The following is a 551215-nucleotide window of genomic DNA, read 5'->3' on the forward strand; positions in this document are numbered from 1 at the left end:
TCTCTGACCCTCCCCTGTTCATGCTCTGTCTCTGTCTCAAAAATAAATAAACATTAAAAAAAAAAAAAACACGGTACGTTTGTCAAAACTGAGAAATTTATGTCAGTACGGCGTTATCAGTTAGACCACACACTCTGGGTTCACCTTTCTCGTGGTAACTGTGATCCTAGTATATAATAATATCTATTTATCCACTGTTATGATTGAGTTTTTATTTTTTTTTTAATTTTTTTTTTAACGTTTATTTATTTTTGAGACAGAGAGAGACAGAGCATGAACAAGGGAGGAGCAGAGAGAGAAGGAGACACAGAATCCGAAACAGGCTCCAGGCTCCGAGCTGTCAGCACAGAGTCCAACATGGGGCTCGAACTCACGGAGTGTGAGATCATGACCTGAGCCGAAGTCGGACGATTAACCGACCAAGCCACCCAGGCGCCCCTATGGTTGAGTTTTTAAAAAGTGATAAGGGAACACAACCATGACTAGGAAACACTGGAGCCCAGCGGCCTTTGACGGGTCCATCTGGCATCCCCCTGGGGTCAGGGCTCGTGCCTGAACCTCTCCCTGCAGCCACTGGGCAGCTTTGTAACCACTCTGGAGCTCTCTCCCAAGCTATGGCCCCAAGGGAAACAAGAAAGCTTTTTGCAAGAGAAGGAAAGGTTAAAGAACAAGAGAAGAGCCATCTATCTGTGTAAGGAAAGGGCACCGCAGCCACTTTTCAACGGAAGTCCTTGGGAGAGGAAGAGCTGGACCATATCCAGGTCATAATCTGGTGGCAGCTTCCTTGAGAGTTACACAAACCCCTTCTGGAGAATTCAGTGGGTGAGGGCCTGAACGAACCCTAGAAAGCATACGGCTAACCATACGTAAATGAGTGTTACTGTCAGGGCAGACATGTGGGCCACGTCCCGCACAGCCGGCCTGAATGTGGTCAGCCCTGTGTCTTCTACTTTTGAGAACACCCCCGGCCTTCCACAGTTCTCATGAGTGGGAGCCAAGCAGCACATTTTGTTGGGGGAGAAATGAGCCCCCTGGGTGGGGATCCAGCAGCCAGTGGTGGAGGGAGAACAGGGTCTCCATCATGGCCGCGGCAAGTCAACTACAGACAACAATGTGGCTCGTGTCCATCCAGCCGTTCTCTCCTCAGGTTAAAAATCAAAAGAAAACAAAACAGTTCAATGGCAGTTGGCATCTGGGGATGACAGCCCTCAACGTGAGTGTCCCTGCAGTCACGTGGTCCTACTAGGACTGGTTGACCTGTAATCTTGAGACTAGCTGATGTGCTGGGATTTCCATCATCCTTGGGGTTCCCCTCACTTCTTTCCTGTGTAGGGCCCCCTGTGTGGCTGGGGTCCCAGTTCCTTCTCTTCCTTAATGATGCTTTCATTTTATAGAGCACATCCTCCAGCTTCTTGAGGAAGGGGTCTCAGGAGGTACATTTTTTAAAGCTTGCGCTTCAGAAAATGTCTTCAACTCCCCCTCTCGCTCAAGTGATAGTTTGGCTGGCTATAGAATTCGGGGACAGAAAGTAGTTTCCTTCAGAATTTTGAAGGCATTGCTCCCTTGTCCTCACGTTGGTAACATAGATGGTCCCAATGTACAATAATGATTCTCGGCTTATGATCTTTTGACTGTTACGATGGCACAAAAGCAATACACATTCAGTAGAAACTAGATTTCACATTTTGGATTTGGATCTTTTCCGGGGCTAGTGATACGCAGGGATGTGCATATCACGAGGCTGGGAAGTGGCAGGGAACCACGGCTCCCGTCAGCCCCGCGATCGTGAGGGTCAACAACCAATACATACAACCATCTGTTTTTCACTTTCAGTACAACATTCAATATTGACATAAGATATTTAACACTTTAGTGTAAAATAGGCTTTGTGTGAGATGATTATGTCCAACTGTAGGCTAATATGTAAGTGTTCCGAGCATGTTTTAGGTCGGCTAGGCTAAGCTACGATGTTCAGCAGCTGGGTGTATTAAATGTGTCTTTGAGGGGCGCCTGGGTGGCTCAGTCGGTTAAGCGTCCGACTTCAGCTCAGGTCATGATCTCGCGGTCTGTGAGTTCAAGCCCCGCATCAGGCTCTGTGCTGACAGCTCAGAGCCTGGAGCCTGTTTCAGATTCTGTGTGTGTCTCTCTCTCTGCCCCTCCCCTGTTCATGCTCTGTCTCTCTCTCTCTCAAAAATAAATAAACGTTAAAAAAAATTTTTTTTTAATTAAAAAAATAAATGTGTCTTTGACTTCTAATAATTTCAAGTTAAAAAAAAATTTTTTTTATGTTTATTTAATTTTGAAGGAGAGACAGAGCATGAACAGGGCAGGGGCAGAGAAAGAGGGAGACACAGAATCCAAAGCAGGCTCCAGGCTCCGAGCTGTCAGCACAGAGCCCGATGCAGGGCTCGAACTCACGAGCTATGAGATCATGACCTGAGCTGAAGTCGGAAGCCCAACCAACTGAATTACCCAGGAGCCCCTAGTACTTTCAACTTATGATGGGTTCATCAGGACATGATCCCATCGGAAGTCAAGGAAAATCTGTATTGTTCTTAAGAAGTCTCAAACCACTCTGTTTCTCCACCTTTTGGTGTTATTGATGGTGATGGTGACGACGAGCTTCCCGTTCCAAAGCTTAGTAATCTGTATGCATGTTAGGAAAATTAGCCCTTTGTGTGTGATATGACTTGTATTTTTCCCATTTCGTGATTGTTAATGGCTGGATTGATCGAATTTAGACATTGTGTATTAAGTTTTCATTATGAAAGATTAAGATTCTGATTCTTTACCCCATCACCTTCTTTCTCCCTTCCCTGTATCTCATCTTCTTGCAAGCTTCAGACACAAGCTCCTGGCTGATGAGCTTCTCAGGTAAAGCCAGAATGATTTAATCTAATCACATCTGATAAGGTTGCTGTAAAAGAATCTATTAAGAAAATGATGTGGGGGGCGGGGTGGCACCTGAATGGCTCAGTCGGTTGAGCATCTGACTTCAGCTCAGGTCATGATCTCACGGTTCATGGGTTTGAGCCCCGCGTTGGGCTCTGTGCTGACAGCTCAGAGCCTGGAGCCCCCTTTGGATTCTGTCTCCCTCTCTCTCTGCCCCCCCCCCCCCCCCGCTCAGTCCCACTCTGTCTCTCTCAAAAACAAATAAACTTTAAAAACTTTAAAAAAAGATAACGATGTGAGGGGACAGATTGACGTCCACCACCATGAGCGAAGCCATTGCCCTGAATCTGCTTTGTGCCGAAATAGGAGGGATCGCTTTGAAAGTCTGGCGATTTCTATTTTAGAGTGTGGTCTTCAAAGTTTTTTGGTTTTTGTTTTATTTTTAGAGAGAGAGTGTGAGCAGGGGAGGGAGACAGAGGAGAGAGAGAAGGGGAGACAGAGAGAGAGAAATTCCCAAGCAGGCTCAACACTCAGCATAGAGCCCTACATGGGGCTCGATCCCATGACACTGGGATCATGACCTGAGTCAAAAGCAAGAGTCAGCCGCTCGACCAACTGAGCCACCCAGGCACCCCTCGAAGTTTTTGGACTGCAACTCAGAATAAGAGATGTATTCACATCACAACCCAACCTGCACCCACATCTGCACATTTATGATTTAGTTGAAAGTTTTGCGTAACTTGTGTGAAAAGCAGCACTGGATGAAATGATCTCTTCTGCTATTGTTTCATCTTTGTTTTCGGATTCCCGCACAAATCCACCTAATCAATTTCAAAGCCTCAGCAGATCCATTACCTCCTTTCTGTAACAAATATGTACTTAGAATTTTTTCTGCACAAATATTTTTAAATTGGTGTTTCATTCAGCCCGAGTGATGTTAGAATTTGCATTACAATTGCAATGCAACGAGCCCACTTTAAGTATGCAGTTTAATGACTTTTGACAGTTGTATACCACCCCAGTCAAGGTAAAGAACATTTTTATTGCTCCAGAAAGTTCTTTTGTGCCCCTTTGCAGTCAAACCTCTCACCACCCACCACCCACCCTCCGGGGTAACTGCTGTTCTGATTTTTATCACCGTAGATTAGTATTATAATAAATATTTTTTAATGCTCCTTTCAGCACCCCGAAATAAAATTTGTGGATAATATAACCTACCCACATACCAAAAGTTTTTTTTTTTTTTTAATCAAGATAATGCCCTTATTGTGATATAAGGAAAGAATAAGAGGAAAGTAATTTGTAATACACTAATGAAAGACTCAGGCCCGATAAAGCTTCAAGACATAATGATGGGGCTGGGAGTACGTACTCGGGGCAGAATCTTCCTGAATGCTCTCTGACTGCCACAAACAAAACAGACACAGTATACTGTATTTGTGATTCGAAGAACCCAGTGGCGAACAATGAACGAACCTCCCTTGGTGCGAGCGGTGTGTGCATTTCTGGAACATGTGTAACTTTGTTTATAAGTAAACGGAGCTCAGTGCTGGACTCGGGTAATTATAAGCAGGTTCTTAACTCCCACGAATGTCTCATGGATTGTAGTGTGGGACCCTCTGCCGGGGCCACTGTGGGAAGCCTCATGGGACATTTGGCATCTTGGTGCCCTGGTCTCCTGTCCAGGAAGTGATGGTCGCTCCCCCTAATCCTTGTAATAAAAACCTTCCTCCAGTTTCCCCAATGCCCCCAGGGGAGAGGTGGCCACTCCAGGAATGATCCTCAGTCACAATTCCAGGAGCCCCTGGCTGGCTCAGTCTGTAGAGCACGTGGCTCTTGGGCTCAGGGTTGTGAGTTCAAGCCCCACGCTGGGCGTGGAGCTTACTTAAAAAAATATATAATGAAATAACCACGATCCCAAAAGTATTGCTTTATAGAATAGTTCCTCCCAGGGCGGGGTTTCAGTGTGGGGCCGCCTGGGAGGAGGGAGTAAGCAGCCAGCTGACACAGCTGGATTCCAGCTCCCCTTTCCATTTGCCCCCTGATGCCACCTGGACCCTCCCCTCTAAGCCCTTCCTGCAAGTTCTGAGCCCCTCTTCCCGTCCCAGAGCCCACTGCTCCCCCAACGAGTGGAGCTCCATCTTTGGAAAGTGTGTTGACATATCTGTCCCTTTGTGTGGCCTTCCTCTGACATCCTTTCCTTTACCTTTGGGGATTTCTCCCCCCTCGTACTCCCTTATAAGGATTTCAGTGGAATCTCGATATCCCAGGGATGAGGGCTGCAGGCCCTGGGGCCAAATCCAGCCCCACGTCCGTGTTTTCTTTGGTCTGGAGAGGCGGTCCCACTGGTGTGGCCAACTGGAAGCAGTCATGCCAGAGACTAAAGAGCGTCAGCATTTGTTAGGGTGGCTTTGGGCACGTTCCGTTTCTTAACCCCTCTGGACCTCCATGTACTCGAAGAAAAGAATGAAAGTGATGATTATATTTATGTAGGAAAAAAAGTTCATTCAGCAGGCCCGATACGCAGTCCCAAGAGGCGCCTGTTTTCGTGACTGGCCCTTAGCCAGCACCGGGCAATGGAGCTCTCTGAATGTTCTGACAAGATTGTTTTTGCACACTTGGGGGCTCGAACCACCCTGGCGCTTGTTTGTCTAGATAGTTGGTGCAGAAAATATAATTTGCAGCTGAGGGGCGCCTGGGTGGCTCAGTTGGCTGAGGCTCCGACTTCGGCTCAGGTCATGACCTCGCGGTCCGTGAGTTCGAGCCCCGCGTCGGGCTCTGTGCTGACAGCTCGGAGCCTGGAGCCTGCTTTGGATTCTGTGTCTCCCTCTCTCTCTGCTGCTCCCCCATTTGTGCTCTGTCTCTCTGTCTCTCAAAAGTAAATAAACATTAAAAATTTTTTTTTAAAGAAAAGAAAATATAATGTGCAGTTGAACGTCTCCTTTCCTCCTGGAGCTCTGGAGTCAGGCTTCAAACACTGCGTGCCTCCATGGCCAACCTCCAGTAAAAACCCTAGACTCCTAAAAAAACAAAAACAAAAACAAAAAAACCCTAGACTCCTAGGTTCAAGTGAGCATCCCAGGTGGACAATATTTGCATGAGCTGTCACCCATCATTGCTGAAGGACCTAGGCTGCATCCTGGTCCCTCCGCTGGGGGCGGGGGGGGGGGGGGGGGGGGGGGGGGCGGGGGTGGGGTAGGGACTCTTGGAAGCTTGCGCCCGGTTTCCTCTGGATTTCTCGCCATGCACCTTTTCCCTTTCACCGTAGTAAACTCTAACTGTGAGCATTACACCCTCTGCGCCCTGTGACTGCTTCTGGTGAATCACCAAACCCAAGGGTGGCTTTGGAGACCCCCACCACAATTCCCAAGATGCTCTGGGAAACAGTAAAGGAAACCCAATTCCAAGAGCCTTTGAAGATGGAGGGCATTTTTTCCCTCTTCCTAACCAGGAGGTATGTGACACCTGGGTTGGTGCAGTGGCTCAGTGATGACAGCGGGGGACACCTCTGTCCATTTTTCTCCTCCATCATCCTCAGCATGCTGTCATCCATCTTGGGACTTGCCACCCAATTGTCCCAAGATGGCCGCCAGCATCTCCTGCACGACTGTGTCTTCACTCAACGTTTGCCACAAGAAGGAAAGAAAACATTTCTATTTCTTTATTTTATTATTATTAATATTTTCTTTAGGGAGAGAGAGCATGTGCTCTTGCACAAGAGCACGTGAGTGGGGGAGGGGCAGCAGAAGAGAGAGAATCTTTTTTTTTAATTTTTATTTATTTATTTTTTTTACATCTATTTATTTCTGAGAAACAGAGCGTGAGCGGGGGAGGGGCAGAGAGAGAAGGAGACACAGAATCCGAAGCAGGCTCCAGACTCCGAGGCGTCAGCACAGAGCCCGACGTGGGCCTCGAACCCACGAACCGTGAGATCATGACCTGAGCCGAAGTCGGACGCTTAACCGACTGAGCCACCCAGGCGCCCCGAGAAAGAGAGAGAGAGAATCTTAAGCAGGCTCCACACTTAAGTGTGGAGCCCAACTCAGGGCTCGATCCCACGACCCTGGGATCACGATCTGAGCTGAAATCAAGAGTCAGTTGTTCAACCGACTGAGTCACCCACGCGCCCTAGGAAAGAAAACATTTTATACACAAACGCACACACACACACACACTGTATGTGTAACAACACTATAACATACACACCAAAAAGTCCATAAACATACAGCATAAATGGATTATCATAGTGCAAACACTCACATAACCAACAACCAGGCCAGAAAATGGGACATTGCTTCACGTTGACGTCTTCCTCGTCCCGCCCCCTCCAATCACAGACACCTCCCCCCGATTCTAGGAGGCATGTGTGTCTCCTAGTTTTTATCAAGCAGGATAAAGTCACCCAGATTGCCCCCATCATTCTTCCCACAGACCTGGCCATTTCTACCTCAAATGAAACGAATTCCCTGAGAATATTACTGTCTGGTCCTGAATAAAACTGAGGTTCTCTACGCCAGGAAGAAGGGGCTGGATTGCGACGTGGACAACATGTCCATAGCTCGGGGGGCACAGATCCCCTGGCTAGCTCAGTCCGTACAGCATGAGGCTCTTGATCTCAGGCTTGAGTTTGAGCCCCACATTGGGTGTTGAGATTATTTAAAAAGAAAATCTTGGGGGGGGGGGGCGCACCTGGGTGGCTCAGTCGGTTGAGTGTCCGACTTCGGCTCAGGTCATGATCTCACCGTTCGCGAGTTCGAGCCTTGAGTCGGGCTCTGTGCTGACAGCTCAGAGCCTGGAGCCCGGTTCGGATTTTGTGTCTCTTTCTCACGGTCTCTGCCCCTCCCCCTCTCGTGTTCTGTCTCTCTCTCAAAAATACATAACATTAAGAAAAAAATGTTTTTTAAAATAGTAATAATACCGACTAACACTTCCCTGGCGTGCTTTCTGTGCTACAGACACCCTTCTTTGCCTTTCCATGCGCTCCGTCTCATCAGCTCTAAGATGCCCTGTTTGTAAGAGGCATCTTAGAAAAAACAGAGCTGGGGCGCCTGGGTGGCTCAGTAGGTTAAGTGTCTGACTCCCCCTCAGGTCATGACCTTAAGGTTTGTGAGTTTGAGCCCCGCATCAGGCTCTCACCGTCACCCCGGGGCCTGCTTTGGGTCGTCTGTCCCTCGCTTCCCCCTCAAAAATGAATAAACCTTAAAAAAAAAAAAGTCCACCTAAAACCTTTTTATTTGGCCTACGTCTGTTTAATTTACTTGTTAACAATTCTTGTAGAGTCCGCTTTTATTTATCTTTTTTAAAGTTTAATTTAGTTATTTTGAGAGAGACAGAGACAGCGAGAGTGGGGGAGGGGTAGAGAGAGAATCCCATGCTGCCATTGCAAAGCCAGATGTGGGGCTCGAACTCACGAAACCACGAGATCATGACCTGAGCCGAAACCAAGAGTTGGATGCTTAACAGACTGAGCCACCCAGGCACCCCCTAGAAGCTGCTTTCAGACAACAGGTTCCAGCAATGGAAACTTGATCAAGGCCAAAGGGCCCACAGCGACCACCTGGCTGAATACAGAAGGGCCCATCGGGAGACCCACCTCAAAATACCCGTAGGCCCTACCTGACCGATGGGCTCCTGACAACCAGGCACAGTTACTAAGAAAGAGAAAATTCCACATGTCCCCATACCTCCTCACCTTCTCACTTTAAATACGCCCCCCACCCACGGCCTCCTTGCAGACAGCCTCTCCTCTGCTGTCCTGACCGCTGCCCCCTTGGGGCCTATTCAATAAACTTCGGTCGCCTTTGTTCTGCCTCAGGTGAATTCTTTCATCGCCCTGCCCCCACTCGATAGGGTCGACCACATTTGGGGGGCCACCATTCGACGGGAGAGACTCCACAACTATGTTTACACCACCCGCAACAACTTTATGAGAGGGGCGCCTGGCTGACTCAGTCGAAGGAGCATGCCACGCTTGATCTCCGGGTCATGAGTTCGAGCCCCAGGTGGGGTGTAGAGATTATTTAAATAAACTTAAAAAAAAAAAAAAAACAGCAGGGCGCCTGGGTGGCTTAGTCGGTTAAGCATCTGACTCTTCAGTCTCAGCTCAGGTCTTGATCTCAGGTCATGAGTTCAGGTCCCACGTTGGGCTCCAACATTGTGTATAGGGTTTCGGAGTGATGGTGGGGTCATAGCCCATGGCCAAGAGAGAATTCTTGAAGACGTCTATGGTGCAAAAAGGTGATTTTATTAAAGCACGAAGACAAGACCCGTGGGCAGAAAGAGCTGCCTTATAAGTGTGAGGGGTGACCATTTATACACCATGGAGTTGGGGGAGATAAAGTCAAGAGGAAGTTTCTTAAAGGGAACTCCATATACTAAAGAAGACTCACAGGTTCCTGGAGGCCTAGCTAGTGTGGAGCTGAGATCGCTTTTTCCCTCTAGCAAAGCATTAACGTTAGGACGGTAGGGGTTCCCAGAGAAATGGTCCACTCTGTATTTGCCTCAAGTATCTGTCAATGGGCTGCAGGTTATAAGGAAATTTAATTTTGCCCTCCATTTCCTTCTTGCCTTTGTCCCCAACACCACTATGGAGGGGAGGGCCACAGGCTTCTGGAGATCAGGCTATTGATAAGATTGCCTTTTTCTTGTAATTTACTAAGATATTTGTGAATTGATGGAGACTCAGGTCCTGCGCTCTCGGGTCAGCCATTTGTTTTGTGTCCTTTCCAGTGTCCTTGGGCAGCCAGGAGTCCTGAGGACTATCACGCACATCCCAGGTAGGGTGGAGGGAGGATTAGCTTAGCTTGTGCTTGGCCCTCAGCTTGCCTTATGCTCCCTCATCAGTTGGGTGTAAAGTCTACTTAAAAAAACAAAAAGCTTGGGGTGCTTGGGTGGCTCAGTCAGTTAAGTATCCGACTTCAGCTCAGGTCATGATCTCATGGTTCATGAGTCCAATGCATTGGGCTTTGTGCTGACGATGCAGAGCCTGCTTGGGGTTCCCTCTCCCTCTCTTTCCTGCGCCTCCCCCACTTGTGCTCTCTCTCTCGTAAAATGAATAAACTTTAAAAAAGTGTTTTAGGGGCGCCTGGGTGGCTCAGTGGGTTGAGCAGCCGACTTCGGCTCAGGTCATGATCTCGCGGTCCATGAGTTCGAGCCCCGCGTCGGGCTCTGTGCTGACAGCTCAGAGCCTGGAGCTTGTTTCAGATTCTGTGTCTCCTTCTCTCTCTGACCCTCCCCTGTTCATGCTCTGTCTCTCTCTGTCTCAAAAATAAATAAACGTTAAAAAAAATTAAAAAATAAATAAAAATAAAAAAGTTTTAAAAAGCATATATCTTAAAAAAAGCTTTATGAGACACTAGACAGTTATATCTAATGCTGGTAACTCTGAAAACAATTAAAATATGTATTTTGGGGTTGCCTGGGTGGCTCAGTCGGTTGAGTGTCCAACTTTGGCTCAGGTCATGTTCTCACTGCTCCTGAGTTCAAGCCCTACACCGGGCTCTGTGCTGATGGCTCAGAGCCTGAAGCCTGCTTAAGATTCTGTCTCTGTCTCTCTACCCCTGCCCTGCTCGCATGCTCATAAAAAAAGGGGTGCCTGGGTAGCTCAGTCGGTTAAGCGTCCAACTTTGAGCCAGGTCATGATCTCACAACTTGTGGGTTCAAGCCCTGCATCAGGCTTTGTGCTGACAGCTCCGAACCTGGAGCCTGTTTCCGATTCTGTGTCTCCCTCTCTCTCTCTGCCCCTCCCCTGCTCACTCTCTCTCTCTTAAAAATAAATAAACATTTTTAAAAATTAAAATAAATGAATAAATAAATAAATAAAACACAAAAAAATTAAAATGTGTATTTTAATTAAAGCAAACTTCAGGTAGATTTTAACAGAGATTATCCCACACTACATGGACCTGATCAGTAGTTGGCTTAGTTTCTATGATATTTTCAAGAACTTTTATGAATACTTATTCCTTTGTGCTTGATTTTCTTTAAGCCAATTAAATAGAGGTCTTTTACAAATTAATTTTGGTAATACTCCCCCCCCCCCAGGTAGAAAATCCCACACATCTACAACACAAGGCAAGCACACAGACACAAATTAACCTACAAACACAAATGGACCCCACAGTGCAGGTTTCCAAGTGACCTTCCCACTTTTTGTTTTCCTTTTGATATTAATTATTTCCCTGAAGTTCTACTTTAACATTTACATCTCAAAGGCACAGGGAAGAATGCAAGTTAGAAGCCTTTTAAGGTAAATAGGGGAAGTTTTGGAATTGGGGGGGGGGGGGCGGGGAAGGAATAAGTGAACTTTGAACTGCCTCCAGAGCTGAATTTCTAGTTGTGCAAAGATTTGTAAGATAAGGACAGTTGCTCTCAAGTCCTCAAAGCGTTGGATTTGTAGCTTAAATGACACCGTGGGTTGTCTTTGTACAAGAGCTTCAGGATTTTCTTTCCCTCTGGATGCATAGTTTTATGTCAGCTTAGGGGAGAAGGCCTTAAAATGTGTTTCTATCAGGCTCTGCCATCTGGCCAATTTCTGACCACAGGGTTTCTTTGTAGTTTTTAGCCAGGTCAAGCAGTAAATATTTCTGGCAGCATGTTAACAACTCCTTGGACTCCAGAGGCGTTCCAAAAGAGAGTGCAAAAGAGATTTTATTTCCCTCTTTCTGCTGCCCACTACAGACAGAGATCCAGGAGAGATGACTCTGGGTCAGATTCTCCCCCTTAGCTGGCTTCTGCTAAGGAATCCCATCTGGAGCTCTGGTATTTACCAGAATTGGGGAAGGTTTTTCATTGTTAATTTCAGTTTTTTCCTTTGGCTGTTTTTTTTTTTTTTTAAAGTTTATTTATTTTTGAGAGAGAGAGAGAGAGAGAGAGAGAGAGAGAGACAGAGCTCTAGCAGGGAAGGGGCAGAGAGAGAGGGAGACACAGAATCCAAAGGAGGCTCCCGGCTCTGAGCTGTCAGCACAGAGCCCAACATGGGGCTTGAACTTACGAACCATGAGATCGTGACCTGTGCTGAAGTCGGACACTTAAATGACTGAGCCATCCAAGCACCCCTAGAAAGCACGGCTTTTGTTTGTTATTTGTGAAAACGAAGCATCTCCCTTACTTCTCACATAAAGGCTATCTGCCAGTTTCAACCTCATTAACCCTATGGGACACAGTTTCACTCAGAACCAAGAGGAATTTACCCACAGAATGATGATTCAGGAGAACTCAAAGGGTTCACAGGGTACCATGCCTACATTCCTTGTCCCCAGATGCCGTCAGAAGTTCCCTTCAGGGGCGCCTGGGTGGCTCAGTCAGTTAAGCATCCGACTTTGGCTCAGGTCATGATCTCACAGTTCATGAGTTTGAGCCCCACATCAGGCTCCATGCTGATAGTGTGGAGCCTGCTTGAGATTCTCTCTCTCTCTCTCTCTCTCTCTCTCTGCCCTTTCTGCACTCTCTGTCTCACACAATGAATAAAATAAAAAAAAATAAAATAAAATAAAGTTCGCCTCAGATCCCACCACTGCCACCAAATATGTTAAAAAACAAAATTCAGCAGAGTCCATTCCAAGATCTAATTGGCTTTTTTCAACAGTTCATAAGTCAGGCAACACTCCATCTAGCAAGTAAAAGGAGTTCCACAGGGCTGCAGAAAAGGAGAGGCTTTTAAAGGTAGGTGGGGGGGGGGGCGCCTGGGTGGCTCAGTCGGTTAAGCGTCCGACTTCAGCTCAGGTCACGATCTCGCGGTCCGTGAGTTCGAGCCCCGCGTCGGCTCTGGGCTGATGGCTCAGAGCCTGGAGCCTGCTTCCGATTCTGTGTCTCCCTCTCTCTCTGCCCCTCCCCCGCTCATGCTCTGTCTCTCTCTGTCTCAAAAATAAATAAACATTAAAAAAAAAATTTAAAGGCAGGTGGGGAGTGGGACAAAGAAGTCATAAGCTTTCAAAATAGGTTTGTTTGGGGCAAGTCGCCTTTCTTTGGGGGATGAAACAGGCTATCAGGTGGATTCCCTCTCCAGTGCCCACCAGGAAATCCCAGACTGACTGGTTAAGATGACATTCCTAGGGAAGTCTGAAAGTGCAGTTAGGTTAGGTATGAAGTCTGGTTTGGCAATATGGGCTTAGCACAGGGACTCCATTTGGAGACTGCTGCTTCTTTTTTAACACCGTCTTGGGTTATCCATCCGGGCCCTGTGAATTCAACAGACCAGAGGCAGATAAACAAGAGAAAAATGAACAGAAATTTACCAACATGTGCAAAGCACATTATGTATGGGACCATCCAGCGGTGGATAAGCCAAAGGGGTGCTTAGAACTTGGGTTTATAGATCATCTGAGGCTAAAATAAAGGAAAAGGGCACGGAGGTTGTTGGGAGGGGGAGGCAAGTTAAGAGAAGGTGACCAGGGAAAGTATCATAAAGAGGGTTCTTTAGTAAGATTCGTTACGCAGAGTGAATCCTGATGACCATTGTAAACAGTCGCCCTATTCCCGGTAAGGAGGGGGAGACCTCTCTGTAGATGGAAATTTCCTTTATAAATATACAAATATACAAATCCCTTTGTAAAATGAAAGGTTGTTGGGGCGCCTGGGTGGCTCAATCGGTTAAGCGTCTGACTTCAGCTCAGGTTCGTGGGTTCGACCCCAACATCAGGCTCTGTGCTGACAGCTCGGAGCCCGGAGCCTCCTTCCGATTCTGTGTCTCCCTCTCCCTCTGCCCCTCCCCTGCTTGCATTCTATCTGTCTCTCTTCCAAAAATAAACCAACATTAAAAAAAAATGTTTTTTTAATGTGTCATGAGTACCTTTGTTAATGGCTTTGCAAAATGGTGTCTTATCTATGGCTTGATTGCCAAGTCAATAGTCCACACACTGTTTCCCAACGATGTGAGATTTCACCACAAGCAGGTTGCCTCATAACTTATGGTCCTAAAGGAAATCCTTGATCTTTTACTTCCTCCTTTTCCAGCTGCCGAGCCATACCTCTCAAGCTATGGGAGTGTGGTAGTCATCCAACTTGTAGGCGGCTTCCCTCATTCTTTCTTCCGGGTCATCTAGCAAACTACAAAATCTTCTTAGATCTGTGATCCTTTTTTCTACATTTTCCTGGACACCCCCCCCCCCCCCCCCCCGCAAACATCCCTTTGCATCCCATTGGCACTGGGTCGGGTGCCCATTCCTGAACCAATTATTGCCCAGGGCAATGGGGGGAGGTCACTGATTAGACTCATCAGGAACAGCCCCTCGGACTGAGTCAGGCTCCAGCCAGCTGTGGGAGTTCCTCAGCAGACAAGGGACGGGACGGGGGGCGAGGAGGCCTCCACAGTGCCCACCGCACGTAGACCCGGAACATCTGACCGGCACAGCCAGCCTCCCCGTGGTGGTTACACCGGCCCTGGCCGAGGTGGACATGTGGTGGGCTTATGCCACCTGGCCCATGAGAGACCCAGAATATCAGTTACGTACTCATGGGCCCCCTTGCACTTAAGGGGAGTTCCGGGGAGACAACGGGAATGAGAACAAGGAAGCAGGCAGCCCCCCATAGATGATGGCGCCATCCTTGGTCAACAAGAAAACTGGCCATGAAGTCGAAGAGGCTGGAGTTGGTGCAGGGGTCCAAGCGAGGACCAGAGGGCAAAGGTGGACGGGATGGGGTTTGCTGGGAGGTTGGATGTGGCGTGAGAGAATGAGGAGGGGGGCGCTTGGCCCGGGCCCCTGGCAGGCCTAGGACACGGTCCACATTGGGGGGCGCCCGTGTCGCCACCACGGGAACCACGCTTCTGGGCACGCCTGGGTCCTGGGGATGTGGACGGTCACACAGCTGCCATTTCACAGTGTCCCAGGCAGCGTGATGCTTCCTTTTAAGGGCCTTTCTCATGGGCCTTTGCATGGGGTCCTTGCAGGGCTGGCCACCTGGTTCTGAACAACGCAAATAAGATAGCAGGAGTGAGGCCCCTGGATTCCCTGAGGGAGGAGGGCAGGGGAGGGGAGGGAGGGAGCCTCAGGAAAACCTGGCCGGGACTAGAAGGGGAGAAACAGATCTGGGAGCACACGCTCAAGGTCTGGACTGATCTCTGCCATCTCTGGGGTCTGAAGCCTGGCCCGAGACCTTTCTGAGCCTCCTTTTTTTTTTTTTTTTTAATGTTTTTATTTATTTATTTTTATTTTTATTTTTTTTAACGTTTATTTACTTTTGAGACAGAGAGAGACAGAGTATGAGCAGGGGAGGGGCAGAGACAGAGGGAGACACAGAATCCAAAGCGGGCTCCAGGCTCTGAGCTGTCAGCACAGAGTCCAACATGGGGCTCGAACTCACGGAGTGTGAGATCATGACCTGAGCTGAAGTCGGACATTTAACCGACTGAGCCACCCAGGTGCCCCAAGATCTTTCTGAGCCTCTTACTGTTTCCCCTCAAAGGGGGTCAGAACGCCCATCATGGGATGACCGACACTGTTGACGAAGCATGTGTGCACCGGGCCGTGGTGTCCGATGTGATTTAAAATGCTCCCTCATGTTGGGTGGGCCAGGCGGTGTCGAGACGAAACGGGTTCCCATCCTTACTCTGAGCCCTTGGGCTTAACTTTTCTGAGCCTCCTTTTCCCCAAAATTGAGTCCTGATTCCCTACCCGCTCCACACTAGCTTCTTCCCCCTCCTTCAGCTCTCCGTAAATGGCAGCCAATCTCTTTCCTTTTTTTAAAAAAATTTTTTTAATGTTTATTTATTTTTGAAAGAGAGAGAGACAGCGTACAAGCAAAGGAGGGGCAGAGAGAGAGGGAGACACAGAAATCTGAAGCAGGCTCCAGGCTCCAAGCTGTCAGCACAGAGCCCGACACAGGGCTCGAACCCACGAACCGCAAGATCGTGACCTGAGCCGAAGTTGGACGTTCAACTGACTGAGCCACCCAGGTGTCCTCCCCCCCTTTTTAAAAAACGTTTATTTATTTTTGAGAGAGAGACAGACAGAGCATGAGGAGGGGAGGGGCAGAGAAAGGGGAGACACAGAATCCGAAGCTGGCTCCGACGTGAGGCTCGAACCCACCAACCGTGAAATCTTGACCTGGGCCGAAATCCGACGCTGAACCAACTGGGCCACCCAGGCGCCCCTCTTCCTTTCTTTAAGCGGACCCCTCGGCGGCCCCCTGGACTTTTCTGCTCCTCTCACACCCCATCAGGAGTGTCCTTCCACCAGGTGTGGGGGGGGGGGTGCCCTGCACTCTGTAGAGCCTTCCCCGAAATTCTCTAAGCCAAGGACTGCAGTGCTGTCTGGGTAGGTACCCCGACTTCAGGCAGGGACCCATGTGGGTCCCATCCTGTCTCTCCCCCGCTAGGGGGCTCTCCAAGGCTCTATCTCTACCCACGCCACCACCCCTGTGCGCATGGGGTCAGCTGGAAGCCCGGAGGAACTCTCGGACTCTTGCCCTGATGGAGTTGGCTGGACCCCAGTTCCGGGAGAGCAGTGGGGTCTAGCAAGCCGGGGCCCCCCCCTGGCTGGGGGGCCCCGCTGGCCGGGGGGCCCCACTGGCCGGCTTCCACAATAGTGCTGCCCTATTGATATGGGGCGCCTCTCATTCACTGACTCGGACAGAGGACAAGCTCAGGGCTCTGAGTGATCATCTGACTCTGGAGCTGAGTCCCGGGTCCACACCACAGTCCTCAGGGCCCTGTGGCCCCAGCCCCCGTCCCCAAGGACGCCCCCAAGCACAAGGGTCGCCACCCCAGCGGCCAGCGGCAGGCCCAGTCTTGCCACACACACCCCCAGTTCTAGGCTGAGGGCTAGGTAGGGTTCACCTGTCCTCTGAGGGCTTCTGTTAAAACCACCTAAAGGAGGGAGGGGCGCCTGGGTGGCTCAGTCGGTTAAGTGTCCGACTTGGGCTCAGGTCTCCTCACAGTTCCTGAGTTCGAGCCCCACATCGGGCTCGGTGAGCCTGCTTTGGATCCTCTGTCCCGCGCTCGGTCTGCCCCTCCCCTGCTTGTGCACCTGCCCTCTCTCAAAATAAATAAACATTTAAAAATAAATAAATAAAATGAAGTCAACGACAGTAGCGATGAAAAACAAAAACAAAACATAATGTATAGTCTGTGAGACAGTAGGAAATATCTATATTGGGCTCTGCCTTCGCCTCCCGGCTCAGAACTTCCGAAACCTTTGTCATTTCCTAGGTGATAAGAGCGCTAGAGATATCTTTTTTTTTTTTTTTTAATTTTTAATATGTATTTATTTTTGAGAGAGACAGAGACAGAGTGTGAGCTGGGGAGGGGCAGAGAGAGGGAGACCCAGAATCCGAAGCAGGCTCCAGGCTTACCTGGTAAGTGTGAGTGTTTCCCTGAGCTCTGTCACCTGCTCTAGCAAATTAATAGAACCCGAGAAGGGGGTCTTTGGGACCTCCAGTCTGTGACCTCTGCAGGTGGTTGGTGATAACCTGGGCTTGAGAGTGGCATCTGGAGTGAGGAGGGGCCAGGGGTGAGGAGAAGTCTCGTGGGACTGAGCCCCTAACCATTAGGATCTGACGTCATCTGTGGGTGGACAGTGTCGGAACTGCGGTAAGTGATACTTACTGGGAACTTGCTGGAAAAACCGCCACCATGCTTGGTGACCAGAAGTATCAGAAGGGGAGTGTTCTGCGTGAGTAGTAAAGGAAGCCCGCAGGGGAGAAACACAGCAGAGAAGAAGGAAAAATCCGAGGTTTCTTCCTCTACAAGGCTAAATAAAGATGCAACCCCTCCGTATGTTTCCTGATCAGAATACAGATGATTTAAACAGCCGGGTTGTATTCTGATTCTTCTGATCCAAACAGTGGTGGAGTTCAGGATGGATGCCCCGGAATGTGCCCCCTTTGGCACGTGGACTATTTCAAGCTGAAGGCCCTTGAGACCCTAACAAGCTCAAGAGAAACTCTTTTTTTTTTTTTTTTTTTTTTTTAAGTTTCTTTAGTGATTTTGAGAAAGAGTACCAGCAGGGAGAGGCAGAGAGAGAGGGCAAAGAAGATCTGAAGCTGGCTCTGTGCTGACAGCAGAGACCCCGATGCGGGGCTCGAACTCAGGAACCGTGAGATCATGACCTGAGCCGAAGTCCGACGCTTATTAAGCGACTGAGCCACCCAGGCAGGGGTCCCTCGAGAGAAATCTTTGCCCCTCCCTGAACCACCCAGAAGCATCTGAATTGAAGGCCTTTCCCAGAATAATGGTTATTAACATAGATAACTTTTATCTGGCTGACCCATCCGTAAGTAGGGCAAACATCTAATTAACACACCCGTCAAGTATATTCCTTCCCTCTGAAGTTCTAGACCCCGACCCCCTTCTCCAGAATGACACACAGGCCTCATTTTGCCTGACTGCCTTTGGAATTTCCATGTCTATGTGGATTCCCCATATGTATGCCCATAAAATTTGATTTTCTCTCACTCACCTGTCTCATGTCAATTTTTTTTTATTTGTTTTAATATTTTTATTTTTGAGAGACAGAGGGAGACAGAGCATGAGCAGGGGAGGGGCAGAGAGAGAAGGAGACAGAATCTGAAGCAGGCTCCGGGCTCTGAGCTGTCAGCACAGAGCCCCACATGGGGCTTGAACCCACGAACTGCGAGATCATGACCTGAGCCGAAGTCGGACGCTCAACCGACTGAGCCACCCAGGTGCCCCACATATCAGTTTGCTTATTAGTCCTGCTGGAAAACCTTTGAGGGGCCAGAAATTCTTGCTCCTCGACAGTAGCCTATTATCTGAGAATTGTATTTAATAAAGATTTGGTAAATTGGATTTTGTGGAAGGAGTTATTTAGTAAATTTGGGTTGATAATAAGGCTACGTCCCTTCAGAGAGGAATTACCTATTTCTTTCTCTGCTATCTGTGAAGATCTTTTTATTTCCGCCACAGAAACAGACCATTATTCATGGCCTGTCACTCCTGCGGCCAGAACGAGACCCCAGGCTCTCCAAGGACTGGCTGGTGTCTTCTCCACGGTCAGAAATTGGTAAGACCTTTTTCCTCCCAGGGCTATCCGGACCATGAATCCTTCCAGGCGATGGGCAAGGAAGTCTGGCCTGAAGAGCGTAAGAAAGACCCGGTGGTGGGGCGCCTGGGTGGCTCAGTCGGTTGAGGGCTGAGCGTCTTGATTTCAGCTCAGGTCATGATCCCAGGGTCGTGGGATCGAGCCGCGAGTCGGGCTCCTCGCTGACGGGCTCCTCACTGAACGTGGAGCCTGCCTGAGATTCTCTCTCTCCTCTGCCCCTCCCCCCTGCTCTCTCTCTCTCTCTCTCTCAATTAAAAAAAAAATTAAATTTAATTAAATTTAAAAAAGAAAGAAAGACCTGCTGGGAAGATGTGTCCTGCATTTATGCTACAAAATTCCAAATACGACCTTTCAACATGACCAGAAACATTCTCACTCGCATTTCCCTGCTGCGTTCCCTGGTGAAGAATTGCATGTGTGGTCATCAGCAAAGCCCAGGAAAGCCTTTGAGAGAGTCACCGGAAGCCCGTGTTCCCGATGTCACAAGGGATGAGGCAGCGTCATGAGTGATGGCGTAACCAGAGCCAAATAAATGGCATTAGAGATTAGCAGAGACAGGAACGGTGAGTCATAGCAGATTGCCGCCTCTCTTGCGTGATGGGGGCTGTTAGCTTATCCAGAAGTGACACATCTGGTGATAAAGAACATGAAGGGGCAGTACTCGGACACTCCGAAGAACACGGGTTGGACAAGGAAATATGTAAGTACTTCTTCTGGGCCCATTTTTCTAGATCGTGAATGGGAACTCACTAGACCTCACTTGGGTCCATGAATTTTCAACACATTTCCAATCGAGTCATTTCTATAGCCAGGGACTCCACAAAAACATACTTGCCCCGGGGACCCACACACACATCCTCGGTGCGGCTCTCGCACCCACACCCATTCTCCAGCAAACCCTGCCGGTTCCACTTAGGAATCTATCCAGAAGCATCCACTTCCTGCTCCCATGCCCGTGCCCAGGTCCAGTCTACCCTCCTCTTCAGACACCTTTTTATCACGGCAGCATCCTGCTTCCTATGCTATCTCCTCTTGTTCCCACGTGCAGCAGAGGGCGCCTGTGAACACCTAGGTCAGGTCACAGGTCACCCCCCACCCCGCCCAGAGCCCTCCGTGGTTCCATCTCAGGGGAAAAGACGAAGCCCCCACAGCCTGCCCCCATCACCTCTCTGAGGGCATTTTCAACCACTCTCCCCTATACTCCAGCCACATAGGCCTCCTTCTTATTCCTTGCTCCTGCCACAGGGCCTTTGCACTTGCTATTTTCCCTTCCAGGAGTACTCCTTCCCCAGATATTGATATGATTTCATCCCTGATCCCTTTTCTATCGCGGTTCAAATGTCAGCTTCTCAGTGGGGGCCCTGACTGCCCTGTCTGAAACTGCAACCTCGCCCCCTGTACCTTCCGGACCCTTCCCCTGCTTTATTTTCTTTTCCCATAGTACTTACCATCCCCCTCCATTGTTCACTTATTTACATCCTCACCTATGTATTTGTTTTCCGCTCCAAGAGGATAAACGCTCTGCCTGTTGCATTGGCTCCTGTGTCCCCAGTGCCTAGCCTGGCAAACAGTCAGGGCTCCATAAACGCTTGTGGAATTTGTGAATTAAGCGTGGCGTTTCCTCGGAGGCTCACAATTCATTTGAACGAATTCTGCGTGGGGTTGCTGCATGATTCCTGGTATGGGCCATATCAGGAAATCATTGCCCAACTCAGGGAGTAAAGGTGACAGTCCACATTTAATTCGGGAAGAAACTGAATTTCCAACAGAAGACAAATGATTTGCTTAGCTCAGGAGGGCCGGGGCTGGGTACACCTGCCTCCAGATCTGGTGGAGCGAATCGGCATTAGTGGGGATGTCGTTGCCCTGGGGAGGTAGGTTCCTGATGGGGATTCTGTCTCTGGCATATGAATGGGGACGCCCGGGGCTGCCTGGATTACCCTTGGATGATGGTTGAGGTTTCCCGAGCCAACATCCTACCTGCTGTGCGGGGCATCTGGTCAGGGCAGGGACGGAGGAAGGAGTCAGTCTCAGCTAGGGGTTGGCACTCTGGGCTCAGGTGGAGGCAGGTGCCATGAACCCATGAACTTGGTGTTGAGCCCAGAGGGATCCTGAAGCCAAGACTGCCAGATTTCAAATCCTAGTTCTGACAACCCAGATGCCCCGCTGCGTATCTTCTTCCTCCAATCCTACCCCCTCCTCCCAGCCCTGGCTGCTTCTACACGTTTGTCCCACAATTATTATTTTTAAATGTTTATTTATTTTAAGAGAGAGAGAGAGAGTGAATATCCCAAGCAGGCTCCGCTGTTAGCGCTGAGCCCGACTCGGGGCTTGATCCCATGAACCGAGAGTCATGACCTGAGCCAAAATCAAGAGTCAGGCGCTTAACCACCTGAGCTACCCAAGCGCCCGTGTCCCACAATTATTACATGGCGTTGTTTCATGCATTTTTGAGTTCTGTGTGAATGTCGTATTCTGCCGACCAGCCTGCAATTTCATGTTTGCCCCGAGGACGTGCTTTTGCATTTGTCCCTGTGACTCTGTGTAGATCTTCTTCTGTGTGTCAATAGTTAACTCTTACTTACTGCCCTTTAATAAAGTTTTATAAACTTTTTCATAAACGATTGCATATCTTTTGTTGGGTTTCTTCGAAACCACCTCAAGGTTTTCGTTGCTTCTGTCAGTGGAATTTTAATATATTTTTTAAATTTTTTAACATTTGTTTTTGAGAGACACAGGGAGACAGAGCGCAAGTGGGGGGGGGGGTGGGCAGAGAGAGAGGGAGACACAGAATCCGAAGCAGGCTCCAGGCTCCGAGCTGTCAGCACAGAGCCCGACGCGGGGCTCGAACCCATGAACCGTGGGATCGTGACCTGAGCTGAAGTCAGATGCTTAATCAAATGAACCACCCAGACGTCCCTTAATATTTTTAAATGTAAAAAACTCTTAATTCCAGTAAAATGTCAAATTTACCATCTTTTGTTTTTTAATTTTTTTTAAGAGGTACTTAGATATTTATTTATTGTCTAGTCAGTGCACATAAATATCCTTCATGGTGTCTAAGTCCCTTATTTTTCTGTTCAGGTCCAGGAAACATCTTGTTCTTCATTATCAAATCTTCCATTCCTCACTCATTTCATATCTTCCCACTTGTACCATTTCTTTTTCAGACAGGGTATCAGTCATTTCTCCAGGAAGTCCTTGTTCCTGGGTGGCTCAGTCTGTTGAGTTTCTGATTTCGGCTCAGGAATTTTTTTTTTTTTTAATGTTTATTTATTTTTGAGAGAGAGAGAGAGAGATCAAGCGAGAGCGGGGGAGGGGCAGAGAGCGAGGGAGACACAGGATCTGAAGCAGGCTCCAGGTTCTGGGCTGTCAGCATAGAGCCCGATGGGGGGCTCGAACGCACGAACTGCGTGATCATGACCTGAGCTGGAATCGGATGTTCAACCGACTGAGCTACTCAGGTGCCCCAAAGAAATATATATATTTTTAATGTTTATTTCTTTTTGCAAGAGAGAGAGAGGGAGACACAGAATCCAAACCAGGCTCCAGGCTCTGAGCTGTCAGCACAGAGCCCCACGTGGGGCTCGAACCCACAAACTGAGATCATGACCTGAGCCACCCCAGTGCTCCTCCCACTGGATTATTTTTGAAAAATCCCAGACATCATAACATTTCCTCCAAAATCCCTCAGTATTTATCTTTAAAAGATAAGGCCTCTCTCTCTCTTTTTTTTTTAAATTTTTTTAACATTTATTTATTTTTGAGAGAGAGAGAGAGAAAAAGAGTGCAAGCAGGGGAGGGGCAGAAAGAGAGGGAGACACAGAATCCAAAGAAGGCTCCAGGCTCTGAGCTGTCTGCACAGAGCCCAACGCAGGCTCGGAACTCAGGGAACTCATGAACTGCGAGACCGAGACCGTGACCTGAGCTTAAGGTGGACGCTCAGCAGGCGCCCCGTTCTCTCTCCCTTTGAAAACAAAACCACAATACATACCATTGTCACACTTGAATGCTCACTTGATCTGTTATTTTGGATATCCCAGCTAGACAGTCCCAGGCAGCCCCTCCCAGCCTCTCCTGCTCCTCACCGCCCCCACTCCCTGCAGACACTCTGAACCCACTGACCTCCCCCCAACACACACACACACACACACACACACACACACACACACACACACACCCCTCACCTGGCCCCATTTGTTTTCAAAGGCTGCTAGGTGTGGTCCCCCTCCAGGTAGGCTGCTGTTTTGATCCTTCAGAGCTGCTTATTTTGTTGGTGTGTTTAACCTTGAAAACTGGGTCTGGTCCAACTTTCCTTAAGGTCTTGATTACATCGAAGAGTGGCTTCAGTTGGAGGTATTACTGCTTGAGGGCAAAGAAGGTCTGTGGGTTCTGTGGCTCTTTAGTTTATTACTGGGGATACGTGGTGACCCCCGAGAGGTTGGATTGCGTGGAGAGCCTAGAGGGCTTTATGCTGAGGTCCTAGCTTCTCCCCTGCCCTAGGGAAAGGTGGGCGGTCCACGGAGGGCTGAATCGCCTTAAGAAAGGAGCTAGATTATCCCCGATTGAGGGCTGTCCGGACAAATCCTACCTTGGGGAGTTGGCCTCGGTCCAGACACCTCTCCACCCTTCAAAGAGCAGAGTTTTAACCCTTCACCTGCTCCCTCCCACTTTCCCTCCATACAAAAGACCAATTCACTGTCAAGTTTCCTTTCCTGGGATCAAAATACAGCCAGTGGCTGGACAGAAGAGGGGGGGCACGGGAGCCAAGCTGTCGAGCCTTTAATGCCCTTGGAATTAATTGTGCAGCCTACCTCCCAATGCCCCAAGGTTCCAGAGTTTTCTATTTCTGCAAACTGGCTTGGCAGGTTTCCCCCCAACAACCTCCCAAACACACCTCCTGGGGAGAGATGCCCTGTATCCCCCCCCCCCCAGGAGGCCCTTCCCACCCCATCCCCATCAGAGCCAACACCCTGATGTATAGTAGATCATTTCCCAAGCTGCCTTTACTATTTTGAAAGGAAATACTTGGATAATGAAACCTGCCTCCACAGATAATTCTTAAAATGTTGTTAATAACCCTAAGTATCATGTAAAAGGTGAGACAAAAGGAGAGACACAATTTTCCAAACCCCCTGGGAACTTGTCACCCAGGCAGACCTGATGATTCAGAAACTGCGTTTTCAAAGTCCCTCCCCCCACCCCCCACCCCCGGGATTCGATATAGCCCCAGGATACTCCTCCCCCTCTGTGGGGATCCCTGAAGCTCCATAAAACTAGATTCAGAGATTTTCTGGTTTTGTGAATTGAAGAATAACGGCTCAAGTCCCCACCCAGCTAAGTGGCCTTCCAATTGACCCAGGAGTTGAATTCTGGGACAACTGTGTTAACACACTTCATATTCACACGCAAAATGGAATTGGTTTCTGGGTTCAGGTTAACAGGCTTTCCTCCTCCTATGTGAGAATGCACAGGACCTCGATGAGGAGGAGGAATCCAGGACAGTTCTCTGCTGAGTGACATTGTCCTGTGTGCGACTTCCCAGCGACACCCTCCCCCATTCCTGTGGCACCAAAATGCCCCCACAGCTTTCCCAAATGGCCCCTGGGCTTCTTTGCACACCACCACCCTCCTGGGAGCCATTATTCTGTAATCACTATTACCTTACCTTCTGGATGGTAGGGACTTCTTTATATTTGTTTTTATTTTGTTTTGTTTTTAAGATTTTATTTTTAAATAATCTCTACATCCAACGTGAGGCTCAAACTCACAACCCTGAGATCAAGAGTCGCACGCCTTACCAACTGAGCCGGCCAGGTGCCCCACCTTGTTTTTCTTTTCTTTTTTTATTTGAGAGAGAGAGAGAGAAGAGAATATTAAGTAGGCTCCACGCTCAGCACGGAGCCCAATGTGGGGCTCGATCCCATGACCCTGGGATCATGACCGGAGCGGAAATCAAGAGTCAGACCCCCCCAACCCCCTGAGCCACGCAGGCGCCCCTGTTTTTCTTTTTTAATCAGAGTACAACTTGGGATGTAACTCCAGTTCACAGAGATTGCCTCGGAGAAAAACTGGGGAAGGGAAGGAATCTGACTTGTCAGTGTTGTCCTTTTATCCTACTTTGTTTTTAAAGTTCAAAAAAAAAAAATCTTAAAAAAAAAAAAGGAACCTTTTTGAGCTCACATATGGGTCATAACCAATTTTCATAAGTTCATCATCAAAGAGATTTCCGCAGTTTACTTCTTCCGTGAAAACAACAATTTCAGTTATGGACAGAAGGGTGTAATGGCTGGGATTTGCTTCAAATTGGGGGGGGGGGAGCAATCGGGTAGGAGTGGAACTGAAACCAGACAGGCCAGGAGTAACTGTGGAGCTGGAGCTGGGTGCTCCTTACTCTGTCCCACTTTTGGACGGGTTTGAAAACATCAAAAGTTTATTGAAAATGTATGCACTGGAAAGAAACAGGCCAGTGTAATAGTCAATTTACGTCTCAGAATTAAGGGTCTCCCACCCGGGCTGCTGGCGCCTATTGCCCTCCCTAGTCTATTCTTCCACAGCATTAATTACCTTCTAACACACTATGTAATTTGCGTGTCAGATCTATTGTTCATCATGGCCCCACTGCACTGTAGTCTGGCTTAAAGCTTAATGATAAAACTGCTTCATTCTCTTCTGTTTATGGAGAGGCTTTTCGGGATTGGCAGGAGATTGTATTTTCAATTATTTCCCCAACACTCTACAATTTGCTGATTATGTCTTCTGTTCATCATATAAGCTCCACGTGGACACGGATCCAGGTCTGGTTTTATTTCTTGATATTTATAATTACATGTGTGGCTTACATTTCGCTCTTACTGGGACAGCCTTAGTATAGAGGTTAAAAGGGATTCTGGAGCCAGTCTGGCCGGGTTCAAATCCCAGCTCTGTCACCCGCTAGCTGGGTGACCACAAAGCAAGTCTGCCCGCCTGTTTTCTCGCCTGTGAAGGGGCACACAGCAGTACCTACCTCAGGGGGTTGCTACCCTGACTGGTAGTAAAACGCTCCGTAAAGCTTGGCTGGAGTTACTTCTGGTGAGAACACCCATTTTTGGAGCCAGATAGCTATGCGTTTGGCTCCTACCCCACCTGTTTTCGCCTGTGAAATGGGGCTAACCTTGCCCCGCCATAAAGGTGATGGGGATTTTTAAAGGAGTGAACGGGCGTGAGGCCTCCCGCCCGGATGCCTGAACCAAAATAACCGCAGTCGAAGCGATAGGGGGCCTCCCGCCCGGATGCCTGAACCAAAATAACGGCAGTTGTTCCTCGCCAGGCGTCTTCCGGCCGGGTTAAGGGACACTCCAAGAGGCGGGAGGGTGCGGACGGACCCAGGATCCCGGCGGCCCCCACCCCTCCCCCGTCTGCGGCGTCAGGTCGGGATCCGTGGTTCTCCCACCGTGGGAAGACCCCCCCCCCCCGAAGGAGGGGATCTGGCAAGTATAGGGATGGGGAGGGAGGGGCTGGCTGGGGGCGGGGGAGCGCTGGGAGGCCGGAGGGAGGGGAGCGCGGGGACCAACCAGCCAGAGGGACGATGGGGCGGGGAGTGGGAAAGCTGGCGAAGAAGGGAGGGGCCGGCGAGTAAAAGCGTGGAGGCGGGGAGGGGGGTGCGAGGGGACAGGTGAGGGCTAGCGGGCGAGGGGCCCCGGCGCCGACCCAAGGTGGGACTCGGGGGCTGGCCGGCCCTGGCAGGGGGGCGCGGGGCGGGGTGGAGAGGCTGCGGGGAAGGACGGGTCGGGAGCCTGGGGCTCGGCACCTGGGGACTGAGACGGGGCGTGGCGGGGCCGAGGAGGCGGCCGGCGGCCCGGGGGTGCGGCGGGCGGGGGCGGGGCCGGCGGAGGCTGCGCGCGCGCGCCGCCGCCGTGGCTGCGGGCCCCTGACTCCTCGACCTTTCCCTCCCGCAGTCAACGCCGCGCCTGGCGCGGGGTGGGGAACATGGGCGCCTCGGCCTCCAGGGGTCGGCCCGCCCGGGTCCCCGCGCCGGAGCCCGAACCCGAGGAGGCGCTGGACCTGAGCCAACTGCCGCCCGAGCTGCTCCTGGTGGTGCTGAGCCACGTGCCCCCACGCACGCTGCTGGGGTGCTGCCGCCGGGTGTGTCGGGGCTGGCGCGCCCTGGTGGACGGCCAGGCCCTGTGGCTGCTCATCCTGGCCCGGGACCACGGCGCCCTGCTGCCGCTCGCCCGCAGCTGCCTGCCCCCCGCCCGCGACGGCCGGCCCTGCCTCCTGGGCCGCTTCTGCGAGCGCCGACCGATCGGACGCAACCTCATCCGCAATCCCTGCGGCCAGGGTGGGGAACGCAGGCTGGGCGGGGGGTGGGGGCGGTCTACCTCCGGGGAGCCGGTGGGAGGGGCCGGGGGCGGAGCCTCGTCGGAGCCGGTGGGAGGCGGCGGCCGGCTGGTGGGCGGGCGAGGAACTTGGGCGCAAGCCTTTTTTATTTAACAGAAGGCCTCCGGAAATGGATGGTGCAGCACGGTGGGGACGGCTGGGTGGTGGAGGTAAACAGGTCAACGGTGCCTGGGGCCCCCTCGCAGACCTGCTTCGTGTCTTCCTTCAGGTGAATGCCCCTACCCCGCAAGGGCCAGGGCCGTTGTGAGCAAGACCTGCCTCTTCTAGTGACCTTTCTTCCTCTTTACTAGCTGGTGTCGCAAGAAGCAGGTCTTGGACCTGGAGGAGGAGGGCTTATGGCCAGAGCTGCTAGATAGTGGCAAGATTGAGATTTGTGTCTCCGACTGGTGAGTATGATGATAAAAACAGCCCTTTGCTCAGCTCTGACCACCTGCGCCGCGCCGTGACTGTTGCACGGGTGACTTCATTTAGGCCTCCTCTGGCAAACCCTGACAGATAAAGTGAAGATCAGGGAGGCCAATGACTTAACCCCTCCCCTCCTCCACCCCTCTCCCGGGGAACTGGATTGCAAGATGCCAGATTGGAATCCAAGTACAGAGGACTTGGCCCAGACCAGTCTGGTCTGTGAATGAGATGCTCCTTGCCATGGGAGGAGGCACTGGAGGATAGTTAGCTAAGTTTACATTCTGGAGCCAGACTTTCCAAGTCCAGATCGTGGCTCTGCAACTTTCTGGCTTTGGGTGAGTCACAGTGTGCCTCAGTTTCCCCATCTTTACAAGGTAGGGTTACATGTCAGGTACATAGCCAGCGCTTTATAAGTGTGAACTGTTTTAGCGTTTTGTTTTTTGAGCCTTGAGCCTGTGAGAATGTGTATTTCAAGACCTCAGATCTTTTAAGAGAGTTTCAGGAACATTTGAGAGGTTCCGAAAGAGGAGGCGATTCGCCCTGGTGGCACAGCTAGGGCTCGGTGAGACCTGGCATGAGGCTCAGACCCCTCCGACTCCAGAGCTCATCGTGCTCTGTAGTGATGGTCTTGAAACTGGAGTACCTGAAGACTTTTCAAGGGATACATGACCCAGATAATTTTTAAGGGAGGCAGTTCCAGATCTGCTACAGCTGTGTTCCCTGTTCTAAAATTATCAGCTACACATCACATCTTGGAGGGGAGCATCATATGGTTGTCCTTTCCTGGCCCTTTCTCACAGTCCACCAGTTTTACAGAAAAACCAAGCCCCTCACTAGGGTGTGTGGTCCCCCCGGATGTAAAGACTTCTGGAGAGTCAGGCAGAGTGACCGCTTGAAATTTCAGCCTTACCTAATTCACTTTTAATTAAAGGCACCGTAACTCCCCCCGCCCTGCAAATCCATCTCATTGGTGGGGGGGTGGGGGGGGGGTGGAATTTACAATAAAATTGGTTTTTAATGTAATCGGTAGTTCTCAAACTTTTGTAGCCTGTGTGCTGTTCTGGTCAACCGTGTACCATTTGATTGTAATGATCAGCGGGTCCCAAATTTTGCTCTGCGTTACGCAGGAGCATTGAAAACTCCCAGCGCCCAGGTCACCCTCCATACTAATGAAATCAGAGTGTCTAGGGGTGAGAGCCAGGTATCAGGATCGAAGTACCAAACCCAGGCCTTCTATTGTTCCCTGGTCACGGAGTCAGGATGCATTACTGTCCTGTACATCCATGTGACTGTATACATGGAACCTTGCCGACCTGGGAAGTGCGCCTAAGCACCAGAATTTCTGTCGGTGCTTCATCATGTGGTTCGTCTCAGCCTCCTGGTCAACTGATGTTGCCTGACGTGTCCTAAGCCACGTTGTTGGCTCTTTCTGGAGTGGCTAGCTGCCACGGTGGGACTGTTGTGGATGCGGCCAGCCGGCGCTGGAATCATGTTGGTAGGGTATCCAGTATGACCCAAGGTCCCCAGGCAGACAAAGGTAACTCCCGGCAGCCATGATATTCCAAAGGCCCAGAGATGACCTCCCAGAAGCTGAGAGCAGAGGCCGTCCGTACCTTGGGACAAGGCTAAATTCTTTTCTATGCAATAGCTTTTCCACAATTCCAGATGATTCCAATCCACAGCAAAGGCCGGGAACCACTACTGGGTAATAATTCAGTCCCAAAGGAAAAATGTTAACGCTTAATGGTCACAGGAAAAAAATTTTTTAATTTCTTTTTCTTCTTTCTTTTTTTCTTTTTTCTTTTTTCTTTTTTTTTTTTTGTTTTTTGTTTTGTTTTGAGAGAAAAAGAGCACGTGCAAGTAGGAGAGAGGCAGAGGGAGACACAGAACCTTAAGCAGGCTTCACACCCAACACGAAGCTGGGCACGGGGCTCGATCTCACAACCGTGAGATCCTGACCTGAGCCAAAATCAAGAGTCAGATGCCTAAAAAAGAGTCGGATGCTTAACCGACTGAGCCACCCAGGTGCCCCCATCAATTTCTATTCAAATACACATTCTGGTATGCGGTTGGCATAGAGCGGTGTGAAAGGGCAACCAAAAAGTCAGGAGAAAATAAAAACGTCACTATCACATGAGGACAAAATTGTGTGGCAGATGGAGAGCGGACGTCCGATTCTAAGAACAATGTGAAGTCTCTGAAGGAAGAAACTTACGTGTATTTTTTTCAGTTTTTTGAATGTTTATTTTTGAGAGAAAGAAAGAGCATGAGTGGGGGGGGCGCGGGCAGAGAGAGGGAGACACAGAATCCGACTCAGGCTCCAGGCTCTGAGCTGTCGGCACAGAGCCCGACGCGGGATTGGAGTCCACGAGCTGCCAGATCACGCCCAGCCGACTGAGCCACCCAGGCGCTCCTTATTTGTGTATTTTTGTAGTCCGTTACCCTTAAGTTGTAAACTTTGACTTCTAACATCAAAAGGGTACATATTTTATTTTATTTTTTTAAGCGTCCATATTTTAGGTGTGCAGCTCAGTGAGTTATCACAAAGTGAACAAATCCGTGTTGCCAGCCCCTTTCCCATCACTACACACCCGAGAGTAGTTGCCGTCCTGAATTCTGTTAGAATAGGTAAGTTTTGTCCATTTTTGTACTCGGGACAGAGAGAGTCCTATGGCATATAATTTGTATCTGGCTTCTTCTTTGTTTGTTTGTTTGTTTGTTTGTTTATTTTTGAGAGAGAGCACAAGTGGGGTAGGGGCAGAGAGAGGGGGAGACACAGGATCCAAAGCAGGCTCTGCGCTAAACGCAGAGAGCCCGATGCGGGGCTCGAACTCATGAACTGTGAGATCATGACCTGAGCCGAAGTCAGACACTTAACTGGCTGAACCACCCAGGCACCCCTCCCCTGGTCGTTTTAAATGACTGACATGAAAATTATCTTTTAAAATATCAACATGCAGGGGCGCCTGGATGGCTCAGTGGATTAAGCTGACTTCGGCTCAGGTCATGATCTCACGGTTCATGAGTTCGAGGCCCGCATCCCGCTCTGTGGTGACGGCTCGGAGCCTGGAGCCTGCTTCGGATTCCGTGTCCCCCTCTCTCTCCGCCTCTTCCCTGCTCATGCTCCGTCCTTCTCTTTCAAGAGCAGATAAACTTTAAAAACTTTTTTTTAATAAAAACAAAATGGAAAAATAAAATGTCGGTGTATACATTGGACAGCGGTACATCTTTTGCCACCATTTAAACGTAGAAAGAGCACTTTCCACTGTCACCTTAATAACACGGGAGAAGGTGCCTTGAAGACCAGGCCTCCAGGTCACTGTTCAGAAAACGGATGTGCTTGCAGACCAGCCGGGGCACTCGGTTTAATGCAGATTCTGCTTCATGGGGTCTTCGGTGGGGCCAAGCTCCCAGGGGACGCTGGGCGTGCTACAAAATTTGTGTATGCAAATTTTGGATTTGCATACATGGGGAGACCATTTCGGGGGCGGGGGAGGCAGGCAGACACCCAAAGAGACAAGTGGGCTAGTCCAGCCTTCAAGGCCTCCCTCCCTCCACAGGTGGGGAGCCCGACACGACAGTGGCTGTATGTACCGACTCCTTGTCCAACTTCTAGATGCCAACCAGACGGTCCTGGATAAATTCTCTGCTATGCCTGTTCCCATCCAGCAGTGGAACAACAATGTCTGCTTTCAGGTGAGTCTCTGACAGGGGCACGGGGAGAGGGTGGTGGGGCCTGGGACGGTTATCTGTTGCGTAACAAATGACCCCAAAACTTAGTGGCTTTACGTCAACAGCAGTCATTTTGGTACTTCTTGTGGTTTCCTTTCTTTTATTTAACGTTTATTTTTGAGAGAGAAAGAGCGCATGCGCAAGGGAGCGGGGAAGGGGCTGGCGGTGGGGGGGGCGCGGACAGAGGATCCACGGCCTCCGCGCCCACCGCGGTGAGCTGGACGCAGGGCTCGAACTCACGAACCGTGAGATCACGACCTGAGCTGAAATCAGACGCTCAACTGACTGAGCCTCCCAGGCGCCCCATCTTCTCGTGGTTTCTATAAGGAGGGCTCTGTTGGGTGCTTCTGGTTCCCGTGTGTGTGAACAGCGGCTGGTGGCTTCGTCGAGTCCCAGAGAGCTTTGGTGTGCGTTGTCTCTGCCAGGGCTGGTTTGGATTTCCTCGTGGCATGGCCACCTCAGGGCAGCCAGACTGCTCACTGGTGGCTCAGGATCCCTTGAGGAGGGCTCTAGAGAATCCAAGACAAGCTGCCTTGCCTTTTCTGACCCAGCTTTGGCACTCACTCGGCGACGGTCACTTAGCATCACTTCCGCCACCCTCCGGGTTACAGACAGACCCACCCAGGCTCAAGGGGACGGGAATTAGAATGAGGAACCGTGTGATTCCATCTGCCAGAGAGCCCCACTCCCAGCTTTCGAGAAGAAGGCCGTGGCACAACGGGCTGATCTCTCCTTTACCCGCAGGTCACCCACGTGTTCTCTGACATCAAGATAGGCGTCCGCTTTGTGTCCTTCGAACATTGGGGCCAGGACACACAGTTCTGGGCGGGTCACTATGGAGCTCGTGTGACCAACTCCAGCGTGGTCGTGCGGGCCCGTCTGTCTTAGTCGAGCGCTCTCCTTGCAAAACAACCTGACCTATGCCTTCCAGAACCTGGGACCGTTGGCCAGGCCTTCTTATGAACCAAGGACATGTACCTCCTGGCATCCTGGATACTCTAGAATCCATTCAAGGGTCCTGCTGGGCCCCCTCTTCAGGTTCTAGAAACTACTAGAAGGAAGAAAGTTCCTCCATCACATCTACCTACTGCTGTTGTAGGGCTGGGGGGACGACACAGGTGAGCACCCAGGAGTGCTGGTCCTGGAGAGGGCTCTTCACCCTCATCCCGGAGGTCCTCTGATTCAACCCCAGCCCCCCTCTACCCTTGTCTCCTCTTGTTTCTGCTTCGGGGGTTTCATTGGTCCCTTTTGGGCACCCCCCTCATCTCTGAAGTAGAATCTTGTCCTTGTGGCTGGGAAGATTCCAGCCACCTTGGGTGGCAAACTTCACCTCCTGAAGCTTCGGGGCTGGGACCAGATCTCGCAGTTGAAAGTCAACTAGCTCAAAAAACGTTTGGAGACCCTCAAGGACCCCTGGGATTGTGTGGTGTATAAAATTATTTTTTACTTTGAAACGTTTCGCGAACGTTGGGAGAATAATATATCCGCAACGGCTACCTTGCCGGTCATATGTAATAAATTTATTATTTTGCCAAAAGTACCTGGGATCTTTTCGATACGAGTCTAATGTTACTGTCTTGGTTACTACTTGGTCCGAAAAAACAAACTGTCCCGGTGGAGGAGGGAAAAGTACAGAAGAAAACCCCAATAGAAGGTGTTTTAGTAGGAAAGAACGGAAGAGTTAGAACAGTATCATTTCCCGAGCCCCAAGGAAACCATCGATTCAGACAAAGATTTTCAACCAGGGTCAAAAGTATTAGGCAGACAGTGGACGTAGGTACAGTAATCACACCGGCAACACAGTTGTGACTTTCTAATGTTTATTTTTGAGAGGGAGACAGACAGAGCATGAGCGGGGGAGGGGCAGAGGGAGAGGGAGACCCAGAATCCGAAGCAGGCTCCAGGCTCTTGAGTGGTCAGCGCAGAGCCCGACATGGGGCTCGGACTCGTGAACCGTGAGATCATGACCTGAGCTGAAGTCGGACGCTCAACCGACTGAGCCACCCAGGCGCCCCAAGATTTTATTTATTTATTTTTTTTTTCAACGTTTTTAATTTATTTTTGGGACAGAGAGAGACAGAGCATGAACGGGGGAGGGGCAGAGAGAGAGGGAGACACAGAATCGGAAACAGGCTCCAGGCTCCGAGCCATCAGCCCAGAGCCTGACGCGGGGCTCGAACTCACGGACCGCGAGATCGTGACCTGGCTGAAGTCGGACGCTTAACCGACTGCGCCACCCAGGCGCCCCAAGATTTTATTTTTAAGTAATCTCTACACCCAGTGTGGGGCTTGAACTCATAACCCTCAGACCAAGAGTTGCGTGCTCTACTGAGTGAGCCAGCCAGGCGCCCCGAGGTGTTCTGGGTGTTCTGATGTGATCCACATGAAGTGGGTCTCACCGTATCCCACCCAGAACTGCTCACTTGGAGGGTCAGGCCGTCAGCCCCGTCTTGCCATAGAAGGGAAACACCGGCAAAGAGGCAACCAGACGAGCCCAGAAGTGGCTTTTTTTTTTTTTTTTTTTTTTGCCAGTTTCTTAAAAAAGGAGTTGTGACAGGTTGAAACAGACCTAAGAGTCGTGACCAGATGGAGTGTGTGGGCCTGGAGTAAAGACTGGTTTGGACAATTCAGCTCTAGAGAGTATTTTTGGGTCAACTGGGGGAATTTGGATATGAGGAATATGAAAAACATTTACAGGAAGGAAAAGGTAGAGGCCATTGCTTTAAAAAAAAAAGGCAGCAATATAATTTTTTTTTAATTTATTTTTGAGAGAGAGAGATACGGACAGAGCGCGAGCGGGGGAGGGACAGAGAGAGACACAGAAGCCGAAGCAGGCTCCAGGCCCCAAGCTGTCAGCTCAGAGCCTGACCGTCCGATGCAGGGCTTGAACCCACAAACTGTGAGATTGTGACTTGCGCCGAAGTTGGATGCTTAACCGACTGAGCCACCCAGGCGCCCCAAGCAGCCATGTAATTTAATTTAACTTTGGCACATATATTGTATGTATACACCTACGTGTGTGTGTGTGTGTGTGTGTGTGTGTGTGTGTGTGTGTGCGCCCCCAAGTTAAATGATACTACTTTATGCATACACACGTGCATGCACGTATTTCTATCCTGGAGTACGTTCTGAATGTGCATGTGTATATAGATAGGTAGGTAGGTGTATATATGCGGAAGAATAAGAATATTAACTATGGAGGCACCTGGCTGGCTCATTCAGTAGAGCATGTGACTCTTGATCTAGGGTTGTGAGTTCAAGCCGTGACTCTTGATCTAGGGTTGTGAGTTCAAGCCGTGACTCTTGATCTAGGGTTGTGAGTTCAAGCCATGACTCTTGATCTAGGGTTGTGAGTTCAAGCCGTACGTTGGGCACAGAGCTTACTTAAAATTAAAAAAAAAAAAACAAAAAGCCAGTGAACTACAGGGTTACGGGGTTACTGCCGTGATGATCTCTGGTAGTGGTGACTTTGTATTTATTTTGCTTATCTGTAGTTCTCTTTTTCTGAGTGTGTATGTGTATTAGAAGAAATACAAGAAGACATGTAAAGTGCCCTCCAATGCAGTTTCCCCCCCCCCCGAACTAATCTTTTTATTTATTTTTATTTATGTTTGTAAATTTTTTTAAAGATTTAATTTTGAGAGAGAAAGAGAAAGTGAGAGTGGGGGAGGGGCAGAGAGAAAGGGGGAGAGAGAGATTCCAAGCAGGCCCTGCACTGTTAGCACAGAGCTTGGATCCACGACCCGTGAGATCATGACCTGAGCCGAAGTCGGATGCTTAACCGACTGAGCCACCCAGGCGCCCCTATTTAGTTACTTACTTATTTATTTAACGAGATCTTTACACCCAAGGTGGGGCTTGAACTCACAACCCGGAGATCAAGAATCACATGCCCTATGCCAGCCTGGCGCCCCCAGAAATAACCATGTTTAAAGGCATCTTTGCCGACAGAGTGTTCGCTTATTTTATTTTGTCACGGAGAATTTGAAACATAAACAAAAGCAAAGAGAAGAGTATTGTAACCTCCGTGTATCTATCTCCCAGCAACAGTTTTACCAGCTTATGGCCAGTCCTCCATCCACACATCCCCATGGATTCTCCCCTCTTCCATATTATTTTTTTAATATGTTTTTATTTTGCAGCAACTTCAAACTTAACAGAGAAGTTGTAGGTGTGGCACAAAGATTTTTTGCCCCTGAAACACCTAATACATTTTCATCATCACAGCAAAATTCTTGAGTGTGTATTCTCTATGTATGAGGTCATTCTCATGTAAGACTGCAATATAGCAATGCAAACCATGACGGTCATGTCAATTCAGTGACTGCCCCCAAAGAGCTAACCTAGCTGGCCTCCCCGTAAAAAGGACTGATTGCAGTGTGCCTGGGTGGCTCCGTTGGTTAAGTGTCTGACTTTGGCTCAGGTCATGATCTCACGGGTCATGGGTTCGAGCCCCGCGTCGGGCTCTGTGCTGACAGCTCGGAGCCTGGAGCCTGCTTCGGATTCTGTGTCTCCCTCTCTCTCTACCCCTCCCCTGCTTGCACTCTGTCTTTCTCTGTCTCTCAAAAATGAATAAACGTTAAAAAAAAATTAATTAAGAGAGAGAGAAGCCTGATTGCAACATTGGCTCATGGCTGACATCTGGGAAAGTGAATTTTGGAAGTTTTCCCTGCCATTACCTAACCGGTTAGGGTGGCTCATTGCATAAATATTTAGTATGGTTTATGGTAAACGCTTGCTTTCATTCTGGGAGTTTGGAATTTGGGTACGAGCCAGGACCCCCCCCAACCCTGGGAAACCCTAGGGTCCTGAATCTCTGATGAGCTTCCCTGGATATCACACACCTGCTAGGTCAGGAGTACACTCTGTGTGACCCCTCAGGGAAGGGAGAGGACACGAGGAACCGGCACATGGATTCTTCCAGGCTGTCTGTCTTTCCAAACCCTTATTATCTAGCTGTGCGTGCAATTACACCACTGCGGTCTCAGGAGGGAGTATAACTATATACTGAGTTTCAGGAGCGTTTCTGGCAAATATCTGAGCATGAGGGTCATCTTGGGATTATATACACATACACACACACACACACACACACACACACACACACACACACACGCACGGTGGTGACAGCGGTGGGGCTGAAGATCCTGACTAAAATATCTGGGAAAAAGGGAGAGGAGTGAGGGATGAAGACACCTAGGTGATGTCTGTTGTAAGAGATAAGCCACCTATGGAATTAAAACAATAGGTCCCACCCTTGGGGATTTGGCTCACAGGATCCCCTCACTGACTTGGGCAGGTGCCAGCCACGGTGAAGAAAATGACTCAGCCTGGTGATGCCTTGGGTGTTTCCCACTTTCTCCCAGGCAGGAGGAGAAAAGGCCCAAACATTCCCCCAGATGAGTTTGGGGTCAAAGCCAATAAACGTGGGGCACCTCGGTGGCTCAGTCGGTTGAGCGTCCAACTTCGGCTCAGGTCATGATCTCACGGTTGGTGAGTTTGAGCCCCGCATCGGGCTCTTTGCTGTCAGTGCAGGGCCGGCTTCAGATCCTCTGTCCCCCTCACTCTCTACCCCTCCCCTGCACGTGCTCTCTTTCTCTTTCTTAAAAATAAATAAAATATTAAAAAAAAAAAAAAAAAAAGACAGTAAATGTTAGTTGTAGTTGCTGTCTACTCTAGGTGGGAGGAGAAAGGGGCCAAATTCCCCAAAGACAGACTTTAGTTGAACTAAAAGGTTTGAAAGTTTGCCTTGTGTTCTCCTCTAAGTGGGAGGACAACTGGTTACATCCATTCCCTGGGTGGATCAAAGTTTTAGGTAAGCCCAAGGGAGCACCATGGAAAAGAAACTTGCCAGCCCTTCAGCCTGGAGGCCACAGCAGCCCCTCCTACCCCACCGGGATCTCTGAGCAGCCGTGATGTTAACCTGGTAAATGCTGAATTAAATGCTAGATTATTTCTTTTTCTTTCTTTGCTTGCTTGCTTTCTTTTCTTTATTTGCTTTCTTCTTTCACTTTCTTTCTTTCCTTTCCTTTTTTCCTTCCTTTTTTCTCTTTCCTTCTTTCTTTTACTTCTTTCTTCCTTTCTTTCTTTCCTTCTTCCTCCTTATCTTTCTTTCTTCCTCTCCTTTCTTTCTCCACTTCTTTTTCTTTCTCTCCTTTCTTTCCTTCTTTCTTTCTTTCAAGCAGGCTCCAAGCCCAATATGGGGCTTGAACTCATGACCCTGAGATCAACAGTCGCATGCTCTGCCGACCGAGCCGGGCGCCCCAGTGCTGAATTTACTTTTAGGGATTTGAGTAAACTTGTAATGAGGTGGGGGAAAGGGGGGAAAATTTATAATCCAATGCTATCCATCAATTATATCTCAAAGAAAAAGGGAAATTTGAAAAATGGCTTTGTATTTTAACGGCCATTTCATCTGGATGTATGATTAAAATAATCAATGATCAATGTCTACGTATATGTATATATACCCGTGTGTGTGTGTGTGTGTGTGTGTGTGTGTGTGTGTGTGTGTGTGTGTTTTCTGTTTATTATGACAGCTTGACGGCTTAAAAGACCTTCTTGACTGGGGAGACAGTGTGCCTCCTGGCCGATTCTTAGAGACCACAAAGAACCCTACAGGAGCCTGCCCGTGGTAGGAAAACAAACCAATCCAGAGCCAGACCTCCTCCGTGTGGCTCCAGCACCCCCGGGGGCAATATTCCTCTGCTTCACCACCCCAGGGCTGGGTGCCAGGCAACTAGGAACCACCCCTGTAGTCTGAGTCGTGAAATCATGCACGCTGACCAGTCCCAAATGGTTCATCCTGCCCTGTCTTTCCCCAGGACACCCCAACAAAAGTGGCTTAAACCTTCCCCCACCTGGGTCTCGCCTCTCGCCTCCTGGCCACACTGTGTCTTTCCCATGCGGCCCTGTGCGACACACCTCCTGTCTCTGGGACCTGTGAGTATAATAAACTGATTTCCTGAGCCTCTCCTCTGTCTCCCCTTGTGCCTGCACCCCCACACCCTACAGACCATCTCGTGAGAGAATACGAAACAATATAATGTCATATGCTTGTAATGTACACTGGAGAGATTATCCGGGTCAGGGAAAGCTACAAAAAACAAGGTGTGTTTGTGTGTGTGTGTGTGTGTGTGTGTGTGTGTGTGTGTGAGAGACACTGTCTTGTTTTTGCCGCCAATGGGGGTATTGGAAACAGAACGAGTACAAGGCTCCGTAAATGATATTTGCTATAATTTTGGCCTATGAGAGCCTTTGGAGAAAAGGAGACAATATGAAAATAGAGGCCATCTTCAGTCTACAAGCAGATAACATGTGGAACAGTTTTAGCTTGCTGATGAGGCCTCGTGGAAATCACATGCCCGACCCTCCGTGGCTGTTGATTTTCCAGCCTGGTGCACACACACACACACACACACACACACACGTATATATCGTATACCTGAAAAAGTCTTTATTCTGCCTTTGTTTGATTGTTAGTTCTTTTTTCTTAAACAGAATTTTTCTTTTTTTTGAAAAATGTTTAAAGTTCATTTTATTTATTTATTTATTTAGAAAGAGAGAGAGAGCCCGTGAGGGAGGGGCAGAGAGAGAGAGGGAGAGACAGAAACCCAAGCAGGCTCCACGCTGTCGGCACAGAACTCACGAACCACGAGATCACGACCTGGGCTGAAATCAAGAGTCCGAGGCTTAACCGACTGAGCCATCCAGACGCCCCTAAACAGAATTTTTCTTTGAGAGCAGTTTCAGGTTCTTAGCGAAACTGAGCAGGAAGCGCCGATCCCGATCCCCTATATCCTCTCCCCGCACACAGGCCAGCCCCCACCTTCCCCCCCCCCGCCCCCGCTACCAACAACTCCCACCAGAGAGGGACTCTTGTGACAATCCACGAGTGTACATCCACACTTTACTTATGACCCAGTGTCCACTGTTCAGCCTGGATGTCCTGCGTTGAGTGGGTTGAATGGGTTTGGACGAACGTACACTGATACGCGCAGTAGTGGACGTGTATCCACATTATAGTATCGTGCAGAATAGTTTCACTGCTCTGCCTCACCCCTGGCAACCGCTGATCATTTACTGGCTCCTTTGTTTTGCCTTCCAGGATGTCATGGCTGAAATCATACAGTTATGTAGCCTTCTTCAGCTTGGCTTCTTTTGCTTAGTGATAATGCATTTAAGGTTCTACGTGTCTTGGTAGCTCTTCTTTTTTTTTTTTTTTAACGTTTATTGATTTTTGAGAGAGAGAAAGACAGAGCGTGGGTGGGGGAGGGGCAGAGAGGGAGGGAGACACCGACTCCCAAGCAGGCTCCAGGCTCCGAGCTGTCAGCACAGAGCCCCGCGCGGGGCTCGAACCCACGAACCGGGAGATGGTGACCTGAGCCGAAGTCAGACGCATCAACCGACTGAGCCACCCAGGCGCTCCCTGTCTTCTCACTGCCTTGGAGTGTATCCTTTCGAGTAGATCAATTTGAGCTCTAACACTGATAAGGTACCAAGGGCTTAGGGAAGCTTTTCTCATCATTTGGACTTGAAACAAGATCTTCGGGTTCCTTCACAGAGCTCTGCCTCTGCCAAAGAAAAGCCTCGGGCTTTTTTGGATTCCTGAATTCACAGATCCTAATTGCCTGGACCTGACTCTAAGCCAAAACCTGACATTGTCTGCTGTGGACTGTTTCCTTCTCGGCTTGAACTGTGCTCCGTGGAAAGCAGGCATGCCCTCAAGGAACGGGGCTTAACTCTGGGAGGCTGGCAGATTTAAGACGCCCCTCCGTGGGACCCTAAGCTGGGCAAACATCCTGGATGCTGGCTGGACCATCTGGGTCACCTAAGAATGCCCACAGGAAAAGGCTTCTTTTTTAGCGGAACTGTCTAAAATCAAGCTACTGCTCAGCCCTCTCTTTCTGGTGCGGATACGAACTTTTAACGCAGTCCTAGCTTGTGATCCCTGCCAAAGGCTGCAAGCTGGGGAAGGTCATATCCCAGGACTGTGACCCCTGTGGGCACTCCTAACAGATTGGACTCTGGACCCCTGTAGGGCGGGGAATGTCGCCCAGCTGTCGACTTGTGTTCTGCTTTCTCAGCTGCGGTTTGCAACAATGAACTCACAGCGAATCCACTTCCCTCCTCTTTCTCCTGATGCATGAACTTCTGGAAGGCAGCTTGTTTACTAAATGCAGCTGTCCTCAGAATGAGAGGGATCTTTTCCAGACCGCTCACTGGATAAAGGGTCAGGACAAAGATCCCCCCATGTTTGTGGACTGGAAGACTTAGTATTGGTAAGACGGCCGGCCATACTCTCCAAACTGATCTACAGATTCAATATAATCCCTATCAAAATTCCAATTACCTTTTTTGCAGAAATGAACCAGCTTATCCTAAAATTCATATGGAATTTCAAGGAGCCCCAGAATGCTAAAATAATTTTAAAAAGAAAAAAAGTGGAGGATTCACACTTTCAGGTTTCACGACTTACTATAAAGCTCCAGTAATCAAATCAGTGTGGTACTGGCATAAGGACAGACATATAGATCAGTGGAATAAAACTGAGAGTCCAGAAATAAACTCATATCTACAGTCAATTGATTTTCAACAAGTATATCATTACCATCCAATGGGAAGAGAATTGGTTTTTCAACAAATGGTGTGGGACAACCGGACGACCATATGTAAAAGAATGAAGTCGGATCCTTACCTCACGCCATCTAGAAAAAATCATCTCACAGTGGATCAAAGACTTAAATCTAAGACACAAAGCTATAAAGTTCTTAGAAGAAAATAACGAGGTAAATCTTCATGACCTTGGATGTGACAATTGATTCTTAGATATGGCACCAAAAGCACAAGCCACAGAAGCAAAAACATAGATAAATTGGACTCCCTCAAAGTTAAAAACTGTGTGCATCAAAGGACACTATCAAGATAGTGAATGGGGCGCCTGGGTGGCTCAGTCGGTTGAGCGTCCAATTTCAGCTCGGGTCATGATCACACAGTTCGTGGGTTCGAGCCCCGCATCTGGCTCTGTGCTGGCAGCTCGGAGCCTGGAGCCTGCTTTGGGTTCTGTGTCTCCCTCTCTGTCTATGCCCCACCCCGACTTGTGCGCTCTCTCTCTCTCTCTCTCTCAAAAATAAAAACATTTAAGGGGCGCCTGGGTGACTCACTTGGTTAAGCATCTGACTTCGGCTCAGGTCATGATCTCACAGTTTGTGAGTTCAAGCCTCGTGTCGGGCTCTGTGCTGACAGCTCGGAGCCTGGAGCCTGCTTTGGATTCTGTGTCTCCTCCTCTCTCTCTGCCTCTCCCATGCCCATGCTCTGTCTCTCTCTCTCAATCATAAATAAACGTTAAAAAAAATTGTTTTAAATAAATGAATAAATCAACTTGAAAAAATGTTTTTAAAAAGTTTGGGGAAACAATGTCAAGTGATGATTACTGAGCCAGCCACACTGATTTTGTAACAAAAAAAAGGAAAAACACAGTCTGGGTACCTGGGAGGGACCGGTGTTGAGGGAGAGACATCAGTGGTCTGTGTCTTTGAGAGCTTCTCCTGGAAGCGCTGCTCCCCTCCCCCAGGGGAAAAGCCAGGGAATGCCAGCTCTTGCCTTTCTAAGCTGTCAGACCGCTTTGAATTCAGACTCGGATCCCCGCCCCCACCGTGTCTGTCCCTCCAACTGGTCACCCCTGACAGAGCCCGCTGGGCGACAACAGCAGGTGCCCACGCTCACAAACCGGGCCTCGCGGAAAAGCAGTGCCTGGAACTGCCTGCTTCAGGCGGTCCCTCTGAAAGCAAGGCCTGAGCTGAACCGTCGGGACTCGTCTGGCAACCCTGGGGGGACGGGGGGAGAAGGCCCAGGGCGGAGGCCACGCAGGAGGCCCCGTTAACCTGTCCTGCCTGACCAATGCGTGTCCCGCTTGGCGTGTCCTAACAAGGCTAGGGTCTTTGCTTCCAGGGGTCCCCCGTGTATCCTCTGGGGTTGTTCCTTGTGTGTCCTGTCCAGTCCGCTTCAGATTGGTGACCGGCATCTGCTGGCCTAAGGTGATGCCTCGGGCCAGGCACAGAGGTTCCTACGGAAACTTGCGGAAGCCACTTGGCTTTCTAGAACAGACCATTACGGCTAATGGGATCTACCGGAACTGGCTAAATCCAGGACGCCGGGGGCCTAGCTGAGGCCGGTGTTGCGAGTGGCCTCGCCGCCTTGTGGGGCGATGATGATACTGATGATAATTTTGCTGCAAAGGTGCCTTGGCCTCAGGTCGATGGAGCAGGTGCAGAGAAGCTTAGCGGGCCTGAGAGAGCGATCCTGGGAAAGACCTGCTCACAAGGTCGGCCAGTGGCTGGCGTCTGGGAGCGTGGGATCCGGCCGTTCCCCTCACCTCCGGCTTGACAAGGGTTGTTCACTGAGCTGGGACTGTGCCAACGTGGTTGGTGCCGAGCACGTGTCTTCCTTCTTGGATCCGAAACGTTTGGTCCATGCTCGCAGAGGCTGCCCGCGTGGCCCCCCGTCAAAACCTTGGATGCTGAAATCCTAACGGGCTTCCTTGGGCAGATACCACAGGTATGTTGCTACATTTTTGTTGTGCTCAGTGACCCTTCAGGGGGAGGAGGGAGCGTCAGGTAACCCAGCTGCGCCCTTTCCCTGGATAACTTGGCCGTGTATCCTTAGTACGTTGCCGTAATAAATCTGAGCTGACTGCAACCTTACGCTGAGTCCCATGAGTCCTTCTAGAAGATCTGGGGTGCCAGAGTGGCTCAGTCGGCTAAGCATCCAACTTTGGCTTAGGTCATGATCTCACAGTTCATCAGTTCGAGCCCCGTGTCAGGCTCTGTGCTGTCAGCACAGAGCCCGGAGCCCGCTTCGGATTCTGTGTCCCGCTCCACCCACCTGCTCCTCCCCTGCTCATACCGTCTGTCTGTCTGTCTCTCTCTCTTTCTCTCAAAAATAAATAAACATTGGGGCACCTGGGTGGCTCAGTCGGTTGGGCATCCGACTTCAGCTCAGGTCCTGATCTCGCGGTCCGTGAGTTCGAGCCCGCGTCGGGCTCGAGCCTGGAGTCCGCTTTGGATTCTGTGTCTCTCTCTCTCTCTCTGACCCTCCCCCGCTCATGCTCTCTCTCTCTCTCTCTCTCAAAAATAAACATTTAAGGGCCCCTGGGTGGCTCAGTCGGTTGGGCGTCCGACTTCAGCTCAGGTCACGATCTCGCGGTCCGTGAGTTCGAGCCCCGCGACGGGCTCTGGGCTGATGGCTCAGAGCCTGGAGCCTGCTTCTGATGCTGTGTCTCCCTGTCTCTCTGCCCCTCCCCCATTTATGCTCTGTCTCTCTCTGTCTCAAAAATAAACGTTAAAAAAAAAAAATTAAAACAAAAAGTTTAAAATAAATAAATAAACAAACAAATAAACCATAAGAAAGAAAGAAAGAAAGAAAGAAAGAAAGAAAGAAAGAAAGAAAGAAAGAAAGAAAGAAAGAAAAAGAAAAGGAAAGCTCCAAATGGGGGTGGTCTTGGGGATGCCCAACACCTTTCCTGTAATCTTCAGATTCCATTCAAGTTTGCCAAATGTCCGATGTTCTTTGTAGCACGACAATCCAGGCCAAACTCTGGCTCAGTGGCTTCTGGCTGTCATGTCTCTATAGCCTCCTCCCACCTGGCACCGTCCCTCTGGCTCTTTTGTGCTTCCGTGAGCTTTACAGGCTTGAACCCGGTTTTGCTTGATAGAATGTCCATCAGTTTGGTTTTGTCTGATGTTTCCTCCTCGGTTCAGATGAAGCGTCTTTGGCAAGAAAATCGCAGAAGTGACTTTTGGTCCTCGTTGTATCCCATCAGGTGGTGCATAGCTTCAATTTGTCTTATTATTGATTTTTTTTTTTTTTTACTTTGAGAGAGAGAGCGTGCATGAGCAGGGGGAAGGGCAGAGGGAGGGGGGAGAGAGAGAGAGAGAGAGAGAGAGAGAGAGAGAGAAGCCCAAGCAGGCTCCACACTCAGCCCCCAGCACAACAAAGGACTCGATCCCATGACCTTAGGATTGTGATCTGAGCCAAAATCAAGCTTTGGATGCTCAACTGACTGAGCCACTCAGGCGCCTCTCTCTTCTCTTTCTCCATAGTGTTTTGTGGGTAGCTTTAAAAATGCCCAAGGGTGGGGCACCTGGGTGGCTCAGTCGGTTAAGTGCCGACTCTTGACTTGCGCTAAGGTCACCATCTCTCAATTTGTGAGATCGAGCCCCACCTCGGGCTCTGCGCTGACAGTTCGGGGCCTCCGTAGGATTCTCTCTCTCCCTCTCTCTCTGGCTGTCCCCAGCTCACGCACACTCACGCGCAAGCACACACTCTCTCTCTCTCTCAAAATAGATAAAAAACATTTCAAAAAAGATGGAAGGGAAAATTTTTTTTAATACACAGGGGGAGCCTCGGTGGCTCAGTCGGTTAAGTGTTGGGTCAGACTCTTACAGTTAGTGAGTTCGAGTCCTACTTGTCCTTGCTGACAGTGCAGAGCCTGCTTGGGCTTCTCTCTCTCTCTCTCTGCCCCTCCCCTGCTCGTTTTCTATCTCTCTCTCTCAACAAACAAACAAAAACAAACAAAATTAAAAGGCCCATGTGCAACCTTGGCCCTTGGCTGGCATCTGGAATCTTGGAATCTGAATTCACGGGGCCTGAATTGTGTGAACGATATGGTTCATGCTAGTTTCCTTCTGGAATTTTGCTACATGCTAGGAACCAGGTACACGCTATGTTCACTATAAGCCAATTGTTTGCACAGATAGTCTAGCCACAGTAAACCACCCTTAAAGGTTAGGGCACGGTTAGGGCAAAAGCCAAATTTTCAGATGCCAGTCAGGGACCAACCTTGAGAGCGGGCCCTTCTAAAGACAGAAGACGCTGGGTGTCTGGGTGGCTCAGTCGGTTAAACATCCGACTTCAGCTCAGGCCATGATCTCGCCGTCTGTGGGTTCGAGCCCCGCGTCGGGCTCTGTGCTGACAGCTCGGAGCCTGGAGCCTGCTTCGGATTCTGTGTCTCCCTCTGTCTCTGCCCCTCCCCCGCTCATACTCTGTCTCTCTTTCTCTTTCTCTCTCAAAAATAAACATTAAAAAAAATTTTTTTTAATAAATAAATAAAAACCACCCAGTTTCCCTTGGAGCCAAGCGTGGCCATGTGACTAAGTTCCAGCCAACAGGGTGTAAAGGAAAGGAATGCGTGGAACTTCTCTGAAATGGGACTTCGAGGTGGAGGGAAGCATGGTCTTTCCATCTCCTCTGCAGTATTCTTTTCCTTTTCTTTAATGTTTATTTATTTTTGAGAGAGAGAGAGAGAGAGAGAGAGAGGGTGCAAGCAGGAGAGGGACCGAGAGGGAGAGAAACACAGAATCTGAAGCAGGCTCCAAGCCGTCAGCACAGAGCCGGACAGGGGGGGCTCGAACCCACAAACCGTGAGATCATGACCTGAGCCGAAGTCAGATGCTTAACCGACTGAGCCACCCAGGCGCCCCACCTCTTCAGCATTCCTGCTTCCTGGAAGGTGGATGTGACGTGATGGCTGGCACCACACCATGGGCCATGAGGACAAGAGCCACATCCTAAGGTCGGCAGAATGAGAAGCCTGAAACAGCCTAGATCCTAGACAATGGCAGAGCCCTCATCCCCCACCTGCCCAGCCTACAACAGAATTTTCCCGAAGAGAGAAATAAACTTCTATCTTGTTTCAATTACTATGATTTTGAGTCTCTATGACACCTGGCCACATTTTCAAAAATCCTAATCTTCACAGAGAATGTCATTTTTCGTGTACCTTTCAAAGCTTGCCTTTTTTTCACTCAACATTACATTCGGTACACATAGCCGAATCGGTTTACATATATCTAATTTTTTTTTTTTGTATAGTTCCTTCAGGGGTCATTGCCAAAACAGCAAATTTTCCACTTTAACCTTGTTGTTGTTGTTGTTAGTGAGTAATCTCTACACCCAACGTGGGGCTCGAACTTACGGCCTTGAGATCAAGAGTCACACTCTCCACCGACTGAGCCAGCCAAGCGCCCCTTAACCATTCTTAAGTGTTAAGATTCAAGGGCACGAACCGCACTTACAACGTGGTAGAACTTCCAGCATCTATTTCCAGAACTTTGTCATCACCCCAAACATTTTAATTAATTAATTAATTAATTAATGTACCCATTAAATACTAACTCCCCATTCCCCCTCCTCCCAGCCCCTCTACTCTACTCTCTGTCTCTATACATTTGCCTACAGGCACCTCATTTAAGTGGAATCTTACAATAGTTGTCCTTCTGTGTCTGGTCTGATTCATTCACCTTAACTACTGTATGACATAGTATCTGTCTCCTTGCTTAGGTCACCCCTGTCGTCCTTTCATTAAGCCTCATCATTTCTTCCAAAATGAGCTCCAACATCTTTTCTTGGCCTTTGGCCCGTGCATCTTACTTTTCTGTTGTATAAGAGAATGGAACCTTTTCTACGAATTACATTCTCTCATCGGTCATTGCTTTTATTTTCCGGACGCTATTCTTTTTTTTTTTTTTTTTTTTTTTTTTTGCCTGTTGATCTTACATCCAGCAGACTTGCTAAAATTTCCTCTTGGTTCTTTACAGGAAATGCCTCTAATTAGCTTGGGTGTTTGTCACAGGCAGACTCCTTATATCAGGTTTATGATTCCATTTTATCTCTAGTTGGTCATAAAGGTTTTCTTATAAAAGAGTGTTGAATTCCGTCCAATGTTTTTTCGTCTATCATTTGTTGTTGTTTTTAAGTGGGCTCCATGTCCAACATGGGGCTTGAACTCATGACCCTGAGATCAAGAGTTGGATGGTCTACAGACTGAGCTAGCCAGGGACCCCTGTAATTTGTTAATATGGTGTATTACATTAATACATATTATTTTAAATTCTTTTTAAAATGTTTATTTATTTATTTTGAGAGAGAGAGAGCGTATACAAGTAAGTGAGAGCAGGGCAGGGGCAGAGACAGCAGGGGAGAGAGAATCCCAAGTAGGTTCCATGCTGTCATCACAGAGCCCGACTCGGGGCTTGATCCCATGAACCGTGAGGTCATGAGCTGAGCCAAGATCGAGAAACGGATGCTTGACTGACTGAGCCACCCAGGCACCCCAATTTTCTTTTGCATTTTTCCTGTAGAATTGTCATAGGTACAAAGGTGGAGTGGAAGCTCTAACATGCGGTTCAGACCCCCCTCTTCAGGATGGAGGCATTCTTTCTACCGGCTGCCAAGAACGCCGGCGGCTGACAGCTGAGCATTTGGACAGCACCCTCAGTTGTAGAGAACCATCTTGCTCAAGCTTATGCTTCTGAGGGGCAGCTCACATTCTATGTCTGGTCCATAGGAGGCGCAAAAGCCTGCCTCGATGCCTCAGTTAGGGACAACCCAGAAGGCCATCCCAGTTCTAGGTTCCCCATAGGCTGGACTGGGGCCCTTGTTGCAAACTTATCAGCTTCTCCCAGCGCCCTGACGCCTCCCTTCCCCACACGGGTGTCCCAGAGAGCGCCCCCCACTAACCACCTGCTCGTTCTGCAGACCCCCAACTCAGAGTCTGTCTCCTGGGAAACCCTACATGTCAACGACTGTGTGTATGTATGTGTTTACTTTTTTTTTTTATGTTTATTTTTGAGAGAGAGACAGAGTTGGTGGGGGGTGGGGGGGAGCAGAGAGAAAGGGAGACACAGAATCCCCAGCAGGCTATCAGCCCAGAACCTGGCTGGGGGCTCGAACTCACTGACCGCAAGATCATGACGCTTCACCGACTGAGCCACCCGGGCGCCCCTGAACTTTTTTTTTTTTTTTTGAAGTTTATTTATTTTAGGTAATCTCTACACCCGACATGGGGCTTGAATTTACAACTCACGACCCCGAGATCAAGAGTTGAGACGTGCTCTCCCATCTGAGCCAGCGAGGCGCCCCTGCTTTTGAACTTTATGTAAATGTAAGGATACAGCACGTATCCTTCTATGACCTGCTTCTTTCATTCGACATTGATAAGATTCAACCGTTTTGATCCAGATAGCGATTGTTTGTTAATTTCATCCATCGCGTGAAGAAACAACAGTGCGAGCGCCTCTTCCACTCTTAATGGACATGCGCAACATCGCCAGTGTGGGGACAACCACTCGTTGCCGCTGTGACCGTTCTCATACACGCCTCGGGGGTCCCAGGTGCGCGTGTCTCTAAGACAGTGTTTCTCAACCTTGGCACTACTGACCTTTATGCCGAGACAATCCTCGGTTTGGGGATCGTAGACAGCTGGGCAGCGTCCCTGGCCTCTAGCCGCTAGCTGCCAGTAGAGTAGCTTTCCTTCCCCTGAGTTGTGACAACCGCAAATGTCTCTAGATACCCCCAAATGTCCTCTGAGGGGCAAAATCACCCCAGTTGAGAACCACTGCCCTAAGCAAAGCACTTAATTTTTTTTAAATATGTTTTTTAATGTTTATTTATTTTTAATTTATTTTTAATTTATTTTTAATTTATTTTTTAATTTTTTTTTAACGTTTATTTATTTTTGAGGCAGAGAGAGACAGAGCATGAATGGGGGAGAGGCAGAGAGAGAGGGAGACACAGAATTGGAAGCAGGCTCCAGGCTCTGAGCCATCGGCCCAGCCAGGGCCCGACGCGGGGCTCGAACTCACGGACCGCGAGATCATGACCTGAGCCAAAGTCGGATGCTTAACCGACTGAGCCACCCAGGTGCCCCAATGTTTATTTATTTTTGAGAGAAAGAGGGGGTGCGGGGCAGAGAGAGGGAGACACAGAATCTGAAGCGGGCTCCGGGTTCCGAGCTGTCAGCGCAGAACCCCACGTGGGGCTCGAACTCACAAGCCGGGAGATCATGAACTGAGCCAAAGTCTGATGCTTAACCGACTGAGCCGCCCAGGCACCCCCAAAGCACTTGATTTCTCACAGCTTCCTCCTCTACATAATGGCGCCAATAACAGTATCTACGTGTTAACACTGTATCTACACTGTTTCCTCTATGTACCTATATAACGTATATACCTGCATATTACGTTGTGTGTTAACATGTGTGATGTGCTTAGAACAAGGTCCTGCCCAGAGGGACAACCGACAGATTACTGCTATAATATTATTATTGTTCCTAAAGTAGAGGCACGTTCTTAGTGCTAAGAAGCCACCGTAACTCCTCTCGGGCAGCTCCAATCGGCTCCCCTCCCCAAGCCTGTTTCCTCGTATGCAAAACGTTCTGCCTTCTTGTGCAGCCCTAGAGAATCCCGGAGAAAATGGGGGATGAGGCTGAGCTCTCGATTGGCTTTATGGGGTTCTGGAGCCAGGCCCCTCTGTCCGCCACACGGGTCGTTAAAATATTGCAACACTTTGCACAGGTTGGTGAATATCCGCTGCGGAGTGCCCTCCTCTCCTTTGCTCCTCCTCGGCACCACCTCGTCGCCCCCTAATCCACCAAAGGGGCACACAGGGGGCTTCTAAAACCCAGCTGGAGTGCCCAGCCTGGGTCAGTAATGACTGGGCGCTGCCCGACCGTGACATTAGTAAAGATCGCAGACGCCGCCCCTCGTCCCACTGTGGCAGGGGTGTTACTGGCCGACCGTCCCCCCTTCCCGGCTAACAACCCTGATCTTTCTGTCAGTAGAGCAACGGCCAGCCTCAGGAGATGACCTAGCGTCTGCCGGCCACGGCTCACCTGTCCTCCTCGGCTGGATGCTTGCTCTTGCCAAGTCCTGTGCCGAAAAGGTGGCCATGTGCAGAACTGGCTCAGACCAGTTCTGAGCGCGGGAGCTCTGCCGGGTGACCTTGACTTCCCACTTCTTCCCGCCTCTGTGTGGTTACGATACGTGCAGCTGAGGCTGTCGTCTTGGAGGATAAAAGCCAATGTGCTAAAGATGATGGAGGGGACAGAGAAACAGCGAGGCATAATTTGGCTGTGGACCGCCCCCCTGGGGCTGGTGGGGACTCATGGCCCATCACAGGGCCGTTCCCGGATGCAGCAGGGATCATACTCCCCCATGTGTCATTTCGACGGTGCCACAGATCCGAGGCATCTTGTGCAGGAGTCGGAGTAAGAAAGGTGCCCCGGCCTCCTGCAGCCTACTCACCCCTGCCCCGTACTCACACAGCCCTGCTGCCCAGCAGTGCCTGTCCCTGCCACGCGCCCACACTGGCTCAGCGGCCTTGCCCTTGAAGTCTTCCCTGAGGGCATCATCGTGCCCAGAGGGATCCTCAGAAGTCTCAGCATCCACTTCCTGCCTCCCCCTGGTCTCCCCAGCCATCCCCACCTCCCCCCTCCAGTCACCCCAGCCTAGGCTCCCTGACTTCTCCAGGGCAGTAATTAGCCCAAGCTAAATCTTAAAGAGGTAAAACCCAGGAGCACCTGGATGGCTCAGCCGGTTAAGTGCCCAACTTCAGATCAGGTCCCGATCTCAAGGTTCATGGGACCGAGCCCCACGTTGGGCTCTTGCGCTGACAGGGAGGGGCCTGCTTGAGATTCTTTCTCTCTCGCTCTCTTTCACTCAAAATAAATAAACTTAAAAAGAAAAAAGACACCGTGCCTTGAAGTTCCTAGCACACGCCCAGAAAAAACTGATGTTGGGCCCCCGCCCTTCCCCTCTCCCCCACCTCTTCCCCAGGCCACCTTCAGGAAAAGGCCCCTGTGTTCAACAGCCACTCGGATCCAAGACCTTGGCCTTCTCTCTCTCTCTCCTCCTTGGACTTCTCTCTCTCCCCTTCTCCCACACCGCATCCAGCTCAAAGGCAGTTTCTTTCCTTCAAGAGGTACGCAGAATCCGCCCTACTTCTGGGGCCAGTGGGTTCTGGGTCGGGCAGGATCACCTCTCACCTTGGTTCTGACTCATGTAGTTCCTCCAAGGCAGGACCCAGGCAACTCGCCCCCCCCTCCACCTCCCCACCACAAGGCTGGTCAATTCCAGGCTAGTTGCACCCTCCCGGCGTGCCATTGTGGTGAGAGCTGATTCATCCCGGGGACAATCTCCAGATCCCTGATCTTTCATCCCCAAGGGACCCTCCGGGACCGCCCCGTTCACGACCCCCTCTTCAGCCTGGGCCCGACAGAACCAGACAGAGGGAGCGTGAGGGATGCCTTCAACACACTGGAGGTCGTTTAACTGTCTCCAGGCCTCGTGGCCAGGCCTGACGGCGAGACTGGAGACCGGGGAAAGGACGCGGCAAGGAGCTGGCCGGAGACAGAGCAGCTGACGCCGATCCAGCTGTGAGCAAGCCGGTAGTGCCGGGGACTCACTCGCTGTGATTTCACTTACTGTGAAATGGACACGTATGAGGTCATGGTACACTTTATAGCCGCAGAGCCCCAGAGCCCCTTTGTTATGGTAACTATTTAAAAAGGGCTCGGTTGTTTGGGGGTGTTTTTCTGTTGCCTTTTTTTTTTTTTTCCATAACTAGAAAATCAGAGCTCCATTCCAGCCCCAAACCTCTGGCCAAGACTTAACCTCACCTTGCCAATAAAATTTTCCTTACGAGTGTCTTTTAATGCTCAATTGTAAGCCAGGCTTATAATTAAAAAGAGAAAGCTGGGGCGCCAGGCTGGCTCAGAGGTAGAGCACCTGACTCTTGATCTCAGGGTCCTCAGTTCAAGCCCCAGGTTGGGAAGAGATCCTACTTAAACAATAAATTAATTAATAAAGGGAGAAAGTCACTCGAGCCCACAGAATTAATACTTCTGTGTTATGGTTAAGAATCATCCGGGAGACTTGGCATTTAAAGTATTTGTAATGCTTAAGAGAAGTTGGCATAAGCAAAAACTGTGACAAATTTATCCTGTAGATGTAAGCCTTCCAACATAAAGTGCATAATTGAGTAATCCATTATTTCAGACTTGTAATTTTTCACTGAAACGTGAAAGAGAATTTTTCTAGGTGAGTAAACGGTACTGGAATGTTGAAAAGATCCTGATATTCTTATAATTTATTACGAGAGTTAAGTCCCTGGGAAGGTTTTGTTTCTTAGGCGCTTCTGTTGAGCGTCCAAAGAAAATCGAATGGCTTAAGTTTGTGAAAGCAGAACACTTAAGGGAAATTAATTAAGATTCTAAATGGGATATGAAGCCGTTGGAACTGGAACTGGTTGAACATTAATCAAACACTTCCCCGAAAAGTAACCGTTAAAATTTACTAGATTTCTAAATAGAACAATATTCAGAAGTAACACTTAGAAGGTTAAGGAAGATGATGTTTTTTGTTGGTAATTTTAACACGTTGAAGATTAAGTGAAAACAGTCATCAGTCTTTTCCGCGGACGAACGTCTCCCCCAATGACACCAGAACGCTCACACGGACGCTGTGTCCTCTGTGCCCGTCTAGAAGCCATCTGCCTCCCCAGGATGAGTTGCTGGGAGACACCCTGAGCCAGGGGCACCACGTTCCTGACCACGGAAAATATACGATAGTGTCTGTTGTTTTAAGTCACTAAGTTCGGGGTGGGGGGAGTAGGGTAGTTTGTTACACAGCAGTAGCTAACCAACTAACACAATAGTAACAGACTTTGATTAGGCATAAGACACCCCCCCACTCCCGAAAAGAAACCCTACATTTCCCACATTCCTTTGCAGCCAGGCAGGGTCATGTGGAGTGTGGTAGTGATGATCACACAGCCGAGACCAACGCCTAAAAGGAACCGAGGTCCCCGGCTGATTTCACGGAGCAAGGCCATTTTATCAGCGTGGGAAGAAATAGGGAGAGCAAAATAAACTTCTAACTTGGGTCCCTGTGAGAACAGCTAAATCTCAGCTTTTCCGAAACCCAAAAAGATTATGTAATAATCTTTTCATCCATCTCCTAATCAACACCCTCTTTTTTTTTTTTTTATTTAGCCTCATTCTGATGGATGATAAAATGATAACCAAGATCTTATAAATTGGTTTACCTAGTACATACCTTTGGTTTCCCCCCCAAAAAACATATTATAATTGTCAATAAATATATATATTCTCTCATATAAATCATAAGACACATCATCGCTAGAGCACAGGGGGACCAAGGATCAGAAGCTGGCTCTGTGCTGACAGCACAGAGCCCAATGTGGGGCTCGAACCCACAAACCGTGAGCTCATGACCTGAGCCGAAACCAAGAGTCGGACGCTTAAAGGACTGAGCCACCCAGGCACCCCCAGATTCGTACATTTCTTCTCAAATTCCCTTCTCCTGGGCCAGCAGGGCCTCTGGCTCCCAGACTCAGCTGGCCAGCGTGATGAAAGCTACTGGCTGCCTTTCTTTCCAAGCCTGAATCTTCAAAGGAGATCCCGGTTACAGACACTCGATATTTGGCCAGACGGCCTGAGAGAAAACGATGCACGGTGTTCCCCGGAAGTATGATTTGCGCAGGCAGGCCCCGAGCCCACGGTGTTCAGGGAGCCCCCGCGGGGCGCAGGCACCAACGGGTCACCCCGGGGTCTTCGTCCTCTGCTTCAGCAGCGCCTCTCCGGCTGGGGAGGCCAACTTCACAAAGTGACGTCAGGAGGAGTTCGCGGAGACTCAACAGCTCCACGAACCAATTTACAGGATTCAACGCATACAAAGTCTCAGGAAACTTCTGTCCTGGGAAGGGGGGCACCTGAGGGTAATCGTGGTTCTCCTGCTTCTGGACCGCTCAGCCCAGGATGGCAGGTGCAGGCTCCCGGGTCGGAGCCCGGCTTCTCCCCTTCTGGAGTTGTCTGGGCCTGTACCTTCAGGACAGCAGGAGAACCTTCCTCAGAGGTTGCTAGGAGCCTTACATGTACCGGGGCGCCTGGGGGGGCTCAGTTGGTTTGCATCCGACTTTTTTTTTTAATCTTTATTTTTGAGAGAGACAGAGACAGAATGCGAGTGGGTTAGGGGCGGAGAGAGAGGGAGACACAGAATCCGAAGCAGGCTCCAGGCCCTGAGCCGTCAGCACAGAGCCCGACGCGGGGCTCGAACTCACGAGCTGTGAAATCATGACCTGAGCCGAAGTCGGAGGCTCAACCGACTGAGCCACCCAGGTGCCCCTATTTGCATCCGACTCTTGATTTCGGCCTCCCGTTGTGATGCCATGGTTCATGAGTTCGAGCCTCACGTTAGGCTCTGTGCTGGCAGCCTGGAGACTCCTTGGGATTCTCTGTCTCCCTCTCTCTCTCTCTCTGCCCCTCCCCCATTCTCTCACTCTCAAAATAAATAAATAAATATTAGAAAAAAGAAGCCACGTACATAGGGCTCTTAGCCCAGCAGCTGGCACCTGAGATTTCAGAACCAACAATTACAGATGATTGTGTGCAGCCCAGAGAAACCGATTTTGGACTTCTGACCTCCAGAACCGTGGGGGAATAAATATGGGTCCTTTTAAACCACTAAGTTTGGGGCGCCTGGTCAGCTCAGTCGGTTCAGGGTCTGACTTTGGCTCAGGTCATGATCTTGAGGTCCGGTCCGTGGGTTCCAGCCCCATGTGGGGCTCCGTGCTGACAGCCCCGAGCCTGGAGCCTGCTTCGGATTCTGGGTTCCCCCCCCCCTCTGCCCCCCCCACTCACACTCTGTCTCTGTCTCTCTCTCTCTCAGAAATACCAAACCAAAAACATTAAACCACTGAGTGTGTGGCGATTTGTTATAGCGGCCATAGACGATCCGGTAGAGACCACGCAGGGAGATTTGTGTGGGACCGAGGGAGGGAGGGAGCACCCCACGCACTACTCTGCTCCCCCCACGCCCTCCATCCACCGCTGTCTACCCGCGACACTGACCTTAGTGCCAACGCTCCTACCTGGGAAGAAGCGCACCCTGGACGGTGCATGCCCTGGGAATATTTTCTCAGTGCTCACGCCACGTGTATGACGAGGGACAGAGCTGAGGGCAAAATGCAGGCTGGCACCCCCCCCCCCCCCAGCGGGGATCTGTGTGATATTCCTCGGACACTCCTGGCTCCCCGAGAACACAGGAAAGGGGCTTAAGTGCTTGCCACGGTGATGTGGGAAACTAAGGCGAATGAAAAATGAGCTTCCCTTACTGCCCACAGCCCATTGACAAGTCCTTGAAACTGGCAGCGTGACCTCTAGGAGCTCAGCTGCCCCAATGCTGACACTTTGCCGGGGGCGAAAGGGAATCTTGGCTTCACGGTATCCTGACCCCCCAGGTTCCTCTAAGTCTCCTTTAACATAGAAAAATTCCTTTGGAAACTTCCTTTATCTCCACTCCCCCAAGATACATGCTGGCTATCATACTCCAAGCTTATGGCCCCCACATATACATCTGAAGGGTCCCATGACTGAGGTTCTACTAAATAGTGATATGGCGTTTCCCTAGCAACAGCTAGCCCTTCAAGGTCCCGGCAACCTTGCTCCCCAAATACCTTCGAGACTCACTCTATCCCTGACCCCCTCCCAACCTGAAGGTATGTAACCAGTTACCCGACACGACCCCAGTGCAGCTCTTTCTGCCCACGGGTCCTGTCCCCTTGCTTTGATAAAATGGCCTTTTGGCACCTAAGACGTCTTCAAGAATTCCTTCTTGGCCGTCGGCTCCGGACCCCACCATCACCCCAAAACCCCATCGTGCGTACACGATGTGTACACACAAAACCCTGTGTGCGCCCCTCTGCCTGTAGCCCGAATATACCTGACTGTCCACGCCAGTTCCTATTATAGCTGTATTCTCGTGCCCTCCGTTCCCCGAAATGGGTTTCTCAGGTAGGGGACGAGAGAGTTTTCCTTGACCCTCTTAGGGTCCCTGGCAGGGTCTGAGATTAAACTGACGAAGACGCATTGACAGAAGGGGACACGCGTTAAGTTTTATGTGCCATGGGAACCCTCATGAGACAAGGAGGCCCCCAAGAAACAGGCTGGTGCCTTTTTACGCTAGATTTGACGAAGGGAGGGCAGTCGTGGAGGGATGTGGTAGGTCAAGGACTCTGAGGTAACTGGTAACCGGGGCAGACTTAGCAAGGCCTGTTGGTTAGGGTTCTTCCTGTCCTCAGAGAAGTGACGTAGATGCTCCTTTCTTCTGGGTACAGGGACAGCAGCTGTCACATGTTGTTTTTGTTTTTGAGAGAGAGAGGGCAGAGAGAGAGGGAGGGGGGTAGGCAGAGAAGGCGAGAAAGAGAGAAAGAGAGAGAGAGAAGCGGGGCTTATGCTCACCCCAAAGCGGGTCTCGAACTCACGAACCATGAGATCAAGACCTGAGCAGAAGTCAGATGCTTAACTGACCCAGCCACCCAGGCGCCCTCACATGGGGGTTTTATGAGCTGTTTCGGGCAAAAAGGGCAAAGAGGGAGGACGTCGGAGTGACCTTCCTGCCTGCCATTGTCTCAGACTCCTTCAGCTTAAACCATTCCATCTGCCAAGGTGCCATATTTTGGGGTAGCATGTCCTGAACCCCATCATCTGCCAACTTCCTGTTTCGTTCAGAAGATCTTCCTCTCTCTGAAATGTGTTTACATTGAACTCCCCGCCCCGCAAATCTGCACATTGTCACCCGTGCAGATGTGTTGCTGATTTATTAACTGGTCCCTTAACTCTGCCATCACTAAGACAAGAGCGGCCAGCTGTGTGTTCGTTTGTTTGTTTTCATTTGAGTCCAAGTTAGTTAACGTATAGTGTAATGATGTTTTCGGGAATAGAATTTAGTGATTCATCACTGACATAGGACACCCAGTGCTCATCCCAGCAAGTGTCCTCCTTAGTGTTCCCTCACCTGTTTAGCCCATCCCCCCACCCAACACCCCGCCGCCAGCCATCAGTTTGTTCTCTGTATTTAAGAATCTCATACGGTTTGTCTTCCTCTCTGTTTTTATATTATTTTTGCTTCCCTTCCCTTATGTTCGCACATAAAGAAGCCGGACCCAGAGGAACAAATATCATATGATTCTACTTACATGAACTGTCTAGAATAGGCAAATTTAGACACAAAAAGCAGATCAGGGGTTGCCAGGGACCGTGGGGAGGAGGGAATGGGGAATTACCGATTAACGGGTATGGAGTTTTCGTGTGAAGCGATGAAAAATTTAAGAAAACGGAATAGTGATGGTTGGGAGGCATGATGAATGCAGCTAATGCCTCTGCGTCCTGCGCTTAAAAAAGACTAAACAGGGGCACCTGGGTGGCTCAGTCGGTTGAGCGTCCGACTTTGGCTCAGGTCATGATCTCGCAGCTCGTGGGTTTGAGCCCCGCGTCGGGCTCTGTGCTGATGGCTCAGAGCCTGGAGCCTGCTTCTGATTCTGTGTCTCCCTCTCTCTCTGCCCCTAACCCACTCGCATTCTGTCTCTGTCTCTCTCAAAAGATAAATAAACATTAAAAAAAAAAAAAAAAAGACTAAACAGGGATGCCTGCGTGGCTCAGTAGGTTAAGCGACCCGCTCGTGATTTTGGCTCAGGTCACGATCTCATGGTTTCGTGGGTTCAAGCCCCGAGTCGGGCTCTGCACGCTGACCGTGCGCAGAACAAGCTTGGGATTCTCTCCCTCTCTCTGTGCCCCTCCCCTGCTCGTGCGCGCACACGCTCTCTCTTTCTCTCAAAACAAATGAACTTTAAAAACAGGGGGGCGACACTGGCAGAACTTGTGTTATGTATTTTTTACCACAATGAAAAAGTTAGGGTTTCATTAAGCCACCCTGGTGAAAGGCTTTGGGTTTAACTGGATAGAAACAAACAGGTCTTGCTGGGGCGCCTGGGGTGGCTCGGTCGGTTGAGCGTCCGACTTCGGCTCAGGTCATGATCTCTCGGTTCGTGGGTTCGAGCCTGTGCTGACAGCTCAGAGCCTGGAGCCTGCTTGGGATTCTGTGTCTCCTTCTCTCTCTGCCTCTCCCCTGCTCATGCTTTCTCTCTCTCTCAAAATAAATAAATATTAGAAAGAAAGAAAGAAGAGCAGAGTAGGCCCACCAGCCTGCTCTACGTGCGAGGTGCTCTCGACACTAAGAGGAAGCATGACCTGGACGGTAAACAAAACCCATCTGCTTGTTCAGAGCCAAACCCGAGGACAGTCCCTGAGCAACGACCACGTTGCTCTCCCCACTACCCCCCCTCCCCTCCGCTGCCCCCCCCCCCCCCCCGCCTCTCCCCTCCTCCCGCCCTATTCTCATCACTGATCCTGAATCACTGGCCACCCACCTGCCCCCAGAACCTCGGCAGCTCTGAGGCAGTAACCCTGCCTCTTCTCCTTGAGTGAATAAAATCGAACTCCCAGAGGAAAGAAGAATACAAATTGGAGTGACAATAACACAGAAACCAATGTAAACGCATGGCGTCAGCTCATTCGCGACGCGTGTCGCGCACAAGAAATTGGTTTCGTAATCGCCATAAGATCACGCAACCAGTTTGTCTGTTGAGGTCTTTACAACATTTGCAAGCGTCTCCTACTAGACTGGCGAACAGTTTAAGTGATTGCATTGGGAAGGGGTGTTTGAGTGGTTAGGGAAATCTGGATGAGAGGAATAACCGTTGAATGATTTTTTTTTCCCCCCCAAGAGCAAAGATTAGTTAGTATTCGTGTCTGGACACAAGCCCCGCGGATGTTAGAGAATCTAGAGGCACAGAAACACGGGAGGGCCTGGGTGGTTCAGTGGTTAAATGTCCAACTCTTTTTTTAAAAATTTTTTTAAATGTTATTTATTTATTTTTATTTTTTATTTTTTTTAAAGTTTTTTTTTTTAATGTTTATTTATTTTTGAGACAGAGAGAGACAGAGCATAAATGGGGGAGGGGCAGAGAGAGAGGGAGACACAGAATCGGAAGCAGGCTCCAGGCTCCCAGCCATCAGCCCAGAGCCCGACGCGGGGCTCGAACTCACGGACTGTGAGATCGTGACCTGAGCTGAAGTCGGACGCTTAACCGACTGAGCCACCCAGGCGCCCCAAATGTTATTTATTTTTGATAGAGAGAGAGAGCAGGGGAAGAGGCAGAGAGAGAGGGAGACACAGAATCCGAAACAGACTCCAGGCTCCGAGCTGTCGGCACAGAGCTGGACTCCGGGCTCAAACTCACGAACTGTGAGATCATGACCTGAGGCGAAGGCAGAGGCTTAACCCACTGAGCCACCCAGGCGCCGCATAAATGTCCAACCTTTGATCTCAAGCTCAGGTCTTGATCTCAGGGTCAAGAGTTTAGGCCCTGGGCCCAGCATGAAGTCTACTTTAAAAAAAGAACAAAAACAAAAAATGGCTGCTCACATGCATTACTGGTCAGGAATGGGTAATTTTGCAGCAGCTAACAATATTTTATGCACATACTGTAAGTATCACTTTTTTTTTATTGAGATATAATTCACATAACAAAAAGAATGTCATCATCTAAAAGTGTATGACTCAAGGGCACCTGGGTGGCTCAGTCAGTTGAGCATCGGACTCTTGATCTCAGCTTGGGTCATGATCCCAGGGTTGTGGGATCAAGCCCCGCGTCAGGCTCCGTGCTGAGTATGGAGCCCGCTTAAAATTCTCTCTCTCTCCCTCTGTCCCTCTACCCTGCTCTCTCTCTCAATAAAAAAAAAGGAAGAAAGAAAGAAAAAGAATAAAAGGGGATGACCTACTGGTTTCTAGTACCCTGACAACGTTGGGTAATTACCAACACCAGTTCCGGAACATTCTATCACCTCATGCTCGCCAATCCCCCAGCCCCTGGCAACCACTAATCTACTTTCTGTTTCTATAAATTTGCCTCTTCTGGGCATTCCACGTAAAAAGAATCGATACAACACGTGGTCTTTTGCATCTGGCCCCTTTCACTTGCCATGTGCTTTCAAGGTTCATCCATGTTGTAGCAGGGATCGGTACGGCCTTCCCTGTTACGGGCGAATAATCCACTCCGGTGATTCCACCGTGTGGCTCCCCCACATTATACTTCTTCATTCTGCCAGGACGTCGTGGCAACGTTATGGACGTGGCGGTCGTTTCCACCTTGGGCCATTATGAACAATCTCGCTACGAACATTTGTGTACGTGCTTTCGTGTGGACGGAGGTTTTCCACTCTCTTCAGTATATACCTAGGAGGAGAATTGCAGGTCACATGGCAATTCCGCGTTCAACTTTTTGAGGGACTACCAGACTGTTTTTCGAAGCATCCCCACCATTTTACATTCCCACCAGCATGATTAGTGTATGAGGGTTTCCGTTTCTGCACAACCTCAGCAACACGGCTATTGGGCCTTTAAAAACGTTTTTTAATGTTTATTTATTTTTGAGAGAGAGAGAGAGAGAGAGAGAGAGAGAGACGGAGTGTGAGTGGGGGAGGGGCAGAGAGAGGGAGACACAGAATCCAGAGCAGGTCCCAGGCTCCGAGCTATTAGCATAGAGCCCGATGCGGGGATCGAACTCTCGAACTGGGAGATCATGACCTGAGCCGAAGTCAGACACTTAACTGGCAGAACCACCCAGGCGCCCCTGGAAATGTTCTATTTCTTGACTTGGGTGGTTGGTTACACAGGGCTCGAACTCACGAATCATGAGTCATGACCTGAGCTGAAGTCAGATGCTTAACTGACTGAGCCACCCAGGTGCCCCTATTTGTGCCTTTTAAAAATTATAGCCTTGGGGCACTGAGTGGCTCAGTTGGTTGAGGGTCTGACTTCGTCTCAGGACATGATCTCACAGCTCGTGTGAGTTCCAGCCCCACATGGGGCTCTCTGCTGTCAGCCCAGAGCCTGCTTCGGATTCTCTGTCTCCCTCTCCCTCTCTCTCTGCCCCTCCCCTGCTCTCGAACACACACACACTCTCTCTTTCAAAAATCAACAAAAAATAAATAAAATAAAATGAATAAGGCCACCCGTGTGGCTTAGTCTGTGAAGCATCCGACCTCGGCTCACATAATGATCTTGCGGTTGGTGAGTTCGAGCCCCGCGTCAGGCTCTGTGCTGACGGCTCAGAGCCTGGAGCCTGTTTGGGATTCTGTGTCTCCCTCTCTCTGTCCCTCCCCCGCTCACCCTCTGTCCCTGTCTCTCTCTCTCTCTCAAAATTAAACAAAACATTAAAAAACATTAATAAACAAATAAATAAAATACAAATTATAACCATGCACATACCCCTTGATCTGGTGGTTCTATTTCTAGAAATGTATACTGTTTGATATAGTAGAATTGATCATAAAGATATTGGATGGCACACACTGAGTTTGGTAGCACTGTTTGTAATAATGAAATATTGGAAACCCCCTATATTTCTGTCAATAAGAGACAAGAGAAAAATATCAGGTACATCCATACAATGGAGATCTATGTGGCTGTTACCAAAAACAAAAAAAAAGAAGCTCTCTACACAGTGATATTGAAAGACCATGAAACTCTGTTCAATGATAAATGCAAAGTGTCGGAGTATACGGTATGTTGTTGTTTGTTTACAGGGTGTGTATATGAAATTCCTTGTATATGTATAGAAAAAAATCTCTGCATGAGAATCTCAGAATCCAGGGGAAAACTGGGGGTAGCTGAGGGCAGTGGCAGAAGAGAAATTAGCATTGGAAACCTCTTTAATACATTTAAAATTTTATACAACGCAAATATATCATCCTGATCAAAATGAATACAACGAGAAGCTTAAAAACACTGGAGCTGAACAAAACCTACTTGCAGGCCTGATGCCACCCAGAGCTGCCCATCTGTGACTCCCGCCTTGTCCATTTCGACCCTCATCCACAAGGGAACTGACCACACGGTGAGACCACGAAGTGACCCCCTCGGATCACTCAGTAATCAGATGCTTAACACACCCTCATTTGTATAAAGTAAGTGAATAAAAAGGGAAATCAACCGACAATGGCGATGGGCTTGGGCTTGAAAGCTGTATTCATTTCCTGTAGCCTCTGCAAGAAATCGCCAATAGCTTTAGTGGCTTAAAACTATGAAATTTCTTCTTGTACATTTCCGGGGGTTGGAAGTCCGACACCACTTTCACCGGGCTAAAGTCAAGGCGTTGGCAGGGCTGGTCCCTTCCGGAGGCACTGGGTGGAGAGCCGCGTCCTTGCCTTTTCCAGCTTCTAGAGGCCACCTTCACTCCTGGGCTTTACTCCCAGCCAGGTAACCCAGGGCCACCTCCCCATGTCAGGATCCTCAGCTCAATCACATCTGCAAAATCCCTTGTGCCTGGAAGGTGACGTTCACAAGTTCCAAGGACTAGGGCATGATTAGGTCTTTAGGGGGTCATTATTCAGCCCCACAGACACCATCCACATACGAGAGATCCTAACACATTTCTGGTAGACAGATCAGGTAGAGGCTTGGGGACATGAATGGCGTGAGGAGGTCACTGCATTCAGGAAAGGGCTGCAGGGGAGAGGGAGCCCAGCGCCACCAGGGTAATAGGGAGCAGACGAGAGTGAGAAAACGTAGCTAAGACAGGCTCAGATGATAGTCTGTCCATGCTTTCTGTACCCCGTCTTCCCCTTTCTACCCGACTACCAACATTCACATGCAGGGAAATCAGAACCAGAGGGCGGTTCCCCAAAGAGGTCCAGCTCTCTGACAGCCTGAGATGCTAACTAGGGTGGGTGCTGGCTTCTGAAAAAAGCCGGTCCTATTCTGGTGCTCGTGGAGGGTGGGAGGGGCAACCAGAAGTGGGCTCCTGGCCTCTCGCCCCCACATGTGGGGCCAGCCGGAACGCAAGGCCCACACGCAGACACAAAGCTTCCATTCATGCTCCAACTCAGGGCAGAGGCCTGGAGGGAAACGGTCCAGCATTAATAGCAGGAAACACCCCCCACCCCCCCCACCCCACCCCCGCATCACCTACAGACACTAGCCTTGTCCCTCTTCTGAGATTGACAAGGAACAAGCAAGCCTCACCAGATAGGATCCAGTCAGGGTGCACACACCGTGCTCGGGTGATGTCTCTCTGGTGTCTTTTTTGGTTTGTCATGTTGACTTTTTTTGAAAAGTACGGACCAGTTACCTGGTATATATTCCCCATTTTCCATGTCTGGTTGTTTCCTTGTTATTAAATGCAGGGTTAACTTATTATTTTTTTTTTTCCACAAGAATTCTGCATGGATAATTTTGTGTGCTTTCTTTTTTTTTTTCTTTTAAGTTTATTTGTTTATTTTGGGGGGGGGGGCGCTCAAGCAGGGGAGGGGCAGAGAGAGAGAGAGAGGGAGAGAAAGAATCCCAAGCAGTCTCTGAGCTGTCAGTGCAGTGCTTGACAAAGGCCTGGAACCCACAAACCATGAGATCATGATCTGAGCCAAAATCAAGAGTGGAAAGCTTAAGTGACTGAGCCCCCCAGGAGCCCCAATTTTGTGTACTTCCTATAGTGTCACATCAAGAGATACTTGATGTCGGGGCGCTGGGGGGCTCAGTCGGTTAAGCGTCTGACTTCGGCTCAGGTCGGCTCAGGTCATGATCTCGACTTTGGCTCAGGTCATGATCTAGAGGTTCATGAGTTCGAGCTCCTCGTTGGGCTCTGTGCTGACAGCTCAGAGCCTGGAGCCTGCTTCGGAATCTGTGTCTCCCTCTCTCTCTGCCCCTCCCCGCTCATGCTCTGTCTCTCTCTCTTTCTCAGAAATAAATAAGCATTTAAAAAATGAAAAACCAAAAAGAGATACTTGATGTCTTACTGTCCCACTGTTGCGGATTTGTTTGATCATTTGGTTGAGGGTGGGTAGGTACATTTTCCCCCTTTGTAGTGCATAAGTCATCTGTTGGGTAATAATTCTGGACTGTTCTGCAACATCTTACCAATGATTTTTAGCATCCTTTGATGATCCAATTATTTTACTGGGGACCCTCTGTGTTTTTTCTAATTTATCTGTAATAAACCGCATTCTTTGTTGAAATAAACTGTCCAGTGCCTGTGAACTTGCATAATCTATGTAGTCTGTACCTGGTTCACAGTAGGTGCTTAGTAATGGTATCCATGTAAAAACTCATCACCACAATCTCTTATGCACAAACGAACCTTCTTCAGGAATTAGGCCCCCAAGCTCTTCGAGCAGGAAGACGTGACTAAACTGACATCAGGTTATTTACAACTTCTATTCCACTTAGTGTGTCTTCCTCTCTCTATACGCTTTGAAACAGAAGTATCACGTGATGTGGAGCACCCACCAGCCCCTGCGGGGAATACCGCAGAACACCGGATATGGTATAATCGTTAAAAAAAAAAAAAAGTCCGGACTCCAACCATAGCCTAAGCCCTTTAAGTAAGGGACCGTGTGTGGATCGATATTAAAAATGCTTGAGTACAGTAGAAACGCTTGGTGAGGCGGTTGGTACATTAAGAGGTCACATTTATTGAGCGCTACACGCGCAGGATCCACGCCATCCTCACGATGGCGCTGTGGTGCCTCGCTGAGGCTTCTAGCAGAGGGGGCCTGGGGAACCCAAGTCCAGCCCTTGCCTTTTACGTGACCCCCAAACAAGTGACTTGCAACGCGTGCATAGACCACCTAACTCTGGGCCTCAGTTTCTCACGAGGGGCGTCTTTGGGGTCATGCATATACAGCTTTTAGCACAGTGCTTGCCGTGAGCGAGCTCTGGGGGAACTGGGACCAGCAATGGTTTGCTAGCGGGAGGAAGGCCTGGCGTTCCGAAGTCTGGCTCTAGGATGTCTCAGGTCAGTCCTTTGAGGTCCCTTGGGCGATCTAGGGCTATCGGAAGGAATGTGACTGCCCAGGAGGTCAAGACAGAAATGGTTCGTGGTCCCATCCTTGCTGCTACTGAACCTCGGATATTTCAGTGGTTTTCAGGGAAGGGGGCAGGTTTCCAAAGTGGGGGCACGCGGGCTGTCGTTGCCGCAGAGAAGTACGCGTGGCAGAGAGGTCCTCCTCAAGCACAAGCCGGGCTTCTGAGACTCTACGCTGGGGACGCAGTGTAAATGCGAGAGAATCCCTGGGGATAGGAACTTGATCCAATGTTTCAAAACCAGGCCCAGGGTCGGAGTCACAGCTAAGCCATTTACAGCACTGGCCAGATGGCGGGAGAGACGTTTTGAATGGCGGAGGCGGCTGTAGGCAAGGAGGCCGGAACGAGGAGGCAACAAGATTTGGGGGGGAGGAGGCAGCTGGAACCATTCCCGCGGCGGAGGCTCTTGGGGAGGTGGACCTCGCTGGGAGGAGGTGGCTGGGGGGGTGGGGGGGGACCGGGACCCGGTATCAGATCGCCGGGAGCTTGGCAGCAGGGACGCGCGTGGTGTGTGTGTGGGGGGGGGGGGGGAGTGTAAGCTCTCCAAGGGGCGGGCCCCCGGGTCCCGGAGCGCGGGGGCTGCACGTCCTCCCCGCCCCGCCAGGCGGCAGCTGGGCCCTCCCCCGGCGCCTGCAGCCTCCCGGATCCCGCCCCTGCCTCGCTCCCGCTCGCCGCAGCCGCCCGCCCGCGGATCCCGGAGCCGCCCGCCCCCGCAGAGGACCGACTGCCCAGACTGCGGGTCCCGGGGCTCCCTGGGCGGGGCCGATCCCAGGGAGCCCCCCTGACTGCCTCCCAGAGCAGGGTGGGGAAAGGGATCTTAGCCCGCCGCCGCCTCCGAGCGGGCCGCCAGGTGAGCGTCGGGACAGGTAGGGACGCAGGTCGGGACGGGTGTCCCGTCCCCACTCGCCCCCGGGGCGCCCGGGGAAGGACTAACGCCCCCAGGCCCTCGCGGGAGGGGCCGGTCCCCCCGGAGTCCTTGTTCCCCAGCGCCCCTTCTCCTGCCCTGCCCGGGTCCTAGGCTGTCCCAGCCAACGTCCGCCCCTTTAAGTCCAGAGTCGCACGGACGCACGTTTGAAAGCCCCAGGTCGTGCGGAAAGGGCTTAAAACGGGTCCTCTGACGCCCACGCCTTCCACCCGGCTGCTCCTGGGCAGAGGCCACGGTGGAAGAAACTCCTCCTCCCCCCAAAACGTACCCGACCAACACGTGTACTCCGCAGCCGGCGAGAGGCCAGACCCCTTTTACCAGGTCTGGTTTTCTTCTGTTTCTTCTGGCTGGCAGCCCCTTCGCCAAATCGGTGAATCAGAAGGCTCAGAGCCCCGTTTCTCGATTTAGCAACTTGGGCACAGTTTGTTTTTAGCTGCGGCCGCTCCTCCCGATTTAAATTTTGTTCTTCTAAGTTAACTTTTGCAGTGTTCAGTAATATTTCTTAACGCTCCATATCTTGTTCTTTCAGTCTGGATCCTTCAAGTTTAGAGAGCATCTGTTAACTAGCAATTTTGAAAGGCTGCAATATTAGGCACCTACTTTTAAAATAAATACTTTTTTAAAGTGCCCCAGTACCACCCAAGAACAAAAGACAAATAAGGCAGACGAAGCTTTGCAGCAAAAACAGCCCCTTAAGCAGCAGACCCCGGCCCCACGGCCAGTTAAAATTATTTGTAATTAATCACACATTGCTCGCAGCTTCCCTATTGGCTGCTTTCATAACGTGAAAAAAATTGTTTTAGACGTCTTTCTTGTTCTATGAAATATCGATAGGATCTGTTTGACTCCTCATTTTGTGAGGCCTGGCTGATGAATCTATTTTAATAATTTTTTTTTCTTTTAATTTTAGAGAGAGCGCAAGCAGGGGAGAGGGTCAGAGGGAAAGAGACAGAATCTTAAGCAGGCTCCGGGCTTACATAGGGCCCTGGGATCCTGACCTGAGCCGAAATCAAGAGTCCAGGGTTCAACCACCCAGCGCTCCTTCTTTAATAATATTTTGTAAGTTTATTTATTTATTTGAGAGAGAGAGAGCGCGCGCACACGCGCGCGCGCACACACACACACACACACACACACATGCACGCGCGCAAGTGGGGGAGGGGCGGAGAGAGGGAGAGAGAACCCCAAACAGGCTCTGCAATGTCAGCGCAGAGCCCCACGCAGGGCTCAATTTCACCATCAGTGAAATCATGACCTGAGCCAATACCGAGAGTCCAGTGCTCAACCCACTGAGCCACCCAGGCGCCCCAATATTTTTTTAATAAAGTTTTTGTATTTATTTAAATACGAATTTTTTCATCCAATCAAGTTATAGATGTGATTCACAAATCAAATAGAAATGAGTCTGCCTTTTTATTTCCTATATATATGAAAGCAATATCTTTAAGAGCACGGAAAGGGGGAAGCAGTGTTTGATCTTTTTTATTTTATTTGGGGGGGGCAGTATTTTATCTTTTACTTTTTAAAATATTTTTTAAGTTTATTAATTTATTTTGAGAGAGAGAGAGAGAGCAGGGGAGGGGCAGAGAGAGGGATAGAGAGAATCCCAAGCAGGCTCCGCACCATTAGCATGGAGCCCGATGTGTGGCTCAAACCCACAAACCACGAGATCGTGACCTGAGCTGAGACCAAGAGTCAGGTTCAAAGCCCGGCTCTGCGCTTTTGTGTCAGGTGACCTTGGGTCCGTGGCTCCCCTTCTCCAAGGCTCAGTTTCCCCGGCTGAAAAATGGTGCCTCCCTCCTGGAGCTGTTCGTGAGGCTTCTGTGAGATTTGATAAAGCCCTTGCCACGGGCCGAGAGCAGTTACTGTGCGGTTAACCGTAGCTGGTAGTTTATGAAGGCTTTTTCTTTCTTTTTTTATTTTCTTGTTTCCTTTTTTTTAAATGTTTATTTTTGAGACAGTGTGAGCGGGGGAGGGGCAGAGAGAGAGAGCTGGGGACAGAGGATATGAAGCAGGCTCAGCTCTATTAGAGCAGAGCCCGATGCGGGGCTGGAACTCACCACCCGTGAGATCGTGACCAATGTGTGACATACTCACCGGGATAGTCAAATCTCACCCCAGTGTGACTCAGCCCTGCCACCAAATGGGTCTGGGAAAGACTTCCGGTTTTCCAGGCTTTTGGATTTGGGGACTGGGGAGAGGAGATGGGAACCTGCACATTTCTCATTTTACGGAGAGGAAAATCCACTCAGAGAGGGAAGCCCGTTCCCCCAAGGTCATGAACAAGAGTTTGGGGTGGGGCTGGCCCAGGAGTGACTGACCATATAGAACCTGCGACACGCACCTTCCCCACAATGCCACTTTCTCTGCGGGCTGTCACCAGCAATTTCCGAAAGCAATGTCCCTTACTAGCCTGGTGATGCCTCCTCGCCCAGAAATATCACTGCTGCCTCCTGGGAATGAGATGATGCACAGAAAGAATTTTCCAGAGTGCCTTACCCAAAGAAAGCACTTGGCAAATGTGAATTATAATTTGCGCAAAGATGCAGTGAGACTGTTTCCTTCCTGCGTTCAATAACATCAGTGGTGTTTATTGATAGCATTAATATTTTTTAAATGGCGAATTATAACATCCATACAGAGAAGTATATAAAACAGATGAACAGTTTAACAAATAATTGTAAAATATGGAACCAGGGCCCAGGTCAGCAGCAAGAACATCGTCAGCCCCCAGAAGCTTCCCTGTGGGCACCTGGTTAATAGACCTCTCCCTCCCCACAGGGGAAACCAGCGCCCTGACTTTTACGATACTCACGTTCCTATTTTGCTCTTTTTATTTTTTTTGTTTTTTTTATGTTTATTTTTTTTTATTTTTGAGAGAGAGAAACACACACAGAATCCGAAGCAGGCTCCAGGCTCTGAGCTGTCAGCACACAGCCCGACGATGGGCTTGAACTCGCGAACCGTGCGATCATGACCTGAGCCGAAGCCGGACGCTCAACCGACGGAGCCACCCAGGCGCCCCTCTTTTGTTCTTCTTTATATGGTTTTAGTACCCACGTGTGGATATTAACGACACTTTATTAGTTTAGCCTGTTTGCGAACTTTCTAAGAGTAGCACCATGGGTGGGAGTATATAGTTTATCATCCAAGCAGGAAACTTTAGAAGTAGTGGAGGTCTGGAATTACCCGAATTACCCTGGGGACCAGGGTATGTGTCGTAGACCAGGGCTGCCCCGCGCAATTCAAGTTGCCCGGGTGTCCCAGGACTCAACGTTCTAGGTGCCTTGCCGCCGTTCTGTGACTACCTTAATTTACTCCTACATCCTCCAGTGGATGGGTGGGTCATTTCCAGACCGGAGCTGTTAGAGACAGTTGTGTCATGAACATTCTAGTGTGTGTTTCCCGGCTCTGGGGTCAAATGGCGGGGTCCTGGGGCAGGCACACATTTTCAACTTCAGTAAAAAATGCCCATCTAGGGTGCCTACGTGGCTCAGCCGGTTGAGCGTCCTACTCTTGATTTCGGCTCGGGTCATGATCTCGCGGTTTGTGAGTTTGAACTCCACCATCGGGCTCTGAGCTGACAGTGTGGAGTCTGCTTTAGGGGCACCTGCGCGGTTCAGTTGGTTTTGGCTCAGGTGGGGTTGAGCCCTGTGGCAGGCGGAGCCTGCTTGGGATTCTCTCTTCCTCTCTCTCTGCCCCTCCCCTGCTCTCCCTTGCGCGCTCTCTCTCAAAATAAATAAATAAATATTGAAAAAAAACTCATAAAAACATAATTGTACTTTTTAAAGATTATTCGCTATTGACCTTTGTAACTTCAGATGTTATGCTTCACTTCTTTTTCTTATTCTGGCAACTTTTGAGTCCCATAACGTGAAGCAGGTGAGCCAAGCATCTTGGTTTCCCCTCCTCCCGCCTTAGTTTCCCATCTTTTGTTACTTGTACATTTATTTTCACAGTGTCAAGGTTGATAACATCTACAGTCTGTTCTGTTACCATATTTAAGTCTTAGATGCTTTCACTGTAGAGTTTCCAGGGTTTTCCCGACAGCTTCAGTGAGGTGTAATTTACATACCATAAAAGTCAGCCCTCTAAAGTGTGCAATTCAGTGATTTTTTAGTGAATTTACAGAGTCGTGCAGCTATCACCAGTTTTAGAGCATTTCTGTCACCTCCAAAATATCCCCCGTGCCTATTTCTATTTGTGGTCACTTCCCCGTTCCCCAGCCCAGCCCCAGGCAACGACTGATCTTTCTGTAACTTTAGATATGTCCTTTGGGGACATTTCATGTAAATATATCATACAGTATGTGGGGTTTGTGTGTGTGTGTGTGTGTGTGTGTGTGTCTGGCTTTTTTCACTTAGCATGCTGTTTGGGGGTTCATTCATATCGTAGTGTGTACCCATTCTTGGTTCTTCGTGCTGCCGATCAGTGTGCCGTTGTGCGGATAGACCACGTTTTGTTATCCATTCACCAGAGGACGGACGTTCGGATCGTTTCCAAACAGATAACGTTGCTGTGAACGTTTGCAATCAAGCCTGTGCGTGGACACGTGTTTTTATGTCTCGTGGGCAGGTAGCCTCGTGGTAGAATTGCTGTGTTTCGTGGAAAGTTTATGCTGAGCTGTTTTTGTTAATGTTCACCTTTCAAAGAAACTGCCTGTTTTCCCAAGTGGCTGTCCCATTTCACGTTCCCATCAGCAACATGCGGGGGTTCCAGTTTCTCCGGGTACTGGCCAATCTTTTGAACAGTAGCCATTCCGGTGGGCCTGACATGGTGTCTCATCGTGATTTTAATTTGGATTTCCTTAATGACTAATGATGTTGAGCATCTTTTCATGTGCTCGTTAGTCATACACATATCGTCTTTGGTGAAATGTCTCCTCAAATTTTGTGTCTATTTTTAAAGTGGTTTGTTTGTCACACTGTTGAATTTTAAGTGTTCTTTATATATTCTGGATACGAGTCCTTTATCAGATACATGATTTGCAGACATATTCTGCCAATCTATAGCTTGTCTTTTCATTTTCTCACTGGTGTCTTTTAAGTGCAAAAGTTTTAAATTTTGAAGATGTTTAATTCATCCATTTTTCCCTTATACGAATCACACGTTTGGTGTCGTAGCTACGAAGTCTTTGCTTGACCCAAGATCATTAGAGTTTTCTCCTATTTTCCTCTAAAAATTTTTATGGTTGTAACTCTTACATTCAGGTGTATGGTTTATTTTGAGTTGATATTTGTGTGTGGTATGAGGTAAAGGCCTAAACTCATCTTTTTGCATGTAGATTTCCCATCACCGTTTGTTGAGAAGACAGTCCTTATGCTAAGAGACCAGATCTTAAATGTTCTCACCACAAAAAAGAAACGATAATTAAGTGACATGATTGGAGGTGCTAGCTAATGCTACAGTGGTAATCATCTTGCAATACATAAATGTATCAAATCAACACATACACCTTAAATTTACACAATGTTATATGTGAGGTGTATATATATATTTATATGTATATACTCAGATATATATATATACATATACATACATGTGTGTACATATATGTGTATATATATATATATATATATATTTTTTTTTTTTTTTTTTAAGAAGAATGCCCCTATTTTAGTAAGAATGTCTCTAGCCTCCAGGTCAAATTGATTCTTTTTTCTTGCATATTGTCAAATTGACATAACATGGATACAGTTTAGTGTATGTATTTGGACCATGATTTTCTTAAGCAGTTTTTTGTTTTTCCTGCAGTTTGTCAGAGCTTTAATTTTTCCCTTTTTTTTCTGAGATTTTTTTTTTTTTAAGTGTATTTACTTATTCTGAGAGAGACAGAGGTAGTGCAAACAAGGGAGGGGCAGACAGAGAGGGAGACAGAAAATCCCAAGCAGACTGCACTGCCTGTGCAAGGCCCAATGCAGGGCTCGAACCCATGAAACCACGAGATCATAACCTGAGCCAAAACCAAGAGTCGGATGCTCAACAGACTGAGCCACCCAGGAGCCTCTAGGATTTTATATTTTTAAGTTTTTCCAAGCGATCTCTGCAAAAGAACGTGGAGCTCAAACTCAAAACCATGAGATCAAGTCACATGCTCCACTGACTGAGCCAGCCGGGTGCCCCTTTAATTTTTCCCTTTTGAGAGAGGTATTTTCTGGGTTCTAACTCATCCAATCTACTTTTGGAGAATTTTTTTTCTTCTAGAAAACACTCTTCCTTTTATAATATCCTGTTCTTACTGTGTTTTGAGTATCTTCTCTAATCTAAACGTACCCAGGGCAAATGTACCAATTTGCAGGGCCCAATGCAAAATGCGTGTATGGGCCCCTTGTTTAGAAAGGATTGAGAATTTCTGGGGCGCCTGGGTGGCTCAGTTGGTTAAGCGTCTGACTCCTGGTTTCGGCTCAGGTCATGATCTCGCGGTTCGTGGGTTCGAGTCCCGCATCGGGCTCTGTGCTGACGGCATGGAGTCTGCTTGGGATTCTGTCTCCCTCTCTCTCTGCCCCTCCCCTGCTCTCTCTCTCTCTCTCTCTCTTTCAAAAATAAATAAACATGAAAAAATGATTGAGAATTTCTAGTTGGCAAGAGCAGAACATTACAATAAGCATGGAGCCCCTCAGATAAAGGACCACATGTGACTGTGCAGGTCACATCCCCATGAAGCCTAAAGCCGGCCTTCTCTACTATTTTCCTTATCATGTTCGTTTGGCCCTCTGAATTGTTCTCTTTCCCCTGGGGTCAGTTTGCTACAGTTCTGCCCTTTTACCTCAATACTTCTGTTTCCGGCTGCTAGTTTCTTGAGGCATCTGGTGAGCCTTCCTCGTCCAATCACATTTTCAGACAAACAAGGGGCCGGGTGGCTTTTTAAAAGTAACTCAGGGGCGCCTGGGTGGCTCAGTTGGTTAAGTGTCAGACTTCAGCCCAGGTCATGATGTCACAGTCTGTGAGTTCGAGCCCCATGTCTGGCTCTGTGCTGACAGCTCGGAGCCCCGGAGCCTGCTTCGGATTCTGTGTCTCCCTCTCTCTCTGCCCCTCCCCGACTTGCGCTCTGTCTCTCAAAAATAAATAAACATTGAAATTTTTTTTTTTAAATCAAAGTAGCTGGTATGATGGGGCTGGCTCAGTCGGTACAGCACATGACTCTTGATCTCGGGGTCATGAATTCGAGCCCCACGTTGGGTGTAGAGATTACTTAAAAATAAAAATCTTAAAAAATAAGTAACTGTTTTGAAATTTGGGGCTGTTATAAATATAGTCCTGCTTTCCCACTGGCTTTTTAGTCTAGTTGAAGGGATGACTGAGAACTGTGTTTGGGGACAGCACTTGGTGTTAGGAGGGAGAAGCCAGTCTTTGCTGGGAGCTCACTCCCAGAGGCTTCATGCAGTTGCTTTATTTCTTTTTTTAACGTTTATTTATTTTCGAGGGAGAGGGAGAGACAGAGCGTGAGCAGGGGAGGGACAGGCAGAGAGAAAGAGAGGGAGACAGAATCCGAAACAGGCTCCGGGCTCCAAGCTGTCAGCACAGGACCCGATGTGGGGCTCGAACTCACGAGCTGTGAGATCCTGACCTGAGCCGAAGTCGGAGGCTTAACCACTCAACCGACTGAGCCACTCAGGCGCCTGGAGAGATCTTGTAAAGTAGAAGTGAGCAGTCGCCACTGAGGTCTCTCCAGCACATCCAGTCTGCCAATCATCACGTATTTGAATAAGGCCTTTCCAGACCATTCCGTCCAACCGAGCTGGCTTAGAAGAACCACCTTGCTGACATTTAGTGAAAAATAGGAGCGCCTGGGTGGCTCAGCCTGTTAAGCGTCTGACTCTTGGTTTTAGCTCAGGTTGCGATTGATGGGGTTTTGGGGGTATGGGTGGTGGTCATGGGCTCCGGCCAAGAAAGAATTCTTGAAGACGTCTTTGGTGCAAAAAGGTGATTTTATGAAAGCCCGGGGACAAGATCCGTGGGCAGGAAGAGCTGCCTTCATGCAGTTTCTTTAGAGAACAGTCCTCCAGTATGGTTTTGTTTTTCCCGTGGATGAATGTTGGGCAGCCGGAGACCTGTGTGGCGAAGCATGTGGGGAGCAGGAGAGGGAGTGGGGAGCCCATAGGCGCAGTCATTGCGAAGACGGGCCGACCTCTGTCCTCACTCTGCTCTCTCACTCTCCACCTGCACACCTACCCCAGCCTGGCCCCCCTCGACCCCTGGCTCTGGGTCCAAAGCCTCTTGAGGTTAGGGTTAGCCTCCTTGAGGCTCCATTGTGCCCACTTTGAGTTTGACCCTGGCCCCTACACCTGGGTCTGCTTTCTGTCTTTCTGGAAAATAGTGGCATTCCTTTTTTGTGGATGGGCTCCCTCCTGTTTACTTTGCTTTTGCATTTCTTTGCCGTCCATAGAGAGGACGCCCTTTGAGAGGGAGATCAGGCTGCCCAGATTCCAATCCCCGGTCCACGTCTGACTGCTGTGTGACCTTTTGGGAGTCATTTTGCCTCTCCGGGCCTCAGTTTCCTCCTGGTGTGATCAATTGGGATAATACAGAAGTCACCACAAATGGCCACACCCATTCAGTTCCTGGGTCTGCAGATCTGTCTTTTATCCGGCCCATACGGTGCCTTAACTTTTTTCTAATGCATTGCTAACCTTTAAAAACTGGGTGACTTCACATGAAAACTGGGGTTTCCAGTTTCTTTTGAACAAACTGGAAGATGTGGTCAAAGCCGGCCAACCTTCCTACTTGGCGGTAAAGGAGCCAGAGTACAGACTGGCACAGACTTCAGGCTGGCTGTACCTTCTGGTTTGCCAATCGCCACCACTCCCTGTTTCCTCCTACCCAGCGGCCTCGTTTAAGATACTGCCCGTCTCAGGGGCGCCTGGGTGGCTCAGTCGGTTGAGCGTCCGGCTTCGGCTCAGGTCATGATCTCATGGTTTGTGAGTTCCAGCCCCGCGTCGGGCTCTGTGCTCACAGCTCGGAGCCTGGAGCCTGTTTCGGATTCTGTGTCTCCCTCTCTCTCTGCTCCTCCCCTGCTCATGCGCTCACTCTCTCTCTCTCAAAAATAAATAAACATTAAAGAAAATTTTTTTAAAAAGGATACTGCCCGTCTGGGAGTTAAGCGTCCTATTCTTGCTTTCAGCTCAGGAAAAGATCTCCCAGCTTGTGAGTTCGAGCCCCACTTTGGCTTTGTGCTCATGGGGCAGAACCTGTTTGGGATTCTCTCTCTCTCCCTCTCCCTTTCTCTCTGCCCCTCCCTCGCTCCCTGTACCTCAAAATAAATAAATAAACTTTAAAAAAAGGAAAAGGGTACTGCCTGTCTGTTGGAGGCATTTGAACTTGGTTTTCCTGGGATACCGTTTCCAGGGCATCTAGCACAGGATCAGGCACATAGGACTGTTACTGTTAAGAGGCCAGCCAGGGGCAGCAGTGTGAGTGGGGGCCCAAAGCCAGCCCTTGCTCTCATTGCCAGGCCAGGCTACCCCAGGGTTGGATTCACCCAGAAGGGATGGCTTTTTTTTAAAGCTTTATTTATTATTATTTTTTTTAGTATTTTTAAAATTTATTTATTTATTTTGAGAGAGAGAGAGAGAGCAAGCACATGTTGGGGAGGGGCAGAGAGAGAGGAAGAGAGAGAGAATCCCAAGCAGGCTCTGCAATATCAGTGCAGAACCCCATGGGGGACTTGAACCCATGAACCTCGAGATCATGACCTGAGCCAAAGTCGGCCGCTTAACCGACTGAGCCAAGATTTTCTTTTTCTTTTCTTTCTTTCTTTCTTTTTTTTTTTTTTAAGGCATCCCTTCCAGGGGTGCCTGCGTGGCTTGGTCAGTTGAGCATCTGACTTTGGTTCAGGTCATGGTCTTGAGGTTTGTGAGTTCAAGCCCCACATCAGGCTCTGTGCTCACAGCTCGGAGCCTGGAGCCTGCTTCGGATTCTGTGTCTTCCTCTCTCTCTGCTCCTCCCCTGCTCACACTCTGTCTCTCTCTCTCTCTCTCTCAAAAATAAATAAACATAAAAAAAATTTTTAAATAAATAATAAAAATAAAAGGCATTCCTTCGGGGTGCCTGGGTGGCTCAATCAGTTGGGTGTCCAATCGGCTCAGGTCATGATCTCACGGTTTGTGGCTTCGAGCCCCATGTCTGGCTCTGTGCTGACAGCTCGGAGCCTGGAGCCTGCTTCGGATTCTGTGTCTCCTTCTCTCTCTGCCCCTCCCCTGCTCACACTCTATTTCTCTCAAAAATAAATAAGCATTAAAAAAAAATTTTTTTTAAATAAAAAGGCATCCTTTCTGGACGGCTCAGTTGGTTAAGCATCTGACTTTGGTTCAGGTCATGATCTCACAGTTCGTGGGTTTGAGCCCCGCTCCTGGCTCTGTGCTGACAGCTTGGAGCCTGGAGCCTGCTTCAGATTCTGTGTCTCCTTCTCTCTCTGTCCCTCCCCCACTTGCTCTCTCTCTCTCAAAAATAAACACTAAAAAAATCTTTTTTGAAATCAACCCAAAGACTGATAAAAGCTAGCATAGGCCCTGATTATCAGCAGCTCGTCTGACTTCTTGAAAGGGAAGCCACATCGAATCTTCGAACCTGCATGTAATTCTTAAGAGCCAAGAATTCTGATCTCGGCTTATTGAGAAACAACATCAGCGCTATGGTTCAAGAGCAAAGACTTAAAATTAATAAGGGAGGATGTCAGGTAGAGGAAACTCCCCCGAGGGCACGAAAAACAAGCCATTCTGTCAAAAATTAAAAAGACGATTGACAACACCTGGTCCTGGCAACTGCAACTGGACTGAGAACACATCGTTGAAGGGACTGAGAACGGCCCATTGTTGCCGAGAAAACCTATTGGGTGTTTTCTTGTTAAGTGAAATATACACTTACTGTATGATCCAGGAATGTCCCTCCTAGGTATTTACTCATGAAAAATGAACATGTATGTCCATACAAACACTCGTACCTGAATGTTCATTGCAGCTTTATTCATAACAGCCCCAAACGGGAAAGAGCCCGATGTCCCATCATGGTGAGTGGATAAACAGATTGTGGTTTATCTGCTCGATGGAATACTCCTCAGCGATAAAAAGGATCCAAGTACCGATTGACGCATGCAACAACGTGGGCCGATCACAGAGACGTTATCCTGAAGGAAAGCAGACACAGGGGAACATACTGGATGTATCAGCCAGAGTCCAATCAGGAGACAGAAACCAGGCAGTAAATTGAAGGGAGAACGTTTAATAGACAGAATTATTCATTATAGCAGGGAAAATAGCTACTAAGAAATGAAGAGAATGCTAAAGAATATAGAAATAGCAGAGATCAGGAACAGTACCACCTCTGTGATCCAAGACTGAAAGCTTGAGGGCGCCTGGGTGGCGCAGTCGGTTAAGCCTCTGGCTTCTGCTCAGGTCATGGTCTGGCGGTCCACAAGTTGGAGCCCGGCATCAGGCTCTCTGCTGTCAGCACGGAGCCGGCCTCAGATCTTCTCTCTCAGTCCTCCCCCACTTGCACGCTCTCTCTCAAAAATAAACATTAAAAAAAAAAAAAAAAAAGACTGAGAGCTTGAGAAAGATGACAGTCCCAGACCCTGATCTCATTCGAGAACTCTTGGAGGAGGCTCACAAAGGGCATAGGAGCCGCCCCCCCCCCCCCCCCCCCCCCGCCCCCGTCGTGCTGCACCTTGAACTTGTTGGAAAGGCCCCCCTCTGGAACTTGCCAGAAGTCTGTCCAGCGGGATGCTGGGGAAGGCAGTTCGCAAGGAAGTGGGGCGCTCGAGGCAATAGGAAACCGCCTGAGGGGGGGCGCCAGGGGACGGCGCTGGCCGCGGGGTGCTGGCAGGCACGGGAGAAGCTTGCACGCTGCAGGTGCCTGAGAAGCTGCCCTGGGGCGACGAAGCTGGAAGGAAAGGAAAAAAAAAAAAAAAAAAAAAAAAAAAAAAAGCCTTCTTCCTGTCATGTTCCTCTGGCGCCCTCTACTGGGGAAATTCAATCTGTCAGCCGGCACAGAAAAGTTTAAATGGCCAAACTCCAGTTTGGCCAAGGGGAACTATGAGGCAGTATATGCCTCTGTGGATTCGCCTTGGGGAGAGGGTACACAGGGGAGGGGAGTGGGCACATGTGGAGCTCCCTGCCCCCTCTGAGCTCTGCCAACTCCCCACAGCACCCGCGCTGAACGGGTATGTTATATGATTCCATTTGTATGGGATTCTAGGAAAGAATGTTAAGCATCTGATCATGAGGTCATGATCTCGTGGTTTGTGGGCTCGAGCCCCGCTTGGGGTGAGCCCCGCTTCTCTCTCTCTCTCTCTTCTCTCTCTCTCTCTCTCTCTCTGCCCCTCAGTCACTTGTGCCCTCTCTCTCCTTCTCACAATAATGCTAAAATGCTAAAAATTTTAGCCTGGGTGGCTCATCGGTTGAGCGCCTGACTCTTGACTTCAGCTCGGGTCATGATCTCGCAGTTTGTGGGTTCCAGCCCCAGGTCAGGCTCCAAGCTGGTGGTGTGGAACCTGCTTGGGATTCTGTCTCCCTCTCTTTCTGCTCCTCCCCTACTTGCTCTCCATCTCTCTCAAAATAAATAAAAATTGAAAAAATTAAATAATCTTTAAAAATGATGCTAAAATTAATAAAGGTAAAATCAATACAAATTCAGTAATAAAATTAATGAAGGATGAACATCCTATAAAATGAAGACCCCTTAATGAAGTCTTGAAGACTTCATTTCAAGTTTCAAGACTCATGAGTCTTGAAAATGAAATTCTAGGAGCTCCCGGGTGGCTTAGTCAGTTAAGCGTCCAACTTCGGCTCAGGTCATGATCTCACAGTTCTTGAGTTCGAGCCCCACATCGGGCTCTGTGTTATCAGCACAGAGCTCCGTTCGGATCCTCTGTCTACCTCCCTCTCTCTGCCCCCCTCCCCCCGCCCGGTGTGCGCGCTTTCTTTCTCTCTCTCTCTCTCAAAAATAAACATTTATGGAAAAGAAAGAAAATGAAATTGTATTATTTGGCCTTTGGCAAAAGTAGGCTCTAGCTGGAGAGACCGTATGGAGATAGACAAGAGCCTGCCAAGCCCCAGCTGTTCGAGTCTCCCCATCCCAGGCGCCAGGCAGGGGACTGAATAAGCCCTCAGATGACCCAGCCGCACCCCTGCCGAATGACAACTGCACTCCAGCCCCCGAGAACTGCCGACCTGCGCCCAGGCAACTCCCAGAGCCAGAAAAAAAAAAAATCATAAAATAATGGTTATTGTGAGTGGACTCCGGCAAACAAACCATGTCAATGGTGTCATCACTGAGTCATGGGGGTATTTTGGGGCAATATTTTCCAGTCACTATAAAAAGGCCACTGGCCCCACACAATTTGAGGAACTGCTGAGGAGAGAGATAAGTGAGCTTACTAGTTTCCAGGGACGCCTTCGCTTTAAATAGTCCCATATTTTGTTTGGCAAGTCCGGGGAGAGCTTCTCTGACATCTTTTTGTCCCTTTCCGTGGACTGCCATCTCTGCTTATTGTTAGTGTTTCTCCTAAACCTTTTACAGAAAAGACTCAAGCTGTACAGCCTGATGAATATTTAACACACACATATAGCCAGGCCTCGGGTCAGGAAACGGAAACAAAATCCTTTCTAAATGAGTACATCTCTGCCTGCTTAGAATTCTTTTTAATATATATGTATTTTGGGGGCGCCTGAGTGGCTCAGTCAGTTGAGCGTCTGACTTCGGCTCAGGTCATGATCTCACGGTTCGTGAGTTCGAGCCCCGCGTCGGGCTCTGTGCTGACAGCTCGGAGCCTGGAGTCTGCTTCGGATTCTGTGTTTCATTCTCTCTCTGCCCTTACCCCGCTTGTTCTCTCTCTCTGCGTCTCAAAAAATAAAAAATGTAAAAAAAAAAAAAGAAAAAAGCATACATGTATTTTTAAGTTTATTTATTTATTTTGAGAAAGAACGCAGAAGCAGGTGAGGGGCGGAGAGAAGGAGACAGAATTCTGCGCCATCGGCACAGAGCCCGATGCGGGGCTTGAACTCACGAGCCCTGAGATCATGACCTGTGCTGAGATCAAGAGTCGGATGCTCAACCGACTGAGCCACCCAGGTGCCCCTGCCCAGTTAGAATTTTTAATGCTGCCTGAAATTCTCTTAGCAGAGATTTTTTTTTCTTAAGATTTTATTTTCAGGTAATCTCTACACCCAACGCGGGGCTCAAACTCACGACCTCGAGATCAAGAGTCACAGGCTCCACCGAAGGAGCCAGCCAGGCGCCCCAATGGCAGAGAATTTGTTGTTGCCGTTCAGCACATGTGGTCACCATGAAGTGAGCCATCGTGTCATCGACCACAATCTCAAGGTGCAAAAGACTCCGGATGGTTAAATAAAATGAAATAAAGGTATCACACCAACAAAAATACCTATTGTCAGAATAGCTAAAACGTGGAACCGGCCCATGTCCAACAGCCGATGAATGGGTCAGCAAAATGGAATGTTAAGCAGCTTTAAAAAGGAAGGGACTTCTGGGACGCCTGGGTGGCTCAGTCGGTTAAGCATCCAACTCTTGATTTTGGCTCAGGTCATGATCTCAGGGTCGTGGGATCAAGCCTCGAGTCGGGCTCCACGCTAGGCATGGAGCCTGCTGGAGACTCTCTCTGCCCCTGCCCCACTCTCTCATCAAATTTTTTTAAAAAGGAAAGGAATTCTGATTTATGCTACAACACGAATGAACCTTGAGGACATTACGCTAAGTGAACAGGCCAATCACAAACCGGTGCTGTATGATTATTTCTCTTACGTGAGTTACTTAGAGTGGTCGAAATCATACAGACGAAAAGGACAGTGGTTAGCGGGGGCAAGAGGGAAGGGGGTGGTGGGGAATTACCGTTTTACAAGGTGAAAAGTCTTTTGGAGTTGGATGCCAGGGATGGTGACACGTTAATATATCTAATATCACTGAATTGTACACTTAAAAAGGGTTATGATGCTAAACTTTATGTTACATGGATTTTACCACTAAAAGAAAACGATGGAGAAAAAGAATTAGCCCCGTAAACAGGCAACAAATATAAATAGATTTCTGAATTAAAAAATAATAATACGCTAGTAGTCAGTACTTAAAAACAGCATTGTTCAAAAACAAAAAATCAAGGGCGCCTGGGTGGCTCAGCCGGTTAAGGGTCGACTCTTGATTTTGTGAGTTCAAGCCCCGCATTGGGCTCTGCGCTGTCTGCAGGCTGACAGCCTGCTTGGCATTCTCCCTCTCTCTCTGCCCCTTCCCTGCTTGTCCTGCCTCTGTCTCTCTCAACATAAATCAGTAAACTTAAAACAAAAAAATCAAAGAAACCAAAAACACATGCTATTCCCGAATTGCGTTCCCTAGGCTCAAAGGAGATAAATACGTTTCATAGGCAAGGAAGTGGGTAGTCGGGATTGGAACCCAGATTGGTCTGTGTCTGCACTCAGGGTGCCCGCTGTTTCTTACCGGGCGGGGGCTCTTTTTGGCTTTTGGGGCAGGACAGTTCTTTGTGGAAGGTACCCATCCCACACAGTGCAGGTCACTGAGCCTTGTCCCATTTAGTTAGTGCTGCATAACAGACTACTGAAAACATAGTGACCTAAAACAATAACCTTTATTTCACGGCTCTGGGGGTTGGCTGGGCTTAGCTAAGCTGTTCTTAGAGGCTCACACGCAGTGCCGTCTTGACAGTGACTGGGGTTGGGTCACCTGAAGGCTTATTCGCCCCTGTGTCTAGCCCCCGGGACGTGACTCAAACAGCTGGGGCTCCCCAGACTTTTCTCCGCCTGAATTCACGGGGTCTCTCCAGTGCGATGACTTCAGGGCAGCCAGACTTAAGCAATGACTCGGGCAGGGGTGTTCTGGAGCCGGCTTGTGAGAGCAAGACTGTGGGCAGCTCTCCAGCCCCACAGTTCGGGGACTTCATGTTGGTAGCTTGCGATGAGCGGCGGCAGGTGCATTTACCCAGACGTCAGTAAATGCTATGGACCCAGACTCTTTTTCTCCTCCTTGTTAACCATGTAGCCCGCACACCCACTGGAGTCAGGGCTCCCAAGGCACCTGTCCCAAGAGAGCCAGGCAGTGACCTGTATCTTTTACGACCCCGTCTTGGAAATCCCTTAGCGATGTCACATCTGTGGTGCTCTGAAAGTTGAAGCAGTCACAGAGGTCTGCCCGTGTCAAGGGGAGGGGTGTGGACTCTTAATGGAGGGCAGTCGAGTCCCAGAAAAGCATGTGACGTAGGATATGTTACTATAGCCATCGTGGTCTGCAGAGCGTCACGGGTCCTGGAAACTGCCTCCCAGTAGCATCCCCTGGTCGCTGTGCCGGCCAGTAAAATAACCACACCCCCCCCCCCCAACATGCACAGCCCCAAACACTCTGACAGCAGGGCATTGTTGTGCCTTACATGTCCCATACTGGCTCAGCCAGTAGTTGGCATTCAGCCGTGTGGACATTATGGCCATAAGGCTCCTTATGGCCCTTTAAGCAATTTGTTTTGTTTTTAAATGTTTATTTATTTAGTTTTGAGAGAGAGAGTGCGCACGTGTGTGCGCGCGCGCGCACACACACACACACACACACATGGGGGAGGGGCAGAGAGCGAGGGAGTCACAGAATCCAAAGCAGGTTCCAGGCTCTGAGATGTCAGCACAGTCCGGCACAGGGCTCGAACCCACAAACTGTGAGATCATGACCTGAGCTGAAGTCCGACGCTTATCCGACTGAGCCATCCACTGCCCCCCCCCCCCCCCCCCCCGACAAGCATTTTGTATACTCAGGGCTCCTAAGGTACATCACTTGAAGGTCCTTGCTCCTTGGCAAAGTCTGCCTGCACTCATCTTGTGAGGAGGCCACCCCAGCTCCAGAGGTCCCTTGTTCGCCAGTGTCCAGCACATTCTTTTTTTTTTTTTTTTGATCAGCACATTCTTAAGGAGAGCCAAGCCAGGAAACCACACTCTGATGAGTTTCACGTCCATGACAGGCAAATTGGTAAGCTTGGTATTAAATTGTTGCTAATTATTAATGCAACTAAGAACCACTTGGGGAAAAGCACACCCTGTCTCTTGAAGCCTGTCTTATAACCAATCACCGAATCAGGGTGAAGGGGGGTATCAGGACCCATGTGGGTGGATCACTAGCCCATGGCAGGCTTCTTAGCAAAACCTTAATCAACTTATTTAAAAATAATAACAGCTGTCACGAGTTGAGCACCTCCCGACGTTAGACAACATAACAACATAACAAGCATTAGATCGTTGGAGCCTGTTAACCCGGGGCAACCTCCTGTGATCGGTTTGCCCATTACGCAAGATGATGGGATTCAGTGAGATGACCCAGCTTAAATGCGCAGCACAGTCGCTTAATAAAGGCCCAATAAATGTCACCAGATGAAAAAATCATAGCTAAATGGCTATTCGTCATTCTTTTATGATGGGTAATAATAATAGCAACTAACATAATTTGGCGTTCAATATTAATTTAATGTCACTTGTTTCTGAGACACGAGTTTTTCTTAAGTGCTTTACAAACATGAACCCGTTTCGTCTTTACAACAATCCCGTGCACTAGGTACTGTTAACATCCTCGTGCTCAGAGAAGGAAACGGCACTAAGAGGTTGAGTGATGTGACCTTGGTCACATAACCACCTAGCGGCAGAGCCAGAACTTGAACCCAGGCTGGCCAGGATCCAGCCACAAGGTGTTCATCGCTAGGCAGTTCTGCCCAGATGGAGAAAATCCAATGAGTTTCTCACTAGGTCTTGAGCTCCATCACTGAGTTCTTGCTAAATAAAGGTGTTTCACCTTGCCATGCCTCAGTTTCCTCATCTGTGGAGTGGGTTTCTGATGTGATGATTCATTTGTTCATTCCGTGAACGTCTGTTCATTGGACACTTACTATGTGTCAGGCACTGGTGTGGACGGTGTGGTGTGTAATATACAAAAGAAACAATAACTCTTCCTCATGGTGATTATAATGCAGTTCGGGAGACAGGCAATAAAGAAAGTAAAGTAGATTATATATACTTGTGTGTGTGGTGTGTTAAGAGGTGATAAGAGCTTTAGAGAGGTATAAAATAAGGACAAAGGAAGGGGGAGTAGGTGGTGGTCGGGAGGCCCTGAAATTGTAAACAAGGCGGCCAAGGATGGTCTCATGGAGAAGTTGACATTTGAGCAAAGACTTGAAGTCTGGAGGTGAGCCTAGAAATCCTCTGGATCCGGGTGGCAGGAACAGCCCATGCGAAGGGCCTGGGATGTGGGGGCTGGTGTCGCTGGGCAGAGGGGGTAAGGGGGAGATGAGGGCAAGGAGGTGATGGGGGCAGACTGTGTGGGAGCTTGTGGGCCACAGTGAGGACTCTGCCTTTATTCTGAGTGAGGTGGAGCCTGAGTCGGGGGGGCGGGGGGCAGGCTCTGAGCAGGACAGGGACAGGACCTGACTCAGGTGCTCACCCCGACCTGGCTACTAGTGAGGAACAGACACCTGGGGAAAGAAGCAGGGAGACAGTGATGAGCCAGGTGGGAAGTGTACGAATGGGCAAGATCCCCAAGGGAGTGAGTGGTGATGGGGAATACAGGAGGTTCAGATACCAGTCCCTGACGTTGCCAGATCAGAGGGAGGATGGACAGTCAAGGAGACTCAGCAGGAGCCACCAGGCAAACTCGGAGGGGTCCAGAGGTTGTGGGGCTTGGAGCCAAGTGAAGAGGGAATAACCCTTGGTGGCAAGTGCTGCTCAACAGGTCCAGCAAGGTGAGGACTGAACTCTGACTTTGATTTAGCACCGAGGGGGTCACTGGTGACCTTGGCATGTCAGGGGGGCGAAGCCTGATGAGACAAGATTTAAGAGAGAACAGAAGTAGAAAATATGGAGGCAGAGCCTGGAGACAGCTTTTTTGAGAAGTTTTACCGCAAAGAGGGGTGCCTGGGTGATTCAGTCGGTTAAGCATCCTACTTCAGCTCAGGTCATGATCTCACGGTCCGTGGGTTCGAGGCCCATGTCGGGCTCTGTGCAGATGGCTCGGAGCATGGAGCCTGCTTCAGATTCTGTGTCTCCTTCTCTCTCTCTGCCCCTCCCCTGCTCATGCTCTGTCTTTCTCTCCGTCTCTCAAAAATAAATAAATGTTAAAAAATTTTTTTAAAGAAAAACATTTAAAAATTAAATTTAAAAAAAGAGAGAGAGAGAGGAGCAAAGAAATGGGGCCAGAGCTGAAAGGGGAGGTGAAGTGAAGAGAGGGTTTGTTTTCAAACGAGAGGGATGACTGTGTGTGGACTGCTGAGAATGATCCAGTGCGAAGGGGGAATCCAAGGCGTGGCAGAGAGTGAGGAGAACTTGAGACTGAGGCCTGGAGTGAGCGGGAGGGGTGGGAGCAGGCTGAGCAGGGGGCTGGGGGCGGGGGCTGACGTTTGCAGGGCAATCAGAGGGGAAAGCACAGAGGCCACGGGGCAGGTAGCTGGTAGATTGGGTGATGGGTACCTGTGAAAGTTCACTTCTCATTGCTTGTATTTTTTTCTGCAAAATAAGAAAGCAAGGGGAAAGTGAAGAGGTGGAAGGCAGGGTGTGATAAGCTAGGCTAGCGCTGGGGGAGAAGGTGCGAAATAGTTATGTATAGAGAGGAGGAGCCTGTGGATAAGAGAAATGGTCTCTGCTTGCCGGGCTGGGCGGCCCGTGTGGGTCAAGTTCACAACCTTGAAGTGAGACCAGCCAGTGGAGTTGTGTGTTCTTTGGCGACCTTAAAGTGGGTAGGCAGGGGGCTGATTGAACCAAGGTCACGTGTCGGAGGAAGCCAGAGGCCAGGATGTATGCAAAGAATGTTTTTAATGAGTATCTAAGCAGTTTAAACTGGATAAGGAAGACACGAGGACTTGGGGGGGGGGGGTGAGGGGCAGTGAAAAGGAGGTAGACACAAAGGATGGGGGAATCACAGTGGGCTGGAAGGATTGTGGGGGTCTGGGGCACTGGAAGGAAAGAGCTGGAGAGAGAAAGGGTGATGGTTGGCAAGGAGACTGAGGTCTTGAGAAGAACCTGGTTATTGAGACAAGGTCTAGGTGTGACCATAGAAGGGAGGGGCTGAGAAGAGACCAGGTCAGAGAACAGAGAGGCCGGTGGCCCAAGGAAGGATCATGTACCTGGATGTGGAAATGACCTAGGTTATGTTGAGAAGAGCAGCGTGAGTGGCAGTGAGCCTGAAGCTGAAGTCATGAAGTGAGTAGTGATCTGGGTCAGCAGATGATGCACAAGGCGGCCTAATGAACCGCCTATTCTGATGACACCAGAATCATAGCTGGGGAGTTTCAGGGGAGGATGGAAGAATGGTCTGGAAGTAGCACCAAGGAGCAAGATTCACCCATTTGGAAGGGTCACAGGAGAGCTGGGTTTTGGTGAGAGCAAGATGACAAGAATGTTCAGCAAAGAGAGCGAGGAAATGGGTTTTGCTGAAGACAGTTCAGAAGTTCCAAAGGCCCGAGGAGTTGGGAGCCGGCTGGGCGATGGGGGTGGAGATGGTTTCCTCCTCGGTGGGTTGTTCTGTGTGTTCGTGGTCATACACGTAAACTGACTAGCCTGACTCAAGTGCACCGGCCAGACATGAAAGCCGTGGTGAGCGGTAGTGGGGGTCGTGGTCAGACCAGGGGTATTTTGCTCGAGGGGGAAAGGTGGGAAACCGATCGCCCCAGAGCCAATGAACGGTCAGGAAATAGGTACCCGGTTTTCACGGCCCTAGCAGTCCCCTGGTCCTCCACCGGAGCTGGTGGGGTCATGGTCAAGCTGCAGGGACCTTGCGTCCTGGGAGAGATGAAGGGAGGCCAAACTGCCCTGACCTGCTGACCCCTCTCAACCCGCAGGATTCCGGCGGCCTGAGATGGGCGCCCGGCCTTCGCGGCGGCGGCTGCCCGCGGACCAGCCCATAGCCTTGGACGCGCTGCCCCCGGAGCTGCTCGTGCAGGTGCTGAGCCACGTGCCGCCGCGCGCATTAGTGACGCGCTGCCGCGCAGTGTGCCGCGCCTGGCGCGACGTGGTGGACGGGCCCACCGTGTGGCTGCTGCAGCTAGCCCGCGACCGCAGCGCCGAGGGCCGCGCACTCTACGCCGTGGCCCAGCGTTGCCCGCCCAACAACGAGGACGAGGAGTTCCCGCTCTGCGCCCTGGCGCGTTACTGCCTGCGCGCACCCCTCGGCCGCAACCTCATCTTCAACTCCTGCGGAGAGCGTGCGTGCCGGGGGCGGAGCCAGGGGCGGGGCCGGGAGGACCGGAGCATTGTAGGGGGTGGGGGGGGCCGAGCCAGGCTTAGTGGGCGTGGTCAGGATAATGAGGCGGGGCTGGGCTGGGCAGGTAGCCAGGGGGCGTGGCCGAGGGAAGAGGCGATTGGGAAACTGGCCAGGGTGGTCGGGGGAAAGAGATGGACCGGGGCGGGGGGGAGGGGGCAGGTGCTGTGGGCAGTGAAGGGAGACGAACTGGATGGGCGAGAAAGCTGGAGGAGCCAAGAGTCGGGCCCTGGCAGGAATGACACGTGCTTGGACTGTAGACACAGTGGGCGGGGTTAAGGGGGGAGGAGCCGGGGAGGACTCGGGGAAAGCCAATTGGGTGGCTGGCGGGGGCGGAGCTTGCATGGAAATATGAAGCCGCATTGAGAGCCTGTGGGGAGGGGGAACTGAGCGAGTGGGCGGGCCCAAGGCAGGGGGAGCCAGGAGGCTGCTGTAAGAGGGGATGGGACCTTGATGGCAAGAGCCCGCAGTCAGGGAGAAGCCCAAGTGGGTAAATGAAGTAGATGAAGGGAGACAGAACTGGAGGCGGGGCCGAGTGGGGCTGAGGACGAGTTGAGTGGAAGGACAGGGCTGAATGACGCGGTGGTAGGGTGGGAACAGGAATGCCCGTGTCTGGGAGGCGGGGCCAGAGTGGAAGAAACCGGGGGCGGAGCGCAGGAGGGAGGAGTCGATGGGCGGGGCAAGCTGAGCTGTGGCGGGCGGTCGGCTGGGCGAGCGGCAGGTGAATTCCTCGTCTTCAAGGTTGTTGTATCCCACAGAGGGCTTCAGAGGCTGGGAGGTGGAGCACGGCGGGAATGGCTGGGCCGTGGAAAAGAACCTAACACTGGTGCCGGGGGCTCCTTCCCAGACCTGCTTCGTGACTTCTTTCCAGTGAGTGGTCCCTGATCCCTGGGGCAAGGGCCCTGAGTTGGGAAGGGGACCCTACCTACATCCTCTCTTTCCCTCATTGATTTACTCAGTCAAATATTTGTTGAGGGCCTGCCAGTACCAGGCCCTGTTTTATATGCCAGAGAGATACCAGGAAAATTCAGAAATGCGGTGGGGAGACATTAAACACATAAAACAGTGAAATAATAATGACAACAAAACGACAAACATTTGCATATAACTCTGAATCCTGGCAACAGCCCTGTGACACAGATAGTATGATTATCTCCACTTTATAACAGGCACAAAACGTAGCCAACATCTAGTAAATGGCGGAGCTGAGATCTGGGCCCAGGTGGTCTGGCTCCAGAGCTTCGGATGGTGATAAGTTCTATGAAGACATCAGAGCAGTTGACTGGTTGATTCTCTCTCTTCTCCTACCTCTTACCCATTTTCCTTGTTCCCTCCCCGCATATTCAACCATTCTCATGTGGCACCATCCAGCTCACTAGTAGTTGCCAGTATATTGGGCATGAAGTGAGGTCTCATTGACGTTTTAATTTGCATGTTTTGATTTACTAATAATTAAGCATCTCTCCAAGTGCTTGTTAGCCTTTTGGAATCCCTCTTTTGGAAATTGCCCATTCATCTTTTCTATTAGGGTTGATGTCTTATTCCTGTTATACGAGAATTCCTCGTATATTTTAGCCCCTTGTCCGTCCTGGCCATCTACTATGTGTATCAGCTGTGTCCCTGGTGTTCTTGGTTGTTATTTTCACGCATCAAATGCATCGCTTTTTTGCTTTGGAATGTGTTTTTGAAATTTTGTGTAAAAAAAAAACAGTCCCTACCCAACAGTATTCTCTCATAGTCTCTTCTAGTAGCCTCATAGTTTTATCTTTCACATTTAGATCTTTAATCCACCTCTGAATACGGCGTGCCGCTTCTATCGCTAACGAAGTTGCCAAATATACCTAGGTCTGTCCCCGAGCACTCTGTTCTCTTCCACTACGCTATTTCTATTATGACGGCATGTTCAAATTGGCGGGGGGGGGGACTGTTTACAAAGGGGTAGGCAGACCACAGGGGAGACTGCGTGAACCTTAGGCTAGTTAACAGTGAGGGGAAGGGGCATTACCAGCCCTGGGCCTGACAAAGGTAAGGGGAGGACGCAGCTCCTAAACCTGAGACAGAGAAGGCTGTGAGGAGAGGGTCCCCTGGAGCTGTATCCTTTCATGAAGAGACATAGCAGTCCCATGGTGATCCATTGGGAGGGAGCCAGGAGGCCACACAACCTGATTTTACTCTCCTCTCTCCCTTCCCTCCTGCTAGAGCTTCCCATCTGGGAGGTGGGACCCATCTGGGACCCAACAGGAAGGGGAGAGTAAGGGAGACCAGTCCACACAGGCAGTACACCCTCAGACTTGGGCCTCCACACTTTAGGAGACTCCAGGATTGCCTGCTCAATGTTGAGCATCCATTTGTACTCCTGTCGCAGTCCCCACAAATGTTAGGGACATACAGGTCAGCCTGTATCCGGAGCCTAGAGCCTGGTGGAGAATGGTGGAGGGGATGTGAGAGGCCAATGGGATTGCCCAGCCCATCATATATCTTGTCTAGTAGAGCAAACCCCAAGGGAGGCTTCTTGGAGGAGGTGATTTCTGGGCTATGACTTTCTGCCTCATCCCTTCACCATCTCCTCTTTCCAGATGGTGCTTCAAGAGGCAGCTTGTGGACTTGGTGATGGAGGGGGTGTGGCAGGAGCTGCTGGACAGCGCCCAGATTGAGATCTGTGTGGCCGACTGGTGAGGAAAGAATGGCAACCTGCCCCAAGCGTCACCCGTGGTGGCAGCAGTCGCGCAGAAGGGGTTCACCTGGGCCCCCATCAACCCCCCGGGCTGGCCACTGCTACTGTGCTCCTGTAGTGAGGCTGGGGGGGGGGGGTGGGAAGTGATGCTCTCACAGTTGCAGAGGCAGGGAGGGGCAGGGTTTTGATGAGCCCAGAGCCCCCACTCTGCACTCTTCCCTGTCCCCCGTCAGCAGGCCCCAGGGTTGTTGACATGGGGGCTATTGGCTGGTGCCCCATCTCGCCCACTCCTCCCTCATCGCCCACACTCAGTATGGACCCTAAGGGTTTGTGGACACCCAAGGCTCCAGGAAGGTTTGGAGCACTGTGCCCTGAGAACTGAGACTCAGGGGGGCAGAGTTGGGATGGAGGCACTGGTTCCAGAGCACTCGGGCTCTTCCTTCAAGCTCTCACTCCTCCATCAAAGTCTGGCTTCTTCCCTGGGGCTCTGGCTCCTCCCCAGAAATACCCAGGCTTCTCCTCCCCTGGGGGCGGTGGTTCCTCCCAGACACACACACACACACACACACACACACACACACACCACAAAGCCTCTAGAATCCACCCCAGGGGCACCCAGGCTCTTCCCCGCAAATTCCCAGGACTTGATCTCTCCATGTGAAGGGTGGGTGTGTGCGACCCTCACCCAAGTGCAGGGAGGCTTAGTCCTCAGCCTCCCTCTCCCCGCCCCAGAGACCGGGTGGGTGGCGGGGACATCAAGGCTCACCACGACCTGGCAGGTGGGGTGCCCGCGAGAACTGTGGCTGCATCTACCGGCTCCGGGTCCGCCTCCTGGACGTGTACGAACACGAAGTGGTCAAGTTCTCGGCCTCCCCCAACCCGGTCCTTCAGTGGACTGAGAGAGGCTGCCGACAGGTGGGTCCAGACTGCCTTGTGCCAGGCACAAGAGGCCACATCCTGTAGGAGTGCAGTTATATGAAATGTCCAGAATAAGCAAATCCCTACAGAGAGAAAGCAGACAGACTAGCGATCGCCAAGGCTAGGGGAAGGGAGGGATTGGAAGTGACAGCTAACGGATATGAGGCTTCTTTCTGGGCTGATGGAAATGTTCCAGAATTAGATAGTGGTGATAGTTACATAACATTGTGAATATAGGTAAAAGCCACTAAATTGTGCAGTTTAAATGGTGCATTTTGTTAGGTGAATATTATCTCCGTAAAGAAGTTTTGCAAAGGATAAGAAGCGCCAGAAGCCAAAGTTCTTCTGTGGCCCACAAGGCCCCAAGTGATCTGCCCCTTACCTCGCTGACCCATCTCCTGTTCTCTCATTTGCTCCAGATACACTTCTACCCCAGGGCCTTTGCACTGACCGTTCCTCTGTTCCAAACACTCTTTGTCTCTGTCCTAATCCCCACATGGCTCTCTCCCCTCCTTCGGGTTTCTGCTCTAGTGTTGCCTTAGTGATGCCTTTGCTCACTCACTTTACAACCCCACCCTCCTGCATACCTTACCCTCTGCCTCTTACCCCCAGCTGTCTTCAGGGTCTGAGTCCCCGACTAGACTGTCAGGTTCACCAGGTTGTTCTTCGCTGCTGTAGCCCCAGCACCTAGAGCAGGGCCTGGTACCTACTTGATCTTTGGGGAGTGCCTGTTGAGGTGGAGGAAGACAGGGCCCCACAGCTCCTCAACCTCCCGCTCTCCTTCCCCATACAGGTGTCTCACGTCTTCACCAACTTTGGCAAGGGCATCCGATACGTGTCTTTCGAGCAGTATGGGAGGGACACGCGTTCCTGGGTAGGGCACTACGGCGCCCTCGTGACCCACTCCAGTGTGAGGGTCAGGGTCCGCCTGTCCTAGCCGACCAGCCTGAGCCAGCCTTCCAGAGTGTACTGCCATCTGCCAGACATCATCAAAGACGGCTTTGCAGTCGGGAGCCGGATGCCTGTGGACAGTGAGGGTCCCATGTGGCCCATTCCTGGCACACCTCCAGTGAACCCCACTTGCTGCTGCTTCAGCATGGAATCACACATGCTGTGCAAGAAACCAGGGATCTAGGGCGCCTGGGTGGCTCAGTAGGTTGAGTGTCTGCCTCTTGATCTCAGCTCAAGACGTGACCTCGTGGTTTGTGAGATCGAGCCCTGTGTCGGGTTCCACGCGGACAGTGCAGAGCCTGCTTGGGATTCTCTCTCCGTCTCTCTGCCCTCCCCTCGCTCATGCTCTCTCTCTCAAAATAAATCTAAAAGAAACAAAAAGAAACCAGAGATCCAACAAGACTGCTCACAGCTTTCTGGGTAGAGGGTGGGGAGTCAGGGGGTAGAGAGGTTTCCTTTGCAAATTATTTGCTTAGATACGTGGACATCAGTTGGTAGCCGGGGTCAAAAAACAGGCCAAACCAGGATTTCTAATCGTAGGGAAAACTGCTGACCGTCTGGGGTAAGCCAATCGCTAGCAGGGAGTTGGGAGTCAGGGTGGTCTGTCCTTGAGGTGACCAACAGGGACATCAAAAGGAACCCTTTCTGTAGTTTTGGGAGTCTCTGAGGTTCAGCTGTGGGGCCCTGGGCAACCTCTGTGGGCACCACCCATCGGCACCTGCCCTTTGGACCAGGCTGGGGCCACTTCTTTCAGAATTCCTGAGTCCCTGCAGATCCCCAAACTACGTCCCCCACCCCGCCTCCTACCTCAGGCGCAGCTCCCCTCCTGCTGGGCAACATACCGTTGGAGCCAGCGTGCCACAAGGGAGAGCGCTCCTGGCAGCCTCCCCTCGTGTCTCCTGCCATCTCCCCGGCTGGGCACAGCCAACAAACTGGCTCCATAAAATTGGTGCGAAACGTGAAGTGATGGGGGACCATTGTCTGTAGTCAATGCCCCGTCTGCCCCCAGCCCTGATCCTAAGAGGCCTTGTGGGATATTTCCAGCCGTGAGAACTTCAGGAGGTATGCTAAGCTCCATGCAGGCCCTGTTCTTTAGTCCAGGAGGAAACAGGCTCAGAGCTTACATGACCTGCCCAAGGTCACCTGGGCAGTAAGCAGGGAAGGCAGGACTCGCACAGAGCCGTGAGAAGGACGACTCCCAAATCTTTAAGTCGAACATGGTCAAGCGCGTGATCAGGTGAGGTCAGTATCACTCCCGGTGCCACTTCCTGAGGGAGGAAACTGAGGCCCAGCGCGGGAACAGCGCGAAGTCACAGAACAAGGAGGGAGAGGCAGGATTCCGATCCAGGTGGGTGTTGAGTCTGAAAATAACCTAGGAGAGCAGCTCCCATGTGGGCAGCAGCGCATCCCGACCGATCCTTTCAATGCCCCTTCCACAGATGGGGAAGCTCGAGGGCCGGGCTCTCTTTGCACAGATCCTGGGCCTGCGGGGAAGGGCACAGGGTGGACCCAGCGCTGCCTACCAGCAGCTTAAAGTAGGGGAGCATGTGTTATGCACTTAGAGCATTGAATTTATACCAAGAAGGGGGATATGTGAGTGGAGCTATTTTCCGGAGGAAATCGAGGCCCACGGGGGATGTCACAGGCTAATACCACGCAGAGGGTAAATACCGTGCAGGAGGGTTCACATCACAACCATGGGGGTAGGGGCGTTTTTTATTGCCATTCCTCCCCAGCAGATGGCAGTACAGAGCCAGGGCCTTACCCCAACAGAAGAGGCCCCCCGGAGCCACCGCTCTACCGGGAAGGCAAGGGTGTGGCCAGGGGGTGCCTCTTCCCAATTCACACCCAGAACCCCCACAGGCAAGCAGCGTTCCAGATGGAAGAGGCGAGGCCGGGATTTGAATCAAGGACCAGGTGCTTCCATGGCTGGGATAGCTTCCCAAGGACTCCACAGGCACCCGGAGAGGAAGGTTCTCGTTCTGGGGGAAGCCCCGGCCGCCGGCGGCCCTGGCGGTCACTTCTTCTTCTGCACGTGGCCACAGTCGTACTTGCCGCGCACGATGGTGAGCTTCACGCCGGGCAGGTCCTGGGTGCGGCCGCCCTTCACGAGCACGACGTGGTGCTCCTGCAGGCTGTGGCCCTCTCCGGGGATGAAGCACACGGCCTCTCGGCCGGTGCTGAGCCGCACGCGGCAGCATTTGCGATTGGCTGAGTTGGGTTTCTTGGGCTTCCGGATGAACGTGCGCAGAACCACGCCCTTCAGCTGCGGCCGGCCCTCCGTGGGGCCCGGAGGGGCAGGCGGCCGCTTCGGAAGCCCCCGGCGGTGCATCTGGTTCAGGGTGGCCATGGGGCGGGCGGCCCCGAGCTGCGGGACCAGGGCTAGGCCTGGAGACACACAACCGGGAGGGCGCAGGGGGGTTATCATCCCAATGAAGGCAACGCGTAAGACTTCTAGGCCCTGTTGCGAGCACTTTACAAGGATGGATTTGTTTACGTCCAGAGGTGGTTGCTAATATTAGCAATAACGTTTACTGAGCAACCGCCACAGGTCAGGTTCTATCTTAAACGTTTAACGTGAATTAACTCATTTTATTCGCAAGGAAGATACTGACTTTAATGCTGTTTAAAAACAGTAACAAGGGCGCCTGGGTGGCTCAGTCGGTTGAGCGTCCGACTTGGACTCAGGTCACGATCTCGCGGTCCGTGAGTTCGAGCCCCGCGTCAGGCTCTGGGCTGATGGCTCGGAGCCTGGAGCCTGCTTCCGATTCTGTGTCTCCCTCTCTCTCTGCCCCTCCCCCATTCATGCTCTGTCTCTCTCTGTCTCAAAAATAAATAATAAAACGTTAAAAAAAAAAAAAAAAAACAAAAAAAAACAGTAACAAACACAATCAGACTCAGGGGCGCCTGGGTGGCTCAGTCTGTGGGGCGTCTGACTTGAGCTCAGGTCATGATCTTGTGGGTTGATGGGTTGGAGCCCTGAGTCGGGCTCTGGAGCCTGGAGCCTGCTTCGGATTCGGTGTCTCCCTCTCTCTCTGCCCTTCCCCTGCTCATGCTCTGTCTCTCTCTCAAAAATAAATGAAGATTAAAAAAAAAAAAAAAAAAAGCAAACAGATTCACACCATGTCATGTACTGTTCTATGCATCGTACCTGTATTAACTTGTGCCCGCCCCACAGCAACCCAGTGGGGTGTTTCCGGGAGGTGTCCCTCCTCCTCCCTGGCACACTCATTTCACACACAAACTTTATGCTCCCTCCACATCCAGGGAAGGCCCTGGCTCATGTTCTGTGTCTCACATTACAGCAGAATCCTCAAAGGGGCTGAGACGTTCCTAGGAGTCTCTTCCTAGTGGCGTGCCCTTGAGTAAGACTGCCGCTCAGTGGCTTCACTGTATCACAAACACCATGATCGAATCTCCCTCCTGAGTATGGTGTGTAAAGGCTGCCACGAGAGACACATATCGAGTCAGCTTGGGAGAACGAATATTGTTAAAATGTCGATACTACCCAAAGCAATCTACATATTCGATGCAATCCCTATCGAAATAACACCAGCATTCTTCACAGAGCTAGAACAATCTTAAAATTTTCTTTGTATTATTTTTTTTTAATGTTTATTTATTTTTGAGAGAGACACAGTGAGAGCAGGGGAGGGGCAGAGCGAGAGGGAGACACAGAATCCGAAGCAGGCTCCAGGCTCTGAGCTGTCAGCACAGAGCCCCACACGGGACTCGAACTCAGAAGGGGGAGATCGTGACCTGAGCCGGTTGGACGCTTAACAGACTGAGCCATCCAGGCACCCCAAACGATCTTAAAATTTGTATGGACCCACAAAAGACCTCGAATGGCCAAAGTAATGTTGAAAAAGAAAACCAAAGCAGGAGGCATCACAATCCCGGACTTCAAGCTGTATTACAAAACTGTAATCATCAAGACAGTATGGTACTGGCACAAAAACAGACACTTAGATCAATGGAACAGACTAGAGAACCCAGAAATGGACCCACAAACGGATGACCAACTAGTCTTTGACAAAGCAGGAAAGAATATCCAATGGAAAAAAGACAGTCTCTTCAGGAAATGGTGCTGGAAAAACTGGACAGCAACATACAGAAGAATGAACCTGGACCACTTTCTTAGACCACACACGAAAATAAATTCAAAATGGGTGAAAGACCTAAACGTATGAAAGGAACCATCAAAATCCTAGAGGAGAAAACAGGCAACAACCTCTTTGACCTTGGTCACAGCAACTTCTTACTTGACATGTCTCCAGTGGTAAGGGAAACAAAAGCAAAAATGAACTATTGGGACTTCATCAAGATAAGAAGCTTCTGCACAGCGAAGGAAACAATCAGCAAAACTAAAAGGCAACCGACAGAATGGGAGAAGATATTTGCAAATGACACATCAGATGAAGGGTTAGTATCCAAAATCTATAAAGAACTTATCAAACTCAACACCCAAAAGACAATACAGTGAAGAAATGGGCAAAAGTCACGAATAGACACTTCTCCAAAGAAGACATCCAGATGGCCAACAGATACAATGAGAAGATGCTCATCATCAAGGAATGCAAATTGGTGCAGCCACTCTGGAAAACAGTATGGAGGTTCCTCAAAAAATTAAAAATAGAACTACCCTATGACCCAGTAATTGCACTACTAGGTATTTATGCAAAGGATACATAAACGCTGATTCGAAGGGGCACATGCCCCCCAATGTTTATAGCCACGCTATCGACAATAGCCAAAGTATGGAAAGAGCCCAAATGTCCATCGACTGATGAATGGATAAAGAAGGGGCACCTGGGTGGCTCTGTCGGTTAAGTGTCCAACTTCAGCTCAGGTCATGATCTCTTGCTTTTTGAGTTCGAGCCCCATGTCGGGCTCTGTGCTGACTGACAGCTCAGAATCTGGAGCCTGCTTCAGATTCGGTGTCTCCCCCCCCCCCCCCCCCAGTCATGCTCTCTCAAAAATAAACATTAAAGAAAAATTTTTTAAAAAGATGTGGTATATACACATATACACAATGGAATATTACTCAGCGATCAAAAAGAACGGAATCTTGCCATTTGCGACAACATGGATGGAACTAGAGTGTATTATGCTAAGCAAAATAAGTCAGCCACAAAAAGACAAACATCATATGATTTCACTCATACGTGGAATTTAAGAAACAAAACATATGAAGATAGAGGAAGGGAAGCAAAACTAAGATAAAAACAGAAAGCGAGACAAACTATAAGAGACCCTTAAATACAGAGACTCAGGGCTGCTGGAGGGGGTGTAGGGTGGGGAGGATGGGCTAAATGGGGGGGAGGGGCATTAAGGAGGGCACTTGTTGGGATGAGTACTGGGTGTTGTATGTAAGTAATAAATCACTAAATTCCATTCCTGACATCATTATTACACTATATGTTAACTAACTTGGATTTAAACTTTAAAAAAATTAAAAATTAAAAAAAAATACATATCAGCTGAATGAATGAGTCAAGCGCTTTGCTTGGAGGTCTCACCCACGGAATTTAATAAGTACCTGCTGAAGAAATCAATAACTGACCCAAACTCCTGATGCCCCCTGACGACGCATAGCAGCCCCCAAGGCAACCACTTCCCACCTCTTGCCCCCGCAGCCCGAGCTCTGCTAAAACCCACCGTGTATCCATCCATCCCTAATTTAACCCCTGATTCCCCCAGGGCTGCGGCAGAGGCACACAAGTCCCGGCGGGGATAGCCCTTATCCTGCTGCGTCTCTGCAGCTCAAGCCCCTAACTTACCATAATTTAGGGACGTGTTGAGGCCACGGAGAAGACCGGACCAGGACATCCCACCGCCTGCAGGGTCCCTGTGTAAGGGGATATGAGCATCAGGAAGGAAAAAGGGAAAAGTGGCCGTAGCCGGACAAGGGCCCAAATTCTGCCCACCACGTCCTCAGAGCCTTCTGATTAAATCCTAGGAATTTCCTTGACGATCTAACCGCAACCCCACACGTTGCTGACAGAAATTCCCTCGGTAAATCTAGTTTCGCTCTGAGTGGGCACCCAACAACCTCTCCCGCCCCCCGCACACAGAAGCAGAAGATAAACTGAGGAGAGGGCCGGGGAGACTGGTGGAATCCAATGATTTCCATCAACTTCACCGACCCTTGCAGGGTCCGCAGGCACGCTGAATCTGCCTCTTGCCCCTTCCGGAGGTCACCCCGGCAGGGATTGGCTGGTTCTGCCTCCCGTGTACGCTGAAGGGGCGGGGCACAGATGACGATTGGTCAACGACAGAGTCAATCACAGTCGATTTTTCTCATCGAACTGTATTTGAGGCTCGAGAGGCGCTCACCCCATCCAGGGTCTGATTGGCAGGACGGCTGCTTTGCAATTGGTCTAAACGCGGAGGGGGCGGGACGAAGGGTGCGTGACTCCTTGTCCCCTGTCCAAGATGGCGGCGTCCATGGCGCGGCGCTTGTGGCCTTTGGTGGCTGGTCGGGGTCTTCGTTGCCGGAGAGGCTGCATCTGCAGCCATAGCCCAAAAAGAACTTTTGCCACGGAGAGACGAGACCGGAACCTCCTGTACGAGCACGCGCGCGAGGGCTACAGCGCGCTCCCTCATCTGGACATGGAACCTCTGTGCGCATGCCCGGAAGAGGCCGCGCGCGCCCTGCAGCTCCGCAAGGGGGAGCTGCGGCCCGAAGACCTGCCCGCGATCGTGAGTGCGCTTGCGCCGGCCGTCAGCTGCGGGGCGGAACGGGGCTTGCGAGATACTGTCCAGCAGGGGGCGAAACTACTGCAGGAATTTCCGTTTCTTCCCAAGTTTAGCCAGTATGTTGTGCTTGGCACCCGTAGATGTGCCAGTTATCCACGGAGTGCTAGGGCCCTACTGTGTACCCACCCACCATGCGCCTGTTCCGTAAAGCGTACTGAGTACCTACTTTGCGCTTAGGAACTTACTACGTGCCGATGTTCTCTGTGCTCCAGCCTCCTGCCAGGCTTCCTGAAGACCACAAAAGAAAATAGGGGAGGGGGACGAAATTGAGGGACAGGGATGTGAATTAGACGAGGGTGGAGAGGGGGTTGCCTCTGGAGAGTAAGAACCCCGCACCTGCCCCACAGGTAGCAAGCACTTAAATAATTATTTAATTAATGGTTCTGCCGAACAGCTGCTTAGGGAGCATCTACTATGTCCCAGGCTTTGATAATGAGGTGGTGAATAATATAATACTACATGCCAGGGAACAAGAAGCAGTCACCATTATTACTAGACCTTGGGAGCAACCCAAGTGCCCACTGACGGACGAATAGATAAAATGGCCTACGGTACACACAGTGGGATATGATCCAGCCTTCCAAAGGGAAGGAAATTCTGACACATGCTAGAACATGAATGAACCTTGAGGACATGACGCTAAGTGAACTAAGGCGGTCGCAAAAAGACAAAAGCCGGATAATTCCATTCACGCCAGGTACCTAGAGTGGTCAAATGCACAGAGACAGGAAATAGAGTGATGGTTGCCAGGGGCTGGGGAGAGGGGAACAGGGAGATAGTGTTTAATGGGTATAGCATTTCAGTTTGTGAAGATAAAGTTCTGGAGATGGATGGTGGGGATGGCTGCACATTAGTGCCGTTGAACTGTACTCTTAAAAATGGTTGAAATGCTACACTTTATGTATTTTTAAAAATCTTTTATGTTTATTTAGTTTTGGGAGAGAGACAGAGCATGAGCAGGGGAGGGGCAGAGAGAGCGGGAGACCCAGAATCGGAAGCAGGCTCCAGGCTCTGAGTTGTCAGCACAGAGTTCGTGGGGCTTGAACTCACTAACTGCAAGATCATGTCCTGAGCTGAAGTGGGACGCTCAACCGACTGAGCCACCCCGGCGCCCAACTTTATGTATTTTTTTAAACGTTTATTTATTTATTTTGAGAGAAAGTGAGCAGGAGAGAGGCAGAATCCCAAGCAGCCTCCGCCCTGTTAGCACAGAGCCCGATGTAGAGCTTGAACCCACAAACTATAAGATCATGACCTGAGCTGAAACCAAGAGTCGGGCACTTAACCGACTGATTCACCCAGGCGCCCCATAAAATGCTAAACTTTGTATTTTACCACAATTTCTTAAAGTGCTGGTTTAGCAGTCTTGAATTATTTATAACCCACTAATGGATCACATCCCAAAGCCCGAGAAACACTTCTTTAGGGCATGAAATGTGAAGAGGAAAATGGCATGTGGCTTTATGGGCAATAACAAGGCACGTGAATTGTTCCTAGGGGCACTGGGGGGCCATGGGTGCCTCCAGGCAGGAATGGGATTGTGTAAGAGCTCTGGCTGGATTGGAGGAGGTGAGCCTGAAGGCTGGGAGGATAGCACAGCGGTCCTCGTGGCAGATGACAGGATCTGGAGCAGAGAGGGGCAGGAGTCAGGGGATGGGAGCAGGACAGACGCGATGGACGTTCAGGAGGCAGAAACGTTGGGACACGGAACCTGGCCACAGGGCTGGGGTGGCATCCGGCAGGAGGCTCAGGGTCCTGCGGCCGGGGATGGGAGTTCGTGGGGCTGTCCCTGGAGGAGGAGCAGATTCGGGAGGGGGATGTTTTTCCTAGAGTTACTTTTGCACATAGTGAGTGTCCAGGGGACATCCGGGGGAGCCACCCAGTGGGCAGCAAACCACCTTATGGCCTGCGCCCCCTCCCAGTTGCCAGCCCCGGGGAGGTAGGACAGTGCTGTTTGCACCATTTTATCAGAGGGAAAACTGCAGCCAGAGAGGACAGAGGGGTTTGCCCAGGGCTGCGGGCTCACAGAGGCACCTCACGGCAGTAGGTGTGCCCGTGAACCAGAGCTGAGCCTGCTTTGTTGGAGGGTTGAGCGCGGCAGCCCCATAGGACAGAGGCTGCCTCTCTCTTCTCTGACACTCAGAGGGGAGTGCTGGCGGGGCCTCAGCTCTGTGCCCCTCAGCGCCTGGGTCCTTTCACCCTCCTGCTCCGTGTCCCTTAGGATGCTGTCCGGTTTGGCTGTGCTTCAGAGCCTGTCATCCAGTCCAAGGGGAGTGAGAGAAAGCCCAGCATGGGGGCTTGTCTTCAAGGAGGTGACCCAAGAGTCACACTCTCCCCTTCCACTCACGTCCATTGGTTGATCTTGGACACGTGAGCACAAGTAGCTGCAAAGGAGGCTGGGAAATGTGTCTTACGTCTGGGCAGCCGTGTGCTTTACATCAGGAAGCCTAGTACAGAAGGGAACGAGGAGAGCCTGGCTGCTGGGCTCCAGGTGGCCAGCAGGGGGAGGCTCCAGCGAGAAGGGGCAGGAGACAGTGGCCCCTTCACCCCTTTCCCTCCTGTGTCCTCCCCCAGATCTCAGCATGGCAGGAGCTGAGGCAGCTGCGGGAGCAGATCCGGAGTCTGGAGGAAGAGAAGGGGGCCGTGGCTGAGGCAGTACGGGCCCTGATGGTGAGCGGCAGGGGAAGGGAGGGGGTCCTAGGTGGGTGAGGCTTCACTATGTTGATTTGACCTCAGTTTCCCCGCTCACAGCCCAGGATGGCCGCGTAGTACCGTGTCTCTTCACATGACTGCCAGAGGCAGAAAACAGGACTTCTGTGGCTTGAGTAGTCTTGGGCTAGACAGTCAAGAGCATCTGCCTCAGGGGGCTGAAAAGAGTAATCATAAAAATAATAGCAGCTGTTTATATAGCAATCACTGTGTGCCAGGCACTGTTCTAGATGCTTTCCTCCTCTGAACCCTCCCAACTCTGTGAGACAGGAACAATACAAACCCAATTCACAACCAGGCTCCCAAGAGGTTAGCATGTGCCTGAGCGTCGCAGCCGGAAAGTGGGCGAGGCAGGATTCGCACCCAGGCACCCGGGCTGCTTTTCGCCAGTCCGCTCGAAGGCCGACTGCAAAACTAGTTACACCTCCCAGTGACCCTCCTATGTAAGTGCCAGGCCCCAGACTACGTGCATCACGGGCGGGCAGCCGGTGACCACAACAAAATTGGTCACAGCTCACGTTCCATGAGCGCCAACTCATCTGCTCGGGGAAGCCATTCAGCAGCCCTGCTGGGGAGGTCCCGTTATCCCATTTCACAGGTGGGAATACCGAGGCTCGGAGCAGGAAGGAGATTTGCCCAAGGGACACGGAGCGGGTAGGCACCCGACATTCAGACCCGGGTCTGCCTGATTCCGCCTGCCGCTCTGGCTCAAGGAAGGTTCAGGTTCACCAGCTTTACCGCTCCTAGCCTCGATTTTCTTATCTACGAAACGGGAAGCACGCCGATGCCAACTTCACGGAGCAGGTTGTGAAGAAATAGGACCGCGTGAGAGCCGTGTGAAAGCAGGGACGGGCTCGATGAACAGAGCTGCGGGTGTGGCTACTCTTCCATTATCTTGCCTCCTCCCGGCTTTACTGAAAAACTGAGGCACGGAGGGGAGGAAGGTCTGTCCAGCCAGGCACCCGCAGAGCAAGGAACTCACCCCACCCCACCCGGCCCTGTTTGACCTTTCACCCCTCCTTTCTTCCCTCCTCCCCGGCCCCAGCTTCACGAACCTGATCACCCTCTCCGTCTCTCTTCTACCAGGTCAACCGGGACAACACTCAAGTGCAGCAGGTAGTCCCGAGGGCCGGTGTCCTGCCCCTGGGGGGAGTGGGCAGGTGCCACGGGGGTCGTGATTCCTACCTTGTGACCGAAGACAACAAACAGGATTATTGATCCAAGTGAATCTATTGGTTCCTGAAACCTAAGAGGCTGGCTTATATCTGGTTCTAGTTCCCCCTTTGTTCCCAGACCGGCTTTCTGCCCTTAGAGAAAGGGGAGGCGGGGTGGGGCCCGAAGGGGACCGCTTCCCTGATCGCTGCACCCCTGGTCCTGGGGCTCGGGTCGCGTGCCTGTCTTCGAGCCAGTAGCTGTGGCCCAGGCATTAGAATGTTCTGGTAGACCAGGGCTGAGTCACGGCCCCCTGGACTTGCCATGTGGTGGTGAGGTGAGGTGAGGGAATTTCCCAAACAGAAATTCAGGATGTTGGGCCAAAGAGAGAGTGGGTGCCGACCACAGGGGTTGTGCCGGCAAGGCCCAAGGTCAGACTGGTTGAGGGACCCCCCCGCCCTCTCCTGGACTGACCCGGCTTGTCCCCCTGCCCAGGACCCCCAGTATCAGAGTCTGCGGGCCCACGGCCGAGAGATCCGCGAGCAGCTCATGGTCCTGTACCCCAAGGAGACTCAGCTTGAAGAGGAGTTCTACCTGCGGGCGCTGAGGCTGCCCAACCAGACCCACCCGGATGTGGTGAGCGCGGTGCTGGGTGGCGGGGGAGCCCAGGGGCCCGCCCGGGACCACCCTCCCCGTGACTCCCGCTGTGTCCCTGCAGCCCGTCGGGGACGAGAGCCAGGCCCGGGTGCTCCACGTGGTCGGAGACAAGCCAGGTGGGCCAGCCCCCAGGCCCGGAGCCGAGGCTGGGTGGTGTCCCTGGGGTGTGGGACGTGGCCGGTGCTCCCCTCCTCCTGCCTTCTGCCCTGTGTGTGTATGGCAGTCCGTCCCTGGCTCGCTTTGGCTGTTTCCCTTGGGTTTTCCTCCCTGACTCGTGTCTCTCTCTCTCTCTCTCTCTCTCTGGCTCTGATTCTCTGTACCCACCCACCTCTTTCTCACCTCCTCCTAATGTTCTCTTCCCTTTCCCTTCTCTCTCCTTTTCCACCTCGGCTCCGCGTCTCTCGCCATCTCTCCCTTTGCCAGTCCCGCCTCCGCTGCCCTCTCTCTCTCTCTCTCTCTCTCTCTCTCTCTCTCTCTCTCTCCTCTCTCCCCTCTCCCTTTCCCTCTGTCTCCCTCGCTCCCTCTTACTGCCTCTCCCTCTGCTGGCTCTCTCATCCTGTCTGTGTCCCTGTTCTGTGTCTCTCTCCCGACTCCTTATTCCACTGCTTCTCATCCGGATCCAGCATTCTCCTTCCAACCCCGGGGCCACCTGGAAATCGCGGAGAAACTTGACATCATCCGGCAGAAGTGAGCTCCGCCCGCTCGCGCCCCCTCCGCCCTCCCCGCCCCAGCAGCTGGCTCGGCACCAGGTGTGGAGCCGCCCGGGCCTCACCCCGCATGAATGTTTGATGCCCGGTCCCCCGCCTGGCACCTGGCTTCTGCCTCAGGGTGCTCGGGTCCCCCTCTTCCCCCACCAGCCCCGGCGCACACACACCCGCCTGTCTGCCCGTCTGTCTCCCAGGCGCCTGTCCCACGTGTCCGGCCACCGCTCCTATTATCTCCGTGGGGCTGGGGCCCTCCTGCAGCACGGCCTGGTCAACTTCACCCTCAACAAGCTCATCCAGCGGGTATGGGTCGGGATGGGAGGGCTGCCTGGAGGGGGTGACGTCGACAGTGACTCAGAGGGCTCAAGACGGGGAGGAGGGCGTTCCCTGTGCTCCAGCCATTATTTCAGAGCTTTACGTGTATTACCGACACTTTAATTCTTATAGCAACGTTATGAGGTAGATGCTCTTATCCCCACTTCAGGGATGGAGAAATTAAGGCCCGGAGAGGGCGTAACTAGCCCAAGATCTCACCCAAGATCTCACGGCTGCTGCTTGGAGCCGGCCCTAGGGCCTGTGCCTGGGACCTCACCACCTGCCGTAGTGTAAAGGAGGTGTTGCTGGAATGGGAGGGGTTGGCGGGGGCTGAAGGCATGGGCTGTTGACCGTGGCCTCGGGCCATTTCCTGAGGGCACTGGGGAGCCACAGAAAGCTCTAACTACACCTCCCGCTACCCTGTGTGGGATGCAGTGAGAGGAAACCGCAAAGCACCGACAGGGCCCCGGCGGCAGGGACACCAGGGTCCCGAAGCCAGCTCCAAGCCTACTGGCTCCAAGCCAGTTGAAGCCTCCCTCAATCTCCTCTGAGGCGGAATGGGTTTTGAAGGACAAGCGGGAGTCACTGGCCCACTCTGCAGTGTCTCTGGTCTGGTGGGGGTCCTGGCCGTGCCCTCACCCCGCCCCCTTCCCATTCACAGGGCTTCACTCCCATGACAGTGCCAGACCTTCTCCGGGGAGCTGTGTTTGTGAGTGCCCCCCGCACCCAGCTGCGTGCCAGGCCCTGTTCCGGGGACCCCAGGCGTGAAGAACAGCCTGTCTCCCCTGCAGAGACGGCCCTGGGACTGGGTTGAGGGTGGGCAACTCCAGGTGCTTCCTGGGGAGGAGCGGGGCTTGTTCCTGCAAAAGGAGGCTGAGGTTATCTGTCCCCTGACCTGTGTGGCTTGGCCTCCTCCCCAGGAAGGCTGTGGGATGACACCAAATGCCAACCCGTCCCAAATTTACAATATCGACCCATCCCGCTTCGAAGACCTCAACCTGGCTGGGACAGCAGAGGTGGGGCTCGCTGGTAAGCACCTGCCTGGGGGCAGCAGCAGGGGTGAAGATACCTCCAGTGTCCTCAGAGCGGGAGGGATTGTAGGGGGATAACCAGGAGCATCCTGGGGGTGATAGCTGCCTGCCTAGGATGTCTCAGTGACCCCCCAGGGCCAGACTGTACAGTTGTGTAGGTTGTTAACTGCACAACAGTACAGTGAGGATCCAGCCCCATGCCCTGACGGGAGGTCGTGTCTACCAGAGAGGACACCTTTTCTAATTGTCACAGAGATTTCCTGTGGATGGTGGTGACCCATCCTGGCTGACACATTCTGTTCCTCTCTCCTCCCAGGCTACTTCATGGACCACTCCGTGGCCTTCAGGGACCTGCCAATCAGGTGATGTCCAGTTCCTTTATTTATTTATTTATTTATTTATTTATTTTTAATTTTTTTTTAACGTTTATTTAATTTTGAGACAGAGAGAGACAGAGCATGAACGGGGGAGGGTCAGAGAGAGAGAGGGAGACACAGAATCCGAAACAGGCTCCAGGCTCTGAGCGGTCAGCCCAGAGCCGGACGCGGGGCTTAAACTCACAGACCGCGAAATCGTGTCCTGAGCTGAAGTCGGACGCTTAGCCAACTAAGCCACCCAGGCGCCCCGATGTCCGGTTCCTTTAGATCTTGTCCCCCACTGTGACATTCCCTCTCCCCTCCCTGACTCTACTTCCCCTGCCCACCCCCCCCCCATCCCCCACCCAGGATGGTTTGTTCCAGTACCTGCTACCGGGCTGAGACAGACACAGGGAAGGAGCCACGGGGACTGTATCGAGTGCATCATTTCACCAAGGTTGGTGTAGCCGTGACCTGGGGAGGAGGGCTCACTCCGGTGGCGGGGGGCCTTCTGACTCCTGTGCCCGCTGCACTGCCCCAGGTGGAGATGTTCGGGGTGACAGGCCCTGGGCTGGAGCAGAGCTCACAGCTGCTGGAGGAGTTCCTGTCCCTGCAGATGGAGATCTTGACGGAGCTGGGCCTGCACTTCCGGTGCGGAGAAGGGTGGGGGTGAGGGAGGAGGGATAGGCTGGCTAGGTGCTCCCACCTTACACGCCCTCATCACCTCCTCTCCCTCCGCCCCCTTGCCCCGTGTCAGGAATACACGCGGGATATGTATCTGTCAGTCTGTAACGTCCCATGTGGGACCATAGGACGGTGACAGCAGTCTGAGTGGCACAGGGCGCCCCGGGGATGGGGACCCGGGCCCCTTCCCTCTCGTGGCTCCCATCCCTCGGTCATCGGCACTTCACCCCAAGGGGCTCCTCACTGCCTGGGCTCGGCGGGGAGGGCGGGGGCGCCCCCTTCCCTTTCAGGCAGGACCTGGTGGGTGGCCCCACGCCCTCCCGTCCTATCCGTCACACCTGGCTTCCAGAGAGGCCGGGCGATGTGCGCTTTTCCTCTCGGTGACCCGTTATAGACCCAGGGTGCCGAGAGTGGCCACGTGCCCACTCTCCTCCCCGTCCTCCCCCCCCATCCACTCCCCTTCCGCCTTCTCCACTGCCCCGTGCCTCGCCTCTGTGCCCTCGTAGCCACCAGCTCCGCCTCCTTTTTCGCTTCCATTTTCCTCTTTTTTGGCTATCTTCTCTTCCATCACCCCCCGTGCCTTCTCCCTCCTCCCCCTCCTCCTCCACCACTGCCGCCACCTCTTGCCTCTCACTGACCTTCGCCACGACTTTCTCTTCCGCCACAGCGTCCTGGACATGCCCACCCAGGAACTGGGCCTCCCCGCCTACCGCAAGTTCGATATCGAGGCCTGGATGCCGGGCCGCGGCCGCTTTGGCGAGGTGAGCCCCCGCCGCGGTGGGGACGCAGTGGGGGACCGGGACCGGACCCCCCACAGGTGATCCTCTCAGCCCACCCCTCCCCGCACCCAGGTCACCAGTGCTTCCAACTGCACGGACTTCCAGAGCCGCCGGCTGCACATCATGTTCCAGAAGGAGGCCGGGGAGCTGCAGTTTGCCCACACAGTAAGCGCCCGCCCCCCCTCGCCCAGCCTCCCGAGAGCCTCCACTCCCTGAGGCCCACACCCCCTCGGCCTCTCCGGGGCAGGAGAGGTCGTCGCGGATGCGAGCACGCCTCTCCCCCAGGTGAACGCCACAGCCTGTGCCGTCCCTCGCCTGCTCATCGCCCTCCTGGAGAGCAACCAGCGGGAGGTGAGCGGTGGAAGGATCCCACCCAGGGAGGCCGAGGGTGGAGGCCCGGGTCAGTGGCAGCATCCTGAGGCCTGCTCTGTCCCCAGGACGGCTCGGTCCTTGTGCCCCCTGCCCTCCAGCCCTACCTTGGCACCGATCGGATCACGGCCCCCACCCACGTGCCTCTCCAGTACATCGGCCCCAACCAGCCCCAGAAGCCCAGGCTCCCGGGCCGGCCCGCTTCGAGCTGAGAGCGCACCCTCATTGGTCAGCAGGGCTGTTGCCGCTTCCTGGAGCTCAGGGGACCCTGGAGACCTGGGACCCGTTTTCCTAAGCCCGTCCTGACATCTGCATTCCTCACACCGGCTCCGTGCCCGGGCCCCTTTCCTACTTCCGTACTTCCTCAGAATCAGCCGGTGACCCTGTTGTCACTGGTGGTCCCAGCCTGCACCGGAAAGCAGGACGCCTGGGGATTTAAAAGTTGTAGGGATGGGGGAAGGAGAGGAAGAGGCCTCCAAACGTCCTTCCTTCTTCCCTCCCCCAGTACTTAGCAGAAAAGTCCCCAATAAATGGTCAGAACCAAGGCCTTTGTGGATCTGTGAGCAAGGGACATGACCCTGGCTGACCTGCGGGGGTGCTGGGCAGTTGGTCAGAGGTACTAAACCATCATAGGGTCTGTGGCCACAGGGACCATGGCCAAGAATGTCCAGCAGCCCCCAGAGCACACGGAGGGCAACTTGGGGGCCACCTCAGGAACTGAGAGGGTGCGAGGCCTCTCCCTTGCTCTAGGACGAGGGGCACCTTGCACTGACCCCAGTTTCTTTTTTTTCTTTTTTTTTTTTAATGTTTATTTATTTTTGAGACAGAGACAGAGCATGAATGAGGGAGGGTCAGAGAGAGAGGGAGACACAGAATCTGAAGCAGGCTCCAGTCTCTGAGCTGTCAGCACAGAGCCCGACGCGGGGCTCGAACTCACGGACCGTGAGATCATGACCTGAGCCGAAGTCGGCCGCTTAACCGACTGAGCCACCCAGGCGCCCCTGACCCCAGTTTCAACCTCACTCCCCCATCTCCACTGCAGGGGGCTGGGGGGGGGGGTGGGGTCCAGTAGGCAGCACAAACTCCACGAAGCAGAACTCACTCTTCCCCTCGCTGTGCCTGTCTTGGTACATGGAACTGCCTTCCCAGTTCTTCAGGCCACAGCCCTTCGGTCACTCTCTGCTCCCCTCGTGCCCACGTAGGTCAGACCCTGGCGGCTCCTTCTCCAAACCATTACCAGAATCCGCCCTTACTCTCTTCCTCCCCGGTCCCTCCCTGGTCCCTCCCCGGTCCTGTCCACTGTTTTCTCCCCATCTGGAGAGTCACGACAGCCCCTCCACCATCTCCTCGCTCCCCCGCCCCCACGCAGCCAGAGCGACCCTGCGGACACCTGTGTCTGGTCACATCCCTCCCCCGCTTGGAGCCCTCATGTAGCTCCATCTCAGGGGAAAGGACAGAGCTGTCCCCGTGATCCACAGAGCCCCACGTGGTCTGCCCCCTGCCTTCCGTTTCAACCCACCTCCTCTCTCTCGTGCTCTGGTCTTGCTGTCCTAACTCTGCAGACTCTTTTTTTTTTTTTAATCTTTATTTATTTTTGAGAGAGAGAGAGAGACAATGTGAGCGTGGGGGAACAGGGAGAGAGAGGGAGACACAGAATCGGAAGCAGGCTCCAGGCTCTGAGCTGTCAGCACAGAGCCTGACGTGAGGCTCGAACTCCCAAACCACGAGATCATGACCTGAGCTGAAGTCAGACACTTAACTGACTGAGCCGCCCAGGCGCCCCAGTCTGCAGACTCATTCTTGACTCCGACCTTTGCGCTGGCTAGTCCCTTCTGTGGCCACTCTTCCCCTCAGTCTTGTGTGATTGCCTCCATTTTATGACTCAGGCCTTAGCCCACATATCACCTCCTCAGAGAGGACTTCCCTGGCCGGCCAAAGGAAAAGCCACTCGCACTGTGTGATGCAGGAGTCTGCGGTCATTTCCTCCTTCCTTATAGGCGCAGAGTTGAGTGTTGTGTCTTCCCCTTCTCAAATGTCGGCCCAAGAGGACGGGGAAGTTTGCCTGCTTGTTCACTGCTGTCACCCGGGCTTTCTGAGAGGGTGGGGCATATAGTAGGTGCTCAATAAAAGCTACTGGACTGAGGGTGCTGGGACGGGTGTAGTTCCCAGGGCCAGACACTGTCTAAATGATCTTATGCACCCGTTATGTATTTACCCCTCACCTGTGGGGCAGGTGGCCACCCGCCCTGTCTCACAAAGCATAAAACCAACCCTAGAGAGGTCTGGCAGTTTTCCCAGGCTGCACAGCTGGCCGTGGTGGAGCTGGGATTCAGGCGGAGCCCAGCCACCACCTCTGCGGAAGTAGGTTTAGGACCCCCAAATCTCCAGATGAGGAAAAGGCCAAAGAAGGGAAGGAGTTGCCTGAGGTCTATCTGTGAATGGCTGCCGCTGGATTCGAACTCAGGTCGCCCTCCCCGTACAGCCTTAAGCTCAACAGACCGTGTCTCTCTGGGGGAAGCACCCTCCCTCCATGCTGACGCTCCGGGACCATTAGCTGGAAGAGGAGCGGGTGCGGGACGTGGGTCTCCATGAATAATTGAGGGTCTCGGGCAGGTGGCCGCCCGGCAGCTGTCACCCTGGCGCGGGCGGGGAAGGGGCGGTGATGACGTCACTTCCTCCCCCGCGGGGCCACTGGCGCGGGTTATAAGGAGCTGCCGCGCCGTCCCGCGCGGCGCCGAGCACCCTGGTCCCGACGCCCCACCATGCAGAGCCGCGGGCCCGCCTCCGTGCTGCTGTTGCTGCCGCTGCCCCTGCTTCTGGCGCTGCTGCCGGGGGCCGGTGAGTGCCAGGAACTGGAGAGGGCACCTCTGCGGCCAGCTTAGGGACCAGGGACTGGGGGTGCGGGGGGCGGGAACGGTGCACCCATTGGGGTTGGACTAGAGACTTCACGGGCTGAGCTTCCAGGTAGGGACGGTGCACCTGGCAGGTAGGCTGGGGAGGGGACCGTGGATCAGCACCGAGGACAGTGCCCGCGGGGTACCGAGGGTACCAGCACCCACCTCCTTCCTCCACAGCCACCGCTGCTCCTTTGGCGCCAAGACCCTCCAAGGAAGAGGTGAGGAGTGCAGACCCCTTGCCCTGCCTCATCTTCCCCAGGCCCTGGCCCTCCCTGACCGGCCTCCATGATCATCTCCCCCCCAAACTTCCCACTGCTCTCATTCCTCCCATCTGCCCTACCCTCAACCTCCCCTCTGACCCTTCACGCCCAGCTGACCCGCTGTCTGGCAGAAGTGGTCACAGAAGTGCTGACGCTGGGCCAGGCCCAGAGAAGCCCCTGCACAGCTCTCCTCCACAAAGGTAAGGGGGGGCCCAGGCCCCAGAGCCTCTTGGGAGCCCCCACCCCACCCGGGGTTCCGGCCGGGGCTGCCTGGAGGAAAGGTGGTCTCATCCCAGGGCCCCCTTGCCTGGGCTGGCACGGCACGCCCGGTGTCCCGTCCGGCCTCCAGCCCCACCCTGGGGGGTCCCTGCAGAGGCACGGGATGGGGGCAGAGAACATCCCCCAGACCTGACCCTCCTCTCCCGGTTTTGGGCAGCCCCCCTGTGGGGCCTCGGGCAGGCCCCAGAACTCCTCCAGGTCCGGTTCCCGATTCTGCTGCACAGAGAGCATCCTCTCTCTTTCCACCAGAGATGTGTGAGACAGAGCCCTACGGCTGTGTGTCCACCAAAGAGAAAGGCCTGCTGGTTGGGGATTTCAAGAAGCAAGAGGCTGGGAAGATGAGGTCCAGCCAGGAAGCGAGGGATGAGGAAGAGGCAGCCGAGAGGGCCCACAAGTCTGAGGTGCGGGAACAGACCATCCGCGAGCAGCTCCATAGCCGGCTCCACCAGGAGGAGGAGGAGGAGCAGGAGCGGGAGGAGGAGGAGGAGGAGGAGGAGAGGAAGAAGAGGGGGCCCGTGGAACCCTTCGAAGGCCCGTGGAAGCGGCGCCCAGAGGGTGGAGGGCGGCCCCACAAGCGAGTGGCAGAGCAGGCCAGTGACGAGGAAACAGCCCAGTTTGAGGCCGAGGAGAAGGGTGTGCAGGTGCTGGGCGCGGGCCACGGCCTGTGGCAGGGGGCCGAGGCGGGTGGAGGAGAAAGGCACGAGGACTCGCCGCATCACCACCGCCTCCGCCAGCCAGAAGCCGGGCCCAAGCAGGAGGAGAAGGAAGAGGCTTCCGAGAGGGAGGTGAGTGGAGGCCACGGGCAAGCGGGGTAGGCCAAACGGCCCGTGGAATCGACTACCAAATGGGTACCAGTTGGGCCGTACACGGCCACTGTCCACCGCAAATGGACCATGGTGACCGGAACGGACACCAGGACTAGGCAGCGACATCCGAGCAAGGCCCCTGCTTGGCCAAGATGGCTTCCACACCAAGAGTACAGTAACCAAGATGGCCACCAGAATCGCGCGGAGGCGTCCGAGTGAGCCGCCACTGTAGTCAGTAACGCGCAGTCTGGCCACGTGAAAAGTGGCTGCCGTGCTCGGTTCGCTGGACCACAGGTGGACACCACCGCTGGGCCGTGGGAAGAAAGACGTCCCCGTGACTGGCGGCAGCAGCCTAACCGGCCAGCACCTCACAAATGGGTCAGGGCCCCTTTACTAGCCACACCTGCTGTCGTTGGCCGTGGCGGTCCACGCAGACTGCCTCGCTGGCCACGTCGGCCGGTCTAACTCTTCCACTGCGGTCACCACCGCGGTCCGTGGGGACCAGAGGACCGCTGCCGGCTGCCGGCATGCAAACCGACATGGCCCACGTTCATGGGTGACTCCTGAGGGGGGCCTGCCCTTGAAGGTGGGTGTGCTGATCAACCCGTTTCTGATCCCCCCAGGAGCATGACACGGTGCGGCTGGAGCACGTGCGAGATGAGCTAAAGAAGGCAACGGAGCTTCTGGGGGAGGAGATCAGGAGGGAGGGATGACCCCCGACCTCGCGTCCTCCTTCCTGACACACCCTATGGCTTATGACTGTTGACCCCCAAAGCTCGCCTAACACCCCACTCCGTTCCCCAGCCTGCAGGAATGGGGGGACAGGTGTGCCACGCGACCAGGCCCGAGGGGCCGAGTCTGAGCTGGGTAGAGGGGCTGGGCTCCAACCGACTCTGGAAACACCCGGCCACCCATGTAACCCACTCCAACCCTGCCGAATGAATAAAGCACAAAGAAAACCGCCAAGGCTCGTGTGGCACTTGATGTTAGACAGACGGGGACCCGGGAACGGTCTCTGGTTGTCAGAACTGGGATTTTATTAAATTGGAAATCCTATTAACAATGAGGTCAGACGGGGTCATCAGGGAGAGGTTTCGAGGCTGGGGTGGGAGGTAGCCGGTTTTGGCTGCGGCCACTGTGGACCACGATGTCGTCGTATTCATCCTGGGGACAAAGGGGGCAGGCACAGGGGCTCAGGCGGCTGTCACCCCGCCTGCTGTCCAGCTGCTTCCACCCACCCCGACAGCTGGGTCTTGTCTCGAAGCCCCAGCTCGCCCAGTCATCCTTCAACTTCCCTGCTCTTAGTTTTCCACACACCACGTTCAAGGTCACCTGTGTTCTCCCACCACCACTGCCTGGGCTCCGGCCCCACTGCTCTGCCAGTACTTAGGGCCATAGCCACTGGGGTCTCCCTCCTCCGCCCCCTCCCTCTGCCTCTACCCAGATTCCTCGCCGCCCCCCCCAACATCGTCCCTGCCCAGAGTGGGGTCTCTGCCACCTGGGTTCTCCAACGCAACCTCCTCACCGGAGGTCTCTCCCCACTGCCGCCAGGGTTGGAATCAGTGCTTCCCGGAGCCTGAGTTCTCCGACTCCTGCCCTGTGAGATCACTCCCTACGCTGTCAGCCACCATTGCCAACCAGTACCATTACCAGTCACCACGATCGAGGTCTTTTCTCTAACTCTGCCCGAGTTCCACCTCTGCCCTTGCCTTCGGTTCCCCACCACCACTACCCGCGTGCTCCCCACCACCCCTGCCCAGGTCTCCCCGCACAGCCGCCCGAGTTCTCGAATCACAGCAGCCCGAGGTCAGTCTCAACGTGCTGCCTAATGTCTCTTCTCCCCCTTCCCGCCTGCCCGTTTACCCTGACCCCCCGGCCGGGCCGCCCGGTCTTGCCCCCCCACTCACGCCCTCGTCCCCGCTGTCACTGTCGCTACTGCTGCTGCAGGGGCCGGGTCTGTCGTCCTCGTCCTCGGGCTCAGCGGCTCCATGTGCACGGAGAAGGCGGGCGAGGATGGGGTTGGGCCGGAGCGTGGCACTACCCAGTGGGGTGCGGCCACCGTACATGCGGGCGGCAGGGTCGGCCCCTGCCCTCAGGAGAAGCTCCAGCACGTCGGCTGCTTGGGCCTCCACTGCCAAGTGCAGGGGGCTCCGGCCGCACGTGGGCTCCTGCGAGGCGCAACAGAGGGGTCAGGGAGGCCCTGCCCCACTCTGGGGGCCAAGCCTCCCTGCCACATCCTCTCCCCAGGGCAGCTCACCGGTTTGTTGAGGTCAGCTCCAGCCTCCCGGAGCAGCCGGACCATCTCTGCATCTTTGTGGATGACGGCCACGTGAAGCGGGGTATGGCCTGTGGACAGGGCGACAGGTGTCGGACGATGGGGGTGAGGGGCCTGGGCCTCAAATGCCAAGGTCCCAGGGGACGGCTTTGTGGCCTGAGGAGACTGAGTTTGGGGTACAGCTCCTGATTTCCTGGGTATGTCAAAGAGGCTTCTGCAACCCAAATGCCTACGTCTCGGTGGTCTGGAACTTACTGGGGGTGCCAATGCCCGGCTTGTGGCATGTCTGGGGCTTATGGATGAAGAGCCTGGGGGCTTTGGACAGGAGGCCTGGATCTTGGGACCAGGAGACCGAGTCTCTGGTCTTTACTTCACAAAGGGCCTGGACCCCAAATTCCTGGGTCCCGAGTAGTTGAAGGGCCTGCAACCTTAGAAGGTGAAGTGGGTCCTAGACACGGGGTCCTGGGTGATCTCAGTCCCTTTGTGGAAGGGGCTTAGGTCCAGGCAGTCGGGCTTAGAGGTGGGGGAGCCGAGACTCAGATGCCTTTTTTCTCATGAGGCCTGGCTGAGGGCTGTCCTTGAACCCAGTGTCAACCTCTGGGAACCTGGGCCTTGAGTTCCCTCGTCCCGAGCGGGCTGGAACCTGTGGCTGGTGAGAGGGTGGGAGCTGTGCCTTCAGGCTGGGCAAGCTGGACCCAAGAACTGGATCTTAGTGGCTCCAGGCCTGTGGGTGACAGGTCTGGGCCCCACGTGGTCCGGGTGCCGAGTTCCACATGACCAAGTCTCAGTAATCTGGGGCTCGACTGGGGACCGTTCCCAATGCCTGGGCACCTGAAGCCTCGGTATTATTCCCCAAGGGGCTGGGTCTTGAGTCAGGAGAACCGAGCCCAGAGCCAGGAATTCTCGCTCCGCCTGGGAGCCCGAGCCCTGCCCGGTGCCTGAGAACCCCTCACCCTCATAGTTTTCAGCCTCCAGCTGCAGCTTCCAATCCTCCTCGCTCTCGTCATCTTCCTTCTCCGAGTCGGGGTCGGGGTACGAGGCGACAGGCAGGCGGTCGGCGTCAGAGGTGCGGTCGGGGCCCTGAGCGAGGTAGGTGTTGGGGGCTCCCCTGGCGCACCGGGGACGGGGCTGGAGTAGCACACGGGCGCAGGCGTGTGCCCTCATGCGACAGGCCAGGTGCAGTGCCGTGTGGCCCCCGCGCTCCGCCACACGCAACCCGGCACCCGCCGCGTACAACTTCTCCACTGTGGAGGCCTCCCCCAGGATGGCTGCCAGGTGAAGGGCTGTCTGCGGGAGCAGAGGGCAGGGATCAGGGGGTGCACGGAGAACCCAGTCCCAAGCCCTAAACTGTCCCCGGGGGGCTCACCTGGCCCAGGTCATTCTGTAAGTCCAGATACTCGGTGCCAGCCGCGAAGCCTAGGAGGAAATCCAGGAAGGGCTCATGCTGATGAATCACCGCCAAGTGCAATGCCCTGAAGACAAAAACAGGGAGCAGAGCATAGAAGTCTGGAACCAACTGTCAGGAATCTAGGAGGGTCAGGTCAGTTAAGTCAGCATATTTGTTTAATCAGTGCTTTGGTTTTTAAAAATGTGTTAAGTTTATTTATTTACTTTGAGAGAGAGAGAGAGAGAGAAAAAGTGAGAGTGGGGGAAGGGCAGAGAGAGGGAGAGAGAGAGAATCCCAAGCAAGCTTCCGCACTGTGGGCGTGGAGCCCGGTGCGGGGCTCGAACCCACGAACCGCGAGTTCATGACCTGAGCTGAAGTCGGATGCTCAACCGACTGAGCCACCCAGGCGCCCCTAATAGGTGTGTATTAAGTAGGACTTCTACTGCCTCCCAAGACGAAATAACAGGGACCAGATTTCCCTCCTGTCTGAATCAATCAAAAAAATCTGACAAACTATGGTATAGGAAGCAACAGTTTTCCAGATACTAGTCCTCATGCAATGAATGACCATGATTCCTAAAGAGGAAACAAAATGAGGTGAGCCCTTCAACTGATTGCCAAGTTTACCGTCTTGAGAGTAGACACCGCACAGAGAGGGGCCTGGCAGGTTGCATACGAGGCAAGAAGGAGTGGAGGCTGGGGAAGGCAGGCAGCTAGAGTCAGAGGACAGAGAACCCAAGAGGAGAGGGCTGAACAGGGAGAGACCCTGGGGGGTCTACAGAGGGGCCTCTCGAGTATTTGGGAGAGTGCAGATTAACGCAGGGGTGCGAAGAAACCATCCAAAAAGATTAGGGAAACATGCCCATTGCTCACAGGAGACCAGGAATAATGCCTGTTCCCACCAATCAGACTAGGAAAAACCCAAGGACCTTGGGTAGAATACTCTGGAAGGTTCTTACCTCAGTTGTGGGGAATAATAAGCCCTAGATGAGGGCTGCTCAGGACCCACCCAACAAATCATAAAAGCAAAACCCCAAAGGATCAATCTGCTTACAAGTAGTTGGTTGTTGTTGTTTTTTTTTTTTAAATGTTTATCTACTTTTGAGAGAGAGAGACAGACAGACAGAAGGCAAGTAAGGAAGGGGGGCAGAGAGAGAGAGGGAGACACAGAATCCCAAGCAGGCTCCAGGCTCTAAGCTATCAGTACAGAGCCCGATGTGGGGCTCAAACTCACTAACCGTGAGATCGTGACCTGAGCAGAAGTCAGACACTCAACCAACTAAGCCACCCAGATAGCCCGAATTGCTTACAAGTAGTTTAACTGCATCCCAAAACAACACTCAACAATATTTATAGGAATCCACAACTTGCTGGCCTAACAAGGTAAAATTCACAATATTTGGCATCTAATCAAAGATTACCAGGTAGGCAAATAAGCAGGAAAACATGATCCATAATGAGAACGATCAATCAGTTGAAATTGACCCAGAAATGACCCAGATGTTGGAATTAACGAACAAAAACATTAAAAGAGTTCATTATAAGTGAATCTCAAACATTCAAAAAGTTAAGTAGAGACATGGATGATTAAAAAAAAAAAAAAAAAAAAGACTCAAACCAAACTCCTAGTGATAAAAACTATAGCATCTGAAATGAAAAATACACTGGATGGGATTAGTAGCAGATTAAACACCGCAGGAAAAAAAGATTAGCAAACTTGAAGACTTCACAATAAGAGCTATTCTTAATGAAACACAAGAGAACATTTTTTTTTAACGTTTATTTATTTTTGAAAGAGAGAGAAAGAGACAGACTGTGAGCAGGTAGGGGTGGAGAGAGACGGAGACACAGAATCCAAAGCCGGCTCCAGGCTCTGAGCTGTTAGCACCGAGCTGGTTGCGGGACTTGAACTCAGAAACTGCGAGATCGTGACCTGAGCCGAAGTCAGACACTTAATTTAATTTTCCAAATCCACAGATCCAAGAAGCTCAATGACTCCCAAGAACAAGAAATACTGAAAAAAACAAAAAACAAAAAACAAAAAACAACAAAACTATGCAAAGGCCCAACATAAAAGTCCTGTTCAAAACCAATGATGAAAACAAAAATTTCACACGAGCCAGAGACAAAACTACTTTAAGTACAGAAAAATAAAAATAAGGCAAGGGAACACAATGGAGCACCATTTTCAAGTATTCAGACAGTCAACCCAGAATTCTTTAACCCAGCGAAAACGTCTTTCAAACACGAAGACAAAATAATGACGCCGAGAAAACTCATCAGCAGCAGACCCATATCGCCAAAGCAACATTAAAGGAAATCTGCGAGCAAAAGGAAAATGACATCAGACCACAATACGAACTTACAGAAAAGAATAACGAAAACTGAAAATAGTAACTATGTGGGTCAATATGGAAGATTTTTTTTCTCTTGTTACTGTAAGGCTCTTCAGAAGGTAATTTGGAAAAATAGTTGAGTGTTTAAACAAAAATACTAACAAAGTATGGGGGAGTTTAGGACACACGTGTAAATAGAATGTATGGCAACAATAACGTGGAGGCCAGGAGGGGACAAATGGAAATATATTCTCTTCTGAAGTTCTTTCATCTTTTACCGTATGTGATATGACATATAAGCCAAAAAAAGCAGAAGTCAGCAAACTTTTTCTATAAAGGCCAGTTAAAGATTTTAGGCTTTGTGGATCCTACCGTGTCTCTTTTAACCTACTCAGCTCTGCCCTTGTGATACAAAAGCAGCCACTGGCAGTATATAAATGACCCCGCATGGCTGTATTCCAACATAACTTTCTTTGTGCAGTCTGAAATGTGAATTTCACGTAACTTTCACTTGCGGCAAACTATTATTCTTCTCTTCTGATTTTTTTCAACCATTGAAAATGTAAAAACCATTCTTAGCTCACAGCCTTACGAAAGCAGATGGCTGGCCAGATTTTGCCTGGAGGCCACAGTTGGCCAACCATTTAAATAACAGAACAAAGAGAAAGTTAGTAAAGCCAGAGGGCCTGGCTGGCTCAGTCAATAAAGCATGGTTGTGAGGTCTAGGTTGTCAGTTTGAGCCGCACGTTGGGAGTAGAGATTACTTAAAAATTTTAGTCGGTTAAGCATCCGACTTCAGCTCGGGTCATGATCTCATGGCTCTTGGGTTCGAGCCCCGCGTCGGGCACTGTGCTGACAGCTCGGAGCCTGGAGCCTGCTTTGGATTCTGTATCTCCCTCTCTCTCTGCTCCTCCCCTGCTGGCACTCTCTCTGTCTCTGTCTCTCTCTCAAAAATAAATAAACATTAAAAAGTTTTTTTAAAAAAATAGAGAACACTGCACCCAACAACAGAATATCCATTCTTTTCAAGTGCACATATAATGTTCTCCACCATAAAACAATTCTCAATAAGTTTAAGAGGATTCAAGTCACATAAAGTATGTTCTCAGTCTACAATGGAATTAAATTGAAAAGCAATTAAAAAAAAAAAAAAAGGGCACCTGGCTGGCTCAGTCAGAAGATCATGTGACTCCTGATCCTGGGGTCATGAGTTCAAGCCCCACATGGGGTGTAGAGATTACTTAAATAAATAAAACTTTTTTAAAAATCAATTTAGGGGCGCCTGGGTGGCGCAGTCGGTTAAGCGTCCGACTTCAGCCAGGTCACGATCTCGCGGTCCGTGAGTTCGAGCCCCGCGTCAGGCTCTGGGCTGATGGCTCGGAGCCTGGAGCCTGTTTCCGATTCTGTGTCTCCCTCTCTCTCTGCCCCTCCCCCGTTCATGCTCTGTCTCTCTCTGTCCCAAAAATAAATAAAAAACGTTGAAAAAAAAAAAAAAAATCAATTTAAAAAGGGACATTTGGAAGACCTTCCAAATACCTTGAAACTATATAACATACTTCTAAATAATCCACTGGCCAAAGAAGAAATCAAAAGAGAAATTAGAAAGTATATTGAATTAAATGAAAATGAAAACACAGTATATCAGAATTTGTGAGACTGCTAAAGCAGTACTATGGGAAATTTATAGCATGAAACACCTATATTAGAAAAGAAAGGTCTCAAATGGATAAGCTCAGCTGCCACCTTAAGAAACAAAAAAAAAAAAGAAAAAGAACAAATTAAACCCAAAGTAAGCAAAAGAAGGGCAAGAATGAAAGTCAGAACAGAGATCAATGAAATAGAAAGCAAAAATCCAATAAAGAAAATTAATGAAACCTAAGCTGGTTCTCCAAAAAGATCACTATTTCCTGAGTGCGTATTATGGGTCAAGCACTGTTCGGTCACTGAGGACAGAAGAGTGAACACAATGAACAAAAAACCCAGTACAATCCGTCACAGGGGCCTTTACAACCATTGTCCCTTCTACATGGAGTCCTCCCCCCCCCCCCCAAATAATTCACTGGTCTCATTTTCCTGCTTTATTTTTTCCCAAATACCTTACTACCTTCAGACGTACCATTTCCCTGCCTTTCTTTTATATTGTTTTTCATTTTTCTGTCTTTCTTCCTTTCCTCTCTCTTTCGCTCATTCTCACTTTGTGTCTTTCTTTCCTTCTCTGACCCTTTCTTTCCTTCTTTCTCCTTTTTTCCCTCCCCGCTTCCTTCCTGTCTTCCTGTCAGTCCATCTGTCCTATCGATATACCCACCCTTGGAACGCAAACTCCACAAGGGTTTAAGCTTTTGTCTGTTTTCTTCACTGCCTTATCACAGCACCTAAAACAGGCCCTGGAACCTGGTAGTGTTCAATAAATATTTCACACGTGAACCCTGCTATAATGGAGCTTACGTTTTCTCTTTGAATGTAAGATTTTAAGATCAGTGCTCAGAAGGTAGAATCTTGGAGTCAAGGCCAAGTATTAATTTTGGAAATCTAAGTCCCAGGCTCATAAAGCAGGAGCTAAGGATCAAAGATCATATTTGGAGGTAGGAGGTCAGGAGGGGGGGGCTGTCTGAACTACAGCTCTAACAAAGGTCTCAGGAATAAGGTCAGGAAGATCAATAGAGTTTTGAGATCAATGGATAGGGATGTGGAGCTCTCTATGAACCAGAGTTCAAGAAAGGAAGATCAGAAATTAAGGCGCTAAGATCAAAGTTGGACAGTAAATTGCTTTTACTGAGGTGAGGGCTTGGCGGTTAGGGATCAGAAAGTCAAGCATCACAAGTTAGACTTAGGAGTGAAAGGTTAGGAAGACGGGTTCAGAGACTAATAAGGAATCAGACGTCGGATCCTTGGGCCCGGTTTGGCAGCCTAAGGTTCACTCACGTGTCCCCATCCTCAGTGACGTAGCCGAAGACGAGGGGCGCCCACGACAGACCCGGGCCCAGCTCGGCGCCCAGCCCCGGTCCTCCGGGGGCTGCTGCGTCCGGACCCAGAGAGCCCAGTCCACTGTCGCACCATTCGTCGGCCTCCGCAACTTTCCCCAAGCACGCGACCCCCGCCATAGCCCCCGACGCCTCAGGGGTCCCAGCGGCCGCCCGCCTATAACTAAGCTCTGCCTGAAGTCCTGGCGCTTCCGCCCTGCGGGGAATTCCCCAACACTCCCCCTGACTTATCCAATCAGAGTGAGGTAAAGAGTACGCGCCCCGCCCCCTTACCACACCATGACCAATCAGAGTATTCAGATGGACCGCGACTCTCTACCCATTCCCACATTTTCCGGGCGCCCTTTACCAACATGGCTGCCGGCGCGGAGCCCTCTGGGACTCGTAGTCCTCCTGTCCGCAAGTCTTTCTAACCTAAGAGCCGCTCCCCGGACGTTGTGTGAAAGCCTGTATGCATCCGCGATGGTTGCTGGGAGTTGTAGTTCTCTGCCAGGTCTCTGCCCCTCCTGTTTCCGGTGCCGTCACGGGACAGAGCAGTCGGTGACAGCACCGAGGGCCCCCACCCCGCGCCCATGGCCGAGCCGGACCGTGAGTCGGGGGCCCCGGTGGGAGGGTCGGGCCGCGCCGGGGCCTGGCTGAGGGCTGCAGGCCCCGGGGCCCGAGAATGGGCATGGTGGGGCTGGAGGTTGGGACTGCATGGCGGAGAGTGGGATTGGGGGTACGGGAGGTCGTTGCCAAGTGATCCATCCTGCTAGATTGTTGGGTTTCTGGGTCGCGAGATTTTGAGGGTCCGTTTGCCACGTCCCCCAAGTTACTAACGATCGCCTGTTTCTCGCACCTTGGTTGCTGGGGACCCTCGTTGCTAAGGATTTAGATTGCCGCAGACCCGGTTGCTGAGGGTACCTGGTTGTTAGGGGGAACTGTAGGATGCTAGGGGACCCCTGGCGTCCCTTCCTATCTCTTCCCTCTAGTTCCTGCGTCCCCCCTAAACATACCATCCCCACTGCACCTCCCTTTCTAAATTCGTCTCTAGTCAGAGTATCTCTTCTTATCTCTTGTCTTCCTTTTTAAACTTCCCTCTGTTTGTAAACCTAACCCTCCCTGGATTCGCGCGCGCTCACACACACACACACACACACACACACACACACTCACTCACTCACTATTTCCTTCCTCACTTCTCCTAAGTCCTCATCCTGCCCTGTATGCCTTACTTTCTCCTCCCTCTCCTAAACCTTCCTGCCCCAGGCTCTTTGTCCCTCACTAACCACCTCTCCTGCCAGTACTGTCCACTGTAATATCTGCTTCCCCCTCCATCCCTTCCCTCCCTCTGCCCCATTTTTGCCACCACTTCCCACCCCATTATAATTAGGTTGGTGGGTCTTCTTGCCCCCTGCCCTTCTGCTTTGAAGCCCTTCATTCCCCCTTAACTGTGCCCCACACTGTAACCACGTCTGCTCCCCCTCCTCCCCCAGCCTCTGACCCTCTGGAGACCCAGGCAGGGAAGGTGCAGGAGGCTCAGGTGAGATTTGGGGAAGGGTGGAGGGAAGGAGAGAGATGCACTTGTTCCCGCACCCCACACTGGGGGGGGGGGGGAGGTGGCAGAGGGGAGACAGTCACCCCAGGGCCCTCAGCTCACTGCCCCAGTCCCTTGCCCCAACTCCCGGTTCAGCCTCCTGGGGAATGGTGGATTCTGGGAATTGTCAGAGAGGGGTGTGCCCCCTTAACTCCAGGCCTGCCCTCCCAAACTTTTCTCTTTCCTTGCCCCCTACCCCTGTCCTTTCTGAACTTCATTTATGCTGGGCATGGAAGAGACAGATACCCAGTTTGATCACAGAACTCACAGATCTCATGGACAAGTGACTAGAAAATGACCCTACAGGGTGATTCTGAAAGTAGCTCAAGGAAGAGTAAACTTCGTGGGGCCACAGGGATTCCAGCCAGTCCCTTCCCAGGAGGAATCCACAGGCTGGGCTAGGAGTCAGACTGAGATACAGACACATCACAGTGAGCGAAGAGTGACTTAGAATTTTCTTAGGCAGAGTGAGAAATGGCACTCCACGCAGAGGATACAGCTTGTGCAAAGACTGGGGGACACGAAGTGTATAATGTGGTCAGCAGTCAGGTGGCTGGGAGTGGTTAGCTTGTTATATTCGAGGTTAGCATTTATTGAGTCCTTATTCCAGCCAGGTACTCTGCTCAGGGCTCTGTGTACATCATCTCATGTCGTCTTCCCAGAATCCCTGGGGGGAGCAAGGCCTATTGTGGCCATTTTACAGATGAGGAGTCCGAGGCAGAGCTGTTAAGCGACTTGTCCTCTGTCCCCCAGCTAGAAGAGCAGGGACTGCTTTGCAACCTACAGCATCCGGCACGTTGCCTTCCGGACACCTCAGGGAGAGGTAGACAGGACACCTCACAGAGGCTTGAAGGCCCCACCAGCACCTCCGGCTCCCGCTTAGGCCAAGTGGCTCCCACACGCGGGGCAGGGCCCTCGAGTCCTTCCACAGAGCCTCACTGTCCGCTGCTGAAAGAATGCCAGGCCACCCACAGACGCGAGATCACTGTTCAGATGTAGGGCAGCGCCGAAGCTGGAATGCTTAAAGCCCCTGACAGATGTGGGGCAGGGCCACGCTGAGGGGGTAAAAGCCTCCTGCCAGGCCAGGGCTTCTCCCTCGCCTGGCTCCTAGGGCTCAACCACTGTCACAGCAAAAGTTTTAATGTTCAACAGGGATCCTCAGTCCCAGAAAGAGAGATCCGAGGATGTAAATTGCAGCATTGTCTGTGACAGGCCAAAAACTGGAAACAGCCCAAATGCCTGTCAGCAGACGGGTTAAATGAAGTATAGTGCGTCCTTACAATGCAACACTATGTAGCTTTTTTAAAAGAGGAGCTGGATCTATAATATATTGTTCTGCGGAAACCGCGAGGTGCAGCATCGTACTATGGTAGGACCCATTTCTGGAAAAATAGTGAGTTTTATAGGCAGAGAAAAAAATCTAGAGCGATTGCCATTCTGCTGTTAATAGTGGTTATATTGACCCGGGGTGGGTGAGGGAACTCGAGGCAAGCGCCTCAAGTCGTACATTGTCTAATGGCCAGAGTTTTTGCAAAGCTTATGTAATCTTAGAAAGCGATAATAATAAAAAAAAAAATGTAAATACGTTTGGAAGGGCAGTTCCTATTCAAAAAGGCTTGGAACCAGAGCAGAGAATGATGGGGGAGGGGCTGGTCGGAGGGGTTTTAAGCAGGAGAATGGGTTGGTCAGAACTGTGGTTTTTGCGAGGTCCATTGCAGGACCCAGCCCTGCGCACAGCAGGTATCCGTTCGTTCAGTGGTGGATGGTTCTGGAGCAACTGCCAGGGAGGGGCCAGACCCTGTTGTTGGTTGGTGCTGGGCATCCGGCGGCGAACACGAAAAGTCCCTGCCATCTTGGAGCTGACATCATGTCAGACTCCATACGCGGGGGTGATTGGACGGTTAGACTGGAGAAGCCAGCAAGAGGGGCCCTTGGAGCCGAGGGGGTGGTGGCCTGACACAGCCAGGCCATCACCCCGAGGGCCGTCGAGTAGATCGGAGGTGAAGGCTGAGGCTGGGAGCTCAGGGAGGAGGCCAGGACAGGGACCCCGGAGGGGGAACAGGCTGCACCCAGGTGGAGCCCTGGGCAGGGGGACGCATCATGGCAGGAGGGCAGGAGAAGGAAACAAAGACTCGGGGACAGAAGCCACACTGAGCTAGGACCTAGGAGGAAGAGCAGGTTCAGGAGAGATGCTAAGGCCAGTTTGGAACACGGTGGGAAAGAGAGGGCAGGGGTCACTTCGGGGGAGGCATCCAGGAGGCTGCGGGAACCCCGTATCCGGGGACAAAGAGGTAGCATCATCAATGCCCGGGCCAAGGCCATGAGGCAGCTAGCCCAGGAAAGGTGGAGAGAGGAAGTAGGGAAGGCCCAGGACAGAGTCTCAGACTCGCCATCTGGGGGCCTGATCGAGGGGAGGAGTATACAACGAGATGGATGTGTCGGAAAGCGGTGTCCGGGGCTTCGAGCAGGAGAGCCCAGGGCCCCAGGGTGAGGACCGAGGCGTCTCCACTGGCATCATTCGCAGGAGAGACCGGAGTGAGGGGGGCTGCAGGGGCGCCGGAACCCCGCCGGCTGCTGCTTGGAGCACCTGTCGTAGGTTAACCACTTCATCTCAGGTGGCCCTCCGAGGCAGTGCCCTCCGAGCTCCATTCCCGAGATACAGAGCGTCAGGCTCAGAACAGCCGAGAACGCACAGGCCGCTGCGCGCTCCTCGGGAGTAGCAGGACCAGGTTTCCAGCCCAGGCAGCCCACCCCAGAGCCCGCACGCCGGCCCCCCCCCCCCCCCCCCCCCCCGCACCTCACTTCCTCGGGCCCACTCCCAGCCGGAGGCCTTTCCCCCAGACCCGGGTGCCACCCTCCCCTCTCCTCCCTCCCTCACCCCACTTCTGGGGCCTGCTCACCCCACCCCCACCCCTTCCAGGACTCAGATTCAGACACTGAGGGAGGAGCGGCTGGCGGAGAGGCCGAGAGTGAGTATCTTCCCCGGGAACGGGGTCCCGGGGGAGCCGCCTCGGGCAGGGATCCCATTTCTGCCCCTGGCCGCCACCGAAGGTGACGTTCAAAGTATGTCATAATGGGTGCGGAGCCAGCGCCCGAGGTCCCTGGTTGCGGGAGGGTGGGTGGGGGATCCCGGGGCGGGGCCCCTGCGCACCCGGACCGAACGCCCACCCTGCTGTTCTCTCTCTGCTTTTTGGCCAGTGGACTTCCTGCGGCATTTCTTCTCCCAGACGCTGGGCCTGGGCACCCAGAAGGAGCGGCTGCTGGACGAGCTGACCCTGGAAGGGGTGACCCGCTACATGCAGAGCGAGCGCTGTAAGACCCGGGCCTGCTTTGCCCCTGACTTGCTTTTGCCCCGGCCACTTGAGCCGTTCGCCATTCACACCTTTTGTTGGCAAGTAACACGAGGAGCCCAACGCACACGGCTTATTACACCGGGAAGAGGGTGCCGCCCCTCTCACTAAAACCCAGCACTGAGCACTGCTGGATTCAGAGGCTTCCATGATGTCAGAAACCTTAATAACCCCGTCCGGGGTTCATGTTGAGGTAGAGGTGGCACCTGGCAGTCCCGAAGGCCAGGACTAGCCCCTCCCACCGAAGAGGGCATCTTTCTTCCAGTGGTTCGAGCAAAATGGTTCAGGCCAAAGAGCAGAGAGTGGCTCCTGTTGGGGCCACGTTGGGTCAGACTCGTATCCCAAAACCCATCTCCGTGTCTCTGATTGGCCAGACCCGGGTCACACATCCATTGCTGATCGGCCGGGCCTGTTTGATAGAATGAAGGTGATGCCAACAGGAATACCTCGTAGGGTCCTTAGGGTGCCATAAATCCACAGAGATGGAAATGCCTGGAAGAGGGCCCGGAACAGAGCAAGATCCGCGGACCCTATGACAAGTATTACGGGAAGCGTGTTTCAGGGCTGGTACGTGGGTGCCTCTCTACCAGGTCACCGTGTCAGTGTCATTTATATTTCTCGCAAGTTGAGGTCACCAGAGTCTGGGAAACCGGGCCCTCGGCAGTCCTCAACTAGAACAATCGACCCTTTGAGGGTCCTGAACAGCCTTTTGTTGGGGACGTCTTCTCCCGTTTCCCTGTCCTCGGGCTGCTGCCTGCTCCCTGCTCAGGCATCCAGGCTTCGTGCCCTGAGCCTCCCTCTCCCGGGGCAGGCCGGCCAGCCGTCTGCAGGGCTCCTCCTGGCCAGGGTGCGCCCCGTAGAGAACACAGGCAATGGCCACAAAGCTTTTGTTCCTTCCGTCCTCCTGCACCTGGGTTTTAGGACAGTTGTCTCTAAGGCCGCCTACGAGGGGCAACAGTGAAGGACAGCAGTTAACCGAGCCCTCACCATATGCCAGCAACCGAGCTAAGCGCTTGATAGGCGCCCTGTCATTTGATCTTCACATTGTACCTGTGAGGTCATCACAAGGGTGATCTGGACAGAGCAGGAAGCAGAGGCCCAGAGAGGCCGTGACTGGCTGCAGGGTCACACAGCTGGCAAGAGGCAGTCAGGACTCGACCCCAGGCCCCCTGAATCCAGACCACGTGCTCCCTCCCGTGTGGCCCCAGCTGGCCCCAGCTGTGCCTGGCCCGAGGGCATCCCGGAGCGGAGGGCCTCGTCACCCTTGCCGTCCTCTTTTGCACAGGACACGCCGGAGGTAGCCGGTTCAGGGGCCTCACACTTGTGTCTGTCCATCAGCGATGGGCAGGTGCCAGGGTACCGCGTGGCAGGGCTGTCCGCCGGCCAGCAGCTGACGAGGCGATAGGACTATTTCTGCACAGCACCGAGGATTTTTTGCAATGATTCAACTCCTACCGTGTCTTCCCGTTTTCTTTTCTTTTGTTTTTATAATTTTTTTGAGTTTATTTATTTATCTTGAGAGGGGGAGGAGCAGAGAGAGAATGAGAGAGAGAGAGAGAGAGAGAGAGAGAGAGAGAGAGAGAGAGAATCCCAAGCAGGCTCCACGCTGTCAGCACCGAGCCCAATGCGGGGCTTGATCTCACGAACAGTGGAGATCGTGACCTGAACCGAGATCAAGAGTCGGGCGCTCAACTGACTGAGCCGCCCAGGCCCCCCTTCCTATCTTCTTTTCTGAAAGCTGGGGAAAATGGCGGAACAAAGTGCCTACATGTGTACAAATCCTGGGTCTCACGAAGTACAATTGACTCAAAAGAATAACAGCAGACACGTATATAGTGTTTGCTCAGTGCCGGGCACTGATCTAAGCTTTACATGAACGAATTCGTTCTCTCGACGGCCCCGTGAAGGCAGTACTGTAAGGATGCCCAATTTACAGAGCAGGAAGCTGAAGCCCAGAGGGGAGATCTGAACTGAGACACCTCCCTCCTCACCGGTAAGCAGGAAAGAATGTGTATGATATGCTAGAAATAGATGGTCATCCAAGACTGTGTCCAAATGGTGAGGCGTGGGGGCGCCGGGGTGGCTCAGTTCGTTAAGTGTCCCAACTTCGGCTCAGGTCGTGAACTCACGGTTCGCAGGTTGGAGCCCCCATCGGGCTCTGTGCAGACAGCTCAGAGCCTGGAGCCTGCTTCGGATTCTGTGTCTCCCTCGCTCTCTGCCCCTCCCCCGCTTGTGTTTTCTCTTTCTCAAAAACAAACAAACAGTTAAGGGGGAAGAAAAGGTGAGGTGTGGCCAGAGGTTTTTTTTACAATAAGCTGTAGCTCTTCGCCAGGACACCTGTGCCCCCCAGCCTTCTCACTAAGATCTCGTGCGCTTTCTCTAGAACTAGTCAGAAGGAGAAACTTCCCTCCGAGTGGCCTTTTCTCGAATCTAAGTTGGCATAATGTCAACCCGTAGACTCCTTGTCCCCATGCCGGCTCTTCCTTCAGTTGACTGTGTGACCCTTGCTCTCCCCTGGTTTCCTCATCTGTATAATGGGCGCGTTAACTCCCCCTGCCTCGAGGTGATTGGGAAGGCCACCCACGCATCTGAAACGTTGGCCCCAGGGCCTGGCACTGAGTAAACAGTCTTGGGGGCTAGGACGTTGTCAGTTGGGGAGCTGAGCACACTGTCACATGATGCATAAACTCCTTTCCTCCAGGTCGCAGGGTCATCTGTTTGGTGGGAGCTGGGATCTCCACGTGTAAGTGCCTCCCTTCCCCCAGTAGCCATCCCCACGTTGGGGGCCCCCCCTTTCAGAGGCTGGGGGGGAGCCACGTCTGGGCCCTTGACAGAGGAGGATGTGGTATAGATGGGGCCGAGGTCCCTGACCCATCGCTCCCCGCCCCTCCTCCCCCAGCCGCGGGCATCCCTGACTTCCGCTCCCCATCCACGGGCCTCTACGCCAACCTGGAGAAATACCGTCTTCCCTACCCGGAGGCCATCTTTGAGATTGGCTACTTCAAGGTGTGTGTTGCCCGGGGAGGAACGTCTGTAATGGTGGGGGTAAGGGATCCCCTGACCGCAGGGCTCAGCTCACCGTCAGGATTCCGGTTCTCTCTCCCACAGAAACATCCAGAGCCCTTCTTTGCTCTTGCCAAGGAACTCTACCCTGGACAGTTCAAGGTGAGCTCTCTTTTCCCTGGTGGACAGGAAAGCGTGGGGGAACAGCAAGGCATGGGAAGGCTTCCCCTGGGGCCTCTCAGACAAATGTCGCATGGGCTCTAGGCTGCCTGGGTCCAACTCCTGGTCGCTCACTTCCTGCCCTTGTGACCTTGAGCCTCAGTTTTCTCATCTGTAAAACGAAGCTGATGAGAGCCCATGAAACCTCTTGGAAGACTTACCTGAATTAACAGTACACGTAAGACCCCAGACGGGAGCCAGGCCGATTGTGTACGGATCCCAACTCTGCACCTGTGCGATCTTACAAGCTGTGCCTCAGTTTCCTCGTCTGTGAAATGGGGCTGGTGCCGGTCCGTGCCCCCCCCCCCCGCCCACCCCCCCCCCAGACCAACGTGTGATGGTTCCATGAGGTAAAACAGCCAGAGCGCCTAGAACAGTTCCTGGCCCATGCCGAACGTGCTGTGTCATTATCACGATGTTCCCATTGCTCCCCCGCAGCCGACCGTCTGTCACTACTTCATCCGCCTGCTGAAGGAGAAAGGGCTGCTTCTGCGCTGCTACACGCAGGTAGGCGGCCGTGGGCGTCCCTGGGAGGAGGGCTGGCCGGGTGGTCCTGGAGCCTCAGTGCCCCGCCCCCTGGCCCGCAGTGCGTCCCTTAGCCCCTCTCAGCCTCGGTTTCCCCTTCTGTGAAGCAGAGGCCAGGACAGCTTCACCCTTCGGGTCCGTGGTGGCGCGACAGCGAGCTCCTCTGGGAGCCATCCCGTGCGTAGTGAGACAGGACCTCACGTCTGGGGGCTGCCACGGGCACTGTAGATCTCGTGTTTGGTTAGGGGTTTCCGCACCCGGCCGCGGAGTGACTCGGTCTAACCGGATCTGTGCATTATGACCGTTTTCCACCTGCTGGACACGGAGCCGTTAGGAAGGGGCACCTTTAAATAATGTGCCCTAAGGCGTTGTACGTGCCACGGGCCATGGCTCACGCGTGTCAGGTGCTTAGCCGAGGCCTCGCCCTGGGGTTCTCTGGCAAGGACGGCTCACCTTGTTGGCTTCTGGACTAGTCAGCAAGATGTTTTGGGGGTCTCGCACCCCTAACGGTAAAAACTGCGCCTCTACCTTCGTTTTATGAATACGTGTTTTACGAGTACCTGTGAATACGCATTGAAGTTACTCGATGTGGGGCGCCTGGGTGGCTCAGGCGGGTAAGCATCCGACTTTGGCTTAGGTCATGATCTCCCGGCTCGTGGGGTTGAGCCCTGCGTCCAGCCCTGCGTCCAGCCCTGCGTCGGGCTCGGGCCTGAGGCCTGCTTTAGATTCTGTGTCTCCCTCTCTCTCCGTCCCTCCCCGGTCTGCTTTCCCTCCGTCTCTCTCTTTCAAAAATAAAGACATTAAAACAATTATTTTTGGGGCGCCTGGGTGGCGCAGTCGGTTAAGCGTCCGACTTCAGCTCAGATCACGATCTCACGGTCTGTGAGTTCGAGCCCCGCGTCCGGCTCTGGGCTGATGGCTCAGAGCCTGGAGCCTGCTTCCGATTCTGTGTCTCCCTCTCTCTCTGCCCCTCCCCCATTCATGCTCTGTCTCTCTCTGTCTCAAAAATAAATAAACGTTAAAAAAAAAATTAAACAAAAAAAACAATTATTTTTAATACATTACGTAATGTAGCAGTGATATCACGCTCTACGTGAGACCTCAGAACCCAAAATTATAAAAGAGAGAGAGAATACGTGAGCGTGAACGGGAGTCCTAATATTCTCCCCGCACCTGGCTGCGTGGAGCCTGCAGCCCGCGAGGCTGCCACCAGGGGGAGGATGAATTTTTAAGTCCAGATTTCTCAGATGGGGTCAGGCGCTCCTGCCTAGCTGCCCAGGGCTGGTGGTGGCAGCCGGGGAAGGGACAGCTGCCTCCTTCCAGGGGGACACCACCACCACCACCACCCCCCCACCCCCGGCTCAGCAAAAACCCGACCTCTCTTCCCAGAGTCAGTTTTATCCACGGGACGTGGCTCACACATGATACAAAACGCTCACTCGAAGCCCAGTGCCTTCCAGGCACGATTTCCTGAAATCTGCAGCACGGCCCTCGTAGTCCTCTTCCGCCACGAGTGTTTACAGAGCGCAGGCCCCGTGCCAGGCCCTGCTGGCAGCGACATCCCCGCCCCCCCAGAGCTGCTTATCTCATGTGGGGAGAGAGACACTGGGCAAGATGGATAAGGAGGACATCTTGTCAACAAGGTGTCAGGGAAGGCCCCACTGAGAAGGGGCCATTTAGACAAAGACCTGGAGGGGAGAGTGTGTTCCAGCCGAAGGGAACAGCCAGGGCAAAGGTCCTGAGGTGAGACCGTATTCGGCGTGTTCGAGACGCTGGATCTGAATGAGCAGAGAGGACGGCAGTAGAGAATGGAGGAGGCGAGCTCAGTGAGGTGACAGGGACAGACCGCGGGGGATCTTGGGGCCGCAGGAAGGGCTTTGTCCTTTACGCCGCTGAGTAGGACGGTGCCGCAGGACAGGGGACGTGACCTGAGCCAGGAGTCCCTCCGGCCGCATATAGGGGACAGACCAGGGAGGAAGCTGCTGCGACGGTCCAAGCAGGAGAATATGGAGGCCGGCCCAGGGTGGGGGCCAAGGAGGGGAGAAGTGTGCGGGTTACCAATCTGTTTTGAAGGTGGAGCCGGCAGGCCGCCCTGAGCGCTCACTGCCCGGCTGTGCCTGAGGCAGAACCCCGTGAGCCCTCCCTGGGAAGCAAGCGGACTGCAGGCTGTGTGTGCGTGGAAACCGGCATAAATCCGTGCCGGGGTCCGGGGGAAGGCGCAGGCGGTTCTCCCCTACTCGCGGTATTTCGTGCACGGATTTGACTGCACCTGCCGCTCCAGAAGGGCCTATTACAGAAAACAGATAAACGTGGAGAACCATGTTCCCCTCTCATGTGTCACGAAACCGTTCTTTGCCTTTCACACTTGTCACCCTCTCCGTCAACCTCGGCCGCTTTTTGAGTCACTGACCCAGTTTTCTGGAACACATTGTCTTCACTTCTTTCTGAATTGCGATGACACAGCGTTTTTGGAGCTCCGCATGACGCTATTTTTATCTCAAGATACAAGGATCCGTTCAAACATGAGAACGCTCGCCCTGTTGGCTCAAGCCACTGTGAGCGCCACAGCAAGGCAGCTTCTGGTCCTTTAAATATATACGTGGCACCTACACTCCACACAGGGCTTGTACTTGGCTTTCTTTAGCTTCTTGTGTGGAAGCCCTTCCATAGCCACTTCTTTCTTTTCTTTTCTTTTCTTTTCTTTTCTTTTCTTTCTTTCTTTCTTTCTTTCTTTCGTTCTCTTCCTTTCTTTTTCTTCCTTCCTTCCTTTTTCTCCCTTCCTTTCTTTTTCTCTGTTTGTTTGTTTCTTTCTTTCTTTCAATTTTATTTTTAAGTAATCTCTACACCCAGCGTGAGAACTCGAACTCACAACCCCGAGATCAAGACTTGCACGCTCCACCAGCTGAGCCAGCCAGGCGCCCCAGCTTTTTCAAAGCTGCCATTGCCTTCGTGTCCATCAGGGGGGACACGGTGTTTTGAAACAAAAAGTGAGCCAAGGTCTAAAAAGCAAGAGATTCCAGATGAAAATCCAGACTTCAGAGGCGCCTGCGTGGCTCAGTCGGTTAAGCGTCCGACTTCGGCTCGGGTCACGATCTCACGGTTCGTGGGTTCGAGCCCCGTGTCGGGCTCTACGCTGGCAGTGTGGAGCCTGCTTGGGATTCTCTCTCTCCCTCTCTCTGCCCCTCCCCTGCTCCCTCTCTCTCTCTCTAAAAAAAAAAAAAAAAAAAATCCATACGTAGGCAAACAAATAGACACATTCATATATAGTTTTCCCATAGCCTTTGTTCTTCTGTGCCTTTTAACATCTTGGAGAGATCATTTGAATATCGGAACATACAGGTCAGCCTCATTGTTTTCTTGTTTGTGGTTTCTCTATCAAAAGTGGCCTGAGAGAATAACAGAGGCATTTAAGTAGTTCTTTTACAGGCCCTTTATTTCTTTGCACGCACACTGCTGGCTCACGAGCGAGCGAGGCAGTAGACTGAGTCAAGTAACAAAGGCAAAACTAATGCAGGGGAGGGGACAGGCTGCAGAGAGTCTGGGAACAGTGGCTCTTGTCTGTGCATTTGGGGAACAGGCTGATCGCTGGCAGGGAGCAGAGAGAGCGGCTGGGGCCGTCTGCCCTTGAAAGAGAATCCTCTTGGCTGCTCGCGGAGTCTCAGCTGCGGGCCGCACGTGACCGGCCGTCTCTGTGTGGCGTCTGCGGGTGTGCTGTGTCACCACCTGCCTCTACAGCATTCCTCGCGGGCAAACAAAAGCTGCTCCCAAGGGGCTGCGTGCTCGAAGCAAAATGAGAGCACATATGTCTCTGTGGAAGAGAAGAATAGCCTTGCTTGATCTGACACGGAGAATACCTGTGTCTTAAAAGAACGCAAGTTAATATGACATCTCCGAAACAGCCCCCGGCGAGAAAGCCGACTGCTAAGTAGGAAGACAGTGATGGCAAAGAACCAAATAAACCCTCCTGATTCCTTTATCTATGTTGCTGCTTGGCCAGGCCTGCCACATACAGCTGTGCAGGTTGCGCACTGCACCAGGATGCCACATCTGAGGGGGCTCTATTTACAACGGAGGCATTGTAGGTTTGTACCTTAGTTTCGACAAATTTCTGGCAGGTGGCACTAACGCTGTGCGGCCCTGACGAAACAAATTTCCGGAAAGACGTTAGGAGAGGTGTCTGAGTGTGCAGAAGAACCCCATGCGGGCTGACGGTGGCCGTGGGCCTGGGCTCACAGACAGAGGAGTTTGGGCCCCACCTTGAGTCATCTGCGACTTCGACACTTTCAGTGGCACTACCAGGGCGGCCGGAGGAGTTTACGGGCACACCCCGCCCCTTGCGGGCTCCTCCTGGCAACGCCCCGCTCCGCCTGCTGCCCCGGAGGGATGTGTCTCCTTGCTGAGCCTCTTCCCGCTGCCTCCTCTCCCTGCAGAACATAGACACCCTGGAGCGGGTGGCGGGGCTGGAGCCCGAGGACCTGGTGGAGGCCCACGGCACCTTCTACACGTCACACTGCACCAGCGCCCTCTGCCGACAGGAGTACACGCTAAGTTGGATGAAAGGTGAGGCGCCCCGGGCTCTCCTCGAGGGCAGGCCCCCTGCCGAGCAGCCACCGACGGGGCCTCCACGCCCCCCGGCCCCCCCCCCCCCCCCGGGCACCCGTTCTGTCCTGCTCTGTGGCTCTTAGCAGGCAGTGGCCGCCCCCCAAGAGGGGAGGGGGCAGCGGGGTTTCATCGCTCCCAGCGCCAGCTCACAAGCAGGCTATAACGGAAGCAAGCTCCGGACCGAATTCAGCCACCCGCACAGATGCGCGTTGGCACAGGGGCCACCAGTTGGTCTGTTCTCTGCGGTCATGACACCCTCGCCCTTTGCCCTTTGAGGGGCTCTGATCTGACCGTACACGAGGGGCTCCTGGAGGCAAACGCAGCTGCGTTCTGCAAAGAGCAGAACCGTCTGGTAGAACTTTCTGAGAGTGAGAGGAGGGAAATATTCCCCATCTGCGCTCTCCAGTATGGCAGCCAGGGTGACCAGGGAACTGAATTTTTCACCTTTCTTGTCGTTTTTATGAGCTGAGACGTTAAAAGCCAGGGCCGCGACCACCACGTTGGACAGCCCTGTGCTAGAGGCACGGGATCCGATAGCCCGTGAGTCGGATTCGGGCAAGCAGATTCCAAGGAGTGTGAGGCTCGGTCAGGGATGAAGGCGGAGGGCTGGCCCTAGAGGCGCAGGCTACGGGGCTTGCTAAAGTCCGAGTCCCTGTTCGTGGAAGGGCAGCGTGTCAAAAAAAAAAAAAAAAGGGAGGGGGGCGGCAAAAAATTCGGCCGGTCCACATTTCTCGAATGCCAGTGAGAGCCTTTGCCTGACATCCATTGTGCGGCTGAGAAGTCACGCATTTCACCCAGGGAAAGCCATTTGTGACACTCTTTATGCTGGTTTCACAAAGCCCCTGGTGTCCGTGTGAGACGGGACAGCTGCAGCATTTGTAGCGGGGCCTCCGGAGTGTGGCCTTTCTGCTAAAACGCCAGCTGACCACCCCCGGGGCAACGATTCTTGAATAGCTCTGGCGCACGTTGGGGGGGGGCGGGGGGGGGCGATGCACGCGACCCCGTCCCGGGTCGCTGGCGGCAGTGGCCCACGCGCCGCCCGCACAATCTCCTGCTGTCAATGCCGACATCCCTCAGAAAATGACAGGCAGTAAAACAGTGCTCTGTCAATACGTGTCGAAGGAAGGAACCAAGAGTGGGACAAATCAGCTAGGGCTCTGTGGATTGCCTGTGACAGCGTGTCCCAGCGCGTCCCAGCGTCCTTAATCAATAAGCAGTAAGGAGCGTGGTTGTCATAAGGCTGGTGTGTGTGTGTGTGTGTGTGTGTGGAGGTGGCTGTCACAGAGCCAGGGGACAGGAAGCAGCTGGGCCTAAGGAAGTGTCCCCACCCCAGGGTCATCTGCATATTCCTGCCTCTCTGGCACCAGGCCTGGGATGCACTAGGCCTCTCACCCAGGAGAAAATAGGGCTCCCCTCCCAGACCCACCCGGAGAGCTTTTTCGCCCAGGTGGGGGTGGGCGGGATCCTTTGCCCCTTCTGAGGACAGGTTTCTGCTCGTTCATCTGTTCTTGTGTTTATTCTTAATTCAATAGCTGTAGCCTGGTGCCGGGAGACACCCCGGGAATCCTGGGGTTGGGGGAGGTGGGGGCGGCTCTCTAAGAGGGGAGCAGGGCAGACACCCCGGAGGCCCCCCAGGGCCTGGGACGTGTGTGCTGACCACGAAGGAGGCGGGCAGGCTGCAGCCCCACACCCCGGGGCCCGGAGTGGCTCACGTCGTCCTCTCCCTTCCCCTTCCCCACGCCCAGAGAAGATCTTCTCCGAGGTGACTCCCAAGTGTGAGAAATGTCACAGCGTGGTGAAGCCTGGTGAGACCGGCCCCCCCCCGCCCCCACCACGAGCCCCGTCCACCCCACCCCTGGCCACCCTCTGTCCCTGACCAGTGCCCTGAATCTGCCCCCACGGAGAAGGGGTTCCATAGCTCCTGCCCCCGCTGCCCTTGGGTCTGCCTCCTGCTCCTGCCTGTTCTCTCTCTCTCTCTCTCTCTCTCTCTCTCCATGTGACTGTCTCTGCCTCCCATTTCACCTTCTCTTTCTGTGTCTGTGTCTGTGTGTCCATCCAACTCTGCCTCAGACATCGTGTTCTTCGGTGAGAACCTCCCGGCAAGGTTCTTCTCCTGCATGCAGTCAGTAAGTGCCCCATCCCCCGCCCGCCCCACGCTCCCCGCTCCCCCGAAACAGGGGCAGCCGGGCGTTCCCCGGGGGCAGGTGGCTTCCCCAACTAGCTGCGGGTGGGAAGCAGGGGGAGGCGGCGCAGCCTCAGTCGGTTGAGCCTCAGGAACCCTCACTGCCCCCCCCCCCCCCCCGCCCCGCTTCGTAGGACTTCCTGAAGGTGGACCTTCTCCTCATCATGGGCACCTCGCTGCAGGTGCAGCCCTTTGCATCCCTCATCGGCAAGTAGGTTGGGAGTGGGGACCGCGGGGGGGGCCTCTGGGGAGGAGGGGGGGAGCCGGGACAGGTCCTTACCACTCGGCTCGCCACCCCCCAGGGCACCCCTGTCTACCCCACGCCTGCTCATCAACAAGGAGAAGACCGGGCAGGTGAGTTGGCTCTTATTGGAGCCCCCCCTCTCTCCCCTCCCCCTCCCCACCCGGGTCCCACTTTCCCTTTCGCTGCCTTCCTGGAGACCTGGGACCCCTCAGCTCAGGCCAGGGTTTCCAGAACCCGGAGGATCAGAGGTCAGGCCACCTCGACTCGGAGATTCTACAGGCCCCTGGGTCGCTCGGGACTCTTCTGAACCAAGTGACAGACCCCAACTCAGAGCAACCCGAGCCAGAACAGGAGCTCTGTGCCTCCTGCAAGTGAAGAGTCAGGGCGAGTTGGTCGGGAGGCGCCCCCTCCCTCTTTTGGCTCTTTTCCTGAGGTGGCCTCCCTCCCTCATCCCTGGGGAGGGCTGCTTCCTCCAACAGGCCAAACATGCCATGTGCCAGATGCTGTCCTAAGCACTTTCCTTTTTGTATTTATTTTTATCTTTAAAAATTTTATCTTGGGGCGCCTGGGTGGCCCAGTCAGTTACGCGTCCGACTTCGGCTCAGGTCATGATCTCACGGTTTGTGAGTTCGAGCCCTGCGTTGGGCTCTGTGCTGACAGCTCGGAGCCCGGAGCCTGCTTTGGATTCTGTGTCTCCCTCTCTCTGCCCCTCCCCTACTCACACTCTGTCTTTCTCTGTCTCTCAAAAGTAAATAAATGTGAAAAAAAAATTTTTTTTAAATTTTTATCTTAAGCCGGCTCCACACCCAACATGGGGCTTGAACTCATGACCCTGAGATTAAGAGTCGTGTGCTCTAGGGGCGCCTGGGTGGCTCAGTCGGTTAAGCGTCCGACTTCAGCTCAGGTCATGATCTCACGGTTCCTGGGTTTGAGCCCCACGTCCGTCTCTATGCTGACAGCTCAGAGCCTGGAGCCTGTTTCAGATTCTGTGCCTCCCTCTCTCCCTGCCGCCCCCCTGCTTGTGCTCTATCTCTCCTTCAAAAATAAATAAACATCAAAAAATAAAAGACAGTGGCGTGCTCTACCGACTGAGCCAGCCAGACGCCCCCTAAGTACTTTCTAAGTATTAACCCGCCGACGGTCCAGGGCTAGGAGTGGTTTGGTAGTTGCCCCTACTCTACAGATAAGGAAACTGAGGTTCAGAGAGGCCAAGTCACTTGAACAAAGTCACAGAGCAGGGAACAAACTCAGGCCACCTGGCTCCAGGGTCTGTGCTCTGAGCTCCGCCCCCCCCCCCCCCCCGCCCCCACAGACTGATCCTTTCCTGGGGATGATGATGGGCCTGGGAGGAGGCATGGACTTCGACTCCAAGAAGGCCTACCGGTGAGTCCTGGGCCTGTGAGGGTCAGGGCCAAGGTGAGAGGGAGGGTGTGAAGATACACGGACTGGGAAGAGCGGGCAGGGGCCTGGGACAAGCCTGGGAGCTCTGACTGTCCCACTCACAGGGACGTGGCCTGGCTGGGTGACTGTGACCAGGGCTGCCTGGCCCTTGCTGACCTCCTTGGATGGAAGGTAAGGAGTTGGGCCACCTCGGCCCACCCTGAGCCCAGTCCCTAGTCCCCTGCCCCGCAGGTTCTCTGACCCCAGGATGCATGGTGACCTCTGACCTCGGTGAACTTTGCCCCCCACAGAAGGAGCTGGAGGACCTCGTCCGGAAGGAGCATGCCAGCATAGATGCCCAGCAGGCGGGGTCGGGGAGCCCTAACCCCAACCCTTCAACTTCGCCCAGGAAGTCCCCACCTCCTGACAAGGAGGAGGCCAGAACCTCGGAGGGAGAGAAACCCCAGTGACAGCCACGTCCCCCGGGGAAGGATGCCCGGCAAATCTGGGACAGCAGAGCCCCAGCCAGCCCTGGCCCCCTCTAACTTGCGGCTCTCATCTGGGGAGCTCAGAACCTCGTCCCAGTCTCTTAACCACTTCCTCTCAAAACTGGGTTCCCAGCCCCCTGACCCTGGCAGATCTCTAACACCTCCCAGGGGCCGAGGCCTGGGCAGCCCGGCTGTAACAGCCCACGGTCTCTAACCACCCGCAGGGCCGAGGGTCAACGTCCCCTCATCTCTAACTGCTCCCCGGGCCAGGGCCGCCTCTAAACTCCTAACTATTCCGCCCCGGGCCCCAGGGCTCCCAGGGCTCCCAGGGCTCCCCATGCCCTCCACTGCTCCTCGGGGCCTGTGGCCAAGTAGGGCCAGTCCAACCTACCCTGGGCGGGCCCCTCAAACATCACTCCCACTCAGTGGGGGGAGCTGAGCCTGAAGGCCTCCCTGGTCTGTGCCTCCGACGCCCGAAGCGGGTGCCGGTCCCCTTCCCTTGGGACCCACTTCCCATGCGGGGAGGGGCAGATAATGTTGCTTATTGGAGACAAATTAAAAACAAAAACAACTAACGATCAGCTCTCCAGCCTCCCAGTTCCTTTCTGCGGGCACACGGGGAAGCAGCCGGAGGGCGGGTGGCATGGAGACTAGAACACCTGCAGGCTCTTACGAGAAACAGCAGAGGGTGTTGACGGGACTCCGGGGCCTGTGACAGCCCGGTGGCTCTTCCCCGTGGGCCCCCAGACGGCCAGAGTCCCTTCCTCCAAAGCCTAGTCACCTAAGGTCTGAGCCCCCAAAAGAGGGGAAGGTTGGTTTCAGATACCCCCCCCCAGCCCCGCCTCTTCCCCCACCCGCTCAGCTTCCTCTCTCTGTGAGGAACACTTTCACTTCCTGCTACTCCAGGCCTCCCCTCGAAGAACAGGTAGGGGTCCCCAGGGACCGAGCAGCTGGCCGTTGTCACCCCCCACTGCCTCCCTTCGGTATCAGGTTGCTGCCCCTATGCCGCCCTGGCCAGCGCCACCGGCCTCCTCCCCTTCCTCCCCCTCCCCCTCCCCCTCCCCCTCTCCGTCCTCCTCCTCCTCCTCCTCCTCCTCCTCCTCCTCCTCCTCCACGTCTTCTCCTCTGTGGGACCCAGGCGAGCATCTGCCTCCCTGCCCCTACCCCTCCTGCCTGCTCTCCCCTGGACTGAGCACCTGCTCACTGTCCCCACCCTTCCCCAAACCCTGGGTTTCTGGTCAGCAGGCTATTTATTACCCGCCTCCTATACCACCCCAAGCAAGAATGGAAGACCCTGAGAGCAGGGGCCCGTCCTGTCTATCACCTTCCCCCCGGGGCTGGCACCCCAGTCTGGGCCTGTACTTCTTAAGTGTTTGTTGGGTGCACAGATGAATGGCCGCAGATGTCTCACTCCTGGGACTGCCGCAGGGAAAATATTCAAAAATGCTCACCTTGAGTCATAACCCACTGTAGCTAGGATTGTGTATTGGCTTTAAGAGTTGAGGCCCAGGGGCTCTTGGGTGGCTGTCGGTTGAGCATCCGACTTCGGCTCAGGTCGTGACCTCACGGTCCGTGAGTTTGAGCCGCGTCGGGCTCTGTGCTGACAGCTCAGAGCCTGGAGCCTGCTTCGGATTCTACGTTTCCCTCTCTCTCTGCCCATTCCCCGTTCATGCTCTGTCTCTCTCTGTCTCAAAAATAAAATAAAACATTAAAAAAAAATTATAAAAAAAAAAAAAGAGTTGAGGCCTGATAGGGGCACCTGGCTGGCCCAGCCATAGAGCATACGACTCTTGATCTCAGGGCTGTGAGTTCAAACCCCATGTTGGGCATGGAGCCCACTTAAAAAATCTTTAAAAAAAAATTTTTTTTAAACATTTATTCATTTTTCAGAGATGGAGAGAGACAGAGCATGCGTGGGGGAGGGGCAGAGATACAGAGAGACACAGAATCCGAAGCAGGCTCCGGGCTCTGAGTTGTCAGCACAGAGCCCCATGCGGGGCTCGAACCCATGGACCATGAGATCATGACCCGAGCCGAAGTTGGACGCTTAACCAGCTGAGCCACCCAGGTGCCCAGAAAAAACCTTTTTTAAAAATTAAGAGTTGAGGTCCAGTGGATAGAGGGCACAGATGTGTTACAAAGCAAAAAGCAAAGTGGTTACAATAAAATCTAGGTAGTGAATGTATGGATGTTCCCTGTAAAATTCTCTCCTTTTTTCTGAACGTTTGAAAACTTTCACAGTAAAATGTTGGTGGGGGCGGGAATATCCGAGAGGCCTTCTGTGGTCTGGGAAGGGAGGAAGAGAGGACGTCTGTAACATGATGGCACGTTTACAGAGTGCCTACCATGGGCGGAGCACTTGTCCAGACACGGGCTTGTTACTCAACTGGTCCGCGTCCGTATTATGGCAGCACCGGTTGTCAAAATCTGAAGTGTTTCTGTACCACTTGGTAAATAGCTGTCGGTTTGGGTCCTCCCCTTGTCCCCTCCCCACCAGGACACACGGGCCTTCCTTCTGGGATCCCCACATCTCCCCACCAGCCAGCCGCTGAAGAACTGACACCCGGCACAGCGAGGGGCCTTGGGCCCATTCTGATCGGTCAGGGTCTCTGCTATATCGTGAATATTACCCCTGGATTGGAGCAGCCTTGAACTTTACCTTCCTCCCTGCCAGAGGCCAGACCATGGCTTGCTGGCCTCCCGCATCCTGAGGATGGCCCAGCCGGAGGACAAGGCCTCTGCAGGCCTCATCGATGGGGAGAGGTGAGAGCTGCGGGGGCTGGGGTCTCCAACTCCTGCCCCCGGATTCAGAAGGCCCTTCCAGCCATCCAATGCCCACACCCCCCCATAGGACCCTGAATCTCATCTCGCCCCTGGGCTGCCCCTTCCTGCACCTTGGACCCCACCTTAGTGTCCAACTGCCCACCTCTAACCTCTGGTCTCCTGGACCCTGCATGTCCCAGGATGGTTCCACCACAGGTGAATGGAGCAGGTGAGGCCCCCTTAGGGGTCCTTGGGACCCCAGAGCCACTCCTTCGCCTGCAGAGGACACGGGGGGTGTGGCAGATCCCAGAGCTGGCTACTCAGGATGCGGGAGCCCTTCTTGAGCTGTGGCCACCGGGGGTGAGTACTCACAGCCGGGGACCCTCTCTGACCCTCCCCATGACACCGTGGGTCAGTCAGGACTCCGCCGCTTGCTGGTGACAAACAGCACAAACCGGGAAAACCAAAAAAGGCCACTTACTGAAAAGTAAGTGGGCTGAAAACCCCGGAAGAAAGGGAATTTCAGCCATGTCTGGATCCTGAGCATTAGATGACTTATAAAGTTCTCTTCATCCCATGTCTTGGCTTTGCTTAAATTTTTTTTTTAATGCTTACTTATTTCTGAGACAGAGAGAGAGCATGAGTGGAGGAGGGGCAGAGAGAGCCGTCAGCCCAGAGGCCGACGTGGGCTCGAACTCACAAACCGTGAGATTGTGACCCGAGCCGAAGTCGGCCGCTCAACCAACTGAGCCACCCAGGCGCCCCTTGGCTTTGCTTTAAACTGTGGGGAAAGCCGACCGTTTGGGGTTTCAAGGAACAAACACTTGATCCACACAGTAGCTTAGGCAAATAGGCACTGCTCTTTGTACCAGAAAGGCAGCTGCAGGCTCTAGTTTAACAGCTCGAGTGACATCAAGGCCAGCTTTTGCAATTCTCTTGGACTTCCTCCATGGAAGCCCAGTGGCTGCCCCGGGTCCAAGCACGTGTGTGAGCTCCAGGCAGGAGGAAGACGAGAAAGGAAGCGCCGGTTAAAAGAAACAGGAAAACCAAAAGCCTTCACAATTGATTCAAAACATATGGAAGGGGGCCCGGGTAGCAATACATTGTTTAAAGCTCCCCTGGGAGTTATAAAACCCGAGGTGAGAAACACCACCTACTTCATTATCCATCTTCTACGGCTGGGCAGATGAGGCCCTCACAACCCTGCAGTTCTGCAAGGGATAGGGAACGGATTAGGATAAGGCAACTAGGGTCTACACAGCTTCCTTCTCGAGGGGGCTCCCTCCTTGTGGTGGCAGAGATGGCTGTCCCCAGCTCAGGGCCACATCTCACAAGCTTAGCAATCCCAGTGTGAAAAGAGTCCTTGTGCCAAAGAGCTCCAGCAAAAACCTCGTGGAAGATTTCCATTGGCTGGGCCTGATTCACATGCCCATCTCTGAACCAATCACAGTGGTTAGAAAGCACTGTCATCCTATTGGCTAGGTCAGGTCACAGACCACCCCTAGGGCTTGGACAGAGTTAGTCCCACCCACGGGCACTAAGGGAGGAAGTGGGTTTCTCTAAAGGAAATTTGGGTGTGGAACCCAACATAAGGGAAATGGGATGCTGGGCAGGCAAAAGTAACAGACATCTGCACAAATCCTCTCCAAGATGACCTTTGCCTCCACCCCCACCCCCGAACCAGAGTTTCCTGGTCACAGGACACAACTCCAGCCAGGTCCTGGTGTTGAGGACAGGAGCTTCACCAGGAGAAGTCTGCACCTACCAGATCCAGAAGCTTCCTGGAGGTAAGGAGCCTACTCCTGAGTTTCCAGTCCACAGCAAATTTGGTGAGCTTTGCTTCCAAAATAATCTCCCAAATCCTATTTGGTGGCATAAGTGGGATGCAAGCCTAAAGACACAGGAAAAGATGGGGACTTCAAGGGGTAGAAATTTCCCTGTTTTGAAGGGCTGTTGGGGGACTGCAGAACTGAGGAAGAGAGAGTCCCAGGGAAGATGAGGCTGCCACCCTTCAACTTTTCTTCCTTGCCCTTTGTTGCCCCCAACCCTCAGGTGTTTCTCTGGAATACTCTAACCTCTGTATGCCGGACCTGCCCCATCTCCTGGCTTTCCTATCAGCCAGCAGGTACAGGTTACCCGTCAAAAGGGCTAAGGGGGATCCATCTCTAAGGCATCCCACCCACTGCAGCTCCCCATTATCTTTTCTCAGGGATGTTTTGCCCAGAACACTGCTCTTGCCCCCTCCCACTCTAAGGCCAGGAGACCAACAAACAGGTGAGAGGCCACCTCCCAGGCTCCTTGGTCCAGAAGGATGGCACTTCAGGAACCAGACTTCTATGTTTGAGGGAAGATAGAATGGGGGGTCTGAGAGAGCTGTGGGAGGCTCGACTCCTGGGCCTGAGTGACAAGGGACCAGGGACGAAGCCTCAGCTCCTTCAGTAATGAGGCTGGGAATTAATTCTCCTGGTACCCTGAAGGAACCAGGGCTGGCACCTGGGACATCTGGGACACCTCGGTTGTGCTGGCTCCCAGGTCTTCCACAGACCGGCGGCGTCCAACTCAACATCTCGGAGAAGGTGCTCTCGGTGGTGAACAAGCTGTACCTGGAGACCCACGGAGGGTGGGGTTTGGAGCAGATCACCGCAGAGACACCTTCAGGGACTGCAGAAAGACACAGTTCAGGTTAGCTGGGTGGGGCAGGGCCCTGGGCCCTTGGAGGATGAGGGAGCTATTGCCGCTGTTCTGCGGGACCCGACCCTCTCCTCACATCCAGCCCCCAGGAACCCTGCCCCTCACCGGGTCTCCTGGGTCGAAGGCCCGCTCAGCCCAGAAGGATACCATCCTGGGCCAACCCTAGCCAGCCTGGTGGAGGAGAAAGAGAAGGAGGACAAGGACGAGGACGAGGACAGCTACAAAGATGAAGAGAAAGGACCTGAAGATGTTCTCACCCATCACATCCAGGCTCTGGCCAGGGCCCGGAGCAACTACGTGGGCAGGCAGTTCCAGGGCCTTCGAGCCCGCCTCACCTCAAATGCTGGAGGCCCCCACAGCCCCGGGGACCCAGCCACAGAGCTGCTTCAGGATGTGCGGCACCTCCTTACTGACCTCCAGGATCAATTGTCAAAGGACCCCGACGTCAGGGCTGTCTTTGGGAGCCAGGGGCCTGGGGTCCCCCAGAAGGAGGAGGATCTTGGTAATAAGGAGGACTGGGAGGGAATTTATGGCCAATGCCCCGACCCACTCGGGTTCTCGTTTGCCATCTCCGGGCACTACGTGTGTGTTTCACACCCAACGTCTTTCTCTCCATCCGTGTGCACCTGTGTGCTTTTCCACTCACGCACTTTTCCCTCCCTACGGGAACATCTCTCACATGGGCGACAGCCATACTCCACACCCAGGCTCCCCCTTGCACACGTGTTCCCACCCATGTCTACACTTGTGGGCGTCCAGCAGCCAGGGAGGGCTGGGGGGGGCGGGGCGCGGAGGGTACGGTCAAGTGGAGCGAGAGGGTGGACGTGGGTCAGCCTGGCGGCCCTTCGCTCACCGACCTCAACCCCTCACAGGCGCCGCGTTGGAGGCCGCCCTGTGCCGGGCGGTGCTGGAGCCCCTGAAGCCCGCCCTGTGGACGCGACTCCGGACGCTGCGAGCCCGGGAGCTGCGGCGACTGCGGCAGCGACAGACAGCCCTGCGGGCGGGGGCGGGGCCTGAGGGGCAGGGCCCCGCCCCCGCCCTGCGGAGCCGCATCCACGCGCGCCTGGAGCACCTCCACGCCGCCTGCGCCCCACGCCGCAAGGTGGCGCTGCTGCTGGAGGTGTGCAGTGACGTTTACGCGGGCCTGGCTCAGGGCAAGGACCAAGGTAAAGAAGGTTTACCCGCGTCTACCCGGATGTGCGGTGGCTGGAGGATCGGGGAGGCGCGGTGGGAGGCGCCAGTGTGCCCGTCGAGGGGAGAGGGTGACCCGCTCTAGCAGGGGGCGCCTACGCGGGCCTGGGGATCCGCCGAGAGGCGTTTGCCGGCCCAGCGAGGTGGAAGGGCAGCCCGCCCTCGTGTTCTGGGGATCGGACGGAGGGGTCTGCACGCCCGCCATCCACCTCGGAGCCCGTCCTGCTCCGCCAGAGCCCCTGGGGGCCGACGCCTTCCTGCCCGCGCTGACGGAAGAACTGATCTGGAGTCCGCACATTGGGGAGACGCAGCTGGACGTGGAGTTTCTTATGGAGCTCTTGGATCCGGACGAGCTGCGGGGAGAAGGTGAGCCCCCACCCCGGAACGCCGGGACCCCACAGGGGGCGCCCTGGGGCCAAACAGCCTCGCCCTGCAGCAAGGGTTAAACTGCAGGGGGACCTCGGGCCACCAGCGTAGCCCCAGAGCTGCGCTGACCACCCCTTCCTGCCCCTAGCCGGGTACTACCTGACCACGTGGTTTGGGGCGCTGCACCACATTGCTCACTACCAGCCCGACGTGGGCCGCGCTCCCCAGGGGCTCAGCTCTGAGGCCCGCGCCTCCCTGCGCCAGTGGCACAGCCGGCGAACACTGCACAGACAGGACAGACAGGACCGCGGAGCCCAGGTGATCGCCCCTCCGGACTGCGGGTGGAGGGGACCGCTGGACCCACTGCCCTTCTGACCCAGGCTCCTGCCTCTCCCCACAGGTCCAACTGCCGTTTGAGGAGCCATGGGCAAGAGACACTGTGCCCAGAGACGGACTATGATAAGGGGTCCCACATCCTCCTGTTCCTCAGGCAAGATTCCGGAGGCGCCAGGACAGCACCGACTTCTGACCCCTGTTGGTTTAGGTGCCAACCGGCGAGGTTCCCCGGAACAGACCCACCTCTGGGCCTTTGCATTGACTACTCCATTCTCTAGTATTTATATCGCTCCGTCCCTCCGTTCCTTCGGGTCTTTAGGTGGCTGTCACCATCTCGGGGAGGCTCTCCCAGACACCCTGTGTAAAACTGTACCTCCTCTGGCTTGACCCTCCCTGCGGCAGACAGAATAATGCCCCCCCAAGACATCCACCTCCTGATCCCCCAAATCTGTGAATATGTTGCCTTACATGGTCAAAGGGACCTGACATATGTGACCAAATGAATGATCTTGACATGGGGAGATTATTCTGGATCATCCTGGTGGACCGGTAACATCACAGGAGTCCTCTTAGGAGGGAGGTGGGAGGCTCAGAGTCAGAGAAGGAGATGTGATTTTGTAAGCAGAGGTCAGAGTGATGTGGCCAGGAGCCAAAGACTTGTCTAGAAGTTGAAAAAGACGGGGAATGGATTTCCCCCTGGAACCTCCAGAAAGAATTCGGCCTTTGATTTAGGCCCTAAGACCCGTTTTGGACTTCTGACCTTTAGAACTGCAAGATAATACATTTGTGGTTTTTTGAGCCACTACATTTGTGGTAATTTGTTACAGCAGCAACAGGAAGCTGATATACTCTCTTACCCCGATCTTTATTTTTTTTCCATAGAATTGATCACTTCCTTACATACCATGAAATGTACATATTTATTGTGTTAATTGTCCATAGGCTCCCGTCCCTTAGAACAGCACAGCACCATCCAAGAGAAATACAATACAAGCTAGATAAGCAATTCTAAATATTCTAGTAGCTACATTACAGAAAAGTAAAAACTCAAGTGAAATTAACTTTAATAACCTATTGGATTTAACTCAGTGTATCCCAAAGGTTCTCACTCGTAACATGTGATCAATATCCAAAAATTAGGGGCTCCTGGCTGGCTCAGTCAGAGGAGCGTGTGACTCTTGATCTCAGGGTTGTGGGCTCGAGCCCCACGTTAGGTGTAGAGATTACTTAAAAATTAAAATAATATATCGGGATGCCTGGGTGACTCAGTCGGTTAAACGTCCACCTTTGGCTCAGGTCACGATCTCACCATCCATGAGTTTGAGCCCCGAGTCAGGCTCTGTGCTGACAGCTCAGCGCCTGGAGCCTGCTTCAGATTCCGTGTCTCCCTCTCTCTCTGCCCTTTCCCTGCTCACGCTCTGTCTCTCTCTAAAAAATAAACATTAAAAATTTTTTTTTGAATAAAAAAAATCTTTAAAAAAATATATCCAAAACTCATCGTGCTATTTAACATTCTTTTCGTGTGTGTGCTAAATATTCAAACTCAGCGTGTACTTTTTTCATGTTTTTCTTTTTTTTCTTTCTTTGGTTTTTGAAGGAGAGAGAGTGTGCAAGCAGAGGGGCAGAGGGAGAGGGAAAGACTCTCAAGCAGGTTCCACGCCCTCCCACCATAGAGTCTGAGGTGGGGTTCGATCTCACGACCATGAGATCGTGACCTGAGCCAACCAGGTGCCCCGCCAGTGTGTATTTTACATTTCAGCACATCTCCGTTGGGACCAGTCACGTTTCAAGTGCTCAATAGCCACACGGGGCTTAGAGCTACCATTTTGGACAGTGTGGCCTTAGACTGCCTTGGGGAGGCTAGGGATCTCTGTCTTGTTCACAGCTGTATTCTCCGTGCCTAGACAAATGCCTGGCACCCAGTAGGTGTGCAGTAAATACTTGCTGAATGATTCGATGACAGAGTTTCTGGGGTACACTGCAAATGACTCCCCAAAAGATACCCATGTCCTAACCTCTGGAATCCATGAGTGGTACCTATTTGGAACAGGGTCTTTGCAGATTTTTTAAAAATTATTTTTAATGCTTATTTATTGTCGAGCGAGAAAGAGAGACAGAGCATGAGGGGGAGAGGGGCAGAGAGAGGGAGACACAGAATCCGAAGCAGGCTCCAGGCTCTGAGCTGTCAGCACAGAGCTGAACGCAGGGGCTCGAACTCACAGACGGTGAGATCGTGACCTGAGCCGAAGTCAGACGCTTAACTGACTGAGCCACCCGGGTGCCCCCATGCAGATGTTTTAAGTCAAGGATCTTAAAATGGGAAGGCTATTCTGGATTGTCTGGGGGAGGGCTCCAAATGCAATCCCACGTGTCCCTATGGGAGGCAGAGGGAGATTTGAAGACGTGGCCTTGAAGGGTGGAGGGTGGGCGGTCACAAGCCCAGGAAAGGCGTCAGCCACAGATGCCGGGAGAGGCGCCCACTGATTCTCTCTTAGCGCCTCCAGAAGGAGCGAAGCCCTGTCAACACCTTGATTTCAATCTGGGGATACTGATTCCAGACTCCTGGCCTCCGGAACTGTAGGAGAAGAAATTTCTGTTGTCGTCAGCTACGGAGTTTGTAGTCATTTCTTACAGCAGCTGCGGGAAACCTACCAGTGACTCAGCACTTCGTATAAAAGAGAAAAATTGGGGCGCCTGAGTGGCTCAGTCCATTGCTCAAGTCATGATCTCATGGTTTGTGGGTTCGAGCCCCAACGGGGTAGAGCCTGCTTGGGATTCTCTCTCTCTCTCTCTCTCTCTCTCTCCCTCCCTCTCTCTCTGCTCCTCCCCGACTCGTGCTTTTTCTCTCTCAAAATAAATAAATAATTTTTTTTTAAAGAGAGAAAAAAAAGGGAGTAGAATGAATATCCAGCCCAGTCCTGTTCTAGCGACAAAGGACATGTGTCTACTGATAACAGGAATTAACTAGAAAAATAGGCAAATCCCTCTCAGTCCATTTCATGAAGAGATGTATTGCCATTAAAATTTTACGTTTCACATTTTGCATTTCATAATCAAAATTCTGTAATTTTAGACATCAAGTAAAAAAAAAAAAAAAAAAAAAGCGTGCCAGGGAGGAGTTCTTTGCAATTGTTTTTAAAAGCCAGAAAGCTTAAAATGGCTACACTGGGGAGTGGGGCAGGAAGCAGGGATGGGGGGTGGGGGGTGATGAGCTACAGGATGTGGCCTCTGATCTTACGATTCAGACACAACTCAGTGGGGTAGCTGCATCCCAAGAGACCCAAGAGATGTGAGGGGACCATCTCCTTTTTCCAGAACCTCCAGGGCAAGCAGGACACTGAGAATTGTATTGTGTTTATTTATTATGCGCTTATGTACGTGTGTATATATTTCTTATCACTGTAGTAAAAATCATACAAGATTTACCCTCTAAAGTGTTTTTTAGGTGTGCCGTTCCGTAGCGTTAACTGTATTCACGTTGTCGTGTGACCGATTTTTATTTTTGAGAGAGCGAGGGAGCAGGGGAGGGGCAGAGGGAGAGAGAGAGGAGAGAAAATCCCAGGCAGCCTCCGTGCTCAGCATGGAGCCACATGCCAGGCTCGATCCCATAACCCTGGGATGACAACCTGAGCTGAAATCAAGTGTCAGACGCTCAGCTGACTGAGCCACCCATGCGTCCCCAAAACACAAGAGTTCTGATCCCTCCACATGCTTCCGGACATCTACTTTCCATGATCACTTTTGTTTCTTTTGTAGAGTAGCCATCGTAATGGGCATGAAGGGGTGTCTCATTGTAGTTCTGATTTGCATTAGTGATGCTGAGCATCTTTTCATATGTTTGCTGGCCATCCGTACATCGTCTTTGGAGAAATATCTATTCAAACCCTTTGCCTAGTTTTAAATTGGGTTATTTGGGTTTTTGTTGTTGTTGAGCTGTAGAAGTTCTTTGTATTCTGGGTGAGTATGTGTTGTGGGCCATCCCACCTTCTGGATTTTTCTGGTCCTTATTAGATGCCAGTCCCGCAGTTCAGAGAAGCGTACTCTGTGGGGGGACACTGTGTTCCTCTCGGTACAGCCCGTCAGGGGCCCCCTGATCAGTGGTGCTAACTGTGCCCATGGAGTTAGGAGAATATTGGGGAGTTAGGAGAATATTGGGGAGTTAGGAGAATATTGGTTTGATCAAGGTGACATAGTAGCAAACCACGGATGGGGTGGTTAAAGATTCTCGAGGCTGGAAGTCCAAGATCAGGGCCTTGGCAGGTTTGGTTTCCTCTGAGGCTTCTCCCTGTGGCTTGTGGATGGCCATTTTCTCCCTTCGTCTTCACATGCACGGCTTTCCCTTCGCGTGTGTCTGTATCCTGATCTCTTCTCCTTTTTAAAACATTTACTTGTTTGTTTATTACATTGAAGCGTAGTTGATACACAATGTTACATTAGTTCCCAGTCTCTTCTTCTTTTTTTTTTTTTTAATTTTTAATGTTTATTTTTGAGAGAGAGAGGGAGAGACATGAGTGGAGGGCGGGGGTGGGGGGGGGGTGGACGGAGAGAGGGAGACACAGAATCCGAAGCAGGCTCCAGGCTCCGAGCTGTCAGCACAGAGCCCGACGCGGGGCTCGAACTCACAAACTGTGACGTCATGACCTGAGCCGAAGTAGGACAATTAACTGACTGAGCCACCCAGGCGCCCTGTCCGTGTCTTCTTATAAGGACACCATTCATAGCGCATTATGGCCACCCGTGTGACTTCATTTTAACTTAATTAGCTCTCTGCAGATCCTTGCTCCAAACACAGTCACATTCTGAGGAACTGAGGGTTTGGACTCCAACATAGGAATTTCCTGGGCGCCTTGGTGGCTCCATCAGTTAAGCAGCCGATGCTGGATCTCGGCTCAGGTCACGATCTCATGGCTTGTGAGTTGGAGCCCCGCATCCGGCTCTGCGCTGGCCGTGCAGAGCCTGCTTGGGATTCTGTCTCTCTCTCCCTCTCTCTCTGTCCTTCCCTCACTTGTGCTCCCCCCCTCTCTCTCTCTCTCAAAATAAATAAACTTGGGGGCGCCTGGGTGGCGCAGTCGGTTAAGCGTCCGACTTCAGCCAGGTCACGATCTCGCGGTCCGTGAGTTCGAGCCCCGCGTCAGGCTCTGGGCTGATGGCTCAGAGCCTGGAGCCTGCTTCGGATTCTGTGTCTCCCTCTCTCTCTGCCCCTCCCCCGTTCATGCTCTGTCTCTCTCTGTCCCAAAAATAAATAAAAAACGTTGAAAAAAAAATAAATAAATAAATAAATAAACTTAAAAAATTAAAAAAAAAAATACGAATGGGGGGGTCATAATTCTGCCCACAACAGGAAGTGACTGCCAGATCTCCCCCCCCTTTGAATGATGTCACCTGTGGGTGATACTTTGAGACCCTGTGAAGAACCTGTCCCCAGCAGCCCTTCACCCAATGCTTTCGGTACCTCTTCTTGGTCCTTGCTGAGTCACTGGGGTATTTGTGCTGCCATATTCTATTTATGACAGTTGATACTGGCTTTGCACCTCCTAGATTTAAATGACATTTCCTGCATTTCCTGCTTATTATTTTATTTTATTTATTTTTCTAAATCTTATTTTTAAGTAACCTCCACACCCAACGCGGGGCTCAAACTCACAACCCTGAGATCAAGAGTCACGTGTTGTCCCAACTGAGCCCGCCAGGCGCCCCTGACATTTCCCGTTTAAATAAATGTGTTGAATTAACAACAACAACAAAAAAATCTGAACTGATTTCAAGAAAATTACCCGGTAACTAAGTCCGTGGGTGATGCGTGGATACGTGGCAGCGTCTGCGAACGTGAAACGCAAGTGGTGGATGTTTGGGGTACCCCTGCTGGAGGGCTGTGGAGGCACACCCCGCGTCTGGTTCATTCTGGAGCTCTGGGCTTGGGGCTGGATGCCTTTTCTTGGGGTTCCACTCCCACGATGTCCCAAACCGGCCACAGCATCTCCCCCAAAACAGCTCCTCCTTCTAGTCCCCATTACAGGGGGCCCTCATGATCCCCCAGTCCCTAGACTAGAGCCCGGATCCTCATCCTGGACACCTCCCTCTCCCCCTCCCGTGCACCCCATCCTCCCCTCCCATGGCCGCCCATCCTGGTCTAGCCCAGCCTCCACGGTCTCCGGGCTCCTAGTCCCGAGGATCCCCTCCGATTCCCACCCACATGGCAGCCAGAAGGAAATTTTAAAAATAAATCACAGGTTCACCTCTCAGGCCAAAATTTAGGTTTGTGAGAGACACAGCTTTTTATTTTTTTTAATTTTTTATTTTTTGATCTCTAACTGGAGCCCGCGTCTGACCACGGTGGGAGGAAATTTTAACCTGGGAGGAAAACGTAACTCCTTGTAATAGGCCTCCTCGCTGTTCCCCGCGCCTGCCAGGCACGCACCCACCCCAGGACCTTTGCGCGGCTTTCTTCTCTGCCTGGAACATCTTCCCCAGATGCGAGCCTCTGACTCTCTTGCTTCTGGCAAAGTTTTGTTCAGGGGTCACCTTGTCTGTGACTTCTCAAAAAGTATAACCTCCCTTCCTGTTTTACTTTTAATCTGATACTATATATGCATATCAGCGGTTCTCCGGCAGCAACTTGTTAAAAGCACAAATTCTAAAAATACACCCTTGCATGTAAGGTCAAATGATTTTTGACAAGGGTGCCCAGCTCATTTGATGGGAAAAGAACAGCCTTTTCCCATGAGAAGGTGTGAAGGAGGACCCTTCGCTAACACCACAAACAAAAATGAACCTAAAATGAACCAAAGACCTAAATGTAAGAACTCAAACTAGAAGACCCTGAGAAGAACAAAATAGGGGGAGAGCTTCATGACAAAGGATTTGGCAATGATTTCTTGGATATGACACCAAAAGACCAGGCAACAAAAGAAAAACAAAACTGGACGACAGCAAAGTGAAAAGCGTGGGGCGCCTGGCTGGCTCAGTCCGGGGAAGCAATGCAGCTCTGGATCCCGGGGTGGTGAGTTCGAACCCCACGCTGGGGGTAGAGATTACTTAAAAACAAAAAAAGAAATTAAAACAAAGAATGTAATATTAGAAACATCTGTGCGTCCAAAGAAACAATCAACAGAGTGAAAAGGCAGCCCATTGTATGGGAGAAGATATTTGCAAATCACACGGGGTTAATATCCAGAATATACACAGGATCCCTAAAAGTCAGCAACAGACACTCCATTTAAGAACGGGCAAAGGGCTTAAATAGATATTTTTCCGAAGAAGATACCCGAATGGCTAATAGGCACACGAGGAAATGCTCTTTCTCGCCAATCTTTCGGGGAATGCAAATCAAAATCACAATGAGCCACCCACCGCATCACGCCCCGTTGAGGAACATCCTGTGCTCTGCCTATAGATTCTCTGGCTGCCCCAACATGATCGTGGCTAATGCTTCGTGGCTTGCAGGCCTGTTCCAGGATGTCATCAAGAGGACACGACCGCTGGTTGACCCATGATCTGGACTCAGCCAATCAGAGGCTCCTCCCTCCCTCCCCCCCACCCCCCACCCCCCACGGAATGTACTTCTGTCCGCTGTTCCTGCAGTGGGAGCTGTTCCAAGGACATAGCCTTGACAGAGTAAGGTGTTGTTGAAACCATGTGGATGGTATACGTGACTGAGTCCAGTTTAAGATGCTGGTGGGTGGGTGGGGAGACCCACTCCTCTTGTGGCGCCCAAGACAAGCCTTGTAAGTGAGTTCCCTTGCTTATGAAACCTGCCACCTACCCATCTGGACTGGTCCGCCTCTTTCTTTGGTCTCCCCTTGTCCTCTGTGTACGGGGCCAGTTCGCAAACCAACAATTAACGAGGGGCGCCTGCGTGGCTCAGTCGGTCGAGCGTCCGGCTCCGGCTCAGGTCATGATCTCAAGGTTTGTGAGTTTGAGCCCTGCATGGTGCTCTGTGCTGACAGCTCGGAGCCTGGAGCCTGCTTCGGATTCTGTGTCTCCCTCTCTCTCTGCCCCTTCCCCACTCACACTCTGTGTCTCTCAAAAATAAATAAACATTAAAAAAAAAAAAAAAGACGTCATCAGTGCAGAAAGGTGGTTTTATTAAAGTACGGGGACTTTGGGGCACCTGGGTGGCTCGGTTGGTTGAGTGTTCACCTTCGGCTCAGGTCATGATCTCACAGCTCCTGAGTTCAAGCCCCGTGTCGGGCTCTGTGCTGATAGCTCAGAGCCTGGAGCCTGCTTGGGATTCTATGTCTCTGTCTCTCTCTGCCCCTTCCCCACTCACGATCTCTCTCTATTTCTCTCTCTCTCAAAAATAAATAAAAATTTAAAAAAAAAAAAAAAAGCACAGGGACTGGACCCCTGGGCAGGAAGAGCTGCACCGGGTTTGTGACTGGTGACTGATAACATACCTTCGGGTTGGGAGGAGGTTAGGGACGGGGTATGTCTCTAAGGAATTTTGGAAGTGAGGTTTCCAGGACCTTGAGGGGGCTAGCTGTTGTTAGGAAAAGGTCATTTATCACTGTTTAATAAAACCTGAGTCATATGACCCTTCAGATGTATATCAGTGGGCCCTAAGCTTGGGACGGGGTGAGATAAGGGAAGTTTCCAAAGGAATTTTTTTATGTGTTAAAGTAGCTTTACAGGATTCGGGGTGGGGGTGGGGGTACTGGGCTAAAATCGCCTTTTGCCCTTAGCGAAGTATCAACTTCATAGAGGCAGCTGAGACCCTAGAGGAAGGTCACCCTGCCCGTCTCAAGGACTTGTCAATGGACTGTAAATTGCAAGGACATTTAATTTCTTTTTCTTTTGCCTTTGTTGCCCACATCACACAGCGCACGGAGCTGCCGCAGTGGACTGGCCGCTACTCTGGGCAGTGCGCACCAGAGGCTGAAGCTTGGGTTAGAAAGTCGGAAGAGCTGAAGTTAGGAAGGCGGTTGTCCATGACTCTGCTGGCTTCGGGGCTCACAGCACGGTAGGAAAACAAAGTAATAATAAGTTGCAGACTTAGAATTCTAAGTAGCGTGCCGCTGGGCAAAGCTAGGAGGGCGCAAACCGCCCCGGATTAAGAGCTGAGCACTTGTGCAAAGCCTGATTAGGACGCTAAGAGGCACAATCCCAGGGGCCTGGGTGGCTCGGTCAGTTAAGTGTCCGACCTCAGCTCAGGTCATGATCTCACAGTTCGTGGGTTTGAGCCCCGCATGGGGCTCTGTGCTGACAGCTCGGAGCCTGGAGCCTGCTTTGGATTCTGTGTCTCCCTTTCTCTCTGCCCTTTCCCCGCTCACGCTCTGGCTCTCTCTCTTTCTCTCTCTCTCTCTGTCTCAAAAATGAATAAACATTAAAAAAAAATGTTTAAGAGCTACAATCCCTGGGAAAGTGACGAGAGGAAAGGGGAGGATGTTGTGGCGCCTGACAATGAGATGGACCCCGTGCCCCATACCGTTGGAGCCTTAAAACAAAGGAAAATGTTAAATAGTGATTCCCCTAGACTGCTGATAATAGAGAAATGTGTCCCAAAACTACTAGGAGAAAACTCGCAATTCTTTCCCTGTCCCTTGAGGATGTAAATCTTATCATGCCTTTGCCATGTAAGCACTGCCCAGAATTGCGTAAGACTGAGGGGAAAAGTGGGGGAAAAGGCTTTTTAAAACACAGTCCGCTGGGGGGTGCCTGGCTGGCTTGGTTGGTGGGGCACACGACTCTTGCTCTCTGGGTTATAGGTTCAAGCCCCACCTTGGGTGTAGAGATGATCTAAAAATAAAATCTTTAAGGGGCACATGGGTGGCTCAGTCCGTTGAGTGACTTTGGCTCAGGTCATGATCTCATGGGTTGTGAGTTCGAGCCCTGAGTCGGGCTCTGTGCTGACAGTTCAGACCCTGGAGCCTGCTTTGGATTCTGTGTCTCCTCTCTCTGCCCCTCCCCAACTTGTGCTCTGTCTCTCTCTGTCTCTTAAAAATAAATAAATGTAAAAAAAAATTTTTTTTAGATAAAAATAAAATCTTGAAAAATAAATAAATAAAATACAGGCGGCCACAGAAGCTCCCTCGCTAGTCCACAGCCTCCAGAAGATTACTCGTCAAGGGCTGAGGTTCTGGAATGGTAGACAGAATGGGGTCTCTGTCTACACGTTTATGCACATCTATAGATGTATGCTATGTAAATGTGGTTTTCCTCCCTCCACGGGTTTCCTTTTGGCCACGGGTGGTGCCAAAATTAATTTGTAAAAGAGCTCTATTTAATTGGCTTAAAGACAAATAAGCTTCAGTATCAATGGTGTGCTTACGTAAAAGCAAAATGTAATTTTCTCTCTGCTAAAGGGACAGTTTTCTTGGACCGGTGCTCTGTTCTCGACGGGATTATGAAAGTTTTGTTTTGTTTTGTTTTGTTTTACCTAGGTAATCTGCCTGGAAAACAGATTCCAAGTCTTATCAAAATAATCTCCGGTGCCTCTTGCTGTCTTTTTCAGGTCTTTGATGACTTAAGAAAACGGATTCTTCTCTATTAAAAGAACTAAGTGTTTTTACAATTATGTAACTTACTCTCATTGTCACTCTGGTTAAATGAATAACTAAGGATCGTTTCACAGTGACCTATGATCCTCTTTAATCACGTGCTTTAGAACCTTTTGATATTTTTGACAAACTTCCCCCAAATCATATCTAAATCCAAGTCTTGTTAACCTTGAACTAACTCTGGGATTTTCCAGATGGTCCCTGGAACATCTCAAAAGGTGTGTTCTGTCTCCATATAAAAGAGAGATATTAAACTAATTAGGTTTCTTTTTATGTTTTAAATTACATGGGAGGGGCGCCTGTTTGGCTCAGTCTGTAGGGCATGTGACTCTTGACCTCAGGGTTGTGGGTGTAGAGATTACTTAAAAATAAAACCTTAAAAAATAAAAATAAATTACATGGGAAACAGTGCAGATAGGAAGTGATGCTAAACTCTCTTTGTATTTGTATGAAATTCCTAAAACTCTGATAGGTCCTGGTATAGTGTTATCAGTCATAATTTTAAAAAATGTATGTCACAGGGTGACAGTCGGGTGGCTCAGTCGGTTAAGCATCTGACTTCTTAAGCATCTGACTTCGTGGGTTCGAGCCCCAAGTCGGACTCTGTGCTGACAGCTCAGAGCCTGAAGCCTGCTTTTGGCTTCTGTGTCTTCCTCTCTCTCTGCCCCTCCTCTACTCGTGCTCTGTCTCTCTCTCTTTATCTCTCTCTCTCTCTCTCAAAAATAAATAAACATTAAAAAAAAACACAGCAGATTAAATTACTAACAGGTAAAACCACCCTGGCTGGGTGAACTAAATACTGTCCCCAGGCGTTAATACATTTGAATGACCAACCAGTAAGACTTGTTGCCTCATATGCCAGACTAGACACCCCTGCTGAGACATCCAACACCACAAAGGCATGGAAGTCATGGGAAACAGCCATTGTCCCAATTCTCACTGTAGGTCGACATGCTTGGCTGCTGAGAACACCGAACCCTATCACACCGGAAAGAGGCGTTCTCTGCGTTCTCTACTGGAACTTGCGATGAGACATCCCCCGGGATGGGGAGGTTCGTTCGAATCCCTGAATGAGGGGGGGAATCCCCTCAATCTCCACTGGGTCCCACCAACCTGCTGCAAGCGGGACCTGTGCTAATGTGTTATACCCGGAATGGAGCACGCCCCCTTGAGAGAAGGTGGGGGTCCTGGTCTGGCCCACCCAGCCCCCCGTCCATCTCTTCACTCCTGACAGTGCTGCCTCTCCTGCCCAACGCGTAGGGTATGTACAACCAGGTCAAGTTCCTAAAACCGCCAGCCTCCCTCTCCTCAAGGCCAGGTGGTCATGTCTTTCCACTGGTACCATTGTTTGGCGGCCATCTTTGTTCCCTCGGTTGGGCAGGAGGACGTTATTTTGTTTTTATTTTTTTAATGCCTATTTTAATTTTTTTGAGAGAGAGACGGAACGCTAATAAGAGAGGGGCAGAGAGAGAGGGAGACGCAGAATCCGAAACAGGCTCCAAGCTCTGAGCTGTCAGCACGGAGCCCGATGTGGGGCTCGAACCCATGAACCACGAGATCATGACCTGAGCCGATGTCGGACGCTCAACCTTCTGAGTCACCCGGGCGCCCCTGGTCAGGAGGACATTATAGCACACACAGAAGCCCTTACTAAAGTCACCCAGCAAATCTTGAACGACAGCCAACAAAGCCTGTCTTTACTGAACCCTAAAATCTTTCTAATGAGGAAAGCTGTCCGCCAAAACAGAATGGCCTTGGACATGATCACTGCTTGGCAAGGAGACACCTGTGTCATTTTCCAAACAGAACATTGTGTGTTCCCATCCGATAAGGCAGCTAGCACATCGTCTTTATTAAATCACATGGGGACACAGGTGAACACCTTCAGCAATCTGACCCCTGGCCTGGGAGACTTTATAAATCAGTGGGGGGTGGGGGGTATGTGTAAGATGGTAAGAGTCGGTCATGAGGGGTGGAGGATGGGGGGACGTCACACAGGACAGGACTGCTGGTTGACCCATGATCTGGACTCAGCCAATCAGAGGCTCCTCCCTCCCTCCCCCGACCACGGAATGTACCTCTGCTCACTGTTCCCGCAGTGGGAGCTGTTCCAAGGACGTCAGCCTTGACAGAGTAAGGCATTGAGACCACGTGGATGGTATACGTGACTGAGTCCAGTTAAGGTCTCTGTATAAACTTGAAGATTCTGGGGGGCGCCTGGGTGGCTCAGGCAGTTGAGCGGCCCTCTTCAGCTCAGGTCATGACCTCGCAGCTCGTGAGTTCGAGCCCCGCGTCGGGCTCTGTGCTGACAGCTCGGAGCCTGGAGCCCGCTTCGGATTCTGTGTCTCCCTCTCTCTCTGCCCCTAACCCACTCGCAGTCTGTCTGTCTATCTCAAAAGTAAATAAACATTAAAAAAAAAAAAATTTAAAAGCCAACTTTAAGATGCTGGAGGGTGGGTGGGGAGACCCACTCCTCTTGTGGCGCCCAAGACAAACCTTGTAAGTGAGTTCCCTTGCTTATGAAACCTGCCACCTACCCATCTGGACTGGTCCGCCTCTTTCTTTGGCCCCCCCTTGTCCTCTGTGTGTAGGGGCCAGTTTTGCGAACCAACAATGCCACAGCCTCAGGTGGTGAAGACTGCACGATCCCCATTCCCTTGTTACTCAGAGATAAGAGGCTTTGCCCCAGGCCAACGCAGCTAGGAAATGGCAGAGCCGGGATTCGGACCCAGGTCATCCATTTCCTGAGCGCCCGTGTGCTCCGAACCTCTACACCATGTCACCTGTGCTGAGAGAGCATCTAAGTCAACCGTCGTCTCCCCCCGAGGACGGGAAATTTTGTGTGCCTTCTGCGCAGCTGAATTCCCAGGGCTTAGGACAGGGCGAGGCACGGAGCAGTACCCGATAGATACCCGTTAAAGGAAGGAATGAACAAATTCAGAAAGAGACTCATTTTCACCGGTTGTTGATGATGGTGGTGGCGGTGGCGGTGATGAAGAAATAAATGACATGGGGTACAATGACTTGGGGAAAACCGCTCGGCAGCTTCCTAAAAAGTTAGATGTGTAACTCCCATATACGACCCACGCATCCACTCCTAGGGGTACACGCTGGAGAAGTGACAGCAGATGTTCACACAAAGACTTGTACGCCAGTGTTCAAAGCACTCCTATTTGTAATGGCCCCACACTGGAAGCAACCCCAATGCCCAACCAACAGGTGACTCAATAAACCAACTGGGGTGACTTAACCTGTTCCACGCACGGATCTCAAAACAATGATGCTGGGTGGAAAAAAAAAACAACAACAACAACAACAACAACAAAGGCAGACGTGGGAATACATACTACATAAATTGCATTCCAGAAAATGCAAACTAACCAATGGTGACAGAAAGCAGATCTGTCTTTGTGCGGGGCGGAGCGTGTGCGGAGGAGGGCTGTGGGTGGAGGGTTTACCAAGAGGCATGAAGAAATTCGGGAACGATGGATGTGTTCATTCTCACCATCATGATCTTTTCTTTTTTTTTTTTTTTTTTAAACATTTCATATTATTTTTTAAGAGGCAGAGAGCGAGCAGGGGAGGGGCAGAGAGAGAGAGAGAGAGAGAGAGAGAGATAATCCCAAGCAGGCTCCATGCTGTCAGCGCACAGCCAGACAGAGGACTCGATCCCGCGGACTGTGAGATCATGACCCGAGCCAAAATCAAGAGACGGATGCTTAAGCAACTGAGTCACCCAGGTGCCCCTCACCGGTTTATGTATAACCCAACATTCATCAACTTGTATGCTTTAAATATATGTGCTTGCTTGTGTGTCACTTATAAGTGGTGGGGGGGGGGGAGTGTCACAACTGTTTAATGTAACTGAGAATTTTTCCTCTACTGAGCTGGCTTCACTCATTAGCCCCTGAGGGCACCTGAACTTTCTATCTGAAACCCAACAGACCATGAAGCTACTTCCGCTTAGAGCCCTGAAGAGGCTTTTAAAAAAAAGAAAAGAAAAGAAAAGAAAAGAGAGCTGACCTATTTCTGCTCTTGGGCCTGTCACATTTCTCTCTGGAGCCCTGGAGCACCCAGGGGACCCATTTCTTGAATGGGGGGAAGAGAAAAAGGAGAATATGCACGGGGGGGGGGGTGTCCAGCAGATGGGAATATGGTTGGCTCTGCCCCCCCTCCAGGCACAGAGAAGGTGGAATGGAGGGGTGAAGATTCAGGAGGGGGGGGGGGCGCCGTGGGAAGGTGGCTGTGGTTCTCTCAGGAAGCAAGAAGGAGGTCACTGCTGAGAGCAAGGATGAGAAAGGTCTTGCGGGGTGGAGGAGAAGTCATCTGGGAGAGTCAGGGGAACTGGGACACAGACCAACCTGCTGAGCAGCACTGTGGGTCCGCTCCAAGCGGGCGAGCATGAGTCTAAGGCAAGGCTATGGGGCGCCTGGAAGGCTCGGTCAGTTAAGCATCCGACTTCGGCTCAGGTCGTGATCTCACAGCTTGTGGGTTCGAGCCCCGCCTCGGGCTCTGTGCTGACAGCTCGGAGCCTGGAGCCCGCTTCGGATTCCGTGTCTCCCTCCCTCTCTCTCGGCCCCTCCCTCGCTCATGCTGTCTCTTTCAAAAATAAACATTCGAAAAAAAAAATATGTTAAGGCAAGGCCAGTTACCAGGGTTGTGTATTTTTCTCCACCCACATTCAGCCGCACAGGTGGAGACTTAGATCTAATAAGGAATGTAGTTTCAACAGATGAATATGGGGAAGCAGAGAGTGTGTGTGAGGGGGTGATCATCATCTGTTGGTCAAGGAATTTAATCTCTGTAAAGATATGAGGGGGCTGAGGGGTAGAGGAAAATTGGGAGGGTCAGCGAACTGTTGGAGTTGAGGTTTTGGAGGGAATGAACTAGAAAGACAGGCTACGATGGGCAGTGGGTGAGATGCGTGAAGCTGAAGTTCTCAAAGGCTGCGGTTACTGAGACGAGGTGTAGGGGCGCCCGTGGGAGGGAGGGGCTGGGGGGGAGGACGAGGTCCCGGGGGAAGAGGAGGTCTTGGAACCAAGAGGCCAGGATGGTTCGAGGGCCACCTGCCTGGGTGCGGAAATCACGGAGAACGATGAGAGGCAGCGTGGAAGCCAGTGAACTGGGAGCCAGAGTCATGGAGAATTTGCATTCAACTGATGAATACCAATGTGGTACGTCCATACAGCGGAATATTATTTGGCCACCAAAAGGGATGATGGACATCCCATAACATGGGTGAGCCTTGAGCGCAACAGGTCACGTATTTTAGGATTCCATTTACGCGGCAAATCCATAGAGACAGAAAGTAGGTTCGTGGTTGCTATGGGTTGAAGGCAGGTGATTGCTAAAGGATGTGGAGTTTCTCCGGGGAGAGATCAAAAAAGTTCTGGAATTAGACAGTGGTGACCTTTGCCCAACCTCGTGAACAAAAACCACGAAGTTGCATTCTCTAAAAGAGTGGCTGTATCTCAATAAAAACGCTTTTTTTTTTTTTTTTTAAATCTGATCTGGTTTTGTTTTTCATTCTTGATCACAACACTTTCGCTTACAACGTTAAGGTGAATCTGAAGTTTGTAATTTCTGGCAATTCTCACCTGGCTCTTGGAAAGAGTTGGGTCTACACTTTGGGTCTTCGTCAGCAGGAAGGATACCTAATGCTGCCGCTATCCACTGGAAAGGACCTGGGCACAGAAGGGCCCCGGCACAGCCTCTGAGTCCTGCCCAAAGCACCAGAGAATCCAAAATGACACAGTTGCGCCGAAGAACGCGGCCTGATCGCCTGGGATCGGGTCGCCTGGGGAAACCGCACAGGGGCTGGATGTGCACACCGCTGCAGGCAGGACAGACCACTGCCCCCAGCCACCCATGCGCCGTGTCCTCTGACCAAGCGACCACCAATGGGAACTCAAGGCACCAGCCACGTCAGGGTCAACATCAACACGCCAGCCCCTTGTCACTCTCGTGGTTCTTTTTCCAGGCCAGCGTCCGCATCCCCACCATGTCCTGCTGGAGGCCACACACCTGTCCCCATCACCTCTCCGAACTCGTCTCCTCTCACACACGCCACCACTGTTCTACCGGGTGACGCTTCAGTTCTCACTTCAGGGCTTGTGTGTTTGCGGTTCCCCTCTGCCTGGAACGTTTCTTCCCCCAGCAATTCCAATGGCATGTGAACACGCACGCGCGCGCTCACACACACCCAACAGACTCACTTTCAACAAGATAAAGTAAACGTAGGGGCGCCTGGGTGGCTCAGTCTGTTGAGCGTCCGATTTCAGCCCGGGTCATGATCTCGCAGGTCGTGGGTTCAAGCCCCGCGTTGGGCTCTGTGCTGACAGCTTGGAGCCTGCTTTGGATTCTGTGTCTCCCCCTCTCTCTGCCCCCTCCCCACTCATGCTCTGTCTCTGTCTCTCAAAATTAACGTTAAGAAAAAAATTTTTTTTTTTTTTAACTGGAGGAGGCAGCTAAGTCAGCATGGAGAGGGAAAGTCACAGCCTTGATGAGGTTTTGGGGTGATGGTGGGTGGGTGGGGTCCGGAGCCAACGACCAAGAAATAATTCTTAAACGCATCTTTGGTGCAAAAACGTGGTTTTATTAAAGTACGGGAACAGGACCCACAGGCAGAACGAGCTGCGCTGGGGTTATGAAGAGTGACTGCTTATATACTAAGGAGTTGGGGGAGGTAAAGGCAAAGGGAGGCTTCCAGAAGGACTTTGCTCTGCTAAAGAGGACCCCTAAGATCCCTGCAGCCTCGCTATTGTCCAGCTAAGGTTGTTTCCCTCTACTAAGGCATTAACTTTAGGACAGCACGGTACGGGGTCCCTGGAGAAACGTTCTAGTCTGTATTTGCCTCCAGTATTTGTCAATGGGCTACAGGTAATGAGGAAATTTAATTTTACCTGCCATTTCCTCCTTGCCTTCATTCCCCACATCACTATGGAGGGGTGATGCTGGGGCTTGAGGAAATTGAGGCTATAGGTTTCTGGAGATTAAGCTATTGATAAGATTGCCTTCTTCTTGTAATTTACCAAGACATTTGTAAACTGATGTCCTGTAAGACTGTGATCTCTATCAGTTAGTCATTTGTTTTCTTTCCTTGCCTTTGTCCTGGGACAGCCAAGAGTGCCTGAGGAATATCACACACCTCCCACCTGGAGGGAGACGGGTGCGCTAGCTTTCCCACTGTCCTCAGCCCGCCCCTCGCTCTCTCATCATCCTCAAATGCTTGTACTGGAAAGGAAGAAAACCTTTGAATTAACGCGTTTTCCCAACAGAAGAAGTGTTGAAAGAGAACAGCAGAAGAAATCCAAAGAAAGAAGGAAATAATGTAATATTTATTTACCAAACAAATGGCCCCACCATCAAGGAAGACTATCATGCTTACAAGAGCAAATACGGAGGTGGGAGTAGGGGTGGAAGGCTAGCTTTAAGACATCTGAAAAAATCACGGCTTGGGTGAAAATGCTACTTCTGGGCACCTCGTCCGTCAGAAAGGTCTCAACGTTGACACCGTCTCTCTACATTTTCTAAGTGTATCCCTCTGTAGTTTTTTTTTTTTTAATTTTTTTTTTAACGTTTATCTATTTTTGAGACAGAGACAGAGCATGAACAGGGGAGGAGCAGAGAGAGAGGGAGACACAGAATCTGAAACAGGCTCCAGGCTCTGAGCTGTCAGCACAGAGCCCGACGCGGGGCTCGAACTCACGGACCGTGAGATCATGACCTGAGCCGAAGTCGGACGCTTCACTGACCAAGCCACCCAGGCGCCCCTATCCCTCTGTAGTTTTAACAGCACTAACAGCCCTTAACATCACTGATTTTTACCAAGGAGGTGGGTCAGGAAGCTCAGTCAGCCAAAATCAGAAAAGACTTAGGTCTTGGAGGGAGCCAAGTTCCAGGAAAATGTGTCACATTCAATCCTTGTTTTCGGTTCTTTTACTATTTATGTTAAAGCGGAAGAGACAACCAACGCAAGAAAGGGGGGATCCATCCTGAATGTCCTCCTAGTGGCTAGATTATGACTTCAAAGTGGGTCGAGTTTGTGAGAAATCAACACAGTGACAAGTCAGAACCAAAAAGAAGGCCCTTCCTGGGCCATCACAGTACCCCTACCTCATGATGGGTTGAAATTGCTTCCAGGGGAGCAGCGCTGGCTGCCAACGGCAACGGTCCTTCTCAACTTTGGTCAGGGCCGACCTCTGTCCCAAATCCCACTCTGCCTTTATCTTGAAGTATCTAGGAGAGACCAAGCATTTCTTCCTTAGAACCAAATATCGAGGAACCACCCAAACGCCCGCTATCAGTAGAATTGATAAATTGTGGTATATCATACGACGGAACGTTACGTAGCACTGAATTAACTAAGACGTATTTGGGGGGTGCCTGGGTGGCTCAGTTGGTTCAGCGTCCAACTCCTGATTTCGGCTCAGGTCGTGATCCCGGGGTTGTGGGATTGAGCCCCGAACCAGGCTCTGCACTGATCGTGGAACCTGCTTAAAATTCTCTCTCTCTCCCTCTTCCCCTCTCCCCAACTCACGCTCTCTCTCTCTCTTTCTCTAAAACAAACAAACCAACAAACAAAGACCATCAGAGATGAGTCTCAAAAACATACTACAAACAACATGATTTCATTTTTATTAGGGCTCCAAACTGGGAAAACAAAGCCATAGGCTGTTCTGGCGTACATAAAACCATCAACAAAAGCGGGAACACTATAGAGACAAAATTCAGGATGGCAATTATGTCTCAGTGCAGAGATGGTGGATGTGGTCGAACAAGGACATGGAGAGCACCCCAAGATGCCACTAATGTTTTATTTGCTAAGCTGAGCGCTCACTATCTGGGTGTTTTGTTACAATTTTTAAGCAAGGCTTTGGTTCCATATAGTGTCTCATAAAACTTCTAGGAGCAAAACCAGAAAACAGTGAAGCAACTCTTTATATATATGAATAGTAAATGACCTTCATAAAAAGGTTAAGCATCCGACTTCGGCTCGGGTCACCATCTCGCAGTTGGTGAGTTCGAGCCCCGCGTCGGGCTCTGTGCTGACGGCTCAGAGCCTGGAGCCTGCTTCGGATTCCGTGTCTCCCTCTCTCTCTCTCTCTGCCCCTCCCCTGCTCACGCTCCGTCTCTCTCTTTCTCTCAGAAATAAATAAACATTAAAAATTTTTTTAAAAAGGAAATTTTAACGTATGAAGGAGTTTCGATTAGGTGACGATGCCTCGACTCAGAATACTTAATGTATTTTGCTCAGGGCACCACTAAACAAACATGTTCCCACTAAACTATCAACTACACCACATTATGCAATAAAGTGTGCTTTTTGCTGAAGTCACCCAACCTCTCCCACTTACATACCACTATCTTTTTAAAATTTTTTTAAAAAACATTTATTTATTTCCGAGAGGTAGAGAGAGACAGAGCACAAGCGAGGGAGGCGCAGAGAGACAGGAAGACACAGAACCTGAAGCGGGCTCCAGGCTCTGAGCTGTCAGCACGGAGCCGACCCGGGGCCCGAACCCGCGAACCACGAGATCATGACCTGAGCGGCAGTCGGGCGCCTACCTGACCGAACCACCCAGGCACCCCAGGTGTGTGTCAATGGTGTTTTGGGCTTGATTTGATTTCTCATTTAAATTATTGGTGAAATAATTGATTACTAGATGTAAAACCAGTATGGACTTTGGTTATACAATAAAGTGTCAACTCATTGGTAATCTCAATTATTTCAGGTATACCTTACTAACAAAAATATTAGTGGATTCAGCATAAAATTTTGTAGTACTGCCCAGCCTGTGAATTTTGTTCTGTATCTTGAGTAAATTTATGATAATGTTCTTGTGAGCTATCGACAAAACACGTGTACTTTTGTGAACTATGAACTTTCTAATTAAACTTTATTTTTTTAAATGTTTATTTATTTTTGAGAGAAACAGAGAGAGAGAGAGAGAGAGAGAGAGAAGCAGAGAATCCTAAGCAGGCTCCGAGCCGCCAGCACAGAGCCCGACGTAGGGCTCGAACTCACAACCCATGAGATCATGGCTCGAGCGGAAATCAAGTTAGACGCTTAACTGACTGAGCCACTCAGGTGCCCCCTAATGAAATTTTACATGCGATGTGATATTTACAGGAATGATACTTTGTGTAAACTATCAAATGTCAGTATTTTATTACAATTTTGTTATCAAATGTATATTATCACTAAATGAACTTTGATTTTAAAAATCAAATTAGCTTTAGTTGTATGTGATGTTTTACAAATAGAATTGTATAAAAGCTAAAAAAAAAAAAAACATTTTGGCAGCTGAGAAAAAAGGTTACAGGCCAGGGGAACCCCCCCCCCCCCCCAGCCCCACCGCCAGCCGCAGGTGTTTGAGAGCAGGTACGCGTGTCCCCAACTATCACTGATGTGGACGACTGGTCCTGGGAGGCCATGGGACAGGTCTGCGTCAAAGGGAGAGAAAGGATCCTCTTTCCAAAAGCGGCATCTCACGGTGGAGAGAGCACCAAAAGGAGCTGGGGCCCTTGGCCGTCACTGTGAGCTCTGCAGTGGGGATGATTTTGAATCACGGGGAGATGTGACCCCTCAGCCTGTCCTGTGGGCTCTATTTTCTTTTTAAAAAAATTTTTTTAACGTTTTATTTATTTTTGAGACAGGGAGAGACAGAGCATGAAGAGGGGAGGGTCAGAGAGAGGGAGACACAGAATCTGAAGCAGGCTCCAGGCTCTGAGCTGTCAGCACAGAGCCCGACGCGGGGCTCGAACTCACGGATCGCGAGATCATGACCTGAGCCGAAGTCGGCCGCTTAACCGACTGAGCCACCCAGGCGCCCCTGTGGGCTCTATTTTCAAACCAGATCCACAACCGGCCCACTTCAGCCCCTCCACGGCCCCACCCGGATCCCATCCACCTTCTTCTCCAGACTGTTCCACCGAACCAGCCCCCTCCCTGTCTTCCTGGCTCCCGTCGCACCTCCTGCGTGTGTTTCCCATGCCCACACCATTCAGCCACAGGGCTCTTGTGAAGGCCTGAGCCAGGTCAGGGTCCTCCCCTGCTGGGAAGCCTCAAGTGGCCCCACCTGAGAGTAAAAGTCAAAGTCCTCCCCAAGCCCATGGGGCCCCCTCAGTCCTCTCTAGGACTGTCCCCTTCTCTCACCTCTCTGGCAACATCGCTTATCATGTTCCCCCCCCCCCCCCCCCATTCTACTCCAGCCACAAAGCCGATTCCTGGAACACACCAGGCACATTTTCACCTCAGGGCCTTTGCACTGTTCCCTCTGCTTGGAATGCTAATTCCCTGCTTCAGGCCTTTGCCAGAATGTTGCCTTCTTGGTGAGGCTTTCTCTTAATACCTTTTCGAGCAAACTGCCCTCATACACTCCTCATCCTCCTTCCCTGTTTTAATTTCTGAATAATAGTTATCATCATGTGATATAATGTCTTACCTAAGTATTTCACTAGAATATAACCCGCAGGAGGGGCACCTGGGTAGCTCAGTCAGTTGAGCCTCTGACTCTTGGTTTTGGCTCAGGTCATGATCTCGGGGAGACAGAGCCCCATGTTGGGCTCCACGTTAGCGCCTGCTTGAGATTCTCCCTCTCTCCTCTGTCTGTCCGTCCCCTTCCCCCATGTGCTCTCTCTCAAAGTAACTGACAAATGTTAAAAAGAAAAAAAAAAAAAAAAAAAGAGGGGTGCCTGGGTGGCTCAGTGGGTTGAGCATCCGACTCTGGGTTTCGGCTCAGGTCATGATCTCATGGTTTGTGGGTTTGAGCACCACGGCAAGCTCCACGCTGACAGTGCAGAGCCTGCTTGGGATTCTCTCTCTCTGCCCCTTCCTTGCTCACAGGCGCATTCTCTCTCTCAAAATAAACCAACTTAAAAATAAATAAAATGTTAAAAAGAATGTAATCAACAAAGCCAAAGTATATAGTCAACCATAGCTAAATTATGGAAAGAGCCCAAATGTCCATCAACCGATCAATGGATACAGAAGATGTTACACACACACAATGGAATGTTACTCAGTGACCAAAAAGAATGGAAGCTTACCATTTGCAACAACATGGCTGGAGCTAGAATGTATTATGCTAAGCGAAATAAGTCAGTCAGAGAAAGACAAATATACGATTTCACTCATGTGTGGAATTTAAGAAACAAGACAGATGAACATAGGGGAAGGGAAGGAAAAATAAGAGAAAAACAGAGAGGGAGGCAAACCGATGAGAGACTCTTAAGTACAAATAACAAACTGAAGGTTGCTGGAGGCGAGCTGGGTGGGGGATGGGCTGATGGGTGATGGGCATTAAGGAGGGCACTTGTGATGAGCACTGGGTGTTATATATAAGTGATGAATCATTAGATTCTACTTCTGAAACCATTATTACACTATACATTAACTAACTTGGATTAAAAAAAAAAAAAAAAAAAGAACGTAACCCCAGGACAGAGGGAGTTTTCTGTACCTTGTAGAGCATTTTATCCCAGGTGCCCCCCAATAGTGTTGGCTCAATAAACACCCCTGGGATGAATGAATGAATGAATGAATGACCCTAGGGTAGATTCTTAGAATGATTAAAACATACCCACTTCTAGCCCCCAGAGAGCCCAGAGTTAGTGAAGGGACAGAAATTAAATAACTAGACGTCCTCACGTGGCAATAAGAACAAACAGGGAAAGGGGTGCTTGGGCGGCTCAGTGGGTTAAGCATCGCCTTCGGCTCAGGTCATGATCTCACAGTTTCTGAGTTCAAGCCCCGCAACTAGCTCAGTGCTGACAGCTTTGGAGCTTGGAGCCTGGAGCCTGGAGCCTGCCTCGGATTCTGTGTCTCCCTCTCTCTCTGCCCTTCCCCAGCTCACACTCTGTCTCCCAAAAATAAAAAAATAAACATTAAAAAAAAAAAAAGAACAAAGAGGGAGAGATAAATGGGGAGCCATGGTTTTAGTAATGTATGGCTGCTAACTGTGCTGGATGGTGAGGAAGTGACATTTGAGCTACGGGCTGTCTGATGAGGAGCAAAGATCGGGGAGAATATTCTAGGCAGAGAGAGGAGCCGGTGCAAAGCCAGAAATGAGCTCTGAGCATTTGATGAACAGAAGGAAAGCCACTGTTTGTGCCCCATCAACAACAGGTGGAAAAGGGTTAGGCATGGATGGGCCTACAAGGGTCAGATTACTTCTTGTGGGTGTTAAGGAAGGGAGCGACTAGGTCTCCTTGTGTATGTCAACTGGTCTTTCCCTTCTCTGGGCCTCATTTTGCCTCATCTGTGAAATGGGGGTAGGCCTGAGGCCCCTCTGCTTCCAGACATTCTCACCATCCCTCAAGACCACCCTAGAAGGCAGGCGCTATTACCATTGGATCAGGAAAGAGGCCCCAAAAGGCTAAACCACTTTCCCAAGGCCACAAGAGTTGTAAGAGCAGCCTCCATATTTGAAGCTGGCGGCCCCAGAGCCTTGGCTCTTAAACTCCACTGCCTATTGCAGCCCCCATAACCACAACAGGTACTGCAGTGCGGTGGTGGTTACTCGTCTTCAGCGGCAGGCAGAGCCCGCTATGGCCACTTACAAGCGGGGGGTCCTGGGTTAGTCGCTTGCGTCCCCTGAGCTCATTTCTTCATCTGTACAGTGTGCGCCCCAACATTAACCTCAACTAACACAACACTTGGCTGACCAGGAGGAATGAGGCCTCACTGCCAAACAACGGCGTGACTTTCAGAGATGGAAAGTGTGTGTGTGTGCGTGTGTGTGACGGGGTGTTGAGGGGTTTGGGTGTTTGGGGAAAAGGGACCCGGATCCCTAACGTGTAACGTGTGAAGGCTCATAAGTCTTTCCGTTCCTTTCTGGCGTTATTCCCTCCATTCAACCGCGGAGCAACTCTCGATCTCTCCCCCCACCCCCACCCCGTATTTTTTTTCCAGGCTGAAAAGAGGTCGTGGTCCCTTTAAGGCCCGCCCCTCCCTCCCCCAAAACTTCCCAGTGTCTGCTCTCTTTTCGATCCCGGACGGCCGGCCAGGCTCGCCGCCGAGCTGGTAGGGGCTGGGGGCGAGGGGTCGGGGAGGGGTGCAGGGGGATGGGTGGGAGGCGCCGCCCGCCGCCCGCCGCCGGAGCGCAAGGGGTGGGGGAGGGGCGGAGGCCGGGAGCGAGGCGGTGCAGATAACGCGGCCGCCGGGTCGCCCGCCGTGGGCGCGGGCCCGCTGGCGAGCGACCCGGAACGTGTGGCGCCGAGAACGGTTCCGCCGCGTCCCGGCCGCGCGCGACGGCGCGAGGGGCGTACGGGCCGGGCGCGGGGGCGGGGAGGGGAGGGGCCCCTCTCCCCCCTCCCCCCACCGCATTCCTCTGACGTCGGGACCTCGCGACCCCGCCCTTCAGTGGGACCCGCCCCGCCTCGCTTCCCTCGCGCGGATCACGTGTTGAAGGAGCTGCGCCGCCCCTCGGTGCGTTCGGTTTGCCTTTTCGGGTCTTCCCAGTGTGACTGGGAACTGATTTAGATCCTCATCGGCCCGCTCGCAACTTTCTTATCTTCCCAAACCCGCAGACCCACCAGTCCTGTCTCACTCGCTTAGTGCCACTGACCCCATTTCGATCTCCTGTTTCGGGAACCCTCTTTCACCCACTGGGAATGTTCCGAAGCATCTTTGGGGCGGTCGCCCGTACTTCCCACGACTCGATCCTCTGCAAGCGCAGCGTCTCCCACCTCCAGCAGTCAGCCCCATAACATTAGAGCCCTTAGGCGGGATCCTGCTCAGCCTCCGGCCCTGCCCCTAAGTTCTGGCTGTTGGGCGTCGTTGGACCCTAGAGACTCTGAGAAAGGGCATTATCTTCGTGGTGTCCCTACCCCGTCTCCACGGAAGGAAGTCCCGCCCCCGCCGGACGAGTAGAACACCAGGACTCCCCTTTGCAGAGCGCGAAAGCGCTGTGCCGCGTGCGGGACTTGTCTCTCCCTTACCCACGCGGGACTTCCACGCAGTAGAGTCCCTAGACTGTGGCAAGCCAGAGAGGTCAGGGCTGTCGGGTGGAAACCACTGGCCGGAGTGGTCAGGAGTTATCACAGGGCAGGCCTGGAGTCAGGACTGGTATGGACTAGGAACGCTTTTCAGAGCGGAGACTGCTGCACGGACTACTCCTCCGGCAGGAGGGGCCACTAGTGGGCAAAGTCTTCCAGATGGAAGAACCTGCACGGGCAAAGGTCAAATGGTGCGTGGAAGGTCCTTCCCTGTGTGCAAACTGAAAGGCACTATTGTGGCTGAATTTAGAGGTGGAGCAGTGAAACGACCCCCGGGAACGTGACAGGGTCCTAAGACAATCAGCACTAGCAAATGGTTTTATACCGAAAGGGTTAAGTTTGGGTTATTGAAATTCCTCCGGCATCGTAAAGGCCCGAGGTGGAGAGGAATAAGGTATAGTGGTGGGGACAGAGCTGCACTGGCAGCTGCCCCTCTGTCCAGGTCTAGCCTTCGGGCGCAACTCACAGCATGTTAATAAATACTTGGGGTACTGCAGGCCTTCGCCCGTTTAGAGGGTCGCCCCGCCTCCAGAGACGCCTGAAAGCCTGTTCGCGCCTGCGCTCTCGCTTCCGATCCTTTCCTTGACTGCGCCAAAGAGCGCCTCCCGGCCTGGGGAGGGCTTCGCCTTTTCACCCAATCAAAACCCACCGGTGGTCCTACTGTCTAGTGAGGGGACCCTTTCCACTCTTCATTGACTAATCGAGTAGAGACGAACAAGACGGGCATCTGCAGTAGCCACTAGAGAGTGGCAAAAGGGAGGGGTTTCCTTTTCTCCTCGCCGAGTGGCGCGGGAAGGTAGTCGCTGTGACTGGAAGACTAAGAAGTTTCGGCTTGAGGGATTAGTGAGGAAGCCAATGAAAGTGGAAAGAAGGCGGCGCTGTTCAGGCGAGTGGGGAGCGCCGTTCCTATCAGGTGCTCCAAAGGAGGCCAGGCCGTGCCAGAAACCCGACCTATCAGATTGGAGTTTATTTTAAGGCGGTGGGATTGGCGAAATGACTGGCAGAAAGCACTCGCCTATAAGGAGTGTTCCAGACAAACGAGGGCGGGCCGTCCTGCAGAACGGCGTGGGCTGTATCCAATAGGTGCGCAAGGCGTGCGGAGGCTTCCCCTCCCCCCTTGGCGGGACCAGTGGCTCCCCCTATCGGGTGGGGGCGGCGGGTGACAGGCGTGTCCCTCCCCCAATGAGAGGCGGGGGGAGGCGGGTTCTGCGCCGCCATGTCGCGGAGGCTGCTGCCCCGGGCGGAGAAGCGGCGTCGGCGGTTGGAGCAGAGGCAGCAGCCGGACGAGCAGCGGAGGCGGTCGGGAGCGATGGTGAAGATGGCGGCGGCGGGCGGCGGAGGCGGCGGTGGCCGCTACTACGGCGGCGGCAGTGAGGGAGGCCGAGCCCCTAAGCGGCTCAAGACGGACAACGCTGGCGACCAGCACGGAGGCGGTGGCGGCGGCGGTGGAGGAGCCGGGGCGGCGGGCGGCGGCGGCGGGGTGAGGCCAGGGTCTTAGGCGCCGGGGACGGCCGAGAAGGGAGGGAAAAATTTCCACCTTGAGGGTATTCATTTGGTGGGGGGGCCTCTGCGCACGCGCCCAGGCCCTCGCGCTGTGACGGGGTGGGGGAGGGGCAGGCGTTGGGCAAACGGCGGGGTTTGCGCGAGGACAGGCGCTTGCGCGTGCGCGCTACTCTGAGCGGGGGTGTGGGAGGCGGAGGAAGTAGCTCGCGCTGCGGGCGGCGCAGTGCGCAGGCGCCGCGGGCTGGGGTGTGGGGGCCAGGCACGCGGCCGGGCCGTTTTTTTTCCTTTATCGTTTAATTCACGGCCCTCATGCGCAAGCGCACTTCTTCTCCTCGGGCCTCGTGGGCGGTTGTGGGGGCGGGGGTGGCACCGCGTGAGCGGGGAATGGGTGGGCGGTGGCCTTTTCCGCGCTTGGGTGGGGAATTCTGCCCGATCTCTGTTTAATCCATGTAGTGTCATAGTTTGTCTCAATAGAGAAGTTGATCTTATATGAGGCTGTTCCCCCAGAACGGAATGTGTCCCCATTTTTGTGGGCAGTGAACACCGGAAGGAAGGCTTGTGGAAGGTCTTTTTTAGCCGTTTGGGAATTGAACTAACTTTGGAACGGCCACAAGTTTGCTTACAATTTCCGGGAGTTAACTGGATGCATGCAGTTGGTTTGCTGAACCAAAATGTTCCCTGAGGGTGAGAGTGAACGTTTTTGGTCTCCTAGTCGGAAAGGACCACCATTTGTTCCTCCTGGCTCGGAGCCCATTTCCTCCTCATGAAGTCCTCTCCCGTTCAGCCATTTGCAGGGTTTTCCAGGGTTTCGTGGTGATCGGTAGCTGTGATTTACTAGTGGTTTAATCTGTGCCAGGCCCTGTTGCACACTATTAAAAAAATACCCTAACCAGATCTTTAAGAGTTCTTTCTGTGTGAGCTACAGGGCGGTATTAACAATTCTGGACTTGTAAAGATGAAGTAAACTTGTTTAGATCTTGTAGCTAGTGAGGGGGGGAGGGGACAGGATTAGAATTTATGGGCAATGGAACTGCAAACCGCTGAGCTGGTAACCATCATCAGGCGGGTGTGCCTCTTGTGGTTTGTGTGGTTCATTCCTGAAATAGGATCCAATTCTGCCCCTGTTCCACGGGCTTCTGCTTGGTGGCTCTCAGACAGGAGGTTGGGCCCAGAGCCCAGCAGACACTAGAAAGTTACTTTTCTCCTGATTTCGGAAGACTGCTCTGTGTGTGTGTGTGTGTGTGTGTGTGTGGTGTGTGCGTGTGTGGAAAGATGCTTCTTGCAAGGGAATGATCTTGGTTTTTAGCTGCTGTGGGTTGGAGTTTCTTTTCTTTCTGAAGGACCTTTTTTGTCTTTTTCTTCAGGCTGGCCTAGGCAGTATTTTCCAACACAAATTTTGGTGGGTTATTAAAGACTAGAAGCAGTCAAGACTGCCCTGGCTTTCACAGCTTCTGGGTCACGGGCTGTTTTACCATGACTGGACGTGGGGATGAGTGTGGGGAACAGTAATACTTGGCTGACTGATGTTGGCAACTTGTTTCACTGGGGGGGAAAGGGCAAAGAGACGGTTGGATGCAGCGGGAGTGTTCTGATTCAGATTGCAGCAGGGTAGCGTTTGAGCCCTTCTTGCAAACTGCTGTCCCCTCTCCATCCCAGCCTTTCCCAGGGTTTCCTTGATGGGTGGAAAGAGAAAAGTTCTAGGAGGAATGTAAGGTGTGGGACATGCTTTGTTCTCCATTCTGCCTTCCTCAGAAGCTGCAGCAGGAACCATAGGGATAGTAGCCACCCACTCAGGGCCTGTGCTTAGCTGGCCCCAAACCCTTTTAGGCTGATTGGTTTGTATGGCCATCCTTTGTTGTCTGCCCTGTGTGACACTTAAGTGTCTCATCGGATGAGGTCCCCAACAGCACAGAGGGCAGTGGGCCACCATCTTGTACAGCAGGAAATGAAGTGATGTTGTTTTCCTTTCTCAGGAGAACTACGATGACCCACACAAAACCCCTGCCTCCCCAGTTGTCCACATCAGGGGCCTGATCGACGGAGTGGTGGAAGCTGACCTTGTGGAGGCCTTGCAGGAATTTGGACCCATCAGGTACTCCTATCAGAGCCCCGGGGTTGGACATAAAGAAGTCACCTCCTTAGTGTCCTATGCATTCTTAATTTCTGGTTGGAAGTGAGGTGGCCGGTGTGGCCCAGGGTCCTTTGGCTGTGTCCTGGGACTCCTCCACTCTTGGTTTTGGCTGTCATACTTGGGATCAGGTTTTAGTAAGTTCCATGTCTTTGTTGTTGTCTTTTTTTTTCTCCTGCCTGTAGTTTCTAGGCAGCAGTCTCCCCTTCAGCGAGTAGTTACTAAGTAGTTACTAAGTGTATTTGTCACACTGTAGGTGCTGGAAATAGAGTAGCAAATGAGATCGTCTTGGGCCCCTCCCAGACAGCTGCCTACGCAGAGTGGTCAGCACTGTGATAGGAAAGTCCAGGAGCCCATAGAAGGCATGTGACTCAGTCAAGGGAGGAGGGTTCAGGAAGGAAGGCTTCTCAGAGGAGGTGGTACCATCTCTTTTGTCTGTTGTGCCACTTAGGCGCAGGGTGTTGAGGTCAGGAAACCATGATGAAGGTGTAGAGGGGTCAAGAGACAGGAGTCAGTTCACGGAAAGTGGAACGTCTTCCTCTTGCCTGTGTTCTGGGAGGACTGAAACCTGTGTTCTCTTTGCCAGCTATGTGGTAGTAATGCCTAAAAAGAGACAAGCGTTGGTGGAGTTTGAAGATGTGCTGGGGGCCTGCAACGCTGTGAACTACGCAGCCGACAACCAAATCTACATTGCTGGCCACCCAGCTTTCGTCAATTACTCTACCAGCCAGAAGATCTCCCGCCCCGGGGACTCGGACGACTCCCGGAGCGTCAACAGCGTGCTTCTCTTTACCATCCTGAACCCAATCTATTCAATTACCACGGTGCGTGCCAGCGAGCCTCGTTTTAGATGCTTCTGTGAGATCTTCCTTCTTCCCTTCCTGTCCCCTCATCTGAGCCAGATTGACCTGCCAGTGCCCTTTCATCTTGCCCGTGTGCTTTTTACAGGATGTTCTTTACACTATCTGCAATCCTTGTGGCCCCGTCCAGAGAATTGTTATTTTCCGGAAGAATGGCGTCCAGGCCATGGTGGAATATCCTTTGTTGGGGGAGGGGTGTTCTTTGAGGTGGGGGGCTCTTACAAGGCTCCGCAGCGTTCTGTCCTTTCAACCAGTGTGGAACTTCTGAGTGCTTGCCAGATGCCTTCATGGAGTCCCCAGTCTGATGGGAGGGGTCGTTAATAAACAGTCTGCAACGTAGTGTGGAAAGCTCAGGGTCAGAAGTGCGGTAGGGGTAGAAATGGGGGGCTGGCAATGACCAGGAGACCTGACAGGGTGGATCTATTTCTGTGAGGAGGTAGGAGCTGGTGTTCAAAATAGGAACTGGTTTCTGCCAAGGTCCTCAGGTGGGCGGGAGCTTAGCCTTAGGAGGAAGCAAAAGGCCTGTCGCCTGACGGGGTGAGGGTTCACTGCAGGCGCTGAAAGAAGTCAGTAGGGCGTCCTGCATAGTGCTCTAAAGCATGGGTCAGGGTGCAGTGGGAAGCCGCTGACAGAGCTCCGAGGCAGGAGCATCCTCTGGTTGATGTTTCAGAGGTTGTCCAGCTTTGGTCAAAGCACATGGCACGAGTAGGAGAGGACTGGGCTAAAGAAGAAAGTGGCTAAGCCTGGGGTGGTGGCAGAGGGGGCCGGCTGCCACTCTGGGCCGGGAGTGCAGATGACAGGAACTCTGGGCAGTGGCGGCCCACCCACGCAGCCCTCCAGCTCACCTCCATGCAGGCGGCTGGTGACTGGGCAGTGAACTGATGATCCCAGAGCGCGTCTGCAGTATGGCCTTCGGGTGCTCCCTCGTCCTCCCTTTCTGGGACGACTTAAAGCCCTTCCCAGAGAGCACCCATCCCGCGGTTTTCCTTAACTGTACTCACATTTGATTCTGTGCAGAGTGCCCAGCGGGCCAAAGCCTCACTCAACGGGGCTGACATTTATTCGGGCTGTTGCACTCTGAAGATCGAATATGCAAAGGTAGGTCTGGGAAATGACTGCCCCTAGTCAACTTCCAGAGGAGCTGGGGCCTGGCTAATTTCAAGCTGTGTCTCGTTCTGCAGCCTACACGCTTGAATGTGTTCAAGAACGATCAGGATACTTGGGACTACACAAACCCCAATCTCAGTGGACAAGGTAATCCTGACGGCCACTTTGTTCTAAACACACCCGCCTTGCCTTCACTTGACTAGCGCACCTCATAGACCCGGGCTCAGGGTTATGTAATGCCATTGGGCTCCCTGTGGACATGGGAGGGCCTGGGGGGGCGGTCAGTTCTTGGAAAAGACACCCCAGTGGGAGATGGTGAATGAAGGGGCCTCTGTAGGTTCTAGTTGCTGCTGGGGGCCCTTTGATGTGGCGGAGGGTGTAGAGCCAAGGCAGAGGCTCGGACGGGGTGGGGAGCAGGCCCTCACTGAGCACAGGGCATGGCGATGGCTTATAAACCATAGCGGCTCCCAGGTGGATTCTGCTGCTTCCCTTCTGGGACCCTGCTTAGGGTCACTGACTCCATTCTCACCGGGCCAGGAATGGTGCTCTTGCTCTCCACTACCGAGAGGGTCTGCTGGTGGGGGGAGGGGCGGGGAGCAGCCGGGGGAGGCGGTGAGGGCTCCTGGGCCCTCGGAGCAGAGCCTTTGAGCAAGTTGACCTTGCGGAGGTGAGACACCCCGGATTGGAGCAGGGCGGACACGCCTCACCTCACTTGTAGAGGGGACTCAGCATCTCTGCGGGGGGCCCAAATGGACAACCCCCTTCCTAGAATCTGTCAAGAATGGTCTGCCTTGGATAGGAGGGAGAGGTGGAGGATTGCCTTTGAACACCAGCCGCACCCCCTCAGCAGGACCGTCCATCTCTGTCTTGGTCTGCTACGTCGGACTAGGCCGCGGGCTGAGGGAGGAGGCTGGTCGCTGACCTCACACAGGCTCTGGGAGGCCAGAGGCCCCCGTTCCCAGGCAGGCCCGTCTTGCTCGCCCTTGCAGCTGGGAAGCAGTGGGCAGGGTGGGCTAGACTCTTCCCCAGGACCCTCACAATGGGCGCTGTGGGCATGGCCGCCCCTCCAGAGATCAGAGGCAAATTGGTGACCGAGTGAATGTACCAGAGCGGGCAATGGCATTACATGACCGCTAACAGAAACATGGCAACCAACCATTTCTTCTCCAAGGAACACAAATAGAAGATGTGCAGACCGGCAGGGGCTAGTGGCAGGGGCCGGCTGTGCATTGGTTTCGATGCCTCTCAGCTTTGGCCGCCCCGAGGCTGGGGGTCAAACACAAGAGCTGATGAGGTGACCTGGAGTGAGGCGGTGCTTCGCCACCCCTCGGGGACCGTACTTCAGCGGCTCTGCCTCTGCACATTGCTCACCAACACACAGGGTAGAAACCACTAGCTCTTCCTGGAGAGAACAGAACATGCAGCCTCCACCACGTCCCCAGAAACAGCCGCAGACTTGAGCTCACTACATCAAGAACACCACACCGTGCTCCAAGGAACAGCTACAAGCACAGAGACAGAGGCAGACAGAGACAAAGAGAGAAAGAGACGCAACATGGCAGCAGACACTGCTTTTTTATTAAACATTAAAAAGCCAAAATCCAAGCAAACTTGAACCCGAGAATGTACACAGAAGTAGGAAACACAGAGAACAGAGCTCTCCCAGCCAGCCAGCGGCGCTCTTTTCGGAGAACGTTTCATAGACTGAAGTAGATTCCATGGGCCTCCAAGACAATAGGATCCTCTCTCCATTCCTCGCCATATGGGTTGGTTTTTGGTTTTTGTTTTTGTTTTTAAGTCCTTTGGTTTGGGGAGGGCCTTTTTTTTTTTCTTTTCTGTTTTGATATTTTTATTTTTTCCGCAGTCATCGGCTGCCAACATAATCTGCACCAACCGGAGATCAGAAACCAAAAAAAAAAAAAAAAACTTAAACCACAACAACAACAAAAAAAAAAAAATCAAAAAAAAAAAAAAAAACCAGATCTAAAACCAGACAGCCAAACAGCTCAGAGGTACACAGTTACCTGCTGGCGGGTAACCGGGCGCGCTCCCAAGGCCAAAAGCGCGGGCATAGTGGGGCCACTGGCACACTTCACAACCAGGAGACACGCACACGGAGCGCTACACAGCCAGAAGCACCGCACCACCGCACTGCAGCACACAATGTGAGGAGGTGACAACACGGAGGGACACTACCCACTTCATACACCTTTATTTTCCACTTTTCTGGTATCTTCTGAGGACAGAACATCTGTGAGCCATTTTTGATTTAATCAAAGCATTGACTTTTAAAAAACAATTCTTAAAAAAAAAATTGTAGCGGATGTGTACCGTAACTTGTATTTATGACTGTAAAACCATGTGATGCAGGGTCGCAGTGTATGTTTGATGGGACGCCATCTTTCAGAACTGTGCTAACTCACTGTTGAAGCGTCCAATGGTAAGAGAAAATACAGATTTGTTTTTTGTGACAAATGGACATTGTACTCTGTACTTCTGCTGTAAGTAGCCCTTTTCCATCTTTGTAATGACTGATTGTTGAAAACAAAAACCCAGGCTGGGTGGCAGGAAAGGGCAGTTGGTCTCGAGCCGTGGGGTTTGGAGTCTGCCAGACCTGGGTTCAAATCCCGGCTCAGCCGCTAACTTGCTTTGTGACCTTGGGCCAACACGTGTCTTAACTGCTCAGTTGAAAGTTAAGCGCTCAGGTTCCTTATCTGTAAAACGGGGCTGAAATAGTACCTACCTCATAGGGTTGTTGTGAGGAATTTCAGAAGTGGTGATGTCTGTAAAGCACTTAGCACAGTGTCTGGCGCTGAAGCGTTAAATTCATGTAGCGACTATGAGTCGCACCTGGGGTCTGGGGTGGATCTGCGCCATCGTCCGGGTCTGAGAATGTCGATGCCTTGTATGCGACTGCTCAACTGAACTGGTTCTGATGTTGCCCTGCTCGTCCTTTCCTACGGTCCCTCTCCTTGGGTCTGATGTGACGGGGCGGGATTCGGGTGGGGGGAGGACCAGAGTTGAGGAAGAAGGGGCCCAGAGAGCTGGGTGGGCCGAGAGCCCCTAGAACCTTGGGACTTCCGGGGCCAGATTTGATCTTCTGTCCGTCCTGCCCTCCCTTGGTTGTCCGCCTGCTCTTCGCTCCTCTCCCTTCACTGGGAGTTACTTTAGAAATCTGTTGTCGGCCTCCGTGACCTGACGGCTTCCGTAGCATCCGCAGGCTTCCCAGAGGGCCCCAGAGCTGGGCCTCCCATTTGGGCCCGGGCAGGGGAGAGAGCCCACAGGCAGGCCTCATCCTTCTCAGAGAAAGGAAACCAGCTGCTCCGTATGGGCCGAGGAAAGGAAGTCTGGGCTCCAGCCTTGAGGCTCGGGCTTCATGCCCACCCGGGGTCAGGCCACAGGAAGGAGGCCCCAGCAGCTCGGGTGAGGAAGGGAGGGTTTGCCTAAGGCTTGCAGGAACCAAAGGACTTTGAGGTTAGCCCCTAGTCAGGAGGGAAGACCCCTTTTTTCCAAGTTAGGCTCTGACTCTCTTCTCTGTCCACAGGTGACCCTGGCAGCAACCCTAACAAACGCCAGAGACAGCCCCCTCTCCTGGGAGATCACCCCGCAGAATATGGTGAGGGCAGGGGGTTCCCCTCCGTGGACTCCCGTGGCTCATGTGCCCCTGCCCGCCGCCCGCCGCGCAAATTCTCACCCGTCCTCCCTCTCTTTCCTTCCCACCCCCCAGGAGGGCCCCACGGTGGGTACCACAGCCATTACCATGATGAGGGCTACGGGCCCCCCCCACCTCACTACGAAGGGAGAAGGATGGGCCCACCAGTGGGGGGTCACCGCCGGGGCCCAAGTCGCTACGGCCCCCAGTATGGGCACCCCCCACCCCCTCCCCCACCACCCGAGTATGGCCCCCACGCCGACAGCCCTGTGCTCATGGTCTATGGCTTGGATCAATCTAAGATGAACTGTGATCGGGTCTTCAATGTCTTCTGCTTGTATGGCAACGTGGAGAAGGTGAGCTCCTGTGCGGTGCGTCGTTTTCCTCGTAGACCTGGCAGGCCCGAGCCTCATGCTCTTCCCGTGGGAGAGGGAGCCTGGCTAGGGGCGAGCTGGTAAAGAGAAGGAACTCACTTAGGCAGGGGACCAGCTGCAGGCATTTTGTTTGGCCCTCACCGTGTGGGTGTGGTTATCTCATTCATTGGGGGTGTTGACCAGAACATTTTAAGACCAAAGCGCTGATACTTCATACTACAGGGATGTGATTTATAAAACTTTATATGGCTAAAGATCGTCGAGTAAGGATTTTCTCCAGAAAACTTAAGATGATCTGGCAACACCGGGCCTTCCTGCCTTGCCTGTGTGACAGGTGGCTGTTCACCTCTGACCAGGTGGCCTCTTTCCTCTCTGTCAGACCCTTCTGAGTCCTGGAGGCGTCTGAGCCTGCGGCCCCTGGCCTAGCCTTAGCGGCCAAGTGCAGGTTGAGCGTTCCCTTGTGTGTCTGGCACTATTAAGAGTGCTTGGCGTGTAGTAACTTGCATTGCACTAGAATCCTTAATTAGACAAACAGGGGAATGAAGGCACGGAGGGTGATAACTTGCCCAGGTTCACAGGCTTTTATGTGGGAGCGGGACTCCCGAGCCAGAGAACTGGGCTTTAGTGCCTCTGTTACCAATTTTTACTGTCTTTAATGCTATCACCCACAGAGAGACTTTTTTGTTTTTAATGTATTTTTGAGAGAGCAAGCGCACACCTGAGCAGGGGACGGGGAGGGGCAGAGAAGGGGACGGACAGGAGCCAAGAGAGCCGGATGCTTTATTTTCTTGCCATGCCCCCTGGCTTTTGTTGTGCTTGTTAAGTGGTGCACGTTCCCGGGGTCACGGCCTGAGGTTAGAGAAACACGGTTGAGCTGAGCACTCACTGTGGGTCAGACCCGCTTCTCCGTTCTCTTGAAACATCATTCACGAGTGAGGAGGTGGAAGCCTCGCTCCAGAGTCAGGAGTTCTTGCTTCGAACTCGCTCCGAACGGGTGGCGCAGGGTCCCTGGAGGTCGGGCGATGGCGCTGATCACGGGTGCCGTCCTCCAGGTGAAATTCATGAAAAGCAAGCCGGGGGCCGCCATGGTGGAAATGGCTGACGGCTATGCTGTGGACCGAGCCATCACTCACCTCAATAACAACTTCATGTTCGGGCAGAAGCTGAACGTCTGGTAGGTACTTCGTCTCTTCAGGCGTGGGAATGTCGGCGAGGAACCGCGAAAGAAGGGACGTGGGATGTGGCTGCTCTGGAAAGGGCCTGGCAGAGGCGCACAGCGAGGCTGGCTGCTTGTCCGGGCAGGAGTGGGGTGTGGTGGGAACACTCCCCAGGGTTCAGCTGAAGCAGTGGGAAAAAGTGTGTGGGCCTCGCCTCTGCTGTGGAGCGATGCCCCCTGGGGCGCACGGCGTCTGCAGACTGGAACGAGGCGCCGGTGGAGGGCCTGGGGTCTGACAAAGAGCTCCCCTTCCCCGGTACAGTGTCTCCAAGCAACCAGCCATCATGCCCGGGCAGTCATACGGGCTGGAAGACGGGTCCTGCAGTTACAAAGACTTCAGCGAGTCCAGGAACAATCGGTTCTCTACTCCAGAGCAGGCAGCCAAGAACCGCATCCAGCACCCGAGCAACGTGCTACACTTCTTCAATGCCCCTCTGGAGGTGACCGAGGAGAACTTCTTCGAGGTGGGTGCTGTGGAGTTGGTCCTTCACCACAGCCATCTGAATAGGCTATTTATTCTAGCCTTCCAGCAAATCTCTGTGGAGCCCCTGCTCTCTGCCAGGCCCTGGGTTGGGTCCCAGGGTTGGGTCCCAGGGTTGCGGCAGGGACCAGGATAGATGGGCTGAGACTGACACCAGACTTAGTTTGCATTTCTCACAAGCGAGGATGGGCGGCTTCTTTGCTGGAAAGGATTTCTCCTCCCCTGGTGTTACAGAGCGGTGGTCAGAGTCCAGTCTCAAACATCCACGTTGTCATGCCCTTCGGGGGCTAGATAACATCAGAGGGGAGGAGCCTGTGAAGGCCTAGTTTGAGGAAACCAGGGCAGTGAGGGCGGAGGGCTGAATGGCACGGATGGACTTCAGACCTTGTTGTGGCCTCAGACGTTGCTGTTCAGTTCAGCAACACAAGTGGCTGGAGACGGGAATTTTAAAAAGCAGGTTCTCCGTTGTTGGCAACGTAACAGTAATAGTTACTACCATAATGACGATAGTTAACTTTAATAAAAACATAGTAAGAGGAGTGTGTCTAAACACGTTTTGGGGGGCGCCTGGGTGGCGTAGTCGGTTAAGCGTCCGACTTCAGCCAGGTAACGATCTCGCAGTCTGTGGGTTCGAGCCCCGCGTCAGGCTCTGGGCTGATGGCTCGGAGCCTGGAGCCTGTTTCCGATTCTGTGCCTCCCTCTCTCTTTGCTCCTCCCCGTTCATGCTCTGTCTCTCTCTGTCCCCAAAATAAATAAAAAACGTTGAAAAAAAAATTTTTTTTAAATAAAAAAAAAATTAACACGTTTTGGGTCATGGGCCACCTTAGAGTATGTTGTGTGATCAAAGCTTAGAAATGCTCCAGGAAAATTGTAAGTGCTCCCCGTCCGGGGCTGCTTGAATCCTGCGACGCGGTACTCCTGTTTCTGAACGTGTTTTCTATCTCTTGCAGATCTGCGATGAGCTGGGAGTGAAACGGCCATCTTCTGTGAAAGTATTCTCAGGCAAAAGTGAGTAAACGGCCCTTGCCTTTGTTCCCCACTCCTTGGTTGCGCATGGGCGGCCCCCTGCCTCCTGCTCAGGTCGGCCTAAAACCTCTGCATTGTGTCCAGGTGAGCGCAGCTCCTCGGGGCTGCTGGAGTGGGAATCCAAGAGCGACGCCCTGGAGACTTTGGGCTTCCTGAATCATTACCAGATGAAAAACCCAAGTGAGTATCTGTGTGTCCTGCAGCCGTTCCCTCCGTGGCCCGATGGTAGGCTGGCTTCGGGCCAGAGCCGACCTTCGTGCCACCAAGGTAGGGCCCCCAGAGATCTCTTCACCATTCGTGACACGGGCAGGGGGACCTGGTCGCCAGGAGATTAGACCGATGGTCCCCACGGGAGGACCAGGCCGGCTGTTGGCTGCCACCCACTCTGCCAGCCTGAGACTTATTCAGACTTGTCCCCTTGGGACTGGCGTTCTGTGCGTCAGAAGCTGCCAGTAAACACCCAGTAGTGCCTGTCACGGAGGCTGGCTCAGTACCCAGGAAAGGGGCTATTCTGGCCAGCAGGTAAAAGGAGTCCGCTAAGGGGCTGGGACTAGGATTCTCCATGGAATCGAAGGAAGAGAGGAAAGCGCCTTCAGTATTGGGCTTGTTGTTTAAGTCTGACATTGGGCAGTGATCAGGTAGATTCCCTGCAGTCAGTCTGCAGAAATGGAGAGATGGGCAGAAAGAGGGGGTGCTGGGTGGTTAGAGCCTCTGGAGAGGGGCCCAGACGAATCTTTCTTTTTTCTGTCTCGCAGATGGTCCGTACCCTTACACCCTGAAGTTGTGTTTCTCCACCGCTCAGCACGCCTCCTAATAGGTGCCTAGGAAGAGCCCCATCTGAGCAGGAAAACATTTCTCTTTCCTTTATGCTGTTTGTTTTGGGTTTTTTTGTTGTTTTTTGGGGGTTTTTTTTTTTTTTTTTTTTTTTTTTGCAAAAGTTCCTGTATTCCTTTTTTTAAATGCTAGGTTAGTAGGCTTAACCATAATGGAAACGCTGGAAGTCTGGAGGGGGAGGGGAAGGGGAACTGATATCTCCCAAGATTAACCTTCACTTTTTAAAAAATTATTGTACATGTGATTTTTTTTTTTTTTTCCTGTTCATACATTTGTGCTGCCCGTGTACTCTTGGCACATTTCAATAAAATTGTTTGGAAAATACACTGCGTGCTTACTGGCATTTGAGGGTGTGTCCGCATCCCTCCCACCTGGTCCTCTGCTGCCCCAGAGAGAAGCTTGGGGGTCCAGGCCCACAGCCCCAGGAGGCTGCTGGGAGGAGGCGGGTCTGTTGAGGAAACTCTGGGAGGGCCGGAGGTGGTCTTAATGGGCCCTGCTGCCCAGCCCAATCTAGTTAGGAGAGTCACTTTAAAAATAAATGTTGCTGAAATTTAAAACGTTGAGAGAGCAAACTACAAGCCTTAATCCTGCCGAGTCACCACGTGTTTTTATAAGGTTGGAAATTAAGACCTCAGATGAAGGTGAAAGTGTCCCCAATCCCTTTAACAATTTTTGGTGATTTATTTTTCCCCTTAAAAGTTCTATCTGGATGGGGGGTTTTGTTTATTTTCAGAGCAGGAGTTGGGGAGGGGCAGAGATGGGGCAGAGGATCAGAAGCGGTCTCTGGTAACAGCACAGAGCCCAATTCTGGGCTCCCAACTCGAGCCAGATCATGACCTGAGCCCAAGTCAGACTCTTCATGGACTGAGCTGCCCAGGCGCCCTGAGGGTTTCTTTTAACAAAATGCCCCATGCTGAACAGTGTTGTGTGTCATACCTCACAGCTTCCTCCTTTACCCCTTGCGCAGTATCTCCTGGGGACGGGCCCTAAATTACCTGATTCTGAAGGTGAAATCTAATCTTTAGCTCCTGTAAGCATTGCAGTGTGATGGGTGCTCTCCCAATCCTTGTAGAGGAACCTGTGTGGGGGGTGGGGCCTGGCAGGCGGTAGGGTGGGAGGAGCCTACTTGAAGGACCTTGACTCCCGCTGGAGGGAAGTCTTCCCAGAAGAACAAGTGAAAAGCACAGTTAATTGTGCCTTGTCTGGCACGTGCGCTTGAAAAGGAACCCACGGGCGGTGGGCTGGCCACTTGGAAGAGCACGTGACCCAGTCTTAGGTTTGTAAGTTTGAGGCCCCCATTTGGTGTAGAGATTATTTAAAAATAAAATCTTAGCGGGGTGCCTGGGTGGCTCAGTCAGTTAAGCGTCCGGCTTCAGCTCAGGTCATGATCTAGCAGTGCATGAGTTGGAGTCCCGCATCAGGCTCTGTGCTGACAGCTTTTAGAGCCTGGAGGCTGCTTCGGATTCTGCGTCTCCCTCTCTGTCCCTCCCCCGTTCACATTCTGTCTCTCTGTCTCTCATAAATGAATAAACATTAAAATAATAAAGTCTTAGCTGGGGCACTTGGGTGGTTCATTTGGTTAAGTGTCCAACTCTCGATTTCAGTTCAGGTCATGATCTCCCAGTTTGTGGGATCGAGTCCCATTTTGGGCTCTGCCCTGACAGCACCAGGCCTGCTTGGGATTCTCTCTTCCTCTTTACCCCTTCCTGGCACGTGTGCGCGCACACGCGCGCGCTCTCTCTTTCTCAGAGTAAAAAATATTTTAGGAAAAACCAGTTGGAGTTTTCTGTGATTTTGTTTTTTAAGTTTCTTTTGAGACCACAAGAGCTGGGGTGGGGGGAGGGACAAGGGATGAGGGAGAGAGAATCCCAAGCAGGCTCCATGCTATCAGCATCGGGCTCGATCCCTTGGATCCTGTGCCAAGATCCAAAGTCTGAGGGGCACCAGGGTGGCTCAGTAGGTTGAGCAGCTGGCTTCGGCTCAGGTCATGATCTCGTGGTTTGTGAATTCAAGCCCCACGTTGGGCTCCAAGTTGGATGCTTAACTGACTTGAACCACCCAGGAGCCCCAGGGATTTACTGTGAAGTTTTTGTTTTGTTTTTGAGAGAGAAAGAGGGCACGAGTGAGGGGCAGAGAAAGAGAAAGAGAAGCAGGGCTCACTCAAAGCAGAGCTTGTGTTTACTTGAAGCAGGGCTCATGCTCACCTGATGCAGGGCTTGAAGACTTGAACTCACGAACCATGAGATCATGATCTGAGCTGAAGTCAGATACTTAACTGACTGAGCTGCCGAGGCACCTGCCCCCCCCTGCCCAACCGTGAGGTTTTAAAACAGGTTAACATCTGAAGTCACATGGCATATATGGGATAAATTGCTTCACCAGGGTGTTGCAGACAGCATCTGGAAAGGAGAAACTACAGTCTCCTTGCAGCCATAAACTTTTTTATTTCTTTTTAATGTTTATTTTTGAGAGAGAGAGAGAGATACAGAGTATGAGCGGGGAAGGGGCAGAGAGAAAGGGAGACACAGAATCCGAAGCAGGGTCCAGGCTCCCAAGCTGCCAGCACAGAGCACAACGCTGGGCTCAAACTCACAAACCGGGAGATCATGACCTGAACCAAATTCGGCTGCTCAACCAGTTGAGGTACCTAGACTCCCCGGTTTTATTTTTAAAGAAATTATTTTAAGAACATGAACTTCAAAGCCACATTAATCCCCTCTTTACTCCTAAAGCCCAGATAACCTTGAACTAGCAGCGACTTTCCTTCCCCAAGCTCCGGTTTCCTTTGCATACAGTGAAAAATGGTGCGACCTGTTGTTGGTGTGAGAGCTCAAACAGATTACACAGGCAGCCCATTGTTGGCTCGTCTGTTGTCTATCTTTTCATTCCCTTATGTGGGTTATACTCAGTACTAGATAATTTTTTTCTTTTCAGTTAACATAGTACAAGGGCATGATTACAAAGTTGCAGCGCTGCAGTTATTCTGCCATTACGTCCTTGAACATTTCAGCTGTTTCCAACTTTTCCATCATTATAAAACAGTCCCCTGATGAATTATCCGGCAGCAACAGGCCAGGTTCCTACTGGGGCAAAGGTCTCATTTCTAAACTAATAGGCGAACTCAGAAAACTATTTCCGGTTGCCCTTAGTAAAGATGGCGGAAATACTGGCGTCACCGCCAGTCAGGCTGCGGCATCAATGCCCTCGCCAAACATGGTGGCCTCGCGCCCGCCCCCTTGACTTCCTTCTGTCTGGTCACTCCCGACTACAACTCAGTGGCGGAGGTGGCAGAGATGGCGGCCTCTCTCAGGTTCCCAGATCTGCTGATACGGCGTGAGTCACCTCGGCCTCTGGGAGTCCCTAGCTCTGTCGTGCTGTCGTAGCCACCGTAGGGTGGGGAAGCCTGTCCCGGGTCACGGTCTGAGCGCTTTCAACACAGGGGTGCACGTGCTTCCAGCCAAAGAGCTCCCTAATTCTGCAGGCTGTGTCTTACAATAGGGTGACGGACAGCTTGGTATTCCCAGTCTGGGGTCCCTCCTTCCCATGCTAAAGGGTCCGAAGTAGTGCAGGCACTGGGGCCACTGACAAGTGCACTCCTAATCTTCAAGTTGTTTTTGTTTTTGTTTTTGTTTTTTAATGTGTATTTATTTTTGAGACAGAGAGAGACAGAACATGAACGGGGGAGGGTCAGAGAGATGGAGACACAGAATCGGAAGCAGGCTCCAGGCTCTGAGCCATCAGCCCAGAGCCCGACGCCGGGCTCGAACTCACGGACCGTGAGATCGTGACCTGAGCTGAAGTGGGACGCTTAACCGACTGAGCCACCCAGGCGCCCCTTGTTTTTGTTTTTTAAGTTTATTTATTTTGAGAGAGACAGAGAGCGAGTGGGGGTGAGGTGGCACAGCGCGGGGGGGGGTGGGTGGGGGGCGGCAAGGAGAGAAAGAATCTTAAGCAGGCTCTGCGCTGTGAGCGCAGAGCCCAGTTTGGGGCTCAAACTCACGAATAGTGAGATCATGACCTGAGCCAAAACCAAGAGCCCAAGGCTTAGCCGACTGAGCCACCCAGGCGCCCCTGCCCCGAGGTTTCTTAGGGGCCTGTGTTCCCCAATCTGACATCACTGAGAAGTAATGTGTGCCCTCTGCCCTTGATGGCTCTGTGACCCCAATCTGGGGTCATCAAAGGCTCTTCTTTCCTTTTTCTCCCCAGGCCTGATGGCTCCCACTCCTCAGGGTCTCAGCCTTAGCCTTCGCCCCATGAGCTCCAAAGCACAAGAAGAGGCCCCCAAAGAAGCGCCAGACCACAGCTATGAGTCCCTTCGAGTGACCGCTGCTCAGAAACACATTCTCCACGTGCAGCTCAACCGGCCTGAGAAGAGAAATGCCATCAACAGGGCCTGCTGGAGGTAGGGCCTGCAGATCACCGAGGGAGGCCTGCCTGCCGGAGGAGGCAGGGGCTGAGGGAGTGGGCAGGGGTGGGGCGTGGGGGTCGGGTGACCTGAGGGCAGGGGATACGCAGCCCTTCCCTCCTTGCCCCTCCACAGAGAGATGGTAGAGTGCTTCAGCAAGATAGCCCAAGACCCTGACTGCCGGGCTGTGGTGATCTCTGGTGCAGGAAAACTGTTCACTTCAGGTACCGGGTGCCCTCCACCCCCACCCCTGCCACTGCTCCTGGCAATGGAACAATGTTTTTTGTTTTTGTTTTTTTTTTTTAATGTTTATTTATTTTTGAGAGAGACACACACAGAACGCAACTGGGGGAAGGGCAGAGAGAGAGGGAGACACAATCCAAAACAGGCTCCAAGCTGTCCGCACAGAGCTCAACACAGGGCTTGAACCCATGACCCGTGAGATCATGACCTGAGCCGAAGTCGGATGCTTAACTGACTTAGCCACTCAGGTGCCCCAAACAATGCTTCTTAATTAAGGTTTTAACCAGCTTCTAACTTCCACTTTTATCTTTTTTTTTCTCTTTAATTTAAAGCATTCAAATCTCAAAGTTAGTCCAACAGAATATGGACAGGATGATGGGCTTTGAAGTCTGATCTTGACCAAGGCCCTTAACCTCTCAGTTGTTGTTTTTTTTTCATGTCACTAAAGTGTATTATAATAAGATGCTTTCATATAATTATTTAACACACACGAACTGATTTCCAATTACATGTCTATTCGGAGTTTTATTGTGCCACAGGACTGTTCTTCAGACGGGATAATTTCCACTGACCACATTCACTGACTGCTTTGTCATCGCTGTTCTGCTTGTGAAGCCCATCCAGTGATCTTTTTTTTTTAAATTTCAGATACTGTAGTTTTCGGTTCTCAAATTTCCATTTGGTTCTTTTTTATATTTTGCCATTTCTCTACTGAAGTTGCGTATCTCGTTATTTGTCGTTTTTCTTTGCACTGTTGATCATAGTTATAACCACTGTTTTAAAACTCTTTAAAGCTTACCCATTTATTTTGAGAAAGCAAGAGCAAAAAAGAGAGAGAGAACGAACAGGGGAGGGGCAGAGAGAGAGGGGGAGAGAGAGAAACCCAAGTAGGCCCCGCGTTGTCAGCACAGAGCCCGATGCGGGTTCCCGATCTCATAGACCGTGAGATCGTGAGCTGAGCCAAAATCAAGAGTTGGCACTTGGCTGAGCCACCCAGGTGCCTGTTTCCCGATTCCAACATCTGGGTGACTTTGGGGTCAATCCCTGTTCATCGTCTTTTCTCTTGAACAACTGGGTCTCATCCTTCTTTTTGTTTGCATTTGGAATAAGTTTGGATTGCACCCTGGATATTGGACTATGGAAGGACGTGGGAACTTGGATGCTATCCTGGACCCGGCAGAGAGGGTGGAGGTTCCTGTGTTAGCGGCCGAGTTGGAATCAGTTTTTAAATCTCTTGCTGGGCTGCATGCATGGTTCATGGATCAGGAAGAGATTCGGGCAGAGTTTATCCACAGAATTTGGGGCTCCCCTCTCTGGCTCTCTCTTCTTTTCTGGAATTTCCCCCCACACTTTCCAGCAGCTACGGTCACCCTGGACTCTGTTTTCTGGTTCTTCAAGCACCACTTGCAACCTCGCCTCAGTCTAGAAACTTTAACAACCCCCACCTCACTTGGTGCCAGTCCCTTCTTTTAAGTGATAACTTCCTAGGGCGCCTGGGTGGCTCCGTCGGTTGAGCATCCTGACTCTTGCTCTTGAACTCAGGGTCATGAGTTCAAGCCCTGCGTTGGGCTCTGCGCTGGGTGTGAAGCCTGCTTTAAAAAAAAAAGAAAAGGTGGGGCGCCTGCGTGGCTCAGTCGGTTAAGCGTCCGACTTCGGCTCAGGTCACGATCTCGCGGTATGTGAGTTCGAGCCCCGCGTCGGGCTCTGTGCTGACTGCTCAGAGCCTGGAGCCTGTTTCCGATTCTGTGTCTCCCTCTCTCTCTGCCCCTTCCCCGTTCGTGCTCTGTCTCTCTCTGTCTCAAAAATAAATAAACGTTAAAAAAAAAAAAAATTAAAAAAAAAAAGAAAAGAGGGGCGCCTGGGTGGCTCACTCAGTTGGGCGTCCGACTTCGGCTCAGGTCATGATCTCACGGGCCATGAGTTCGAGCCCCGCGTCGGGCTCTGTGCTGACAGCTCAGAGCCTGGAGCCTGTTTCCGATTCTGTGTCTCCCTCTCTCTCTGACCCTCTCCTGCTCATCCTCTGTCTCTCTCTGTCTCAAAAATAAATAAATGCTAAAAAAAAAAAATTAAAAAAAAAAAAAAAGAAAGAAAGAAATTAAGTGATGACGTCCTCCGTCCTCCAGAATCTGCCCCATGCTGTCGGGCAGTGGTTTATATCTTGTCCACCCACACCACGCGTGCAGTTGTCATAGGTGGGCAGGTCCGTACCATATTACGCATACGTAATATATGTATATACGCATATGTAATATATGTATATACGCATATACAGGTCCGTACATATATTATATGTATTATGTATATAATTATGTATATTTTTAAGAGCTCGAGGGAGCGAGGGGCAGAGAGAAAGGGAGAGAGAGAGAGAGAGCGCGGAGCTGACGAAGGGGCCCGATGTCACGAAACTCAAGATCGTGATCTGAGCCAAAGTCGGACGCTTCACCGACGGAGCCACCCAGGCACTCCGAGTAGTTCGTACCTTAGAGGGGGACACCTGATCCCGTGGTCTGCGGTCCTTTACTGCGAGGGGTTGGAAAAGCCAGGGCGTGCGCGTCCCGGTGGTGCAGGGAAGCCAGAAAAGCCACTGAAAGGAGGTGTCCCAAGTGCCAAGCTGGGCTTGCTCTGGGAGTCAGCATGGGTTCTGCGGAGCCGCCCAGGCTTCACAGACGTGGGCGCAGAAGCCAGCAGGTGCCGAAATGGTAACTGTGATGCCATTAGTGGGGTGTGAAGGGCCTCTGGGGCTGTCTCTCGCCTTTAATTGTTGCCATCTCTCCATCAGCTCTCAGGAGGGTGTTACCCCCATTTTGTGCAGGAGAAACCCAAGGCCCAGAGGAGGAAGTGGCCTGGCCAAGGCTGGGGGCGGGGGCGCGATCCTGTCTTCCTCGTATTTAACGTGCACCAAGTTAGCCCTACCCCTCAGCCCCAAATTCTCAGGTCTCACTTCTTTCAACCAGCTGTGGAGGCAGTGAAGCCCCAGAAGATTGGGGATGTAGCCAGATGTGGGAATGGTTTTCCTGGTTTGTCAGATAGCATCGTTCAGAGGCAAAGGGACGAGAAGGATGAACCCCAGGAAGAAAAAAGTGAAGGATGATTCTGCTCAGAATCATCTCCTGGCAAGGCCTCCCTCAGAGAAAAAGCCAGAGTTTGCCCCCTGGCCGGTGAGGCCCCATACCCTCTGCCCCCTAAAGCTCTCCAACCTTGACTCTTCCCACTTTCCCCTTCACTCACTACACTGCAGCGATGCTGACCGCCCCGTGCTCCTCATACAGCCCAGGGGCATTCCTACCACAGGACCTTTGCGCTGGCCCTTCCTGACATTTGGAACTCTCTGATCCCAGCTAGCCCCATAGCTCCCTCCCTCTCCTTCCTCAGATCTTCACTCAAAAGTCACTTTGTCAATGAGAGGGTCCATGACCACCCCATTTAATACTGCAACAGCCCTCACTGCACACACACACACACACACACACACATTCCATTCCACTTCCCTGCTGTAATTTTCTTTCAGCACTGTCACCACCCGACAAAGTGTATTTTCTTTTCTTTTTTTAAATTTTTTTTAATGTTTATTCATTATTGAGAGATAGAGAGAAACTGAGCATGAGCAGGGGAGGGGCAGAGAGAGGGGGAGACACAGAATCTGAAGCAGGCTCCAGGCTCTGAGCTGTCAGCACAGAGTCCGACGCGGGGCTCGAACTCACCAACCGTGAGATCATGACCTGAGCCGAAGTTGGACGCCCAACCGACTGAGCCACCCAGGCGCCCCTGTATTTTCTTATTCGTTTGTCTTCCCCCCCACTGAGGGGCAGCTCAGTGAGGGCAGGGACTGTTGCCTATACTGTTCGCTTACTGAACACCTCCTGTGCCCTGGGCTCAGTTTAGGCACTGGGGATGCGGGAGTGGGCAAAAAGACAAAACTCCTCCACTCATAGAGCTCACGTCCTGGAAAAGGAGATGGGCCGTCGAAATAAGCACGTAATTCTGTGGTAACAAGAGGGCAGTGTAGGAGATGAGACAGAGAAAATGAGATAGAGGATGACGGGGCTGCTGTTTAGCCCGCGTGGCTGAGGTGGGCTTCTCTGAGGAGATGACTTTCGGGCCGTGGCCTGGACAGAATGACGGGGTCAGTCTTCTTCTTCTTCTTTTTTTTTTAAGTGTATCTATTTATTTAGAGAGATAGCAGAGAAGGGACAGAGAGAGGGAGAGAGAGAATCCCAAGCAGGCTCTGCACAGTCAGTGTGGAGCCTGACACGGGGCTCGAACCCAACGAGCCACACGAGATCGTGCCCTGAGCTGAAACCAAGAGTCAGATGCTTCACCGACGGAGCCACCCAGGCGGCCCTGGAACGGTTGGAGGCCTCTGTGCCCAAAGGAACGGGCTAGGGACAGTGTTCAGGAGGGCTGGTAAGGTCCCGGCACATACCTTGTATTTTCTTCTAAGTAAGTGGGGTGGGAGGGAAGAAAAGGCCCCCTGACATGCTCACAAGTTCTCTTGGCTGTGTGTGGGAAATGGTCGGGGCAGGGAACAGGGAGCCCAGGAGAAAGTGTTTTAGCCAGAGTAGAGGTCATGGAGAAGGATTAGTGGAGCAAAGGTTAGACTTTGGATCATCTTGCAGTTGGAGCCACGGAAACTCGCTCTCTCTCGAGTCTTCTCTCTGAGGGACCACTCCCACCACCGACTCCTGCCAAAAGCCTGTCTCCTGTGCCATCTGGCATAATGGTGACAAGCATGACCTCTGGAGCCAGTGCATGGTCCCGGGCTTACAATTCCAGTGCCGTTACTCACGAGCCAGTGTGACCTTGGGCAAGTGACTTTAATGTCCGGTGCCTCAGTTTACTCCCAGTAAAACTGGCGATGGTAATAGCCACCTCATAGGGTCGTTGTGAGGATAAAGTGAGTAACGGCCCTATCAATGTCAGCATTTATGTATTTCACACCCCATATGCGATCCCTGGCAAAGCCCTGTGTGAGCGGCTTTCTCGAAACACTGGCGGTGGTGTGGGGGTTCAAATCTGCCAAGTCTGAGTTCTGACCGCTAGTTGGGGCAGTGGATGGGGAGGGAGGGTGCCTGGGGGGGAGGGGGGGTACTACGTGAGCCTCCTCGTGCCTCCCCACCAGGCATCGACCTCACGGACATGGCTTCGGATATCCTCCAGCCCCAAGGAGATGATGTGGCCCGCATCAGCTGGCAGCTCCGTAACCTCATCAGCAGATACCAAGAGAGCTTCAATGTCATCGAGAAGGTGCAGGGGCAGGCAGGGCACCACCCCCAGCCCCGTCCACCTCTTCCAGACCAGCCCTGACCACCACCCGCTTCCGTTCCCTTGCAGTGCCCTAAACCGGTGATCGCCGCCATCCACGGGGCCTGTATTGGTGCGGGTGAGTACGCAGACACCCGCCACGCATCCGGGCACCCACGCTGGCCGGGCGCCTATGGGCTGCCGCCCTTCCGCCTCGGCCACTGACCGCCAGCCTCAGATCAGTTGCTAGCTCAACTCGGTCCAGGGGTGCGACCCCACCACCTGGGAGGAGGGGTTGGTTCCTGTGGTTGCTTAATGCCCCTGGCCTCCACCTCGCAGGCGTGGACCTCGTCACTGCGTGTGACATCCGGTACTGTGCCCAGGATACTTTCTTCCAGGTGAAGGTGAGCCGTCCTCCCCGAGCTTCTGTGTCCTCGGATCCTGCATAGAGCTGGGCAGCGAGTGGCTGGGTGGGGGCAGAGCAGTGACAGGGGAGGCTAAGGGAGCGGGGTGGGGGAGAAGGGAGGGCTTGGAGTGAGCCCGGAGGGCTTCACGGAAGAGTCAAGCAGAACTGCACCTTAAAAAGTAACACTTTTGGCCATGAAGGAAGTCAAGGGGAGGCCATGCAGTCTACGTGGGGTTAGGAGTGAGTAAAGGTACGGGGGTGGAGATGCGGCTGGGGTTGCTGCTGGGATCAGTCCTGGAGAGGACGTAGACAGGATGGAACCCGTAGAGGCAGGAAGGGGGTCAGATGGGCAGAGTTTGAGGGCTTCCCTCTGGAGATAGACGTGGCCGACCCTAAGAAGTTGGGAGGGCAGAGGAATTGGGAAGTGGGCTGTATTCTAGGCTGAAAGAAGTTACCTGAGTAAAAGCATGTGGATGGCAATGAAATGGGGTGTTGGGGGGGGGGGCAGTCTCTGAGGTGGGTATGGAATGTGCCTCTACAGTAAATACGGAATTTCACTGGCACTGAGGTTACACGGTGGGGGGCAGTATCGGGCACAAACCAAGCTCTAATACGATGGCCCGCCCCAGGAGGTGGACATAGGTTTGGCAGCTGATGTGGGAACGCTGCAGCGACTGCCCAAAGTCATCGGAAACCAGAGGTGAGCGGAGCAGCCGAGGGAGGGGACCCCGGGCATCTCCCGGGCCCAGGATGAGGGCCGTCCCGTGATAGGCTTTCCCCGCTTTCTTGCAGCCTGGTCAACGAGCTGGCCTTCACTTCCCGCAAGATGATGGCTGATGAGGCCCTGGGCAGTGGTCTGGTCAGGTAGGGGCCGAGGCCTGGGCTGGTTGAAGGCTCCGGCGCAACCTGGGCAGGGCTCTTTGGGTCCCCGTGTATCTTCACAGATTCCACTCTCTGGGTGGTCAACTCTTTATTCTGGGGTCCAGTGCCCTGCTCTGATTGGTCTCTCTCACTGGGCGGTTTTCCGCTTTCCACTGTGGTTGGCCAATTCTTCATCCGTGGGAACCTTCCCAGAACCCCCCACACCCCATTACGGATTCCCTTCGTCCGCAGCCGGGTGTTCCCAAACAAGGAGGACATGCTTGAGGCAGCCTTCACCCTGGCGGAAGAGATTTCCACCAAGAGCCCTGTGGCAGTGCAGAGCACCAAAGTCAACCTGATCTATTCCCGCAACCATTCCGTGGCCGAGAGTCTCAACTACATGGTAAGGCTCTCCGTCCAGCCAATCACAGCCCCTCTCCAGTCCCAGAGCGACCAATCAGGGCCCCTGCAAGCAGACCTCTGCAGGCCTTGCCCTCCGATTGGTGCGCTGTCTCTTCCCTGTTTTTCATTGGCCCAACTCCATTCCCTGCCCTTGCCATTATGCTCCACCCTCTTCATCCAGGCCACCTGGAACATGAGCATGCTGCAAACCCAGGACATCGTTAAGTCTGTCCAGGCTGCATTGGAGAAGAAGGACCTGAAGAGCGTGAACTTCTCCAAGCTCTGAGAGCCCCCACGGGCCAGGCCTTGCCCCTTGTCCCACCTCATGCCAGTTTCCTCATCCACAGAGAAGGAGGATTAGTGAGGATCGTCGCCTCCGTGCCTTCATGCCTGATCTCCCAATTTATAGCTGGGACACTGATTTCCTCATGCCCAGGGCCTTATCTTCACCCAAACAATAAAGCTACTTAAGGAACCCGGTGTCTTTATTGCAAAGAGAGGAGAGGCAGCAAGGAGCCAAGATGCGCCTACAGCGGTGCTGAATGTTGGGGACAGAGATTCGGCCAATGGGAATGGGAGCCACGCAGGCGATGCCCATTCAGAGCTGGCAGTGGGCAGCCCAGGGCCAATAGAAAGTCTGGCAGGGGCGGGGCAAGCAAAAGTCAGTGCCTTCTGCGGGCCTAAGGGCTGCGGCTGGTCTCCCTGCCTGCTCCAGGCTCCAGAGCACCCTTCACCCTGCCTGGCACCCACTCACTGCATAGCCTAATGGGATGCGACGCTGGAGTCTGGCTAGAGTTCTGCTGCTACCCAGTCTCGGGCCAACAGCCTCACTTCTTTAAGCTTCAGGTTTTCATGTCCGTAGATAAGCCCAACCTCCTGGGTTTACGTTTAGAACGAATGCAAGAGGCCAAGGATTAATTTAATGCCTTCTATATGCCAAGTCCTGTTCTGAGCATTTATTCCCTGAGTGACTCCTTTCAAGGCTTCTATGAGGTCGATACTACTAATAATCCCCCTTTTACAGTTGGGCAAATCGGGAAATTGAGGTTCAGGCCAAACTAATGCAAGACCAAACAGCCAGGAAGTGGCCAAGGCAAGATCTGAACCCAGCACCCCTGGCTCCAGAAGTCGTGATCTGTGCAGTCCAGGGCACCCGGGTGGCTCATTCGGTCGGGCAGCCGACTTCAGCTCTCGTGTTTTGTGAGTTCGAGCCCCGCGTCCGGCTCTGTGCTGACAGCCCGGAGCCTGCTTGGGATCTGTGTCTCCCTTTCTCTGCGCCCCTCCTCCTGCTCGTGCCCTGTCTGCCAAAAATGAGGAAATGCTAAGAAATTTTTTAATTAATTATTTATTTAATTAAAAACTATACAGTCCAGTGTGCACGGGTCCGGCATGCAGTGGGCATGCAAATGCCTTCCGCAGTTCCTAAGAGTGTCCAGGGCATCCAGCTCCTCCCTGCTTTCACCCACTCCCATTGCCCATCTGTCACAGGTCGCGCCTGCAGCCTTGCCCTGCCCAACCCTCCTGGACTCACCCTCCCTCTGCTAACAAAGGTCTGGGCAGGCTTTTATGGGCTCTGATAAGGCCCTGGCGGGGCTGAAGTTCACTACACTTCCTCTTTGCGGAAGGGCCTGAAGGAGGGGGCTCTGACCTGAGTCCTCCTGACCTGACCCAGATAGATGAACTGGGTTCTGACTGGTTACCAGTGAGGCTAGTAAGAAAAGGGACACAAGGGGGTGCCCTAGAAAAAGATGGGAGCCGGGAATGCCCCGGAAGAGGGGCCCTGTGGACCCTGCCCCGCCAGCCACTCCCTTATCCTCGGGTATAAGAGCCACCCCCCTCCTGCCATCTGCCACCATTCCCCACTCCTGCACCTCTTCTCACCGGACGACGACGAGCCACCAGCCCTGCCTCTCAAGATGGCCTATGTCCCTGCACCCGGCTACCAGCCCACCTACAACCCGGTGAGATAGCGGCCCAGGCCCCAACCGCAGGCCCCGGCTTAGTTTCACCCTGAACCTCACACACCAATTTCCTCTCATCCTGATTCCTCAGAGGTGCCCCCGCCCCCAACCTTGACTCTGATTTACCCGATACTGACCCTGGGGCTTGATTTACTCCCATCCTGACGCCCTGGCTCTTCATATCCACACTGACGCTCGGCTCTCTTCACCTTCCCGCGGACCCTTCACCCCTAGTGTCCCAATGAGAGTGCGGGGGGGCTTCTCGATGAGGGGTAAAGCCTCACCAGGCCCCTTCCACAGACTCTGCCCTACAACAAGCCCATCCCGGGTGGTCTCTGCATCGGAATGTCTGTTTACATCCAAGGAGTGGCTAGCGAGCACATGAAGAGGTAAGGCACTCCCCTCCAGCCAGGCTAGGCTAGGAGGGGCTACAAACAGGGGCTTCCGCCCTAATGCAGAAGACCTTCTTCCTTCCTGCTTGGAAAGGGGAGCTCTGTGCCCCTGCACCCGATGGCCAAAGATCAGCCCTAGCCCCTGGGCCGTCCAGGACTTGGTGACCAGGAGCAGGGAGCCTGGGGGCTGGGAGGCATCAGGGAGGCTCACGGAGAGAGGCAGCCCAGCCCGGGAGCTGGGATGTTGGACTGGAATTGATGGGCGTGATAGCATGAATTCAGATCACAGGCTCTGAGCTCGGCCTGGCCAGCTCTGTGACTGGCCAACCGTGTGACCGGGGAAAGGCACCATGCCTCTCTGTGCTTTAGATTCCCGGCTGTAAAACGGGATTGTCTTGAGGGTTCAATGTGTAAAACTGGAAAGTAAGCACTAAAATAAGTCTTAACATTTTTTTAGGGCCTTAAAATGGTGATAAAGATGGAAGCGAGCTGAAGGCATTGTTGTTTCTCGCTCGTTGGTTTTTTGGTCATTTTGGGCCCACTGTGTGCCTAGGCACTGGGGACAGAGCAGTCGACAGGGCCAAGATCTCTGCCCACAAGGAGCTGACATCCTAGTAGAGCGGAGAGGTGAAAGACAAAAATCAAATCTGTAATCAAAATCAAAAATCAAAGTGGTGATAAGTGCTAAGCAGACAAACTGGGAAAGGAGTTGGGGAATGGATGTGGGGGGGAGGGACCCTGTGGCATTGTCCCTTTAAATAGGGTAGCGGGGTGGGAACCCTTCAAAGACCCACAGAAGAGGAGAGAGGGAGCCTGGGAGTATAGGCGGATAGAAAGAACAGCCCTTGCAAAGGCCCTGAGGTGGGGGTGTGTGTGCCCAGTTGGAATAACTTCAGGGATGCTGGCCTGAGGGAAGGGGTGGGTCATGTGGGTTCCTAGGTCCCCCCTGGCTGCTGGTGGGGAAAGGCCTCCAGGTCAGGGAGGGAGCAGAGAGGTTCCTAGGACAATGCCCGGCCCTTGGAAATGCAGGAGTCCCAGCTGTAGTCTTATTTAAAGTTGGCAGGGGCTGGGGGGGCGGTGGTCTGGTTAAGGGAAGGGAATAAGCACGGCAGTCCTCCTGGACTCCAGGGCACTACCCCCGCCCCCCTCTCTCGGGTCAGCAGTGCCCAAGTGTGCTGTCCCGTTTTGTCGTTCCCCAACCCCCCTCCAGCCCTGTCAGGGAAGTGAGAACCCGGTAGGTCTGAGCGGGCTTCCAGGAGGAGGGCCCGGTGAGCAGGCAGGTGGGGCCGGGGAACAGCCCTTCCTGTCCCACCAGGTTCTCCGTGAACTTCGTGGCGGGGCAGCACGCGGGGTCAGATATCGCCTTCCACTTCAATCCCCGCTTCGATGGCTGGGACAAGGTGGTCTTCAACTCCATGCAAGGCGGCAAATGGGGCAGCGAGGAGAAGAAAAGGAGCATGCCTTTCCGCAAGGGCACCGCCTTTGAGCTGGTGTTCATGGTCCAGGCCGAGCACTACAAGGTCTGAGCTTGGGGGCGGGGCCTCCCTCCTCCCTAACCCCCCTTCCTCCTCCCTGCTGCCTCCCTCTCCCTCCCTCTCCACCTTCCTTCCTCCCTCTCTTCCTCTCTTCCAGCTGTGCCTCCCCCTGCTCCCCCCTCCTCCCCTTCTCCTACTTCTCCCCCTTCTCCCCCTCCTCCTCCCCTCCTCCCTCTCCCCTCCCCCTTCCCACCTCACTTTTTTCTTTTCCTTCTTTCCTGCCTATTAAACATTTTTTCTCTTAAACAATTTTTTTTTTTTTCTCACGTTCCTCATTCCTATTCCTCTACTGTGGGCAGCCTTGTCATGTTTAACGTAGATCGCTTTGTTCCTCTGCATTCTTGCAAAATGCGTATTCTTGCTCTTTCTTCTGGAGAATTCTGAACACACACAAGAGGAGGCGCGGGTGCAGTGACCCGCTGGTCCCCTTGGCCAGCTCCAGTGGTCGTGAGCTCCAGGCCCCTGTGTTTGCATCCTTCCCTGACGCTTCCCTCTCATCTGATTTAAAAGCAAATCCCAGATATAATTTCGTTCATAAATATTTCAGTGCTTAAGAACATAGTCAGAAGGCCGTTACCATACCTCAAGCACTGACAATTCTTCCTGGGGTCCTCACATCCTGTCAGCCGTCCGGTGACCTCATAAATACCTTAAGGTGTGTTGTTGTTTTATTTTTTATTTATTTAAAAAAAATTTTTTTTAATGTTTATTTTTGAGACAGAGAGAGGCAGAGCATGAACGGGGGAGGGCCAGAGAGAGGGGGAGACACAGAATCCGAAGCAGGCTCCAGGCTCTGAGCTGTCAGCACAGAGCCCGACGCAGGGCTCGAACTCACGGACTTTGAGATCATGACCTGAGCTGAAGTCGGACGCTTAACCGACTGAGCCACCCAGGTGCCCCACGTGTTGTTGTTTTAAAGTTTGTTTTGAGAGAGAGAGGGAGCATGAGGGCAAGGGCTCAAGCAGAGGAGGGGCAGAGAAAGAGGGAGCGAGAGAGAATCCTGAGCAGACTCCGCACTGTCAGCACAGAGCCCAACACAGGCCTCGAACCCATGAACTGTGAGATCATGACCTGAGTCTTATCTGCACTTTGACTCCGCCTCCGGATAAGGCCCACACTCTGTGACTACTATGATGCAAGTATTTTTTTAAGTTTATTTGATTTTTGGGAGAGAGAAAGAGAGCACGTGCTCGCGTGCCAGTGGGGGAGGACCAGAGAGAGGGAGACAGAGAATCCGAAGCAGGCTCTGAGCTGTCAGCACGGAGCCAGAGATGGGGCTCGAACCCACGAACCGAACCATGAGATCATGACCCGAGCTGAAGCTGGACGCTTTCACTGACTGAGCCACCCAGGTGCCCCTATGCAAGTATTTTTAATTTTCTTAATTTTTTTAATTCTATTAAGCTTTATTTACAACAAATTTTTTATGCCTGTTTATTTTTGAGAGGGAGAGAGAAAGAGGGTGAGCGGGGGAGGGGCAGAGAGAGAGAGAGACACCGAATCCGAAGCAGGCTCCAGGCTCCGAGCTGTCAGCACAGAGTCGGACGCGGGGCTCGAACCCACAAACCGTGAGATCGTGACCTGAGCCGAAGTCGGACGCTTAACCGACGGAGCCACCTGGGTGCATCGCAAGTATTTTTTAAAACGTGTTACTGAAGTGCACAAAAGAGTGCGAGCCATGTGTACAGAGCTCGCTGGTGTTTCACAAAGACAACACACCCGTGGCACCAGCACCTAAGTCCAGAAATAAGACTCCTCCGGAGCTGGCTGTCAGCCCCATGCCCCCTGCCTGGCGCCATAAATAGAACCGTGAGGACACCAAGGACGCTGAGATATGATAACAAGGCTCCACACAGGATTTCCACAACGCCTTTGACATGCCTGGCTGGGTTTTAATGTTCCCATCAATCCCAGGGTGAGCCTCCAAAGGCTCAGAGAGGTGGAATGACTTCCCCGAGGTCACACAGCCAACGCGTCAGAGCTAGACTCGGGCCCATCTCCTTTGGCGCCGAAACCAAAACTCTGACTTGATTATCTCGCCATCGCTCTCCTGACTACATTCTCCATTGTCTCCCAGCCACCGGTCTCTGAGCTGCCCCTTGACCCCGCCTTGACCTCCGACCTGCAGACTCCGAGATTCCTGACTCTGTGGCTATCCCAGCTCGTCGTCCCCAAGACGCGTCTCCGAGTTAAAAAGATCTCTGTTCCCTGCTTCCTGTTTCTGCTTTCCCAAGGTCATGGGGGCTGACTCTGACCTCACCCCCTGCCCTCCAGGTGGTGGTAAATGGAAATCCCTTCTATGAGTTTGGGCACCGGCTGCCCCTGCAGATGGTCACCCACCTGCAAGTGGATGGGGACCTGGAGCTTCAATCAATCAATTTCATTGGCGGCCACGCCCCGCCAAGCCAGGTGGGTGGTGTCTCCTCACTTATGTGCCTGCTTCCTTCCTTAATTCATTCCCTCACCCCTTTATGTCCCCGAGCACCTGCTCCGTGCCAGGCCCTTCGCTGGCTGAGCCACAGACTCAGAGGCAACTAAGACAATCCACTGGGAAGACAAGACATTTCCCCAGGCAGTGTTGGCTCTAGGCGGTCAAGGCCGGGGTGGGAGACAGGAGGTTTGGGGAGTCCGAGGGGAAGGCTTCCGGGAGGAGGAGGAAGTCCGTCAGCTGAGTCAAGGAGCAAAGATAAGGAGGAACAAAAGCCACTTGGAAGAGTAGGCGAGTCCATGAGAAGTTACCCAACATTGCTAGTCACCGGAGAGAAACTCACTTCCAGTCACAAGGAGCTACCTCCCCCCGCCCGGCGAGAAGAGCTATCAAGGGAAAGGCACACAATACCGAGTGTGGGCGAGGCTGGGGAACTGGCCCGACACTCCCCTGGAAATGACTGGGCAGCGTCTGCGAAAGCTGAGCGGAGACACACGGGATGACCTAGAAACCCCATTCCCACGTCCACAGTGAACAGACAGGCACCAAAACACCCATAGCAGCACTTGGACTCTAGACGCCAGCCATGTCCTTCGGCTGAGGGCTCTCTACTCCCCAGCCTGTACGCCCCCGTCCCCCACCTCCTCGGGGAAAGTGCTCTGATGATCATCGGACCCATTTTACAGATGGGGGAACTGAGGAACAGAGACAGGAGGGAGCAGGACCAGGGAGGGTGCAAGAGTAGAATGCACCAGGCTCACCCTAAAGGGGTGGAGGGTCACTGTGTCCCGAAGATCCCTAAACGTGGCAATTTCCTCTCCATTAATGAGCCACCTGGGTGCCACTCTTTGACCCCAGAGTTCTCTTGGACCGCGGTCGTGGGGCTGCCCTGGGCAGGCATCCTTGACACCCCCCACCCCCAGGCCCTAGTTTAGGGTCTCCCTCATTGCCTGCCTTCCTACACACATTGCCTTTGTGTCCACAGACACCCATGGGCACGCCGGCAAACCCAGTAAGTACCTGTCGATGGGTGATGGAATTCTTGTGGTGGGGGCTTGGTGGCCTGAGGAGGTCTTGGGGCAGCTGAAGGACCCCCAGCCCCCCTCACCATTTCTGCCTTCCATTCATCTGTATAGGGTCCTGGACACACCCAGCAACTGCCAAGTAACCTGCCTGTAAGTGGGAGAATTGGGTGGCCACTTGGGGTGGGGGGGAGGGGTGGTGAGAAGTGCGAGGGGGGTCAAGGAGGTGGGCCCCCCCAGTTGTACTAATCCAGCACCCAGAGATACACCTGCATATAGTTGGTGTGCCATAAATATTTGTCAAATATTCTAGAATAACACCTCTCCTTCCTCACCTCACAGACCATGGAGGGACCCCCAATCTTCAACCCGGTAACGTGTCCCGTGGGCGTTTAGGGCTCTGTGGTGGGCAGTTTGTGGGGAAGCCGGAGCCGATGGTGGGCAGGGGGGCTCTGAGAGGGTGGGAAATAGAGTGGGCAGAGGGTGTTGGGGCGGGAGGTGGGGAGAGGGTGGGGTTGGTGGCCAGAGTGGGGAGGGGATGGGAGTTGGGGACATTTCCTAGGAGTGGGCACCCATCTCTGAAAATTTGTCCCTGCCTCTGGCTTCTGGTGACCTGAGAGGTGACAGGACCCCATGTTCTCCTCCCACAGCCCGTGCCATTCAGAAGGATCTTGCAAGGGGGGCTTACAGCCCGAAGAACCATCATAGTCAAGGGCTTTATACCCCCTACAGGCAAGAGGTACCCAGTCTGCACTGAAGCGGGGATCCTCAGCCCGCTTCCTCCTTCAGACCCAGGAGTCTGGGCCCCGGCCCCCTCCTCCCTCGGAGAACCAGGCACTGGCCCCCGTGTGACTCCCACCTCCTTCCCTCTCTGCCTTCAGCTTTGCGATCAACTTCATCGTGGGGTCCACGGGGGACATGGCTCTGCACATTAACTCCCGTCTGACTGAGGATACCGTGGTCCGGAACAGCTACCTGAATGGTTCATGGGGATCCGAGGAGAAGAAGATCTCCTACAACCCATTTGGTCCTGGGAAATTCTTTGATGTGAGTCGGGGGTCTCTTTCGCCCCCTTCCCTCCAGAGCCTGTGTCCTGGCCCTAGCCTCAAGCCTGCCCTCTCCCTGCAGCTGTCCATTCGCTGTGGCATAGATCGCTTCAAGGTTTACGCCAACGGCCAGCACCTCTTCGACTATTCCCATCGCTTCTCGGCCTTCCAGAACGTGGACGTCCTAGAGATCCAGGGTGATATCAACTTGTCCTACATCCAGATCTGATCTACTCCCAGAGCCATAACTCTTGGGGACACAGAGAGAAAGAGCCCACAGGACTCTCTTCTAAGCCCTTAATAAAATGTCTGAGGGTGTCTCATGCGTGTCCGTAACGTCCGTATCGCTGTTCCTTCCTTCCTTGGTTCGATCATACACTGTCCATTCAGCCACCTCATCACCTGTCCATCGATCTTCCCATCACAATAAATCTAGGAATATTCCAGACACAGATCTTGGGCTTGAAGTGTATCAACTCATTTGCTCCTCACAAAAACACCAGGAGATAGGAACTATTATTATCGTACTTCTGGAAAAGATGAGGAAACAGGCAAATTAAAATAAAGCAGGGGCGCCTGCGTGGCTCCGTCAGCCAGGCTGAGAGCTCAGAGCCTGGAGCCTGCTTTCGATTCTGTGTCTCTCTCTCTCTCTCTCTGCCCCTCCCCTGCTCACGGTCTGTTTCTCTCTTTCTCTCAAAAAAAAAAAAAAAAAAGTTAAATAAACATTAAAAAAAATTTTTAAGTAAAGCAAATTGCCCAAGGTCACACGGCACATAAATGGCAGAATGAGGATTCAAATCAAGGTGGTCTGGCTACACTCTTAGTCACTATACAACCCATTTTTCCATCCGTCCATGTATCCACCTGTCCATTCATCCATCGCCACATCCATAAATCTCTCCAAACATCCATCCAAGCATATGTTCATCTATCCACCTAAATACACAGTCGAGGACGCCTGGCTGGCTCCGTCGGTGGGGCAGTAACTCTTGACCTCGAGGTTGTGAGTTCGAGCCCCACACTGGATGTAGAGATTACTTTTTTTTTTTAATTAAAAGAAATTCTTTTTAGAACTTTTATTTATTTACTTTGAGAGAGAGAGAGAAAGAGTTGTGGGGTGGTGGGGGGAGAGCAGAGGGAGAGAAAGAGAGAGAGAGAGAGAGAGAGAGAGAGAGAGAGACTCCCAAGCAGATTCCATGCTCAGTGTGGAGCCTGACACAGGGCTCCCACAATCCTCGCATCGTGACCCAAGAGGAAATCAAGAGTTGGACGCTCAACTGACCGAACCACCCAGGCACCCCAGAGATTACTTAAAAATTTTTTTTGAAAATCTAAAACACAAAAAAACAAATAAATAAACATCCAACCATTCGTCCACTCACCATCACCTAACTCTCCACCTATCCAGCCGTTTGTACATCCATTCATCATCCAACCCTTCACTCAGCCATCTGACCATCCATCCATTCAAACATCTAACCATTTGTTTATTCACTCATCCATCTGTCTGTCCATTCAGCCATCCTTACATCCAACTTGCATTCACTCATTCATCTGTTCATCCCTCCAATTGTCCGTGCAATTCTCTGCCTTCCATCACATCCATCCATCCATCCATCTATCCATCTCTCCATGCGCCATTGATCCCTCTGACTAGGCATCGATTTCTTCATTCTCTACCTATCATGTCATCCATCCATATCTTTATGATATATTCTTCTATTCATTTCCAACTATTTGTCTGTTCATTTACCATTTCCTCTCTCCATCTGTCCACTAACCATCTACCATCCAGCCAATCATCCTCTTACCACCGCACCCTTGCATGGATTTAATCATTTGTTCATTTGTTTACACTTTCATTCACCCATTCATTCATTCCTTTGTCATTTCCTCACTTACTTGTTCACATATCCATTTATTCAGGCATTTCTCCGTGTCTATTCATTTGTTCGTTCATTCATTCATTCTGTTTATTGTCTCATTTATTCCCCTAATCTAGTTCTCAAATGTGGCTGTACATTGCAATCATCTGGAGAGATTTAATTAGAAAAAATTTTTTTAGAGAGGGGGAAGGGGCAGAGCGGGGGGTTGGGGGGGGGGAATAGAGGATCCAAAGCGGGCTCCTCGCTGACAGCAGGGAGCCCCATGTGGGGCTCTAACTAACCAACTAAGAGATTATGAAGTTGGATGTTTAGGGCAGCCACTACCCAGGTTGGCATGTCCCAGGGATGGCAGCGGAGGAACAAATCAGTAGCAGAGCCTGGAGGGGCTCAGCAAGAGGGATGGAAGAGCTGGAGAGGTCATGTTTGGTTTTCTATCGCTGCTGCAGCATGTTTGAAGAAATATGGCTACAGACTTGCCAAAGTTCACAAAAGCCATTAATCTATAGATCCAAGAAGTTTAATGACTTGCAAATAGGATAAATACAAAGAGATCCACACCTAGACCCATTATTGTCAAACTGCTGTAAAAAACATAAAAGACAGAGAAAACCTTGAAAGCAGGAAGTGAAGAACAGCTCGTCTTGTACAGCGTTAACAGCAGTACAATTAATAGCTACCCTTTTGTAGAAACAATGAAGGTCAGGGGCGCCTGGGTGGCTCAATCGGTTATGCATCTGACCTTGGTTTTGGCCCACGTCATGATCTCACAGTTCATGAGTTCGAGCCTTGCATCAGACTCTGTGCTGACAGCGCAGAGCCAGCTTCGGATCCTCCACCTCCCTCTCTCTCTGCCCCTCCCCTGCTCTCCCTCTCTCTCTCAAAAATAAATAAGCATTAAGAAAAAAAAAAAGCCAAAAAAAAACCAAAAAAAAAACCAACCCAAGGTCTTTGGGATCAGAGAAGATCAGAAAGGAGCTGAGCAGTTTCATGACTCAGTCAAGGCGCTAAAAGAAAAAGAAAACTATCAACAAATACTTCTATCTTCAACAAAACTGTATTTCAAAACCGAAAGCAAAATAAGGACAGTCCCAGATAAACGAAAGCCGACAATTCATTGTTAACAGAGCTGCCCTCTAGGGAATGCTAAAGGAAGTCCTTCACACTGAAACTGACATCAAATAGAAACTCAAATCCACGGGAGAAATGCGCCCTAGAAATTAGAAGTATGTAGATAGATATTTTTTAATGATATAAATATATGTTTTCTGTTTAGTTCTTTTGATTTCTTTTAAAATAGGATTGTATAAAGTGAAGGTGATAATACTAGGTTGTAGGGTACATAGCACATCTCTATGTTACGTATATAATAATTATAGCACACAAGGAGGGGAGGGAATAGGGATGTACGGAGCAATGCTGCTATATTTTACTGGAATTAAATCAGTTTTGGGGCGCCTGGGTGGCTCAGTGAATTAAGTGTCCGACTCTTGATTTCAGCTCAGGTCATGATCTCACGGTTTGTGAGTCTGAGCCCTGCGTGGGGCTCCATGCTGTCAACATGGAGCCAGCTTGGGATTCTCTCTCTCTCCCTCTCTCTGCCTCCTCCCTGCTCATGCTCTCTCTCTTTCTCTCTCTCAAGATAGATAAACTTAAAAAAATCTTTAAAAGAAAAATGAAGTTGACCGTCATAAGTAAAGAGGTACATTGTAATCACTAGAGTGACCACTCAAAACCCAGTTTTCAAAAAATACTGCTAAAAAAAACCAATAGAGGAATTTAAACGGTCCACTAAGAATTGTTTAACACAAAAGAAGGTAGTGACAGATTAACAGAGAGTAAAAACAGAGAGCAAAAAAGGCAGCCGTAAAGCCAGTTGTATCAATAATTACACCAAGTGTAAATGAAATAAATACTCCTATCAAAGGGCAGAGATTGCACTAACGAATCGAAAAAGCAGCCATTAGGCAATGCGGACATGCAGAAGCCTGGCTGTGTTCCCATAAAACTTGAGTCACGGGGGCGTCTGGGTGGCTCAGTCAATTGAGACTCCGACTTCAGCTCAGGTCATGATCTCATGGTTCGTGAGTTCAAGTCCCTCATCAGGCTCACTGCTGTCAGTGCAGAACCCGCTTCAGATCCTCTGTGTCCCTCTCTCTCTGCCCCTCCCCTGTTCATACTCTCTCTCTCAAAGATAAATAAAACATTACAAAAAAAAAAAAAACCCTTGAGTTATGGGTACTGAGACTTGAATTCCATATAATGTTTAGTGTTTTAGTGTTTTGAAATATCCTTTCTTTTATGTTTTCACCTATTTAAAAATGTAAAACCTATTCTTAGCCTGTGAGCCATACTCAATCAGGCAATGGGTGAGTTTGGCCACAGCCATAGTTTGGAAAGCTTCTTTCAGATGATTGCAACTCCACATATGTTTGAATGTAACTCCATGGAAGATCAGAGCCACACCACCTAAGTAGGCCACTCCTGGATCCTAACTTCAGAAACCGTGTAAGATCATACAAATTTTATGGTGCTGAGTTACGGGCTAACAGAAGCCTGCTTCTGTTTCTGTGTCTCCCTCTCTCTCTGCCCCTCACCCATTTGCACTCTGTCTCTCTCTGCCTTTCAAAAAAAAATGAATACATGTTAAAAAAAATTTTTTTTTAATAATAAAAAAAAGAAAGCAAGATCCAAGTATACGCTGTTTATAAAAGACACACTTTGGGGGAGCCTGGGTGGCTCAGTCGGTTGGGCGACTGACTTCAGCTCAGGTCATGATCTCTCAGTTTGTGAGTTCAAGCCCCACATTGGGCTCTGTGCTGACAGTTCAGAGCCTGGAGCCTGCTTCGGATTCTGTGTCTCCCTCTCTCTCTGCTCCTCCCCAATTACATTCTCTCTCTCTCTCTCTCAAAAATAAATAAACATTAAAAAAGATTAAAAGAAAAGACACACTTTAGATCTAAGACACCAGTAAGTTGAATATAAATGGAAGAGAAAAGATATATCATGCCAAGAGTAACCATGAGAGAGTAAGAAGGACAGAATTACTCTCAGACACAATAGATGTAAAAGAAATTGTACTAGAGACAAAGAGGGACATTTTGTAGTGATAAAAGGGACAATCCATCAGATACACACACACACACACACACACACACACGTACATGTATAGTAAATATATCATATATATATATATGTATACATATCAAGTAAAAACGTATATTTACAAGAGATCTCAAAATGCATGACAAATAGACTATTGAACAGCTATTAAGTTGTAGTAACCCTCTTTTAGCAACTGATAGAACAACCAGACAGAAATTAGTAAGGATTGAGACTACATAGACACTATCAATCACTTTACCTAACAGCTAACACTCCGCTTACCAAAAGCAGGACACACACACACACTATTTTCAAGCACGCTTGGAAATTCTCCAGAGAAGACCATAAAATAAGGCCATAAGTCGTAATAAATGTATGCAAATTGAAATCATAGAAAGTATGTTCTCTGACCTTAATGGAATTATGTTGGAAGCCAACCATAAAGAGAAATTTAGGAAATCTCCAAGTATGTAGAAATTAAACACCCTTCTAGGGGCGCCTGGGTGGCTCAGTTGGTCGAGCGTCCGACTTCAGCTCGAGTCATGACCTCACAGTTCATGAGTTTGAGCCCCCACATCAGGCTCTCTGTTGTCAGCACAGAGCCCTATTTGGATCCTCTGTCCCCCTCTCTCTCTGCTCCTCCCTGCTCACTCTCTATCTCACAAAAATAATAAACATTAAATAAAAACACCCTTCCAGATGACCCATGTGTCAAAGAAGAAATCAAGAGCTGGGTCGCCTGGTGGGGTCATTCCATAGAGTGTGACTCTTGATCTCGAGGTCATGAGTTTGAACCCCATGTTGGGTGTAGACATGACTTAAAAATAAAATCTTAATGGGGCGCCTGGGTGGCTCAAGTCGGTTGAGTGTCTGACTTCGGCTCAGGTCATGATCTCACCGTTCATGGGTTCAAGTCCTGTGTTGGGGTCTGTGCTGACAGCGCGGGGCCTGGAGCCTGCTTCGGATTCTGTGTCTCCTCTCTCTCTCCCCCTCCCCCACTCTTGCTCTGTCTCTCAAAAATAAATAAATGTTAAAAAATAAAAATAAAAATCGCTAAAAAAAGAAGAAATCAATAGTTAACATTTTTTTGAATCCTTACTATGTGTTAGTCACTGGGCTAACCATTCTTTCAATCCTTAAAACCACCCACTGAAGCAGAGATTCTTATATATCTTTTTACAAGTTTATTTATTTATTAAGATTATTTTATTATTTTTTTAATGCTTGCTTATTTTTGAGAAACAGAGACATAGCATGAGCAGGGGAGGAGCAGAGAGAGGGAGACACAGAATCAGAAGCAGGCTCCAGGCTCTGAGCTGTGCCTGACGCTGGGCTTGAACTCAAGGACTCTGAGATCATGACCTGAGCCGAAGTTGAACACTCAACCAACCGAGCCACCCAGGTGCCCCAAGCCTCCAACTCTTGATCTCAGTTCAGGTCAAGATCTCAGGGTTTAGGAGTTCCAGCCCCACCCCTCACCCCCCACCCCCCACCTGGGTCTCCATGCTGACAGCCAGGATCCTGCTTGGGATTCTTCCCCTCTCTCTGCTCCTCCCCCACTCCTGCTCTCTGTTTCTGTCTCTCTCTGGCTCTCTCAAAATAAATAAACTTAAAAAAAAATGGAGGAGACTCTTTTCTGTCTGGCATACAGAATTAAAATAATTTTTTTTCCTACCACCCATTCCGGAGTATGTTGACAACATGTTTCCTGATCACCTTCAAATACTCTATTGTGTGTTTTCCACAAACAAGAACATTCTCCTGATTGTCCACTCTAAGGCAAAGGTGAAAATCAAGAAATTAACAGGGATAGATCACTACCATCTAATCCGGGGACCCCACCACCCTTTTTTTTTTTTTTTTTAATGTTTATTTATTTTTGAGAGATAGAGCACGAACCAGGGACGGCCAGACAGAGAGGGAGACACAGAATCCGAAGTGGGCTGCAAGCTCCAGGCTCTGAGCAGTCAGGACAGAGCTTGAGGAGGGTGGGGAAGAATTGAACTCCCTGAACTGGGAGATCATGACCTGAGCCCAAGTCAGACACTTAACTACCTGAGCCACTGAGGCACCGCTCGGACCACCTTTGCCAGTTGTGCCAATAACTACAATTTCTCTCCACTGCTATCTGTGGAAATTTACACCCTACCCATGTGTTATCTCTAGAAACACTTTTGTTAATTACAAGTACTTGACATTGGCGAATAAAAATGAATGCTAAGTCATTCAACAATGAGCCCTGGGGAACGAGGGGAATTCAGACTTTCTCGGGTCCACCACTGCAAGAGGGGACCCTTCCTTACACCATCCCACCCAGAGAGACGGTCTCAAGGGCTCGGTATGGGGAGGGTGGTTTCCCCGGAAGGATCTCAGGGGCAGAAAATGGGTCCTGAAAAGGCTCAGACCCTACGCTCTGCTTCCTGTCAGGTCAGGAACGGTCCTCTGCTTGTGAGGACTGCAAAGCCCACAGCGGCCCAGGGAAAGGGAGGTCTGTCACCTCTGGGGCGGGCTCCAAGCGTGGGACAGCCCGCCTGGGGCGTGGGTGGGGATTGTCCCGGGCTCTGGATCCTAGCCTATCATGCGACGCTGGAGCTAGGCTACCACACGGCGGGGTCCTGCAGAGACGGGTCCTGCAGGGTGGCGACTCAGCCCAAGACCAGAAATGCACCACTGCGGGTGGGGGGTGACTGGGCGTCTGCGTGTGAGCGCCCACTACCCCGACTCCCTGGTTGTCGCTCGGGCAGGGCCAGGGGCACAGGTAGAAAGAAAGGTGGGAAGGGGGCTCGTGAGCGCGCAGAGACCCAGAGGACTGGTCGCGGTGTCCCCCAGCCTCCCCACCGCGCCACCCCTCCCCCCACTCGTCCCCACGCAGCTCCTCCGGGAGTTGCCGGTTCAGTGCGCGTCTGCCCCGGGGACACGGGCGGGAGCCTGTCCCCACTCCGCCACAGCTGGGAGGCCGGCGACGCCCCATCCGCTGCCCCGCCCACCCCGCCCAGGCCCGCTCCCCGCACCCCAGGCGGGAGAGCGGGGATACAGGTGAGACGAGGAGGGCAGCGGCGCGCGGAGCCCGCACAGGCCCAGGCACCGTCCCCACCATTTCGGGGTCTCAGGGACCAGACGTGCGGGGACTCGTTCGCCCGTTTGCAGACGCAGCGGCTCGGAGCTCCGATGTTCCGCAGAGGGGGCACCGAGGGGAGCTTGAGCCCGCTCCAAACCCCCATCAGCTGTCCCCACCGCACGACCGCCGGGTCGGGCGGGGCCGTCCCGCAAAGCGCCGCTGGACACCAGCCAACGCCCACCCCCACCCGATCGCGGCCCTCCGGAGGCGTCCAGGCCACACACTGCCCTCCGAGGCCGCGGGGCCCCACTCCCGCCCCGGCCGCCGCATCGCTGTGATCCTTCGTCAGGGTCTTCCCCGCTCTGAACCTGCTCTCCGCGTCCAGACGAAGGACACCCGGGCACAGACGGGGCGCACACACGCGGACTGAAACTTTATTTGCCCTCCCGCGCCCGGGACCCCGGACCCCGGACCCCCGACCCCCGACCCCGCCGCCCGCCCGGAGGCTCAGAAGATCTTCACCGACTGCAGCTGCAGGTCCCCGCCCACCTCCAGGAGGCGCACGCGCGCCGGCGGGATCCGGTAGCGGAAGTGGTGGTACTCCGAGTCGCCGACCACCGCCTGCGGGGCCGAGGGGGGCGGGGCGTCAGGGGCCGGGGGCCCCGAGTCCCCGGGGCCGAGAGGCGCCCCGATGGCCGTACCTCTTGTCGTGGTCCTCACCTGGGCCACCTGTCTGGCGCGGACGCGCGCTTAAGGCGGTGGCTGTTACGGCCCCGCCGGCGGCGTCCACGGCCTCCCTCCGGCCGCTCGCACTGAACGTGGGGAAGGGCCTGGGCGCTGGACGCTGTGCAGCGACCACTCCCCGAGGACACGCGCGTCCCGGCCCAGTCGCCCAGCCATCGGGGCCCCTGCTCCGGGACACCAGGGCCCCGCTTCCCGCTAGGGGCCACCCACCCTCCGGGCGCTGGGTCCTTGCCGCCCGGTCCCTGCCACGGCCACACCCTTGCCTTCGGGCACACGTGGGCTTGCGCCAGGGGAAGAAGAGGGACGGACCGGACGTGGGCCCCGCCTTGGCCGGGCCTTTGCCCCCCCACCTCCACCAAGAGCCTTCCTGGCTTGCCTGGACTGCAGGCGGGGCGGGGGTCTGGGCGCCCGCGCCTGTGGGTGGCAGGGACTCACCTTGAACCCTTCTTCGGTGGCGATGAGGAGCACGTCGAAGGGCTGCCCATGCTGGAAGGGAATGCCTGAGCCGCGCTCCTCCCGGCCCCAGGTGCCCTGCTCCAGGCTGTTGAAGACCACCGTGGACTCGTCCAGCCGCGGGTTGAAATGGAGGGCAGCCTCCCCGCCCGGCCCCTCGCCGCACAGCAGGTTCACATAGAACCTGGTAGTGGGGGGAGGGAGGAGAGGATAAAGGTCACAGGCCAAGAAGCACCCTACCAAGATCAGGGACCAATGTACAGGACTCCCCACCGCCAGGCCGTGCCAATTCATAGGCACCGGAGAACGTCCCACGCCACAGGGGGAAGGGTTGTGGGCCGGTGGCCAGGGACCCACCCTCCAGGGCGTCCAAAAGCTCCAGGGACCCTGGACCCGCGTGCACCTAGCGAGGGTCACTATGCTATGGCCCCGGGTGCCCCTCATTTCCAAAGCCTCTAACGTTTGCCGTGGAGTCACGATGCTGACGGCCAGGGTGCTCTCTGTTCCTAGGGCATCCCCGTTGCCAGAGGGCTGGGCACAGCACCACGGGCCCGCACGTTTGCAGGCACCGCAGATTCCCAGGAAGCCTGCCCTTCCCAGACCCGGGAGTCCTACGACCGACCGCTTCGGCCTCCCAGGTGCCCAGGGCACCTCCAGATCGCAAGACTTCTTTCCAGGGTTCTGGCATTCAGACTGGGAGCCATAGGACTCTAGATGGGAGCCCTGGGATGGCTCTGGAAGCCCCGGATCCCTAGGGAGACGTAGGGACCCCAGCTACACAGTCACGGGACAAGTAAGCGAAGACTTCAGATTCCAGAAGGTCAGCGATGGCCCGGGGAGTCTAAGACCCTGTGGGCCAAGGTGGCTCTGGTGCCCTCGTGTCTGGGCTGCAAGAAGTCTGAGCCAGCTGAGCCTGGACACCTCCCAGCCTTACCTCTGGGGCCTGGGGTCTCACCTGCCGGCCTTTTCCGGGACGACGCCGCGAATCCTCATCACGGTGCCCACCCGGATGCCCTCGGGCAGCGACGTCTTGTGGGGCACGTTCTGCAGGTTCAGCGGCGGGGAGTCCGGAGTCCGAGGGAACCAGGGGCGCGGACGAGAGACACACGTGGGTCGGCCCCAGGCAGAAAGCATCCGGGACCCAGATCGGCAGAATCCGTGAGAAGAAAAGGCCCAGAGACCAAGGAGAGAGAGCCAGAGCCAGACAAAGAGCGGGAGAGCCAACCACGAGGGATCAACGGAGAAGGGGAGAATCCAGAGAGGCAGATGGGAGCATGGGGATGGGTCGGGTCCACCCGGGAGCCACAGCCCAGACCCTTGGTAGCACACCCTGGCACCCACTTTGTCCTTCCCGGCGGGACACCTCAGCCAGGCCCAGCCCCTCCCCGAGTCCGGTGCCGCCTTGGGTCCAAGCCCCCCGGGCCCCGACGCCCCCCGAAGGCACTCACAGAGCTTCCCGCCATGGCTGGGACGCTGGGGCGACAGGCGTGGTGGTGGGTATGGCTGCTGGGACCTTAAATAGAAGCAGAAGCAGGGCGTGGCAGCCCCCGCTGACTCACCCCCAGCCATTTCCACACCCACCGCCCACACCTGGCACAGACCCTGGCCCTGGGGCCACCCGGCGGCCCAGCGCCTTCTTGCTGGACCCGGGACTTCCCTCCACTCACTGAGGGTTCCCCGTCCACCGCCTGCCCCCTCCGTTGAGCTAAGAATCCTGAAGACAGTTAAGGACGAACCACCAAGGACAGAGGGCCCCCAGGGGCCACCATCCATCCCGGGCCATGTCCCTGCCGCTTGGCACAGAGGAAAGGGTCTTTGCCCATTTTATCTTGGACATCTGGGGCCCCGAGAGGCCCACCCGGGCCTGGAAGCGGGGACCCCTCTCTCCCAGGCTGGGACCTGCGCCCTGGGCTGAGGACACGTCCCCCGAAATTCCAGCTCACGCTCCCTCGCGTGACGGTGACCCCGGCAAGGACAACACTGTGCCCGCGTGGCTCCGGGGGGCAGGACGTGTGCCTGATGAGCCGCGTCTCCCGGGGCCTAGAGCAGCGGCTGGTACACGGTCCGGGCTCCTCAAGTGCGCCTGAAAGACGAATAAGGAGTGACACCAGCGCCTGGTCTGAGGCCCTGGGCGCCTGGCGCGCACAGGTCCTCCCCGGGCGCTCACCGCTAGCCGAGCGGGGAAGGGGATCACTCACCCCCACTTCACAGACCAGGAAACAGAGGCTCAGACACGGGAGGCCATTTGCCCGAAGGCGCACGGCCGGGCGATCCCTGGGTGAGTGTCTCTGCCCTTCTTCAACTCTGGCGGGTTCTGCCTTGTTTCTTCTGTCCCTGGGAATGCCCTGGTGTCTCTCCCTGGCCCTCTGGCTCGGACTCTCCCTCCCTCCCGGGTGGCCCTGTCTGCTTCTCTTCCTCAACGCCATGTCTCCTTCCTCCTCCCAGAATGGCTGCCGCTCTCCCAGCCACGTTCGGGTCAGGGGAGGCAGAGGGGGGCCGTCCTGGGACCCAGCCGCGCCCTGACCCAGGAGCAGCGACGTGGGATCCTCCACTCAGGCCCACAGCCCAAGATTCCGTAGTCCAAGATTCCAGAAGAAGAATCCAGGATGGGAAGGGTGGGGTCAGAGGGAGAATGCTGAAAGAAGGTTCTGGAAGGTAAGGAAGAGGCAGGGTGGGGCAGCCACCCTGAGCAGAACCCCCTCCCAGCAGCCCAGCAGGCCTCCTGTCCACCCCTGCCACCCCCTCCCGGCCTCCACTCCTGCCCCCCCCCCCACCCAACCCTCCAGGGGGAAGAGGCCTGGGGCAGAGACCAGAATGGAAACTCTGGGTGGAGACAACCAGACTCAGAACCTGATCTGCCACCCGACTGTCCCCCAGGCCTCCCAGACTCTCTCCATCCCCACACCACGTGAGACACCCTGGGGGTGGCAGCGGGCGGCGCAGTTTGGGGGCCAGGACCTCACACAGGGAGGCCGGACAGCTGCGAGGCGGGTGGGGGTGGCTGCAAGCACCCCAGTGTTCAGAGGAGAAGAGGGAGGCAGAGAGTGGGGCACCCTCTCAGCCAAGGTCCCACAGCAGGGAAGCAGCCCGGGGCTGGGCCGGGGCCCAGGTGGGGGCAGGGCTGGTCACCAGGACTTCCGGTAGAGAGGACAGGGGGCCCGAGGCCGGGGCACCCACACCCGGGAGCCGGCGTCCCCGAATCGAATCGTGGGCTCCACCTGTCTCCGATCTCAGGTTCGGGGTGTCCCCCTTGGCTGCCTTGCTCTCCACGTGCTCTTGGGGCCCAACGACTCGTCCTTCCCCTGATGTCTTCCCTGGGGCTGGATGTGTCTTCACAAGCCGCCAACCTGCAAGTCCAAACTCGACTGTGACTTCGCTGTGGGCCCAAGTGTCAGCAGTGGATCTGTTATCAGTTGATGGCGGGCTCGTTTCTCAGAAGCCAGGCGCGCGCGCGCACGTGCCGGAGCCCCATTCTCTGGTGTGGATCATCTCTGCATCGGTTCTGGAATAATACTTTCAGGAGCACTGTTTCCATCCCCAGTGAGTCGTGACCGTGCCTGTGTCTCAGTCCTCGTGCTTTTTCCTGAGCGATGCCTCGCATTCCGAAGACGCACAGGTTGTAACAGAATGAGGGTGGGATTCGAGAACAGTCCGGACCTGAGCAACCCCCACTCCCACCGAGTTACCCTGAGCCCCAGAGACAGCCAGCCCCCCTCCGCCCACCCTGCCCGGGACAGCGCTGCCAGTCTGGGCGGCCCGTGGCCACCGTGTCATGTGTCCCGGGAGTGGAGAGGGGTGGCCAGCAGGCTGAGTCGGAGGACCTTCGCCCTCCTGCAGGGAACAACTCTGGCGACTGAAAAGTAACCCCGTGTACCCACCGTGCTTGTGGGCATTGAAACCCCCAGGCTCTCTGCCAGGGTCAGCGTGTTGGGGACTTTGGGCCGGTTTTGTACACGGCGAACATCAGTGCGGGGGCCGCTTTGGTTTTGTTTTGTTTTGTGGAAAGATTTTGGTTTTGAGGTGATCTCCACGCCCGGCGTGGGGCTGGAACTCCCCACCCAGAGATCCGGGGTCCCAAGCTTCAGGGAGCCAGCCAGGCGCCCCGTGGGGCTGCTTTGGGTTTGTAAGTGAACCTTCCAAGGAGGAGAAAGACACTGCTCAAATCTGACTCTTTCTTAAGCGGTGAATCCACTGGAAACTTACACTTCTATTTCTGGATAGAATACATTTCCCCAACCCCATCACGTGGAGGGAAGCATTTTCTGTCATGCTTGCTTCCATTGATAAACTGAGTTCGTTAAACTCTCTTACGTATTTTCAGCCGCATGTGGGATTTACCGTGTTTTTTGCTTTGAAGTTTATTTATTTTGAGAGATGGAGGAAGAGAGAGGGAGGCATGGAGAGAAAGAGGAACACAGAGGATCCCAAGCACTGTCGGGAGGAGCTGGGGGTGGGGCTGGAACCCATGAACCTTGAGATCCTGACCTAAGCCGAAATCTAGAGTTGAGTGCTTAAGGGACTGAGCCAGCCAGGTGCCCCCCCCACCCCGACCATGTATTAAATTTGAAGTGTTTCCCATCGTCCACTCAGTTCTTCCAAGTAATAAGGGATCATTTCCAAGTAATAAGGGGTCCGTTTCCACGCCTGAGGTGGGAGTCCAGTGACCTGTTCTTTCCACCTTTCCTTCTTTCCTCCCCTCCCTCCCTTCACCTCCCCTCCCCTCCCCTCCCTTCCCTTTGCTCTCCTTCCTTGGCTGAGGGATTGGGCCATCAGGTGGGGGGACAGGTGCTGCCTCTTGGTGGGGGGAGGGATGGGGCAGGATAGCAGCTGGCCGAGGGGAGGGGACGTTCTTCCAGCTGCTGTCGTGTCAGAGGGAGTGAGTGAGGAGGGCGCTCAGAAGGGGGTGGTCCTCAGGACCTAGGGTGGGGGTGAGGGGAGAGGGGCGGCTGGACCTTGGGAACCCAGCCCCAGCAGGGGAGTCGGTGGCGGTGTCTGTGCTGGGGAGGAAAGGGTCCCTGCGGGAGTGACTGCAGGGTGGTTGTCCACCACAGAAGGCGAGTCTCTTCTGTGACATTCAGAGGGAAGAGTTCTAGCGTGGAAAGGGGAAAATGACCATGAACCTGACTGGTGGTATTTCATGAGGGGTTTTGGAGGGTGGGGGTAGGGTGGGGGGTTTGCGTCTCCTTAACATCTTTTTTATTACGTTAAAATATAAAAATATGGGTGACTCAGTCGGTTGAGCGTCAGACACTTGGTTTCTGCTCAGGTCATGGGGTTGAGCCTCGGTGCTGAGCACGGAGCCTGCTTGAGATGTTCTCTGTCTCTCCCTCTCCCCTCGCCCCTGCTTGTGCGCTCTCTCTAAAGTAAATAAAATAAAATATATACGTGTGGTGTCTAAATGGGTTGTCTCTCGATCAGATGGGGGTCCCCAAACGTGGGTGAGGATCACGTGGAAGCCAGTGGCATGGAGGTGAAAGGATTCACCTGAGGCAGAACAAAGGCGACGGAAGTTTATTGAACAGGCCCCAAGGGAGCAGCGGTCAGGACAGCAGAGGGGAGGCTGTCTGCAAGGAGGCAGTGGGCAGGGGCGTATTTAAAGCAAGAAGGTGAGGAGGTGTGGGGATGGGGATGTGTGGAATTTCCCCTTTTTTTAATTAAAAAAATTTTTTTTGTATATATTTAGAGAGAGAGAGAGAGAGGGGAGAGAGAGAACATGCGCGTGCTTGCACATTAGCACGGAGGGGCAGAGAGAGAGGGAGACACAGAATCCCAAGCAGGCTCCAGGCTCTGAGCTGCCAGCACAGAGCCCTATGCAGGGCTCGAACCCACAAACGAACGGTGAGATCATGACCTGAGCTCAAACCAAGAGTCGGGCGCTGAACCGACCGAGCCCCACCCCCACCCCCCACCCCCACCCCCCACCCCCCCGCGCCGGGCGCCCCACCATGTTAACCATTTTTCCCGTGTCCAGTTCAGTGGCACAAAATACATTCGCACTGTTGTGTAGCCGTCCCCACCATCCGTCTCCAGAACTCTCTTCATCTTGCAAACCTATAACTGGACCCGCTAAACACTAACTGCCCGGCCCCCCGCCCCCCACTCCACCCCCCCCTCCTACTTTGTGTCTCTATGAATTTGACCAGGGGCCAGGTAGGAATGCAGCCTTTGCCCGTCTGTGACTGGTGAGTATTCTACACCCAAAGCGAAAGAAATACGGATGTAGAAACGTGTTTGTTGAAGGGTGCGAAACGTGCCACCCCCAAATATGCCCTTTTAGCATAAGGATTATTTTGAACTAATAGCCCTTGCAAAACAGCGGAAGAAGGGCTTTCTACCCTCCCATTTGCTGCCTGAAAACAGGAGATAAAAACTCTCACGTGACAGATACCTACCGTGTGCCAGTAGGAGAGTGACATTCTCATCCTGAGTTGAGACCCAGAGAATTCGATGCAAACAGGCCCTGTGAAAGTGATTCCAAGCGTCCCGCATAACGGCTGGGTTACTTCTCCACAGTTGCCTCTGTCCTTCAACTTAATATAAAAGCACAGTGCGCTCAGCCATCCCCTCGAGGCTTCATTTCCTGCTGAGGGCTCTAGTGTGACGTAAAACTTAGGTAACCTGTCCGCCTGATACATCAGTTCAAGTCTCGGGCCCAGCGGGAACACTCCTTGGAGGGCAGACGTCCCGTGTTGCCTCCCCTCCGATGGATAGATACGTGTCTGCGTTCATACATCCCCTACCTTGTCCCCCTGACAAGGCCTGGGAGCGGAGCCTGTGCCCAGATCTTGGTTCCTAAGGACTGCACCTTTCTCTGCGAAAGAAATGTGTAGAAAAGGCTGTCTCCAAGGCTCAAATGGGAAGGCATGAGATGTGCCAGGGATGAAGTTTTGGGGTGACGGGGGGCTCATGGGGTCCTGAGCCGACAGCCAAGAAAGAATTCTCGAAGAGGTCTTTGGTGCAAAAAGGTGATTTTATTAAAGCACGGGGACAGGACCCGTGGGCCGCTGCAGATGTGGGGGGGGGGGTGACTGTTTTACGGGGTGGGGGCGGGTAGATAAAGTCAAGAGAGTTTCCAAAGAGACTTTCACATGCTTACAGTCTTACTGGAGGCCTACCTATTGTCAATCTAAGGCTGTTTTTCCCTCTAGCAAAGCATTAACATTAAGACAGTAGGAAGTTCAGGGTCCCCTGGGTGGCTCAGTTGGTTAAGCAGCCAGGCTCAAGTCGTGATCTCCGTTCGTGAGTTCAAGCCCTGCGATGGGCTCTATGCTGACAGCTTAGAGCCTGGAGCCTGCTTTTGGATTCTGTGTCTTCCTCCCCCATTCCCTCTCTCTCTCTCTCTCTCAAAAATAAACATTAAAAAAACAAAAAAAGACTGTAAGGAGTTCCTGGACTTTAGGCAGGATGGGATTGCCTGTTTCTTATAAACTGGTGGAGACTCTTACCAGTTTAACCATTGTTTTTTTGTCCTTTCCTGTTTTTGGGTAGTGGAGAGTGTGCAAGGAATATCACACATATCCCCCCGGGGGGGGGGGTGCTGTTAACCGGCACCTTGCCCTCAGCTTGCCCCACAGCCCCTCATCGCCTGGAACAGCTTCCTGGGTCGGGAAAGGAGGAAGCGTTCACAGCACTGGGGCTCCTTGGACAGCCCCATGAGTCCATGGGTCCATACTGATGTGGTCTTACTCTGTCGGGGCTGCTATAACAAAAATCCCACCCACCGGCGGCTTACAAACATCAGGAATTTATTTCTCGTGGTTCTGGAGGCTGGGACGTCCACGATCACGGCGCCAGCGTATCGGGCGTCTGGTGTGAACCTGACTCCTGGTTCATAGATGGATCCTTCTTGCTCTGTCCTCACATGGCTGCAGGGACAAAGGAGCTCTCTGGGGTCCCTTTAGAAGAACACCAACCCCTGCTCACCAGGGCTCGGCCTCCGTGACCTCATGTTCTCCCAAAGGCCCCATCTCCAAATACCATTCCCCTGGGGACGCGGTTTCACCAAGGGAATCTGGGGGCCACAAACATTCAGTCTATAGCAGATGTGCAGGAGGAAACGATAGAAATGATCAAAGTTTGCTGAAGAACGTGAGCTTTGCAAAATTTCCAGGCGCTTCCCACAAAATGCTTACTGATGACACAGGACAAATGGGTAACTTTACGGTGGGGAGGGGAGGCCGGGGAGGTTCCGCTAGTCACGTGATCCAAGACCACTCACCAGCCATGGGACACGCGAGGGGCCAGGCAGCTGGAGGAGGCAGGCGCTGTCGCTTCTGTGGCTCTTCAGCCAACAGTGCCTCACCTGTAGCTGGCGATGAGGGTACATCCGCCTCCAAGCTTCTCAAGTGTCAAGGTCTTGAAACACAAAGGAAGACTGAGGAGCCATTTCAAACTGAAGGCCAAGGAAACCAAGAAAGCCTGACGCCAAATCAAAGCCACGTTCCGATTTCTCCTCTCCAACCCACCCCCCACCCTGGTCCTGAGGACCACCCTCTCCAAGCACCCTCCTCACCCATTGCCTCTGACACCACAGTGGAATCGCACCCCCTCATCCCACTAGGGCCACCCAGATCCCCACCCACAAGAAGCAGTGCTGTCCCACCTGAAAGACTCTAGGACCCAATCCTTCAGGTAGGCAAAGGGAGAGGAAGGGAGGCAGGGAAGGGGAAGAGAGAAAGGGAGGGGAGGAGAGGAGAGAGGAGAGGAGTGGAGGGAAAGAGAGGGAAAGGGAGAGGAGGGGAAGGGAGGGGAATGGAAATGAGGAGAGTGGCCAGAGGGGATGGAGGGAAGGGAAGGAAAGGGGAGGGGAGGAGAAAAAAAGGTAGGGGAGGGAGGGGGGAGAGGAGAAGAAAAGTGGGGGAAGAGAGGAGGGGAAGGTAGGGAGAGAAGGAAGGAGGGAGGGAGGGAGGGAAGGAGGAGGCAAAGGTGGAAGAGGAGGGAGCAAGTCCCTGCACTGCTAAATCTGGTGTGAAGTGAAAAATTACTTATGGCTTAGAAGAATTTATGGACAATGGAAAAACTTAAAACGTAACACAAGCTAAAGTCCCACATGCGGCTGAAAATACGTAAGAGAGTTTAACGAACTCAGTTTATCAATGGAAGCAAGCATGACAGAAAATGCTTCCCTCGGGGGTGATGGGGTTGGGGAAATGTATTCCATCCAGAAATAGAAGTGTAAGTTTCCAGTGGATTCACCGCTTAAGAAAGAGTCAGATTTGAGCAGTGTCTTTCTCCTCCTTGGAAGGTTCACTTACAAACCCAAAGCAGCCCCACGGGGCGCCTGGCTGGCTCCCTGAAGCTTGGGACCCCGGATCTCTGGGTGGGGAGTTCCAGCCCCACGCCGGGCGTGGAGATCACCTCAAAACCAAAATCTTTCCACAAAACAAAACAAAACCAAAGCGGCCCCCGGACTGATGTTCGCCGTGTACAAAACCGGCCCAAAGTCCCCAACACGCTGACCCTGGCAGAGAGCCTGGGGGTTTCAATGCCCACAAGCACGGTGGGTACACGGGGTTACTTTTCAGTCGCCAGAGTTGTTCCCTGCAGGAGGGCGAAGGTCCTCCGACTCAGCCTGCTGGCCACCCCTCTCCACTCCCGGGACACATGACACGGTGGCCACGGGCCGCCCAGACTGGCAGCGCTGTCCCGGGCAGGGTGGGCGGAGGGGGGCTGGCTGTCTCTGGGGCTCAGGGTAACTCGGTGGGGGTGGGGGTTGCTCAGGTCCGGACTGTTCTCGAATCCCACCCTCATTCTGTTACAACCTGTGCGTCTTCGGAATGCGAGGCATCGCTCAGGAAAAAGCACGAGGACTGAGACACAGGCACGGTCACGACTCACTGGGGATGGAAACAGTGCTCCTGAAAGTATTATTCCAGAACCGATGCAGAGATGATCCACACCAGAGAATGGGGCTCCGGCATGTGCGCGCACGTGCCTGGCTTCTGAGAAACGAGCCCGCCATCAACTGATAACAGATCCACTGCTGACACTTGGGCCCAAGCGAAGTCACAGTCGAGTTTGGACTTGCAGGTTGGCGGCTTGTGAAGACACATCCAGCCCCAGGGAAGACATCAGGGGAAGGACGAGTCGTTGGGCCCCAAGAGCACGTGGAGAGCAAGGCAGCCAAGGGGGACACCCCGAACCTGAGATCGGAGACAGGTGGAGCCCACGATTCGATTCGGGGACGCCGGCTCCCGGGTGTGGGTGCCCCGGCCTCGGGCCCCCTGTCCTCTCTACCGGAAGTCCTGGTGACCAGCCCTGCCCCCACCTGGGCCCCGGCCCAGCCCCGGGCTGCTTCCCTGCTGTGGGACCTTGGCTGAGAGGGTGCCCCACTCTCTGCCTCCCTCTTCTCCTCTGAACACTGGGGTGCTTGCAGCCACCCCCACCCGCCTCGCAGCTGTCCGGCCTCCCTGTGTGAGGTCCTGGCCCCCAAACTGCGCCGCCCGCTGCCACCCCCAGGGTGTCTCACGTGGTGTGGGGATGGAGAGAGTCTGGGAGGCCTGGGGGACAGTCGGGTGGCAGATCAGGTTCTGAGTCTGGTTGTCTCCACCCAGAGTTTCCATTCTGGTCTCTGCCCCAGGCCTCTTCCCCCTGGAGGGTTGGGGGGGGGGGGCAGGAGTGGAGGCCGGGAGGGGGTGGCAGGGGTGGACAGGAGGCCTGCTGGGCTGCTGGGAGGGGGTTCTGCTCAGGGTGGCTGCCCCACCCTGCCTCTTCCTTACCTTCCAGAACCTTCTTTCAGCATTCTCCCTCTGACCCCACCCTTCCCATCCTGGATTCTTCTTCTGGAATCTTGGACTACGGAATCTTGGGCTGTGGGCCTGAGTGGAGGATCCCACGTCGCTGCTCCTGGGTCAGGGCGCGGCTGGGTCCCAGGACGGCCCCCCTCTGCCTCCCCTGACCCGAACGTGGCTGGGAGAGCGGCAGCCATTCTGGGAGGAGGAAGGAGACATGGCGTTGAGGAAGAGAAGCAGACAGGGCCACCCGGGAGGGAGGGAGAGTCCGAGCCAGAGGGCCAGGGAGAGACACCAGGGCATTCCCAGGGACAGAAGAAACAAGGCAGAACCCGCCAGAGTTGAAGAAGGGCAGAGACACTCACCCAGGGATCGCCCGGCCGTGCGCCTTCGGGCAAATGGCCTCCCGTGTCTGAGCCTCTGTTTCCTGGTCTGTGAAGTGGGGGTGAGTGATCCCCTTCCCCGCTCGGCTAGCGGTGAGCGCCCGGGAGGACCTGTGTGCGCCAGGCGCCCAGGGCCTCAGACCAGGCGCTGGTGTCACTCCTTATTCGTCTTTCAGGCGCACTTGAGGAGCCCGGACCGTGTACCAGCCGCTGCTCTAGGCCCCGGGAGACGCGGCTCATCAGGCACACGTCCTGCCCCCCGGAGCCACGCGGGCACAGTGTTGTCCTTGCCGGGGTCACCGTCACGCGAGGGAGCGTGAGCTGGAATTTCGGGGGACGTGTCCTCAGCCCAGGGCGCAGGTCCCAGCCTGGGAGAGAGGGGTCCCCGCTTCCAGGCCCGGGTGGGCCTCTCGGGGCCCCAGATGTCCAAGATAAAATGGGCAAAGACCCTTTCCTCTGTGCCAAGCGGCAGGGACATGGCCCGGGATGGATGGTGGCCCCTGGGGGCCCTCTGTCCTTGGTGGTTCGTCCTTAACTGTCTTCAGGATTCTTAGCTCAACGGAGGGGGCAGGCGGTGGACGGGGAACCCTCAGTGAGTGGAGGGAAGTCCCGGGCCCAGCAAGAAGGCGCTGGGCCGCCGGGTGGCCCCAGGGCCAGGGTCTGTGCCAGGTGTGGGCGGTGGGTGTGGAAATGGCTGGGGGTGAGTCAGCGGGGGCTGCCACGCCCTGCTTCTGCTTCTATTTAAGGTCCCAGCAGCCATACCCACCACCACGCCTGTCGCCCCAGCGTCCCAGCCATGGCGGGAAGCTCTGTGAGTGCCTTCGGGGGGCGTCGGGGCCCGGGGGGCTTGGACCCAAGGCGGCACCGGACTCGGGGAGGGGCTGGGCCTGGCTGAGGTGTCCCGCCGGGAAGGACAAAGTGGGTGCCAGGGTGTGCTACCAAGGGTCTGGGCTGTGGCTCCCGGGTGGACCCGACCCATCCCCATGCTCCCATCTGCCTCTCTGGATTCTCCCCTTCTCCGTTGATCCCTCGTGGTTGGCTCTCCCGCTCTTTGTCTGGCTCTGGCTCTCTCTCCTTGGTCTCTGGGCCTTTTCTTCTCACGGATTCTGCCGATCTGGGTCCCGGATGCTTTCTGCCTGGGGCCGACCCACGTGTGTCTCTCGTCCGCGCCCCTGGTTCCCTCGGACTCCGGACTCCCCGCCGCTGAACCTGCAGAACGTGCCCCACAAGACGTCGCTGCCCGAGGGCATCCGGGTGGGCACCGTGATGAGGATTCGCGGCGTCGTCCCGGAAAAGGCCGGCAGGTGAGACCCCAGGCCCCAGAGGTAAGGCTGGGAGGTGTCCAGGCTCAGCTGGCTCAGACTTCTTGCAGCCCAGACACGAGGGCACCAGAGCCACCTTGGCCCACAGGGTCTTAGACTCCCCGGGCCATCGCTGACCTTCTGGAATCTGAAGTCTTCGCTTACTTGTCCCGTGACTGTGTAGCTGGGGTCCCTACGTCTCCCTAGGGATCCGGGGCTTCCAGAGCCATCCCAGGGCTCCCATCTAGAGTCCTATGGCTCCCAGTCTGAATGCCAGAACCCTGGAAAGAAGTCTTGCGATCTGCAGGTGCCCTGGGCACCTGGGAGGCCGAAGCGGTCGGTCGTAGGACTTCCGGGTCTGGGAAGGGCAGGCTTCCTGGGAATCTGCGGTGCCTGCAAACGTGCGGGCCCGTGGTGCTGTGCCCAGCCCTCTGGCAACGGGGATGCCCTAGGAACAGAGAGCACCCTGGCCGTCAGCATCGTGACTCCACGGCAAACGTTAGAGGCTTTGGAAATGAGGGGCACCCGGGGCCATAGCATAGTGACCCTCGCTAGGTGCACGCGGGTCCAGGGTCCCTGGAGCTTTTGGACGCCCTGGAGGGTGGGTCCCTGGCCACCGGCCCACAACCCTTCCCCCTGTGGCGTGGGACGTTCTCCGGTGCCTATGAATTGGCACGGCCTGGCGGTGGGGAGTCCTGTACATTGGTCCCTGATCTTGGTAGGGTGCTTCTTGGCCTGTGACCTTTATCCTCTCCTCCCTCCCCCCACTACCAGGTTCTATGTGAACCTGCTGTGCGGCGAGGGGCCGGGCGGGGAGGCTGCCCTCCATTTCAACCCGCGGCTGGACGAGTCCACGGTGGTCTTCAACAGCCTGGAGCAGGGCACCTGGGGCCGGGAGGAGCGCGGCTCAGGCATTCCCTTCCAGCATGGGCAGCCCTTCGACGTGCTCCTCATCGCCACCGAAGAAGGGTTCAAGGTGAGTCCCTGCCACCCACAGGCGCGGGCGCCCAGACCCCCGCCCCGCCTGCAGTCCAGGCAAGCCAGGAAGGCTCTTGGTGGAGGTGGGGGGGCAAAGGCCCGGCCAAGGCGGGGCCCACGTCCGGTCCGTCCCTCTTCTTCCCCTGGCGCAAGCCCACGTGTGCCCGAAGGCAAGGGTGTGGCCGTGGCAGGGACCGGGCGGCAAGGACCCAGCGCCCGGAGGGTGGGTGGCCCCTAGCGGGAAGCGGGGCCCTGGTGTCCCGGAGCAGGGGCCCCGATGGCTGGGCGACTGGGCCGGGACGCGCGTGTCCTCGGGGAGTGGTCGCTGCACAGCGTCCAGCGCCCAGGCCCTTCCCCACGTTCAGTGCGAGCGGCCGGAGGGAGGCCGTGGACGCCGCCGGCGGGGCCGTAACAGCCACCGCCTTAAGCGCGCGTCCGCGCCAGACAGGTGGCCCAGGTGAGGACCACGACAAGAGGTACGGCCATCGGGGCGCCTCTCGGCCCCGGGGACTCGGGGCCCCCGGCCCCTGACGCCCCGCCCCCCTCGGCCCCGCAGGCGGTGGTCGGCGACGCGGAGTACCACCACTTCCGCTACCGGATCCCGCCGGCGCGCGTGCGCCTCCTGGAGGTGGGCGGGGACCTGCAGCTGCAGTCGGTGAAGATCTTCTGAGCCTCCGGGCGGGCGGCGGGGTCGGGGGTCGGGGGTCCGGGGTCCGGGGTCCCGGGCGCGGGAGGGCAAATAAAGTTTCAGTCCGCGTGTGTGCGCCCCGTCTGTGCCCGGGTGTCCTTCGTCTGGACGCGGAGAGCAGGTTCAGAGCGGGGAAGACCCTGACGAAGGATCACAGCGATGCGGCGGCCGGGGCGGGAGTGGGGCCCCGCGGCCTCGGAGGGCAGTGTGTGGCCGGGACGCCTCCGGAGGGCCGCGATCGGGTGGGGGTGGGCGTTGGCTGGTGTCCAGCGGCGCTTTGCGGGACGGCCCCGCCCGACCCGGCGGTCGTGCGGTGGGGACAGCTGATGGGGGTTTGGAGCGGGCTCAAGCTCCCCTCGGTGCCCCCTCTGCGGAACATCGGAGCTCCGAGCCGCTGCGTCTGCAAACGGGCGAACGAGTCCCCGCACGTCTGGTCCCTGAGACCCCGAAATGGTGGAGACGGTGCCTTGGCCTGTGCGGGCTCCCCGCGCCGCTGCCCTCCTCGTCTCACCTGTATCCCCGCTCTCCCGCCTGGGGTGCGGGGAGCGGGCCTGGGCGGGGTGGGCGGGGCAGCGGATGGGGCGTCGCCGGCCTCCCAGCTGTGGCGGAGTGGGGACAGGCTCCCGCCCGTGTCCCCGGGGCAGACGCGCACTGAACCGGCAACTCCCGGAGGAGCTGCGTGGGGACGAGTGGGGGGGGGGGTGGCGCGGTGGGGAGGCTGGGGGACACCGCGACCAGTCCTCTGGGTCTCTGCGCGCTCACGAGCCCCCTTCCCACCTTTCTTTCTACCTGTGCCCCTGGCCCTGCCCGAGCGACAACCAGGGAGTCGGGGTAGTGGGCGCTCACACGCAGACGCCCAGTCACCCCCCACCCGCAGTGGTGCATTTCTGGTGTTGGGCTGTCTGAGTCGCAGGACCCGTCTCTGCAGGACCCCGCCGTGTGGCAGCGCTCCAGCGTCGCATGATAGGCTAGGATCCAGAGCCCGGGACAATCCCCACCCACTCCCCAGGAGGGCTGTCCCACGCTTGGAGCCCGCCCCAGAGGTGACAGACCTCCCTTTCCCTGGGCCGCTGTGGGCTTTGCAGTCCTCACAAGCAGAGGACCGTTCCTGACCTGACAGGAAGCAGAGCGTAGGGTCTGAGCCTTTTCAGGACCCATTTTCTGCCCCTGAGATCCTTCCGGGGAAACCACCCTCCCCATACCGAGCCCTTGAGACCGTCTCTCTGGGTGGGATGGTGTAAGGAAGGGTCCCCTCTTGCAGTGGTGGACCCGAGAAAGTCTGAATTCCCCTCGTTCCCCAGGGCTCATTGTTGAATGACTTAGCATTCATTTTTATTTGCCAATGTCAAGTACTTGTAATTAACAAAAGTGTTTCTAGAGATAACACATGGGTAGGGTGTAAATTTCCACAGATAGCAGTGGAGAGAAATTGTAGTTATTGGCACAACTGGCAAAGGTGGTCCGAGCGGTGCCTCAGTGGCTCAGGTAGTTAAGTGTCTGACTTGGGCTCAGGTCATGATCTCCCAGTTCAGGGAGTTCAATTCTTCCCCACCCTCCTCAAGCTCTGTCCTGACTGCTCAGAGCCTGGAGCTTGCAGCCCACTTCGGATTCTGTGTCTCCCTCTCTCTGCTCCTCCCCTGCTCATGCTATGTCTCTGTTTCTCAAAAATAAGCAAGCATTAAAAAAATAATAAAATAATCTTAATAAATAAATAAACTTTTAAAAAGATAAATAAGAATCTCTGCCTCAGTGGGTGGTTTTAAGGATTGAAAGAATGGTTAGCCCAGTGACTAACACGTAGTAAGGATTCAAAAAAATGTTAACTATTGATTTCTTCTTTTTTTAGCGATTTTTATTTTTATTTTTTAACATTTATTTATTTTTGAGAGACAGAGCAAGAGTGGGGAGGGGGAGAGAGAGAGGAGACACAGAATCCGAAGCAGGCTCCAGGCCCCGCGCTGTCAGCACAGACCCCAACACAGGACTTGAACCCATGAACGGTGAGATCATGACCTGAGCCGAAGTCAGACACTCAACCGACTTGAGCCACCCAGGCGCCCCATTAAGATTTTATTTTTAAGTCATGTCTACACCCAACATGGGGTTCAAACTCATGACCTCGAGATCAAGAGTCACACTCTATGGAATGACCCCACCAGGCAACCCAGTTCTTGATTTCTTCTTTGACACATGGGTCATCTGGAAGGGTGTTTTTATTTAATGTTTATTTATTTTATTTATTTATTTATTTATTTATTTATTTATTTATTTATAATGTTTATTTATTTTATGTATTTTATGTATTTTATTTTATGTATTTTATTATTTATATAATGTTTATTTTATTTAATGTTACCAGTCCTCACGAGCCCCACATTCACCCTTCTCCACCTGTGCTCACAGATGGCCCCGGGCCCTGGCCCTGCGGTGTGACAACCAGGGGGTCTGTGTAGTGGGCGCTCACGCAGACCCCCAGTCAACCCCCACTGCCAGGCGATTTTCTAGTCGAAGGTGACTACTCAGCACTTAATGGCTATGCGTGGAGGGAAGTCGTGACTCCGCGATGCGACAATCGCCAGGCTGGGTCCGTTATTATGAGATGGAGACCCGGCGCGCTGGCCGGTACCCCCACTGCGGCTGGGGCTCGGGTCCGGGTCTGGGCAAGTCTGGAGCCACGCCCCTGGAGGGTTTTGCCCGTAGTTTCCGGCCGGCTTCCTTGCGGGGTACACGTCGCCTCCTTGTGGCCTCTGTCGAAGTTGCCACGCTGGCGGTCGGTACTGGAGGTAGGATTACCCAGGTTTCGTCTGAGGATGCAAAACTTTGTGGGACTTCCAAATCTGGGCGAATTCGAGTCCTTTCAGCATCTGAACTTCTTCTGTACTTGAGATCTTCCACCTGCAGCAGCCCCTCTTCTTTCTGGGCCCTTCTTTGTATATTTTGGGTGGTTCCTCCTCTCCCAGTGGGAGACCTGAGAATATCTACAGCCATTGGTACACCAGGGCTGTCTGTTAAATGAACTAATTTTTATTTTATTTGTCTGTGTCGTGTAATTTTGGAACGTTTAAGAATTTTTTGAGGGCGCCTGGGTGGCTTCATCGCTTAAACGAGGGACTTCGGCTCAGTTCATGATCTCCTGGTTCCTGGGTTAAAGCCCCGCATCATGCTCTATGCTGACAGCTCAGAGCCTGGAGCCTGCTTCGGATTCTGTGTCTCCGTCTCTCTCTCTGCCCCTCTCCCGCTCCCGCTCTGTCTCTGTCTCAAAAATAAATAAGGATTAAAAAAAAAAAAACAGAAAGAAAAAAAGGAAATTTGGGTACCAACCCGTATGGGACAAATTTCAAAAAGTATAGTGAAAAAGTAAGACATTGTTGGCACCACTGGTAAACTAGGTTGGATGATGGTGATTCATCCGTGTTAATTTCCTGATGTTCACTTCTTTTTTTTAATGTTTGTTTATTTTTCAGAGAGAGAGAGACAGAAAATGAGCAGGGGAGGGGCAGAGAGAAAGAGAGAGACAGAGGGAGACAATCTGAAACAGGCTCCAGGCTCTGGGCTGCCAGCACAAAATCTGACACCGGGCTTGAACTTGGGAATGGCGACATCATGACCTAGGCCGAAGTCCGACGCTCAACCAACTGAGCCACCCAGGTGCCCGGCCCTCCCCCCCCCCCCCCCCCCCCCCCCCCCGTTTTCACTTCCATCTTACCTTGTGCATAGTGGAGAATGTTCGTGTTTATACAAAGTATCATTACATATTACAGTATTTGGAGGTGAAAACGCAGCATGTTGGCAATCTATTCTCAGGAAAAAATTGAGGTTTGTGCTGTACTTAGAAACTTTTGCCATTTCAGGGGCACCTGGGTGGCTCAGTCGGTTAAGCGTCCGACTTTGGCCAGGTCATGATCTCACGGTTCGTGAGTTCAAGCCCCGCTTCTGGCTCTCTGCTGGCAGCTCAGAGTCTGGAGCCTGTTTTGGATTCTGTGTCTCCCTCTCTCTCTCTGCCCCTCCCCAGCTTGTACTCTTTCTCTCTCTCTCAAAAAGAAAAAGAAAAGAAGATAATTTTTTAAAAGTTTGCCAGTTCAAATATGTGTATATATTTAATATATAGACCATTTGATTTAATTTGTGTGTATGTTGTGAAGAAGGGGCCCAGCTTCATTCTTTTGCACATGGATTTCCAGTTGAAAAGACTATTCTTTCATCATTGTATTGTCTTGACACACTTCTCAATATTTAATTGATCATAGATGTATGTGTTGTTTTTTCTTCTTGCTTTTATTTATTTGTAAGAGAGTATTTGTAAAGTTTTATCTGTTTATTTATTTGTAAGAGAGCACAAGCGAGAAAAGGGCAGAGAGAGGGGGAGAGAGGATCTGAAGAGGGATCCACCACTGACAGCAGCCTGATGTGGGGCTTGAACTCATTAACCGCGAGATCACGACCTGAGCCAATCGATGTCAGACGCTCAACCAGTTGAGCCAGCCAGGTGCCCCTTTCCAGATAAACTTCAGAATTTCCTTGTCAGTTTCTGAAAAACAAAATCAGCTGTGATTTTCATAGGTATCGTAGACCAATTTGGGGAGTATTGTCATCTTAACAATATTAAGTCTTTGGATCCATGAACATAGGATATCTTTCCATTTACTGAAGTCTTCTTTAATTTCTTTCAACAATAGTTTGTAAGTTTTAGTATACAACAGTGCCTGAAATCATTTTATTGTTTCTCTGATTCTCTAATTCACTTACATTTACTTTTGTGTTTATTATTTCTTCCACTTACTTTGTTGTATTAAAAACTTATATATACTTAGTTTACTGTGTCATTCTTTCTTATTTAATAACAACATAATTTAATTCTATTAACATAGCTCTGATAATATATTCTATTCATTATAATTATATGCATTTTTAAAAATGTTTTTCATTTATTTTGAGAGAGAGAGAGAGAGAGAGAGCAAGTGGGGGAGGGGCAGAGAGGGAGGAGACACAGAATTCGAAGCAGGCTCCAGGCTCTGACCTGTCAGCACAGAGCCTGATGCGAGGATCCCACTCACGAACTGTGAGATCATGACCTGAGCTAGGTCATGGACAGAGCTAGGAGGCTGGGGCTTCAGGCTGCTACATCTCTCCGCTGTGCCCCTCACTGGATGTGCCCTCAGTCACAGAGAACGGCCTCACCCAAGGCCATGCCCCTCCCAGGGGCTGATCCCTGCCAGTGACTGGATGGTCCTGGGAGATAAAACGGGTCCTGATCCCATTGCTTCAACTGGGGACAAGCAGTAGAGTGGCCACCCCGGCTCCAGGTCCCCTCATAGCATTGTCTGAGGCTTATCTCAACCAAGTCGTCCCTCAGCCCAATCCTGCCCCCCTCACTTCCTTTTGGGGGTATCGCCTCAGGGTCCACAAGAGCCTTTTTGCAGGCAGTTCTTTGTCTTTGGGCCCGCTTCTAAGGAACTCAACCTAAGACACAGGACAATACAAATACATGTGTCATTAAGGTATGCTCTAGGGACCCTCAGGTGACCTACGCTGAAATCCGCACTTCCAAAATAGCCAGCATGTGGTGAAAAGTCCGATAGACAATACAAGAGCTTCACCTATTTACCTTTGAGAAACACAAGAGACTCCATTAATTAGCATGACGAATGTTAGAAGTGGGTTTTCATTTGCGTATCGAGTGGCTTATTAATGATTAACTTAGTGGGGGCGCCCTGGCTGGCTCAGTCGGTTGAGCAAAGGACCCTTGATCTCAGGGTCATGCGTTCAAGCCCCACGTTGGGCATAGAGTTTACTTAAGAAAAGAAAAATTAATGTAATGTGTGTAAAAATGGGCTGTTATTGGTGAAACTGGTAACATGCAATGTTGGCTCAAATATTTCAGATACTCGCCACCCTTGTTTGAACAGCATGTAAGAATCCAGTGAACCTTCAGGGCGCCTGGGTGGCTCAGTTGGGTAAGCGTCCAACTTCAGCTCAGGTCATGATCTCATGGTTCGTGAGTTCAAGCCCCGCATCCTCAGTGAGGAGCCTGCTTGGGATTCTTTCTGCCCTTCCCCTGCTTGTGCTTTCTCTCTCTCTCTCTCTCTCTCTCTCTCTCTCTCTCAAAATAGAATAAAACTAAAACATTTAAAATAATCAAACAAAAAACAATAACAGAATCTACTGAACCTTCATCATTCACCTTCAGGAATGGTGCCCAAGGCATGAATTCTAAATCATCCTGTGATCGCTCGATGGTTCCAGAAGGACCCTAGTTGCCTGGTTAGCTCTATGGCTAACCGAATGGTCCTCAAGGATGTGGTCAGGTGCCCCTGAAATGAACCTTTCATGAAAGGTGAGTTCAGAGCACCTAGAAGGATAGCCTGCGGGGACTTCATCAAAATTACATCAGGGCGCCTGAGTGGCTCAGTCAGTTAAGGGTCCAGCTCTGGATTTCAGCTCAGGGCATGACCTCATGGATCGTGGGTTCGAACCCCACATCAGGCTCTGCGCTGACGGTGCAGAGTCTGCTTCGGAATTCTCTCTCTCACCTTCTCGTTGCCCTTCTTCTGCTCGAATTCCCTCTCCCTCTCTCTCTCAAAAATAAATATACATTAAAAAAAAACCCACCTTATAGGACAGGTTGCAAATCTATTTTTGTTCCTACCTATGAATCATCGTCAGCGACTGCTCTGTCTCTGGCTAGTCCAGACGGGGCAGGTCTCCGCTCTGCTCCCCTGTCGGGGTGGGCTTCGTTCTCCAGCACACTCGCCTCCGGCTGCTAATCGGTGTAAGCCCAGTATTGTGTTCAGATCTCAGTTCTCCCCGGGGAGGGATCAGTAGCTGCCAGGAATTAGAGGTGGGACTTTCCCCTCACACAAGCTCACTACTGGGTAATTTGTTACCAGAAAACCTCTCAGAAGGAATTCTACACATGGGAGAATATTAAACAAACAAAACCAAAAACTAAAAAACAAGCCATGCTCTGGGGCGCCTGGGCGGCTCCGTCGGTTGAGCGTCTGGCTTCAGTTCCTCGTCATCTCACGGTTCATGAGTTTGAGCCCCGCGTCGGGCTCTGTGCTGACAGCTCAGAGTTGGAGTCTGCTTCGGAATCTGTGTCTCCTCTCTCTCTCCCCTGCTTGCTCTCTCTCTCTCTCAAAGAAATAAACATTTAAAAAATTAAAAAAAAAAAAAGTAGTAAGCATTTGCTGTTTGTTATGCGTGTAACAGATACCTCCTGCACCCAGGAGTGGGGCTTTTCCTTTTCATGATAGTGTGTTAGGTATATATATATATATATATATATATATATATATATATATACCTATATATATATATATATATATATACGTATATATATATATATATATATATATATATATATACGTATATATATATATTTTGGTCTTAATGGCTCAAGTGCAGCCCTAACTTGGTGAAGCAAGAACACTTTGCGGGTTATGTAAGGGGTAGAAATGGAGGAAACTGGTACCTGATCTCTTACTCCATAGGGAATTAGTGTCCTGGGCATGGTTGCAGAAATCATGCCCGGAAGGTTGGAAAGGTTTCTTTTGGTTTCTAGTGACAAAGAAAAAGACCGTTAAATTGAAATTAAAACTGGGGAAAAGAGAGGGGCAGAATTTCTTGGCTCCTTGAATGTAAAAGTCTGGCTTCAAGCACATCCGCATTGAGAGACTATGCTCACGGAATCTTTCTTTCCCTGTCGCTTGGAGGTGCTTTGCTCAGCGCTGTCATTCTCAGGACGGGTCTCAGGACAAAGGTGGCCGAGTCCGTGGAGTCTGGCTGCTCGGGGTTTCCCTCCCACCAGCTTCGTGGCCCCAGAGAAAGAGAAGCCACGTGTCCGGAGTCTCCCGGGAATAGCAGGGGGTGTGGCCAGGGCTGCGCTGCTCCGATTGGCTGGTTTGGGTCAAACGCTCCTCCCCGGAGCTCGGGGGAGGGGCCAGCCGTCCTGGAGCCACACGGCTTGAGACTAAAGGACCCTTGGATCCCCAAAACGTATTGGGGGTGCCGATTCCAGAAAAATCGGTGGAGGATACTCGGCTCCCAAAGCAACAGACGTCCAGGACTCTGGCATCAATGCGTTTTTCTTTCGTTGGCGGGGGAAGGCGTATCTGGGACCCTGGACGTAAGGAGGGAGATGGAGAATCAAGCGAACTCTTGTTCGTGGGATGTGATCAGAGCCTTGCACCAGGGCAGGCAGCCGGCAGGGAGCTAGGAAGAGCTGTGGCCAGCGGGGACCTGCGGGGACCTGCGGACGGAGGCCAGGAGGGGCCGGGCAGGTGGCGAACGGTCTGGGATCTGACAGGCAGTCTCCACAGGCAGTTTCCTGCTCACTGCCAGGTGTCAGTCAGGTTTTATTCAATGCTTCCTCCTACTGTTAGTAGTAGTACTTGGGGGGCAAACAGGGGAAAGGGCTGTGACCTGTCGGTGGGAATGGGGGCCTCAGATACACTGGGAACAGCTGTTTCCTGAGCATCCACGTGTCAGGTGCTGCTCTGAACATGTCCCGCGGGTTCACTCATTTGCTTCTCAGGACAACCCTCTGACGTTGGTCCTATTATTATCATTCCTGTTGTAGACATGAGGAAACTGAGGCACAGAGAGGTTAAGTGACTTGCCCAAGACACACAGTCTGTAAGTGGCATGAACCCCAGCCCCTTGGCTCTTAACCCTGGCAGGTGTTCCAAACCACTGTCACCTGCCTCACATGGCGGGGGGGGGGGGGGGGGAGGGGGTGGCCTTGGCAATTCTACAGGACGGTACCCTGTTTTATGATCCCTGTTTGGTGGCCACACAGCCAGGGGCTCAGACAGTGTCTTTCGGTCCATTCGGAGGGAAGAATGCCTGAGGACTCAGGGACATCTCTTGCCACAGAGGTGACAGTGCAGAGGACCCCCGCTGGGGGTAAAAGTCTGCCAGGACCCAGACTGGTGAGTTTGTGGCCTCTCAGAACCAATTTCTATCACTTCTTCCAAAGGCTCCAGCTTCCTTTTGGGGAAATATCGCTCCACTGGACCCTGAGCGGCGCGTGGGTAGGGTGGGGTGTCACTGGTCACGGTCACGGTCACGGCGGGCCCACCTCCCGACCCGGGGCAGGTAGGTGCAGAGTGGGCCCTCCACAGTCAGCCCTGTGTGGGGCAAACAGGCCGAGGTCTGCCGTGTCGGGGAAGGGGGAGACAGGGTCCTGGTGTCCCGGGACGAGTGAGCCAGAGGGGGCCCGGGGTCCACCCTGGGTGACTTGAGAAGCTACAGGGGCAGAGAAAAGGGTGGTGAGGGACGGACTGGGAGGCATGCACCAGACAGAAGGTACAGCGAGAACGAGACACCCCCAAAGAGATACGGAGAGAGGGATGGAGACAGAGGGAGATACAGACAGAGACACAGATATAGTGACAAAAACTAAGAGCTAAAAACAACAACAGGAAAAATAAAAGCAGAGGAAGACAAGAGGAGACAACAGAGATGGACAGAGACAGAGACAGTGAGGCCGAGACAGAGAAGAGAGACACCACGGCAGAGAGAGAAACCGTCTGATGGAGAGACGAGGAGAGATGGAGACAAGCAGGATAAACACGCCGCCCTCCTCACCCCTGTGGCCCCAGCTCCACAGAGGGAGGGGCAGGGACGAGATGGCAGAAACACACCCCCACACTGACCTCCTTCCAGGACTCTCTGTCCCTCAGCTCTGCCCGCCTTCCCTCCTGCTGTCGGCCAAGCCCATTAAGTTTCTGGCCCAGCCACAACTGAAGGCCCCACGCCCTGGGGAGGAAACCACAGAAGAGGCGTCCCCGCTGCCTAGCACCCCAAACCATCAATTAGTATTAATAAGGGAAGGCTCCTCGCTGCCTAAAGACCCCCATCGGAGCTCTGATGGAGGGGAGGCCCCACCCCCATGACTCAGGAGGTTAAAGGGCCCGGGGGCCAGCCTGGGAGCCCAGAGTGTCCCCATGGCGTGTGGCAGCAGGAGGGTCACTATCCAACTGGTGGACGAGGAGGCAGGGCCTGGGACCAGGGGCCCGAAGCCCTTTCGGGGCCAGAGATACGAGGCGATCCGAGCAGCCTGCCTGGATGAGGGAATCCTGTTCCGCGATCCTTACTTCCCTGCTGGCCCCGATGCCCTTGGCTACGATGAGCTGGGGCCGGACTCGGAGAAGGCCAAAGGGGTGGAATGGCTGAGGCCCCATGTAATGTGTGGCTGGGGGCTGTGGGGGCTGGGCCTCTGGGTCTGAGGGAGGAGGGGGCTGTGGGGGCTGGGCCGCTGGGTCTGAGGGAGGAGGGGGCTGTGGGGGCTGGGCCGCTGGGTCTGAGGGAGGAGGGGGCTGTGGGGGCTGGGCCGCTGGGTCTGAGGGAGGAGGGGGCTGTGGGGGCTGGGCCGCTGGGTCTGAGGGAGGAGGGGGCTGTGGGGGCTGGGCCCCTGGGTCTGAGGGAGGAGGGGGCTGTGGGGGCTGGGCCCCTGGGTCTGAGGGAGGAGGAGACTGGGAGCCCCGGATACGAGGAGGAGGGCTGGCTGTTTTGACTCCTGGGTCTGGCGAGGCCCAGGGAAGCCGAATCCCTGTCCACGGGCTTTACGAGCCTCTCCCGGGGTTGGAGGCGCTCATTGCCCTGGAGCAGTGAGGGCAGGAGGGGACCCAGGCATCGGACCTCTCGGTTGCTCCTTCCCTCCCTTTCCTGGCTGAGGCCTGGAATCCCCCAACCCCCCCAGGAGTTTTGCGCTGAGCCCCAGTTCATCTGTGAGGACATGAGCCGAACAGACGTGTGTCAGGGGCGTCTAGGTAAGACCACCGAACCCCTCTGGGGCCCCCAGATCTGGCAAGTTGCAGCTGGGACCCTGCCGGCTCGGCCCCTGGGTCTCCCCCTCAGGCTCTCCTCTCCCCACGCCTCAGTCTCCCTCTTTCCAGGCTCCCCCAGTCCTCATCTCTCCCCCCCAGGTAACTGCTGGTTTCTTGCGGCCGCTGCCTCCCTCACTCTGTATCCCCGACTCCTGTGCCGGGTGGTGCCCCCTGGACAGGGGTTCCAAGGGGGCTACGCAGGTGTCTTCCACTTCCAGGTAGAGCTCAGGACCTCTGTTCATGCCTCAGTCTCCCCCACGGTGACATGGATGTCACCGTTGACACTGTCCCCTTGGGGCTGTAATCTATGGGCCGGTGCGGCAGGGCTTGGGGTCGGAGGATGGGGTCCTTGGAAGCCTGGACCCTGCCCTTCTCGCACCAGCTCTGGCAGTTTGGCCGCTGGGTGGACGTCGTGGTGGACGACAGGCTGCCGGTGCGTGACGGGAAGCTGATATTCGTGCGCTCAGATCAGCGGAACGAGTTCTGGGCCCCGCTCCTGGAAAAGGCCTATGCCAAGTAAGGACCCAGTACACGTCCCAGCCGGCAGGCCCCACCCCACAAGGGGTCCCCGGAGGCGGACGGCTGGGACCCTCTACACGGCCCGCCAAGGGTCCCAAACCACGTCACGGCTCCCAGGCCCCCGAGGTCACACCATCCCCCGAGGGCCTCCAAATTATCAATACCTCCCTCTATCCACACTTCACACAAAACGTTCCTAGAGACCCGCCAACCCTCGCAATTCTTCAGGAGCCTGAAATCTCCTCTCTCGGGCCCTGGAGCCACCAGAGCTAAGATCTCCCCCCTTGGGGGACCTGAGAATCCAGAAAAAATCTCTCCTACTATACTGGGAAGCCCAAAGCACCTCCCAAATATTGAGTGGAGTCCATGGAACCCTCGATCTTTGCTTTTCTCCACCCTGTGGCTCTGAAATCCCCCACAAGCCCCATAGAGATCACCCCCAACGCGGACATCTCCCGGAGACTCAGAGTTTCAGACACGGCTCCCGGGATGCCCAGAATTCTGGCAGAGCTCTCCTGTGATCTCCCACATCACACAGTCGTGTGGCCCAGGGACCACAGGTCCAATCTCCAAGGGCTTCCAGACTGTGCCACAGTCCCCTACCCACCTTGGGAGTCTGCAGATGTCAGGGTTGGCCCCCTGGACCCGCACACCCCAGGGGACCCCAGGTCCCGGCGCGGGGACGGTGCGTGAGATGCTCATACATGCCCGAGACGTTCTCACCCCGGACCTGCCCCCACAGGCTCCACGGCTCCTATGAGGTGATGCGAGGCGGCCACATGAATGAGGCCTTCGTGGACTTCACAGGCGGCGTGGGCGAGGTACTCTACCTGAGGCGAGACACCCCAGGCCTCTTCTCCGCCCTGCGCCATGCCTTGGCCAAGGAGTCCCTCGTGGGCGCCACTGCCCTGGTGAGAGAGTCACACCCCCATGGGGACCCCCACCAGGACCAGGGCACAGTCAGGGCTTGAGAGGGGTGGGGGTGGGGGGGTGGACTCCTGTGCCTTCTTCTCTGTTCTGTGTTCACTGCTGGCTGGTCTTTCTCACCCATCCAACTCCGGCAAGTCAAAAGGAAATGTATTTGCTCTCATAACCAAACGGGCTTCAGGCACAGCTGAATCCAGGTGCTCATCCAGTGGATGTTGAGAATGTGTTTTTCTATTCCTGGTTCCGGATTAGTTTCATTCCTGGGCGGGCATTCCTCTCATGGGCTCCAAAGGGCTCCCACAACTGCGGGTCCCTCCTACCACCCCAGTGGTTTTTATTATTTAAGTGGTTTAAAAAAAATTTTTTTAAATGTTTATTTTTGAGGCAGAGCATCAAGAGGGGAGGGTCAGAGAGAGAGGGAGACACAGAATCTGAAACAGGCTCCAGGCTCTGGGCTGACAGCCCAGAGCCCGACGCGGGGCCCGGACTCACGGACCGCGAGATCATGACCTGAGCCGATGACCTGAGTTGAAGTCGGAGGCCTAACCGACTGAGCCACCCAGGCGCCCGCCCCCGCCCCCACTTTTTTTTAAGGCAAAGCCTCTTTCTGAGAATTTCAGCAAAAGTCTTAGGATTGACTTTCATAGGCTCAGCTTGAGTCATATGTTCATCTGTGACCCCATCACATAGTCATTCGCTGAATTGGTCTAATTCCTTCACTCATTCATTTGCTTAATCCTGTGCTCAGTTACTGATTCCCGGTCCTTTGGGTTTCTCTGCCCTCTCCAAGTATTTTTGTCTCATCTTCCTCTCTCTCCTTCCCCTCTTGCCTTCACTCCCCCATCCGACACCCTCTCGGAGGTCTGCTTGACTCCTGCTGTGGTGGCAGGAGCAGGGGGTGGGGGTGGGGGGCAGAGAGGAGCAGCCACTCTCTTGTCCCCCCACCGCGGCCTCAGCATCCCCTGTCCTCCGCCCAGAGTGATCGGGGCGAGTACCGCACCGAAGACGGGCTGGTGAAGGGACACGCGTATTCAGTCACGGGCACATACAAGGTGAGTATCCCCCGTGAACGGGCTACAGGGGTGCCTCGGCGCCACCGCCCACGGATGATGCCGTCCTCAGGTGTCCCTGGGCTTCACCAAGGTGCGGCTGCTGCGGCTGCGGAACCCATGGGGCCGCGTGGAGTGGACCGGGGCCTGGAGCGACAGGTGGGATGGATCTGGGGTGGGTGGGGGGCTCGGACCCGCCCGCCCTCCCCTCACCCCCCAGTCTCCCTAGCTGCCCACGCTGGGACGCGCTCCCCGCCGAGTGCCGAGACGCCCTGCTGGTCAAAAAGGAGGATGGCGAGTTCTGGTGAGGAGCCCAGCCCAGCCCTGCCTCTGGACCAGCGCCAGGCCCCCGGGGCTCAGGGAGGGGGCGAAGCCTGCTCGCAGGGACATGGGGCTCGTTCACGGGGACGAGTCTTAACAGCTAGAAACTGTCCATATGGTGGTAACTTCGGGGTTGGGTTCTATCTGGGGGAGTCGAGGAAGAATTCGCAGTGATATTAGGGGAACTGGGAAAAGCAGTAATCTTTGGAGGGCTGAAGGGGGCTGGCTAACATTTAGGGCCATTGTAGGAGGCTTGCTGGTGTCGGGGGCATTTGAAGGGGCTTAAGGATACCAGCTGCTGAGAGCCCGAGGGTCTTGATGTTTGGGGGCTGAAGGCAGTTTGGCAATATTGGGGAGGAATGTATGGAGCTTGGTTGTCTGTGGGGCATTGCCGGGGACTTGGAGAGATCCGGGGGAGCTGGGGGGCTCAGCGATCTGGGGTCCCTTCCGGAGACGCGGTACCGTCTGGTGGACTGATGGGTACTTGGCGATGTTTGAGGAATCGGGGAGGGTTGTGGTTGGGGGGGGGGGTCATCCTGGGGTCTTTGGCAGACGGGGGCCCCGGGGAGGTGGCGGCTGGGGAGGACCTGAGCGCTGGCCACCCGGCAGGATGGGGCTGGAGGACTTCGTCCGATGCTTCAACACGGTCCAGGTCTGCTCGCTGAGCCCCGAGGTGCTGGGCCCGAGCCCAGCGGGGGGTGGCTGGCACATCCACACTTTCCAAGGCCGCTGGGTGCGGGGCTTCAACTCTGGCGGGAGCCAGCCTGGCAACGGTGAGGCCTGGAGGGCGCCCCAAGAAGCGAGCAAGGCGGGGGTGGGGGGAGGGAGGGCCGTGGCAGGCCGGGTGACCCCCTCTCTCTCCCGTCCGCTAGAGACCTTCTGGACCAACCCCCAGTTCCGACTGACGCTGCTGGAGCCCGATGAGGAAGAGGACGATGATGAGGAGGGGCCCTGGGGGGGCTGGGGGGCGGCGGGAGCGTGGGGCCCTGCGAGGGGTGGCCGCATCCCCAAGTGCACCGTCCTTCTGTCACTCATCCAGCGCAACCGCAGGCGCCTGAGGGCCCAGGGCCTCACTTACCTCACCGTGGGTTTCCACGTGTTCCAGGTGGGACCCCAAGGCTTAGCGGAAGCAGCAGGGGACAGGCGTGGAGGGGCTGGGAAGGCTGAAGGGGTGGAGGTCAGAGACAGGACAGAGCCCAGGGCATGGGGGTGGGGGGTGGGGAACGAGGGGCAGGGAAGGTCGCCCAGGGTGCAGACAGGAGCCGGGTCCAGAGGGGGTCGCAGATGGGCTGGCCGGGACAGGGACTGAGGGGCAGGGGCGTGATGATGGCGGAATGGGAAGAAGAGGGAGGTGTGGGGGGCTCTGACTCGCCCCGTTCTTCCTCCTTACAGATCCCCGAGGAGGTGGGTCGCGGCGGGGACCCCCAGATCCCGGCCCCGGGGGCTCGGGCACCGGGCGCCAGGGCGGCGGGCGGACAGCGTGACCGCGGGCGGCCCGGGTCACGGTCACGATCGCGCCGCGTTGGCCCCGCAGCTGCTGGGCCTGTGGGACTCCCCGCGCAGCCGCGCGCTCCTGCCCGGCCTGCTGCGCGCCGACCGCTCGCCCTTCTGCGCCCGCCGCGACGTGAGCCGCCGCTGCCGCCTGCGCCCCGGCCACTACCTGGTGGTGCCCAGCGCCGCCCGCGCCGGCGACGAGGCCGACTTCACGCTGCGCGTCTTCTCCGAGCGCCGCCACACCGCCGTGTGAGCCCGGGCACCCGGACCCGCCCTCGGGAGCCCCAGGGCCCCGCTTCCCGGGACCCCCGCGGGGATCTGCCCGGGGCCCCAGACGCGGAGGGGGGGGGGGGGAGAGCGTCCCCTCCCCCACTTCCCTTGTGTCATTTGCAGGGAGATCGATGACGTCATCAGCGCCGACCTGCACGCCCTCCTGGTGAGGGGCTGCAGGGGATGGGCACTGCGGGGCAGGACCGGGTGGGGGTCCTCTGGGCCGGCACTAAACCCCACGCAACCCCCACCCTGCCCCACAGGTCCCCTACGTTCCCCTGGAGCTGGGGCTGGAGCAGCTATTTCAGGAGCTGGCCGGAGAGGTGAGGATGGGGGGACAGGACGGAGGGGGTCCACCCCTCCCCTTGGACACCGACCACCCCCCCACCCCCACCCTCCTGGGTGTCTCATTTTGCTTTAGTTTCTCCGTCCCTCTGTGCTTAAATCTCCTTTCTGCTCTCAAAGTGCTCACAGCTCTTCCCTGCCTCAGGGCCTTTGCTCAGTCTGTGTACCTTTGCCTGGATGGCCCTCTCTCCCTTCACACCCCCTGCCCCGGCTAAAGTCTCATCTTTCTAACGTGCCCTTCTCTGGAAGCTCTCCCACACTCTCCCCCCGGGGCTGGTCAACTGCAGGCCTGCTGTGGACTCCAGGGGCCCAGTGCTTCTCCACCGCAGCCCTGTCTGCTCTGGGGACAGGTCTCTAGCTCTCCCTGGACCATAAGCTCTCTGTCACTGCGGTGTCCCCAGCACCAGCCAGCATGCTAATTTGGTCAGCCCCCAGCTGTGCTGTGTTGTGAACGGCCTGAGTGAATGGCCTCACACCTTCTCTCTCCTTGAGCAGGAGGAAGCACTCAGCGCCCCTCAGCTCCAGACCTTATTAAGCATCGCCCTGGAGCCTGGTGAGTTGGGGACCGGGGTGGACCCCACGGACCCCCCCCCCATATGTGTTAATTCATGATGCTGCTGGGAGTCAGGTCACGGGAGCCCTGGACTCCGCGTGACAGCGTCTTCCCACGTGTGGGGCCTGTGGCAGGACTGAGGCCACCCCACTCAAAAGGACCCCCTTTCTCTAAGGGAGGCAGGGGGCGTAGCTGCCACGAGGGGACTTGGAATCCCCTTGCCTGGGTTCACATGTCGGCTCTGCCAGTTCCCGGCGGTCACTTGGCTCTCTGAGCCTCAGTTGCTGGCGTGAGGACAGTGGTAGGGGATAGCGGCAGTCCCCAGCACTCGTGATGACGGCCAGCTCACAGGAAGTACTCGGCTTCGTTTGTTTCCTGCAGCCAGGTCCCACGCCCGGACCCCTCGAGAGATTGGGCTCAGGACCTGTGAGCAGCTGCTGCGCTGTTTTGGGGTATATGAGGGGGGCAGTGCCTGGACAGGGAGGATGGGCATGCTGGGGCCCGTGTCCCCCTTCTGGGGACAATGACTTTAACCAGATGCCCCATCCCCAGAACGGGCGAAGCCTCACCCTGCACCACTTCCAGCAGCTCTGGGGCCATCTCCTGGAGTGGCAGGTAAGGGGGGGGGGGTTGGGGGAGCCACCTCCTCCCGGAAGGTAAGGCACTTTTACTAACGAGGACATAGGTCTCCTGTGGGCTCGCGGGGCCCCAGGGGAGGAGAAAGTGGACCACGTCATACCAACGTGGAGGGACGACTTGGAGGGATCTGGCCTTGTCCCACTTGCCCTTCTGTGGTCCCTCCAGGGGCACTAAGTGGCTCATGGGTGGAAAACACAGGCTCTGGTCCTGGTTTGAAATCCTGGCTCCCAGGTCGGGCCCCCCTCTGGCCTTGCGACCTTAGGCAAGTCACCTCCCCTTGAGGGGCCTTTGTCTACCAGCGGGAGGTGTTAATTCCCGCCTCTCCGGCCCGGGAGGAGGGAGTGGTCCAGGGCCTCCCTGTGCCGAGCCCTCTCGAAGCCCCTGGTGGGTGGAATCCCGATGTGTCCGGCTGTTACTAGTATTCCCATTTCACAGACTGGGCAACCTGCTCAAAGTGGTAGAGCTGCTTGCCCAGGGCCCGAAGCCAGGAAGAAAGGGAGCTAGGTGGGAACCCAGGCTGACTGGCCTCCAAGGTCCCCTTTTCAGGGGGCTTGGGGGGCTCGGGGGGTGGGACTGACCCGTGCCTCCCCGCCCAGGCCACATTTGACAAGTTCGATGAGGACGCCTCTGGAACCATGAACTCGTACGAGCTGAGGCTGGCGCTGAATGCGGCAGGTGTGTGCGCGGGTGCCACGGGGACGGGTCTGCTCCCTTTCCTACCCGCTGTACTCTCGCAGGCCTGGCTGCCTGCTCACCTTAGTTTGCTGCCAGCTCTTGGCCGGGACTGGATGCCCCCGGGAGACGGGGCGCGAGGGGGGATGGGCCTGGGAGGGTGCTGGGGGCCTGGAGCAGGGCCTCCCAGAAGGGGAAGAGAGGGGAAGCCTGGGAGCCCGTGTCTGACGGGCACCGGTCCCCAGGGCATTGCGGTAAAATGGCCCATAGTCCCCTGAGTTTGGGCTGGAATCCTGCCTGTACTTACTCCCGGGGGGGCCCTGGGCACCTGAGTCCATCTCCTTGATGGAGTCTCCGTGTAAAATGGCCAGGACACAGGGCAGCTGGGAGGAGCCCACAGGGCTCAGCGCTGGGGGGAACCTGCTTCTAGTCACTGCCCCGGCAAAGGTCTAGGAAAGGCTGGCTTCTTCCAGGAGAGGAACAGCCTCATTCCCTCTGTGTAGCACGAAATCCGGCCCGAGGGGGCGGAGCCAGGGAGCAAGGCTTTCCCTGGGCTCTGAAGCAAGTTAGGGATGTGCGTGCGTGGAGGGGCTGGGACCAGAAGGGAACTCCCTGTCGCCCCCCCACCCCACCCCACCCAGGGCTCGTCTGCCACAGCCAAGCCCAGGGTGAGACACGGGGGGACAGGAGGCAAGCCTGACAGCCTGTGACCCAGTCTGAGAGGCAGGGGGCCCCTGGGGGAGAACCTTTGAAGTCCAGAGATGTGCAAGAAAAGAGCCCAAGCGGAGGGGAGATGGAGTCAGAAGGCTGGGAGGTGTGGCACAGAGACAGAAATGGAGTCCCGGGCGGACAGAAGCAGAGGCGAGAGCGAGGGGTGATGGAGGGTTTGTGCTGTTCGTATTACTGGGCCTCTCGTCCGTGCCTGGTGTTACTCTAGGCAGAAGACTGATAAAGTGCTCTTGCGGGTGGGGGTTGATGTTCTGGTGCCGCAGACGACGAACAAGATCATCTGGGTCAGATGGTAACACATGCTATGGCGGGAAAAGAAAGCAGGTGTATGTGTGTGTGTGTGTGGGGGGGGGGGGGAGTGGTGGCCTGGGACACAGCGGCCAGGGAAGGACCAGGGTGCTAAGGGAGACTGAACCTCGGGGACACAGGACCAGGTGCGGTCTAGACAGAAGGGGCAGCCTGTGCAAAGGCCCTGAGATCAGAGCGTGGGCCCCGCTGCAACAGCTTCAAGGGGCCAGGTAATGGAGATGAGAGAGGGGGCTGGTGTGGCCAGAGGAGGAGGGTGGGGAGGCAGTGGTCAGAGGGGAAAGATCAGTGGGGTGAGAAAGCAAAGCTCTATGAGGCCTCATGAGGACCTAGGCTCTTTGAAAAATCGTTTTTTTAATATGTAGGAGAGGAAGGAGATAAGGCAAGTCCAAGGTCAGGGTATGTGGGGGGCTGGAGCCAAGAGCAAAGGGAAGGTCCCACTGTGTATGGAGGAGGGAGCGCCGGGGAGGGGACCAGCAAGCTCCAGGGGCCCCTGGAGATGGTGGGAGGTCTCGGGGCGGGAGGTCAGCAAGAAAAGTGACCTGCTGCAGCTCAGCCACACTCTGCGTGTTCCCCGGACACCTGCTCTGCTCCTGGCCCTATGCCGGCTGACGCTGGGGGTTTGGTGACCGGAAACCCTTCCCTTACCTCCAGCGGCTTCCAGAGCCACCAAGGACAGGGACAGCCCAGAGGGGTCAGGGTGGGGACGGGGTGGACACAGGGAGCCAAGGAGGTGCTCCACGCTGCAGGCGGGAAGGGCGGGGGGATCGGAGAGGGCTTCCTGGAGGAGGCGGCACAAGGCTTAGGAGCGTTCTGGGCAGAAGGAACATCGTGTACCAGGGAGGCAAGACAAAGCGCAAAGTCCAAGTGCAGGAGGGGTTGGAGGGGTAGATGAGGCGTGGTCTGCGAAGGCCACCGGGCGGTTAAGGACAATGGGGGCCCTGGGGAGGGGCAGCAGGGACCTAGTGAACCGCGTGAGGGGTTTCCCAAGCGGCAGGGGATCCCGGGCAGGACCCCACACCAGGCAGCACACGAGAGTGGCCAGAGGAAGCAGTCTGCATGAAAGGTCAGTAGGAATGTGAGGGGGCAGCTGAGGGGTTCTGGCCCCTTCTTGGGCTCTCCCACCTCCTCCGGCCAGGGTCCCCCCCGGCTCAGGGCAGATGAAGGCCGGGGGGCTGTGGGAGGTCACACTGCCAGGGTGGGGCTGCAGGCCCCCGACCTCCTCCAGGCCGTTCACAGCACCTCACACAAGGCCCAGCAGGTGATGGCACCAGACAAGCGTTTCTTTGGTGAACGAAGGCACAGAACAGGGGGCAGAGATGGGCTTTAGGAGGTGGCAGAAGTCCATGAAATCGTCCTCAGAACTGCGTTTATGTGGCCACGTGGGGGAAGGGGGAGCCGTCCTGCAGCCCTGCCTCTCGGAGGGTTACCTGACCTGCAATGCGGTCTGTCAAAAGCCTATTGAGATGTGTCATCAGAGGTGATTTTTATCAGGTGATTTCTAAAGTTTAGAAATTGCCTCTGGTAGGAGTATGAAGAGAGGCTCTGTGTGGGACTGACGACGTTTTGCTGCACAGAAACATCCTCCAGGGTCCATTAACAGAAACTCACCAGAATTTAAAGAACAATAAGACTGACATACAGTCATTGTGTGCCACTGTTCTGAGCTCTACGTGGGGCATCTTCGCACAGCCTTGCGGGGTCAGGGCCGTCACCGTCCCCGTCTGACAGAGGAGAAAGCCGCGGCGCGGAGAAGCGAAGGGAGCTGCCCGCGGCTGCACGGCGGGGGACGAGGCAGAGCTGGGCTTCGAGGGGCGGGAGCAGCTCGGTGTCTTCCCCGGGGAGAGTCGCGGTGGGGCGCGGCGCCGAGATGGGGCTCACGGGGACGGCCGAGGCTCAGCGGTGGCCTCCCCTAGGCTTCCACCTGAACAACCAGCTGACCCAGGCCCTCACCAGCCGCTACCGGGACAGCCGCCTGCAGGTGGACTTCGAGCGCTTCGTGTCGTGCGCAGCCCAGCTCACCTGCATCTTCCGTGAGTGCCGCCCGGGCGCGGGTGGGCCGGGGGGAGGAGGTCTCCCACGCGCCACGGCGGGTGCTCAGCCCGCCCTCTCCGCACAGGCCACTGCAGCCGGCAGCTGGAGGGAGGCGAGGGCGTCGTCTGCCTGACCCGCAGACAGGTGAGCCTGGGCCGGAGGGAGCGGCTCGGGGCGGCCGGTGGGCGTCCTCCCCGGGGACCTCTGCCTCGAGCCGGCGGTCCTCTCTCCCCCAGTGGATGGAGGTGGCCACCTTCTCCTAGCAGCACCTGCGGCCGGAGGCGGAAGAGCCGCCGGGACCCCCTCCGCCTCTGCCTGGCACGCGGGGCCGGTGCTCTGGCGCGATGCGGCGGTTCGGAGCGTCGCCGCGGGAGCCAGCCCGCCTGGAGCGGCTTCTGGCTCCAGTGCCCACCAGCCGGGCGATGCTGGCCACGCAGCTCCCTGCACTTCTCTGCGCTTTGCTCTCCCCATCCGGACGCGGGGATGGCGACGGCACTCTTCTCGTGCAGGCTACGCGACTTAGCGCTCGGAGCCTGGCAAGAGCGGGTCCCCGGTAGCACCCATTTTTACAGTCACGGGGACGGGGATCTCCCAGGCCCAGCCTTGCTCTGGGAAGAGGTTCTCCCGTGGCTCTGCTAAGCAGAGAACGGAGACGGGAGACAGAAAAAGAGAGAACACCGTAGGAATCCTTCTGAAAAATATTACATGTTTTATTATCCTGTCCCCAAGAAGGGTGGTTTATCCAGAAACCGAGAAAAAAAAAAATAATCAAATCAATCAGAATAAACTCAAAAATGGGGAGGGGGGAGGAGGGGGAGGGAGCAAAACCCATCAACTAACAGGCGGCCAGGCCAGCAGCCCACCCTCCACCTCGGGAGGGTCCCCAGAGACCCATGCCCAATGACAGACGGCAGAGAGGAAAAGCGGGAAGGGGCTGGGGGAGGGCAGCAGATCAGCTATGTCTTCATCATGAGAGCAGAAGGCGGCAAGGATGTGTTGCTAGGTGAATATATATTTATATAATAAATCCGTAAGTTCATAAAGTAAATAGTAATTCTCTGAAAGTTTTTAATTCCTTTTTTATAGGTTTTTCTTGTGTGTGCATTTTTTGTTTTTGTTGTTTTGTGTTTTTTCTTTTTTTTGTTTTTTTTGTTTTTTTTTTTTGTTTTTGCTTTTTGGTCCTTAGAAAAATCTGAGAGATACACATGTCTGGACAAAGCAAGGCGGGGGCTGGCTGGGGGTGGGGGTGAGAGGCTGGTCTGCCCAACCCTACTCTTCCATTGCAGAAAAGGAGGGTGCTGAGTTGCACCCCCTCATCTCCTGGCAATCGCAGGTGAGGGGAGAGGGAAGAAGGGAGCGAGGCGGGGTCCTCTTTCCTGTTGGGCAGCTGTGTCGCCCTCTGCTGGGCCCACTGCAGGGCCCAGGGCAGGCCAGGGCGGTTCCTGGACAAGGCACGTAGGGCTTTGGCCTGGATGTGGGAGGCCTTGAAGGGACCTCGTGGTGGTGGTGGTGGTGGTGGTGGTGGTGGTGGTGGTGGTGGTGGGTGGGGGTAGGCAAGGGGAAGGGACAAAGTGTGGGGGGCATTCCTAGGGCCTGGAGGGGACCTGTTTTGCTGTGGGAATCCACGGTCCCCTCCACATAGTTAAAAAACAAAACAACACATCATATATATTTACCAGACCAGAAGCGCTGACCCCGAAAGTCTCCCTCACCTCTATGCAGGGGGAGGGGGCCAACAGACAAAGAGAGAGGAGAGAGCCTGCCCCAGCCCCTCCCTGCCCACCCCACCCCCCACCCCCACCCCCACCCCCCCGGAAAGAACTGACAGAGTGCTTTGCATAGATACAGAGTCAGAGGAACAGGACCTGGGAGGCCCCCACAGCGGGGAGAAGGGCCGAGGGCTCCCCCAGCCCCTCCTGGAGGCTGTGAGGAGGGCGCGTTCGGTTGGGGTTTCTCCAGTGGGGGCCTCACAGGTCACTCTCTCCGTACAGGGCTGTGGAGAAGGACTTATAGTCGAGGGCGCCAGGCACAGCATCAGGGCCCTGGTACGGCGCCATGCGAGCGATGCAGTACTCGGCCTGGTCGGGGGGCAGTTCTCTCCGCAGCTCCTCGGCCGTGATGAAGTTCTAGGGGTGGGAGGGTGGGACTGTGAGCCACCCCCACCCCCACCGGCTCTGCCCAGCCCCCCTCTCCCAGTCCTGGCTGCAAGGGCCCCTCCCTGCCGGGAGCCCAGGTGCCCCCGGGGTTTCCTTTCCTGCTTACCTTGTCCCCTGCCAGGACCTTGAAGGAGGCAATGACTTGGTCAGCCGTGTCTGTGTCGGTGGTCTCCCTTGACATGAAGTCAATGAAGGCTTGGAAGGTCACGAGGCCGCTGTGGTTGGGGTCAACCACACTCATGATGCGGTTGAACTCAGCGTCACCCTGCAAGGGGGAGTGGGGTGGGGGACAGGCTGCATTGGAGCGGGGCAGGGCCCGGCCTAGTGGAACGGAGCCAGGAGAGCAGGGCCACCTGCCGTCAGCCCGTGCCATCGGCCCGCCTCCACGGGTTCTGGCTCCCCAGGCCAAGGGCCCACTCGCCCAGACTGGGGATACGCTCCCTCTGTCCTCCCCACCCACGTTTTTGGGAAGTGGGAGTTGGGGAATGGATCAAACAAGTCTACTGCTCCTCAGCCCTAGGCTCACGACTTAGTTCTGGAGGGTAGGGAAGAAAGAAAGAAAGAAAGAGAAAGAAAAAGGGGAGAGAGCCAGAGGCCTGACCTCCTCTCTCCGGAGACTTCCAGAAAAGGAGGTGGGCAGCTCAGGGAGTCATCGGAGAGACCCCAGCCCAGCAGAGGAGGAGGCGGTGAGGCCGCGCTGCTCTGGTGGGGGAGTGTCCCCGAGGACACGGAAACTCTGGAGGCGGTGAGGAGGAGGGGGGAGGCTGCGCAGAGAAGAGGGGGTAGAGGAGTGGGGGAGGAGAGGCACAGCAGCGAGGGGGAGGCAGAGGCTGCATACCAGGCTGTATCCTGTGGAGATAAGCAGAGCCCTGAAGTCATCGGAGTCCATGCTGCCTGTCTGCTTCTGCTCGAGGACGCAGGGACAGCAGAGGAGGCCAGGCCCAGAGTAGGCAAGAGGGGCCGCCCCATGTGCACAGCAGGGAAACAGGACAGTGGCGGGAGCCGGGGAGACAGAGGTGGCCCCGAGAGACCAGGTAAGGGGGAAGGTGTCCAGAGAGACACAGGGCAGGGAGGAGGCAAGAGAGCCGGTGAAATGGCACACACATGGCAAGGGGTGGAGTGGCGAGAGGGAGGGGGGAGACAGAGAGAAGGAGAGAGAGAGAGAAGAGCAGTTAATGCCACAGTCCGCTGGGGCCCAGGGGGGCGCGTACCTGCCGGTCATTTTCCACGTCGTAGCCCAGGCTGATGAGGCAGGCCTTGAACTCCTCCGGCCCCAGCGCCCCGCCGTGGTCCTGCCGGGTGTCCGAAGGCGGGTGTGTGCGAGGGGCGGTGTGGAGACCAGGCCGGCACGGAGACGCGGGGAGAGGGGCCAGGGTCACATGCAGAGGGCGGGGGGAGGGGAACACATCGGGGGGGAAACACAGAGTTAGAGGTGACATGGACAAGGTGATGGCCAGGGACGGTGGAGCGGGGGGAGGGCGGTCAGAGGCCTCCGCCCAAGGCCTCGGCCAGAGCAGGGGTGGGAGCTGAGTGGTACAGAACTGAGCACTGAGTCCTGGGGCTCCTGGGGGGGGAACAGGGCGCTCTCCTGGCCTCCGGGATTTGGGGTGGGAGAAAAAGATTACACTCCATCCTGCTTGGGACACCAGGTCCCCGCCAGACAGTGCAGAGCTGAGCGTGCACCTCGTGATGCGCGGGGCCCGGCAGGGCGGGTGGGGACTGCAGCCAACTCAGGCGCTCAGGGCCTTCCTAGCGGGCCTGCCAGTCCAGACCTGAATTTTCAGAATGCTCTGTGTGTGCGGGGGCCAGGTGCACGGTCAGGTCTCAGATCTCGGGTGTGCCGGGACCGAGTCCATCCCAGGGTCTCACCGGCAGGTTGGCGAGGACGCACGGCCCCGGGGCCAGGACTTGGGACCCCCCCCCCCTTCTCATCCTGAGGAACCCTACCTAGGCTGTGGGTCAAGGTGACACACCCCTGCACCCCCTCTGCTGGCCAGGGCCCTGCCAGCCCGCTGAGTGGTGACTGGTACTCAGCACTGTGAGGTGAACGGACAGATGCAGAGACGGTGGGGGCAGGATGGGACGACGACAGCAGGGAGGGAAGACGCCAGGGGCAGAGGAAACCGCTCACCTTGTCGAAGTGGTTGAAGGACGCCCGGAACTCCTGCATCTGCTCCTGGCTGATGCCCTTGGCATCGCGGGTGAGGATCTGGTTCTCCACCTCGTTGATGGTGCGGGCGATGGTGGTGAGCAGCTGCTCCCAGCCCACGCGGATGTGCTGGGGGTGGGGCGAGGGGATGACCGCGGCTCAGGCCGGGGCGGCCTCCAAGTCTACCGCAGCCGCGGCCGCCAGGGGCTTGGAACCCGGCCCTCCTCACACAGGGCGTGCGGCCCGGAGGTGGGCTGGCCCTGGCTCTCCCAAACGCCCCCAGCCCCAGGCTCTCCTGCGCACCGCGTGTGCACATGGGGATACTGGCCCGGCACCGCCCCGTGCCCCTGCCAAGCGCTGGGGTCCTCCTGTGACGGAAGCAGTGAGGGCCAGGGCCCGGCACCTGTGCGGCATCCACGTGGAAGCCGCAGAGGTATGGTGGGCAGCGTTTGACCAGCTTTCTGGGGAAACACCGGGTTTCTCTGATCTGTGCGTTTTCACGGTGTAAAGCGTCACCGTGGACAAGCTCAGGCTACCAAGAGGCTGACGCTTCAACCCGGGCACGGCAAGCGGGTGCACGGGCTGACTGGATAGAACAAAACTGCTGAGCTCACAGAGGGGCAGGTGCTCCCCTCCCGGCTCTTCCAGGGGGCGTCCTGAGGCCGTGTTGTCGTGGTGACGGAAGAATTGTGGGAAACTGATTTTTTAAAAATGTGGACACACTTGATCTAGTGTTTTCGGTCAGAGAAAAAGGAGAGAGAAAAAGCGGCAGACATCTTTTCTACTGAGCAAAACCGTCTGGAATAAAGGCCTGGGCCGCGCGGCCGGCGGGCCTACCTCCATGGTGTAGTTGGTGTGCTTGTTGTCGAAGATGAGCGCCTCCTGGATGAGCTGGTGCTGTTGCTCGAGCAGGTCCAGATTCGGCTTGTAGTCCACGATGCTGCGCTCGTAGCGCTTCAGGTGGTTCAGCTGGTCCTCCAGGGTCCCGTTCATCTCGATGGAGATGCGCCCGATCTCCTGCATGGGACGGGGTGCTGCTGGGTCGGGGAGGCTACCGGACGCTCGGCCACGACCGGCCACGGGGGCGGTTTCCGGACCAAGGCTCGCCATGCCCAACCTCCGCACTCCCTCGACTCCCTGTGAGGCCCAAAGATGGCAACTGTTCACAGTGAGAGGCAGGGGCAGGATCTGGACCCGGGCCCGGCCGGCTTCAGAATCTGTGCTTCTGAGCACGAGTACCTGAAGCGTGAGTTTCCACGGTGGCCACGCAGCCCCCTCCCAGCATGGTGCCTGGCGTGCGGCGAGCACTCGGAAGGCACACCAGGCACACCCAGAGCTGCCGTCAGCATCATTACAGGCTCCCTGGGCCGGGACCCAAGGGTCACTGGTGAGCCCGCCATAGAGGTCTGTGCTCGGACCGCCCAGCCCGAGACACCAGTGCTCGTAACGGGGCCACCACGGAGCAGTGCCCTAAGCATCTGCTGAGGCGGTGCCAGGGCTGTTTCCACCCCCTTTCGGAGATGAGAACACCAAGGAAAAGTTACATTGTACCTGACCTCCTGGTCAGCGGGCAGGGCAGGGCCGAGGCTCAAACCCTCCTCCACCTGCCTCCTCCACCAAGATTCCCTCTGGCTGGTGCTGCCACTTCCAGCAATGAAATCACTGACTCTCCCAATCCTGAGGCTGCTGTCGCTCCTGGAGCGGGAGCCCCGGCAGACCCACCAGGGAGCCCTGGGGACCTGCTGCGAGGGGCGCCGGCTCCTCACCTCCATCTTGGTCTGGATCCAGGGCCCCACGACGTTGGCCTGGCTGGCGAACTGGCGGCGGAGGTGCTCGTTGGACTGCTGCTTGCTCTGCTCCTCTAGGAGGGCGTGGTCCCGCTTGGGCACCAGCTGTTGCACCTGGGGGAGGGCGGGGGGTGTGAGCACCAGCAGTCGGCAGGGGGCGGGGGGGGGGGGGCCCTCACCCGGCCAGCCCTGCCCTGGTCCCACCGGCGAGCCTGCCCACCTTCTCCCACTTGGAGTTGATGATCTGCGGGGTGACGGTGGTATAGGGGTTACTGCCCGACAGTTTGATGTGGTTGCTCTCGGCGATCCTCTGGGCCTCCTTGTGGATGGCCAGGATGGCCTCCCGCTCCCTGTCGGCATCTGGCAGTGTCGACTTGAACTGGTCGTGGGCGGAGATCAGGCCCTGGAAGGAGAAGGAGGAGTGAGGGGCAGCCCGGGCCCTTGGAAGTCCCACAAGAAGCGCGGGTGGGAGCGGACCTCGATCTCCTCGATGGTGTGGACAATGAACATGTCCTGCAGGTCCTCCATGGCACTCTCCATCCAGTTGTTGAAGGGGGCTGCCCGCTTGGCGTACTCCAGATGCAGCTGGTCAATGGTCTCCAGCTGCTTCTCTGTTTTCTGGTATACGGGGCAGGGAAGGGACAGAGATGAGCGGGTGGATGGTGGTCGAGGGCCCCAAAGGGTCAGAGAATATTCCCTCAGGGAGCATCAGGGGAAGCTCAAGAGTCCAGGCATTGCCCACACCCTCCCCCAGTCCTGAGAGTCTCGGGGCACAGGGCTCCACGGGGGACGTCGCCCCTCCTCACCTCCAGGGCTTCCCTGCGGCTGTGGGTCAGAGAGCCAAGGGCGTCCCACTGGTCGCAGATCTTCTGGCACCGGGTGTTGACATTGTGGGAGTCATAGTAGTCCAACTCACTGCGGGGGGTGGGGGTGGGGGGGAGAGCATGGGCGATGACACCCAGCAGGGGGCAGTCAAGGCTGTGCTGGGTCCCGCCCTCCCCCTGGTGCCGGGGGACACGAACATTTAAGGTGATCAGTCTTCAATGACCCCGCTAGCCCATGCCCCTCCCCAGGTAGGAGGAATGTAGGAGGGGGTAACAGAGAGGCAGCAGGGGTGGGGGTGGAGGGCTCACTACACACTAATGCAGAGGCCCCCAAAGTGTGGCCCTCAACGAAGCTTGTATCTAATTGCTTTGTTTGCTTAAAAAAGTCTAGCAGAGCACGCTGGTTAAAGGATGGGTGCCAAATTCCCTCGGTTTGAATCCCGGCTCTTTGATTTTCTACTTGTGTGACCGCGGATGCGTGAATTCCCTATTCTGGATACCTCAGTTTTCCCATCTGTGAAACAGGCGTGGGGATACCGTGGAGATCCAGTTATCTGGTGCACATGAAGTGCTGAGAGCAGTCCCTGGCACCCAGTAGGTAAATGTAGCAACAGCGATGTTAAAGGGGTTTATTCATTTAAAAAAATCTTTTTGGTTATTTATTTTGAGAGAGAGAGAAAGACCTGGGGAAGGACAGAGAGAGAGAAATCCCAAGCAGGCTCTGTGCTGTCAGTGCTGCTGAAATCCTAAGCTGAAACCAAGAGTCAGATGCTTAACCAACTGAACCACCCAGGCTCCCCTAAAGGGGTTTATTTTATTTTAATGGGCACTAAGAAAAAATGGATAATGAGCCTGCGATGTCATTCTAAGCAACTAGTAACATACCTAAGAAAAACGTGGACTGTCACAATAGTCCTTGGCCCCTCAGCCACGAGCATGGCCTCCTGCCCCTCCTCCCATCAGTCTCTGGGCTCCAGAACCGGATCCTCTTAGTGGCAGGTTCCCAGGGAGTCGGGGTACAGGCAAAACCTTGGGGGCTTGATGAGGGGTGGGCAGCAGGGAACAACTTTGGGAGGAACAGGACATGGGATGGGGCTGGGGACCGTCTGGTGACTCTGATAGGCAGATGGGACACAGGGGCCAGAAGGGGCTAGGAGGGGCAACAAGGCTGTGCTCCACAGAGGGGTAGGCAGCCTGAGCTCTGGTCCTGTCTCAACTACTCCCCAGCAGTGTGACCTTGGGCAAGTCTCTCGGCCTCTCTGTGCCTCAGTTCCCCTTCCATAACATGGGGCTGCTGAAGGATTACACGAACTGTGCGTGTAGAGCGCCGAGTGCTCTGAGTTTTTGTTGCTGTCATTAACCAACGCTCAGCCAGGCTGTCTGTCCAGGCTCACCCTGGCCAGCACTTGGCTCTCTGACTCATCTTCGGGGGAGGGGAACAGACAGCACCCCAAACAGTCCAGGGCCACCATGGTCCAGAAAAGCTCAGTGACCACCTGCTCCCCGGCTCTGGCTCTGGGTAACAGGTCCCACACAGCATTCTCGGTGCCCACGGACTTACTCCAAGACTGTTTCCCACCAGCTTCTAGGAGCTCGCCTGTCAGTGGTGGAACACGTCCACCTCCCGTGACCCCTATGAACATCTCGCATGTGACCTCACTCTCCTCGACCTGGGTGTGCCAGGGACAGAGGCTCAACCCTAGAAGAGGCTGCAAGACCCCTAGGGGTGCCCCTAACAGTGACCAATAGAGACTGTGTCTTCCCAATACGGTGAAGGCCTCACGAGTGAGCAAATGGGCAACCCTCAAAGCAACTGGGCAGTGCTGAGGGCGCGAGTCAGGGAGGAAACAGGCCCTGCCTGGCGAGGGGCTCCACCAGTCACCACTGCTGGCCTCATAGGAGCAAGCAGAACTTTAGGGATGACCGGCAGGGTGGGGGTGTCTGCGGAAAGGGCAGCTCCGGCCAAGTATCCTATTTTTGAGCAGACGGCTATTTTGGGAGCGCCCCTCCAGGGCCTGCAGATTTTCCATGAAGTAATGGCCTCGGCCTCCCGCTCCCCGGGCCGTCCCTGCCGTTGGCCGCTGTGCTGGTGGAATAAGGCTCCATTCACCGGCTCTGGAGGTTCAGTGTACTAATTGTGTGCACAAGTTTATCTGACTGGGGCGGGGAACGGAGGGCAAAGAACCCGGCTGCCTGGAAGCTCGCACAATAAGTGTATTCTGAGCGAGAGAGGAAAGGGGCCGGGCAGAACAATGGGCTCTCTGTGCAGACCAGTCCCCTTAGGGAGGAGCGGGTGGCAACAGTGGGGGCTAGGCCGCCCACCCCATCAGGGGGTGGGGGTGGGGGTGGGGGTCCTGGTTGGTGTGGCAGGCAAAAGGTAGAGTCTCAGGGACTACTACAGCCTAAGCAATCAGGAAAGGGGTCAGAGACCTTCTGCCTGAGAATACAGGTCCCACTATCCTCATCTGGGGTTAAGACAAGGTGGGCATCATCCCTTAAGGCCCTTCCCTGCCATCTGAAACGAGACGGTGGGGGTGGAAAGGGCTGGACCTCGGGACGGTGCCCCCACAGTGGGGCAGGGACACGACGGGCCACACATACTTGAGCTCTTGGGCAATTGCTGCGATCTGCTCCACGCGGTCCTGGTGTGCGGCCAGGTCGCTCTCGAAGGCCTCGTGCTTTCGGATGAGGGCTTTGATGTCTGACAGGGTGGCCGTCTCGTAGTCCCGATGCTTCAGCATGGCCTCCTTTCCTGGGGTGGGGCAGACAGCAGGAGGTGTTCGGACAACAGGGCAGTGGGAGTCCAGAGGGTCGTCTGACCACAGGGAAGGAAACGGGGTACGGACCTTACATCCTGCCTCACTGGGGATGGTGCTGTGAAGGCTAGAAACTTCCAGAACCTTTTCCCTTGCCTTTTCAAGGGATCTCTAAGCCCAAGTATATCCTGGACGGAGCTAGGAGACACTGTGGGGCCAGTGGGTCTGAGACAGATATCCCAATCCAACCTGCGTGCTCCGAACTTAGGGCCCTTTATTGGTGGACCAGAAGTGGACAGTGCTCCCACGGTTGCCAAGGTGGACCCATCTGTGGAGGGCCGACATCTGGAGAGGCGGCAGGGGGTGCAGCCCAGGCCTCAGCGGAGCGACGGAAGGGCAAGTGTGAGAGTGTCAGAGTTCTCCAGGGGCCCCACCCCTTGTGCCTGCCCCCTGGCACTTAGAGGCCAGGCTCCCTCGGGGTGGGGTCCTATCACACACCTACGTGTCCCACGCCATCCCACGGGCCTTCTGTGTGCAGTGAGGTGGGGCCCATTGTCAGGCCCTTTGAAGGAAGAGAGGAACACTGTTATTAGTCCTGGAGCCTGGCTAATTACATACCCCAGGACAGCTCAAGTAAGTAAGCCCTGCAAGCACGGTGCGGCGTGGTATCGCAGATGTGGGGGGAGCGGAATGCCAGCCTGGGAAGGTGACTGGGACCCCCGGCTCCTCAAGGGGTTCTGCTTCAGGCAAGCCGCCTCGGGGTACCCCTGGAATGGCAGCTCAGAGACCCCACTCCTCACTCAGCTTGGCACCAGAGCGGCAACGCAGAGCGGAGGGACGGCACGTGGCCTTTCCCCACCTGTCCCCTCATCTGTAAGATGGGGCCGACGGCGGTGTCCAGTCTCAAGTCTCAGTGAGGTGACGTTCGGGAAGGGCGGGCGCCGAACCAGCACCATCGCATCTCCTCCACCCCGAGGACAGGGCCTGGCGCTGGGGCAGGAGGCTTAGCCACAAAGGCAAGCTTGCAATTCCCTTCCCCAAACTGCTGTCTCCCAAGGGTGGGAACCACAAATAGCAGGTTACCGCTTCTCTGCCTCAGCAGAGTTTCTGCAACAGAGCTGGCAAGGGGTGCACGGGCAGGGGGGGGATCCGGGAGGAATGGCCCGGGGCCGTGGACGCCTTGGATTCAGGCCAAGGGGAAGCCACAGTAGGGACCCAGGGGCTCATTTTTATCTTTTCCCCCAGAGAATCCAAAACCCTCTGCAAAGCATCCACCTGGACCCTTGCCCCGGCAGGCTGTGGCGGGTGGTGAGGGAGGCACAGAATGATGGTGGCTCAACCCGCTCTCTGGGCCCACCCCTCCGGGGAAAGAAGGCCGCTACCGCTGGATCCCAGGAGTACAGAGGGGCCAGGAGGTCAGTCTGTCCTCCCGTGTTGCACAATCGAGTGGTTCAGGGGACAGAAGCTTCAGGTCTTGGGAACGAGAGTGGGCAAGCCCGCCTGGGGGCTCCAGGCTGACGCGAGGCGGAAGGCCAGATGCCAAAGCGCCTGCAGGGAGGCAGGGGTGCGACAGGGGCGTGTGGAGGCCGCTGAACCAGTTGGGCCCTGGCTAGGGGCTGAGCCAACTTCTCCTTTGAGTGAAGGCCAGTCCCAGTCGTTCCCAGGAAAGGAACTCTGGCGGGCCATCACACCCACACCCCTCGGCCTCAGGAAACCATCTTCCCAGAGCCTCCTGCGGCTCCAGGTGAGGGATTGAAGAGCTGATAACATGGGCCAAGGGAGGTCCATGGGGAAGCCACCTAGCGCCGGTGGGAAGACAATGGACATGCAGGACATGGATAATGACAGGAGGAGCGAGCTGAGTCCAGCTGGGGAACACGGATGCTGTAAAACCCACTTGTGTGCCCAAGGGCCCCCCGACTAAAGAAATGCCAGGGTCGGCTGGCTCGTCAGTTCCCTGGGCAGGGACCTCGCCCACCTGGGAAGCTGCTGTGCTCAAGAAAGAGGCGAATGAATGAATGAATGAGCGGATGAACCAGATGACAACCCCCCCCTCATCGTGGACGCCGCCTCTGCAAGGCAGAAGGAGGCGCCTGCATCCCTGGCCCGAGCTGGCTCTTCATCGCCTCCTCCGCATTCTTTCCCCAGCAGAGGCTGGATTAGGGTATTGCTCTGGATCTGGCGGCTGTTGCTGGAAAACGGAGGCCTGCACTGGTGTGAGGAGGGCATTGGTCGAACTGCAGCCAGGGACACGGGGGACGTAGGCCCAGGTCTACGGATCCCGCAGAGTTGCATGCTCGAAGGCCGGCGGGGTGGGGTGGGCTCCGAATGGGTGCTTCTAGCAAGATCTCAGCATCTGGCCAGTGCTGGGGCCGCCTGCCCCACAGCTGGGTAGATGGGGGCTGGAGGAGCCCCCAGAGGCTCAGTGAGGGCCTCGTGGGGGACGGTGGGGGTGGAAGGATGAAACATCACACTGAGCAACACAAGAAGCGTGACATCAGCCAGGAAGAGCGGTGGTGGTAGGGCACAGTCGGGAGGGAGGCGGCCAGAGTGGGAGGGCACGAGTCCCGGCTCTTGGCTTTCCCAGGCACTGGCCATTTTCCAAAGGCTTTCAGACCTCCGGGATTCGGAATCTCAACCACGGTGCGGGTCCTGACCGAGGGCCGGGGACGCGATGGGATCCCACACCCGGAGCCGGGGAACAGGTGGCTGCGGGGGAGGAGGAGCTCCCACGGGGGGCGCAGGTGGTCAGCAAGCTCCATCTGCAGCTCAGGCAACAGAACTGAGAGGCGGCTCCCTGGCCTTGCCCTTAAGGACCAAGCTCAGGCACACAGGCCCAACCAGCACGGGCCCTTCAGTGTGAAGTCCACAGCCACAAAGAAGTAGGAGAGGGAAGGTGGGCGGGACATCTGAACACAGGTTTCCAGGGATGGGAGAGCCCACTCCCTTGCCCCGGCATGGCCACCATCCTCGGGGAGGACACGGCAGAGTGGACAGGGATAGGGTCACTTCTCGATGGAGCCGCATAAGGTTCGGCCGCATTCCTAGATGACAGCCTCCAATCATCCAGGAAGGGGCCCACCTGGAAGTAATCTCTGAGGCCAGAGCAGGGGGGGCGGCAAGGAGGACCTGGCTCCAAAGTGTCGCTTGCTGCCTGGGGCCGGGTGAACCCAGAAATGGCATTTCTGACAGGCTCGTCCCCAAGCAGCAGGAAGAGGGATCTGACAAACAGACCCAACAACACAGGAGGCGCTGTGGGTGCACACACGTGCGTGTGCCTGAGGGAGCTGGGGGACCGTACCGTCGGTCCAGGCCTCGTGGATGGAGGCCTTCTGCCGGAACTTCTCTGCCAGGTGGTCGAGCCGCTCCAGCCTGCGGATCTCATTCAGCAGCCACTCCTCGTAGCCTTTCTCTGCCTGCTCCAGGTGCTGCCAGCCATTATTGATATCCTACGAGGACACGAGAGGACAGGGCTCACAAAGGGGCCAGGGATGCTGAGGTGAAGGCGGGCAGCAGCAAGGGGCTGGGGTCACCTCTATCCCCTGCTTTGCTGTATCCAGATGCCTAGACGGGCCCCGGCACACGGCAGGTGCGATCCGGTTTTTGCATTAAATGAATAAGTGACAATGAATGAATGCCATGGATGGCGCTATGAGAGCCCGGTGACTGTCCGCTGAATACCATCCCTCTCCTGAAAAGGGGCCTTGAGCACATGGTGGTCTGGAATCACGGCCAACTGGGGGTCCAAAGTGAAATAATGCCACACAAAATAAGGTGTGGGTTTGGGGGTGGGTTTAAAATTCTAAGGAGCGATGGGGGAGGTGGACCGTGGTGAAGGGTCAAGCGGGCCCCCTACCACACCCCTGCACCCCATAGGCTGTGCCTCTTAGTTAAGAAAGGCAGCGCTGGCCCCGCGATAAGCCCGGGGTGGTATAGAGCCGCCCCTCTGCAGTTCTGCAGGCCACAGGCTGGCCTGGGAGTTGGGCTGTGCCTCCCGGGCCCCAATCCCCCCCCCCCCCCCCCCCCCCGGGCGCTCACCGAGACCATCCTGCCCTCGGAGGGCATGAAGGCAGGCCGGTTGCTGAGGCGCAGCTTGGTCTGCAGTGTGTTGAAGTTGATCTCCAGCTGGCACTTCTCCTGCACCTTGGGCGGCTTGTGGACGCGCCGGTAGTCCCGGAAGTCCTCCAGCTTCTGCTGCATCTCCTGCATGGTCTTCTGCGGCACGCGGTCCTCCAGCCAGGGGATGGTGCGTCGGATCCACTCCAGGAGCTGTGGGCCCGCGACAAGCCTCAGGGTGCCGGGAAGGGCCTCGCCCCGCGCACGGGTGCGAGGGATATGGGTCTTCGGGGGCCCCGTCTCGGGGATCACCCCCGCTCCCCAGCCTGGCTTCCCCATGATCCCCACTGGGATCCTACGGCCGGGAAGTACGGGGATGCACGCCCCCTGTGAGCCGCCGTGCTGTTCTCTGCTCACTTCCTGTTCATGCCGTTGTTCCCGGTCTTCCTTCTTCTCGGATCTAAGGGGGCCTCAACTCCAGCATCCCTCCCATCACCTCCCACCACATGACCTCACTAGCGCCATTTCAGTGAGCTCAGCATCGTCTGAGAGAGACGTCTCACTGCCTCCTCGTTCGTGGGCCGTAAGCGCATCAAGGGAAGGGCCCACCGCATGCCAGGCTTCCTCTAAGGAGGCCAGGGCGCCACGCACGGCCTTTCAATTTGAAAGCAAAATTGAAAAAAAAAAAAAAAAAAAAAAGTGACGTGTGTTTTGATGAGCCGCTTGTATCTGTCATATAGAGTGAGGCCCGGGTATAAACAAGCAAACAAACCGGGCATTCTAGAAGAGTAAAACCAGCTATTGTCTACCGTAGATACACTTAAAAGAAGTGGTTCCCAAATGCCAAGTTCTGGCAAAAAGAAAAAAGCAAGGAAAAAGGTATCTATGTGTCTTTATATCTTGATGCAAGGAGCCAAATGCCCTTTCTTAGGAAGGGATGGGATCCCAAGATATAACCTTCTAACTTTTTCTTGGTGATAGAATGGATGGTGGTAACAAATGGTAGCTCTTTCTTTTTAATTTTTTTTTTTTAAGTAATCTGTATACCCAACGTGGAGCTCGAATCACAACCCCAAGATCAAGAGTTGCACACTCCACCAAGTGAGCCAATCAGGCACCTTGGTTAGCCTTTTCTTTTAAAAATACCCTTAACTTGGCAAAACAAAAAGCTGGTCACTAGAGTTTGGCTGTCAAATACTTTTCCAAATATTCCTGATCCATGAAACTTCAAAGTCTGGGAACCACTAGTCTGGAAGAGCAGTCAAACTATGGCTCTCGGGGAGCTTCAATGTTTTTGTTTTTTTAATATGGAAATTTTCAACACACAGGAGGGAATCCAGAAGACAATTACTAAACACCCACATTCCCAGCTGACTTTGTGGGTTCAGGCTCTGGAGTGGGACTGCCTGGGTTCAAACCCTGGCTCTCTACTGCACCAGCCACATGCCTGGTGCCTGAGCCTCTCTGGGTCTGTTTCTCCGCTTGGAGAAGGGGGTAACAGGAGTTCCCTCCTCCCAGGGCGGTTGTGGAGAGCACAGGGCCCGCCACGACAAGCTCCAGTCCTGTCACCGTGTCTGGTGGGGTGTTCAAGAACTCTCCCTGAGTACCTCTGTAAGAACCCAAGCTCAAGACGGAGGGAGCCAGGGAGCAAGGTGACACGCCAGCCTGACCCTTAGGCCTTGTCAAACTAGCCTGGAAGGTCACATACCGGCTTCATCTAGAAAGTGTCACTGCCATACCTGCTCGCCCCTCTGCAAGCTTCACATGACCTGCGGCCAAGGGTAACGAGAGGCGACCCAATCCTTCTGCTCTAGTGGGGCCACCAGGGGCAGGAGGAGTGGCACTTACGTCGCTGGCCAGCCTCTCATAATCTTCCATGAGGTGCTCATTCTCCTGGTTCACGGCCAGCACCTTGCAGATCCGGTTGGCAGCAGTCTCCGCCTGGGGCAGAGGAAGACCACAGTCAGGGCCGCCTGAGGGCTGGTGACCCTCCCTCCTGATGGGCTCATCCCCTGGAAGCTGGCTCATCCACAGCCCACAGCACTCCCCAAGGAAGGAAGGAGAGAGGCACAGCTCCAGCAAGACAGCACCCTGAGCAGCCGTGTCCTGAAGGGCTCCGGCGGAGTCCCCATACCCTACTGCTAAGGCACCACCCCCTCCCCGGACAGCTGGGCCCCTCAGCCTGGACCCTGGAGGTGCGGAGGGCCGGAAAGCCCTCCCACTACGGGGAAGTGGATAAACAGGTCCTCAGGGAGGAAGGCTGGGTAAGGCTTGTGTGTCGGAGGGGACCTTAGCTAGGCCTGGCCCTGGAGTCTCGCCCTGGGTGGGAAGGTCCATGGCAGAAAGGCCAAGCACTGGATAGCTGCATGGTGCCCTCCAGAGAAGTCCGTGGTCAGTGCACAGGCAAAGCACACGTGTCCCTTTCCTAATTCCCCCCTCGGAGGTGGGTGTCGATGGCTCATTGGGCAGAAGTCACAATCCTGGGGGCAGAAGGGAGCCACGCTTCAGAGGGCAGGGAGTGGTGGAGACTGACCAGTCTCTGCTCAGAACTACAGGACAACGTCCTCCCTCGTCCTGCTTTTGGGCGGGGGGAGGGAATGCAAGGAGTAGAGAAGAAGGAGAGCAAGGGGGGGCGCCACACGGGGAGAGGAGAGACCAGGTACCTTTCAAGAAGCACAGAAAGGGTCCAAGAGGAGAAGTTGAAACGGCAACAGAACAGGAACAGAAATAGTGAGGAGGGTCTACAGAGTGGCGGGGAAGGAAAACAGAGAGGCTTGGGGATGGCTCCAGACCCGCGAGCGGCAGGCACCGACGCCCAGCCTCTCCCATCCACACACTGCTTCTGGGACCAGTGGGGAGGTGAGCGGGGGCCAGCGGAGATTGGTGTGTGCGCACACGGGCACACACCGTGAGTCACGCCGCAGGACACACAGCAGCAGCCCCAGGCACTGCTCCTCAGAGATGAGGTGCACAGGGGCCTCAGCCAATGAACATCCAGCCCCGGTGAGTGCAGGAAGCAGAAGCTAAGGTCACAGCTTGTGGGGGGAGTCCCAGAGGTCAGTCCCTGACCGCTGGCTCGGAGACACAACGGGCACCCCATGTTCAGACCCACCGTGCCGGGCAGACCCACGAAGGCAGGAGCTGCTAGTCAGCGGTGCTCTGCTTCACAGATGAATTCCTGGCACCCAGCTCAGGGCTTGGTATGTTTTAGGTACTCAGAGTTGATGAATGAGTGAGTGAACAAGGGAATAAGGAGTAAATGCTTACTGACCAGAAATAAACTATCAGGAGGGAACAGGCATGCTTGGTGCCAGGCCTGGGGTTCACCTTGTATTTATAAAACAAAACAAATGCCAGAGAGCACTCTTTTAAGAGACAGGATGGAGTCCCCGAGGACAAGAAGCAATAATAAAAGCATCACAAGGCTGTCTTGAGACGTAAACACAGGCCGGAGGAAGCCAGACTCGGCGCTGGAGAAGCCTGGAGGCGGCACGTCCCTTGGTGAACGGGCAGCTCCCAACAGCTTCTCGCATAAGAGGGGCCCAGCTGCCTCAAAAACGCCCAGTGCTCTGGCCTGAGCTTTCCTGCCAGTATCCACTCCCACAAATCCCTCAAGGCTGCCCAGCCCCAACCACAGTGGAGCTCGGCTCTAAGCACAGGAGGGCAGTCTGGGCAGATGGGGGGGATGTGGTGGGCCGAGGCTGGCTTGGGCCTGCAGAGCGGCCAGTCCAGTGGCAAACGTGCTGTCAGTCAGGGTCTGAGTCCTGGAATCTTCCGTGGCTGCCCGCCCCCACCCCCCTCCTCTGCCCTCCAGCAGAACACGCCAAACAGGAGCTGCAGTCACACGCTGGGTAGGTGGTGAGAGGCTACGAGAAGCTGTTTCTGGCCATGGGGCTGGAAGGACCACGGTGGGCACGGGCGGGCCCTGCGAGGCTGTTCCAGCCACCCGATGATTTACTGAGCACTTACGGGGCTCAGCGCTGTTTTAAATCACCCCGTGCCTACATGAACTCATTTCACCCTCCTACAGATGGGGAAACTGAGGAAGTGACCCATCCAAGGTCACACTGCCAAGAGGTGGCAGAGCAGGGTCCACAGGCAATAGCAGGTGCAGCCGCTGCCCTGTGACCTCTCTGAACTTCAGCCTCCTCCCCTTTTAAGTGAAGATACTGGCACCCACGCCCCGGGGGTGTGTGCAGGACTGTCCCAGAACCTGTAGGTGCAGAGTCCTTGGAGGACTGCCAGCACGTAGTAAGTGTTCAAGAAACAAGAGCTAATTTCTCCTCTTCCCTGCCTGTTTCTAATCGGTGACACAAAAATCAAGTCACTGGGAGGATACTACTGCCCAAGACCAGAGACCAGGAGGCAAGGGGAGGGCACACAGGTGCATAGGCCTCCAAGCAGGCCTCTCTCCCATGGAAGCGGACAGCCACTGCTGGGAACAGACACTTCTGATGCTCCGCTCCTGTCAGCGGGGCCACCAGGGACAGGGGCCTGGCAAACCAGGTGGGCAGGTACAGGCTGAGATGAGAGTCTAACCTGCTCGTGCCAAGCCTTTCCTGGGGCATTTGGGAGGGAAGGAGCCCCAGTGAGGTGCCAGTGCGGCGGGCAAGCGGCCGGGTGTGGATCACGGAGAGGGCAGGGCAACCGAGTGCCCGCACTGCAGCTCTGCTGGGATTCGACCGCCCAGAGCCGCTGGGACGCCACCACCCTCCTGGCAGGGGAGGGGGGGAACGTATTCACGGAGAGAATATCGGTGCCGTGTCCGCACTGGACTGCCGGCTCAGTGGTGGAACCAGAGGCCCACAGTCATGAGAACCCGACCCAGGTCAGTCCCCATGCTGGGGCTCCAACCACAAGTGGGTGGTGGGGACATGCGGGGGACAGCGAGGGCAAGTCTGCAGGCACAGCAGCGAGGGGTGCTCCCGCCCCAGCTCACCTTTTGAGCCCCCGAGAAAGCGTGGTAGAAGCAGGACACGTAAGTCATGATGGCTTTCTCATCTGGCCTCAGAGTGCCTACAATATCTGCGCAGAGAGAGAGAGAAAGAGAGAGAGAGAGGCAGGAGAGAGTGAAAGATGCAGGGAGGGCGGCCGGGGCCGGACCCTAGGCTCATGCGGGAGGAATAGCGCTTGCTCTGGACTGGAAGCCAAACCCCGGCTCCGGCTGTGTGGGCACGTACCACTGAGGTTTCGTAGCGGGAAAGAGGGAAGTCTGAATAGCTGGAGTCCTTTTCTAACCAGACCTGGGTTTGTGACACTAGCTACTGGCAAAGGAAGGGGCGTCTGGGTAGCTCAGTCGGTTAAGCATCCGACTCTTGATTTCGGCTCAGGTCACGATCTTATGGTTCGTGAGTTCGAGCCCCGCGTTGGGCTCTGCACACTGACAGTGCAGAGGCTGCTTGGGACTCTCCCTCTCCCTCTCTGCCGCTCCCTCATTTGCTTGTTCTCTCTCTTTCTCTCTAGTAATGAATTAAAAAAAAAAAAAAAAAAAAAAAAGACTGGTTTAGGGCTAGAAGGGTCAAAAGCTAACTGATCTTTCTGGAAACATCAGTAAGATCACATCTTACATTAACTATCTACTACCCCAGAACAGGCCACCAAACGGTCTTCTAGGGCCCTCAGAATGAACTCCGGATCTCAGACTATGGTGATTCTACACACCATGGCACTGTTATTATCTCCAACCTCATTTTTTCCCTCTCCACTCTTCCCCGAATAAGCCAAGCTCATTTCTGCCTCAGGGCCTTTGCACTTGCTCTACCCTCTGCTTGGAATGCTTTTCCTGCTGATCTTCATCCGGCAGCACCTGCTCATCACTCCAAGTGGCTGCCCACGTCACCCAGCAGAAGCCTCCTGTCAGGGCCCCCAGCTGAAGCAGCCCCACAGACATCTCTATCCCACCATCCTGCCCTACGTGCTCTACTGTGCTTATCACCATGTGAAATGACTTTTTATCTGTGGACATGTCTGTTGTCGGTCATGCCCACTGGAATGTAAGCTCCATGAGAGCAGGGATCCTGCCTGACTCAGTCACTACTGTATCCTCAGTGCCTGGAATAGCCTGGCGCAGGTCAGGCACTCAATAGATACTGTGAGCAAAGACTACACGGGCAGTGACGCCTGGAGTCGGGGGGGATGGCTTCCAGTCGGAGAGAGGCCACTGCCGTCTGCAAGAGAAATGAGGTGAGCGTGGGAGGCGAGAGGCAGCGGCGGCATTGGGCAGTGGCGGCGAGGTGGGCCTGCCTGGCCCTGCCCGGTACCTTCTGCGCTCCCGAAAAGGCATGGTAGAAGCTGGACACATAGGTCATTATGGCCTTCTCGTCGGGCCGGGCCGTGTTCACGATGTCTGTAAGTGAACGACAAGGGTTAAACTGCCCAAGTAGGGGCGGGCGGGGGGCGGGGGAGAGGTGGTCACTCATTGGGATCCAAAGTCTCCTAAGGCCACAGGCATCCCAGGAGAAGGACCCTCAGAATGGATTCAGTGACCCCCAGTGACTCCAGGAGACTTGTCCATACCCTCAGCCCTTCCATTCCCTGTGGTCTCTAGGAAGGCCAAGGCTGTGGGAACTGGATTAAAATGAGGCCACTTCCTCTCTTTGAGAGTGGCCTCAAGGGGCTGCTGGACAGTCAACCCCCAGGGCCACCAGAGGCCAGAGACATGGGTCCTGGCTGGGGGTGGTGCACGGCTGGGAAACGGAGCAAAGCCGGAAAGGAAAAACAAACACTCCGCTTTGATGGACTCCAGACTCCACGCCGGGGGCAAGCAGGGAAGACAGTGGCCTTGGATGTCTGCAGGAGCCAGCCCCTCCCTGGCCACCTGGCTTGCCCATCCCACGAGAGGGGCAGGACTCCGACAGGGCTCCAGCAGGACACGCGGGTCCTGTTCTGAGACGTGGGCCCCACAACCAGTCATCTTCCGGCTCCTCCTTCCCCTGCTTCCCCATCCCTGAGCCTGACTGGTCTGCTCAGACTGCTCCCTCTCTGGCTCCCAGGCAGCACCACTGTCCCCGGTTCACCCAGATTCATCCAGCCCTTCTCACTGGCACCGCCAGCTCCTTGAAGTTACCGCAACACATGCCCGCAGAACAGGGTGGTGACTGAACAAAAGGGATGTACTTACCCTCTGCATCCAACATCTTGGGGATGTCTAGATATTTCTCGGCCACTTCAAAGGCATTGTTCAGGTTGGTGACAGGGTCATCCTGGGAGGAGGGAGGTGAAGGAGGGAGGAAGGACTTTGTCAGGGGCAGGGTGCAGAAGCACAGAACGAGGCAGGCCTGGAAGGGAGGCATCCTGGAAAGGGGCAGGACTAGAAAGGCTTCTTTAGGCACTTCTCGGCCCCCTGTGCTGCTATGGGGATTGGGGAGGAGGGCACCCACATACAGTCAATCCTCAAAGGAACGCGTCTGGGAATCTTTGTGGGAAAAAGCGTGGACCTTTCCCCCAGAGAAAATGCAGGTGTGCTCTTTTCTCACAACTTCCAGCCCTCCGGCCCCCAGATTGAGACCTTTGTCCTGAAACCCAGAAAGTGTGGTCCAGACCTGAGAGAACACTGGGGGGGGCGACAGGTCAGGGGTAAGCCGAGAGCTCCCATGGTCCAGCCTTCACACGGTCTCCCCACTGTTCCTAGGATTAAAGACCCTCGCTCATGTGCCTTAGTTGATGTTCAGCTAGAGCCCAATTCGATTCCTCAGAGGAGCTTGAACAGGTCAAGTGCAGGCTCGTGCTTCCCCCACTGGGAATGCCCTCCCCTTGGCTCTAGGCTGCCTCCTCCTCCAGAGGCCCTTCCTGGACCATGCCAGCTCACCATGGCCTCCTTCCTCTGCAGTACCTCTCTGGCCCTACCCACTTCCCACCCTCATTCAGCCTGAGCACATGTGCATGGCCTCATGGGGCTGGTTTGCTCTGGACACACTATCCCACCTTCTCCACTGGCTGGGAGCTCCTAGAGGGCAGGACCTTGGTTTTACAGGCTCACAAGCTTTGTAAAGGCAAACGAGAATGGGAACCTGTATGGGAAACACCTGCTGGTAGTGATGGCTTGGAATTCTTCAGCCCTTTTCTCCACTAGGCAGAGAGGAAATGCTTCTAGAGTCTAAAAGGTTAAGGAAGGGGACCCAGAAGGCACGGCCGGCCAGGCCCCAAAATAACCGTGGGCAGTCACAATGCCCATAAGGGGAGAAGGGGATAGTCCCCAAGGGGAGCAAGGGAGGTAAGAATCAGCCACCAAGCCTGGGGCCTGGTGACAGCTGGCACAAGGCTCTCCTAGCCTGCCCATGTGAGCACAGAATCCACCTTCGGATGCCAGCAATAGACGGGCGTGGAAGAGGTGACCCAGAGTCAGGGTCAGACTCTGTGGATCTCTGGGTCACTGAGGGATGTGCAAGAGGCAAACCTTTCTCAGCTTGTCATACTCGATCAGCTCGGGTCTGTGTCGGTGGATCAGCGCATTGAAGGCAAGGCCATCCTTCCAGCTGGGGATGGAAAGACAAAGGTTAAAAGGAGGGCCCTCTCCCCATGACGTAAGTGCTGACAGCCTGGGGCACCCATAGGAACAATTAATTCCCATTTACTGAGGGAGTGCGTGCGCCGGGCACTGCAAGGAGACCGTCTGGCAGAGTGGCCATGAGCATGACTGCTAGAGCCAGCTGGTCTGGGGTGAGATCCCGCCTCTGGCACTTACCGTCAGTGTGACCTTGGGCAAGCCCCATAATCTCCTACTCCCTCAGTTTCCATGTCTGTAAGACGGGGCAGTAAGAGTGGCTACGCTTCGCTGGGTTGTTATGAGGACTGAATGAGCGAATACACGTAAACGCTTAGCCCGGCGCCTGACCCGTGGCTAGTACTTTATGAGTGAGTGCTGGCCTCTGGGATGGCCATGACCTGCTGAGCCCTGTACGTGCAAACCCCGCCGAACGGGATGGGCCTACAGTGGAGGGCAACAGCCCATCGTGGGAGACCAGTGCGTGCGCCCCGACCCGTGGGACAGAACCAGGGAAAGGGAAAGAGGGCCAAATGGGAGGACGGGACTCCATCCTGGGGCGGGATGAGGGAAGGCGGTGGGCTGGGGTGCTCTGGCCGGGCACTCACCTGATGTGGAAGTTCTGCACGTTGACGTTCTTGTATGGGGCCGTCTTCCTCTGGCACCAGAGAAGCAGCCCTTCCTTGGCGGAGGTCTCTGCAGAACGCACAAAGATGGTGAGCACGGGCTCAAAACCCCATCCCCACAACCCGGCCCCGTCGAACGAGACTTTCAGCCCAGGCACAGGAGTCGGACGGAAGAGCAGCAGGGCCAGCAGGAAGAGGCCCTCGTGTTCCAGACACCCGGCAGACCTCTGCTGATCCCAACCGCTGGCCTGCACACCGAGCCCGGAGAAGTCACTTGCCCGGGGTCACCCCAGGAAGTGGTAGTGACAGGACAGGCCAGGGCCGGACGCCGCGCCACGTCTCTGCCCGCACAGCCCGTCCCTTTACCCTCCAGAACACACTGCCAAACAAGCCCCTGATGCTGGCCTTGGACTCTTCTGAACGGTGAAGAACCAGCCAAGGGGCCTGAGCGCTGGGCCTTGCACACCCGGGGTCTCCCGGATGTGGCGGCGGCTTCAGGGAAGTGGTGAGGGAGGGGTCCAGGGCATCTATCTGCTCCCCGTGGGCGGCTCCGGGAGCGCGGAGTGCAGGGTCACCGCTGCGGCCTTTGCGGGAACCCGCTCCCCAAGCTGGCCGGGATGACTGTGCTCACACCATGGCACACACATGTGCTTGGAGGGACTGGCCCCAGGTTCACGGAGGCAAAGGTCTGAGGGTGGGGGTGTCAAACAGAAACATGTAGGCGCTAACGCAAAAAAACCAGGCCAGGCCTGACTCTGCCACTGGTCTGCTCTGCGACTCAGATTCCTTGACTGGAAAATGGGGACATTCATGCCCACTCGACAAGGGTCGTGTGAGGGTCCGCTGAGACGGAGACCATGGGAGCCAGAGGGCTCTGGGTGGATGCCAGAGCTGGGCGGCTGGCCGGGGACCCTTCACCCGCAGCCCGGGCCAGATCTCACTAACCACTCTTGCTCGGGGCCAGGCCCCGTGAGTGATGCCGGGAAACACGGAAGAGCCTCAAGCATGAAGACAAAACCCCCAAATCACCATCTAATGCACCCCAACCTGGACAGGACCAGGACAGGGAGAAGAGGCTGTTCTTTGCCAGGCCTTAGGCTCTCACCTTCCACAGAGATGTCCTGGATGGCGAACCTGAGGATGATGGTCCAGATCATTCCCAGGGTCATCTTTGCGTTGCCGTCCACAATCTCTGCATGCACGGAAGGGGGCAGAGGGTGAGAAGGTTGCTGAAACCAGAGGGGACTCCTTCTGGCTCTACGTAGAGATTAGCTCCGATGGTCCAACGGGAGCCATCCAGGCCTGGCCGCCACCCTCCCTGGGAGATGCTACACGGACACTGGGAAGCACCGTCCCCCAAGCCTTCTGATGCTCAGCACCTGCGGGCCCCCATGCACGTGTTGTCCGCCACACAGGCCTGTTCTCACCCGGCCAGCCCGTCGTCTCGCCCAGCTCAAAAGAGCGCTCCTCCCTGACACGTGTCCCAGGCGCTGGGCCCGCACTCCCGGCCCTCTGTGTGCACCTCCCTCGTGCCGTCAAGGGTGCGTCTCCCCATGGCGGGTGCGTGCCGCGCTACTGTTGACAGTCTGCCCACTTCCTTCCAACCTCACTGCTGCCACCGTTGTCCAGGCCACTGTGGTCTCCCCCCGAGAGCTCGACACACCACCTCCCCCTCCGTGCCCCGTGCAGTCTACCTCCACACAACAGCCAGGGTGCCCACTTTAAAAGGTGCATCAGATTTGTGCCACTCACCTGCCCGAAGCCCGACTACATCTAAAATGAAGCCCATGTTCTCACATCCCACTTACAAACCCTGCCCTGGGTGGCCCTGCCCCTTGATGCCCGGCACACCCCGGCCGTGTCCTTTCGGCAAGCCAGGCTTTCTTGCTAGAAGGACCTCACGCCTTTTGTCCACCCACGAAGTGCACCCCTTGACCCTTTCCTCGGGTGGCTGTCCTTCCCACCCCCTAAGCCTCTGCTGTCACCTCTCCGAAATAACCCCCACCAACCACCAATCTGAAGGTGCCCGCCCAGTGCCCCTCTCTCGCCGGCACCCTGCTCTGCCCCTCACATGCTAACCTTCATTTGTAACCACGTATGTGCTGGTTTACTTGTTCACTGCCTGCCTTTGAGATCGCTCCTCAGTACCTGGCCTCGGCCCTTGTGAAAGACAGGATGCTGCAGGACAGGGAGAGCGGCCCCCAGGCTCAGCCGGGAAGGTACATGCTTTCTTCACTAACCGAACAACTACTCTCAAACTTCTGGGAGTTGCCTCAAAGGTCTGTACCACATGGTCTTCAGCTTCAGTAGCTTACAGAAAAATCATCTTGGCGACACTCAGGGCGCCATGTGTCTACTGCTGGGTAAGAGAAGTGCAAGTGGCCTCATCCCTGAGTCTGCCAGCCAGATGTGCCTCTGCAGCCCTCTAAACGCCTTCCACCCTCCAACGTCTCAGCACGGCAGGTGCAGGAAGAGAGACCTTGCTCACAGACCCTCGAGAACAGAAAACTCCAGGGTGGGCTTGATTTGGAAAGGAGGTAGAGTGACCACCCAGGGGACAGGGCCAGGCCTTCCCCAAGGACACACTCGAGAGGAAAGGGTGGGGCCCATCAGCCACAACGGAGGAGAACCTCCCTCTGCCCCCTAGAAGCCACAGGTTGATGGCAGAGGGTGGTTTTCGTCTTGAGAGTGTCAGGATAAGAAAACAAGCACAGTCCACTGCCCAGAGGCAGGGGAAGGACGGCAGGACACAATGTCTGCCGGGCCCTTTCCCAGGGCTAAGAACCCCATACAGGGAAACCAGGCAGAGTCTCTCCAGCCTGGGGCAAGGGCAGATATCCAGTCAGGAAACCTATGCTGCGTTCCTCCCAAGTGCCAGGCACTCCACAGCAGGGGAATGCACGCAGTCTGGACAGGCGGCTGGAGCTCCCACACCCAGCCGGCTGCACAAGGAAGCTGATCATGGAGGGCTCAGAGAGCTCCCACGAGGAGGAAGACGGATTCTCTCATGACACATGCACCAGATGCTTCCCGGACCTACAGCTGTGCCCCCACAAGACAGTCATGTTTTGGCTACGGCCCAGACCATGTGGAGGGTAGGGCGATGGGAGGCAGGGCAGGGGCTGGGGCTCTCAGGTATTCTGAAGCCCTCGGGGCACCTCTAGTAGCTGCTTTCCAGCTTTGTCCCGGGGCCCAGCGGTCACAGGGACTGGGAGTGAACCAATCTGGGCATGAACGCAGAACATTTCTAGACGGAGTTTTTCTCCAAATGAAGACTGATGCATGCCACCGGGTCTCTCCTCTAACCCCTTCTGTATTTACAGGCTAGCATTTGAGCAAAATAAGTGCAGCTGTGAGAAGCAGAAGGCTGGAGTGGAGCCAGGAGGAAAGATCCATGCAAGGACAGAAAATCTGAAGGCCGACTGATTTTGGGGGTTTTGCTTTTTTTTTAAACAAACACCAACCACCTCAACTGTGGCATGTGACGCTTGGCACCCCTCCCCGAGAGGTCCCAGCCGGGGCAGAGCCTTGGAACTCAGTACGCACACTCTGGCCTCAAGTCTTGGCCAACCTCTCAGAGCCCTGTCATTAACAGCAATTAGTTTTCTTTGTTTTTTAGAGGCTGGGACAACATGGATGTCAGGGTGTAGGAAATCCTGCTCTAATGAGCTGAACTGTGAGTGCAAGCTGACAGGGAGCTTCTGGGCTCCATCAGGCCTCGCCTCGTCTCCAAAAGCGCCTGTGAGCTCGAGACGAGCTGGCTGCCGGAGGGCAGCGTGTTGTTGCTCTAGTGGAAAGGTCTAGAACGAAGAATCGCAGTATCGGGTGTCCCCACGGGGCACAGAGGGTCCTGGGTATCCAGTCAGGGGCCAAACTCCCTCAGGCCCTGCAGCCAGCAAAGTCTGGTTACTGACCTTTGGACCTGCACTCCCCACCCCAGAGCCCTGACACCGGGCCTCGAAAGTCCTTCTCCCCTGAGATCTCCAGATACCAGGCAGGGCCAAAGGGCAAAGGTGCTCCAGGCACAGGGACGCCAGGTGATGTGACTGTCAGTGTTTCTGAGGCCCAGCACAAGGGCCAGTGAGGGTGTCCAGGGTCCAGGACAAAGTCATTCCTGCCCTGCAGGAGAGGCCTGCCCTGCATAACTGGGGGCACTGGATTCCCGAGTGTTAGATTATTCTGTGGGTGGAAGGGAGGAGGAGCTTGGGGACCCAACGATCACATCGAGGGCAGTCACTGTGGTCACTGCTGGGGTATATACTGGGGCTTTATACCCCACCAAGTGCTCTCTCTGCCACCCACACAGCTCCTGCTTGGAGTACGGAGGTTGAGGCTCTGAGCCTGCAAGCCAGGGGCCGAGCTGTCCCATCCCCGCTCACCTTCTGCTCCGATGGAGACCAGCTTGACTCCTTTGCTGGCGATGAAGTCTAGGGCTTTGTTCACATTGTTGATTTTGTGCACTCTCATCTTGCCCCGCTCCGGCTTAGGTAACCGCTCACCTGAGAGCCACACCCCGAGAAAGAGGGGGAGAAAGGGAAACTTTAATGTCCCTACTGCCCTCCAGAACTGGCCGCCATGGCACTCTGGCCCGCCCTCCCCCCACAGGCCGGCGCCTGGATGCGCTGCAGTGCAGTCGTTCAAAGCCTCAGTCTCTTCCCGGCAGCTTAGGGACAGCTGGGGTGGGCCGAGTCCCCGGGACGTGGGACAGGGCACCTGTTCCGGGTGTGGGGTGTGCTGCGTTGCACAGGAGCCTCACCTGAAATGACCTCCAGAAGGAGCATGAGCTTGAGCCCGTCTCGAAAGTCCTCGTCGATGTTCTCGATCTGTGTGCCAGCCTTCCTCAGGTGGGAGTTGCACCAGGCTGTGAACGTCTGGGGAAGCACGAGAGAGAGGCCTGGAGGGTCAGTGTGACCGTTGGGGCCTTCTAACAAAAGGGCTGGGCCACCACCCTGACCCTGGGACAACAGTGGCCACCACGGGGCCTTCCTATACACTGTTTCTGGTCCTTAAGCAACCCAGGCAAGTCAATCTGAGGAAAGCGAGGCTCAGGGTAGTTAGCAGACCCGCCGCACGATTGTCTGGATGATAAGTGGCACAGCATGGACTAGAACCCAGTCATGCAAATGTGACCCAGCGCCAGACCCCGGGTGTGGAAACGAGACACAGGGTCCCCGCTCTTACATTCTTTGGGACAGACACACAGAGCCCTTCACCACCTCCCCCGACCCGAGCAGGCAGATGAGACCACAGGTCCCAGCCGGTGCTGGCTTCCTCGCCTCTCAGGTAGGAGCCCTTGCCGGCACAGAGATGACCTGAGACCGGAAAGCAGATGGAAAAGAAAAGCCTGCTGAAAATGTAACGTTTCCTTCCAGTCAGTCTCCCTTGGAGTTTTGGGTGGCCTGGCAGCAAGCGCCTCCCCTAAAAGGCCGGGAGCACAGAGCCTCTGAGCCCTGCGCAAGCCTCCATTCCTTGGAGGACATTCCACATCCCACCCTTCCAAACCTGAGGGGAGCTTAAGGAGGCTGGAAGGCAAGTGGAGGTAGGCACCCCCCGCCAGAGTTAGACAGCCATATCCGAGGAAGTGTCTGAAACACAGGGCACGCAGACGCTGGGACATGAAAGGATGCATTCGGGTACAGAGGGCCACAAACGGCAACCCAAATCCCAAATCCCAACTCCAGAACACCCAGCACAGGGCGCCAGCCACTCAGGCCCCGCTGGCCGGGCATGTCACCGGACATCAGCCCCCGGGAAGCGCGTCACATCAGTTAAAGGTGGACGCGTCTAGACACCTTCTGGGGGAACCGGCCCAATTAGCCTCCCACGGCAGGGTCTGGGAAAAATGCCACGCTTCTGTTTCTCACAGAACCCCCATAACCCGCACCCCGCCCTGCCGCCTCCATCTGCAGTGGCCAGCATGGATGTGGGCGGAGGGCCAGGAGCGTACGAGCACACGCTCCGTGCCCAGGCGCAGGCAGAGGCCACGTGGGGGGCGAGGGGCTTCCAAGGAGCCTCTGGCGGAGCACCATGTGTTTTGACAACTGTCACCACTCCTGCTCATTCAGACGCAACACTAGGCCCCTCCCAGACAAAGGAGCCACCTAATCAACACGCGTGCAGCAAGGATGGGCGTGAGGTTTCCTTCCAAACCCAAACGGTGGATGTGAAGAGTTCCTCTGCACGGGGGACACAGACCCCATCCTGTGTGGAGCTGTCCCCTCAGTAAGGGTGCCTGTACCCTGCCTGCGCCTCTCCTAAACCGGCACCTGCCGATCCCTCAAGACCAGCCTGAAGCGCAGCTCCTCTGAGACGTCCACACCGACTGGCTCACCCCGGCCCGATTCTGACTCGGATGCTCCCCCCTCTGCACAGGTATCATAGCACCTTTCTCTCGGGCTCTCACAGTTGGGTGTTGTCCTCTGCCTCCGCACATGCCTGAACTCTGGCCACCAAGCGGGTGCTCACACTGAGGAAGCAGGAATGTGCCTTCTCTGCCTCATTCCCCAACCCCCTCTATACAGCTCTGAATTCAGACAAACCAGAGCCAGACTGCTGGTTACACTACTCATATGGAAAGATCATCCGACCTTCCTTAACATCTGCCTCCCCGTCTGTAACGTGGTGGCGAGGACAGCACCCAAGTCACGGTCAGCGTGAGGATTCGCGATGGCGGAGCCCGCAGAGCACATGACGGCCCCGGTCGTCGCTGTGCCTCCCCAGATCTCCTCCTTTCCTGAAATCCTGCCACTGCTTCCAGAGTATCCTCTCCTTCCCCTGTCTGCCCTGGCCACCACGCAGCCCCCGGCGGCTCTCAAAAGCATTCTCTAGTCATTCCGTGTGTTCCTAGAGGTTGCCTGCACGTGTGCAAGCTCCAAGGGGGCAGGACTTCCGTCCCACATCTCACATGCCCTTGTAATGTCTGAGGCACGGCCAGCTGCGGTGCTGGGCAGCGAGACGCGACTCAGCCGTCCTACAAACCAGCGGGCGGCAGCAGGCCGGGCTGGGGCAGGAAGTGGCCAGGAAAGCTGGCCTCTGCCCGTGCGTGTACCTGAAAGATGCCTGCGAGCGGCAAAGCGACCGATCGTATCCCAAGGCTGAGGACGGAAGAGGGCGATTCCCAGAGGGCAAGCTCCCCAGTGCTCCAGTGCTGCTGGGGCCAAGATGTAGGCCCCTGGTCTGCACGCAGGGCCAGAAACGTGTCTAAATGGCAGCCCTCATCACCTCAGCCTGCCTGGGTTATGCCCACGTGCTCTCAAAGGGCACAGGTCTGGGTCTCAATGCCAACTCCCGGACCTACTTACACCTCAGTTTCCTTCTGTCGGATGGACTCACCAGAATCTACCTCCCGTAGCTGCTGCAAGGATTAAGTGGGGGAGAGGCTTTAAAGCACCCGACACGGTACCTGGCATAAAGTTAATGCCAGATGAATTGTCTGCATGCACAGTGGCTGCTCCCCTCTCTGCAAAGGCCCTTACCCCACCTCCATGGTTTGGAGAGGAAATGAAATTGCAGGAAACCTTCGTCCTGTGGAGGCTGGGAACAAAACTCGCCTCGTGGGGTTCAGGCTATCTGTCCTCACAAACGTGTACCCCATCCTTTGCTCATCTTCTCTGGGGAGCACGTAAGAGCTCTGGGGCTTGGGGCTCACACGGACCTGGGTTCAATTCTGGCCTCTGCCGGTGAGGCAACCTGCCCGAAGGGTAGCCCTGGATAAGCAATGAGCCTCACGTTGTCCGATGATGAAGTGGGGACAGTTAACTTCTCTTAAATGAAGATCGAACAACATAATGCAAGTTAATCACTTCAGACTGTGCCTGGCACAGATTCTGTTAGCACTCAGGATTACACGTATGTCCAAAAAAAGACCTATTTTCAAGTCAACGGTCACTATGCCCTGTACTTCTGTGTCCCTAGCTGGAAGCAGGCAGCGTCCTCAGCAGGACACCGAGCAGGTGCTTAGGAAGCGTATCCGCTTGCCTGGCCTGGGCAGCGAGAAGGAAGAACTCTCTCCTGAGCTGGCCACAGACAGAATGGAAACCCCACCGACAGGCCTCCCACCCCTATGCCCCGCGTGGCTATTTTCTCCTTCTGGAAGATGACGGGCACGTGCTGACACTCTAGGCTCACAGACGAGGAGAACAGGCCCTCACAAGGCCATCTTCAGGGAACGAATCAACCCCAGACCACCACTTCTTTACGCAGTGACTGGGCAGCAGGAGCTGGGATCTGAACGGGACATTAAACATTCGGTTGTTCCTAGTTGGCCACAAGAATGACTCTCTACTCGACACTTTCTCTCCCTACCGGTTTAGGCTAAGATGCGTGGGGTAGACAGTGTGGAGGGGTGGTTTCAATAGACAGAGGCCTCGTGTGCCCACCACACCACCCACCGCTGTGCAAAATTCTCAGAGCATTGAGCTACAGAGCCCAACTGCCGACAGGTCCCACTGCTCCGCATGCCCCAGGCCCCCGTGGGGTTGGAATACGTCCATTCCCTTGACAAGCATTTGCTGGGGGTCGACCCCAGGCCAGGTCCTGTGTCGAGGACACAGGAGTGAGCAAAAGTGGACACAGCCTGCACTCTCGTGGAGCACCCAGTCTGAACAGGGAGAGGATGTCAGTAATCAAGCGACCGCTCAGCTACAGAAATAACAGCCGCAGGAAAAGTAATAGTAATGACCGGAGCGGCCACCTCTATAGAGCTCACTACGTGCCAGGCACTGTTCTAGGCACTTTGTCACGTATTAATTTCTCCCAGCTGCATACCTACCTTGTGGGGTAGGAGCCACTACGGGCTCATTTTACAGATGAGGAAACCGAGGGTCGGACAGGTGTTGTGACTTGACCACAGGGAGTCACGCACCTGCAGTTACGGAGCCGGACCTAAAGCCAGGTCCTCTGAGCCCCAGAGGCCCCACTCCAAGGTGTCATGCATTTGCCCTCTTCCCCGCTGCCCCCAGAAAGGGAGCTAAAGAGCATTCAGCATGCAAGCTCCTGATCTAGGTAGGGGCAGACACAGGGTAGTTTCCGAGGTAATTCTCCCACTCTGATAGGACTGAGAATGAGTGAAGACAAAAAATAAGGGAGACTGTGCAGATAACAAGAACAGCATGTGCAAAGGCCCTCCAGGAGGCTGGAGAGAGAAAAAGAGGGAACAAGGTAGAGCCGCTGTGCCATGAGGCTGGTGGGGCCTACCTCACGGGGCCTTCCAAAGGTCACATTGGCTGCTGCTGGCTGAGGACAGAGCTGAAGGGGGCAAGGGTCAATGCGTGAGGACCAGGAAAAAAAGAGAGTAAAAAGCCTCCAAGAGAAACTCGGCAGTGGGAGGAAGACAGAGGAGCCATGCTGGAGATACTAACTGTCGTGACTGAGAAAGACAAGCTCAGCGTTTCTATTTTATTGGGGGGGGGGGGTGTGTCCAGAGCACTACTGGCACCCTATGGGAGGAGGAAAAGACAAAGAGCATCGAGCTCAGCTAGGCTTTATTGTTAAGGCCATTTTCATGGTAAGCACGGACTCAGAACAGTGGCCCTGTCCTCAGGTGCTCAATGAATTTACTTTGATTTCCAACTTGGAACCCCTACTAGACACTGGGCATGGGAAGAAGCGAAACAGATGCAGAATTTACATTCGGGGGGGGGGGGGCATGCTAAAGGTAATTATGCAACCATCGCTAATTACTGCTTCCTACCATTTCTACATAGGGACTCTTTAAAACCTCCAACCTCATGGTCGTGTAAACTATCATCTCCATTTTACAGATGAGGAAACTGAGGCGAGGAGGGGTAAGTGACTTGCCCAAGGTCACAGAGCTCGTCAACAGTTTCAAACAAGGGGCGGCTGCTCATCCACAAGGCCTGAGTGGGACGCTAAGTACGCTTGGCAAAGCAGAGCCAGCAGAGCCAGCAGAGCAGAGTTAGGATGGCCCCAGCCCCACCTCAGCCCCCAAGCTGGAGGGGAGCTCACAGAGTGAGGCGGGCAGGCAGAGCTATGCCTCCAAAAGCTCCCCTACTTCTTCAAGGGTGGCCTGGACCCACTGTGAGGCAGCAAAAACAAAGCCAGTGGTGGCCCTGTTGCTCCCAGCCTGTCCTTGCCATTGTGAGAAGGGAGCCTGCGCCCAGCCCTTGGCCTATCTGGGGAGGAAGGAAGGATGTGGACTTGTCTGTCTTTGAGAACACACGTGAAAAAAAAAAACCACAGAGAAGAGGCTTTAGAACTTGCCTCTGCACACTGGCAGCCTGTTCAAGATTCTTCTCTGGTTGCTAAAATAGCACAGGGTGTGAGTGGGGGAGAGGGAGGGCCGGCAGAAGAGAAAGAGGAGCTTGTTGGCTCCTTTGGGACCCAGTCACCACTCCCAGTGCGGTGGTGCACCGGGGACGGCAAGCTTCAGAGGGGCCCCTGGGCGGTTTCTGCTTTGTCACTCTGTATGTGGGGGGAGGGAGAGGAGGCCATCACTGGTCATAAAGTCCTTCCTGTGTCACAAGGACCCCTCCCAGTGGCCAGGATGTGGGGCGGCTGGGTGAATGAATGATGGATATTGTTCTGGAGGTGACCTAAGCAGCCGGGAATGTGGCAGCAGGGGGCTTTAATGAGCCATTCATCAATGACTCCTTCCTCCAACCCAAAGAGGTAAACCCTGTCTACTCTGGGGCAGTACTGAATCCGAAGCAAACATCTTAAGACAGAGCAACCAAGTGGCATTCCAGTGGGGACAGTGATGGTGAGTGCGAGAGGAAAGGGTCCTGGTGGGATGAGGCCGCCCAGCTGAAAAAACTTTCCTTCCCTCTTCTTCTCAACGACTTCCTATTACAAAACACGGTCCCTGTTACAAAACACGGTCATAGTACTGAAGGGGGTGGTGTGGAGGGACGTGTCTGTTGGGAGCTGGGATTCCACTGAACCCAGAATAAAGGGAGTCTCTTGCAAAGTCAGTCTGGGTCTGGAAGCAGGCTCAGCCCAGTCCCTTGGCGGGGGGCGAGCATGCTGGCTTCAAGGATCGGCCCCGGCAAAGAGGGCTCCTGGACCAGGGTCGAAGGCTGCACTATTTCTACTCACGCGGCAGATGCTCACATGTGGATTCCATTGACTCCACGCTTCACACGATTTTAGGAAAAACTCTTTGCTGCCTCACACCGCACCCCCCGCCTTCCACCGTGTACGCTGCCCACCCCCTTCGCGGGACAGCCCGGGCCGACAGCCTGACCCACGAGGCCCAGGACTGACTGCAATTGGTCACGGCAAACTCCCCCAGGGTACACGGAGGCAAGACAGGGCTCCCTACGGTGCCGGGAGTTTTCAGACCCCGTCTCTGCAATACCGTGTCGGGTTTGCCGCTCCGCTGGGGCATCAGCTGCCTTGAGGGGGAGGGCGCCGTCCCACTTCCTGAACTCCCACCTTGCCTGCTGTGGCCTCTGATGCTGCCCATGGTTCCTGCTTCCACGGGTCCTCAGGAAGGGTGTCTGGGGCTTGGACACAAGGGAGGGACGGCTATTTATTCCTAGGACAGGCATCCAGCCTTCTTATCGCCCATCTGCCTGGCCACTGCCAGGCTTCAGACAAGGCCTAGCCCCAGCGGGGCATCTTTTCAGTTCCTGAAAGCAGAAACTGCTCCCACCATAAAGGCCCTTTCAGGGCCCGACAGCTCAGCCGAAGGGAATCTGGGTTGCCAGTGGCTCAGGCAAAAAGGCGATCACCCTGGCAACATCCACACGGACCGTCCAGGGAGCGAGGGGCTCTGTGAGCCTCTGGACGGTTCTGAGATCGTATGTGTGAGTACTATTTTTGAAGACCCACTGCCTTTACCAGATCTGAAGGGGACAGAAACCAGGGAGCAGGCTGAGAACAGATATCGGACTGGTCATGATAACGTGGCCACAACGTAGATGGATGCAGCCCCGCCAGCACGGAAAACTGAGGCTGGTGGTTTCGCAGCACGGGGGACACAGTGAGCTGCCCGCCCAGGACTCAATCCATAGCCAGCCAGGGACAGAGCAGGCATGCTGTGTGTGCCTGCCCCATGACGACATCACCTAATTCGAAAGCAATTACAGGGAAATATGGAATGTTGCTTATGTCCTGGCCCGACGCTGCCTTATTCGGACTTTTCTCAGCATACACAAAAAAGCTCTGACTTCCCAGTCGGAGGAGAGGTATAAATACCGCAGAGTGGAGTAGTGAGCATTCCAAAGGTCCTGCGTGTCCATCCAGAAACCAGCTTTCCCCCACACCCCCTCCCCGGCAGCCAACGTTCCTGCCTCGGCCAGTCACCCTGTAAAGCACCAGAAAGCGAGCACGCTGTCGCTCCAACGGACTGACTTGCGTGTAGTTCCTACCTCGCGATAAGCGCTCGTCGAAAACTTTCCTGTAGGTCTTTACAGGGCCGGTTATTTCTCATCACTCAGGACTTCCCTCAGATGACATCACCCCAGGTCTTCCTTGCCCTTGACATCTGCACCATGCAATCACTTTACTCCGGTAGGTCATATTCATTGTACTTATTACTCTCAGAAATTATGTCCTTTGTCCAGAACCAGTCTTCCTCCCAAGCCTACCAGAATCTCTATGAGAGCCGAGTCCTGTTTGCCGCAGGACCCCACTGCCTTGCACAGTTGGTCCTTAGTAAATCCTACAATGAATGGAATGTGTTTGGGGCCTCTCACGTCTAGTCATTTATGACTTCATGGTTTCTAATCCCATTTTGTACTGGTGAGAGTCCCAAGATTTAGGGCTAAAACTGCTTGCTTTCAAAAGTTCACAAAAATAAATCCTGGGGCTACAGATATTCCACACGCAAGCCACGGAAGATGCTGCTCGCGGCTTGCCACTCCAACAGAAGGACAGGAGCGAGCCCTCAGGAGCCTCATTCACTCAGGCATCAAGGCCACTGGACTTGCAGAGACCCTGGCTCAAGGGAGGGACCTAGGCGGTGGGTAGCAGTGGGCAGGCTACGAGGCAGGCTGAGGAGAGGACAGAGTGGCACAGTGCTCCAGAGCAAGGGCTCTCGAATCTCGAATCTCAAACATGGGTTCAAATCCTCGCCTCGCCACGCCACTTACTGTGCGAGGCCTTAGAAAACAGAGGTCATCTCCCTCAGCTTCAGTTCCCTCCTTTGTAAAATGAAGGTAATAGGCACGGTGTGAGCATTCAATAGGGCAATACGCACAGGCTGCGGAGAGTAAGTGATCAGTAGATGTTCCATTCGTTACTGTGTAGTTCCTGTTCCAAAGGGGCGAAGCCACACACCCCCAGTATTGCTGGCTACACTCTGGCGGCTGACACAAAGTGGTCTTCCCCCAAACCTCCCTTCCCTTAGCCTGGCCACGCGACTACCAAACCAAAGGAATATAATGATCAGACCTGGTTTTTCACACTTCCCGAGATCCTTGAAGTCCAGAGGTCCTCGACCCTGGCTGTACCTTAGAATTACCTGTGAGCTCTTCTGGTTTTTGTTATTTTCTCTCTCTCTCTCAGTTTTTAAGACAATGAATATTGTTTTCAGCCACCAGGCTTTGAGGCAATTTGCTACCCAGCAGTAGATAACTAACGCAATATGGAAGCAGAGTTGCTGTATCATAGGTATGCGTGTATTCTTTTTAATCAAGTGCACAGTTTGGAGAGCCAATTTTTTAAAACTGAGTTGTAATTCACATACCATAAAACCCACCCTTTTAAAGTATAAAAATCAGTGAGCTTTAATTTATTCATGAGGCTGTACAATTATCACCACTATCTAATCCCAGACCATTTTTATCACCCCAAAACTGTGAGCACTCCCTATTTCCCCTTCCCCGCTAGCTCCTGGCAACTGCTAATCTACTTTCTGTCTCTATGCATTTGCCTTTTATGAACATTTCATATAAATGGAATTATACAGTATGTAACCTTTGTGTCTGGCTTCTTTCATTGTGCTTTCCAGGTTAACCCACGTTGTAGCCTGTATCAGTGAGTGTTTCATCACTTCTTGTCTGAGTAACACTCTATTTTATGGATGTCTCATATTTTGTTTATCCATTCATTCTCAAGTTGATGGACACTTGGGTCATTCCTACTTATGCTATTATGAATAATGCTGCTACGAACATTCATGTGTAAGCTTTTGCACCAACGTGTTTCCAATTCCCCTGGGTATATACCTAGGTGTCTAACTGCTGGATCATATGGCAACTCTACGTTCAATCGTTTGAGGAACTACCAAGCTGTTTTCCAAAGAGGCTTCATCATTTTACATTCCCATCAGCAACATATGAGCATTCCAATTTCTCCACATCCTTGCCAACACTTGTTATTATCTGACTTTTTGATTATAGTCTTCCCAGTGGGTGTGAGGTGGTGTCTCATTTGCATTTCCCTAATAATTAATGATGTTGAGCATCTGATTAACCTCTTTGGAAAATGTGTCTTCTAGTCCATTTTTTAACTGGTTGTCTTTTCATTGATATGTTGCAGGCATTCTTTATATATTCTGGACACTAGACTCTTATCAGATATATGATTTGTAAATATTCTCTCCCATCCTGAAGATTATCTTTTTACTTTTACTTTCTGAGTGTCCTTTGAAGCAAAAGTTTTTAATTTTCACTAAGTCTAATATAACTATTTTTCTTTGGTTGCTTGTGTTTTTGGTGTCCTATCTAATAAACATTGCCTAATCCAAGATCACACAGATTTTTTAAAATTATTATTATTATTATTATTATTATTATTATTATTTTTGATAGAGCACACGCATGTATGTGCAAGCAGGGGAAGGACAGAGGGAGAGAATCTTAAGCGGGCTCTATACTCAGCACGGAGCCTGATGCAGGACTCAATCTCACAACTGTAAGATCATGACCTGAGCCAAAATCAAGAGTTGGACACTTAACCGACTGAGCCACCCAAGTGCCCCCACGGTCACAAAGATTTATGCTTACGTTTTCTTCTAAGTTTTATGGTTTTAGTTCTTATATTTAGATATTTGATCCAGTTGGAGTTATTTTGTATATGGTGTGAGGCAGGGGTCCAACTCCATTACTTGCGTGTGGATATCCAGTTGTCTTGGCACTATTTATTGAAAAGACTACTCTTTCCCCATTGAATATGTCTTTTACTCTTGCTGGAAATCAATTGACAATAAATATATGGACCTCAGAGTTTCATAATAATGCCAAAACTTCACCCCAGGCCTAACGAAGGACCTGGAGGTGGGTCTTGAGCAACAGAATTCAGGAAGCTTACCAAGTGAGCCTAAAACGTTGCCAGGGTTGAGAACCACCACTCTAATTTATTAAACTCTCGCATTCTCTAAGTGAGGAAGGAATACGAGGCCCAGTTAGAACTACGCAGCCCTTGGATTTGTTAGACTGAACTGGACCTTGGAGCTAAAAGAAATCTCAGAGAAGCAGGGGGTAGGCATCCCAGGGTAGGGAGGTGCCCTATTCTCAAACAGACCTTTTCAGGAGCTATCCCACCAACCAACCAACCAACCCAAAGCTACTCAGATTACACTGCAAAATACTGGGTCCTCCCCACAGGGGAAGAGCCTGCCCTCCCCACAGAGAGTACACAGGGAGATAAGGGTCTGAACTAAAGGCAGGTGGGGGCCACGGGGTGGAGGTGGAAGGCGGCACTCAGCTCTCAAAAGAAAGCTTTTTAACAGGAAGAAGAGATGGGTGAGGCCTACCTGAAATAGCTACCTTTAAAAGAGAAAGAAAACTTCCACCTCCCAAAAGACAGTTTTTAAATTAGGGCAGCAGCAGACTGGGGACATGCCCTCCACCTCCTCTGGCCCAGTGTGGCATTTTGCTGTGAAACGATCAGGCACAGGGGCTCTTCACCTGGAGAACAGGGAGTCTGAGCTACAAAAACCCCATTTACTTTCAATGGCTTACAGTTGAGCTCAGGTTTCGGGGTAGGAAGGGAGATTAAAGATCGTCTGGTTTAAACTTTGATCCTTCAAAAAGATAGCCAAGTGAGCCAATTCTGGCCCCGAGACTGTGTGTCTTGGAATCCGAACAGGTGCCTAAGAAAACCAGTCTTTAGAATCAACATTTTATCATGGACAAATCCACCTATGAACTTGCTTATCTAGATAACAGGCATTTGGCACGTGGGGAGAAAAGGTCAGAGGGGGCACTGAGGGGACGCAAGTGTCATTCAGGCAAGTGCTTCTGTCCTGAGCCGAGGCCCACCCCAGTGACTCCCCAACAGAACTGAGAAGTGAGAAGAGTGTGCAGGCAGGGGCATATGGGCAAACACCACCATTTCTCCCTCTGTTCACCTTCTAGCAAGACAGCCTGCTTCCTGCTGGAACTTACATGATCCACAAACTGGGCCTTGGTAGCGGAAGGGCAATCATGCTGGGCCTACAAGTGATTTCTAACAGTGGTGCAGGTTTCGCTTTTGACCACGAAACTCCCTGGTGATCCTTTTTCCTTTTTCTTGGAATGTTCTTGGAACATTCTGACTTAATGGTCCACCGATCAGGTCCGAAACCTCCTCCAGTGAAGGCAGGGAGGGGTGTCTGGAGTGAGTGACATGGCTAGGGCAGAACTGGATTGGTCCGAAAATCTGTGCTCTTGACACAGTGGGGGAAACCGGAGCTTGGGGCGGCGCTCACGGACATGCACTTGTTTCATGGGCGCTCTGACCCACTGGCTTCCCGCTCTCAGGCCTGGGAGTAAGATGATCCCTTTGAGAAGCAGGCCGCGAGAATATAGGGCATTTATCTGCGTGATCAATTCCTCTCATCTCTGAGTGGACCAGCCCTGGCAGGCGGCCCATGGAGGTGCTGGGTACTCGTCAGCCTGCCCACCCTCTCCTGAGGCTCAGTGCAACTCCTCTTTGGGGCTGGCACTGAACATGGGCTCAGTGAGTACTGGCTGAGAGAGTGAATGAATCCATCGTCAATCTGGGAGGTGCCTCAGACCAGAAATTCCTGGCTTAGATTTTGGAGTTTGCCAAGAGGTAATTGGTGGCGTTCAGAGTTATCCACTCTAGACCTTAGCCTCATGTGAGCAGGCTCTAGCTCTACTTCCTGGCCCTGTGACGGTGGGGGATGGGGGGCACGATTTCTGTGGGTTAAGAAATCATTCTCGATTTGGGGGGCCTCTTTTTTCCTTTACCATATTCACTCCATCTTAGTCCCCCTGAATATACAAGACAGACAATATCAACCAATGTCTCAGGAGGATTTTTTTTTAAAAAAAAGAAAAACGAAAAGAAGGTTCTATAGCCAAAGGGTAATTACAGGACTGGGAGGAACCAGTAAAGAGAGACTGAAACCTCTGACTCATAATTGCTCCATTAAAAATGGTGAAACCGTTTACCCTGGCACAGTGACAGGGCTAGACTCTCACTCTGGCTCGCCCCACCTACAGGCCTTCCTGGGGCTGGCACTGAGGCCCCGCCAAACCGCAGTAAGGGGCGACTGTCTCCAGGAGCAGTGTGATGTCAGAGGACAGAGAGGTCCCTGCCACTCTCAGGGGCAGATCTGACTCCCGGCCCCATCACAACAGGAGTGCCTTTGTGTGCACGTGTGCGTTGGGAAGAGGGGAGGTAATGGAGCACCACTGTGAAGATGTGGGTTCGGCTTTCCAGGGAGGACTCAGCCTACCAGCTCCACCTGCCCCATCAGTGCTGCTCAGGAGCCGAACATTCGACGAAGACAGCAAGAGGTGTTTTTATGACTGGGTCGGGTATAAGGCCCACCCTAATCTAACTGTACAAGTGACTCACATTTATTGAACACTTACTGCTTACCAGAATTTGTTCTCAGTGCTCGACATTTCACAGATAAGGCTAAAAGCTGAAGCAATCTGCCACAGTCACACAGCTGGGAGGCGTCAGGGTCAGGATCCACACGTCTCCTAACCAACCTCAAGTCTGGCTGAGCCTGCTTTCTGTTTCTGGTTGTTGCCGTGTCGGGCCCCACGTGAGATACCTCACATATTTTCTCTCATCCGATCCACTCTAACGAAGACACAAAACCAAATGCAGTCCCGGAGGCCCTTGGCCAATGCCATCCTCCGCCAGCACCAGAGGCCCAGCGCTGGGCCGCAGGGTGAGTCATGGGAGAGGGAGGGCTAGTCAGGTGACCCAACGAGAATCAGAGCTATGCTGAGGTGGCCTGGTTACCTTGACATTCCTGTGATTCTGCCAAGGTAAAAAGTAACCCGAGGAGTTTGCCTTATATGGGCACAATGACAGATTTCGACACAATGTGTTAACTGACCCTGCATCAAATCCCGGATTGCAAAGGAGAGGCCTGATAAAGCTCTGAAAGTATAGGAAATAACAATTTATGACAGGCTATCACTGGTGACTCATAAAACAAAGGTGCAGCCCAACTGCCATTGTGTGCCTTTTAGAGAAGTGGGGGGAGGTAGGTGGCTCCCAGGCCAAGTGGCTCTATCACTCTCCTCACACGTGGCAGGAGAGGCCTGGGTTAGACCCCTCCCTCTGTTCACAGGGCCTGGTTCAAGGCAGGGCCTGGAGGAAATCAATTTCAGGCTGGAGCAGAACAGCCAGTCCTCTATGGGTTCAGAGAGCCCCAACCACCTGCTTTCTCCCAGGGGAGTCCAAAAAGGAGAGACGGGAGCTGCGCTGCCAGGCACAGGCTTTCCGCCCAGCAGGGAACAAGATGGTCAGGTCTCAGTGCCTTGACACTGTGTGAGAACCAAAGAAGGTAGCTGGGCCTCCCAGGATTCTAGAGTCATCCCAGCTTGGGTCCAAAATGCTGGCATCAAACACCCTTCCCAGGCAGCCCCCGGCCCCACAGAAGGAGGAGACACTTCTCTGAGCCCTTCCCAAACTCTCAAGCATTTATTCTAATCTTAAAATGTATTCGGTGTTGGGGCACCTGGGAGGCTCAGTTGGTTAAGTGTCTGACTTCAGCTCAGGTCGTGATCTCAAGGTTCATGAGTTCGAGCCCATGTCAGATCCCTGTCCCCCTCTCTCTGCCCTTCCCCCCCCCCACTCTCTCTTGCATGTTCTCTCTCTCAAAAAAAAAAAATGTATCGGGTGTCTACACATGCCACCTACTATTCTGAGCACTGAGATTAAAACGGACAAACTTCCCAGCCCTCACGAAGTTTCTGCTCTAGTGGAGGAGGTAAGAAACAGAAAAGAAGATATTGGACTGTGGTGGTGCAATTAAACAGGGCAATGTGGCAAGAGCAACTGGAGGAGGGGGCAGCTGAGGCGAAAATCAAGTTCAGCCAATCAAGGAAGACCTCTCTGTGGAGGTGACTAATGAGCCCAAACAAACAAGAGCCAACTGACTGAGTAGGAGCATGGCTGGAACAGAGGGAGGACAAGCAGAAGGGGCTGGTTCACAGGGTGTCTTACAGGCCATGGGGGCGGAGGCGGGGTGGGGAGGTCTGGTCTCATTCTAAGACCAACAGGAAGTCTCTGGAGGATCTCACAGGGGGAGCGCCATGACCTGACTTATGGTGCAGGAAGACCCCCCTGGTGGCCGTGTGGATGGCAGGGTTACAGCAGTGAAGATGGAGAGGACCCCGAAGGCAGAACCACTATCACGTGCTGCCCTCTGTCAAAACCTTGCTCTCTACACGACCAGGAAGCCAGGGCTACGAGGTGACCATCACCCGCGCACCACCCTTGGCTACCTTCTTTAGAAACACAGAGGCCTGAGGGCGAACCACGATGGGCTTCACAAAGGGACACTCCATGGCCAACAAGAGCGGAGAATTGAAAGTCATACCAAGAGGCGATTTTCAAACAGCATCCCCCAAAGAGCTCTGCCTTCAGGGGTGCCGGGGGTGAGGGCAGGTGCCCCCTCCTCAAATTTAACCTCAGCAGCTCCTTTTATCTATTTTATAATATGGCAGAGACATGTGAGATTCAACTTGAAAAACAGTTGTGCTGCTGAAAAATGTCATTGCCTTAAATCTTAAATCCTCCGTGCAAAATCTATTCCAAATGGTTGCGGCCCTTCCACGGTAGTCCCTACATCCCACCGGATCAAGTGGAAGACCCGGCTCTGTCCGTGGGGCTCCGGAAGGGGAAAGAGGAGTTCTGGCACCGCTGGCGTGAAAGCCCTTCCCACCCCTCCCCTGCTAAAGCCTTTGATCCTCTCTGCTCCGTGGGTGGCAGGCGGCTGGAGGAAGGCACACACCACATGTGCTGCCATTCCTGACGGTGGAGGCCTGCTCCCTTCTGGAAGGTGGAGCGACAAACAAAGGGAAGATAAGAAGGCCTGTATCCCAAAGTTCGCCCAGGGTCTGGCCTGGTGCCCACAGATGGAACCTGATGGGGAGAACCACAGAAAGGCAGCCCGAATTCACAGCAGGGTTGCCAAGGTAGGCGGCCATTCTCTCCGGTGGGAGCAAACCCTTGCCATGAGTTCTAACTTCCATAGCACCCTCTCCTCTGGGACAAGAAAACAAAAAAGAAAGAGCTACAGGCGGAGACCATGGAAAATACTGTTTATTTTTACTAAACATCTACTAAGGTGACACTGGCCTTCAGGTAGCTTTCCCACTTCCTGGGGGAGCAGAGATTCAGGTAAAGAGAATCACAGCCAAGGGTCTGGGGAGACCTGCAGAACCTGACAGTTCCACCCTGGAGGTGTGCACAGTCCTGCTGGAGAGGGCCACTGGAAAGCCAGTCGCTGCAGGGCGGGCGGTATGGTCCGAGGACAGCGGAGGGCAGGTGACACCTGATCTGGGCTGTGAAAGAGGAGCACTATTCTGATAGGGTGATGACCTGGGAAGAAGGTCGGTCCACGTAGTGGGAACATCAAGAGCGAAAAACACAAACATGCAGATGTTTGGGGACCCCTCAGAAGTGGCAAGGGATGGTGTCAGTTGGGGTCAGAAGGTAGACAGAGGCTGAAGAACTCAGAAGTTGCTCTCTGGCCAGTGGGGGCAGGCTTCTCAGTGACCCGATTAGATGTGAGTCTCAGAAAGATAATGTTCACGGCACTAACAAGATGAACCAGGGGCCTGGAGTGAGGCCAGCTGGGAGGCCGCGGCAGGAGGCCTGGGCAAGGACGGTACCACAGGGATGATGCTGGGAGCGGATGTCAGAGCACTTCCTGGGTAACAGGCGTGGAGCAAAGGGCACACCAGTGTTAACTCACTGAAGTCCGACCACAGCCCGTGGAGGCAGGCACTATCCTCACAGAGCAGTTAAGGCACTTCCCCGAAGTCACACAGCTCAAGACAGCGAATCGTGGCACGGCAAGTCATGCCAAGCCTGACTACAATCTGCACTTTTAAGTGTGTGGTCTTGAGTCAGGACAGCAGCGGTGGCAAAGGAAAGGAGGAAGCTTAGGATTCAGAGAAAGAAATCAGTAAAACCTGGCTGCTGCTACAGCGTGAGAAGTCAAAAGATGATTCCCAGGCTTCTGACCTGGATGACCTACGGACGGGGCAATGTCAAAGCCAGGTACGAAAGACCGGAGGCAGGCTCTGGAGAACAAGTTTGGTTTGGGATATGCCACAGGCATTCACTCACTCGGTCACCCATTCAAACATCTCCTGAGCTTCTCCCGTGGTTGGGCGCGGTGCTGGTGCGGGGCGTTCAGGGAGGAGATAGACCAGGTTCTCCCACAAAGGACGTCAGAGTCCAACAGGGGACAGTGATGTGTGAGCAAATAATTGCATGGGAGACTAGGTGTGTCGGGACTAGAGACACGGGAGTCATGCACTGAGAGGTGAGACCAGACGCCAGGGAGGAGGGTGGATAAAATCCTCCGGGGGAAAAAGGACACTGTGAAATGCCCACATTTAAGAAGCAGGGAAAGGGAAAGGAGCCAGAGATAGGGGAGGGAAGGAAGAGTCGGAAAAGTAGAAAGAAGGTGATGTCAAGAAAGGCAAAGGGGAGGAGTTTCTGGGTTTTGCCTTAAGACATGGTCAGAAGCATCAAGTGTAACGGCGTGGTTATATAAAACACATATACCCATATCAGACCAACACACTGGAGCATTTATGAGTGATGTCTGGAGTGGCCTTTAAAATAATCTGAAGTGGGGAATGTGCTGGGAGATGATGAAAACAAGTTTGGCAAAATGTTGACAACTGCTGCTGTGCTGGGTGATGGGTACCTACGATTCTCCCTACTTCTACACGTGTTCATGTGGGCGCGTGTGAGGGTTTTGACAAGATCACGCACTGCACAGAGATTGAGAAAGGAGGGCAGGCGCCACCACCTGAATCCCCAGCGCCTAACACAATGCCAGGCACACGGGAAGGGACAAACCCGTCCTGACCAGGCAGTGCCGCACACACCCCTCGGGGGTGGAAGCCAGCCAGTCTCTAGAGATGGCGGAGAGCAGACTCCAGGAGCTGTGCGGGCTGAGAAGTATACGGGAAGTGAGGAGCAAAGGCTTACAGATTTTTTAGATGCCCCAAGGCCAACATCCAAGGACATTTCTTTTTCCCAGGACAGAACCTCCCTTGTGGGCCATCCGGCACCATTCTGTTTTCCTACAAAGACGCAGACTCCACTGCTCCAAGGTAGAAGCTGAACTTGCCCTCCCCTCCGGCTTCAGTTTCCCACTGAGTTCCCTGGGCGCCCCTCCTCTCATTACCCAGTAAAGGCCGCTGGGGCAAAGAGGCCCTTTTCAAAGGGGTATCAGACCACACCTCACTATCGTCAAATGAACAAGCAATCTCTTTCTTGCCTTTCTCCTCTCCTGCAGAACAAAGTTGCATTTAAAAGGAAAAACAGTCTCAGGTTTTGTGTCCGGAACAGAGAGAAGGTCCCAGGGGCGCAGACTCGGGAACACAGAGTGGCCGATTCCCCAGGATGGCTCTCACCAACAGTGACGAGGTGTGGAGGGACGAGGCAGACAAAGCTCAAGGCCAAGCCTGACAGCAGACACAGGGTGGCCTGTCGTTCTGGGTCCCATGGCCTGGAGAGTCACGGGCAGCTATCGAATTCTGCTCAACCACATCGTGTAGCCTATCTTTCTCTAGATTTTCCGCGGTACGGACTTCTCTGCCAATGCTCCAGAAATAACGATGACCACCAAACATAGCCCGGACCGCGCTTCCTTTCCTGGTATTGCACATCTGTCTCCAGGCTCAGCTCAGGACACGGACACAAGTGGGCTACCTCAGAACACGGTACAATAGTGAGCTGGGTTTCAGGAAGGTGGCTAGTCTGCTAAACCACAGGGCTATGTTTTGATGTTTTTAGCTATCCCTAGAAACAAAACACTTCACTGTCTCTTACTATATAAGTTAATTTGACTTACAGGTAGCAATTTCTGTCTAAAAAGAAAAAGTTTAAAAAAAGAAAAAAAGACAGGTCTCCCTGCATTTAGCCACCCGTACCATTTTGAGAGCAGGGGCCTTCTTGTCACGATCACCGTTGTGTCCCTGCTGCCTAGACCCGTGCCTGGCACACAATGTGTGGACATCTAGCTTGTTAAATATTTGCACAGAATAGGATTCTGTTCTAACGATGATTTCCCCCCTTTCCCCACTCAAAAAGCATCCTATTTGTGCTTCATCACTACAGGCATTGATGCTCAACTCCGTGAGGACAGCTGGCTACTGTGGCTGGAAGTGACCCAGGGGAGGACTTCTTAGGACCTTCCAGAGCACACAGCTTACAACAGGGCCAGCTTTTAGATGGGATTCAACTGGCCTGCAGAGACGGCCTGGTCTTGGGGAGTGACAGTACCCTCCTTCTCAGAGGATGGCTTGTGGGCAATCAATCTCTACCCCTAACACCAAGCAGAGGCACTGTCTCACAAGAGACATTAAAACAAGTGATGGGTGGAGAGGTGGCTGATGGGCTGGCTATCTGTCTGTTCATTCAATAGATATTTATTTACTGAGCACCTGTATCTGGCAGACCCTGTCCCATGATACAGCAGTGGACAAAACAGATCCAGCCTCTGTTCTCAAGGCCCTCACAGTCTCACGGTGAGCAGAGAGAGCAAAGGTTGGTTCAACCTAGAAGGATAAGTAGAGGTAACAGACATGCCCCTAAGAGAGGGACCGAACCTTAGGCTGGAGGGGTCAGGTACGACTTCCCAACAAAGAGGAGTATAAACTTAGATCTAAAGAATGAAAAAAAGGGGCGCCTGGGTGCTCGGTTGGTTAAGCGTCCCGACTTGATATGGGCTCAGGTCATGATCTCATGGTTTGGTTCCTGAGTTCAGGTCCTGTGTCTGGCTCTACACTGACAGTGGTGAGCCTGCTTGGGATTTTCTCTCTCTCTCTCTTTCTCTCTCTCTCTCTCTGCCTCTCCCCTGAACGTGTGTGCTCTCTTTCTCTCAAAATAAACATTAAAAAAAAAGAATGAGAAAAAAAGAATGAGCAAGAGCTGGGATTATTGGGGATGTGGAGAGGGAAGGCAGGAAAGTGGGAAAGAGTATGGAGTAGAGGCAGCTGGTGTGCCTGGAGCATAGTGGTCGGACGGGAAGGGGAGAGGAGGTCCTACAGGGCCGAGGGGACTTCCAGATTTGGTCCCAAGGGCAAGGGATACCGATCGAGATTTCAAGCAGGATGTTATCTGGCTCCCAAGTAGAGAGTGGACAGGAGGGCCCGGGGTTGTTACTCAAACTGCATCATCAGCACCTGGCCACGCTGGCACCCAGACGCTGGAGCACCTGGTTCTGCCCTGGCAAAGGGACAGTGAGGCTGCTTCAGGAGAGCCAGGAGGACCTCAGGGCTTCCTGAGATGAAAAGCTGCAGCTTGCGCCTTTGGGGCCTTTCTGGGCCTGTCTGCAGTGTAGAGCACAAGGGCTGGCTGCCTGTTTACCTTCCACATCCGGCCACAGACGTCCTGCCAGAGGGGGGGTTGGGGGGGGGCTTCCCAGAGGGAAAGACACATGCGGTGCTCAGCAGGGACACAGAATACCTCACTAGCTTCCCCCTCAGAGGCCCTGAGGGGCCCACCGGCCTCTCTCAGCGAGGTCTGCAGCCCACTCGCAGGCCACTGCCGTACAAGGCGCACGTTCTCCCCCGGCTTGGCTTTCTCAGCCAGCAATACGGAGTCTGCCCCTAAGCCACAGGGGCTCCATCCACCGCCCTGCGTCTGACATAATCAGGATGAGTAATAGATTGCTGCCTCTTTCTAGGAAACTCACTTCCAGGACCCCTTCAATGCTTAATGCAGACATACCTAGCAGCTGAACTTGCTAGAACTCAAGGCCAATCTTCAAAGAGCAGCTGGCTTCAAATTTACACCTAAGACAGCACTCTTCCTTTAGATCTTTGGCTGCAGTTTCCTAGTTGAAAAATAGTCCCTGACCCCACCCTACTCTTATTGGGACTCTACATCCCACAGGATGAAACCTCAGAAAGACTCCATCCCAACCTCCACCCTAGTAGACAGACTAGTAATTAAAACAGCCATCACATACTGATCTCTACAACATGCCAGACAAGCCCCACACCATCACCTCGCTGGATCCTGACAAGCCTTAGGAAGATACATCACTGGCCCCATTTTGTAGGTGAGGAAATCGAGGCTTCCTTGCCCAAGGTGCCTCGGGCAGTAAGCACAGGGCCAGGATCAGCATTAGAGCCTCTCTGGCTTCACGGCCTATGTTCGTGCCTACAGCCTCCGAGGCCAGAGAGAGCCTGAGAACACGGCAGGTCCAACTTCGGCCTCCGCTTGGCCCCGCAGTGCACCGCAGGAGCCCCTGTGTCCAGGCCCTGCTCTTGCTCTGCTACAAGGCCTCCTAGCTGGGTGATGAAGAGTTGGGTCCACCTAGCTGACCTTTCATCAGAAAACCCCATGGTGGCAGCTGAAACCTCTGCCCAGCACCTCACGAGCCACAGTGCACACGACGGCAAAATGGGAGCTGAGCCCTAGTTAGCCGGGGGCCTCTACTGTCAGCCATAAGGAACATGGCTTAAGATGTTCACAAAAATCCTTCCTCTTGAGACATATTTCTAGGCTTATTAAATAAGCGACAAAGTCGAGGAAGCAACAACCAAGCCAGGTTAGCTGTACTCTCACCATATGCTTTTCAGACCAGAATTAATTCTTTGGCTGGTTTTAGGCCTTCAATCTCAAAAATATCTAGTTTGTGCTTGTCTGCAAAGGAATGTAGCTGGGCACCTCCCACCAGCAACACAGAGAACAACTCCTACTGCCATCACCTAGTCTGGCCAGAGAGTCAACTCTCCAGCACCACACCACTGTTTAGACAGGCTCCCCTGGATGTGCTGCTCAGTCAAATGCTTGTATCCAATCTAAGACACAGAAGTGAAGGTGAAATGCCCGTGGACTGGCATGACTCTCAGCTACTGAAGCAGGGGCATCACCAACTCTGTCCTCTTGCCATACCCCATTCTCCAGGACCCAGACCGTAGGTGCTCTGGTGCCAATACATGCCTGACGTCCGTGGAGGACTGCCATGAGCTCTGCTCTAAGTCCTACTACCAGGGACATGAAGTCAGAGAGACGCAAACCAACCACTCAGCCCCGGCATGGGAGAAATACCCAGAAAGACAAACAAGAGTACGGTATGATTCTTGGTTCTCCTGTTTACTGAGTGCCCTTGGGGAAGTCACATAACCTCTCTGAATCTTTTGCCTCATTTGTAAGGTGGAAATAAAAACACAAGGCTGAAACCCTATGTTTACTGTGGCGTTATCTACAACTGCCAACATATGGAAGCAAAGCAAGTATTCATCGATAGATGGATGAATAAAGATATGGTATATTCTCTCTCTCTCACTCTCTCTCTCTCTCTCTCTCTCTCTCTCACACACACACACACACACACACACACACACACACACACACACTGGAATATTACTCAGTCATAAAAAAGAAATGGGATCTTGTCATCTGCAATAACGTGGATGGACCTAACGTGGATGACTTATGCTAAGTCAAGTCAGACCGAGCAAGACAAATACGCACTTATTATGTGGAATCTAAAAAACAACAACAACAACAACAACAAATGAATAAATTGCAGAAACAGACCCACAAATACAGAGGACAAACCGATGGTTGCCAGAGGGGAGGAGAAAGGAAGATGAGCAAAATGGCTGAAGGGGAGTGGGAGGTACAGGCTTCCAGTTATGGAATGAGTAAGTCATGGGGATAAAAAGTACAGCATAGGGAACATAGTAAGTGGTCCTGTGATAGTGTTCTATGGTGGCCGGTGGCAGCTATGCCTGTGGTGAGCACAGCAAAACATACAGAGTTGTCAATCACTACTGCCATATGCCTGAAACTAATGAAACATTGTGCATCAGCCACACTTCAACTGAAAAACACAATCGGGGCGTCTGGGAGGCTCAGTCAATTAGGTGTCCGACTCTTGAATTCAGCTCAGGATCTCACGGGTTCGTGAGATTAAGCCCCACCAAGGCTCTAAGCTGCCAGCGCAGAGCCTGCTTGGAATTCCCTCCCTCCCTCTCTCTCTGCCCCTCCCCTGCTTGCACTTGTGTGCTCTCTCCCAAAAATAAATATATAAACGGAAAGAAAGAAAGAAAGAAAGAAAGAAAGAAAGAAAGACAGACAGACAGACATGCTTCCATGGTGTTCCACTTGACTGGGAGCCCCAAGGGCTGGTGTTGTTGGTTTTCTTCACAGCTATGTACTCAGAGCCCCAAACAGTGACTGGCACGAAATCAGTATTTATAGAATCAAAGCTTTCTCAACTGCATTTAGAACAAAACCCTTGGGGCGCCTGGGTGGCTCAGTCAGTTGAGCGTCTGACTTCGGCTCAGGTCATGATCTCACAGTTCGTGGGTTCGAGCCCCGCATCAGGCTCTGTGCTGACCGCTTGTTCAGAGCCTGGAGCCTGCTTCAGATTCTGTGTCTCCTTCTCTCTCTGCCCCTCCCCCACTCACGCTTTGTCTCACTCTGTTTCTCAAAAATAAATAAATGTAAAATAAAAAAAAATTTTAGAATAAAACCCTAGATCCTGACTGGAGGCACATTCTGGCTACCGTCACCTTTCCGACCTCATCTCACATTACCCTCCGCACTCGGCCCAGCCACCCTGGTCCCATTCTCCCTCTCTTCCCATGCTCCTCAGGTACTCCTGCCTGTGACATTCTTCTCCCCAACTGGCTGCTGCTCACCCTCCAGGTCTCATTAACCAGTCACCATCCCCTAATGGCTCTTACTCAAACTACAGCAAATTGCCCCACTGTACCCTCTTAAAGGGCTCTGCTCTTTTTCTTCATAAAAGTGATCACATCTTGGAAGACCCTAAATATTTGGGATTTTTGCTGTTGTTGCTATTTAAGGGCCAATCTTCCCCACTGGGCTACAAGCTCCATGAGGACAGAAAGGCATATTTGATTTTACCCAGTAACCTGTTTATGACAGACACATACCGGATAAATGCTCAGTAAATAATGAATGGGTGGGGGCACGTGGGTGGCTCAGGTCATGATCTCAACAGTTCATGAGTTCAAGCCCTGTGTTGGGCTCTGAACTGACAGTGCAGGTCTGCTTCAGAGTCTCTATCTCCCCCTCTCTCTCTGCCCCTCCCCCATGTGCGCTCTTCTCCCTCTCTCTCTCTCTCAAAAATAAACATTAAGAAAAAAAATGCAGAGCTCTTAAAACACACACACACACACACACACACACACACACACACACACACACACACAATTAGTGGATGGACCACCCCATCTTCTCCATCAATCATGCTGGGATCAATTACTTAAAACTGGTGAGAAGAAAAAATAAAAAGTAAAATAAATTAAAACTAGTGAGAAGGCTTCACCCTCTGCTCCTTATTGATGTGTTTCTCCACCTCTCCCTTCTCCATAATTCACTCCCTTCCTCCTCCGTTCATTCCAAATCCACCAAAAGGACATAGATCAAAAAATACACAACCTTGTCCCCCACCCCCTCCCCCCTGCCCCGTATGGTCCATATGAGTGGCAGCGAAGCCCACACAGGAGAACTTCTACTGCTTTGAGTCCTATCCTAAGGAACCTTGGCCTGACAGTCTGTGGACAGCTAGAAGCTTTCTCATCCTCCTCACCGGGGTATATAGTGAAGGCTCCAGCACCCAGCGGGTTTTCTGGGTGGGAAGCGCTTTCCCTTGCAGAGAGAGTTTCCATCCGCGGAGAGTCTGTGAGCAACGTGAAATGTGAAGCATTACAACCATTTTTCCTCCAGCTATTTCTAGGCACACAAATAACATCTAAGGACTCAAGGCCAGCTTGAGAAAACAATTGAGCCAGGAAATACTCAAGCCAGTGCGGAGGCAACAGAGCCCAAAAAAGTTAAAGTTGAGAGCCATGCCTTTATGGAGAGTTTCCTGGCTTTTCCCAGACAGACGAGTCCAAATGCAAAGTTCAACAAGGATCCTTTTCTGTGGGACCATTCGTACAATTGACAAGGGCCTCAATTAGAGCTTAGAAAAAAAAAAATATATGAATTTTTCAGGGGTAAGTGTCAAATTTTTTAAGTCGACAAATTTACTGCACACTTAGTATATCCTATTTTTCAGAAATCCGTCAACCCTCATCAGTAATTAGTGTCACGTTGTGGCCTTTCTACAAAGATCTCAGAATTGGGTCTCTTTCACAAAACCTAGATTGCCAGTATCTTCCAGAAGTCAAATTTAAGTGATCCATCCTGAGTATTTCTGTACATCTGCTGCTTAGGTGCAAACTTTGAACTGGCTGTTTATTTTGAACATTGGCATTGTTCACCGGGTCATTGTGTGTGCAGAACAGCCGCCTTTGTATCCAAGTGCTGTATGGGGCCTTCTAAAGCAAAAACAACAAAAAAACACTTTCTGTTATTTTTGTTCACAGAAACATGGAGCCAGGTCCTAAAAACAAGCACACGGTGACAGGAATTTTGAGGAGCCTACTAATAATTAATTACCTATGGTAAGGGGGGCGGGGTGGAGGGGAAGGAGATGGAAGGGTCCAAAGATGGAAAATCACAGATAAGGCAACTCGTTTTCACTGCCACTCATTTCAACCACGTTTTATCAGAGCTGTCAACAAGGAGCAAAAGAAAATGGATTTTCGCCTTCCCAATAAGAGGATTAAGCAGTAGAAATCCAGTCAAGAGGAAAGAAGGAACTTTCGAAGGAAAGGCAGACAGGATCAAGAGCATGCAAATGTCCAAGGTCAGAGGTCACAAATGGGTAACTCTTGGGGCCCAAAAGGCCCCATTTTGTATGGTTTGCAGGTTTTTTTCTTTTAAGTTGAACTAATTGCCTCATAAAACTATGTTCCAAATTCTTGGGAAATGAAGTCCCAGGCCTTCATTCACACCTGGCCACAATAAGACGGAGTTGAGCTGTGGCTGCCCCACCCCTACCCAGGCTGCTTCACTGGTTTTTGTCACCTGCCCTATGATAATCCAGCACAGCAGTCTCCCAGCTCCAGAGGAAAACCAGGAGCACTCACATCCATTCCTCTCACAATGGCTCAAATGACAGGACCACCCACCCAGAATGACAAGCTACAGGCCAGGACAAAGCGCACCCCCTCCCCACAACTTCCAGCTTCCTGTGGCCTCCACCCCACCATGCTGTGCTCCCAAAGACCCAGAGACAACCTGAAATCCCAGGTGGGAGTGGAGGGTGTTACGTGGTCCCCAACTCCCTAGAGTACAAACACTAATTTCCTTGGGAGACCTAGGAGCCATTCTTTCCAAATAGTGGGGCTGGGAGGCTGAGATGGGGCAAAGGTATGGTCAGGAAAATGTTAGACACACAGGATATACTGGCTCCGTGGGGCCCAAGAGGAATGACCCCCCTTTGGCTGCCAACACTTTCCAACTGGTGCTAAGAGTGAACAGCTATTTCCACTAAAGATCAGAAAAGCACTAAAGTTTCCATACATTGAAGACCGAGCCTTGAGATTTTTGGCTGGGCAGCAATTGCCTCTCCCTCCTTCCCTCAACTCTTGCTTCTACCTCATCAGCAAGCGAGCTAGCATTCCAAGAGATGATTTCCAGAGTGCTCCCAAAGAACAAAATCCCAGGACTACAAGCATGACCTGTCAGCCCTGGGACTGTTACCAGCCCATCAAAAAGCGGTGCTAACCTCACCAACTTCCTGAGGCCATGCGGGGCTCAGTTCCTGCCAGTTACCATAAATCCACGGCTCCAGATGCCCAGAGCAGCTCCAAAATCAAGCAGTGGCCCGAGCAAACCCAAGGGCAACAATCTTCCCAGGCAATGGCTGTGGTTTTTGCCACCACCCCATCATGATCTCCACCAGCTCCCCCTCAGCTGCCTCACGTACACACACAATCTAAGTAAAAACAGCAGGCTTACAGCTTCGAGACTCTTCTATCCGTCCACTCAAGACCAGACTGAGCCACCAAGGCTTTTCCCCCACACAAAGTCTAAATGCCACTGGTAGGGGACACCGGCGTACTCTGGCTTCCTTGACCAGGAGGAGCATCCTTCTTGCCTACATCTGTTATTTCTTTCCAGCAACATGTCTCAAACCAGGATAGTTCCAGGAAAGGCTGGATCCCAAGGTGACTCTTCAGCCTTGGGGAACTTATGAAACCACACACCAGGAACCAAACACTCAGGACTCACCTGGAGGTCAATGTCGAAGAAAACAGTAAAGCAAAGGCCACATTCACATGTCACCCTAATATCCAGTTCATTTTCACTATTGATTTCATTGCCCATCTTCCCCTCCAGAATGTAACTTCTATGAGGACAGGAGCTACGCTGGTTTTCTTTCTTGCTATATCTCTAACCTAACAGCTGAGGGGTGGGGGGAAAAAAGAAAACTAACAGATCACAGGATGTGAACGCCAGGAAACTTACATGGCTTTCCTACTGAATCCCCAAACTTCCCTCTAAAGCTGTTAGGATGTTGTTTAAGGAGAGGACCATGTGGGGGGCACTCTAAACTGTACCCTGCTCCTGAATTAGCACTGCAGAGGTTTATCAAGAAACTGGACTATGCAAAGATGAAATGAGACACCGTATTATAACCTCATCTGTGTAAATCACCCGTGGTTTATTTGGAATTCTACGGAAAAGACACCTCAAAAGACGTAACTCGCCTTAACCAGGCCTGGATCTTCTTATGACTGTCTTCTGCCGCATAACTAGTAAGCCAGCTTGCATATTTTGCATTAATGTCTTCATGCAGGGCTGGTTTGAGTTTATTTTTGTTGCTTTCATTTTAAGACTGTGTTTATGCCTCTCTGTTAGACTTCCAGCCAGAAGAAAAATGACAAGATGCTAAGTTTGTCCTTTTTTCAGAGATGCTCCAGACGGTTCCTGGAGGCACATGGGAAGATTAACAACTTATAGATGCCAACTCACTGGCATTGGGTAGTTTTCCAGAATGGTTTTTGTGGAAGAAACAGATACACTAAACTAGTCCTGTGTCTCGGCTTCCACGCTCCAGGATGGAGCCTCTTGTTCTCAGAAAAGCAGCAGCGTTTACCTAGTGCCGAACTCAGCGCCCTGCCTTGTGGGCCACAAATCCAACTATAAAGGAAAGCACTAAATGCGGAACAGCTCAGAAAAGGCTGTCTCTTAAAAAAGGCAGCAGCGTTTTGAGGAGCAAAAATAGTAAGAGAGAATTTTTTAAACTTGGAAAAGTTGAATACAGCTAAGAATATTTCAAAGACCCCCACTTGTGATTTCCCTCCTGCCCTGCTTTTCAATGGACTTGCCTCTTGTACAGACAGCTAAACACACACACACACACACACACTCTCTCTCTCTCTCATACTCCTTTTTTAATCCCACCAACCCTCCTCCCCCAAAGCCAGGCTCACAGTGACAGCTTCAAACAATGACATCACCCCAGGTTTGCCTCTTTGGCAGGGTCAAGAATATTGTTTTCAGTGAATTTCCTGTAAAGGTTCTTAAGGCAGGAAACTAGTCCTGTGCCTTGAGTCCTCCGCCTGTTTTGAGCCATCCTGTCAAGTCGAAACAAAGGCTTTTTGTGTTTTTTCCTTTAAAAAAAACAAAACTTCCCTGCGCTTTTAATGAGTGCCTTAATTACAGCTAAAGAATTAGATATATTTACGGATGACCTCATGCCTGCTGATAATTAGCAATTTGAAAGACCTGGCACATCTTTAGCGCTGGTTCCTTCTCCTTCACCCCCCTCCCAGAAGCGTTCAGGTTAATTACTAAGCTTGACCTTCCAAAACAAAGTAGGTCTGGCCCAGCCAGCCACCCCACCCCAGGCTCCCAGGCAGAGAGGGGCTCGTTCCTCCTCCTGAGTGGAGAATGGAAACTGCGTCAGAGGTCAATTTGCCCAGGATAATGATGTAGGAGGGGTGACAGGTTTCTGGGGGGGGCCCCACTCTAAGTGTCGACATGTTTTAATTAACGCTCAGGCTAAATTAACCCTGGCACAGTCAAGGGGAAGAAAACTGCTCATCTCAGAGGGAGAAAGTGTTTGGATTTGCAGAGTCCCAGTCGTGACCGAGGGGTGCCTCTCCGAGGGGGGTTCCCACTGAGGACTCTTCATGTCGGTGCCTTCGGTTCTCCGGTTCTCCTCCTTGCGAGAATCCCGACAGGAGGTGCAGCTGACTTAGCTGTTACTTTCGGTACACTTTACCGTGTGAGGGGTGTGCACGGCCGGATTTGGAAGGCGCAAACCGGGTGGCCCTCCGGCAGGGTCCCGCCTGCACGCCCAGCCCTCCCACCAGTCAGTTGCCCCCTCCATTGTAACATTTTCCAATTTCCAAATTTGCTGCGGCCCTGCGCCCTGTTAGGGGAGAGGCTGGGAGGCGGACATTCTCCTCATTCTTTTGCCTTATTAGGTTATGGATTTGATTGCTTTTGGGGGGGATAGGGGCTAAGTTGAGGAATGGCATCAGGAAGTGACCTCGGGAAGGGGGGGCAGGAGGAAGGCGGTAAAGAGGATGGAGCGGCAGGCGTGAGAAGCACCGGGGAAGGAGCCTGAAAGGGGCATGGCTCTGCTAAGCCCCCTAGAGAAGGTCCCACGTTCCGGGTCAGCAACTGGGCGCAGGCTCCCGAACGCCTCTATGCCGTTTGATAGCATTTCTGGATCATTATTTTGGGGGTTAGTAGCGAAAGGCTCCTCCTCTTTCTACATCTTACCAGTTGAGAGAAAGCAGGCTGACCCGAAGCTGGAGGTTGTTTCTAATTTGACTGGATAAAGATTTTTTTTTTTTTTTTTTTGCTTTGCAGGAAAGGGGACAGGGAAAGAAGGGGACCCAGGGAAAGAGCCCCTGGGCTTATCCCAAACTTAATAACAAGCTGTGTGTTACTCATGAAAAAGCCTTGCCAGCACTGCCTATGGCTCATCCAGACACGAAACCGTTCAGGACTCGCAACTCAGAAACAAGAAGCTACCTCCTAGGCAATGAGGCACAGATAGCCTCAGAAGCTGGGGAGAGGTTGTGTCACTTACGGCTCAAGTGCGGGTTGTCACTTGACAGAGGATTCGTCTTTGAAGGTACTGGCTAGGTTTTAGGGTTCAGAGCTCCCTGGGGGGGCACCTTAGGAATGCGGGCACATGTTGTGGCTTTCCACTGAACTGCACGTCTCAGCAGGTCCCTTTAACTCCTTTAAAGAGAAGATGCGAGGGGCGCCTGGGTGGCGCAGTCGGTTAAGCGTCCGACTTCAGCCAGGTCACGATCTCGCGGTCCGTGAGTTCGAGCCCCGCGTCAGGCTCTGGGCTGATGGCTCGGAGCCTGGAGCCTGTTTCCGATTCTGTGTCTCCCTCTCTCTCTGCCCCTCCCCCGTTCATGCTCTGTCTCTCTCTGTCCCAAAAATAAATAAAAAACGTTGAAAAAAAAATTAAAAAAAAAAAAGAGAAGATGCGAGCAGCAGGGCCCACCTGCACGCAGGATGGTGAGCCGCTGTAATCATTAAGAAGCTACATTTATTGAGCACAATGTCGGGCACTGGGCCAGGTGTTTTGCATATACTATCTCATTTAATTCTAGAATCAGCCTGTTGAGGTAGGATGATGATCTGTTCAAAGGAGGACACTGAGGTTTAACCTCTATCACCTGCCCAGGGTCACACAGCCAGTAGGTGGAGGGCATGGGTGCAGAACCCAGGTCTGTCTCCCTCTAAAGGCTGTGCTCTGACCCTCCTCCCACCGCACACCCTTCACTTCCTCTGGTCCCGTCACCAGAACCAAGTATGGAGATGGAAGCGCAGGAACCCCCTCCCACAGGAGCTCAGCACCCTCAACGCCCCCTCCCAGGCTGCAGCTGCTTGGGCCAAGAGACAGCCTGAATCCCAGTGACATCTGAGCCGCCTCCTCTAGTCTGGTGGGTAGGCTGGGTGCTATCGGTTAACCCACTAGCTAAGCAGGCAGCTCTTCCCAGAGCCTGGGTTCGCGCATGAAACTTGGTGACCCTATAAATTCTGCAACTCCTCCCCCCAGAAAGCTCTCCCAAAAGGTGGGCAGAGCCAGCATTCTCCAACGACAACTGATGAGCCCCAGGTTCTGTCCTCGAAGGAAGTCCACTTCCATTGCAGCCTTTCAGAAGTGGGGAAAAGTTCCCCCTGAAGGATGGTCAGGCAGACCCCGCCTTGCAACCATCGTAAGCTGGATAAAGAAACACACCGGCTCTGCTACTATTCTGCAGCTCTCTCTCCATAACGGCACAAAGAGTTAGGTGCCAAGCTACAAAGACTGGCTCATTCCGGGGGACACCTGCCCCCCTCACCATTGCCACCAAATCCTTCCACAGCAAACCTACTGATCCCAGGCAGTCTAAAGGAGGAGGCCAGGTCCTACTGGATGATTTCAGCCGCTACTTCACCTGCATGAGCCGAGCTGTGTCACAGCTCTCAAGCATCATGACTGAAGGGAGAAAGACCCAACCCGGAACCACACAAAGAACGAGGCATGGGGCAGCCACCCTGACCTTATCTTGCAGTGGGGCCACAGACTGTAACTCAAGTATGTCAATCTTGGAAAAGCATATCAAGGGCACTGCACTAGTTGAGTCACACAGTTGGCCATGAGCACCTGAATGAATGGTGTTTTGTTTTTTTTTAAACACACTGGAGTATTTCCTGGGATGGGAAGTCTAAGTTCCACAAGCCAGCTCTAAGGCATTTATTTAAAGAAAAAAATAGCACCTGTAAGCCGAGCTTGGCAGGCAAGAATAAACTTTCAAGGCAGAACGCTTCCAGGCCACCCTCATTCCAGGGACAGTATGTTAACTGTGGCACACCAACCAACCAGGCTGTCGGGGACCAACCCTACTCATTTCTGTGATCTCAGTACAGAACTGAGTGGTCATCTGGACTAGGAGGCAGTGGTGACATCACACACCCGGATGGGCCACGAGGCGCAAGGCTTGGAGAGACTCCTGGACCAAAGAAGCTAGTCTCTCTCTCTCTCTCTCTCTCTCTCTTTTTCTCAGGCCTGTGCTTATTGTGAAGGGACCATCAGCAAGCTGAAGACAAATGCCCTTGAAAGGCTTAGGGCAGACTCCCACGTGGGACATCTGGCCTGCCCACGACAGCCGCGAAAGTGACAGGCCCTGTGAACGGATATGGATTCGGACCCTGGGATCTGGCTGTTCAGAGGTTTCAAGGCATGGCTAAGATATACCGAGCATGGAGCCTCAAACGTGAAACTCCCCAAAGACAACGCTCATCAGCGGAAGGAAGTGGTAGGACTGCTCGTAAGACACATCTAAGGGCTACTGTTCAGTCGCACACAAGAGACCCCCTAATACTTCCCCCAGAAACCTGCGCACAGCTGGGGCAAAGGCCGACCCCTCCTGAACACTCACCTCCTTTATGAAAGTTTCCATGACTGACCCCACCTGCCCTTATTCACCCCTTTGCTCTCCCGCGACACAGCTAGAGTGCTGCGGGCTCGTCGGCGTGCCGCTTAGTGTCCTTCTGAAGTCTCATGCGGCTTTGCTCTCTCCCCATCTACACCGTGAGCTCCTTGAGAGCATGGGCTAGGTCTCCGGTTTCTCTCATACCCCTGAAGGCTCAGTGCAGAGCTCCGCTCTGCAGAGGGGCCCAGCGAGGGTTGCTGTCTGGCCCTGCCGGTCATGTTTCTACCTGAGTGCTGGACTCCACAGCCCATGAAGCCCCAACTCATGTTACACAACATGCTGGCTGGCTATAAAATGCAGACCCACTTTGCTCTGCGGCCCCCAATTCTGCTACCTAAGTGACAAGTGCTAAAGTCTTTCAAAAGACCTTCTGAGTCTTTACAGTGTGATGGAAAGAGACAGCTCTTTCACCCCCACCCCACCCCCCCCACCCCCAAGGCTTTCCTTTTCTATCTGCAGGAACAGCCTGGAGCAGGTTCAGCTCAGCATAAATGCATAATAAGCCACCCACCGTGGAAACTTACAGCTGTATCCCAAACGTGGGGTAGGACTCCATATAATTGGCCACGTTTTCCATTTGCCATTACACTTTCTTCCCACTCTGAACTGGTTTTATAAAGGGGAGGTTTTATTTTTGTATTTAAGGGGATAAGGGTAAAAACACATGCACTTATCTCCCCTCCTATACAGCTACTTAAAAGATTTAACAAGTTCACATGGGTATTCTGCCAGGAGAGTGGAAACCTCGCCATCTTCTTTCCAGCCCAAGAAGCTGGCTGGCCATGCCATCACAGGGTGGTTTCATATTCATTCACTCCTTTCTAGTCTGTCAACAGGGCTGATTTTTGCTGCCGACTTGCACAAAGGGAAGGCCAAAGGGAATCCCAGCCCACGTTCAAGGTGGACGCTTTACGGTCTGTGAACTCAGCTTCTTGCTGGGTGCTGTGTGTACACAGTGTCCACCGACAGCCCAGAGCTGTTTCGCTGTTCCTCCCACCCTGAGTGAAAGCCACATAACTAGTCTGACAGGCGTGCCTTCAGATGGGGAGCCATGGGCAAAATGAAATCCACGGTGTTACTGGATTGGCTTCCAGTGGGGTACGGAAAGCTGAACGTCTCAGAACCAATCAGCCTGCATGTAGGTCTCCCGGAACTAGGACCACGCTAGCTACGGCTGCACCTGACCAAAAGAAATGAGGCGGAAATACTGAGTAAATGGAAGAGGGATTTACAGAGAAAGGGAAGTCCCAGGAGAAGAGCCAGTTAAAAAAATCAGGCTCCCTGGCTTCCCACTTCAAAGAGGCAACCACAACATTTTACCAGAGATGCTTTATAAATCAAGCGGCCTCTTGATGGGACTGAAGGGGACTGGAATTTGTTCAGAGGGTAAGAGTTAAGTTCTCTACGAGAGACAGTACAAGGCCACATGAGTCCACGGTGCTGTAAAACGCCAGATTCAAAAGTTACCAATGCTTTAATCAAACACAGGTGTCTACTGCAGCAATGAGCACAGAGATAATTGAAGCTTTTGTTTAGTTTAATGCTCCACAGTCCCAGGATTCCCACTTCAGAAGTCAATTCTGGTTTGGCCGGTCCAGGGGCCCCGAGAGGAAAGGGGTGCAGGGCCAGAATCCTGGAAGCATGAGGTTCCTGGACTAATGGAATCGAAGAGGCACTGAATTTGTAGACTCTAGGCCTCATCGCCATTTCCAACAAACAAGCTCTGAGAGAGCTCTGTCTTTTCTACATGCCCTGCTCTGGCCACTCTGGCCTTCTTTCTGTTCCTCGTGGCCTCCACACATTCGTCCCCCTGCTTGGAACAGCCTACCCATAATGCTTTCTTGGCTCCCTCCCTCATCCCTTAGGGAATAGCTAAAATATCATGTCTTCCAAGATCTTCCTCTTGATCGAAAGTGCCTGCGCTGTGCCCTAGTCCCCTCACCCACCTCTCCCCAAGCCATTCCCAATCACCAGACTGTAGTATATGTAGATACGGGAGCACAGGCTTGAAAACCAGACCTTCCAGGTTCAAATCCTGGCACTATCACTCAAGTAAGTGACTTAAACTTCCATTTCCGCACCTGTCCGGTTAGGGTAACAATACCTACCTCGCAGTCCAGGTAGAGCACGTAGGGTAGAGTCGAGCACAGGGTAACACGCTAGCGATTATTATGATTTAATTGACACCCCCATCACACCATCTTGTCTGAAATTGCCTAGTTTTGCTTATATGCCTGCTCTCTGTCTCCCCCATCAGCCTATAAATAGATCAAGAATATACAGAAATGAGATGGAAGATGGTTTGCATTTGATCATCTGATTTCCTTGGTGGCCACTGGCCAATCCCAAAATGGGGAGCTGGCTCCCCAAACTGCCCACATTCTGATATAAGTGAACCCACAAAGCCTGAACTACTACTCAGAAGTCTCATGTTTAAACAATGCTTGGAATGTTTGATAGGAACACGCATTTATTTTTAGGCAAGAAAGTTGTCTCCTAAGCTAACCCTGTAGCCCTGGAGCAGGCCGTATTTGGCAAGCATTGCTTTGTGGTTGTTTATTAAAGAGGCCCAGAACTTTCTCAAGTCTAAGGTAGCTGCAAAAAGAGAACTCAATGAGCAGTGAGTCTTCTATTTTTATGGTGAAAGCTTGTTCCCTTTGAATCTCTAGGGGGTTTCTGGGCAGCAGGTAAGAGCCGGGCGCCGCTCCTTGACATTACGTAGCTTGGGGCCAACCGACCCTAGAATGGATGGCCGGACTGGATTCTTTTCTGCAGACTGCCTTTGTGTCAGTGAGTTAAAGAAAGTTACAAAAGGAAGGGGAAAATCGGTTTCCCAAAATGGTCAAGAATGCACTCCCCAAATCAGGCTAGGTATTTCCTCTCACTCTACCAGCAGACATAGCGCTGGGTGACTTCAGGCCTGACATCTCTGAAAAAGACATCTTGATACAGACCTTTCTGTTTTACAGAAAGTCAAACCCTCCCAGACTTGGCAGCATAGCTCAAATGACCAAAAAAAAAAAAAAAAGAAAAAAAAACCTGCCTCACAATCCTGGTGATGTTTACCGTCTGGAGACCTTCCAGGACTGGTTAGCAGACAGCCTGTAAGAAGGGTTGATTCATCAGACCGCCCTTGAACCAGCCTGGAAAACCAGCTGCTTCCAGACATTTTGAATTCTGAAACTGAGTTTATATCATAAGGCAGAACTGGAAGACCATACAAGCCTACAAAATTAAAAAAACAAAACAAAACAAAACAGAAAACCTGACTCTTCCAAACACAATCCATGCCAGCAAGAGCCAAATAAGTACTTTGTAAAAGCATTTAAATATTTTCATCAGATTCAGAGTCTAATGTAAAGGTATTCAATCCCTTAAAGGAAAGAGGGGGAAGTAACAGGGAGAAAAAAGTTTATTTACTGTCAGAGTTGGGGTAGGAAGGATGTAGATTTTTTTGTTTTTAATGTTATCATGGAATGAACTGCACTTGGGATTTGCTGGAAACTTCAGAGTTCTTTTTAATTTGTCAGTGTTTGTGAAAGCAGGCAAAAGATGCAGGCACATTCTGCCCTGCTATTAAGAAGTCACATAGCTGGGATTCCAACTCTAAATGCCTGGAGAAAAAGCACACATCCCAGCCACAAAGCCAACAGTGGCTTTCATGGTTGACTCTTTTTCTTCTCCCGCTCTCATGCGCAAACGCACGCCCTTCAGGGATAAAATGGCCCGGCCCGATTCCTGCACCAGGAAACAAGCTTCTCATCCACCCACCCAGCACGGCCACGGTGCCTGTGGAGACTTTCCTGGGAGACCGGCTGGCGGCAGATTTCTGCCCAACAGCCCAACATTCCACCATTAGTGCTGCCTCTGGGATGGAGGCGCTCCCCAAAACAATAAGTGACTCAGTTTCCATGGTGACATCAACTAAACACCTTTTACTCATACCCAGATTTTGATCACAGAGACTTACATGTTGACTATTACACACGCACAGACTGAGGCAATGACACTGACTGAAGCAGACTTCCAACACCACCCTCGGCATTTGGTAAAAGCCTGTCGTTTCAATAACACAGGTTGAAGACCCACAAACTCTCCTAGAGTGACACCCCCTCAGCCTCCCAGCATGGCTGGTGGTTGAATCACTTTCAAGCTTCCTCCCGTGATGGTTCTTCTAATCTCAAATTGGCCTTCTCTGCCATCGAAATGAAATATACATAATTTTTTTAAAAAGAGAAAAAAAATATATCCATTTTACTTCCTGCTATGCCCCCCTCCTGGATGGCTGCTAATTAAGATATTTGTAAATCAGAGTCACTACTCGGGAGGTAGGATATGAAAACCCTCTATCTTAGGCTTTTTTGGAGATTAAAAAACCAAATGTGTTCTCTTCATCTGTGGAGAACGAGGAGCAAGGCCTACCGCCTGCCCCTGGCACGGCCTCCCATCCACCTAGAAATGTGGCTTCCACCCACTCTCAACAGCCATCAAGGAGGGGGGGAAAGATGAAAAGAAAAACCCACTAGAAAGCCAGTGACAGACATCACTCAGACCCACACCTTGGGTGGGGGGGGGACTTTAAAAAGCATAAAACAAACCACAATGTCTTCTTTATTCCTGCCCGAAGCTGAAGACACAAATGCTATTGTGTGGCTGGTGTTCTAGCATCCCATTCAATCATTTCAACACCGTCAACGATATTTCCCAAGATGACTTCATTGTGTTCCCCAAGTAGTAACGGCCACTTCCAACTACTTCTGCCCTGTGTCCATAGTTCCACTGGAAAACAAAGAATCTGTTCTGCTCTGCTATTTGGAAGAAAAACATTTAAATAAGCCTTTCTTAACTCGGCAGGAGGGCACTGCTTTCCTTTTAGAATCTAAGATTCAGATACCCAAACAGGAGAGCAGTGCAGTTTATTCCTGGGGGCAGCCAAACTTTCAGTGTGTATGTGTAAGAAAGCCAGAGCCTTAAAAAGAAAGCTGTGTGAGGAGCAAGCGATAAGCCCACAATTCTTGTATTTACAAAGTGGCCCTGCTTTCTTCAAAAACAAACAAAAACGCCTAACATTTGAAAGCAGAGATAAATCCAGAGTCTTGTGATCTTGAGTGATGTGTTCAAGTACAGCACGGTGGGGTGTGTGTTCCTGGGTAAGTCACTCTGCCCGGAATGTTTCCGGGGTTGAATGAGATCGTTTTTTCCAAGTGTGGCATGCACACTTGGGAGATTTTGAGGATTATTCACATCCTACATTAACCCTTGAATCACCATGAGTTTATTCCTTTGATATTCTTGTAAACCTTCTGATTACTTCAAAGAGAAAGTCTCTGCTTGGTACTGTGGTCTTTAGCACCTCACTGACACTTGCCAATCTCTCTTTTTAACAGAGAGAGCAGGCCTCAGGCCCAGAGCCTTCAGCAGGAATAAAACTTAGCTAGAATTTAAGGACATTGTTTGGTTCTCAGCATGTTTATTTTTGCAGTTTCCTTCTATTTATGGCCAGGGAGGCTGAGTTTTTCATTTATCATACTTATATAACTTTTCCTTTTAAAACTAAGGCAAATTGACTTAAAGAAAGTTTTAAGTGTATAAAAAATTTTAAATGGTATGAAAAAATCACAAATGACTAAAGTTTAGGAAACAGGGAGACAAGGGCAGGTGCAAGGAGGCAGGGGCGGCAGCTCCTCTGGCTGGGGGAACCACGTCTCTTCTGGAAACACAGGATGGTTCCTCACTCTTGGGGGGATGGGGCTCATCCCAGAAATGCAGATGCCAGCACAGAAATAGGCGGCAAATAGCAAATCCCAAATAAGCTCAATCCATTGGCTTCCCAGTCACTTCAATAAAGTACACCTAAGAAAAAGGCCACTGGCTTCTTCCAGAGTAACTGCTGCTCACACTAAAGAGAAGGCAACCAAGTTACACCAACCAGCTTTTCAAGACTTTCCCTGGACATTCCAAGTTAATGCATCGATTGTTTACAGAGGAAGGGGAGGGGGAAGGACGGGAAAGAACACAACCAAAAAAGGCACAACACCAAGACAAATGTCTCAGATTTTTATAATCCCAGGGAGACCGCTACTTGGATAAAACTTCCCACCAGCACGGATGTAAAGACACCCTTGCCAGTTAAATTCACATGAAGATTTCACTTTCTGGATGGAGGGAGGCAAGATCCTTCTCCTCCCAGCCAGCTGGTTAATTTTCCACCCAATAAGATGACTCTGTACAGAGTCTGGAATTTAAAACGATTGTTTCTCTTGATCCACTAACCCCAACACTCCTTGATACCTGAGATAGTGACTAAAATGTAACTCATAAACCTTCCTGAAGAAAAGCACATGTTACTGTGCCACTTTCGGACACTTTATAACAAATTCTGGCCATTGGCGTCTAGACTGCCAACACTGTAAAACTAAGTTTCCTTATAACTGTGCTTTGATGTTTTAAACTTTAAACTCATACTAAACGAGGACTAATCTTGGACTCTCAAACCACCCGTGCTATAAAGACTTCTTTCAAACCTCCATGGATGACAGAATTTGAAATGTGCTCAAGCAGAAACTTCTGCCTGCCTACCTACCTGTGTTTCAGCCACCACTGCCATTGAATGACCACCTTGCTATCACTTGCCTCTTATTTCCATGGAAAAAGAAAAGGGGTGAAGAGGAGCTTAAACAAGGTAACATGAGTATTTTGTTATTCCATAAAACAAACACATAAATAAAAGCAGTGGGAGTGAACTGAGGGAAGGGACTTGAATGTGACTGATGAGACTACGGACATCACTAAGGGAAGGAAACAGGGATAAACTGGGGGGAAACACTGGTCTAGAATATACTAGGGGTGCCTGGGTGGCTCAGTCAGTTCAGTGTCTGACTCTTGATTTTGGCTCAGGTCATGATCTTACAGTTTGTGAGTTCAAACCCGGCATCAGGCTCTGAGCTGACGGTGCAGAGCCTTCTCGGGATTCTCTCTCTGCCCCTCCCCTGCTCGCGTGCACACTCTGTCTCTCTCTCACACACAGTAAATAAGTTAAAATATACAAAATGCCAGGGAAGAGCTAAACATGTTGCTACTTAGCTATTCAGAAAACTTGAAGGAGCAATTGATAACTAGAGCAAACTGCTGCTCGCTTATTATTTTTGCCCTTCCCCTCCCCCCCAGTGGAGGCAGTAAGGGAATCCTTGTTTTAAGAACCCTAAGATTTGGCCAAAGGCTTGTACAAATCCCAGCACACTGTCAACCAATACAGCAAAAGCCAAACGTATTCATCTCAACAGTCTCAAAAATTCCTTGCGCCTTCTCAAATCAATTCTCTTTTGGTTCCACTCGCTTTACTGTCCTCTGCTACTCTTGCTACTCACTCAGGTAACTGAAAAACAGTGCCGTCTGGCCAAAGTCTGCCATGGCTGGAGTACGTGTTTAAATTTTAAATGACAGAGGTCCCCACCCCAGAGGCTTAAGACCAGAATGCAGACTGGTCCCTGCTCCCCTGAAATCTGATTAAAAAGACGTTTTGAGAGTGCACTCGCACCTCTTAAATGACCTCCCTGACTGCATCTCGGGAGTTTAACAGCACCAGCAACACCGATATTAAAACATCACCCTCATTTCCAGGGCTGTTTTCCTCCAACATGTCACCAAACACTTTCCCCACAAGGAAGTCTGCTTGAGGCCAGGCAACTGGCTGCCCTTAAATAAAACCATTTAGCCCCAGTCCCAACCTGGAGGGTGAGTCAGCTCCCTGCTGCCAGGGTAGCCTCCTTGTTGGTCTTGGAAGCCGGAACCAGGGAGGGTGTTTCAAAAGGCAGAGGGCAACCCTGGGTTGCCACCCTGGACCGCCTAGGATTAGATGTATCAGCAGGCACCGCTCCCACTTCACAGACCAGCTCTCGACTGAGTGAGTGTGAGTGGCTACCAGGGGCACTCTTACTCCCGGGGCCATTCCCCCAACACCTCCCCTCTTTGGCAGTCATCAGAAAAGCTGTGTTCCGAAACAGTGTCAGGGGATGGGGAGGGAATAGAGTGCTAGTGGCTCAGTGGCTTCCCCCACCCATCTCCCGAGAGAGCAGAGCATAGCTGTCCCCCTCCCATATTTGCAGTCTCATTTCTAGACGATAGTTAGGCTCGTTTAAGTTTTTATCATCGATTTATGTATGTATTTATTTATTTTTTGTAGGTATGTTATTTAATTTTAAAAGCTGCTAAGGACCTGTCAGTCTTAGCCAGATCCTAAGAGGGAAGCAATTAAAGTAATGGAACAAAATAACAGATGGCTACTTTGGGGCGTCTATTGTTAGCCTTAAAAAAAAAAAAAAAAAAAAAAAAAAAAACCTGTCGGAGAAAAACAAAACACCATCAGAACGTTCAAATAATTAACTCACCCTTAATACAGCCAGAGCCAAAGGTCAGGGATCTAAACAGTGAGGCCCTGCCCTGTGAGCAGTGATGTTTCAATGAACATGCAAGCCCAGCAAAGGAGGCATTTCTTCTTGATCTACTGAGGAGGTTCTGGACGAGCTGTCAAGAGACCTCTCCTGTCCTGGAGAGCAGGGGTAGTAGCAAGGCTACCCAGGCCCCTTTTGGCAACTAGGAGAAAGAACCGTGGCCAAGAACTGTAATTGCTGGAGAATCTGCTCAGAAACCAGACCAGTCCTTCGCCCATCCCCAGGAGAAAATCTAGGACCTTCCACATCAGAAATGTTGCATAACCTACTTATCAGGTAATGCCTTGGTTACAGGGGTCTCAGAAGTCAGGGCAAATGGCTTCACCGGAAGAAGCCACACACACACCCTGACTCAACCAACTCTTGCCTAATCCCTAGAAGAATTCAATTCCACACACTTGAAGGGACTACAGCTATCCTGGACACAGATTTTCAGAGTATGTGAGTATACGCACAAGTGCCAGGGGCTCAGCCTTGGAGAGGCAAGAAGGGCAACCTGTTATTCACTAAAGCGACACTGTAATGTCGAAAAACTCAGCCAGACTGTTTGGAAGGAGCAGGGGGCGGGGAGGGGGGGAGTCCTCTTAGAAGGGAAAGGACAGTCCAAACTTATGTATATATTCTTTTCCATTACCCCCTCCCCCCCCCCCTTCATAAAGGATCCTGATCCATAACAGGAGAGTGCACAGCAGCGAAGCAATACTTTCCTGCAAAGAACAGTTACATGTAAATATCTGCTGCAGTAGGTATAAAGCTGGACATACTAGAATCTGGTCCTCACCAAGAACTTTAAGCAACTTGTATTAGAGGATGCTGTGAGCGACCCTTTCCCTCAACCTTGCCCAGTCCTTAAGGAAAGGAAGAGGGAAAATAACACAGAGCAGCAAGGCCTTGGGGTTCCATTGAGTCCTCGTTCCCACCCAGGCAGACGTGAATGGCGCCCCGGCCTCACCCAGTGTGCAAGGGAGACTATAACCACGAAGGAGCACACACCCTAACTCCCAGAAGGGAGTGGAAGTGAGCTAGCAAAAGGAGTCATTTGGGGAAGGGTAGAAGACAGGAAGGGAAGGAAAAGGAAGGTTCCCTCACCTCCAGTACCTGAAAGAAAAGAGGGATTCACCTTCCCATGCACTCGGAGCTGGAGAAGACAGATCCCAGAAATTCTCAAAAATAATCCTGTGGCCCCCTGTCCCCCTCCCGACTTTCCAAGTCTCTTGGCAACTCTTAACCTTTTCCAACCCAGCACTGCCTCAGGCAATAAATTATTGTTGTGGCTGCTGGCTAGACCTCTCTCTACCCTCAAAAAGCATTTGTAGTTCAGATTATCTCAAGCTGCCCACCCTGAGGTAGGTGGCTCAATGGATAAGACCACCACCACCCCCACTACCGATGAGGAAATTCAAGCAGAGGCTGGGAATTTACTCAAGGTTATGCCAGGCCCCACCCCAGGCTGCCTTGGAACAGCTGCTCCTTTCACCCTCTCCCTCCATGCTGGGGGGCGGAGGGGGGGGGTGCTGCCAAGAGACCCTGAGTGCCAATTCACACCCTCAAGAGGCTTCCAGTCACGCTCTCCACTCTAGTTCCTCAGCTCACCGCTCAAACACCTTGAGTCTGCCCGCCACGTTCCTGAAAAACTCCACCAAGCCCACCCTCCAAAATCCCAATACCATACACATCCATCTTTGCAGCATCACAGAAGGGCCTCCTTCGACCCCTCCTCATTTTACACATGACGAACTGTACTAAGAGAGCAAGAGTCTTGCCCAGGACCACAAAACTGATTAGTAACAAACCTGGGCAGGAAACCCGATCTCCAGAACATATTAAAAGCCTCTAACTTCAAGTACCTGCTACTCTCTTCACACACACGTTACACAACCCCTCCCAACACACACACACACACACTCAACATACTCCTTTCTTTGGCTCTTCCTGCACACACTCAAACCCTCTCTTCTATCATGAGAGCTCCCCTCCTCAACCACCTTGAATTATCCCCCCCCCCCAATACCTCCTCTGGGCCTCCCACTCCTTTTGATCTCCCTTTCACTACTGTGGTCCCCCCTAAGTTGCTTCCACACCCCAACATGCCACCTGAAAACAGACGCTGCTTTAGGGTCCCTTCACCCCTTTCCCCCCAAAGACGCAATTCTTCCTGGACACTCACCGCTTCCTCCCTTATTCTCCCTCCCCCCACCACCCCACTTTGCAGTCCCGGGACTGCGCCTCTAAAAGCCCTCCCCCCTCCAAATTCCTTCCTCTTCCTCGGTCCATCTCACACACTGTGTTCCTAATGAGACTTTCATTTTCCTAAACTAACCTCCCTCCCATTACCCGCCATTCCGTCGCTCACATTCTCTCCACCATGCTTACCTTTTCCACACTACCTTTTCCTGAGGCTCCATCCAACCCCCTACCTAGCTTTTCAACCTTGAATCAGTTCTTCAGCATCCCCTCTTCAAACACTCCAGGGACCATCCCCTTCACCCTCTTCATCAATTCCTCACTCCTCCTGCCTCCCAATCTTCTCCTCTTCCCTTTAGAACAGGGCACTCCAAATAATCCTCAACCCCTCAAGCACTCCTTACAGCTCCCTTCTTCTGTTCGCACCCCTGCCCATCCTCACACCCCATGCCACAGTCTCACACCCACTTCTTTCCTCTGCCCCTCTCATCTTCCAAGTCTCCCAGGTCCCCCCCCCCCAACTACTCTTCAGACTCCACCTTCCTTTCTTAGCACCCCTACTCCATCTTCAGACTTCCAGAATCTCCATCCCCTTTAGAACTCCCCCCAACCCCAACCTTCGGACCTTTCTGCACTCCAAATAACCCCCTCCATCTTCGAGCTCCTGTTCAGGCTCCCCGACATTAATTCCATCCTGGCCCACGAATTCCAGACTCCCCCGTTTCTCTCCGCACCCCCAACCATCCTCTGAACCTTCCACCCCGCCTTAGACCCCAATTCCATCTTAGAGGCTACAAGCTTCTCTCGATTTCCCCCAATATCCCGCCCAGACCGTCCAATTCCTTCATCGGGCTCTCTGATTCGTTTTTTCAGACTTCCATATTCCCTACTAGGCCGCCAATGATTTCTTCAGACTCTCAATTCCTTGCCCAAGTTCTACAATTCCTTCTCAGGACTCCAAACCCCTTCCCAATCCCGCCAATTCCTTCTCAACACCCCCGATTCCCATCACAGACCCTCCAATTGTCTCTCAAGACCCTCCAACCCCCTTTCCGGCCCCCAGCCTCCCTCGGAAGCGCCCCTTCCAGCCCGTCCGGCCCGCGGGCCGCGCACCTTGCGCTGCTGCTTCTCCCAGGCCGGGTCCAGCAGCAGGTCCCGGTCCCAGTCGTCTTCTTGGGCCATGTAGTCGCCCATGCTGCCTCCGCCGCCGGCGCCATTGCCCCCGCTGCTGGGGCCGTACTGGTACGACTGGTTCGCCGCGTGGTAGTCCACCATTCCGCCGCCTCTTGCTCGCCCACCAGCCCGTCCGCTCCCGCCGCAGCTCCCGCCCCTCTGCCCGAGCCTCCGCCGCCGCCGCCGCCGCCGCTTCAGCTGCTTCAGCCCGCCCTCCCCCAGCGCCTGCGCACTGCCTGCCGCGCCTGCGCACCGCGCCGCCGCCGCCGCCCTCCCGCGCGCGCGCGCGCCTCCTAACCAGGAAAGGGCTGAGACCCGCCTCGGGGAGCTCGGCGCCTGCGCAGAGTCCACTTCCCGGACCACCCTTTCGGCCCAAGTACGAGCCGCGTCCCCGCTCCCGCGTGAGCGCGCGTTCTCCGCCTGTGGGCGGGGCCATTTATGAATGATTCATAAGGCGGGTCCCGCCATCAAGCCTTAACCTGCTGGGGCCTGTATTCTCATTCGACAACACAATTTCAACAAATATTTATTAAACGCCTCCTGTGTGCCAGATCATGTTTTACGCATTGGCACTAAACAAGAGAGACAAAAATCTTTGCCCTTGTGGAACTACCTTGTAGTGAAGGAAGATAACAAACAAAATTTTAGGAAGGATATTCCAAGGTGATAAGTGTTATGGAGAAAAATTAAGCATGAATGGAATATTTTAAAAACGTACTCAGGGTAGGCTTTTCGGAAAAGGAGGACACTTGAACACAGACGTGAAGGATTCATGAACTAGACATGAGAATTAGGTGGGTTGGAATAGATACTGGCTGACTGGGAAGGTAAAGGAGTTTGGAGGCTTGTCTGTTCTTCATTCATTCCACAAACATTCATTGAGCACCTACAGTGTGCCAGGCATTGCTCTTGGGCATTGGCAATGGAGTGCTAAGCCTGACAAGCATGATTAGTTCTCAAGTGGCTCAGAAGGGGGAGGGCAACAATATATAAGCAAATAAATACAGATAAATGACATTGCCACATTAATAGCCCTCTCGAAAAATTTTTTTAAGTTTATTTGTTCTGAAAGAGAGAAAGCATGTGGACGGGGTAAGGGGAGAGAGGGAGAGAGGGAGAGAATCCCAAGCAGGTTCCATGCTGTCAGCACAGAACCAGTCGCCAGGCTAAATCTCAACCATGAGATCGTGACCTGAGGTGAAATCAAGAGCTGGCCACTAAACTGACTGAGCCACTCAAGCACCCCACCCTCTCAAATTTAAATATCCAAAGCTAAGCTTCTGATCTTCCCAAACCTGATCACCCCACAGTCATCCCCATCCGTCACAGTTAATGGCACCTGCAGTCTTCCAGCTCCGCAGGCCACAAACCTTGCATTCACCCTTGCCTCCTCTTTGTCTTCACACCCTACATCCAGTTCAGGAAATTCTGTCAGTTTTATCTTAAAAGTATATACAGGGGCACCTGGGTGGCTCAGTTCATTGAGCAACCAACTTCAGCTCAGGTCATGATGTCGCAGTTGGTGAGTTCAAGCCCCGGGTCGGGCTCTGTGCTGACAGCTCAGAGCCTGGAGCCTGCTTCCGATTCTGTGTCTCCCCCTCTCTCTACCCCTCCCCTGCTAACATTGTCTGTCTCTCAATAATAAATAAACGTTAAAAAAAATTTTTTTTTAAGTATATACAAAATCCACCCATTCCCCCCCCCCCCATGGCCCCACCCTAGTCCTGTCCACCCTTGCCTTGTCTTTCCTTGGACCACTGCACCGGCCTCTCACCCGCTTCCTGCTCCCCTTCCTGGTCCCCCAACCCCACTCTCTTTCCCACAGGAAGCCCAAGGGAGCCAGTAAACACCTGAGTCAAATCAAGTCTCTCCCTCCTCTACTCAGAACCCCTCCTTGGTGCAACACTGAGTACAAGTCAAAGTCAAGGAAAGGAGGAAAGGCTGAAGAAGAAGTCTTCCCTGCCCTGGCCCAGCCCAGCCCCGCTTTTGGAACAAGAGACCCCTGGAGCTTCACAAGGTCTTCCCCATCTTGTCCGCATTTCCTCTCTCAGCTCACCTCCTCCTCTCCCTCTCAATCTCTGAGCTTCTGCCACACTGCTGACCTCCTTGGTGTTCCTCAAACATACCGGCCAGTTCCAGCCTCAGGCCTTTGTGCTGGATGATACCTTGTTACCACTGCCTGGAACACTGTTCCCAGTTACTGGATCCCTGGGGCTTACACAGCCTCCTCTCCTACAGGTCTGCAGAAATATCACCTCCTCAGTGAGACCTTCCCTGACCACCTTAGTAAAATAGCATCCTACACTTTCCCTCCTTTGCTTTTCTTCCGGAGTACTGATAACCATTCAACATACCATTTGGCTTATTTACCGTGTTTATCTGTCTCCTTCCCAAGAACGTCAGCCCATGAGAGTGGGGATCTTTGGTCACTGCTGTATCCCTAGTCTCTGAAGCAGCGTCTAGCACAAGACAGGAGCTTAATAAATCTTACGTGAATGAATGGATGGACTTAAAACCATGCTTAGGAGTTCGAATTTTATTGGAAATGCAATGGGAAGTCAAGGGAGGACCCTAAGCAGGGGATGGCTGGGATCCGCTACTGTTTACAGGATCCAGCAGCCACAGGAGGGGAACAGACTGTAGGTGGAGTAAACACAGGGAGACCAGCCAGGAGGCTGCCACAACGGTCCAGGTGAGCGGGGGGACAGGGCCAGGGTCCTGGAGGAGGAGGGAGCTATGCAGGTGGGGCAGTGGAAGGATGTGGGAAAGTGGAGCTGACAGGGCTTACTGTCCTGAATTGGATGGCGGCAGGGGGTGGCCATGAGAATGAGGGAAGAATCCAGGCTCAAGATGGTTCCCAAGGTTTGGACGTGAGGGACAGGGGAGTGTGAACTTGATTGGATTCAGGGAAGGTAAGAAGGTAAGCATTCAAGTTTGACTAGAGCAGGAACTGGCCCACAGTGTGAAAGGTCACAGTCAGCTACCGGGAATGGGGATGAGAAAACATGGCTCCTCCAGGTATGGGAGCCCACAGACTTCTCCCCACCTCTGTCAAAGTCACTGGAAGGCATCCAACGGCACGCAAAGGAAGCGGACAAGGCCCGGGCAGCAGCCCATGTTCCCAAGGGATGCCAGGATCTGGCCAAAGATCCAGGAGTGTTGGCTGTGACCTGGAGAACAAATCCAGAACTTTTATGCTGGGCCTAGTTGGCAGGGAGAGCCACTGGGGCTATGGGCCATCTGCCCCACCCTGCCTGCTTCCGACAGACACAGAAAAATCTTCCACACAAAGGGCTCAGAGTTGAAGAGTTTGGCCCGCCGTCAGTGAGGCTTAAAGGCTCCCTTTATTTATTGATAAATGTTATTTGTGACAACATTTTATGTTTTTAGGTAAGCTCTGTGCTCAACATGGGGCTTGAACTCACGACCCCAAGATCAAGCGTCGCGGGCTATGCCGACGGAGCCAGTCAGGCGCCCCTGATGTATTCCATCGTTAATTGTAGTTAGTGAGACAAGACGAAAAAGAGCTATGTCCTCTTAAGAGTGAGAACACGCACAGATACTGGGGTGTCTAGAGGGGACTATGGAAGCAAATGAAATAACACCCCTAAGCCCAAGTGAGCATGACAGGTGTCAGGTGTATCATCTCTTAACTATATGCCAAACTGTTCTAAACTCCTCTAAAGCATTAACTCACAGCAACGACTTCAGTGGGCACTCTCCTTGGTTGTAAAACTGAAGCACAGGGAGGTTAGCCAATATGCTCAAAAGGCGCTAGGCTGGGGTTTGAACCCAGGCAGGCTTTCTCTAGATCAAGTTCTTAGTTGCTCAAAGGATCCTCCTAGAGCAAAAGCAGGTAGACTAAGCAGGAAGGGATGTGGTTTCAAAAGAGGTAGAGGTCATTTCCTCTTCCTTGCAGAGCAGCCACGGTCAGTTGTGCAGGTTGTATTTTACACAAAGGCACCTGTCAAGTGGGTTGAGCGGGAGCCATACTCATCCAGCCGGGGTGCCTTTTGCTAACTCAAATAGCAGCCACTATGAGCTGCCACCTCGTAGAGCTGGCTCTCACGTCACTAGTTACAGAAGCACTCTTTGTCCCCAGGATTCGGGCACACCCTAGTTCCTGGCTCCTGCTCAGGTCTGGAACCCAGGGCAAAGGGTGTCCCGCCCTACCCCGGCTCCCCAAGTCAGTGTCCTCAAAAGAATGATGGGTGTGCATGCAAGCAGAGGAGGGAGGGCTGAGAAGGGTGACAGCTGGGGCAGAGCCACTGCCCTCCCCATAGGCAAAGTTCACGCCTCATGGCTTACAAGAATGAAGCGGCCAGTCTACACCAGGGACTCGACATCTTATGGCATTTCCTTTCCTCCACTTTCCCCCAAAGGCAGTCACTATAGTCTCCACCCCCTCTTCCTGCAGACAGCAGGCTCAGAGGGGAAGACACTTTCCCGAGGTCACTCTGCCAAGACTCTGAAATATTTCCTATGTAAAATAGGAATCATCAGCGCAGGTACACATCAACTAACATTGGCTAGGCCTCCTGGCTGGTGTAGGCTGGGACTGGGGGATGGGGTGGTAGGGCAGGGGGAGAATGGCCTAGCCAAAAATCCCAATTTTCTTGTAATGTCTCTCAGCAGAATGGTGAGGACTAGTTTGCAGCCTTGGGGACAAACTTTTTTAATGTTATTTTTTAGAGAGAGAGACAAGACAGAATGCAAATGAAGGGGGGGGAGAGAGAGAGAGAGAGAGAGAGAGAGAGAGAGAATCTGAAGCAGGTTCCAGGCTTTGAGCTGTCAGCAGAGCCCGACGTGGGGCTCGAACTCATGAACCATGAGATCATGACCTGAGCCAAGTCGGACATTTAACCGAGCCACCCGGGTGCCCCCAAACTCTTGATCTGAAATTAGCAATGACTCCTGTTTTCTGAGAGCCAAGAACAAGTTAGGCCCCGAGAGAATGTTACTGGCAAGAGCTGATGGAACTCCCCAACTCGACACAAATGGGCGTCGTTCTTCCCCGTTCCCAGATGAGGAAACCGAGGAAGAGGGAGAGTCACCAGGCCGAGGACACACAACGGTGTGAACAGTAGCCGGGATAGGAGGCTGACTGAATCCTCCTCCGTTCAATCCTCCGGCCACTGAGGAGCCTCTGGCGCCTACACGTGAGACCAAAGGGCAAAGGTGGAGCCTCCCTTCACCGGGAAGCCGCTCCTGTTCACCTGGGTTTTCGAGAGGGCGGAAGAGCCCCACGCCCAGCCGCCAGGCTGGACTCCTACATCCTCCTCACCTCCTCCTCCTCCTGGGTGACTCGGTCGCCCGCTCACTACTTGTGACCTGACAGGTCAGGAAGGTGGGGGTGGAAAGTCGATTGCCGGGGTGGGGCAGGGAAGGAAACCTGAAGAGGGAAGAGAGGAGCCCGAAGTCCCCAGGCCACTGGACAGGAGCCAGGGCGGAGGGGGCACCTGCAAAGGGAGGGCAGAGGCCTGCTCCTGGGCTCCCTCTGGGGGGCGAGGGGCAGAGGCAGGAAGCCAAAGAGCAGGAGACAACAGGAATGAGAAGTCAATAAATCTTTATTAAGCGCCTGCCGAGTTACTGTGAGGAGGCCATGATGCTGGACACACCTGTTGAGGAGAGAAGGGGCAGCAGGTCAACGGGAAGAACGGGAGACCAACCTCCAGCCAGCAGCCATGACACCCACAATTCTGCAGGGGTGGCAGATCGCAAACCCCTTCTGGGCCCTGGTCACCTTCACAAGGCAGTTTGGTTTTTGTTTGTTTGTCTAAAGCAGTCTCTATGCCCAGCATGGGGCTTGAACTCATGACCCCGAGAGCTCATGCTCTACCTACTGGGCCAGCCAGGTGCCCCGCAAAGGCAGTCGGGGCAGTAGTTAAAAATCGGGACCAAAGCAAGGACACCCAAGCCCTCATCACAACTCTGCCTCATACCAGATGGGTGACCTCACGCGAGTTAATTAAAACCAGTTTCCCCAACTGCATAAAGCACCCCCCCACATACACACGCACAATCAGAGGGTTAAATGACGTGCTTAGAGCAACGCCTGGTACAAGCTGTTTGCTATTCTCACCACTCTCACAGTGACATTGACTATATACTATGTGCAAGACGCCGGAAACACTGGACTTCCAGCTCCTCACTGCAGAGCCCCTCGTTCCAGTGACTTCCCACCTGAGCCCCAACACAGGGGGCACTTCTCATTTAGAGTGAAGGGCCACAGTCCCTAAGCGCAGAGCTGATTTTCCACTCGATCATGCTCCTAAGTTAGTACCAAATCAGCTGGTTTGTACTGAGAAGGCATGCTGTACCAGGACATACCTTTAAAAACACTAGGTTCGTACCAAGGGACGGGGAGGAGACCCAAGGTGCAAGGGAGCAGCCCATCCCCGGCCCCAGGTTCTCGCTCAGACACATGTACTGAGCAGGTGAGAGCACTAACCTCACAGCTATTTCACTCTGTTCTCAGCTGAGGGATCTGTGGGGCCTGTGCTAGTTCAGCGTGTGTGTGACAGCGATGACCACGGCTGACGCGGCAGAGCTTTGCGAAGCGCTCTACGTAGATGGTCTCACTTTGCCCTCATACCTCCGTGAGGTAGGTTATTATGATCTTGTTCGGTACTTTACAGTAACAGCCCCTACCATTCAGGGTTCACGTGAGGACCGTATGACTTAGAAGTGTAAGGAACCACGTAGTATCTGTCATAATGACTGGTGCTCTGATCCCCACTTTTTAGATGAGAAAACTAAGGCACAGAGAGGTAAAATCACTTGCCCAAAGGCGCACAGCTAAGAAACAGAGAACCAAGATCTCCACCCAGCTACCCAACTCCAGAACTGGCACTACCCCCAAGGACAGAGCCCTCGCGACCAGTAAAGGTGTGGAGACACCCTGCAAGGCCCGTCCAAGCCCTGGGGTGTCCCAAGGAAGGACACCCCCCCATCCCTCCCTCAGCAGGGAGGCCTGGAAAACAGGTCTATGGAGTCTGGCAGATGCAAATCTCCTGGCCCTGAACCAGAACGTAACCACCCAAGTCCCTGGGGGCCCTAGCCTTGGTCTATCAAAGGGCATCTCCTTAGCCCCACAGCCCGAGGCCTGGAGGCACCACTCACTGTCAAAGTCGATCTTCTCCACGATGTTCTTGGGCTTGATGCTCTCCTCCTGGCTACAGATAAAGATCTGGCCCGACTCATCAGCGCTCCAGCCATATTTGCTCATCCACACCTTTAGTTGGCTGTCTGCAGGTGACACAGGCGGTGCAGGGGCTCAGTCACCCTGAGCCCACAGTACCAGGCAGCCGAAGGCCAGGGCACCCTCCCTGACCAACTCCCGGCCACCAGTGTCTCCTGCATTTCTATGGTTCATTCTCCAAACGGCAGCCAGAGGGAGCCTTTTAGCTTTCCAACCCTTACCTTACAGAGCTTTTGGCTAAACTTCTTTTATTTTCTATTTCACTTTTCTCTCCCCAGGGCAAATCCTCGTGTCTAACAACAGTAGTGAGCTTCCTTCTCTGCTCTTCCACGCAACTTTGAAATGGTTCCAAAATTATGTCATCGCTGTCACTAACAATAAGCCCAGATCATCAGTTGGGAATTTCTTTGCAGTCCGGTTTTTGCCCTTAAAAAATACGCCAGTAAGGACGTTCAGCTAGAGGGTCCAGCTCCTTGAAGTCACTCTTTTGTGTGACTATTAGCGATTTGATATGGATTGATCTGCTTCTCTTTAGACTCAAGTCTGAAAGCAGTTTCATCCCTTTTTGACTTTTACCTTTTTTTTTTTTAAGAGAGAGGAAGAGTGCACTCACGAGCAGAAGAGGGACAATCTTTTTTTTTTTTTTTTTTTTTTTGAGAGAGAGAGAGACAGCCTGCAAGTACGGGGGAGGGGCAGAGAGGGAATCCCAAGCGGCCTCCACCCTGTCAGTGCAGAGCCCAACTCGGGGCTCTAACCCACGAACCATGGGATCATGGCCCGAGCTGAAATCAAGAGTCAGACATTCAACCGACTAAGCCACCCAAAGTGGCTAAGAGAGAGTGAATTTTAAGCAGGCTCCACGAAGGGCTGGATCTCACCACCGTGAAATCATGGCCTGAGCCGAAATCAAGAGTCAGATGCTCTACTGACTGAGCCCCCCAGATGCCCCTAATTTCACTTTTAAATATGCAAACACTGGGGCACCTGAGTGGCTCAGTCAGTTCAGTGGCCTACTTCAGCTCAGGTCATGATCTCATGGTTCATGGGTTTGAGCCCCGCGTCGAGCTCTGTGCTGACAGCTCAGAGCCTGGAGTCTGCTTCAGATTCTGTGTCTCCCTCTCTCTCTGCCTCTCCCCTGTTCATGCTCTGTCTCTCAAAGATGAATAAACTTTAAAAATAAATAAGTAAACAAATAAAATATCTGATGTAAAGCACTTAGTACAGTGCCTGAAGCTGTGTCCAACAAAAGTTAGTTTCTGCTAAAAAAACTAAAATCACACATGTACACCTACCCGGATCAAAGAGCAGAACTACCCAATAAGGTACTCAGACAAATCTCACCCCTGACCCTCCAAGGAATAACCACTTTTCTTCATTTTATTTTTCTTTCTGTGTTCCTTCTTGCATAAACACAGTTTTCTTTCTTTTGGAAGGATTTTTAAAAAACCCAATCTGATCATGTCCCTCCTTGCTCAGAACCTTCCTGGGGCTCCAGATCACTCAGGACAAAGGACTAAGTCCTCAAGAGGCCCCGTGGCATCTGAGGCTCTCCCTCCCGCCACCACCTCTCTGCTCCTCGCTCACCGGGCTTCCACCAGGCACCCTGGCCGCTCTGTGAATGAGACTCGCGCGTCCCTGCCTCAGCAGCCTCGTCTGCTTGGCCTTCAGGCTCCTGGCCTAACTCCACTGAGGGACCTAGCCACCTCACCCCACGAGCTGACACGAAACACACGCATCTCATCTTGTTATTTGTTTCCCATGAGAGCAAACCCGAACCATTCTGTTTCGCTACTGCTGTATCCCCAAGGCCTAGAACAGTGCCTGGTACAGAGAAGGCATTCAGAGAACTTAGGCAGAATAAATGAATGCCACAGGATCTCCACGGAAGAGTACGTTTCACGCCAGCTCCTCACTCCCTCAGTAATGAGCTGGGCTGTGCCTTCGAATGACTTGATGAAGCAAGGGTGGGTCCAGCCGAGGAACTGGTGGAGGCCCACTGCCCCTGACCACCCCCAGCCTCCCAGACTGGCACCAGGGACCCAGAGAGGCCTTACCGGTCAGATCCCCGAGCATCTCGGCCAGTAGCCAGCGATCAATGTGCTGGTAAGTGATGCCCACAACATGGCAGATAACTGTAGAGATCAGGGACAAAGATGGTGAAGGGCCACCCCAGGACCCTGCTGCCACTCCCTACCCCTTCCCCCTGGGGAGCCCAGGCACAGAGAGGGACTTACATTTTCGGACGGAGTCTTCAAAGCCAGTTATACCTTCCAGGAGGTCCATATTTTCATCCAGGGCTTGCTGGGAAAGCAAAGATAATGCTCACGACAATGTTAATAACACCAAGAATATTAAGATTAATGAAATTAACAATAGAAGTTAACACTCGAGCATTCACCCCACATGCCAACTTTTCTTCTGCGTGCCATCCTATGATGGAAGTTACTGCTTTATGCCCATTTTAGAGATAAAAAACCAAAGCTCAGGGCAGCAAAGTGATTTGCCCCAAATCACAGAGCCAGGGTTTGAATCAGAAGGCAGAAACCACAGACCCAAAGAGGGAACAGAGACAGATTCGCTAACTGTGCTCACCCACCTCCCCCTGCTGTCTCACTCGGATCTGAAAAGGTCAAGTGTCCCACCCATGGCCCACAAGGCCCCACAGGACCTGCCTATCACCTCCTCCCACTCGGCCCCTTTCTCCAGCCACAGGGGCCTCCTCCCTGCTCCTCAGACATACCACGTACCCACCCACCTCCAGGCCTTCGTGCGGGCTGGTGTTGGGTCTGGAACTCTCCTTCCCCATGGCCAGCACCCCCACTTCCTTCAGGTTTCTGTTCAAACCCAGCAAGGGCTCCCGCCCACGTTAGTGAGGAAAATGAGGAACCCACACGGACAATGAAAAAGAGCAGCCAGTGAGGCAGGATACAGAGAAGCCAAATGATAGAAGGGCCCGGGGGAGCGGAGCGTGACCACCCCATCAGAGGCAGCCGACGGGGCAGACAATGTGGGCTCCACACTGTGTGTGCTGGGGACCGGGGGGCAGAAGGCTGGTCATGAGAGCCTGAATGGAATGAGTGCAGTGGGGTCACGTGAGCAGGGAGGGAAGGCGAGACCGAGCGCCAGCAGCCTGCCCCTGGAGCAGGGTAGCTGATGGGACCGCTCTGCTGGACACCGAGGGGTTTCCTGGGACGGGAGCCTTTCTGCTCTGAGGGGAACAGAGGAAAGGGGCAAGAGACAGAGGTAGTAGGGAGGGCGAAGGTCAAGGGAGAGTTCTCTTTTGTAGGCTAGGAACGAACTACACGGTGGACGTGTTCTCTGGTGACAAGAACAATCTGGGAAGGCCCTGTTTGCTGTTACAAGAGAGCAGGGAGCCGCGGGTGTGGTGGCACTGAGTGGGCGAGAGGGAAGGGGAACGGCGCCCGAGGAGAGGGAGGGGTGGCCGGAGATGGGAGCAGGGACAATTCACCCACTGAAACAGAAAAGTGCTCGGTCAGCCGCCAGCACACGTCGGGGCTGAGGGCAATACTGTGTGGGAGAGTTCTGCTTTGGCTGCTTGGACTTTCCCACAAAATGAGGTGGAAGGTCACCTCATTGACCTTGAGATGAGACGGGATGGGGGAGAGGGGATGAGAAGGTGCAAAGAGCCGGGAGGGGAGCAAGGAGCAAGGCCCTAGGCTGGGAGGGGATGAGGGTCGAGGGTTGTGGGGCTGGGCTGTCACGTGCTCCCTGGGGGCCCTCCTCCAGCCTCTCTCTCTGGTCTCAGATACAGACGCACAATTTACACTAAAGGAGAAAGCAGAACAGAGGACTAGAAATGACGGCCAGGCCCAAGAACTGCCAGGCTGGAGACCTCGCAGGGGCGAGCTGGGAAGCTAGGAGGAAGTGGTCAGAGGGTAGAAACGTCTGCCATTCGCAGGCAGAGAAGGGAGCAATTACTGAAGACAAGTACTGGGCAGTGGCTCCCAACCTTCGCCAGGCATCCGGATCATCTGGGATAACTGCTTAAAACCCCAAAGCCTACACCACACTCACACCGGTCACATCAGGCTCTGATGGCTGAAGCCAAGTACCGGTACTTTTTTTTTTTTTTTTAAACTCCTTAGGGGTCCAACACGCTGAGGGCTGATCTAGGGCGTGACAGGGAGGCAGGGGCCGAGGCCACATGGAAGACAGGGGCTGGAAAAACCCGAAGGTCGAGGTGGTGGAAGGATCACCACTCTGGCTTTTCAAGCATCGAAGAATGACAGGAGTGGGGCAGTGCACAGGAGCTCCGTCCTTCACGAGAGGAGGAGCAGTTGTCAGGGGGCCGAAACCAACAAGGCAGGGCAGGAAGTGCCGACACCTGAGCTTCAGGACTGAGCGTGTGCAAGGGGAGACGGGATCTGGGAACGATGGCTCCCGGCCATCCCGCTGGGCCACTGCAGAAGTGGAGGGTGGGGCCCCAGTTAGAGCAAGAAAGGGAGGGAGCACTCAGAGGGTGGAGGATTTCGGCAGGAAGGACAGATGTGGGGGCACGCACGGGTGCCCTGCCCTGGGTGCTGGGGGCACAAGGGGCGACGTGGGAGTCCGAACTCTGCAAGGATGACAAATCCACGCGGTCACACTCACAGAGCCCTGGGCACAGGAGCCACCGCCCACCACCGTGCAGGCGGACGACAAATGTGCAGGGTCATCCCATTCAGCAGGCTGCCGTGCCGGGCCCAGCAGCCCACCCTGCCCCCCGCCCCGGGAGCCAAGTTACCCAGAAGGCCTGGAAGTGGCAGGTCTCCAGCAGGTCCCCGAGGTATAAGATCTGTCGGATTGGTCGTTCTTCTTGCTGAGACAGGAAAGCGTTAAGGGAAAACAGACCTGAGCCTCGGGAGGCCGCGGCCGAGCCATCTCCCCGCGCCCACCTTCTGTCCGCCGAAGCACAACTGTGAAGGCAAACGGTGAGCCAAGGACGGGAGACAATTAAGTCAGCGACTGGCCTGTCCACATACCGGGATCGAGTCAACTCTCTGAGAACCGACGCGGAGGCGCGACAAGGCACGCTGGGATACGAAAGCAAGATGCATACCAGCATGCATGAGCGCCACCGTGGGGGTGGGGAGCATATGGACATGAACGCACACAACTGTACTTGTGCGTCCCCAGGGGATCCCTGGCAGGGTGGGTACCCAAGAACTGCAAACAACTGTTGTCTCCTGGCGGTGGGGAGTGGGGTGGCTGCGGGACAGGGGAGGGAGGAAGCCACTGTCTTTTTCCACCATACGCTCTTTCTGTACTTGTAACGCCATACCATATGCCTATCTTTTTGGATGTTTATTTATTTTTGAGAGACAAGAGCACGAGCAGGGGAGGAGCAGAGAGAGAGAGACACAGAATCTGAAGCCGGCTCCAGGCTCTGAGCCGTCAGCACAGAGCCCGACGCGGGGCTCGGACTCACGAACCGTGAGATCGTGACCCGAAGCGAAGTCAGACGCTTAACCAACCGACTGAGCCACCCAGGCGCCCCAGCCTATTTTTTTTAAGCCACCAGAGCAGACCTCTGGAGAAGGTGGACAGTTTCTCAGAAGGTAGACCCCCCACGGACACACCTGGCAGTGCAGGTTCAAGGCGTAAGCCACCACTTCTCAGCTTGGCTGCATGCAGCAGCCCTGGGGACCGGGAGTGCCAGCACCAAGGGGCACGGTGTGGATGGGGTGGCTCTGCCAAGTGTGTCAAGTGGTCGCCGGGCAGAGGGAGGCCCACCCGGCCAAGTGCTGGACCAGCCACAAAAAAGCAGGTCAGAGCAAGATTGGGGGAGGGGGGAACAGTTCATTTTCACTCAACACCGTCACTAAAGGCCAGCAGTGTGCCACATACAGCTGTCAATTCAGCTCTTCATGACTCCTGCCTGGTGCTCAGGCCCCACTTCCTCCTCCTTAATCAGCAAGAACCCTCATGGGAATCCTTCTAAGGCAGAAACCTACCCATAATACTCTGCGGTTTTAAAACCTTCTATAGTTTCCTAGTGCCCTTTTGAGTCTGACCAAAACGTATCTTGAAATCTGTGGTAAGGCTGCGCTGAACTTCCTCTACTGCCTCTGTAGGCCTCTGAAAGAGCACCAAGCTCTTCTCTTCCTCCAGGCCTCCTTACGTACTGTTCCCTCTGCTTGATCACCCTTCCTTAATATTTCATTTCGTTCATCTTTCGGATGTCTCCTCCTCCAAGAAGTCTTCCCTAACATCCAGGCAGGGGCAGGTGCCTCCTCTCCTCTGGCCCCTCTAAACCCCAACCCCTGACTTCTCCAGGCTGTCATCGATAGAGGACCTACTCCCCCACTGGACTGTGAGCTCTGTGAGGGCAGGGGCCAGACCTGTTTCAGCCACCAAAATGTCCCATCCAGCACTGCAAGCCCAGAGCAGGCACCCAAGTGTTTGCGGCTGAACTCACAGACCCTTCCCCGTGAATTCACCTACCTTGCCCTCCCCCCTCGCCCACACGCCCGGCCTGGAAATGAGAAGGATACATGTGCCTGGTCGATCATGCACTTGCACAGTGTGAAGTCGGTGTGGGGCAGGTTGGTGAGGGCCTTTAGCAGTATCTGGGCGGTCACCGTGGTTTGAAAGAAGGCTGGGTTGAACTGGTACCTGAGAAGGGGAACAAGAGACACATCAATCGTGGCATCTGCCGGTCCCTGGGCCTCATCAGATGCCCAGCGCTTTGGCCCAGAGCTTGGGAGCTGGACGTGCCTGGGCTCCATTCCCAATCACAGCATTCTGGCTCTGTGACCTTAACCTCCCTCACCTACGTCCCTGTTCTGCAGATGGGGGACGGTTAATCCTCCCAACCACCCAGTAAGGCGGATGCTGTTAAGTGGTTCACAAATGACAATGTAAGTATTAGTCTGGAATAGTGGTTGAGGGCCTGGAACCAGACTGCTTGGATTTTTTTTTTTTTTTTTTTTACTTTTGAGAGAGAGATAGATAAAGTGCAAGTGAGCACACGAGCAGAGGCAGAGAGAAAGCATCCCAAGCAGGCTCCGCACTGTCAGTGCAGAGCCTGACATGGGGCTCAAACTCACTAACCGCGAGATCATGACCCGAGTAGAAACCAAGAGTCGGATGCTTAACGGACTGAGCCACCCAGCCCCCCTCACCCCCTTAAAAATTCAAGTTAGTTGGGGCGCCTGGGTGGCTCAGTTGGTTAGGCATCTGACTTCGGCTCAGGTCGTGATCTTGTGGTTCATGAGTTTGAGCCCCACGTCGAGCTCTGTGCTGACAGATCAGAGCCTGGAGCCTACTTTGGATTCTGTGTCTCCCTCTCTCTCTGCCCCTCCCTGCTCATGCTCTCTGCCTCTCTCTCAAAAATAAACAAACATTAAAATAATAGTAATAATAAAAAAAAAATTCAAGTTCGTCATCAGTGTAGTCTTGGCTTCAGGAGCAGAACCCAGTGATTCATCTCTTACATACGACATCTACCGCTCATCCCAAAAAGTGCCCTCGTTAACACCCGTCACCTTGTTACCCATCCCCCTCCCCTCCAGCAGCTCTCGGTCCAGACTGCTTGGATTTAAACTTCCCTGCTAAGGGACCCTGGACTGCCTATTTTATTTTATTTTATTTTATTTTTTTTTTTTTTTTATTTATTTTTGGGACAGAGAGAGACAGAGCATGAACGGGGGAGGGGCAGAGAGAGAGGGAGACACAGAATCGGAAACAGGCTCCAGGCTCCGAGCCATCAGCCCAGAGCCTGACGCGGGGCTCGAACTCACGGACCGCGAGATCGTGACCTGGCTGAAGTCGGACGCTTAACCGACTGCGCCACCCAGGCGCCCCTGGACTGCCTATTTTAAATTCTCTGTGCATCAGTTTTCTCCCTCGAAAAAAGGGACAAGAACGACCCTATCTTCTTCACAAGGGCAGTATAGCATCCGAGTTAAAACGCACAAAAGCTGACAGCACGGTAGCTACCGCATGAGAAGCACCCACTAAGCAGCAGTTATCATCAGAAACGATCTAGACGACCCCATCAGTACAAGTGTTGTTATATCTCCATTTCCCAGACGTCAGAATCGAGACAATATATAAAAATTACACAACTGACAGTATGTTGAGAAAGCACAGCGAGGAAGGAACTCGACTATCCGTCAACAAGCGAATGGACAATTAAGGCAGTCACACAGCGGAGCACTAAACAGCAAAAACAAAAACCTGCAGCTGCAGACAAAATGGATGGGTCTCACAGACCCAGCGAGACGAGGAAGATGCCGAGTCTAGAAAAGCTCACGCCGTCTGACTACATTTGCGTCAAGTTCAAAGCAAACGAAACTAAGCTAAGCTAATCAGTATGCGTGCGAGTGTGGTAAACTCACACGAAGCCAGACCACAGAGCCTAAAGTGGTCACCAGGGTGGGGGTGAGGTGGTGGCACAAAGCATACAAGGCAAAGGGCCTGGGGCCCTGGGCAACACTCAACTCTACGCTATGGGTGGTGATCACATGGGGGTTCACTTGTACTAACTTAGCTATTCGTTTGTGTTTTGTACTAACCTATATGGGTACCCTGTAATTACTTTTTTAAAAACCATCTTTCCTCCTGCCCCAACTCCCTTGGCTTCCTAGTTTTGCACACCAAGAAAAGCCACATCCCAAAGGCTACCCCCAACTTCAGCCTCATCCAATGTTGCCAGTGGTACCCTGCTGGTCGCTGGCCTGGAGGCGGGGATGGAGGCAGACACTCACAGCTTCAGGACGGCCAGGTTGGCTTCCAGATCATAGGCATTCTCCTTGGCCTGTGTCTCCACGTACCGCTCCAGCGTGGCCAGATTCTCAGGATTGTACCTACAGAAGAATCAAGATGGGTGAGCAGTGAGGAGACGGGGGCTGAGACCAGTCACTTTGGTGGGTGGGGGGGGGGGCACTGCAATCTGTTCCTCCTTCCCTCTAAATCTGGCAGTAACCACTTAACTCTACTAAAGTCTTGAATCAGCCATATAATCTCTAATAACACTTACCAACTTTCCAGACCTAAGCCTAAGCTCTGAACCCCATTAGAGCTCTGGGTCCTTTCTAGGATGCACCCCTAACCTCTCAGCCAATCAGTCATTGTAACCTGTATACCTGGTCTCCTGGACATCTTTGCCACTCACCCCCTTCTCCCCCTCTGCGCCCAGACTCCTTTTAGCTTCTCCCACTCCAGCCCTGACCACTATCACTGCCTACTGTCCGGTTTGTCTGGACTCTGAACTGAGAACTGCACGAAAGCATGGCCTGCAGCTGTCTTGGTCACCTCTGGTCCCCAGCACTGCCCAGCCTGCCAGAGTAGATTCCAGTGACGTGTGCTGAATAAATGCCATGAGAGGAAAGAGAAAGACGACATGAAGAGGCACTGACACGCAGTGAGAGATTGAGGAACACAGTCACGGGAATCTTGAGGCTATGAGAGGGAAAGCTGAGAAGCAGAGAGACCTTAAAGCAATTAAAATGGGGGGGGGGGGGGAGTAGCAGTAAGAGGTAGGCAAGGCTGTATCTCCTGTCCGTAGGTCCAAGCAGCGCCGTTTCCTTAAACATCTCCGCCGGGAAGTGTGGGAAAGCCTACTGCCGAGCAAGTCCAGGATCCCGACCACCCCTTGCTGTCTCTAGAAAATCCTCTCCACCACGCCGCCTGGCCAGAAACGCTCCCTCCGACCGGGCTCAGACCTGTCGATACCCTTGAGCAACTTGCCAACGTTCGCTCTCATCTGCTCAAACATCGCCATGACTACGGTCGCCTCCCACACCGGGACCCGGAGCCGAGAATCCAACCGAAGCGGCGTCCGCCAGGACCGGAAAAGGAAGAAGGGGTGGAAACGGAAACTACGTTACTGTCTCCTCTCTGAGGCGCTTACGACAGCTGTCACGTGACTCTTCCCGGCAGGCGCAGTGTGGCGCGTGCGCATACGCTGCACCCGAGCTGGACCTACAGCGAGAGAAAAGGCTTCATCTAGCTCAGTACGCAGGCGCCCTCTCGGGGCGAGGAGGCGGGGCTAACGTTTTTCCCGGGCCTCGCGTACCGCGTTGTAGCCCCTAGAACGTGCGCGCGAACTCCCGAGGAGGAAGACGGCTGTCTAGCTGCGCGCCCCCGCGTCGTGTTGCGCGTGATCGTGAAGTCACAAAACTGCCGGGGTGCACGTAGTAGTCCTTAATTTGGGCCACAGCCAAAGTTCCCAGGGAGGTGCTCCCTGAGGTCCCCTTTGCCCCAGGTAGCATCCTGAGCTTTGGAGTTTCAAGCCTTGAACTTGGTCTTCACGCTCCGCCCCAACTCCCGGGGTAGGGCCCCGCAAAGCTGGTGTCCTGCTCCACAGCGGCTGGAATGAGGGCTCCTGGACCCTGCCGGATGGCGCTCGATCCCCTTTTGGCTCCAGTCTTGCCGGTGAAGGCTAGTGCCCCATGCGTTCTGTCTTGAGTTATATGCGTACGGATTGCTCACTGTAGGCGTGAATGCACAAGCATGTGTCATATACATAGGGGTATGTGCTCTGAGTACATCCACATGTGTTCACACAGGTATCCAGGCATGGGTACTGGCCTACGTACCGTGGGTGCATAAGCGCGTACCACTAAGTATATATATGCACGCCAGGGAGCAGGCACCACTGCCTGACCGCTCCTGTGCGGGCCTGCCATCTCAATCTCCTCAAGCACTCAGCAGTTTCAACTGTGGTTTTTAGCCACCGCCCAGAACGGGGGAGGGGGTGCTAGGGCACCCCCCCCCCCCCCCCCAGATCATAAGATAGTTTGCATCTGGTTTACATTCAGCCCAGGGCCCTTGAGTTGGAGGGGGGGGGTCCCCTGGGTCCCAAAGCAAGTTGCCCCTCACCGACAGGCTCTCAGGGCCCAGGGGACAGGGGGTGGAGCCGGCTGCACAGCGTTGTGCAGGGCACAGCCCTGTGCTGGGGCAGGAAGCGAGAGTGGGGAGGGGGGAGGCCACAGCCGGTGGAGGCAAAGCAAGGCGGGTGCAGGACGCAGGACTTGTGGGGAGGGAGGGAGGTGCCACACTCGAGCCCTGAGGCCCTGCTGGCCCCTGGGCGCGGGCCCAGCTCCAGCCCCCAGGGATGGACCTCGTGGACCCCGACATCTTTAACAGGGATCCCCGGGACCACTACGACCTGCTGCAGCGGCTCGGTGGCGGCACCTATGGAGAAGTCTTCAAGGTGAGGACACCCCTCCTTCTCCATCACCCTTAAACCAGTGAGACTTTGGGATGAGGCCCAAGAAGGGAAGGGGATGAGAGAGAGTCCCAGTCCTTGGCTTTGGTCAGGGATGCTGAGAAGGAACTCGGGCGAATGGAGCCTGCCTGACTGCCAACTTCCCCTTTACAAGGCTCGAGACAAGGTGACGGGGGACCTGGTGGCAGTGAAGATGGTGAAGATGGAGCCTGGTGAGAAGAGGAGACGGCAGCTCCTTCCCCACACCCCTTCCCCTCCTCTTGGGACACGGTATTGCCTCCCGCATATTCCTCCCCTGCAGCGGCCTTTTCTTTCCTGTCCCTCCTCACAGACGATGATGTTTCCACACTTCAGAAGGAAATCCTCATCTTGAAAACTTGCCGGCATGCCAACATCGTGGCCTACCATGGGAGTTATCTCTGGTGATGAGCCTCAAGCCTGCCCTGGGACCCCCCTCCCCGGCCCCTAGCCTGGAATCCCCATTCCCGACCTCCAATCCTGGACCCCTGTTTTTAAACTGCCCCCCCCCAACTTGATCCCCAGTCTGAAGTCCCACTTTTCTGACCAGAGCATTCTCCAATGTGCTCTGCAATTCAGGACGCCCATTTCTGAGCGGGGATCCCCAACAGTGGTCCCTTCATAGTAACCAAACCTGAAAACAAGGCCCCTTAAAACCAATCTTTCATCATCCTGCCTTCCAGGTGCCCCGGTTCCACTCTCTGCTCCTTTAATTCCCTAAATCCCCTGACCCCTAAATTAATATCCCTGATGTCCTAGTGATGACCTCTGTCCCCCAGACCTGACACCCTGGGCCCCTCTATCCCTCCCTTAACCTGCGCAACCTGGGAGATATCTGCCCTGTCTCCTGGGTTAGCATGGGACAGCAGAGTTAGGAGTCCTCCGGGGTTAGGAGTCCAAAGATGTGGGTTTGAGTCCTGTTGACCCTGAACATACATTTTCTCTCAGAGCCTCAACTTGCCCACCTGTAAAATGGAAGTGGAATGATCTCACTCTGGTGGGCGAGGTGGATGACAGCTGTTACGTTAAAGTTTTTGTTGAATTGGAACAAAACAGGCAGTGAGCCGGGCTGTCCTACGATAATGACTTATTACTGCCGTTATTATTACTCCTGAATTGTCGTAGGCTGCAGAAGTTCTGGATATGCATGGAATTCTGTGGGGCTGGTTCTCTCCAGGACATCTACCAAGGTGAGAGGAAGGGCAAGGGGGTCCATCCTTCCTGTGTCTCTGGGGTTGTGTCTCCTGGGACTGTCTTTCTGGTCCACATTTCCCACACTGAGCCCCACTCTGGACCTGGGGCCTGGCCTGGTTGGTGCTAGATGGTGTAGTGACCAAGTGGGCCCTGGGCCCTGTCCTCCAGGACTTGACAGTCCAGCCCCAATCCTTCTGCATGCAGTGATCCCCTCTGCTTTCCCCTCCCATCTTCCCCCATCTGCATTTTCTCACCAATGTGTCTGTGGCGGTGTTTGAATATTTCTGCATTTTTGGCCCATAGTATGGTCCACGTTTTCGTTGGCTGAGTGACTGGATTCCTGATTCTCTCTCTCAACCTGCATTTCACTCTTTTGGAAAACTTGAGGGTAGCAGGGGGATGGGTCTCTGATCGCCTCTCAATTTCTGATGGCCACCGCTGTCTTTGGTCATCTTTCTGTCTCCTTTGAACCCAAGATCTTAAATGTTAGCAAAGGAAGAAATTCATTAAGAAGTCATCAAAGAGGGGGGAAACTGAGGCCCTCAGAGAGGAAGTGGCCCACACAGCCAGTCCGCTGAACCTGGTCTCCGACCACTTCTCTCTGTCTGTTGTCTCCCTGTTGTCCCCTCTGTGTTTCTATGTTTCTCAGAACGTCTTTCTTCATGTTTTTCGATCTCAGTTTGGATCTGTTCCTGTTTCTCTGTCTTTCTGTTTCTCTGTCTCATTCTGTGTGTGTGTGTGTGTGTGTGTCTGTGTCCCTCTGCCTTTCCTCATTTTGCAAAGTCACATCACCCCCTGCTCAGAGCCCCCCCTGGGCTTTCATTTCCCTCCAAAGAGAAGCCCAAGCTCCCCAGTGTGTCCCCCACCTGCACCCAAGCTGCCAGACTTCGCCTCCTACCACTTCTCTCCCTCCCCCACTCTGCTCCACCCACTTGCTGCTTTCCAAACCCACCAGGCATTCTCCCACCTCTACGCCTTTGCACCTGCTCTCCTGTTCCCCTCCAAGCTGGACTGATCACGTCTTCACCCCGTCACCTTCTCAGAGTAGAGTAGACTTCACCGACCACCCTGTAAAATGTCATACCCCTTCCCACACATATTTCCTGTTGTTCTTTCTTGCTTTATTTTTTTTTCTTACGATTTATTAGCATCTCATGTGCTATGCTTTACTCATCTTGTTTGTTTGTTGTCTCTCTGGAATGTTCTCACCACAAGGGCAGGGATGTCTGTCTCTGGTCCACAGCTGTCTCCTCAGTGCCCCAACACAGTACCTGGTACCCAGTAGACACAGTAAATATCTGTTTAATGAATCTGTCTCCCTCCAGCCTCATGTTCCCTGCGTTGCCCGGGGACGTCCCTCCGTCCCCCCCTCCCACTTATCCTATACGCTTTCCCTCCCCACGTGGCATCATCTCAGCCAGTGTGGGTGGGGGCCAGGGGCTCCCAGGTTTCCTGGTTCCCACCCAACGCCACGGGTGTGATGTTTGCAGTGACAGGCCCCCTGTCAGAGCTCCAGATTAGCTATGTCTGCCGGGAAGTGCTCCAGGTGAGGAGAAGTCTGGTGGGCCTGGGTCGGGTTGGGCCCTGTTCCAGCCCCCGGACACTCACAGCCCCCATGTCCACTCTCTTCCCCAGGGACTTGCCTATCTGCACTCACAGAAGAAGATACACCGGGACATCAAGGTAGTCTAGGGGCAGAAAAGTGGCCTTGGTGGGTGGGGGGCCCAGGAGACGGAAGTGGTGTTTGGCGGGCTCAGGGTGGTGTTGAGCTGGGCAGTTGGGAAGGGCCAGGGGATGGAGGCAGTATGGGTTGGGGGGGGGGTGTCTCTGACAGCCTCTAATTTCCCTCCTCCCCCCTCAGGGAGCCAACATCCTCATCAATGACGCTGGGGAGGTCAGACTGGGTGAGTGTGATTGGTGGGGGTTGGGGGGAGTCTGGCTGGGGACCAAGGGGATAGGGGACCCCAGGTCACCATGTCTCTCTCTGCCTCCAGCTGACTTTGGTATCTCGGCCCAGATTGGGGCAACACTGGCCCGACGCCTCTCTTTCATTGGGACGCCCTACTGGTGAGGGATGCCTGGCGGGTAGCTGGGGGTGGAGTGGGGGCAGTGGTTTTCCTCACCTGGATCACTGGGAATCTCCTTCCCGGCCCCTTTCCCTGCCTCTGCCTTTTTCTGTTGAACATTCTGTTTTCTTTTTGGCTCTCTCTCGAGTTTTACATTTACTTAGATCTCTTGGTATTAATTTTTAAAAATGTTTTTATTTACTTTTGAGAGAGGGAGAAAGAGAGAAAGCATGAGCAGGGGAGGGGCAGAGAGGAAGGGAGACACAGGATCGGAAGCAGGCTCCAGGCTCTGAGCTGTCAGTGCAGAGCCAGACGCGGGGCTCAAACCCAGACCCGTGAACCATGAGATCGTGACCAGAGCTGAAGTCGGTCGCTTAGCCGACTGAGCCACCCAGGCGCCCCTCTTTGTATTGGTTTTTATTCTGATCCTTCTGTCTTGACTTTTTTGTGTCTCTACTTCTGTTTGTCTCTTCACCTTGATGTTTCTTTCTGCATCTGGTTCTCTCCGTGCCCCATTCTCCTTCTCTGTCTCTCTCCCGCACCCACCCTCATACCAAGGAGTATTCCCCTTCCCCGCCTTGTGTCACCGCTGGCTTTCTGAGGGTCTCTGCCCCCAGGATGGCTCCAGAAGTGGCAGCCGTGGCCCTGAAGGGGGGATATAATGAGCTGTGTGACGTCTGGTCCCTGGGCATCACTGCCATTGAACTAGCCGAGCTACAGCCACCGCTCTTTGACGTGCACCCTCTCAGGTAGGCAAGTCCCCCTGGGCCCAGAGGCCCCACCCCGCCCCTGACCCTGAGTGCCATCCCCCAGCCTGCTGCCCCACACCAAGGCCCCCTACAGGGGACACCCCTTCCTCTGAGCTCCATCTCAGACCCCCAAGGAGCCTCTCAACCCAGAAAGCCTTTCCTTCAGCCCTCCACACTGGGAGGGCTCCACCCCCTTCAGCCCTCCACCCCCGCAGCAGGGATTCCCCGAGGCTCTCTTCATAACTGCGGTAGCTCTGTCCTGGGATCAGCAGAGTCCCCTGGAAGGGACATCCCAGTGCACTGTAAAACCTAAACCTTGTTCTTGTTCTGTCCCTTGCTTTGCTCCCTGGTGATCTCCGTGCTTTTGGGGACCCTTCGAGTCATTGAGAGTCTGAACACCGTGTCCTCTCCTTACTCTTCCAGAGTTCTCTTCCTCATGTCGAAGAGTGGTTACCAGCCCCCCAGGCTAAAAGAAAAAGGCAAATGGTAGGAGAGGGGAGAGGGTGAGGGAGGGCCAGGGAGGGCAGAGCCAGAAACCACGGTCTGATGGGAGAGTCTCTGGTCTCCTCACCCCAGAACTTCTTCCTCCTAAGGTCGGCTGCCTTCCACAACTTTGTCAAAGTCACCCTCACTAAGAACCCCAAGAAACGACCCGGTGCCACCAAGATGCTCAGTGTAAACTTCCCCTCCCTTCCCTGAAAAGCCCTTCCCAAACTCACCCCCAGAATTCCCCAGGACCTCTCCCAAACTCTCCAAAATGTACCCTCGACCTTTTGCCAAGATACCCTGAGTTGCTAAAACTCACAGATTCCCAAGGGCCTCCAGACCCAGTCCTGGGTATACTCAGGAATTCAAGGGGGAGCCCTTTCCCCCTGCTAAGGTACCTGTGGGATTCTCCAAGGGCCCCTGCTGGGAACCCTAGACTCTTCTAATCCTTTCCAACCCCTTAAAATCCCCCAGCCTCAGTTTCCCAGAGTTCCCTGCCTTCTTCCTCAGTTGCCCCCCGCCCCCAGATTACCTTAGGTTCTTGAGCCCGTGTCCCCAATAGCAGCCTTCTGTCTGCTGACACCGTCCTCCCCCTCTCCAGCATCAACTGGTGTCCCAGCCCAGGCTAAATAGAAGCCTGATCCTAGATCTTCTTGACAAACTGAGGAATCCAGGGAAGGGGGCCCCTGTTGTCGAGATCGAAGATGAGGAGCCTGAGGTGAGGGCGCCCCGGCTGACAAAAGCCTTGGAACCTCCCAGCCTTTGCTTAGGCTGGGCGCCGGGCCTGGAGTGCTTTCCTGGGGCCTCTCTTAGAAGGAAAAGGGGGAGGAGGGATGGGGAGCTGGGCACAGGGCTGGGGGCACAGAGGGCTGTGGGAGAGCCAGAGGCTCCTGGCTGGGCTCGCAGGGTGGTAGGGGTGTCTGGGGGAGGGCCACGGTCCTGATGCAGCTGCCACTCTGCCCAGGTGCCCCCTGCCGTCCCCCGGAGGATCAGGTCCACTCACCGATCCAGCTCTCTAGGGATCCCAGATGCTGATTGCTGTCGTAAGTAGAGACGCCTTAAGCTTGGGGTTACTTGACCCGATAATGGATCCAAGAGAACCATTCTTCCCTCTGTGATCCTGCCAGAGACCCTCATCGCCACCATCTGATCTCATGATAGACCCCGGAGACCCTCGTCATTTCCACACAGACCCTCAGAGACCCTTATCACTATCTGACCCCGCAAGAGACTCCAGAAAACCTCATCACCAGCTGAGCTACAGAATGACTGTAGAGACTCCATGAAACTTCCCATAACACAAGGACTCCCCCCCAAAGAGCCCTCAGAAATCTCTGTCCGATCCCCACGACCCAAGTGGAAGCTGAAAGCAAGCACTGGATAACTTTGAGCCCCATCTCTCTGGTCCCAAACCCTGACCCCCACATGAGATCCTGTAAACCAAGATTTTCCCCACCCGACCAAGGGACAGCGCCAGTCCTAAGAGCCTGACCTCAACCCCCCAAATTCTCCCCTTTTCTCAGATCCATCTCCTCGGCTCACTGTGTTACCCTCCTCCCTTCCAGGGCGGCACATGCAGTTCCGGAAGCTCAGAGGAATGGAGTCCAGACCCACGGCCCACACGGTGAGGTGCCTCCCCCCGCTCACCTCAGATGCCCTCCCCTTCCGCCAGGCACTGCTGACCCTTTACTATCCCACAGGCCCACTTACAGCCCCCTGGAGACTTCAGGAGCAGCAGCCCTAGGTCAGGGACCCTCGGTGTGGAGGGGAGGGGGCTGGGATATGTGAGGGAGCCGCCTGACGGTCACGCCTGTCGCTCCTCAGGAGGCAGCCGTCAGAGTCAGACGATGACTACGACGACGTGGACATGTAAGAGAGGCGCGGCCCCCAGCCCCACTGGCCCTCCCCCACCCTCACCTTCCTACAGCCGCCATGTCCCTTCCATCCGGACCCCAGCCTCCGCCCCCACTCTCCTTCCTCCTCCAGCCGCACCCGCGCCGAGCCCCGGGCCTCCAGCCCTCAGCTCCCAGATGTTGCTCTGGCCCCAGACTTTCCGCCACAGCCCTAACCCTCAAAGCCCAGCCTTCACCCGCATCTTCCCCCCTGGAAATTTCCCTCAACACCAAACCCCAACCTCAGTGCCTGCAGTCAGCCCAGCCCCCAGGCCTGGGTCCGCCTCTCGCCCACCCATCCGTTCTGTGCATCTCCTCTGCAGTGGGCTCATGGGCAGAGCCCAGCACCGAGTGAGAACCTGGCCCCCGGGAGCTCACACGATCTGCATCACGAGGTGGCTGTGAAGATTCAGGCTTCACGCGTTGTCCCCACTTGATAGCCCGTGTTGCGGTTGCCAGTATCCTCACGGCTATGCTAACAGCCCTAACAATCAGCTCCAGCCCAGACCGAGTCACCCCCACCCTCTTGTTCTCAGACCTCCAGTCCCAAACCACTCCCATCTGCCCCCAGTCCTTGTTACCGACACCTCTGCCTGCTTCCCCAATCTTTGTGTTCCAGCCCCACCCCTGCAGATGACGTACCTCCTCCACTGCCTCCCAAGGTAAGGCCTTGGGCCAACGGAGCTGGGGGCCGGGGGCGGGGGGCTGAGGCTGGGGGCTGGGGACCAGGAGGCCAGGGTCCCTAGAGGCTGGGATACTGGGCACTCTAAGGCTGGAGTCTGGGACACTAGGTCCCTTGAAGTCTGGGAGACCAGGATGCTGAACACATGGTAGTCGGGAAGGAGCATCCTTGAACCTCAGGATGGGAATTCAAAGTATTTAGCCAGAGGGACACTGGTCCCAGGACTAAGCTAGCTGGCATTAGCCCTTTAGTTGTGGTTTTTTTTTTTTTTAACGTTTATTCATTTTTGAGAGAGAGAGAGAGAGAGAGTGCGCGAGCGAGCGGGGGAGGGGCAGATAGAGAGGGAGACACAGAATCCAAAGCAGGCTCTGAACTGTCAGCCTAGAGTCCAATGTAAGGCTCAAACTGATGGGACCTGGAGACTATGACCTGGGACCTGGAGATCATGACCTGAGCCAAAGTGGGAAGCTTAACTGATGAGCCACCCAGCCGCCCCTGGCATTAACTCTTTAGTTGATGGAGTGTGTTGTGGGCGTCAGGGTTGACGCCTGGAATGATAGTGGGACATTGAGGGCTCAGAGCCATGAGCAAGGTCAGTTCTGGCAGAGGCAGGGTTGGGATCTAATGTATTTCCCCACACGTCTTCTCCATCTCCATAGCCCAAGTTCCGTTCTTCATCAGATGAGGGTCCCGGGGGCACTGGGGATGATGGGCAACTGAGCCCCGGGGTGCTGGTCCGGTGTGCCAGTGGGCCTCCCCCACGCACCCCCCATCTCGGGCCTCCCCCAGCCACCCGAAGCCCCCACCTAACTGCCCATTCAGGTAACGGGGCAGGCTGGGGCAGGAGGTGGGCAGGGGGTTATGGGTTGGGCAGGGGAGGGGGGTGCTTTGGGGACTGATTTTCCCCCACCCTGTCTCAGAACCCTCACTCTGGAACCCAACCCCCCGGGACCCTGGTCAGCCCCCATTGTTGCCCCCCAAGAAGGAAAAGATGAAGAGAAAGGTGAGACCAGCTGTGTTGAGGACTCACACCTCTAGATGCCTGGGGGTGCCTAGGGGTGGGATGGTGTGTGGGGACAGGAAGAGTAACAATGACGCTAGGTGACATTTGTTGAGCGGTGCCTTTGTGCCAGACCCCGATCTCATGTTTACACGTGGTGTAAACCTTCACAGATAGAGCTTGGTATCACAGGCAGTGACATCATCTCGCATGTCACAGATGGGGAGACGGAGGCAGAGAGGGGTACATAGCTTGCCAAGGTCATAAACCTTTGAGGAGGCAGAGGCAGGATTTGAATGCTGGTGCTCTTGCGTCAGAGTCTTAACCCCTGCACATTCGTGTCCCTTCCTTCCTTTTGTTGGATCTGCTGCTCTGCCCCCCGTGGCCCGCCTAGGGATGTGCCCTTCTCGTGAAGTTGTTCAATGGCTGCCCCCTCCGGATCCACAGCACGGCTGCCTGGATACACCCCTCCACCAAGGGTGGGCACTCAGGAGCGTCACGGAAAGGAAGGGGGATGGGGAGGGCCCTTAATGGAGGCACAGAGGCAGGGGTGGGGGAGGGTCTTTTTTTTTAATATTTATTTTTGAGAGAGCGCGCACATGCAAGAATGGGGGAAGAGCAGAGAGAGAGAGAGAGAGAGGGACAGAGACAGAGGTTCTGAAGGGGGCCCTGTGCTGACAGCAGAGAGCCCGATTCAGGGCTCAAAGTCAAACTGTGAGATCACGACCTGAGCTGAAATCAAGAGTCAGAAGCTTAACTGACTGAGCCACCCAGGTGCCCCCTGGGGAGGGTCTTAATAGGATGGGGAGGGGCAGAACTGAGGCAGGACCAGAGCCCAGGGTTACAGTTGGGGTTTGGGGATCAAATACGGGTAGAGTGAAAATGAATTTGTGGGTGAAAATTAGGAAAGTAAGAGTTTAGGGTCCAGGAATATCAGATATAACAGAATGGTCAGAGTTTGGGGTATAAGTTGGACCCTTTAACCTCAGCTGGAGGTTAACGGTACAGAGGCTGGGGTCTGCATTTTGGAGTCGGAAGTTTGGGGGATGGGAATGTAGGCAGAAAGGGAAAGGATTTGGGAATGAGAGATGTGGAGACAAGGTCAGTGAGGGGTAAATGTTAAAGACCCAGCATTAGGGGCATCTGGCTGGCTCAGTCGGTGGAGTGGGCAACCCTTGATCTCAGGATTGTAAGGTCAAACCCCATGTTAGGTGTAGAGATTACTTAAAATCTTTTTTAAAAAATGACTAAAACTTACTTAAAAAAAAAACAGAGTTAGAGTTTGAGGGGGACACACTGGACAGAAAAAGCCACATTTCAGGGGGCCCGAGTTTGAGGATCAGTGTTGAGACAAGATTAGCATTTGGGGGTCAGGACTGGGGAAGAGAAGGATGGAACTTCAAAGGCTATGTGGGGAAGCATGACTCATGTTGGGGTCAAAGTTGAGGGGACAGGGGTCAGGATTTGCAGGTCCGGCCTTGAGAGGTAGATAAGAATGAGACCAGCTTGAGCTGGCACTGGGTCAGGGTTTGAGTTCAGATTTGGGGAGACAGAGGCTGGGAGTAAGAGAGAATTGAGCGTCAGGGCTGGAGGACAGACTAGCAGTGTTTGGGGTCAGGTCAGGGTCTGGGAGGCCCCCCCAGGATGAGGCAGGTTCCAGTGTCCTTGTGTCTGTCCCCACAGACCAGCACCTGCTCCTGGGGGCAGAGGAAGGCATTTTCATCTTGAACCGGAATGATCAGGAGGCCACACTGGAAATGGTGAGGACAGCAGCTGGGGGACCGAGGGCAGGGGCTGGAGTTGGGGGTTGCTGGGGTCTTATGGGAGCCATCTGCCTCGTTCTCTGCAGCTCTTTCCTAGCCGGACTACCTGGGTGTACTCCATCAACAATGTCCTCATGTCCCTCTCAGGTCTGGCTGTGGGTCAGGTGGGGGGAGTGGGGTCAGAAGTTAAGGGGTCGAGAGGGGGTTGGGAGGTAGATGGGCACAGCTGAAAACAAAATAAAACAAACAAAAACATAGGCTCCCCCTTCACAGAGCCCGCAGTTAAAAATCTCAGCCACTTTTTCACTGTGGGACTTGCTCCCCGGGCCTCAGTTTCCCTACCCATAAAATGGGGTTCACAGTAGTCCCACCTCAAGTCAGTTTTGAGGTAAGGTCTACAGTAAGTCTTTGCATTTCTTTGACGTTTAGATGACAGTTGGAACTTATCCCACACTTTTGTGAAATAGAGTGAGGGAGTAGATAGAGGTTACAATTTTGTGTTACTGTTTTGTAAACATTTTGCGTAAAAGAATTTCTAATTGACGGGGAAACACCAAGCCAAATCGGCTTCATGAGTTAGTTAATATCACATCTGTGATGACAGACTTCAAGAGAATTTCTAGATCGGTTTCTTCTTAAATTTAGTAGCGTGTGCACCTTCACCTGGCTGGCTAAGTGTCCATAGTTTCTCCTGCGGCTACCAGCACGGGAGGCTAGGGAACATACTCATTTTACTCACCACTGTTCACCAGAGCCAAGCACAGGACCTGGCCTAAGGTGGACATTTACAATATGTTGAGTGGAAAATGAAGAAATAAAAGTGTTTGAGACTTGAAGCCTTGGGAGTTTCAAAGGGATAGGGCCAAGAGAAGGGACAGAGAAAGGTGGCTGTGTCTGGTGTCCGTTAACTGCCTGCTTCCCCTTACACACACATACGCCGTAGGAAAGACCCCCCACCTGTATTCTCATAGCATCCTGGGCCTGCTGGAGCGCAAGGAGACCAGAGCGGGAAGCCCCATCGCTCACATGAGCCCCCACCGGCTACTGGCAAGGTACCAGCCCCCAGTGGCGCCACAGGCCCCCGCAATCCCCCCTTCCTGCCGCCCCTCCGCATTTACGCGTGCTTTCTCCTGCAGGAAGAATATGGTCTCCACCAAGATCCAGGACACCAAAGGGTGCCGGGCTTGCTGCGTGGGTGAGAGAGAATCCTGACGGGGTGGGGTGGGGGGAACGTGAGGAAAGGGGGCGTGGCGGGGCAGGGACTGCATCTACCCAAGGGGGTTACATTGTTAAGGCGGGCTGTCAACAGCCCGGGGAAGTTGTGTGCCCTTTGCGGGGGGGGGGGTGGAGGAGAGAGAAGATTGACCCTAACCCATCCTTACCCATCTCCCACAGCGGAGGGTGCGAACTCGGGGGGCCCGTTCCTGTGCGGCGCACTGGAGACGTCCGTGGTCCTGCTTCAGTGGTACCAGCCCATGAACAAGTTCCTGCTGGTCCGGGTAGGGGGGCTGTTGAGGCTGGGGACTCTGTGAGGTTGCATGCTAGGGCCTTCCACTTGTTACGCTTCTGCTGAGAGTTTCATGAAGTTTCGGCTTCTACCCGAGGCCCCGCTCCCCCTTCGGAGAGCTTCCGGATCCTTAAGCTCCGCCTCTCACTCCAGCCTAATTATCCTTCAGGCCCTATGCCCCATTCCTCGGGTCTCTAAGGGGACCCCACTCAGATCCTTTGACTCTAAGGAGACTTTGCTGCCTGTGAGGTCACGCCCCTCCGGGGACCCCGCCTCGCTGTCATTAAGGCGGCACGCTCCAAACAAGGCACGCCAACTTTGAGCCACATCCACCCATTTCTAAGGAGGCATCACCTCACGCCTCTGGGGCCTTACCCCCTGAAGTTTCTAGGTGCCATCCCCCAAAACCGAGGGCCCAGGAAATATACTTGGGAAGCTCCCTGCAGGCTCTCCTCCCAGGCCCGTCCCCTCTCAGGCCCCGCCCCACGACTCTGAGCCCGCCCCTCCCTGTGCGGCCTGCAGCAGGTGCTGTTCCCGCTACCGACGCCCCTTCCAGTGTTCGCTCTACTGACCGGGCCGGGCTCCGAGCTGCCCGCCGTCTGCATCGGCGTGAGCCCGGGGCGGCCGGCGAACTCGGTGCTCTTCCACACCGTGCGCTTCGGCGCGCTCTCCTGCTGGCTGGGCGAGATGAGCACAGGTGGGTGGGGCAGGCTCGCTGGGGGCGGGGCTGCTGGGAGGGGGTGGGCTGGGCGGCTGGGCTGTGCTTAGCCTGCGATGTAACTGGGGTAACTGGGAAAGGGATTGCAGCTGGGGCGAGGGGAGAGAGGTGGATGCATACAGCCGGTGAGATTGAGGACCCGTCGGGACCGCTGTGATGGGCGGGGTTTAGCTTGGGAACGGAGAGGGTGCCTAGCGGAGGAAGGCAGAAGCAGGTGGAATTGGTCTTTGAACCTCTGCCTGTCGAACAGAGCACAGGGGACCGGTGCAGGTGACCCAGGTAGAGGAAGACAAGGTGATGGTGTTGATGGACGGTAAGGACCCTCCTCCCAGTCTTTTCTCCACTGTTCCTGGATCTCAGCTTCGCAGACCCTGTGCTTCTCAGAAATGCTGAGCCCCTCCGGGCCTTGCCATTGTCCTGCTTTGCTTCTCAGTGAATTTATTGTACAGTCTCTCAGCATCCTTCTGAGCCTCACTCTTATAGCCCTCTCTCTACCCTCTTCTAGGGTCTCTGAAGCTGGTGACTCCGGAGGGAGACCCAGTCCGGGGACTTCGAACTCCAGAGATCCCTATGACTGAAGCAGTAGAGGCCGTGGGTACGTGCAGGGATGGGAGGGCCCCCGGTCCAGAATGGAGGCTCAGTGATACCCAAGCGTAACAGGCACTGCTTGTCTCCCAGCTATGGTCGGGGGCCGGCTCCAGGCCTTTTGGAAGCATGGAGTGCAGGTGTGGGCTCCAGGCTCAGACCAGGTAAGCTTCATCCCAATGCCCACAACTCCGCTCCTTCCCCATCAGGCATCCAGTTCATCAGATGGATCAGGAGAATTGAGTCAGGGTGGGAAGCCCTGACTAGAAGCTTCCTCCGGTCTCAGTTCAGCCAGGTCCCCTTCTATACCCCAGGGTCTCTTGGGTCTAGAGCTCATTCCAGGCCACTGGGGGATCTGGTGCGAGAGAGTCTACTCTCTCTGAACCTCAGTCTCCAACTATAAAATGGGGGTCACTAGAGAGAGATGTGGGTGGTTAAGAACATGAACAGACGGCCTGGGTTGGAACCAGCTGATTGGCCTCAAGCAAATGACTTAACATTCCCATGCATTACTTTCCCCATCTGGAAAATGGAGTGAAAAATGGTCCTTAGCTCATAGATGTGTCAGATGCTGCCCATACGTGTTTGTATTTAATCTTCACCATCACATATGAGGAAGGTCCTGTGACTTCACAGGTTAGTAATCTGAGGCACAGAGAGGAAAAGGAACTTGCTTGGGGGGTCACACAGCTGGTGAATGGTGTTAACTAGAATTATTTCTGGATCTAAGACTAAAAGTTTAGAGACCTCTCCCCCACCCCCGTTCCCTTTAAGGGAAAGGGGAAGAGTCTTCTAGATACTGAAACACACACTTTTCCCCCAGCTGTTGCAGGAGCTGAGAGACCCCACCCTCACCTTCCGTCTTCTTGGCTCCCCCAGGTATGGACTTAAGGAAGGGGAACACGGAACCGGGGAGGGGGGCTTCCAGTTTGGAGAGGTGTCTTGAGATCTCTCTAGCCACCTGTATCTTTGGCCTGGGCATTCTGTCTCTTGGTCTCCCTGCTTCTATCTCTGTGCCTTATTCCCCACACAGCAGCCAAGGGGACATTTTTATTTTTTTAATTTTAATTTTCACTTTTTAGTTTGACATAATTTTAGACTCAGAGAAGTTGCAAAAAGAAATTTAAAAATTCTCGTATCCCCTTCATTCATCCAGTTCCTCAGATGTTAGCTTTTTGGTTGGTTTTTGTTTTTGTTTTTGTGTGTGTGTGTGTGTGTGTGCTTTGTTTTTATCATGTATATTTTATCCTCTTTTGTATATGTGTCATTTTTTTTCTATCTGGGTGTGAACTGTTTCCTAAATCCAAGCAAAGACACATTCTTACAGACCACAGCACAGCTGTCAAAATCAAGAAAATGACAGCAAGACATCACTACCTTCTAATCCACATACCCAGTCTCACCGGTTAGCCCAATGATACTCTTTATAACCAAAAAATAATACTTTTTTTTTTTTCTGGTCCTGGAGACAATTCAAAATGATGGGTTGCATTTAAGAGTGGTGTTTCTTTAGTCTTTAGCCTGGAACAGTTCTTTAGTCTTTAGCCTGGTCAGTTTTCGTGACCTTGATACTTTTGAAGAGTACAGGAAGGTTGTTTTCCAGAATGTCCCTCAGTTGGGTTTGAGGTTTCCAGGTTAAGCATTTCGGGGGCAGGGGTACCGCGGAAGTGATGGCGGGTCGTCAGTCCATCATATCATGTCAGTTTGTCCCAGTACTGGTCACGCCATCTTTGAACATTTGGGGAAGGTGGGGTGAGTCCGGTTTCTCCACTAGAAGTTACTTTTGTGCTAAAAAAAAGTATCTTTTGTGGTGATTTGCTGAGACTGTGTAATTATACTGTTTCTATCAGACTTTTACTCACGGCTTTTAGTATCTATTATTGATTTTTGCCTGAATATATTTTTAGGATAGTTACCCAGTGGGGATTTCCTATTTCTGCACTCATTAGTTGGCATGCTATTGTGGGGAAAACGGTCCTTTCTCTGCCATGTATGTATGTATGTGTGTGTGTATTTCAGCACAGTCTCCTGGATTTCCATTTTATTCTGTGGGTTACAATCTATATTAGTATCATGATTAATTTCGAGGCACGAGAACTCCCAGATTTAGCCGGTGAGAGCCCCTTCAAGGATCTCTTGCAGCCTTTTGACATGCCAGAGCGGTCTTTTAAAATCTAAATCCGATTGTGTCACTCTCCCCATTTAAACTTTCCCGTTAAATACCCAATCCTGGCCACAAGATAACTACAAGATAAATACCCCGTCCTGGCCACAGCACACAAGACTTTGACTTCTGCAGCCAAGCCCCAAGCTCTCCCCACCTCAAAGCGTTTGCATAGGCTGTTCTCTCTGTCTAGAACACCTTTCCCTGACTTTTCACCAAGCTCCCTCCCTCCTGAGCCTCTTTCAGGCTCCACCCGCTATTCTTCGGGGCACGCTGGCCAGCCCTTTGGGATAGGTTTCCATGCAATGTGTTCCATTACATGAGTGGTTTGCAGTCATGTTATTCACTGATTCATGCTGGTCTTCGTTTTGGCCTCCTCAAGGGCAGAGACTGTCTCTGCACATCACTGCAAGAGTCCAGAACTGTGCTGGCACAGGCTCTATCAACTCCTTTGTGAATGAATGAATGAATGAATGAATGAACTGACTTCTCTCCTCCTTCCCCAGGCCTGTGGTGGTGGAGACACGCCCAGCAGATGATCCTACGGCCCCCAGCAACCTCTACATCCAGGAATGAGTCTCTAGGGGGGGGTGTTAGGAACCAGTCCCCGCACCCCCCTCCCCTACGGACATACATTAGTGATCATGACATGCACTTGTCTCCCAATAAACATGACTCCAGCCTCTGCTGTCATCTTGTTCTTCAAGGGGGGAAGGGGAGGGAAGATTCCCGGATGCCCACCCATACCTCATACGTCAACGATCCAGCACAACGATGTCAGGAGTGTAGCACAGACTTTATTTCTCCAGTACATGGTCACCTGTCCCCCAGCTGCTGTTGGGGGCGGGGTTTGGGACTAAGGGACTTGCTGTGAGTATAAGGCACTTGAGGTGCGGGTGAAGGGCCAGCTGGGGGTGTCTCAGCTAAGCTGGTCCTCGTACTGCTTGCGGAAACAGTCGCCAGCTGGGAAGAAATCCCAGCATCTCTCTTGGTACATCTTCCAGACGTAAGACTCCTAGGATTGGGGCATGAGGAAGAATTGGTCACATCTTCAAAAGCTCATGTTGACATGAGCTTTTTACTGCCACCTGCTGCTTGACCTTATATTAAAATTCTCCATGTCCCTGCCCGCTGTCCTCCCATTAACACCCCCTTACCTGGCCCGTGTGTTCTGTCTCATCCTTATTTATCAGATACATCAGGAAAAACCTGGGGATGGAAGGGCAGTGGAGACAGGTGAGGACTACACTAACTTTCTCCTGATTGGCTCGGAATCCACCCACTTGGATGCCACACCTAACTGGCCAATGCCCATTCCCCCCAACCTCGCTGTCGGCCACACCCCCATCCCTTGAATGGTCAATGGACCTATGCTCACATGTAATTGGCCAGGTTGTGCTCCTCTAGAGTGTGGGTCTCAAACCCGTGTGGTGTCGAATCGAAGTAATCGCTGCCGATGCCGCAGATGAAGCACTTGGTCTGTGGGTGGTGGGAGACATCAGAATCCGGGCCCATTCGTCCCCCAGCCTCCCACAATCCCTCTGGGTCACCCCCAGACTTGACCTACCTCCATATCTTCCTTCACTTGCTCTTGTTGGTCTCGGAGCTCGCCAAAAGCGTCAATGATCAGACCTGCGGTGGCGGGCGCAGGTCAACGCCCAACCTCTGACCCAGCTCGGGCTCCTCCCTCTTCTGGCTACCTACCTCGGAGCCTTGCCCCCCGTCCTCCTTCTCCCTAATCTCACCCTGCTTCCTGAAGATAATAATACCTAGCATTTATTGAGCACTTATTATGGGTAAAACACCTAGGAATTGACTTAATTTTCATCATAACCCTGCGGGGTTAGTATCATTAATAGCCCCATTTTACATATGGAGAAACTGAGGCCCAGAGAGGCGACTTGCCGAAAGTCTCCCAGTAGGAAGAGGCAGAGGCAGAGCCAGGATGTGAATCCGGGCAGACTGGATCCTGGGCCTGCACTCTTAAAGGAGCTAGTCTGCCTCTGGGCACCGAGCCCCCACTTGCACAACCACGACCAGCACTGACCCTGGATGATGGCCAGCAGGATGACGATGACAAAGAAGAAGAAGGTGATGTCGAAGACCACCCGGTACAGCTCGTATTCGTCGCCTGCCGGGTCCTCAATCTCATCCCCGATGCCCCCACCAGCTCGGACACCCACGTACATGTGAAACAGGTAGCACTGTGGGGGGAAGGGAGAGAAGCCTACCGGTCATGCGCTCCCTCATTCGACATCCGCCAAGTACCTCCAAGGCCCTGGGCTGAGGGGGCAGGAGACGTAGCAGCGGCTGAGACAGTTCTGGGCCCTGGCCTCACAGGGCTCACAAACATGTCATCAGATAGTGACAGCCCAGAAGTGATCATGGCTGTGATAGGGAGAGCACAGGCAGAAAGGGCAGAGCCGGGGCGGGGAAGCACAGTGTGATCAGGGGGCAGGTGGGGGGAGCACAGGCAGCTTTGAAGTTTTGAAAGGCTGACTCAGCCAGGGCGATCAGGCGAGACTGCCCTAGAAGAGGGGACATGTGTGAGCTGGGACTTGAAGGAGGTGTTAGGTGGGAGAAAGTGTTCCAGGCAGAGAAAACCACATGTGTTTTGACACCGCTGGGGAGCAAAGAATATATTTTGTTCCTGGGAGGAACCGAAAGAGGTTCGGTGAGGTTAGAAAATAGAGCTCCTGTGAGAAAGAGCAGGGAGAGAAATGAGGCCCAGCCAATGGTTAGGGAGGGCTTCCTGTAGGAGGCAGCATTTAAGTTGAAAGGGGACGTGTCGAGTGAAAGAGGGGCGTGTCCGTGGGGCCCGTGGTGGAGGATGGAGAGCATGTCAGATGCAAAGGGCTTGGGTGGGAGGAAACACATGGTCTTAGGGGAACTGAAAGAAAACAGGCAGCCAGACGGCCAAAAGCAAGAAAGACTGTGGTGAGACTCGGGCAAAGCTAGATCTTCCCTGGCTTCGGACGCCATGGTGAGGGATTCAATTTTATCCCATGGCATTGGGGAGCTACGAGAAGGCTCTGAACAGGTAGGAGGGCACGGTCTGCGTGGCACTTGGGAAAGACTTTACACCTGTTCTTTCTGTGTCCCCAAGAAGTGAGAGCTCCCAGTTGTCTTGGTTAAGAGCCAAGGCCAGTGACTGGTGAGAATAGGGCTATGGGTGTCAAGACTAGGTCTGGTGGGGCCTCAAATGTCAGGCTGAAGAGCTGGACTAGGCCCTCAGAACGTGGTGCAAGATTACAGGACATCTTGTGAGATGAAGCCTTGAGACAATTCTTCCAACCGTGGCCTGTGCCTCTAGTAAGGTCAGCTCAATCTGCGTTATGACCACTGTTCTCAGAATAGAAGAGAAAGTATAAACAAGCAGGGCATGCTGGTACTTGGGGTGAAATTTATATGTATGTATTTTTAAATTTTTTTAAAGTTTATTTATTTATTTTCAGAGAGAAAGACTGAAAGAGAGGCGGGGGGGGGGGGCAGAAAGAGACAGAGAGAGAGAGAGAGAGAGAGAGAGAAATCCCAAGCAGGCTCCATGATGCCAGCACAGAGCCCAGTGTGGGGCTTGAACTCGCAGACTATGAGATCATGACCTGAGCTGAGATCGAGTCCGATGCTTAACCTACTGAGCCACCCAGGCGCCCCTATGTTTCTTTCTTTCTTTTTTTTTTTTTTTAAAGTAATCTCTACGCCCAATGTGGGGCTTGAATTTACAACCCTGAGATTAAGAGTCGCATACTTGGGTGAAACTTTTATCGATAACGATGAGAGTAGCTAACACCTATGTAATCCTTAATACACACCAGGCACCATTGTAAGACTTTTAAGGGAGCTGCACTGGGTCCTAAAACCAGCCCTAGGCTGTAGGCACTGTTGTCACACACCCGTTTTACAGGGGAGGAACACCAGAGCGTGAGTAGGTTGACTAGCCGGCCCCAAATCACATGCTTTGTAAGCGACAGGGGCACTGTGTCTGAGCACCTTTCCAATAACAACAGCTTTAAAGGCTCAAATAACATGACGACGGGGGCTGACGCTCATTGAGCACCGATCACGTGCCCGGCACTGTTCAAAGTACCTCATGGAACCCTCACAGTAAGTCTACGAGGTGGGAACTACCATCAACCCCCCTCACAGACGGGAACACTAAGGGCCAGATGGTCAGTGACCAGGCCAAGAGTGCTGGGGGAGGGGCTCACCGTCATCATGTCGTCACACTTCATGTCGGGCTCGTCCTCATCCTCACTCTTGTTGTAGAACTTGCGGAAGAAGTTGAAGGCCACCACTGTGTACAGGTAGACCACCACCGCCAGGAGGCCCACGGTCATCACCAGCTGGGGGTGCGCAGGGGGCTGGTCAGCTCCACGCTCGGCCGGCCCCCCCGGTCCTCACCCCCAGTCGGTCAATGTGGCCCCCCCTCCGGGGTCTCACTACCCACACCCACCCTGGCTCAGCCCGCCCAGCCTTGCCCTTCCTCGCCGGAGCCGCCCGACCCTCACCCCTCCACCCCTACTCAGGCTGCCAGCTCATCCCTGCCTGGCTCACACCCCCCAGGCAGGCCCCCTGCCACACCTGCTTCCCATTATGGGTGACGGAGGACAGGATGGTGCGCAGCGTCTTGACCCCCATGGCAATGTCCAGGAGGTGGGCCGCAAAGAAGAAGTTGTTGTAGTGTCCCAGGAGGGACATCACCATGTACCAGCCCAGGTATAGGAAAGACTGTGGGCACACAGGGTCAGGGGTCAGGGAGCGTGCAGGATTCCTGGGGAGCACTCCTGAGGGGAGTGTTCATGAGGGCCAAGGAGCACTTGGGGGGGGGGTAGGGAGCACTCTGGGAACAGGGGGTCCAGGAACATTTGAGTGGCATGGGAGTGCTCTGGGAGTCACGATGCCATCTCTGCCTAGGGAGCGACTGGAGGATTGGGAGCACTCTGCAGTAATGGAGCACTCTGGGTGAGAAGCCATCCTAAGGGTAGCTGGGGAGCCCTCTGCTGAAGGACACAGATTGAGAAATCAAGAGCACCTGAGGGACAAGGGGCTTCGGGGGGCCAGGGGGTATCATAGGACCAGAGGTGCATGGGGGCTCAGGAGTCAGTCCCTGGTCAGGGATACTGGGGGTGGAGCCCCCGGCCCTCCCAAGGCCCTCCTCCCGCAGCCCACCCCCCACCTATGAGCCCCTCCTCACATTGTCTGTGAAGATGACCCCAAACTTCCAGATCTGGTACTTGACGTCAATGGACATGAGCCTATGCGGGGTGGGAGGAAGAAGGACGGGCGGATGCCTGAGAGGCTCAGTCCCTGGCCACCTTCCCTGATGGCCCCAGGCCTGTACAGGATGGCCCCTGGCTTACCAGGTGAGCAGCCCCGGTGGTGGTTCAGGCTTACGCTCGTTGTGGGCTGTGATCTCCAGCGTGGCCAGATCCATGCCCAGCAGCTCGGCGATCCGCTCCCGCCCATAGATGTCCCCATGCTTGTCCAGGACCTGTACCAGGGATTGTGGGGACATGTGGACGTGGCTGGGGTGGGGGAGGGCATAGCCTGTGTGGGGCATTCTGGGGACATTCTGAACTTAGTGTGAGAAATTGGGCTTGCATTTTTCTAGGGACAAGGTTCAGAGCTTTCTTCAGATCCTCAGGGGGAGGGTCCAAAAGTGATAAAGTTTCAGTTGATTCACTAACCAAATTAATAGGGATAATTTATTATTATTAAGGTGGTAGTGAAGGAACCCTATATAATTGGGTCTCTGCCATCAGTGAATTCTTCTCCCACTCACCCCCCTCATTCATTCTGCTTCAGCCACACAGACCTCTTTGCAGTTCCTCAAATATACCAGACACATTCCTGCCTCAGGGCCTTTGCACTGGCTATTCCTCTTGCCTAGGACACTCTTCCCCCAGATTTCTACTTGACTCACTCCTTTACCTCATTAACTAGTGTGCCCTTTCCTGCCTACCGGACATGAGAGGGCAACCTCTCCTGGCCAGCGCGTGCGCGCACACACACACACACACACACCCTCCCCACCCTCCATCACTGCTTTTTTCTTGTACAGCACTTATCACCACCTAAACCTTATATATGTGCTCATCATCTGTGTTGCCAGCTCGAGTGTCAGAATCACTGTTGTGTTTACTGTTGGATTCCTGGCACATGGCAGGTGCTTGATAAATGTCTGTTGAGTGAATGAATGATGGTAACAGGCGACATTTGTCTACTTTCCCTATGTGCCAGATACTGCTCGGGTCGTAGGCCACAGAATCTTTACAACCACCCTGTGGGGTCAGTCCTATTACTACCTCACTTTGAATCTTAGGGAAACTGAGGCACTGAAAGGCTGACACAGGAGTAGAAAAGCAGGCAATCCAGCTCCAGAGTCTGTGTGCTTCAAATAATATGCCTCACCTCTTCTCTCTTAACTAGTATTTAACTGAGTACTCATTCTGAGCCAGATACTGTGCTCTGCTCATAACACATATTATGTCATCACAGAGGGAGGGGGTGATTGTCATGCTCATTTCGAGACGGGCAAACTGAGGTACTCCTCAGGGAGCCAAAGCCCCTTGCCCAAGGTCGCACACAAAGCAAGTGGGATGGACTGGGACGGGACTGGGACGGCCAGGTGGCAGCCAGAGAGACCCAGCCTGGGAGACCCTTCCACCTCCCCATCCACATCCTCACCTTCCGCTTGACAAACTTGTCCCAGTAGTTGCTGGGGAAAGACCTGCCGAGAGAGACAGAGAGACCCCGAGGTGTCAGGGCCAGAAGGACCCAGAGGCACCAGCCGGGCCAGGGTGGTCGGAAGTTCCAACGCTTTTCTCACAGGGGACCCCGCGCGGTAGGGTTGCGTCTCACGGGGAGTCAGGCTCCGCAGGCCTCGTGCCAGGCGAAGTTTTTCCCCGGGTCAACCGCTACCCCCATTGCCATCTTTGGTGGGGCCCATGGGAGGCAGCGGGCTTGCACCGGGGGCCAGGCAGCTCTGGTGCGTGAAGGGCAGGGCAGAGTCCGAGCCAGCAGCCTGGCCCTGCTCCGGCGGCCAAGGGAGTGATGTGCTCTCTCACCCTGTTTAGGCTTATTGGATGAGTCTGACCCTTTCGTTCCCACTTTTCTTTTTTTTTAATGTATTTCTCACATTTTTATGTATTTTTGAGAGAGAGAAAGAGAGAGCGAGTGAGAGTGAGCAGGGGAGAAGCAGAGAGAGAGAGAGGGGGACAGAGGATCCCAGGCAGGCTCCGTGCTGACAGCACAGAGCCCGACGCGGGGCTCGAACTCACGAACTGTGAGATCGTGACCGGAGCCAAAGCTGGGCGCTCAAACGACTGAACCACCCAGCTGCCCCTCGTTCCCACTTTTCTGATTGACAAGTTGATGCCCTAAAATCCTGCAGAGGTGGGCTTGCTGGGAGTTTTGTTGGGTTTGGAGTGGAGACTTATGAATCCAGGGGTTCACGCCTATTTGATGTGTTTCGATTCTTGGCACTTCCTATCCTTACTGATGCTCAAATTGTCCCTGAATTGTCCAGCGGGAGCCCCTTCCCCTGGCTGCACGCTTTCCACGGAGCACAGCTTTGCTTTCTGACACAAGGTGATCCAGGCTGATTGCACTTCCCCGCCCCAGGCCTGAAATCTGCCGCTTCTCCAAGGAGCCTGGTTCCTTTTTTGTGGGAAACGGTATTTAGACGTGGAGGTCCTGGGCGGACCCGACTTTAAACAGATGTCTCTCCCTCTCTCTCTCCGTTAAGCACGTGTGCTTGAATGCGTAGAAGTTCAATGTGCCTTCAATGGTGACGATGAGAGCACAGGATGTCCTTGGTGTGGTTCCTCTCCCTCCTCTCACCGCTTCTCCTGGGCAGGACCCCACGATAAAAGAACTTCCGACACTTATCCAGGGCTCACTGTACCCCGAAAACCACATGAGTTCGTCTCGTTTCATTGTTACAAGACCCTCGGTGCTATTGTTTGTCCTCATTTTACAGATTAGGAAACTGAGGCACAGAGAGGCTAAATGACTTGGCCAAGAATTCCTAGCTAGCATGTGGTCAACCCAGGCTGCCCGACCTTGCGTTCTTATTCTAGAGATGATGAGCCCCTGCTGCATGAACACACGAAATTGGACTTGATCGGGGGTGGGGGAGAGGGGGAACGGAGTGGGCTGGGAGGGCGCGGAGGGGGTCCAGAGTCCCACCACACTGCTCTCACACACCCTCGCTCCCTCTCTGGGGTCAATTTAAAAGCAAATGATTTCCTATTTCCCACTTGTGGCAGCGGGGTAAGAATCACACGTGGGGGCAGGGTTTCAATGCAGGTTCCTGGGCCCCACCCCAGACTCACTGAACCAGAATCTCCAGGGTCTGGGCCCCAGGGATCCCCATGTGTTACCAGTACCCCCACAGGTACTTTAACACACGGGAGATTTGTCTAAATAATGGACAGGAGGACTAAGGCTTGGGGAGACTGAGTCAGGACTGGCAGCGACTGGTCTTTTGAGGCCGAGGCCCGGCCTGGGGAGGAAACCCAGCTCTGTTCCCACCCCCCACCCCCAGAGGGGAACCGGGCCTTACGGCGTGTTGAGCACCAGTCGGTCCCACTGCCCCTTCACGTCATCGTCCTCAGGCTGTTCCGTGATGTAGAGGCCATCAAACTCCAGCTTCCGGGCCAGCTCCTTCTCCCGTTTAAAGATCACCAGGGGCACCTACATTGTGCAGGCAGGCAAAGGGGTGGGCGTCAGGCTCCCTAGGAGACCACAGCCTCAGCGGGAGCCAGGAGATCTTGCTGGAGCAGGTGTGAGACCCCACATCAGGGGAGCTTCTCCAGAGCAATCAGGGCAGTAATTGGGGAAAGGTGGGCAGACGGGTCAGGGCTGTGGTGGGAAAAAATCAGGAAAGCCCAGAAGTGGTGCCTGAATCCACGTGCCCCTGTTAGCACCCACGTTATGTCTGAGGCCCCACAGACCCCGCCGGGCCCCACTAATTCACCAACTGACCAGTATGCAGGAAGTAATATTCCCAGTGAGAAGTTCTGCCTCTTGATCCAGAAATTAACATAGACACAGGACCTGCTCCTCAGCTGTGACCCACATTAGTTCCCTGAATATTAAATAGCGTTCTTGCGGAGGCCCCAATCCTGTACCCAGGCCCCCCTTGTCCCAACCACCGAAGGAGGTCCCCCCAGCCCCTGCCCTAGACCCTGTCAGCTAGTGGCCCAGCACCTCTCCCTGCTTCACAAGACCTTGCCCCAGAATCATGGCCACGACCCACCTTAAGGCAGTTGTAGCCAATGATGCAGAGAAAGGCCACCAACGTATGGAGTAGGCTCAAGCAACGCAAGGCAGGCTCCATGTAGCCCGTGCTCTCCTCCAGGAAGTAGTACACCATGTTCTCGTCCTCGTCACCCTCCGCCTCCTCGCCGGCCCCCGAGCCCCAGCCAGAGCCGCCGCCAGACCCTGCACCTGACAGGTCCCCGGCTGCCGAGCCCTCCATGTCGTCCTCCCCTGGTGGAGAGTCTGAGACCTGAGGCGGGGGAGAGGTCGGTCAGGGCGGGGACCCTGGTGTCCTGACACCTGCTCTGCCCCACCCAGAACCCACTGACCAGACGAACGGCCCCCATTGCAGAGGTTAGTTGTTGGGGGGGGTGGGGGGGCCCTGTCGGAGACAATCTCGTGAGGGCTGTCAATCAAGATGGAGGGTGGGTCCAGAACCCTAGCTAGTAAATCAGAGTCCGTCTCCCATTTTACAGAGGAGGATATTGAAGCACAGCGAGGTTAAGCACCTTGCCTCACGTGATGCCACCAGTGAGCGCTAGAGCCCGGATTCTATCCCACAGGAGCCACTCTGCAAAACTGCTTCTCTGTCCTGTTATCTAGATCCCTGGCGAGACCCCAAAGGGTCCTTTTGTCCTTTAGGAGGCCTGGTTCTTAGCCCTTTCCTTCCATTCCCTGAGCTGCCCATTTCCTCCTTCCCGCAAATTTCTCTTTAACTTACGAGAACGCAAAAAAGCTTAACTGAATCAGTGCATGTTGCTGAGAGGCGAAGGTGTGTGCCCAGGGGCACAAGACTGGCACGTGGCAGAGCTGAGCATGGAACTCCAAACCGGTTCCCTGCTCTAACTGCCATACGCAGTCAGGCGTCTGTCCCAGATGCGCCCAGATACCCACCCACACTCCCATGCGGGTCCCAAGATCCAGATGTCCAGGCAGAACCCACCTCGGAACCCCCAACCCCACACCTTGTCCCTTCACTGCGGGGGCCCTGGGAACCTGGTAGGGGCAGAGTCACCCCCCTCCCCCAGCCCAGGTAAGCGTCTGATTCTCCTGACCCCTCGTGATGAGCACCTTATAAAACAGCAAGATGAAGTTGATGGCGAATGCCAAGAAGAGGGCAAGGAATCGCAGGGTGTAGAAGTTCCGGGAGAGGTAGTTCTAAGATGGGGAGAGAAAGAGAAAGAGCTCACGGTCCACCTTATTCCCTGGAGAATTCACCCCATCATCCACCCACAATCCGAAATCTGCTCTCACAACCTCCTAGTCATTGAGTGCTTACTGTATACCAAGACCTGTGCTCAGAGCTTTATACACATGAAACTTGTGTAATCTTACCACACCCCTAATGGAGTGAGCACAGCAGATATACCCATTTCACAGATGAGAACACCGGGACTCAGGGAGGCAAGATGTCTTGCTCAAGAGCACACAGCCAAGCAGCAGCAGACCTGGGGTTTGAGGCCAGGCACTCAAGCTCCAGAGTCCACACTCCCAACTTCTCTGCTATGCTGCTTCCTGTGTGAGGCCGCCCTGTCTTTACCCCAGGCAGAGGGCAGCTACTTCTCTCTCTCCCTCCCTCTTTTTCTCTCCATCGTTCTTCCTGTTCCTCGTTCTTCCCATGCATCCTCACTGGACCACCTTCCTTCCAACATGTTTCCTTCAGCCCCTCAGGTCAGGTTGGGCCTGGAGAGGAGGCAGGACAGGCAGAGCCCTGAGCCCTGTCCTCCCAAACTCCCTCTCTTCTTCCTGGCCTGGATGAGGAGATGAGTTCTGCCCCCCCACCCCGAACAGGAGTGGCTGGGACTGGTGTGGTGGTTCTGACCCGAAGGCCGAGGGCCAAGAAACAGGTCATGGTGGGAGGAACGGAACCATGGCCTTGGCTGGATTTAGCTCTGGATGGCAGATGGGGGTGGGAAGCCTAGGCAGGGCGCCCCAGATGAGCAAAGTGTGGAGGTTGGAATAAAGATCTTGAACAGGGAGAGGCCGAGGAGCCAAGCCACCTGAAATGCTGTCCCGTCACCAGGTCCTGACTCTGCCTGGGGACATCTCTGCCCTCAAGCCAGCCTGGCTGCTTCTGAGAGATGAGCCTGGCACAGGTGAGGGTGGGGAGGGGAGGTGGGGGAGGAGTGTCAGCAAACCCCTGCCGGGTCCTCACCAAGAACTTCACCCTCTGCACTTCCAGTTCTCCCCAGAATTCCAAACCCCCGCCTCCAGCCTCCTCCTTCTTTGGAGGGGGTGGAGAAGGTGCTGTCTTCTTGGGGGGCTCTGGTGGGGGTTCGGGGACTTCTTCCTTCTCCCCATTCTCAGCACTGCAGGGCAGGACACAGAGAGAGTGAGGAGGTGCCTGGGAAATTCATTCATTCATTCAGAGCCATGCACTGGGGACACAGTGATGGGTCACTGCCCTTCCATGGGGCTCAGTCCAATGGGGGTACAGACTGGTCACCAGGCAGCGGTGGCCCAGAATGGTCAGGGCCAGGATGGGGGAGGCTCGGGGTTTTGTGGGGGCCCAGAAACACCTCTTTGACCTGATGGTGGGGGATGTGTGTCAAGGCAAGCTTCCTGGAGGAGACACGCGAGCCAAAATGGAAAAGAGGAGGAAAACAGATGAACATGGGAGAAAGTGTTCCAGGCGGAGGGAACAGCCCACATGAAGACTTGGGGGCAAGACAGGAACACTCGTTTCCCCACTCCCTTTCAGAGGCCCTCCTCTGGCCCTGGCCTGGGCTGGGTGATGCTGAGGACACGGTGCGACCTCAGGAGACTCCTGATCCAGGAGGGAAGCAGTGCTAGAGGGTGGGCCCCTTGGACTCCAAGGCCACTCACTCGGCTTTCTCAGGCTCCGGCTCCGGCTCCGGCTCGGGCTCTGGTTCTGGAGGCAGCTCCTCTTCCTCTCCATCCACCTGGCGGTGGGGCAATCATCAGGGTGGAGCCCCCCCCCCCCCCAAGTGCCTCTCAGAGCTGATCTGCCTGTTCCTGCCTGTGTCCCTTCCCGGTCATTTCCCCTAGACAATCTACGTTTTATTCTCCTCCCATCAGAAGAGGGATTGAGTCTCATTTTCCAGAGGGGAAACTGAGGCTTAGAGAAGTGGACCGCCTTGTCAAAGCACTGTGCAGAGTCAGCCTGACTCCAAGTGGAGCTCTGGTTCCCCAGGGCTTCCCATCCCCCTGACACCGCACCCCTTGGCGCTCCTGGAGGGAGGGCCTGAGGATGTGGGCTACTTAAACCCTCACAACCATCTGTCTCTGTCTGAGGGGCTTTCCCAGTGTCCCCGACCCTGTGCTGGGTTGTTCTAGTTCCTGGTCCCCGTTCCCCTCTAATTTGGCTTCTGGGTCTCTCCTGTCTCTAACTCCAGATATCTTTATCTCTCCCAGAAATACTACTTGTTTCACTGCGAGCCTTTCTCTAAGTCTCCATCTGAGTCTCCGTGTGTCTCTCTATCCCTTGTCTCTGCGTGCCTGTCTCTCAGGTTCTCTCTCCTCCCTCTGTCTCTGAGTCTCCCTCCCGGGCTCGTCCTCCCTCTCAGCCCCGATGTCTCCAAACCACCCCCGCCCCCGGGACCCCGCCGGCCTTCTCACCCCCAGCTTCCTCTTGATGATGGGGGAGCCCTCGGGCGTGGGAGGCTCCGCCGGCGTCGTGTCGCCCATGTCCCCGAGGCCGCCCGCCCCTTCGGGCCGGAAGGGGCCCCCCTCGGCCACGGCCACGGCCCCGTCGGCGCCTCCCGGGACCGCCTCGTGCGCCGCCGCCTCCTCGTCGCCCGCGCCCTCCGCCTCGTCGCCCGCGCCCTCGCCCGCGCCCTCGCCGTCCGCCTCGCCACCGGGCCCGGCCGGCTGCTCGCCGTGCACCTCGTCGCCCGTGGGGTCGGGCATGCCCGCCAGGAGCTCGGTCACCGTCACCTTCTTGGCGCCCTCCACGAGGCCGCCGCCGAAGAGCGAGCCCCACAGCAGGCGCAGCGCGCCCGCCGCCGCCCCCGCGCCCGCGCCCGCCGCGCGCGCCACCGCCGCCCAGAGCAGCGCGCCCACCGCCGCCGCCGCCTCGCGCGCCGTGAGCCGCCGCAGCCGCCGCACGCGCCGCCGCAGGCTGCGGTAGCTGAGGCCGCGCAGCGCACGCGCAGCCGCCGCCGCCGCGCGCGCCGTCACGCCCGCCGCCGCCGGCCCCGCCGCGCCCTCGGGCCCCGCCGCGCCCTCCTCCGCGCCGTCCGCGGCCGCCTCGGCCGCGCCGTCGTCCTCGTCCTCCTCGGGCTCGCCCTCGGGCTCGGAGATCTGCGCGGCGATCTGCATCTCGAAGATGGTGTCCTCGCAGAAGCTCACGAAGAGCTCCATCTTCTCGGACTCGCCGCCCTCGTTGACCACGTCGAAGATGAACTGGCGCTTGGACTCCTTCACCTGCGCGCGGGACGGGGCGCCGCGGGGTGAGCGCGGTGGGGGAGGGGGGGCGCGCCGCGAGCATTCCCCGCAGAGGAACTCGTTTCGTCCTCGCACACACTCCCAGACAGAGGGGCTCTCATCCGCGTTTCGCAGATGAGGAGACGGGGGCCTAGCGAGTCGCGTCCTGGGGGTGCCGCAGCTGAGAGGTGGCAGACGACTCGAATTCCCCCACAGGCTGGCTCCAGAATCAGTGGTATCGGAGCGTAGTGGTTGAGGGCCAAAGTTCCGCAGCCCGCCAGCCTGTCTGGGTTCCAGTCCTGATTCTGCCACCGAGTAGCTGGGCGATTTGGACGGAACTCTCTGGGCCTCAGTTTCCCTCTCTGGAATGGGGGGGGGGATGGGGATCATCGTAGGACGTCAGTTACAGGGTTGGGGTGAGGATTCAATGAGTTCATAGATGCCGAAGGATTAGAACAGTGCCCGGTGCCTAATAAATGTCACATAGTGCTTCGTGTTATTATATGGCTGCAGAGCACCGGAGGTCCGCGGCCGCGGGCATGGACTCTTGACCGGAAGGAGAAAGTGGGAATGGGAGGGGGTGAGCAGGCAGAAGTGGGTGTTTGGAGGAGTAACACTAAGTGAAAGAGTGTGCACGTGGGCAGCACGTGAGAGGCAGGAGGTGGGGGCGGGGGGGGGGAGGTGGGAGGAGCTTCCCACCGCATGTACAGGAGTGCGAAGGGCCCGCGGTGAGCCGGGGCTTCCTGCGGACGCGGGGATGCGGCAGACATCCTGGGGCAAGGATGGTGCAACCACCTTTGTGCCAGATGGGAGGTGGTGGGGAGTATGCAGTCGTGTCCCAAGGGACACAGGCGACTGTGCAAAATGTCCAAGCGTCCTGTGGTTAAGGGAGGAATCGCGTGGCAGTAGGGGAGGCTGTGGGGAAGCATGCGACCACCTGGGGCTCCAGTGTGCACGTGGACGTGAGCACACAGGTCAGCCACGCAAGGGCCCGGGGTCCGAACCGGAGGGTAGTGCCATTGTGGGTAGTATCAGGGCACGTGAGGCAGGCATGAGTGTGCAGGGGGGACCGGAGAGTCAGTGCAGTAAGGCCTGGAATATGAGGACGGGGTTCAGTGTGGAACATGAGCCCAAGTGGGCTCCAGCCAGGTGTCAGACAGGAGGGGCCCAGTTTATGAGGAGGGGATGGGCGTGCGAGCCTCATGGGCTACAAGTAGGAGATGGGAAGGGGTGTGCAAGAGCATGTGGGAGGAACATGCAGGTGAGGAGCAAACGGGAAGCGTGAGTGTAAGGGATGTGCAGTGTGTGTGAGCAGGAGGGCCACCAGGGCAACAGAGGCAGGGCTGGAGGCTGAGGGTGTGTGAGGACACGTGGGAATGGGGGGGGCGGGGGAGAGAGAGAGAGAGAGAACAGGGAATGGGAACATGCAAGCTAAGTGGGAGGTGGGCTGGAGGCCTGCCAGGGCCACACGAGTGTACTCTTGGGGCAAGTGAGTGTGTAAGCCACATTCAGACAGTTGTGGGCGGGCACATGAGAGGCTGAGATGGGGCACATGAGGCCAAGGAGTAAGCCTGGCCATCGGGGACACTCAGGGGCTCTTGTGGGTGAGCCGGAGGGTGGTCGGAGTGTGCATGAGTGATCGTGGGCACGCCAGGGCCACAGAGAGGGCAGGCGGGGGTGAATATGTGAGGGGTGGGCAACCATATGGTGTGCCAGGACTTATCCTGGGGGCGAGCGTACAAGAGATGTGCACCCACATGTGGACTCCAAATAAACGGACATCATGTGACAGGACCTCAGAGGGCACATGGGGTGACTGGTGAGGGACAGACCGGCATGACAGGGCATCCCAGAGCCCCCAGGGTGAGTGTGCAAAAGAGTGGGCACGGGTAGGCCAGGGCCAAGAGAAGGCCCAGGGGCCGGTGGCAAGGTGAGCAAAGGGTGTATAACCACGGATAACCAAAGTGTTCCAGTAGGCGACAGTGTGGGTGTGGTTGCAACAGAACTGTAAGGACAAGCTAGAACTCCTGGGGTGAGCGTGCAGGTGGCAGGCACGGCGTTCAAGCCTGCGAGGGCACAGCGACGCTGCTGCATGTAGGAGGGGTGTACATCGCTGTGTGGGCTAAATCTACAAGAGGTGGGCAGGGGAGACCCGGGGACGTGCAAGGGCACAGCAGGGCCCGTGAGTGTGTACAAAAGGGTGGGCATGGGCTTGCATGAGCAGAGCAAGGGCCCTCAGGACCTGCACAGCGGATGTACAAAGCGGGTACACGCTTGTGGGGTCCCGGCGTGCGAGGAGCATGCGCCGAAGCCCGAGGAGGCAAGCATGCACGTGCGCAGGCCTGCCCACCTGAGGCATCTCCCACTGGGTGCGGTTGGTTTCCGAGATCTCGAAGTAGATACGCTCGATGCGGCGCGAGGCGCCCATGATCTCGATGCGGCCCAGGTAGGGCCGGAAGTACTCCAAGATGCTCTCCGCCAGCTCTAGGAAGTTGCGCAGGCGCGGGTCGTGGGGCACATGCTCGGACAGGTTGGTCAGCAGCACCGCCACGTTGAAGCCGATGTCGCGGGCTGGCTCCTGGAAGCGGTTGGCGAACTCCTCACAGTTGATCATCTCGTTCTCATCCGCTTCGGAGCAGGAAAGCAGGAACTGGATTTCGGGGCCCGTGAACTGTTTCTGGCTGTCCATAGCCTGGGAGTGGGCAGGGGTGAGCGGGGGGTAGGTCAGAGGGGTGGCCTGGGGAGCCACAATGTGGACTTTTCGTAAAGACAGAAGATTCCAGAATCGCAACCAGCACCCAAGGCTGAAACCCGGCAGTTTGGCACAGACAGGGCTGAACCAGCCATTCAAATACCGAAATCGTGCATTTCCGCAAAGCTGAGCCCCCATCCACTCCTTTTTCAGAGGTGGTAAGGTGTGAATTGACGAAACTCAGCTCTTGTGTAGTAATTGGTAAAGAAACTGTGCCCCAGGCTCTCCATGTGGCATCCTGGTTTGCCCTGCTGGCCTGCTGTCTACCCTCCCCACTTGATGGCACCTGTGGGCTACACCGGAGGCTCTCTGGGACCCTGTGGCTGCAGCTGGGTCTGTCCAGTTGGGGTCAGGGAGCAGGAAAAGAATGGAGCTGCAGCATTTCCCTCCCTGGTTTCCTCCCTGTGCTGGCCGTGTGCCTCCTTCAAAAGTGAGCAGCCCTTGTAGGTAACTACTCTCTCCTCCAGGCCAGCCCCTTGAGGCTAGGGCCCGGCTAATACTCGCCACCCCGCCCCAAACCTTCCCCAAGGCCCTTTTGTGCTGTCCCCACCCCTTTCCGGCAACTACAGGATGGACGGATGACACAGTGGGGGGCTCTGAATTTCAAATGGGAACAGTCATGTGCCCGTCACCCCAGAAGTAACAATGGGTCATGCTGACACGTTCTTCAAATTCTACATACTTAAGAACTAAAACATTGCAGGTATGATTGGAGCCTTCCGTGCAATTTTGTTCCATTCCCCTCCCCCCACCCCAGCCCCACCTTCTCCCAAAGTAACCCCTATCCTGGAGTTGATGGATCCTTCCAAACATGTGTCAATACTTCTACTATCTATATCCTGGCATTCTGTCACAAAAATACATAGGATCCAAGGGGCGTGTGGGTGGCTCAGTGGGTTAAGCGCCAACTTCCGCTCAGGTCACGATCTCACGGTTAGTGGGTTGGAGCCCTGCATCGCGCTCTGTGCGGACAGCTCAGAGCCTGGAGCCTGCTTGGGATTCTGTCTCCCTCTCTCTCTGCCCCTCCCCCACTTGTGTTCTGTTTCTGTCTGTCTCTCAAAAATAAATAAAATGTTACCAAAAATAAAAAATAAAAAAATACATAGTATCCTGTGCACTTTTTTAATTTAAAAAATTGCTATTATAATCCTGTAATTTGAAACTTGCTTTTTTCACTCAACTGTATATTTTCAGGATCTATGCATGTTGATATATGGATCAAACAAATACATTTTTACTGCTGTGTGGTATTTTTTTAAAATAAATGTAACACTATATATTCTCCTGATGGTGGACATTTAGGCTGTTTCCAGATTTTTACTTTACAGACCCCACTTTCATTGAACATTCTTGTGCTTTGATCTCTTATGTCCTTTTTACGAGAAGTTCTCTGGGGCACTTTTTCAAATGTTTTGACTGCACCCACAGTAAGGATGCATTTTGCAGTGTGGCTCAAAAAAAAAGGGGGTTCATGACACAATTCTGACTTTCGCTATGCAACACTGCAGTGTTCTGTTTTATTTTTAAAGATGCTGGTCACGACTTAACTAAATGAATTTCATGCCCCACAGATGAATTGCAGCATGCAGTTTGAGAAATTCTGCTCTGGGGTATGAACAGAAGCGAAATTTTCTGGCTCTAAAAAGTGCTTTGTAGCCAAGAACTTTTGCAAAATGCTTTCTAAATGAGTAACACGCTTTGCAAATGATGAAGGGTTCTAGAAACCACAGAGCCTGGAGACATAATCACACAGGAACTCCTCACCATGTACCTTCGCCCCCCCCCCACCTGCCTCCTCCCCTTATGATGCGGAGTGACACTGTCCCTCTTAAAACGCCCCCTCCCTGGGGGGGGGGGGTCTGGAATTTCATCCCCTCCATTCAGTCTTGGACTCTGCTCCTGTGATCTGTGGCTCTCTTTGTCCTCATCCATTTGAACGCTCCCCTTCTTTCAAAATACCTCTTTTCTCTGATTGTTATCAGTTTCCTATGCCGGAGTCCCCCTTTCTTCCAGACTTCTAAAGGTTGGGGGGCACCAGGCCTGGAATCTGCACCCCTTTCGTGAGATGTACACTCCCCACGGAGATATTATTGAGGCCCAGGGCTCTAAACACTATCCCACACTGATAACTGCCCAGGTTCCGTCTCAGCCCTAACTTCTCCCCGGAATCCAGACACTGAACAGCTGAAGCCCTACCTGACATCTTTTTGTGGATCTCTACCCTAACCTGGAAATGGCCCAAGCTGAACTCTTGATTTCAAAACCTCTCCTCCCACTGTCTTAGCCATTTCAGGAATAGCATCGCTACCCACCCAGCTGCTTAAGCTAAAAATCTTTGAGTCACCCTTCATTCCTCCTTTTTATCTCACCACCCACACCTGATTCATCAGCAAATCTGTCAGCTCTGCTTTCACAGATCTAGAGCCCACACACACTTGCCCCCTCCCTGTCCCCGCACCGGTTCTGTCCCCCATTGTCTCCCACTGGCCTCTCACGGCAACCTCTTCCCTGACCGCCCCGTTCCCCGTCAAGCCACTGTCTGTCCCCACACACGGCCAGGGGAAGCGGATAAACATCTAAGGACACGCTCCTCCCCCGCTCAAGGCTGTCCCTTGACTCCCATCTCATTCACGTTAAAAGTCTGAGTCTCCCCTGCAGCCAACCAGGCCTTGCGTGGCTTGCTGCCTCCCACCCCTTCCCTGTTACCCAGCAACAGCCCTCTCCGGTCACGCTGGCCTCCTTGCCACCCCTCTGGTTCCCACCATGCAGCATTTACACTCCCTGTCCCTTTATCTAGATGTCACAACCTCCCCCACCTCCACATGGTACATTTCAGCTCTCAGCTTCAATGCTTTTTTTCTGGAAAGGCCTCCCCCGATCACCCCGTTTACAGGGTTTACTCCACCCATGCTCTCCCACATGCCACCCCGCTCATTTCCTTCAGGCTTCAGATTATAACCCGGAATTATTTTGTTTATTTAGTTATTTTCATCTGCCCCTTCCCACTGGGCCATCTGCTCTGAGGGTGGGATCTCTGTCTGTTTTGCTTGTTGTTACACAGAGTAGATGCTCAGTACATATTTGTCAAGTGACCTTAGCATCCTGGAAACAGAGAAGAGTTTTTACCTTTTATAATTTCTGAAAATTCCAAAGTCCTTTTAAAAATCCTGAACTTGCTTATTATTATTTTTAATGTTTATTCACTTTTGAGAGAGAGAGAGAGAGAGACAGAACATGAGCAGGGGAGGGGCAGAGAGAGAGGGAGACACAGAATCCAAAGCAGGCTCCAGGCTCTGAGCTGTCAGCACAGAACCTGACGTGGGGCTTGAACTCATGAACAGCGAGATCATGACCTGAGCTGGAGTCGGACACTTAACTGACTGAGCCACCTGGGCACCCCTATTATTATCATTTTCTTTAATTTTTTAAATATTTATTTATTTTTGAGAGAGAGGGATGGAGCGTGAGCAGGGAAGGGGCAGAGAGGGAGAAAGACACAGAATCGGAGACAGGCTCCAGGCTCTGAGCTGTCAGCACAGAGCCCAATGCGGGGCTTGAACTCATAGATCGTGAGATCATGACCCGAGCTGAAGTCAGACGCTTAACCAACTGAACCACCCAGGCGCTCCACCCCTATTATTTTTTAAATGTTAATTTATTTATTGTGAGAGAGACTGAGAGAGTGCAACCAGGAGGCGGGGGGGGGGGGGGGGGGGGGGGGGGGGGGGAGGGGGCAGGAAATTCCAAGCAGGTTCTGTGCGAGGTCAGGACAGAGCCCCATGTGGGGCTCGAACTCACGAAACTGTGAGATCACGACTTGAAAAGTCAAGGGCTGGACACTCAACCGACTGAGCCACCCAGGTGCCCCTAAACCACAAAGAAACTGAAAAACACGTGAAATACAGAGGTTTGTAAAGTGCTTGGGAATCACATGATGCTTTGTGTTCAGGAAACATATTTCCTAAAATCTAAATGGTCAAACTTTTAGAGAATATTGTCATTTTGCAATCTCGCAAGCACTGATGTGTCTGCGTGTCAAACATCAGGAGCTGCTGACCTCACCGAAGGAGAGATACCAGGAGAGGACGTGCCTCCTGAGAAGCGTATGGTGCCCCGCAGAGGATGTGCTGGCAAGGCAAACAAATACACCCAAACGTGAGTCTGATGGGCTTCTTGACCCAAGTCTCAGTTTACAGGAAACACAGGGGAATGAGGAACATGTTACATGACACTACAAGGTTGCTTCAGCCAGATCAAAACTGTGGGAAACTCTACAAACGGGACAGGCACTTTATAATGACAGCCAAGGGCCACGTGCGACTGCTGAGCCCTTGGATCACGGCCGGTGCAAACTGAGATGGGCCGAAAGCATAAAATACACACTAGACCTCAAAGACTCAGCATGAGAAGAGAGTTTAAAATATTGGATAACTTATTCTATTGACTACATGTTGAAATAATGTTTTGGATGTACTAGGTTAAATAAAATATATTGTGGGGGCGTCTGGGTGGCTTCAGCTCAGGTCATGGTCTCACGGTTTGTGGGTTCAAGCCCTGCGTCAGGTTCTGTGCTGACGGCTCAGAGCCTGGCGCCTGCTTCGGATTCTGTGTCCCCCTCCCTCTCTCTCTGCTCCTCCCCCACTCACACTCTGTCTCTCTCTCTCTCAAAAATAATAAACATTAAAATTTTAAAAAATATATATATATTGTTGAAAATGACCTTATGAGTGTCTTCTTACTTTTTTAAAGCATGGGTACTCGAAAAATTTAGAATATGTATGTTGCTCACATCGCGTTTCTATCAGTGGGTGCTCCTCTAAAGGACCAAGAACCTGGGTCTCCAGCAGATCAACTACAAGGCAAAGGAAAAGTGCTGGAGAGCAGTAGATAAAAGGGGGTTTAAAGAAAGATCAGCCAGGAGCAGTGGGTGGGCCTCGTTTGGATCTTGGTTCAGAAAATTTTTTAAATTGTATGTGATATTTATGAGATTGGGAAATGTGAACATGGACTAGATATTTGATCGTTTAAAAAAGAGTTGTGGATATTTTTTCTTTCTGTTTTCATTGTTTCCTTTTTGGTTTGGAGTTATAATGACATTATGGTTTGTTATTGTAAAAGGAAAAGGAATTTTCCTTATGAGAGAAAAGTGTTTTAAGCCCACATATTGTACAATTACATTTATATGAAGTGTCCTGAAGAGGCAAATCCATAGAGACAGGAAGTAGATTAGCAGTGGCCAGGCCCCTGGGTGGGGGAAATGGGAAGTGACCTAAAGGGTACAGGGTTTCTTGTTTGGGGTGATTAAAATGTTCTAAACTTAGATCGTAGCTATGGTTTGCACAATTCTGTGAGTATGCTAAAAAAAAAAAAAAAGCCCATTGAATTGTACATTTTAAATGGATGAACTTAGGAGACACATACAAAAATATTTCCAGACTAAAAAAAAAAAAAAGAAGGAAAAGAAAACCTCAAAACAGTACTGACCAAGAATAAATGAATAGCCTGAAATGTGTCTTCAGTCACCAGAGGGGGCTTTCTAAACTGTAGGAGATGCTTTGGAATCTGCCGAGTACTTATCAACGAAGACACGCTTTGCCAACCGTGCTCCATCAACCACAAAGAACTTGGGAAACCAGAAAACGATGCTATATTTTAAAAATGCAGATCCACATGTGAACAGAAATGCAGAAATAAACATCCGGAGAGATGTACACTAAAGTGGATGACGGTGGCAGGCTTTGGAAAGGTGGGATGAGAACAGGGTTGGCGGTGGGGGGCCAAAGGTGACCTCAACCATAGTGGTACGTGCTTGTCTTATCTACTTCATGAAAAATTAATAAAATATTTCAAATGATTTTCTACATGAAAAGCAAAAGTGTTCTGCATGGCCAAAGCAATGATAATAACACCACGAGCAAAGTCCAAAGACAAATGACGAGCTAGGAGAAACAGGTGCAACTCCGACCACTCACAAAGTTATAATCAGCCTGATAAGAGTTCTTAGAAAGCAAGAAGAAAAACACCAACCTCCCAATAGAAAAATAAGCCAAGGACATGGTCCGTTCACCGAACAAGTGACGCAAAAGAAATAACATAAAAAGATGCTTAATTGCACCCATAACTGGAGGAATGTGAATTAAGACTGCACAGCAATATTGTTTTTCACCTATCAGATTGGCAAAAATCCAGATATTTGACGATGCGGTCTGGTGGCGAGCCTGTGGGGCAACAGGCACGCTCACATGCTGCTATTGAGAGGGAAAAATGGAGGGCAAAAGTTCTCCAAATGACAAATGCATTTACTCTTTAACCCAGAAATCTTTGGAATATTCTTAGATACAACTGCACATAAAAAATGATGTATGTACAGGGGCAATTGTAGCCAGCACTGCTAGGGGTCCAAATGGAGGCTTCCTCGGCACACTTACTCCCATCTGCTGGTTATCTGCAGTACAAATGTACAATATCTGGGCTATAAACTGTACCTCTGTACAGTGTACAACTCGCACAACTATCCATGGCAGCCCTGACTACAGTATGAGTTGTAAAAGCAAAAGACTAGGAACAAAGCAAGTGTCTGTCAACAAAGAATAATCAAATAAACTATAATATATACCTAAAGTGGAATACTTAGCACCTGTGAAAAGAGAATGAGGTCACTCTCTGATCTCCAGAATATATTAAGTGATATGGACCAATGCATGTAGTTCACTGGCTGTTATGCAAGAAAGGAGGAGAATAACAAAATTGGAAAAGAACAACGCAAGGATGCAAAGGAAACTAATGCTACTCACGGCAGTGGGGAGGTGGGGGGAAGTGGGCTGAGAAAGTGGGAGTGAGACGTCCCACTTCATACCTTGTTCCATTTTGCTTTTTAAGTCATGCGAACGTATTATTTATTCCAAAAAAAAACCCCAACGCACGTTTAAAGTTACGGATTATAACTCTGTGAAACCGAGAGGATACTGAGCGGTAAGATGTGTACATCACATCAAATCTTGTTAACGTGCGAACCTCTGAACAGTCAACAGGGATCTTTACCCGGCTCATTTTTTAAATTCACCTTATAACTCAACGTCTGTACCCATTTACCAACCTCTCCCTGTTTCCTCCGCTCCCAAGCCCTTCACGCCACTCCCTTTTCAAGCCTCTGCTTCTACGAATTCAATTCTTTTAAAAGATTCCACGCGTGAGTGATACCACGCGCTTAGCATTATGCCCTCACAGTTCATCCGTGTTGTTGCAAGTGATAGGCTTTCCTTCTCTTTAAAGGCAGAAGAATACATAATAGCCACTGTATCAGTCACATGCACAGGTAATTTCCATACCTTGGCTATTGTGAACGATGCTGTAACAAACGTGGGAGCACAGAAAGCTCTTCGAGATAATGGTTTTATTGCCTTGGGATACACACCCAGTGGCGCTGCTGGATCCTATGGTGGGTCTATTTTTATTTCCTCAGGATCCTCCACACTGTCTTCCTCAGTGACTGCACCCATTTACATCCTCACCGATGGTGCCCGACGGTTCCTTTTTCTCTATATCTTTGTCCACACTTGCTCTCTCCTGTCTTCTGGGGACTGGTTCCTCTCACGGGTGTAGCTCACTGTATGTGTGATTTGCCCTTCCCTGACGATGAGTGACATCGAGCGCTTTTTCACGTACCTGTTGGCCATTTGTATGTCTTCTTTTTTTTTTGTAAGTTTTATTTTTAGTTATTTTTAAATTAAAAAATGTATTTTAGAGAGTGAGAGTGGGAGAGAGGGGCAGAGAGAGAGAGAGAGGGAGAGAGAGAGAGAATCTGAAGCAGGCTCTACGCGCTCAGTGCAGAGCCCAATGTAGGGCTTGATCCCACGACCCCGGGATCGTGACCTGAGCCAAAATCAAGAGTCAGAGGCTCAAACGACTGAGCCACCCAGGTGCCCCTGTATGTCTTCTGAAAAATGTCTCTTCAGGTCTTTTGCCCATTTTAAAATTAGGTTAAAATTGGTGACTTGAGCTCAGGTCGGGATCTCATGGTTCATGAGCTCGAGCCCCTCCCTTGGGCTCACTGCTGTCAGTACAGATCCCACCTCAGATCCTCTGCCCCCTCCCTCCCCCTCCACCGCTCATGCTCGCTCGTTCTCAAAACGAAAAATAAAAACATTAAAATCAGTTTCTTTGTTTTGTTCTGTTTGCTATTGAGTCGTGTAAGTTCCTTGCCTGTTCTCGATATTAACCCCTCATCATATATGTGGCTTACAAACATTTTCTCTCTTTCCATAAACTGCCCTTTCGTTTTGTTGATGGCTTCCTTTTCTGAGAAGAATCATTACACGATTACATGATGTGTATTTGGCTCCTGCATGGTGCTTCTTGGTTCTCTCACTGACTGGGACTCTCTCCCTGGACCCGCGTCCTGAGAGTAGGGCTGGGACTTGCAGCCACGAGCTGGAACCCAGGTCACGTTCACTATTTGTTAGACTAGCTTAAGGGATGAATCTGTGCTCTGGAGACAGACCGCCCGAGTTCTAACCCCACTTTTTGTCCGTCGTGAGCTGTGTGACGCAGAGAGCACTCACTTCAGCTCCCTGTGCCTCAGTTTCCACTTCTGTAAATGAGGATAAAACAAGACCAAACTAAACAGTCCTTACCACTTAGGGTCGCTGTAAGGACCGCATGAACTAACTCATTGGTACACAGGACCCGGCCTAAAGTGAGAACATGATAACTATCGGCTCTTCTTCTGGAAGGTTGGAGGGCTCAGGAATAGCAACGATTAAGAGGCTGCAAGAGGTTGGCGGGGGGGGGGGGGGGGGGGGGGGGGGGGGGGGGGGAGGGGAGCGGGGAGTGGTCCCACGAGTGTGCGGAACAGATGCCCGGGGAAGCGGGCATCGCCGAGGGAAGGAAATGGCCAACCATGGCAGATGCCCGAAGATGACAGGGGGTGAAGAGGTCACTGGCCATCTCGGTCAGGGTAGTTTCCGCAGAGTGACGGGGACCGCAGCTGGCAAGCCCTGAGTTGGGGAAGGGGTGGGAGGTGACGAAGGAGGGAGCGAAGGTAGACGGCTCTTGGAAGGCTTGGCTGAGAAGGAGGAGAGACACGGGAGGCTCTCCGAGGGCACTGGGGGGCGGGGACACTTTATTTGTAACTTGGGAGACCCTGGACTTATTTAAAACATTTTTTTTTTTCAACATTTTTTATTTATTTTTGGGACAGAGAGAGACAGAGCATGAACGGGGGAGGGGCAGAGAGAGAGGGAGACACAGAATCGGAAACAGGCTCCAGGCTCCGAGCTATCAGCCCAGAGCCTGACGCGGAGCTCGAACTCACGGACCGCGAGATCGTGACCTGGCTGAAGTCGGACGCTTAACCGACTGCGCCACCCAGGCGCCCCGACCCTGGACTTATTTAAATGCTTGTTGCATGGGCAGCAACTGTTGCAACCTCTGGGTTAAAATAAGAAGCAGGAGTCTACCCTGGTATAAAAAATACATAAATGGGGGTGTCTGGGTGACTCAGTCAGTTAAGCGTCCGACTCTTGGTTGCAGCTCGGGTCATGATCTCATGATTTGTGAGATCGAGCCCCTCATCAGGCTCCACGCTGACAATGCGGAACTTGCTTGAGATTCTTTCTCTCCCTCTCTCTCTGCCCCTCCCTGCTCTCTCTCTCTTTCAAAATAAATAAACCTAAAAAAAGAAATAAATGAACAAGGACAGAAAAATGGTACCTAATAAAGGTAAAGGGTGCAGTGAAATTAGAAAACAGGGCGTCTGGGTGGCTCAGTCGGTTAAGTGTCCGACTTCAGCTCAGGTCATGATCTCGTGGCTCCTGGGTTCGAGCCCTGCATCAGGCTCTGTGCCGATAGCTCAGATCCTGGAGCCTGCTTCGGATTCTGTGTCTCCCTCTCTCTCTGCCCTTCCCTGCTCTCTCTCTCTCTCTCAAAAATAAATAAACATTAAAAAAAAAGAAAGAAAGAAAGAAAAAGAAGCCCACCATCCATCAGCTTGAGGCAGAATCACCAATGGATGCTGACCCAGGAGGGTGAGCAGGATATTTGCATTGTCCCGAGGCACATCCTCAGCAGATATTAAAGGGAAGGACGGTACATTTGCAGGTAAACACCACCTGGACCAAGCGAGCCAAGCTACAACCAACAGCGATGGGAAGAACCAACGTCACACGCCTCCCGATATGATGCACTGAGGACACATGACTTCTATGATATTCCTGCCAAAGATGTGTAACCTGAATCGAGTCACGGGGAAAACCCAGACAAACACACATTATAAAGCATTCTCTAAAACACTGGTCTCTGTTCTTCAAAAATATCAAGGTCATGAAAGACAGAGACACATCAAGGAAGGGTTCTGGATTGAAGGAGGTTAAAGAGACAGGATGTCTAAATGCAGTCCCGGATCGGGTCGTTAGCAGGGAGAATAATTTCTTCACCGAGTGAAAACTGAACTAAGGTGTGTAGATAGCAGCATCATATCGATGCTAATTTCCTTGTTTTAATGTTTACTTATTTTGAGAGAGAGAGAGCGGGGAAGGGCAGAGAGAGAGAGAGAGAGAGAGAGAGAGAGAGAGAGAGAGAATTCCAAGCAGGCTCCTCCCTGTCAGCGCAAGCCCGATGCAGGGCCCAAACTCACAAACTGTGAGATCATGACCTGAGCCGAAATCAAGAGTCGGATACTTAACCAAATGAGTCACCCAGGTGCCCCTCGATGCTAATTTCTTGATTTGCCTAATTGTTCTGTGGTTATGTAAGAGAATGCACTTGCTCTCAGGAGATACACGCTCAAGTATTTAGAAGAAAAGGGGAATCATGAGAGAGCAAATGTGGTAACAAGTGAGCGTTTGGGTAATCTGGGTGAAAAGGTAATCAGAAATTCTATGTAGTGTTCCTGCAGCTTTTCTATAGGCCAGGAGTTATTTCAGAAGAAAAAAAACTTAACACGATGGTGAGGGAAGAGATCGGGCAGGAGTAACGGTAGGTAATATGTCTTCAGGGCTCCCGTGTTCCAGGCACTGTCCACACTCCGTCCGCCTCACAGCAGTCCTGTGAGATGTGTTGTTATCCTACTCCCATTTCACAGAGGAGGAAACTGAGGCTCAGAGCCGACGAGTAACTTACCTGGGGTTCCGTAGGGAGAGAAGGCAGCGCTGGGTTGGGAGGACTGACAGGGCAGGTGAGTGGGCTCCTGGATGAAGCTGGTTCCTGCACTTCCCTCCTAAGAGCCTCATTACCTGACCTGTAATGGTCATTGGTGACTGCCTCCCCCATTAGACTACAAGCCCCGTGAAGGCAGGGCTGTGTCTGTCTCGGCCCCGGAAGAGGGCCCGGCATGCAGGAGAAATGCAGCAAGCGTTTCTCAACTGAATAACTGTTACCTATAATGATTATGATATGATGACTGTTAATGATAGCAGAAATAAAGGTTCTCATTTGTGTTAATGCATTTCATCTTCAAAACAACCCGAAAGACGGTGTTATCCCCGCTTGACAGCTAAAGAAACTGAGGCTCACAGAGAAGTCTCTTGCCCGAGGCAGGCAGCCAGGCGGGGCATGGCTGCCACTTGGTGCCCCCAACCCACCCGCCTTCCAGCACCCACCTTCTGGAAGTCCTTCTTGGAGATGAGGCCACGGGGATCGGTGACGTAGTCCTGGAAGGCCTCAGAGCCCACGATGTCCTTGAGTTTCAGGAACATGTCGAAGAACTTGAGGATCATCTCCACGTTGGATGAGGACTCCACAAGCATGTCCACCATCTGCCGGGCAATCATGCCATTCACCACGTTCCCTGTGGGCAGGCCCTGGTCAGTGTGGCTGGTGGAACCTCCTCTCTGGAGCCCCCTGGGCTGCGCTCCTTCTCCAGCTCAGGAGCCACCAGGATCCCCTATGCTGGTGGAAGCTTCCCTGGCCAGCTCCCAAGCCTCGCCTCAGAGGGCACAGCTCATTTCCTGATCTGCATCAGCATCATGTGTGAACCTGGCTGGTCCCCTCCCTGATAGGTGGGGGAGTCCTCAATAAAACTGACCGTGGCATAAGCTAACAGCAGGTCCCAGATGCCACGCCAAGTGCAGGGGAAGTGTGTTACTATCTGTGTTTCCAGATGAGGAAATAGACCCAGAGAAAGTCACACGCCCAGGGTTACATCGCCAACGAGGGGGTGAGGAGGACTTGAACCCAGAGCTGCATGACCTCAGAGCTCACACGCCTAAGCCTTCCACTTGTCCTCTGAGGTCAAGCAGGTCCGTAGATGAGCAAGGTAGGCCAAAGTTAAGAGGGCAGGGAGAAGTGGAGACTCTGGTAAACGGATCCCACCCCTGTCTGAAGCAAACTGGCTTCAGCTTCTTTTTGTACTTTTCCATTTTATTTATTTATTTAGATTTAAAAATTTTTATTTTTAAGTCATCTCTACACCCGGCCTGGGGCTCGAACTCACAGCCCAGAGATCAGAGTTGCATGCTCCATGGATGGAGCCAGCCAGGCGCCCCTGTACCTTTCAATCTTAACATGGCTTCCAATTACGTGAAAGTTGCAACAGTGCGAGGGGACCCTCCTATTCCAGATTCACTGAATATTTACATTTTGCCACATTTGCTTCCTAATTCCTGTCTCCCTCTCTCCCTTCTCTTCCCCTTCCCCTACTCCCCCCTCTATCTTTCCCCTGGGGCCATTCCACAGTAAGCTGCAGACATGGTGTTTTTATCCTGAACATTTCAGTGTATATGCCTTAAAAGACAAGAACACTCTCTAATATAATCATAGTGCAGTCATCAAAATTAGATTTGACATTGATATACTTTACTTATTTAAGCCGGTGCAGCTGATTTTTTGCCATGCGAGAATGTGGGCAGGGTGGGTGGGGGGAAGGGTCACCAAATCTTTCCAATTTTCATGAAAAGCTGGGAATCTGATGTTTAAAGGGAACCTTCTGATTTTTATTTATTTTTAAACATTTATTTGTTTATTTATTTAATCTCTACACCCAACATGGGGCTTGAACTCATGACTCCAAGATCGAGTCGCATGCTCTTTCCACTGAGCCAGCCAGGCACTCCTTCCCTGCTTTTTTTTTTTTTACGGAACCTTCTGATTTTTAAAAAATGCTTATTTGGGATTGCAAGCTGGTGCAGCCACTCTGGAAAACAGTATGGAGGTTCCTCAAAAGCGAAAAATAGAACTACCCTACGACCCAGCAATTGCACTACTAGGCATTTATCCACGGGATACAGGTGTGCTGTTTCGAAGGGACACATGCACCCCCATGTTTATAGCAGCACTATCGACAGTAGCCAAAGTATGGAAAGAGCCCAAATTTCCATTAATGGATGAGTGGATAAAGATGTGGTATGTAGGGGCGCCTGGGTGGCGCAGTCGGTTAAGCGTCCGACTTCAGCCAGGTCACCATCTCGCGGTCCGTGAGTTCGAGCCCCGCGTCAGGCTCTGGGCTGAAGGCTCGGAGCCTGGAGCCTGTTTCCGATTCTGTGTCTCCCTCTCTCTCTGCCCCTCCCCCGTTCATGCTCTGTCTCTCTCTGTCCCCCCCCCAAAAAAAATGTTGAAAAAAAAAGATGTGGTATGTATATACAATGGAATAATACTCAGCAATCAAAAAGAATGAAATCTTGCCATTTGCAACTAAATGGATGGAACTGGAGGGTATTATGGTAAGTGAAATTAGTCAGAGAAAGACAAAAATCATATGACTTCACTCATATGAAGACTTTAAGAGACAGAACAGATGAACATAAGGGAAGGGAAACAAAAATAATATAAAAACAGGGAGGGGGACAAAACATAAGAGACTCATAAATATGAAGAACAAACTGAGGGTTGCTGGAGGGGTTATGGGAGGGGGGATGGGCTAAATGGGTGAGGGGCACTAAGGAATCTACTCCTGAAATCACTGCTGCACTATATGCTAACTAATTTGGATGTCAATTTTAAAAAATAAAAAATAAAATTTAAAAAATGCTTATTTACGTCTGACTTCAGCTCAGGTCATGAGCTCAGGTTTGTGAGTTCAAGCCCCACATCGGGCTCTGTGCTAACAGCTCGGAGCCTGGAGCCTGCTTTGGATTCCGTGTCTCCCTCTCTCTCTGCCCCTCCCCGCTCATGCTCTGTCTCTCTCTGTCTCAAAAATAAATAAACATTAAAAATTTTTTTAAAAAATGCTTATTTATATTTGACAGAGAGAGAGAAAGAGAGAGAGAGAGAGAGAAAGAGAGTGAGCAGGGGAGGGGAGCAGAGAGAGCTGGAAACAGAATCGGAAGCAGGTTCCAGGCTCTGAGTTGTCAGCACAGGGCTCAGTGCAGGGCTCGAACCCACAAGCCGTGAGATCATGACCTGAGCCGAAGTCGGATGCTTAACCGACTGAGCCACCCAGGCACCCCAGGAACCTTCTAATTTTTAAAAGCTAATGACTACACATCAAAAACATTGAAAGATTGTAGGAGGATTATCCATTGCAACATTTTTTGTAATAGCAAAACGTTTTTTTAATTTGAATGTCCGCTGACTGGGGTGTGGCTAAATGAATCACCGTTCACTCACACAATGGAGTATGATGCAACCATGGAAAGAAATGAGGACACTGTGAATCTCTGTAGAAAAGTCTTTGTCTACTAGTTAAAATGTCTTATTCATTAGCAGTAAATAATGGTCATTTTAAGTCACTAAGTTTTGAGGACATTCCTGAGGCAGCAAAAGCTAAGTGACACATTTAACAAATGAACATAGATAACTATTAGGTACATACATTTTTTTTAATGTTTATTTATTTTTGAGACAGAGAGAGACAGAGCATGAACGGGGGAGGGTCAGAGAGAGGGAGACAGAATCTGAAAACAGGCTCCAGGCTCTGAGCTGTCAGCACAGAGCCCGACGCGGGGCTCGAACTCACAGACCGTGAGATCATGACCTGAGCCGAAGTCGGACGCTTAACCGACTGAGCCACCCAGGCGCCCCAGGTACATACATTTTAAAGAGTGTCCAGGCCACCCACCTTATTAAGATTTCCCGGGAATTCACAAAACTAAGTGTGTACAGTTGGCATATAATAAGTGCTCAGTAAGGGTTTACTGAGTTTGGTACTGTGACTCCTTCATCAACCCATTGACCCTGACACGATGTGGGATGAAGTTGAAGGTTAGGGTCTCCTGGGTCTCCGAGGGCCATTCCCTGCTTGTCTGTACCTTTGTACCCTCCCCTTACCCACACCCGCTGGGCACTTACCTTCTAGTAGTGACAGCAACATCACCACCATGTCCTTCTGTAGGTCCAGCAGCTCCTTCAGCAGCTCGATCTGGCTCGAGTCCTAGAGACCCCACACCCCAACCATGGGATAACTGGTCTCTGCAGAGACGCCTCCCCACCTCCAGCTGCTTCCGCCCCTCCTGACCCACCCCACGGGGCCTAAGACCCCTTTTTCTCCCCCTCTTACCTCCGAGGGGACCCGACTCCACACATGTTCCTCGGAAGCAGGGGAAGGGGCAGAGAGACAAGATTGTGGGGGTGGGGTTGGCACTTTGGGGGGTAAGCAGGCCCAACGGGTGCTATGTGGGGGCAAGAGCTGGCGGACAAGGAGGGCTGGGAGAGAAGCTTGGAGCTGAGAGAGACAGAGAGGGGCACGTACTGGGTAGGGAGACACAGCTGGGAAGGGGTGAGAGCTCAGCACTGTGCCTGGTTTATGGTGGCTGCTTGATCCATGTTTGTTGAGTGACTATGTGATGGAAAAAGCGAGACTCTGGGTTCAGGAAAAAGGCTGGAGGACTCAGCCACATGCCTTTCGGTGAACAATTTGGGAAGAATGTGGGGGCACATTGCCTCCCCAGTCACAGTGCCTCATGTAGTGCCTACAGAAACTTCCTACATGGTCAGAGTTCTGCCTCATGGTCCCCACAGGTATTCTGTTGAGCTACATAAAACTGCTAATATGTGAGCATTTTTGACCCACCGAGTGGTCATTTCATCTGGTTCTACCTAATGCAATGGAGAAGGGGGAAGGATGCTGGATAAAGGGTACGTAAGGTTCCTCTACCCGAATGCTCCTTCTAGAGTTCTAATTCTAACACAGTTCCAAAGCTCGGCATTCTGACTCTGAACTCCCAACATTCCGGAATCTCAAAATCCAACTCTGTGGGTGCCCGTGGTGTGCGCCTGCCGGTGATGCACGAGGCAGCGCCCTGCTTCCGGAAACAATCCCAGTCTCAGAGCAAGTGGGGCTAACCCCACTTTGCTGGTTTCAAAGGTGGGTATGTGACCAGATCTGGCCAGTCAGAGCCCTCCCCTGGCCACGGTGATTGGTTCTGGGAAGAGCATGTGACCCAATGGTCCAAACAGAGAATCCCAAGTGGGAGCTCCGATAAAAGAGGGATTATCTTCCCCCTGGAGCTTTTGGGGGGAGGGGGGTGCATAGAACCCTGGGGCACCTTTTTTTTCAGTCCGGGGAAGAGCCTGCTTGAGAATGAAGCCAGAGAAGGCAGATAGTTCAGCTGACATCACTCTAGGCCCTGGATCTCTGGTGTGAACTGATAAATCCCTCCCACACCCCCACCCCGCTTAGGCCATCACTTTGCATTGGATTCCCAGCCCATGCAACCCAGCCCTGGTCCTTGGCTAATGCATTAGCACTGCAGGATTTGGAATTCTAGACTAAAATACCAGTACTCGCTAGACTTTGAAGATGACACCAATAACCCAACTTCGACCGCACTGAAACTAAGGAATTGCCTTCCAAGTTCAGCTCCTTTCAAAAAGTCAGGTGACAGCAGACAGGATTTCTGCCAGCCCCCGTGGCACCTTTGAGTAACTAGAAAAAGGCTCCCCTTCCTCAAGACGCTTCCTGCGGGGAAATTATAATACGGCGTACAGAGTACTGCCATCTGCTGGAACACTGTTACATTTATGCCGTTCAGGATGCGGACGGTACAGCCTCGAATATGTTTACCAGACAGAAGCAGAGCATGAGGCACTGACCAGACTGCAAAGGGGCAGGGGTGATGGGGGAAGGGTACACAGGATTCTAGAAATGGGAGAAGGACTCGACAGGGACCTTACATCATGGGTGCCCGAGATGGGCGTCATCTGCCGCAGGCAGAATAAAGAAGCAAAACACTCCTTCAGCCCCAGTCCCTGTTCCAGAAAGACACCCCCTTTCTATCCCCAGGGAGGTCGGAGTCTGAGAGGACCTCACCCCAGAGAAAAGAACACCAACCAATCATAGAGGAACTCCGGGCCCAAGGGGGCGGGGCCCAAACGTCAAACCAATGGAAGTGTGCATGGGAAGCCAGCCGATTGGTGGTGGCAGAGGAGGAGGCGGGGTCATGCAGAGAGCCAATCCAGAAGGAAGATGGATTTGGCCACCCCTAGGGAACTCTTCTGGAACATGCCAGCGGGACTTGGGTGAGAAACTGACTTGGAAGTGAGCCGCTTCGGGGATGCCCGAGAACAGCTGCAGGAAGAACAACAGAGGGTCTCGAACCTGAGCGAGCTTCATCATCATGTGGGCAAACACGTGCAGGAATCCCACCACGGCGTCCCAGAGGCGGCTGTGCGCCAGGCTCTGCTGGTTCCCGGTGCAGGGGCCCTGGGGGCAGAGGGCTGCAGTGAGCGCCAAGCAGGGCGCAGGGTGCGGGGATAGGGGGTGGGGGGGCCTCGCTCCGCCCCAGAGGGCGGGTCCTACCTGGATGTACTCGGTGAGGCTGTTGAACACCTGTTTAGCGACCGACATGGCCTTGGAAAAGTTCCTCTTGCCCTGCTCCTCAATGACATCCTTGCCGGAGTAGTACCAGTAGAAGTCGCTGATGGACTCCTGGGGGGACCGACGGGGTGTGAAGGGGTGCTGGGGCCAACCGGGGCCCCACAACCCCCACCCGGGTCACACCTGGACGGCCTCACAGCCTCACCTGCAGCCGCAGGAGGTAGTCCACCGTGCAGATGATGATGTTAATGGTGGTCGTGTTCCCTGTCTGTGTCCGTAGGTAATTTTGGAAATCTGGGGAGATGAAAAGCCATTCGTTCATTGAGAGTCTGCCGTGTGCTAGGGGAGGTGGACAGTGGGTCGTTTATTCATTTATGCAGTAGGTTTATTGAGTGCCTCTTGTATGCCAGAGGCATTTAATTGTTCTCGTTAGTTTATTTAATAAATCTTTATCAAGTACCTACTGTGTGTCAGAGGAAGATGAGGATCATTTTTTCATTTATGTAAATAACTATTGAGGGCCAACTACATGCCAGGTATGGTGGAGGGTCATTTATTCATTCATTCCCCCCCTCCCCCCTGCGCAAACACCTTTCTTGTGCACCCACAGTATAGCAGGGGAAAATGGAGATTCAGTCTTCCGTTTGTTTCCAAAAATGTTTATCGAACACCTACTATGTGATGGGGGAGATGGAAGATTGGTTATTTATTCATTCATTTATCCAACAAATATTTACTGAGCACCTAGCCAAAGCCAGAAGAGATAAATATCTGCCATTTCTTTTGGATATTTGTTCAATATCTATCTATTTATTTATTTTTAACGTTTATTTATTTTTGACACACAGAGAGAGAGAGAGAGAGAGAGAGAGAGAGACAGAGCATGAGTGGGGGAGGGGCAGAGAGCAGGAGACACAGAATCGGAAGCAGGCTCCAGGCTCTGAGCTGTCAGCACAGAGCCCGATGCGGGGCTCGAACTCACGGACCACGAGATCATGACCTGAGCCGAAGTCGGATGCTCAACCGACTGAGGCACCCAGGCTCCCCTCAATATCTATTTATTGAGCACATACTATCTGCTAATGTGAGATGGAGATTGGCCACTTATTCTTCGGTACTACAAGTTTATCGAGCATTTATGATGTGCCAGGCACTGTTCTGGGCCCTGGGAATACAGCAGTAAAAGAAAAAGTCCCTGTCCTTGTGAAGTTTATATTCTTGTGTAGTAATTTTTCAATCTTTTCTGACTGCAGCTTACAGTAGGGGAACCATTTTACATTAAAACCCAGTACATGTGTTTAAACTGAAATTATATCCACATATACCCAAAACAGAAGTTTCACATACTCACACATGTGCTATGTATTCTGGTATTTTCTGTCCTGTGCTAGTCTAGTTACCTACAAAAGAATTCTGATCTCAAGAAGGGGAAAAAATAGTTTCAAACAGAGAGGGAGGCAAACCATAAGAGACTCTTAAATACAGAGAACAAACTGAAGCTTGATGGTGGAGGGTGAGGGAGAAGGGAAAATGGGTGATGGGCATTGAGGAGGGCACTTCTTGGGATGAGCACAGGGTGTTGTATGTAAGCGATGAATCACGGGAATCTACCCCCCCCCCCAAACCAAGAGCACACTGTATACACTGTATGTTAGCCAACTTGCCAATAAATTATATTTAAAAAAATTATCTTAACTCACTACATTCGTAGTCCTCAATCTCTCAACCTTGGCTGCATGTTAGAATCACCCGGAGGCTTTTCAAAGTCCCCCTGCTCAAGCCCCAACCCTAGACCAATTAAATTACAATCTCTGAGGGTGAATGAACACTGGGCTTTAGTGTATTTTAAAAATATGCTCCCCAGGCATATCAGCGTGGAATTCAGATGAGAGCCTCTGAAATACACGGGTTCACGATCCTCTGGTGCATTGGTTGCCACTATTTGAAAAACATTCTTCTATGGCAAAAAGCTGATAACTGCTACAGCTGAGTGATGGGTACCATTTATTAGACCATTCTCTCTATTTTGGTTGCGGTTGAGAAGTTAGTAATAATAATAATTATAAACATGGGTTCATGGGTCGTAGGGGTGGTGGTGGTGGGGAATACCGAGCAGAATGATCAGGGTTGTGAGGTGGGAAACCTAGGCGGCTGCAGTCGCCCAGAGGAGATGCCTAACTCAGCTGATGACGACGTAATCAAGGAAGGCTCCCTGGGGGAAGGGACCTCAACTGAGGCGGGAAAGGTAAGTAGGAGAGGGCTGTATGAATTCCCAGCTGTGTGACCTCAGGCAAGTTATTGAATCCCTATGTGTGGCACAGACTGTGCCTCAGTTCCCCCATATGTAACATGGTGGTTACAGCACACCCTACTTTATGGAGCTCTTGTGAATTTTTAATGCTTTGGCGTACATAAAAAACTTAGGACAGTGGTGCCTGGGTGGCTCAGTCAATTAAGTGTCTGACTCTTGATTTTGGCTCAGGTCATGATCTCACCGTTTGTGAGATGGAGTCCCGCATCAGGTTTTGTGCTGACAGCATGGAGCCTGCTTGGGATTCTCCCCTTCTCTCTCTCTCTCTTTCTCTTTCTCTCCCCCACTTACACTGCGCTCTCTAAGAATTTTTAATGTTTTATTTATTCTTGAAAGAGAGAGAGAGAGAAAGAGCAGGAGCGGGGTTGGGGCAGAGCGAGAGAGGGACACAGAATCCGAAGCAGGTTCCAGGCTCTGAGTTGTCAGCACAGAGCCCGACATGGGGCCGGAACTCACAAACCGCGAGATCATGACCTGAGCTGAAGTTGGACGCTTTACCGAATGAGCCACACAGGCACCCCTCTCTCTCAAAATAAATAAATAAATGTTTTTTCCAAATTAAAAAAAAATTAGGATAGCCGTCTGGTACGAGGGCTCAATAAACATTAGCTGTTCTTAAAGAGCCTTAAAGAGTGCTGAGGTTAACAGCTGCACTTTGGAGCAGTGATTCTCAAAGTGTGGGTCCCAGACCGGTAGCCTCAGCATCTCCTGGGAACTTGTCAGAGACAAGAATTACTGGACTCCATCCCAGAACTACTAAATCAGAAAATCTGGGGCGGAGCCCTCAAATCTGTATTTTAACAAGGCCTCGAGGTGATTCTGAGGCCCTCTTAAGTTTGAGAACCACCTCTGTAGACCCATTTGCCAAATGATCATCAAATTGTGAAGGCAATGAAAACAAACTTCAGCTAAGTCCTTTGCACGTTCATGGCAATGTCATGTTGCCCAGGATGGCTTTACCAGCCCTTGAAAGGTTTTTTCCCCCAAAGTTTTACTGTCCATCTGACATCTGTTTCGTAATTGCTGTATCATAATCACTTCTATTTCATAAACCATTTTGCCTGGTTTCACACTGTAGATGAAGATTATGCTCAAATATTCAATATTTTATTTTTTTTTTTTTCTTTTTTTTTTTTCTTTTTTTTTAAATTTTTTTTTTTTTTTTTTTTTTTTTTATTTATTTTTGGGACAGAGAGAGACAGAGCATGAACGGGGGAGGGACAGAGAAAGAGGGAGACACAGAATCGGAAACAGGCTCCAGGCTCCGAGCCATCAGCCCAGAGCCCGACGCGGGGCTCGAACTCACGGACCGTGAGATCGTGACCTGGCTGAAGTCGGCCGCTCAACCGACTGCGCCACCCAGGCGCCCCTCAATATTTTAGAAGCAAATGTATATGTTTTCTAACTCCTTTGTGTTAATTTCAACTGGGCTATATGCCTAAATGTTTACATATACAGCTCCCCTCTCCCATAAAAAGCTGTCAACCAAGAACATAGTCTCAGACAGGTACAAGAGAAAAACCTGTTGTCTACTTCGAATGGCACCAAATACTCAAGACATGCGAGGCACCTGAGATTTGAAAGATATTTCAAATGTTTATTTGATTGGGCTGGTTAATGGGTCCACGAATTTATGCAGAGGACTGGCTTGTAAATTTGGTAGGAGAGAGGAATTCCCCCCTTTAGCACCTTCTCGTTTCCAAATAATCATAGATCCAGGGAATAAAATTCATTTAAAACCCCAAAGACTGATTCCACCTTAGTTACAATTAAACAAAGTCCTAGTCACATGGCACAAAAGTATTTCATGAACCTTGAAGAAAAACTGGCTGTGGACATAAGAGCTTTTGAGAATGCAGAGCAATGGATCCTGCTTTATCCTTTGAACAGAGCAGAGTGTGGATTAAAGAAATTTACATATGAGTTACCTTCACCAACATTAGCAAATGGGATGCAGGTTCTATGGAAGTTAGATTTATGATTACTTCCATTCTTGTCATGAAGCTTAGTTTCTGGGCAGTCTGTGGTTTCACAATTACCTGCTAAGTATCACAACCACAACCCTGAGACTTGCATATTTGTTATAGGAAATGGCATTGGGTAGAAAGTTTGCTGTACAGAAGTTTGATGGTCCCTTTAAGGCTGTGAGCTATGTATGTTTCACTAGCTTGCTGTGTCAGCCTTGATCTGGTTAAACCGCCTGAACCAGAAAAAAAGTTGGGGAAACTCTAGTTTAAGTTAGGAAAGGATCTGTAAGGCCTTCCACCTGGCAGAGTATTTTAGAAGTGAAATTAAGAAGTGATTCTAATAAACTCATTTTTAAATGCCATGTGATCCCCCCCCCCCCCCCCCCGCCCCAAAACCAAAGTATGGAAATCTACTGCATCTACTTAACTCTGGCAGCTGCTGCAAAATGCCTGTGGAAAAATGCCATGTGGCTAATTGCTCATTTGGGCAAACTGATCTGAGGGCAGGTAGGTTTGGGGGCAGATTTCTTTTGGGGAATTTGGACTGGCTAGAAGAGGTGAAAGTGTAGCAAAGGGGCTAGATTCCAGAAATTCAAGAGCGATTTAGGAAGGTGGGTGGGCAGGGCTTGATAATGGCTGAAAATAAAGGATGGAGGACAATCGGGGCCAGGGCGAGTGGTGAGGCCACCTCTGATAAGGAGGGAGGGGCCTGGAGTTTAACTCAGGCAACCCTTCTAGACTGACCCCAAACCCTGGCCTCCTCTTCATCCACTCTCCCACCCGCCCCTCCTCCTCACCATTATTGTGCCCCTCGCAGAGCAATTGCAGAAAACGGAACAGATCTTGGGTGAACTCATCGTCTGCCATGACCTTCTCTCCTGGGTGGAAGAGGGGGGGCAGGGCCCAGAAAGCGTCAGATGTGTCAGGGGAGAGCGCACACATGCATACGGCCCTTGCACACTGCACACGCATGCACAAAGCACGGGTGCGCAGGGAGGAGCAGCCGCCACTTCAAAGACACTGTGAGGGCCACGGGCATCCATGACACCAGGGGGTCCCGATTTCAGAGGCATCAGCAAATGAAGACCTGAAGGGTCCGGAGTCATGAAGCTGGGGCCTCAAGTGTCTTTCTAAATATCTGTGTTCCTCTGACGTCACCACTTGTGTGCCGTCTGGGAATGTCTGCCTACCCAGCAGAAGTTCAGGCAGCTGGTATCTCCCTCAGCCCCCATCCAGGGCCACGGAGGGCGGAGTTAATGGATTAAGGGGATTGGAGTCAATTTCACGCAAAGGCTCTGAGCAGGAGGGGATTGGGCAGGGAGTGGATCCAAAGCCAGCCAATTGGCTCAGATGCCTTGAAATCAGCCAATCCAGGAGATGCGGGGGAGGGGGGGGGGAGGTGTGTAAACATGGGCCAATCAGAATGGGCATCTGAAAGAAGCCAGTCACCGTGGGCTCTAGAGGAGGGAAGAGAGAAAGGGAGGCTAGATAGGGATGGGCCAACCAGAGCAGGCGCAGAGGAGGCACGCACACCAATCAGAGTGGATGCTGGGGGCAACCAATCCGGTTGGCGTATGGGAACCACAGACTTGACCAATCTGGGGTCGCGGGCGCAGAGAGCGGGGGTAGGTGGGAGTGGGGATTACCACACCCCGGGACTGCGAATCTGGGTCTGGAAGTCTGAGAACATCCAGCTGGAAAGGGATCTTTGCCATCTTCTCTAGCTTCTATTTTACACATGGGGAAACTGAGGCTTATAGAAGGGAAGAGACTTGTTCTTAGTCTCGGGTATTGTTAGTGGCTAATCGGGGACCCGAATCTTGGTCTCTGGACCCCTGATCTCAAGACTTTCTGCCGGCGGGATGCGTCGCTGAAGGGCTCCTCCTCCCTGGATGTCCCAGATCCTCAGCCCCCAGGTGGAGGGGGGCAGTTGGGGGTTAGAAGGGAGGGGTGCAGCAGCATAGCAAGGGGAATGGGCTGGGGGAATTACCGTTCTGGCGGTTGATGACTGGGGCAGCCAACAGGATGGGAGGAGGAAGCAGGAAAAAAGAGGGAAAAAAAAGAGACAGGAAGGAGACAGAGACAAACACAGAAAAATAGTGACACAGTCAGAGATGAAGAAGACATCGACACGAAGAGAGGAACAACCACAGAGAATCAGACCGATAAGGAGACAGATGGAACCAAGGAAGAGTAGGAAATGAGGGTAAAAGTGGAGGGAGAGAAAGAAGAGGGAAGAGAAAAACAGGTGTACAAGTCGAGGTGGAAGGGCAGGAGGCGAGGATCAGGGCAGAAAAGTTAGACACGTCACAACACGGCAAAGAGGAGACTCGATTAACCCGGATTAGGGACATTAATGAGAACAGCAACCAGGGTGGGAGACTTGGGGCACGTGGAGGGCAGGGGTCGGTGTGGTGATGGGTGAGAGAACACAGGACAGAAGGACAGCCAAGGGTGGGGACCCCGAGGAGGGAGACCCGGGAGGAATGTGGGGGCAGGCCTGGGGACCACTGCACGGGAGGTGGGGGTGGGGGTGGGGGGTGGAGCTTGGGGATGGCTGTGGAGCGGAGGAGTCTTGGAGGAAGGGAGCTTTGGGCAATGTGGGCGAGGGGGCGATCCCGAAGGAAGAGGATGTCCCAGGACAGGGAAGCCCAAGAGAGGGCCTCACCGGTTCCATCCTCGTTCACCATGCCCAGCCCCTCCGCCTTGTTCTGTCTCTCGAAGGCGTTGAGATCCAGGACGCTGTGCGAGGGGCGGGGGAGGTGGAAGGAAAGATGGGGAAGATGGGCTGAGGCCTCTGCCCTCTTTCAGAGCCCTGCAACGCCCCCACCCCCACCCCCACCCCCACCCCACCCTGCCGTTAGCGAGTGGAGGGCCACGGTAAACCAGGAATGAGCTGAAATCATCGAGAGGAAGCAGAAACAGAACTGGAAGAAGCCATGTGGCCGCAGCTCACAAGTAAGGTGGGGCCAGGATGAAATATGCACAAGTTGAAATCAGGAGGAAACAGAAACCCTCAATTAGCAAAGCTGGTGGGGGAGGGGAGGAGTCAGTTGCCAGAAGAGAACAAAGGCAGAGGTAGTAGTCAAGTTAATAGGGGTCATCAGAGAGAGCCCCAGTTCCCTGCTGCTTCAGTGCCTCTTGAATTCTCCACAAGCTTTGGGCTTCAGCTGTTCATTCATTTTTTTTTTTTTTTTGAAGTTTACTTATTTATTTTGAGAGAGAGACACAGCATGAGGAGGGGAGAGGCAGAGAGAGAGGGAGAGAAAGAATCCCCAGCAGGCTCTGCACTGTCAACCGGATGCGGGCCTCGAACCTAGCAACCGTGAGATCATGACCTGAGCTGAAACCAAGAGTCATGAAACCAAGATCATGACCCACGCTGAAGTTGGATGCTTAACCGACTGAGCCACCCAGGAGCCCCTCCAACTGTTCATTCTTAAAGCCTCTCGCTATTGTTATGATGATCGGCTCCCTGGTATTTGAGCTAGTTTGAGTGGGCCTCTGTTGCTGGCGGTGGTACCGAGTGGGGGCACAGCAACCGCAAAGAGCGTGACTGAAAGATGTCCCCTAGACCCTACCTGCATGTTTGCATCAGCGCCTGGATACTCTGGAAGAAGCCAACTTCCTTCTTGTCCTTCAGATAATCCAGCATTTTCTACAGAAGGGGTGGGCGGGGAGGAGGAGCTGGGAGTCACACAGGAACCTCCCACCCCTCTTAGCCCTCTTCCCAAGTCCCTTCTCCTGTTACCTGTTGCACATCAGCATTGCCTCCATTTAGGATGGAGATGCCCAGCTTCAGGGTGGAGGACACCATGGCGCCCGTCTCTCCTGCCGGGGGGACGGAGGGTGGCATAAGAGGGTCCGCTCAGTTTGAGAGCACTGTTCTCCACCCACCAGAAAACAGCCATCCCAGGGTACGTGGGAGAAGTGGGAGGGGGGGAGCAGCATGCCAGGGCGAGGGACGGGTGAGACATGGCGAGGCAAGTGGAATGTGTGAGTGCTGGCGTGCAAAGCACAGGCATGCGGGGTGGGCGAGGGTGCCCCGAGGTCCCCGGGGAGTGGGGACAGGATGCGTGGGCTCGGGAGGAGGGCCTGCACGAGGGCACCTTTGCAGGCGCTGATCATCTGGAGCACCATCTCCGCGGCTCCCCGGTTGTGCAGCCGCGCCTGCTGGTACAGGAGCCTCTGCTTCTCCATCTCTTTCTCCTGTGGCAGAGCCAGGCCCGCGGCACCGAGTGAGTCCAGGCTCGCCAGCCCGCCTTTTCCCCTCACAGCCTCACCCTGACCCTCCCTGCTCCAACCACACCTCATTTCTTTCTTTTTTTTTTTTTAATTTTTAAAACGTTTATTAAAATGTGAGAGAGAGCGCATGCGCAAGCTGGGGAAGGGCAGAGAGAGGGAGACAGAGGATCTGGAGCAGGCTCCAAGCTGCCAGCAGAGAGCCCGAGGTGGGGCTCGAACTCACAGAACCGCGAGATCATGACCTGAGCCGAAGTCGGACACTTAACCGACTGAGCCACCCAGGCGTCCCCACACCTCATTTCTTTAATTGTGAACTCCCTCTATCCCCTGGGACTGAAGTCCACGATTTGTCTCTTGTGCTCAGTGCGGGGCCAGACACGGAGCAACCTTAACTTGGACCCACACATGGACCCCCAAAGGGGCCTTGAACAGGGGAAAAATTATATTTTTATGTTTACCGCCCTCTGACTGAAACGGAGCATTTCCTTCCATTATAAATCATAGCAATATTAGAACCCATGGTTGTGTCACCAAGAAGGACCACAGATGTTTCCATGCCGCGTTATTTTTGCAGCCATCTTAAAACACTGCTTATGTTCATTACTCATCAGTTACTGTAGCTACTGGCCCCACTGTGAAATCGTGTCATTTGAAGGATGCCTAACCCTAACCCTAAAGGCAGTTATGACTGTCTTACAATTTTTTAAACAATATTTTGATGGTTCTTTCAATATGCTTGTTTCCTCTGCTATGAATTCATTTTATACATTTAAAAACATACTTCTAAGAGAGGCTTCACCAGACGCCAAAAGGGACCCTGGCAGAAAAACGGTTAAGAAACTTGGGGAAGTGCTTACTGACTGCCTTAATGATGAATGGATGGGTCAGCTGCGTGGTTACCAGCTCTTTCTCACTGCGTGGCCTTTGCACATGCTGTTCCCCCTATCTGAAACACCTTTCTCCTTTTCCTCATCTGGCACACTCCTTTTATCCTCCTGCTCAGACATCTCTCCTCCGAGAAGCCCTCCCTGACACCCTTCCCCCACAGGTTGGGTCAGGCACCTTGCTTGGGCTTCCACAGTCCCCTAAACTCCCCCCGCCCCCCCATGTCTCCTTGAGCTTCTTTGGATTCCCCGACCCTGACCCCTCTGCCTGGAGCTTCCCTCATCACCACCATGAATATTGTTGCTGTCTGCTCGATGTATCTGTCTTGCCAGTAAACTGAGTCATTGCCGTGTCCCCAACATCACCTAGCACAGGGCTGGGCCCAGAGCACTACTCTGTGAACACAGGCTGAATGAATGAGGAATGACCGAAGGCAGGGTCCCTTATCCTTTTCTCAGGGACCTCCTGATCCCACCTACCTCAAAGGAAACCTCAACTTCCTCTTCTTCGGCTTCGCCGTTCTCCCCTCCCTCCTCCAAGTGGCAGCTCTGGGGATGGGGCATCAGTTAGGGATGGCGGTGAACAGGGCAGACGCCCCAGTTCACCCCCAACCCTGTCAGTGGACAGGCACTGCAGCTGGGGAGAAGGGAGCCTGGCCTGGGGGATGGGGGCAGGGCCTGACCTTTGCCATGATGTCGGCATACGCCATATACAGGTAATCCTCGTCCAGTTTGCTGAGGAAGTAAGGGAGGAGAGAGTCAGGACCTGGTGGAGAGGACCCCCATCTCATAACAGCTTCCGGTTTTCCTTTGGAGAGCCATGCTCAGGCTGTGTGGTTTGGGTGGGAGAGACTGTCCACGGCCAGAGTGGGCATGTGACTGAGGATGAGCCAGTTGGTATTTTCGATCTGCTTGGCCACCGTAATAAATAGATACGAGATGGTTATGGGATTCATGCTGGTCCACTGGAACTCGTTCTGGGAGTGTTGCTGGAACTATTGGTAGATGTGCTCCCTTTCCACTGGGGTTGCCAAAATGATGTGATGGACACCTGGAACTTCTAGGGCCATTTTGCCACCTGTTGGTTCATTTGACCACTATGACCTTCTTGGGTGTCCTCAGCAAAAATAATAATAATAATAATAATAATAATAATAATAATAATAGTAGTAGTAGTAACGGCCAACACCCATTGAATATTTACTCTAAGTTAGTCCCTGTTCTAAGTGCTTTATATATGTATTAACAAATTAATCCTCACAATAATCCTATTAGGTAGATACTACTGGCCTCATTTTACAGATGCACAAAGATCCTTCTTGGCCAAGCCACACAGCTTGTACCACGATTCAACCCTGGATAATATAACTCCAGAGTCATGGCTTTCCAAAGGATGGAAAACAGGACGCTCAGTGTCCCAGTGTCCCGTGTAGCTGGTGGTGGCCTGATGTCAGAATGCTGGCAGATGAGAGATGTACAGAAGCCCACCAAGGAGAGCGCCTTTTCTTGGATAAAAAAGATCTTGATTTTGCTCAGAGGGAACAAAAGGCTTTCTCTTTCTTTCTGCCTGGCATGTGGTTGTGTCTGGAAGTTCAGCGATCCATCTTATGACCACAAGACAAAAGGTCAGAATGGCAGGGCAGAAAGCCCGAACAGAGCCCGGGTCCCCATCTGCCATCGTGCCGCTGCCCAGCCCTGGACTTTCTCCCTCCTGACTTCGTGGATGTGTGAAACATAAATCCCTACGCCTCGATTTCCTTATCCACAAAAAGGAGCTGACGGTGGTATCCGTCTCGTAGTGCGAAGATTAAGTGAGAGAGTAGATACGTCAGGGGCCCAGCACGGGGCCGGACACATAATAAGCACTTGATAAATGTTGCCTGTTACTACTGTTCCCAGCAGCACCCTTGTTTTAGTCCCAAGACTGTCATTAGCCTGTACAAAGCTTTTGTGTGCATCAGAAAAAGCCCTCTTCTCCTTTCTTCCATCTGTGGGAAATTTGTTGTGACGTGCTGATTTCTTTCTCGTAACTTACTGATTTTGTCTGAGCAAGACACTTTCATCCAGACAAGCCTACGCTGATATTGCCTAGGATGTGAACTCTTCAGAAGCGATGCCCTTGTGAAGTGCTCAGCCTGCAAAATGGTCCACGGTGGCCCTGCCTGTCCTCATAAAGTGACATTGAAGGATGGGCTGTGGGGCTCCCCTAGGACACACAGGGTCTGCCTCGAGGAGCAGGGTGGTTGCTAGGGGCGGGGAGGAAGCAGATTCCTTCCCAGGATTGAGGGGGGGGCGGTCCTCACCTCTTTTCAGTCAGGGCAGTGCGGCTGAAGTGCAGGACCAGCTGGTGCAGGGGGTCAGGCTTCTTCTCTTCCACCTCCTCCTCCTCCTCCTCCTGCTCCCCAGCTTTCTAGGGGAGGGGTGGGGCTTGGGAAAGGGGGTTCTAGAGTCCCCACTTGTTCCCCCCCCCCACCACACACACACAGCCCGGCTGTGGCTGGATTTTCTCTCTTTCCCCACATGCTGCACCCAAGCCAGGGGCCGCCACTCCCCATACCCCTCAAGGTGAAGGGTGACCCCCGGAAATGTGCAGCCAGCAGCCTTGACCCCCAGCCCTATCCAGCCCTGCCCCTATACTCCCAGGCAGGCCCCAGCTCACTGAAAGGTCATCTATCATGCGGTCTTCAAAACTGTGGTCTTCGGTCAGGATCCATGCGGCCTTGTAGCTCTCCAGGAACATGTTACATGCACGGTGCCTGCGGGGTGGGGGTGGGGGGGGGAGGAGAGGAGGTGTGTGGCATCACTGAGACCATCCCCGCTCCACGCCTCCTCTGTCCTTCCACACATCTACCTTCCCAGCCATTCCCCAACGCCCCATGGGGTCGGCATTCTGTCCTCCCGCCTCCTCAGCCAGCCCTTCTCCACCGCCCCTCAAGCTTCCTTCTACCCCGGGGGTCTTACGTGGGCAGGTTGTACAGGGGGGTCATGCGGAAACAGGCAACGACCGCCCTCCGGCGCTGCTTGGACAAGAGCTTGTGCCACACGGCCTTCTTGGATTTGTAAGGGTGCTCGATCTGGGGGGGCGGGGGAGGGGGGGACGCGGGCGGCAATCTATCATGTCCCCGCCTCTACCCCGATCTGATTCCTACCCCAGACCCCCTGGGTGAAACTGCCCATCTATGCCCAGGCCCGAATTCAGGCCCAACTCACAGGGCTGTAGGAACTCCCCGGCCGTACCAAGAGAGTCAAGGTTCGAACCTGGGCTTTGCTTCCAGACCGAAATGTCTGTCCTAGGCCCGCCCACAGGCCCAGGGTCACTACCCAGGCCCGTCACCATCCAGAGACCCACCCACGGTCCTGCCCAGAGTCAAGGCGTCTTCACCAGGCCCCACTCTAGACCCCAAATTCTGACCCTGACCCCGCCCCTAGGCCCGAGATCTAAGCACCTGGTCCTTCCCCTGGGGTTCCCAAATTCCTTTCTAAAGCCTCGTGTTTAACTCCAGGCTCCACCCAGAGGCCCAAGGTTCACCCTCAGACCCCGCCCACAGATTCAAGGCCCGCCCTTGCTCCGCCCAGAGACCCCAGCTCCCCGCCCCCTCCCAAGACCCTTCCAGCCCAGCCACCTGCTCCAGATGGTAGAGCACCGCAGACACCTCCTGGACCCTGCGCACGATCTTCTCGGGGTCGTCGGCGTCCTCCTCACGGCCCGGGAGGCCCCGGTACAGGGCCATCTGCCAGCGCAAAGAAGGGGAGCCTTCCACCTGACGGGAGGGAAGAAGGGCGGCCGGCGTGAGGGTCCCTCCCCCTGCTGGCTCCCGGTTCCCCAGCCGGGCTCGTCTGAGGGCCCCTCCGCTCGCTCGAGGTGGGCTTCTCTGGCTGCCCCGCCCCCCTTTCGGTGCCATGACCATTCATTCTGACCATTCATTCGGTGGGTGAGCACACGTTAAGGTCCTTCTCACCCTGCCTGGTACAGAGTAAGTGTACTTGGCTATTATTGTTGCTACTGTCCTAACGTGCCCCTTTTGGTTGCAGATTAAGGAGGGTACCTTTCCCTGAAGGTGAAGGTTGTTCTGCAGATATTCCCGGACCTCCTCATCTGTGTCTTTCTGGGGAGACATGACCAGACCGGGTCACTCTGATGGCCCAGCATCCTCCTTAACCCACTTCCCTCTCCCTTCCAGGCCCATCATCCCAGCAGCTGGCGAGAGGCTTGTGGGGAGGGGGGCATCTGAGAGAAACTGAAAGGGTCCGATGGTCAGGAATTGTCAGAAGGGAGTCCTAGAGGCCATAGATGCACCTTGAAGAGACAGTAAGAATTAGAAGGGCCTTGTGGGGATGTGAGTGGAGGTAGGGAGTGATGAGAGAATGCCCTCAAAGGTCAAATGAGGCCACCGAGGGATTATTGGAGGTCAGTGGGGGGTCAAAGTGGGGCTGCGAGATGGGCAGGGAGTTTTTGAAGATCAAAGGAGGTGGGGGGGGGGGAGTATAAGGGAGACAACAAGATCAGCAGAGGTCATGAGGGATCAGGCAGATCAACCAAGTCACCAGTAGGGTTTTCATGGAGGCCAAAGAAGGGTCAGCGGGGGGGGGGGGGGATTCCCAGAAGAGAGGGGCCCTCAAAGACCAAGTTGAGGGGTCAGAGGGGCCCTGGAGGGCTCCGTGGGTTCTTGGCAAGACTCAGCAGGTCCTAGGAGGAGATTGAGGTCCTGAAGGGAGGAGACTTTAGGGCTCCAGGAAAGAGGGTGTTTGTGATACCAGGGGGAGTCAGGGGTCTTCGAGGCCCCAGAGGAGTTAATAGGTTGTCAGGGTGTTTAGCAGAGTCCTGGGGAGACTCAAGGGGTCTTGGGCAGGGTCCTGGAAGGACTTCTCAGGTAAGGCTGGTAAGGCTGGGGGGTGCTATTCCATACTAAGGGTGCATGGGATCCTGGGAGTCCTCCTTGGAGCCTCAGGGGGTTCAGAGAGTGGGATCAGTTGATCTCAGGAATCCTGATACATCACAGGTTTGGGTGTGGTTCTGGGGAAGGAGCCATTAGGATCCTGGGGGGTACTTAAGATCAGAGTGCTCACTGGAACCCTGAGAGTCAACAGAGCCCAGAGGGCGGGGTCAGCAGGGTCCTGAGGGAAAGAGCTGGTGAGCTGGAGAGCTCAGTGTGGACCCAGAGGTTCAGGGGAGGGCCGGTGGGATCATGGGGGACTCAATGGGTCCCAATGGGAGGTCCTGGTGGAGGACTCAGAGGCGTCTCAGGGGGGCTCATGGTGTCTCTGGTGGGGCCTTCAGGGTCCTAACAGGTTAGGCATGGTTCTGGGGGAAGGTGTTCAGGAGGGTCCTTGAAGGCTCAATATGGTCCTTGGATCCCAGGGGTCTTAATGATATTCCTGGGTTTCGATGGGGTTCCAATTAGGATCCTTAGGTCCCAGGGCTCTGCCTAAGATATCTTAGGATATTGGGCAGAGCCCTGGATTCTCAGCAACCTAGGGGAAGGTTCAGGGCATCCCAGGGGATCCCATGAGTCCTCAGTGTCCTGGAGAAAGATTCATTAGGGTCCCAAGAGAGGACTCCCAGTGGGATCCTGGGGGTTCAGTAGGGTCCTGGGGGCTTGGTGGGGTGCTGAGCAGGGTGCTGGCAGGTTCCCGTAACGGGGCTGTGCAGGCACCAGGGCGTAGCGGTTCTTGGCCTGCACGATGAGCTCCTGGTCAGTGGGTGCACACATGTTCAGGCCGATGGGCAGCATCTTCTTGAGCGTGGCCACAATCAGTGACGTCTGCACAGAGTACCGGTCCCCTCGGCGCTTCTTCTTCGTGCGTTCCTGGTCCGAGCCACCTGACTGTGGGGACATGGGGCTCAGCACCAGCCCGACTCGCAGCCCGGCCCCAGGCCCCAGGCCCCAGCCCCAACCTGTGCCATTGTCCACGGCCTGGGCTCCAGCCCGCAGCCTGGGTGCCGGGCATCCCCTCCCTCATCTGAGAGCCCGCATCCATTTCCACCCCAGACCTTGCTGATCTTTCACTTCAGGCCCCCAGCCCTCACCCCAGATCCTCCCAGACCGAGCCTCTGTCCCCAGTTCCCAACCTCTATCCCAAATTCCAGATTTCCCCAAATTCTGGGCCTTTCCCAACCTCTGGCAGTCTTCTCCCAGAATCCCCTAACAACTTGCAGTACGGCACCTCCCCTCCCCCACAACATGCGCAACCCTACACTTGATATCCCAAGAGTGAGGTCCCCAGAATGAAATAAAGATGCAGAACCGTAAAGAGTCTCAAGAGACAAAAGAAGTTGGGAGAAAAAGAGAGACACTGAGAGACTCAGGCAGACAAGGAGACAGGAAGACAGAAGATGTAAGAGAGATCCAGAGAGGTCTGGAAGCAGAAACACGGGGCACAGAGTCCCACAGCCGTGTTCTGGAGCCTTGGGTGCGGACCCAGGGCCAGGGCCACCCCAGTCATGCCAACGAGAAGCCCCAATGACAAACTTCGGCCGGAGCCACATTCACTCCGGCTCGCAATACGGAGCACGGCCTGTGTGTGAGCCAGACACTGCTGAGACCACATGCAGAGCCCCGGGGCCCTGGGGGCCACCGGCCAGATGCCATCCAAGGCTCAGAAAATAAGACACTTGACTAAGGTCGCACAGCCAACTGCCAAGGGTCAGGATTTGAACCCAAGTCTGCCTGGTTCCGGAGCCCAAGCCTTAAGCCCAACCATGCGCGTGCCTTTCCCACCCCATTCCCATTCCCCGTGACCTCAGACCACAATGCTTCGCTGCATTGAGGAAAGCTGAGAGATTTTTTTTTTAAACAAAAGTTAAAAAAAAAAACAAACGTTAAATTGGCAAAAGCTGAGCGTTGGGAAGGGAATGGGTGGTTGGGGGTGGGGATGGGGGAGAGAAGAAGGATGGGGGCTGAAAGCCAAGGGCGAGAGGCAGGGAACAGGGGCAGGAATTTTCTGGAGGGGATGCAGAAGCCAGGGTGTGGGGGAGAAGAGGGAATTAAGCCAAGAGGCATGCGGAAGGTCCCAGACGTGGGGCTGACCTGTACATCTCCCGCCTGCTTCGTCAGGGTGCAGACAAAGACAAGAAGGGTTACCCCGGCCCCTCAGAGAACCCTAGGCCCAACTTCAAGTGGGCCCCACCCCAGCCCCCTTGCCCCAGCCCGACACACAGCCCCTAGCTGGGCATTTCCGGACCCCGAGTGGAAATGGGTGGGTGGGTTTGGTCTTTAGGCCCCTGAAGAGGGCAGTGCTGAGAAGTTAAGGGTAGAGGAGAGGGGGCATATGGGATAATGAGGAGATGGGAGAGGAAGATATTGGGGTGAGGGAAGGAATGGAGGAGGGGAAAGTGGGAGGAGAGGGGAGGAAGGAGGAGAGAAAGGATGAGGCGGGGAGGAGGCAGAGGAGGGAGATGGAGAGGAAGGAGGAGAGGAGAGAGATAGGAGTAGGGTGATGGGGAGGAGAGAGAGGGGGAGGGTGATGGGGAGGGAGAGGAAGGGCATGGGGAAGACGGAGAGGGAAGGGATGGGGAGGAGGGAGAGGAGAGATAGGCAGGAGGAGAGATAGGGAGGAGGGGGATGGGAGGAGGGGGATGGGAGGAGGGGGATGCAGAGGGAGAGGAAGGGCATGGGGAAGAGGGAGAGGAGAGATAGGGAGGAGGGGGATAGGAGGAGGGGGATAGGGAGTGAGATGAGGAGGAGGGAGATGGGGAGGAGGGAGGAGATGGAGGAAGAAGAGAGAAATGGGGGGAAGGGAAAAGACAGAGGAGGAGGGAGGAGATGAGGCAGGGGGGAGATGGGGTGCTGTGATGGCTGCGGGCACGTGGCCAGGGCAGGGAAGGCTAGCTGGTGAAGGGGTTAGGTGGGAAGGCCTGGAGGGTGCTCCCGCCCTCCCTGCTACGTGCTCTCAGAGCAAAGCACCCACCTTGGCCATTTTGCTCTTGTTGTCAGCGGTCAGAAATGACATGTTGTTGATCTCATTCTGGACCACAAAGTTCTGCTCCTCACGCTTAAAGTTCTGGTGGGGGAGGCAGTGTCAGGATCAGACGGGGCAGTGAGGGTCATGGGAAGGAGGGCCAGCGCGGACGGGGACTCACGTGGGACTTGGACCAGTAGATGAAGATCTCGCCCACCATCCTGAACAGCTCCTCGGCGCTGGGGTTGGGCTCCGTCAGCCAGTGCGCCCTGGGTGGGCAGGGAAGGGGCCGGTGAGGGATGGGGTCAGGGCCCCCCAGGAGAGGACGCCACACACAGAGCCCTCAGGGGAGGGGATGGGGGGACCTGGAGATTCCAACGGGAGGGATGGGATGGAGTTTTCTAGGGTAAGCTGGCCATTCAGATGATCTAAACATCTTACCCATTGCTTTAAAAAAAGGAAGTCCTTTTTTCTATCTCTAACCTTTTTATTGAAGTATAACATAAAGTGTCAGCTTGATGGTTATCACAAAGTGAACACACTGGTGTAACCACCACCCAAGTCAAAAAATAGGGGCGCCTGGGTGGCTCATTCAGTTAAGCGTCCGACTTCAGCTGGGGTCATGATCTTGCAGTTTGTGAGATCGAGGTCCAAGTCGGGCTCTGTGCTGACAGCTCAGAGCCTGGAGCCTGCTTCGGATTCTGTGTCTCCCTCTCTCTCTCTCTGCCCCTCCCCTGCTTGTGCTCTCTCTCAAAAATAATAAACATTAAAAAAAAATATATGGGAATGCAAGCTGGTACAGCTACTCTGGAAAACAGTATGGAGTTTCCTCAAAAAACTAAAAAGAGAACTACCCTACGACCCAGCAACTGCACTACTAGGCATTTATCCACGGGATACAGGTGTGCTGTTTCGAAGGGACACATGCACCCCCATGTTTATAGCAGCACTATCGACAGTAGCCAAAGTATGGAAAGAGCCCAAATGTCCACTGATGGATGAATGGATAAAGAAGATGTGGTATGTATATATATATATATATATATATAACGGAGTATTACCCGGCAATCAAAAAGAATGAAATCTTGCCATTTGCAACAACGTGGATGGAACTGGAGGGTATTATGCTAAGTGAAATTAGTCAGAGAAAGACAAAAATCATATGACTTCACTCATATGAGGACTTTAAGAGACAAAACAGATAAACATAAGGGAAGGGAAACAAAAATAACATAAAAACAGGGAGGGGGACAAAGCATAAGAGACTCATAAATATGGAGAACAAACAGAGGGTTGCTGGAGGGGGTGTGGGAGGGGGGATGGGCTAAATGGGTGCGGGGCACTAAGGAATCCTAAAATCATTGTTGCACTATATGCTAACTAATTTGGATATAAATTTAAAAAAAAGAAATAAAAAAAAAGAAATAGAACATTTCCAGAATCCAGAAGTATCTTCACGCCCCTCCCAGCCACTCCTTTTTCCCTCCACTTGAATGACCCTTATGCTGACCATGGATTATTTTTGTCTGCTCTTGAACGTTACATGAATAGATGTAATAGGTACTCTATTTTTATTTTTCCTGGCTTCCTTCGACCTGACATTTGTGACATGCATCCACATCGTTGTATGCTGCAATAATTTGTTCATTTTCATTGCCGTGTAGTATTCCACGGTGGGAATGCGCCACAATTTATTTGTTCAAACTCTCCGATGCGGTGCACGGACTCCTGGGAACCTACACTACAGCAATACACCCCGTCGTGCGTGTGAAGAGGGGTGTGCATGGGTGTATACAACATTCCTACCAATGCTTCCCATTTCTGCTCCCGTGACAGGCATAGCTAATCAATCAGAGCCCCCTTTCTTACAAAGCCCTGATGCAACCTGAAAATCTTTTCAACCAGGATGGAACTAGGAGTTGAAACGTATTCACTATCCCTGGATTAGGCTGCCCCTAGGAGTTAATGATTCTCTGAACCCTGCTTCTGATTTTAGGGAGATGTTAGCAATTGGTTGATACCTGTTCTTGCTTTTGACTTAAAAAAATTTTTTTTTATTTTTTGAGAGAGAGAGAGAGCATGAGTGGGGCAGGGGGGTGCACAGAGAGAGGGGAACAGAGGATCAGAAGCAGGTTCCAGGCTCCGAGCTGTCAGCACAGAGCCTGACACGGGACTCGAACTCATGAACTGTGAGTTCATGACCTGAGCCAAAGTCGGACACTTTTAACTGACTGAGCCACCCGGGTGCCCCTGCTATTGACTTAAAAAAAATTTTTTTTAATTTTTGAGAGAGAGAGAGCATGAGTGGCGGTGGGGGGCAGAGAGAGGGGGACAGAGGATCCGAAGCGGACTCTGCACCGACAGCAGCGAACCGGATGCAGGGCTTGAACCCACAAACTGCAAGATCATGACCTGAGCTGAAGTTGGACGCTCAATGGGCTGAACCACCCAGGTGCCGCACCTGCTCTTGCTTCTCCTAAAGGCCTGTTTCTGAGGAAAGTCCGGCTGGCCAGATCTGGACTGTCTTCATTTCCCCTCAGTGACGGAGGAAGGCCTGACCATTGGGCCTAACTGCACGAATCAGCCCCATCCACCCAAGCCCAGAGGCGGCCTCGCGGGGGCTCGGCCTCAGGAGGTGTGAAGGAGAAGGGGAGCAGACACCCGCGGGCTGGATTTTGTGGGGCCAGAGGCAATGGGGGGGGTGGTCAGAAGGTTGGGGGGGTGGGTGAGAGCTGGAAAAAGTTTATAGTAACTCAGAAGGTGATGGGTCAGATGGGGCTCCGGGAAGCCCAAGGTCAGGCTGAATGTGCACGGGGACGGCGGGGACTCGCTGACCTGTTGTTGTCCACATAGCGGATGAGCAGTGGGTAGAGGGCGTACAGGTCCCGGCAGAGCACAGAGAACTCATCCCGCACCAGGAGCTCGCCCTCCTGGGCCTCCGCCTTGGCCTCCAGGCGCAGCTGCTCCTCCTCGGCCACCACCTTCCCCGCCCGCTTGCGCAGCCGCCCGATGGTGGGGATGAAGTGTGAATGCAGCAGCTCCGGCCGGGCCCGGCTCACGATGGGCTGGGCGAACACTGCAGGGGCGAGGCGGACGGAGGGGCACGCGCTGCCGGCCAGCCTCTAACTCCAGCACCTGACCTATGACCTTGGGTCCCACGCCTGAGCTCGGGCCCTGACCTCTGACACAGCCCCTGACGCCTGGTCCCAATCACAGCCCTTGACCTGAACCTGTGACGCCAGCCACCTCTGACCCCCCTGTGACCGACTCATAACCTGATAGCTTACCTTGGCCTATGACCTCTCACCCTAATCTTTGACCTGTGACCTAGCCCCTACCCAAACTCTTACCTCACTGTGTGATTTCTGACTATGACCCCTGGTTTCTTACCCCAGCCTCTGACCTCTGACCCCGGCCTCTGAGCCCAGCCCCCAAGCTCTAGCTTGGCCCGGTTTCTGACAGAGAACTTCTGAACCAGGAATCCCATCCCTTTAAAGACTCATTTCTTGACCTCTGGCCTACAAACCCCTCCGTATCAGGGCCCCTGATGCGTGACCTGGTTCTCTGACCCTCTGTATAAGGAAGCCAGGCCTCTGACCCAATTCCTAACCCTCTCCAAGGCTCTAGCAATTCAGAATCCGGCCTGGAGGACTTCCAGGACCCATCCATCCACCCCAGACCCTGAGAACCCGAGATTCTGACCGCTTGTGATGACTCCTCGCCTTCTGAGCCTGAGAAAACCTGGACTCTGACTCCTGCCAACTCCCAGGAAAACACAGACCCTGGGGATCTCCCTCTCAGACCATGAGATCAAAGGGCCCGAGCCCCAGGACGCTTCGGCCCCAGTCCTCAGGACCCTGGTGCCCCCCCAGACCCACCGGCGAGCCGCTTCATCCACGACGCCTCGTCAATGCCCAGGTTGTTGACGATGATTCGCAGGATATTCCCCAGCAGGGAGTTGAGGTGGTCAGAGGTGACAGCTGTGCAGGGCGGGGGCGCCCCCGCGGGCAGGGCGGGCGGGGGGGCCTCGGGCCCGCGCTCCCACCAGCGCGGCAGGTAGCTGCACAGCATGGGCAGCGTGATCTCGATGACGTGCGGCATCTCTGTATAGCGGGCCCCCGACTCGGCCAGCCCCCCGATGTCCGCCATGAGCCGCTCCAGCACCGGGATGTCAGGACACATCTCCTCCACGCTGTTGGGGAGCCCCAGGACTGGGGTGCGCAGAGGGGTCAGGGCATTCCAACCATCACTCCCAGACCTCGGTGTCCCCACCACAAACCCGGGCCCCGACGGGCTCCAGACTCCTCCAGTCTGGAGTGCCCCCAACCTGGGGAATCCTCAGCCCTCGGAGCCCCCCCAAAGCGGGCCCTCCCCCGGCCCCTGCTGGGTAGGACGTTTCCTCACACCCGCCCCAGCCCCACACCACTTACTGGCCCGCTCCCGGGGAGACTTGGTGGTGTACACGGAGCAGGCGTTATACTCGTTCAGCTGAGGCTCCAGGAACGCCACCGGCATGGCCGCTGCCAGGCGGGCCAGGCACTCCCCGAGGGCCGGCCGCAGCCTGGAAGAGGGGCCTGCTTGGCTCTGACACGTCCCCCGCCCGGTGCTGCGTCCCAGCCTCCGTCTCCATAGGAGTGCGTCTCCCCAGAACTCTCTGGAGCCCAGCCGTCCACCCAAAGCACGAACGTGGCCTTTTCCCTGGGTTCTCATGTGCCCTCTCGCTCTAACTGGTGATCCCAGCTCAGGAGAGCCCACCCACACGGGCACTGCCGGGGCCCCTCCTCGGTGCCCCCAGCGTGCTGTGGCTCCTGTGTACCACCCTCACTTCTGCGTGTCTCCTGCCGGGGCAAGCTTGCACCCCGGCAGGGAGCCACCTGCCATCCTGGCCAGCAGGCGCCTGGGGCCGATCGGGCTTCCTTCACTGGCCTTCCCCCGAGTGCCCTCAAGTGGCCACCTCGGTGAACTGCAGCTGCCGCCGAGCATGTCCGTCGTGGAAGACTGCTCATTTCTGTTTTTCACCCACCCCCATCTTCTCCTGCTCCTTCCTCCCCCCATCCCCCCAGCACCCACCCCAGCCCCAAACTATGGCTCTCTCTCCTTACTTTTCCACGTAAGGGTTCCTGGTGGTTCCCAGAGAGTAGATACTGCACAGCGTTCGGTAGCAAGAGACCTGGACGTCATCCACTGAGAGAGAGAGGGAGGGTGAGGGTGGGGGAAGCACCCCGCCCTCCTCCCTCACCTCCAAATACTGGGTAAGAGCTGGGCAGTCGAGAGCCAGCCTGCCATTTACCAGTTTTGTGACTTGAGCAAAGTGCCAACACTCTCTTGGCCTCAGTTTCCCTATCTGTAAAATGGGGATACCTACAGTATCTTCCTCATGGGGTGGTTGTAAGGATCCAAAGATTAATGCTTGGAAACCAGTTGGAAGAGGGCACACAACAGGCACTCAGTAAAGGCTGTTCTTTCCTTGGAGGGGAGTCATGGATCTCTCTGATGATAGCGATGGACACTCTCCAGAAAAATGCAAACATCCAACCCTGACGATAATTTTAGGTCATCCCCCTGCCGACCCCCAGAAGACCAGGTTAGGAACCTCAGCAATTTTACTAATGTCTCGAGATAAAAAGAGGGCAAGGGGGCAGTTATAGATTGAAGAGACTACGTGGACATAACAACCAAATGCAAGGAGAAAAACCTGACTGGATTCTGAATTTTTTTTTTTTAAATCAAAGACATTTTGAGAGTAATGAGGGAAATTCAAGCACAGTCAGGTTAGGTGGTGATAATGATATTGTGATTACATGACAGACAGAAGGTTCTCATTCCAGGAGGTGCAGACTCAGTATTTAGGGATGAGGTGTCACGGTCTGTGGAACTCACATTCTAAAGTTCAACAAAAAGGTCTGCAAATACTTTTGCTCATAAAGTGAAAGGTTAAGCAAACGGGGCAAATTGCGAACAATTCTCTTCTTCTGGCTCTTCTGGACACTTTAAAATTCTCTAAACAGGGGCACCTGGGTGGCTCAGCCGGTTGAGCGTCCGGCTTCGGCTCAGGTCATGATCTCTCAGTCTGTGAGTTCGAGCCCCGTGTCGGGCTCTGGGCTGACAGCTCGGAGCCTGGAGCCTACTTCGGATTCTGTGTCTCCCTCTCTCTGTGCCCTACCCCACTCACTCTCTGTCACTCTCTGTCTCTCCCTCTCAAAAATAAATAAACATTAAAAAAAATTTTAATTCTCTGAACAAAACGTGAGGGTGGGGGAAGAGCCCCAACCACGTTCAACTTTTCTTACTTTTGGCAAAAGGTTCTAATTTCAAAGAAACGGTGAACTGAGACATGGCTCAGCATCCGCCAATCCCCACGGCCCATGGCCTGCTGGCCCGTCCTGGACACCTTGCCAGGGTGTTCCCTGGGCCCCTTGGCCCAATTGACCTTGGCATCTCCCCCAGACTCGTTACTGCTCCCAGTCCCTGTATCCTGGAGGCCCCACTATCCGAGTGTCGCAGGCCGGGGCCTTGGGCTTCACTCTGGATACCTCCCCTCTACCGCCCATCTCCTCGGCCTCCTGAACATCTCTCCCACCAGCCCCCCCGCCGTCCTTCCCCCGCCCCCCACAGTCCAGACCACATCTCATAAGGCTCTTTCTTTTGAGGACCTGACACTCCACTGGGCGTGGCATCTTGCCTGTGTCTCACTAACACACTGTGCACATTGTGTTCCCAGATCCCAGGCTGGGTCACACAACAGGTGTGCCATTTGGTGGCAGAAAAACGGCAGACGCTGCTAATAGACTCCCAATATCTGCTCTTAACTTTTCTCTGCTCTTTAGGAACAGACCTCCAATGTTTAGCTGGACACGTGACCTCCCAGAATAAAGGCTACTTTCGCAGCCCCCCTTGCGGTGACATGTGGCCGCATGCTGAATTCTGGCCAACGAGACGGATGTAAGCAGGACTGACACAGACCACATCTAGGTCGTTCTTGTAAAAGAATTGCAGTGCCCTCCTCTTTGCTTCCTCTCTCCTCTTACAGACTAGAATGGGGATGTAATGAACGCCGTGCCATCCGGGACCCTGCGGATAAAGGCAGTATTTCCAAGATGGCAGGGTAACAAGATGGAGGGAGCCTGGGCTTCTGACATGGTGATGCACTCACAAGTAGGCTCTTACATGAGAAAGAAATACACCCCTTTCTTGTTTAAGCTACAGTGACTTAGGGTCTTTTGTTAGAAGCTGCTGAACTCAGGGGTCTCTGGGTGGCTCGGTTGGTTAAGCGTCTGACTTCAGATCAGGTCATGATCTCACGGTTCATGGGTTCGAGCTCTGCGTCAGGCTCTGTGCTGACAGCTCAGAGCCTGAAGCCTGTTTCAGATTCTGTGTCTCCCTCTGTCTCTCCCCTCCCTTGCTCATATTCGGTCTCTGTCTCTCAAAATAAATAAACGTTAAAAAAAAAAAAAGCTGCTGAACTTATATCCTCATTAACTCATTCTGTCTCATGAACTCATTCTGTTACCTACCAATTCACTGAATGCACACTCAGACACCTGGGGATTCTGTCGGGCACACAGGGATGGCTGGTGTCAGCAGAATCGCACCCCACCCCCGGCCCCAGTCCTGCCCTTGGGGTCAGGGGTCCTTACGGATAACATCGTCTCCGAACTGGTGCTGGGCGATGTGCTGGAAAAGCGTGGTGAGGACCGGCAGCAGGGCCACCGTGGTGTAGGTGAGGTTCTGGCCCACACCCTTCACCTGCGTGCGTGCTTGGGACACCTTGCCCAGACGAAGGTTCTCCACCATCTTCTCGATGTCCTCTGAGGCGCTCTCAAAGAAGGAGCGGAGGCCGGCCTTCACGATCTCGGGGCCTGACTTCATCACCGTCCTAGGAGGGAAGCCGGGGCGCGCCAGTTCTAGAATCTGAGATTCGGGATTTCAGGAGGTCAAGGAGAACAGGGGTTTGGGGCGGGGGTGGCCACCAGGCCCCATACCTGGCATCCAGGGAGCGTGCCAGGATGTGAAGACAGTTGACCACAGCTGGGGCATCCGTCCCTGGGGAAGGGAGACGGGAGAGGGTGAAGGAAGGGCTACAAGGGCAGCGCCTTCCCCTACATCCACCTCCCCCCCGCCCCACCTCCACCTGGACCCCCACAGGACCTGGTCCTTCCCCAAACCCACTCTGCCTGCACCTCCCCCATCCCAGCCCTGACCTTCGGGCCATCACTGTCTGAGGATGAGTCTGTGTCCCCACCGGCCTGGGGGCTCCACGAGGGCGGGGCCCAGGGCTGTCCCAGGCACAGCCCTGTCCCTAGGACTACCCAGGCCGTGTCTGGGTCCAGAGGAACAACACGGTGGAGGTTGTTCAAATTGAGGCCTGAACCGGGAGTTGTTTCTTCAGGGTGGGGTTGGAGATTGCAGGGAGAGAGGGAAGGTTAGAGAGAAGAACCGGGGCGGGGAGCTACTTACCAAAGAGAGAAACTCGGTGCCGCACAAGAGCCGCAAGCTTGCAGAAGAGGCTGAAGAAAGAAAGGGACATAAGGACGGGGGAAACAGACAGTGAGGACACCACGGGGCAAGGACAGCAGCGGCACAGTTAGGGACAGGGACAGAGGGACAGAAGACACAGCCAGGAGGACATAGGATGGTGGAGAAGAGAACGAAGGTGACAGGAAGGGTGGGGAAGGGGCAGAGAGATGAGCAAGCTTGAGAGTAACGGGCAGACACGGGGGTGCTGGGGGGTGGGGAGGCTGGTCTGCCTTTCTGACAGGGCGACCAATTCGTCCCATTTGCCTGAAAGTCCTACATCCTGGGAGACCCCTCGGTCCTGGGCACAAGAGGACAGGGAGTCACCCTCACCCTTCAGTCACCTCTGTAGGTAGAGTGGTCAGTGCCCAACACCCAGGACAGAGCCCAGACAGTCCCAGGTTGGGAGGACAGGGTCCAGGATTGCAATCCTGCGAGGTCAGGAGGCGGGGTCAGGGGTCCCAGGGTAGCCCACCTGGTGATCATTTCCTTCTCCTTGTTGGAGGCGTGGCCACCACTGCCCAGCACTTTGGCCGGTGTGGACAGGAAATAGAGGCAGTGGTTGGTGAAATACTGGTTGATCAGAGGGAGCAGGATCTGGGGGTGGGGTGGGGAAGAGACGAGGCGGGCTGGGTGAAGGGGGACTGGGTGAAGGGGCCCACCAGTCCCCAGCCCCCTCCAGCTTCTCAGTCCACCTCTCACCTTGGCAAAGAATTTAATCTCCTGTTCGTGGGGGGACTTTTCCACTCGTCCGCTGCTGACCACAGCCTCTGGTGGCGGAGGGAAAAGAGAGGTGATGGTGGGTTCAAGGCTGGGGAACTCAGAAGGTGCCTAGGGAGGGAGGGGACTCGAGGGTTAAGGGAGGAAAAGATGGGAGATTAATGCTTGGTATAAAGCCACCTCTGTTGGCTTTGAGGTAAACCTCTCTCTCCTGTCTTTCCTGTGTTTCCCCCTAACTCCTTGATCAAGCCCTTCCTGCGGCTGAAAATGGGGAAGAGGATAAACTAGGATGGAGTAAGGTCATGGAACATCCGCTTCCTCACCAGCCCTCTTCTTCCTGAACTTCAGTACTTGGCACTGAGTCAATGTGGAATGAATGAATGAATGAATGAATGAAACAAGAAGTCAATGTTGGCAGACTAGAATTAATTTTAAAGCAGAAGTCAATTTCAGGTAATAATAACAGTGAGAGTAATAATTAATGATAATAATAATGCTAATAATGTCCCTGGCCCTCGCACGATCTCCTCCCAACTTGGAGGTCTGTACAGTTGGTCCCCTCCTTCATTTTACAGATGAGGGAACTGAGATGAAATAACTCAGCCCAGGTCACCCAGCAAGAACAGGACAGAACTGTGACTGGTTACGGTGGACAGATGGGGAAACCGAGGCACAGAGAGGAGAGGGAGTTGCCGAGAGGCGCTCAGCATGAAGGATCAGCATGTGGGATTCGAGGCGAGGTGTGTGAGTGCGTCCTGCTGTGCCACTCATTTGAGGGGGTCTGGGGGTCCTGGGGGGCTCTCAGGGGGAATGTTGGGATCTCTGGGGGAAGCTGGGAGGGATTCTAGGGGCCAGCTGTGATTCTTAGTGGGGTGTAAGAGGCACGTATGGGGCACACCAACAGCCTCCATCCCCCAAAGAGACTCAGAATCTGCCCAATCCTCACCCTCTTTGGTCCCTACGCCCACAATCTGTTCCTAACGCAGCCAAGGGGAGTCTGTGAACACCTGAAGCAGGTCAGGGCTCTCTCCTGCTCAGAACCCTCCCGTGGTGCTATTCCACTTGGGGTAAAAAGCCACAGTCCTCCCCATGCCTGCAAAGCCCTACGTGATCTGCCCCGTCTCCTCCCGCTGTCCACACTCAGTCACTCTGCTTCAGCCAGTTGGGCCTCCTGTTTCCCCAGGGACTTCTCAGAACCTTCGCACTGGCTGTTCCTCTGCCTGGAATACTCTCCTTAGATATATGGCCAGCCCCCTCCCAGCTCCTTCAAAGTCTTCCCAATTACTCTATTTAAAATTTAAAGGGCTCCACTCCCCCAACGCCCCCCCCCCCCACAACTCCCAGTCTTCCTTAGCTGGTTCTAGTGTATTCTTCTTCCCCAAACACTAACTGCCTTCTAAAAACTTAAGGTATCTGACGTTAATCGTCTGAAGGCACCACAGGAATGTAAACGCTGGAGGACAAGGATCTTTGTCTCGTTCACTGCTGTGGTCTCGACACCTGGAAGGAACAGTGTCTGGCACAATAATGAGGTGAGGGGAGGGAAGGAGAAATGCATGCGCCGGGTCCTTGGGTGAACCTGTAGCTATGGCAGGCATGGGGAGGGACTCCCCCGTACCCAGGTGGGCGATAAACTCCTGGGAAATGTCCATCCAGCGCAGCAACTGCTGCAGGAAGCCAAAGGCGAACCGTTTCTCGATGGAAGACGTGTCCAGCTCCATGTCCTTAAGGCCTCTGCGTGGACAGGCAGAGAGGGGTCAGCCCTGTTCCCCGCTCCTCTCCAGTTCCCCTCTGCTTTCCTACGGCCGGCCGCTGCAGGTTTCTGCCCCACGCCAGGTCCCCCTCGAGCTCCTAGCGGTTCCCTGGCCCCGCCTCTCCTCCTCAGGCCCCGCCTCCCCTCAGGCCCCGCCCTCTTAGCCTCCTGTCATCCCCGGCCTTGCCTCTCCTCCCAGGCCTAGCCCCTCCCCTCTCTGGCCCCAAACAGTCCCCCAGGCCCCACCCTCTTAGCCTCCTCCCCTCCCAGGTCCTAACTCTTCTCCCGAGGCCCCACCCTCCCGGCCCCCCACTCTCTGACCTTGCTCCCCGCTCTGAGGAGGCCCCCCCATCTTGGCTTCCTCTCCCTGGCCCCTCCCCCACTCTCCAGGGCCCACCCTCATAGCCACCTCCTTTTTCTGGCCCCACCTCTGCTCTCCGGGCCCCACCCCTCTCAGCCACCTGCCTTCCCTGGCTCCGCCGCTTTACCCCAGCCCAGCTTTTCCCAGTTTTGGCCTGGCTCGTTCCTCTCACATTCCCCGCCCCTCCCTGGCCGGGCTTGCAGCCCACGTGCCTGGTGACAGCATAGCCGTTCATCTGCAGGAACTTTAGCAGTTCCTGGGCCTTCTCTCGGTCTCGTGCCTTCTCCTTGGCTGTCAGTGTGTCGTACGGGACCAGCAGGGGGTGGGTCCCACCACCTGGAGCCGCAAAGACCAGAAATCAGAGGACTGGGGAGACCCAGGCCATTCTCACTGAAGTGGTTCTTGCTGCTGAGAGCACGCATAATTAGAGTAATAAAAACAGAGGTAAGGGAACCGAATCATGGCTTTCAGAGGATCGTCATATGCTCACCACAGCCCTATGGTAGTAGATGTTGTTATTATCGGGGGTGGCGAAAGCAATGGTTCAAAGTCACACAACTCTAGTCCCTTGGGACTCTGGAGTTAGGGGACTTCGGTGAAGAGGGGCCTGTGCGGGGATGGGACGGACGCTCTCACCCTTGGCCTCCAGCTCCTGCTTCTTCTTCCGCCCCCACGTGTTGTGGTAATTTTCCGCCAGTTGTTCTGCCATGGCCTGGAATGGACGAAAGAGTCAAGGCCCGGACTCAGAGGATGTCCTTCTCAACCCCAACAAACACCTCCATGCCTCTAGATAAAGGATCAGGGGTTTCACCTGCAGCTCCCGGGACAGGGTAACTCCGCTGAGGTCCGGGGGCTGGGGGTTGTAGCCTTCTCGCGGATCATACGTCTGGGAGGACGAGGGAGAAATGGGGGTGCTTGATGGACTAGCAGGAAGTCCGGGCCCCAACACAGTTTACCCAGTTTACCTCCTCCACTGGCCCTAGACCCCTGCTCTTCGCCCCCCCCCCCCCCAAGGCCCTGTCGCTAAGTCACGCCCTCTCTCCTCTGCCCTTCGCAGTTCTTCAGACCCACGCCCACTCCCTTCCCAGATCTCTCAGCCTTGGCGGGCATCTGGCTCCGGGCCCCCAAGATTTCCCTGACCCCCGCCCCCCCTCCCCCCACGTCCTTTCCTTGGCCCTTCTCCCTTTTCAACCCCACCTCCCGCCTGGCCCCACACTCTCCTGGCCCCGCCCCCGCCGCTCACCACCTCCCATGACCCCGCCCTCTGCCCCGGCCCCGCCCCCACCTGGGCACTTTGGGATATCTTCCGCGTTTTCTTCTTTTCTGTCTTCTCCTCTTCTCCCTCCCTGGCCTTCTCTATCGTCCATTCCCAAGCAATCATGGCCTTCAAGGACTCCTTGATGGGCCAACGGTAAATCTCTTTGTCCTGGGGTGGACAGGAAGGCGTGGAGGTGGTGAGGTGGCATGGGAGGGAGGTAGAGGGAGGAGTCCCTGCCTCAGCCTTACTGGCCTCCAGTGTCCTAAGAAGTGGAAAGCCTCGACTACGTGGCTAGGAGGAAGTGGTCCAGCTCGGATTCGAACTCCGGTCTCTTACCTGCTCTGTAACAGAGTCTCCCAAACAAAACTCTCATGATCTCATTTTACTCTGGAGATTCCGAGAAGTTAAATGGCACAGTCAAGGAATCAAATCCAGTCTGACTCTTTCTAAGAGAAGGAACACTAGAAGTCCGGGGTCTGGGGAGGCAGCCACGTTTGAGGGAGGGCAAAGTCCATGCATGCGGAGCCCTAACCCGCAGCCCCAGCTAGATCCAAGCTGATGAAGCTGCCTCACTCCTCTCTGAACGCTCGAATTGGGAGGTTTCATTTTGGACCCTCAGCATTGGGCCCTGAGATTTGCTCACCTTCTCTGAAAAGGTCTTATAGGGCCTCAGCATGGGGTGGGTCTTCAGTTCCTCATCTATGTTCTCCCCATAGGACCAGTTGTTCTGGATCTGGAGGTGGAGAGGGGACAGGTCGCACCACCATGGAGGTGGGGGCAGGGGGCAGGATGAGGAGGAGAGAGCAGCCTGGGAGACGCAGAGGGGAAACCCTGGAGGGGCGGGGGGCTCTGGAAGAGGCTTTGGGGTCTCCGAAGAGTTTGGGGTCCCAGGGAAATCTGGGGCCTCAGGGAAGACCTGGGTCTGGGGTGGGGGGGCAGGTGGGGTCTTGAGAAAGGCTGGCAGGAACGGGGGCTGCTGGGGGGTGAGGGAGGACCCTGACGCCAACCTTGTCGAAGGCCCACTTCTCATGTGTGTACTCCGCAAACTTGTTGATGAAGGAGTCCAGCTTCTCCGGGATGATCACACTATTAGGGGGGATGGGGTGGGCAGATGTTAGCGCTGGCCCATCCTTCCATGTCCGAATCCTTCTCCCTCTCCCGGTCCCCGGTCCCCACCCCGCTCCTGCCCCCAGGCCTCCTCACTTGAGGGTCTCCACGGGCCGAGGGTCAAAGTTGCCTTCAGCATCCACCGTGGCCTTTTTCTCGGCCTTGGATGAATATGAGGCGTCCACGTAGTCGGGGGGCAGGGCCCCTGCGATGGCGCACAGACAGGGCATGGCCATGCGGTACAGCTCTGGATCATACTTCTGGGGATGCCGGGGTGGGGGGGGGGTCACTGCAGGCCTGGCTGAGCCTTCAAATCCTGGAGCCCTAGGGCCTCAAACTCACCCCTCTGCTAATCAACCCCTCTTCCCTGAGCCCCCAGACATCAGTTATGGTCTCTCCCCCTGAAACCCAAACCTCAGCCCACCTGGACCCTCCAAACCACCCCGGCATCACCCCTCTCCAAGCCCCCAGACTAGCGCCCATCGCCTCTTCTGTAACAGCCAAACCAGAGACCCAACTCCTAGATTCTCCTGGATCCAAACCTGCAGAACTAGCTCCCTCCCTGAACCCCTGAATTGGTAATTTCATTCTGGACCCCCCCACTTTGGCCCCCAAGCCCTCCCAGCAGGCTCCTTTAGGTGCCCCCCCCACGTGCCCGGACCTTGTGGGCCAGTGAGTCAAAGATGCCCCAGAAGAGTTTACGAGTGAGGTGCAGCTCTTCCTCTGAGGTGACCCCGAAGCTAGCCCAGCCTGTGGGGAGGCAGTAATACTTCCAGCAGCGCTCATAGTGGTTGGTGAGGAGCTGGGTGGGAGCAAGAGGGCGACACACAAATGAGGGGCGCGTAGTAGGTGGCCGGCAAAAGCAAAGCCAAGGAGGCTGGGGCTTTTAAATTATGAAGGGGACGTGGGTCATGCAGGTACTAAGGGAAAGTGCTTATTGGGGAGTGGTCTGGGGCCGTTTATGATAATTCAGCGCTCTAACGTGTAGTCAGGATAGGCATTGGGCCAGGGCCGGGTTTGTCTGTTGTCGTTTTACACAAATAAGTATGTTAAGATTAATCCACGGGTAGGGTTGTGTGCAAACGGACGTATGGACAGAGTGATCTGCGCTTCTGTGAATTACCATGGCGGGCAAATACACGCAGAGCCCCATGCAAATATATGGTAATTGGGAAGAGGACCTCCACATCCAATAGGCAAATCTGAAATGGGGGTTGATTCAGATGTATTGTGTAAATCAGTCCAGACAAGGGGTGTCTCCTTATGCAAACCAGCATGCAAACGAAAAAACTAACAGGAAAGACTGCGAATATTCAGAGTAGCTGTGGTGCTATGTATTCAGATGAATGCACTCGTTGGAAAAGCGTAAGGCTGGTGGTCTGGGCGTGCGAGTAAGCGCGCTGATTAGGAAAAGCGGTGTGCTCACGCAAAGACGTGCTAATCTAGGCGAGGACTGGCTCACTGTGAGGCAAATTAAACGCTAACTAGGGAGCGTTAGAGGCCCCGACGACGCCAAGCGACCGTCCTGGAAATCCTAGTGCGGCAATGAGAACGCCTCAGAGGTTTCCGTGGGGACGCCGCCCTCGCTTGGCGGGTTAACGGGGCCGGGCGGTGCGTCACAAAAGAGCCCCGAGGCGGCCCGAGGGCGGCGCACGCCGGAGAGGGCTCGCCCTCATTCACCTTGAGCGGCATCTTGGCGAACTCGTTAAGGATGGGCACGTCGAACACCAGGCGCCGCAGCAGGTGCTGCAGCATGGACGGGCGGATGTACCTGCGGAGACAGGCGCGGGGCGGTGGGGGTCTCGCCCCCAGGCCGGCCGCCCCCCGCGGGCCCGCCCCCGCCCCCCGGCCCCGCCCCACCTGCACAGCGACATGAGACATTCCTCGATGACGTCGCGCTGCGCCTTGGTGAGCGAGCGGCCGCGGGACAGGCGGTACACCGTGTGAAGCATGGAGTCCACCATGATGGCGCGGTGCTCGGTCCCCGCGAAGAGCGGCGCACACTTGGTGATGAGCGGCAGCACCGCCAGGCACAGGTAGCGGTTCAGCGCCAGGGCCATCTCCGTGGTGCTGAAAGTGGCCTGGCGAGCAGAGCCGGGGCCTCAGGCCCGCTTCGCGCCCCTGGCTTCGGATCTTCCCCCCACACCTGCTCCTCCCAGTCTCTACGATCTCTTGGAACCATGCAAATTTTCAAACCCACCGCGGCCGAGGCACCAAGTAGTGAGCCCTCGTTACCCAGAGTAGACAGCCCTGCAGACAAAGTTCTGCATGCTTCTGTCCTCTCCCTCACCCTTTTTCCTGTGATACTTTTATACAACCCTAGCCATTTACCACTCCACCCATAGATATTCAGCTTTGTGTCTCCATTCAGACACCTGCTTCCGTTTAACACCCCACGCTGCCGTTTTCGCACCTAACAGAATTAACAGTCGCGTAAAGTCCTTCCCCAACTTTCTCCAAGTGTCTCACTTGTAGCCGGGATTGTTTGGATCAGGGCACCAGGAAGGCCCCCCTACTGCATTTGGCTGCTGGGTCTCAGGTCTTTTCATCTGTAACGGTCTCCTTTCCTCCTCTTTTCAGTGCTATTTATTTGCCAGAAAAACTGGATCATTTATCCACGGAGTTTCCCATACTTTGGTTTGGGCTGGTCACGTCCACTCACGGTCTCCAATGCCTCACCTGCCAGACCCTCGTAAACCCTCGCCAGTAAGGCTTTTACCCCACCGCCTCACTGAAAGTGCTCATCGAGGTCACCAGTGACCTCCATTTGGCCACATCAGTGGTCAGTTCTCAGTCTTCATCTTACTCGGCTTTGTCCCCTACTATTCTCTAACGATATAACTATTAAATATCTATATAACTATTATTGTTGCTGTTGAGCGCAAGTCTTTGTCTCCTTGGTGCTGAGCCATCACCGAGAATGATCATTTCTTAAATAAGAAAGATGAGATGTTGAAGATTTCCACCCACCCTCGTCCAGAACTCAGAGTTCCTCTTGGTTTCATTTTCTGTCTTGATGGGGGGTGGGGAGGGAGGATTCTGATAGGTACACATGCCCAGAACAAACAGAAGCGCTGCCGCTGTGCCCTTGACCATCCTGCACCCTCACGGGCGGCGGGGAGGGTGGCTCGGCAGGGGCGGGGCTGCTCACCGTGTCCAGCGAGGCGGCCGCCCGCATGTCGGGCAGGAACCCCACGTCCAGCACGTGCAGCAGGAAGTCCTGGTTCTCGATGCCATACACCCGGTCCAGGAAGAGCACCATGGATGCCTTGTGGTCCGGCACGAAAGATGCCGACATCTTTGGCTGTACCAGAGCCCCGTCTGCGGGCCACGAGGGCAGGGGGTCAGGGCTGCCCTTCGGCCCCACCCGCTCCCTCCCCAGCCTCCCTTCCTTGCCGAGTCCTGCCCCCTCTGCACCTTTGCCCAGCGTGGGGATCTGCAGTGGGAGGCTGATGATGCCCACAAGGTCATCCAGGGGCACGAGGGAGCGCAGGATGGCGCGGATCCGCAGGGCCTCGCCCTTGCCGGCTTGGATTAGCTGGAAGATGGAAGGGGGCACGTCATCCAGCACCCTCTGCCCCGTTTGGTCGTTAGTCCATCCATCCCTTCCTGACCCACCGGCAGGCAGAGCAGGACTCCTCGTGGGGCGAGCTCTCGATCTCCCAGCCCTGACTCCTCTGCTCCTAGTGCTCCTCTGCTGAAGCCCCGACTGTCCCCGGCTCTCAGTGCTTGGTCCTCGCCCCCCCCCCCCCCCCCCCCCCGCCGCTGGACTGGAAGTTCCGTGAGAGCCAGGCCTAGGGCAGTCTTGGTCACTGGTGTGTCCCCAGGATTGGCTAGCCTGAGACCACCCACATCACGAGAGCTCCGTCAGTGTCGTCAGGTGCCCGACTGAAGAGGTTCGAGGTTGCCCAGGCGTGCCCCTCCCCGTCCCTGGACCTCCAGCTCTCACATGCATCTCTGGCGCACAGCGTCCCAGCAGGTCGATCAAGGCAGCGTAGAAGGACATGATGGCGTGTCCCAGGTGCACCCGGCTCTCCTCGGGGGGCTCCTCCCCAAAGCTGCAGAAGGAGGGGGGTGGCGTGTGGGGGAGGCAGCAAGGGGCACGGGGAAGTTGGGCTCTGCCGCTGAGAAGGGGGTGGGAGACTCACTGCTCACGCCGCCGGTCCCTGCGGACGCCCGGGCCATCCCGCGCCGGGTCCTCAGAGATGCGAATGGCCTCTTCGATGGCGGCCAGCAGCCCCGAGCCGCCCTCACCCCGCAGGGCAGGCCCGAAGCACTCGGGCTTGCGGATGAGCAGCCGCACCACCACGTTGGCGTTCTCCTCCACACTCTCACCTGGCGGCTCCGGCGGGTCCGGAGGCCTCATGAGCCGCGGCCCTGGGGACCCTGCCCCGGCAGCCCAGGACCCAGCACCTCAAGGGTTAACCCCGGGCCCCCACTGGCCTCTGGACCCTGCCCCAGCCCGCCTGGAGGAATCCCTGCCGAGCCAGGACGGGGACCACACCCTGAGGGAGGCTGGCTGGGTCGGGGACCCCCGGCCTCCTGTCCCGCCACCGCCAACTCCTGACTCACCGTTGACGAAGACGGCGAAGCGCAAAAAGTCCAGGTAGCGCTCACCGCCAATAGGGTTCCAGCCGATGTCTGGGTACCCTTTGGCCAGGAGCATGGGGCAGCTTTGAAGGCCACAACCCGCCAGGTAGGACACGACCTGGGAGTGGAGACGGGCTCAGACGGAGGCCAGACCCGCACCACCTCCTCCCCAAGGCTCCCTTCCCTGCCCATCGCTGGAGCTCTGCGACCTCATTCAGGTCTGGATCTCTCGGCGAACGATAATCCTCACCCTGAGCCCTCACCTCCCACCTGGACTGTCACATGGTCTCCTGCCTGGGTTCCCTGCTCCCCCAGTCTATCCCACGCACAGAAGGACCCTGCAAACAGCCTGAGTCAGGCCACGTCCCTTCCCTGCTTAGAACCCTCCTGTGGCGCCATCTGGCTCCAGGTAAAATGCAGAGGCCCCACAAGACCCTCTGCACAATCTTCCCTGTCACCTCCCTGCCCTCACTTCCCACCCCTAACCCCTCACTCCCCCTGCTCTAACCAAACTGGTCTCAAACTCATGAAGCTCACTTCTGCCTCGGGGTCTTTGCACTGGCGGTTCCCCTGCCTGGAATGCTCTTCCCCTGATGTCCACATGGCCCCTCTCCTCCTTCAGAGCTTTACTTGAAAGTCACTTTCTCAGGGAGGCATTCTCTGATCACACTTGTCTAAACTTGGACACCCTCCTGACACTTGATGTTTCTTTCCCCTGCTCGCTTTTTTCATCCTTAACACTCGTCACTAGCTAATACACTATATGTTTTACTTATTTATCTTGTTTATTATTCATCTTCCCAACTAGAACGTCAGCTTCATGAGGACAAGAATTTTTGATTGTCTCAATCACTGTAGTACCCCTGCTGCCTTGGTCAGGTCTGGCACGTAGTAGGTGCTCAGTAAATGTTTGTTGGACGAGTAATACTATACGAGCAGATAACTCTTGTTGAGTGCTTACTGTTTTATCAATGGTTTCATGGACTAACCCATTCTGTGCTCGGAATAACCCTATTGGATTATTATATTCATTCTACAGATGAGGAGACAGGGGCCTGGAGAATTTAAGTCACTTGTCCAAGGCCACACAGCAAGGGAGCAAGGGGAGTTATTATAAGGTGAACTCTAGAGCCCATGCCCTTCATTGCTACACAATGAAGTAGTGGGGGGGGGGGGAGTACGGGGTGGGGGGCAAGGAATGTGCCAAGGTCATGCAGCTGCGGGAGGGTGAAGCGTGGATTTGCACTCGGCCCTGTGGTGAGTGACTGGGCCCTTGTTCTTTCCCTGCAAATTATTCCCCCTCTGATTCAATCCCGGACCATCCCATAGACTGGCTCCCAAATTAGCAGGTGCCCCAAGGGGCCAGGCGGAGGCCAGGCCTCCTCCTTCCACACCTTCTCCAGGTCCTGCTCCTGCAATGCCAAGGCCAGCTCATTGTTGTCGATGACAGAGGCAGCTGCCACGTCCAGAGGCGTGGAGCCCTGCATGCCTGTGAGGGCGAGAGGCAGAGAGAGTGCTCTTCAGAGGATTGTAGTTGACAGTCTCACTCCTGCTTGTCTCACCTCCTCTTGGAAGCCCTCCTTGACCATCCCTTTTACAGCCTGGGTCAGGTGCCTCCACTGGCCCGTGCTTCCCCATCCCACGGCTGAGCACCCTGGGCGGTCACTGTGTGTCCTCCACGCTGCACTGTGAGCCCTGTGAGGGCCAGGGCCACGGCTGTCTGGGTGGACCCTCAGCACCGCTCATTAAGGGCTACCTCCAGGGTGGGTTGAGAGTGAGTGTTTGTTGAATGACCGAACGAGTGAGCGAGCCAGCAGACATGGATGCCTGGATAGACTGCTGAGCGTGGGCCCCGGGGGACAGCTCTCCCTCCACCCCGGGCTCGGGTGTTCTCACCCAGGCCGATGCCACTGTTCTCCAGCAGATAGCTCAGGTGGTCGAACATGGAGCGCTGGTTCTGCCGGCTGATGCGACAGAAGTAGCAGAGGAAGCGGCAGCAGCTTGTGACCATCTTGGGGAAGCGGATCTCCTGGGGCGGGCAGAGCGGGCCGCTGGTCAGTGCCTCCCCCCGTGGCCCCCTGCCCTGAGCTCCTCGGCCCACACAGGCCCCTTACCTTGGATTCGCCGCCACCGAGGACATTCACCATGACCTCCATGACTGTCTCGTGCATGCCCAGTGCCCGCATCAGGTTCGGGTGTTGGTAGAAGACTTTGTTGTTCATGATGTTCCTGTGAATAGGTAGAGTACGGTGGCGTTTCCAGGGGCCGGGTGTGACCCAAGTCCAGGGAGAGCCCCCAGAGCCTTCACCGTCCCCCTTCACAGATCCCAACCCATTCAATCTTTACGTCTACTCTGGATGGCAGGAATGAAATTACCCCGATTGTACAGATAAGGAAACTGAGGCACGGATCCAAGGTGGGCTCCCCTAGAGCAGAGACCCTCGCCATGTTGCATGTCGTATCCCCAGATGCCTAGAAAGGGCCTGGCACAAAGTAGGTGCTCAATAAACGCTTGCTGAGTGACCGAATGAGGCACATTTGACACCGAGTGAGTGCTCAATGCTGTCATTCGTATCATCATTACCACCCCTACGCGCAGGAGCTCACTAGGCCTCACTGTGACTCCACAAGGGAGGCACGGCTCTTCCCCGGCCCAGAGATAAAGATGAAGCTCAGAGAAGGTCAATCTTGTGCCAAGAGTCACAGGTGAGTAAGAGCTGTCACCCCAGAGGTCGGATGGAGACGTAAGGGGAGGAGACCTCAGCCAGGGAGATGGGCCAGCTACTGGGAGAAGTACCCCGCCGCAAGGATGGGCCCGAAGCGGAGGAAGGAGACATCACTGCATCCGGGGGACACGAGCCAGGGGGATGTGCTGGAGCTGGGAGGGCTCCCCTCCTTCCCAGGGGAAGAGCAAAGTCAGGGGAAGGGGCAGAGCCTCAGAGCCTCACCCAATGCTCTGGATCATGAGGTTTTCCTCCTGGGGACCCATCTGCACGATGAGCAGCGATCGGATCTGGCCCAGGCACTCAAGCAAGCTCATGGTGTCCTCCATGGACGATGGTGAGATGGTGTATGCCCGGGGCAGGGCACGCAGCAGCTCCCCGAGCCCGTCGTACTGCCGGTGCAGGAGGCTGAACATGGCGCGGACGAGCTCAGGGCTCTGCACAAAGTCCTCTTGAGCCCAGCGCACCACCGTGTGGGACACCAGCTCCTGCAGCGACTCTGGGAAGGGAACGCAAGGGTCAGAACGCACTGCCGGGTTGCGGCCTTGAGCCGAACAACGGAGCAAGGGCCCCTCTTTCCAGAGGGCTTCGCAGTTACTAACCGTCCCTACCGTCACCTGCCAGGAGGGGGCAGATTCTGGCAGATCTTTTTTTTTTTTTTTTTTTTTTTTGTATTGCTTTAAGAGCCTCCCTGTTCTCTTCACCCTAATACCCAGACAGTAAGGGCCCCCTAAAGGTTTCAAGAGGAAAAAAAAATGTATCATTCAAAATACCAGAGCACCATTATAAGCACCTTTCAAATATATAATGCACCTTTGAAAGCACAAGTCGCAATTCCACTTGTTCTGTAAAAATACTGCTGATTTTTTGGGGCTCCTGGGTGGCTCAGCCAGTTAAGCGTCCGACTTCGGCTCAGGTCATGATCTCACGGTTCACGAGTTCAAGCCCTGAATCGGGCTCTGTGCTGGACAGCTCAAAGCCTGGAGCCTGCTTCTGGTTCAGTGTCTCCCTCTCTCTGTCCCTCATCCACTCACACTCTGTCTCTCTCTCAAAAATAAATACATATTAGGGGCGCCTGGGTGGCGCAGTCGGTTAAGCGTCCGACTTCAGCCAGGTCACGATCTCGCGGTCCGTGAGTTCGAGCCCCGCGTCAGGCTCTGGGCTGATGGCTCGGAGCCTGGAGCCTGCTTCCGATTCTGTGTCTCCCTCTCTCTCTGCCCCTCCCCCGTTCATGCTCTGTCTCTCTCTGTCCCAAAAATAAATAAAAAACGTTGAAAAAAATTAAAAAAAAAATAAATACACATTAAAAAAACAAAAATAAATAAAAGTACTGCTGATTTTTCCTCCAGAGAGACAACAGACACAAAGAAAAACTGTCATTTGATGTCATTTGGTGTCATTTGAAAATGATGTCAAGGTTAACGGGTTTATTTTCCCAGTCCCTCCTTGAGACTCATCATCCTGCCATCCAGCATCCATTTCTCTCTTTGCCTCTCTCTCCCAACCCTTTTCCTTTCCAGGATTTGGGGGGAGAAAAGACAGAGGTCTCATGTGTCTCAGGCTTAGGAGAAACCTCCATGCACTGACACTGAATGATGGTGTCATATCAATTCATGACCTTCCAGAAGCGCTACACAATCTGGCCCTGGCACTTCTTCTTCTTCTTCTTCTTTTTAAGTTTATTTGTTTATTTTAAGATAGAGAGCAAGAGTTGGGGGGGGGGCGGGGGCAGGGAGCAGAGAGGGGGAATGCTGCACTCTCAGCGCAGAGCCCAATGCAGGGCTCGAACTCACGAACCATGAGATCATGACCTGAGTCAAAATCAAGAGTTGGATGTTCAACCGACTGAATCACCCAGCACCTCCCCCCCCCACTTTTTTTTTTAAAGTTTGGGCCTTGCCCTGGTGACCTCATCTCCTGCCCCTCTCCTCTTGCTCACTCCCACACTGGCCTCGAAACATACCAAGCATGTTCCTGCCTCAGGGCCTTCGCACTGGCTGTTCCCTTTGTACCAATCATCTTCCCAGATCTTTGCATACCTCACTCCTCCACTCTGACCCCTCCATCTATCCCACTGTCTCCTATCACTCAGCTTTATTTTTCTCCTTAGCACCCATGGCCACCTGACATTATGGTATATGTATATGTGTATCTGTTACAATATTCTAAACTCCTGAAGAACAGAGACTGTGACTTTTCCCCCCTACAATATTCCTCAGCCAAGCCAACAGTGCCTTGACTGTTGTAGAATTAAACCCTGTACCAACATCAGGGATTCTGTCCTTGTTGGAAAGAGCTGATGTATAATTTGCACAATGACCCACTGGCCCAACACTTATCATAACAGTGTTTCTAATCCCTCGTCATAGTAACTGTTTCACAAACAAAACAAAACAAAACAAAAAAACAAAACAAAAACCAACAAAGAGAAAAACAAAGAAAATCCATGAGAACACAGAAGCCATGCTGGTATAGGAGCTTCCACCATCCCGAGGTGGGATGTATGTCTCTGCTCTGGCAGGCCATATGGCACACCGGTCCAACACACATCCTGTGCAGCCCCCACATTTCGGCCACACTTCCAGCATGCCTCTTCTCTCACCCTACCTCCCACTCCTCCTCCCTCATTAATCCACCCCTCCCTTTTCCCTATTCCTCATGGCCTGTCTTGGACCCAGAGGCTCCCCAAACGCAAGGCCGTCTGCCCCATCCCTGTCCCTCCCTAAGGCCCCAGTCCTCACGGGGTTTGGCCTCCTCAGCAGGTGGTTCCTCCTCAGGTTTCTCCTCCTTCTTCTTCACCAGCCTCACTTTCTCCAACAGGCTCATCAGGCGGCTGCCCAGGGTGGCCTCTTCCTCTGGCTCCTCCTCCTCTCCCTCCAGCTGAATTCCTGGAGTTGGTCAAGAAGATAGAGGGTGTCCTTCATCTGTTTGTTTATTCATCTACTCAGTCATTCACTTCTTTGTTCATTCATTGGTTCATTCATTCATTTCTCACTCATGTATCCCCTCTTGGGTTCTTCATTTATTTCTCTATATGTTCATATGTTTGTTCATTTATTCATTCTTTGAAGCATTTTAAATATTTTTTAAACCAGCTATTGTAAATAGGTTAAAGAACTAAAGGAAACCATGTCTAAAGTATTAAAGAGAAGTATGATGATAGTGACTCCTCAAATAGAGAATATTAGTAAAGAGGCAGGTCATATAAAAAAATAACCATATAGAAGTTTTTGGGGCTGAAAAGTACAATAACTGAACTTTTAAAATCACTAGAGGAATACAATAGCATATTTGATCTGGTAGGAGAAAGAATCAGTGAACTTAAAGTTAGGACAATAGAGGTTATCCAGTCTGAAGAATAAAAAAGAATGAAGAAAAACTAACAGAACCTTAGAGCCTGTGGACCAGAACATCACAAAATATATCAATATATGCATAATGGGAATCCCAGAAACAGAAATGAAAAATGGCCACAAAAATGTGCAGAAATAATAGCCCAAAAGTCCCTCAAATCTGATGAAAAATATGAATCTATACATCCGAGAAACTTAACAAATTCCAAGTGGGATAAAATCAAAGAGCTCTGCACTTAGACACATCATACCCACCTGTTTCAAAACAAAGGCAAACAGAAAACTTGAAAGTCAGCCAGAGAAAAACAACTCATCATATATAAAAGAATCTCAGTAAGATTATTAACTAAGTTATCAGAAACAATGGAAATTATCCATTCATCCCACCAGACACCCACCATCTCTCCATTCAATTTTTTTTTTTTAATTTATTTTTGGGACAGAGAGAGACAGAGCATGAACGGGGGAGGGGCAGAGAGAGAGGGAGACACAGAATCGGAAACAGGCTCCAGGCTCCGAGCCATCAGCCCAGAGCCCGACGCGGGGCTCGAACTCACGGACCGCGAGATCGTGACCTGGCTGAAGTCGGACGCTTAACCGACTGCGCCACCCAGGCGCCCCTCTCCATTCAATTTTTAATCATTCAACTACCCATCCATCCATCATCCTTCTCTTTATCCATACGTCCACTCAGTCATCTCTTCACCCATTTCTTTACTCATTTATCTCTTTACCCACCAATTTACACACTCATCACTCACTTGCTGATAGCCATCCATCCATATATAATCCGCTCAAACACCCCTATAAGCTTATCCTTCCACTCATCCTCTATCTGTTCACTAATATATCTGCTCATTCATTCGTTCAACCAAAAGTTACATTGCACCAAAACTGTAAATATTTAAGATCAGGAAATCTTAGGGAAACTTCAGGAAAGGTCACAAGAGAAAGTCTGGGAGAAGGGTTCTCTGTTCTCTTACCACAGTGTGATAGCAAGTCTTGATGAAATTCAAGCAAATCCTGCCGGACCTCTTCAGGGAGAGGACAATCTTCATCATCCTCACCATCTTTGAAGTGCAATAGCATGTTTATCTAGGGGAAGGTCGTAAGTTAGAATGAGGGTCAGAAGCTCAAGAGCAGAAATTCTGAGATCAAGGATCAAAGATCCAATTGTGAGTCCCTGTCTAAGGCCATGAGTTAATGAAGACTATCTGAGAAATTAGAGGTTTGAAAGGAGTCAGGGTCAGTCTGAGGTCCTACTAAGAGGTCCTATTGGTTCAGAGAGACATAGAAGAGTAAGAGATAAATATATCAACAGGGTCAGGGGTCAGGCCTGAGCTTGGAGGTTTAGTACCATCAGCGATCAGAGTGGGGGGAGGGGTTGATGTTGGGATTTAAAAATAATGCCAGCTGGGATCAGGGGTCAGAAGACCTGCTCCTGGGGTGGGGAGCGGAACTCGCGAGTACGTCGGGCAGTCTCAGCTGCGGACATGGTGAAGGATTTCATGAGGAGGCCATAGCGGTCCCGCTGGTTGGCCTGGAGTTTGTCCACATAGCGCTCCGCAAAGGCTGCTAGGGATTCCACACGGTGCTGCAGCTCTTGGTCACAGAAATACTCCAGCAGGTGGCACATCTGTGGGAGGACAGCCATGCAGTAGGGATGACGGCGGTGAGACCATCAGGACTTCCTTAAAAACTTTTCTTGCTTCCTCTCCCCTCTCCATGGCCCTGCCCCATCTGCCGCCGTCATTTCCTGCCTGGATCCTTAAGCCAGACTTCTCCGTGGTCTCATGCCTCCAATTCACTTGCCACATGGCAACCAGAGAGGCCATTTGAAGCCAGAAGCATGCCAACCACCTGTGGCACTTCCACAGCTCCCCACTGCCTCAGGGCAAGGTCCAGACTCATCCCCCACCAGATCCTGTGTTTTCCAGCCTGGATGAGTGGAGGCTGGAGAACAGGAAGAACCAGCCTACCTGTAACTTCACAGACTCTGGCAACTTCATCTGGAGCAGCCCTTCCTCCAGGCCTTCTTCTTTTTCCCCTTCGGCTGTCTCCTCTTCCTCTTTTTCCTCATCTTCCTTCTCCTGTGCCTCTTCCTCCTCATCCTCTTCCTTCTCCTCTTCATCTTCTTCTTCCTCTTCCTCCTCTTCCTCTTCCTCTTCTTCTTCAGTGAATACTTCAGGCTCAATCATCTTCAAGATCTGTTTCACATCCTCATCATCAAAGATGCCCATCACCTATAGGACAAAGCCTGGATCCTTCACTGTGGCCCACAAGACCTCAAATTAAGTCCCAGCCTCACTCCCCAACCTACTTCTCCTGAATATGCCAAACTCATTCCTGCATGGGCTAGATGTGATTCCTCCAACACAGAGAAATGTCACCCCCTGCCCTGCTCTCCAGCCTCCTTAAGATCCCCCCAGATCCACACCCTGTGTCCCACCTAAGCACATAGCCAACCAGACCACAGAGCCAAACATGAGTGCCTCTCCCTTCACTAGCAAATGTTCTCTCCTAAACTTGAGCATATGTGACTCTGAAACAGACCATGCCCTACCCTGATGGATGCCTTCATAGCTCCTAGCATATGCTAGCACTCAGTAAACATAATGAAAACGCTAACAGACGGAGGGAGAGAAGGTAGATGAAAGGGAAAAACAGTGGGGAAAAGAGAGATGGGTAAGTGGGGGAGGGGGGACTGGGTGGCTGACTTAACAGATGGAATATCAGAGGTCTGAAGGGGAGAGAAATTGATGGGCAGATATGGATGGAAAGATGAAAGTAAAGGTGGAGGAAGAGATGGGTGGATAGATGACAGGATATGTAGTGTATGGATGGGTGGGTAGGTGGATGGATGATGTGACAGGTGCATGAGTATGTAAATGAGTGGATGGGTAAACAGATAAATGGGTAAATAGCCAGGGGATGGGATGAAATGGGATGCTTGGATGATGGATGGGTGGATAGTTTGGGCACGAAAATTTGGATGGATGTACATATTCATGAGTCATTAGATGGGTATGTGAATGAAAGGGCCCATGAAATAGAGGAGGAAGAATGGGTGGATGGGAGGTGGACGAATGGGTGTAGATGGTTGGGCGGATTTGTGGGTAGGTGGATGGGTCCACATACATATGGATTGAGAGATGCATCGGTGAGCAGACAGGTAGGTGGAAGATGAAGGAATGGATGAATCTGTAGATGGGTGGACGGATGGATGCACAGGGGGAAGGCGGATGATAGCTGGATGCATGAAAGGAAAGACAGATTAATAAATAAGTGGGTAGGTGGGTAAATGAACAGATGGAACAGTGGGTGTACTGATGTATGAGTAAACGGAAGGATGAATGGACAACTAGATTGAAAACTGGATGGACGGTACATGAATGGATGGATGGGTACGTGGGCAGAAAATAGAAGAATAAGTGGATGGTCTCGTGGATGGGAAGATGGGAGTACGTTTGAATAACTGGATGGATGGAAAGGTAGGTGGAGGATGAATGGATCGATAGATGGATGAATGATGGTTGGATGGACCAATGGAAAGAAGGGAGAAAACAACGATAAGCAGATTAACAGATGACAGATGAACGGATGGGAGGAAAAGGGAACGAAGGATGGAGAGATGAACGGGCGGTTGGAGGCACAAATGAGAGGGAGGTTGACGTATGGGTGGATGGATTGTTTGGAATGTGGAAGAAGAATGGGACAGAAGGAAGCAGGAGGAAACCATTACCAGCAGGGTGGACACGAGCTTGAGCACGGGCACAAACTGGAACTCCACAGAGCCCCCGACAGGGTCACGTGCGTGCTGCCCACCACCGCGCACGGCCTCCCCCAGCATTCTCAGTGCTTTATCCCGCAGGGCCTCGAGAGGGATGCTGGGGCTGAGGCGGGCCGGGGCTTCCGCCGCCCCGGCGGCCGGCAGGGCAGCCACGAAGCAGGGCGGTGAAAAATGGTGTGGAGGCCGCAGCGAGGTGCTGACGCCAACGCCAGGCAGGCCGTGGCGGCGGGGGCCGTTTTCGGCACTCTTTCCGGGCGGGAAGAGAGTGATGGCGCGGGTCTCCTCCGTGAGGGGCACGATGTACTCAGAGAGCATGGAGCGGCGGCTGCGGCAGGCACTTTCCAGATGGATGCTGATGAGCAGGTCGTAGTAGCCCGCCCGCAGCGGGCCCGGCAGGTGCGCGTCCTCCAGGGCGTGTAACAGCTGCGCCTGGTCCACGTGGCTGCACAGAGCATGCGCCACGCGGTTGTTGCCCAGGGCGCACACGGCGCGGTAGAGGCGGAGGGTGTGGGAGTGGAACCGCTGCAGGTGCAGGCGCTCCGACAGCTCCAGGATGTCCATGCATCTGCGGCGGAGACGGGCCAGAGCCAGCAGAGGACGTGGGAGGCAGGGGCACAGAGAGGCAGAGAGGGGTACCGGTGAGAGTGGCGGCCACCCCAGCAGGGGTTCCCGGGGGGCCCGCTGGGTCAGGGTGCTGTGAGGTGTGTGGAGCTGGGTCTTTCCACGGTTCTAGAAGTCCCTAGGTGGTCTGGGGGCTCCTTGGGATATGTCTGGGATCCCTGGGATGGTCTGGTACTCGGTATCTGAGAATCTCCGGAGGAGATCTGGTGACCCTAAGATACGTCTGGGATTCCCAAATGGAAACTGAACCTCCCTCTGGCAGGGCTGAGTAACTTGGCTATGTTTGAGTGCAACGAGAATGTAGACCCCACCAGGGCAGGACCTGTCTGCCTTTTGGGGTTTTGTTTGTTTGTTTTTGTTTTCTGCTGTATTCCCAGAACCTAAACAGGACTTCGCACATAGTGAGTGTTCAATAAATGCTTGTTAGACAGACAGGTAGATAGATAGATGGGTGGATGATGGACAGATAGAGTGAGTGAGTGAATCTGGGACTCCCGGAGGCGGGCCTGAGTCCCTTTGGGCAAGTCTGAGCCCCAGAGTTATACGTGAGCATTGCTGGAGTGTCTGTTCACAAGAGCTTGGTGTCTCCAGCCCAGAATGCTGCTGGCCACGTAGGAAAAGCTCAGAGCCGTTTGTTGAATGAAGGAATAAAAGGAAGATGACACACGTTACAGCCTCCTGGAGTGAGTCTGGGACTGGACTGTGTGTTCAGAGTAACTAAGAGCATTCCTGCCATACATGTGAACACATCTCTACCCCGGGTGTGTCTGGGTCCCCTGGACTGGGCTTGAGATCCCCACGGGACACATCCGGAAGTCTCTGTGGGCGTGTCTCCCAGCACAACCGGGGGCGCGTGAAGGCCCCTCTGAGTAATGTCCGTGACCCTCCGAGGTGCACTTGAGGCTCCTGGAGTGTTGTGTGGGTCCTCAGTGTGGACCCGGCCCCCTGACATAGGCTTGGAGCCCTGTGGGGTAGGTCTGGGGTCCCTGGAGGTGAGTCGTTGGTCCACTAATATGGGCCTAAAGCCCTCTGAGGTGGGTCTGGAGTCCCCTGTTGTCTTATCTGGGGATGCCCGCGCTGAGTCAGGGTTCCCTGAGGTAGGTCTGGGGCCTAGTGGGGTGTTGTCTGGAGTCCTGGGGTACGGGTGGAGGGGTGCACTGAGGGGGATCTGGACCCCAGAGGGCTTGCAACACCCGTCCCACCCCTGCGGGTCTGGGCCGGCCCTGACCGGTTCTCCTCAGGGATGTGCAACGCCATCATGGTCAGTGGCTCCTGGCACTGCACGGCCCAGCCCAGCCGCTCGCCGGCTCGCCGCGTCTCCACCTGCAGGAAGTGGTTGGGCATCCGGCTCCACGAGACAGGCATCAGCATCTGCACCTCGAGCCGAGGCGGGCACTGCGGGGCCGGGTTCTTGCGCTCACTCAGAAACATGGCGGCTGACAGCGGCATGATGTTCTGGAGGCACAGAGGTGTGCACCGGTCACGATTCCCAGCCCTCTCTGTCCTGCCACTCTGCTTCCAGGGAGACCTCCCGGATTGTCCCACTTTTCAGCCACTCTGCCAGCCTGACCTCCCGCACCTACTGCCTCAGCCTGCCCCATCACCGCACCCTCACCTTCTGCTTCCCCAGCTCAAACTGGATGACATTCTGGTGGGTGGGCAGGACAAAGACGGCAGGAAACAGCTTCGTGTTGGGCTCCACCTGGCAAGACAGAAGAGGGCAGGATGAGGAAGCGGGTGACCTGGAGGTGATGTTGAGCGTGGATTCTGAACCCTGGGGTCGATTGCCCCAGCTTGATCCTGCTGGTGTCTACGGATCCAAACTCAGGCACTGAAAGCGCCTCAATGACCCCGAGGCTGCTCACGGGCTGTCCCCCTTCTGATCCGGCCAGGCCAACCTCCAGCTCCCCCGGGATCACTGTGCATATCATGCCCGCCACCATTCCCACTTCTCTCCCAAGACTCATGCTTCAAAACCCAGAAAGTTCTTCTGACTGCGCTTTCCCTCCAGCCCCTCTGATCTCCGCAGCGGAACCCCCACACCACAAACACCATCGTCTGTGAAGCCGTCTTGCCCAACCTGAATCTAACCGCACCTCTGGACCCGTCTCCTAGCTCCCAGGAAATACAGGGGACAGAGGAAAATGTTAAAACAACACCAGGGGGATGCGACAGCCAGATGCACACTGAGAAGCTAGGCCGGCACTCCCGATGGCGGTAGACACACGAATCTCCCAGGATTAAGTTTGGCATTCTCATTGGGCAGGTCTGGGGGGAAGCCTGAGATTCTGCATTTTTAAAAATTTTTTTTAAGTTTTATTATTTATTTTGAGGGGGGAGGGGCAGAGACAGAGAGAGAGAGAGAGAGGGAGAGAGAGAGAGAATCCCAAGCAGGCTCTGCATTGCCAGTGCAGAGCCCGATGCGGGGCTTGAACTCACGAAACCGTGAGATCATGACCTGAGCTGCAACCAAGGGCCAGCCGCTTAACCGACTGAGCCACCCAAGGTGCCCTGAGAGTCTGCATCTCTAATGAGCCCCCAGGTGAGGCAGACCCGGCCGGTCCAGGGACCACACTTTGAGAAGCAAAGCTTTACAGGACAGACAGCCTGGTTTCTTCAGCAAACACATTTCGAAGAGAGAGAGAGCTGGAAGGAAAATCTACACAGGAGACTCGAGGGATCTAGCAACCAATTAAAATAGAAGATCTTATTTGGATTCCAGTTCAAATGAACAAATGGGAAAAAGACAGTTTTGAGACAACCGGGGAAATGGGAACATGGACTGGATATTTGGTTAATTAATTAGGAATTATTGGATTTGTTCGTGTTTGTTTTTTAGATCCAAGTGGTATTGTGGTCATGCTTTTTAAAAGAATCCTTATATTTTTAGAGATACATACTGAAAAGAGATGAAAAGATATCTGGGGACTCCTTCAAAACCATCCAGAGTGTATGGCAGTGAAGGGGGCGTGGAGGCTAAAGACGACACGAGATTGGCTGTGAGTGCGTACTCGTTGAAGCTGGGTGGTGGGGACATGGAGGTTCAGTACGCTATTCTATTTTTGCATGTTTTTGAAAATTCTCCATTTGAAATAAAGTTTTAGGGGCGCCTGGGTGGCTCAGTCAGTTAAGCATCCGATTCTTGATTTCGGCTTGGGTCATGATCTCACACGGTTTGTGAGATCGAACCCCGCATTGGGCTCTGGGCTGACATCATGGAACCTGCTTGGGATTCTCTCTCTCCCTCTCTCTCTGCCCCTCCCCTGCTTGCCCGATCTCTCAAAATAAGTAAAGTTTAAAGAATAAAAATAAAATAAAGTTTTACAGAATCCAAGTTAGATGGATGAATGGGTGGATAGGTGGATAAATATGTCATAAAGCCAGTGTAGGTGGTAGATTCTTGGTAGTGGGTATGTGGGTGTTCAAAGTACGATTCCTTTAATTTTGTTGTACGTTTGAGATCTTTCATCGTAAAACGTTGAAAAGGAAAAGGCTACCTTAGGATTCATCCTAGGGTGTTCCTTGATTGGTGAAAGGTTGGAAATTGATGTCACCTGGCCTAAGAGGGAATATGGACCACTCTCCAGGGTCAAGGCTGTCTCCTCCGTTCTGGGTGTCAGTTCAATGCAAGGTTAACTAGGTGGTCCCCCCGGAACTACCCAGGTCTGGCCTGTCCTGAGGGCAGACTAGGAGCTGTTTTTGTCCTGTCTCTCTGGGATCTGTCCTCAGAGGGGGTCTGGAAGGGTCATCCCAGTGTAGTGGGACATGAGAACACTGTTGCTAAGTTGCTGAGGGCCGGGCTCACCTGGAAAAAGGTGTTGCTTTCTTTGCCATTGGCAGTAAATGTCATCAGGCCAGTGGCCAAGTCCACGAGGCAGCCAATGACAAGGTCCGTGTGGCTGATCCGGCCCTGCTGCCCCGAGCTCACGAAGTCCCCGCCCCACACCATGTAGCAGTTGCTGCACTTGAGACTGGAGGAAACAGGAGTGGTCAGTGCACGGACTCTGGACACTTCCTTCCCCAAACTCCCAGGACACCATGACCTCAGAGCTCCATACCTAAACCCCCACCACCTGCAGACCTGATGCCGAAACCCTGAGCCCCTCAGAGTGAAGGTTCTTAGAAGTTGGCTGGGGGTTCTGGGAGGAAGAGAGGGAAGGAGAGCAGGAAGAGAGAACAGGGAAAGGAGGAAATGTAGAAAGGGGAGGGTGAGATGAAGAAGGAAGAGAAAATGGAAAAGAACAAATGGAAAAAGAAGAGGAGAAAAAACCAAGAGCAGGAGCCATTGTTGGAAAGTCAACAGGAAGAGAAGAGGAGAAGAGGGGGAGGGAAGCTGCCGAGCCAGGTGCCCAGCACTGACCTCTCACTTCCCACTGTCCCCACCCCTCCTGGGCACCTGCTGTGGACGTTGCCTTGTTCGTCCCCCATGGTCACCGTCACTGCCCGGACCTTGCTGAGGTCGAAGTTCATGTCGTGTTGATGGTAGTCGGGGGTGACCCAGCCCACCCACACGCAGCTGGGCTCCTGGCCAGCGAAGACCCTCACGGAGTAATAGTACTAGAGAGGCAAAGGGGGATCAATGGTCAGTCTGGAAGGCGGGTGACACAGGGCTTCCCTGGGACTCTAAGTTGGCCTCTCTGGATTTGCAGTGTCCTCTGGGAGTTCAACAATAAATTACTGGTTTTGAGACCCCCTGGGTCTATGTCCCTGTTTCTGTGTCTACTGATATATTTTTAGACTCGGGAATCCTCTGGGACTATTTGTGATACCCCCAAATTTGGGTCCCTCTCCAAATCGCAAAGTTACTGATAAATAATAGTTAACAAACAAGTTAACTTACAAGTTAACTCACAAGTTAATTTCCTTAACTTTTATAATCACCATCAAGTGGGTACAACTTTTATCCTCATTTTACTGATGGGAGAACCATAAAGCTTCCATAAAGGAGAAGGCATAGAGAGCAGTTGAGGTGACTTACCCACTTGGCACCCAGGTAGCCCATAATCCTAACCACGAAGCTACCTGTCTCAGAAAACATTCCAGATTTGGGAAATCCCTAAACTTTATTGAGATCATTGTCAATTTTGCTTCCCAGGAATATACGAGAGTAGCTATTAAATTTGGGGGTATCGAGTTTATATGGGTGAACCCAAATATTGAGGTCCCAAGTCTACATTGCTATATGCTCTGGATTCTGGGATCCCTGGGAGTTTTATCAGTGTGCCTTATAGCTTCATGGTGTTCCCTGCAATTTTTAGACCCCTAGCTATACGGATTCAGGAGTTCAAGGGATTAACTCAGTGTGTGCTCTATTTTGTGGACTTCAGTACATATCAGGGTGTCCCCAGGAAGGGAAATTACTAGAGATGGCAGCATGAACTTTGGAAATCTGAGGGGTCTCGGAGTTAAGGGCCCCAGGTTCACACCGTGGTGGTATTGAGGATGATCTCGGGGTCATCACGGTTGTCGGCAGGCACCACCTCTCGAGGGAGTCGAGGCAGAGTGGGAGTGGCTGGTGGTTGGGTCATCATGGCGGCCTTCTTGGCCTTGAATAAGAACCTGGTGATGAGGAAAGGCTACCGTGAGAGCCAGCTTTCAAGCCCAGTCCCCCCAGGCCTCTTCACCACAACATTCATGGCCCCCACGTCCATCCTAAATACATCCATTTCTAATGCCCAAGACCTCGCCTCTTGAAGGATAAAACTCCCAACTGTGTCCGCATAATCCATTCTGGAGAATCTGTGCTCTGTGCTTGCTGATACCCAGTCACCCAAATTTAAAAGTGCCTCTGGGAACATGGAGGTTCCCTTTGGGGCCTACAGTGGTTCCCCAAGTCTGCATTTCTCATATGGGTGCTAAAGGCATTTGGGAAAGGACAATTCTTCATTGTGTGGTACTGTCTTATACACTGAAGGCATGTAGGATCCCTGGAGCAGTACCACCACCTCAACAAACCATGATGACCAACATCGTCCATCACGTCCAAACACCCGCCGAGAGACACAGAACTACCTCCCACTGAAAACCACTGCCTAGTAGAGGAAGACACATTTGCTTCAAATCAGGTTTAATGCCTTTTGAGAGTCTCCTCTGAAGTTAGCTTTTTGGGGGCACATTTGAGACAGAGAAGTGACCCCAATCTAAAAGACCAGTGGTGTTCACTGGGATACCCTGGGGTACCATCAACTCTCCCATGATATTTTAGTGTCTGTCCACTATAGTGTCCATGGATAATGAAGTCCATTGGGTGAAATGCTTTGAGGCCCATTAGGTACCCCCAAGGATAGAGGAGTTCTCCATAGATATAGTGGGGTACTCTGATTTTACATTCTCAAGGAAATGAGGGCATCCCAGGAAAAGAATGGGGCTCACTTGAGGCATGATAGTCTCCCTCAGTGTTCTGACTCCTCTTAACATATATGGGGCCACTCTGGGATACATTGGGGTTCCTCAAGTTATTGAGGTTACCTAATTGGGGGTCCCAAACCCCACCCTGGCCCCACCCTTGACTCACCCTCTCTTCTTGTTCTTCTCTGTGGTAGCATCCTTCTCGTTCTCCACCCTGGCGGGCGGGGCCTCTGCCCCAGCCTGGGCGTTGCCCCCGGGTGCCCCCTCCTTGGCAGTTCCTTCTTTGGCCCCCTCAGCCTCGCCCCAGCGCCCCGCTGAGCGGCGCAGGTTTTCATAGTCCGGGTCGGGTTCTGCCGCTCTGACCTCATCCTCGGCGGGGGGCTGCAGGCCTGGGGGCGCCAGGGGCGTGGCCCCAGCCGTGCAGCGGAAGTGCTGGTGGAACTGGACCGGAAGGCTGAGCCGGAGAAAGAGCATCTCCACGAGACTGTTCTGGGAGCCGAAGGTGCGGTGGCTCAGGCGCAGGCAGGGCGGTGTATCCACAGTGCCATCCACGCGGGCCACCTGAAGGGAAGCAGGAAGACTTGAGCCGGGCAGGCAGGCTAGGCCATGGGTCCCAAACCTGGTACTCACAGAGCCGCCGTTAGGCCTTAGAGCACCTGTGTGAGAATCAGCCAGACTCGCTCCTCTGGGCGGATGCGCTCCCCGTGGGACACACAGCTTGGCTGCGGGGTGCGTTCAGCCCTCTGCCAATCTCTGTCTAGGCACCTGTACAGTGGCAGCCCTGGTCAGACACTGGAATCCACTGGAATCACTTGGGGAGTTTCCAGGACCTACCTGTGCGTCTCACTCCAGACTAAGTCATCCACCCATCCATCCATTCCACAAATACTTACTGAGAGCCTACTGTGTGCCAGGCACTGTTCCAAGTGCCAGGAACACATCAGTGAACAGGACAAAGGCCCTGCCCTCCTGGTCTCTTGGGGAGAGTCTCAGGGAGAGCAGGCCAGAAGGGGCAGAGTTTTGTAAAGGCTCCCCAGATGAACTTTTGCTAAACTTTCTGTATATGGAGACACAACATTAAGGAAAGGGGGCGTGTCATAATGCACAACATGACAAGGTTATAGAGTGGCCCCACCTGTGTGCCCAGCACCCAGATGGAGAAATAAAATTGACCAAGTCCCTCAGGAGCCCCCTTGGTGCCCACTTAGACACCACTCTCTCAAAGGCAGTGAGGGATTCTGATGAGAGAAATGTACCAGCCTGGCTTAAACAAGAGGCAGGAGCTGACAGAGAGCAGGTGCCTGGCCTCTACGTTCCAAAGACAGGCTCTCCAAGGTCTTCTGGAGACTCCAAAAACAACTGGAGTGGTTCCCACTCTTTGATGTCTCTCTTCAAAGACCAAATACCAAGACCTCTGTGCTCCCTTTCTGCCAGCCAACAAATTTTACCCAGAAACTGTGGCCAAGATTTGCTGTTCTCAGAACGTCTGCAGGGTCTTTTTCTCTACTCTCTCCCATCTCTTATAGACCCTGTTTTGCTCTTGGGCAAGAGTCTACTGACCATCTCCCTCCTGTGATTTGTGTGCAAAGTAACTAAACTTCGGAGGTATTCTTTCACGGTAACATCCTCCTGATTTAGCACACCATAGATTAGCTCTGCCTGTTCTTGAACTTTCTACGAATGGGATCCTACAAGATGTGTTTTGTGTCTGGCTCCTTTCCTTTTTAAATTTTTAAAAATGTTTATTTATTTATTGCTGAGATGGGGGAGGGGGATGCAGGCAGAGAGAGAAGGAGAGAGAGAGAATCCCAAGCAGGCTCTGCCCTGTCAGCTCAGATGCAGGGCTCAATCACTCGAACCATGAGATCATGACCTGAGCCTAAATCAAGTGTCCTGACGCTTAACTGACTGAGCCACCCAGGCACCCTGTGCCTGGCCTCTTTCTCTCGGGATTATGTCTGTGAGATTCACCCGGGTGGTTGTGTGTAGGTTAGTCTATTCATTCTCATGGCTGTCTAGCATTCTGTTCTTTGGGTTGAGAACACATCTGGCAGTAGCAGGAATTAGGAGGTCCACATCTGTTCCACCAGCCTCTCCCTCCTCTGGCTCTGGTCTTTCTGCCTCTGCTATTGTCCCCTACAATCCATTCTCAATGGAGACCTTTCCAAAAGTCACATCCAAACTGGAGATTCCCCTGCTTTAAACCCATCCATTCTCACCTAGTTGCAAAATGCCTCCCCACAAATTATTGATTAATTACAAAGAGAAAAAATTAATTTATGGTGGAGAAATCTGAGAGACTCCACCTAAATCAAACAGTCAAAATTATTGTAATTGCTAATAAGACATAATGACATTATGTGCCTCCTGATATTCTCCATCAGGCAGGACACAATGTCTTGGTATTTCTGCCAAATAGGTGTAACTTGTACCTAATCATGTGGCGACATTCAGCAAACCAAAATGAGAGCTATTCTGCAAAATAACTGGTGTGTACTCTCCAAAAATGTTAATGTCATGAAAGACAAAGACAGACTCAGGAACGTTCTACATTCAAGAATAAAGAGGAGAGCGTGGGTAGCTCAGTTGGTTGAGCATCCAACTCTTGATTTTAGCTCAGGTCATGATCTCACAATTGGTCATGAAATCGGGTCTTGCATCTGGCTCCACGCCCAGCATGGAGCCTGCTTAAGATTCTCTCTCTCCCTCTCACTCTGCCCTTCCCCTGCTCATGTTCATGCTTTCTCTCTCCCCGCCTCAAAAAAATTTTTAAAAATAATTATTAAAAGAATAAAGAGACATAACAACTAAATGCAACATGTAATCCTGGATTTGATTCTGTACCAAAAAAATTTTTTTAATCACCACAATTACTAAAATTTGAATACAGATCATGAATTAAGTAATAGTACGTATTGGTGTTAAATTTCCTGATTTTCATGACCTGACTTCTGTAATTGCAGTTCTGTAAGAGCATAGCCTGTTCTGAAGAAATGCATATTGAAATGTTTAGGGATAAAGAACCATCATGGGGGCAACTGGCTGGCTCTGTTGGTAGAGTGGGCAACTCTTGAGCTTAGGGTCCTGAGTTCAAGCCCCACGCTGGGCATAGAGTTTACATAAAAAAAAAAAAAAAAAAAAAAGAGGCATGATGTCTCCAATGTATTTAAATGATTCAGAAGGGGGGGGAAGGGATTAATCCAGCTCTTCTTTTTTCCCCTCCCCCTATTTTATAGGCAAGGCCCCTGGAGCTCAGACAGGTTGTAGTTTGCTGAGGTTATACCTGACAAAGTAGCCCTGGGAGCTCAACTGTCCCAACATGCCCTTCTACATGGTTTGTGGGCTAACACGGAAGAAAAGGAGACACTTGGGGAAGGGAATTGTGGGAAGAATAAGGTTTGGAGGCAGATCAGAGGGTATTGAGTGGGGTCAGTCCTCACCTCATAGTGGGGGTGCTCAAGGGGTACAGCCTCAAATTGGGGAAGGCTTTTGCTGAACCAGGTGGTGACCGGGCGCTGCATGTTGATGGCGAATGGCTCAAAGCCTTCCTGGAGGCCACAGATGGCAAAGAACCGCAGGGAGCTCACATCCTGGCCCAGGTTCAGGTGACCCACCTGACCAGGTCCCAAGCTGCAGACAGGCAGGAAGCCTGGTGGGAGGGGATGGATGGGCAGGGGTGAGGATAGGTGGGCAGGGTGGGAGCAGGAGGGGAGGAGGTACTGTGGAAGGAAAGGATGGAACGGGGGAGACTAGGGATGCAGTGTAGGGTCAGATGAAAGAAAACCAGAAAGGGGCCACGAGGCCAGCCCTTACCATCCCCAACCTCAATTTCCCGGAAGGCCGTTTCAGAGCCTGAATCGGACATCAGGACCTCGCCATTGAGGGTGAAGATAATGGTGTTCTCTGTGAGGTCGATCATGCAGCCCACGACATCGCCTGACTGCCAGGGACGCCCGAACGGTTCACTGCCCAAGTGCCAGCGCTGGCCCTGTGAGGAGGTGAGGGGAAGATGTGGGGTGAGAGAGACACAGAGAAATGGAGACATGCAGAAGCGAGGAGAGACATGTAAAGATACACATGCAAGGCACTGGGTTCAAGACATGTGGGACAGACAAGGGGTCACCCCCACAGGGTCCCCATCTTTTCCCATATTTGCATCCATGATCTTTGGAATGTAAAGGATAGGCTTTCATGCTTTCCCTTCCCACTGATCTCTGTATCCCATCCCTTCTGCCTGCGTTCTCTACTCTTTCCGTGGCTGGTGCTAGGGTTATGCAGACCACCAAAGTGGTAGTCGGGGGTTCAGGGCCGTGGTAAGTTAGAGGGATGGAAGGGAAAAGTGAACCTACCAATGTCCCCTCTACAGACTCACATATACCTATATGCCCCCAGAATAGGTAAATGGAAAACGAGATGGATGGATGGGAAGTAGGGTGCACGGCCAGATGGAAGAATGGAATGGAAGCTTACTCTACATTGGTTGATACAAGGAAGGAAGAAATTATAGACGGATAGATGGATGAGTGGGTGGGTAGATGGATGGATAGGTGGACAGGTGGATAAATGGATGAGTGGATGGATGCATGCATCAAATGATTTGATCGATAAGTGAAATCACAAATTGCTTAAATAAGTGAACGGCTAAACTAACAAAAAAATGAATAAACGGATGGAAATGTGGATGGGTAAGTGGTTATTTGGGCAGATGAGTAGATGGGTGGATAGTCGGATTTGTGGATAGGTGGATGGATGAATAGACAGATGGATGGTTGGATGGAAAGATGGATGATGGATAGATATGTGCATGGACAGAGAGGGATGGATGAACAGATGGACGAGTGGTAAGGCAGATGCAGGGATGAGTGGACAGTGGGGCACAGACAGAGGCAGGGCTGGAGTGTATGAGTTGTGCGGAGGGACCACAGGGCCTGGCAGAAGGGAGCCCAGGGAGTACCCACGCGGTGCCCATTGAAGACATAGGCCAGCTCGTCAGCTCCCAGCTCCACGTCAGGTCGCAGCTCAGGCCTCGCCCAGCCCACTCGCATCTCACCGGTGGTGACTGCCTCGAACTCAAAGTACCAGCGGCCACTCTGCACCGCGTAGGATTTCTCTGCCCGGAAGATGCGCACCCGGTCCCAACGAGACTGGCTCTCCACCTGACCTACAGAGTCAGGGGCCAAGCAGAGTCAGAGACTGGGTGGGGAGCGGATCCCAAGGCACTGAGAGGTTGGTGGGAGACACCAGAGAAGGTAAGGGCCTTGGGGGGCTGGGGGAAGAGGGACGATTTCTTGGTTTATAGGAGAACTGGTGAATCTCAGACTAGCCAGAGGTGGAAAGGACCTACTCAGTGAGACTCCTCCCCCACCCCTTCTCCTTAGCAGTCAGAGCCCTGAGAGAAGAGATGCTGACAGAGACAGAAAGTCGGGTCTGTCACTGTCATGGTCTAGGGTTAAGGGTCAAGATTAGGGTCGATGTTTAGATTTAAGCACCTAGAGCCAGATCAGGGAGAGAGTGTCAGAGTCAGGCTCTAGGAGGGGATAGAAATTGGAGTTGGGGACCACAGCCAGGATGGGTGGTTGAGGTTGGGATTGGGATAGGTCAGGGGTCAGGGTAAGGGTAGGGGTTAGAAGCTCTCTGAGTTCTTGGCTGGGTGGCTCCATGTTGAAGCTATGGTCCAGAGGTTAGAGGTTAGGAGTCAGCGTTGGGGGTCAGGAATTGGAGTCAGGGATTAGGGATAGTGCGCACTGGGCTCCTGACCTGGCAGCTCAGTGTTATAGCCATAGCCCAGGCAGGGCTTGTGTATGATGAAGGTCAGTGGTCAAGATTGGGTTCAGGGTCGGGGTCAGAGTAAGGGTCAAGGTTATGGAGTGCAGAAAGGCTCAATGTGGTAGATGTAGCCCGTTCAGGGGCTGAGTCAGGCCAGAAATCAAGGGTCAAGGGACGAGGTCTGCATCACGGCAGGAGTCAGGGTCAGGGACCTGAGGTCTGCACTCACTGGGCTCCTGGTCAGGCGGCTCAATGTTGTAGCCATAGCCCAGCAGGGTGCGCACGGCCTGGCAGAGGCTGTCCCGGTTGCTGCGCTTGGTGGCCTCGTCCAGCAGCCGATAGGGCACGAGGCGAGGGTTTCGGCGCGCTGGGATGTCCTGCACAGCACTGTAGCTCCAGCCCTGGGCCACACGGTCTCGTGCCCACACGTTGTGCCCATTCTCTGCCAGCCGGTCCACCAGCGTCATCTGCGCCGGTGTCAGCCGCACGTGGCTCAGGTCTAGTGGCGCCGGCTTGTACCCATTGCTCATCATGTACCTGTGGGTGTGGCAGGGCTTGGTGAGATGAGACACTCACCTCCACCTCTGGGCTCTGCTCAGTGGGATCTCTGACTTCTGACCCTTGCTCCAGGATTCCATGATCCTGAGCTCTGAGTTTTGGAATTGCTGACCTTTGATCTCTGACATCAGGGTTCTATGACTCTGTCGAATAAGCTTTGAGATACTTGGCTTCTTTACCCAGGATCCTGTGAGCCTAGCAAGGGCTTTCATGCCACTGACCTCTGGCCTCTCTGACCCCTGCATTGTGATTTTGGCAGCCTCCTCTTCAACCCTGGAACTCTGACCTCTCACTTCTAACTTTGAGGTTTCTTACCGCTGACCTCAGAACTCTATCACTTCAAATTCCTGGCTTTGGAGTCCTTGACCCCTGAACCCTGACCTCTATCCCCAAGGACCTCTCACCTATAATTTTAGGGACCCTCACTTATGACTCCAACAGCTTCTCACCTCTTTCTATTGACTCCTTGACTCTGACTTGGAGAAATGACCTCTGTTCTCTCATTTTCCCTGATTCCATGGCAGACCTTGACCTTGGGTCCTAACTCACACCCACTGTCTCTCTGGGACTCCTGCCTCCATAATCCTGACCCCTCCTCAGGACACTCACCACTGACTCCAGGGCCCTGACCCCTTGTCCTATGACCTTCACCCTAACCTGTGACCCTTTGTCTCTGACCTCAGCCTCATACAAGACCCCTCAACTGCCCAGCCCTTATCACGTCATCCCCAGCCCCCCCCACCAAGCTCTGTTCCCCAGAGGGACCTGGGCCACCCGCACTCACGTCTTGGGGAGTTTGGTCTTCTTAAGGTTGTCCTCCGCCTTCTCATCTGCCATGCCCACGTGGCAGCCCAGTGCCAGCAGCGTCCTGGGGCGGGGTGGGAGGGCAGTGTCACCTCACACAGCCTTCCTGCCCCTGGCCTCCCCTCCCCCAGCCCGGCTTCCCTCCTCCCCCGCCCTTGTCGGTTTCTCACATCTCTTGCTCTGACTTTCTGGGTGTCTGTCCCCATCCCTCTGTCTCAGTCTCTGTCTCTCTGACTCCTGTCTGGCCTTGCTTCTTTGTCTCTGTGTCTCTTTGACGGTGCCCATCTTTTCCTGTCCACCTACTTCTTTCCCTGATTCCACGTCTCTCTCTCTCTCTTACTGACTAGCTCTCTAGTCTCTCTAGCTGTCTGTCTCTGCTTCACAATCCCTGTCTCTCCTTGCCCTCTTCCTCACCAGCAGTCGGTCCCAGACCCTTGCTCCCTGCCCCCCCCCCTCACTTGAGCGTCTCCCCCGACATCTGCAGGTTGTAATTCCTCTCGGGCTCTGGTAGGCTGTGGAAGTCCACAAGACACGGGTGCAGCCTCTTATTGTCATCCCGAACCTGGAGAAACCCCAGTGTCAACTTTCAGGGTCCCTTCCCTCCCCCCAACACTCCCAGACTGTGGCCCCTGACCTCCTGCCCTTAGTTCTGCCACAAGAACCCCAAGGACGTCCTGGTGCCCTAAAGTCCCTTCCCCCAACCACTGGCCCCTCCCTGCTCACTCCCCCAACGGCAAGTCTAGCCTGAGTCCCTCATGCTGCAGGCGGCCCCTCACCGGGCCATAGGTCCAGCCCTGCTCGATGCGAGTCAGCGCCCAGAGTTCATGGATGTTCTCTGCCAGCTTCTCCCGAATGCGTTCCAGATGGGGAGGCAGGACAATCTGGAGGCAGGGAACGGTCATGAGATCCCTGTGTTCCTTCCAGGCTGCACCATGACCCCTCTCCCCAAGGACACGTATGAGCCCTGGACGGTTCCCCCAGATTTTCCCTGCTATTCTGAGCCCTGCTCCTCATCACCATCACCTGACTCCAGGGTTGACACTCAGTCCAGCTGAGTAAGGACTTCGAATCATGGAATTAAGGAATTATCTAGGAATTGGGACTCTCTCCCCCTTTGGACTGGTTGTTCCATGAGGACAGGGCCTGGGGCTGCCTCAGTTTCCACCACTTCCCCAGTCCATCCCACAGCCAGGCTCAGAGGAGATGCTTGGAAAGTGGTTGCTGAATGAATGGGCGAGTCTCTTTCCTTCTTTGTACGATGAGGATCGGAACAATACTTACCTCATAAGGATTCAGTGATGTAATCCAGATAACTACTCAGTCTTATGTAGTTTATGTAAGTGTCTGGCGCACAGTGGGTGCATAATAAATATTTATGTTGTTAGTGTTCTACAGACAAGAGATAATGATGGTTCGTTCGGACCAGGGCAGGCCATGGGGGGAAGCAGAGGGGGTGGGAGGGATGTCCAGGAGGCCAAGTGGACAGCCCATGAGGCTGAGAAGCTGGGGGAGCAGGAGGGAGACATCCAGAAGGGGGCCCAGGCTCTGTCCTGGCTACAGGGGATGGCTAGTTCACCATGAAATAATATCACTATTGCTACTGATAACACTAACTGTATTGAGTCCTTCCTATTTACTCAGGACTGTGCTGAGCGCTTCACAGATATTCATCTAACCTCCACAACTGTGAGACAAGGTAGGTTCTGTTGTTATCCCCTTTCCTCACAGATGAGGAAACTGAGGCACAGAGAAGTAAAGCCACATACGTACGGTAACACACAGAAAATCAGACCCTCGTGGTCAGGCTCTTGAACACAACTTATGTGGCCTCTGATAGGGACATGTTTGTGGGGGTGGGGAGTTCAAGTTGGGACAGGAGGAGCGGGAAGGCCCAGATGGAAGGGATGCCAACAGACTAGTGGAAAAGATCTCAAACTTTGGAATCCGCACATGGGTTCAAATCAGCTGTGTGGCTTATATAGGTTGCTTAACTCTTCTGGGTCTCACTTTCCTCAACTGTAAATCAGGGGCAATAATAGTCTTTTCTTGGGGCGCCTGGTTGGCTCAGGCGGGTGAGCATCCAACTCTTGATTTCAGCTCAGGTCATGGTTCTCACGGTTTGTGAGATCGAACCCCACATGGGGCTCTGTGCTGTGGGCACAGAGCCTGCTCGGGACTCTCTCTGACCCTCCCTGGTGTGTGTGCACATGCTCTCATGCTCTCTCTAAAAAAAAAAAAAAAAAAAAAAAAACCAAAAACTTTAATAATTGTCCTTTCTTTAGGGGGCTACAGTGAGGACTCCCAGAAGGTGGGATTCTGTCTTCCGAGAGTTCTTTGCCTCCACTCTGCCTCAGCTTCCCAATCTGTTGTTAAACAACAAGATTCCCAGCTTCCAAATCAGCTCCCCACCTCCCTGACTCCTAAGGGAGTCTGTCTCACCAGGAAACCCTTGCAGGGCAGGCAGTACCTGGACAGTGTCCACAGGGCAGGGCACAAAGTCAGTGTGTGAGAGGCAGCGGCTGGGTCCCACCAGGTGGGGCCCTCGAGGCCCCTCCCGCCGATACTCCTTGATGGGCTCCAGATGAAGTCGCTCTCGAGGGAGCACAGCTTCATGGCATGGGGCATAGCCAGGTGGAGGGAGGAACTTGAATTCGCCATGGCGGCCACCAAGAAGGAACCGTACCCTGAGTGGGAGAGTGGGGTTACTGGTGAGGCAGATTACAAGGAGAATCTGTGCTCCCAGGGTAAGGGAGCAATCCTGGGATCTGTGGAAAGTTCTGGGAAAGATCACCGGGCAGCCATGGAGTCATGGAGGTCATTTAAGGTCAAAGAGAATGTCTGAGGTCAACGAGAATCAGTGGAAAATCAAAAAAGGAGGGGGCACCTGGGTGGCTCAGTCGGTTGAACGTCCAACTTCAGCTTGGGTCATGATCTCACAGCTTGTGAGTTCGAGCCCTGCGTCAGGCTCTGTGCTGACGGCTCAGAGCCTGGAGCCTGCTTTGGACTCTGTCTCTCTCTCTCTCTCTCTCTCTCTCTCTGCCCCTCCCCACTTGTGCTCTCTCTCTCTCAAAAATAAACATTAAAAAAAAAAAAAGGAAAGTGTGGGTTCATTGGGAGTTAATGCAAGATCATAGAAAGATCCACTGGAAGAGACCTTGGCTCAATAGAATGTTTGAGGATACTGAAGGTTTCTGGGAGACCAAGAAGGTCATCCGGAAATCACGGAAAATCTGGTGTAACTATGAGATAACCCTAATCACCACTGAATGGACACTGGGAAGCTCTTTACAGAGCTTGGGATCATTGGGAAAAGACTGAGTTACTGAGAGACCTTTGAAATAATTGGGGATATTGAGGAATTATGGTCACTGGGGGATCATGGAGTAATTAGAAGATCACTGGGAGATGCTGGGATCACTGAAAAGCGGTTAAAAGCATGGAATCATTGGGAGAATCCAAGATAATTTGGGGGGTCATTGGGAGGGTCTGGGTCATTGGAAGAGAGCTGTCAGATTCTGGAGTCATTTGGAGGTCACTGGAATGACATAGAGTCATTGGGAGAGTCTAACATCATTTGGGAATTAACTGGAAGAGTTATTAGAAGGTCATTGTGCAATTTGGAGGACACGTGAAAGTCGCTGGAAGGATATGGGGTTGGGAAGAAGCTGAGGTCTTTGGGAGGGTCTGGATCAATGGGAGGACACTAAAGTGTTTGGGACCATGTAGAGATCACTGGGACCTTCCCGTAGGGATCTGACCAGTCAGTCCTGAGGGTAGGCTGCCCAGTGAAGGTAGGCTCCTGGCCTTATAGTAGGCCATGTTGTAACTAGGGAAGGTGTCTTGGGACAGTCCCAGGTCTGGGGCCTGGCAAGGGGCAAAGGCAAGTCCTCACTTGACACCAGCCGAGAAACTGACAACAGGGAAGAAGAGTCCATCCAGGTTGAAGGCCTCAAAGACGCCCTGCACAGGACAGCCATTGATTCGGAAGGAGATGGATGGCACGCTGAGGTCCAGGCAGCAGCTGACGACATCCTCAGGGGCCAGGAGGTGCTGCCCTGGGGAAGTCACTGGGCGTGCCACGTGTCCTGCGCCAGGGTCACAGGGAAGAGTCAAAAGTCAGGGGTCTCAAGACCTCACTGGTCAGAGTCTAATGGTCTCAAGAGGCAAGAGTCAGATATTAGAGAATCTTATGGGATCTGGATCCTGGAAACCCTAAGGTCGAGTGTTCCCATGGAGGGTCCTGGATCTCTGAGATAAGGGAGGAGGTCAAGGTTCCCCTGAAGTTAGGGTCTTGAGAGCTGTGGAGTCAGAGATTACAGTCACCCTGGAGTTAGAATTCTGGAACCCTTGGGGGCTGGAAGTCAAGGGTCAGAAGTCATAATGATCTGGGCAGTTTTCAAGGATCTCTTGGGTCAGAGATCATACATCTCCTGGGGTCAGAGTTCTGGAGACTATGAGGAAGCAGGTTAGGGGCAAGATTCTGGAAGCGTTAGGGTTGGGGTCTTGGAAAATTAGGAATCAGAGGTCAAAATTTGGCCTCTCGTGGGGATCAAGATCCCAAGAAGCCTAAGGTGTATGGTGAGAGTCTGAGAAGCTCTGGGGCCAATGATCGGGGATGAGGGTCCCCGGAAGGGTCAGGTACCTGTCCAGAGGTGCAGCCCATCAAATCCGTAGGAATAGAGGTCATCACCGACCCCGTTGCCGCCCCAGCCCTCGCCGCCACCGGGGTAAGGGCTGTAGCCCTCAGTGAGGGCCCAGCCCACCCGCAGGTGGGTGGCCTGAGCTGTCAGGAACGGAGCCACCTCGTCCACCATCACCTCAAAGTACCATTTGCCGTACTGTGTGGAGCCCTCTGCTCGGCCCACAAAGATGTTGGGGCGGATGCTGCAGGGAAGATGGGACAGGAGAGGGGGTGAGGGAGAGGTGGGGAGCAAAGCCAGGTTGTTGCAGGGTTGGGGGGGGGGAAGGGAGAAGAGAAGGAGAGATACACACAGGAAAAACAGAAGGCAGAGACATGGAGACAGAGAGAGAGAAAGCAGAGACAGAGACCTCAAAAAATAGAGAGAGATGGGTGAGAGACAGAGAAAACGAAATGGAGGAGAAATAGAGACACATACAGAGGGAGATAGATAGCAAAAAGAGCAAATGCAGAAAAAGACAGAGAAAGAGAGAGGAACAGACAGAGGCAGAAATGGAAGAGGGAGAGAGGACAAGAGGAGGGGGGGCCGGGGGTGAGCTGGGGCAAGAGAGGACATCTGTGAGGACCGGGTGTTAAGTCTTGGGGTGGGAGACCGAGGAAGGGACATCCACCTGGGTGTGGAGTCTCTGATCTGGGAAAGGGTTAAGAGGTCTGGGGTCAGGGTGAGGTCAGGCTGGGGTCAGGGGTTACGGGCCAGACCTGGTGACATAGTTGATGAGGCTTGTCTGCAGCAGAAGCTCACGGCCAGGGAGCAAGTTCTCGGTAATGAGATCTTGGTTGGAGCGCACGGCCACGCCATTGCACACACAGAGGGAACACAGCACATCGAGCACCTGGAGGTCGAGGTCAGAGGTCAGGTTGTGAGCGCACCAGGGCGGGGAAATCCGGGGTGGAAAGCCAGAAGTTAAGGATAATGTGCCAGGACAAGAGGTGGAGATTTTGATGGGCAAGGAGGTGGTGGAAGTGCGAGGTCAGGGCTCACAGAGGAAGGTCAAGGGTCAAAGAGAAAGGTCAGGCCGGGGGCCGCAGGATCTGGGGTAAGACGTCAGCAGTGTTAAGGAAGGAGGGACTGGAGTAGGAGGTGAGGAGTCAGAGGGAGGAGGGAAAAGGTTGGTTAGTGAGAGCAGGAGGGTCAGGAGGAGATTTTAGATCAGCAGGGGCTGCACACGTGTGTCTTCGGGTGCCAGGTGATAATGTACATGTGTGAGGTGGTTAGAAATTGTTCAGCGGGGCGGGGTGCCTGGGTGGCTCAGTCGGTTGAGGGTCCGACTTCGGCTCAAGTCATGATTTCGCGGTCTGTGAGTTCGAGCCCCGCGTTGGGCTCTGTGTTGACAGCTCGGAGCCTGGAGCCTGCTTCGATCCTGTGTCTGCGTCTCCCTCTCTCTCTCTCTGCCCCACCCCCACTCACACTCTGTCTCCCTGTCTCTCTCAGAAACAGGTAGGACCTGTGGCGAGCTGGAGGGCGTATATGCAGCCCACCTAAAGACTACAAAATCAGAAATTAAAAAATAAAAATGTTGCGGAGATCTAATGAAGCACACCTGTGGCCCAGAATCCATTTAAGAACTGTAAGTTTAAGACCCTTGTGTTGAGATGGAAGCATGTGGGAGTGGAGTCCAGGTAAGAGACAAGATGGGGAGGAGAAAGGGAGTGAGGGAGGTGGAGAATTCCGGGGCCCTGGGAAAAGGTCAGGGTTCAGAGTTCAGGGGATGAGAGGTCAGGGCGAGGGGCCAACCTTGTGGTTCCTCCCGTGCTTGTCCAGGAGGGAGATGATGGACTTGATGTGGTTCTCCTGGATGATATTCAGGACCTCAGGACTCTCAATCAGGACACAGTACAGCACCTCCAGGATCCCTGTGCAGGTGGCAGAATGGTAGGCGAGTGACTGCGGCCCTCCCCTGTGCCAGCCCCTGTCCCCTCCCCCTGGGTTCTCCTACCAGAGGAGGCCTCCAGCCGATCGAGCTTGCTGACCAGCCAGTCCAGGTTGGTGGAGAAGAGGGCACAGTTGGTACGATTGCCACGGATCAGAGAGGCTGAGGGTGGCAAAGAGGCGTCAGACCCCATGGCACTGAGGAGCTGGGGTGCTCTAGGGGAAGCCAGAACCGGGCCCCTTACCCAGGAGTTCATAGAGCAGGTTCACAATCTCTTTCCAGGACTCGGCTGCCTCCTCCCCTGCAAATTCGGCAAAGTGGGCAGCCGTGGTGTAGACATTTAGGCGGTCAATGCAGTTCAGGACCAGGGAGAGCATCCCCTAGGGTGGGGAAAAGGGGCGGGTCACCATGGGAGTCCCAGGCCCTCTCTTCCTTGCCCTTCTTGGATTTGCTAATTCATTCAACTTCAACAACCAGCAACTATGTTCCCAGATCCAACAACATTAGCTCCACGTTCCCGTTCACTCCCATCACCCTCCTCTCCTCCTCAGTTCCCCACATCCGTCCTTGTCCTCTCTGCCTCGGTTCCCAACATAACACGTCCTTATTAACATCAGGACTGCGGCCCCCGGGTGGCTCAGTCAATTAGGGGTCCAACTTTGGTTCAGGTCACGATCCCATGGTTCGTGGGTTCAAGCCCCGCGTCCGACTCTGTGCTGACAGCTCAGAGCCTGGAGCCTACTTCGGATTCTGTGTCTCCCTCTCTCTCTGCCCCTCCCTTGCTTGTGCTCTCTCTCTCTCTCAAAATTAAAATAAACATTAAAAAAAAAGACCATCAGGACTGACTGTGCTTTTCCTTCCCGAAGTTTTCTTTCCATCCTATCCACTTCCAAGCATCCCACTCTGGGTCCTAACTGGCTCAGTTTACTCTCCGCGCCAACCACCCGAGAGATTTTTTTTTTTTTTTTTTGCATTTTACATTTTAAACTTGGTCTTCTCTTATTGTGAATTATAAAAGGCATACAGAAAAGCACATACAATAATACATACAGTCAGCCCTTGTTATTCGCGGTAGTTAGGTTCTATAAAGTCACCGTGAACACGGAGTTAGCAAATCCTGAACCACTCACCTCTCCCGGGGAAAACACGGGGAGTTGCTCTGAGTCACGTTTTCGTCAACCAGTACATAATCTTGGCACATATGTGTGTCCGTTTAAAGACAGTGATTTAATATATATTGTTGATGCATTAACATTAAATTCACGGCCAACAGCACTCTAACTCCTCCTAAATGAAGCATATCCCCCCCTTATTTTCTCCATAAGGCCCACCACAGCCTCTTGCCCTCGAGAGCACTAGACAGCACGTTAGCGCTACACTCGGGGGCCACTTTAAACAGCGAACTCAACAAAAAAACACCAGCGTGTGGAAAATGTGGCACTAAATATACCATGAAAAGGACACCTGTTTACAGGCCGACTGCTGAAACAAGAAGGCGCAGCATCACCCTGTTCAGCCTCAGCCGGGAACATGAGGGCCACCGACACAAATTTTTTGCCACTCCGCACATGTTCACGCGTGACCACGAAGATGTTGCAAGTATTGATGTGAGGGTCACAAATAGATTTTAGCAAGTAGGCAAATTTGCAAAGGCAGATCTGTGCACACCAAACATCAAACGTGTATGGCTCAACAGATACAAAGAACACCTGTGCAACCGTGACCCAAGCCCGGAAAGAGACCACCGCCAGCCACGCAGAAGTCGCCTGGATGCCCCTCCTGACCACACAAACCTCTCTGCGAGGAATAACCGCTGTCCTGGCTTTTGTAGAAATCCTCTCCTTGCTTTTCTATTTTTACCGCCTATGTATGCGTCAGTAAACAGTCTAATTGAGTTTTGCCTGTTTTTGAACTTGGCGTACACAATAAGTATTCTTCTGGACATGGAGTCTTTTGCTGGGTGTTATGTTTTAAGTTCAAGAACACCGTTTCACGTGGCTGTAGTCCCTTCATTTTCGTGGTGGAGTAGTATCCATATCCGCTGTGTGTGTGAACACGCGACATTTGCGGATCCATGCTGGTGGTGGACATTTGGGCTGTTTCTAGCTTTTGGCCATTACGTATAGCGCTACCGTGACAATCACTGTGTCTTTATGCTGGGGGCCCCTATCACTAGTAAGAGAGGCAGCACACGGGGGTAGAGGGCGGTTGGAGTCACACAGAGTGGCTGAGTCACTAACTAGTCGTGATTTTAGGGAACCTATCCCTCTTGTGGCTCCCAAAGTGAAAGTCCTCACCCAGAGCCTGGCCTTCGTCACCTCTCTGCCCTCATCTCCTCCCACTCTGCCCCTAGTTCACCCTGTCCCAAGTCGCCCTGGCCTCCTCATGGTTCTAGAACCTGCCAAGCACACTCCCTGTGCACTGCTCTCCCCTTTGTCTCCTCTCTGTCCCTCCCCCAGGTGTACATGTGGCTGCCTCTCTTCACTCAGGTCCCCTCCCTGACCAGTCTATTTTATTTATTTTTTATTTTTTTTTAAAGTTTATTTATTCTGAGAGAGACAGTGACAGTGCAAGTGGGGGAGACACAGAGAGAAAGAGACAGAGAATCCCAAGCAGGCTCTGCTCTGGCAGTGAAGAGCTGGACGCAGGACTCGAACCCACGAAATCGTGAGATCGTGACCTGAACTGAAACCAAGAGTCAGGCGCTCAACCCACTGAGCCATCCAGGTGCCCCTGTTTTATTTTTCTTTTAAGTTTACTTATTTATTTTGAGAGAGCACGCGTGAGCAGGGGAGGGGCAGAGAAAGAAGGAGAGCGAGAATCCCAAGCAGACTCCACACTTGGTGCTCAGTGCTAGGCTCAATCCCACGATCCTGAGATCGTGACCTGAGCGGAAATCAAGAGTTTGGACACTCAACCGACTGAGCCACCCAGGCGCCCACTGATCACTCTGTTTTAAGGATTTAAAAAAATTTTTTTAAATTTATTTATTTTTGACAGCAGGACAGAGAGAGCGAGCAGGGGAGGGGCAGAGAGAGAAGGAGAGAGAGAATCTCAAGCAGGCTCTGCACTGTCAGCACGGAGTCTGAGGTGGGGCTCAAACCCACAAACTGTGAGATCATGACCTGAGCCAAGACGAATAGTTGGATGCTTAACCAACTGAGCCACCCAGGCTCCCCAAGACCACTCTATTTTAAATTGCAACAACCCCAGCACTCCCTGCTACTTCCCTCCTTAATTTTTTTCTCAGTACTTATCATCTTATATACCATGTAATTTTCTTATTTTATTGATCATCATCTATCCTCCTCACATGTCAGTTCCATAAAGACAGAGATTTTTGTCTGTTTTGCTGACAGCTGTACCCCTTGGCATATTTGTTGGGGAGATAGATGGCTGTTATTTAATCTCTCTGAGCTTCTGTGATCCATCTGTAATATGGGAATTACAACCCCCATGGGGTTATCAGGAGGATGTCATGTATATAGCACCCTTAGCACACAATAAAGGCCAAATTCAAAGTAATAATAACCACTAACACCTATATATCATCTGCTACGTGCTGGCACGGTTCTAAACGTTTGGCCTATACTAATTCCACTCCACAAATAAGTTTCGTTGTTGTTACTATTATCACTTTTGGATCAGATTGGGGAGTCCCTGGAGAGGAGGAGGGTCAGTTGTTAGCCTTTAAACGAACATGCTCCCCTATCACCCGGTGGGGACATCAGACCTCGGGGCCTTTGTCCAGTCCCCTCCTCCCACCCCGTGCGGTCCCCCTCACTCTGACCCCCTGTTGGGCGGAGCCCGCTCCACATCTCTTCCCTTCTTGCTCTCAGAACACACAGACCCCCCCCCAGATCCTGACTCCAGCAGAGGACCCTCCCTGACGCCCCAAAACCCACCTCTGGCCCTGCCCCTCCTCCCATACCCCACTTTGGTTCAGTCCTCCCAACTGCGGGCCGAGCCCCCACAGACACCATTCCCCCCCCCCACTCCCGAGTCCCGCAGCGTCATCCTCAGACTTCTTCCCAGGCCTGGCCGCTTCTACAGGCTTCGCCTCGGCACAGACCTGCGCTTAGGCCCCGCCCCACTCCGGGGTAAGGGATCAGGCCTGCCCCACCCCCTTCGCTCCGGTCGCAACTCGCTCCCACCCGCACCGCCCCTGCTCTGACAAACGCCCTGCCTTTCCCTCAAGGCCCCGCCCACCACCCCAAATTCTCCTCAAGGCCCGCCCCCTCACTTGTTCCCCGAAGGCCTGCGGCCCCGCCCCGTTTATACAGGCCCCGCCGGCTCTGAAACCACTACAGACGCCTTCAGGTCCCTCAGGCTCCGCCCCGCGGCCCCACCCCTCCCTCAGGCTCCGCCCCCGCGTCCACAGGCCCCGCCCCGCCCCGCCCTCGCCACGGCCCCACCTCCTCCTGGAAGAGGCTCTGGCGGTTGCGCAGGCTGCGCAGCTTGCTCTGCTTCTCCTCATGCTGCAGCTCCTCGGAGGGCGGCTCGAAGTAGCCGATGAGGTCCTGCAGGCTCAGGATGACACCCTCGATGGGCAGCGCTGTGCCAGCTGGCGGCCCCGAGCCCCGCGGCTTCCCGCTGAAGCTGTCCAGGCCCCTGTGGGGACGGCGCACCTGTCAGCCAGGAGCCCCGAGCGCTGACTATCATTGAGGCGCTCGCGAGTCCTACCCCTGCCCCCAAAGGACTCTTACAGACACACCTATTCTACAGAGGGGGAGACTGAGACTCGGAGACAGACAGACATTGGCCTGAGGCCACACAGTGGCCAGCGACAGAGCTAGGACTGGGACTCACTCCTGTGTAAGCACAGGGGGGTGGGTGGAAGCAGGTGTCAGGGCTGGGGAGGTCCAGGATCAAGGATCTGGGTGTCAGGGGTGATCAGGGATGTGAAGTCAAAATCATGGTTGTCAAGGTCAGATTAGGGGTCAAGTGTACAGAAGTCAGAGGTTTAGAGGTTAGGGATCCTGTGTATGTTAGGGGTGTGGAAGTCAGAGGTGGGATTAGAGGGGTCAGGTGTATGACCACGGGGAGCCTGGGGGTCAAGGCGTGGCCCCGCAGGGGGCGGGGGGGGGGCAGAGTGGGCAGAGTGGCTCACTTGACAAACTGGTTGTACAGGCCAGCGGTGCTGTAAATCATGCGGGCAGCCTGGGACTCCTCCTGCTGGCAGCGAGTCAGTGACAAGGCGTCGTCCATATGGCCTTCCTGGTGCAGCATGGCCTGGCAGTGGCGGGGGGGGGGGGCGGGCAGAGAGGTCAGGAGTGGGCCCAGCACCAAGGACGGATCATCTGCCCCCAGATCTCCATCCAGATTCTAGCCCCAAAGCTGCCCCCATCCTCCACTAAATCTCTCTGCCAGACACCCCCTTCTATCCCTCTTCATCTGACTCTTATTCTCTGTCCCCCTCCGCCCCCCCCCCTGTCTCCCCTCTGCCTCTGGCTCCATCTCCCTGCCCCTCTTTGTTTCTGTCTTTGTCTCTCTCCCTACGTCTCACATCGCTACCCTGTGCTTTGTCTCTTTCTCCCTGTCTTTCCCACTCTGTCTGTATCTCCATCTCTCTCTGCCTTCTGTCTCTATCCGCCTTTGATTCTGTGTTTGTGTCTCCCTCTCTGACTGTCCTGTCTGTCTGTCTCCAGGCCAGACCCTTTCCACCTGTATCTACTGCTGACTTAACACCCTCCCACCAGAAAGGTGTAATGACACCCTCACTTAACATGTCCCAGGCTGAATGCCTGAAAGCCTCTCTGTAAGATGAGACCATCTTCCAGCTTTCTCCTGAGCTGACCTCCCAGCGCCTCGTCCAGTCCTGTGGCTGTAAATACCACCCACCGCTGACGGCTCCCACTACCCGCCTCGGACCAGGCCCATTTCTATATCCTCCGCTCAGGTATCCAACTACAAGCTTCGTTTTTTTTTGAAACGAGCATCTCCCTAGTCTTCCCACTCATTCACTCTTTATCGAGGGGCTCTGTTCTACACATTGGATCCCTGTCATCCTGAGCTGCTGACACTTGGCTGTCCCCGACTCAGTTAATGGCATTTCCATCCTTCCAGTGGCTCAGGGCAAAAATCATGGCATCATCCTCGACCCCTGCCCCTCTCACCTCGAGATCCAGTCTGTCGGGAAATCCTGTTGGCTCCGCCCTCAAGCTACACACATAATCTGCCACCTTCCCCACCCTGGTCCTGTCCACTGTTTTCTCCCACCTGACCATGGCAGCAGTCGCCTCCCTGGGCTCCCTATTCCAACTCTGGGCCTCACCCCAAACCTATCTATTCCCACGAGCAGCTAAGGAACCTGAGTTAGGTCACCTCCCTGGCCTGCTCAAAACTCTACTGGGGTTCCATCTCACTAGGAGTAAAAGGTGGGACCCTCCCCATGGCCCACAAGGCCCTACATGATCTGCTCCCATCTCCTCTCTGTCCTTATCTTCCAAGACTTGTCCCTCAATCACTGCGCTCCAGCCAAACTGGATCTTCTTTCTGTTATTGCAACAAATCAACCTCATTCCAACCTCAGGGCCTTTGCACATGCCATGCCCTCTGCCCAGAGTAGCTTTTCCACTCTGCAGCTGGAATGCTATGTACTTCATTACAGGTGGTTTATTTACCATGTCTGAGTCTGGGAGGGCAGGACACAGGTCTGTATATCTCATCTATTTTTCCACACACACATCTAGAACAACTGGGACACTCCATAATTTGCCGAATGTTATTCTTGGTCTGTTTGTCACTGTCTTTGTCTCTTTTTGTCTTTTCCATCTCTGCTTCTCTGTCTCTATCTTTCTCTGTTTTTCTGTCTCCATGTCTTTTTGTCTCTGCTTTTCTCTGTCTCTATGTTTCTCTCTCCCTCTCTCTCTTTCCCTGTCCTTCTCCCTTTCTCCCTCTCCCTCTCTCTCCCTTTTCTCTCTCCTTCTCCCTCACTCTATTCATTCTTTCCATCCCATTTTTCCTCTCCCTCTCCCCCCTGTATATCTATCCCTCTTTCTTTTTCCTCTCTCAATCTCAGTTTGTCTTTGAGTCCCCATCTTTCTCTCAGTCCTACCCTCAAACTCCCAGAGGCTCAAGCATGATCACCTCTCGGTCTCCTTCCTGCCCCTGCCAGCACCCCCGCCCCTTCCCCTCACCAGGCACCCACCTTCTTCTTGAGCACGCCAAGCCTCAGGGCCTTGGGGTCCGGGGCCGCATAGGTGAGCCACAGGCCTGAGGCCACGTGCTGCACGAAGCACAGTGACTCCCCATACTTGATCTCAGGGGGACCCATGCCGTCCACATCCCGCTTGGGGGCCGTATCCAGCTTCTCCTGCAGGGGCAGGGGACAGAGGTCAGCCTCCTCTGCCTGCGCATTTAATCGGGGAGAGACTGCAGAATGGAGGCTGGGGCCGGATTTGGGGCCCCAAGTGAGGGAGGGCACCCTGACCCCACCGACCTTGGAGATGCGGAAGCAGAAGGAGGTCGCCTTGGTGTGGGCCTTGCTGGCATCGACCACCATCAGGCCCTGGTCCTCGGTGAGCGCCAGATACCGCCCAGTGGTAACATGCCGGATACGAAGAGGCTGGCCCCAGCGGAGGTGGCTCCCACTCCAGCTGCAAAGGGTGAGGGTGCCGGGGGGTCAGAGGCTCCCCCAGTCCTCCCATGGACACCACAGTCTTGGTCCAAACCTCATCAAGCCTCCAGCCTTCTTCCAGGGGGGCCCAAACCTTCCTTGGGGCCCTCAAATCTTTCTTAGGACCCCCTGGCCCTCCTTTGGGAACCCCAGTCCTATCTCAGGCCCTCACAACTTCCTCAGGGCTCCTCAGTGCTCCCAGTTTCCCCAGACCCACCACTTTCTCTCCCTCTACTCCCCACACTTTTACTCGGGATCCCCAATCTCTCCTCAGGAACGCCCACCCTCCCCTAGGTCCTTTTCCTCCAGGACTCTGGGACCCTGAAGACCTTCATCACCTTCTGGGGCTCCCCAGATTTCCCCTCAAAATCCTCCAGTTTCTTTCTCAGATCTTCCTTCAAGACCCTCTCTCCCCTCCCAGGCCCCCCAGGAGCTCTTAGCCCCAGCCCCAGCCCCTCCCACCTGATTCTCAGTGGCTCCAGTCTCCAGAGGGAGCGGGCATGGGTGCACACAGATCCCCCCTCGTAGTGGACGAGTCTGGGGACACGGGAGAGAGTGAGGTCAAGGGTTCAGTCGCCCTCCTCCCAGAATGTGATCCCCAACCCCACCCATAGGGTCCAGGTGGCCCGAGCCTGCTTTTACCCTTCCCCTCCTGCCCCAACACCCCAGGGCCTCTTGTCTCCAACCCAGACCTGCGCTGGTCCTCGCTGTCAGCGGGGGAAATGGTAAGACACTCATCCATGTGTCCGTGAAAGAGGCGAAGGACGTGGCCTCCGGTCACATAGCCTGGAAAGGAGCAAGGGAAAGTGTTCATTGTAGGGCTGGAGCCCTGGAGAGGCCTGGGAGCCAAAGTGGAGTTCAGGGGTCCTGCTTCTCCCCTGTGGGAGGTTGGGGATCTGAGTTTTAGGATCTAAAGTGGCAGTCTGAGATTTGGGCTAAGTTTGAGGCCTGAAGCAGGGGTATGAGATTTGGGGTCCGAGGTGGGGAATCTAAGTTTGGGGGTCTGGGTATACAGGGCTGAGGTTGGGGGGGGAATGTGGGTCTGAGTTTGGATTTCTGAGGTTGGGGGTCAGAGGTTTAAGTCTAACATTTCTGGATATTGGGCTCTGAGTGTCAGGTCTTGATTTGGGGTCTGGGTTTAGAGGTTTGATGGTTGGGTCTGAGGTTGGGGTCTGAACTTTGAAGGTTGATTTTGGAGTTCTGAGGTTCGGGGTCTGAAGTTATCGTCGACAGTTTCGAAGTCTGAGTTGGAGAAGCTTCAGAGTTAGAAGTTGGTGGGTTTGACATTAAGGCCTGAGTTTCAGGATCTGTGGTTTGAGTCTCAGCTTGGGTGTGGGGTTTGGGTGTTAAGAGCTGGGGTCAAAGTTTTGGGGTCATGCTTTGGGATCTTAGCACGGGAAGAATTTGGAAGATGATTTTAGATGTCTGGGGTTAAAGTTTGGAGATCTGAGGTCAGTTGGCTGAGATTTGGGGTCGGAATTAGAGGTCTTGGCTTGGATATCTGAGTTTGAATGTGGGGGTCTGGGTGTGGGGAGCTGAGGTCTCCATCTGTATTTGCCTTCTAAGGCTTGCGGATCTGAGGGCTAAGTTCCAAATGCGGTGCTCTAAGCTTTGGATCTGAGTTTAAGGGTCTGCCCTCCAGGACCTTGAGTGGGGCATGTGAGTTTTGGAGTCTAGATTTGGGTGTCTGATACTGAGTGTGGGGATTAGAGTCTGAACTCCAGGGTTCTGGATTTGGGGTCAGTATGGACATGTTTGACGGGCAAGGTGGGGGGTCTGTTCTGGGGGTCTCCGTTTAGGGACAGGAGGTCTGGGACCCTCACCCTCTTCGCAGCCGGAGCAGATGGGGTTCATGTTCCACAGTGTCTGCATGAAGGAGGCGTCCACCTGGAGCTCCCCGCTGGCCGTCGACAGGTGCTGGGGGCGGCCGGGAGGTGGCGGTCAGAGACGGTGGGTGAGAATAGTCCGGAGTCAGAGGCCGGAAACCAAAGGTGGAAGCCGGCAGACAGGGGACAGAAAATCAGAGATCACAGATCGGAAAACCAAGATCAAACTGGGCAGTGGGGCCCGGAAGACCAGAAATGGATGTCAGAGGTCGGGAAACCAGGAATCAGGCGTCCGACCGCTGGGGCCAGAGAGCTGGCAAATCAGTGACCGGCAGACGGGGGACCCCGTGCGCCCCCAGCCCTGGGCAGTAGTAGCTATGCCGGGGAGGGGGGGGGGCGGGATTGCTCACCAGGTAGCGCTCTGAGGAGACGCTGACGAGGATGAGGTCGTCCCCAACGCGGACCTTCTCTCCTTCCGACCTCTGCTTGGAGGCCGGGTGTGCCGTCCACCAACAGGCCTCCCCTAGGGAGGGGGTAGGGCTGTCAGGATGAGGACTACCCAGAATGCCCTTCCCCGAGGGGTCCCCAGCCCTCGGCCCCAAATTCTCTTATCACGACCACCCCCTCTCTGCCTCCCGCCCTCACACTCTCTGCCTCGGGTCCCCCCACGCTGGTCCGAGTCTCCCTCGTCGCCCCCGTCCCTGCCCCCGCCGGGCCTGCACCTTCCCCACCGCGGCCCCTGGCCGCAGCGCCCACGTCGCTGCCCTCCCCGCTCCAGCCCCACACCTGTGGCATCTTCCTGGAGTCCCACGTCGAAGGCCAGCTTGTCGGTCATGGAGCGCGAGGTGGTAAGACAGCTCAGGTACTAGGATCGCAGAGGGGAGTCAGCCTCCTCCCGGCCCTCGCCCCGCCCCTGCCCTCGCCCCGCCCCTGCCCCCGCCCCCTCGCTCTCACACTCACCATGCCGCTGTGCGTGTGCCGGAGCAGGATGGCATGGCCGTACAGGAGTGTCCTGTGTCCCCCACCCTGGGACGACTGCAGGGGGGAGGGGGTGGAGAGAGGGCACAGAGTGAGACCAGACCCCTCCCCCCCCACCAGGCGTCCGGCCTATCCTACGTGGCAATACGCTCCCCATAAAATACCATGCTCGCCCGGACACCAGAAAGCCTTAGCTCAGACCCTCAACAGATTCTCGGCCTCGGTTTCCCCATTCATGGAAGTAGGGGCTGTGTCTCTGAGAAGCCTGTGGGTAGGGTGTTTTCTAGTTCCCAAAGCCCGCTCTGTCCTCCCTGCCTCCTTCATCCTGTTGAGCAGGCCCCAGAGTCCCTCAGGGAGGCCGAACCGCTCTTCCGGTTGGTCTCCTGAGAGTCCCCCCTAACTCGTATTCCGTGGACCCTGGTCCCTTTCGCCGTAACCTGTCATAAGACAGCTGAGCGGCAGCCCATGTGCGCCTGGGTAGTCCTACCAGGTGTTAAATATTTGAACATCCTCATAGGGACCCCGCCCTGCGCCGCCACACACGCCGAAGCACAAGGAGCCCGGGCCCCTCCCGGGGTGGGTACATCGGATATACACCCGGTCACTCGATGGCGTCATGCCTCCCATCCTGGCTCTCACATGCCCATGCTCTGAGGGCGCCATGTGATGGGGCCACCTGATCACACGGCAGACCCACTCCTGGAGCGGAGGGGACCCACACTTGGGGCAGGGGGGAGGTGAGAGGAGAGGTCCCATGCAGAGAAGAGCTGGGATCAGGGGCGGAGGGAAGGATGGGAAAGAGGACAAAGGAGCAGGCACGGGAACGGGTCGGGGGGGCTCAGAAGCCCCCACCCCCTTCCTTCCTTCCTGGCTGGCCTGTCTGGGCTCCACAGCCCCTGACAGCTGGGGTGGGGGAGACCCCCAGCCCCTGTGTGCAGGACGTGGGCCCAAGAGCAGGGCCTGGGGCCGGGAGAGGTGGAAGAGGCAGGTGACACCCAAGGCCAGACCTACCCACTTATCCAAATTGAGGGCCTGTGAGGGGCGGGGCAGAGAGAGGAAGAAGAGCAGGCGGTGAGCGACCCCCGTGGCTTCCCACCCAGCCCTGCCACCGCGCCCCGCCAGGCCGGGAGCCTCACCTCCACGCCAGCCTCCACCGTGTTGGCCAGCATCTCCTGCAGGGCCCGGACCGACAGAGACTGCTCCAGGACGAAGCAACAGATGGCCAGATCGGGGGGCACGTTCTGCGGTGAGGGGGGGGGGGATGTGAGTGGGGGGCGCGAAGGCCCCTGAGCGCCGGTCTGAATACCCACACCCCTTGGAGACCCAGACCTGGCCCCGGTCCCCGGAGGAGCCCCTGCACCCTGCCACCCCCGCGGACACCGGCATCACAGAAGACATGCCTCCTTCCCTCAAACACCTAAACCCTAGCCGAGCCTCACGGAAGCTTCCCACCCCCCACCTAATCCCAAAGCGAGCCTCAGCCCTCTCTCAGACACGCTGCACCTGTTCCAACGCCACAGGACATGCCTCCCCCTGCAGATAACCCGAATTTCTGCAATCCCAAAGGAGCCCCCCGCCCCCCGTCTCCTGCTGTCACCAGCAGACGCTCCCAACTCCTGTCTTCTCCCTCACACGCCCGTGAACCCTGCTTCCAAATCACATCCAACCTTTCTCCTCCCTCCCCAGTCTCCCACCCAGTCCTCTGACTCCCAGACACCCTCCCCCTTGGATCCAAGACTCTCTAACCCGCTCAGACCCTTGGCCTCCTCCGCGATCTGACTCCACGTCCCTTCCCTCTCCCAGTCCCTGCCCTCACCCCCCAGGTCACCTCTTCTCTCAGACCCTGAGTCCACCTCGCCCTCAGACCCAGGCTCCCTCCACTCTCAGCCTCTAACTCCCTTCCCAGTCAGCCCCCCAGTCCCCCGCTAGTGTCCCCCAGCCCTCCAGGCCCTTTGGCTTTGGATCCAAGGCCCTCTGCCCCCTTAGACACCTGCCTCCTGAGACTCCCGAGCCCCTGCTTCTCCACCCCTACCTGCCTCCGACCTCTGGCCCTCTTTCCTTTTCACCCCCCCTCTTCCTTGAACTCAGGGCCCTCCATGCCCCCAGCCACCCTCCCTCTTCCCTCAGGTCCCCTGCTCTCCCTCCTCAGACCTCCCCTCCCGCCTGCCTGGAACCTTCAGCCCCTTTTCCCTCCCAGCCCCTCTCCGTTTTCTCTCCTAGCAGCACCCTCTCTTCAGACCCACACCCCTCTTCTTTGGACCCTGGCCTCTGCCCCCACAGACCCCCACACTCCCACACACACCTGGGCATTGCTGGTGGGCTCCAGGAAGCAGAGGCGGTTGCCAAAGCCCTCGGCCGCCAGGCAGAGCTTGAGCTGTTCCTTGAGCACCGTGGCGCTGCATTGCAGGACCACTTCGTCGTCCTGCGGGCAAAGCTCGGGGTCAGGGCCCCCACAGACACCGTGCCATCACCCCGCCCCTCTCCTCACGGGACAGGTGGCGACCGATAACACCCACCTCACAAGTCATCACACAGGAGCCTGTGCCCAGGGCTCCACACACTTCTCACGCCCCACGAGACAGGCACGAGTGTCATCCCTATTTTAAAATGGGGAAACTGAGGCTCAAGGAGGGGGCACAGCTTTCCAAGGCCACATGGCTGATTAAGGGGACGAGCTGGGATTTGAACCCCAGTCCAGCTGGCTCCAGTAGGGCCCCCAAGGTGAGCCACTGGGGGTGGAAACTATGAGCACCCCAAGTTCAATGGCTTTTAAGCTCAGCCTTCTCTAATTTCTCTTTTGTGTATTGTTTCAGTAATGGCTATCATTTAAGGAGTGCCTTCTTGTCTTTCCCTTTTTTCAATTTTATTTTAGAGAGAGCAGAGAGAGAGAGAAAGGGAGAGAGAATCCCGAGCAGGCTCCAAGCTCAGTGCGGAGCCCCACACGGGGCTCGATCCTACGACCCTGGGGTCACGCCCTGAGCCGCCATCAAGAGTTGGACGCTCAACTGACTGAGCCACCGAGGCGCCCCCGAGGAGTTCTTCCTAATGGTACGTGAATGTAGCTCCAGAGCCCAGACTGGCTCCAGGGTGGGCGGGGACATGCCGCAATGGACCCCCTGTCATCTCCGGTAAACGCCGAGGTAGGACGGCGACAGATAATGGCATCAGAGCAATGCTACACTTCCTGACATTGATAACCGTGCTGCGGTTTTGTACGACTGCCCTTGCTTCTTCGGAAACAGACACTGAAGTACTTTAGGAGTGAAGGGTGCCGCGTCCGCAACTTATCCCCAAAGAGTTGAGGGGGGAAGTGAAGTGTAGACCGAGAGAGGGAGGGGGAGAGGTAAATCAAGGGTGCCAAATCTTAACCTGTGGGGGAAATGACTTCAGGCCACGTGGGGGTTCTTTGAAGTAACCTTGCAGCTTTTCTCGAAGTTTGAAGTGCTTTCGAGATTATAAGCCGAAGTTGTAAGTAAAAGAAAGCGTTTTCGATGGGCTGGGTCCCCTTCCAAGAACTTAACACATACGAACTCATCGCGGAATCCCCACGGCGACCCTCGGAGGTGACCAGAAGGGAAACCTGTGGAAACTGGGACCCAGAGGTCACACCGCCGTCACACAGCATAGCTGGGATTTGATCCCAGCTCTCTGTGTCACACTCTTAGAACACTAGGCCACCTCTCCACGTGTTAGTGAAGTTGCCCGTATCTACACTTAGCACTGATATAAATGTACGCGGAGGAGGGGCCGACACTTTTCCGACAGTCGAGAATGATAGAGACTCCGGCTCTTCACCGCTGAGTCAGGCAGCGGTTGTTTCCTTTTACAGCCGAGGAAACGGGTTCCAGGGCGTTAGGCGTCCCGCCCGAGGCCACACGGCCTCCAGCCCTTCCATCCGGCATCTCACGCAAACGTGCCCCAGTCCTGGGCTTCGAAGCACACGCACAGCCCTCCGTCTGCCCTCAGCCGGGAAGGAAGGAGACGTCTGATGTGTCGGCAGGAGGCCCCATAACTGCTCTGCCCTTTAGTCTCCAACCCCCACATCCCGGCACGCGCTGGGCGCTCGCGTGTGCACAGGGATACAGAGCTTGCACTTATTAAACACTTACTGTCTGCGAGGCCTTACGCTCCGAGCTTTTACGTTCCTTTGACAGACGCTCATTAAACGTCCGCTCTTGCCAGGCACTGATCTAGACTGGACACAGAGCAGCGAATGAAGCAGACAAAGTCCCTGTCCTCACAGAGCTGACATCCTTGTGGGGGAGAGGCAATAAACAAGTGAATGATTTGAATGTCAGTGATAAGTGTTGTGGAAAAGAAATCACCCAGGGTGATGTAGGAGAGTGGCCTTGGGGGTTAGGGGTGTGTGACATCAGTGAGGGGGTGAAGTGACAGCCTCTCCAAGGAGGTGACATTTGAGCTGAGCCTGGTCCAAATAACAAGAAGAAATCAGGCCTGCTCATCTCTGGGGGAAGAACGTTCCAGGAAGAGGGGGCAGCCTGTGCAAAAGGCCTGTGGCTGGAGGGCGCTGAGGGCGCTGAGGAATAGAAAGGGAGACGGGATGGCGGCGGCAGCACGAGCAAGGAAGCGGGAGGAGATGAGCTCGGAGACATTTTGCATGGATCCCTGAGTCCTTATGGTACCTATTTTCGTCCCCACTTTCCAGATTAGGAAACTGAGGCTCAGAGAGAAACATTAAAATCACTTGCCCGAAGTTAGGAAGCAGGCCAATGGCAAAGCCAGCATGTAACCCAGAGACTGGAAGCCTACGCAGCACACCAAGATTCTCTAACTTTCTCCTGCAGCAGAATGAAGGAAGGTGGCCTGGTTACAAATGCAGCTTCCTTCCTGCCTTAGTTTCCCGCCCGACACTAAGAGCACGATTCAGTGGATCTGGGGTGGACGGGGAACCGGGACCATTACCAGCCCTCAGCAGGCTCTGACGTGGGCCGTGCTTTGAGACACCCCAGCCTCGCGCGGCTAGAGGTCGCCACCCACGAAGGGGAAATGAAATCATTTGGGGGGCCGTGCCCCCGTGCTTAAAAGGTGAAATAAAGCGGAGCAAGAACAGCACATAGCAACATGCCCCTCGGTTCCAAGGGCTGCCTACATTTTATGAAACTCGTCCCAGTTAAAAATAGGTGTGTGTGAACGCACCCGATTTGTCCCTAACAGCACCAATTAGAGGCAACCCAAATGTCCGTCGGCAGGTAAACCGATAGACAAATTGTGGCATATCCACACAGCGCGATGCCACTCCGCAACAAAGAGAAATGAGCTCTCGATATGCGCCACGTGGATAAATGTCAAAAATGCGCCAGGCAAAAGCAGCAGAGGCAAAGGAGCATATATTGAATATGAAAGCCTAGAAGTGACTAATGGAAAAGAGGGAACTTTCCGGGGTAAAGGAAAGGTTCTATGTCTCGATTATGATGGTGGTTACGTGGGTGTGTAAAGTTTGTCGAAACTCACTGAATTGGGACGCCTAAAATGGGCACGATTTATTGATATCGATTGTACCTCGGTGAAGTTGGATTTTTAAAATATGTGTGCATCTGCACGTAGTAGGTGACAATATAAAATGTATTTCTGACTGGTGGGATGTGGTCCAAAGTGTTTGAGGGAAAAGCCACGTGATCTCAGTAAAGTTCACGAAAACAGACCTAGTCTGGGGACAAGAGATGCCGGGGCCAGACCTCCAGAACCCAGCACAGGCTAACCTGGCAAGTCTGAGCTCAGTTCTCTTCTTGGGAAAGCGGGAAGGCTGGCTCCCAGAGGCACCCAGAGATGACACTTCCTGGCCTTGACCTTGGGCAAGTGATTCTACCACTCAGGCCTTGGTTTCCCTCAAATCTCCCAGCGAGATAAAGATAGGGCCCTACCTCAGAAGATAGGGCAGCCGAGGATATAATTAGATATCTCAGGAGGCCGAGGCCCTGGGCATGGGACCTGACGCAGAGTGGCTGCTTAAGGGCTCATGGCCATGGCCATGGTCTTATTAGGACCAGGGAGGAGGGGTGAGCCCAACCCATGGTGTCTGCTAAGGGGCTGGAGCTGGGGCAAGAGTCTAGGGTGAAGCTAGGCCTCCTCCCATGGCCGAATGTCCAGCTGTCCCTATCCTTCACTACCAGCCCCAGCTGTCCGGTCCTCCCTCCCAGGAAACCGGACCCAGCTCATCAGGGTCCTATTCTGGGGCCTGGAATGCTGTGTCAGCATTTCCCAGGGCCTGGGAGGAGGAGCAGAGGGGCTAGTGCAGGGTCAGCAGACCTGGCCCAGAAGAGAGAACATCATCCCCCCAACCATACTCACGGCCCCACACCCAGCTGAGCCACCGGGAGGGAGAAGTGGAAAGGACTCTGAGATAGACAGGCCCTCCCCCCTATCCTCTCCCTGTCCCCTGCCCAGTCCCCAGAAAAGCCAGCTATTCTGGGAGAGACACCTGTTGTTCCAATTCCCATCCCTGCCCCCCAGCCAGGGATCAGAGATGCCAGGAGAGACAGAGCTAGAGAGGCAGAATGAAATGCAGAGAGCCTAAAGCTAAAGAACAAAGAGACAGAGACAGAGACAGAGAGAGACAGGAAGGCAGAGATGGAGAGACGGAGACACAGAGACAACCCAAAGAGATGAATAGGGAGAGACACTACCCAGAGACCATTAGCAGCCATATTTGGCCCTCCTACCAAAAGGGAGGAGGGAAGAAAGACCTGGAACCCAAGGGAACCCCAGGAGACCCTCACGATCTGGGAGTTCAAAGGAATTAGATGACCCAACCCACCCCAGCCCCCTTCCCAAGAATTTAAATTAGGTCAGAGTCTACAGCAAGAAGAGAATTAGGCCTAGATGGGGGGGGGGGGGTGGGCAGGGCAGGGGAACAGCTAAATTAAGCTCAGGAATTAGAACCACCTTCCCCAAGTGCTGGCTTCCAGGGTGGTGGGGGGGGGGGGTGTGTTGTCTCAGCGGCCCCTCTTCTCTGGGACAAATAGCTAATGTCAGAAGAGAGGATGGCCGAAGATCCCCCTCCCCATTCTGCAGTCCCAAATTCTTCTAATTCTCTATGGTGAGAAAGGTGAGCGAGACTGAGGGACAAAAAAAAGGAGAAAGACAGAGTGACAGTCACCCAAGGGACGGAGGAATAGACCGCGAGACTCAGAGACCACGAGCAATCAGGACAGAGACACCCGGAGACAAAGAGACACTCAGAGGGACCGGAGAGATGACCCCAGAGACCCCTAGCACAGAGATACGCACCGTCCGCAGAAACTGGACCTCATCCTCGCCCTCTCCTCCGTCACCCATGATGTCGAGGCCCGAGGGGCGCGGGCTGAGATCGGGGAATAGGAAGAGGGGGCCGCAGGCTGGGCGGGTGGGCTGGGGGTGGGCTGGGGTCGGAGACCTCTGGGGCACCCGCGAGGTAGATGGAACTGCGAGGAGGACTCGCGTGCTGGACAGAGCTGGGAGGAGGTCCCCGCCCCCTCCCGGTTCCCATTGGGCCAGGACGTCCAAGGCCACGCCCCCTCACCGGAGCCCCACCCGCAGACCCCAAACCTCGGCCGGAGGTACGCGTGGGTGGGGTGGGGGGTTGTAGCGGGAGAGTCTGGAAGGTAGCTGCCCTCTCTCCACCTCCCTGGTAAGGAAGATGCCGTCATTCTCCCATTTCACAGAGAGAAAACTGAGGCTCTGAGCCGGGAAGCCGCTGCTATAGGTCCTACAGCGGAGCCGGTATGCACACCAGGTCTCCCGACTTTAAAAAGCACCGTGCTTAAAAAAGCACTGAGCTAGACAGTCTGGATCCGAATCCCAGTCTCGCCACTCCCTTACGTGTCCTTGGACAAGTCACATCGCAGCTCGGCGCCTCGGTTTCCCCAACTGGCAAGGAGAATATTAATAATACGGACCTCACAGGGCTTTTGTAAGGATTAAATGAGATAATGTGTTTACAGCACTTAGTACCAGTGCACAGTAAATGTTATGGAAGTGTTGCCGACATCATCATCATCGTGATAAAATCTTTTGAGGCAGGAATAATTGCCATAGGAGGTGTCTTTCGTGGGCCTGTTGTATTTCAGACCCCAAACTAAGATATTTTCACTGCATCTCGTTTGGTTCTCACACCAATCCTGCTGTTGTCCCCATCATTTACAGGAGGAAGTCAACATGCATGGTCCTCACCATGAATAATTTTAAGGACACGACTGGAATGAATGATGCAGTTCGTACAACAATCTTGTGAAGTCAGTAACTTGTGGTGCCCATTTTACAGATGAGACAAGCTGAGCGCAGAGAGGTGGAGCGACTTGCCCAAGGTCGCACAGAGGCCGAGCAAAGGGTCTGAACCCAGAGCTAGGGTTCTTAACCGTCCCACTTTGTTGTCTTGATAGTCGCATAAAGTCTCCTGATTATAACAACAACCCAAATCCCCAGGGTGGGGCCCAGCACCCCCAACCCACGCCACTCCCAAGTTCTAACCTCCCTCCCCAGGGGCAGCCTGAGCCGCCGAGGGCCACTAGCTGGGCCATCCCTTCATGCAGCTGAGCTCCCTGGGCTTTGTAAATAGGGGAGACTTGGGGTAACCAGCTCTTTCTTGCTTCTGGCCCACCAGGGCCTGGAGGGGGCACCGGCTCCTCCCGGTCCCCACAGGCTCCGGGGAGCTCGGGCGGAGGGGCTCTGCAGCTCCCTAAAACAGGCAGCTGTGGGGCCTGGAGCCCCAGTGCAGGACATCATACCCACCTGGGCCTCCTGTCAGTCACGCACCTTTGTGGCGCTGGGCTTCAGTTTCCTCATCTGTCACTTGGGCGAATTTGGAATAGTTCCCACAACCGGGGGTCATGGGGAAGATCCCATGAGGAAACCTTTTAGGAAAAAAAAAGGGGGGGGGAACCTTTTAGAGCCTATGACATAGTAACTTACTGATACAGGTAACTTATTGATAATACTAAAATTATTGTTAACATGTAATGGTATCTAGTAAGTTCTACAAAACAATACCTTGGGGGCGCCTGGGTGGCTCAGTCAGTTGAGCGTCCGACTTTAGCTCAGGTCATGATTTCGTGGTTTGTGAGTTCGAGCCCCACGTCGGGCTCTGTGCTGACAGCTCAGAGCCTGGAGCCTGCTTCGGATTCTGTGTCTCCCTCTCTCTCTCTGCCCCTCCCCAGCTCACATTCTATCTCTGTCTCTCTCTCTCTCTCTCTCAAAAATAAATATTTCAAAAAAATACCTTACAGCTCAAATTACACATAAAATGTTAATGTGTATATGTTGTTATGTGTTAAATAGTTAAATATTGAAATGTTAATATCATCGTCATATATAGCACATAAGTTTGTACCATATTCTTGAATTACATGATGCATAATTACATAATTATATATTTGGGCTAATGTAATTACACAGTCCGATATAATTATATGCTTATTATACATACATGGTATGTTAAATATTAAGCTTTTCCTTAGAATTGTATGTATAACAAAATTATTCTGTGTCATTGTGCATTATATCATAAGATATTAATAGTGTTTCTTTTTTTTTTTTTTGTCAGTCATCATGCTGTGTTTTAAGACCTACCCATGCAGCTCTACGGACACCTGTTCTGTGGCTGTGGGGGCTTTGCAGAGCTCCCTGGAGACTGTCCTCAACTTCCAATCTTGCCAGACCAATAGGGTGACTCACCGTTGTTTTAATTTGCACTTCCTTGGTCAGTTACCAAGAATTTCTAGCATCTTCTCAGGTGCCTGTCAGAGTTGGGTTTGCTCACACTTGCTCACACTCTTGGCCCATTTTTCTATCAGAGCCGCTGTGTCTCTTGCTGATTTGCAGCTGCGACTTTCACATTCTAAAGATTAATTTCCCGTTGATTTTTTTTTTATTTCTTTAATGTTTATTTATATTTGAATTTTTTTTTTTTAGTGTTTGTTTATTTTTGAGAGAGAGACAGAGATAGAGTGCGAGCAGGGGAGGGGCCGAGAGACAGGGAGACACAGAATCAGAAGCAGGCTCCAGGCTCCGAGCTGTCAGCACAGAGCCCAATGAGGGGCTGGATGCGGGGCTCGAAACCCAGGAACTGTGAGATCGTGACCTGAGCCTGAAGTCAGTCACTTAACCGACTGAGCCTCCCAGGTGCCCCAATGTTTATTTATATTTAAGACAGAGAGAGAGAGAGAACACATGCACGTGAGTGAGGTAGGGGCAGAGACAGAGAGAGACAGAGGGTCTGAAGCAGGCTCTGAGCTGTCAGTAAAGAGCCTGACACACGGCTTGAACTCACAAACTGTGAAATCATGATCCAAGCCGACACCAGACACCTAACCCACTGAGCCACCCAGGTGCCCCTCCCCTTGATTTTAGACATTCTGAATACGTTGTCCCACTCTGCCGTCTTATCGGATATTTGTCCCATGGTGCCTTCATTAAGAGAAATCATTATTTGGATGTTATCAAATGCATCCTTTTTCTGCCTTATGAGTTTTTGTGGTTTGCTTCAGAAGTCTTTTCCTTTGTGGTTGATGGTGTTATTGTTGGTTTTAACCATCCCTGCAGGTCTTGAGAGTTGCGCTACTGCGGTGGGGGGCGGGGGGGGGGGGAGGGAGGGGCTTTACTGATCTCCCTCCCTGAGACTTCTGGGGGAGGGGGAGGGGTGTGGAGACACCACAAGCTAGACTCCGCCAACAGCGGTACATCACCTCGCAGATACTAGGGAGATGGGCTGACAGACAGCACATCATGGACGGCAGTGCTTGAGACTTGGGGGGGGGGGGTGGTAAAGAGGTAGGGAGAGGAAGAGAGAGAGAGGGCCTGAGAGCATACGGTATATCACGTAATGGAAAAGCTAAACAGAATGAGCTCTGTGCTTGTCTAAATGTTCTGGCATGAAAAAAAAAAAGTCCATGGTGACTTCTTTTAGTGAAAAAAAGAAAGGAGTAAAAATATACTTCTAAGAGAACTTTGGTTGAATTGACTAACATCCTAGGTTTGGCAGAAGCATATTAATTACTCTGACCCATTTATTCCACTCCTGGGTATCTACCTACAGAACTGCACCCTTTAACGTTCAGCAAAAGACAGGTGCTAGAATGTTCGCAGTAGCCTGAGTCACAATAGCCCCAAGCCAGAAGCCTCTCAGCTGTCCATTACGGGGAAATTGATCAATACATCATGGAATAGTCACACAAAGGAAGACTATACGATAACAAAAAGGAATAAACTACAACCAGGTATAACATGAAAGCATCACAAAAGCAGGACTAAATAAAAGAAGTCAGACACAATAAATCATTCCATTTATCAACAGCTTGAAACTAGGCAAAACTATCCTGCTAGAAATTAGGCTACTGGTAAGTTTCAGGAGGTAGGCGCTGGGTTGGGGCTTATGCAGGGGGCTCGTGCAGGTTGGGAATGTTCTGTTTCTTGACTTCGTGACTGTCACGTAGACACATTCAGCTTATCACAATTCATCACCCTACACACGTATGATCTGCGCTTTTTTTTTGTACGTCAACTTAAAAATATGTCAAGCATGACACACTTAGGTAAAAGAAAAAAAACATACTCGAAAGAAGAGTCTGTTTCTAGGAGCACGTATTTATGTACCTCAACAAATGCATAGCTCACAGAGCAGATGTCCCCCAGCAGTATGTGCTACGGGTCCCCTGCCTAAGAGGGACAGTGAGACGGGGAAGGGGCTCCCCAGAGGGTTTACCTCCATCTATAATGTTTTTCACAATAAAATAACAGTCTTTAAGTTTATGTCGTGATTAAATTAGTTGATTTTTTAAAGCCCCTGTAACATTGTGTGGTATACAGTAGGCGCTGCCTCAGGGTTTGTCACAATAAAGGTAATAAAAATGTTTTCTGGGACACAAATGGTCTCATTAAAACTAAAATCAGGAATAAAAAACATAAGAAATACACGAAGTACCGTGTCTTGTGACTTTCCACTCACACCTTTGTGTATTACATACGTGAACATGTCCTTGTAGAAATAGACTTCTGAGTACGTGTTTTCGCATAAATGTGTCATATTAGGCGTACTTAAAGAAAAAACAAAAGAACCGTTCTCATTGAAGTACGACAGCGACAGAACAGACCAGTGAGGGAACAGAGAATCTCGGGTCTCGAGACAGAAAAGATGGGGGAGATAGAGAGCCCGCTGGCCGCCTGGGGGTGGGGGCTGGCAGCACCGGAAACCTCAGCCTGAAGGGATCCCCGTGTGGGGGGAGGGGGGACCTTTGGTCTCTCCCCAGCCTCTTCCTTCCCCCTGGCCTGGGGCTGGGTGGGGAGGGGAAGTTCCTCTTTCCTTCCCAAGCACCAGAGGAGGCCCCAGCTCCCAAGGGGCTAAGAAGCTGGAGCACTGGGGAGGAGGAAGAACTGAGCCAGACTTTGGCAAGACCCCCTCCCCCCACCAGGAAGCATGAACAGGAAAGACAGCAAGAGGTGAGAGGACCCTCCCCAGGAAGACTGGGAGCACCCTAAGCGCGCCTCGGGCTGCGCGGGAAGGCCGGGGAGTACTAAGGCGGCTGGTAGGGTGTTGGGCTCCTTCAGCGACAGGAGCAGGGGCAGGGGGCACCAGGCGAAAGATGCTGCAGGGAGTCCAGAGCCGCTGGGCCAGGACTGTTTGTATGAGACTGTTTGTCTTGTCCTCGCTGTCTCTGGAGTTTGAGCTGCTCTGTAGCCTCTGCTACCCCGCCCCCACTCATCCCTGCTCCCTAGATTGGCTGTCTCTGTCCTCCCTGGGGTCCTCCTCGCTCCCCATCACAGTCGCTCCCTCGCTGCCCCCTGCCCCTGGACTGGAAACTCCAGGCTCCCGCAGGGCCCTGCCCCGGGGGAGGGGAGTGTGACGCAGGGCATGGCGGCTCCCCTGCTTCTTAAACCACTCCTGGCTGCTCCAGACGCTCCAGAGAGCAGCCGGTCCACAGGTAAGGGCCCAGCAGCTTCTGGAATGGGCATCTTGTCACCTGGGCAAGCTTGCTTTCCTGTCCTCACAGGGGTGATGGTGGCTGGGTCCCTAGCCTGGGTAGCTCCTCCGGCCTCCTCTGGCATGGCTCTGATGGGTAAAGGGGTCCCCTCCCTATAATAGCCAGCAGTTTACTGGTGGAGACCTGGCTACCTCATTTCCTGTCTGTGTGACCTTAGGTAAGTCACTTAACTGCTCTGTGCCCTGGTTTCTTCCTCCCAGAAGTCCTCAGTGAGACAGTCTGACTAGTGGTTCTCAAGCCCGAGTGTGCATCAGAACCCCCTGGAGGGCTTGTAAAACACATTGCTGGGCGCCTGGCTGACACAGTCGGTGGGTCATGTGCCTCTTGATATCGGGATTGCGAATTCGCGCCTCATGTTGGGTATAGATATTACTTAAAAATAAAAAAATCATTAAAAAAATTTTGTGTGTGTGAGAGAGACAGAGAGCGCTCACAGAGCGTGTGCGGGGGAGGGGCAGAGAGAGAAGGAGACACAGAATCTGAAGCAGGCTCCGGGCTCTGAGCTGTCAGCACAGAGCCCGACATGGGGCTCGAACTCACTGACCCGTGAGATCATGACCTGAGCCCAAGTCGGACACTTAACCGACTGAGCCACCCAGGCGCCCCCAAAATAAAAAGAAAAAGAAAAAGAAAAAAATAAAAAATAAAATAAATAAAAAATAAAAATAAAAAGTATTCAGAACTCAGTCGATACCAGCTAACCACAGTCAATACTGATTCCCTGAACCCTTATGATGCCCCTGGGACACGGCACTGCCTTCGTTAGGAGAGTCTCTGATTTCACCCCACGCCCCAGGCCTGGCTTCTGGTTTGCCCCATCACTTTCTCTCTATCTCAAGTTCAACTTTCCCATCTCTGGCCACTTAACAGCCTGAGTGAACTAAGTCCTTTATTTAGCACTTCTGAAGAGCAAGGCATTGAATGTTCATAATAAATTCCTTGGGAAGGTCTCAGGACGACTCTCCTTTTTCATATGGGGAAACCGAAGCCCAGAGAAATGAAGTGACCAGCACAAAGTCACACAGCCAACATAAGTGTCTCTAATCCCATTTTGTGAGAGCCAAGGCCGTGCCACCCTGAATTCTGCTGCCTCCTTCCTCCACCACCCCTGACTCTCCATTACCCTCTTTCCCCAACTGGAACACGAGCCTCAGGGAGGCACAAGGCAGAGCGAGGGTTATTTTTAAACTTTCTTTGAAGCTGCCTCAGCCCCAGGGACCCTGCCCAGCTCTGAAGAGCCCTGGTGAGGCCACTTTGCCCCTGTATCTTCTCTCCAAACCCAGGGACCCAGGCTGGTGGCTAAGACTCAGGTCCCACCAAGATACTGTCTTGGGGGAGGGGTGTGTCACCTCAGTGGGGGCTCCAGCTGGGAGAGGGATGACAGATGGGATCTCAGGGTCTGCTGCTTTCCCGAGGGCTGGGGGAGGGAGCGGGCAGTGCTTTAGAGCAAAGGGCAATTGGGAAGAGTCTCCCTGAAGGCAGAACCTGGGGAGGACAGGAATGATTCTGGGGGGGTCTTTTCCCATGATTCTCTGGGAGGTCAAGAGTCGTCCCAGGGGTCGGCCAACAGGAAGTCTCTCCAAAATGCCTTGGGACTGTATAGTTAAGGGGAATTGGAGCCAATGCCTGGAGGAAGGAGTTCTTATGATTCCCTGTAGGGTCTGTAGTAATCCTGGGGGTCTTCTCCCATGATTTCCTGGGGGTTCAGGGTGGTCTTGAGAGTCTTTTCTCCCGATTCCCTGAGGGGGGCAGGAGTAATCCTTTGAGTTTACCTGTAAGAGAGGGCTCCCATTATCTGGAATACTGCAGGGGTTTTCTCCCATGAGTCCATGGTAGGTCAGGAGGCTTCGTCTGGGGCTTTGCCTTTGGGAAGCTTCTCCCATAATGCCTCGGGTCTTGGGGGTCAAGAAGAATTCTGAGGGTCGGCCCAAAGGAAGGGGTTCCCATGATTCCCTGGGGGGTGTGCCCACAGGAAGTCCCACCAGGAATGCCCAGCAAAGACAGGGGGGCGGGGCCGGCCCCGACAGGCCCGGCGCCACAAGACGTGCCCCAGCCCCCGGGAAATCAGCAAGGTCATGGCTTCCATGGCTCTGGGCATGCTGAATGAGGGCGGCTGCAGCGAAGATGAGCTGCTGGAGAAATGTATTCAGTCCTTCGGTGAGTGTCCCCAGCCTCCCTGGCCCTCAGGTGGTAAAGCACCCACCTCTCTGTAGGCCTCAGTTTGGGGGGGGCGGGAGTATAAAATGGGAGCAAGGGTGTGCGGAGTGAATCTCAAGCACTACATTAGGGATGAGAGAAACACGTGCGTTTCTTTTTCCCGAGATGTGGAGGAGGAGGAGGTCTGATGCTATTTCCATCCACACCATGACTTGCCAGGTACTGTGCTGGTCTACGCACAGCGCAGACCAGGAAACTGAGACACCCTAAGGAGGCTAAGTGGCTTGCCCTAGTTCATGCAGGGAGTCACCGGTAGAGCCGGAGTCGGAACCAGCTAGTCCAACTGGCTGTGGAGACTCTGCAGTCTTTGGCCCAGGAGCCATTTTGACAGAGTCCCCTCCTCCCGCCCCCAGACTCAGCTGGCAGCCTGCGCCGTGGGGACCACGTTCTCAACATGGTACTGGCCATGCACAGCTGGGTGCTGCCTTCCGCCCACCTCGCTGCCCGCCTGCTGACCTTATATCCTCCCAGGGCCATGAGCAGCGGGTGGAGGGCGGAGGGCAGAGACGGGCGGGTCTGGAAGATGGGGGCAGGGTGAGCAGGCAGGTTGGCAGAGCCTTGACCGGAACTCAAGTACCAGGAAGCCACAGGGGACACACAGGAGCTGAGGCGGCTGCAGATCTGCCACCTGGTCAGGTAGGGTGGGGTCAAGAACGCTACTCCCATGACCCGGGGTCCCCACCGGCCTCTTTCCCCCCAAAACACACCTCCCGGGGATTCTCCAGCCCAATCCCCCACAGATCCAAGCCCTGCTCCCCCAAATACCGCTTCTGAGACAGCCCCGCTTTGGTTCCTAAGACCCTCCCAGTTCTGCCCCTTAGAACCCTCACTTCTTAGAGACCTCTAGCTCTGATGCCCCAAACCCCCACCTCTCGCATACCCCGGCCTAGCTTTTAACACCCCCTCACCTTGTTCTCCCCAAATGTCACTCCTCAGAGGTCCCTGGCTTAGTTCCTGAGACCCCTCCACTATCCTGCTTCCTAGCAATTCCACCTCCAAGAGATCCCCCCAATTTATCTTCCACTGATCCCCCAGCCTGTGTTAAGAGGCCCCCTGTCCCACTTCTAGAGACAGCCCTAGGCTGGGGCCTCTCCAAACCCTGACCTTCCAGAGACCCCTGGCCCGAGATTCCTCAGCCCAAGAGACCTCCTTTAGAGACCTTGCCCACCCCCACCCCTGTCTGTAACCTACCCACAGGTACTGGCTGACCCAACACCCAGAGACAGTGCATCAAGAGCCTCAGCTAGAAGAGGTTATCGGGCGCTTCTGGGCCACTGTGGAGCAGGAGGGCAACTCTGCCCAGAGGAGCCTGGGAGACTCCTCCACCCTGTGAGTCAGCCCTCCCCACCCCGTTCGGCTGCCTCTCTCCTCACCCTCACGTCCTCCACCCCGCACCCATCCAGTACCCTGCCCCTCTTTGCCCCCAGCCTGAGCCCCGGGGGCCCTGGCCCCCCGCCCCCTCTGAGCAGCCCAGGCCTCGGCAAAAAGCGCAAAGTGTCCTTGCTCTTCGACCACCTGGAGACGGAGGAGCTGGCTCAGCATCTCACTTACCTGGAGTTTCGCTCCTTCCAGGCTATCACGGTGAGGACGCCCTCCCCGAGCTGGGGAGGACTAGGAGTGGGGGAGCCTCCAAGAGTCAGAGGGCCCGGGCATGGGCTTTGGGCAGGGATCTCAGACTCTCAAGATGGGTGCCAGAAGGTTCAGTAAAAGGAGTTAAGCTGACTGAGGACAGAACCCCTGGGTTCAAATCCAGCAGCCCCTCCTTATCTGTGTAACTTTGAATTCGTTTCTCAGCCTCTCTGGGACTCACGTGTCTCATTTGTAAGATGGCGGTCCCCATACCTCAGTAGATGGTCAGGAGAATTCAATTAAAATGTCCGCTTAAAAATGCTTGTCACACTACCTGGCACAGTAGTAAGTAAGTGCTCAGAATATTTTATTAATTATTAATGTATTCGGGAGGCATTGAAGTTCACTGTGCTTCAGTTCCATTATCTATAAAAAGGGGGATTTCACAGTTCCTGCCTCGTAGGATCAGTGCCCGGTCCAGAGTGAATGCTATCTGGTAGAACCATTTGAAATTGTCGTATTTTGCCATGTTTTACCTACCCAAATGATCACTTCATGTGCTTCAACCTCTATATAAGTATACTTATGGTATATATAAGTGCGTGCGTGTATGTGTGTGTGTGTGTGTGTGTGTGTGTAAGTATTAGCTATTGCCATCGCCACTTCAAGGGAAGGTCACCACCAGTTCCTTCATCTGGAAATATCCTGACTGTTCACACACACACATGTGCAGTACATGTGGGCATGGAATGTTGACCCCTTGAGCAGAACGAATAGAAATCGCTTTTGTGTCTCTTTGCCATTCTTCCTTTTGCTGACGGCATACCAGCCAGGTATACAGGTAGGGGCAATAGACTGGGTTCCCACCCCGACTCTCGCCTGTGCGACCCTGGGCAAGTTATCTTCTCTGTGCCTTGACAGTCTCATCTCTAAAATGTGAATAATATATTCACGGTATTCACTTCGTAGAGTTGATGTGAGGATTAAATGAGTTAATATAACAAAGGACTGAGAACAGTGCCTGACTTTATTTAAATATTTCTCTTCAGAGGGAGAGGGCCACGGTGACGTCAAGGACATGTGACAGCCAGACTAGGGCCTCAGAGGTCACGACTGCTAGGGGGATGGGCGTGTGAGGGCAAGGCCGCGGCACCCCTGCCCACCCTGATGCCCACCTCACCCCCAGCCCCAGGATCTGCGGGGCTACGTTTTGCAGGGCTCCGTGCGGGGCTGCCCGGCCCTGGAGGGATCCGTAGGCCTCAGCAACAGCGTGTCCCGCTGGGTGCAGGTCATGGTGCTGAGCCGTCCCGGGCCGGCACAGCGCGCGCAGGTGCTGGAGAAGTTCATCCAAGTGGCACAGGTGAGGCCCGCCCCCAGGGACTGAGAGAACCGCCACCCGCAGTTCTCAGACCCCACCCCCCAACCCCCCTCGCATTCCTGCTGCCCGGCCCTCGGCCACAGCTGACCCGCGCGAGTGGTGACGTCATCCACATCCTGGCCCCGCCTCCTCGCGTCACGCCCACCCTGACTCCGCCCCCGAGGCCCCAGTCCCGAGGTTCTAAACCCGGACTGTGCGCTTCTTTCCTGGCCTGGATAGCGCCACGTCGAACCCGCCCCGGCACTCCCTTCCTTGGTCCTAGACGTAGCTGTTGACGATGCTCCCCCCCCTTGCCCAAGCCCCATGCCCGAATATTCTGCCTACGGGGCAGTGAAAGCGTCTCTTCCATGCCCCCACGTTTGCGTCACCCTCACCTCGGTCTCTAGGCCCCAGCCGTCCCTTCGGCTGCATACTTCCCTCCCCATCACGTCAGGTCTGTCCTTGGCCCAGCCCCACTGTGTCACAACCCCTCTCTTCCCCTTCCCTAAATAGATACCTTCTCTCCTTTCTGGAGAAAAGGGAAGCCTCCTGCCCCCACCGTGGCCACGCCCCCTTGCGTACTTCCTCGCAGACCACGCCCTTCCTCTCGCGTCTTCCAACGCACTGCTTCGCCTGTCTGCCTGACCGCCTGTCCGGCCCCTAAGACCTGGAGGTTCTAGTGTCTGCCCCTGGCCTCCTCCGGCTGAGTGTCTTCCACTCCTCCCTGGCTCCCCCCCCCCCCCCCCCCCCCGCCCTCCTCCCCACAGCGACCTCTGCCCTGCAAACTTGAAAAAGAGGAGGATGAGACAGTTGCCCCTGATGCCCGGCTGACCCCACACTTGTCTCTCATGTCCTTCTGACCCTTCCATTTCACTCTGGCCCCATTCACCTCTGCCCGGTTCCTAACTCCTGCCCAGAGCCCAGGCCGTCTTGTCTCCCTGCCTGACCCCCAGGTGCCCAGCACCCTGACATCTGTCTGAATCCCCCACACCTGTCTAGTCCCCAAACCTGTCCAACTCCTCACACTTGCCTGACTACCCCCCTCCCGCCACACTGTTCTCTGAACTCACATCACCTGCTCGACCCCCCCCCCCCCGTTAATGCCCATATATGCCCATATACCTGCTTGCGGCCCACCCCTGCCTGACACATCTAACCTGATGCCCACACTGGTCCATACCCACACACGCCTGACACCCCAGCTCAACCTGGATGCTGTCACGTGAAACCCCATTTTGCCTATCCTCCATGTGACCCCACAATCTCAGCATCACCCTTCCTTCCTAGAGGCTCCACGAGCTCCAGAATTTCAACACACTGATGGCGGTCACGGGGGGCCTGTGTCACAGTGCCATCTCCAGACTCAAGGACTCCCACGCTCATCTGAGCCCTGACAGCACCAAGGTGAACCCCCACTCTTCTCCCAGGGTTCCAGCGGCCAGTTATCCTGAACCACCCCGCACTTTCTCCCAATCCCCTCCATCCACCTAGGGGCCCTGGAGCCACCTGGAGACCTTGCTCCTCCAAATCCGACAGACCCCCAGGCTCTGTCCTCTGCCTGTCTTCCTCCCTCCTCCACCATGCGTGCATCATGCTGACCCCTCTCTACTCCGTGTTTCCGGTCCTGAGCAGGACTGGAGGGAGACACGCAGAGAACCTGCAGTCCAGGCGGGGAGTGAAATGATGCCCCTAAGGACACCAAATTTAGGCCACCCACGGGAGGAGCATGGGTTAGGCGTGTCCTGGGAAGTGCACGGGGAGAGTGAGGTACTCTTGAGTCCAGCGTATGGCTGAAGTCAGGATCTGGCAGGAAATTAGACTGGAGATGCCCAGGGTGGGGGATCCTGTTGAGACCTGCGAGCTGAACTAAGGTGTCTGGGCTTTATCCAGATGGCAATGGGGAGTTGGGAAGGTTTGGTAATGATGACAGCACGCACGATCAGATTTCGGTTTTGGAAAAAAATCACTAGCCTGGGGAATGGGGGATACCGAGCTTTCTGAAATGGGGACCCAAAAGGAAAAGCAGTTTGGGGGAGGAGGTTGCTGAGGCCAATGGGGGACGGGAGGGGGCTCGGGGAGCTGTCCAAAATGCCATTGGACCCCTGGGAGTCTGGAACTCATGCGGGTGGCTAAGGGAGCAGAAATGGCCTCCCCCATAACCTCCCCCCCCCATACGCCCCTCCCCCACAGGCCCTGCTAGAACTGTCTGAGCTCCTCGCTGCCCACAACAACTACGCCCGTTACCGCCGCACCTGGGCTGACTGCACGGGCTTCCGGCTGCCGGTACTGGGCGTGCACCTCAAAGATCTGGTGTCCCTGCATGAGGCACAGCCCGACAGGTTGCCAGACGGCCGCCTGCACCTCCCCAAACTCAACAACCTCTACCTGCGGCTGCAGGAGCTGGCAGCCCTCCAGAGGCAGCACCCGCCCTGCAGTGCCAATGAGGACCTGCTGCATCTGCTCACGGTGAGCCGCCCCGCCCCACCCCTGCCCAGGCTGGGCGCCCCTAGACTGCGCCTGGAGGGTGCAGGGGTTTACAGTCCTGGGCGCGAGAGCATCTGCACCCTTGTGGCACCCATTCTGCAGATTGGGAAACTGAGGTCCACAAGGTGAAGTCACTTGCCTACTGTCCCACAGCAGTAAAACCTGCATTTGAACCCAAGCAGCTCAGCCTCAGAACCCGTGTGTTAACCTGTTAACCACCATACTACATCCTGAGATTGAGGGTGTGCGATTCTAGCTACGTTCTATTTATATAACATAAATAACAACATATATATCCTCCCCCCTCCTTGCCAAGGAGCTACAAATTGAGAGAGACTGGGATTCTGAAGGCCATGAGGTCTAAGACTGATTTGCAGACCCAAGACAGGACCACCAGCTACATAATTTGCAGGGCCGGCGCAAAATGAAAATGTGGGGCTCCTTGTTCAAAATTCTGAAGAATTTCAAGACGATGACAGCAGGGCATTAAATGAAATGGGGGCCCTTCAAAGTATGGGGCCTGCCTGTGAAGCTGGCCTTGCCCTGAGATGAGTGGGGCCCAAGGCCCTATGCTTTATTGATTCTAGAAGGCTATCAAGCCCAAATATTTATTGAGCACCTGCTGTGAGCCAGACACTACTTTAGGCACTTAGGCTCACAGCAGTGAGCAAGTCAGAAAAAACAAAACAAAATGAAAACAACAACAACAACAACAACAACAACAACAACAACAAAAACCTCCTGCTGTTCTTGTGGGGCTGACTTCCCGGTAGGGGAGAGACAGCCAATAAAACAAAGTAAGTGAGTAAATCATATGGTCTTTCGGAGGATAAGTACCATAGAGAAGGCCAAAGTAGGAACCAGCAAGGAAAGTGACAGGGGTTTACAATTTTAAAAAGGACCAAAAAAGGCCTCAGTGAGAAGATGGCATTTCTGGACTAGGGAACAGGGGTGTGGAGACTGAATGGTGGCTCGGTGGGAGAGAGGACCCTAGGAGTCCCCAGAGAAGAGGGGCTCGGGAGGAGGATGAGAGTGGGGATCCGGGCAGGGTGCAGGCCGAGGGCAGAGGCTGGAGAGGAGGGTCTGTAATGCCCTGCCCACCCGCAGCTTTCCCTGGATCTCTTCTACACGGAGGACGAGATCTATGAGCTTTCTTACGCCCGGGAGCCCCGCTGCCCCAAGAGTCTGGTGAGAACTGACCCCTGACCCCTGGCCCCGGCCCCAGCCCATGCACTGACTAACTGTGCCCCTCTGTCCCTGCCCCAGCCACCCTCCCCCTTCAAAGCGCCCCTGGTGGTGGAGTGGGCCCCTGGCGTGACACCCAAGCCTGACAGGGTCACCCTGGGTCAGCACGTGGAGCAGCTGGTGGAGGTGAGGAGGGGCCAGGAGGGAAGGTATCTGTACAGTCCCGACGCAGAGGACGAGATCTAAGACTGAGGATCATGATTTGGCCTTACTCTGCCCTCCCCATGCTCCTCTGAAGTCTGTGTTCAAGAATTATGACCCTGAAGGCCGAGGAACCATCTCTCAGGAGGACTTTGAGCGATTCTCAGGCAACTTCCCCTTCGCCTGCCATGGGCTTCACCCACCGCCCCGCCCGGGGTAAGCACTCCCGACCTCTGGGTCCCCCAAAGATGAGGATGCTGGGGTTGCCGGGACTCCCGAGTCTGGGAGAAGGGGGCCAGTCATGCTGAGGTGGTCTGTGCCCCTAGGAATGGCTCCTTCACCCGAGAAGAGCTGACGGCGTACCTGCTCCGGGCCAGCGCCATCTGCTCCAAGCTGGGCCTGGCCTTCCTGCACACCTTCCATGAAGTCACCTTCCGCAAGCCCACCTTCTGTGACAGCTGCAGTGGCTTCGTGAGCACCCTGCCCCTCTATCATCACCCCTAGTGCCCATCCCCCCTGAAGAGTCCCAAGTCCTAACTCCTTAAGTCCTGGACTCAAAAGGCCAGCCCTGCCCTGGAGGGCTCACAGTCCCCAAGTCCCAGATGATCCCCAAGTTCCAGAAAAGCCCCCAGGCTCGAATAATCCCCACATCCCGTGTAAACTGGATATACCCAAAGTCTGGATAATGCCCAAATCCCAGATGATCTCCATCCTGGATCACTGCCAAACCATGGGTATCCAAAACTGTAGATTATCTCCAAACAGAATCAATTTCCAAGTCTTTAGGATCCAGATTAATTCAGACCCTGGATAACTTTCAAATTGAAGGTATCCTCAAATTCTGGATAATGGACAGATCTCTCAATCTCCAAACCAAAACGAATTCACATACCTTGGATTACTTTTCCAAACCTATTTTTCATTCACTAAATATTTAGTGAGTACCTCCTGTGTGTCAGTCAGTTCTAGACTTGAGGGCTGGGGAGGGGGGCTCAAGCAGGCAACAGGAAACCCAATCCCTGCCCATAGAATGTACATTTCATTCATTCCAGATTTTACTTAATTCTAATATCCTAGATGACTCCCTAGACTTGCAGTAACCTCCAAATCCCTTTAATCCCCAGATCCCCCCTTAAGCCCCTAGCCTGGAGAATTTCCCAAACCACATGGTCTCCATGCTTCCAGAGACCAACCCCACCCCCATCCACAGCCCTCTCCCCTCGCCTAGGTAACCAGTTCTGCTTTCTCTTACCAGCTCTGGGGCGTCACCAAGCAAGGCTACCGCTGTCGGGGTGAGTGAGGCATCAGTGGTGGGGAGGGGATCCAGCACCTACAGGCTGGGTGGCTGGGGGGCCCAGGCTGGGCCTCTGGCCGCTAACTGCTGACCCTGCCTCAGACTGTGGGCTGTGCTGCCACAAACACTGCAGAGACCGTGTGAAGGTGGAGTGTAAGAAAAGGCCAGGGGCCAAGGGCGATGTGAGCCCCCCTGGAGCCCCTGGCCCACCCACACCAGCTCCCCACGCCAGCTGTGGTAAGACCCAGGGTGTGGCAGTCCTGGGAAGGGGGCCTGGTGGATGGGGATTAACTTCAAGGTCACAAGGCCCTTCCCGTCGCAACCACGCCACCCACGCCCGTCACCCCACAAACAGGCACAGAGGACAATCTCTCCTACACACTATCCCTGGAGCCGGAGACGGGGCACTATCTGCGCCATGCTTGGACTCAGACAGAGCCCCCGCACCCTTCCTGGGAACCACAGACGGTGAGGAGGGACTGCCCCCCTACCGCCAGCTGGATACAGGGGAGACCAGGCCATTTGGTTGGGGGAACCAAGGCAGATTTGGAAAAGCATAGCAAAGCAAAAAGGTGAAAGAGTCCTCCCCTGCTTGGGTAGGAGAGTATAGATACTGGCTAATTTCTAATGTTGAGGGAAAAATAAAAATTTCAGTCTGGTGGGGTGGGAAGAGGGGCTAGCCACTAGTAGAACAGAAAAAGAATTCTGAGGGGGCACCCGGGTGGCTCAGTCGGTTAAGCATCCGACTTCAGCTCAGGGTCGTGATCTCACAGCTTGTGAGCTCGGGTCCCACGTCAGGCTCTGTGCTAACAGCTTAGAGCCTGGAGTCTGCTTCGGATTCTGTGTCTCCCTCTCTCTCTCTGCCCCTCTCCGCTCATGTTCTGTCTCTGTCTCCAAAATAAATAAACATTTAAAAAAAAGAAAAAGAAAAAGAATTTTGAGGAGAAAAAAGAAAAGGACAAAGATAAGGCCGAATTCACCAGGAGCTATAATTTATGTCAGTGGAATAAATTTTACTCTTCAAAGGTACAGACCTTCAGATTGAGTTAAAAAAAAAAAAAAAAAAAAAAAAGGCCAGAACATCCCTGGCGATGTTCATCCATCCACTAAACAGAAGTCTGGGTGAGGCTCCACCCCTCGCAGTTTCTCCTAGACACCATACACTCCCCGCATCACCCAATGTCTTCCTCCTTCCAGGTGCCCCTCGAACGACGGCCCTGCCCACCCAGCCCTCCACGCTGAATTCCTAGACCCTGCTTGGGTCTGACCTCTCTCACCTCCCCCACAGTCAGTCTCAAGTCCTATTCTTCGGCCTCCAGCAGGACCCCCAAAGGCGTCACCTCCTTCGCATCCACACTGCCTTCAGCGAAGAGTTTGTCATTTCTTACTCCAAAAGTTTCTTCTTTTGCATCAGAGTGCCTACAACCTGTATTCTGTTTTCCTGCACTTAGCATCTGTGTGGTTTCATGGTGGATATGTTTAGACCTAAGTATCATCTCACCGAGTCCTTATATCTCCATTTTACAGATGAGGAAACTGAGGCCCAGGGAGGTTAAGCTGCTCTCTAAGGTGGCAGAGCTCCTAAGTGTTGGAGGCAGGACTCAAACCCTGGCCTTCTGTCTGCCTCTAAAACGGAAGCTCCTTACCAATATGCTACACTGACAGCATGGGTCAGGATGGGAGGGGATAGGCTGGGCAGAGTTCCTAACTCTGGGGCTCCAGAGACAGGAGAGAAGGCTGGAGTAGAGATGGAACAGGGAGCCTGTGAACACCTGAGTCCCTCCTCTGCTCAGAGCCCTTCCACGCCTCGGTCTCACTCGGGGAAAGCCAGAGTCCTCACTGTGGCCCACCTCCCACAATCGATTTGTCACCTCTCTGACCTTACCTACCACCACCCACCCCCTTACTCATCCTGCTTCAGCTACACTGAACCCTATGGTCCCTGAACGTGCCAAAAATACTCCTACCTCAGGGCCTTTGCAGTGGCAGTTCCCTCTGCCTGGAGTGCTCTTCCAGAGGCCTCCATGGCTCCCTCTTTGGGACTTAGCTCAAATGTCACCTTCTCAGTGAGGCTCCTCTGACCATACTCGAAGTTGCAATCCACCCCCAGTCCTGCTCCTGTTTTCCTGCTTTGTTTTTTCCCCAAAGTCCTTTACCCATCTGACAAACAATACTTTTTTACCTATTTATCTTGTTGAATGTCTGCTCCTCGTCACCAGAAATGTCAGCTCCAGGACAGCAGGGGTTTTTATAATCTATACTTTTCGCTACTGTATTCCTGGTGCCTAGAATGGGGCTGGCACATGGTGGGCACCTGAGAACTGTTCGTCCAATGCCGGCATGTCTCCTTCCCTATGCCCATAGGAAGGGAAAGATGTGTTGCTAAAGAGCAAAGGACTATGAGGGTCAGAGCAACAGGGACCTGTTGAAACCCAGTGGACATAGACACCCCTACCCCTTCTCAAACCTGAGCACCCCTGGCCTGACCCCACAGAGACAGGTCCTACAGCTGTCATAAATTAAATTTATTTTCTAGAGAACGTGGTCCTTGCTGTTGAGTGGTGGATGGGGGAAGGACATCTGGAAACTTAGGAACAGAGGATGTGGGGCCTGGGAGCCAGATGCCAAGATAAACTCTCAAAATGACTCCGCGAGGATTGGCAGAGAGGATCCCCCCCACTCAACCACCAGTTCCCCTTTACTTCTTCTTCTTCTTGCGACCCCAGCTCTGGCGGCCTGCCTTCCGCCCACCTCCGTCCTCTCTTCTGCTCTGCCAGCTGGGCATGGGAGCCTCCAGCTCATTTGGACGGCCCCCTCGGTCTGGCACGTTGCCCATAAGCACCTGAGAGTTGATCAGATTTGAGGTTCAGGGAAGAAAGATGAACACGGAGACCAGAGAGCCAAGTGTGAAGGCCAAGGATGCTGGGGCCCTTCCCTACCCCCAGGTGCCCACCTTGTTGATGGCACAGCAGGTCCCTCGGCGGGCAGCCTTGCTGGTGGCTGGGACAAGACGAGACAGGTCCGCTCGGGCAGCCAGGACATGCGCGATGGAGACATCTGATTCTGGGCTCAGAGCCTCCCGAATTGGGATCAGCACTACCTTCATGGCTTCTCCTTGGGCCTGGGGAGGGGGGCATGGAAAAGGTGCCCAAGAGCCCTCCCCAGGTGGCATCTGCCATCTTGGAAGCATCTCTTTCTCCACTTAGGGTCTCACCCCCCACATCTCTAAACAAGAGTTATGTATAGTTCCAAAGACACTCCCAGCTCAAAGCTGGGAATTCTAGAATGTCCTGGGCCTCTAGATTTTAGAATGCCCTGGAGGCCCTGCCATTCTAGAGCCCCAAACCTTACAAGAATCTAAAAACCTGGTATAAGGAAATATTCCTGGCCTTCGTTCCTCCTCCCAGTACTGGTGGCCCACACAACCGGTCCTCCCTGCTCCTGCCAAGGTCCTCTATGCCCACACCTCTGCCCGATCGCTCCAGTGGAAGGCAGATGTTGTGAGGTCCAGGCGCTTGAGGAGAAGGCAGCGGCGACAGCAGTACTGATCTCTCAGCCTTTGGCACAGAGACTCCAATGCCTCCTGGGAAAAAGGCCTCAGTCATGCCAGGGGTCCCCCTGACTCTCATCTCTGGGTGAGGACGCTGTTGGCATACAGCCACACACAGTCTTACCCATCTGGGTGCGTCCAGCGGGTTGCTGAGGAGGGGCTGCAGGAATCCTGGGGGCAGGGAAGGCAGCAGCTCAGAGATCTGACGGGAGAAGGAGGAGTCTGAGGTTGACGAGGCAGAAACCAGATGTACTTTCCGTGCATTCCAGTTCCCCATGGTCCTGAAGACCCAGGCGTCGGAATCAAGAATGGTGGTCACTGCTCTAGAAAAATATCCCCGTGGCTGGGGCACTCCTGCCAGAACCGCTTTTGGAGAAAGGACTCCCCCTACCACAAGGAAAGTGGGGTGGCCCCGGTGCGGAAGGGACTCCAGCTCTCTACCTTGTCATGCAACTCCCACAGCAGCCGGCTGGCAGCGGTCCCAGGCGTAGGTCTGGGCAGCCCCAGAGCTTGGAAGGTAAGGACCAGTTCCTGAACCACGTCATCTCCCTCCTCTGCCCCTTCCCCACAGGGCGGTGCGGGGCTGGAATCCAGCCGCGGGTACAGACGGAGGAGGCGGGCAGCCTGGAGTTCTGAACAGAGAAAGCCTAAAAGAAGGAAAAAGGAGCGGTGCAATCAAGGAGAGCTGCCACCCGACCCACCGACCCACCGGGGTCAGAAAGTTCCATCTGCTTCTCGCCTTCTAGTTCTCCGCACCTAGAACCCCGGCTCTACCTCCAGGATAAGCTCCACCCACTTCGAGACCCTGTCCCCCGCTCGCACTTCGAACCCGGCCCACATCGGAAACACCTGGCCCGCAACAGCAAACCCAACCCACTCAAACATCAGGCCTTTCTCGTCAAAATTCTAACCCCACCACCTCCAACCCTCCGGTTCCGCCTCAATTCTGACTACGCCCCCTTAGGGGAACCCTGGCTCCACCCCAAGGTGCTGAGCCCGCCCCTCTAGAGGCTGTAGCCTCGCCCACTTCCGCATCCTGGGCCAGCCCCCGGCTCACGCAGCAGGCGCAGGCACGCGCCGCGCTCCCGCAGCGCGGCCGCGCAGTCTCCGCCGCAGAGCGCGCGGTCCGGGCAATGCAACTCCCGCAGCAGGTCGGCCAACTGTCGCAGGAATGCCTCCTCTGCGCCGGGGCCTGCAGGAGGCGAGACACGTCAGGGCGCGGCGGCGACCTCCGCGGCCCCACCCCTCCGGGCTGCCCGCTCCACACGTACCGTCGCCGGCCCTCAGCACCTCCGCGCTCTCCTCCCGCTCCCGCTCCAGGGCGCCCAGAGTGGCCAGCTCCGCCGCCAGCCGCGCGCACAGCGCCCTGAAGTCTGGACACGAGGTGCCCAGCGACGTCGCCCCCGAGAAACCCTCATACCTGTGGCGGGGCCGAGGCAGCGGGAGGGGGCTGGAGAGGTCAGTAGGAATTTCTGAGGGCAAACCTGTCCCCTCCTGTGCCCCTAGCCACCACCTCCCCCCCGTTCCCCTTACCCTAAGGCTTGCAGGTCCCGGGCCACAGCGACCCACTCCCGCGCTTCCGCCTCCGCCCCCTCCATGAAAGCTTGCCTGTTCTCCAGGCGCGCGCCCCCTGCCGGCCGGAGGGAGGCCCCGCCCCAGGAGCGGCGTGCGCGCCCGGCGCCCTGCTGCGGCTCCGTCCAATCGGCCCCTAAGGGCCTTCGGCGTTCCGATTGGTGCAGGAGGCAGTAGGGCCCGCCCCCAGGCCTGCCGGCGCGGAGACCTAGAGCGCCGCCCTTCGGGTAACTCAGTCAGGACCGTGGAATCCCCCAGCTCTGTGAATCCCGCGCGTGCGTTCAGGATCCCAGCTGTCGCGACAGGCCAGCGGGTGTCGCTATTGCTGCAGCTTAGAAACTTCGGTTGCCTTTTTCTCATCCTCCCTCAGATGCCCTCTGCTCTTGAAGCACCCTAGACCAAGTGTTGTCCTCCCAGCTCCGCTCCAAATGCAGAAACTTGTTTCCACCATTCCACCCCCTCACACACGCACCCCCAACAGAGCGAGGCCCTCCTTCTCATCGATCACGATGCGGGAGTTGGGCCCTCACCCCTCTGGCTCCCTAGGCCTTGGAAAGGGAGCAGGTGCAATATCCCGTCGTGATTAAGAGATTGCACCCTGGGTTAGGATTAGGGTTTGAGTCCACTACTCACCACCTGTGTCTCCCTGCCAAATTGCTTCCTAGCTCTACAAGGATAAAACTAGTCGTGAGAATGAGTCCTGTACGTACATGTTTAGTAGACATACCGGGGTACTCAGTAACTAACAACATATATTGAATATTTTGTGTGTGCTACTAAAGCATCTCAGATCCGTTTTAGGGAGGAGAAACATGAGGTTCAGAGAGGATACGGCCGAGAGAATGTGTGGTGGTGCCAGGACTCAAACTAGACCTGATCCTGGAGTCCTTGCTTTTAATCACTTAACCTAGGACTGCTGTTAGGACCGCTACTGTTTTTGTCGCTGTTGTTAAAATCATGACCTAATCCTGCATGCTCCTGCCTACCCCAAGGCTGGGTACTTGGGACCATTTGTTGACTTTAACAAGACATTAAAGATTGCTCAAGTTGGAACCTTGGAATCACAGCCTTGATTCCTTTCCTTTTTTTTGTAAACTCTTTAAGTTGGTGGATTCTGTCTTCAAAATAGATCCGTTATCTTGCCCACTTCTCCCTGCCTCCACTGTTCTCACGCAGATCTTGGTGCCAGTCTCCCCCTGGGCCATCACAGCAGCCGCCTCTCCATCTCCCTCCCACCCACTCCCAGTGTCTTCCCCGCAGGCGGCCAGGGGGAACGTGTAAACACCTGAGTCAGGTCACATCCCTCCCATGCTTGGAGCCTTCCTGTATCTCCATCACACTCAGGGTGAACACCAAAGTCCGTGCGATGGCTTGCAAGGACCCGCACAGGTCTGCCCTCATCCCTGAAGTACCTTCCTCCTTGCTTCCTCCCCCCCAGAAACTCACTCCCCGATGTCCCTCAGACTTACCGGACATGCTCCTCCCCCAGGGCTTTGCAGGGAACAGTTCCCCTTTACCTAGAATGTCCCTGCAGACGTCCGCAGGACTCCCTCACCTTCAAGGCTTTGTCCAGATGTCAGCTCCTCAGTGAGGCATCCCTGACCACCCTGGCTAAAGATGACTGTACCCCCCTCCCCACTTTATTCTTCTCTATAGTACACATCATTTCGAACATGTCATTTACTGTCTCCTCCACGATAAAGTTCAGAAGTTTCTCGTGGGAAAGGGGTTTTGTCTGTTCTGTTCACTGCTTCATCCTCAGTGCCTAGGACAGGGCCTGGCATATAATGGGTGTACAGTAAATGTACCTGAGTGACTGAATGTGTGCAACTCAGCTGGAGGGCCTGCCTGGGACTAAAGGAAGTGGAGAAAGGATGAATTGGGTAGGAGACTGGCTTGGTGTTCAGGAAGGTGATGGATGGGGTGTATCAATGCAAATAAAGGACACAGGCTGAGACTTTGTCACAGACGTTTCTTGGAGCGAATATTTCATGCCCCCTCCCCAATGACAAGGCTGGGTCTTTGGCCCCCATCCTCCCCCACCACTGCAGCCTGCACTGATAACAATATTGAGGTCACAGACTGGCTTGGAATCGAGATCAGGAAGATAAATGTCGGGGTGCCTCCCCCAAATCTGGGGGCCAAGCATCCAATCTGAGGGGCAGGCAGCTGGGAAATTGGGCCTGGGGGCTCCAGGGTCTGAGGTCTTCCTGGCTCCCAGGGTCAGCCCTCCACGCACCCCTGATTTGGGGGTGATGAAGAGGAATCATGGATCAGAGGTGGGTATCAGCAGGGAGCAGGACCGGGAGACCTGGGAGAGGCGGTGCTGGGAGGTGGGGGCCGGGGGAACCTTCCCCGGCTCCCACCGCTTCATCCGCAGATCCCACAGCACCTTACAGCACTCTGGTCCCCGTCCCACCCCTCCCCAAAACGAGGTAGGTTAAGAATGGAGCTTCCCCCCGCCCACCACGGAAGGGAGGAGACCGAGGCACAGAGAGGGGGATGGGGACCCAGGCTGCCCCAGCCCCCGGTCCCTCCGCCCTCAGCTCTGGTGGGTCTGACAGTGATGAGAGCTGGGCAGAGTGGGGATGGGAGGGACATCCCCCTGTTCTCTCACCCATCCCAGGGTCTGGTTGGGAGAGCTGAATCTCACAGGTTCCGGATGTAATAAATAGTTAATAATTTAAAGGAAGTGACAGAAGGATCTAGCCCTCTGACCCCCTTGACCTATCCCTTGAACTCCTACAAGGTCATCCAAGTCTGGGTAATGAAGAAAGGTAAGTGCACATTTCCAGATGCTTGGGACCAGATGCAGGTCCCAAGCCCACAGAGCATTGAGATTGTCTTGCTCCAAGACCTTGATCCTCCCATTCAGGCCATCAGATCTGAGGTACCCTGGAAGTCCCATCCCACTCTGGAAAGAGACTGTGGCAACCCCCTTGCCCAGAAGAGGGATCACAGAGGGCCATGAAATAGGCTTTCAAACTTCGCAAAGCAATCCCCAACTCTGAGATGGAAGGGAATGGGTTAACAGGGCAGAACAGAAGAAGTTTGGACTAGGACTTGGGTTCAAGGTCAGGCTTGGGGCTGAGTGCAAGGGGTGTGCATGTGTGTCTGTGTGTGTAGATCCATAGCTAGCCTAAAAAGTGACTTCGTGCACAGTGTAGCCAGCAGAGTGCAGTGTGAATTCCAGCCACACCCCCACCTTGACTGTGTGGCTTTGATTACTGAACAGCTTGCGTAATCATCTATGGCAATGCTAGGTCCTAAAGATGGGAGTGGGGGAGCTCTGGGGTAGTTCTGGAATTCAGAAACATGAGCTCAAAATGTTTGTTTTTTTACCCTAGTAAAAGGGTAGTTCTGTGAGATGCTGAGGGCTTGGGCTGGGATCCTTAGGACTTGAATTCAGAGGTCTGGGACCTTGGGGTTTCAGGGGCTTATAGACATCAGGATTCAAGGGCACCAGGTCTTGGGGAATATCAGGCTTAAGAGGCTTGAGTCCAAAGAAATCTGGGATCTGAAGGTGCTATGGCCCTGGGGCACTTCAGTTCTGTCTCTGGTATGGAGGGACCAAGGTCTTGAGCAGGGACCATCCCAATGTTGTGTAGGCTTGAGCCCTGAATTTGGGGTATCAATGGCACCTTGGGGTCTTGGGACCAGTGCTCCCAAAGCACCTTGGGGTCGCTCAGGGGCTGGGGGCCAAGGGGTCAGAGGTCTGGGTTGCCATGAACATCCCATCTTCTGGGGGCTGGGCTTCCAGCTTTTAGGGAATTGAGGATCTGTGGATACAAAGCAGCCAAAGATTCCAGACTATTATGGGGCTTGAAATCCAAGTCTAATGGGTTTTGAAAAAGGACTTGGGACCAGTGTCTTGGGCCCCAAGGTGTTGGTGGCCTTCAGTACTACATAGGGGAGTACGAGGCACATCAGAGTCCCCTATAGGAGATCCAAAGCTCCTGGGAACACTGCCTTGGGGTGGGTGGGTCTACAGAGGTCTTTGGTCCTTGGCTCCCAGAGCATCTTGGAGTCTGACATCTGGATCTTGGTTGGGGGGAATGGGAGAGACTCTGAGATGGGTCTCCCAAGTCATCTTGGTCAGAGAACATCTGGGCATATCGAACGACTCAGGGCATTGTAAGAGAGTTTGGTGTCTCAGGGGTCCTGGAGGCTACAAGAACATCTCAGATATGGGTGCCCCAAGTTTTAGGTGAGCATTCGGTGACCCTCTGGGGTGAATCTGGGTTCTATGGTCTCATGATCTGGGAGGAATTGTATACAGGCAGGGTCGGGTACTGGTAACTCCTGACTAACTCCAGGGCTGTAATCTGAGGGTTCATAGCGTCAGGCATGATAGGGTCTGGGTTGGTTATTTGAACAGGGAGTTGGGGTGCAGGGCCCTGCGTCTCTCAGGGATACAGATGCTCCCCAGCCTGCCCGAGGTGTAGAGTGTGGGGGATGCCTGGAGTCTCCTCAGTCTAGGTCAGGGAGGGGATGGCGGCAGGATGGGGACACCAGAACTCAGGATGCCTGGGACCTCTTGGACAGACATCCCAATGAAGCTGGGTCTGGGGTCTCTCAGTCCTAGATTTGGGGTCCAGGTTCCAGGTCTGGGGTCTCTCAATCCAAACTCAAGCTCCAAGTTCCGGGTGTGCCTAGGTTTGGGTTTGGGGTCCGAACAGAGTCCAGGGTCCTGGACCCTCAATTTTGGGTCCTCGGTGCAGCTACTGGACCCACCAGGCCGTCCTCACCGCGCCGCCTCCTCGTGGCGACCCCCGCAGCCAGCGCAGCCACATCGTGCCGCGACCCAGTGGCATGCGCGCAGGGGCGCATAGCAGCAGAGGCAGGGCACCGCCAGGGAGAGGGCGGCCAGCGCGGCCCAGCGCGCGGCGGGACGCGGGTGGCCCGGCTCGCAGGCGCACGGGTCCGAGAAGTCGCCCTCGGCGTCTGACAGGCAGTGGTAGAGCAAGCTCTCGGCGCACCACAGGCAACTGAGCCGGCGCACCAGCAGGCGACCCGGGTCCGGGGCCTCCGCGCAGCGGCCACCACGCCCGTCAGCTCTGCGGCGGAAGAGCGCACGGCAGTGCACGCAGCGCGCCGCCTCCTCTGCCTCCGGGGAGGCCTTGGCCGGCGCAGGGGCAGGGCCGGGGCCGGGTGGTGGGCGAGCCGGGGGCGCTGGGGGCGCAGCCTCGGTGAGAGGGGCGGGTAGCGCGGTGGGAGGCCCCAGGGCTGCACCCCTCAACGCGCCGGTCTTGGCGAAGCGCACGACGCAGGTGGACAGGGCGAGGGGTGCGGGCGGCCCAGCGCGCCGATAATCCTCATAGCCACGGCCGCCCCAGCCCGGGCCCCCTACCCCGGCCAGGGGCTCTGAGGGCTCCGGAATCCCCGTGAACGGTAGGAGCGGAGGGTAGCTCTGCGGGACGAAGGGACAGGAGAACAGGTTAGCAGGGCCCGTGACCCCCACACTCCACCACAATCCATCCCAGTCGCAGAAGACGAGAATCCAAAGACCCCGCCTCAGGCCTCATTCATCCTAGGAGGCTGTCCTGGGATCCTGAGTGTGTGGGTCCGGCAGTGACTTCCAAGCCCTCAGCCCACTCCTCTCACAGGGGACAGAGGATATCAAAGAACAGACCAAAGGCACCAAGCCCGCACCTTAAGGACCCAGTGGTCCAGGCTCCCAGGCCTGTCCTTTCTCAAGACTCAGGAAGTCCCAGCTCCCAGATCTGGGAGCTCTGGACCCCAGCCATCTCCTCCTTCAGGACGCAGGAATCTGGTCCCCAGGGAGCTTTAACCTCCTTGGATACCATGGCCCTCCTAACAAATTAAGCAGTCTAAAGAACTCCTTCCATGAGTACAAAAAACTCCCTCATATACTCGAAGATTGTCCCCGCCGTCCCCCAAACCCTTGAGTTCAGAACTCAGAACTTTCCAAAATCTTCAAGAGCGCAGGAGACACGGGAAGCCCTCACCCAACCCTCGGAAGGACCGAAGTCTCCAAGCACCCTCCCACCACGACTGCCATCAATTCAAGTCAGCCGGCCCCCAGGATCTGTTTGTGGTTTTCTTGCCCTTCTGGGGGTCTCAGCTCCCGCCTACCTCGGGGCCCAGCACCCTGCCCCACTTCACCCGGAGCCCCAGACTTCTGCTGGAGGTCAGAGGTCGCACCTGAGCGGAGGAGCGCCGGCGCTGGGGGGACGTGGCCGGCCCGAAGCCAGAAGCTGACTCCACGGTGATGATAGTGGCCGCCGCCGCCGCGGTGGGAGGCGTCTCCTGGTGGCTGTGACTGGAGGAGGACTCGCTGTCCACATGGGACTGGAGGAGATTGGCGGCCTCAGAGCCGAACCCCCGGCACAGCCGATGCCCTCACATAGACCCCCTCCCGTGGCGAGCGAGGGCTCTGCGGCCAGACAGGCCTCGGTTCAAGCCCCGGCTCTGCCACTGACTGGTTGTGTGACCTCCGGCAAGTGAGCTCATCTCTTTGAGCCTCAGTTTCCTTCTCTGCAAAATGGGGATCATAATAGTGTCTATTCATAAGGATGTGGTTAGGGCCCACTGTAAAGGGCATGAGGATGCCTGAAGTATGGGGAGACTGGAAATGGTTATTGTTATTTGACCCCCTCTTCTTATCCGCTCAGCTCACCAACCTATAGAACATCAAAATATCCTCCCTTCCCAGAACCCCTCTCCCTTGGCCGGCCAGCCACCTTCCTGCCTCATTCCCACCACCACACCTTTACGGGGGCAGCTTCACCCACCAGGAGTGTTCTCCTTCCTCACCCAAACCAACCGTCCCTTACAAACGGAAACGTCACTTCTCAGACCTCGGACTCTTTTCTGTAGCTTGGGGATCATTCTGACTTCATCCATTACTAGCTTCAGTAAACATTCATTGAGCACCCATGACATGCCAGGCTCACAAAGGCCACTGTGAGGACGTAAGACGGAGCGTGGAAAGTACAGCGTAACTCTCAGAGAGCGGAAAGTACAGTGAGCACTCAGTACGTGGGAACTGTCTGCGTGATTTGGGTAGCCCCACCCACATCTTCCCCTGACCCTGGGACTCCGGCTTTTCTGCCCCAGGAACCAGTTTTGTTCTCCTAAGTCTCAGCAACTCCCACTGTTCCCAGCAAATGCCAAATCGCGTCTGACATTATGTGCATTTATTCATTCAATAAATTTATTCGACACATATTTACTGAACACTTACTGTATACCAGGCACTGTTTTAGGCATTGGAGATGCAGCAAGAAAGCAACAAAAGATCTTTGCCTCCTGGAGCTGGCATTCTAGCACAGGAGACAGGCAATATGCTAACAGGTAAGAAAATTGTCTATTTAGAGAGGAAATAAGGGAAATATCCAGAAGATGGGAAAAAAATTAGAACGGGATAAGGAGCATTGGAAGACGCGATTTTTAAACAGCTTACTCAGGAAAGGCGATATGTGTATAAAAACCCTGAAGGAAATAAGGGGACGAGCCGTGTGGAAATTTGGGGAAGAGTATTCCAAGACAGAAGGAACAGCGGTGCAAAGACCCCGAGACAGGAACGTGTCTGCTGTGTAGGAGTAACAGTGAGGAGGCTAGTGTGGCTGGAACAGAGTGAGCAAAACGGAGGATAGGAGGCCGGATGCTATGGGATCTTATATGCTTTGTCCTTTACCCTGAGTGAGATGGAGCTCTGGAAGGGGTCTGAGTAGAGGAATGGCCATGATCTGACTCAGATATCAATAGCGTCTCTCTGGCCGTGTGGGGGGAACTTCCAGGCAGTAGGGAAGAGGAGGGGGGCAGTTGGCAATAGGAAGCTGGTGGGAATGCTGCAGCTGGAGGGTGAGGCTGGACATTCAAATTCTAATCATTTTGAAAGGGAGGCCAATATTTGATGACAGATTGGATGAGGGGCATAAAAAAGGAGAAAAGTCAGGGATGAGTTCAAGGATTATACCCTGAATAACTAGAAGGCTGGACTTGTCATTAATTTGTTTACTGTAAAAGATAGTTTATCTTTAAAAAAAAAAAAAGTTTCTACCTTGGGGCGCCTGGGTGTCTCAGTCGGTGGAGCATTTGACTTTTTATTTCGGTTCGGGTCATGATCCCAGGGTCATGAGATTGAGTCCCGCGTGGGGCTCCGCGCTGAGTGTGGGGCCTGCTTAAGACTCTCTCTCTTTCTCCCTCTGCCCCTCTCCCCTGCTCATGCGTGTACGCTCTCTCTCTCTCTCTCTCTCTCGCTCTAAAGTAAATTTTTAAAAAAATTTCTGCCTTTCCACACTAGAATAGAAGCTCCATGAGGAAAGGGACTTTGTTTTGTTCACTGATGTATCCCCAGTGCCTAAAACACTACTTACTGAAGGTGCTCAATAAATACCCTTGAATGAATGTGTGACCCACGACACAATGGGAAAACAAGGATAGCTGGCATTAAGTTGACACTAACAGTCTGGGCCCAGATCTGTGTCCCCCGCATGTGGCTTGGTGCCTGATATACAGAGACGCTCAAGAATGTTTGATAGAGACAAGCCCCCCGGCACCCCCAGCAGAGCCGTGTCCTGGAGGAGACTCACCGTCAGAGGGCAGGGAGTCTCTGCGGTGTCCTGGGAAGGGGAGGAGGAAGAGGAGGAGGAAGAGGGGGTGAGCGAGCCTGGGGCAAGGAGAGAGGCAGACAGTGAGCTCCCCAGGCCAGGCTCCAGATTCTCCCACCCCTCCACCCCATCCCCCAGTACCACGGCCTGCACCGCTCACCTCGCCCCAGTGCAGCCAGTGCAGCCAGCAGGCTCTTCTGGAACTCGTCAGCTTCTGCGGGACTCTGAAACGTCAGCCCAAACTTGCAGTCGCCCAGGCTCCAGTGATGGAAGATGGGGTTCACCTTGTTGTAAACCAAGCCTGGCCTCAGGGTACACTCCAAGGTGGTCTGAGGGGGCAGGGAGGGGGCAGGTCAGACACCCCCTTCCAGACATGCCTGTGTCTTCCTCTTAACCCTCAGTCTATCTGCATACCTAAGCATCCCACAAATTTCATTTCTCAACCCTAGGTGTACCCTTGAACCCTGATCGACACCCCAACACCACTCCCCAATTTTATTGAGCACACCTCTGATGCTCCAATATTTCCCCCAAGCCCTTGGTCTCCACATTTTCCTTCTCCTAGTAGCCCCTTCTGATAACCCAACATCCCTCCTTCTGACTCAATAATACCCCCCCAAACATTGCTGAACATCTCAAGGTATTACTATTAATCTCCTTCTGATGCCCCAATAATCTCCCAAAACACTACCCCCAAATTCTTATCAAACTCCCATAGATTTCCCCCTCAGATGCTGGTCAACGCCCTAGATGTTTCCTCATATCCTGGCCCAACGTCACTGTATTCCTTCACACCATTTCAAATCCCCCTGGTTGTTCCTTCTGACCTCGGCTCTGAGATGCAACCCATCCCCCAAGCCTTTTCAAACAATCCACGTCTTTCTACCACATCCCCTGCTGAAACTTTGACAGTGTCCTTCCAGCTCATGCCAGACAGCCCAGGATACTCCTGCTGAACCCACATATAGGACTGGAAACCCTATTTGACGCTTCCAGATGGTTCCCCACCAAATGCCTCCATATACTTAGAGCAGACAGGGGCCAGTGGTGTAGGGCCTCCTGGCAAGGATCTCTGAGCAAGATGGAGCCACAGGAGGGTTCTGAGTCAGGGGTCAGCAGGGCCCCTGTGGAACAGACTGCGGTTGAGGGAGAGAGCAGGAGCAGGGCAAGGCCAGCGAGGAGGCTGCTGTGATAGCCCTCCAGGCAACGGCAGTGGACAGGACCTGCCGAATACCCCAGATATTCCCCAAACTCCCAGTTCTTATCCAAAGACAGGTATTCACTTCCAAACCACATCCCACACCCCAGGTTGATTCCGGGCTGGGAGACGACCTGACCTCACCTCTGCACTCCCAGCCCCATCCCCTTACTTCCCCATGCCCCCACCCTACCCCCACGCCCCGGGGTGGCTCACTTTCTGGTCCCGAAGGCGCTCCCCGTGGATGACGTAGTGCCCCTGGCGGGCCCCCCCCTCGGGCCTGGCCCCTCGGACCCGACAAACGCTCACCTGGCTGAGGCCCCCGCCCCCCACAGGCAGCCAGCCCCCACTGGAGTCATCTCGGGCCATCACCACGGCTCGGACCTGAACCATGTACCTGCAGGAGGTGGGGAGACAGGGACAAAGTCAGTGAGCTCCGATCCCGCTCTGCCATTCAGCGTTCGCCCCAAGCCTCATCTCCCTCTTCGTCCCTCACATCTGGATCCACTGCACCGTCAGGCCCCGATTCTCACCTTCCCTTACATACCTGCCTCTCCCCCCACCCCCAATGCCCACCTTCTTCCAGCATGGCTTCTTTCTGCCTCATGCCACCTCTTTTCTCCCATGCTTACCTTCTCCGTATCCACCTTTTCTCTCCGCACCCACCTTCGTCCCTTTCCCCATCGTTCCCATCCTGACCCCCACAGCCCCAGTTTTCCACTTCCCTTCCCCCTCCCTGCTCTTCCCCTATCAACCCAGTCTCCTTCTCATCCCTCAGCACATTCCCACAGCCCCACCCATCATTCCCCCTCACAGCTGGGTGCCTGCGCATATGTATTTTCTTAGAGCCCATCAACTCAGCTCCAGATGCCCCTACGCTGCCTCCACACTCGGCCGCCCAGGCCACTGGCTGGGTGAGAAACCCAGGCTCTCTTCCCCCCACCCCTTCCCGGATTTATGAATGAGACCGGATGCAAAGCTCACTGAGTCACCCAGCAACGGGAGATGGGCAGGGAGCAGGGAGAGAACCAGAAATGGCCAGAGAGAGGCCGAAAGGGAGATGGAGGCAGAGGAAGCCAGAAACGGACGACCGAGACACAACCAGAGTGCATTTCATTCACAAAAATCAAGCCTGCTCCCTCAGGTCCCAGCCCATGGAAGGCAAGGGAGAGAGACTGAGGGGAGGTGGAGAATTGATCCCTCCTCCTCCCCCTCCCCGCCCCAGCATCCTTCAGAACCATCTTACCCCGCCCCCCAGCTCAGGGGACGTAGCCCTCCGCCCAGTAATCGTGATCAGCGTCCAGCCCCTCACTACCACCTAGCGCAGGGACCCTGGCGTCTGAACCTTAGGGACCCAGGCAGCGAGCTCTAGCCCCTTCCCCCACCTGCAGGCTGCCGGTTTTCCCCAGCCCTTCGGGAGGGTAAGGGGCGGTCGCAGCGCCCCCAGCCCCCTTTTCTCAATGGGATGGGATTTTGTGAATGAGCAGTCACGTGATGCTGCTTCCTTTGTCCGCCCGCCTCCCCCGACAACAGGTGAAGCAGAGAAAGAGGGCAGGGGTCCCCCAGGGCCTAGCTGGGATGGGACGCGGGGATTTCTGAATGCCCTACGCTCCCCACACATCTGTTTCCCTGGGGGAGTGGTCCCCAGAGTTCCTCAATGGTAGGGGTCCAGTTCGGAATTTTATGAATGGGGCGTCTTCGGAGAAGTCCAGGCCCCCAAATGGAGACTGATACCCCAAATGGCTGCCGCGCAGTTTAGGGGCCCCCAACCCCTTGTCCTTCCAGCCTCGGTCTGGGGGCGCCCCGGTGGGCAGGAGGAGCAGCGCGGTCCTGGCCGCCCCCTCACCGGGACAGGCAGTCTGTCAGCCCCCGCCCCCTCGCCCCCCTTGGCACCTGCCTGGGAGGCTCCGGCCGGGCTCCGAGCGGCGGCGACTTGGCCTCCTCCTCCTCCTCCTCCTCCTGTTCGCTCCGGCTCCCTCGCTGGCTCCGGCGGCGCTAGAGACGGGCACCGGGAGCCGGGGCGACGGGGGAGGGAGGGGGAACCTGGAAGATGGGTGAGGGGGAGGGGGCGGCTTGGGGGAGGGGTAAGCGCGAGGCGGGCGTACTTGCCCGCTGGGTCCTAGAGCCCGCCACTGGCTCCAGCGAACAGCCCCCCAGCCCCCATTTTCTCGGGATCCAGAGAAGATCACCCCACTTTCCCACTCATCCGCGCCATTGATCCCTGAGGATGGGGGGAAGGGTCCGGGACACGGCCTGTTCTCAGGGTTCTAAAAAGGTGAGGGTCTGCTCTTTGGGTTCTAAATGGGAGGGGCTGACTACCTGGTAGGGATCGAAAAGGGGTGGGGCGAGAAGGGAGCCTTCGCAAGGGGGCGGGGCCAGAGGGCCTTGGGAAGGAGAGTCGTTGAGGACGCCGAGGGCGCGGACAAGCACTTGCGTCATGGAAGGGGCGGGTCCACGGTGGTTGAGTCTTCTAGGCAGGCCTGAGGGAGGAGAGGGTCTTGGGAAGAGATGCAGTGGGGGTCCTTAAAGGGCGGAGTTTAGAAGTAAATTGCCTTATGGGCGGAGCACATGAGCGCCTAAAGGGAGGAGCTACGTTGCGGTGTCCGTAACGGGCGGGGCTTCGAGGGAGGGAATAACGAAGGGGGCGGAGCATTTATAAAGGGGAGGAGCTAAGGACAACGTACTAAAGGGGTGGGGCCTAGGGCCACAAGGTCTGGGGGCGGGGAGGAAGACAGCGGAATATTTCAAAGGGAGATCCAGGTTCGTCAGGGGCCGGCCCCTTGCTGGCTCACAGGAGGGCGGGGCCTCGAGCCCGGGGGCGGGGCCTAGATCTCGGGGTCCGCCCCCGCTGTCTCGCCCACTTGCCATCACCCGCTTCACCCCCGTTCTTTTCGGTTATTTTCTGCTACGGCCGTTCCCCGCCCTGCCCTGGGCCCAGGGGGCCGCGGTCTGAACTTTGGTCGGCTGGAGGAGTCGGTGAGTGGGAACCTCTGGGCGAAGACGGGGCCAGGGCGGAGCTTGGGGGAAGGGGTGGGGCCTGAGTGTTGAAGGAGGCTGGTAGACCAGGAGCCGTAAAAGTTTAAGAGTGAGACCCGAAGATCTGCCGCTGCCTGGGAAGAGGGAGAGACTCAAATGATCGTCACAGAGAGAGGGATCGGAGGGTTAGAGGTGAGGACTGAAGGGTTAGTAAGACAAGAATACCGCGGAGGCGAGGCCAGGCCGGGGCGGGGTTGATGAGGCCCGATACACAATCGGGGGCGGGACCAAAGAGCATGGGCGGGGCTTGGGTCTCCAGAGCCAGGTTTGAAGGCCTGGAGAGAAGCTTGAACTCCTTGCAGGCTTTGTAGACTACTGAGCACCATCATCATCACTGATGTGGCCTGACAGACTGACAGAAAAGCGGGCAAGACCTGTGTCTTAGAGCCTGGAGACCGGGGACATGGCCAAAGTGTAGGGATGTGACCTGAGGGACAAGCCGGGGTGAGGGTTGGGTGGGGGGAACAGGGACCGAATCTGAGTACACTAAGAGGATGGAGCCTAAGTGTCTGAATAGCAGCTGAATGGGGCCATGAGGGAGAAGGCCTGACAGCAGCTGCATGGGCGATGGGGAAGAAGGCTTGAGCCTCGAGAGTCAGAGAACAGGAATGCAGCGAGAGACTAGTGACAGACGAGTGCCTGAACGGATCTTGGAGCACAGGGGAGGGTCTGGCGCGGACGTGTACGAGCAAATACAGTCAGCCTCGTAGAGTCCCCACAGTTTGGGCGGACTGACTGGCGGAAGTTTTTCCGATCACAGTCCCCGACCTCCGTCAGAAATGGGGAACGTGCAGTCGGAGCCTTCCGCGGGCGGAGGCTCCCGAAAAGAGCAGGCCTCGGACCGCTCCTCTGACTCCCGCCGTACGTCCCCGGTGGAGCCCGAGGTGACCCCCTCCTCCCCGGCCATGCGCCTGGCTCGAGGGCTGGGCGTCTGGTTCCCTGGCAGCTCCGCGCCCCCGGGAATCCTGGTACCCCCGGAGCCCCAGGTCTCACCCTCGCCCCTGCCCCTGACCTTAGAACTGCCCTCGCCAGTGACGCCCCTTTCAGAGGAGGCGGCTGCGGCCGCGGTCTCCACACCACCCCCGCCCCCCGTGGGGACCCTGCTGCCCGCGCCGTCTAAGTGGCGAAAACCCACGGGCACTCCGGCGCCGGTGCCCCGGATCCGCGGTCTGCTGGAGGCGAGCCATCGCGGCCAGGGCGATCCTCCGAGCCTTCGTCCACTGCCGCCGCCGCCCCGGCAACGAACTGGAGAGGACCCCGACTCTCTCCCGAGGGCCCCATCCCCTACTCCGCCCTTCTTGGCGCCGCGGAAGCCGCCGCCGCCGCCACCGCCACCGCCACCTTCCGACCGGCAGCCCCCGGGCCACAGAATCACTCCTGCTCTGGCCACACCCGCCACAACCCCCACAGAAAGCCAGGTGGGGCACGGCAGCGAGGGCCAGATGGCCAGGCGAGCCCGCAGAGGGGCACCTCCCCAAGCAGGAGAGGGCGAAATGGCCCGGCCCGCGGTCTCCGAGTCTGGCCTGAGCCTGCTGTGTAAAGTCACCTTCAAGTCAGGGCCCCCTTTGGCCCCTGCGGCAGCGTCGAGTTCCTCAGCTGCCAAAGCCTCGCTCGGGGGCGGGGGCGGAGGCGGAGGAGGAGGCGGAGGAGGAGGACTCTTCTCCGCTGCCTCGGGTTCCATCTCTTACGCCGAAGTCCTGAAGCAGGGGTCTCTGGCTCCTGGGCCCTCTCGACCCTCGGGAGAGGTCCCTCGGGAGTCTCAAGAAGCAGAAGGCGGTAATGGAGACGGCGAGGGGTGTTCTGGACCCCCCTCGGCGCCTGTGTCCCATGCCAGGGCCCTTCCGCCGCCACCCTACACCACCTTTCCAGGCTCGAAGCCCAAATTCGACTGGGCGAGCCCTCCCGATGGCCCTGAACGCCACTTCCGCTTCAACGGAACCGGCGGCAGTGTCGGGGCGCCCCGACGGCGCGCGGCCACGCTCTCAGGGCCCTGGGGCTCCCCACCGCCTCCACCAGGGCAGACGCACCCGGGTCCGGGGTCCCGGAGGCCTGCACCAGCCCTGCTGGCGCCGCCTATGTTCATCTTCCCGGCGCCCACCAACGGCGAGCCTGCGAGCCCCGGGCCAACAGGCCCACAGGAGTTGCTGCCACCGCCGCCGCCCACGCCACCACCCACGCCTCCTCCCGCGCCACCGCCCACACCACAGCCGCCGGTGCTCCAGCCAACGCCGCCGCCCGTGGCCCGCCCTCCCACCCCAGTCCCGGGCCACTTGGAGTCGACCCTGGCTCCCGCCCCGGCTCCCATTCTGCCCCTCGCCTTGGCTGCCGACCAGGCCCCGGCCCTGGCCCCATCCCCGGCTCCAGCTCCCACCACAGCGGAGCCAACGCTGCCTGCGCCCGCGCCCATCAAGGCCCGCACGCGCAGGAACAAGGGTCCCCGCGCAGCCCGGGGTGCGACCCGCGCGGCGGGCGCCCCCGGAGATGGTCCTCGCGAACGTACTGCAGCCACCGTGACTGACAGCGGAGGTGGAGGGGGTGGTGGCGGCGGGGCTCCTCCCGCAGGGATGGCTAACACGGGCACCACTCGCCACTGGCCGCCCTTCCAGGTGCTTAACTCTTGTCCCTGCAAGTGTTACTGCCGCCACCAGCTGCGTCATCGCCGTCTACCACGCAACGTATCTGCCTGGTGAGGGAAGGTCGTCGGGGTGTAGGGAGGGGAGGGAATACCTCTTAAAAGTCCTGAACCCGACTTTTCCTGGATAGAGACCCATTCAGCTTTGGTGTCCTGACTCCAGCCGAACCATTACCCTTCCCTTGGCTGTATCTCAAACCCAACTGAGTTCCAATCCCCTGGGGACCTAGAAGAAACTTGACACCATCCTGACCCATGACAAGGGAGAGGGAACACCTAGGCCCAACCTCTTGGTATCCAGATCTCCAAGCTGACCCTTGCCCCTGTGACCTTCTGGAGCCATCAGGGAGGGAAGCTGGTGCCAGCTGGCCTGATCCTATTCAAGGCCTTGACCCTGTCCTGAGGGCACCAAGAAGGACCATGTCCCAAGCTTTTCAGGGAGAGGGGCAGAGGGGAGGAATGCATGCCTCCAGAAAAGTCCTGGCCTAGCCCCTGGCACTCCTGACCCCTCCAGCCTCTTCTCCTGACGCAAGGCTTTGGCAGCCAGAGGGCACTGATGCCCCAGTCCTTGTGCTGCAGAGGCTACACCTGAGTCCTTAGAGCCAGAGAGCATCCTTCAGTTACACCTCTTCCACCCCCCTCCACACACACACACACACACACACACACACACACACACACACACACTCTCTGAATCTCAGGATCTGGTCATCAGGGTCCATCTGACCTTGGTTCCTGAGACTCTGAATCACTGGCAGACCCTCTGCTCTGGATCCCTTGGGGTTCAGTGGAGGCAGGACAGGTTGAGGGGATGCTCAGAACACAGAGTCAGCAACCCTTAGCCCCCCTTTTAAATTTGAATGGATACAGCCTTGCCCTAGACTGTTTTGATGCTCAAACATGGCCCCTCATACAGATGGGGAAAGTGAAACCTATAAGGGTTAAGGGCCTGGCCACATGGCAATGCCCTGCTGATTCTACCCTCCCCCTAGGCTGAGCACGCCCACCAACCACCTGAGCGAGCCGCCTTGGGTTGCCACCATCAAGCTGGCTGGCTCCCTGGTGGCCGGGCTGGAGCACTACGATTTGCAGGCCACCCATTCCAACTGAGTGCAGTCTGCTCAATGCCCTCTGCCTCCCCCTCCTTGACAATAAAATAACCATCTAGATATCTAGCTACCTGTCAGTCACTTGCTTAGGGTCGAAGGGATGGGATCGGGAGGGCAGAGGTCTCCATGAAAGCAGCACATCCTGGAAACAGGGAGACTGGACCCAGAACGGCAGAACGGAGGTTCCATTGATCCAGCATCCAGACTGATGGGCCCAGAGGTGAGACGGTCGCATTACCCTTAACCCCATGAGCTCCATTTGAGCTGATCGGTGCCAAGTTCAGATGTTCAGCACAAATCACTCTGGAAAGCAGGGGTGATCATTCCATTTTTACAGCAGGGAAAATGGACTCTGGAAGACTTTGTTGAAAATCCCACATCCCACAAATGGCTCAGCCAGATTTGGACTCTGCCTTAAAATACCTTCTCGAGAACTTCAAGGCAGGAGATACAGGCTGGGGGCGGTACAGGAGGTCGTAAGTCACAGCACTGGCTCAGGAAGGGTGGGAACCAGGGCAATCCCAGGCTAGGGCCCACACCAATGGTTCCACAGAGGTCTCAAACTGGTAGCCCACAGACGGGTTCCATTTCATAGGTCATTTAACAAACTGGTTTAATTAGTTGCAAACATTTTTAAAATTGTGATGCTTCACCCCCTTCGCTGAAAAACTCGAGCCTTAGCTTGGCCTCCCTGTATGTCCACGGCTGGCTACTACCGTCCCTCTGCCTGGGACCGGGGCTCCTTCTGCAACTGGGCCCCTGCAGTGGGCAGCTGTTTTGAAACCCTGAGCAATGGCTACTGGACAGAGGCTGACCCAACAGAGGGTTATCTCAGACCCCAGAGGGCCCCCCAACTTCTAAGTTCTTCAGAGATAAGGAACTTGTCTCTCCATCATTCCGCCCGGGGAGACAAGGGCCTGGAAGAGAGAATGTCAATCCACCTTTATTGGGGGGAGCCCTGCACTGCAACTGCTTTAAATAACGTAAGCCCTGCCCCACCCCAGCCCCTGATGGCTCAGACGATCATCTCCAGCTGCCGGGCATACTCGATGACCTGTTTGGCCAGTTCCGTGGAGGGGATGGTGGTATCTTCTGGCTTCTGCTGCTGGCTGGCAAAACTGTAGTAGTTGTTGAGGCCCAGAACCCACCCTCGCTGCAGAAAGGGAAGGATGACAGATGGGTGGGGTGATCACACAGGCTCCCTCCCCACCCCATAGAGCCAGCACGAACCGACATGGGCCTGCTGGTACTCTACCCTACTCTGCTCTACTCTACCAACCTGCTCTACCCGCACAACTCTAGACAGATAACTTCACCTCTCTGTGCCTCCGTTTCTCCATGTTTGAGACACGGACTCTGATCACACACCTCCCTGGGTCTGCTATGAGGATTCAGTGAATCAACACCTCTAAAGCACGGAGAAGTGTTTGGCCCAGAGTAAACGATCACTAAAGATCAGTTGTCACCATTGCTCGAGTTCAATTCCACCTCTTCCGCTCTGCTCTTGACCCTGCTCAGTGACTGGGGTGAGTACACCACATGCATAAACCATCTCCAGGGGCACTGCATCTGCATAAATACCCCAGGCCGAGTGAGGCAAAGTCTAGTGGAGAAAAGCTGCAACCTCCAAGGAATTCTGTTAAGGACAACAGCTCAACAGGTATCACGTGTCCACCTCTACCTCATGCCAAGTGCTGTGCTCATCCCACATGTTAAATTCTAGCTCCACTCTACAGATCAGGAAACTGAAGCTCAGGGAAGTTCAGCAACCGGCCTGAGGTCACACAGATGGATTTCGACCTCAGCAATCCTGCTCCAGTGTCCCTCTAGGCCATCCCACCCTGCTGTGAGCACACCCCTGACCCCACGGCCCCTTGCCCTATACCCCAGCCACCTTCTTGGCGTAGTCCGTCATCTTTTTGGGTGTGTTGAAGAAGAGGATCCGGGTGGCCTCAGTGAAAAGGATTTTCTCATAGGCCTTCTCGATGCACCCAGCAATCTCATCCCTGGGGAAAGATGAGACTCTCATTACTGAGCACAGACAACTCTCCAGGCCTTGTCCTCCCCGGCCTGACAGGTGTGAGCTCTGACCCTTCAGTTCAGCACTGATGGCTGGAACATGCTACCTGCCCCGTTTAATCAAGGCTTGGAGACGGGGAATAGCTTGACCAGAATTGCAAAGCCAGGGCCACAATAGGGTCCAGAGCTCTCAGACTCCTGGGCCCACACTCTGAATCCCACTCTCAGCCATGAGGACTTCAGACTGTCTGAAACCCAGCCTGGGATTCACGTGAGAGGACCTCTTTACAGAACGCTCCCCCACCCCCACCCCACCCAACACACACACAAGGGTGCTGTACCCCATTTCTAGATCTGATCCTGAGAGGGTTCCCTGCTACCACTGTTAAGAGGTACCAAGATCAACACTGAAGTAGAAAAACAGCGCCGGGGCAAAAACAGTGACGGAGTGTATGCATCCATTTCTGAGGCATTTTATCTCCCAGACCAAGTGGTAGGTAAGCAGACACTCATTATGTCACTCCCTGTTCATTCTGGAGAGCCAAAATATTAATTGCAAACAGCTTAAACTCATTAAATCCCCTCTTCACTCCCACCACATCTCTGGGCTTGGTTTTGCCATCCAAGAAATGGAAACCCAGCTCAGTCTGGCACTTTGCCTCCATGAACTAGCTCCACCACCACCTGGACCCTTTTATTCTTCAAGGCACATGGAAATGTCGGCCCACCCGCCCGTGCGATGTCTCTTGTGCACGCAGCAACCCCTGAGGGGCTAGTGGGACTTCACGGCCCCTTTCTAAGGAAGAGGAAGCCGAGGGTTCCACAGTTTAGGTGATCTGAGGTGAGGTCACATGCCTCGCGGGCTGGAGCACTTCTACGACAGGCTTGCTTCTCGTCTGCCGAGCTCTGTCCGGGTGCCAAGCCCACCCCTGGATCTGACACATATGGGCACATGGATTAACGGCCCAGAGTAAAATGAGGGCTGTTTTCCACAATCTCATGACAAGTTCCCGTTCACAGAAAAGGAGAACCGATATGCCCAGCTTCCCCAGATCACAAATGGCCAGAATGGGATTCAACTTGGGGCCTTCTGACTCGAGTCCCAGCTCTCTCCGAACCCCACAGGACCCTGGCCCCTCACGCACCTGATAGTGTCAAGCAGGATGTCAATGAAGAAAGTGTAGCTCTCAGCAGGGATGTTGCCTTTGGCCAGGAACACCTTGTTATAGCTGCCCTCCATCAGGTACTGCAGAGGTGGGGGTGGGCAGGAAAAGAGGATGAGGAAGAGGTAGCACAGAGGGCTACCAGCTGAGGCCCCACCATATCCCCAGTGCCTCCATAATCCCCTCTGCTAGAACACCCTTTGCCATACAGTCATGCATTCCCCAGGCAGACTGGACACGTCCTCTTCCAGGAAGCCTTCCCTGGTTTGTACATGTACACACACGTACACACACGTACACATACGTACACACACACACATTCCTTCTCCAACCTGCCTTGGACTGGTAGCTAATTATCTTATCTATCCTCCAATCACAGGAGAGACAGAGCTGGATCCACCCCAAGCTCATTCCTCCACTCCTTTGCTCAAGCTGTGCTGCCGGCCATAACTGCTCTCTCTCCCATCCTCCCCGCCAACCCCAACAAAATCCTCCCGTGAGACCTCAGCTCTAGGAACTCCTTCCTAACCTCAGGTACTAAGGCTCTCCCCTGAACGTGCTCACCTTGTTCCAGAAATACTGTCCTCTGCTTTCCCTCAGTCATGCCAGGCATGTTTCTGCCTTTGGACCTTGGACTGGCTGCTCCCTCTACCAAGACCACTTTCCCCCCCAGATGTCCGTATGGTTGGGTTCTTCACCCCTTTCAAGTCTTCCTCGAATGTCACCTTTTCAGCAAGGCCTTCCCTGACCACCTTATTAAAAAATTCACCCCTGCCCCGACTCACCACCCTCCTTGCTACTTTTTCTTCATAGCACTTAACACCTGACAGACCACATAAATTAACCTTTTTAAAAAAATCTTTTTATGTACTGTCGGCTTCCTCATCTGAATGTCATGCCCACCAGATCATGGATTTCAGCCTGTTCTGCTTGCAGTGGTCTGAAAACCAACCCAGCACATGGCTGGGGCTCAACAGCTGTGGACAAATGAGCAAATGAGCCAACAACAGGTGAACCCTGCCCATTCCTCCAGGAAGTCTTCCCTAATGTCTGTGCCTGCACCACCACCTTCACACCTGCCCCTCCCATCGCCCCCTCACCTGCTCCAGGGACACAGGATGCTTGATGTACACATTGGTTTGGATGTCCTTGGCAGGCAGCCTCTCCAACTCCGTGTGGAACTCGGCCACCCGGTTCTGGGACAGCAGGAAGAGGAGGTTGAGGCCCAAGAGCTGGTGCATGTAGGCTGACTCGGGGAGCTGCTCCCTGTGGACCAGGGTGGGGGAAACAAGGTAAGGAAGGCTTAAGTGCCTAGGAGCCCCGCCCACTCTAGGCTCCAGGGACCCTGATGATGGCCCTGTGCGGTCTCCTTGGAGAAGTATCAGGGCCTTGGTAGTCAGATGAAACTGAAGCCCAGAGAGGCATGAAGTCACAAGCCACATGGGCCCAAGCAAGTGACTTTACTTCAGTAAATTGACTTGGCCTCAGTTTCCCTAACTGTAAAATGAGTACTACCACAGCATCCATCTCATAGAAGGTGGGTCAAACGAATAAGGGTTAAGTGAATTAAATGACTTAATCCAAGTAAAATATTCAGAACAGTACCTGGCTACAAGTAAAATGATCAGAACAGTACTTGGCTAAAATAAATATTGTGTGAGTGTTAGCTACGATTATGATGTTAAGAATTATCATTCTTCCTTTAGGGGGGAAAATGAGCCTTAGGAAGGTGAAGTCATTTGCACAAGATCACATAATCAGGAAGTGGTAAAATGACTTTCAAACTCAGGTTTGCCTGACTTCTGATGTCAAATTCTTTTTTTTTTTATTACTTTTTTTTAAGTTCATTTATTTTTGAAAGAGAGGCAGAGCGCAAGCAGGGGAGGGACAGAGAGAGAGGGAGACACAGAATCCGAAGCAGACTCCAGGCTCTGAGCAAGCGATCAGCACAGAGCCCGACGCCGGGCTCGAACCCACGAAATGCGAGATCATGACCTGAGCTGAAGTCGGACACCCAACCAACTGAGCCACCCAGGTGCCCCCCCCCTTTTAAGTTTATTTATTTTGAGAGAGAGTGCAAGCAGCGGAGGGGCAGAGAGAGAGGGAGAGAGAGAATCCCAAGCACGCTCTGAGCTGTCAGTGCAGAACCCAATGCGGAGCTTGATCCCACGAACAGTGAGATCATGATCTGAGCTGAGATCAAGAGTCAGACACTTCACTGACTGAGCCATCCAGGCACCCCTGATATCAAATTCTTCATCATTAATCCACTCAGGCACCATTGAGTTAAAAATCATTAAGTTTTATATTCAACACATATCCAGCAAATCCCTGCTCTACGCCCAGCCTCATGCTAGGCAGTACTGGAACACAGCAGTGACCAAAATCCCTCTGCTTTTAGGAGTCCAGTGGGAGAGACAGGTGCAGGATGGGGGCGGGGGGGGGGGGGGGGGCGGGGAGCAAAGTCAGAGGGGTCAGGGCTGATACAGCATCGGAGGCCACAGGAAAGAGTTTAGTCTGGAGCCTGAGGGCTATGGAAAGCCATCACAGATTCCAAGTAGGGGACTGACATTGGTCAAAATTTAGTATCACAAAGATTCTACTGGCTGCCGTGAGGGATGAATCCAAGGGGGCAAGGCTGGAGCCAGGGCAGGTGAAAGGTGACAGGAGCGGGCAGTGGAAATGTAGTGTGGGAATGTGGAGAAGGGAACAGATTGGAGGCCAACAGAGACTGGATGGTACAATCCCAGGATAAGGACCTCCAGGGCAACCACCTGACCCTGCAGCCTCTGGAGACACAGCTAGGCAAACAGGGAGTTCCAGGGTGAAGGAAGATGACCTGAGTGGCTGGACCAGCAGCGATTTAAAAAAGCACCTGCATGGCTCAGTCAGTAGAGCATGCACGACTCCTGATCTTGGAGATTGTGAATTCAAGCTCCACAAGGGGTGCAGAAATTACTTAAAATTAAAAAAAAAAAAAAAAAAGCCTACCATATAACTCCCTGCCCCCACCCAACGAGGGGCAGGACCCATCCTCACTTGTAATCAAAGTAGTAGCATTTGAGCTGGGCCATGTAGCGTTCGAAGGAAGGGATGTCCTTGCGCAGGATGCTCCACTGGGCCCCAATCTCCAGAATGTCACCTGTGGGGGACAGAGCAGGCTCTCAGGGGGTGACTGAGTCCCTCTCCTGACCACCATTCCTCCCATCACCGCCAGCCCATCACCCCTCCCCACCTACCCCAGTTGACACTCACGGGCCAGAATGAGCTGCTGTTTGGTCAGTTTGGTCCCTGTGGTTGGCAAGAAGTTGAGCTCCAGCAGAACCAGCTGACAAGGAGAGCAGGGAAAGAAAACGATGGGACTGCAAGAACAGGTTACTTATATTTTCTAATCCTTAGTTTTCCCACCTAGGAAATGGAGCTAATCATCATCCCTGACTCATAAGGTTGATGTGAGTTTTAAAGGAGTCAGTCCTCATAAAGCACTCAGAACAGGGCCTGGGCACACGGAGTGCCCATTTAGGAGGACCTCATGTTACAATTATTAATAGCCCCACTAGGTAAACAGGAGACATACTTCATGCCTGACTCAATGGAATCAAAGGGGTGGGGGGACACTAGCACCTTCAGTTCTTGTTAGACCTTTCCCACATTCTATCAACTCCCATCCACCCTCAGATCTACACCAGGGAGGGAGGGGAGCCAACATCCCCCCCATAATCCAGCCCACATCATTCCTTATCCGACACACCTCGCTCAGGGACTTGGTCCAGCCCACAATACTTGTACTCTTTCACAAACACGGTTGGTCTGAAGCGCCCTGGGCACCATTCTGGTCCTCTTCTATAAGAATCTTTTTTCTAGGTTCAGTCCTGCCTTCAAAACTCAGCTGCTCCCTCCCATCCCCACAGATGCGTCCCTAACCTCCAGATCTCCGATCCTGACTTGGTCTGGTCTAACCATACACCCCTCATCTCAGGCTTCCTTCATCACCCTGTCCGGTTCTCATTCCCCACCTGCTTTCGTCAAGAACCCAGCCGCCCCCGCCATGAGAAAAACCCCGGTACTCTCAGCTAGGCCTCCAAACACCAAAACATTAACCTTTCACTCGGTTGTACCAAAACATTTTCCATCACACCTCCCCCCTACTGTGGGGCCGTATTTGATCCGTTCCAAACCTCTGTCACTTCTTCACCCCTATAAGCCCGCACTTTGGCAGTTCCGAATCCTTCACCCTACTGGATCCCCCTGCCCGCCCTGGTCTCGCTCACGGCCGGGAACTCGGCTGGGTCTAGACCCCTCGTAGAGGCCCCCGCCGAACCCTACCTTGAGACGGCCCAGCTCTTCACCGCACTTGCTAAGATTGGGGCTTTTGCGGTTCCACTCGCCCTTAAGTTGCTCGTACATGCCGGCCGCGACCTGCAGGACTGCGCCCGAGGCCGCCGCAGGCCCTGAGCCCGAGGCGCCGGGGGACCCGTTCACCGCCGCGGCCGCCATCTTCCGTGATGCGGCAAACCTCCTCCCCGACTTACGGCAGCGACGCCTAAAGCCTCTCGCCCGGCGGAAGTGGGGCCGAAAGGTGGAGCCCAGAGCCGGGGGCGGGGCTACGGCTGCCGGCCCCGCCACGCCGCGGTTAGCGTTCAGTCGCTCTCGGGGCGGTGCCCTTGGAGCCCGGCCCTTAATGAACATGTCAGTCAGAGCTCCGCCTCTGCTGTCATTCAAGATGGTGACCGGAAGTTCGCTCCTGCCCTAACTGACAATGGCAGCGGTCGCAACGACTCCCCCACCTGCCGTAACCAATATGGCTGCACCGGCTTCAGCCTGGGCGTTCCGGACCCTGCTTTTCGGTCTTCAAGGTTCCACCTTCACAGAAGCTCCTCTAAGCCAGGAGGGGGCGATGGTAGAGCTCTGTGCCATCATTTCCATTTTATAGATGGTAGCATCACTGCTGCTAGACCTTGTAGCTTCTTTTTCCTGCCGGTTTGCTAAGGGATAAGCACTAGATTTTGTTGCTTTAGTTTGTATTAACATACTAATGAAGTTGAGCATCCTTCCTGTTTATTGAACATTTGGATTTCCTCTTTGAAATTTTTTTAAACACTTCTTTGTTTAAGTTTATTTATTTTTGAGAGAGAGCGCAAGCACAAGTGGGGAGGGGCATGTTGGAGGGAGGGGAGAGACTCTGTCAGTGCGGAGCCAGATGCAGGGCTTGAAATCCTGAACTCCCAAGATCATAACCTGAGCAGAAGTCGGTAACTTAATGGACTGAGCCACCTAGGAGCTCCTCCTTTTTGAAATTTTTGGTGTGGTCCTTTTCCTATAAGTTTTTAAGTACTTATGTATATTGCAGATAAAACCTTTTGTCTGTTGCGACTATTTTTTGGTCTATTGTTTATTTTCTGAATATACATTTTTTACTTATCTTTTGCTATGCAATTTTTTAACTTTATTTTTGAGAGAAGAGAGAGTGTGCCAGTAGGGGAGGGGCGGAGGGGGGGGAGGTAGAGAGAATCTGAAGTGGGCTCTGTGCTGATAGCAGAGAGCCCAACACGGGGCTCAAACCCACCAACTGTGAGATCATGACCTGAGCTGAAGTTGGGTGCTTAATTGACTGAGTCACCCAGGTGCTGCACTATGAAAAATTTTTATTTGTCCTTTTATTTATTTTTTTATAAAAATTTTATTTCTAAGTAATCTCTATACCCAATGTGGGGCTCGAACTCAGAACCCTGAAATCAAGTGTCACATGTTCTACCACCTGAACCAGCCAGGTGCCCCTTAATTTTTTTTTTTAAGTTTATTTTTTATTTTTGAGAGAGAGCACAAGCAGGGGAAATGCAGAGAGAGAGGGGAACAGAGGATCTGAAGCGGGCTCTGTGCTAACAGCAGAGGGCCGGATACGGGGCTGGAACTCACAAACTGTGAGATCATGACCTAAACCAAAGTCAGGTCACTCAACCAACTGAACCATCCAGGCGCCCCATTAATTTTTATTTTTATATAGTCAATTTATGTTACTGTTCCTTTGTGACTTTTGTATTTTCTATCTTGCTTAGAAGTTCTTCCCATGCCAATGTAAAACAAATATTCTCTAATTTTTCTTTTACTAAAATAATTGTGTTTTTCCACATGTAATTTTGATTAATCTTCAATTCACTTTTGCATATGGTGTGAAGTAGGGATTTAAATTTGATTTCATCTTCATAGTCAATTTTTCTAGAACTATTTGTTAAATAAACCATTGCTTTCCCACCAAAATGAAAGACATTTGTGTCATATTAAAAGCTCTTCAATAATCTCTTAAATCATCAATATTTTAAGTCATCTGTTATATTCTATTGCTCTATATTTATCCTTGGTAAATACCATTATATATATACATATACATATATATATATATATATATATATATATATATATATATATATATATAATTGAAGTGAAAAATCACATAAATAAAATTAGCCCTTTTAAAGTGAACAGTTCAGTGCCATTTAGTACATTCACCACGTTGTACAAATACCACCTCTGTCTCCAAAATATTTTTGTCACCACAAAAGGAAACGCCATGTCTCTTAAGCAATTTCTTCCAATTCCCTCCTTTTTCCTTGCCCCTGGTAACCACCAATCTGCGTTCTGTCTCTGTGTATTCACCTGTTCCAAGTATTTTCTATAAATGGAGCCATTTGATATGTGGCCTTATGTATATGGCTATTTTCACTTAGCCTTTTTTTTCATGTTCATAGATGTTGCAGCATGTATCTGTATTTCATCCTTTTTATGGCTGAATAATATTCCATTGTATGGGTATACCACTATTTGTTTATCTATCCATCCATTGATGAATATTTGAGCTGTTTTCACTTTCTGGCTTGTGAAAAGTGCTGATGTGAACATACATGTACATGTACTTGTTTGACAGCATGGTTTCAATTCTTTTGGGCGATAAACCTAGGAACGGAACTGCTGGATGATATAGTAATTCTATGTTTAACTTTTTGAGGAACCACCAAACTATTTTCCACAGCAGCTGAACCATTTTACTTTCCTACTACCACTGTACAAGTGTTCCAATTTCTCCATGTCCTTGCCAACCCCTGTTGTACCTGTTATTTAAATTATTATAGACATTTGGGACACCTGGGTGGCTCAGTCGGTTGGGTGTCCGACTTTGGCTCAGGTCATGATCTCACTGCTCATGGGTTCAAGCCCCACATTGGGCTCTGTGCTGATGGCTCAGAGCCTGGAGTCTGCTTCAGATTCTGTGTCTCCCCCTCTCTCTGCCCCTCCCATGCTCGTGCTCTGTCTCTGTCTCTCAATAATGAATAAATGTTTAAAAAATTAAATTATTATAGACATCCTAATGGGTATGATGAGATATCTCACTATGGTTTTTTTTAAGATTTTATTTTTAAATAGGCTCCACACCCAACGTGAGGCTCGAACTCACGTCCCTGAGATCAAGTGTCACATGCTCTAAGGACACTTGGGTGGCTCAGTCGATTAAGTGTCCAACTTCAGCTCAGGTCATGATCTCGAAGGTCACGAGTTTGAGCCCCACATCGGGCTCTGTGCTGACAGCTGAGAACCTGGAGCCTGCTTCGGATTCTGTGTCTCCCTCTCTCTTGCCCCTCCCCCACTCACACTCTGTCTGTCTGTCTCTCTCTAAAATTAAAAAAAAAAAAAGAACAAAGTTGGAGGACTTATACTTCCTAATTCAAAACTGCAAAGCTAGAGTAATCAAAACAGTATGCTGGTGGAGCCTGATGCAGGGCTCAATCCCATGACCCTGAGATCATGACGTGAGCCAAAAACAAGAGTCAGATGCTCAACTGACTGAGCCACTCAGGCACCCCCAACTGTGTTCCTCTATTTCAAGATACTTTGGTCTATTTAGGGCCCTTGGAAATTCCATATCAGTTTTAGGGTGGGTTTCTCTGTGTATGCAAATTTGCCAATGGAATTTTGATAGAGATTGCATTGAATCTGTGTATCGCTTTGGGTCTTCTTATGGGCTTATATCCCCTCAAAATATATACCTAGTACCTCAGAGTGTGGGTGTATTTAGCTATAGGGCCTTTAGAGAGGTGATTAAGTTAAAATGAGGCCAATTAGGGTGGGCCATAATACAGTTTGACAAGAGTCTGTATTAAGAAGAGGAAATTTGTACACACAGAGAGACACTAGGGATGTGACCACATAGAGAAAGACTATGTGAACACAGCTACTGGCAAGCCAAGGAGACAAGCCTCAGAAACCAAACCTGCTGACAATTTGATCTTAAACTTCTAAGCCCCAGAATTGTGGGAAAATACATCTCTGTTGTTTAAGTTACCCAATCTGTGGTATTTTGTTATGGCAGCGCTTGCAAACGAATACAGGTAGTACCATCATCTTAACAATATTAAGTTTTCCAATTCATGAACATGGGATGTCTTTCCATTTGTTTAAGTGTTCTTCAATTTCTTTCAGCCACGTTTTGTAGTTTTCAATATTCAGGTCTTTTACCTCTTTGTACAAACTTATTTTTAAATATTTTATTCTTTTTTGATGTTGTGAATAGAATTGGGGTTTATTTTGAAACTTCCTTTTCAGATTGTTCATTGATAGTGTGTAGAAATGCAATTGGTTTTTGTGTGTTGATTTTGCATACTGCAAGTTTACTGAATTCACTTATTAGCTCTAACAGTTTGTGTGTGGGGGGGGTGTGTATTCTACATATAAGATTCTGTTGTCTGCAGAGATAACTTTAGTTATTCCTTTCCAACTGGGAAAGGAATCAAATTCTTGATTAATTCTTCTGGCTAGAACTTCCCCTACTACATTAAGTAGAAGTGGGTATCCTTGATTGTTCCTGATCTCAAGGGAAGGCTTTCAATCTTTCACTACTATGATGTCAGCTATGGGACTGGTATATATTGCTTTTATCATATTAAGGAAAGTTCCCATCTAATCCTAGTTTATTGAGTATTTTTATCATAAAAGACTGTTTTATCAAATGTTTTTTCTGCATCGAGATAATAATAATTTTATTTCCTTCATTCTGTTAACGTGATGTGTTACACTGATTGCTTTTTGTATTTTGAACTCTTACATTGCAGGGATAAATCCCACTTGCTCGTAGTATGTAATCCTCTTAATGTGCTGCTGAACTTGGTTTGGTAGTATATTGTTGAGAATTCTCATGTTTATATTCATGAAGGATATTGGCCTTTAATATTCTTATCTTGTAATGTCTTTGGCTTTGTTATAAAGGTGTGAGGGTAAGAATAAGTTAGGAAATGTTCTCTCCTCTATAATTTTTCAGAGGAGTTTGATAAGCATTGTGATCATTTGTCATTAAAAGCTTGGTAGAATTCAACAGTAGGGACATCTGGTCCTGGGCTTTTCTTTGTTGGAACATTTAAAAAAATATTTTATTTTTAAATAATCTCTACACCCAACATGGAGCTCAAACTTATAAACCTGAGATCAGCCTGCGCTGATCAAACCTGACTGAGCCAGCCAGGAGCCCCCTGTTGGAACATTTTTAGAATTACAGAATCAATCTCCTTACCTCTTCTCAATATACTCAGATTTTCTATTTCTTCTTGAGTCAGTTTTAGCAGTTTTTATGTTTTATGTTTTTTAGTAGTTTTTATGTTTTTAAATTTTTAGAAAATTTTCCATTTCATCTAAGTTATCTTATTTGTTGGTGTACAGTTTTCATAATATTCTCTTATAATCATTTTTATTTCCATAAAGGTGGATCATTGTTTTTATTTATTTTCTAAAGATTTTTATTTTTTATTTATTTATTTTTTTAACTTTTTGTTTATGTTTATTTATTGTTGAGAGACAGAGCATGAGCAAGGGAGGGGAAGTGAGAGGGAGACACAGAATCCAAAGCAGGCTCCAGGCTCTGAGCCATCAGCCCAGAGCCCGATGCGGGGCTTGAACTCACAAACCGCGGGATCATGACCTGAGCCAAAGTTGGATGTTCAATCGACTGAGCCACCCAGGCACCCCTAAAGATTTTATTTTTTAAAATACTTTTTAAAGTTTATTTATTCTGGGGATGGGGGGGGGGGTGGAGAGAGAGAATCCCAAGCAGGCTTCTTGCTGTCAGCGCAGAGCCCAACAACACTGGGCTCGATCCCTTGAACCGTGAGATCATGAGCTGAGCTGGAATCAAGAGTCTGTGCTCAACTGACTGAGCCACCCAGGCTCCCCTAGAGATTTTATTTTTAAGTAATCTCCACACCCAGCATGGAGCTTGAACTCACAACCCTGAGATCAAGAGTTGCATGCTCTACTGACTCAACCAGCCAGGTGCCCCTGGATCATTGTTTTTAAATTCAATCTTCCAGTCTCTGCCTTTTAATAGGACACTTTAACCCAGTATTTTCAGTTTTATTAAGATATGTTTTATGACCTAACATATCCTCTATCCTGAAGAATGTTCCATGTGCCCTTGAGGAGAAAGTATATTTTGCTGAAGAAAAGAGATCTGCCACGGAGTGAATGTGTCCCTGCCTCCAATTCACATGTTGACATCTAACCCCCAATGTAATGGTATTAGGAGGTGGAGCCTTTAGGAGCCCCCATAATTGAATTAATGCCCTTATTAAAGAGACCTCAGAGACCTCCTTTACCTCTTCCACCAGGTGAGGACACAGCAAAATGATGGCCATCTATGAACCAGAAAGCAAGCTCTCACCCAACACTGAAACTGCCAGCACCTTGATCTTAGACTTCCAGCCCCCAGAACAGTGAAAAACAAATTTCTGTTGTTTGTAAGCTGATCAGTTTGTGATATTCTTTTTTTTTTTTTCAACGTTTTTTATTTATTTTTTGGGGGGACAGAGAGAGACAGAGCATGAACGGGGGAGGGGCAGAGAGAGAGGGAGACACAGAATCGGAAACAGGCTCCAGGCTCCGAGCCATCAGCCCAGAGCCTGACGCGGGGCTCGAACTCACGGACCGCGAGATCGTGACCTGGCTGAAGTCGGACGCTTAACCGACTGCGCCACCCAGGCGCCCCTGTGATATTCTGATATAGCGGCCTGAGTGGACTAAGACAGCACAAAACAGGATATTACGCTTTCCCTCATTGCATCAATGCAATTCATTTTGTTGATAGATGAGTCTTTAACTGCTATTGTGCTATACTGCTTGACCATCCCTGACCTCCCTCTTGAGCCCCAGATCTGAAATTCCTGCAGCCTTTTGGATGGTGTCCTCCAGAAGTCTCTCAGCCCTTCCATACTGGCCATGACCCCAAAGGCCTCAGTCTGTCCCCCAAATCAGCTCCTTCTCCCTGATCTCCATCTCAGGGACAGCCTTTTTATCCCTCAGTCCTGAGGGCAGAGCCCTGGACCTTTTCTTAAATGCCTCCTTTGCTCCCACTTCCTTCGTAGCCCTCTAGCCCAATGGCCTGCTCACTGGGGTTTCTGGGCATCTCTCCCACCTGCCGCCTCCTCACCACCCTACACCAGGCTTTGGTCTGGCCCCATCCTCTTCTGCCCAGGTCTCTGGACTACTGCCTCCCTGGGATCTCTGCTCCAGTCTGAGCTGTCCTCTACAGGAGTATCTTTCTACATCTAACCATATCCTTTGGCCTTTCAGCTCTGAGTACTCCCCTGGTAATTTCCAAGCTCCAAAACATGACCTCAGTGGCCTTGCCTGCTCTGGAGCTATGCTATCTCATCACGGACAAGCTGGTCCAGCTGTCTGCCCTAATGCCCCTCAGAATATGCGTCCCCTGGGCCTCTACTCCCAGACAGGGGAGTAGAGGGGTATGGTCAGAGAGCCTCCATAGTCACTTCACCCAAGATCTCTGGGGAAGCTGACGTTGAGCTTGTTAGGCGGACAGGGGGTAGAGTACAAGGTGTAGTTGTGTTCTTGGGTTTTTTGGCTTTTGGTGTTTTGCCTTTTGGTCTTTTCCCTTCTTGATAGCGCATTTTCCTTACAAGGACTGTCCTTCCTCACACTTAATCAAGAGGTTAGGGTGGGACTGCCCTCAGCTCCAGGGGTGGGCTCCAATTGGCTTAAACCTCTGGCAGCGTGAGTAGTAAAGTGGTAAGCTCAGGACCCACCCCCATCCAATCTGAGTGACTGACTGGGACTTGCCTAGGAATGATGGGCTCCACCCCCTTCTTCCTCTGGACAATAAAATATGCGGATGTGCAGCCTCAGACTGTGAGGGGGGCGAGCCTGAGGTTAGAGACCATACTCAGAGAAGGGAAGGTCAGGGAAAGCTACAGGGAAATGGAATCAGAGTCCTATAGACATTGAACTGACATCAAACTGACCTGAAACCTAGATTATTAAAACCCATAAATTACCATTTCTATGTAGGCCATCTGAGTGAAATTTTTGCTACTTGCAACTAAATCAAAAATCCTAACCTCTCCAGAGTGCCCTCCTTAAGCTAGACACTAAATAGAGATTGGAATTCAAAAGATTAAATGACCGGCACTAAACCTGGGCACTGAACAATCAGAACATATGCAAGCCATGGCAACACGCCTGGGTCACAGAAGACCTTGCTGGAGGGTAGGGAGGTTGCGGGCCTCCCGAGGAGGGGCGGAGTCGACAGGCACACACAGAAGCCGCCATTTACCAGGTGGCCCAGAAGGATTTTGACTTTAATGACCTATATGGCTGTGTGGTACAAACTAACTGAACGTGAGTCCTTACAAGCCCACGGCTAATCCTGAAACGAGGATTTAGGTCTGAAGAAGTGGAAATTGACGCAAAACAAAAAAGGGCCTGGGATGGGTGATAGATGCATTTCCAAGGTGGCCCAGGAAGTGAGGGAAGAGCACGGGTGGAGATGGGGGCAGGCAAGTGGCTCAGGTAACCAACGGCTTCTTCTTCCAGGTCTGCTCAGGTGCACGCTGGTTCGCCTCTGCCACTTTGGAACTGTCACTGGAGCCGGCTCTGGAGCTGACCGTGGATCTGGTCTCAGATGTCCCACTGCAATTTCTAGAAGTGTAGGTGTAGTAGGACTCTGACATGATGATGTTGTTGATCTTCCAGCGGAGGCTGTTCCAGGCCTTCACCATAACAGGCAACAGGAGGCAGAAGATGATGTAGAGGGTCACCAGACCGATGAACACGCTGGATGACACCTGCGGACGCCGCACGACAGGCTTGGCTGGGCGGCCTCAGAGCCCCATTTCCCCAGCAGGGCAGCTCCTCGCAGCCACTCACCATGAGGATGAAGAAGGCCCGCTTGGCACTGAGTGGCAGACCGTGGATGTGCAGCAGGAAGATGAGCTGGTAGTCACAGTATGTGCTCTTGTCCACGCCTCTGAGGGGGTATGGCGCTCAGGCCTGGGGGAGGAGTCGGGCACCCCATAGGAAGCCCCCAAGTCTCCCTGGGACACATGCCTGGCTCACCTGTTGCTCACCAGCACCTTGAAGAAGAACTCAGGGGCGAAGATCGTATGGGGAACGGCGTCGTAGCATGGGGAGTTCTCCAGACACAGCCACCTGGGGACCCGAGTTCAGGCAACGTGCGACACAAGTCATGCTTAGCACATGCCAACCCCTGATTTCTCCCTCCAGCCCACAAACTCTGGGTGTGCACTAGAGAGGTGCGATCTCATTCCTTCTTCCTTGATTCACTCCTTCATTCGTTCATCCAATAAGACTGACTCCGTGCCTACCACGTGACAGGCTGTTGACTCACTCATTTCCTCCTGTCTTAACGTCTCCGTCTGTGATTCCTCCATTAGTGTATGGGTCGCGTATCTATCATGTGCCAAGTCCTCGTTTATTCCTTGCTGCTCTCATTCCTTCATCCCACAAATATACCTTGAGTGCCTACTGGGCACAAAGTCACATCTCCATTCATTTATTCTTTCCTTTATTCATTTATTCGATAAATGCAAGTTGAATACTGACTAGGGGAAAGTGGTTGCTCCACTCATTCATTCGCTTCCCTCATTTGCTCATGGCACCATTTTCTTCCTTTCACTGAATCAAAAATCGTTTTTGAGTCCCTATATACTAATCTGTTCCTCCATTGTTTTCTTCATTCATCATGACCGCCATTCAAATCCCAATAAATGCCTACCATGACTGAATGAATGAATTTGCTCATTGTCTCATTCAACAGATACTGTTTAGTCTTATCAGGACCTGGACCTATGAGGGAGACAGACCACACCAGAGACAGTGACAGCCGAGAGGGGTCAGGTTCAGATGGGGCAGGCACAAGCAGAGACGTGAGGGTGAGAAGGGGGAAATACAGGAGGACGTGGGAGCCAATACCCCATTCAGAATGGTCAGAAAAGCCTCCCACCTCCCATGAAGGGACATCTGAACTAAGGCCTGAAGAAAGAGTAAGAGGGCCCAGCACTGCAGACAGTCAACCCCATTTGAGGAACACGAAGACGGTCAGCCGGGCTTGAGGCTCAAAAGATCTCCCAGAGGCAGAAGGGATGCATAGCCCAGGCAGATTCTGGGCAGGTGGGGGATAAAGGGACCAGCAGCCAGGCCGTGGACTCACTCGATGCCCAAACTCTGATGGGACATGATGTTAAAGGCCGAGTCCTTGGTGGTCGTTGTGTTCTTGGTGGTCCAGATGAGGCTGTGAGTCCTGTGCAGGACCGTGTAACCTTAGTTGGGGAGGGGGGCGGGGAGAGGGGAGCCCCGTCTCCCCGCAGGTGCAGAGAGAGGCTGGCTCTGTAAGCGGTGGAGGGAAGGGGTAGGGGGAGCCTCAGGGGGGCGGGGCCTCACGAAGTGGGGTGGGCGGGGCAAGCATAGGAGCCTGCTCCTGGGGCAGGGCCCCAGACACCGAGGTAGGTGGTGCTTGCAGCAAGGGTGAGGTCTGTGGCTGGGAAGCAAGAGAGGTCTGCAGGAGGAGGGCGGTTATGGGCCCGGGCCCACAGGAATTACTTGTCCAAGGGGCTGTTGAAGCGGTAAATCTCCTCCTCGCTGTATTCCCTGATGGTGTCCAGGGTGGGCCCGCCGCCTACCACCTTCAGCACATAGCTGCCAGGTCAAGAGGTGCGGGGACTGGCTTCGGTGTCCGGAGTCCTGCGTCACCTCTACCATCCAGCCCGCACTCTGTCCCCCTACCCACTCCCACACCCCCCCCCCCCCCCAACGCCCGTCAGTCGCTGGCTTGGCTATGTCTTTACCTGCCCTGAAAACTGCCCGAATCTCCCGTCACCAAGTCTTGGATCAAGAAGAAAGGGTAGAAGACTGTGGGGTCGGAGGGAGACCAGGAGGCGAAGAAATTAGCTTTTGGCCGGAGAAGTGCAGGATGGAGGGGAGGAAGGAGAGAGGAGAGGACCAAGGGGAGGAGCGGAGGAGGAGTGAGGAGGTGAGCAAGCAGTGAGGGAAGGCGGCCGAGTGCTGGGGACAGAGGACAGTGAACAAATGAGGCGAGGGGACTGGACACGCACCATCACGAAAGAGGAAGCAGGGCATCTCGGGGTCCACCCTCACGCAGTCAAAGTAGTGTTTGTTCTGCAGACGATTGTACTGCAGGGTGTAGGTGATGTCGAAGGCCAGGCGCTTGCCCGGAGGGCAGCCGATAAGCACTGGGACCATCAAGTTGCCCTAAGTGGGAGCAGAACGGTCCTGGGGAGGGGGGACCGGTGGGGGGGGGGGCTGGATGGGGAGGACACCCTTCCCCCCCCACAGGACCACTTCCTGCCAGGCTCACCCTCATCATTGCCATTTGATCGTTATTATTATTAAAACAATACTCTAATAACTGCAAAATTTTATGTAGTTCTTACTGTGTACAAGGCACCGGGTGATGTTCCCAGCACTTCGAACTCAAATTTAACCCTCAAAACAAGCCTGGCATGGTAGAGTATTAATATCTCCATTTCAGAGATGGCAAAAGTGAGGCACAGAGAGGTCAAGCCATTTATTCCTCACCCAAAGCTAGGCCTGTGATGGTAGAGACGGAATGGGAACTGAGACAGGTTGGTTCCTGCTGCCTCCAGCAAAAGACACGCAAAACCACTAACACCCATACCTGTGGAGCGGCCAACCCCTAGGCGGTCTGCACCGGGCTCAGGTTGGGCCTGAATTCTCATAAAAGAGAATGGGGAGGAGCCTGGGATATATGAGGGAAACGGAGCCCAGGATGGGGGTCAGGGGTCAGGGAATTCCTATGACGTTGTCTTCAGAATGAACAGCCTCTGGCCCATTTCGGTGGTAGGGTCCAAGGGTTCTATCCAAGCGCCAAAGGGACATGGGCATCCAAAGACTGTGGCCTGGGCTTGACAGTGACTGGAGAGGGGTTGGTGGCCATAGAGGAAGCAGCACTTCCCATGCTAGGCCTGGGCCCAAGATTTTACCGCTCTCAGCCACTCACTCACTGGGAGGTCTAATGGGCATCTCAGACTCAGTTTATCCACAACCCATCTTTGTTAATGGTACCTCATCCCTCCATGTTCAGGCTAAAATCTTGTCCTAGAAGCCTCTCTCTCTCTCTCTCACCCTTATACCATCCAGACGTCCAAAATACTAATCTCCGGGGCGCCTGGGTGGCTCAGTCGGTTAAGCGGCCAACTTCGGCTCAGGTCATGATCTCGCAGTCCATGAGTTCAAGCCCCACGTCAGGCTCTGTGCTGACCGCTCAGAGCCTGGAGCCTGTTTCAGATTCTGTGTCTCCCTCTCTCTCTGCCCCTCCCCTGTTCATGCTCCGTCTCTGTCTCAAAAATAAACGTTAAAAAAAATTTTTTTTTTAAGTTTTAATAGGGGCACCTGCGTGGTTTCAGCTCAGGTCATGATCTCACCATTTGTGGGTTTGAGCCCCACATCAGGCTCTGTGCTGACCGCTCAGAGCCTGGAGCCTGTTTCAGATTCTGTGTCTCTCTCTCTCTCTCTGACCCTCCCCCGTTCATTCTCTGTCTCTCTCTGTCTCAAAAATAAATAAACGTTAAAAAAAAATTTTTTTAAAAAACAAACAAAAAAACACACAAAATGCTAATCTCCCCCATGCTCCCTGCCCACTTGTTTCCCCCTAACCATTCGTCACCTCTGGCACACAATATCTTTTGTTTCTCTTCCTTATTGTCTGGCTCTCTGCTGTGGGTTGAACTGTGTGTCCCAAAAAGATATGTTGAACTCCTGATCTGGTGCTTGCCAGGGTGGCCTAATTTGGGATAGGGTCTTTACAGGTGTAATCAAGTTAAGATGAGGTTACATCAGATTAGGCTGGGCCCTAATCCAAAGATCAGCATCCTTATAAGAAGAGGGAAATTTAGGGGCGCCTGGGTGGCTCAGTCAGGTAAGCCTCCAACTCTTGATCTCAGCTCAAGTCATGATCTCTCGGTTCGTGAGCTCGAGCTCCATGTTGGACTCTGCCCTGACAGTGGGGAACCTGCTCGGGGTTCTCTCTCTCCCTCGACTTTTGCCCCTCCCACACACGTGCACACGCGCGCGCGCGCGCACACACACACACACACACACACACACACACACACATACACACTCTCTCTCTCTCTCAAAAGAAATGAATAAACTTTTTCAAAAAGTTAAAAAAAAGAGAAGAAGAAGAAGAAGGAAATTTGGATGCAGGCACCCAAGGAAAATGCCTTGTGAAGACAGAGGCAGAGAGGGAAGTGATGTATCTAGAAGCCAAGGATTGCCAACAGCCACCAGAAGCTAGGAGAGAGGCCATGCAAACAGAGACTCCCTTGGAACCTCCAGAGGAAACCAACCCTCATTTCACACTTCTGGCCTCCAGAACTGGGACAGAATAAGCACTCCAACTTGTGGTAATTTGTTACGGCAGCCCCGGGAAACAAATACACTTTCCCTCGCCAGAACACGAGCTTCACAACGCCGGGAATTCTGTTTTGTTCACGGCTCTAATTCCAGCACCTAAAACAATGCTGGCATGTGGTGGGCACTCAGCCAGCACCAGCGGAAGGAATGCATAAGCTCTGTGTGCACCAAGTGAAATCTATTCCCAGTCTACCCCCTTGAGGCCAGCCTGTTCCCCCATGGAGGGAGGCCCATCTCTGGGGCCTGCTGAGAGATAGCTCCCAGCCTTTATTCATCCAGCCAAATTTGATTGAGCACCCATTTTTTTTTGTTTATTTATTTTTGAGAGAGAGACAGAGCACAAGTGGGGGAGGGGCAGAGAGAGAGGGAGACACAGAATCCGAAGCAGGCTCCGGGCTCTGAGCCGTCAGCACAGAGCCCAACGCGAGGCTCGAACTCATGAGCCATGAGATCATGACCTGAGATCATGACCTGAGCCGAAGTCGGATGCTTAACCGACTGAGCCACCCAGGCGCCCCGATTGAGCACCTATTATGTGCAAATTAATTTGTTCTTTCCTTCGTCCAACATATTTACAGATCAGGGAGCCACGGTTCATCAATTAGCTTCAGTCTCCATTTTTTTCCCCAGCACTGGGAGCCAGGGAGAGGCTCCAAGACTTCCAAATACACACCCTCTGGAGGGCCTGGCTGGCTCAGTAGGTTGAAAGCGGCTGACTCTTGGTTTTGGCTCAGCTCATGACCTCACGGTTAATGAGTTCAAGCCCCTCATTGGGCTCCATGCTGATAGTGCAGAGCCTGCTTGGGATTCTCTCTCTTCCCTCTCTCTCTCTCAAAATAAATAATAAATATTCTGTTAAAAAAAAGTACTGATAGGTTTTCTTTAAACTTTAATTTTTAGATGGGTAACATGGTCACATGGATACACACACACACACACACACACACAGTGAAAAGTTTCACTTCCATTCCTGTTCCCCAACTGTCCTACCTCTCCTCCATCCCCAGGGGAGCAAACCACTATAAGGACTTTCTCATTTATTTTCCCACTTTCTTCATGCAAATAAAAGCCAGTGTGAATATATGCTCTCAATTAACCTCCTCCATGCTAATGGTTTATACAAACTGTTCTGTACCCTGCTTTTTTCTCTTAAGACTAAAAACACTTTGGGGTGGCTGGGTGGCTCAGTTGGTTGAGCATCGGACTTCAGTTCAGGTCACGATCTCATGGTGTGTGAGTTCGAGCCCCGCATCCAGCTCACTGCTGTTAGCAAAGAACGCTTCGGATCCTCTGTCCCCCCACTCTCTGCCCCTCCCCTGCTTGTGCTCGCTGTCTCTCTCTCTCTCAAAAATAAATAAAACATAAAAAAAAAGAATAAAATATGTTTTGGAGACTATTCCATATCAGTATATGGAGATCTTTGTTCCCCTGCCCCCCAACTTTTTTTTTACAGCTGCATAGTTTTCCATTGCATGGATGCACCCTGATTTATTTAACCGCTTCCCTATTAGTGGACATTTAGGTTGTTTGCAACCTTTTTCTGTAACAGTATGTTACAGATTAGATTCCCAGAAGGAATCTGTTGGGTCAAAAATAAGGACCTTAACTTTGACCTTCTGGGGTTATGATAAAGAGGAAAATAATGCATATCACTAAGGATATCAGGAAACACTTATTGGATGCTGTGGTCAGCCACTCCTCCCTGCTCTCCTCCCTCCCTGCGAAGGAGTTGGGGGCTATTACAACGTTTTTTTCATTATTAAATTTTTTAAAGTTTATTTCTTTATTTTGAGAGAGAGAGAGCATGAGCATGGCAGGGGCAGAGAGAGAAGGAGAGAGAGAATCCCAAGTAAGCTCTGAGCTGTCAGCACGGAGCCTGAGGTGGGGCTCAAACTCACAAACTGTGAGTCCTGACCTGAGCGGCAATCAAGAGTTGGATGTTCAGGTCATGATCTCGCGGTCTGTGGGTTCGAGCCCCACGTTGGGCTCTGTGCTGGCAGCTCAGCGCCTGGAGCCTGCTTCAGATTCTGGGTCTCCCTCTCTCTCTGCCCCTCCCCTGCCCATGCTCTGTCTCTCTCTCTCTCAAATAATAAACATTTAAAAAATTAAAATAAAAAAGAGTTGGATGCGTAACTGGCTGGGCCACCCAGGCACCCCTACAACCCCCATTTTACTGTTCTGGGCCATATACCAAGCCAGGAGGGAGGAGCAGCAAGTCTGTCTGCTGGTGAGTGGGCAAGGAAGTGAGTGAGAACAAGCATCTGGGTGAGGTCCCTCCTTTACCACTTACTAGCTCCTTGGGTTACTCTGAGCAGATGTTTGCACATCTCTGAGCCTCAGTGTCTGTCTCTGTGCAAAAGGGACACTGCATGTGTGAGCAAGTGAGGAACTAAGGACCCCATGGAGTGAAGAACGCACATGTGAGTGGGGAAATGAAGAGTCACATGTGAAAGAAGGGCCAAGCTGGCTCACATGACTCCTTTGTGCCATTTGGGCACAAAAGTCCTGTGTCGCAGATGCTTTATTGCCCCCTGCAGAAAAATATTAGAAGGAAAATACAAGCCTGGGTGCAATCTATACAACCACAAAGGCAGCCCTTTCTGCAAACATGAGTGGGTGAAAAGAGTGAGTGGATGTGTGGGTGGGTGAATGAACGAAAAGGAAGAAATTATGAGTGCATTAGTGGGATTTCCCAGGGGAGACTCAGAATCAGTCCTGTTGGGTCTCGACCCAATCCCTTCCCTCCTAGCACAGGGCCCAGTACTCCCAAAGTCCAATACTTGCATGCGGGGTCCCTGGTGTGTGTTCTGGAAGCAATGTCCGACCGCGCCCGCCACCTGTGGGTAAGAGCCGGTGATGATGGTGGGCTCCGCGGGCTCGGTCTTTTCCCTCCTCCCGTATCCCTCCCCTCCAGACTTGGACCGAACCTTGAGCAACATGGAGGTCTCCAAGAGGTGATGTCCACTAAGGCCCTGGTCAAAGCAAGACCTTTTATCACTGAGCGTAACCTGGGGTTGGGGGCAGAAATGAAGGCGTCAACAACCCTGCCTGAGGACCCGGGGACGGTTCGAAAGGTGCCCAGCGCCGGTCGCTCCGCCCCCACCCCGGCACGCCCTCCCCGCGTAGTCTCACCCGGAAAAGCACCGAGTTGCGGTTAATGAGGAACTTCTGTTTCACCACCGCCTCTATGCAGCCCGGGTCCGCCAGCACCACGCCCAGATCCACTGTGCTCTTCAGCTCTTCGGAGGTGAGCACTGCAAGCACCGGGAGGGGTTAGGGCCTCGCCCCGCCCCCAGACCCCGCCCCTGGGCTCGCAGACCCCGCCCCTCGAGCTCCACTCCGGCCTCCGCCACAGACCGCGCTCGGGTGTGAACTCCAGCGACTGCCCCCCGACCCTCAGGAAGACGGAGAAGACGTAGCTGGTGCCCTTGTCCAGGAAGATGCGCTCGGGCAGCTCGTAGTCGGCCTTGAGGTCGTAGATCTTCTCGTAGCTGGCCATGTCAATGTACACGTTCCCCGGGCTCTGCGAGTTGCTCGCCAGATAGAAGTAGTAATCCTGGTGGACCGGATGTGGGGCAAAATCGGACCCCGACGGCGGACACCGCCCCCACCCCCGACTCCCAGCCCTCTCCACGCACCTGGTCCTGTTTCTTGTTCGACCAGCTCCAGGTGGAGTCGTGCACCCGGTCGGCGTACGGCTGCGGGGACGACGGGCACCGTGAGCGGGGGCAGCGGAGGCGGCCCCAGGCCGGCGGCATGCCGGCCGCTAACCCAAAGCCGAAGCTCACAGCCCCTGGCCTGCCCCCGAGCCCTACGTCCAACGCCGCAGCCACACTCCTAAAGCCGCTTCTCCGAGGCCCTGCTCGCCCGCTCCCCCTGCCCCCTTAGCCTCAGACTCCCCCAGGCGGTTCCGGCCTCCACAGCCGTTCTCGAGCCACGCAGCCCTTGCTTTCTAAGCCTCCTCACCCCGCCTCGGACCACACCCGGCCCCCGCCAGGCGTCCACCTTGTGGTACTCGGAGTGCAGACAGAGCAGGTAATAGACGAGCCCCTGGTAGACTGCGAGCGAGTTCTCGTTGTGGAAGCCCGAGGGCTCCACGACGCGCGGCGGACGCGCCTGGTAGCGCTCCTGGCGCGAGTAGACTTGCGGGTTGGGCAGGTCCCGCAGGCGCATCACCGAGAACGGACAGAAGTTGGTGAAGGAGAGCGTCAGGTGGCTCCTGGGTGGCGGGGGGCACGGGGGGGGGGGGCGACTGACTTTTCCGCGAGCCCCCCCAGGTCCGCCTCCCATCTCTGCGCTGCCATCCGGGTCTAATCCGGCCCTGACCCTCCTGCTCAGCCTCAGCCCCCGGTGCCCCTGGACAAATTCTCCGGGACGTCCCTGGGTCCCTCAGGCGGGCGTCCTGGACCTTCTCCTAGACCTCCTCCCCATTCCCAACTCAAGCCTTCTTCCACCTCCTTTCTCCCTGACCCCTTTCCCAGCGGCCTCCCGGGCTCCTCTCAGGTGACCAGATAGATCATTATTGAATGCAGTTGCATCTGGCCATGCAGTCCCTCCTTTTAGTCCCATCATGGCTCCCCAGGACCCTCCCTGTGACCACCAGGCTCACCTTGTCCACCCTGCCACCAGCACTGCACTCTGTCTGCACTGTACTTTCTCTCAGTCTTGAACGCCCAACCTCCTTTCCTCCTCAGGGCCTTTGCCCATGTGGCTCCTCCTGCCTGGAACCCCTTCTCCGTCGTGTCCCCTGGCTAACTCTTCCTCACCCTCTAGCTCACAGCTCCTGTACCTCTTCCTCCTTGAAGCTCTCCCTGATGCTCCCACCGCCCTCAGTCTCAGTCAGGCCCCTCCTTGGAGCCTCCAGCGACCCTAAGCTCCCCCGTCACAGCCCTGGGGGTGGCTCCCTCTCTCTCCTGGAATAGGGGCTCTGTGTGGGCCGCACCCAGCTCTGGGGTCCAGTGTCTTCTCACCCTTGCCGCTTAAAGAAGTAGTGATTACTGAGCTGCTGGTACATCAAAAGCTGCTCCACGGGCACATGTCTCTTGACAAGCTGGCCCTGCTGGTTTTTCATCAGATACACTAGCTGCGGCAGGAAGGCAGGGCCGGGTAAGCTGGTGTCAGCCAGCCGCCCTGAGGCTCCCCCATGTTCCCACGTGCCCCCCCCCCCCCACCTGGCACCTGGTACAGCTTGGTGTCTTCGTAGAAGAGGGTGACCATGGTCTCATTGGGGGTGTAGACGGAGGACTGGTGCATCACCTGTAGGTTGATGTGCACCTCCCAGCCCCTGGATGGGAACAGCTTGTACATCCGGTAGCTGCCTTCCAGGAGGTACCAGATCTGGGGTGCGACAGCCAGGTGGGTATGTGTGAGGGCCGCGGGGACCTCTGGCCCCACCTCTCCGCCCAGCGTGGTGGCCCCATTCTCTGGGGGTGAGGCCAGGTAAGCGCGCACACCTTCTCTCTATAATGCCATCTCGACTTCCCACAACCCAGCCACCCCTGCTTCCAGCCCCCGCTCGCCATAACTGTCTCCAACGTTTCGTTGGCTGGAGTGGCTATGGCTTGAAACTGAAGCATTCCTAATGTATACACCCCTGCAGGCCAGGGTTCCTAGGGGCAAGCCCTATTTTCTCCTCATTCTGCACCCTCCAGGGACCCACCATCCCCTTGGCCTCAGTTTCCCATCTCCGCACTGATACCCACCCCCCCAACACATTTGACTCTAGACCTCATCCCCTTCTGAGACTCGGCCTGGAGGAGTCCGTCCAACCTTAAGGATGTCCCTCCTCCACGCAGCCTCCTCTTTGAAGCCCTCCTTGGTACACACACACACACACACACAGATTGAATTGGAAGCTGGGCCCCACCCCCTTTCTGAACATCTGTCCTGAGATACTATCTTCCCCACTGCAGCCCTGCCTCCCCTGAATCGTTACTTTCTGGGAAACACTGTCTTCCCAGTTGGCCTGTGACCCTTGAGGGCAAGTCCACGGCTGACCCAGTCACCACTGTATCCTTGGCGCTGGGTCAGGCATACAGTGGGCTCTCAATATTTATGAAATGAACCACATGATGGAAAGAAAGAGGGCCCTCTGTGGAAATCAGATCAGGACTCTGAGTCTTTAACTCTGCTGAAAGACTTTGGAAGAAAACACCACTTCTCTTTGAGTTCCAGGGTCCTCAGCTGCCCTTCCGCGGGATCCCTGAGGACACTTCCTCCCCTGAACCCTTTTCCCCTGACAGAGGGAGAAGGGAGACCGCTGGGGTTTGGGGAGAGGAGCAGGGTACCCCACCTCCTCAGTCTCTGTGACAATAGCCATGTCCCCACGGAACGAGTTGACCAAGTACTTAATGGACTGCTCCTTGGGGAAGTCCGCCAGGTAGATGAAGTTTTCATAGTTATAGCTGTGGGGGCAGAGATGGGAACGAGGGACACCCAGGCGAGGCCCCTGGAGGATATCTGCTTCCCCCAACTCCAGGCCTAACATGACCCGAGAACTGTTTACTCAGCTCTCTGCCAGCCTTAGGAGAACACGCAAGGAAGCCTGGGATTCCGGGTCCTGCTCCCCAGCCTCTGGGTGACCCGCCCATCTGGAGACAGGAGCAATTGGCCCATCCAGCGGTTTGCCAACAGCCCCTAAGTTCCTGAGGGGTGCAACGTGTCCGAACCTTTCCCCCAGACAGTGCCTTTCGCACAGCTTGGGTCCTTAACATCAGCTTTCATTTAAGAAAGGCCTCTCAGGTCTTTACAATATCAGCTTCCCCATCCTAGCCCTAACCATCCCCACAGCCCGTGTTTCCCCCATGCCAATCCTGGTAACTTCTGAATTTAGGCATGCTCTGACAACTTGATGGCTCCAGAAAGGACCCCCGCCCTAATGGGGCTGAGAAGGCAGAATACGTCTGGCCTCGTACCTCTGCAGGAGGAAGTTGCCCCAGATATACAGCAGGTTGCTATACTGGTTGTAGAACATGCCCTTGGGTACCATCAGGAAGGTGGTATGAGACTCTGTCCCTAGGAGCATCAGAAACTCCAGGCCCCTAGCTGGCCGGGGGAGAGGCAGAGTGGACACAGCAGTGAGGGGAGGGCCATCCAGGTCCTTCCCGGCCCTCATCCACTTTTCAGACCCCCCTGCCTTCCCCTCCTACCGTCAGGGATGAATTCCGGGATGGTGTAGAGGATGGCCAGGTAATTACTGACTGCAACCGGGGAGAACACGGCAAAACCTCCTGAGGCTCTGAGCTTTCAAAACCTGAAACTGGGCAAGTCACCAGCCTCCCACCCCTTCCCAAAAGCCCTCCAGTGGCTTCTCATCTGGGCCTGTTAGCCCTTAAGTTTTCTTTTTTTTTTTTTTTTTTAATTTTTTTTTTAAACATTTATTTATTTTTGAGACAGAGAGAGACAGCATGAATGGGGGAGGGTCAGAGAGAGAGGGAGACACAGAATCTGAAACAGGTTCCGGGTTCTGAGCAGTCAGCACAGAGCCCGACGCGGGGCTCGAACCCACGGACAGTGAGATCGTGACCTGAGCCGAAGTCGGACGCTTAACCGACTGAGCCACCCAGGCGCCCCTCCTTAAGTTTTCTTTAAATGCATATGTCAGGGCACAGGACTTGCCTCCTGTGACTTCTTGGCTGGGGAGTACAGTGTGCAGCCTGCACAACTGTACATGGCAGCCCTATTCTCTGTTCAGGTAAAATAAAATTACATCTCCTTATTGTGAGCCACTGGGCCCTTTCAGGTTTGACTTCTGCTCCCGTCTCCAATCTCCCGCCCTCCCTAGTCTCCCTCTGTTCCAGTCACATTGGTTTCCTCTGTTTCTCCATCCCACCGGGTCTGTGCTCCACCACTACCCCTTACCCGGGACCCGCTGTCTGCCTTAGCACGGACCCCACAGACCGGCAGGAGGTTCACAATCTGGGCTTCTGGCCCTTCCCACTCAGCCCCCCAACAGCATCCCAATTACCCAGGTCGTAGCTGACCACCTGGAAATACTTCCTGGTGGTGGGGTCTTCCATCTGCACGAGCAGCAGTAGATTGTAGTCTCCAGCAATGAACACGGCCCAAATTATGGAGCAGTTCACAACTGGGTAGGAGGGGGCGGGCTCAGAGCAGCCCCGGACCCGCCCCCTCCCTGGTCTCCGTAACCCTCACCCCGTCCCTGTGACTCCCCACCCCTCCCAAGACGTCCCTGTGACTCCCCACCCCTCCCAAGACACCGTTCTTCACATGGACCTCTCCCCCCCCTTCCCTGCTCTGCCACACCCTTGATCCCCACCCCCGCCCGCCGCAGAGGTCTCTGGGAGCTAGGTACCTTGTAACCCTTCGCACACAGACCGCTGCCGGGGCAGCAACTCGAAGGACACGCGGCCATCTGCGGAGCAGGGCAGGGCGGTGCTCAGGCCCTTCCCAGCCCATCTGGCATCCCACCACGCCAGGTCTCCAACCGTCCAGGGTGGCCTGGGGCCGGTGCCTCCGCCCCCTTTAGTCCTTGGGGTTTCAGGGGGGCGGGTCTCACCCTGACCTGTCCCTCGCTCACACCTGACCTACCAGAGTAGGTCTGTCTCTGGCCACAGTCACTGGCTCAGGTCCGGGCACACACCCAGAATGGGCCAATCAGAGTGCACCCTGGATTCCTGCTAGAGCTAATGGAAGAGGCTGCTTTCATTCTTTTGGGGTGACTCCACCTGCGGGGACGGGGACGTGTGAGCCCCAAGCTCCTGGGACCATCTTTAGCCCCCAGGAGAGGGGTAGCTACCTGAGAATGAGGCCAGGGTTCATAATAATAAACCCTTTTAGAGCAGCCACCATGTCCCTAACACTGTTCTAAGACCTTTACACACGCCAACTTATTTAATCTTTCATCAACCCAATGAGGCAGGTGCCAATATAATCCTTAGCCCCATTTTGCAGATGAGGAAAACGAGACCAAAAAGAGAGGTTAAGTCACCTGTCCAAAGCCACAGGTGACTTGGGTCGGGTGCGTTCAAGCGATCTCTCCCCAGACTTGTGCTATAATCGCTGTGCTACGCTACCTTGCCAAGAGATAGAATCCTGATGACATACCCTGGGAGCCCCTGGATCTAGCCATGCCGGAAGTTGGACTCTAGTCTTTTCGCTTATTTAAGTCTGCAAATTCTTTATGCCTAAACGATTTTTGGCTTGGGCTTCTGTCCTTTGAAGCCACACACGTCATGAAAGATATGTAACACACCCAAGTCCCACCCCTGTAAATGCATGAACCCATTCCCACTCACAGGGACAACCTCCAGCCTGGGACCCCTCCTGAGGGCGCCTGGTGAGGGATGGGCACTAGACGTCGGAATTCTCACAGATGCCAGGGTATGGAGTGGTCTCTTGGGCCGCCAGAGGCCCCAACCCTTACCTGTGATGGTCCCAAAGTGGACGTAGCCTTCCCGCTTGCCAGTGGTGAGGGCCATGATGTACTCTGAGCCATTGCCATGGGCATGTACAGGGCACAGCTTCTTGATGCACTCGTTGGCCAACACACGAACCCAGCTCCCTGTGTGGGGCCAGCACGGAACCTCAGACCCATGTCTATAGACCTGGGACCCGACCCTCATCCGTATGTCCACGGCCTTAATGGCTATTCCGTGCGGTGTCTGAGGGGCCCCTGGCATAGGGCCCAGTACCTTTGAGTAAATCCCTCTTGCTGGTACTCTGTCCACGACGTATAGATTAGTCTAACCCCGCCCTCGTATTCCCCTGGCCAGAGCAGTGGGTTCAACTGAGCATGTGACCATGCCGGACAAATCAGAGACAGTCCTGGCTTGCAACCACTAACAAAGAGATGCTCTTTCCTGGAGCCCCTGAAAGGATAGAAGGCCACGGTTGCTAGGTGGAGGGGGGCAATCACCAAGGCTATCACAAGGAGGGGCCTGTTTAAGCTACAGTGAGCACCTAGATCCAATTGTACCTGAAATCAAGTGCACCTATCTAAGCCAAAAACACCCTCTTCTTCCTTCCTTCCTTCCTTTTTCTTTCTTTCTTTCTTTCTTTCTTTCTTTCTTTCTTTCTTTCTTTCTCCCCTTCTCTCTCATTGTCTTTCTTTCCTTTTTATTTTCTCTCTCTCCCTTCCTTCCTTCCTTCCTTCCTTTCTTTCTTTCTTTCTTCCTTCCTTCTTCCCTCCCTCTTTCTTTCTTTCTTTCTTTCTTTCTTTCTTTCTTTCTTTTCTTTCTTCTTTCTTTCAGTAGGCTTCATGCCCACCAGGGAGCACAACGCAGGGCTTGAACTCACAAGTGTGAGATCAAGACCTGAGCTGAGATCAAGTCAGACATATAACGGACTGAGCCACCCAGGAGCCCCAGCACCCCTTTCTTTGACTTAAGTCCATTTTAATTTGGTTCGTCCTACTGTCAATGTCCTAAGTGAGAGAGGGAGAAAAATGAAGCTGTTGGGAACGGGCCTTAACTAATGAAATGCAGGTTATAATACGAGTTTCTGTAACCCTATAAAATGACATCTCTCACTTAATAGGGGGGAAAGCTGAGAAGAACTAGAAGGGTTTGGGTATCATTTAAAAGATAAGGCTGTGCTCGGATTCTGTGTCCCCCTCTCTCTCTGCCCCTCCCCCGCTCACACTCTGTCTCTCTTCTCTCTCTCAAAAATAAATCAACGTTAAAAATAAATAAATAAAAGATAAGGCTGAATCAAGTCTCTCTCTTTTTCCTCGTGATCAGTCTCCTTCAGGCTTTTCCTCTGCAATTGCCCGTCCTACTTTCTCTCTGCCTTTCTGACCCTCCCGGCCTCTCTCCCATCCCCCAAATTTCTTTTAACCTTTTAAGTTTACTTATTTATTTTGAGAGAGAGACAAAGAGAGAGCACAAGCGGGGTAAGGGCAGAGAGAGAGGGAGACAGAGGACCTCAAGTGGACTCTGTGCTGACAGCAGAGAGCCCAACGAGGGGCTCGAACTCATGAACCGTGAGATAATGACCTGAGCTGAAGTGAGACATTTAATTGACTGAGCCACCCAGGCACCTCCCCAACTTCTCTTTTGCTATGCATCTCTCTTGCATTTCTTTCTCTGCCTTTCTGACACTCTGTGTGTGTGTGTGTGTGTGTGAGTGTGTGTGCACGCACATGTCTCTCTCTCTTTCTCTCTCTCTGCTCCCTTCTTTCCCTCTCACACCTCCCTCTACCCTCTGCTCGCTCACAGGTCCAGAGGAAAGCCTCACACCAGCATATAGAGGGTAGGAAAAAGCCATATAGGGTGGGTGGTGACCATTAAGGACCTTGGAAAGTCCTTCCAACGCCCCCCTCCCCACCCATGCAATTCCAGTCCCGGGGGCATCCAGTGGATGGGTTCCCTGAGGCGCCCTCCCTGGGACTCCCACAGGCAGGACCCCTTTCCTGAGATGCCAGGGACCCCCTCACCACTGCCTTGGTTGCTCTCGTGGAGGGTGACATAGGTGCCCGTAAAGTAGTAGACGAGCTGGTTCTGCCGAATGAAGAGAGTGCTCTCGGTGGCGATGGCGTCATAGATGGTGGCAGTGAAACTGGCCTGAGGGCAGTAGAAGGAGCCTACCCAGCAACTGTCAATGTTCAACTGTGGGGGAGCGGAGTCAGAGTCAGCGGTGAGCAGGCCTGCCTCGGCTCCCCCCACCCCCCCACGGCCTGCCTTCAGGGGACACAGCTGCTCTGAAAACTGCCTGGGAAGGACACAGACACCTGCCCCCAGGGCTCCCTCCCTGCTCACCGTCAAGTAGTACCTTGTGGCCGAGCTTCCCTGACAAGGGGAAGGAAAGCAGGTGACCCAGGACAGAGCCAATTGGGACTCTGTGTTTCTCCCCAGAGTTTGGCAGTGCACAACACACTCAACGGTGCAAAACAACCTCAGTCCCCCAGGTCACAGCCGGGGTTGCACCTATGTGGATCCCAAAGATCGCATGCTTGGCTCGGGGCACATCTGAAACAACCCTATTTTACCTTGAACACGGCTGGCTGTCGGGCTGACGCTATCTGAGCTCACTGACCAATCGCTAGCATGGGCGATGCTCACTAACGGTGGGAAAGCACCACCAGTGGAGCGTCGTTGCCCAAAAGGCTGAACTAAAATCCATCACGCTTCTAGAGCCCCACACCAGTTTCCGGGCAAAAACTATATGGGGCGTTAATGGACCGAACTGTGTCCCCACTCCCAATTTCTAACCCCGCCATGAAGGGGATAGTTAAGGTTCACTGAGGTCACGAGGGTGGGCTCCTAATCCTCTGGGACTGGTCTCCTCATGAGAAGAGGGAGAGACACCAGAGATCTCTCTCGTTGCTCTCGTGGGCACAGAGAGAAGGCCATATAAGCACTTGCTGCCAGCCGGGGAGAGGCCTCTCCTGGCACCTTGATCTTGGACTTCCAAGCCTCCGGAACGGTGAGAATATAAGTTCTTGTTTAAGCCCCACGGTCTGCGGTGTTGTTATTTACGGCAGCCTGAGCCACACAGGGGCCAGAGGAGCAAGTGCATCCACTCCATGAAGAAGCCAGCGGCCAGATCCCATAGGATGAAAGCCCTGGTGCTTTCACTGCTTGAAAAGAAGGCGGTCGATGAGGGGAAGCGGGTGGAGCGGGATGCAGGCGTACAGGTGAGAAGAGTACAAGAGCCTTAACCAAATGCAGTGTGTTGGTTCAAACACTTGCTTCAAACAAACCAACAACAAACCAACTCTCAAAAGATGTTTTTAGACGACACACAACGGCCAGACACATGAGAAGGTGCTCACCATCGCTCGCCGTCGGGAAAATGCCAATCCAAACCACAAGGGTGCGGCCACTGTGGAAGACAGTATGGAGGTCCCCCCAAAAATGAAAAATAGGACTAGCCTATGATCCAGTAATTTCCCCACTGTTTACCCAGAGAAAATGAAACCACTAACTTGAAAAAATATATGCACCCTATGTTTTATTGTAGCATTATTTACTATAGCCAAGGTATGGAAGAAGTCTGGCTCCGTTCATAGATGAACAGATAAGGAAGATGTGGTACACACACACACACACACACACACACACACACACACGCATATGCGCGTGAAATCTCACGCAGCCATAAAAAGATGAGACCTCGCCACTTGTGACAACATGGATGGACCTAGAGGGCATGACATTAGTGAAATAAGTCAGACAGAAAAAGACAAACACCCTACGATTTCACTTACATGTGGAATCTCAAAAATAAAACAGACGAACAAAAAGCAGAATGATACCTGTAAACACCGAGAACAAATCGGTGGTTGCCAGAGGGGAGAGGGGTGGGGAGAAGGGGAGGAGGAGACACAGGCTTCCAGTTAGGGCATGACTACGTCACAGGAATGAAAGGAACAGCATAGGGAACATAGTCAACCAATGATACCCGAAGAGTGTCGGGTGGGGACAGACGGCGGGTACCCTTGCGGTGAGCACAGCACATGTAGAAACACGTCGAGTCGCTATGCTGTACATCTGAAACTAACGTGACATCGTGTGTCAACTAGATTCGGATAAAAACTTTGAGATATTTTTAGGTAGCCGGCGAGAACGGACTAGGTAAGACCCTGCTAGAAGGTATGAAAGGGTTATAGCTGATTTTGTTGGGTATTACAATGGCATCGTTGTTCGGTTTTGGCAAAGTACTCGTTCTGTGTCCGACTGACGTGAACCATCCTTACGGTGATCCCATGAGACAAAACAGAAATACCGTTTGCATTTTGCAGAGGGGGAATCCGAAGCTTGGGTACGTGAGATCACTTGGCCCAGGGTCACACAGCCAGCGGGGAGCCGAGCCAGGATCTGGAGCCAGAGGGTCTGGCTGCAGAGGCTTGTGTCTTCCCTTCACGCTCTCTGCCTCTCGTGGGAGCTGCTATGGCTTCAGGGGCTCTTCCCACAGCTCTGGGGCCCACTCTTGAAGGGCTGAGGCCCAGCACCCTTCAAGAAGCCCCAGCCCAGCGCCTTCCCTGCACCACTCACCTCCACGAGAAAGAAGTCCGTGAAGCTGGTGTCGGTCAGCAGGACGGACTTCTCATCGGGAATGCCACCCAGGATGAGCACAGGTGTCTGGTTCACGGTGTGCCACAGGGGCCTCGACGGGACATTGATGAAGTACCGGGGTATCAGATTGAAGATCTGCCGGGGGAGGGGGGAGGGGGGCGGGAGGGCTGCTCAACACTCCCCCTACCCTCCATGGCTCCATCTCATTTAGGGTAAAAGCCAAAGTCCTCACCTGACCCATGAGGCCCCACACGATTTGTCCCTGTCACCTCCCTGACGCCATCCACCACCGCTCTCCCCCTGGCTCGCTCTCTCCCAGCCACGTGGGCCTCCTCACTGCTTCACAGGCTCACCGGGCACACGCTCACCTCTGAGCCTTTGCCCTGGCTGTTCCCCGTATATGAAATGCTCTCCCCCAACTATCTACGTGCTTCCTTCCTCTCTTCCTCCGAGACTTTACTCAAATGTCCACCTTCTCAGTTGTGCCTTTCTTGACCATTCCATTAACCGTGCGATCCTTTCCTGCACGGACCTAATCCCCTTGCCTCTGAACGCTCTCCAGAGCACTTACGACCTTCTCATCTACTCTGGAATTTACTTGATTTCGTGTTTACTATATGGTGTCTGTCTCTCCCCCTAGAATTTCAGCTCTATCTGGGTCTCTGTGTTCACCGAATGAACTGCTGAATGAATGGATGAATGCACCATGATCAAGACTACGGATGCAGGAGGGGCGCCTGGGTAGTTCAGTTGGTTAAGTGTCAGACTTCTGCTCAGGTCATGATCTCCCAGCGTGTGAGTTCAAGCCGCGCATCCACCTCGCTGCTGACGGCTCAGAGCCTGGAGCCTGCTTCAGATTCTGTGTCTCCCTCTCTCTCTGCTCCACCCCCCCCCCCATTCACACTCTGTCACTCTCAAAAATAAACGTTAAAAAAATAAAAAATAAAAAGACTATGGGTGCAGGAGACAGGCAGACACAGTTTCAAGTCTCCTTCCATGTGCTGACAGACTGTGGGCAAATGGCCCCATCCCTTTGGGGCCTCAGTTTTCTCCTCTCGAAAATGGGTCTGTGAGAGTACCTTCCCTCCCGGAGTCATTGCGAAGACCGAAGGTGATTGCGTATTCAGTGGAGCCCTCCACCGGGGGCCGGGCATAGAGTGAGCACTCTGTAAGTGGGGTCTCCCGCTTGTGTGGGAAGTAATTGGGGCCCCAGCCTGCTGTCTTTAACCCACGTTTTCTACCACGTTTCTCTACCACCTGCGCCCCTCACCTCGTTTCCCACAGTGAATTGGAGCGTGTTATCTTGCTGTTTCTGCAAGAAGCCGTTGATGTTCACGTGAAACCTGGCAGCAGGGGTGGGGCAGGGCACAGGTGAGGGTTCCGGTTTCAGGGGCTCCTGCCATAGCTCACAACCACCTCCCTACCCTACTCCCACCCTTTGGTCTCCTCCTGGCTTCTTCGGGGATCTGGAGATTAGGAGGACCCTCCCAGAGCCTACCCGCTGCCCTGGACCTGGGAAAGGGCACCTTTTATTTTGAATGAAGGGCCCCAGGCCATTGCTGCGGACATCCACGTACATGACCACACTGCCGTTCTTGATGGGCATGGGCGTGTACCAGCTCATGGCACACACTTCCTCTGCGTTGCACCGCTCTGCTGGCAGGAAGTGGGCACTGAGGCTGCCGGGCCTCCCAGTGGCCCCCCACCAAGGCCGCAGACCACTGGGATCTCCCTGTAACTCCTCGTGTCCCTGCTCTAGGTCACAGACCCCACCGCGGCCCCCTAAAACCTCCATGCTCCCGCCAGGCCACGGGCCCCTCTGATGACACCAGCCTCCCGCTGAGGCCCCCAGCAAGCTCCCCACACCCTTGCCAGGCCACGGCCCCGCCGGGTGCCCTCCAGGCTCACCTTTGCTGCGGAAGGGGGCTGCCTCCATCTGGATCTGTAGCTGCTCTATCTTCCAGCGATGGAAGTTGACTGGGGACTGGAAGGTCACCAGCACCAAGGGCTTCAGCCCTGTCAGGTGGCCTTTGCGGACCTGGGCCTCGGGGGACTGAGGGCAAGGTGGCCCCACAAATGTGTCTTTAAGAGAGGTTCTGGGTACCCCTGCCCTGAGCCCACCTTTAGCAGCCCATCTTCTGGGACTGGGTGGGAGAACAGTCTCCACCATGGGAAGGTCGGAGAACAAGGTGTAGGCCGTGTGCTGGGGAGGTGACAGACCAGGCTAGGAGACAGGCAGAGGGGCCAGGGGCTGTGAAGGGAGTCAGTAGGTGTTCCTGGAGGAGGTGAGGCCAGGGCCATCATCCTCGGACAGGACATGGATGTAGGAAACACTCAGAGAATGGCGGCATGGGATGTGCACAAATGAGAAAGTGGGAATGAGCCTCCCTCACTCCAGGGGTCCCAGTCCCACCCTTGAGGCTTTAGCCCCATGTAGAAATCTGACTCTGCCATCCCCACCAGTCAGAGGATAGCCAGGTTTGGCGGCCGGGGCCTGTGGGTGAGGGGGGATGGGGCAGTTACACAGAAAGGAACGGGGGAGGAGGGGAAGGAGACAGTCAGGGCCAGCTCTTGGAAATGCCAGGACCCTTGCTGGGTGGAGAAAGGCAGTCAGGGCTTAGGGTGCAGAAGAAAGGACAGAAGGAGAAGGGTGTGCCAGGTGTGTGGAACAGCATGAACAAAGGCTTGGAGGCAGCCCCAAGAAAAAGGTGCATTCAAGACGCTGTGAGCGGGGGGTGGCCTATGAGACCAGGGAGAGAGACTTAATGGGTCCAGCCGCCTTTGCACAGCCCTTTATCCCGAGGAATGCCTCGGCCAGGGCCCTGTCAACCCTGCCAACGGTACCTGTCCCGGCCCTATCTCCGAGTTTTTCAACCACAGGGTAGCAGGTGCTGGTGAGGCAGGGATCTCCCGTCGGCAGTGACCCTGGTCCTGTCCACCCTCAACTAGACCCTGAGTCAGCCTCCTCATTGTCTCCCTGCCCCTGCCCTGTCCACCCACCCCCACATAGCAGGAGGGAGCCTGGGAACGCTGGAGTCCCATCGGGCCCTCCTTTGCTCAGAACCTCCTCACGGGCTCCATCTCACTCAGAGTGGAAGCAGAGCCCTCCCTGTGATTCACAAGGCCCTCATCACCTCCCTGCCCCACCTCCTCCCACTGTCCCCTCACTCATGACTCCTCACGCACAGCAGCCTCTGTCCTTCTTCAGGACCATCGCACTAGCCATTCCCCTGACCTGGGATATTTCCCCCAAGTCTCCGCATGGTCGTCCTTTTCATCACTCAGGTCTCTGTTCAAGCCTCTTCAGAGACCTTCTCCAACCACCCTGTAACACCCTCCTTTCTAACATAGGACATTTTATTTTCTTCTTCACCCTGATGACTCTCCAGAAATTATCTTATGTATTTATTTGCCGATCGCTTCCCTGGTAGCCTGAATCCATAAGAAAAATCTAGCCATGTTGTTAATCATTATATCCCCCATGTTGTTTAAAAAAAAAAAAAAAGAATCTGACTCATTGAAGGTGTTGAATGGCCAGAGAAAAGTATTATTATCACACTTTTACAGATAAGGAGAGAAGATTCGTGGAGTAAAACTGTCTGCCCAGGGTCACACTCTACAAACTTGTTGCTAGCATTCACGGAGCCCTTTCTATGAACCAGGCACTGCGCTCAGTGGCTGTCACATATTTAATCATTTTGTCGAGTGGGTATGATCATTATTGCATCCTTGTTAAGGACGAGGGAACTTTGGTACAGAGAAGTAAGGAATTTGCCAGAGATCACACAGTTATTAGGTCGCAGAGCTGGGATTTGAACACGGGCAGCCCAGCTCTGGAGCCCACAGTATTAACTATCATGCTACACTTCCTCCAAGGAAATGTTAAGTCAATGGCAGATTCAAACCCCGGCCTGCTGCCACCAAAACTTCGCTTCTAGGCCACAACCCTCCACTGTCCACAAAAAGCTTACTTGGGCCAAAACAATCTTGGAAAAGAACAACAAAGTTGGAGGACTCAAACCTCCTGATCTGAAAACTTACTACAAACCTACAGTAATCAAGACTACGTGATACTGATATATGGACAGGCATACAGAGCAATGGAACAGAATTATACCCAGAAGTAAACCTTTACAGTTACGGTCAAGTGACTTCTGACAAGGGTGCCAAGACAATTCATTTATACATATGGTAGTGGGATAACTGGATATTCATGCAAAAGTTGGACCCCTACCTCACACCATACACAAAAAGTAACTCAAAATGGGTCAGAGACTCAAATGTAAGAGCTAAAATGAAAAGACTCTTAGAACACGCGAGTAAATCTTCATGACCCAGGCATAGCCTTAGACAGCACCAAATGCACAAACAACAAAAGAAAATACTGATAAATAGGACTCCATCAAGGTCAAAAACTTTGGTGCCATCTTATGGTATGTGAATTTTACCTCAATAAACATAAAACCTTTGTTCTTTAAAGGACACCATCAAGAAAGTAAAAAGGCAACCCACACAATGTGACAAAATGTTTACAAATCATACATCTGATAAGGAACTAGTATCCATAATACATAGAGAAAGTTTACGATGCGACAATAAAAAGACAAATAACCCAGGTTGGCACCGAATTTGAATAGATATTTCTCCAAAGAAGATAGAGAAGTGGCCAGTGAGCATAGGAAAAGATGTTCAACATCAGTAGTTATGAGGGAAATGCAAATGAAAACCGCAATGAGATACCCCCTCACACCCACATCTTTTGGCTATAACCAAAAGACGAACAAGTGTTGGTGAAGATTTAGAGAGACTGGAACCCTCATACGTTGCTGATGGCAATGTAAAATGGTGCAGGGGCTTTGGAAAACAATCAGGCAGTTCCTCAGAAGTGAAACAGTTAACATTTGACCCAGCAAGAGAACTGAAAACATATGTCCACACAAAAACTTGTACACACATCTTTATAGCAGCATTATTCATAATTGCCAAAAAGGTAGATAACTCAGATATCTATCGATTAATGGATAAACAAAACGTAGCACGTCCTTACAATGAAATATTACTCAGCCATAGAAAGGAAATACTGATATATGCTACAGCATGGATGAGACTTGAAAACATGCGAGTGAAAGAAGCCAGATACAAAAGGCTACCTATTGTACAACTCCGTTGACATTTAATGTCCAGAATAAGTAAATTCATAGGAACAGAAAGGAGATTAGTGGTCTCCAGAAGCTGGAGGAAAGGAGTACAGGGTTTCTTTTTAGGGTGATGAATGTGTTCTGGAATTAGATAATGGTAATGGTTGCACAACTTTGTTAATATGCTAAAAACTACTAAATTGCACACTTTAACTGTTGAATTTATGTGAGTTACATCTCGATTTTTTTAATGGCAAAAAAAAACAACCTTACTTGAGCACCTACTATGTGTCTGGTGGGATACTGGGAATCTTCTTGAATCCTTAGGGTCCCCAGGGTCTGGTGGTGCCACCACTATTAAAATGTTACAGATTGGGGAAACTGAGCCCACACAGAATGAGTTCACCTCTGCTGCACTCACCTCTCCACCGCAGGAGTAGTTGATCTTTAGGTAGTATGGGAAGCCCAGGTATTTCTGCAAGAAGAGGTTGGGCAAATGTCCAGAGCCCAGTAGGGTGCGGATCCGTGACCTCTCCCATTCACCTGACCCCAGTCCCCTCACCTCGTTCTGGTCGGTGGGTGCATCCACCAGCAGGCTGAACACACTGTCCAGGCTCTCCAGGGGCTCTAGATCAAAAAAGCGGTCGCTCCTGCCTTCCTCGCCTACCGCCTCGAACTTGATCAGAACAACGTGCCAGATACACTCCTGGATATCCTCCTTCGCCCACAGCCTCCACGGTGCCAATAGCACCGCCAGTAGTGCCCACAGCGCCCGCAGGACTCGGAGTTTCGGCCACGCAGGGCCAGCAGGGTACATCGCGGGGCAGCGCGCAACGTGGCTCCAACCTGGAGAATGGGGGGGTCAACACCCGCCAGCAAGACTGCGCCGGAAAGCCGTCTTCTGAGATGCTACCTCGCTCCTGAGCTTCCCCTGGCGCTTGCTCCAGGCCCCACCTCTGCTCAGACTTCTGGCCCCACCCCTGCTCTTTCTCCTGGTCCCACCCGTGCTCTTGCTCCTGGCCCCTCCCCTGCTCTTGCTTCTAGCCCCGCCCCTGCTCTTACTTCTGGCTCCGCCCCTGATCTTGCTTCTGGCCCCGCCCCTGCACTTGCTTCCTGCTCCGCTTCTACTCCAGAGTTCGCCCCTGACCAAGGTGCTGTATCTGCTCCTATTCTGGATCCCACCTCTACTATTAGTCCAGGTCCCTCCTCTACTGTTGCTCCTGGACACGCCCCTGCTCCTGGTTTCGCCTCGCCTCCTCGCTTCACCCCTTAACCTCGCCCTGTAGTTGTTCTTTGCTCCGCCTCTGCTCTGCATCTGGCCCCTACTCTTCACCGGGTCTCGGTTACTGTTTCTGACTTTGTCTGTGCCCCACCTACTTTCTCCAGTCCTGCTGCTCCCTCTGGTCGTGCACCTGCACTTGCACTTGCACCTGGTTTCGCCCCCACTTTTTGCCCCGCCCCCCCCCCCCCATCTCTTCGCATCTCCCCTTTCTCCTGGCCCGGGCCCTACCCTGGTACCGAGTCCTGTATCTAGCCTCTCCCTTCTCTGGATCCTCGGCCCAGACCTTCCCCACGCCCCGCCCCTTTCCCTGTCCCCGCCCCTTTCTCTCTCCTGGAGTTTGCTCCTCCCTCTGCTTCCCCGCCTTGTCCCGCCCCTGTTCCTCGACCCATCCTAGCTCTTCGACCCGTTCCTTATCGACCCGCCCTTTCCCCTGGTCCTTGGAGAGCTGTTCTTCTCGAGCCTGCCCCTCGCCCCGCCCCCTCTTAAAACCACGCCCATCCCCCTTAGATACCCTCTCTTTGCCTTGGGATCTCTTCTGGCCACTGGCCTTCCCTTCGCCCCGCGCCTTCTCCTCGCCCTGCACCTTTTTCTCCTTCCACTCCGGCGCTACCTTGTCGGTCAGCACTTTCTCTATCCTCACCTTCCCCCCGAGACGCGACACCTTTTCACCCCACTCTCTCTTTTCACGACACTTTTCCATGCCCTGGACAGCGACCGGCTCTACGCCCCGCCTCTTGCGGCTTCGCCCCTACTCATCTCTCCGCTTCTGGGCTTAGCCTTTCCCTGCTCGTCGCCCCGCCCTTTCTCCGCCCCTCCCCTCCCCTCCGATGCTCGGTCCCTGGACTCCCCTCCCCTTGCTTTGCCTCTCCCCTTCTCGCCTCCCCCCTGCCTCCCCTTCTCTCCGCCCCCCGCCCCCCGCATCCCTCCCTGGGGTGGCCCCAGGCACCTCCCTCTTCTCCCCGCCCCGCGGTACCAGTCACTTAGTTAAAACCGGTCAACCGTCACTTGGCCGCTCCAGTCCCGCCCCTCTTGCCCGGTTTCAAAATGGCCGCCCACACTTCCACAACCTACTTCCGCCTTTCCCGAGACCTGTCGGCCCCACGCGCCTGTCTCCACGGTAACGCTTGTCCCAACCGGCGCCTGCGACTTGGTGGCGCGGTGAGAGCTGGGCTCAATACCCTGGTGCACGAGGCCTGGGGGGCTGAGGGTGCTAGAGACATGAGTTTGTGATAGGTAGGTCCTCAGGGAGCTCCCGCTGGTTGTTCTGGTAGCCCTTACTCGTCCTGTGCGCAATCGGGCTTTTGTATAAAAAAATTCTCCTAAAAACACGTTTGATTTCCTTGTGGGAATGAATCCGACTGCGGCTTAACACCCTCCTCCTCTACAAAACACGGACGCAAGCAACCATCTCATGGAGTTGTGGGCAGTCTGGAAGATAACATTGGAGAGTGCCTGGCAGATAAATTCAGTAGATTAACAATTTTCATTTGTATTCTGATGCCTAACAGTTAAGGACTCAGACCATGACTTTTTGATGAACTGCAAAGCTGACTTTACCCTAAATCTGTGATTTTCAAACTTTAGTGTGCATTAGACTTGCTGGAAGAGCTTGTGAAAACATGTTGTTGGGAAAAACAAACAAACAAACACACACACACACACACACACACACACACACACACACAACAGGTTGTTGGGCTTCACCCCCCAGAGTTTGATTCAGTAGGTCTCAGGTGAGGCTCGAGAATTGGTATTTCTGGCAAGTTTTCTGGTGATGCTGATACTGATGGTCTGAGGACCACACCTT

The 551215-nt window shown here is 53.5% G+C and overlaps 24 protein-coding genes and 6 long non-coding RNA genes across 61 annotated transcripts; 16 read left to right on the forward strand and 14 right to left on the reverse strand.

Moving 5' to 3' along the window:
- Positions 1–26534: 26534 nt before the first annotated feature.
- FBXO27 (F-box protein 27) lies at positions 26535–38547 on the forward strand. Of its 3 annotated transcripts, XM_042920453.1 has the most exons (6): positions 26535–26584; positions 26828–27210; positions 27366–27477; positions 27560–27655; positions 31235–31370; positions 32151–32935. In XM_042920453.1, the coding sequence occupies exons 2-6, from the start codon at positions 26859–26861 to the stop codon at positions 32292–32294; spliced, it is 840 nt and encodes a 279-aa protein (XP_042776387.1). In that variant the 5' UTR covers positions 26535–26584; positions 26828–26858; the 3' UTR covers positions 32295–32935. The 3 variants fall into 3 exon arrangements, with proteins under 3 accessions (XP_042776387.1, XP_042776388.1, XP_042776386.1); XM_042920454.1 differs by lacking the exons at positions 26535–26584; positions 32151–32935 and adding an exon at positions 38231–38547 and having other exon boundaries at positions 26766–27210; XM_042920452.1 differs by lacking the exon at positions 26535–26584 and having other exon boundaries at positions 26766–27210.
- Positions 38548–65684: 27137 nt separating this feature from the next.
- Positions 65685–91918, forward strand: FBXO17 (F-box protein 17). Of its 2 annotated transcripts, none has more exons than XM_042920161.1 (6): positions 65685–65810; positions 86704–87066; positions 87881–87992; positions 89699–89794; positions 90576–90711; positions 91508–91918. In XM_042920161.1, the coding sequence occupies exons 2-6, from the start codon at positions 86721–86723 to the stop codon at positions 91649–91651; spliced, it is 834 nt and encodes a 277-aa protein (XP_042776095.1). In that variant the 5' UTR covers positions 65685–65810; positions 86704–86720; the 3' UTR covers positions 91652–91918. The 2 variants fall into 2 exon arrangements, with proteins under 2 accessions (XP_042776095.1, XP_042776096.1); XM_042920162.1 differs by lacking the exon at positions 65685–65810 and adding an exon at positions 66917–66944.
- LOC122208738 lies at positions 76826–77471 on the reverse strand. The gene is made up of 2 exons (XR_006197346.1): positions 77200–77471; positions 76826–77007 (listed from the first exon to the last, which is right to left on the reverse strand). It is a non-coding gene; the product is annotated as an uncharacterized LOC122208738 (long non-coding RNA).
- A 1447-nt stretch (positions 91919–93365) lies between the features above and the next one.
- Positions 93366–97879, reverse strand: MRPS12 (mitochondrial ribosomal protein S12). Its single transcript, XM_042918827.1, has 3 exons — positions 97812–97879; positions 97446–97513; positions 93366–94053 (listed from the first exon to the last, which is right to left on the reverse strand). Exons 2-3 carry the CDS (start codon positions 97492–97494, stop codon positions 93683–93685), a joined length of 420 nt encoding a protein of 139 aa, XP_042774761.1. The 5' UTR covers positions 97495–97513; positions 97812–97879; the 3' UTR covers positions 93366–93682.
- A 143-nt stretch (positions 97880–98022) lies between these two features.
- SARS2 (seryl-tRNA synthetase 2, mitochondrial) lies at positions 98023–107724 on the forward strand. The gene is made up of 16 exons (XM_042920390.1): positions 98023–98367; positions 100999–101094; positions 102220–102249; positions 102781–102921; positions 103004–103058; positions 103566–103629; positions 103844–103949; positions 104623–104670; positions 104882–104990; positions 105309–105354; positions 105718–105805; positions 105890–105999; positions 106700–106793; positions 106884–106976; positions 107097–107162; positions 107249–107724. The coding sequence occupies exons 1-16, from the start codon at positions 98101–98103 to the stop codon at positions 107390–107392; spliced, it is 1557 nt and encodes a 518-aa protein (XP_042776324.1). The 5' UTR covers positions 98023–98100; the 3' UTR covers positions 107393–107724.
- Positions 107725–108935: 1211 nt separating this feature from the next.
- CCER2 (coiled-coil glutamate rich protein 2) lies at positions 108936–112408 on the forward strand. The gene is made up of 5 exons (XM_042918011.1): positions 108936–110018; positions 110255–110295; positions 110450–110537; positions 110866–111401; positions 112046–112408. The coding sequence occupies exons 1-5, from the start codon at positions 109943–109945 to the stop codon at positions 112133–112135; spliced, it is 831 nt and encodes a 276-aa protein (XP_042773945.1). The 5' UTR covers positions 108936–109942; the 3' UTR covers positions 112136–112408.
- A 28-nt stretch (positions 112409–112436) lies between these two features.
- Positions 112437–120776, reverse strand: NFKBIB (NFKB inhibitor beta). Of its 3 annotated transcripts, none has more exons than XM_042918009.1 (6): positions 120755–120776; positions 115064–115169; positions 114651–114984; positions 113680–113768; positions 113330–113590; positions 112437–112586 (listed from the first exon to the last, which is right to left on the reverse strand). In XM_042918009.1, coding segments are annotated over exons 1-6 (888 nt in total). In that variant the 5' UTR covers positions 120757–120776; the 3' UTR covers positions 112437–112490. The 3 variants fall into 3 exon arrangements, with proteins under 3 accessions (XP_042773943.1, XP_042773944.1, XP_042773942.1); XM_042918010.1 differs by lacking the exon at positions 120755–120776 and adding an exon at positions 120343–120617 and having other exon boundaries at positions 114651–114777; XM_042918008.1 differs by lacking the exon at positions 120755–120776 and adding an exon at positions 120343–120617.
- SIRT2 (sirtuin 2) lies at positions 120559–138546 on the forward strand. Of its 5 annotated transcripts, none has more exons than XM_042918004.1 (16): positions 120887–120989; positions 121877–121923; positions 124898–124946; positions 125176–125289; positions 128029–128070; positions 128227–128333; positions 128436–128492; positions 128988–129056; positions 133505–133634; positions 135422–135481; positions 135747–135802; positions 135993–136069; positions 136161–136212; positions 137415–137485; positions 137608–137674; positions 137794–138546. In XM_042918004.1, the coding sequence occupies exons 1-16, from the start codon at positions 120974–120976 to the stop codon at positions 137950–137952; spliced, it is 1173 nt and encodes a 390-aa protein (XP_042773938.1). In that variant the 5' UTR covers positions 120887–120973; the 3' UTR covers positions 137953–138546. The 5 variants fall into 5 exon arrangements, with proteins under 5 accessions (XP_042773941.1, XP_042773937.1, XP_042773938.1 ...); XM_042918006.1 differs by lacking the exon at positions 121877–121923 and adding an exon at positions 124593–124706 and having other exon boundaries at positions 120932–120989; XM_042918007.1 differs by lacking the exons at positions 120887–120989; positions 121877–121923 and adding an exon at positions 120559–120646.
- LOC122207810 lies at positions 132487–135752 on the reverse strand. 2 transcript variants are annotated; one of them, XR_006197018.1, is made up of 2 exons: positions 135699–135752; positions 132487–132882 (listed from the first exon to the last, which is right to left on the reverse strand). It is a non-coding gene; the product is annotated as an uncharacterized LOC122207810 (long non-coding RNA). The 2 variants fall into 2 exon arrangements; XR_006197017.1 differs by lacking the exon at positions 135699–135752 and adding an exon at positions 133165–133494.
- A 279-nt stretch (positions 138547–138825) lies between the features above and the next one.
- Positions 138826–146515, forward strand: RINL (Ras and Rab interactor like). 2 transcript variants are annotated; one of them, XM_042918002.1, is made up of 12 exons: positions 138826–138895; positions 140468–140733; positions 140822–141093; positions 142418–142520; positions 142786–142858; positions 142943–143007; positions 143266–143415; positions 143507–143926; positions 144297–144590; positions 144850–144981; positions 145130–145299; positions 145382–146515. In XM_042918002.1, exons 3-12 carry the CDS (start codon positions 140935–140937, stop codon positions 145439–145441), a joined length of 1626 nt encoding a protein of 541 aa, XP_042773936.1. In that variant the 5' UTR covers positions 138826–138895; positions 140468–140733; positions 140822–140934; the 3' UTR covers positions 145442–146515. The 2 variants fall into 2 exon arrangements, with proteins under 2 accessions (XP_042773936.1, XP_042773935.1); XM_042918001.1 differs by having other exon boundaries at positions 140934–141093.
- Positions 141438–143331, reverse strand: LOC122207809. Its single transcript, XR_006197016.1, has 3 exons — positions 143227–143331; positions 142499–142624; positions 141438–141944 (listed from the first exon to the last, which is right to left on the reverse strand). It is a non-coding gene; the product is annotated as an uncharacterized LOC122207809 (long non-coding RNA).
- Positions 146516–169769: 23254 nt separating the features above from the next.
- HNRNPL (heterogeneous nuclear ribonucleoprotein L) lies at positions 169770–184318 on the forward strand. Of its 4 annotated transcripts, none has more exons than XM_042918533.1 (13): positions 169770–169839; positions 174290–174408; positions 175031–175268; positions 175393–175478; positions 176306–176402; positions 176486–176558; positions 179956–180027; positions 180139–180419; positions 181490–181611; positions 181916–182117; positions 183085–183142; positions 183245–183340; positions 183916–184318. In XM_042918533.1, exons 3-13 carry the CDS (start codon positions 175044–175046, stop codon positions 183972–183974), a joined length of 1371 nt encoding a protein of 456 aa, XP_042774467.1. In that variant the 5' UTR covers positions 169770–169839; positions 174290–174408; positions 175031–175043; the 3' UTR covers positions 183975–184318. The 4 variants fall into 4 exon arrangements, with proteins under 4 accessions (XP_042774467.1, XP_042774463.1, XP_042774464.1 ...); XM_042918530.1 differs by lacking the exon at positions 169770–169839 and adding an exon at positions 171783–172293; XM_042918532.1 differs by lacking the exon at positions 169770–169839 and adding an exon at positions 172753–173000.
- A 2901-nt stretch (positions 184319–187219) lies between these two features.
- Positions 187220–196028, forward strand: ECH1 (enoyl-CoA hydratase 1). Its single transcript, XM_042920191.1, has 10 exons — positions 187220–187327; positions 188201–188396; positions 188535–188623; positions 193762–193886; positions 193974–194022; positions 194223–194287; positions 194919–194989; positions 195082–195153; positions 195403–195553; positions 195734–196028. Exons 1-10 carry the CDS (start codon positions 187288–187290, stop codon positions 195836–195838), a joined length of 963 nt encoding a protein of 320 aa, XP_042776125.1. The 5' UTR covers positions 187220–187287; the 3' UTR covers positions 195839–196028.
- A 1272-nt stretch (positions 196029–197300) lies between these two features.
- On the forward strand, positions 197301–204224 carry LGALS4 (galectin 4). Its single transcript, XM_042920373.1, has 9 exons — positions 197301–197513; positions 197814–197902; positions 199221–199425; positions 201715–201849; positions 203005–203043; positions 203233–203262; positions 203541–203629; positions 203772–203937; positions 204019–204224. The coding sequence occupies exons 1-9, from the start codon at positions 197301–197303 to the stop codon at positions 204163–204165; spliced, it is 1113 nt and encodes a 370-aa protein (XP_042776307.1). The 3' UTR covers positions 204166–204224.
- Positions 204225–212267: 8043 nt separating this feature from the next.
- On the reverse strand, positions 212268–215830 carry LOC122208752 (galectin-7-like). 2 transcript variants are annotated; one of them, XM_042920187.1, is made up of 6 exons: positions 215378–215830; positions 214847–215262; positions 214628–214692; positions 214135–214223; positions 213162–213363; positions 212268–212603 (listed from the first exon to the last, which is right to left on the reverse strand). In XM_042920187.1, exons 2-6 carry the CDS (start codon positions 214950–214952, stop codon positions 212490–212492), a joined length of 576 nt encoding a protein of 191 aa, XP_042776121.1. In that variant the 5' UTR covers positions 214953–215262; positions 215378–215830; the 3' UTR covers positions 212268–212489. The 2 variants fall into 2 exon arrangements, with proteins under 2 accessions (XP_042776121.1, XP_042776122.1); XM_042920188.1 differs by having other exon boundaries at positions 212272–212603; positions 215079–215262.
- A 124-nt stretch (positions 215831–215954) lies between these two features.
- LOC122208753 lies at positions 215955–216722 on the forward strand. The gene is made up of 2 exons (XR_006197350.1): positions 215955–216087; positions 216414–216722. It is a non-coding gene; the product is annotated as an uncharacterized LOC122208753 (long non-coding RNA).
- A 3955-nt stretch (positions 216723–220677) lies between these two features.
- LOC122208648 lies at positions 220678–223886 on the reverse strand. 3 transcript variants are annotated; one of them, XR_006197314.1, is made up of 4 exons: positions 223648–223886; positions 222941–223321; positions 221398–221534; positions 220678–221044 (listed from the first exon to the last, which is right to left on the reverse strand). It is a non-coding gene; the product is annotated as an uncharacterized LOC122208648 (long non-coding RNA). The 3 variants fall into 3 exon arrangements; XR_006197312.1 differs by having other exon boundaries at positions 221398–221571; XR_006197313.1 differs by lacking the exons at positions 220678–221044; positions 221398–221534 and having other exon boundaries at positions 222242–223321.
- A 115-nt stretch (positions 223887–224001) lies between these two features.
- LOC122208647 (galectin-7-like) lies at positions 224002–227753 on the forward strand. Of its 2 annotated transcripts, none has more exons than XM_042919915.1 (6): positions 224002–224354; positions 224469–224884; positions 225039–225103; positions 225508–225596; positions 226368–226569; positions 227128–227753. In XM_042919915.1, the coding sequence occupies exons 2-6, from the start codon at positions 224779–224781 to the stop codon at positions 227239–227241; spliced, it is 576 nt and encodes a 191-aa protein (XP_042775849.1). In that variant the 5' UTR covers positions 224002–224354; positions 224469–224778; the 3' UTR covers positions 227242–227753. The 2 variants fall into 2 exon arrangements, with proteins under 2 accessions (XP_042775849.1, XP_042775850.1); XM_042919916.1 differs by having other exon boundaries at positions 224469–224652; positions 227128–227751.
- Positions 227754–237053: 9300 nt separating this feature from the next.
- Positions 237054–248729, forward strand: CAPN12 (calpain 12). The gene is made up of 21 exons (XM_042920300.1): positions 237054–237443; positions 237962–238031; positions 238188–238306; positions 238471–238604; positions 239350–239518; positions 240512–240586; positions 240657–240742; positions 240813–240887; positions 241514–241677; positions 241777–242009; positions 242297–242308; positions 242439–242647; positions 242792–242834; positions 242932–242991; positions 243509–243566; positions 243948–244018; positions 244119–244181; positions 244802–244880; positions 247829–247945; positions 248032–248090; positions 248183–248729. Exons 1-21 carry the CDS (start codon positions 237207–237209, stop codon positions 248207–248209), a joined length of 2160 nt encoding a protein of 719 aa, XP_042776234.1. The 5' UTR covers positions 237054–237206; the 3' UTR covers positions 248210–248729.
- A 1025-nt stretch (positions 248730–249754) lies between these two features.
- On the reverse strand, positions 249755–319464 carry ACTN4 (actinin alpha 4). The gene is made up of 21 exons (XM_042920301.1): positions 319219–319464; positions 275539–275653; positions 275162–275281; positions 271888–271974; positions 270765–270852; positions 270070–270148; positions 268795–268876; positions 267935–268020; positions 263523–263615; positions 261657–261887; positions 260920–261067; positions 257464–257614; positions 254845–254953; positions 254516–254656; positions 254259–254441; positions 254018–254152; positions 253089–253268; positions 252234–252380; positions 251314–251394; positions 250209–250367; positions 249755–250072 (listed from the first exon to the last, which is right to left on the reverse strand). Exons 1-21 carry the CDS (start codon positions 319378–319380, stop codon positions 249914–249916), a joined length of 2736 nt encoding a protein of 911 aa, XP_042776235.1. The 5' UTR covers positions 319381–319464; the 3' UTR covers positions 249755–249913.
- On the forward strand, positions 280196–294516 carry LOC122208843. The gene is made up of 3 exons (XR_006197355.1): positions 280196–281502; positions 293428–293854; positions 294252–294516. It is a non-coding gene; the product is annotated as an uncharacterized LOC122208843 (long non-coding RNA).
- A 5363-nt stretch (positions 319465–324827) lies between the features above and the next one.
- On the reverse strand, positions 324828–336358 carry EIF3K (eukaryotic translation initiation factor 3 subunit K). The gene is made up of 8 exons (XM_042918559.1): positions 336148–336358; positions 335191–335289; positions 332974–333094; positions 331224–331298; positions 328714–328780; positions 328534–328611; positions 326401–326526; positions 324828–324896 (listed from the first exon to the last, which is right to left on the reverse strand). Exons 1-8 carry the CDS (start codon positions 336204–336206, stop codon positions 324865–324867), a joined length of 657 nt encoding a protein of 218 aa, XP_042774493.1. The 5' UTR covers positions 336207–336358; the 3' UTR covers positions 324828–324864.
- Positions 336359–337411: 1053 nt separating this feature from the next.
- Positions 337412–353165, forward strand: MAP4K1 (mitogen-activated protein kinase kinase kinase kinase 1). Of its 4 annotated transcripts, XM_042918554.1 has the most exons (31): positions 337414–337640; positions 337810–337867; positions 337987–338077; positions 338799–338863; positions 340358–340413; positions 340503–340550; positions 340729–340771; positions 340862–340934; positions 341551–341682; positions 342106–342168; positions 342276–342357; positions 342770–342886; positions 343133–343211; positions 343734–343792; positions 343869–343912; positions 343993–344037; positions 344680–344722; positions 345402–345564; positions 345663–345745; positions 346137–346221; positions 347426–347502; positions 347592–347652; positions 348449–348557; positions 348642–348700; positions 348901–349004; positions 349535–349709; positions 349981–350043; positions 350236–350325; positions 350409–350479; positions 351139–351194; positions 352986–353165. In XM_042918554.1, the coding sequence occupies exons 1-31, from the start codon at positions 337542–337544 to the stop codon at positions 353053–353055; spliced, it is 2463 nt and encodes an 820-aa protein (XP_042774488.1). In that variant the 5' UTR covers positions 337414–337541; the 3' UTR covers positions 353056–353165. The 4 variants fall into 4 exon arrangements, with proteins under 4 accessions (XP_042774491.1, XP_042774492.1, XP_042774488.1 ...); XM_042918555.1 differs by lacking the exon at positions 349981–350043; XM_042918557.1 differs by lacking the exons at positions 347592–347652; positions 348449–348557; positions 351139–351194; positions 352986–353165 and having other exon boundaries at positions 337412–337640.
- A 91-nt stretch (positions 353166–353256) lies between these two features.
- On the reverse strand, positions 353257–466235 carry RYR1 (ryanodine receptor 1). Its single transcript, XM_042920374.1, has 104 exons — positions 466212–466235; positions 465437–465556; positions 464271–464375; positions 463117–463191; positions 462943–463021; positions 462567–462679; positions 462154–462247; positions 461023–461116; positions 460793–460867; positions 460154–460310; positions 459863–460027; positions 457823–457944; positions 457128–457323; positions 452957–453092; positions 452779–452874; positions 452577–452695; positions 451541–451674; positions 450785–451026; positions 450035–450227; positions 448610–448826; positions 446919–447023; positions 446601–446704; positions 446123–446206; positions 445010–445317; positions 443973–444175; positions 442828–443002; positions 442455–442663; positions 439181–439575; positions 438093–438225; positions 437063–437223; positions 436472–436637; positions 434282–434368; positions 433895–434121; positions 431998–432610; positions 430235–430498; positions 429691–429891; positions 429239–429350; positions 427644–427790; positions 425128–425401; positions 424294–424408; positions 424076–424208; positions 423574–423668; positions 422162–422297; positions 421738–421924; positions 421539–421647; positions 421007–421127; positions 420741–420910; positions 419450–419670; positions 419270–419360; positions 418251–418391; positions 417686–417849; positions 417490–417568; positions 417126–417215; positions 416510–416650; positions 416036–416110; positions 415861–415936; positions 415437–415560; positions 414729–414844; positions 413093–413160; positions 412866–412987; positions 412334–412383; positions 411859–411919; positions 411514–411752; positions 408979–409060; positions 408307–408437; positions 407755–408087; positions 406712–406952; positions 404058–404145; positions 403886–403978; positions 401632–401802; positions 400024–400083; positions 399601–399738; positions 398939–399051; positions 398637–398733; positions 398281–398387; positions 396661–396712; positions 396458–396526; positions 394958–395057; positions 394600–394679; positions 394430–394506; positions 393517–393590; positions 391646–391726; positions 386776–386864; positions 386553–386681; positions 386352–386456; positions 384104–384185; positions 380479–380666; positions 368480–368821; positions 365323–366129; positions 364570–364646; positions 363899–364052; positions 362815–362901; positions 361742–361993; positions 361046–361176; positions 359167–359209; positions 357840–357970; positions 357674–357734; positions 357061–357207; positions 356688–356822; positions 354527–354683; positions 354047–354111; positions 353858–353958; positions 353637–353688; positions 353257–353494 (listed from the first exon to the last, which is right to left on the reverse strand). The coding sequence occupies exons 1-104, from the start codon at positions 466233–466235 to the stop codon at positions 353399–353401; spliced, it is 15066 nt and encodes a 5021-aa protein (XP_042776308.1). The 3' UTR covers positions 353257–353398.
- A 9156-nt stretch (positions 466236–475391) lies between these two features.
- Positions 475392–487862, forward strand: RASGRP4 (RAS guanyl releasing protein 4). 5 transcript variants are annotated; one of them, XM_042918491.1, is made up of 17 exons: positions 475392–475563; positions 476306–476413; positions 478078–478262; positions 478676–478781; positions 478896–478958; positions 479520–479651; positions 479750–479903; positions 481078–481251; positions 482536–482652; positions 483439–483714; positions 484840–484920; positions 484999–485103; positions 485216–485334; positions 485445–485589; positions 486374–486410; positions 486515–486649; positions 486768–487114. In XM_042918491.1, exons 3-17 carry the CDS (start codon positions 478181–478183, stop codon positions 486986–486988), a joined length of 1947 nt encoding a protein of 648 aa, XP_042774425.1. In that variant the 5' UTR covers positions 475392–475563; positions 476306–476413; positions 478078–478180; the 3' UTR covers positions 486989–487114. The 5 variants fall into 5 exon arrangements, with proteins under 5 accessions (XP_042774425.1, XP_042774421.1, XP_042774422.1 ...); XM_042918488.1 differs by lacking the exon at positions 476306–476413 and adding an exon at positions 487610–487862 and having other exon boundaries at positions 475395–475563; positions 486768–486880; XM_042918490.1 differs by lacking the exon at positions 476306–476413 and adding an exon at positions 487610–487862 and having other exon boundaries at positions 475395–475563; positions 479792–479903; positions 486768–486880.
- Positions 487863–488922: 1060 nt separating this feature from the next.
- FAM98C (family with sequence similarity 98 member C) lies at positions 488923–492523 on the reverse strand. Its single transcript, XM_042918493.1, has 8 exons — positions 491496–492523; positions 491234–491382; positions 491020–491154; positions 490404–490609; positions 490087–490164; positions 489879–489995; positions 489366–489533; positions 488923–489254 (listed from the first exon to the last, which is right to left on the reverse strand). Exons 1-8 carry the CDS (start codon positions 491558–491560, stop codon positions 489111–489113), a joined length of 1062 nt encoding a protein of 353 aa, XP_042774427.1. The 5' UTR covers positions 491561–492523; the 3' UTR covers positions 488923–489110.
- Positions 492524–492883: 360 nt separating this feature from the next.
- Positions 492884–501955, reverse strand: SPRED3 (sprouty related EVH1 domain containing 3). The gene is made up of 5 exons (XM_042920397.1): positions 501525–501955; positions 500271–500439; positions 500093–500169; positions 497700–497846; positions 492884–496944 (listed from the first exon to the last, which is right to left on the reverse strand). The coding sequence occupies exons 1-5, from the start codon at positions 501699–501701 to the stop codon at positions 496279–496281; spliced, it is 1236 nt and encodes a 411-aa protein (XP_042776331.1). The 5' UTR covers positions 501702–501955; the 3' UTR covers positions 492884–496278.
- A 2121-nt stretch (positions 501956–504076) lies between these two features.
- Positions 504077–508151, forward strand: GGN (gametogenetin). 2 transcript variants are annotated; one of them, XM_042919481.1, is made up of 3 exons: positions 504077–504284; positions 505105–507030; positions 507969–508151. In XM_042919481.1, exons 2-3 carry the CDS (start codon positions 505124–505126, stop codon positions 508084–508086), a joined length of 2025 nt encoding a protein of 674 aa, XP_042775415.1. In that variant the 5' UTR covers positions 504077–504284; positions 505105–505123; the 3' UTR covers positions 508087–508151. The 2 variants fall into 2 exon arrangements, with proteins under 2 accessions (XP_042775415.1, XP_042775416.1); XM_042919482.1 differs by lacking the exon at positions 504077–504284 and adding an exon at positions 504309–504476.
- A 530-nt stretch (positions 508152–508681) lies between these two features.
- Positions 508682–516004, reverse strand: PSMD8 (proteasome 26S subunit, non-ATPase 8). The gene is made up of 7 exons (XM_042919483.1): positions 515594–516004; positions 514523–514595; positions 514307–514409; positions 512368–512533; positions 511250–511350; positions 509980–510091; positions 508682–509238 (listed from the first exon to the last, which is right to left on the reverse strand). The coding sequence occupies exons 1-7, from the start codon at positions 515954–515956 to the stop codon at positions 509101–509103; spliced, it is 1056 nt and encodes a 351-aa protein (XP_042775417.1). The 5' UTR covers positions 515957–516004; the 3' UTR covers positions 508682–509100.
- Positions 516005–523866: 7862 nt separating this feature from the next.
- On the reverse strand, positions 523867–550514 carry CATSPERG (cation channel sperm associated auxiliary subunit gamma). Of its 6 annotated transcripts, none has more exons than XM_042918528.1 (29): positions 550382–550514; positions 548689–548972; positions 548548–548601; positions 544897–545041; positions 544515–544641; positions 544259–544331; positions 542968–543123; positions 540408–540579; positions 538398–538535; positions 537327–537386; positions 536979–537098; positions 536161–536211; positions 535927–536056; positions 535305–535416; positions 534191–534349; positions 533983–534095; positions 533018–533231; positions 532651–532710; positions 532370–532568; positions 532145–532266; positions 531940–532020; positions 531793–531849; positions 526669–526825; positions 526402–526465; positions 526157–526252; positions 525768–525857; positions 524654–524746; positions 524465–524564; positions 523867–524382 (listed from the first exon to the last, which is right to left on the reverse strand). In XM_042918528.1, exons 2-29 carry the CDS (start codon positions 548941–548943, stop codon positions 524104–524106), a joined length of 3477 nt encoding a protein of 1158 aa, XP_042774462.1. In that variant the 5' UTR covers positions 548944–548972; positions 550382–550514; the 3' UTR covers positions 523867–524103. The 6 variants fall into 6 exon arrangements, with proteins under 6 accessions (XP_042774462.1, XP_042774458.1, XP_042774461.1 ...); XM_042918524.1 differs by lacking the exon at positions 550382–550514 and adding an exon at positions 549931–550240; XM_042918527.1 differs by lacking the exon at positions 550382–550514 and adding an exon at positions 550049–550239.
- Between the last annotated feature and the right edge of the window lie 701 nt (positions 550515–551215).

The sequence above is a fragment of the Panthera leo genome, chromosome E2, assembly GCF_018350215.1.
Source record: "Panthera leo isolate Ple1 chromosome E2, P.leo_Ple1_pat1.1, whole genome shotgun sequence".
NCBI classification, from domain to species: domain Eukaryota; kingdom Metazoa; phylum Chordata; class Mammalia; order Carnivora; family Felidae; genus Panthera; species Panthera leo.

Coding starts and splice junctions, on each gene's coding strand:
- FBXO27 (XM_042920453.1), top strand. CDS start 26,859: ATGGGCGCCTCGGCCTCCAGGGGTCGGCCCGCCCGGGTCCCCGCGCCG. Junction 27,478..27,559: donor TGCTTCGTGTCTTCCTTCAG/GTGAATGCCCCT, acceptor CCTCTTTACTAG/CTGGTGTCGCAAGAAGCAGG. Junction 27,656..31,234: donor GAGATTTGTGTCTCCGACTG/GTGAGTATGATG, acceptor CTCCCTCCACAG/GTGGGGAGCCCGACACGACA.
- FBXO17 (XM_042920161.1), top strand. CDS start 86,721: ATGGGCGCCCGGCCTTCGCGGCGGCGGCTGCCCGCGGACCAGCCCATA. Junction 87,067..87,880: donor CTTCAACTCCTGCGGAGAGC/GTGCGTGCCGGG, acceptor TGTATCCCACAG/AGGGCTTCAGAGGCTGGGAG. Junction 87,993..89,698: donor TGCTTCGTGACTTCTTTCCA/GTGAGTGGTCCC, acceptor TCCTCTTTCCAG/ATGGTGCTTCAAGAGGCAGC.
- MRPS12 (XM_042918827.1), bottom strand. CDS start 97,494: ATGTCCTGGTCCGGTCTTCTCCGTGGCCTCAACACGTCCCTAAATTAT. Junction 94,054..97,445: donor CAACACGTCCCTAAATTATG/GTAAGTTAGGGG, acceptor GTGTGTCTCCAG/GCCTAGCCCTGGTCCCGCAG.
- SARS2 (XM_042920390.1), top strand. CDS start 98,101: ATGGCGGCGTCCATGGCGCGGCGCTTGTGGCCTTTGGTGGCTGGTCGG. Junction 101,095..102,219: donor AGGCAGTACGGGCCCTGATG/GTGAGCGGCAGG, acceptor CTCTTCTACCAG/GTCAACCGGGACAACACTCA. Junction 106,977..107,096: donor AGCTGCAGTTTGCCCACACA/GTAAGCGCCCGC, acceptor CCTCTCCCCCAG/GTGAACGCCACAGCCTGTGC.
- CCER2 (XM_042918011.1), top strand. CDS start 109,943: ATGCAGAGCCGCGGGCCCGCCTCCGTGCTGCTGTTGCTGCCGCTGCCC. Junction 110,019..110,254: donor GGCGCTGCTGCCGGGGGCCG/GTGAGTGCCAGG, acceptor CTTCCTCCACAG/CCACCGCTGCTCCTTTGGCG. Junction 110,296..110,449: donor CAAGACCCTCCAAGGAAGAG/GTGAGGAGTGCA, acceptor CTTCACGCCCAG/CTGACCCGCTGTCTGGCAGA.
- NFKBIB (XM_042918008.1), bottom strand. CDS start 120,521: ATGGCGGGGGTCGCGTGCTTGGGGAAAGTTGCGGAGGCCGACGAATGG. Junction 114,985..115,063: donor TACAGAATGACCTGGGCCAG/GTGAGCCCCCCG, acceptor CTGCTCCCGCAG/ACAGCCCTTCACCTGGCAGC. Junction 113,769..114,650: donor GGAGGCTGAAAACTATGAGG/GTGAGGGGTTCT, acceptor CCCTGTCCACAG/GCCATACCCCGCTTCACGTG.
- SIRT2 (XM_042918003.1), top strand. CDS start 120,864: ATGGTTGCTGGGAGTTGTAGTTCTCTGCCAGGTCTCTGCCCCTCCTGT. Junction 129,057..133,504: donor TTCTGCGCTGCTACACGCAG/GTAGGCGGCCGT, acceptor CTCTCCCTGCAG/AACATAGACACCCTGGAGCG. Junction 137,486..137,607: donor GACTCCAAGAAGGCCTACCG/GTGAGTCCTGGG, acceptor TCCCACTCACAG/GGACGTGGCCTGGCTGGGTG.
- RINL (XM_042918001.1), top strand. CDS start 140,684: ATGGCCCAGCCGGAGGACAAGGCCTCTGCAGGCCTCATCGATGGGGAG. Junction 142,521..142,785: donor GATCCAGAAGCTTCCTGGAG/GTAAGGAGCCTA, acceptor CCCAACCCTCAG/GTGTTTCTCTGGAATACTCT. Junction 142,859..142,942: donor GCTTTCCTATCAGCCAGCAG/GTACAGGTTACC, acceptor ATCTTTTCTCAG/GGATGTTTTGCCCAGAACAC.
- HNRNPL (XM_042918529.1), top strand. CDS start 172,030: ATGTCGCGGAGGCTGCTGCCCCGGGCGGAGAAGCGGCGTCGGCGGTTG. Junction 182,118..183,084: donor CCGAGGAGAACTTCTTCGAG/GTGGGTGCTGTG, acceptor TATCTCTTGCAG/ATCTGCGATGAGCTGGGAGT. Junction 183,341..183,915: donor TTACCAGATGAAAAACCCAA/GTGAGTATCTGT, acceptor TCTGTCTCGCAG/ATGGTCCGTACCCTTACACC.
- ECH1 (XM_042920191.1), top strand. CDS start 187,288: ATGGCGGCCTCTCTCAGGTTCCCAGATCTGCTGATACGGC. Junction 187,328..188,200: donor CCCAGATCTGCTGATACGGC/GTGAGTCACCTC, acceptor TTTTCTCCCCAG/GCCTGATGGCTCCCACTCCT. Junction 188,624..193,761: donor AGGAAAACTGTTCACTTCAG/GTACCGGGTGCC, acceptor CCTCCCCACCAG/GCATCGACCTCACGGACATG.
- LGALS4 (XM_042920373.1), top strand. CDS start 197,301: ATGGGAGCCGGGAATGCCCCGGAAGAGGGGCCCTGTGGACCCTGCCCC. Junction 203,044..203,232: donor AACTGCCAAGTAACCTGCCT/GTAAGTGGGAGA, acceptor CTCACCTCACAG/ACCATGGAGGGACCCCCAAT. Junction 203,938..204,018: donor GTCCTGGGAAATTCTTTGAT/GTGAGTCGGGGG, acceptor CTCTCCCTGCAG/CTGTCCATTCGCTGTGGCAT.
- LOC122208752 (XM_042920187.1), bottom strand. CDS start 214,952: ATGGATGGTGGCCCCTGGGGGCCCTCTGTCCTTGGTGGTTCGTCCTTA. Junction 214,224..214,627: donor CAGCCATGGCGGGAAGCTCT/GTGAGTGCCTTC, acceptor CTGAACCTGCAG/AACGTGCCCCACAAGACGTC. Junction 212,604..213,161: donor CCACCGAAGAAGGGTTCAAG/GTGAGTCCCTGC, acceptor TCGGCCCCGCAG/GCGGTGGTCGGCGACTCGGA.
- LOC122208647 (XM_042919915.1), top strand. CDS start 224,779: ATGGATGGTGGCCCCTGGGGGCCCTCTGTCCTTGGTGGTTCGTCCTTA. Junction 224,885..225,038: donor CGGTGGACGGGGAACCCTCA/GTGAGTGGAGGG, acceptor CTTCTATTTAAG/GTCCCAGCAGCCATACCCAC. Junction 225,597..226,367: donor GTCCCGGAAAAGGCCGGCAG/GTGAGACCCCAG, acceptor CCCCACTACCAG/GTTCTATGTGAACCTGCTGT.
- CAPN12 (XM_042920300.1), top strand. CDS start 237,207: ATGGCGTGTGGCAGCAGGAGGGTCACTATCCAACTGGTGGACGAGGAG. Junction 239,519..240,511: donor TCGTGGGCGCCACTGCCCTG/GTGAGAGAGTCA, acceptor TCCTCCGCCCAG/AGTGATCGGGGCGAGTACCG. Junction 242,648..242,791: donor GAGCGCCGCCACACCGCCGT/GTGAGCCCGGGC, acceptor TGTCATTTGCAG/GGAGATCGATGACGTCATCA.
- ACTN4 (XM_042920301.1), bottom strand. CDS start 319,380: ATGGTGGACTACCACGCGGCGAACCAGTCGTACCAGTACGGCCCCAGC. Junction 268,021..268,794: donor CAAGATGTTGGATGCAGAGG/GTAAGTACATCC, acceptor GTTCACTTACAG/ACATCGTGAACACGGCCCGG. Junction 252,381..253,088: donor ACACCAACTACACCATGGAG/GTAGGCCCGCCG, acceptor CCCCACCCCCAG/CACATCCGCGTGGGCTGGGA.
- EIF3K (XM_042918559.1), bottom strand. CDS start 336,206: ATGGCGATGTTTGAGCAGATGAGAGCGAACGTTGGCAAGTTGCTCAAG. Junction 335,290..336,147: donor TTGCTCAAGGGTATCGACAG/GTCTGAGCCCGG, acceptor ATTCTTCTGTAG/GTACAATCCTGAGAATCTGG. Junction 333,095..335,190: donor AACCTGGCCGTCCTGAAGCT/GTGAGTGTCTGC, acceptor TCCCCTTCTCAG/GTACCAGTTCAACCCAGCCT.
- MAP4K1 (XM_042918554.1), top strand. CDS start 337,542: ATGGACCTCGTGGACCCCGACATCTTTAACAGGGATCCCCGGGACCAC. Junction 344,723..345,401: donor CTCCTCCACTGCCTCCCAAG/GTAAGGCCTTGG, acceptor CCATCTCCATAG/CCCAAGTTCCGTTCTTCATC. Junction 347,653..348,448: donor TGTCCTCATGTCCCTCTCAG/GTCTGGCTGTGG, acceptor CATACGCCGTAG/GAAAGACCCCCCACCTGTAT.
- RYR1 (XM_042920374.1), bottom strand. CDS start 466,235: ATGTCCCCGCCCACCCTGGAGCCA. Junction 465,557..466,211: donor CCCCGCCCACCCTGGAGCCA/GTCTGGGCTCTG, acceptor CTTTGCCCGCAG/GACGACGAAGTGGTCCTGCA. Junction 425,402..427,643: donor TGCTGAGGAGGCCAAACCCC/GTGAGGACTGGG, acceptor TTCCCTTCCCAG/AGTCGCTGCAGGAGCTGGTG.
- RASGRP4 (XM_042918487.1), top strand. CDS start 475,541: ATGAACAGGAAAGACAGCAAGAG. Junction 483,715..484,839: donor ACCTGCTGCATCTGCTCACG/GTGAGCCGCCCC, acceptor GCCCACCCGCAG/CTTTCCCTGGATCTCTTCTA. Junction 485,590..486,373: donor GTGACAGCTGCAGTGGCTTC/GTGAGCACCCTG, acceptor TTCTCTTACCAG/CTCTGGGGCGTCACCAAGCA.
- FAM98C (XM_042918493.1), bottom strand. CDS start 491,560: ATGGAGGGGGCGGAGGCGGAAGCGCGGGAGTGGGTCGCTGTGGCCCGG. Junction 490,610..491,019: donor CGCGTGCCTGCGCCTGCTGC/GTGAGCCGGGGG, acceptor TCCTTCTTTTAG/GCTTTCTCTGTTCAGAACTC. Junction 490,165..490,403: donor TGTGGGAGTTGCATGACAAG/GTAGAGAGCTGG, acceptor TTCTCCCGTCAG/ATCTCTGAGCTGCTGCCTTC.
- SPRED3 (XM_042920397.1), bottom strand. CDS start 501,701: ATGGTTCAGGTCCGAGCCGTGGTGATGGCCCGAGATGACTCCAGTGGG. Junction 500,440..501,524: donor AGCGCCTTCGGGACCAGAAA/GTGAGCCACCCC, acceptor CTGCCCCCTCAG/ACCACCTTGGAGTGTACCCT. Junction 500,170..500,270: donor ACTGGCTGCACTGGGGCGAG/GTGAGCGGTGCA, acceptor TCCTTGCCCCAG/GCTCGCTCACCCCCTCTTCC.
- GGN (XM_042919481.1), top strand. CDS start 505,124: ATGGGGAACGTGCAGTCGGAGCCTTCCGCGGGCGGAGGCTCCCGAAAA. Junction 507,031..507,968: donor CCACGCAACGTATCTGCCTG/GTGAGGGAAGGT, acceptor CCCTCCCCCTAG/GCTGAGCACGCCCACCAACC.
- PSMD8 (XM_042919483.1), bottom strand. CDS start 515,956: ATGTTCATTAAGGGCCGGGCTCCAAGGGCACCGCCCCGAGAGCGACTG. Junction 514,596..515,593: donor AAGAGCTGGGCCGTCTCAAG/GTAGGGTTCGGC, acceptor TCTCCTTGTCAG/CTGGTTCTGCTGGAGCTCAA. Junction 509,239..509,979: donor TGACGGACTACGCCAAGAAG/GTGGCTGGGGTA, acceptor CCCTTTCTGCAG/CGAGGGTGGGTTCTGGGCCT.
- CATSPERG (XM_042918523.1), bottom strand. CDS start 549,441: ATGCAGAGCAGAGGCGGAGCAAAGAACAACTACAGGGCGAGGTTAAGG. Junction 535,417..535,926: donor GGCAACTTCCTCCTGCAGAG/GTACGAGGCCAG, acceptor CTGCCCCCACAG/CTATAACTATGAAAACTTCA. Junction 534,350..535,304: donor TTGTCACAGAGACTGAGGAG/GTGGGGTACCCT, acceptor GTCGCACCCCAG/ATCTGGTACCTCCTGGAAGG.